This window comes from Macaca fascicularis, chromosome 6 (genome assembly GCF_037993035.2).
Source record: "Macaca fascicularis isolate 582-1 chromosome 6, T2T-MFA8v1.1".
Taxonomy (NCBI): domain Eukaryota; kingdom Metazoa; phylum Chordata; class Mammalia; order Primates; family Cercopithecidae; genus Macaca; species Macaca fascicularis.
The window spans coordinates 117972508-118538445 of NC_088380.1; the positions used below are offsets into that span (position 1 = coordinate 117972508).

Below are 565938 nucleotides of genomic sequence, written 5' to 3' on the forward strand. Positions count from 1 at the left end.
CGAATACTGGTCTTTCCACCCCAGTGCTACCTAACGATAGGTAACTCCAGCCTCCCTCCGGCTAACTGTTCTGCTGGTGGTGGACAGCGAACGCTATACACTATCGCGACGGGGACACAGGCTGAAGCAGGAAGATAAAGGCAGAAGAGAGGCTGGTTGTTGGGGAGGTGGTCAGAGACTCATCCAGCAGCCTGTGCAAGTTTAAGAGAAGGCCTAAGCGCCTACGGGGTCTAATTTACAAATACAAAATGTTTTTAGTCTCTGTATCTGCAGGTCCTAAACATTTGGGTTTGAAATACAGGATTGGAGACTGTATTTGAAGTTTTCTGATACATTCTCCCGGAGATGGCTGTCACCAGTCATTTCTTGCTCAGGAACAACTCTCTATGCATGTGCAGGAAGAATGTCTTTGTAGCTCTTGCTGCTGCCTCTGCCTGGCGCAGTTGTAGAGATGGAGAGAAAATCACATTCCATCCCCCTTTTGTTAGAGGGGAGAAGAGAAAGTAACTTCCAGATTGAGACCAAGTCTCCAACTGGTCTAAATGTGTATTCTTCTTCGTATAATACTACAAAGTGTTCTCTATAAATGAAACTTCTCAGAGGTTTTTTTGTTAAAATGTGGTAAATATATAAAATATAAAATTCACCATCTTAACTATTTTTAAGTGTACAACTTAGTGGTATTTAGTACAGAGTTGTGCAACCATCACCACTATCCATTTTCAGGACTTTTTCATCACCCCAAATAGAAACTCTGTGTGCCAGTTATTAAACAATAGCTCCCCATTCCTCCTTTCCTGAGGGAGGGTTATTTTTAAACTGTTTTGGTGTCCATAAAGTCGGTGGCTATGTTCACACCTCTTTTTAAGCATTTTAACATTTTGTTTATCTAAAGAATATTTAGTAGGCAACTCTACTGGATGAAATATTAGAAATAGATTGTCAAATAAATACCAATTCTTTTCCCAAAGGAGCTTGCAATGAATTGAGAAAGACATAAATGATGTCAGTGCAGTGTGATAAATGCTATGATACAGAAAGGCAAAAAGAAAACTGGTGAGAGATCTAGCTTTTGTAGAACACAAACTGTCAGACTGCGCCAAGTACTCACCCACTTTGTTTCTCTTTACAATAGTCCTGTGAAATGGCTACCATTATCACATTTTACAGATAAAATATCTGAAACCTCAAATGATCATGCAAGTTGCCCATGGATACTCAGGGTATAGTTTAGAGAGGTCAAGCACTAAACAAATAAGGAGTTATGGGTTCTTAGCTAGGCATGGTGGCCCATGCCTGAGGTGGGAGGATCTTTTGAGCCCAGGACTTGGAAGCTGTAGTGAGCTATGATCGTGCCACTGTACTCTAACCTGGGTGACAGAGCAAGACCTTGTCTCAATGAAAAAGTTATGGATTCTGGCCGGGCGCGGTGGCTCAAGCCTGTAATCCCAGCACTTTGGGAGGCCGAGACGGGTGGATCACGAGGTCAAGAGATCGAGACCATCCTGGCTAACAGGGTGAAACCCTGTCTCTACTAAAAAATACAAAAAACTAGCCCGGCGAGGTGGTGGGCGCCTGTAGTCCCAGCTACTCGGTAGGCTGAGGCAGGAGAATGGCGTGAACCCGGGAGGCGGAGCTTGCAGTGAGCTGAGATCCGGTCACTGCACTCCAGCCTGGGTGACAGAGCGAGACTCCGTCTCAAAAAAAAAAAAAGTTATGGATTCTAATCCATCTAATCCAGACTGTATAATTGACAAGCTTCGTGCATTTAGGTTTTTTCCTACAGTTCTCTGGGCCTTAATTTCCCTCTATAGAATGGCAGAGCTATATTACTATAAGACCCCTTAGGATTTTTTTCTTCAAGAAGATGAGAAGGAGTGAGTGGACATTGAAGAGTTCTCATCACAGATCTATAGAAGAAACAAACTGAAGAAAATTCTGCACCTTTAGACTCAGTGTCAGGAGTGCCCCAGAACAGAGATCCCATTATGCTGGGTGGAGTGGGGCCTTCGGATCACAGAGATGAGACCTCTAAATAAGTCTGAGGCATTAAGAACTGCTTTGGAGAAGAGGCTAGACTTGGTCTGATAAATTAATATCTCCTACAAAGTTTGTTTTCTGTCTAAATTTTTCATTATTCTTATTCCCTATTAAGACGGTAAACCAACTCTACTCTCTAACCCCAGGGAGGGACTGTAGTAGGGTAATTTGTATTCAGAGCTACTTGCTTCACAGTTTGTATGGAGGAAACAGAGGGAAATGCAGTACAACAAGACAGAGACTGTAGATCTTAAATAAGATTCTTCCAGACTGGGAGGGAGAGAGTAGAAGACGACGGATGGAGTAGATGACAATTCTCAGAAGCAGGATCTGAATCTTGGTACTGCCAATGAGGTAGAGGTGAAAAATCTTCAGATACAAATGCACACAAGGCTGATGTAGGGAGAGAGGATAGTAGCCTCACAGATGTAGCAAATATGTCTAGATCTAGATCTCTACAAATACATAGTAAAATATGATATTTCCGGGTCTTCACCAATGTTGTGCTTTCTGCTTGGAAAGGTCCCCTCTGTTTGTCTATTTGTTGACTTTCTATTGTCAAAGCAAAATTGTACCACACAAAGTGAAACAAGTAAGGAAGACTTTCTTCAAGGCTACTGCAGTAGGGAGTGAGACCAGAATGCAGTCTGAACTCGGGAGGTATTTTAAGAGCTGAGATGAGCTAGTAGAAAAATACTGGAGGATGTTTGAAGGAGATTGATCAATGGGATATGTCCAGCACATTCAGTTATTTGAGTTTGCAAATGATTTTCTTGGTGATTAGTTCACCTAAGCTTGCTAATTGTCTCCATGGAAGTTAGGCTCTTATTCTCCCACAGAGACTGGGAGATAGGGCACTGTTTCCTTGATGATTACATTTCAGTGGAATGGCTCCAAGTTTCTTGAGAAAGACAGTTCTGAGTTGTACAATTGGCAAGGGGCTTTTTAAAAGATTTATATCTCAAAGGGGGCAGATAAATAATTTACAAATATTCTAAAGTAAATGTTCTAAGAAGGAGAGGTCAAGGGCCTAGAATCAGAAAGAAACCTGTCTAAAGTTTAGTCAAGCTGATGGGAACATTAAAGCCATCTTGTAAATTCCATCTTTAGTCATAGAAAATGTGACACACTTTCTGATTTTCTTGCCTTCTCCTATACCCAATATTTTATTACAATATCTACAAAAACTGATTTTTGTTCATACATTCAACTCCAATGTATGGAACTAAACTGCAAGTATCAGTGTATATATTTAAGACATTTGAGGAAGAGACAATGTCTTTTTTCATCACTTAGTTCAATGATGATTGCATGGTTGAAAATGCAGAATAAATATTTGTTAAAGTAAACTAAATCTTAGTAACTTGTATGGGCTATTTTGACTACTCTTACTGATTTGACCTTTCCACCAAACTGGCCAATTTTATCACTCCCCCCTCCACCCCCCGCCATCTACCACATATAACTTGTTTTCCTGTTTGTTTGTTTTGTTTTGTTAATTTGAATAGTTTACAAATGTCCTCAATTTAAGTGACCAGAATTCTAATGTTATATACTACTACTTAGTTTAAGCTCAGTTCAAAGACTGGGTAATTTGGGGCCCAATTCTCACCATTGTGACAGTAAGTTTTCCACTTTCTCTTTCAATAACACTCACGGATGGTAAGAACAAAGAAGAACCTTTATGAGTGCTTTGATGGTAGTTCCTGGAAAAGTAATTTGAGTAATAAAATGGCTCCCAATTGCTCATCAGCTAAAAACCCAACTGTCCTTTCAGTAGTACTATCATTACTTCTATACAGGCAGAGCCTTTGTTTTCACATGGTGAAGGAAAGCCTCGAAGACATGGTTTGCATTGATTTCAAATTCCTCTTAAAATGACTCTAACAGGAGGAAATATTCTTTTTGTGTGAGTTATTCTGAATTGTATCTGTTTTGATTACATCTACCAGACAATTTTAGTTAGCTCTTAGCAGTAATCTTATTTAGCCATCCAGATGGCTGAAAATACCATGCCAACATCCTTTTCCTATTGTATTGTTGACTAGACACAGCCTAACTATTACCTTGAATTTCAGTTGGCTCACAAACACACACAAAACGTGGAGTATAGTGTAGTTGATATTTTATATCTGCCAAGTGCTTTATTCTATTCCTGAGACTAATTTTAGCAATTGTGGACCAACAGTTATCCCTGTTGGTCACTAGAGTAGTGTTTTGTACACAGCACCAATGGTTTATTATATGAATCCCTTCACATAAAAGAGTTAATATGTGTCTAAAACCTCTTATTGGCCAATTCTCAGATAGTCAATTATGTCCAGACCACCAGATGACAAGAAAATAGCATCATATACATGTCTAATGATAAACTGCGTTTAAATTCATTTTGTTCTCGCTAGAACATAAGAATAATTTCTAAGTACAAAGAGGATAGGTTTTTCAAAATAAACCATTTTTCTTATGACCTACTGTTTTGCAAATACCTCTCCCCCACATCCCTTTAGTCTGTCATTGCCTTGTTTCCCTCAATTACAGTGTATTTTTAATATGATTATCTGATTTATTCACATGGGGATTGATATGTCTGCTAGGTTGAAAATCAGTTGTGTGATAAAAATACATAAGATGGACTCTCAAGGGAAGAATATATAAGATGTTTCTTTAGCACTTTTAAGTCTGAGTCTGTGATTGGAGTCTTGTGAGAAGTTTGTTATTTATATTAGTTTTAAAATGTTTCCTCCTAAATATCATCTGTATAAGAAAAAGAGATGAGTACACATTTAGATGCTTTAAAATAAACCCTGCTCTTTTGTAGCTGACATCTTATTAATTAGGTGTGACATTAGGCTCTGATGCTGGGGAAACATTGCCATTAGTATACTTTACTAAGTCTAGTTCATGGTGTTTTATATCTTTGGATGTCCTTCAAGTTTAAGATTTTTGTTTATATCCATAGAGGTTTGGAATGATGTCATCAAAGAATTATATCTCTAGTTCCCTCATGAGAAAGGTCATGTCTCTTCAAGGCCATGGAAACATGATTGAATTAGCTTTAAATAAATTGCATTCTGTTAAGATAGCTCAAACTGCTACAGTTAACCATTTCTCAATCTGTGTATCTGCTGTAAAGGAAAACAAAAAAAGAATAGTCTAACAAAGATAATCATCATGCTCCAGTTTTTCTCAAGGAGAAATTTCATGGTATGCATGCACATGGAAATCATTAAATAAAAGAGACAAAATGTAATATATTTAGTATCAGTCATAAAAGAACTGTTTTATAATAAGAAGTCTTCCCTGAAAACAAAACCCTTACCCACAGATGAGAGAGCTAGGCTGTCTAAGAGATGTCAATTTTATTTAAGCCTGATTCTAGACAGATACATGAGCAAATTACTCCTCTTCCTAGCTGTGCTAGCTTGGAAAGTTATTTCAGGTCAGTTGACCTTCATGTTCATCAGTGTCCTCATCTGGAAGAAGGGAATAAAACCACTGGTCTCTTAAGGCTGATGTGATAATTAAATAAGACATTCTATAAAGCACTTAAGAAAAACAGTTGGTACATATTACATCCTCAGTAAATACTAGCCATTATTCATTTTGTGAATAATCAGGGGGAGGAAAGGTAAGAGAAAATAGGTGAAATATCATCTACTGGAGAAATATGAGAATCAGATAAGAAAGTTTCATAGTTCTCTTAGCTCTCAAGTTGACTGTGGGTAACAACATTTCTTCTTTCTTCTCCACACATTTTCCTTGTCTTTCCTTTTCAAGAAACCCACAAGGGTATTCCACCCTCCAAATTACACTCTTATTTTCTTATTAACAACACATTTCTAGGACCCAGGCTACTTTCCTCTCCTTTGGAAACTGCCACTAACATATTGTCCCTGAATATACTGTTTCTTCCAATCTGCTAGAATGGGGTATGTCTTTTCCACCTCCTTCTTTCATTTCTGCCCTGAAAGAATGAGATACCTGCAATGGTCTAAATGCATAAGGAAGGATAGTGTATATGGAAAAATAAAAGTAGGCTAATATGGCTTGTACTAGAGAACAGGGGCAAGGGAAGCAGCTAGATGAGGGAGAAGGGTCAGATCATGGAATGCATCGAGGCTCTGCTGAGAAGTTGGATTTTATCCCAAGGTCAAGGATGAGCCAATGAAGTATAATTTAAGTCAAGAGGGACCTGGTCACACTTTTTACTTTATAATGAGGACTCAGGCTGTAACATGGAGAATGGATTGGGAGGTCAGTTCATTTAAGAGAAAGGATAAGAGCCTCTATAAAAGTTGTGGTGGATGGAAATGGAAAAAAAGATACCCAGGGGTAATCTGGGAAGGAAATAGAAACAGATAGAAAAGTGGATCCTGGGAGGCACCAACACTAAGGGGAAAGATGGTGGCAAATCAAGATGGGGAGCTGGAAACCAGAAGAGCAGTGTTTTCCAGGCAAGAGATGAGATGGTTTCAGGAAAGAAGGGGTGGTCATCCATGTTGAAAGTAACAGTTCTCATTTTGTTGAGAAACTTAAATAGCTGAGGGAAATTATCAAAGATTATAAAGTGGGATCTTATAAAAACTCATCTGTTTTAACGTTTGATTCAATTTGATACACATTTATTGAAGCACTCCTGTTTCTAAATGTGTGTTACAGACACAAAGAGGAAATATAATCTAGATATAATTTCAGTACTCAAAAAGCTTATAGTCTAAAAGCAGATCCTGAAGTCAGATATTTTTAAAAAGATAATTAGCATACGAATTTATTTGAGAAAAAGATATTCTGCTATGTGAAAATGTAAACAAAGATAGGAAAGGTTAATTAGCAATATTAAATTAAAAATGGAACAATTGTTTTAGTCATGTAGATACATTCATGATGTATTACTATGTGAAACTGTAGCACAGTTTAATTTGTAATTCCATTCCATAGTAGCAGATCTTGTAAACATGTAAATGCTTTCTAATTGTGTTTATTAAAAAGTTGTATGTCATTATTGTAACTTCTAAAGGGACTTTGAGCAAATTCTTTAATGCCAACCATCTGTTTCTACAGGGCCTATTTCTATAGTATTTACATTTATCACATTCCTACATTTTACAATGAAGAATATGCAAATAGCAATTAAAGAACCTCATTGTTAATTACCATTTTGAAGAAATTGCTAAGAACATTTATTAATTATTAATAAAGTGGGGAAAGAATGTGGCATGTGGCATCTAGAATCAGAAAACTGGGTTTTCAGTCTCAACTCAATCACTTACTATTTGGGTAACTTTGGAAAAGTCACTCAACTATTCTGAGCCTAAATGTGCTTATCTGTAAAATGGTAATAATAGCAGGATTGTTGTGGGGCTATAAAAAGGCCTGAAAAGCACCATATCAAATAAGTGTGTGGAGTTGCATTACAAACTATAAATTTCTATACATACATTTATCATATTATTATTTAATTAAGAAAAGGTTAATTTGGAAAAAAATTACAAATATGAACTCCTACTTGAGGCTTATAGCAGCCTATTGTCATCAGTTTCAATGGCATATAGGTCCTTTGCCAAGTTGTAGACAGAGTCACCAAACAAAAAATCCCTTTCAGTAGTAAATAGAATAGAAAAAGTCAAATAGGGTGTTTTGCTGATCTTACTGACCAGATGTTACTGCTTGGTACTTAACGTTCATAGTAGATAAAGAAAATTAATTGATATATAAATAAATCAATCATAGAACTGAGGTCTGGGAATCTTTTAAAATCATTTTATATGGAGGAATACATGGATATATGTAGAATATATAAAAATATATACCCTAACTTGAAGTGATAGAAGATGTATTTATATAGCACAATTACATCAATGGTCACCGATATTTTTATCAATGCTTTTCATTGAAGAAAGGAAGAAATTGAAGAAAGAACAACGTGGATAAGAGATTAATGCTTTGCATATGAATAAAAGCTCAACATCACTAATCGTAAGAAAAATGCAATTCAAAACCACAATGAGATACCATCTCATACCAGTCAGAATGGCTATTATTAAAAAGTCAAACAACAACAACACCACAGATGCTGGTGAGGTTGTAGAGAAAAGGGAATGCTTATACACTGTTGTTGGAAGTGTAAATTAGTTCAGCCATTGTGGAAAGCAGTGTGGTGATTCCTCAAAGAGCTAAAAACAGAACTACCATTTGATCCAGCCATCCCATTACTGGGTATATGTCCAAAGGAATATAAATCACTCTATCATAAAGACACATGTACATGTATGTTCACTGCAGTACTATTCACAACACCAAAGACATGGAATCAATCTAAATGCCTATCAATGGTAGACTGGATACAAACAATGAGGCACATATACACCATGAAGTACTATGCAGCCATAAAAAAGAACAAGATCATGTCGTTTGCAGGGACATGGATGGAGCTAGAGGTCGTTATCCTTAGCAAATGAACACAGAAACAGAAAATCAAATACCACATGTTCTCACTTATAAGTAGAAGCTAAATGATGAGAACACATGGGCAGAAAGAGGAGAAGAGCAGATGCTGGGACCTACCTGAGGGTATAGGGTAGGAGGAGAGACAGGAGCAGAAAAAAATAACTATTGGGTACCAGACTTGGTACTTGGGTGATGAAATAATCTGTACAAAAAAACCCTGTTACACAAGGTGACCTATATAGGAAACCTGCACATGTAGCCCCAACCTAAAATAAAAGATTTTTTTGAAAAAGAAAAAAAAGAGATTAATGCTTTGAAAAATCTTTAATACGAAGCAACATATTTACCATAGAACAACTGAATTATGCTGTAAGTTGAATGAGTTGTAAGTAATCTTAGATGTTGTATATTCATGCCCTCTACTAGATTCCTTATCAATAATTTTTCTGGCTCTGCTTGCACACAGAATTGGAGAGTAAATATTCTATAAGATCATTCATTCCTTTAAAAAGTAATTTTCCTCTTCCATTTTTGAATGAAATTAATTTGACAAAATTTTTCTTTTTATTGAGCTGAAGTATCAACTTTATACTTAATTAAATGCTTAAGTATTTGTAGGCATGGTCAATATTTTTATGGGTCAAAAGCACCATGCAATTGTTCATTGAACAGTTATTGCTAGTTACCACTTGACATTCACACAAGTAGACCCCCCCACACAAGTCAGACTGCAGTGGTTTGAGATATGTACAACTCAATTGAAATTCTTCTCCTCCAACACCAAACCCCAGCTTTGTAGGTAAACATCTTTTCCTACAACAAAGATGACTACTTCTCCTGAAATACTTCTCTGAGTTGATTTTGCAATTGAGACATTATCACATTTTCCTGTTACTTCTGCAAATCAAATATTGAGGTAATATAGGCATAACCACAAGGTAGCAAGCAAACAAAATAATTCCTATCCCTCCTCTTAGAGATTTTCTCTGGCTCCATTTATACATGATAAAGAGCAAAATGGACAAAACTGTTACGATTCTACTTCTCTTTTAAGAGATTAGTGAGGGCAATGAGTAACGGGTTTGGCACAGTTCTGCAACAGCATATTGTGTATCAGCCAAAAAAAGTCTCCTCTGCCTGTGTGTCTTTTTCTCGTTTTCCTTTTTAAGGTTCTTAATATCATGTCATTGCTCTGGAATCAAAATTATTTTCAGACCTTTCTAAAACTTAAAGGAAATAAAAAGCCAAATCACATTTGAAGGGCAGAGGGAAAATATTCCTTGAAGTCCTAAGAACAAACTTCGAAGTTGTTGACAGACACAGAACTCTGTTATGCTCTTTTATGTTGCTACATACAGTACCTGTTGATTATGTCATCTCAGGCTGTTGACTTGACAGCCATTACATATGTCAACTAGACTTGCGAACTCCAGAAAAATGCCCATCTACTCTGCTTTGGATCCTATCTCAATGTTCTCCATGGCAGAGTATAAGAAGAGCTGTCTGTTATGCATTGATAATTTTGCAAAGCATATGTATCAAAGCATGATTGATTGAATGAATGAATGCAGTACCATCCTTATTAAGCTTTCCTTGAATGACTTCTCCCATTTTTTCCTTTTTCTTTAGGGACTGTACATATGCATGTGGTTTTTACCCACTGTAAGTAATCTTAAACACTTATTGAAGAGGAGTAGTGGTCAATGTAAGACTTCTGCCTTCCAGAACATATAGATCCTCATTGCTATGGGTCTTACCGTGCAGTCTTGCTGAGTTTTCATTCATTTATTCACTCTGCATCTTGTGTGATGCATCTCCTCAGTACCATGTCATGTATCAGATGCCAAAACAGATTAATAAAACATGGTCTTACCCATGAAAGACGTTAACATTATTGGTGTTATTGAATGAGAGGAGCTTGATAGCCAGGAGACATCCCAAACCCTCCAGGAAATACATTAATGGAGCAGGACCCAAAACCCAAGAGGAAATTCTGGCCATTGTTGAGGCTTAAGACAGCCCTATGAAAGATCTCAGTGGTACCATTTAATGGACTCCGGGAAAGCCATTCCACTCGGAAATGTCTCTCATATAAATGTAAAAATACATATGTATACATGTCCTATAGAATGATATACACATCACATCTATACAAGTCACACCTGAATTTCTCATTCAGTGATTTTTTTTCTTTTAGATTTTGGATTGCTTTCTCTTAAAATGCAAATATCCTTGAGAGGTATGCCATATGAACTCCTTTGTTTTTGACCGTGGAAAACTTTACCAAACAGACCTCTTTACTCCAAAAGGACATGATGAAAATTCCAGGATTGTTCTGGTGTCACAAAATGGCCAGGAAGGGGCTATAAAATGGAACATCTTCCTTCTGAAGAACTACTCACTTGGATGGTTCCTCTCTTGGTTTTCAACATAAACTCATAAGCCACCACTTTTCCCCACCCCAACTAAACTCTGACTTTTAGAAACAGAAAAAGATCGTGAAGAGATAGCCTGACAAGCAGGAACACAGAGGACATACCTAGATAGGGCCATTAAATGAAGTTATTCACTGTGTTTCTACGTATTCCAAACAAAGAAGTTCTGCCCTTGGCCGGGCGCGGTGGCTCAAGCCTGTAATCCCAGCACTTTGGGAGGCCGAGACGGGCGGATCACGAGGTCAGGAGATCGAGATCATCCTGGCTAACACAGTGAAACCCCGTCTCTACTAAAAAATACAAAAAACTAGCCGGGCGAGGTGGCGGGCGCCTGTAGTCCCAGCTACTTGGGAGGCTGAGGCAGGAGAATGGCGTAAACTCGGGAGGCGGAGCTTGCAGTGAGCTGAGACCCGACCACTGCACTCCAGCCTGGGCGACAGAGTGAGACTCCGTCTCAAAACAAAAAAAAAAGAAGTTCTGCCCTTTGAATGCAGACAAGTCATCAGCTTAAGAACAGTTGGGTTGTTTGTAACTAAGAAGTTGGGCACAAGAGACATTTCACTATAGATCATTCACATGGTATTGGGGTTTGTAGGCCATCCCCTCCAGGCTTCTTAAGCCAACAATGAACCTGAAGTTAGACAAACCTGAACTGACCTAAGCTCACCATAACTAACATTAGTTCTAAGGAAATACTCCTAGAATTTTAGTTCAGAATTTAAAACAGCTTTCCCACCCCTTTCCTCAACAGCCACATAGTGTAAATAGTGAGAATTCTTTCCTTCTGCTTTATTTTATTCTCCCTTTCCCCTAATTTGACATCTTGAAACCTCAACCCAAATTCTTGAAACTAGCTGTGGGACTGTTATGTCCAATGAGTTCCTTCCCTCCTTCCGTTCCTCCCTTCCTTCCTCCCTCGCTCCCTCCCTAAATTTGAAAAACATATAATGTATTTTCAATATTTCAAGGTATATTAAGCTTATTAAGAAATGTTTAGATTGTTAGTGTCTTAGAATCCATTTCTTGACACAAATCCAAACTAGATATATATTTTTCTTATGAAAATTTCAATTTTTACAGTATATGTGATCCATTATTGCAATATCCAAGAAGTCGGTATTTACAAATTTATTTCTGGGTTGATTTATTTAGAATTGCAGTTGTTTTATTTATTAACATATCTATGCTGCTTTATTACCCTGAGATTTTCAATGACTATGAGACTATAAAAAAAACTAGAGAAAAAAGGCCGGGCGCGGTGGCTCACACCTGTAATCTCAGCACTCTGGGAGGCCGAGGCGGGTGGGTCACGAGGTCAAGAGATTGAGACCATCCTGGCTAACACGGTGAAACCCCGTCTCTACTAAAAATACAAAAAACTAGCTGGGCGTGGCGGCGGGCACCTGTAGTCCCAGCTACGCCGGAGGCTGAGACAGGAGAATGGCGTGAACCCGGGAGGTGGAGCTTGCGGGAGGCGGAGCTTGCAGTGAGCCGAGATCGCACCACTGCACTCCAGCCTGGGCGACAGAGTGAGACTCTGTCTCAAAAAAAAAAAAAAAAAAAAATCTAGAGAAGAGAAAAAGATGGAATAATGCAACCAACATTTATGAAATACATGATAGTTGAATTAAAACATTCCAGCATATCTTTTATGATTGGTTGTCATCCTAAACAAAACAGATAGAAAAATATATCAAACCTTCTCTTCAGCCTTTAATAGAACATTTAACAACCATGAAATAGCATTATCTACCAATGCATAAAAAAAAATTGCCTTAAGAATATCTATATTTAAAGGCATATATTTCATATAACTAATAAATAATTCAATGATGTAAAAGATTGAATTGCTTCTTTTGTCCTCATTTTGGGGAATGATTATACAATTCTATGGGGTTTTCAGATCTTACACCTTTGTTATAATTTGTTAGTCTTTCACGAGCCAACCAAGGAGCAGCTTTATGAACTTCTTTTTCTTTTTCTTTTGACACAGCACTAGGATCAGAAACCCTGCAGAGTTAACTGTGTTTGCTCATTAGTCAAGAGAATACATAGTCTCAGGCGGATTAAAACAAGATTTTCTGCAGAATGGGGCTAATTTTCCAAGTGCCATAATGTAATTCCTCTCTGCTTCCCTGTCCCCACCATATCGTCTCTAGACTGGATTCATGAGAAGAAAATAATTCTGTAACTTTCCACACCACATCTTTCAGCTGAAGAGACTCAAACGTTTTCTGGAAACAATACTGAAGTAGGAAGGTGTAACTCTTCCTACTCATTCATCTCAGGCTTGCCCATGACCTTGGGCAAGTCCCATTACATCTTGGTTTCCACATAGGTTGAGCTAAGTAGCTAATGAAGCTCCATAGGACTCTCATCCTATCACTGCTGTTTGCTTCATTTATTCAACTTTTAAAAAAATCTTTATTTTTAAAATGGAACTTAATTTGTTTTAATGATCATACAGTTAAGTCACTTTTTTTCTTTTAAAAAAGAATTCTGTGACATTTAACATACATATAGATTCATGTAACCACCACCACCATTGGGATACCGAACTTTTCCATCTTCCAAAAAACTCCCTCAAGCTATCCCTTCATAGTAATACCCCCTACTTATAGTATACTCAAAAGACAAAAGTATGCCATACTCAGAAGACAAAACTACAACAATAGAAACCACGGATCTGGTTGAGTATGCCAAATAAATGAAACATATGTAACCCTTTCAGACTGACTTTTCTGACCCAGCAGAATGCTTTTAAAAGTTATCTAAGTTGTTCAGTATAGTGTGTTCCTTTTTACTACTTAGTAGTATTCCATTGTGTGAACAAACCATAGTTCGTTTATCCATTTGCTCATTGAAGGACACTGAGTAATTTTAGGTTTTTGGCGGCCACAGATAATGCTACTGTGAATATGTGTACAGGCTTACATGTGTGTGTGTAATATTAGTTTTCCCCATTGTAGGATAAATACCCAGGAGTGGGGTTGCTAGGTCAGTGGCAAGGGTGTGTTTAGCGATATAGAAAACTATGAAACTGTTTTCCAGTGGCTTTACCATTTTCCTTTCTACCAGCAATGTGTGAGAGTTCTAATTCCTTACCGGCATTTCGTATTGTCATTTTTTTTAATTTAGCAATTTCAAAAGGTGTGTAGTAATGTTTAATTGTATTCAAATTTATCTAGTGGCCAATGATGTTGAACATCTATTCATGTATTTATTTGCCATCCTTAAAATCTCTTTGGTAAAATGCCTGTTCAAGTCCTTTGCCCCTTTTTTAAGTTGAGTTGTATGTTTTCTTATCAATGAGTCTTGATAGTTCTTCATATATTTTGGACACATAGCCTTTGTCAGATAGATGATTTGCAAATATATTCTTCAAGTCTGTAGCTTATTTCTTTGTTCACTTGGCAGCATCTTAAGCAGGGCAAAGATTTTTAATGTAATGAGGTCCAATTTGTCAATTTTTTGTCTTTACAGATCCTATCTTGGTGTCATTCCTAAGAACTCTTCACCTAAACTTATGTTATAATATTTTTCTCTAAGAAAATAATTTTAAAGAAAGAAAATGCTGTATGCATAAGGACATTTCTTGCTATACTATTAGAGAATGGTGAAAACTGAAATAATCCTGAGTTGCCACCATAGAGCAATGGGTACATAAATTACGACTCTATCATCCTTTGGCTATGGAAAATATTTATTAAGAGTGTACAATAATGTTACAGGGAAGCAATCATGACTTAAGTTAAAGTAAGATGCGATTACATGTACTATATGCCCCTAATAACAGGAAAACAAAAACAAAAACAAATACTGCTTAGAAAAGAGATGAGAAGGAAATACAATAAATATGTTAACAAAGGTAGGCTAGAGTGATGATGCTGGATAGCTTTTTCAATGTTTTCTACTTTTCTATATTTCCTTAATTTTCTTTAAATATATTTATGAAATAAACCAAAACACACAGTTTTATTTTTTTAAAAATTCACTCGCTATATTGTGTCTGGTGTGAGATTAAGCACTGTTTTATACTGAGTCTTCCTGCTCTGTCCTGACAGGTTGGTCAGTTGGCCAGAGGAATAGATATTTGAAGAAAAGGTCTTCCTTTCCTAAGTGGGGTAGAGTTGCTGTAGAGTTGCAGGAGTGGTGAGGGATAAGGGTGGCAGCAGGAGCACATTTGATAATTCATGGGGACAGTGGTTGTAACCTCCATACAGACTCCATTCCCATTTCACTTTCTTGTCTACTACCTCAAATTGCTACAAATTAGGAATTCTCGAAAAATGCTAGACTTTTGTATAGAGAAGGGATCATATTTATTTAGTCACGTGTAGAACCAGTGTCCTGTGATACCAAGAGGACTCATGTACAGCTTTTTTTTTTTTTTTTTTTTTCTTTTTTTTTTTTTTTGAGACAGAGTCTCGCTCTGTCGCCCAGGCTAGAGTGCAGTGGCCGGATCTCAGCTCACTGCAAGCTCTGCCTCCCGGGTTCACACCATTCTCCTGCCTCAGCCTCCTGAGCAGCTGGAACTACAGGTGCCCGCCACCTCACCCGGCTAGTTTTTTGTATTTTTTAGTAGAGACGGGATTTCACCGTGTTAGCCAGGATGGTCTCGATCTCCTGACCTCGTGATCCGCCCGTCTTGGCCTCCCAAAGTGCTGGGATTACAGGCTTGAGCCACCGCGCCCGGCCTCATGTACAGCTTTTATCCTGTAGGTCTTCACAATCCAATGATTCCATCCATCATCCAGCATAGGAAAGGCTACTCATCACTACTGCAGCTAAATAAGCGCTTCTCTGCTAGAGATGGGCTGAGATTTGAAAATCACCTTTTATTTAATGTCTCCCAAATAGCTACATGATTTTATTTTCTTGATCATCTACCCTAAGCTATAAAATTGTTGTGCTTTCTTTCTCTCTTTTTTTTTTTTTTTTGAGATGGAGTCTCACTCTGTTGTCCAGGCTATGTGATCTCGGCTCACTGCAACCTCCACCTCCCGGGTTAAAGCGATTCTCCTGTCTCAGCCTCCCAAGTAGCTGGGACTACAAGTGCATACCACCATGCCTGGTTAATTTTTGCATTTTTAGTGGAGATGGGGTTTCACCATATTCATCAGGCTGGTCTCGAACTCCTGACCTCAGTGATCTACCCGCCTCAGCCTCCCAAAGTGCTGGGATTACAGGCATGAGCCACCCTACCCGGCCTGCTTTTTTCTTAAATCGAGTTGCATTTCACACCAGTGCAGTGCTGGCTCCAGAGGAGGCAGGTGATCACCAGTGTTCTCCAGGAGGATGGGGGTCATCCTCACGTTGGATAAGGAGCAGAATCAACAGGCTTTATGGACTCATCCAGTTTCCTCCTTTCTACTTGGCAATCTGAGGTAACCAGAAAGCCTCCCATCTACCACACCTGACAAAGTTCATTTGCTCTGAGTGAATCTTAAAATCCTTAGGACTCAGTTGAATGTCTCACCTAGGAAATACAATACCCACCTGTAGTGTCAGAAAGGAAACAAAGCAGAAAGGCATAGATCACTGTGGAACAGATCACTGTTCAATGCCAGCAGGCAAACAAGGCTGTCATGATCAGATGGCAAAGGCAAGTCACTGGTGATGTGCCTCTCTACCAGAAGGAGGGCACTCTTCATGCGACATGTTGCTGCCCATACCTTGGTCACCTTTGACCTGGGAGCAGGGATATGCTAATAAAAAAGGAGGGCTCATTCCATTTCTTTTCCATGCATACTTGTTTTGAAAACATTCTGTGCCTTGCAGATTACATGATAATTATACTTAAGGGCTGCCAAGGAACTTCAGGAATAATTATCATATGATTTGCAGGTTTTCAAGCTCATGATAACACTAATGCTGAGAGGCCTTCTTTAGTCATTCACAGCAATTATCCTTCTCCAGAGTGCACTCTCTTGCAATCTTAGATTGCTTCTTGAGCCTGATAAGAAGCCAAAGAAGCTAAATGAGACGTGTTCAAAGGAGGCCCAGTGATTTGGGGGGATGTGAAGCTCCACTGTGGTCCCAACTGGAAGGCCATCCAAATCAGAGCCTGTCACTGGGGCTACATGGAGTTTGCAATTTAATAAAATCTAACACCTGCTTAGAGACCGTTCTTGTAGTGGACACAAAATATCAGCCTCTAATACTCCTTCCTTACTCTTCATGGAAACCTTGAAGAGTGATTAAAAACAGTCCTGTTTATGTCTCTGACCACAGAGCCAGTCATTTTCAGCACTTCACTGAAATTGCTCATGATAATGTTTCTAACAATGGCCACATGAGTGGTAAATCCCTTAAGAATTTTGCCGTCTCAGCAGGTGAAACTTTATCTGATCATTCCTCTCCTCCTTTGGCATTGTAGACACCATTCTTTCCTGGTTATTACCCTACTTCTCTTTATCTTCTTTGTCCATTCCTTTTCCACTCCAGGGAGTTCTGTGTTTGACACACAGGAGGTGTGGGTAGTTGTTTACTCTGTAAATAAGTTGTTCGTAGTGCAGCACTGCCAAGGAATTGCAACAAACGTGTATGCATTAGCGGTTTAGAAGAGTGTGTGCAATGTGAGTGAATGGAGTCTGGTCATTTGTCATCCAATGCCTATTTAGCACCTGTTATGTGACAGATAACAGGCCAGCACTGGGATCATAACCCAGAGCAACAGTCAGAAACAGACATAATGTCTCTCCTTGGTAAGCCTGGTCTGTTGGGAGATTTTGATAAGTAAAAAGAAGATTGAGAGGCTGGGCATGGTGGTTCATGCCTGTAATCCCAGCACTTTGGTAGGCCAAGGTGGGTGGATCACCTGAGGTCAGGAATTCAAGATCAGCCTGGCTAACATGGTGAAACCCTGTCTCTACTAAAAATATAAAACTAGCTGGGCATGGTGGCAGGTGCCTGTAATCCCAGCTACTCCGGGGGCTGAGGCAGGAGAATCACTTGAACCCAGGAGGCAGAGGTTGCAGTGAGTCGAGTTCACACCATTGCACTCCATCCTGGGGGACAAGAGTGAGACTTCATCTCAAAAAAAAAAAAAAAGACTAAGAAAACATCAAAGAGATCTATCAACTTCCTGCTTAGAGGATGAGAGCAACCCTACCCGGATTTTCTGGCTGAGACTTAATGGGTGATTGAGGTTTGGAGAAAATTAAGAAGCATAAGCCAGGTATGGTGGCTCACACTTGTAATCTCAGCACATTGGGAGGCTGAGGCAGGAGGATAGCTTGAAGCCAGGAGTTTGAGACCAGCCTGTGCTGCATAGTAAGACTTCGTCTCTGCAAAAAAATTAGCTGGATATGGTGGTGTGTGCCTGCAGTCCTGGCTACTCAGGAGGCTAAGGCAGGAGGATTGCTTGAGCCCAGGAGTTCAAGGTTACAGTGAGCTATGATCGTGCTACTGCATGGTAGCCTGGGTCTTGCACATTTAGGAAGATTTGGAAGAATGTCCAAGTAGGGTGCAAGCAGTATGCTCAGGAAACAGTATGCTCTGTCATTTTGCCTGACAGAGAACTTTAGGTTACCTGTGCTTAGAAGCACACAGCTACAGAAGGAACTAAAAAAACAGAGAAGTAGACCAGTTCAACCACAGTGAGAAGAGAGGAGAGAGCATATCTATTTGAAGCCTGATGACTGACGCTTTATAGGACAAGTGAATGTTCACAATTGTGCCTTGTGAAGGCAACCCGGTGTAAGGTCCCTTTCTGTGTAAGATAATTAATAAGATCCCCACAAGAGGGCGCCCTGGTAGAAGAAAGTCCTGGCTCATCCATTCACATCCTGTGCGCCTGACTCACCAGCTCCCTCGGGGTAAACCAGGGCCTTCAGAGAGAGGCCCCAACATGAAAACATCCCTGATGATGAAAGTAATGGACACTGGCCCACTGAAGTTCCTGGGGAGCTGAATCACAGGTGTTCTTGTGATTTCACAAACAAAAGACTCCTCTTATAACAGCAGTGCTCTATTTTCTCCTAAGTCATATTCTGTGGGAGCCTCCCACCATCAGGATTCATCAAGTCTGTACTTAACAAGTTAAGCAATGAGCTGCTGTCTTTGGCCCCTAGAAAGATTCAAGGTGAACCCTTTGTCTTCTTTCATGTCACACCATATACATCAACATCAGATCTGCTGCAAGACCAAGAGATTGTATATTATTTTAGGTGAAATACTGAAGTCATTTAGGCATCCCGTAGAAATATGCCTGGTACCTTAAAGTCACTTAGTTTCTTAGTGATACTATCTTGGAATTCCCACCCATTTCCTCAGGAAGTGCTATTAGCAGTACAGGATGCAAAATTTAGTCTAATGAGCAGACAACAATGTGGGTGTTTTAAGCGCAGGCTGTGTCTTGAAAAAACAAATGGACCTGTACTTTTCTTTGACTAAAGGCCCCTCATTGGAAAGCTGCTCCCCGCAGGTGTTGTCATGGTAACACATGGTAAATAATAGATATTAACTGATGGTACCCTTACGTCCCCAGGCTCCTTCCAACTCTCTAAGAATGTTTTCACAATTTTGTATTGTAATTCTGTATTGTTTTTCTTAAATAGGGTCCCAAATTATATACATTTCATGCTGTTCCCACAAAACCTTAGTTCCCCAGGTGTTATTTCTATGACAGCATATCTAACTGCATCCTCTCAGCAGCAGAGCACCTGTCAGTCTCTGCTAGATTGAACATGTCTAGGACAATAGCAATTGTTTCCAAATGTACGCATTTCCACCACCTTTTCTCCCCTGGTTTTTCTTTAAGCAACTATTGTATCAAAGCGAAGGAAGGAAGTGACTAAGAAAAGGAAATTATGCCTAAGTCATTTTAAAAGGGTATTTTTCAAATGACAAAACTTTTTCCCAAGCAGGGGTTTCAGGCTAGGCTAAGGACAGTGTGGATCAAAACACAAATCCTTAAGGAGTTGAATTTCTTCTTTGCCGTGCTCCTACTCCTCTGCATACAAATTGTTCTTTGAGCTTTCCCGTTGTCTTCTCTGCATTCCCAAGCTCACTTAATTCATGGTCTGTCTGCCTCTTTGTCTCCTTTTTTCCTTAGCCCCCAGAGATGTGCCTGCCTACTTTTTGTTTTCACAGCTTCATTTCCATCTCTTGCACGTGAGGGCCTCTGTGCTGGATGCAGATATATTACCTTTGTTTTCCTGGAGTCATCCCACTGCTGCCTGTTTCCGGCAGCTCCCTCCACATTATTTTACTCTGTATCATTGCCCTCAGCCACGAGGGTTAGCAAGGCTAATGGGTAGAGTGAATTTAGCCTGTCTTTTTGTATTAATACATCCCGCCAGGAAAAATCATTTACAATGGCATTTAGGCTTTGCAATGGGAAAACAGGAAAGAATCTCATTCTTTGTGGTCTCAAGCTCATACTGGCAGAGGCTGAGTTGCTATGAAATTTCCAGCTTCAGGCAGAGAAGGGAAAAAGTGTAGGGCACAACTAAAATACAGGAATGCACATGGGTGCACACACACTTAAACATGCATTATGTTTGCCCAGTAATGCATGTGCACTTGGGTGCAAGCCCCAATTCAACCTCTTTCTATGTGTTGGATATATGTATGAGAAGAAGCCCCCCCCCCTTTTTTTTCCATTTGACATTCAGTTAAGCTAAAAGCAAAAACAACCATCTGTACTGCCTTTGATAGAGTAGATTGCTAAAAGCTGTTCCCTGTCAGACCTTTTCTTTCAGCCTTGGTGAGGAGACACATCCACATATGACACTTCTGTCATTCACATATGAAACACTCATATTTCAACAAAGTCACAGGTGCTCTATAAAACCATCAGGTTAAATTGTAAATTCTTCACAATGGCTGGCTCCTATGACCTTTGATTGCCATAGCAAAATGGAAAGCATTCACTTCACTTTTAGGTCTTGTGTTTTTGTATGTATGTGTTTTTGTTTGTTTGTTTGTTTGTTTGTGCCACTGAGGGCACCAAACATTCTTTCTGATTGTGCTCCACATTCTTCATTACAGTTGCATTTAAACAGCTCATTCTAATTCATTCTGTTGTTCCTGTTCTGTGTGAACTATCTGCTGGCAGTTACCATGCAAACCCCAAATCCTGGGATCCTGCTGCTAGATCACAAGCTGCCATTAGCATATTTTTAATAGCACCTGATTACCCTCCAAAGACCTTCTGCTAGTTGAACTCCATTAGCTTACAGTGTCAAGAGGTTTGATTGAATATTTACAGTGTGGATCAGGGAGAGAATTTGCTGAGCTGCACAGTTAGTCTCCCAGGTTTAGCTTTCCATGAGTGCCAGGTTAGTTCCTTGGGTCCCATTTAAAGAGAAGTTCATGACAATGTTCTGGTACGTGGAGGTATCAGTTCTTGCTTCCTAGAGCTGACTTACTATAATGTGGAACACCAACATGACCCTCAAACTTGCTGAAGACTTCTCTTAGTTTTAATTGAAAGATAAGCAGCTCTCCAATGTTTAGGAACCTGGGCAGGGGTGCTGTTACCATCTTGCGTTTTCTAACTTAAGCTAAACTGAATAAAGGAGGCAATATTAATCAGAAGTCAGATTCTCCTCAAAAAAAAAAGGTTAGAGAACAGTGAATTAAAAGTATTTGAATAATTAAGAGTTAACATGATAGATTATTTTAAGGTAAACAGTTAAGAGCTTTTGAAATGAAGTTGCCATTTAAAGTCCTGAAGACACTCAGCAACCAGTGAGCTAAGTAGATGAATTTCGACACCTAAAGTGAAGACAAGAGAAAAATAAAAAATAAATAAAATGAAGACAAGAGGAGAAGTTTTAAGATGCGATTAAATTTGAATAAAGCAAAACAAGATTAAACAGTGGTTAAAAACAATTTAGTGCAGAGGAACCTTGCACATTCAAGTGGTTATGGGGATAAGACAGAGAAGGAAAATGAATGAAGTGAGCTGAATAAAAAAGGATGGAAGACAATGGGCACTGATTTTCCACTGCTGTGGAAACACAAATGACATAAGCATTATATCATTCCAGAGAGTGCTGACCCCATCTAAAGGGAGTGTTCTTTCATTTGCTATCAGGAGGGCCCAGTGCTGCCAGATCTTCTCATAGCTGAAGAAAAGTTTGAAATCTCGCTGTACAGTTCAATGGTATTAAATGCATTCATTGTGTTGAGCAACCATCACCATCATCTATCTCCATAAGTCTTTGATCATGTAAAACTGAAACTCTGTGTTTATTTAGCAATAACTCTCCATACTCCTCTCTCCCTAATATGGTTTGGCTCTGTGTACCCACTCAAATCTCATGTTGAATTGTAATCCCCAGTGTTGGGGGAGGGACCTGGTGGAAGGTGATTGGATCATGAAGGTAGATTTCCCTCTTGCTCTTCTTGTGATAGTGAGTGAGTTCTTACGAGATCTGGTTATTTACAAGTGTGTAGCACTTCCCCCTTCACTCTCTCTCCTGCTGGTCATGTGAAGACATGCCTTGCTTGCCTTTCACCTTCTGCCATGACTGTAAGTTTTCTGAGGCCTCTCGAGCCATGCCTTCTGTACAGCCTGCAGAACTGTAAGTTAATTAAATCTCTTTTCTTTATAAATTAACCAGTCTCAAGTAGTTATTTATAGCAATGTTAGAATGGATTGATACATTCCCATTCCCTAACAACCACTTTTCTACTTTGTCTCAATGATTTTGACTATTCTAAGTTGCTCATGTAAGTGGAATCATACAGTATTTGTCTTTTTGCGATGGGCTTATTTCACTTAGCATAGTGTCTTCAAGTTTCATCTATGTTATAGCATTTGTCAGAATTTCTTTGCTTTTTAAGGCCGTATGTATATACCACTATTTGCTTATCCATTCATACCATTGATGGGCACTTGGATTGCTTCCACATTTTAACTATTGTGAATAAGATTGCTAGGTACAACAAATATCTCTTCAAGATACTGCTTTCAGTTATTCCTTTATTTATTTATTATTTTTTTTTAATTTTCCTTTAAGTTCTGGGATACATATGCAGAATGTGTAGGTTTGTTACATAGTTTTACATATGCCATGGTGGCTTGCTGTACCTATCAACCCATCGTCTAGGTTGTAAGCCCTGCACGTGTTAGGTATTTGTCCTAATGCTCTCTCTCCCCAGGCCCCAGTGTGTGATGTTCCCCTCCCTGTGTCCATGTGTTCTCATTGTTCGACTCCCACTTATGAGTGAGAACATGCAGTGTTTGGTTTTCTGTTCCTGTGTTAGTTTGCTGAAAATGATGGTTTCCAGCTTCATCCATGTCCCTGCAAAGGACATGAACTTATTCTTTTTAATTGCTGCAGCTGCTTTCAGTTCTTTTGAGCATATACCCAGAAGTAGATTTGCTGGGTCAGATGGTAATTCTATTTTTAATTTTCGAAGAACCACTATACTGTTTTCTATCATGGCTGTAATGTTTTACATTCCCATCAACAGGGCACAAAGCTTCCAATTTCCGTACATCTTTGCCAACTCTTCTTATTTTCTGAAGTTTGTTTTTGTTTTTGGTAGTAGCCACCCTAAAGGGTATGTGGTGGTATCTCATGGTAGTTTTGAATTGCATTTCCTTAATGATTAGTGATGTCAAGCATCTTTTCATGTGCCCATTAGTTGTTTGTATATCCTCTTTGGAGAAATGTCTACTCTAGTCTTTGCTCATTTTTGAATGGGGTTGTTTTTGTTGTTGGAGCTGTAGGAGTTCTCAATATATTTGCTAACCCCATATCGGATGTATGATTTGCAGATTTTTGTCTCCATTCTGTGTGTTACCTTTTTACTCTACTGATAACTTTTGATGCACATTTTTAAAGAATTTTTATGAAGTCTAATTTTGTCTTTTGTGTTTGTGCCTCTGATATTATTAGGTTGGTGAAAAAGTAATTGAGGTTTTTGTCATACTTTTAATGGCCAAAAACCACAATTACTTTTGCACCAACCTAAAATATCTAAGAAATCATTGCCAAATCCAATGCCATGACATTGTCCCCCTACGTTTTCTTCTAAGTGTGTTATTTAGGTCTTACATTTAGGTCTTTGATCTATTTTGAGGTTTCTTTTTAACTTTCTTTTAAAAATTAATTTATTTTTAAGTGACAAATAATTGTGTATATTAATTAGGTACAATGTAATGTTTTGATTTATGTATACATTATAGAAGGATTCAGTGGAGCTAACTGACATATTTATCACCTTATCAACTTATCATTGTGGTGAGGACATTAACAGTCTATTATTGTGGCAACTTTGGAATATATAACACATTATTAACATTACGCAGTACAATTATGAATCGTTAAAACTTATTCCTCCAGTCTAACTGAAACTTTGTGCCCTTTGATAAATATCTCCCCTTTTTCTATTTTCTCCCCTCCTTCTCAGCCTCTGGTAACCACCTTTCTACTTTGAGTTAAATTTGTAGCTAGTGTCAGGTAAGGGTCCAGCTTTTCTCTTGCATGTGGATATCGTTTTCCCAGCACCATTTGTTGAAAGACTGTCCTTTCTGCATTGAATGACCTTGGCACCCTGTCAAAAATCATTTGACCATATATGTGAGGGTGTTTTTCTGGGCCTTCTCTTCTACGTTATTGGTCTATATGTTTTACTTTATGCCAGTCCCACACTGTTTTCATTACTCTATCTTTGCAGTAAGTTTTAAAATTAGGAAGGGTGAGTCATCCAGCTTTGTTCTTTTTAGAGATTGTTATAGCTATTCAAGGTCCCTTGATACTCCATATGAATTTTAAGATGGATTATTCTATTTCTGTAAAAAGTGTTATTGGGATTTAATAGGGATTGCATTGAAGACCACTTTGTGTGATATAAAAATCTCAACAATATTAAGTCTTCCAATCAGTGGACATGGAGTATGTTTCCATTTATTTACCTCTTCTTTAATTTCTTTTAGCAGTATTTTGTAAATTTATTGTTTAACTCTTTCAGCTCTTTGGTTAATTTGTAAGTATTTTACTCCTTGTAGTCTTGTTGTAAATGGGACTGTTTTCATAGTTTTTCACTTTGTTCATTGTTAGTGTATAAAAATGCAATTAGTTTTTGTGTGTTGATTTGTATCCTGCTCCTTTGCTGAACTCATATATTATCTCTAACAATTGTTTGTGGAATCCTTAGCATTATCTACATATAGTAACATGATATCAGCTGTGAACAGAGATAAATTTTACTTCTTCCCTTCCAATTTGGATAATTGTTTTTCTCTGGCCTAATTGCTTTGACTAGGTTTTCCAGTACTATATCAAACAGAAATGGTGAAACTGAACATCCTTATTTTGTTTCTGATCTTAGAGGAAAAGCTTTCAGTCTTTCACCATTGAGTTTGATGTTTGCTGTGGGTTTTTCTTAACTGAATTTTATTATGTTGAGGTAGTTTTATTCTATTTTCAGTTTGTTGCATATTTATACCATGAAAATATGTTGAATTTCCTCAACCGCTTTTTTCTGCACCAGTTGAGAGGATCATGCATTTTTTTTTATTTTATTCTGTTAATATGATGTGTTATATTGATCAGTTTTTTTTCTATGTTGAACCATCCCTGCATTTTAGAAATAAACCCCACTTGGTCATGGTGTATAATTCTTTAAATATACTGCTAATTGTGGTTTGCTAGTATTATGTTCAGAATTTTTGCATTGGAGAATTTTATCCCTTTTGTTCATAAGAAATATTGATCTTTAGTTTTCTTTTCTCTCAGTGTCTTTGTCTTCATTATCAGGGTAATGCTGAATTCATAGAACAAATTAGGAAGTGTTCTCTCTTCTTCAATTTTTGGAAAAATTAGAGTAGTAGTGGTATCAGTTATTTAAATGTTTGGTAGAATTCACCCATGAAGCCGTCATATCCGGTGATTTTGTTTGTCAGGAGATTTTTGGTTACTGACTCAATCTCCTTACTTGATATAGGTCTATTTAGATTTTCTATTTCTTCATGACTTGGTCTGAGTAGGTTTTATGTTTCTAGAAATTTGTTCCTTTCATCTAGGTTATCTAATTTGTTTGTGTAAAGTTGTTTATAGTACTTTCTTTTAAGCTTTTTTACTTTTGTAGAATCAGGAATAATGTTCCCAATGTTATTTCTGCTTTTAGTAAACTGAGTCATCTCTTTCTCTCTTAGTCAATGTAACTTAAAGTTTTTCAATTTCATTGATCTTTTCAAATAATCAACTTTTGGTTTCATTGATTTTTTTCAGTTGTTTTTCTATTCTCTATTTTGTTTATCTCTGATTTAATTTTTAGTTATTTTCTTCCTTCTGCTAGTTTTGGGTTTAGTTTATTCTTCTTTAGTTTATTACTTGTTGTAAGGTTAGGTTATTGATTTAAGATCTTTCTTGTTTTTTTTTTTTTTTTGAGATGGAGTCTCTCTCTGTCACCCAGGCTGGAGTGCAGTGGCCGGATCTCAGCTCACTGCAAGCTCCGCCTTCCCGGGTTCACGCCATTCTCCTGCCTCAGTCTCCCGAGTAGCTGGGACTACAGGCGTCCGCCACCTCGCCCGGCTCATTTTTTGTATTTTTAGTAGAGACGGGGTTTCACTGTGTTAGCCAGGATGGTCTCGATCTCCTGACCTCGTGATCCGCCCGTCTCGGCCTCCCAAAGTGCTGGGATTACAGGCTTGAGCCACCGCGCCCGGCCTCTTTCTTGTTTTTTAATGTAAACATTTATAGCTATAAGTTTCCCCTTTAGCGTGACCTTCACTGTGCACTGTGTTCTGTAAGTTTTGGTATGTTGTGTTTTTATTTTTAGTTTCTCTAAGAATTTTACAATTTCCCATTTGTTTTCTTCTTTGATCCATTAGCTGTTCAACACTATCATTTAATTTCCACAAACTTGTAACTTTAAAAAAAAATTTTACTGGTGTTATTAATTTCTGACTTTAACCTATTGTGGTTGGAGAAGACGCTTTGTATGATACTTGCCTTTTTAAGCCTAATGAAACTTAATTTGTGGTAAAACATACAGTCTATCCTCTAAAATGTCCCATGTGTATTGGAGAAACATGTGTGCTGTTTTTGTTGGGTAGAATATTCTGTATATATCTGTTGTTGTGTTAAGTCTGCTATTTGCTTACTCGTCTTCTATCTGGTTGTTCTAGTCATTATTTAGAGTGGGGTAATAAAGTCTTCAGTTATTGTAGAACAGTCTGTTTCTGCCTTCAATTATGTCAATTTTTGCTTCCTATACTTTGATAGTTATTAGGTGCATAAATATTTATTGTTATATTTTCTTGCTGCATTAATATTTTTATGAATATATAATTTCCTTCTTTGTGTTTTGTAATCTTTTTTGGTTGAAAGTGTATTTTGTCTGTTATTAGTATAGCCACTTCTGCTCTCTTTTGGTTACTATTTGCATAGAATATAATTTTCTATCCTTTCATGTTCAATCTATTTGTATCTTTGGATCTAAAGCGAGTCTCTTATAGACAGCACATAGTTGGATCACATGTTTTCATCCATACTTTTGTCTTTTTATTAGAAAGTTTAATACATTTACATTTAGAGTGATTACTGATAAGAAAAGACTTACTTCTTCTTTTTTTTTTTTTTTGAGACAGAGTCTCGCTCTGTCGCCCAGACTGGAGTGCAGTGGCCGGATCTCAGCTCACTGCAAGCTCCGCCTCCCAGGTTTACGCCATTCTCCTGCCTCAGCCTCCTGAGTAGCTGGGACTACAGGCACCCGCCACCTCGCCCGGCTAGTTTTTTCTATTTTTTTTTAGTAGAGATGGGGTTTCACCATGTTAGCCAGGATGGTCTCGATCTCCTGAACTCGTGATCCGCCTGTCTCGGCCTCCCAAAGTGCTGGGATAAAGACTTCTATTATTTCACTATTTTTAATTTTATATTTCATTATTTTTATTATTCTATATTTCACTATTTATTATTATATTATGGCGAAATGTTTAAATTTTTCTCATGTCTACATTCCCATACCATGGAGATTACATTTAACATCTTAAAGTGAATACGCTTTAATTTGAATTTATACCATTTTAACTTCAGTTACATACAAAAACTCTGCTTGTTTACAACTCTGTCCTCACCTCTTTAAATTGCTGACATCACAAAATTACATCTTTATACACTGTGTGCCCAAAAACATAAACTAATAATTTTTTAAAATGTATTAGTCTCTGAAATTGTGTAGAAAATAAAATGTGGAATTACAAACTGAAGTTACCATAATACTTATTTTTAAACTGATTTTAATGGATTAGTCTCTTAAATCATGGTGTAAACAAAAAAGTGGAGCTACAAACTGTTGTTACAATACTAGTTTTTCTAATTGCTCACATATTTACTTTTACTGAGATATTTATTTCTTGACATGACTTTGCGTTACCATCCATTGTCCTTTTATTTTTTCCTGCAGGACTCCCTTGATCTTTTTATTTTTTTACAGAGAAGGTCTAGTGGTAAAAAATTCTCTCAGCTTTAGTTTATCTAGGAATGTCTTAATTTTTCCCTCACTTTTGGACAACAATTTTGCTGGGAATAGGATTCTTGGTAGACAGGTTAGTTTTTTTCTTTTAGCACTTTGACTATATGACGCACTATCTTCTGGCTTCCAGAGTTTCTGATGAGAAATTTTCTGAAAATCTTATTGACGATCCCCTGTATGTGATTAGCCACCTTTCTCTGTCATTTTCAAAATTCTCTCATTGTCCTTTGCAAGTTTGTTTATAATGTGTCTTGGTGTGAGTTTCTTTGAGTTCATCATTGAGCTTCTAGGATGTTTATATTAATGTCAACAAATTCAGGAAGTTATTAGCCATTGCTTTCTCGAATATTATTTCTGCCCCCTTCTCTCTCTCTTTTCTCCCTCTGGAATTCACACAATGTGTGTGTTAGTCTGTTTGATGGTGTCCCACAGATCCCTGAGGATTCTTCACTTTTCTTCAATCTTTTTTCTTTCTGTTCCTCAGGCTTGATAATTTCCATTGTCCACTTCAAATTTATTGCTTCTTTTTTCTGTCTGATCAAATCTGCCTTTGAATCCCTCTAGCAAATTTTGCATTTTAGTGTACTTTTCAGCTTCAAAATTTCTTTTTGGCTTCTTTCTAGGTTTTGTATATGTTTATCAATTATTTCCCTTTTGTTTATATTTCATTTCTTGACTTTCTCCACATCTCCCTTTGGTGCCTTGCTCATCTTCAAGACAATTGTTTTGAGGTCTTTATCTAGTAGATCTCTTTCAGGAACACCTTCTGTTGCTTATTATTTTTTCTCTTCGAATGGTCAATAGTTTCCTGTTTCTTTGTATGTTTTGTATTTTTGTTATTGTTGTTAAAAGCTGGACATTTGAATCTAATATGCTGGTAATTCTGAGAATCAGTTTTTCTCTTTCCCAGGTTTGTGTTATTGTTACTGCTTTTTAAAAATTATGGGCTGTCTCTGGGCTGAGGATCAGCCTGAAATGTAATTTTAAGGCCTTCTCATGTCTTTTCTGAGCTTTTCCCTGGGCATGTGAAGTCACTTTCTAATTTTTCCCATATATGCAGTTATTTTTGGATGTCCTATTCTTTAATGTCTGGCTCCCAAAAGGAAAAAAAGAGAAAAATAAAGAGGGGGAAGGGCATCAGCCTTTTAAATTCCATCTCTTTGTTCACCACTCTGTGATCAGAAGCAGCAATACGTGATGAAATATCCTGATATTTGAAGGACAGGGTCCTTTTATGCCCACCCTGGCTCCTGCTAACTCTTTACATGCTGCTCCAGGAACACAAAACAGCTTCTTGCCATGAGACTAAGAGGTGGGGGATGGACAGCTGCCAATGTGCTAAAAGCTGAAATTGACTGCAATTTTTTCATCCAAGCCCTCCCCTGGAAATTTCAAGCCTTCAATAGACTCCAGAGTTCCAAAATAGTTACATCAGACAGATTCTGCCAGTTTAATTGTTGTCTACAAGGGAAGATAGAATCCTTGTGCTTCCCCCTCTCCATCATCCCAGTATCCTCTTAAAATGAAATAATTTTTAATTCTAGAACTATTATATTATTAGAATATTAAGTGTAAATAACTAAGGAATTACATTCTGATAGAGAACAATACTAGATGAAGATTTCTGCTAATCTCTGTCCTCAGGTAAATTTTCATGAGCCTAGGCATTTGCTTTATATAATCAAGGAATGCTAGAAGAGTGGGATGGACAATGAGCAATATAAGAATTCAAAGACAAAACAAAATGTGGTTGGCTGGTATGGTCATAGATGGCTTCAAGAAGAGGAGGTAGGACTTGATCTGTACTTCACAGGGTCATTAGACTTGAAAAAACAAAAACAAAACAAAACAGGTTAGAGGGGAAGTTTTTTCTGAGCAGAAGGCACAGTAGAACCATGAGGAAACTATAAGATGCTTTCTTTACTACTGAACAGATTGAACCATCACAGAGGCAATATTGGGCAAAACAAACAAATATTAACACAAAGCAAAACAAAGAAAAAACATTACTGCTTATTTACAGTCCTTAACTTCCCATATTAGGCTCAGAGGCATGAAAAGTTGAACTTATTTTGGGAGTACAAACTCAGGTATCTGAAGAAAGCTGCCTGAAAACCTGACAGTCTAAAAGGCATGCTTTAGCACTCACAACATTTACCTACATTGTCTTCATGTGGCCACACTTTCTCCTAATTTCCCTCAAAAAACTTTGTACACATAAGCCTAATTATATTTCTTCATTTATGTTTATTACTTCTATATGCCATCACTGTTAATAGATGACAAGCTGAATTTTGAATTTCACTTGTAAGCTTTGGATCTCAAAGATGGATTTCTCTCAAAGAGTCAAAAGTTTATTTGCCTACTGAAGTCAATTGTAGGTGCCTTCTCTGACACCTCTGCTTCCTGTAATCCTCAAGGTTTTGGTGATTTCAATATTGATTTACCAGTCAATAATTAGATTAAACAGGCCAGGTGCAGTGGCTCATGCCTGTAATCCCAGTACTTTGGGAGGCCGAGGTGGGAGGATTACAAGGTCAGGAGATCGAGACCATCCTGGCGAACATGGTGAAACCCTGTCTCTACTAAAAATACAAAAAAATTAGCCGGGCATGGTGACAGGCGCCTGTAGTCCCAGCTGCTCGGGAGGCTGAGGCGGGAGGATGGTGTGAACCTGGGAGGCGGAGCTTGCAGCGAGCTGAGATCGTGCCACTGCACTCCAGCCTGGGCGACAGAGCAAGACTCCGTCTCAAAAAACAAACAAGAACAACAACAACAACAACAATAATAGTAATAATAATAATAATGATTAAACATTGCAATAGTCTAATTATTGATGGAGAGTTTGGACCTTTTAAATAATGACTCTGCCTGTCTGATATAACTTGATTACACACCTGTTTCTTAAGAACTGCTTACTAAAGCTTTCCCAGGCAAAGTCATAATAAGGATGAGACTGTGAAGTTAGTTCATCTCCAATCAGAACTGCCCTGGAGAAGAGTCTGCAGATGTATGTGTGGTGTGTATGTGGTTGGAGGTAGGCATCCTGGAAAGATGCCAACAGAGGCTTGCATGGGACAGTCAGGAGGAAGAATGTTAATTAAAAGTCCATCTAAGTAGGCTCTAAAAAATAATAAGAAGTTGATTAGCTAGTGGGGCTGAGTGGAACAGGATCCAAAGCATCAAAGTGAGTGTCACAAACAGGATGATTGGAAACAAAGCCAAGTCAGGAAGCTCCCTGGGAAGTCTAAGACAATGTTCTGGCAACATCTGATGCATAGGTTGATGAACCCAGCAGAACAGGTACAGAACCTTTTCTAAACAGTACTGGAGCCTGGGTGAATCCATATGATTTGATAGGAAGGGAACAATATTGATGAGCCCAGCTGAACAAAGCCCTTGTTCTGACAGTACCCGAGTCTTGGTGGATTCATACAATTTGATGGGAAGGGAGCAGTATTGACAGATGATTTTGCAAGCATTAGTTTTGGAGCATTGTTTTCAGAGTCTGTCAAATGAGATATTTGTACTGATGATTTGTCACGTCTGCATGAATGATTACATTCTCTGACACCATCTGCATGTAGCACCCGAAGCTCTGAGCTCATGCTTCTCCTGGAGCCAGCTAGTTCTTCCTCAGCCTTTGCAAATCTATTCCTGGTAAACATGCTGAAAATCAACACTGAGCCACCCCAGGTAACATCTGAGGAAAGCAAATAGCTAGGGCAGAGCTCCATAACACCCACCCTTCCTCAGCAGTAGAAGGCACCTCAGTTAGCACTTTCTGCAGGAAGGAAATGTATGTGGAGAGTTCCTTTCCATATGTCCTAAGATCAAACCCTGGAATCTGAGAAAATCCTTATGATGTGAATGTGTCATCCTATAAAATTAAGTATACCAATCAGGCTGCAAGAAAGTGAGTAAAGTGCATGCCAAGTTTGTCTGTGGTAGCATAAATGCGTCTTAGCTGTTTCCTGAAGATAGGAGCTGGAACTCTCATGGGGAAAGCTGACTGAGCGCACACATTTCACCCTTGGCCTACTTTGTTTATCTTGAGACCACTGAAGCATTCAGTCTAGACCGTACAGTGTTTTCAGTGTGTCCTGTTACTTCTTTCCCAAGCATCTGGTTTTTCTCAGGCCCCATGTGACTCACCTCACATGGCCTTATGCTGGGATCCAAGAACTCCTGCGAATGTCCTATCCTGTGCTTGGGTCACTGAAGACATCTGTTAAAGCCTGGGGCCTGTCCTTTGAGGTGACTTCTCAAGCCATATGAACTTGAATTTTCTTTCTGGACAGGGAATTTAAAGTCTTTGAATATGACTTTATACTGGATTTCAGAATTCAGTGAAGGGAATGGCCATGGAGCTCTTGCCTTTGGAACTCCTACTACAGGTCTGCCATTCTGCGAACTTCTTGTGGTAGAAGCATTAAAATCCTTCAGGAGACTTCAGCCACCACACTTACTCATTTTTATATCATTCTTCCCATTACATCATGGTTCTCACTATTTTTTTTTACTTCTACAGTGTGTAAACCCACCAGTCAACAAGTATGTATTGAGTACGCGCAATATAATTGTGTTAAGCCAACTGCTTTACAAAGGCAGAAGCAGACCTCTGATCTCAAGAAATTTAGACCTGACAAAAGATGATAAAATAATTCATACAAAGGAACAGCTACTAAGGCAAGGTGGTGTGTCATGAAGGCCTAAACTGTGGATGGCAGACAACAAGTTTTGTGGAAGTAGAACCTAAAAAGAGAGCAATGGTGTCTATAAGAATTTTAATGCTTCCGAATAGAAATTGATTTGTGCTAGGCTTTGTAAGATAGGTAGAAATTGAATTGTGGGTGGATAATGAGGGTTTTATAGACAAAATAAATTATCTGAATTCATTCAGATATGTAGAAATAACGTACTTAGTGAAGACACCAGTCCAGATTCAGTTTTATATGGTTTTATTTCCCACAGTATAGTTAGGAATAAAATTGGGGAGATCAAGGCTTTACAGATTTGAGAAGCCTTGAAAACCCTACAAGATTATCTAGAATGGATTTCATAAGAAACACAAAAAAAGCATCACATAATATTTCTGCTGCATAGAGCAGCATAGGAAGGTAAAACTGGCATCTGTGCCCAGGAAGGACCTAATTGCAGGGAGTGAGAGACCAGCCAGGAACCATAGTCTCAACAATACGGGCAAAGGCAAGTGAGTCCAGGAGATAGTAGAGGCAGGGACAGAGAGGAAAAGACAGACATGTGAGACATCAGAGCAGAAAAGCCTCAGGACTGCATGCATGCAATGGAGAGAAAGGAATTAAAGAGAGAGAGACAATAGGATAGTGTTCTGAAAGACTCTAGATCAAATTTCTCTGGATGGATCTAAATTTCTCTGGCCATATAGACCATACAAAGGACATCCACTTTCCACTCAGCTTGCTTCGTTCATCCAAGTGATGTGTCCTAAAACAGCAGTTGGTAAACGTTTTTTTTGTTGTTGTTGTTGTTGTTGTTTTCCTGTGAACAACTGGTGAATAAACCCTTTAGTTTTTTTTGTGCCATACAGTCTCTGTCACAGATCCTCCACACAGCTGCTATAGTGCTAAAGCATCTGCTACAATGTGAGTGTATCCCCCAAATTTCATGTGTTGGAAACAATCCCCAAATTCATGCTGACAGTATTAGGAGGTAGGGCCTTTGTGGGGTAGTTATGATTAAATAAAGTCACAGGGTGGAACCTGCATGTTGGGACTGGTGGCTATATAAGAAGAGGAAGAGAGACTTGGGCTGGCATGCTCTTGCCCTCTCACCATGTTATGACATAGCAAGAAGGCTCTCATCAGAAGTGGCCCCTTGACTGTGGATTTACCAGCCTCCAGTACTATGTCCCAATAAACCTCTATTCTTCATAAATTACCCAGTCTGTAATACTCAGCTATAGCAACAGAAAGTGATTAAGACAGCATCCTTAATAATACATAAACAAATGAGCTTGGCTGTGTTCCAGTAAAACTTTATTTACGAAAACAGGTTGAGGGCTCATTTGGCTCACAGGATATAGTTTGCTAAACTTTGCCCTATAACATTTGAAGTTGCAATCCTTGGCCTTTGAGGCCCAAAGGTCTTACCCTGGGTCTTCATTCTGATCCTGTCTACCATTTCCTACTACTTACTCTTGATTCCAGCCACAGCACACTACCTGCTTTTCTCAAAAGGTACCATAGGTTTTTATATCCAGAGAGGTATGCTCCCATCCTCCCATGCTTGTTACCCCTCATTGACTATTTCTCATTATTTGAGAATGAGTTCAGAAGTTACCTCATTAGGGAACATTTTCTAAATCCCCCAACTCCCCCCACAACAGCAGATGAATACTCTGTTACCTTTTTCCATAGCACTTTAAAATATCTCTACTTTAACCCTTATCATAGCATATTTCTATAATTTTTGAAAGAACTTTGTCTTCATTTTCTTTGTATTTCACACCCACCCCACACCCAAACCAAATATCTAAAACAATTCCCAGAATAAATACAGTAGGTGTTTAAGAAATGTTTATGCCGTGAGTGTATATAGTTTTAAAGGGAATTTGGGTTTCTGATCAAGGGAGACTGCATTTTTGCCAAGCCCTAAATAATTGTTTTATAAGATAGTTAATAAAAAGTACAAACAAAAAAACTCCTTTATTTTCTTTTTGAAAATTCAAAAATGTTAAGTGAATTAGTAGATACTTTGTTATCAATGGATTCTATTACTTAAAGGCTGATATTTCTTTTCTTAAATTGTTTCAAAAGTCAAAATTATATAAATAATCTTGCCATTTTCTCACAATGTTAGAAGAGGAGTATAAAAATATATTTGTCCATGATCGAGATCTATGAACATAACCTGGTCCCAGGCTTCGTGAGAATGAGATGACTTTTCCTTCTATAACTATGATGATTGAGATAACAGTCAATTACAACATTCTCTTCTCCCTTGAAGCTCTGATATTTGGGTGTTTTGTTTTTTTCTTTTTAATTGAGATGTTATTGGTTGTGTTGATGATCAGTATACAGACATTTCCATTTGTACACAATTCTTAGCATACATACCAAAAATCTAAAAAGCCATGAATTGTATTTTTTTACAGTCATTCCAGTGGTTTTCTAGCTTAAAATTTGGAGGTAAATTTTCCTTAAGAGGCTATCAAGTACCAGTATCTTCAAATGTTGATAAGCTGTTTCATACATCCCACCAATTAACAATTTAATAGCATATATACTACAATACTCAAATTTTCAATCTTAAACAGTACATTAACAAAGTTATTAGGAAAATGGGACTACCGCGACCGAAGATATAACAGAGTGCACACAATTCTGACAGGGAGAGCCATGATCAGGGAGTGGTTTTCTTTAGGAAACAAATCTAAAAAACAATGAGAAAACAGAATTAATTTAAAATGCTCAAGACATTAAATGCAGGACCATGACTCCATATTGCCATTCAGCATGTTTAGTATTAGAGGATATAAGAACTAACTCCTACAAAGAACTCAAAAAAATTTACAAGAAAAAAACAAACAACCCCATCAAAAAGTGGGCAAAGGATATGAACAGACATTTCTCAAAAGAAGACTTTCATACAGCCAACAGACACATGAAACAATGCTCATCATCACTGGCCATCAGAGAAATGCAAATCAAAACCACAATGAGATACCATCTCACACCAGTTAGAATGGCAATCATTAAAAAGTCAGGAAACAACAGGTGCTGGAGAGGATGTGGAGAAATAGGAACACTTTTACACTGTTGGTGGGATTGTAAACTAGTTCTACCATTATGGAAAACAGTATGGCGATTCCTCAAGGATCTAGAACTAGATGTACCATATGACCCAGCCATCCCATTACTGGGGATATACCCAAAGGATTATAAATCATGCTGCTATAAAGACACATGCACACGTATGTTCATTGCGGCACTACTCACAATAGCAAAGACTTGGAATCAACCCAAATGTCCATCAGTGACAGACTGGATTAAGAAAATGTGGCACATATACACCATGGAATACTATGCAGCCATTAAAAAGGATGAGTTTGTGTCCTTTGTAGGGACATGGATGCAGCTGGAAACCATCATTCTTAGCAAACTATCACAAGAACAGAAAACCAAACACCGCATGTTCTCACTCATAGGTGGGAACTGAACAATGAGATCACTTGGACTCGGGAAGGGGGACATCACACACCGGGGCCTATCATGGGGAGTGGGGAGAGGGGAGGGATTGCAGTGGGAGTTATACCTGATGTAAATGACGAGTTGTTGGGTGCTGACGAGTTGAAGGGTGCAGCACAGCAACATGGCACAAGTATACATATGTAACAAACCTGCACGTTATGCACATGTACCCTAGAACTTAAAGTATAATAATACTAATTAAAAATATATATATATTAAAAAAAAAAAGAACTAACTCCCTATCTATGGAATGTTAAGCTAACACCCAAGACAGTCAAAGCCTCCCATAATTCAATATCCCACACTATTTTCTGGTTGTACCAAAAAATAAACAACCAGCTAATGTTTTCACCTCTTAAAAAAGCATTTACACTTAAAAAAAATGAGATGAGGTGGGACTTCCTCTTTCTTAGAAAAAGTTCCTGAGCTACTAAAGAAATTTGCATTTATAAAATAGTTGATAAAAATAGTACTCTGGATTGTATAAGGGAGACAGGGACCACTGATAAGGTGGGGTATATGATATTAATCAGAATTAGCTTCTTTCTCTCTGGCTTTATCAGAGGCTGGACTTTCTTCAGTTTTAGTTTCTCCATTTTGTGCAGGTAAATCTTCTTTAGTTTCTTGGCTAACCACTTTGGCCCATTAACCCTTTGCTCCCATGCCCAAAAGGAAGGTCAGCTCAGTAGAAGCGGTGGTGAAGGAAGGGCCCAAGAGATCAGTGAGTTTGTCAGCTAAACCTGCTCCTGCAAAAGTAGAAATGAAGCCAAAAAAGTTAGCAGGAAAGGATACATTTTCAGACAAAAAAGTAGCATTATAGCAAATTATTCAAGTGTAATTTTATAAAAATTATTCCAGTGCAATTGTGTAAAAATCCTCTTGACACAGAACAAGATAGAAAGACTTCAGACTATCTTATGTTTCCACTGAACCCACCCATGTCATAACAAAACATATACATTTCTTGGAAATGAGAAGGTTCTAATATTGTGTTACCACATTATTCAGTGACAGTTTATTGTCCATTCCAGTTGAAGAAAGAAATAAAATGTGGTAAATATCTAAGAAAGCTTGGACAGAAGAGCCAGATTAGTCCAGGGACCCCAGCAAATTCCACACCTTATTTCTTATTGACTAGTGTCCAGTGAACTCAGTAGTCTTTAAATCACAGAAAATTTTTGGATTTCAGCCATTTTCCAAGAAAAAGCAAAGTAAAGGCTGTGGGAGCCAACTGACTTGGCCAAAGCATAAAGCTTGTAAATGTCAATTAGCCCACAAGAACAAGAATTCTGTGCCACCAAGAATGGGTATGTCAACTTTAGCAGCACAGATAACACTTCCAACAAGTTTAAACAGGTTGTAAGTTTGTGTAGCATATTTGTCTTGTTTAGGGGATCATTTAATTTCAAACCACCTTGCCTCACCATCTTATACTATTTTTTTTATATGCTATATGTTAAGAAAGTTTGATTTCTGTTTGCTACAGATTCAGATAATCTGTTAGTCCCTATTAATCTCTACCTTTTGGGTCCAAGGATGATATTCCTGGTTTTCGTAAACTCCAGCCAAAACACTATATGCTTCTTCAACGTCACAACACTTTCTTTCAGTCAACAATTGTATATTATTATGCTTGATATTGTCTATTTGTGATCAGATCCATTTCTACCCCTGGATTTGCCCAGACCCTGATATACTACTTTCTTACAATCTTTATTCTTTCTGCGTTATGAATGGTTAAGGCAGATAAGGTCCAACTAAAAAGTATTCATATATTCAATATATATTCATCTTGGGTTTCAGAAGGTTTTCGTATCCCTCTCTTAATTGTTCTGCTTCAAATGAAAATCCAATAAACAGCCAATAACTGACATCCAAAGGAAATGTACCAGCAGCCTCAGGAGATCCTGAGGCCAGAAATAGGCTGGTCTTGTTGACCCTTTATGGGACCTACCAAGGGGTTCATGCCACCTCACTATCGAAGACAGATACCAAGAAAGATAGCCATGATGGGAACCATGGGAACATTCAGAACCAGAAATGCTCCATGTGAGTAGTGATATGCTTAATCTGAACTACAAGGGATGGCCCAGTTGGTCACAAGAAAGTTGACAGACTGTAGAGCATGCCTAAACTTACAGACTAGGACAGTCTGCCCTTATAACAAAATCTCTGCTTTACCTAAATGCTCTCAGTTTAGGCATGCTCTCACTCTCAAGAGCTTACAGATGAACAAAGAGGACAGACAACAATTCAGAAAATGTACTTGTTTTGATAGGGATATACATAGAATGCAATGGAAATGTTGCAGTGGGGGCTATCCCAGAATATGGATGGATAGTGTGTGTGTGTTGTGGGGGGCGGCTGGACTACATCATAGGAAACTTCTTGCAGGTAATGACCTCTAACCTGGAGACTGAAGGATGATTAAGAATTAGCAGAGAAGTATTAAGGTACAGGCTAAGCTGCTCTGCAGTGCCTCAACAAGTTACAAATTTATCTCTTTATTACGTAAAAATTCCAAATGGGAAGGTTGTGCAAGGATGTAGGAAGCTCTACATCATTAAATCATTTAGGAACCCTAGTTCCTACTGTTAAGACCATGAAGGGTCTGAGATTTTATCCTACTTGTGAGATAATGATTTAACATATTATAGTTTCATGAATGGAAGCAGATATGAGATTCCTGGGTCAGAGCAACAACAGACTGTATTAGTCAAGGCAATAGTGGGAGCCAGTATATCAGCATTTGTTCCAGTTACCTGAGGCTCAAATTTCACAGGGCACACCAAAAGGAGCAGGAGACACCTGTACTGGCAGTGGTTTACTTTATAAGAGAGGAACCCTAAACTTAGAAAATGAAATCTTTCATAATCAGTATAAGTCTTCCTGACTTTTGCCCCAGAGGAAGACGTTGTTTTTACTATTCTGAGTAGTTAACACATTCTCCCAGTGCTCTGGAAGAGGACACTATGTCTATCTTCCAAGGCCGTTTGCTATACCACAGGCCTTGAAAAGAAAAGAAGAAAACAGAATAATTCAGAACCCCTGCTCATAAGCTGGGCAGAAAAGTAAGACCCACAGAGAATTGTCTTTCAATGCCTTCTATCTCTGTCCTCTAGGGCAAGGATTGCCAAACTATGGCTTGCAAGAAAAATCTGGCCTGTGTCCTGTGTCTGTAAGTAAAATTTTATTGGAACACAGCCACGCACATTCATTTATGTACTCTCTATGGCTGCTTTAGTGGCATAAATGAGTAGTTGCAACAGAGATTGTATGGCCTCTTTACAGAAAAAATTAGCCAACCTCTGCTCTAGGGTGTGGCCCTCTTCCATCTGATTAAAGCTGGCTGATGGGTACCATATCCATAATCCAGTGTACAGGAAGAAGGAAAGAGGAAGGAGAGGCAAACAATTTCCTATTTAAAGCATCTGACCCAGAAGTTGACTTCTGTTTCACTTCTTACTGACCAGAACTTAGTCACATGTTTTGTCAGGAGTCCCCAGAGTTTTCCCAGTTTCAATGATTCATTAGAGGAACTCACAGGACTTACCATAGAGTTGTACTCATGGCCAACATTTATTGCTACAAAGGATACAAAGGAAAATAAGCAAAAGGAAAAGGCACCTAGAGCAAAGTCCAGGGGAAACCAGCTGCAAACTCCTGAGAGTGCTTTCCCAATGGAGTCACCCAGGATGTGCTTTATTCCTTCTGCAACAAATTGTGACAAATATAAAATGCTGTCTACCAGGAGAGTTCATTAGAGATGCAGTACGAGGGTTTTAATTGGAATTGGTCATGTAGGCCTTCTCTGCCTGAGCTTATCCCCAGATTCCAGACTTTCACAGGAAAGAAGATATTCAGCATTAGCTGTATTTTTTGTACAGTTTAGGTACACTGAGCCACTTATATTGGGGACTGGTGAGAAAAATCCAGGTTCCTAGATGCAAGCCAGAGGTCACCCTTCCAAGCAGGACTTATTAAGGAGAGCAGACTCAGCCTGCTATGTGAACTCTTCATGGCACACATGCCTACACTCAGCTCCAATGGAGGGTGAAGACTGCAGTCTAATGAAGGGACTGTGTGTCCAACTAAAACTTGGGAGCTTTGATTGTTAAAAGCAAGATGATGAATGAATACTGTCTCTGCTGCAAAGGGAAGAAAAGGTACCAGGGCAGAGTTTCTCAACCCCATCACGACTGACATTTTGGGTTGCGCAGTTCTTTGTTGCTGGGGGCTGCCCTGTGCTGTCAGTAGAACCCTTCTCAGTCCTGACAATCAAAAATGTCTTCAGATATTGCCAGATGTGCTATATGGGGCACAATTGTTCCAAGTGAGATCTAAGCCAGTGTGTGAAGTCCGGAGAGATCAGGCCTTGCTCATGAAACCTCAAGTAGTTCATTATACTCTGAATGGAAGATGCGAGATGGACAGTGGCAAGACGTAAGGCTGAAGCTGCAAGCTGGGGCCAGCTTTCAAAGCAGTTGTATGCCATAATAGGAGTTTGGAGTTTAAGAAATCGATTAAAGATTTGAGAGCTATCAGAAGATGTTTAAACCAAGGATCATCTTTGATTTTCAAAAAACCAATTTGACCTACACATGAAGAATTAATTGAAAGATAAACAGGAGTCAGGGAGACTAATTAGAGGAATGTTTTGCTTACTCAGGTATGAAATTTTGAGGAACAAAATGAAGACATTAGCAGTTGAGAAGAAAAGATAGGTTTGAAATATAAATAGAAGGAAGACTTGGTAACTGATTAGAGATGGTAGAATTTCACCTTGGGCATCTGGGTAAACAGGTTACCATTCAGTGAGATAACAAAGAAAAGGAGAACAAAGTAAGTGGAAGAGTGATCAGATCTGTCTTTGACTTGCTGTTAGACGTGATCGTGGGACTTTCAACAGGGACTGATGACATGTGATGAATTATCTGATATTTAGACACTTGGTACAATGTGGGCAGTAAGATCTGAAACCTTCACACACAACCAACCATGACCAATGTTTCTTTCCTACTCAAATTTTAAAACCTGATGCCTTACTTTTAATAGTATATAAAACTACTGTTCCACCAACCTTTTCGGATGAGGAGAATGACTCCTTCATTCAAATTTTATTCAGATGGATTTTTAAATATTGCAATTTGCTAGCTATTCAAACATACTCATTTTTGCCTGGACTAGGTGTCATTTCTTGTGCATGATGAATGTTTTGGCTTTAGTAGCTGTTTTCTGCTTTGAGAACATATAATCTACTGGCATTCAGTGCTCTCAAGTAGAGATAATCCTTGCAGGGACTGAAGTACAAAAAATTTAAGCACAGTTATAGACACTACTATTTGGAGGTTAAAACAATTTAACCAGATGGCATTTCATACTGGTGACTATGCTTGAAAGACTTCCTCATCTTCAGTAGAAGGTATGCTGTGTCTGGCAGAGTTGCTAAATTTGCATTTTCTCAGGCAAGATATGCATCATGTAATTGAGAAATTTTTTGGAGATTAGTTACTTTCATTACAAGTCAAGGCACAAAATGCTAAACCTTAGAGCACTGATTCTGAGCCCTTGCATACCTCAACCGATAATAATAAGAGAAAGTTCCTGTATACATTCCTTGCGGAGTGTGATTTGAGAAAAAGCAGAGGGATGAAATTCAGGTTCTAGTCTTTAATGACTTGAACACAGATGTTGCTGTTGACAGGCGGAGATATGTTGAGTGTTGTTTCTCCATTTGCTTAGCAAGATTTGACATGTGGTGAGCCAGAATAGAAATCTGAAGAGTTGAATCAAGATGTGTTGAGAGAACTTTGGGTGTAAGAAGTGATAAAAGAAGCAGGTCTGAATATACAACATTAGGTGGCAGATGGAAACTTTTTAAAAAAAAATCTTTCCAGGATTGCCTGCTTGGATAAGCTGATTGGTAAATTTAGTTGTCCTTAGCAAAGAATTTTTAAAATACAGAGGATATACAGCCAGTATATCATCACTCTAAACAAACAGTGTTCATTGTTCATCTATGTGCCTTTGTTCACATTATGATGAGTGCTTACAGATGGCTCTGGAAGCCTGAACCGGAGGAAACAAAATAAGGTGATGGGGTTGGGGTGGGTGGGTTGTGCACTGGGTCCCAAACTGCCAATCTTCCAGGTCTTCATGACTCATAGTCACTGGTTTCTAATGCTGGAAAAGGCCAGGCCATGTACCACAGATCTGTTAACAAGAAGGATGAACAGATGCCATTAAGACAGAGGACATTAATATTTATAAATCTCTTCTTTGATAAAAGAAAATAGTCATCCTTCAAAATATCTGTTGAGTGATAATACAGACCTGGCTCCATTCCAAGCACTAGATCTTTGTTCCTAATATTGCCACATCTTAAGCATGAGCCAGTTGGATATTCTGTACTGCCCATAAGAGCCAGGATTTAATTTATTGCTGCAAAATACTCTTCTCTCACCAACCGTCCTTGCTAAATTGTGAAATTTTATTCATTATTTTTAAATCGTCTACCACATCTTTTTCTCCTTTGTGACTGTGCAGACCTGTTTTATTTTTGCAACTAAGATAGGTAGACTAGATGAGCTTCATTGCCAGGAGCAATCACCTGCCATTTAATGCAATGAGGTTGCCTTCAGGCCAGTCTTCTCAAAGACAGTGCTATGGACTTCATGCCTATTAAAATTCATATCCCATATTTTCATATCCCACTTTCAAATTAGCCTGTTAGTTGACATTTTAAAAAAATCTTATAGAGTCACTAAGCTATGAATGACTGATACCCATGAGGAGGGTTATTCCTTTCTGAGTATTTTTTCCTTCATTTATTCATTCTATAAATATTTATTAATCATTATGCTAGGCATTGGAAACGGATTTTGCCACTCAGGGTCCTGAAAGGAGAAGCTGGCACACTTAAGCTGTGTGATTTCAGGAAGATATCATAAAGTGACTATTTACAAATTGTGAGTAGGTTGGAGTTAAATCATGAAGAAAGAACAGCGTTACTTCCTGGGGCTATTATCAGCAGGGGTGGTGAAGTCATTGCCACCACTAAAGAAGAGGTGAGAGGAGGAAGACTGAGTCAGAGAGAGCTGTGTGGAGAGGGCTAACTGACAAGAAGCTGTGACCTTCAGTTCAAAGAAGCTGTCAGTTCTCGATGGCCTTGCAAGATGGGCTTTGGGCAGAAATAAACATCTTGACCTCATTCTTTTCACATTATTCCATCTCCCCTGGCACCTTCTATTAATCAAACTCACAGAATATTGCTGATATTGTCAATGCAGATCAACTTTTTTTTAGGACATAGCAGTGTGAGAATGCAGGGAAATAGGTCTGCAGAGGCAAAAAAAAAAAAAAAAAAAAGGTATGTAACACAGATAAATAAGACAGTTCCTTCTCAGGAGCCTAGGTCAGTGCCTTCACATTCCACTCTTCAGCAGACACAGGAGTGCCATGAAGGTCTTGGGAAAACATAATCTTTAGCCCTACATCCCAGCAGTTCTGACTCAGTAGATCTAAAGTAGGAGTAGAGAGTCAGCATTTCTACCATTTTTGCCTCTGCTGCTCTTCTATAGGTCACATTTTTGGGTAGCACTGGTCTGACATTTTGAGACAGGGCAACACCAAACCCTAAGGAATGGATATCTAACAGTGGAATATCCACTCTGTTAGACTAGTTTAAGAGAGATTGTGCTGCTTTCTTAGCCCACTATTGCTAAGCCTGCTTTCAAGGCCAGCTGATCTTATCTAGAAATCACCAGAAAAGTGAGTTTTGAATTTGCTAGTAAGAATTTAAGAATGGTCATGGGCTTTAAAACTTTTCCAGAAGATTCTTAAATAAATCTTCCTCTCTAAAGAAGCTGTTGCCTTGTTTAGAGTAAGCAGGGGACATTTTATTTCCAGTGTGCATAGTTAGTCTATATAGAGAACCATGTTTACTGTTGAAATATATATAATTTAAACATTTTTAATTAAAAGAGAATTGATGTCAGGTTTTTGTTAACAATTTTCTATACTAATTTTTTACAAGGTGTGATGGTTACTTTTGTGCTTCAACTTTACTGCACTAAGGTATGCCCAAATAGTTAGCAAAAGATTATTTTTAGGTGTCCGTAAGGGTGTTCTGGAAGAGATCCTCATGATGAAGTGGGTAAAGCAGATGGCCCTCCCCCATGTAGGTGGGCATCATCTAATCTACTGAGGTTCTAAATAGAACAAAATGGCAGAGGAAGGGCAAATTCACTGTCTCTAATTGGGTTGAAACATCCGGCTTCTCTTGCCCTCAGACTTTGGAGTTCTAGCTTCTTGGACTCAGACCAGAAGTTATACTACAACCATCCTCTCCCAGACTCTCAGGCCTTTGGATTCAGATGTGATTACACCGCCAGCTTTTCTGGTTCTCCATTTTCAGGTTCTCTGTGGCAGATTATGGGACTTTCTGGTTTCCAAAACTGCATAAGCCAATTTCTATAATAAATCTCCTCTTATCTTGTATTAGTCTGTTTTCACATTGCTATAAAGAACTACCTGAGACAGGGCAATTTATAAAAAAAAAAAGAGGCTTAATTGACGTAGTTCTGCAGGCTGGGTAAGAAGCATGACTGGGAGGCCTCAGGAAACACAATCATGACCAAAGGTGAAGGGGAAGCAAGCACGTCCTACCGTGATGGAGCAAGAGAGAGAGAGAGGGAAAGAGAGGGTGGGGGTCGGGGAAAAGTGCCACATGCTTAAACAAACAGATCTCATGGGAACTCACTCACAAGACAGCACTAAGGGGACAGTAATTAGAAAATACCCCCATTGTCCAGTCACCTCCCACAAGGCTCCTGCTTCAACACGTGGGGTTTACAATTTGACATGAGATTTGGGTGGGAACGCAAAGCCAAACCATATCATATCTGTATTTATATCGGTATCATCTATATCTATTCTATTGGTTCTGATTCTTTGGAAAACCCTGACTAATACATAAGAAAACTATCAATTGAAAAAAATTAAACAACAAAACATCTATAGGAAGCATGCAAGAAAGCATGGGAAGTAGTCTCTCAAATATTCTTGAATAAGAGCCAAATTCCTTCTTATTAGTGATTCTTTCTTTAGCATCATGTCATGAGAACAATGTACAGTTGAACAACAATAATGGGGAGAGTGGCTCAGAGATAAAGTACCCAGGGACCAGTGAACAAGGGAGAATCAAAGTGTTTGAACTGATGGATCAATCACTTTGCACATGCATAAATTGGTATCTCACTTCAAAAATACTCTTATTTCCCGTTAGCTACTCTTAATTCTCTCATTCCTTTATCAGTTAAGTTTCTCCTTAGAGGAGAGCAAACTCATTGTTCTAATGTCTATCTCCCATTGATCTTTTGCCTATTGACTTCTGACTCCTAACTAATCCAAAACTGCATTGACAATAGTTGATATTGGCTATTTGACCTCTTAGCTGCATTTGATGTCATGGACCTCTTCTTTTCTTCATTGGTTTCTCTTGGATTACTTTCTTCTGGGTCATCTCCTACGTTCTTGATGATTTCTTCTTATAATCCTACAAAATCTGACTGTCATATTGCTCAGGCTCTATTAGAGACATTTTCAAAAATGTCCAGAGCAACAACTCAAAGCAATTTAGTCTCTGGTCCTCAAACAATATCAAAGGGAATCTAACTCACCCACACTTATCAGACTCCTACATCACTCACATGTTTTCCTAAACCTCATAGCTGGTCTGGAGCCTCTTATACCACAATCTCTAAATTTCTCTCTCTCAGTTCCAGATATAAGACTCTGTTTCTTTATTCTCTCACTCACTTCTTCCATCCACCCTTGATTATGTAGACTTAGTTGGTTTGTCTTCCTTTCACTTTCCTTACTATTTTGCCAAGGGGAAGAGGCAGGAAATGAGGGTCCAAATATAGGTTTCGTTGTAAAGCATGGGTGAGGGGTGGAATAAAAGTATAGAGGGGTGATGACCCCACATGTAACTACTTTGGCTTTACCACATTCTCATTCTCTTTATTTGCTCCCTCTGACTCCACTTTCCCCTGAAATGTTGGCATCTGCCAAGTTCCACGATTGAATTTCCCTTGCAGGTTTTTCTCAGCTACTTTTGTGATCCTAACTTCCTCTTTGAATGGGAATCATTAATAATTTTTCCTCTAGACTATCTCTCCCACGTGATTCTCACATCCATCCTATAGTAGACATTGCCACTTGGATAACCTACTGAAAACTGAATGTTCTCCAAATGGCACTCACTATCTCCACACATGCTTTTGCTCTACGGACCTCATGACAGTTTTTCCTTGTTGCTCAGTCCAGTAAGCTTGGCATCATCCTTGATCCACTTTCCCCATACTCCACCTCCTATCCTTCACTAAGTCTTAGGTTATCCATTCCCAAAGCCCTCTCAGATCCATCGCTCCTTCTCCATCACTATATGTCTGCCCTAATTTATACCATGAATATATCTCTCCTAAACTCTTCCAACAGCATTGTAATTTTTCCTTTAGCTTCAGACTAGCTCTTCTCAAATCAAACTTCTTTGCCACTGACAAAATGAAATTTGCATCTAAAATGCAAATATCACCCTGTTATTATTCCACACTCCACTATTTGAAACGCATCAGTGCCTGCCCCATTATCTATAAGATTCTGGGTCCTTTAAGATCTGAGTTCTACCAGTCTCTCTCTTTAGCTAAAGCTCTTCTGAAAGGTTTTCCAATGCCTCACAAAGTATGTCATTCTAGCCTCTGTGCCTTGGCTTGTGCTTTTCTCTCCCTCTGAACTGTCCTTTGTACTCCACTAGTTAAAGCTGCCTCCTCCCTTTACCCTTCTCTACTAGACAGAGCTAAATGACTCACCTTGGTGTTGCTGTTCCCATCGTATGGTATTTATCACATTGTATTTTCATGTCTGCTTATTATTTTATGAATTTCTTATAAGTGTTTTAAGGACTATCAGACTGGAATCCAAGTTTAGTTGGGGGAAAAATCACTGAACTAGATAGAAATCGTGAGGATTTGGGGTCAGGTCAGATCAGCTATTAATCTGCTGTGAAATCTTGGTCAAGTCACTCCCCTTTTCTGGTCCATCTTTCATAGGAGAAATCTGGTCCAATATTTCATAGTAGATTAAGATTACGAACCACATAATCTTAATCTACTATGCTCTGATTCCGTTCTATACTTTCTATACTATACATTCTGTACTGCCATGTTAAGAGAGAGTGTTCACTAATGTTCACTCACTATCCTTTCTAATTTCCTTCATTCCTCTGCTTCCTTTATTAAGGGTTTTATTAAAAGTAGTTGTTCTCAACCCTGACACTCTCTACTACTTTAAAAAATACAGATGGCTGGGCTCTGTTCCAAGAGATTCTGGTATTGCTGGTCTGGCATAGTATTCTATCATCAGTATTTTTTTAAAAAAACATTTCCAGTGATTCTAATATGCAGTCAAGATTAAGAACCATTGACATAAAACAGTGATTCTCAAAGTATGGTCCCCAGACCAGCAGCATCAGCATCACCTGCAAAATTTTCAGAAACTAAATTCTGGGCTCCAACCCAGGCCTATTGAATTAGAAACTCCTATCCCTATAGAAGATTCTGAAACACACAAATTCATTGACTCTCCTTGAATTCTTCCTTCCCAAGCCCAACAAAAAGGAATTAGAGGGCAGTGCTACAGTTTTAGAGCATTGTTTCTCAGGCTGTTTATCTTTAAAAATGATCTCTCAGTCAACCAAAATCAGCTTCTAAAAAGTTGTTTATGCCATCCTTACATCTAAGTAGAGAGCCTCTTTGGCTGAACCAGAGTTAACATTTAAAATAAAATTAGGTCAAGGCATAGAATGAAATGATGAAATTTATCTTGGAGAGCAGTGAGGAATTTCTCTGGCTAGGACTTAGGATGGGAGTGAGAATCAGGCACGGATGTTGCTCACATGGCAGGACCTTTGGAAGAAGGCTTGCTGGAATTGGTAATGATGTTGCCTCTTTCTTGCATGTAAATCTCTGACAGCTAACTCTTTCTCACAAGTCCTAAAATGAAATATATAGTCTGGGTCAGGGGGAGGTTACCAGTCAGCCAGCATCCAGGGAATTGGATATTTTTCCTAATTAGTGTCCTGTTAAATAGAGCATTGGTTTTAAATCCATACAACTTGACTGCTTGAACTTGTGTCAGCATTGGTAATATCTTAGCTTCATAATTTTGTCCACATCATCCTCTTATCATCTAAAGGTAGGGGGTACAGATGATAGCAACATGTACAAATTTTCACACTCTCAATGCATTCTGACTGACCACATGGGAGTGGGAGACAGCAGACTCTCTATGGGGGATAGAGACAGATTCTTGTCCTAATGTTTGCTTTTTATTTGTTCAAGAAATTTCTCTTACCTAAATTATAGAGCTGTGGAAATGTAATTATTCAATCATCAATTCATTCTTGAACAAAATGTTGCTGTTTGAAAACAATGGTTTTATATTTATCACATTTTAAAATATACAGTTATTTATTTGTTTAATTATTTGTCAAGTTCTCTAAACAGACTGTAAGACTTGTTAAGACAAGACCATGTCAGTTTCTGAACCACAGTATAGCCAGTATCCAGCACTTGGTGGGCACTCATTACACAGTGAATAAATGAAATACTGAATGGCTACATCAAGTGTAATACAGGGGAAGAAAAGGGTACCATGATCAGACATGGCAGGCTCATAGCCTAGTCTGGTGCAGGTATAAAGACAAATACAAGTTTAAAATAAGCGGCTAAATTCTCCCTGTTAAAAATAAGGGAAGAGATTTTCTGTCTCTTCTTTTTTCTTAATACCTAGGTGAGGGGTTGATAGGTGCAGCAAGTTACTATGGCAAACATTTACCTATGTAACAAACCTGCACATCATGCGCATGTATCCTAGACCAGAACTTAAAAAGAAATAAAATTAAAATTAAAAAGACAAAAAAGTAAAATTTCTAATTATAACTACTTTCTCTTCTCTTTGAAATATATAAAAAGTATTTTGTCAGCTTTATTACCAAGGAATGTCTTTCTCAAGGACCTGAGAGCAATCTCTTTGAAATGTAAGCATCTTTTTTAAAAAAAGGAATTGTTTGGTTTTTGCTTGTTGATTTGTTTAAATTCTGTATAGATTCTAGATATGAGACCTTTGTTGGATGCATAGTATGCATCTGTTCTCTCCCATTCTGTAGGTTGTCTATAGATACTTCTCAAAAGAAGACATATATGCAGCCAACAAATATATGAAAAAATGTTGATATCACTAATCATTACAGAAATGCAAATCAAAATTACAATGAGACAGTCAGAATAGCTATTAATAAAAAGACAAAAAACAACAAATACTGTAAAGGCTGCAGAGAAAAAGGAACACTTATACAGTGCTGGTGGAAATATAAATTAGTTCAGCAGTGGAAAGCAGTTTGGAGATTTCTCAAAGAACTTACAATTACCATTCAACCAAGCAATCCCACCATTGAGTATATACACAAAGGAAAACAAATTGTTCTAGCAAAAAGACACATGCACTTGTGTGTTCATTGTAGCACTACTCACAATTACAAAGACATGGAATCAACCTATGTGCTCATCAGTGGTAAACTGGATAAAGAAAATGTGGTACATATACATCATGGAATATCATGTAGCCATAGAAAAGAATGAAATCATGTCCTTTGCAGCAACACAGATGCAGCTGGAGGCCATTATCCTAAGACAACTAATGCAGGAACAGAAAACAAATATTCCATGTTCTCACTTACAAGTGGGAGCTAAACACGGAATACACAAGAACACAAAGAAGAGAACAACAGGCACTGGGGACTGCATGACAGGGGAGCGGGGCATGAGTTGGACGGCTACCTATCTGGTACTATGCTGACTACTCTGGTGACAGGAGCTTTCATACACCAAGCCTCAGTGGCATGCAATTTACCCATATAACAAATCTGTACATGTACTCCCTGAATCTAAAATTTTTAAAAAATTAAATAAAAAGAAGTGCAAGGATCAAGAGAGATGGCAATTCTATCTCCCCATTTCTGTGGCTGGGTAAAAATCTAACTTCAGGCTAAGGCAATCAGGCAAGAGAAAGAAAGAAAGGGTATTCAAATAGGAAGAGAGGAAGTCAAATTGTCTCTCTTTGTAGATGACATGACTGTATATTTAGAAAACCCCATCGTCTCAGCCCGAAATCTCAAGCTGATAAGCAACTTTGGCAAAGTCTCAGGATACAAAATCAATATGCAAAAATCACAAGCATTCCTATATACAAATAATAGGCCAACAGAGAGCCAAATCATGAATGAACGCCCATTCACAATTGCTATAAAGAGAATAAAATACCTAGAAATACAATTTACAAGGGATATGAAGGAACTTTTCAAGGAGAACTACAAACCACTGCTCAAGGAAATAAGAAAGGACACAAACAACTGGAAAAACATTCCATGCTCATGGATAGGAAGAATCAACACCATGAAAATGGCCATACTGCCCAAAGTAGTTTATAGATTCAGTGCTATCCTTATCAAGTTACCACTGATTTTCTTCACAGAATTAGAAAAAAACTACTTTAAATTTCATATGGAACCAAAAAAGAGCCCATATAGCCAAGATAATCCTAAGCAAACAACAAAGCTGGAGGCATCCCACTACCTGACCTTAAACTATACTGCAAGGCCACAGTAATGAAAACAGCATGGTACTGGTACCAAAACAGACATATAGACCAATGGAACAGAACAGAGTCCTCAGAAATAACACTACACATCTATAACCATCTGATCTTTGACAAACCTGACAAAAACAAGCAATGGGAAAAAGAGTCCCTATTTAATAAATGGTGTTGGGAAAACAGGCTAGCCATATGCAGAAAACTGAAACTGGGCCCCTTCCTTATACCTTATATAAAAATTAACTCAAGATGGATTAAAGACTTAAATGTAAGACCTAAAACCATAAAAACCTAGGCAATATCATTTAGGACATAGGCATGGGGAAAGACTTCATGACTAAAACACCAAACACAATGGCAACAAAAGCCGAAATTGGCAAATGGGATCTAATTAAACTAAAGAGCTTCTGCACAGCAAAAAGAAACTATCATCAGAGTGAACAGGCAACCTACAGAATGGAATAAAATTTTTACAATCTATCCATCTGACAAAAGGCTAATATCAGAATCTGCAAAGAACTTAAACAAATTTGCAAGAAAAAAGTAACCCCATCAAAAAGTAGGCAAAGGATATGAATAGACACTACTCAAAAGAAGACATTTATGTGGCCAACAAAGATATAATAAAAGCTCATCATCACTGGTCATTAGAGAAATGCAAATCAAAACCACAATGTGATACCATCTCACACCAGTTAGAATGGTGATCATTAAAAAGTCAGGAAACAAGAGATGCTGGAGAGAAGGTGGACAAATAGGAACACTTTTACACTGTTGGTGGGAGTGTAAATTAGTTCAACCATTGTGGAAGACAGTGTGGTGATTCCTTAAGGATCTAAAACCAATAATACCATGTAACCCAGCAATCCCATTACTGGGTATATACTCAAAGGATTATAAATCATTCTACTATAAAGACACATGCACACGTATGTTTATTGCAGCACTGTTCACAATAGCAAAGACTTGGAACCAACCCAAATGCCCACCGGTGATAGATGGGATAAAGAAAAATGTGGCACATATCCACCATGGAATACTATGTAGCCATCCATAAAAAAGGATGAGTTCATGTCCTTTGTAGGGACAAAGATGAAGCTAGAAACCATCATTCTCAGCAAACTAACACAGGAACAGAAAACTAAACACTCCATGTTCTCACTCATAAATGGCAGTTGAACAATGAGAACACAAGGACACAGGGAAGGGAACATCACACACTGGGGCCTGTCAGGGGGTGTGGGGCTAGGGGAGGGATAGCATTAGGAGAAATACCTAATGTAGATGATGGGTTGATGGGTGCAGCACACCACCATGGCTTGTGTATACCTATGTAACAAACCTGCATGTTCTGCACATGTATCCCAGAACTTAAAGTATAATTTTAAAAAAAAGGAAAAAAAAAAAGAAATCTAACTTTGGTGGGCATCTTGCTGCAAGTTGCAAAACTACCTTCTACCATAAAGCTATGAGAAGGTGGTTGTGTGTGTGCATGTGTTTCTTTTTTAGATAAAGCTAATTAGGTAACACAGATGTTTACCCCAATTACCAGGATCCCATGAACTATGTATATCCTGTATATCCCATGAACTATGTATACTGTAAAGTCCTTACATACTATAAAAACACATAAGTAGTTTATTGTATCTGCTTGGCTATAAAAAGGGTGTAACTTCTTTCTGTCTTTCTTATCTCTTAGGGGATTGCCTGTGATATGCATTATATTTTGGTTCAACGTTCATTTAAGAATAAAACCCTTTTCTGTCTACACTACCTTTGTGGAGAGGTTTTCTGGGATGGGAGATTTTGTTTTCAATTATATTTTCCCAATACAGACAAGGGATAACCAATGAAGAACTGATAGGAGGGCAGAAGTTACCTGTGTGAAGTGGAAGAGTGTCTCAGTCATGTGAAAAGGAACAGAGATATCAGAAGGAACTAGTTGCAAGAGAAATGTAGGGAAGAACCAGATACTAAAGAGCCTCCTAAGTTATGTTAAGGGATTTGAGCTTTATCCTGAGGTAAACTGAATAAGCAAGGTGGTATTATAATAGGATTTGCCGTTAGGAACCATCACTCTTACAATAATGAATAGAAAGAATTGGAAAGAAGTGTCAGTGGATATAAAACAATAAAGTTAGGTGAGAGATTCGGTTATCAAAATGGGTTATAATGATAACAGCAATGATAATATAATAATTGTCACTGCAACTAATACTTTCTTGAGCTATGTGCTGGTCCTTCTTCTAAGCCCTTCACATGTATGATCATTAATTTTCACAATGCTATGAGGTTTGTTTTATTATCATCTCGGTTTACAGGTGAAAAAACAAGCATAAACAGATTAAATGACTTGCTTACAGTTATTATGAGGTAGAGTGGGAGTATGAACCCTGGTTCCAGGGATAGTTCTCTCACTGTCTCATGATACCATAGTTTGGATGAGGGTGGTGGCTCTACACTGTCTCATGATACCATACTACTCTACACTGTCTCATGATACTGTGGTTTGGATAAGGGTGGTGGCAAAATGGATAGGCTTGAGTAGATTGATTCAAGAAATATGTAGAAGGTAAAATAAGATGTGAGGATTGAGTGGATATGAAGAATGGGCAAGAAAAAGATGTTAAGGATGTTACCTAATTTCAGGTACAAATGTCATAGGATCCTTGGGGTCTCGCTTTGCCAGCCAGAAACCCCTGTGGCTGGTTGCACCTTCTGCCTGAGTTTTGCTCACATCTGCTGGGCTCGCTCCTCCCACTTGGCCCAGCAGGCTCAGCTCACACTACTGGTCTGAATCTCACACCTGCCAAGGGCAAGCCAGGTGCAGAGTGGTGAGGGGTGCATGGCACATGAACATAGGGAGTGAGTGCCTGCTCCCACTCTCAGTGCCTGCTCTGGGGTGAAGCAAAGTTGCAGCTGAGCCCAGGTGCTATCACAACCCCAGCTGGGTGTGCATGTGCTAAGGCGGCACTGACATGCCAGCCTCCTGCCACCTCATCCCCATCTGGACTTCGGGCACACACGGGCACAGGAGGGAATCCGAGGGAGTACTTAGGGTGGCTCTGCATGGGCCTGCAGGCACCCTTTGGCAGGAACAGCCTGGGCACCATTGATAACATGATTGATGGTGGCAGGAGGCAGATAGGCTCCTGGGCAGAAAGGGGCAGGTCCCCGGTGAAGCTCCACCTTCAAGCTGGGGATGGCCTGAAGCCTGGGGACAGGCTGTCAGTTCCTAGTGGCCCCAAGTGAGAACTTATTGTACGTTTTCCAGGCCCACCCATGGCTACCTGTGGACCAATCAGCATGTACTTCCTCCCTTCTGAGCCCATAAAAACCCTGGACCCAGCCAGGCTCACACAGGCATCGGAACTATCAGCTATGGGAAGGAGCCACCCAATTCAGGTCTCCTTAGCTCATTAGGAAGACCTGCCTGCATAAAGGAGCTGTCTACTCAGTCCACTCCATGGAGAGTGTCTCTTCTCCACTGAAAGCTGGACACTCATCGGGACAACCTGCTTGTGGAAAGGAACTACCCACTCTGGGTCTCCTCTCTGCTGAGGGCTGCACTCATCAGGATGACCTGCCTGCAGTAAGGAGATTACCACTTCAGGTCTCCCAAGAGCTATTCTGTCGCTCAATAAAGCACCTCTCTGCCTTGGTCACCCTCCAGTTATCTATGTGCTTCATTCTTCCAGGATGGAAGACAAAAACTTGGGACCTGCCAAATGGTAGGACTGAAAGAGCTGTAACACAAACAGGGTTGCTACATACTCCCATCTCCCGCCACACGCCCTACTTGCCACATTACGGGCAACAAGATGGAGAGAAAAGCTGCAGTCCTACGGAGAGCCCATATCTAGGGGCTCCCTGAGCCAGGGCTGTGACACCCTCTTTGGGGCTCTGTGGTTCCTTGCATCTCCAAGCTTCCAGGCAGCATCATGTTCCCCTTGTTCAAACACAGGTGCCCACAGCAGAAGCTACTTGTGCATCAGATCCAACAGCAGGCTTGCATGGAGCTGGCACCTGTGCCTGCAACTGGAGCTGCCTGCCCCACCACAGCAGCTGGCATGCCCAGCTGTGTGCAGTGGCCAGACCCTGCGCTAGCTTGCTCATGCACCCCTCACTGCTCCATGCCTGGCTCACCAATGGCAGGCATGGGATCTGAGCAAGTAGCGTGAGCTGAGCACAGCCCAGCAGATTGACTCAGCAGAATGAGCCCAGGGGGTCCAAGCAAAACTGCGGCAAAGGCGCCACTGCCCACAGAGGTTTCAGGCTGGAAAAGTGACACCCTAAGGATGCTGAGACACAGGCCATTCACTGAGGCAGAAGTACCAAGAACACAGCAGTTTTGGAAGAGAAGTAAGAGAACTTGTAGGACAGTTGCACTGAGGAGCAGGTAAAGATTTCCAATGAGGTGGTTATTATGTAGCTCTGAAGCTCAGAAAGGAAGACATCTCTGGGCACATGGATGGCAACTGAAGTTGTAGGAACAGATCAGAACACCCTAGGAGAAATGAGCACAGTAATAAGAAGAGGCATGATCCAACTCCAGGGGAACAGCAAGAAAAGAAGTATCACCCCATAGGAGATTAAGAAGGCATGTTCAGAGAAGTTTAGGAAAAAATATTAGGAGAGTTTGGTATTTGCAAAGTCCGGAGAAAAGAATGCTCCCCAAAGGAGGTATGGTCAGTAGTGTTAAGAGCTGCCATAAAATCTTCTCAGGCTCAGAAAGCAGAGAGTCTGGGACCCTCGCTGTCAAACCACCATCCAGTCTGAACATAAACTAATTCAGTATCTCACGAAAGATTAACATGGCAGTACTGTGACTCGAATTTAGTTTTAAATGTTTAGACCACGATGACTTTTCCCCTACTCATATGCCGTATTGCTTTCCTTCTGTAAAGCTAAGTATGTAAAATAAGACATCACAAATTCTCCTGCTGCCTCAGGAAAAAAAGTGTAGAAAATGAAGACTTGTGCAGTAAGCCATCTGAGAATTTTTCTCCGGAAAATCAAAACCAGCCATTTTCATAGTTTCCCCTTAAAGCTCTGCAGGTGACAAGGATGCTATTTACTTTTGCAGCTTCCCTTATTTGTGACCTGCATCTATTAGTATCATTTTATTAGTTGGCAAGTAACTTGGCATTTTCTTTTGGAAGCAGCTTTGGGGTGAGTTAATGATGTTTGCAGAGATTTTCTTTCTTTCTTTCTTTTTAAAACTTCCTAATGGGATTTTTGACTGGTTTGTGTAGGTTAATATGGAGCCTAATATTTATGTGGGAGAATGACTAAATAACATTTTCATTCTATGCATCAAGAAAATTCATTTCATTTTGTCATCTGACATTTGAAGATAGCTTTAAGGTTTTATTTTCTCTTTCCCTTTATTCATTCCCTCCCAATCTCTTCTCCACTTCTCCTACTGTCCCCACTATTGGATTGTTCATCTTTATCAGCTTGGAAACAGAATTGCAGTGTGATTTTCCACTTGGTTTCTAGTGGAACGGAACTTTTAGAAGTTTTTCTATCTTCCGGCTGCATGTGGGCAATGAGGAACACGGTCTCCATCAAGGCTCAGAAAACATTACAATACATACCTAAAGGGAATGGTTGAGGCCTGAAGTTGAGGTGCCTAGGCCAGTATATAAAATAAGGCCAGACTTGAAGAAATGGAGAAAGTAAGGAGCTACTGGAGGGTCTTAAAGGCCTCAGGGAAACTCTTTTTACCTTTTCCTTGTCTCTCTGTATTGAGTCCTCATAGAAATAGCTAGTGTTGGTTGGAATTTTGTGCAGGGCTCTGCCAATCAAGTTTTACTACCTGATATGGGTGATAAATGATAGCTTGAGGTAAGATGTGAGATAGTGAGCAGAATGTCTTTCCTCACAGTGCCCGGCAGGCTTTTGTTTTTTCCTTAATTTGAAAAGTGAAAATCACCAAGTTTGGCTTCATTCAGTTCTAAACATCCACTCCTAGCTTTGCTATTGTTTGCTGAACATTTAGCAACTTCTGTAATCACTCTGGGCTTTGCTTGCTCTACCTTGAAATGCAAGTAGTATCATCCCATCTTTCCAGGACAGTGGGATATTTAGGTTGCAGAGAAAGAGAAATCAGCTCTTTGGGCACCTAATCTCTTGCAATCTCCCTCCACTACAGATAAAGGTCCTAGCCGGGATACCTCTTGTAGGGATGCAAGGTGTCATTGCTTCTAAAAAATTAACTGAAGAGCCTTCCTTTTCAGGAAGAGAAGCATGGAAAATTCTAAGCAGCCCAATAACTCCTCTCAGGAGCTCGTAGACTCAAGGTGGGAGAAGGTAGAGGTGACTAAAGGCTTTCTGGAGCCTGGGGGAACATGAGCCACAGTGGAGATAGGAGGCTGTCTACATTCACTTCCCTGATAGTAGCTGCTGGCAACTACTCTCTGCTCCAGCATTATCGGGACAAGGATTCTCCCTCACTCCCCACATTGTGGGTAGAAGGTAGTGATGCATCTCCTGGCCTTTAGGGGTGGGCACATGACCTGGATCTGGCAATGAGACTATAGTACTCCCTTGGCCACCATGACCGGGTCAGTGTCAGCCAGAGGAAATGAGTTAAGTGGGTGTCAAGTGCAAGTAGCATCCCCCACCTTCTTTCCTTTGGGGTTGCCAAGCTAGAGGAATGTAAGCCTGGAGCTGCCACTGGACGCCTTTGCCACCAAGTAAGTGCAGCCTGAGAATGAAGTGAGCAGACAGGGAAATGCAGAGGAGAGATGGATTTCTGACAACATCAAAACCATTCGAGCCTCTCTTTTCTGCTGTGCCTGAAGCTAGACCTACCCCAGAACTTTTCAATTACTGAACCAGCTTTTCAGCTTAAGAAAAATTTTGATAACTTTTATGTTACTTACAACCAAAAGAACCCTAATATGAGCACTGACAGAGGGAATTTTTAAAGGTGTTTTCATTGTCCTGAATCTTTGAAAATTGGCAATCTTTGAAAATTTGCCAATACTGGGGACGTAACACACGTCTCTGAAAAGTTAAATAACCACAGAGTGCTATATGTATTATATAACATTAGTATTAGTTTTTAGTATTGGCAATAGTAATAGTTTTTATTGCTGCTGTAAATCTTAATGGTTTAACACAATACAATTTTTTTGTCTTTTTTTAAGTTCTATTTTTCAGGGATACATATGCAGGTTTGTTATATAGGTAAACTACATGTCTTTGGGGGTTTGGGTACAGATCATTTTATCACCCAGGTAATAAGCATAGTACCCAACGGGTAGTTTGTTTTTGTTCTCTCCCTTCTCCCACCTTCCACCCTCAAGCACTCACCAGTGTCTATTCTCCCCCTCTTTGTGTCCATGTGTTCTCGTTTAGCTCCCACTTATAAGTGAGAACATGCGGTATTTGTTTTTCTGTTCATAGGTTAGTTTGCTTAGTTTAATGGCCTCTAGCTCCATCCATGTTGCTACAAGGGAGATCACAATACAAACTTATTATGTGCACTTCAATAGTTCAGAAGTTTGACGGGTCTAATGTTGCTAAATCAAGGTGCCAGCAGGGCTGCATTCTTTTCTGGAGGCCTTAGGGAAGAGTCCAGTTCCTTATCTTTTCCAGATTCTACAGGTCACCTACATTTTTTGCTTTGTGGCTCCTTTCTTCCATCTTCAAAGCCAACCACATACCTTCCATAATCACATATCTTTCTTTGACTCTCCTCTTTTGCCTCCCTTTTCCACTCTTAAGTACCTTTGTGATTACATTGGACCCACCTGAAAAATCTAGGACACTCTCCCTATTTTAAGGCCAGCTGAAGAGCGACCTTAATGTCACCTGCAACCTGAATGTCCTTTTTGTCATGTAAACTAACCTAGTCACAGGTTCTGGGCATTAACTTGTGGACATCTTTGGGGGACATGACATTATTGTGCCTACTGCAAGAGCATTCTCCTTTCCTAGCAAGAAACATGTTTTTATTTTTAATTTTTTTAGTTTTTATTTTTTTCAGTTGCCTGCTTCTGTAACAGCCCGTGACTATCTCCTTTTCTCAATTTTGTTCCAGTGTCTACCATGAAGCTTGTTCCTTAGTCAGTGAAAATTATTAATTTCTGGGTTTCTTTGCTACAGAAGATCAGGGAAAAGACGACTAGGCAGCAGATTACGAAAGGCTTTCTGGAAAGTGATTGACTTTGTTATTGCTGTCTCTTTGGCACTTACGTCATAGATTTGCAAAAAAAAAAAAATGTTTGGAAAGTGAATAGATAAATAAAGGTGGAATTTGAGCTGGACCTTGAAAGATGGGTAGCATTTAAGGTTTTGAATAAAAAATGAGCAAGTTATGCCTAGGGCTCAAAGAAGAGGAGATGAAAGTAACAGCTGGGGCCGGGCGTGGTGGCTCAAGCCTGTAATCCCAGCACTTTGGGAGGCCGAGACGGGCGGATCACGAGGTCAGTAGATCGAGACCATCCTGGCTAACACAGTGAAACCCCATCTCTAATAAAAAAATACAAAAAACTAGCGGCCGAGGTGGCGGGCGCCTATAGTCCCAGCTACTCGGGAGGTCGAGGCAGGAGAATGGCGTAAACCCGGGAGGCGGAGGCGGAGCTTGCAGTGAGCGGAGATTGGCCACTGCACTCCACCCTGGGAGACAGAGCGAGACTCCGCCTTAAAAAAAAAAAAAAAAAAAAAAAAAAAAAAAAAAAAAAAAAAAAAGTAATAGCTGGTGTCTAGGGCTCACAGAGGAGAGGATAGGTTTTTGAACAGGCAGGGTCAGGCTGGGTTACAGCCAGCCTCGAGAAGCGCCTGTGGAGCAAACAGCTTATTGTTCTCTATAGACAGTAGAAAATCCCCAGAGATATTACATACTCTACATCAAGCTCACTCCTTTGGAGATCTCATCCAGTCCTATCAATACCATCCATACATTGATAACTCTCAAATGTGTGCTATATCCAGACCCAGCTTTTCCTCAGGACACCATGCTCACATACGCAAGTGCCTGCTTGACATTTCCATGCAGATATCTAAAAAAAGAATTTCCAGTGCTTCAAAATGAACTTCACATGTTCGAAACAAAACTTCTGACTCTCACACCTTTCCCCAACTTTCTCTTTTCCTGGTGTTCTACATCTCAATGAATAAATACTCATGTCTTCCAACTGCATAGGAGAAAAACTATGGTGTCTGCTTTCTTTCACACCCTACATTGAACTTATCAGAAAATCCTGTCTGCTCTACCTTTAAAATAATTCCAGAATTAAACGACTACTACTCAATACCTCTGGTAATAAGTCCTAGTCAACTCACCATCATCACTCATCCAGGGTTATTACAATGGATTCCTAACTGGTCTCCTTCATTTCACCACTGTGCCTTCAGTCTCAATAAAGCAGTCAGAGGAATCCTTTTAAAAATCTAATTATAGTTTTATTAAAAACCTGCGGTGGCTCTGAATCCCACACAGTATAAAAGCGAAAGTCCTTACAATGGCCTACAGTCCCCACACCATCTGGCCCCTGTCCTCTTCCCTCCCACTCATCCTCATTGCCTACCATGCTCTCCTTTCTCACATGCACTCTGCTGCAGGCACACTGACTGGCCTCCTTGCTGCTCCTTGAACACACCATGTGTGCATCTGCCTCAGGACTTTGGCACAGTTCTTCACAGTTCTCTCTATATAGGCTGCTCTTTTTGTAGATTTTCCCATGACTCTCTCTCACATCCTCACTCACTCATTTCCTTAAAGTCTCTGCTGAAATATCACCTTACCAGAAGGGCCTTCCTTCACCACCCAATATAAAATAGTATGACCTCCCCAACATTCTCTATTCTCCTTCTTAGGCATTCTTCCTCTCCATAGCATTCACCAATTCAAGTGCATCTGATTTACTTCATACTTGTTTATTTTGTGCCCTCTCTACTAGAAATGTAAGCTCCACAATAGCAGTGACTAGGCCTATTTTTTGGTAAAGTATTCTCAGTGTCTAGAACACTACCCAGCACGTCGTAGGAACTCAAAAAGTATCTGTTGCGTGAATGAATGAACAATGAAAAATAGATTAGAAAGAGTTATCTGATAGTGGAGCAGAGAAGAATGAGGTGGATACAGACGTCAGGCTATGGAATCTCCTAGGAGATGAAGACAAAAGTCCAGGTGCTTGGATGGAGGAGTATGGGAAAGCAGAGACCGCGTGAGAGAAGTCCACACATAGGAACCATCTCAAACACTGGAAATGAAGGTGAAAGAAGAGTCAAATGACTTGACAGATTTTAGATAGGAAAACAGCAATGTGAGTGCCACTAAGAGAAAGATGGTGTTAGTACTGTGAACCCCTGTAACAAACAGGTGCTAAGTATTTGGCTAGATTGCATCTGGCATGTCTACAAAATATCCAGTTGGATGGCTTCTCTCAGGAGAAAGGTCAAAGACTAGGAATGTATCTACCTTTTTGCAGGGCTCCTTGCAGAAGCCTGAAGAGATAAGCTTGTTGCATGAGCAGGAGTCTTTGTGCTCACTTGTACCATTGTCTCGGCCTGGGCTAGGGCTGGTATCCAACTCAGCTTAGGAAGTAATCAGATGGTGTGCCTTGCTTGAGAGGCAGTGTGTTTAGAGCATGGCATACTGAGAGAGAAGATCAGCCATGGGAAGTTCCAGGGAAGTGCTGAGAAGGAGGATAGAGACAATTAACCCAGCAAAAGAAGAGCAAGAGCATATGTTTACCTCTATTTTTTTTATGTTGTTGTAAAAGTATGGAATTAGGATTTCTGAAGAAATTTTATAGGAAGTGTTATGGAAATTCTTGCTTCATGAGTTGAGTGGGGCGATCTGTAACTTTAAGTTCACTGACAACTGTACTATGTTGGTAACCCTGACTGCTCAGGAATGTGCTACCTCATAAATCTTGCTTGACCACCCATTGCTCTCTTGTTAACCCAGTTGAGATTTCACTTAAGTGGTTTCATCAGTTAAATATTGGCAGAGTTTTGTGTTTCTACCACTCAGTAAAAAACATGAGTTGCCTTTTCCAGAGGGATGATGATGTGAGTAGAAAACCTTTCATACATTCATGAGTGAGGACAACATGGCCCTTGCTATGGAGGCTATAGTCACTGAGAGGATGGAGCTGACTCTAGATTGGAGCAGATCCTCAGATGCCAATGGGGGACAAGTCGTTTAGGCAGAACCCCATCAATGACCTAGTGAACCTTGATAAAAAGATGCTATTCCCAGGATGACTGAACCCTCAGCAAATCATTGAGTGATTCTTGCCAATTCCCTTCAGATATACTTTTGAAATTGGTAATGGTTTATCTCTAGCTTGGAACCTCTGAAGCAACAGCTATGAAGAACAAATTTCTCTCTTATTTAAAAATACACACCTGTCTGTCCTCCCTCAATGTACCATGCAATAGACACTGGCTCTGATTTTCCCTCAGGGTGCCTCATTCCTCTACTTGTCTTTGTGGAGCAAGTGGTTGATTTACCTTGGGTGGTATGAATAGATTCTTAGTGGACATGTTACTTTGGTTAAATATTTACCCAATTGTCATACTCCTCTTTCAAAGAAATGGACGACTTTCACTTTTGCTAGATTTTTGCAACCTCAAATGGAAGATAACACAGTATAGTGATACATGATATGGCTTTCTTATCTCCGTACATCATGGTCACTCTAGCATCGTTATGGTCTAAGCCCAAGGAATCCCAAGTTTCTATCCCTGTGACCTTCCTGGGGAGGTGAAGCTATACTGAAGCAGAAAAGCTGTGACCTTCTACATCATATTTGGGATCATGCTTCTTCTTCATTACTTTCTACTGGGATATTGCAGTGAACTAGGCATTCTTCCTCATGACTTCACATCTCATCCTCAGTCTACCAGAATTTTCCTCTTCAGACTGCTTTTTTTCAAAGGCATTTCTTTCTTCTCCTACCTCTCCAGTACACTAGTATCAACTCTTCAACTAGAATAAATACAGGACAGATATACAAATACAGGAAGGGCCACCACTCTCAAACAAGCCAGGAGCAATTCCTGAGACAACAAAATGTAAAGCCTGATAACCTGGTTGGTCGAGTGAGAGAAAAAATACCAGGAATCACTAAATTACTTTCCCAATAAATTACCCTGCCCAGAAAAAAGATACAGCTGTAGATGTTACCTAACCTTATACAAGCCATGTTTCTAATTCTCTATTTATAAAATGGGTATCTTGTAGGGCTGTTATAGGAAGTAAACACCATAGTTTCTCAAAAAGAGTAAGAAATTGTTAATTCAGTTATTTATTCTTTCCACAAATACTTTTGCGTTTCCATTATATGATAGACACCAAGGAAGAGGCAGTATGCTCCTATGGGGTTGACCAACTAATAAGAAGTTTGAATAAAAAGAAGGAAGCAGTCAGCCACATAGAGTCAGGAAGAAGAGCATTCCTAGTAGGGGGAACAACAAAACCTTTAAGGTGGAAATAAGCTCTGCACTTCAGAAAACCAGAAAAAGACCAATGTGGCTGGAGCCTGATGGGTAAAGGTGAGAATAGGGAGGTAAGTAGGGGTCAGCTCACGTGAGATTTGTAGATGAGGATGAGTAGTTTGGATTTCACATTAAGTACTATAAGAAAAGTAGCATGTTCTGATTTACCTTTTGCAAGATCATGTTGTCTTCTTTACGTACAGGATTGCAAGAGTTGAAGTAGGAAGATTGGGTTGGAGTCAAAGACAGTCATTTAAGAAAGAGACTCTGTGGCTTAGATTCTACAAATAGAACGTTCTACTTCCGGACAGTAAAAGTTGAATCTTAACTGTTTTTCCACAGCATCTGCGTGCATGCATTTTGAGTAAAGCAACTTCCCTTATGATCTATATGAAAAGGTCTTTGTGATCCTTTTTAAACATCCAAGCTATTTAATCTCTGTCACATGTAAGTCTGGTACCTTTATGGGTCAAAGTCACAGAACAGGATTCTAGAGCTGGTGAGAGACCATATGGTACATTCTTTGTCTCAGCCTGGCTATACTCAGAACCTTTCAGTCCATATGTGTCTACTTAAAAATTTTTTTTTAATAACTTTATTTAGATATGGTTTATATGCCACAAAATTCACCTATTTAAAGTGTTGAATTCAATGGTTTTTTTCACAAATGGGTGCAACTGTCACCGCAAGCTAGAGTATTTTTATCAACCCCAAAGAAACTTTTATACCCATTAGCAGTTTACTCCCCATTTTTCATATCCCCAGATATAGGCAAATATTCACCTACTTCCTCTTTTTCTGAATTTGTTCATTCTATAAATTTTATATAAATATAATTATAAAATATGTGGCTTTGTGTGACTGGATTCTTTCATTTTGCATAATGTTTTCCAGGTTGATCCACGTCATTGCATATATCAGTTTTGTATTAATTCTTATTGATAAGTAATATTCTGTTATAAAGATACATCGCATTTTCTTTATCCATTCATCAGTTGATGGACATTTGGGTATTTCTACTTTTTGGCTATTACGAATAATGCTAATATAAACATGCATGTACACATTTTTGTGGATATATGTTCTCATTTCTCTTAGGTGTATACCTAGGAATGAAATGGCTAGGTTGTGTAATAATTCTGTGTTTAATCATTTAATAAACTGCCAGACTACTTTCCAGACAACTTTTGAAAGTACTTTCTACCCAGTCTAAGAGACTGCAACCTGTACACTTGCTGCAAATTTCTTAACTTCGTGGTCAGGAAGTTTTTATTCACAATGAATCAAAACCTTCTTATTCCATATATAAAAGTAATGTTAAAATCATAATCCCTTCGTTTCCTCCAAAGAAAAAGCAAAAATGAATGCATTAGCTTACTTTTCTTCCCTTTAAATTATTTCTTATTTTTCCTACTTATTTAAAAATAATTTCTGCTTTTATTTTAGATTAAGAGGTATATGTACAGGTTTGTTATATGGGTATATTATGTGATGTTGAGGTTTGGGATACAAATGATCCATGTAGTGAGTATAGTATCCAATAGGTAGTTTTTTTGACTTTTTTTTTTTTTAAAGACAGAGTCTCATTCTGTCACTCAGGCTGGAGTGCAGAGGCATGATCTTGGCTCACTGCAACCTCCACCTCCCCGGTTCAAGCGATTCTCCTGCCTCAGCCTCCCGAGTAGCTGGGATTACGGGTACCCACCACCACACCCGGCTAATTTTTGTATTTTCAGTAGAGACAGGGTTTCACCATGTTGTCCAGGCTGGTCTCGAACTCCTGATGTCTGGTGACCCACTCGCCTCGGTCTCCCAAATTGCTGGGATTTCAGGCTTGAGCCACTGTGCCCGGCCTCCAATAGGTAGTTTTCCAGCCCTTACCCTCCTCCCTCTCTTCCCCAACCCAGTAGTCCCCAGTGTCTATTGTTCCCATCTTTATGTCCATATGTACTCAGTGTTTAGTTCCCAATTACAAATGAGGGCCAGGTGCAGTGGCTCATGCCTGTAATCCTAACACTTTGGGAGGCCAAGGCGGGTGGATCACTTGAGGTCAAGAGTTCGAGACCAGCCTGGTCAACATGTTGAAACCCCGTGTCTACTGAAAATGCAAAAACTAGCCAGGCATGGTGACATGTGCCTGTAATCCCAGCTACTTGGGTGACTGAGGCAAGAGAATCGCTTGAACCTGGGAGGCAGAGGTTGCAGTGAGCTGAGATCATACCACTGCACTCCAGCCTGGGTGACAGAGTGAGACTCCATCTCAATAAAAAATAAATAAAATAAAATAAAAGTTATAAATGAGAACATGTGGTATTTGGTTTTCTGTTCCTCTGTTAATTTACTCAGGATAATAGCCTCCAGCTGCATTCATGTTGCTGCAAGGGATATGCTTTCATTCTTTTTTTGTGGCTTCATAGTATTCCATGGTGTATATGTACCACATGTTCTTTATCCAATCTCCCATTGACAGGCACCTATGTTGATTCCATGTCATTGCTATTGTGAATAGTGCTGCAATAAACATATGTGTGTATGTGTCTTTTTGACAGAACAGTTTCTTTTCCTTTGGGTATATATTCAGTAATGAGATTGCTGGATCAAATGCTAGTTATGTTTTTAGTTCTTTGAGAAATCTTCAAACTGCTTTCCACAGTGGCTGAACAAATTTACATTCCTACTAGAAGTGTATAAAGTGCTCCCTTTCTCTGCAGCCTTGCCAGCATCTGTTATTTTTTTGACTTTTTAATAATAGCCATCCTGACTGGTGTGAAATGGTATCTCATTGTAGTTTTGATTTGCCTTTCTATGATGATTAGTGTGTTGGGCATTTTTTCACATTTGTTGACTGCTTGTATGTCTTCCTTTGAGAAGTGTCTGTTCATGCTCTTTGTATTTCTGCTTGCTGAATTGTTCAAGTTCCTTATAGATTCTGGATATTAGACCATTGTTGGATGCATGGTTTGTGAATAGTTTCCCTCATTCTACAAGCTGTCTATTTGTTGTCACTTTGGCTTGCTGTGCAGAAGCTCTTTAATTTAATTAGATCCCACTTGTCAATTGTTGGTTTTGATGCAATTGCTTTTGAGGAATTAGTCATAAATTATTTGCCAAGGATGATGTCCAGAATGGTATTTATTTACAAGGTTTCTTCTAGGATTTATTGTTTGAGGTGTTGCATTTAAGTCTTTAATCCATCTTAAGTTCATTTTTGTATATGGTGAAAGGTAGGGGTCCAGTTTCATTCTGCATATAGCTAGCCAGTTATACCACACTATTTAATAAATTTGGAGTCCTTTCCCATTCCTTATTTTTGTCAACTTTGTCAAAGATTAAATGGTTGTAGATATGTGTCTTTATTTCTGGGTTCTTTCTTCTGTTCCATTGCTCTACATGTCGGCTTTTGTACCAGTACCAAGCTGTTTTGGTTATTGTAGCCTTATAGTTGGAAGTCAGATAATGTTATGCTCCCAGCTTTGTTCTTTTTGCTTAGAGATTCCTTTGGCTATTCAGGCTCTTTATTGGTTCCATATAAATTTTAGAACAATTTTTTTTTTTCTAATTATGAGAAAAATAACATTAGTAGTTTTTCAGGAATAGTGTTGAATCCGTAGATTGTGTTGGGCAGTATGGCCGTTTTAATGACATTGATTCTTGTAATCCATGAGCATGGAATGTTTCCCATTTGTTTGTGTCATTTATGATTTTTTTTCAGCCATGTTTTGTAGTTCTTTTTATAGAGACCTATCACCTCTGTGAGGTGTCTTCCTGGGTATTTTATTTCTATTGTGGCTATTGTAAACGGGATTGCATTTTGGATTTGGCCCTCAGCTTGAACATTATTTCTGTATAGAAATGCTACTGATTTGACCGGGCATGGTGGCTCACACTTGTAATCCCAGCACTCTGAGGGCCAAGGCGGGTGGATCACAAAGTCAGGAGATCGAGGCCATCCTGACTAACACAGTGAAACCCCGTCTCTACTAAAAAATACAAAAAATTAGCCGGGCGTGGTGGCAGGTGCCTGTAGTCCCAGCTACTTGGGAGGCTGAGGCAGGAGAATGGTGTGAACCTGGGAGGCGGAGCTTGCAGTGAACCAAGATCACGCCACTACACTCCAGCCTGGGCGACAGAGCAAGACTCCATCTCAAAAAAAAAAAAAAAAAAAAAAAAAAAAAGCTACTGATTTTTTGTTTATTTATTTATTTATTTTTGAGATAGGCTCTTGCTCTGCCACCCAGGCTGGAGTGCAATGGTGGGATCTCAGCTCACTGCAACCTCTGCCCCCCAGGTTCAAGCTATTCTCCTGCCCCAGCCTCCTAAGTAGCTAGGATTATAGGCACACTCCACCACGCCTGGCTAATTTTTTGTATTTTCAGTAGAGACAGGGTTTCACCATGTTAGCCAGGCTGGTCTCAAACTCCTGACCTCAGGTGATCTACCTGCCTTGGCCTCCCAAAGTGCTGGGATTACAGGTGTGAACCACCGTGCCTGGTCTACTGATTTTTGTATATTGATTTTATATCCTGAAACTTTACTGAAGACATTTATCAGTTCTAAGAGCCTTTAGGTGAAGTCTTTAGCATTTTCTAGGTATAGAATCATTTCATCAGTGAAGAGGAATAATTTCTCTTCTATTCCTATTTGGATTCCTTTTATTTCTTTCTTTTGCCTGATTACTCTGGCTAGCACTTCCAGTATTATGTTGAATGGGAGTGGTGAGAGTGGGCATCCTTGTCTTGTACCAGTTCTTGAGGGGAATGCTTCCAGCTTTTGGCTGTTCAGTCTGATATTGGCTGTGGGCTTGTCATAGATACCTCTTATTATTTTTAGGCATGCTTATTTAATGCCTAGTTTCTTGAAAGTTTTTATCATGAAGCAATGTTGGATTTGATTGAAAGCTTTTTCTGCATTTACTGAGATGATCATATGGCTTTCATAATTCTGTTTATGTAGTAAATAATATTTATTAATTTGCATATGTTGAACCAAACTTGCATCCCAGGAGTAAAACCTATGTGATTGTGGTGAATTAACCTCTTGATGAGTTGCTGGATTTGGTTTGCTAGTGTTTTGTTGAGAATCATTGTGTCCATGTTCATCAGGGACTTTGGCCCGTAGTTTTCTTTTTTCTTTGTGTTTTTGCCTGATTTTGGTATCGGAATGATGTGAGTTTCATAGAATGAGTTAGGGAAGAGTCCCTTCTCCTTGATTTTTTGGAATAATTTCAGTAGAATTGGTACCAGTTCCTCTTTGTACGCATGGTAGAATTCGGCTGTGAATCCATCTGGTCCAGGGGCTTATTTTGGTTGGTAGGTTTCTTATTTCAGATTCAATAAGAAACTTGGAACTTGATATTGGTCTATTCTGGGTTTCAGTTTCTTCCTGATTCAATCTTAGGAGGTTGTGTTTCCAGGAATTTATTAATTTCTTCTAGATCTGTGCATGCATAGAGGTGTTTATAATAGTTTCCGAGGATCTTTTTTGTTTCTTTTGGATCAGATGTAATGTTACCATTGTTATTTCTAATTGTGCTTATCTGGATCTTCTCTCTCTTTTTCTTTGTTAATCTAGCTAGTCATCTATTGATCTGTTTATCCTTTCAAATAACAAACTTTGGGTTTCATTAATCCTTTGTATGGATTTTTGGGTCTCAATTTCATTCACTTCTGCTCTGATTTTAGTTATTTCTCTTCTGCTAGTTTTGGGCTTAGTTTATTCTTGTTTTTCTAGTTCCTCTGTGTTTGTGACGTTAGATCATCAACTTGAGCTCTTTCTGATTTCTTGAGGTAGGGTTTCTTCTTAACACTGTTTTTGCTGCATCTCAGAGATTTTGGCATGTGTTTTCATCAATTTCAAATTTTTAAAAATTTCTTCCTTAATTTCATTATTTATCTAAAAGTCATTCAGAAACAAGTTGTTTAATTTCCATGTAATTGTGTGGTTTTGGGAGATATTTATGTTGATTTTCATTTTTATTCCACTGTGGTCCAAGAGTATGGTTAGTAACATTTCAAAGTTTTTGAATTTATTGAGACTTGTTTTATGGCCTATCATGTGTTCAATCTTAGATTATGTTCTATGTACAGATGAGAAGGATGTGCATTCTGTGGTTGGTGGGTTGAGTATTCTGTAGATGTCTATTAAGTCCAGTTGATCGAGTGTTGAATTTAAGTACAGAATTTCCTTGTTTTTCTGCCTTTATAATTTGTCTAATGCTGTCAGTGGCATGTTGAAGCCCCCCACTATTATTGTGTGGCTGCTTAAGTCTTTTCATAGGTCTAAAAGTATTTGTTTTATGAATCTGGGTGCTCAAATGTTGGGTGCATACATATTTGTAATAGTTAAGTTTTCCTATCAAACTGAACTCTCTATCATTATGTAATGCCCTTTTTTGTCCTTTTTTACTGTTGCTGGTTTAAAGTCTGTTTTATCTAATGTAAGAATAGTGACCCTTGCTTTTTTTGTTGGTTTTTCAGTTCCATGATAAATCTTTCTCCAACCTTTTACTTTGAGTCTGCATGTCCTCACACGTGAGATGGGTCTCTTAAAGACAGCAGACAGATAGGTCTTATTTATTTTATTTTTTTTATGGCAATAAGTCTTTATTTTTTGTACAGGGTGCCACTGCAGGTAACCATCAGAGAACACACTGCTATTTTTGAATATACAGAAACGAAAAGAAGCATTTTAGCATGCTGGCTTACTGTACATAGAAAACTGGTGAGCATCTTCAGACACTAAGACCAGGAAATAAAATGGGTTAATGCTATTTGTTGATACATTTATGAATCACTCAGCAGTGTTAATATAGCCTACCTTTACCTGAAAGCAGAATTACAGTCACTCACTCTGGCAGCACTCACTGGGCAATTCTAAAATTCAGGTCTAGTGAAAGGTAGGCACAACCAACAAGCAATCAAGGAAAAGATGCCATGTCTGCTTCTGAACAGAGTGACTGATTTTGAACCAGACTCTGCAGATTTTAAGAATTGATACAGCTATCTTAACAGCTTAATATTGAGTTTCCCTTACTTTGTATGTTGGCGGTCAACAAAAGTGAGAATTTCTGAAATGAGCTAAATAGGATTAAAAAGCAGAACACTGCCCATATGACAGAATTGCTGCTTCACAACTTTTGCCCAGTTATTTATTTATCTAACTTGCCACTCTGTGCCTTTTAAGTGGATTGTTTAGACTGTTTACATTCACTATTAATATTGAAATGCTAGATTTTGATTCCATCAAAAAGTTGCTAGCTAGTTGCTTTGTAGTTTCTATTGTGTAGCTACTTTATAGGGTCTGTGGACTATATACTTAAGTGTGTTTTTGTGGTAGCAGGTATTGTTCTTTTGTTTCCATGTGTAGAATTCCCTTAAGGGTCTCTTGTAAGGCAAGATTAGTGGTAATGAATTCCTTTAGTGATTGCTTGTTTGGAAAACATTTTATTTCTCCTTCACTTATGAAGCTTAGTTTGGCAGGATATGAAATTTTTGGTTGGAATTTATTTTCTTTAAGAATGCTGAAAATACGCCCTCAATCTCTTCTGCCTTGTTAGGTTTTTGCTGAGACATCCACCATTAGCCTGATAGGATTCCCTTTGTTCATGACCTGACCTTTTTCTCTAGTTACCTTTATGGTTTTTTTTCTCTAGTGTTGACTTTGACAGTCTGGTCACTGTATGCCCTGATGATGTTCATTTTGTATAGTATCTTGCAGATGTTCTTTGGATTTTCATATCTGCATGTCTACTTCTCTAGCAAGATTAGGGAAATTTTCTTGGATTATTCCTTCAAATAAGTTTCCCAGTTGTTTACTTTTTCTCCTTTTCTCTCAGAAATCCAATAATTCATATGTTTGGTCACTTCACGTAATCCCATATTTTTCAAAGACTTCGTTTATTTTTGAAAATTATTTTTTCTTTATTTTTGTCAGACTGGGTTAGTTCAAAAGACTGGTCTTTAAGCTCTGGAATTCTTTCTTCTGCTTGGACCAGTCTATTAATAAAGATTTTTCTTGCATTTTGAAATTCCTTAAGTGAGTTTTTCAATTCCAGAAACTCTGATTGATTTCTTTTTAAGATGTCTATCTCTTCCTTCATTTCCTGGATTGCTTTAGAAGTCTCTGTGTGTTGTTTTGTCTTGGATCTCTATCGGGGGAACCAGCCCCCAATATTTCAACATAGGTTCTTTTCTATTTTCCCTAAGTGTCGGCTGGTCTGCGAAATAAAGAGAATGTACAAAGAGAGAAATTTTACAGCTGGGCCTATGGGGGTGACATCACATGTTGGCAGGTTCCGTGATGTCCACCTGAGCTGCAAAACCAGCAAGTTTTTATTAGGGATTTTAAAAGGGGAAGGGTGTACGAACAGGGAGTAAGTCACAAGAATCACATGCTTCAAAGGGCCATAAAGATCACAAGGTGAAGGCAAAATTAGAATTACTGATGAGGTTCTGTGTCCTGCTGTGCACACATTGTCTTGATAAACATCTGAACAGGAAACAGGGTTCAAGAGCTGACAACCAGTCTGACTAGAATTCACCAGTCTGGAATTTCCCAATTCTAGTAAGCCTGAGGGTACTGCAGGAGACCAGGGCGTGTCTCAGTCCTTATCTCAACCACATAAGACAGACACTCTCGGAGCAGTCATTCATAGACCTACCCCCTGGAATGCATTCGTTCCCCAGGGTCTCAATTATTAATATTCCTTGCTGGGAAAATAATTCAGTGATCTCTCTCCTAGTTGCACATCTGTCTATAGGATTTCTGCAAGAGAAAAAAAATGGCTCCATTCTGCCTGACCGTGTAGGCAGTCAGACCTTATGGTTATCTTTCCTTGTTTCCTGAAAATCACTGTTATTCTGCTCTTTTTCAGGGTGCACAGATTTCATATTGTTCAAACACACATGTTTTACAAACAATTTGTATGGTTAACACAATCATAACAGGGTCCTGAGGTGACATACATCCTCAGCTTACGAAGATTACGGGATTAAGAGATTAAAGTAAGACAGATGTTAAGAAATTATAAAAGTATTAATTTTGAGAACTAATAAATGTCCATGAAATCTTCACAATTTATGTTCTTCTGCCATGGTTCCAGCTGTCCCTTCGTTTGGGGTCCCTGACTTCCTGCAACAGATCTCATTGAGCTTCCTTGCAACCTATGCTTTGAATTCTTTATGTGTCATTTCTGAGTTTCCACTTTGATTAGGGACCGTTGCTGGAGAGCTAGCATGATCCAAATTTTCTATGGTACCAGAATTCTTTCACTGGTTCCTTCTCATTGGAGATGTTGGCACTTCCAATTTTTGTAATTATTTTCATGTGGATAGGATTTTTCTTTGTGTATAATTAAATATTTTTTCTTTCACTTTCCCCTCCTCCCTAGGGGGTGTGACTGTTGAGAATGTTGGGTAGGCTCTTTTGGCTTTGCTTCTATAGCCTTATGCATTTCTGTCAGCAGGTTTTATATTGGTCTGTGCAGTTCCACCTACAAACCAGTAGATGATGCTTATGGGTAAGAACCACCTGCAGCCAATGCAGGTGGGTATATACTTGATCTTTGCTTACTGGGAAGAGCTCTCTGTTACCTCAGGCAATAGGCTGATCTGTGAAGTGCACAGTGGTCTGAATTTCCTGCCTATCCCTGTGGAGAAAGGGACAAAGAAATGTGGGTCTGGACTGGACAGGCCTGCCTACAGGTCCCCAAATGGCAGGCACAAGCACCGATGCCAAAGAAAGATCTAGTGGGTGACCACTGAATGCCCAGAGGTGTGCCTGGGTATGGAGTTGGAAAACCTCCTTGGCCCCAAATTCTATGAATGAGAAGTTGGGGATCAATCTAAATTCCTAATCCAGGAGAGTGGGTGCTCCAGATGCCTGGAGATCTGCCTGAGTATGGAGCAGAGAGGGCTCTGTTACCCCACGTTTTATGCACAGGAAGGTTGGGATCACTCAGGCTGCTGATCCAGGTGAGTGGGAGCTCCAGGTGCTTGGAGATCTGCTTGGATGTGAGGCAGAAAGAGCCCCGCTGCACCACAATCTATACACAGGAAGAGTGGGGCAACTCAGGCTCAGGCTGCCAATCCATTTAAGTGGGTGTTATGAATTCCTGGTGATCTGCCTGGGCATGGAACAGAGAGGGCCCTGATGCATCACAATCTCAAGGAAGCAGGCTGGGGCACCCAGCAATGGTACATGAAGACCAGTTCCAGGTCTCCAAGCTGGCTCTGGATGCAAGTCTCTGCCTATGAGAAACTGCAGCTGCAGCAGCTCTCCTCCTACCCCAGACCTGCAACAGGGGGAAGCACAATTCCACTGCCTCCTTCTGGGATGCTTTCCATACTCGCCACTCAATTCTGGCTGTGACGGCCCCTACCCCAATCCATTCCAAGTGCTTCAATCTCTGGCCTTAGATTAAAATGTCTGTGTGACCACGCTGCTGAGTTGCCAAAGAATGACTGATATTGAGCCTGTATTAAAAATGGCTTCCTGCTCTTAGTCCTGGGTCTCGAAAAATGCCTGCAACTTTTTCTAGTGTTTTTCCCTCTTAGCATCTCCAAGTCTCTCCACCAGTTAGCTCAAAGTGCTCTTCTTTGGCCTGGGTTGCATGGATGCCCAGTGGAAGCGTAGGTCACATAGGGAGCCTCTTTGCCCCTCTCAAGTAATAGGGCTTTGCCCATTTTTATAAGCCAGACACTGTCACAGGGGCTGTTTGACCACCTGCTCCTCCCCTGGGCTCTCCTTTCTATTCCAATGGTTTTCCATTTTCTTTCTTAAATTAAAGCTCACAGAGTGGATCTTAATGCACTATTTTGCTATTTTCAAGTGGCTGAGTCACACTAAAAGCCTCCAATCCACCATCTTAGGGAAAGAAAACCTACTTACTTATAGACTCCTTCACTTAAAATAAAGAAATCAAACAAGACACATCACCCTAAAAAGGATCTGACCAATGCCATCCATTACAAAAGATTGCTTTCCTAGTAACAGCACATATTGCTTTCTTAATTATATTTAGAGTCATTTTGATGACCCACAGGCTTTTTCCCACCATACTTCCATGAGTTGGGTTAATCTTCTCTCTCCTCTCTGTGAGGTTTTCTATACTTATGTGTATCACCCTAAATGCCAATGCTTGAATCTAGTGTTCACTTGGCTCCTGAAATTGACGCTTTCTTTCTTGCCCACCTTCACCTGCAGATGAGAATCTTATTTATTTCTCTATTTTGGCTCCATAACACCAGCACACATTTTTCAGAGGCTGAGAAAAGGGACCTTCGCCTTAAGTGAGCCCTGTTTTACATTCTCAGCTACCTCTAGGCTCTTCCCTTTGAAATGGAAGAAGCTGAATTCTCCTTCTCATGTTCAACATGATCACTCAGCTTGGATCACATCTCTTTATGAACCAATGCTTTCTATTGATTTTCTTCATTCTTTTCTCAACAAATAGTTACTGAGTACCAGCCAGGTACTGTTCTAGGTTCCGAGAACACTATAGTGAACAAAACAGACCAAGACCCTACCCTCATGGTTTGTTTAGTGAATGTTACACAATTTAAGCATAAACAAGCTTGAGCTATGAGATAAAAATCATTTGAAAGTTACTTTATATTTTCTGGCAAAGTCTACTTTCTCCCCACATTTAAAAAATAAAGCTATAAGACAGAGAGATTACTTGACTTGTTCCTAAGCTGTCCCTGGTAGAGCCAAACTGGATCTAAGGTGTTAGACTTTCAGCATTCTTTCCACCACACTGCGCTAATGGAAAAGGTTTGAGAAATCCCTCTAGCTGACAGACACAACGTGAATTCGTGTAGTGCTTCTTAGTTATAGGAATATTTATGAGATGTTAGCTGATGTTGCTGTAGATCTTAAAATGAAAGAACACAAGGAACATGGAAGAGAAGAAAAATCAAAAAGTAGTATTTGAAACTTCTTTGGTGAACCAGACCCCTTTACTTCAGTAAGCTTCTACAAAGTCAGACTTCCAAGTTGCAGTAAATAGTGTGAGCAAATATATATGACTTAGTGAATCTTTCAGAAACAGATCCCTTTTGTTTTCTTCGAGGGAATATAAAAGCTGCTTTCAGAGAGCAAGTTAGGCAGTGAATTTTCTTGTTTTAATTTCAAAGTTCAGCATGTCATTTTACATTCCCAATGGCTTCCTGTTTCTCTTTTCCTTCAGAGTTAAGATTAACAGCAATTTTCCATCTCGAAAACAATGCAAATGTTCTACCCTTATGGATTACAGGGAGACTGGGTTCATGAATGTCATGGGAACACCTGGGCCTGTATGAGGTAGCTTGGGCTTTTTCTTAAGGCTTCCCTGTAGACTGGGCAAGGGGGTGGCTTTTCTTCACAGGTGAGGGAGATAATTCCAAATTCCTTTTTTTTTTTTTTTTTAAATTAAAAGCCCATGCTCAGAGTCACCCTTCCAAGGCTTCTAGTTTTGCAGTCTGGGAAATCACCCTTTGTGATGTCTACACTTTGCTCTAATGCTGAGTACCATAAGTCTTCCTCCATCCCTGAGGCCAGAAACTGTCAATGTTGACTCCATGCTGTTGGGCCCCTGCCTCTGTCAGCACATCTTTTCCCTTCTGCAACCTCAGGGGAAGCAATGAGGAATTAATGGGGACAGAAAAGACTAGAAACAGGAGTAAATCTGTACCAAGAAAATGTCCTTCTAAGAAAGAAATTTAAGAGGAGGAAGCATTATGGTGACTCAAAAGTGAAATATTTACAACTTAGCGGCGAATTTCGAGGTTTTAAAAAAAGTTTACAAAGAAACACAACAAAATCTTTAGGAAATGTCTATCCTTCCACACTTCCTTGTCATTCTACCTCCCCCCCGACCCCGCAAACACACGCACACACATACACTCTAAGTTGCCAACAAATGTAGTCTGGCAAAAGTGGCAGTAAGGGATTTAATCATTTCCCAAGTGAAACAAAGGAAGATCTGTTCCTTTGTCTCAGAATTTATCATTCACAAGGCGTCAAACAACCCTACACGCTGCAAATGGAAGCAATCGTGTTTCCTGACAGAATTCCTTCTGTCTTCATTTGTTTGCTTAGAGATGCTTGTTACAACCATCAATCCTGAGAATCAAAACTCTGGTTCTCAGCTGTCATTTTGCCACATAATACCTTTAGCTAGATCTTGAAGATATCTACCTTTCTGTGGTCATTGAGGTAAAGTGAGATTATTTTCAATTCCATCATTTTTTTTTTCCCTCTGGAGAGTTAAAAATGAGTACTACATTTTCTGGCTTCAAGTCAATCATAGTCTTGTCTTTTTGAAAATGATCAGAAGCAGTGTAATCTAGTGAGTATGGTGACCTTATGTGCATGGTCTCTGTCAAAGACTGCTAACTGGTTTCAACATGAAGTTGTGGTAAACTGCATCTTTCACTTGGGACTTAGGTCCCTCTGATAACTGTTGGATGGCTGCAGATCCCAACAAATTTTTCCAAACAGTCATGGCCATGTAGGAATATAAGACTTCAGATGTCTTAGAAAGTTCCCAGGAGGATAGTAACTATTTTTCATGCTTATAATTATAGGAGTGGATCAGTGTAACTTTCACTGATATTATATCATGGTAACTACACATGAATCACATGGTGATATAATTAATCTTCAAGAACCAAATTACATTCATTCCAATCCATCACCCTTACTAGGATCCAAGAGAAATGCAGAACTGTTTACAATTTAATAGAAGAAACAGAACTAACACCCAGGAGGCAGTAGAATGGATAAGGCTCTAGAGCCAGACTATATATTTGAATCCTGATTGTGCTACCCACTAACTATAAGACCATGGAAACTTTTCTTAGTCTATAGCATGCTTTGGTTACCCCACCTGTAAAACTAAAATAATAATAATAGAGTCTGCCCAATGAAGTTATAATGTTCAAATGAATTAATATAATCATTCCTCCATATCTGCAGATTCAACCAACTGTGGATGAAAAATGTTCCAAAAACTAATAAAAATAACAGCATCAGCATAAAAATAAAAACAATAAATATACTATTTATATAGCATTTACATTGTAATAGGTATAAATAATCTAGAGATTATTTAAATTATATGCAAATACTATATCATTTTACAGGTACTTGAGCATCTGCAGATTTTGGTATCTATGAGGGTCTTAGATCCAGTCCTCCATGGATACCAAGAAACAGTTGCACTTTTGAATGTTTTTGAAGTGTCTAAGCAATGATAAAGGCTCTGTAAATGTTAGATATCAATATAGTAACTGCCTTAAAAAGCTAGACTAACTTGGGACCAACTGATAATAATATTAACCACATTCGGAGTTCAGAGCCCATATATATGTCAATAAAGTCTGGAGAAGTTAGAGTTGGCCTCATGGAGGGGGTGATACTGAAGCTCAGATTTGCATACAGGTATAACTTGCAAGGTGAAGGAATAATGCTGGCAATGTCATACATATATAAATGAAGTAAACGTTGCACATAAGGAGGAGGCTGAGGAATATGTTCCACAAGAGCCAAAGCTGCAAGATCCTCAGGCAACGGCTGCGAAGAATAAACACTCACTGTCCAAAATTCTTCCCAAACCAACTGATTGGTAGTGAAGGTGATAGAGTGAGTACATTGCAAAAGATGATAGAAAACAATTTTAGAAGTAGAATTAATTTATACTAGTACAAGAAAACAAGCACCATTATCGAGTAGGAATTTAGAGGAGTTACTAGGAGGGTGTATAAATCAGACTACTAAGTTGAAAATAACAGAATTCATTCTGTTTTAAGCAGAAAATGAATTCATTAAAAGATATAACAACCTCTCAGAATGGAGAAGGAAGAATAGCATCAAATTGTAGAGCTATACAGCCCAAAACGATGCTTAACCATGCCTCTCTAGCTAAAATTTCCCGCCACCGCTGTTCAGCACCCACCACATTCGGGACTGGATAACAGAAGCCCCATTAGTGCCATCTCTGGATTAATGTTGTAAGTCAGCCTATGGCAAACTCATGGGCTAATTGCCTATTTTTGAAAATAAAGTTTTATTGGAACACATATACATTAGTTCACATAGTGGTGTGGTGGCTTTTATGTTACAACAGCAGAGTTGAATAGTTACAATAGAGTCCATGTGCCCATAAAGCTGAAATATTTATTATGTGGCCTTTTCCAGAAAAAGTTTGCCAAAGCCTGGTCTAGATACTTTTTTACTCCTGAGGAGGAAAAAGGATGGATTCTAGAATCAAAAATGAAACCACGGCATACCCTACCAATCAGCACATTCTCTCTATCCTCAGATACAGGCTACAATAAACAGAAGCAGCTTCCACAGAGGAGTGAGCAAAGTCTTCAATGGAAAGATAAGAATGTTACTAATAATCACAAAACATTTGAAGCGAACTTACTTTAGTTTGCTTATTTAGCAAAATATACAGATACATAGAAGATAAAATAACCCACAAAGAAAAAGTTATCAGAACAGAGAATACCTTAAAATAAGTATAAGTAACTTCTATAGAAGTTTGAGAGAAGATATTACATCCAGAAAACAAGACAAGTTGATTATGCTAAAGAAGCAATTTGCAAGTGTGGAAAATTTTAAAAATGTGATCATAAAAACAAGAGATGAATGCATTTAGCTAAAAAGTTTTAAAAAAAATAGTGAGTGAAAATTCTTCTAGAAAACATCTTAAAATAATGGAGATTTTAAAAGTATGAGTGGTATGAAGGATAGATGAGAAGATCCCACATCTCTCCTGGATGAGAAAATATAAAAGACAAGGAGAGGGGAAGGGCCAGGGGTAATCTGGAGGAAAGAAAAAAAGAATATTTATATTAAATGGCCCCTGAATGCTGAATGCTGAGCAGTCTGAGCATAAAGTGGAAAACAACCTTTTTTTTGTGTGTGTGTGTGTGTGACAGAGTCTGGCTCTGTTGCCCAGGCTGGAGTGCAGTGGCCGGATCTCAGCTCACTGCAAGTCCCGCCTCCCGAGTTCACGCCATTCTCCTGCCTCAGCCTCCCGAGTAGCTGGGAGTACAGGTGCCCGCCACCTCGCCCAGCTAATGTTTTTTGTATTTTAGTAGAGACGGGGTTTCACCATGTTAGCCAGGATGGTCTCGATCTCCTGACCTCGTGATCCACCAGTCTCAGCCTCCCAAAGTGCTGGCATTACAGGCGTAAGCTACTGCACCCAGCCAAACCCTTCCCTTTCTATATATTTTGTATGACACCAACAATATGAAACCTTAAAACTCAGAGGAAAAACCGTAAAGCTCTCTTTGGGTTTCAGAGCTAGAGTTACGTCAACAAAATGAGAACGAATTTGGTATCAGATATTCCATTGACACATTAGATCCTACAAAATACTAAAGCAGATATGAGAAAAAAGATATAATTATGAATAAAATTTTAGTATTACAGGAAACTACCATATGAAAAAAAATCCATATGAAATGAACATTTTACAGCAAAGCAGCACCTAAACTTGCTAAAGAGCAGAAAAAAAGAAATCAGTGTCAATAGAAACATAGAAAAGTACCCAAATGATCTACACCATAGAAGGTAGCAGATCCTGATCTTTTATAGGGGATCACTGCCAAACTTTTCAAGAACAGATAATTTTTGTTTTGTAAACTATTAAAAAGATAGAATAAAGAAAGTTTTGGTAACTTGAATTGTGAGGTTAGCATAACCTTTACACCTACCCAAATAAAAAAAAATGTCATGGAAAAGGGAAAGTGTAGAAAATATAACTTATGAATGAAGCTGCAAAACTCTTAAATAATTGTTAATAAACTCAAAAATGTGTAAAATGAATGACTCATATCATTTTATCAATCTGTTTCTTCTCCTTTATTAATTTGGAAGTTACAGCCTCTTTTCATTCTTTTATATTCTTTAGTTTGTTAGTCATTTGGTGTTTTTAATAATGAATTTTTATCTTTTCCTCTAGCTTTTCAATTATTTTCAGCAGAAAGGGTAGTTCAAATGATGTTGTCCACCATTCCTAGAAATATAGGCTCTGGAACTTTCATTTTGGGAAAAACTAAATCAGTGCCCAATTTAACATCAACGTAAATTCTAAATGAAATGCAGGATTAGCAAAAAGTGAAGACTTTTAAAATTATTATCCTGACCAAAGGTGGTGGTTAAAATGAAAGGAGGAGGATTTTTTTTTCTAAGATACAAAACCCAAATGCTATAAGGAAAAAAAGATTAGTAAACTGGACCACATGAAAATTTAAATTTGTCTAAATTTAAATTAAATTCATTACAAATTTATAATTACAAATTTAACTGTTTTACTTGACTAAAGACATCTTAAATAATGTTAAGAGATAGAAGACAGTTTGAGATAATATATTTGGAGTTCACATAACAAAAAATAATATCCATAGTATGAAGGGAGGATTTATATATAAATAAGAAAATGACAAGGAACTGGGGCCCCTCCCAAATGAACCAAAATTATCAGCAAACAATTCACAGAACAAAAAATGCAAATGATGAGTAAAGTAAGGAAAATCATCAACTTCACCAATAAGTAGTGATTTGAAACCAGACTATAGATAAACTAGCACTGGTATATGCTGCTGGCAATAGCAAAACTTGTATTTACCTTTAGCCAGCATTTTGCCTCTGATTATCTATCTAAACAACATTCACACAGGTTTACAAAATGCTTATTTGGAAATCCTTGATGCCATTCTGTAAGCAAGTGATAAATAAACAGAAATATATCCAAACTGTCAAATGTTCTGTGTAGTAGTTTAAAATATGTAGATGGATTTATGGGTGCTTAAGGGAAATACCAGTATGACATGATAGTAGGTAAAAGAAGTAAGTTTGAGAACTTTTTTAGCTATTAAAAAATTTCTATGTGTATTTGTACACACATGTTTGTCAATGTTAAAGCAAGAACAGAAAGATGTACAAACTGTTAGCAGTTATTGCATCTGGGAGGCATCTGAGAGTTGGATGTGGGAGAGTGGGAACTTTCATGTTTCCCTACATACTAATATATTTCTTGAATATTTTATAATAAGCTGCATTCATGCATTACTTATATGTTAAAAGAAAAAAATATGGTGCATAGGCTGTGAGATAAAATTGAAGGAGCCTGAACTTCAGAATCAAGCAAACTTGGCTTTTGTAAGCCTGGTTGTTTCCTTCTGGCTGTAGGACTTTAGGTAAGTCACTCAAGCCCTCTGAACCGTTATATGAATTTATCGATCCTTAAAATGAGGGTAATCACATAAAAATATCTATGTATGCCACTGCACTCCAGTCTGGGCAACAGAGCGAGACTCCGTCTCAAAAAAAAAAAAAAAAAAATATATATATATATATATGTAAATGTCAAATAATGCTTTATACATAATAGGTTTGAGGTAAAATCAGCTATATTCCTTCTCTTGGGGAATAGAAAAAAGTAAGCAGAGGTAGGGCAGAGAACTCTTAGTGACTTGATTTGAAATTTGTTTTAGGAAGATTTGTTTGGCAATTCTTAAAAAATAAAATAAAATCCATTGGCATGTCTTCATCTTTTCTTTTCTTTCTTATCTTTTTTTTTTTCCTTTGGTCTAAACAGTGGCATTGTAAAATTGTAATCCTTTGCGATGAACTATTTGTTCTTAATTTTCAGATATGACCTAGCTGAAAATCTGGACAAAAGGATGAAAATTCCCCAGGGAAGCCCATAGCTGGGTAGCTTTATTTGGTCTTCTCATAATCAGCATTGTGGCTAAGGTCCTATGGAGGCCTTCTCTCTAACTGTTTTTCACCAGGACTATTTTCCTTTCAGGTTTCTAAGCTACCACTACAAGTATTGAAGTGTAACCAATTATTCCTCAAGAAGTTGAAGGATACTTTGAAGGTAGACCTAGTTCAATTAGAGCACAAAATGTTGTCATCACAAATATTCCACGAGGATTTCTCAAAGTTAGGATAGACATTCTGCATTTTCCTGGAAGATAACTGATATTCTGGAAAGATAATCTCACATTATATGCCCCATCTGCCTAGCCAAAGCCCAGTCCTCCTAGTTTGGTCAATCAGGATAACCTTCACATTCTAACACATGCCCTAGGGGATAATATTTGGCTGTGGTGGACTTAATGATAATAATAGTAACAAATCCTATAAATACCTACAATAGGGAAATGAGACTGTGCCTGTTAACAGTCTTCCCACTAGGGTTCTCTCATCCTATGTCTTTGTCTTCATCTTCTCTTCATACAAGAAACCATCCTGATTGAATCTCCAGAGCTTGGTGGTACTACACTGAGCTCTGCCTTGAGAAGGCAGGAGATAGACATCAACATTTTTGGTGTTCAGTGTGCTATCAAGTCATGACACTACTGCCCATATCAGCTTCCAAAGACTTAGAAATAGAGATTTTTGTAGTCAGTGATAAAAGTGGATAGGCTGAAGTGCATGAAATGTTAAGAAAGCAACTGCTGTGTGCCTCTTAGTGCATCCTGTGAATCATTTAACATCCTACTCTGAAAACCACACCTTTTCAGGCCTCTTTATGTGTGCTCTATGCTCTGGGATGAGCACTAAGTTTATTTTAAGATCACACAGAGATGGTCCAAGGTCCAAGGAGGCACTGTGTTTCCTAGAAGGTAAAGAAGCAGAGGTAAGCTGCCAGAGTCTATGGAAGTAGGCAGGATAGAGTAGACGGTTTAAAATAGGCTGAGGCCTCTGTCCCTGCTTTAATCTTGTTCTTTTCTTTCTCCTAGTATTTAGCCTAACCATCATTGCACTCTTGTATCCAAGGCCTCACTAGATTCTCCTGGTAGACCTGAGTGAATTGTGTGAAGCTCTTGTCAACATCATATTGTCTAAGAGAAAGTATACTAGGCTAAGTTTCTGGTTGGGAGTCTTGCCTTTTAGTTATCCTCTTCAATTGGCCCTTGTGGTTTGTCATCTGTCATTTGGTTGCTCTGTGCCTCAGCAGCTACTCTCACAGATGACAAGACAGATTTGTACAGAAGCATGTGCTTTCTGACCAAGATGGGGGTAACAGGGTATATACTTATCCTTCTGACTGGAACAACTAAAACAGTAGACAAAATATGTGGGAAAAAATGGCTCTCAAGACACTGACATCAAGCAATAAAGACAATGATCCCTGAGAAACAAAAACAAATTAAGTGACCACTATAATTGACCAGCTTACTGGGGAACATTTCCAGGCTGTGGTGCATGGAGGGAGACCGAGGCAAAACTCAGAGGTCTCCCTGAGTTAAAGAGATGAAGCTGGGTGTTTGAAGAAGCCAATGAAGTGGGAGTTTACAAGGTAGAGTACTGATATAGCTTGGCTGTGTCCTCACCCAAATCTCACCTTACATTGTAGCTCCCATAATTCCCATGTGTCATCAGAGGGACCTGGTGGGAGGTACTTGAATCATGGGTGCAAGTCTTTCCCATGCTGTTTTCATGATACTGTATAAGTCTTATGAGATCTGATGATTTTATAAAGGGGAGTTTCCCTGCACCTGCTCTCTTGCCTGCTGCCATATAAGACATGACTTTGCTCCTCATTCACCCTCCACCATGATTGTAAGGCCTCCCCAGTCATGCAGAACTGGGAGTTAATTAAACCACTTTCCTGTATAAATTACCCAGTCTCAGGTATGTCTTTATTAGCAGCGTGAGAACAGACTAATATAGTAAATTAGTACCAGTAGAGTGAGGTACTACCGTAAAGATACCCAAAAATGTGGAAGCAACTTTAGAACTGGGAAACAGGCAGAGGTTGGAACAGTTTAGAGGGCTCCAAAGAAGACAGGAAAATGTGGGAAAGTTTGGAATTTCCTAGAGATTTGTTGAATGGCTTTGACCAAAATGTTGATAGTGATATGGACAATAAAGTCAAAACTGAGATTGTTTCAAATGGAGATGAGGAACTTGTTGCGAACTGGAGCAAAGGTCACTCTTGTTATGCTTTAGCAAAGAGACTGGTGGATTTCGCTCCTGCCCTAGAGATCTGTGGAACTTTGAACTTGTGAGAGATGATTTAGGGTATCTGGCAGAATATGCTTCAAGAGGAAGCAGAGCATAAAAGTTTGGAAAATTTGCAGCTTGACAATGTGATAGAAAATAAAAGTTTTTCTTTTCTATTCAAGCTGGCTGCAGAAATTTGCATAAGTAGCAAGGAGCCTAGTGTTAATCAACAAGACAATGGGGAAAATGTCTCTAGGGCATATCAGAAAGCAGCCCCTCCCATCACAGAAATGGAGGCTTAGGAGGGAAACATGGTATCCTGGGCCAGGTCCAGAGCCCCCCTGCTGTGTGCAGCCTCTGGACTTGGTGCTATTCATTCCAGCACCTCCAGCCATGGCTAAAAGGAGCCAACGTACAGTTCAGGCCATGGCTTCAGAGGGTGCAAGCGCCAAGTCTTGGCAGCTTCCATGTGATGTTGACCCTGTGGATGCACAGAAGTCAAGAATTGAGCTTTGGGAACCTCCACCTAGATTTCAGAGGATGTATGGAAACTCCTGGATGTCCAGGCAGAAGTTTGCTTCTGGGGCAGGGCCCTCATAGAGAACCTCTGCTAAGGCAGTGCAGAAGGAAAAAAATGTGGGGGTGAAGCCCCAACACAGTGTCCCCACTGGGACCCTGCCTCATGGAGCTGTGAGAAGAGGACCACCATCTTCCAGACCCTAGAATGGTAGATCCACTGACAGCTTGCACCATGAGCCTGGAAAAGTCACAGACACTCAAGATCAGCCTGTGAAACCAGCCAAGAGTGGGGCTACACCCTACAAAGCCACAGGGGCAGAGCTGCTCAAGGCCCTGGGAGCCCACCTCTTGCATCATTGTGCCCTGGATGTGAGACATGGAGTCAAAGGAGATCATTTTGGAACTTTAAGGTTTAATGACTGCCCTGTTGGATTTCAGACTTGCATGGGGCCTGTAACCCCTTCATTTTGGCCAATTGTTCCCATTTGCCCTGGATATGTTTACCCAATTCCTGTACCCCTATTGTATCTGGGAAGCAACTAACTTGCTTTTGATCCTGCATGTTCATAGAAAGAAGGGACTTGCCTTGTCTCAGATGAGATGGTGGATTGTGGACTTTTGAGTTAATGCTGAATGAGTTAAGACTTTGGGGGACTGTTGGGAAGGTACAATTAGTTTTGGAATGTGAGAACATGAGATTTGGGAAGGGCTGAGGTAGAATAAATAATATGGTTTGGCTGTGTCACCACCCAAATTTCATCTTGAATTTTAGCTCTCATAATTTCCACATGTCATGGGAGGGACCTGGTAGGAGGTAACTGAACCATGGGGGCAGGGGGCTTTCCCATGCTGTTCTTATGATAGTGAGTGAGTTCTCATGAGATCTGATTGTTTTATAAAGGGGAGTTCCCCTGCACACACACTCTTCCCTGCTGTCATGTAAGTTGTGACTCTGTTCCTCATTCACCTTCCACCATGATTGTGAGGCCTCCCCAGACATGTGGAACTGTGAGTCAATTAAACCTTTTTTCCTTTATAAATTACCCAGTCTTATATATGTCTTTACTAGTAGCATGAGAACAGACTAATACAAGTACTACAGAACAGAGATGCTCAGAGAGATAAATTAGAAAGTTCATAGAGAGTCCCCTTCAATATTCAGTTGATTACTGATCAGAGCATTCATGTGAGAAAATTACCTTGAGCCAGGAAAAAGATCACTAAAAGAATTAGAGGGAAAAAATGTCTGAAGCTTACAAAGGGCTGGGACTAGTCCTGATTCCCACCAGCCAGAACCAAAACTTCGTAAGTCATGGGACAACAGATAGATAACTACTAAGGGTCTTGCTTCAGTAGTGGGGCATAGTTAGCCCTAGACTAAATGCTGTGCTGAAGGTCCTACCTGCAAAGCTTAAAAGCACCAGCTAAATAACCAAACTCTTTCCAAGTAATGTAACTATGCCCCAGACCAAAGTTCATGAATATTTTTAGGAATACAAAAATATTCCCCACCTAAGGTACATTCACAATGTCTGGCATCCAATACAATGTTACCAGGTCTTGAGAGGCAGGGAAATACAACCCATAATGAGGGAAAAAATAAGTCATTGAAACTAACACAGATATGCCACCTATGATGGCATTAGTAGTCAAGGATATGGAAAGCATTACAATAACACTATTGCATATACTCAACAAACTAGAGTAAATATTGATTATACCAAGAGAGACATAATAGATACAAAAATAAAAATTTTAGTGATAAAAACTGCCTGAGGTGAAAAATATACTAGATGGGTTGATTAGATTAGAGATTGAAGAAAAATGATAAGAAACTTGAATAGAAATTATCTAGAATGAAACAGAATAAGGGTTGAAAAAAATGAGTAGAGCATCAGTGAACCAAGGGACAACATGTCGGAGCCAAAGATTGTGAAATTGGAATCTCTGGAGGAAGAAATGGGAAAGAGGTCAGAAAAATATTTGAAGTAATAGTAGCTGAGTGTTTCCAAATTCAATAAAAACTACAACCTACTGATCCAAGAAGTTCAACAAAACCCAAATACAAGAAAACCAAGAAAAATGCACCATGAAATAGTACAATAAAATTTCTTAAAACTGGTGAAAAAGAGAAATGCAGTCAGAAAATAAGTACCTTACATGCATACTGAGGAATAATGGTAAGGATGACGGATATCTTGTAAGAAACCACACAAGCTAGAAGACAACGAGACAACATCTTTAAAGAACTGTAAGAAAAACAGTCAACCTAGAATTCTTTATCTCACTAAAAAATCTTTCAAAGGCAAAGTCAAAATAAAGACTAAATACATGCAAAGGCTGAAATAATTTATTACCAACAGATTTGCACTATAAGGGATGTTAAAAATAAGCCTTTTATGCAGAAGTAAAATTATACTAGATAAAAACATAGCTCTACAAAAAGGAGTACAAAGCTCAAGAAATGTTTACTGAAAATAAATGGGATAGGGGACCAAGTTAAACTACACCAGGACGAAAAAAATCAGCCAAATCCAGGACATGGAACATTTTTTATTTCTCCTGACTTAGTTTCTTAAAAACAAACAAACAAAAACAACCTTTGTACACTTATTAGAATGGGTAAAATAAAAACATTAAAAATGCAGCATGTTGACAGGATATGACTCAACCAAAAACTCTCATACATTTCTGGTGAATATGTAAAGTGATAAAAACACTTCCAAAAATTCTTTAATAATTTCATATAATGTATGTTATATTTACATACATTTTTACCATATGAACCACTAATTTCAATCCCGGATATTTACCCCAGAAAAACAAAAGCTTACATCCACAAAAAGACTTAAAAGAGAATGCTTACAGCTTTACAGCGCCTATCTTCATAATAGCCTCAAACAAGAAACAACTTAATCTACAGTAAATAACTCAACAAATCATAATATATCCGTAAAATAAAATAACATTTAGCATTAAAAAGGAATGAATTACTAGTGCAACCAAAATATGGATAAATCCCAAAGACTTTATGCCAAGTCAAAAAGCCAGACACAAAAAAGATGTGTACTTCATAATACTTATATAAAATTCTAGAGCAAGTTCAAAGCCAATCTATGAAAAGTGAGTGCCTCTGAGGTGGGGAACTGACTGGACAAGCATGTGAGAAAAGTCTTCGGCGATGAAAAGTTCTTCATCATGATAAGGGTATGGGTCACACAAGTGTATCCACTTGTCAAAAATTAAACGATATACTTAGATTCATGCTTTTCATGATATATAAATTATAATACAATTTTAAAAGGGGGATGGAGAGAAAAAGGCATTATCATCAAATGTGTAGACCCTGTTTAGATCCCAATACAAAATAACAAAACAACAATAACAAGAACAACAAAATCTGACTGTAAAACAACATATTTGAGACAAAGAAATGTGAAAATGAACCGACTGTTAGATGATATCAAAGAATTATCATTAATTTTGTTCTAGACGATAAAGCTGTGTAAGAAAATAATCTTTATTTTTATTTTTGTATGAAAAATATTTAGGCAAGATAGCATGATTTTAGGAATTTGCTTTTAAATGCAATTTAAGAATAAATTTAAAAAGGAAGGCTAGTTGGGGCCAGTGTAGCAAAATGGTGATATTTGTTGAATCTGAGTAATGGGTAAATAGAGATTCATTAGAGTAAATTCTCTACTATAAGATAGGGGTGTGTGTGTGTGTGTGTATAGAGAGAGAGGGAAAGAGAGAGTAGAGATAATTAAATTATCTGCTATGAGGAATATATTATACATGGATAATTGATATAATTATCCATCTATGATATATACAGTAGATAAATACATAGGTGAAAAATTTTATAATAAAAAATGTTCCATGAAAACTTCATGATAAAAATGAAAAAGATGTTTTTAAAAATGAGTTGAACTGATCTCCATGATTTGAAACTGAGTACTAGGCTGGTATCTTTATGTTCAAAGATGACCTTATATTTTCTTTGCACATGGTATTGCTGGTAGTGAGGGCTCCATTTGTCCTGGAGGCTACTTATCAAGCCCGTGTCTAGAGCTCCGTGGAGGAATTCCTCCTGGCTCTGTTCTTTCTAGTGACACGAGTCACATTACCATATTCTGTATAGTTTACTTTCTTTTATTTTATGTTTTTGTTTTGGTGTTTTGTTTTCAGAGATAGGGTCTCACTATGTTGCCTAGACTGGAGCACAGTGGCTATTGGCAAGTGCAATGACAGCACACTGCAGTCTCAAACTCCTGGCCTAAAGCAATCCTCCTGCTTAGTTTTCCAAGTAACTGAGACTACAGGCACATACCACCATGCCTGGCAATATTCTCTGTATTTTTGATAGTGCTTACGACACAGGCTGATGTGAACCTGGACTCAAGGGTTATTTCACATTCCTTATCTTAAAACTTTCTGATCACACACCCTTATCAGTTAAAAAAAATATGAGCAAACATTTCCAATACATTTATACTTATTTATTTATAAATTTTACACACACACCAATGTTCTAATATATTTTGTAGTTAATTAAACATTACAAAATTTGTGTTAAAATATGGGACAAAAGTAAAATAATTACTATATTTCTAACTAATATTGTAGCTTTACAATATCATTTGTCAATATCTCAAAACACAATATACATGTACACACTATGATATACAGAGGCTGCCTACTGACACTAAGCATGATCTAAGTCTATTGTCTGTAAAAGTCTCAGACAAGCCATCACCCCATATGGCAGGGCCTGGTCCTCCCCTTTTATTATACCTGCTTCAGGTCATCCATTTAGACATTGATTTCTTTTTTTTTTTTTTTTTTACACTTTAAGTTCTAGGGTACATGTGCACAACGTGCAGGTTTGTTACATATGTATACTTGTGGCATGTTGGTGTGCTGCACCCATCAACTCATCAGCACCCATCAACTCATCATTTACATCAGGTATAACTCCCAATGCCATCCCACCCCCCTCCCCCCTCCCCATAATAGGCCCCGGTATGTGATGTTCCCCTTCCAGAGTCCAAGTGATCTCATTGTTCAATTCCCACCTATGAGTGAGAACATGCGGTGTTTGGTTTTCTGTTCTTGTGATAGTTTGCTGAGAATGATGGTTTCCAGCTGCATCCATGTCCCTACAAAGGACACGAACTCATCCTTTTATATGGCGGCATAGTATTCCATGGTGTATATGTGCCACATTTTCTTAATCCAGTCTGTCACTGATGGACATCTGGGTTGATTCCAGGTCTTTGCTATTGTGAGTAGTGCTGCAATAAACATACATGTGCATGTGTCTTTATAGCAGCATGATTTATAATCCTTTGGGTATATACCCAGTAATGGGATGGTTGGGTCATATGGTATTTCTAGTTATAGATCCTGAAGGAATCACCATACTGTTTTCCACAATGGTTGAACCAGTTTACAATCCCACCAACAGTGTAAAAGTGTTCCTATTTCTCCACATCCTCTCCAGCACCTGTTTCCTGACTTTTTAATGATTGCTATTCTAACTGGTGTGAGATGGTATCTCATTGTGGTTTTGATTTGCATTTCTCTGATGGCCAGTGATGACGAGCATTTTTTAATGTGCCTTTTGGCTGTATGGATGTCTTCCTTTGAGAAATGTCTATTCATATCCTTTGCCCACTTTTTGATGAGGTTGTTTGTTTTTTTTCTCGTAAATTTGTTTGAGTTCTTTGTAGGTTCTGGATATTAGCCCTTTGTCAGATGAGTAGACTGCAAAAATTTTCTCCCATTGTGTAGGTTGCCTGTTCACTCTGATGGTAGTTTCTTTTGCTGTGCAGAAGCTCTTTAGTTTAATTAGATCCCATTTGTCAATTTTGGCTTTTGTTGCCATTGCTTTTGGTGTTTTAGACATGAAGTCCTTGCCCATGCCTATGTCCTGAATGGTATTCCCTAGGTTTTCTTCTAGGGTTTTTATGGTTTTGGGTCTAACATTTAAGTCTCTAATCCATCTTGAATTAATTTTCATATAAGGAATAAAGAAAGGATCCAGTTTCAGCTTTCTACTTATGGCTAGCCAATTTTCCCAGCACCATTTATTAAATAGGGAATCCTATTTGTCAAAGATCAGATGGTTGGAGATGTGTGGTATTATTTCTGAGGGCTCTGTTCTGTTCCATTGGTCTATATCTCTGTTTTGGTACCAGTACCATGCTGTTTTGGTTACTGTAGCCTTGTAGTACAGTTTGAAGTCAGGTAGCGTGATGCCTCCAGCTTTGTTCTTTTGACTTAGGATTGTCTTGGCAATGCGGGCTCTTTTTTGGTTCCATATGAACTTTAAAGCAGTTTTTTCCAATTCTGTGAAGAAACTCATTGGTAGCTTGATGGGGATGGCATTGAATCTATAAATAACCTTGGGCAGTATGGCCATTTTCACGATATTGATTCTTCCTATCCATGAGCATGGTATGTTCTTACATTTGTTCGTGTCCTCTTTGATTTCACTGAGCAGTGGTTTGTAGTTCTCCTTGAAGAGGTCCTTTACATCCCTGGTAAGTTGGATTCCTAGGTATTTGATTCTCTTTGAAGCAATTGTGAATGGAAGTTCATTCATGATTTGGTTCTCTGTTTGTTTGTTACTGGTGTATAAGAATGCTTGTGATTTTTGCACATTGGTTTTGTATCCTGAGACTTTGCTGAAGTTGCTTATCAGCTTAAGGAGATTTTGGGCTGAGATGATGGGGTTTCTAAGTATACAATCATGTCATCTGCAAACAGGGACAATTTGACTTCTTCTTTTCCTAACTGAATACCCTTGATTTCTCTCTCTTGCCTGATTGCCCTAGCCAGAACTTACGACACTATGTTAAATAGGAGTGGTGAGAGAGGGCATCCCTGTCTTGTGTCTGTTTTCAAAGGGAATGCTTCCAGTTTTTGCCCATTCAGTATGATATTGGTTGTGGGTTTGTCATAAATAGCTCTTATTATTTTGAGATACGTTCCATCAATACCGAATTTATTGAGAGTTTTTAGTATGAAGGGTTGTGGAATTTTGTCAAAGGCCTTTTCTGCATCTATTGAGATAATCATGTGGTTTTTATCTTTGGTTTTGTTTATATGCTGGATTACGTTTATTGATTTGCATATGTTGAACCAGCCTTGCATCCCAGGGATGAAGCCCACTTGATCATGGTGGATAAGCTTTTTGATGTGCTGCTGGATTCGGTTTGCCAGTATTTTACTGAGGATTTTTGCATCGATGTTCATGAGGGATATTGGTCTAAAATCCTCTTTTTTTGTTGTGTCTCTGCCAGGCTTTGGTATCAGGATGATGTTGGCCTCATAACATGAGTTAGGGAGGATTCCCTCTTTTTCTACCAATTGGAATAGTTTCAGAAGGAATGATACCAGCTCCTCCTTATACCTCCGGTAGAATTAAGCTGTGAATCCATCTGGTCCTGGACTTTTTTTGGTTGGCAGGCTATTAATTATTGTCTCAATTTCAGAGCCTGCTAGTGGTCTATTCAGGGATTCAACTTCTTCCTAGTTTAGTCTTGGGAGAGTGTAAGTGTCCAGGAAATTATCCATTTCTTCTAGGTTTTCTAGTTTATTTGCGTAGAGGTGTTTATAGTATTCTCTGATGGTAGTTTGTATTTCTGTGGGGTCGGTGGTGATATCCCCTTTATCATTTTTTATTGTGTCTATTTGATTCTTCTCTCTTTTCTTCTTTATTAGTCTTGCTAGTGGTCTATCAATTTTGTTGATCTTTTCAAGAAACCAGCTCCTGGACTCATTGATTTTTTGGAGGGTTTTTCGTGCTCTATCTCCTTCAGTTCTGCTCTGATCTTAGTTATTTCTTGCCTTCTGCTAGCTTTTGAATGTGTTTGCTCTTGCTTCTCTAGTTCTTTTAATTGTGATGTTAGGGTGTCAATTTTAGATCTTTCCTGCTTTCTCCTGTGGGCATTTAGTGCTATAAATTTCCCTCTACACACTGCTTTAAATGTGTCCCAGAGATTCTGGTATGTTGTATCTTTGTTCTCATTGGTTTCAAAGAACATCTTTATTTCTGCCTTCATTTCATTATGTACCCAGTAGTCATTCAGGAGCAGGTTGTTCAGTTTCCATGTAGTTGAGCGGTTTGGATTGAGTTTCTTAGTCCTGAGTTCTAGTTTGATTGCACTGTGGTCTGAGAGACAGTTTGTTATAATTTCTGTTCTTGTACATTTGCTGAGGAGTGCTTTACTTCCAACTCTGTGGTCAATTTTGGAGTAAGTGTGATGTGGTGCTGAGAAGAATGTATATTCTGTTGATTTGGGGTGGAGAGTTCTGTAGATGTCTATTAGGTCCGTGTGGTGCAGAGTTGAGTTCAATTCCTGGATATCCATGTTAACTTTCTGTCTCATTGATCTGTCTAATGTTGACAGTGGGGTGTTAAAGTCTCCCATTATTATTGTATGGGAGTCTAAGTCTCTTTGTGAGTCTCTAAGGACTTGTTTTATGAATCTGGGTGCTCCTGTATTGGGTGCATATATATTTAGGATAGTTAGCTCTTCCTGTTGAATTGATCCCTTTACCATTATGTAATGGCCTTCTTTGTCTCTTGATCTTTGATGGTTTAAAGTCTGTTTTATCAGAGACTAGGATTGCAACCCCTGCTTTTTTTTGTTCTCCATTTGCTTGGTAGATCTTCCTCCATCCCTTTATTTTGAGCCTATGTGTATCTCTGTTTGTGAGATGGGTCTCCTGAATATAGCAAACTGATGGGTCTTGACTCTTTATCCAATTTGCCAGTCTATGTCTTTTAGTTGGTCCATTTAGTCCATTTACATTTAAGGTTAATATTGCTATGTGTGAACTTGATCCTGTCATTGTGATATTAGCTGGTTATTTTGCTTGTTAGTTGATGCAGTTTCTTCCTAGCATCGATAGTCTTCACATTTTGGCATGTTTTTGCAATGGCTGGTACCGGTTGTTCCTTTCCATGTTTAGCGCTTCCTTCAGGATCTCTCGTAAGGCAGGCCTGGTGGTGACAAAATCTCTAAGCATTTGCTTGTCTGTAAAGGATTTTATTTCTCCTTCACTGATGAAACTTAGTTTGGCTGGATATGAAATTCTGGGTTGAAAATTCTTTTCTTTAAGAATGTTGAATATTGGCCCCCACTCTCTTCTGGTTTGGAGAGTTTCTGCCGAGAGATCCGCTGTTAGTCGGATGGGCTTCCCTTCGTGGGTAACCCGACCTTTCTCTCTGGCTGCCCTTAACATTTTTTCCTTCATTTCAACTTTGGTGAATCTGACAATTATGTGTCTTGGAGTTGCTCTTCTCGAGGAGTATCTTTGTGGCGTTCTTTGTATTTCCTGAATTTGAATGTTGGCCTGCCCTACTAGGTTGGGGAAGTTCTCCTGTACTGTGTCAGAAACCCTAGTAACACTGATGATTTTGTTTCTCAGCTTATCTCTCAGGTCTCCTCTCTGGCCCAGGGTGTAGGGTAAGCTGGAATATGTTGGAGGCAGAGCTTTTCTACCTTTTGGGGATGGATCTACTACCTACATCCTCTGATGAAGTGTATAAGATTAGAGGAGATTGAAAAACTGACCCTAGTGGAGCCAGGATCAGGTCATAGAGGTTAGCACAAGAATTAAATAAAAGCTCAGATATTGGTGTGAGAGGAGTAATGTTAGGGAAGGTGTGCTTTGGACATTACTTGAAGGGGAAATTATGAGACCCAGAGGTTACTTGCTGTTTCTTCATTTCCTTTTAGCACTGAGAGATGGATGATTCCTTTGCAGGTATTTTGCCTACCAACTGAATAGTGGTCAGTATGGGTGTGGTGGGGCAGAGTAAATAACCAGGATTTTTTTCTAGGTAGAGGAGGAGTAACAAAGAGAATAGAACATGTAGCTAATAACTTAAGCATTTCTGTTTAAAAATGAACTCTATTTAAAATAAGAGCATGCATACACGCCACTAATTACCCATGAGTATATTAGGAAGATCCAATTTAGTGCTTATAGGCCCAAGTTGGTAATGTCTTTCTTTATTTGAACATTAATTTGCTTTAAATGCTTAACCAAATGTGGAATTTCTTTATTAAGTGTTTATTAAACATACACTTTGTGTTTAACATTGATAGTACAAAGAACTATTCTTGTATTAATATTTCTGTAAATTATATTTTAATCTTTCTTAATGTAGATTCAAAAGGTAATTGGGTAAATATGGATTTTAGATCTGCTGCTTTAAAACTGATAGGCATATGAGGGTAAGGTAAGTCCACTAAATGAGAATGCAGTCTCTAAGTCAATATTTTGGGCCTGAGGACCTGGAAAAAGGGGCAAATTTGTAAAAAGAAAAGGAAGCATTTTGAGAGACTGTATCAGACAGCAAGGAATGGGTAGGAATGTATCCACCAACCAGAAGATGCAACTTGCTGAGAAAGGATCAAAAAGCAGGAGAGAATTAGTGGATTTTCAGGAAATAGTCAGTGCAAACAGGAAAGACCTGGGGTCTGCATCTTGACAGATGAGCTGGGCAGAATGTGAGCACAAGTAGCAGATGAAATTTTAAGGAGAAAGAGAGAGAGAGAGAGAGAGAGAGAGAGAAGTAGCATTTGGTTTGTGTCTGACTGAAGTCAAACTGTGGACTGTGTCAAACACTGTCACTATGTATTTATAACTAGCCCACCTATGCTATCACATAAACAGCATATTTCTATTTATTTAAATCTTTATTATATTTTATTTCTTTTTTCCATTAGAAATAGGATTAGCCCTCTAAATGGCCTGATCATGGATGTGCTGCAAAGGCACTCAGAGGGATGGAGATCAGAGGACATGAAGGGAAAGAGAGACCATACATACAGAGGACTGTAAGAAGCACATGAGCAGCTTAAAGGATCATATAAAATGCATATCCATACAGCTATCTCCTGGGTCAAGAAATCAAATCCAGCCAACACCTAGAAGTTCCCTCTATGCCTTCTTCAACTCCAGCACTTTCCCTCAGGAAGATATCTTAGATCAGGGTTCCCCAACCCTCAGGCTGTGGATGGGTACCTGTCCATGGCGTATTAGGAACTGGGCTGCACAGCAGGAGGTGAGCTGTGGGCAAGTGAGCATTACAGCCTGAGCTCTGCTTCCTGTCAGATCAGCAGCAGCATTAGATGTTCACAGGAGCACAAACCCTATTGTGAACTGTGCATGTTGGGGGAATCTAGATTGAGTGCTACTTATGAAAACCTAATGCCTGATGATCTGAGGTGGAACAGTTTCATCCTGAAACCATCACCCAACCCCGCTGGTCCATGGAAACATTGTCTTCCATGAAACCAGTTCCTGGTGCTGAAAAGGTTAGGGACTGCTATCTTAGATTTCTGTAAAAACGTTATAATTTTGCATTTTACACTTAAGCTTTTAATTAATCCTGAACAAAATTTACTTTTTGTTCATTCATTTAGCATCTATATTGTGCCTAGATTTGTGGTACAACCCATTAAAAAAAGATTGAATTCTTTTTTCTTATTTGCACACTCAGTTGTCTTAGTACCATTTTTTCATTTATTAAAAAGTCTATGCCACTGCTCTGCATACATCAAATGTTCATTTGTGTATATATCTGTCTCTAGACCCTGAATTTATTTAACCTTATTTAAGGAAACACTTTAAAAGTTTGTGAATTGAAGCCTCTAATCATTTCAGCTTTACTTTCTTGAGCATTTACTCTGAGGCCTTTCCTATGTTTAACAATCACAGGTGGACAATCTTCATTTAGTCCTCACAAGAACCCTGCATGGGTGTTCCTATTATTTTCCCCATCTCACAGGTGGTTCAGAGATTAAATAACTTGCCCATGATCACCTAACTAGTTAGTGATAGTCAAGATTCCAAAGTCTGTCTTGTGCTCTGTCTGAAACCCAGACACTAATGGCTAGCAATTCTGTCTCTGACCATTTTGGTTACAAGCTTTTAGGCAAATCATCCTGGACCATTGCGCCATTCTAAATATGTGACTTGCTCGCTGTGTCTATATATGTCTGTGAAGACGTGTCTGCTGATTGGATTTTAATTCTTTGTCTCTTTAAAGAATCAAATATCAGTCAGCTGCCAAGCAGCCACGTCCCAGGCTCTCAGCCATGTGCTCTTGCCAAGGGTTCTTGGCTGGGTCTGGGGTTTTCCCAAAAGAGTTTGATACTTGATACTTATTCTTCAGCCTAATTTTCAACCTGTGATGCCTTCCTGAGCCCACACAGGTAGTTGATTGTGCAGCTTTTTCTTTGTGTGAGAAGAATATTCCGTCACCAGCTCAGATTTACTCTTCTCAAGGGTGTCAGTGAGAGACAGCAGCCTGTCAAAATGGGAGGGCTGACTGGAGGATTAGAAATGGATCCTTGGATTGACATGCACTGCTTGGATTGCCAAGGAAGGCTGCATTTTCAAATGGAATAATTATGTAAGGTCTGTTTCAGTGCTAAAATCTGGTTTATAAAAAAGGAATAGGTTAGGGGCAATGCCATTCACACTGAATTCACCAAATCCTTGATTATGAAACATTTTCAGAATGTTGGAAATCATTTCTGGGTAACCCCACTTACACAATAGTTCCCAAAGCTGCCAGACACACTGGTATGAAATGCTTAAGTAAGGTCAATAAACAATGTGCGAGTTCATTGCCTTTCTCTGAAATATCTTACTGACTCTGGATATGAAGAATCTGGATAATCTTTCCTGCTGAATAAACACATTGCCGCATGGATATTACTATATTGACCCATCTACATGTCATAGCATGTATTGACCTAGTCCCCATGAGGTTGCAGGAGGGAATGATGCAACATGTGACTTTGTTGTTTAAATATTTTATACTTATTTGTTCTACAGTTCATAACTTGAGATATGATGGCTAAGGGCCAGCAGCATTTAAGAAAGATTAGTTCAGGTTTTATCTCCAAGTCTGTGCCATGCTCAATGGTCCCCAACCACACATCCTTAGGTTTACTGACAATCTGTCAGCATCAAGATGATGTTACTTCTTAACACAGGTGGTATATTCTGCTGGAAAACGTGGTAGACACTGTGAGGCCACTGCTTGGGTATGCAGTGATTATTTTCTCTTTCACAGGACTCAGGTCCTAGTTTTCTTGAGGAGTAGATAGAATATGCCTGTATTTATTGACCACTTATGCCACCAGATTCCTCACTACCAGTCTATGACATGAAGATGCTTTTGATATACCTCATACCTTTTCACCTTTAAAAAAAATTGTCATCAGCAGTTGTCACCATTCTCAGCATGGGTTCCAAGAATGACCTCGAATGATTATGTAAGTATTGGATTTATTTATGAAAAGGAAAGACATAGATTCCCTCATGGCAAAATCCTGAATTGCAGTGACACCTCCTCTTCAAAATCAGCTGCAAGCTAAGTGTTTATTTCAGAATGTCCTGGCACTGGAGAAAGCTGAGAGAATAAGGAAAGAATATTCTGTCAATTTAACATGTTCTGGACTTACATATAGCTAGTTCCATGAAAAGACGTTTCTCAAAGACTGAATTTTTGCTGTTAGTCCCAAAAAGTTCTGGCACAGATTGGTTCACTGTAAATGGGGCTCAGGAAAATCAGTGAAAACCTGTAACATTATATTTTTGAAGTGATCTTTAACAGATAGTGTCTAAATTTATAGAGAATGTGATGACAGCAAGAAAATTGGCATTGATTAAAAATCTGGTAGAATGCAAGTTATAGATAGACAGCTGCTAGGATGTTTCTCTCTCTTGTTTGCTGATTTGGGATGTGGTAAATGAAAGTCCTCCTCTTCCACTTGCACTGCTAAATAATCTTTCTGAGAGCATTGGAAATTGGGAGAGAAAGACTTTCTGATGTATTAGAAGATAAACCAATAAAAGCAAAAGGCCATATCTGAGGTAGTTAGGATGGCTGGTACTGCCTCTCCCCACCCCTGAATCTGCGTTAGCTGAAACACGAAGCAAGGTGGAATCCAAGAGTAGTGTATGAAGCCAAGACTAGGCTGGGTGAGCATAAAGCCAGATGGCAGCTTCTGTCTTCATAGCAGCCCACCCCATCCCATTATCATTCTCAAGGACTTTTGAGAAGTTTTCCTCTAGCTTCTCAGAATATATTTGGGGTTAGTAACCTCTGTGTGAGTTCTCATCTCCAGAATGCCTGCAACTTTATTCTTCTAGTCAAAGGTATTCCTGGGCTCTGAGGTGTGCAATGAGTGCTTCAATCAAGCTTGCCTTGGAACTTTAGGTTTTAATTAATAAGATTAAAGGGACAGGGAAACTCCAGGAGGTAGAATTTGTATAGAATAATGGCATAGCACTTTACAGCTTACAAACTGTTTTCACATCTAAGATGGGAGAGACTGTCTGGTCATAATTGGTTATACCCAAAAACAGCCACAGCCTGACACTGAATAAGTGCCAATATTTGCTGAATTTATGATTAACAAAAAAATCTATCATTTTCACTTGATAGCCATAATCTAACTAATGATGTAAGCAGAGTTGTTGTCATACATTATGATTTTGCAGATGAGGAAATGAAGTCTCTGAATACTTTTTAGGGGTAAATGCATTTTCCCTAGAACTCAGGCTGCTAGATTACTGCATTGGAACCATAATTGAGTTATTTTTATTCCAAACCCAGTGTTCTTCCTACCATACCAAAGAAAGAAAAATAGAGGAGAAGGAAACTAAAGTTATTTGAGCCATACTTTTAGGGAAATTGATGAATTTCTAATTTTCTGTAAGTTATTACAGAGATTAGTTGGAGGATGTTAGGGGCTACAAGTAGAGAAACTTCTTAGGGCATGGTCAAAGAGCTAGCTATTGGTTTAGAAGGTAAGATGTTAATTACCTTCTGCTGTGAAAATTCAAAGCAGAATCTGGGATGAGAGGACTTACAAGGCAAGGGATGGAGGTGGGCCCCAGGGGTTACAATATTCAATAAAGTAGGACAGACAGAGACTTGGGAAAATTCTAAGGGTCAGAAGCTAGAGTGCTTTAAAAAGAACCAGAGTTAAGCCAGAATTAATGTTGCAAACAAAAAGGTAAGACAAGTGAGACTTGCAGAGAAAAGACAACATCTTTTATGACTGTGTCTCTATAGTGAAGTCATGATATACAGTAACATACTATGTATTTCCCCCACTGCTCTTCACTCACCCTGCCTCCTGGGGAATCTAGAAAAGGTACAAGTTTAGGACCTACAGCAGCTTCTGGGAGAATGATAGTAAATGCCTGTCTTAACTCCTAAAGGTTGAACATGAGATCCTGAGCCATATAACATGATAAGTTCTTATCCTTCATCTCTTGCACATTTCAAAAGAGGCCTTCTCTGTGTCCCTCACACACTGATATGTTTTCGCTGTGTCCCAACCCAAATCTCTTCTTGAATTGTAGTTTCGCATAATCTCCACGTGTCATGGGAGGGACCCAGTGCGAGGTAATTGAATCATCGGGGCAGTCCCCCATGCTGTTCTCTTGATAGTGAGTTAGTTTTCATGAGATCTGATATTTTTATAAGGGGCTTTTCCCACTTTGCTCAGCACTTCTCCTTCCTGCTACCATGTGAAGAAGGATGTGTTTGCTTCCCCTTCTGCCATGATGGTAAGTTTCCTGAGGCCTCCCTAGCCATGCAGAACTGTGAGTCAATTAAACCTCTTTCCCTTCTAAATTACTCAGTCTCAGATATGTCCCTATAGCAGTGTGAGAACGAAATAATACAGTAAATTGATACCACAGTGAGTGGGTTGCTGCTAAAAATATACCTGAAAATGTGGAAGCAACTTTGGAACTGAGTGTCAGGCAGAGGTTGGAACAGCTTGGAGGGCTCAGAAAAAGACAGGAAGATGTGGGAAAAGTTTAGAACTTCCTAGAGACTTGTTGAATGGCTTTGAACGAAATGCTGATAGTGATATGGACAATAAAGTTCAGGCTGAGGTGGACTCAGATGGAGATAATGAACTTCTTGGGAACTGGAGTAAAGGTTACTCTTGGAATGAAAAGAGACTGGCAGCATTTTGCCCCTGCTTTAGAGATCTGTGGAACTTTGAACTCGAAAGAGATGATTTAGGGTATCTGGTGGAAGAAATTTCTAAGCACCAAAGCATTCAAGGGGAAGCAGAGCATAAAAGTTTGGAAAAATTGCAGCCCAATGATGCAACAGAAAAGAAAAAACATTTTCTGGGGAGAAATTCAAGCTGGCTGCAGAAATTTGCATAAGTAACCAGGAGTCTAATGTTAATCACGAAAACAATGGGGATAATGTCTCCAAGGTATGTCAGAGACCTTCACGGTGGACCCCCATCACAGGCTCAGAGGCCTAGGAGGAAAAAAATGGTTTCCTGGGCCAAGTCCAGGGCTCCCCTTCTCTGTGAAGCCTCAGAACATGGTGCCCTGCATCCCAGCTGCTTCAGCTCCAGCCATGGCTAAAAGGGGCAAAGGTAGAGCCTGGGCTGTGACTTCAAGGGTACAAGCCCCAAGCCTTGGCAGCTTCCATGTGGTGTTGAACCTGTGGATGCACAGAAGTCAAGAATTCAGGTTTGGGAACCTCTGCCTAGATTTCAGAGGATGTGTGGAAATGCCTGGATATCCAGGCAGAAGTTTGCCGCAGGGGTGGAGCCCTTATGGAGAACCTCTCTGCTAGGGTAGTGTGGAAGGGAAATGTGGGGTCAGAGCCCTCACACAGAGTCCCCACTGGGCTACTGCCTAGTGGAGCAGTGAGAAAAGGGCCACCATCCTCTAGACCCTGGAATGGTAGATCCACTGACAGCTTGTACCATGCTCCTGGAAAAGCCACAGACACTCAACACTAGCCCCTGAAAGCAGCCAGAAGGGTGCTGTACCCTGCAAAGCCACAGAGATGGAGTTTCCCAAGGCCCTAGGAGCCCACCTCTTGCATTAGTGTTATCTAGATGTGAGACATAAAGTCAAAGGAGATCATTTTAAGGTTTAATGACTGCCCTATTGGATTTCAGACTTGCATGGGGACTGTAGTCCCTTTGTTTTGGCCAATTTCTCCCATTTGGAATGGGTGTATTTACCTAATGCTTATACCTCTATTGTATCTAGAAAGTAACTAACTTGCTTTTGATTTTATAGGCTTCTAGGCAGAAGGGACTTGCCTTGTCTCAGATGAAACTATGGACTTGAACTTTTGGGTTCATGCTGGAATGAGCAAAGATTTGGGGGGATTGTTAGAAAGGCATGATTGTGTTTTGAAAAGTGAGGACATGAGATTTGGGAGGGGTCAGGGGTACAGTAATAGTGTTTGGCTGTGTCTCTAACCAAATATCATCTGAATTGTAGTTCCCATAATCCTCATGTGTTATGAGAGGGACTTGGTGGGAGGTAATTTAATCATGCAGGTGGTCCCCCATGCTGCTCTCATGATAGTAAGTTCCCATGAGATCTGATGGTTTTACAAGGGGCTTTTCCCCCTTCTTGGCACTTCTGCATCCTGCACCATGTGAAGAAGGACATGCATGCTTCTCCTTCCACTATGATTGTAAGTTTCCTGAGGATTCTCTAGCCATGCAGAACTGTGAGCCAATTAAACCACTTTCCTTTATAAATTACCCAGTCTCAGGTACATCCTTATAGCAGCATGAGAACAAACTAATACACCCACCCAGAGAGAAAATGTGTTGAAATGGCAAGATTACAAGAAGAAGGCTCAGGGACATAGGTCCAGTCCTGGCTTTGCCAAAAATTATATGACCTTAGACAAGTCACTCAGACTGCCTAGGTTTTACTATCCCCATTTGGAAATAAAAATATTAACACAGATTCTATGTTATAGAAGATTTGGCCAGGCGCAGTGGCTCACGCCTTTAATCCCTGCACTTTGGGAGGCCAAGGTGGGTGGATCACGAGCTCAGGAGATCAGGACCACAATCCTGGCCAACACGGTGAAACCTCGTCTCTACTAAAAATACAAAAATTACCTGGGCATGGTGGCGGGTGCCTGTAGTCCCAGCTATTCAGGAGGCTGAGGCAGGAGAATCACTTGAACCCGGGAGGTGCAGGTTGCAGTGAGCCAAGATTTGCGCGACTGCACTCCAGCCTGGAGACAGAGCAAGACTCCGTCAAAAAAAAAAAAAAAAAAAAAAAGCCCTGAGTCTAACAATCTATGAAGCAAAAGAGAGACTCAGATACAGCTTCTTCATAGATAGATTCTCCAGAGACTGTGTTTAATGCATAACTCTCAAGTTAGTCTGGTTCCCAGGTCCTGATTCATCAGGCTGGTGATTTATTAGGCTTAAATAACTACTATTTCCATATAAAAACAAACAAGCCTAATTTCATTTATTTCTCCTACCTAAGAAAGAAGTCAAATGTTAATAATTTATAAAAATAGTGAAATAAGAAAGGACAAGGGATTGAAAGAACCAGAGGCAATGACTTTTTTCACTTTGAGAAAGTTGACAGACCATTTCCTTGAGTTATTAGTGTAGAGTGTCTGGGGAATGCATATAAAGAGCAGATGAATCCATTTGGCATGTCCACACAGCAGTATTTGGAGAGGATGGGAGTATTTCCAGAGAATGATAAACACTACATGCCTTCAAAAGCCTGAACTTGGGGTGGAGCAGAGACTTAGGAAGATACTAGTCTGAGAGTGACATAATTCTAAATGCATGACTCACATTTACTTTCACTAAGCAAAGTTTCTAGGTAGAATATGTAGCCAGGGCGGTTGTTAGTATTCCTTGTAGAATCATTACCTGGGACAACAGTTAGTCAATTACTAATATCTCTGCAGACTGAAAAGAGATAGGCTCCATGCAGGATGAGATTGAGTTTTACTTGAATGTTTTCCAACGTACTTTTCTTATTGTATTTACTGTACTAGAGAAGCAATGTGTGCATTGGTTAGAAACTTGAAGACAGTCTACCCATGGTGTATCATTTAGTAGCTGGGTGACCTTGAGCAAATTATTTAATCTCTTGCTTCAGTTGGCATGTCTCTAAAACTGGATTATAATAGAATCTCAGAGTTGTTGTAAAGACTAAGTGAGCTAATACTCATATATAGCTTGGAAGAGTGCCTATTGAGTGCTGAGTAGCACTGTGTGTTACCTAGGGTAATTATTGCTCCCGTTACATATGTTGGTGTGGAATAACTTGTGTGCCCACGACCAGGTAAGGAGCAGGTGTCTAATTTGGAGTCATGATTGGGCACTGGCCAAGTAATGATAACTGTTAACATTGGCTGGACTAAAAAGACCAAAACTTCGGTGGAAAAGTCTTACTACTTCTTACTAATGGTTAAGTCTTCTCATATAACCAGTAGTTGGCTGTACTTTGGTTTTCGTTCTAATTGGGAATTACCTTCATACCCCTTCTCTCCAAAGTGGGAAAGAAGAGTTGAATGAGTGTAACTTGATAATGATATGAAAAATTCAGTGGTCTGATATGGAAAGGTGATGTGTTGTGATAATTCTTTCAACAATATTGGGAACTGGATTAGGAGTGAAAGATCATGAAACTAGCAGCTATTATAATTCACAGATGCATTTCACTCCAGAAATAGGATATTCCAAGCTCTTTCCAAGCTTACTTAGTTCTTTATAGATTTTCAGTTTTAGCAAGAGAGTATTTGCCAATCATATGGCACTATCATATGTTTGAAATGAGAAAAACACCATTTGGGGACAACTGGACTCAAGAGAATTAACATGTTTCCATGCTGTCAATATTACTAAGAGGGAGTCAGACATTCCTTACACAATATCTTCTTTCTATACTTTTTATTTTAAGTAGATACACTGATCTGTGTAATGTTTCTAATTTCAACTCTGTGTAAATAAAAAAGGAGAGGTGGATTGGATAGCAGGTCATACTCAGAGAACAACATGACTCTCTAAATAGCAGGTCATACTCAGAGAACAATATGCCTCTTAATTTATTTACCTCTTTTCAAATAGGTAAAACAGCCTCTGTTTTCTTCTCTTTTCCTCTCTGACATCCTGGTAAGTTTAGTATCCATTATTCAAACAACTATGGCTAAAAACAAAGTTCAACATTTTTTGTATCTAATTGGAAAACAATGAAGGGTTCTCATTACATGATGATAATAAACACCATCTTGGGCTTGTTCTTTCCTAAATTCATTTCTTATTTGAACAAACATCCTTTCTGCATCCCAGTAATTGTTCACATAAACCATAGTTCATTTCTTTAGTTCAAGTCCAAGAACCAAACTTTGTTTGCAAAAGTGCAATCTTCACTGAGTACGGTTTGCAAACAATTTCATTTTGTGTATACTAAGAAGGGTGCAAGGTTGGAAATAAGGGATATGAGGCTATAGACTCTGGATAGCAGTGGACATTTTTTCTGAAATAATGACTTTAATAATCCTACACTTGACAGAAAGGGCAAGATAGAATATAAGGTTGACAGTTCTAAGCTCTATTACTCCCCTGAATTTTGGCAATTACTTTAGCTCTTGTAATCAGTCATTACACTTACCATTTTATCTCTAAAGCCATAGATTGAAAATACTTATACACATCCACGAATCTCTATATCAATGGTATCAAGTGGATGGTAGATTGTGTAAGTTAGGATTAGTATCAACTGCATATAACAGACAAATTCAGATCGACAGTGACTTAAACAAGATTGATGTCTCTTATTTCTCTCTCACACAAAAGGAATACTAAACTAGGCAGTCCAGAACTGATAAGGTGGCTCCACTGAGTTGTCAGGAACTTAAGATCCTTCCATGTCTCTGTTCTATCATCCCTAACTGTGGCTCCTGTCCTTAAAAGCCCCCAAAATCCTCCAAATCACATTTATAGACCAGGGAACAAATGAAGGAGGCTCTCCCTTAAGGGATTTCTCCCCGGAACTCCACTTAACAATTATATTGACATCTCATTGACTGAAATTTAATGACAGCTAAGAAGGCTGCAAGAAAGGCTGAAATATTGTGCCTTTTGCTATGTAGTCACAAACACAGCTAAAGATGTGGTCTCCTATGGCCAAGAAGCAAAGTATGGATAATGGAAGTTAGCTAGCAGTCTCTGTGCAGAATATTGCGGTAGATTGCAAGGGCAGAAAGAAATTGAAAGGAGCCTGTGAAATAACACCTAGCCTTTCAGAAACCTATGTTTATCTTCTCTAAGTTTATTGTTTCTATAAGTAAATGCAAGTTAGCAGGTTATATTATTACATTTACATATTGATAATGTAGCAGTTGTAAAAACTGATTATAGAAAGTGGAGGACATAAGAGAATTAAGTCAGGAAGTTAGCTTTTCTACTTTTCTCAGACCACCCATCTGCTGATCCTCAGGAAGTTACCTGCCATGATAGTGTGAGCATTATGCACATATCACCACATCCTGACACCTCTACAAACAAAAGGCAAGTACGTATACAAAGAGAAGGTAATTTGAGGTATACGGGAGACGCAGACATCTTGTCATAACCAAATAGATGACTGCAGAACTGCTGCTCAGTTGATAAAAAATTCTATTAAAAGTTCTAGATGACTTAAGAGAAAGCATATATTTAGAATAACCTATCTAGGAAATGCAATTTTGTAGAATACTATGATAAAAATGAGCCCATGAGTGCTGAAAGGGCACAGGACAAACACATACACAAAGGTAGGACTCAGTGAAGAAAAGCCTGGGAAGAGAGAGTATTGAGGGTCTACTTGAATGAAGGTCCCAGTCAAGAAGCCATGTGGAGGATTCTGGCTGGCTGAGAGGGTATTGGTAGTTTGTTCTTTTCTCACAATGTTAGTTTCAAACACCTCTTAGGGCTTAGCAGAAAAAAAAATGTGCAATTTAATCACCTATTACTCCTGAAATAGTTAAAGCAAGAATCAGTATCACATCTATCATTCCGTAAAAGTCAAATACTGAAATTTTAAATGGAAACTAAGGGCAGAAATGCAAACACCCAATTGCAGATCACAGAAAGAACACCTCTCTTAGGGTATTTTGTTCTTTGCCCTGGCTGTAAGGGAATCCCAGGTCAAGTCCACACGTGGAGCTCACTGTGGTCAGGTAGCCCTGGATGACCTGAGTCTTCTCGGGGATCTTTGTGAAACACGCAACCCTATTGACTTTACAGTTTTATTTAGTCTCACTCTAAGGGGTGGATCAGTCTTTCTGACTGACCTGAGACAACCCCGTGCAGCTGTGGCCTTGAGAAAATTCTCAGTTATCCCTCTGGCAAGGACAGAAATGAAATCATGAAAGTATTAAAAAAAATTTCCTTTTTCTCTGAGATTGCAAAGTCCCCTCAGATAGTCGAGTGGAGAGCAGATAAGGAGAATGCGTGAGCTGCGCTTTTCCTCAGACCTGAGACCTCCTGTAGCCCAACCCAACAGCATTTTACCTCTAGGATTATAAAGAGAATGACTGGGGAATTAGACCAGAAGTATTATTAGCAATATACTAGGAGGCACAGCCCCTACTTCTACCTCAGGATCTGAAGTACCTTTGATACATCTTCTGGTTTCTTGGGCTTTGTCCTATTCTGATAACAAGTGCAGGCACAATTCGAGAGGCTTGATGTATCACACTTCTTAAATACCCTCCATGTGGCTTGCCAAAAACAACACTTGACCATCTTCTTTCTTCCCCTTGAAGGTGCTGTAGGGTTGTATTTGGAACACTTAGCGGTTCTGGGAGCCACCAGTGGTCCTTGCAAAGAGAAACTAGGGAATGGGGATGTTTTCAGCTGTGAGGATCTGTGGAGGGTATTCTTCTAGCCTTCTACTTGGTAAAATGTCATAGAGATGCATAAAAGGGAGACAAGCAAGGCTCTTCAAACTGTTTATGGAAAAACACAATATTCATTTATTAAATTAACATCTGATGATGCCCATCTTAATCAGACACTAAACCAGTAACTAGGGATACAATGGTGAACACGACAAATAGGGTCTCCCCTGTAGTGGCACTTACATTCTCATGGAAGAACAAATTTTGGACGACCAAATTCATAAGTTAATTATTTAGTTGCAGGGATGCTAAACTGCTACAAGGAAGTGCTAAGTTTTACAGAGTCTATTACAAGGGCATTTACCCAGCATGTAGTTCAGGAAAGGCTTTCCTGAGGTTGTGTTTGAGATTTACGTTAATATCTGCAGGAGCTTACTAGCAAAGATGGTGCTCCTGTCAGAGGAAAAAGCATTGGTGAGGCCCCAAGGAAGAGGACAGAGTATTACCACGAGAAAGAAAAACAGTAAATCTAGAACACAGTGAGCAGAGAGCCTTCCTACATTGGACTGAGGCTGGCAGACCATGTTAAGGATTTCCACATCCCGTGGAGAAAAAGAATTGTAAAAGCTTCTAGATAGGGAAAAGCTTCCAGATAGGGAGCTCTCCTTCTTAGATTTTGCTCTTTAGCTTCTGATTTAACATCTCTAGCTGATGAACTTCAAATTTTAAGGCAAATTAAGGAAAATCAAACAAATCTTTAAGCTTTCTGTAAAATTAGATTCTTTTTGTTTTTCCGAGAGAAAATATTTACTTATTTATCTTCTTTTTTAAACTTTTATTTTAGGTTCAGGGTATGTGTTCAGGTTTGTTATATAGTTGTCATGGGGGTTTAGTGTACAGGTTACTTTATCACCCAGGTAATAAGCATGATACCCAATAGGTAGATAGGTACTCTCCTCCTACCCTTCACCCTCAATAGGCCCCAGGGTCTGCTGTTCCCTTTGTGTTCATATGTACTCAATTAAAACAGAATTCTTAGATAATCAACAAGCAAATGTTCAGAAATGTAATAATGTTTTTATCTGATTTAATGCATCTATAATTCAGTAGATTTGGCCTTGGCACTTGAACTCATTTACTTCTAAACCCGTATGCACATATGTTGACCTCCTGATTCATATCCATTCACAGCTTTCTGCAGAAAGCATCAAATGCGTGCTAATTTTGAGCAGTGAAAGAAAAATAGGTTCTCCTGGATCAAGGAATAACTTTATTGGGAACACAGAAACTTATTGATGAAAAAGTAAAGTACTCTCTTGCTGCAAAATTGGATATCACCCTTTCACCTTGATCAAAGTATGGAGACATCAAATCCATCTAATAAGGGTAAAAAGTAAGGTTAAAAAAGAATGTACCCACAAAGACTTTCAACTCTTAGCCTACTTAAAAATTCCTCAATCTACTATTCCTGAAAATGTAAGCACTTGAGACGTAAAGCACTTATATTTCTTTTTCCAATTCTCATGCATCTAGAATGATAAGATGGTAGGACTATTTTGCTTACTGTGACACAGGCTTTTAGCTAATTTTCAAATTCAATTCCTCCTCTTCTTGGGAACACAGCCTGACTACACTTCACATTGTTGTCCTGTGTGTCCAGTGGAATAAGAATGGAAGTGATGTAGGCCATTTCGAGGTCTGGCCCATAAAACTTCCCCAACAGGCCATTATTTGTGTTCCTTTTTCCTTCATCAGCTTAATGAAAATAAGCATGGTGACCTTAGAAATTACATGATAAAGATGATGGAGCCATAAGACAGGGAAAGCCTGGGTCCCTGCATCAAGGCTTGTCAAAAAGTAGCCTACCAATCAGACACCTGCTGCTTAGGGCTCTGACTTTGAGTTCATCCTTCATTTCTGACATATGATAACTTTTTTCTCAGAGCTCTGCTATGATTTAAACCTTACGCTTTGTTCCAGCTGTATAGTTTATTGTAATTTCTACGTAATTACATTAAGAAGATACCACATATTAGGTCCCTGTGTTGCTGGAACCAGAACTATAATAATATGTACATTATTAGTGCCCTAATAAGTAGCAAAATCAATATTTAAGAGGTAGTTTCAGATCTTGCAGTGCCTCTTATCATCACTATAAGCTATTATATTTCATTGTACCTGTTAGAGTTGGAATCTCTGGTTAGTTGTTGGATGAATTTGGCTTCTTATAAGTATTGTGGATTGGCCTGATTATGGGAAGATGTTTACACTTTATGTGCCCTCCACCTTAAGGGAGGGGATTTCCACTTAGAGTACAACATATTCAAGTGATCTATATAACCTTCCCAAGTGAGACAAACCTCCAAAATTTTAATATTACTTGGTAATTTACAATCGTGGGAGAAATTGCACAAGAAATAGTGTAGACATCCAGGGAAAAAGAGCAGTATGGAAGGTGATAAAGCAAGAGAGGAATTGTTCTACAGGAGGGTGTAGTATAGTGGCTAGGAGTCAGACATCCTGAATTTACCGCTTAGCTGTGCAACCTTGGGCAAGCTATTAGCCCTCTCTGAACACAAGTTTGGTTTATTTTTTCTTTATTTCTTTCTCTTTTTTTATTTTTATTTTTATTTTTGAGATGGAGTCTCGCTCTGTCATCCAGCTGGAGTGCACTGGTGTGATCTCAACTAACTGCAACCTCTGCATCCCAGGTTCAAGCGATTCTCCTGCTTCAGCCTCCTGAGTAGCTGGGAGTACAGGTGCATGCCACCATGCCCAGCTAATTTTTGTATTTTTTTGTAGAGACAGTGTTTCACCATGTTGGCCAGGCTGGTCTCACTCTCTTGACATTGTGATCTGTCCACCTCAGTCTCCCAAAGTGCTGGGATTACAGGCATGAGCCACTGCACCCGGCCCATAAGTTTTTTGTTGTTTTTTTGCCCAGGCTGGAGTGCAGTGGCACGATCTCAGTTCACTGCAACCTCTGCCTCCTGGGTTCAAGCGATTATCCTGCCTCAGCCTTCTGAGTAGCTGGGATTACAGAAGCGTATCAGCACATCCAACTAATTTTTCTATTTTTAGTAGAGATGGGGTTTTGCCATGTTGGCTAGGCTGATCTTGAACTCCTAACCTCAGGTGATCCACTCACCTCAACCTCCCAAAGTGTTGGAATTACAGACATGGGCCACTGTACCTGGCCCAAGTTTCTTATCTATAAATAGAGAATGATATTAACTATCTCATAAATTGTAATTTGGAAAAGTGAGATAATACATGTAGATTACTTAAAACACAGCCTGAAACAAAGCAAGCACTGAATATATACTATATATGACTATTTAAAATTATTCTAGAAGTGGATAGGGAGGAAAAATGGCAACTGTGCTTGGTTGAAAGCTCCTAAAAAGGCAGCTTGCCAGCCCTCCTTGGAGCCCAAATCTGTTATCCAATCATCCAGTCCACTGCCTTAGCTGACTTTGGACACTTCAAATCTGGCCTCCCACTCTGTAATTAAGGGCCTTGAAAACCCACAAGGTCATAGTGGCAAAACTGGGCCAGCTCTTCCCTCTCTCAGGCCCTCCTCACCACTTGTTGGCAACAATCACCATAGCTCACTGTCAACCAGTTGCCACCACTATGTTTTGAAAGACTCAAAACCCCCATGATTCCATTTCCACTGCCAGACTCAGGGTTCAAAAAGAAAACATGCTTCTGAATTTTTTGAATACTTTCCAGAAGCCCCTTTGGAAAGATCCAGGCTTTTGCTTTGAAAAATACCTTTGAACAGAGGCTGCTCTAGTGAAATTTGATCAACAGTATCTTAAAATATATAGTAGATACTCAATAAATAAGAACTACTACTATGAGGAATTTCTTTAGTCACTACACTATTTAAAGTAAGTCTTTATATTCATTTTTATAAAATTTCAAACATTCTGACAATACTAGTTTTGTGTTTTGCCCAAATTCCATGAGGTTTTAAATTTTTAATACTAAGGAGATTTATGAGTCACTGTCTGGCAGGATCTGCAGCGTTTAACATCTCTGGTGTTAGAAAAGGGATCCATACAAGATACAAAATTGAAAAGGAAAAAGTGATCAGTTTCAGAAGTAGCTACAGAAGTAGAGCAAACAGAGGAGAAACAGAATTTCTGATTATATCAAAAACAATTTGGAGAAACAAGACATTAAGAATTTTATTTCTTAGATCTAAGTAGATATCCTTTTCAATATTTATCTTGTGGCTTTGCTTGGCCTCTGTTTTTCCACTGGGTGGTCTTGGCTTGACAAAGGACATGATTTCCCATACAAGTTTCATTATTCTCATCTCTTGTGGGCAAGTCCACCATGCTAGAGAATGTAGAAAAGCAGAGTTGTAAACTGATCTCTGGATTGACAGAGGAACCTGACCCTCGTCTTCCCATTTTTTTTGCTGTTAAATCAATCACAAGTATAAACATTTGCCCACATTATTTGGAGCTGAAAAACAAGGGGGCAAGCCAGAGGAAAATAAGACATTGGCCTAAGGAAGATATATATATTTTTAATTTCCCTTTCTGGTCTCTTAAGTTTTGAGTGTGAACTGCGGAAATAGATGGATTACTTTCACTCTAATCCCTGAAGGAAGGGCAGTGGATAGGGTGTGGCAGATACCACAGTGGTTAGTACTGGAAGGCCCTTTTCCAAAAAGGTATGTGGTTATAAGAAAAAAACAACCAAAGCATCTTTCCCATTGTTTTATTCAGTAATCAATACAGAGTACTTTTGTGAAATGTGTAGGGTTATTCTCCCATACCCTAGGCAATCAACTAAGTCTGCAGCAGACATCAACTGAGTGTCCTCTAATTCAATTCAATGCTGACACTACCTGGAGATAGCATCACCTCCTATCGGATGAGAGCTCAGTCCCACAAGACTGTCCTCAATCCCTCACTTCAGATGCCCATTGCAAGCCCCAGGTTGTTTTACCTGTGTTTCTGACTGGCTGGCTATATATTGGGGTTCCCATGATCCCTTCCTTGGGTTCAATTACTTTATTAGAGCAGCTTGCAGAACTCAGAGGAACACATACTTACATTTACCATATATTGTAAAGAATATTACAGAGGATACAGATGAAGAGATGTATAGGGCAAGGCATGAGGGAAGGAGTGCAGAGCCTCCATGCCCTCCCCAGGCACACCACCCTCTAGAAACCACTCATTCACCCAGCTATGCAGAAACTCTCTGAACCCAGTCTTTTTGGGTTTTTATGAAAACTTCATTAGGTAAGCATAATTAATTAAATCACAGGCCATTGATGATGAACTCAACACTTTACCTTTTTCTCTCCCAAGGCTGGGAGTGAAGCTTAAAGTCCCAACCCTCTAATCATGCTTTGGTCTTTCCAGTGACCAGCTTCCATTGTGAAGCTACCTGGGGCAGCCAGCAGTCAATCAACACATTAGTATACAAAAAGACACATCACTTTGGGCTGGGCATGGTAGCTCACACCTGTTGTCCCAGCACTTTGGGAGGGCAAGGCAGGCGGATTGCATGAGGCCAGAAGTTCAAGACCAGCTTGGAGAATCACTTGAATCTGGGAGGGGGAGGCTGCAGTGAGCTGAGATCATGCCACTGCACTCCAGCCTGGGTGACAGAGCAAGACCCTATCTTAAAAAAAAAAAAAAGACACATTGCTTTGAAGAATAGTAGGATTTTAAGAGTCATATGCCAGGAAATTGGAGGAAGACCAAATATATATTTCACAATATCACAGTAAGCTGAACTCCTGTCCAATGGTTCACACAAAATTTTAGGGTTTGTGACCAGCCCCACACCAAGAAACCTCTCAACTTGATGGTAAGTAGGTTGAGCCCAGAGTGACTTGCCCAAAGTTCTACAAAAACAGGAGATTCAGTTTTACTGATTAGTGATCTAAACTACTGAGAAATTATTGGCCCTAAAACATGCCACATTAACATCTTGATGTGTCAAGATTAACATCATTATAAGTCTTAACATGATAGTATAGAACAATCATGCATTGCTTAACAATGGGAATATGTTCTGAGAAATGCATCGTAGGGTGATTTTGTCATTGTGCAAACATCATAGAATGTACTTATACAAACCTAGATGGTATAGCCTACTACACACCTAGGCTATATGGTACAGCCTATTGCTTCTAGGCTGTAAACCTACACAGCATGTTGCTATGCCAAATACTGTAGGCAACTGCAATACAATAGTAGGTGTATTAGTCTGTTTTCATGCTGCTGATAAAGACATACCCAAGACTGGGCAATTTGCAAAAGAAAGAGGTTTAATTGGACTTACAGTTCCACGTGGCTGGGGGAAGTCTCACCATCATGGCAGAGGGTGAAAGGCACTTCTTACATGGTGGTGCCATGACAGAATGAGGAGGAAGCAAAAGTAGAAGCCCCTGATAAACCCAAAGGATCTCATGAGACTTATTCACTATTGTGAGAATAGCACAGGAAAGACTAGCCCTCATGATTCAACCACCTCCATCTGGGTCCCTCCCACAACACATGGGAATTCTAGGAGACACAATTCAAGTTGAAATTTGAATGGGGACACAGCCAAACCATATCATTCCACTCCTAGCCCCTCCAAATCTCATGTCCTCACATTTCAAAACCAGTCATGCCTTCCCAACAGTCCCCCAAATTCTTAACTCATTTCAGCATTAACCCAAAAGTCTGCAGTTCAAAGTCTCATCTTAGACAAGGCAAGTCTCTTCTCCCTAGGAGCCTGTAAAATCAAAAGCAAGCTAGTTTCCTCCTAGATACAATGGGGGTACATATATTCAGTAAACACAGCCATTCCAAATGGGAGAAATTGGCCAAAACAAAGAGGTTACAGGGCTCATGGAAGTCCGAAATCCAGCAGGGAAGTCAAAATTTTAAAGTTGCAAAATGATCTCCTTTGACTCCATGTCTCACATCCAGGTCATGGTGATGCAAGAGGTAGGTTCTCATAGTCTTGGGCAGCTCTGCCTCTGTGGCTTCTCAGGGTACAGCCTCCCCCCAGCTGCTTTCACGGGCTAGCATTGAGTGTCTGTGGCTTTTCCAGGTGCACAGTGCAATCTGTCAGTGGATCTATCATTTTGGGGTCTGGAGGATTGTGGCCCACTTCTCACAGTTCCACTAGGCAATGCCCCAGTAGGGATTCTATGTGGGGGCTCCTACCCCGCATTTCCCTTTGGCACTGCCCTGGCAGAGGTTCTGCATGAGAGCCCCATCCCTGCAGCAAACTTCTCCCTAGGCATCCAGGCATTTCCATACATCTTCTGAAATCTAGGTGGAGGTTCCCAAACCTCAATTCTTGACTTCTGTGCATGCGCAGACTCAATACCACATGGAAGCTGTCAAGGCTTGGGGCTTCTGCCCTCGAAGCCATAACCCAAGCTGTATGTTGGCCCCTTTCAACCATAGCTGAAGCAGCTGAGACACAGGGCACCAAGTCCCTAGCCCATGAAACCACATTTTCCTCCTGGGCCTCCAGGCCTGTGATGGGAGGGGCTGTTGTGAATGTCTCTTACATGGTCTGGAGACATTTTCCTCATGGTCTTGAGGATTAACTTAGGTTCCTTGCTACTTATGTAAATTTCTGCAGCCAGCTTGAATTCTTCCCCCAGAAAATGGGTTTTTCTTTTTTATCACACTGTCAGGCTGCAAATTTTCTGAACTTTTATGCTCTGCTTCTTTTATAAAACTGAATGCCTTTAACAGTACCCACATCACCTCTTGAATGCTTTGCTGCTTAGAAATTTCTTCTACCAGATTCCCTAAATCGTCTCTCTCAAGTTCAAAGTTCCACAAGTCTCTATGGCAGGGGCAAAATGCCACCAGTCTCTTTACTAAAACATAACAAGAGTCACCTTTGCTCCCTTTCTCAACAAGTTCCTCATCTCCATCTGAGACCACCTCAGCCCAGACCTTAATGTACATATCAGTATCACCATTATGGGCAAAGCATTTAACAAGTCTCTAGGAGGTTCCAAACTTTCCCACTTTTTCCTGTCTTCTGAGCCCTCCAAACTGGTCCAACCTCTACCTGTTACCCAGTTCCAAAGTTGCTTCCACATTTTCAGGTATTTTTTCAGCAATGCCCCACTCTACTGCTACCAACTTACTGCATTAGTCCTTTTTCACACTGATGATAAAGACATACCAAAGACTGGGCAATTTACAAAAGAAAGAGGTTTAACTGGACTTACAGTTCCACGTGGTTAGGGAAGGTCTCACAATCATGGTGGAGGGAGAAAGGCACTTCTTACATGGTGGTGGCATGAAAGAATGAGAAGGAAGCAAAATCAGAAATCCCTGATAAACCCATCAGATCTCATGTGACTTGTTCACTATCATGAGAATAGCATGGGAAAGACCAGCCCCCATGGTTCAACCACCTTCCCCTGGGTGCCTCCCACAACATGTGGGAATTCTGGGAGATACAATTCAAGTTGAGATTTGAATGGGGATACAGCCAAACCATATCAGTATATATGTATCTAAACATAGAAAAGTAAATACAGTAGATTTATTATAAATTTAAATACAGTAAAATTACATATTATAATGTTGTGGGACCACCATTGTATATGACATCTGTTGTTGACCAAACTGTCATTATGCAGCATGTAACTGTATTCTCCTCCTATACATATTGCTATCTGTTGTGAACCTCAGAACTCTTCTCAGTTGAAGGTCCTAGGGATTGAGAAGTTCTTCCTGTTAGCAAGGCTCAGCTAGGACTAACCTTTTCAGATATGCTTCCAATCTGGTTATTGCTGCTGAAATGGAAACAAGGATAATGAAATAAAACCCATCATGGATGGATGCAAAAGGCTTTCATCACATTCTTCATTCTAATGCTTTGAACAGAGAGATAAAGCAAGCAATGGGATCCCACTAGGTTCCACCAACAATCCCCAACACCACTGGCCTTGAACACTGCTTCAAGCAAGCTATCCAAGGGCCTTCCTCTCTTGTTGCATAAAAAGGCAGTGAAGAATAGCTTCACCAGAGACTTTGAAGTACATGTATTCTGACTGGGGCTTTCTTCTGTAGCATCCACTCTTGAACAAAGAGTGACTAATTAAGATAAATTTCTAGCTTACATAATGTCCCTTGCACAAGAATATGTTTGCACTCTAGAGTGTTGACACTGGCAAATGGGGCCAGACTTTTGGCAAGTTTTTCAAAAAAACAATGCCAAACTGGCTAACTTCCTATATTTCTCTAGTCTCTTTTGGAAAATACCTAGAACACTTTCCAAGAAATTAGTTTGGGTCATTCAGAGTTTATTCTGGATAGTACTGTGTTTATTGTTGCATAAGACTCTAAGTCAGCATCAACTCCCCTTCCAGACTCAAGGCAGTTAATGCTGACTTTAACACATGGACCTTTTTGCTCTGGGAATGAGGCAACTGAAGGTTCTAGGAGGAAACACAAACTATATTTCTGGGTGACTCGAATTGGTCATGACCTCACTACAAATACTGAGGCTTTGAGGGAACTCTGGTTGATAAGAGAACAATACTATCTAAATAACTTGAAAAGCTAAGAGTTTCTGTTTGTCTATCTTTTTTCCTGGCTGGTGGAAGTAAGTATGGTAGGAAGGGAAGAGGACAAAGAATGAAGCCAGTGACTAAGTTTGAACCTCGGCTTTCATATTCCCTAGCTAGTTACATCAGACAGTTTAGTGGGAGACAAAGTGTTCAATGGCCAAGTCTTCATATCAAATTTCAATAAATCCAAGTTCAATTTAAATATCATTTCATCATAAAATATATTTCTAGTCCAACAATAATTATGACAATTTTATTAATTTTTTAATTGACAATTTTAAAAACTTTGACCTGTTGCAGGAACAAGAATTTATGAGTACTGTCAGGTAGTAGATTTCTCCTATGATTACACTGTAAATCTGCAATACCAAATAGTCACTCATTTTCCAATGAAGGTAGTTCAGGAACAACATATTTTTGGGGCAATTCTGCTAGTCTTAGGTACTGTTAATAATGGTGTTGGCACCCAGACATTAAGTGTTCCTTTCTTCCTAGTGGTAATTTAATAAGATAAAGCCTTATCTTCTCTTATCACCTACTAAATGAATTTTATTGAAACAATGCTACAAATGGAAGCTTTGTTCACTGCTTTAATAAAATGCTTTCTGAATATTTTTAGAAGCCAACTTAAAATTTTTCTATATAAAATTTAACATTTTTCACAGTAATCATAAGTTATTGCAGAATTTTACTAACTGCTAGAATTTCAATATGTAAAGCACATAAGTAGATTTTGACTTTATGCCTGGAATCTACCCTACATATGAAAGTGAATATTCAGTGATTAGTGATAAATTCAGATAGTATGTCCTGTTTGTTTTATTTTCATTGTGCTGGTTAGATTTTATTTTATCTGGTGATTGATATTACCATTGATCATAAACATGTCCAGAAATGCTAAAAGCCTTGAAGACTATCCAGCCTTTCAAAGGCTAGGGATGAAGTCCAACTCAAATAACAGAGTTTGGTCAAATCTTTAGGCTGACACTAAGCTATATAAGGGCAGGCAGGTTGCTTAACCTTTCTAATCTTTACTTTCTTTATCTGAGAAAGCAGTCACTGCTTCTTTCCACCTTTTACTAAACTGCTGTAAAGATAAGAGTTAGACAATAACCTTACATACTCCTTCTGAATGGTAAATGTTTATATATACACAAATTACTGTTCTTAGTTATTTTAGAAATGTCAGCACATCTTCTATTACACAAGCATAGGGGGAGAGACAGTGTGCCCGTGTGACTGCTGTCTGTAGATGCTTTGTTCCTCAAAATCTCCAGACCAGGTACCCCATCACTGTGTCCCTCTCATCCCCCAACACAACCCACTTCAGACTCTGGCTGCCTCATGTCTGGCCTGTATAATTAACCTCATTAACGCACTCTCTGTCCCCAGGACCCTCTTGACCATTCTGTCCCAAACACTAGGATCAGATTCTTTTTTTTTTTTTTTTTTTTGAGACAGAGTCTTGCTCTGTCACCCAGGCTAAAGTACAGTGGCACGATCTCGGCTCATTGCAACCTCCATCTCCTGGGTTCAAACGATTCTCCTGCATCAGACTCCTGAGTAACTGGGTTACAGGTGTGCACCACCACACCTGGCTAGTTTTTTGTATTTTTAATAGAGACAGGTTTTCACCATGTTGGCCAGGCTGGTCTTGAACTTCTGGCCTCAAGTGATCAGCCCACCTCGGCCTCTCAAAGTGCTGAGATTATAGGCATGAGCCACCACACCCAGCCGCAGGATCAGATTCTTATGTCATTTCACACTCCAGTGTTGCTCCTCACTGCTTACTGGATAAAGTCTGAACTGCCTTTGAAGCCCTTCACAGTCTGGCTGCAGCCTACATTTAGAATCTTACTCTTCTCTTTCCCACTCCCTATGGTCCAATCAAATCACACCTCTTGTTTTCTTTCCACGTGACTTCTGGCTTTTGTGAGTTAGCATCTCAGATAGATGGCGTCTCCCTTTATGCTATGCCTTTTACACAAAATACCCTCTTCTTACCCTCTTGATTATAGAAATCTTGCCTACCATTTCCAGGTTCATTTCATATCCATAGTATATAGTAGTTTATGATATAGGTACATATGTATATCAAATATGCATGTATGTGTATGTATATGCATGTGTAATTTCATTCAATTATATAAATAATACAGGCTCTTTTAAAAAATTAATACATAAAACTATAAAGAAGAAAATAAAAATTACTTGGAATTCCAACTTCAGATAATCACCATGAACATTTTTGTGACTCTCCTTTCTTGTATTTCTTTATGTATAAATACATAAAGATATATATTTATCCTGTTACATAAGTGGTATAAAATCATACCTATCTTTTTAAATCACATTCAGTTTTATATAAAAATAAAATTTGGGGTTTTGTTTACTGCATAGCTCCTTTCTCATGCTGTTCAAATACCATTCCCTCTGACAAACTCGCCACAAGTAAGCAATATTAAAAAGTTGCTGCTTCTTTTCTCATACCCTTCTTTATGCACTTATAATCAGATGTACTCTATGTTACTGGTTGACTTTCAGAGTAGACTCAAAATCTAAATATGAGACCCGTAAATATGGAAACTCCTCCAATTTACTTAATATAGAGTTAATTCATTAAAATTTTAAAAATCTATTTATTTGTATATATCACCACAAATAAATGCAAAATTTATAAAAATGCATACTTGTCTCATAGTTGTATTTGTTGCCATCTTTTTCTTTTTCTTTTTTCTTATGTCTCTGTCCACATCTCTATCTCTGTCTCTGTCTCTCTGGCATGGCATCCTCTTCCTCTAATAGATTCCTTTTAATGGCTACATAATATTACATATTCACATACCACACTTTATTATTTCCCTGTTGATGGCTATCCATTTTGTTTCTAGTTTTTTATACCAAAACTCTAGTATTGTTTCATAGTTTTTCACAGTGTGTGTGTGTGTGTGTGTGTGTGTGTATGTGTATGCTCTTGATTTAATTTTTTGGATTATATGTTTAAGTCAAAAGGAATGTATAGTTCTATTTTTAATTGATATTAAACTGCTTTCCAAAAAGGCTGTAGTATTCATATTTCCATTAACAATGCATGTATGGGAATGCTATCTCATCTTTATAAATTAATCTGAGTCTTATCTGAGAGTTAATATGATCCTCTCATTGACCTGTTCATTTGCATTTCCATGACTAGTGGAAAAGAGGAAAGTCTCTTCATATGTAAAATGATCATTTAGATTTGCTCTTGTGTGAATTACCTGTTCCTATCTTTTTGTATAAATTGCCTATTCTTATCCTCACATTCAGGTAGGGTTGTCTTTTTCCAGTCAAAGCAATTTGTATACTTCTGTGGTAGACAGTCTTCTAAAATGGTTCTCTATGACCCCACATCCTGATATTCATGCTGTTTTATAACCCCCTCCTATGAGTGTGGGCTGGATGTAGTTTGCTTCTGAAGATTAGTATACGGCAAAAGTGGTGGGATATCACTTCTGTGATTAGGTTACAAAAGACTATGACTTCCATTTGTCAGTTTTCTCTCTGTGGCTCTTTTTTATGCTTGTCTGACGGAGAGGGCCACTTGGTGAGGAAGTGAGATGACCCCTAGCCAATAGCCTGTAAGAAACTTAGGCCCTTATGCCAACAATCCTCAAGGAAATGAATCCTTTGATCATCCACATGAGCTTGGAAGCAGATTCTTCCTCAGTCAAGCCATTAGATGAGACTATAGCCTAGTTGGCATCTTGATTGCTGCATTACGAAAGACTCTGAAGCAGAAAATTCAATAATGTGGCCTGGATTTTTGACCCACAGAAACTTTGAGATAAAAATGTATGTGGTTTTAAGCTGCTAACTTTGGGGTTATTTATTTTATAGCATTAGATAATCAATAAAATTACATGTGTTAGATTTTTATCTGGAAAATACATTGCAAATATTTTCCCTGATCTTTCATTTGTTCAACTTTGTTTATGACACCTGTATTAGTCCATTTTCATACTGCTAGGAAGAAACACCTGAGACTAGGTAATTTATGATGAAAAAGAGGTTTAATGGACTCAGTTCCACAAGCTGGCCAGGCCTCACAATCATGGTGGAAGGTGAAGGAGAAGCACAGGCATATCTTAGATGGTGGCAGGCAAGGGAGCATGTGCAGGGGAACTGCCCTTTATGAAACCATCAGATCTCATGAGACTTATTCACTATCATGAGAATAGTATGAGAAAACCTGGCCCCATGATTCAGTTACCTCCCACCAAGTCCCTCCCATGACATGTGGGGACTATGGGAACTTCAATTCAAGATGAAATTTGGACAGGGCATGGTGCCTCATGTAATCCTAACACTTTGGGAGGCCGAGGTGGGCAGATTATTTGAGGTCAGGAGTTCAAAACCAGCCTGGCAAACATGGTGAAACCCCTTCTCCACTAAAAATACAAAAAGATTAGCCAAGCATGGTAGTGGGCATCTGTGATCCCAGCTACTGGGGAGGCTAAGACAAGAGAATCACTTGAACCTGGGAGGCAAAGGCTGCAGTGAGCTCAGATCACACCACTGTACTTCAGTCTGGGTGACAGAGCATTATTTCTCAAAAAAAAAAAAAAAAAAGTGAAATATGGGTACAGACACAGCCAAACCATATCATTCCACCCCTGGCCCTCGCAGATCTCATGTCCTCACATTTCAAAACACAATCGTGCATTCCCAACAGTCCCCTAAAGTCTTAACTTAGTCCAATGTTAACTCAAAAGTACAAGTCCAAAGTCTCATCTGAGACAGGGCAAGTCCCTTCTGCCTAGGAGCCTGTAAAATCAAAAGCAAGTTAGTTATTTCCTGGATACAATGGGGGTACAGGTATTGCACAAATATATATACTCCAAAGGGAATAAATTGACCAAAACAAAGGGGCCACAGGCCCCATGCAAGCTGGAAATTCAATAGGGCAGTCATTAAACCTTAAAGTTCCAAAATGATCTCCTTTGACTCTGTGTCTCAAATCCAGCTCATGCTGATGCAAGAGGTGGGTTCCCATGGCCCTGGGCAGCTCTACCCCTGTGGCTTTGCAGGGTACAGTCCCCCTCTAAGCTGCTTCCACAGGCTGGCACCAAATGTCTGCTGCCTTTCCAGGCATGCAGTTCAAGCTGTTGGTGGATCTACCATTCTGGGGTCTGGAGGATAGTGGCCCTCTTCTCACAGTTCCACTAGGCAGTGTCCCAATGGGGACTCTGTGTGAGGGAGGCTTCAACCCCACATTTCCCTTCCACATTGCCCTAGTAGAGGTTCTCCATGAGGGCTCCACTTTGGCAGCAAAATTCTGCCTGTACATTCAGGTATTTCCATACATCCTCTGAAATCTAGGTGGAGGTTCCCAAATCTCAATTATTGTCTTCTGTGCACCTGCAGGACCTACACCACATGGAAGCTGCCAAGGCTTTGGGCTTGAACCCTCTGAAGCACCTTGGCCCCTTTTAGCCATGGCTGGATGTACTGGGATGCAGGGCACCAAGTCCCTAGGCTGCATATAGCAGGGGGTCCTGGACCTGGCCCAGAAAACCATTTTTCCCTCCTACGCCTCTGCGCCTGTGATGGGAGGGGCTGCTGTGAAGGTTTCTGACATGTCCTAGAGACATTTTCCCTATTGTCTTGGTGATTAACATTAGGCTCCTCGTTACTTACAGAAATTTCTGTAGCTGACTTGAATTTCTCCTCAGAAAATGGGTTTTACTTTTCCATTGCATTGTCAGGCTACAAATTTTCCAAATTTTCCAAATTTTCCAAATTTTTATGCTCTGCTTCCTCTTCAATGCTTTGATGCTTAGAAATGTCTTCTGCCAGATACCCTAAATCTTCCTCTCAAGTTCAGAGTTCCATAGATCTCTGAGGCAGGAGAAAAATGTCACCAATCTCTTTGCTAAAACATAACAAGAGTCATCTTCATTCCTGTTTCCAATGAGTTCCTCATTTCTATCTGAGACCACCTAGCCTGGACTTTATTGTCCATATCACTATCAGCATTTTGGTCAAAGCCATTCAACAAGTCTCTGGGAAGTTTCAAACTTTCCCACATTTTCCTGTCTTCTTCTGAGCCCGCAAACTGTTCCAACCTCTGCTTTTTACCCAGTTCCAAAGTCACTTCCACATTTTTGGGTATCTTAATAACTGTACCCCACTCTACCAGTACCAATTTACTGTATTAGTCTATTTTCATACTGCTACCAAGAAATACCCAAGACTGGGTAATTTATAAAGAAAAAGAGGTTTAATGGACTCATAGTTCCACGTGGCTGGGGAGGCCTCACAATCATGGTGGAAGACAAAGGAAAAGGAAAGGCACATCTTACATAGTGGCAGACAAGAGAGCATGTGCAGGGGAACTGCCCTTTATAACACCATCAGATCTCATGAGATTTATTCACTATCATGAGAACAGCATGGAAAAAACCTGTCCTGATGATTCAATTACCTCCCACTGGGTCCCTCCCATGACTTGTGGGGATTATGTGAGCCACAAATCAAGTTGAGATTTGGGTGGGACCATAGCCAAATCATATCAACATCTTTTCCCATACAGAATTTAAAATTTTTACATAATCAAATATGTCTGGTTTTTTCTTTTATGGCTTTTAGATTTAATAGAGTATAAGTGTGTCTCCAGGACCTATGTAATATCTAAAATCTCTTAAATGTTTTTCTAAGATTCTTAGTACTTTATTTTTTACTTAATATTACTTTTTGACTGAATATTATTGGGGAAAATACATAAGAGAATGATTCTCAGATCTTCTTTTTCTGTATCTCCATTTTTCAAATTAGAAGTAACATTGATTTCTTTTGGTTGACTGACCATTGAGTACATTTTTGAAGTACATTATCTACTCAAGGTACAATCCAATTTTGTTAAGCATTCCATATTCTCAGATTATAAAACTTTTTTTTCTAGAAAAAAATAAGGATAATTGAAGTAATTCCGGAGCAAAGCAGTGATAAATTAAAATGTTTATCTATAAGACTCCAGAAGGGAATGCTTAGATTAGATTATATTTCACGAATATTTATTAGAGGCATTCTATCTGCCAAGGACCATACTAGGTTCTGAAGTGTAAAAGGCTAAAGAACACAGACACCTTCATGGGATCTTTGTACGGGCATTAAACCAGGTATTGCAAGTGTGGTGAATAATATGGGGGGGTAGACAAGTGTTGCAGGACTTTTCTTTAGTTCAGCTAAAGACGGAGTTCTTGTCTGTCCCATGGCCAGGAAAATTTGGGCTGGCAGATGGCTTAAAGGGTGAGCAAAGCAGGGTTTTATTGGGTTAAAAGGGACTTGAGGAAACAGGGACTCTTGCAAGGCCAGAGTCCCTCTTCTAGAGTGCTTCCCTCCTGGCAGTTTGAATCCCAGGTTCCACACAGGAAGGGAAGGGACCAGGTTCCTTCCCAACCCCTCTCCTGCTGCAAACTTTGTGAACTTCCTGAGGCTCCACCTCAGTGGGCAGGCTGTTTGGAGTTTCTCCAGGGACTCCCTCCCACCTGGCTGTCTCATTCTCCCCTCTAAAGAAGTACATCTAACTGCCATTGGATTAAGGATAAGGACAAAGACCGATCTTAAACGCTTCCTGCTGACAGGGGGTGTTGTTTTGGAGAAACAGCAGTCAGAGCTCTCTCAGAGGCTGATCTAAGGGACCCCAGCAGAAGGGGCCATTGTCAGAGGCTCCAGTTGCATGACTGTTTGGAGTTTGATGGCCTGAAGGCAAGAACCGACAAACCAGCTTATTAGAAAGCACGTGTCAAAACAAAACAAGGGGAGGGGTAAAGACAGCTCAAAAATTCTGAGGCCTTTTAACAGTTTGCTCAGGGAGAGGGAGGCCAAAAGCCCAACTGGCAAAAAAACCTTTACCCTTTTGCTACATGTCAGGCTTCTGGGTTCCCTTCCCCTGGGCCCCAGTCCTAAGTCAACCAGTTTAAGGAACTCCTTCCAGTTTGGAGGATGCATCTGAGGGGAGTGTCTTGTAATATGGAGACATGATTACTTAGTAGTGAAGAGAGAACAAAGCAGGAGAAAGGAATGAAAATAAGGTGTATTTTTCAAAGAAGTCCCAGGGATTCAGGATGCATTCTAAAGGGGTACAGACTGAAGATGAATGCCTACCCATCTAGAAAGAGGGGAGCAGGCATCCTTGGTTCCCTTCTCTTCCTAGCAGATACCCAGGGTACATGAGGGAAAGAAGGAAGAGCATCCTCTTTCCCTCTTCCATCCTTGCATCCCCGAGTCCCGGTGACCTTGTGCGGTCCCGCCATGAGTACCAAAGCAGCTTTCACCCATGAAGCAGGGGGGCCTAGGGGTGGGAATCATCTGCTGTTACCCACATATGCCCTATTTCCCCTGCTGTCAGTGGCCTTGGATTCCCTAGGCCTCATTTATGCCATGGATACTAACATGGCCTTTATCCATGAAATATGAAGCTTGGGGTTGGCTTAATGGGCAGGAATCAGCCATGCTCACCTGCGCTGTGCCTTTTAACCTCTGTTGCCATTTGCCTCTGGATCCCTTAGATCCAGTTTTCTTTCCTAGGGCTTTGACCTGAAGCTTGGAATTGAGTCTGGGACAAAAATGTGTCTGGGAAGTTGGGGGGTTGGGGGGAGGTGTTTGTATGGATTCCTTATCATAAGCCAAATGCTAAGGTGAAACTGTGGAACTGAGTCCTCCAACAAGGGGGAGGAAAGGATGTCTTGTGACACATCCAGATAACTGGTGGCTATAGATATACTTGCTAGTATTTGACTGCATGGTGCTTAGCTTTGGTTAATTCCCTTGGTCTTACTTTCCCAAAAAGGAAACCTTCGCCTGATGGGCATCACCTGGCAGTATTTGCAGGATAATTGCTCAGAACTAGAATATTGATCCGAATTTCTACATTACCCATCCCTTTTGTTCTTTCTGAGCTGCAGCCAGGGATTGCCAGTTGATTCACAGGAGCAAGCCTAAAATGTAGGCAAAGACTTAAAAACAACTAGTGAGTATAGAATTTAATGACAAATGTGTAAGTTTTGAAACATGATTTCTCTCTCTCCGGTCCTCATATTTATTAAAAAACAAATCGTCATAGGACTGAGTGGTTTGCAAAACAGACTTTAGCTTTATACTTGGCCTGATTATTTGCATAAAGTGCAGCAAGAATAGTTGTTTCTACATAGGCCTGTTGGATTGGCTTCGATGGAATTCTGTTCCACAAGGAATCTCAGATAAGACCTTTTAAAGCCAAGCCCAACCATGGGTTTGTATCCTAAAATACCTATGAGTTGGGTGATCCTCTCCTTTTAAGGTCCCAAGATAAACTGGGAGCTCCTAGACTTGTTAGAAAATGACATTCTGTACAGGGACTGTGTAGACCATAGTATGAGGCTAGTTTCCCCACTGGGCTTTTATTGACTCTGCAAGTCTAGATTGACTCCTGAAAGGGAAGCATACCCTTCCAGTCAAAGCCTTGGTAAAATTACCAGTTTTTCCAAGTGTGTCCTATTGCAAAAGAAAAATAGATTCTTACTGCGCTGATGCAAACAACTATATTGCCATAAGAATACTCACAGATAGTTTCCAAATTCTAGAGAAACCAGGCAGAGAGAAACAAACATGCTCCAAATCTTGATCACAGGAGTGTATACCTTACTTAATTATTAAAGGCCATAAATAGCTCAAAATAAGTTTCCTTGGCTCTGAAAAACTAAACAAGGATCACCAATATTCCAAGCAAAAGTAAAAAGGTTTCTTCAGCTTTGAGTTCGGTCCATTTAGTTAACTCTGGTTTTGCTTGATATTCGTGAACATTTCAGCTCTTCATGAGTCTTAGACATTTTCCTTTATTCCAATGTCACAATCTCCAAAGTTATCAGAAACCTGATTGTCTTAAATACAATCAGAAATTGGATCTGAGAGCACCTGTCAGTCTTAATAGCCTATTATAAACCATCTTTTGAAAAGGATTAAAACAAAGACAACAATTGTCTGTGAATAGCAAAATGTCCAGGGTAGTTAAAATTAGAAATACAATTGACAAAGAAGTTTGGTTATCCCCGTGGTTTACAATAACTTGACACAAAAACCTTAATTATGATTGAGAGCATACACTCAGACATTAGAATTTTAGAAACCCCATACAATTTTGGAACATGTATTAGCATTATTCACCAAGATATAACCTAAAGAAGACTGAGCATCATTTTGGCAATCCCATGTACCTAAATATGCCAAATAATCCTGTTTACCTCTCTTTTCTGGACACTTCAGGGGCCCTCTTAAGTATTCGAAAAGCCAGGTGCCAGGGAAGACAATTTTGAAACTGAAGTTTGATTTTGGGAAGGCTGTTAAATGTTCGAGGTTTAAAACACTTGGTATTATGAAAGAGAGTTCCAGATTATCATAAGTGATTTTGCCAAAATGATGACTTAGAAATTTAAAGGAGCAAGAACCTTTTATAACTCCTTTAAATTTAGTTAGTATGTTCACACAGAGAACCTCTTCTGCAAGATTAATTTCCACAATTCTTCTGCCACTTCTTCAGCTTTTCCTATCTTACTCAAAACTGAAGTTCAGAGCTGAACCCCTTCTAGCCAGCCAGCTGTGCAGAACCCTTGGGCCATGAGTCCCAGCCCCTGCAGAAAGGGGAAGGGGAGAGAGGACTCCCTGCTAACCTGTCCTTCCCAAAAAAGGAAGGAAAGGGCCTTTCTCCCAACCCCTGCCCCCGGGAGCCACCAGGTTTGGGGGCACGTTTCCCCCACCCTCAGAAGTTGGAGGATGAAAATGCTTAGGAGCAACAGTGAGAAGTTTTGAGTCCCCATTTCACTCACCGCTTCTCAAGCCTCCTCGTTGCATGTCAAAAATGTTGCAGGACTTTTCCTTATTTCAGCTAAAGATGGGGTTCTTGTCCCTTCCACGGCCATGAAAATTTAGGCTGGCTGATGGCTTAAAGGGTGAGTAAAGCAGGGTTTCATTGAGTGAGAAAGGAAAAACGGGGGAAACTCCCTCTGCTGGAGCACTTCCAGCCTGGCAATTTGAAGAATCCAGGGTTCCACACAGGAAGAGGAGGGGCCAGGTTCCTCTCTGCTGCAAACACAGTGAACTTCCCAGGCTCCTACTCAGTGGGCAGGCTCGTTGGAGTTTCTCCAGGGACCCCCTCCCACCTGACTGTCTCACAAGGACAACATGTGGCAGGGAACCCTAACAAAGACCATGATGGAGAAGACACATTTAAGCTGAGGGGTGAAGGGTAAGAGTCAGCCCTGAAAATCTGTCAAAAGAAGTCCCAGACAGAGGAAACAGTCTGGGTAACTTTCTAGGTGAGAGTGAGCATGACACAGTTGAGAAACTGAACAGGGAAAGATTGATGGGCTAGAACTCCAAGTATATGTGAGCAGCAAGAGCTGAGCTGGTGAAGTAGTAGGCACCAGGTGGTGGAGAACCTCATAAATGATGTAATGGAATTAATACTGTATCCTTATAGGAATAGAGAGCAATAGAATGATTTCAAGATTGAGAATGTCATGATGAAATCTGTGTTTTAGAAGTTACTCAACTTATGGTTTGGAGAACAAATTGAAACAGAAATTAAACTGAGGAGACCACTTAAAAGACTGAATAAGTCAAGTTTCAGAATTGCAAACAACCTTAGCTAATTTAAAAAGTTTGACTAGGGCCAGGTGAGATGGCTCATGCTTGTAATCCTAAGACTTGGGGAGGCCGAGGTGGGAGGATCCTTGGGCCCAGGAGTTCAAGACAAGTCTGGGTAACATGGTGAAACCCTTTCTCTACAAAAAATACAAAAAATTAGGCAGGCATGGTGGCCCACGCCTGTAGTCCCAGCTACCCGGGAGGCTGAGGTGGGAGGGTCACTTGAGCTGGGAGGTCGAAGTTGCAGTGAGCTGTGTTTGCACCACTGCCACTCCAACCTGAGCAACAGAGTGACATCTTGTCTCAACCAAAGTTTGGCTGGGAAGGTGAGATAATATAACAGTGGCTGAAGAGGACATTCGGTCAAAGGAGTTTTTTTGTTGGAGTTTTAGTTCGGTTTTAACACAGGAAAGAGCTAGTTCAGAATAAATGTCTGAAGATATATGAAATAATATAGCAAACGAAAATTGATGCAGGCTATTAATTTGAATCCTCAACAAGGTGATTTTTAAAAAATATTTGGCTAATATTTAATGGGAATGGGAAACTGACTTTTAATATAAAAGAAATGGCATACCTTATTTAAAATTCTGATTCAAATAAGAGATCTCTTTAAGCACTAAACATTATACAACATTTAATTTATTTGGAATTGTCTTATATTTCAGAGATATTTTTTACTCAAACCTGCATATTTACTCATTCCAAATCTCTATGGATAGAAGTAACTTAAGCATGTTAGCTACAGGTTTTATTCGAAATATTTTAAAGTCCTTTTTTCCTAGATTCATGTTGGCAAGAAGTTTTCCAGTTTTTCTGTAGTTCTTACTATTATAATTTTCAAAATCAGGTAATATTTTGGGCGCATTTATTAGATAAGTCACTCTCTCCTGGAAAACAGTATTATTCTTTATGTTACAATGTACTCTGCATTATAAGGATGGCAGCTTATGTAGGGGGTAGTTGTAAAGTCAAAGTTCTTAGTGATAATAATGTTTTCTCAAATTAATCCTTGGATATCCCTTACATTAAATATAAAGTGAAATGTCCATGGTTTGGTATATACACTGCTCTATCATAATATGCGTGTATACATGTGTAAACTAGACAGTAATGTCAAGGATATAATAGCCTATATATGCAAAATATAATTCTAGAGTATTTTTAATTATGGAGTAACAAGATAAAGAGAATGAAATCATTTTTTAAAAAGAAAAACAATAATGCTAAATAAACCCTATACATTCTGAATATCTTTGTGTGACTCTGAGGATAATAATGGTGATTCACCACAGTGACTGATGCTGACAGTAATGATTACTCCAGTGTCTGTATGATGAGGAATGAGATAATGAAGATGGGCCTTGTACACACTCCAGGGATTAGTTTTTCTCCTCCCTGACAGCACTATTTTGGGTCATATGAGCAGTGAGGGGACCCGCAGGCAGAATTGCTCATAATATTTAAATTGTTATTTTGCTCAGCTCTCACTTTTATTCTTACTCTCTCTTTAGTGGTTCATATATAATTGATTTTATATAATCAAATACACATTTGATGTTTCTCCACTGTGTTGGGCTTGAGGATTTCATTTACCTCCAAACAGTTGTCAGCTGGCCAACTTCATTGTTGGTGGCAACACTGTGATTCTACTTACATATCCTTGCATCCTGCAATGGGAAAGATCACAAAAACTAATTTGTGATGGACCAGAGTCAGAGGAATATGCTTCTTTGTTTCATTTTGTTTGGTTTACATTTCTATTCAGTAAGAAACAGGCCAAATTATGCTTTGCTTACATAAGAAAACCTAAATTAACTGTTAATGTTTTTCTCTAATAATTTATTTCAAGGATGCTCTTCACTTCTTACAAATCGGCATGCCAGGCTGCTGCTCAGGTGATCTGCCTCTTGGACCAGCTCTGAAGATGGGAAAATGATCAGTGCAAGATCCCTGAGATGCTGAGACACGATGGGATGGAGGAAAGCTGTGGGACAAGTGGCCTTTCATAGGAGGAGGAGCTCCTTGTCGAATGTGAGGAGCGAAGCAGGACAGGAGCATGAGAACAGGTAGGTGTAGAGATGTGGAGAGTTCCCATTTGCTGAGATAGGTGAGAGAATCGGAAGTTTGACAGGAACGTTGACATGGAAATGGGAAGACAAACTGACCAGGGAAACAAAGATTGCCAGGCTGTTCCATTTGAGAGCCCAGCTGAAGGTGATGACCATGCTTTTATGAGGACAGCAATCTGACCAGCTGTCAGTCTTGCTGTAGCAGTCTTAGCAGCCTGGGTTAAGGTAGAGGAGCTCTTCATTTCAGGAAGGACAATATCAGAAGCCTGAGGAGAGAACCAAATTCCAAAAGACTAAGGAGTTAAGACATGAAGGTAAATGTCTTAGTTTATTCCTGCTGTTATAACAAACTACCTTAAATTGAGTAACTTATAAATAGTAGAAATTTTATTTCTCACTGTTCTGAAGCCTGGGAAGTCTAAGATCAAGGTGCCAGCAGATTCAGTGTCTGGTAAGGCCTTGCTCTGTGCTTCCAAGATGACACCTTCTTACTGCATCCTCACATGGCAAAAGGGTCAAAGGGCCAGTTCACCTTCTGAAGCCTTTTTTTTTTTTTTTTTTTTTTTGAGAACTAGTCTCACTGTTGCCTAGGCTGGAGTGCTCGTTGCAACCTCTACCTCCTGGATTCAATCGATTCTCCTGCCTCAGCCTCATGAGTAGCTGGGATTACAGGCACCTGCCACCACGCCCAGCTAATTTTTTGTATTTTTAGTAGAGAAGGGATTTCACCATGTTGGTTAGGTTGATCTCGTCTCCTGACCTCATGATTCACCTGCCTCGGCCTCCCAAAGTGCTGGGATTATAGGCATGAGCCACTGCACCTGGCCCCGAAGCCTCTTTTATGAGGGCATTCGTTCCATTCATGAGTGGCCCTCACGACTTAATCACTTCCTAAAAAGCCCACCTCTTAATACCACCACAACGGGGATTAAGTTTCAACATGAATTTTGAAGGAACACAGACATCCAAACCCTAGCGATAGGCTGATTAAAGAGTCGTGTAGACAATTCTAAGGCAGTGGGGCATAGGTGTCAAGGCCCCTGGAGTGCTGACCATGTGGAAATGCAACAGTCATGAAGCTGCAGTCATTAATGTAACTGACAAAAGCTGTACAGCATAAAAAGGCTGTTTAATTTTATGCCGAGTCCATAATTTTTGCAGCATGTAACCCTAAGCTTGTTCCAAGTGTAAATATTAGTCATAAATTTTATGATCCAAATAGTGATTTCTACTTTTTGAGCACAGGGAAGGCTAAGCATAACAGGTTGACTTGAGGAGGAAGAGTCCCATTTCCTCCAGGGAACTGAAGGGCCTCTAATAGATGGTTCACTGCCCCTTTAGACAGACCTTAAGGGATTAAGTCAGCCCTCAAGTGAATGTCTAGGAAACAGCCATAGCTGTGTGACTCACTTGGGAAAGCACTAGTTCCAGGCATGCTGGGACAGATGTCCTACCCCAGAGCGTACAGTCAGTATACTTTTAGTCAAGACTCAGGGAAATCACACAAAAAAAGGTCCTCCTCTTTTCTTGGTCACAGAACACAGAAGTGTATAAAAATCTTTACTTTAAATAAATGGCATGGGAGAAGAGGAAACCGGGCACTAGTCCTTGTTCTGATACCTTCTGTGGAACGTAGAGGAAATTCTTTCACCTAGAGGCTGAATGGTGCAAGGGTTTTGTTTTTGAACTGTGAAGCCCCATGCTGTGGGTCCAATCCCACCATCTCCATTGATTATAGTAACTACATGACCAGGGAGTGTTATTCAAGCTCATGTATCCTGATTTATTTATCTGTATGATAGAAAAAAAATATTGGTTGTGGGTAGTAAATGGGATAATATTTGCTAAGGTACAGTGCTTGGCACATAGTGAACACCTGGTAAAGTCTGATGCTTGTAGGGGCCTGTTTTCTCTAAAATGAAGTTCTTGGACTACTATCCTTTTTTTTTTTTTTTTTAATTTTTTTTTAAGCTCTGAAGCTCTAGGATTCTGTGATGAAAATAATTTTTTATGATTGTTCCATAGTAGGAGTCAGCAAACTTTTTCTGTAAAGATCTACAGTCTCTGGCATTACTACTCAATTCTGATATTGTAGCGTGAAAGCAGCCACAGACAGTACTTGAAAGAATGGGCATGGCTGTATTGCATCAAAACATTATTTACAAAACTAGGCCGAGGCTGAGAGTTGACCCATGGGCGGTGATGTGCTGACCTTTGTTGTATGGAATTTTAAAAAGTGGAGAAAATAAGTGAGATGCAATTTGTAATGGAAAAAGGACACAGCAAGTCATGTACTGTAAAATTGTATAAGCTTATAACGTATTTGTTTAGCCCCAAAACTTTTTTTATATTGAGCATGTGAAAGAAAGCAGATGCTCTACAACGAAAGTGGATAATAGAAATACAATAAACAGCATTCATAAGCTTACATGTTTATAAACATGGGCATAAATATATAAAATAAGTGAAATGGAAAAGAGTAGCCCATAAATTCATATTTGCTACCAGTTGAAAGAAGACAGGAAGGTGGAAATCATGCAAAAAGCATGAGAAACTGAAGTTGTAGCAAAGAGCTAATGTTCCTTCTGACTCCATAAAGAGACATGCATTACACCAGCTCAGAGACTTGCAGAGCGATTGCTCAAACTTCAAATCACATTTGATCTGATATAGTCATCTGAATATTACAATGACTGAGCTGTGGGCTACTCTCCTTAAGTTAGCCCAGTGACTAATCACCCAGTAATCAGGCCTTCATAGCATCTGGTACCTTGACAAACAATATCTAACTTTACAGTAGCTATACTTTCCACAAGCACAACCTGAAATTATGTTGGGAAAAGACAAAGAAGAAAAGTACAATAAGTGAAAAAGAGGCACGAAACAAGAAAGGTACAAATGAAGAAATACTAGTGTAGCAATGTAAAATTAGAATCCAAATGCCTCACTGGGGCACCACCCTGGGAGACCTGGGAAATCACACACATGCTATAGCAAAGACTCTCACCATCCTCAGGTCCGTTGCAGCCCCCGCCACCCCCAGCTGCTCCACAGATGTCTTTGTGCCACACTACATTTCTCCCTGCTGCCAGGGATCCCCTGGGGTGCTTCTCCTAAGTAGAGTTTACTCATTCTAGAAAGAGCAAACAGGAAAATATTTGAGCAAATAATTACTCTTTGTCTTTTTCTTTCCTCTTATTTCAAACATCCTAATACCTGACGGAAAACTCGATATCAATGACCTTTTTTATCTTTTGCCAAGGTGTAAACCGTTTAAAGAAATTGTGTCAGGTACCCCAGAGTGGAAAGGGAGAAAAGATAATGACTTTCAAGTCCAGCAGAAAAAGAAGGCAGAGATTTCCAGAGACCGTGTAAGGAGATGAACGTGAGAGCGCTTCTCTAATATTAGGGATCCACATACTGCTCCGTGGCCAACCCTGACAAAGGGAAGGGACCCTAAGGATGGTTGCAGAGGGCACCTAAGGCTGGTCCTAGAATCCAGTGCCCTCAGGTTGGCTGCTGGGGCTGATGGCCCCGACTGGACGATAGCAAGAGGCATCTCAGTAGGACCATAACGCATGACCAGAGGAACCAACCTGATGTTCTGACAATACATAAGTTTTTTGCACAGTTCTTGGAGGTGTGGAGTCCCAGTGAGGACTGAAATTATATTTTCCACCAGTCTTGATGGAGGAGGAGCCAGGGCAGATTTCAATTGATTTAAATCTATGAAGAAACATAGTGATTCTTGAAAAATAGCATCTGTTGGCTGATATTCATATATCAACAAATATTTGGGAATAAGGGCTGGGAAGGAAGAGGAACTTTCCTATTCTAATTGGCACAGTCTCTGAATCTGAACCAGCAGGCTCCCTGGAGATGAGATCAGGTGTGTGGTGGCAGCATGACCACAGTGGCTTAGAAAGAGCAGAGGGCTGCCCTGTAAATCCTTCAGGGGGTAAATGAGGGCCCAGGAAAAAACATGGAGAGTGGGTGGAGTAACATAATTGAAAACAGCTTGGAAAAGTGGGCCTAATTTTTTTGAACTAAAAATGAGTAAAGTGCCTTTTCAAGAACTGGATATAAAAATGAAACCAAGAGATAAAGAAAACTCACTATATTTAGTTGTTCACACACACACACAGAGAGAGAGAGAGAGGGAGACTGTGCACGCTGATACAGTAGCCATGCAATACATTAAGAAAATCTTGTCCTCCTGTACTTTTAATAAGTTGTCTGGTTGTGTGATGACCCAGTGCTTGGAGATGGGGGGAGCAAGAGGCTTCCCGACCCGCTAATAGAACTTAAGAGCCTGTGGACCCATTTTACTGGAAAGCAAAACTGCTGGGGGTTGGGGTAGGCAGTGTGGCCTCTTCTGTCTGCAAAGGCTGTGACTTTTTTTTTTTTTTTTTTTTTTTTTTTTTTTTTTTTTTTGATTCTGGGTCTCGCGCTCTGTCTCCCAGGCTGGAGTGCAGTGGCCGCATCTCGGCTCACTGCAAGCTCCGCCTCCCGGGTTCATGCCATTCTCCTGCCTCAGCCGCCCGAGTAGCTGGAACTACAGGCGCATGTCACCACGCCCGGCTAATTTTTTTGTAGAGACAAGGTTTCACTGTGTTAGCCAGGATGGTCTCGATCTCCTGATCTTGTGACCCGCCGGTCTCGGCCTCCCAAAGTGCTGGGATTACAGGCATGAGCCCCCGCGCCCGGCCACGCTGTTACTTATTGAGCAAAGCACTCAGAGCAGAGAAGGGAGAAGGACACTGTCCCAGCTGGCCAGGTTAGCTGAGTCAGCCTTGGCAATCTGGACAGCTAGTGTGGTAGGCCATTTTCACACCCACTTTCTGACCTGACTCTCTCATTTCCAGTGAGATCAGCGGGATCCAGGTAGCAAGTCACTTGCTTAATCCATAGATTTGGTGTAATATTAATTGTTGTTATAAATTATACCAGTCCCCTTATGTAATGTGTCTTATTTAACTATTATAATCGCGCATGTTAGGCTCATTGTACATATTCTGAGCAATAAGCAATTTCCCAGAGTGACTAGTAGAGTAATTCAAACCAGGTTCTCTGGGTTCAGAACCCACACACTTACTTCCTCTTTATAATGCTGCTTCTAAGAGCACAGCAATATTGGCTTTCACCTGCATTCCACAGAGGGGGCACCAGCTGTGGGAAGAGATCAATGTCACAAAGCCACTGAAATCTGTTAAGGACCATGCAAGGTCAATGATAATTTATTTTGAAGTGTCACATAAAGGAAGAAGGAATCATGTGAAGGAGGAAAAAAAAAAAAAAGGTCCTTTTAGAAATAATTAAGAAGGGCTAATACTTAGCACCTGGAAAATATGAGTTTATATTTGTTATGTTAATATACTCATTATTAAAGCCAGTTATGCACTGGGAAGTCCAGTAAGTTGAACAGGCTTTGAAAAGACGAATCCAGACAAAACCACTGATTCAGTTTTATAAAATTGTATTAATTACCATTATAATGAGAGAAAACATGTATAAGGTTAGAAGGCAGCAAAGTGAATCTTTTCTATTTGAAGAATTAAGTATCCTTAGTACACAGGGATTATCCATTATCTGCAAATACGTTACTAAATTTTCTTTTTGTGCATCCACCCTTTTTTTCTTACAAAAACTGTCACAGATGTGGTCTTAAAATCTCCGCAGCATTCAAAAGAAGCAATATATTTTTCTATTCCTGCAATGTGAGCCAACCATCAACAGATGAACTAAGCCCAATCACTCCATTCCCTTTTTTATGATATTAGCATACTGGTAGATTAGCAACCTGCTGTCGATACAGTCTATCCTTGTTCATTGGTTTAGTCATTCGGTCAGAATTATTTCATGAGCATCTAATATGTCCCAGGCACTGGAAACACAGAGATTAAATAGTGGTCCCTGCCTACATGAGCTGAATTTTGTAGTGTAGGTGCATGGAATAACAAAGAATTGAGATGATATTTTGAAATACTATGAGAAGTCCCCTTCTTTCTCGAAAAATCTTTTTACTTTGTGGTCTTTTCACCATTTAACCGGGCAGAGAAACTTAGGCTGATTGCCTCAGAGAAGAAAAGACACGAAAGAATCCAGCCAGAACAGAGTCAAATTACTGGCTGAGACTATAAAAAGAAAGCCTGGAAAGCTTTACTTTCTAAGCGCCTGGCCTTTGGGGGAGAGGGAGTGGAGCTTATCTTTTGTTTTATTTATTTTACTTCATTTATTTTATTTATTTCATTTATTTTCAAATTCTAAAACCTTGGCTCTGCCTCAATAGAATAAACCCCGAAAGACTGACCAGTTTCTACCAAAAACCAGGGCATGAGGTTGAACGTATAAAATGCTTTCCTGCCTCAGAGGAGAAAGAGCCTTTCTGCATTGAGGGAGGAGCTTTGAGAAAGTTGAGAAAGCAGAGCTAAAGTGTTGAGATGCAAATGTGGGGTCTGCTGAAACCTCTGCGTGGAAGCTGAGGAGATGGAAGGGTGCCACCTAGAAACATTTAGGATCTGAGAATAGAAGGTGCCCTGCTTTCCATCTGGAGTAGCCCTGCTGGCCTTCTGTTTGGTCATTGCCTATGCCAAACTACATGTTAATATTTTTAACATTTTCCTTACACTGTAGAGTTTCGATGGGTTTTCATCAGGGGGTGTAATATGATGTGACTTGTGTTTTGAAAGATCACTGAGTGAAGATTAAGAGGATACACTGGAGGAGGAATGCCCAGAGACCCATAGAAAAGCTTGGAAGCAGTGGTACAGACTTGAGGGGATGGCAGCCCCAGTTGAGAAGTGTCAGGACTGACTCAAGTTCAGTTCTCAGGGAGAGAAAGGAGAGAGATTGTGGGATTGCTCCCAGATTGCTGGCATAGTAGACTGAATGGTGGTGCCATTAACGGGTAGATAATTCAGGAGAAGGAGGGGACTTAGGAAGGGAGATAACGAGTTCGGTTTTCGTCTAGATGTGCTATGAAACCTTAAAAGTCCTTGAGAAATTGGAGAAATGTGAACTGGTTGATAATAAGGTAAGGAGGATTTGAAGCTAGTGGAACAAATAAACCCACTGTGTTTATTAATGGATTGTGATGCCTCTCAAGGGAGGTCTCTGGGTTCTACTGGAGGGCTCTGCCCTTGGCCTATTTTTTCAAGAACTTGGATGTAGACACAGAACATATGCTCATCAAATTGGTGTATGATGCAAATATTGAAGAAACAAATATTACAATAGATGACAGAATTAAAAATTCAGAAGGCTGAAGCAATTGTCTGAAAATAACAGGATGACACTTAGAATAAATATAAAGTCTTGCATTTAGGTTTAAAACAAAATGAATGGTGCAGTTACAGGATCTGAAGGCCTGGCTTGGCAGGAATTTCTCCCAACAATTAAATCAGGATTTTTGTTGGCTTAAAGTTTATGATGAATCAACAGTGTGATGCAGCCATTTAAAGGCAACCCCCTCTCCAGATGTGATGAAGAAGAGTTTAGAAGACCCATTTCCTAGCAAAGTTCCCTCAGTTTTTCAAAACTAAATGTTTTTTAGAATGAAAAGAGTTTAAAGAAGCCACAGATTAAAAACCAAGGCTTTTGGTCATTTATTCCAAACACACAAGGTAGAGAATTGCTCTCACTTGGTGGCTTTATGTCCCTGATTGCATCAGTTCATCCAGAGACAACTCATGCCCACTGAATAGACATGTGCTTTCCTGCATTTTCCAGGTCCTTTCAGCTGGGTTGGGACCATGTGACAGAGTTCTGGCAGATAGGAATGAGAGCAGAAGTGATATGGCACTTCTGGTCCTAGGTTCCTAACTGTTGTTGTGTCTCCCTTATCCTTCTTCCTCCTGATCAGAAGAACTTGAAGTCACATGTTGAGGTGCTGGCAGACAAGATGGAGAGAGCCTTGACCCCTGAGTCACTGGATAGTAGAGAGCTCTGCTGACCCACATGACTTCACATGAGCAAGAAACAAAATTTTGCAGTTATTGAGCCCCTGCAGTTTAAGGGTGTCTCTATTGTTGCCACTAGCATAACCCCCCAACCCTAATAGCATTTATCCTTGAACATCCCTGGTTTATCCTTGAACATCACCTGGCAAAGGTGTAGCAATGGCTTAGCCCTTACACTTCTCTACAAGGAACTTCTGAGAAACTCTGCTTGTGGCCCCAGTTTGGAGTTTTTCGGTGGATAAATAATGTACTCGCACACAAAACTGATGGAACTCAATTTTAGTAACATGCCAAAGAAAACCACTCTTTTGGTCCACAATTCCTTTATATTAAAAAAAGTACCAATTTATACTAAGGCATTAAAAACATTTATTCATAAAATGTAACACACTTTGTGAATTGTCCCAGAGAATGTTCTTATATTGATTCAGGGTTTTGACGGATCCTAAGGTACCTTCCAGTTCATTAAGTAGAGCAGAAATTACATTGTAAGTAAAATGGAGGAAATCTTAGAGGTCATCTAATGCTACCAAATACCAGACTTTATAGAGTAGGAAATTGAGCCTGAGAGAATTTGCGATATTTATCCCAGGTTTCTTTGATCTCCTGAATTCCATTTGCAATGTTCTTCCCAGTATATTGTTTTAAAATTAAAGTATTTAAAAGCAAACAGTGACAACAACAAAAAACTCTCTTAACTCTTTTTACCTTGCAAGGAGCTGATTCCTTTCTCCTGAACCTCTTCCATCATTATAACTCCATGAAAGGGGACAGGAAAGTTTCCTGAGGAACAAAGAGAGGAAAGACAATGTACAGCAGATGGGAAATCTGTGCAAGCATAGAGCCTGCATTATTTTCATACTACGTAACCTTTCCTGGTCTTTTCCCTCTTCTTCTTCATGCCTTTTTCCTATCACACACATACACACACTATACAATCTTTCTGGAACAGATACCTTATCTTCTTTCTCATTCCAGTATAAACTTAGTCTAGGACAGTGATATTTTTAGTTCAATTGAGTTTTTATAAACTCTAGTTTATCATTTTAACCCCAGAGCGTCCTTATCTCAAGGATCTTTCCCTATCTCCACCCTCTAGTTTTAACCCTTTCCTGCAGAGCTTGGAAAGAAGCTTATTAGAATGATGATCCCTTGGTCAAACCAGGGTCTCCCGTAGCTCATGTCATCGTCTGCCAGGCTCTCACACAGGGTAGCCAGAGGTAACTCCATCATGGACAGATGTCCAGCTTGTGCTCACCATATTGGGAAGCCCAGTGGTCAGTGCCATTGTTTACTTCTTCCCTTGTACCTTCTTGCCCAACTATTTGTTGCTTCAATTGGCAATCCCATGGAATGGCCAGCAGGCCCTTGTGTTTTTTCCTTCTACAGTCAGGTCTAGGTTCATGGGAATCCCAAGAGTCTCTGCCACCCTTGACTTGATTCCATGAGAAACCAGGAGAGTGATCTTTGCCCTTTGGACATTCAATACCCTTCCTTGACTTTCCCCCAGACCCTTCTCTCTGCTCCAGGAACCCCATGGTGGGGCCACAGGCCCCTGCAACCCTCCAGGAGGAAGGAGATGCCAGTCTTCCCTTTGTACCATCTGCCATGTGCCCACATTTCACTAGAGAAGTCCTTAAAGACCTCCGCCTTTGGAAAGTCAGGAAATCAGTTGACTTTTACCTCCTCTCACAATAGAGGTGGGAGAGAAAGGGACACTTACTACTTTAATAATAATAAAACCAACATAGCACTTGCTGTGTGCCAACCACTTTACAAACACTCTAATGATAACTCATTTAATCCTCATAATGACTCTAATGAGTAGGAATTCTAAAGAAAGTGACTCTTTTGTTTTATAAATACTGAGGTAGGAGAATGGTGAATATTGCTTCATAGATTCTACTGAAATACTCAGTATTACAGCCCCAAGAGTATTACAGTCCAAGTCCTTTGGCTGTCAGTTTAGAGCTGTCTCCAAAATTACGTGATCACCAGTCAGTAATCTTGAAGGAGTAGGAAAGAGTGTTGTTCTGTGCACCACACTCTTATGCTACAATTTCTTTGCTGCTTACAGTAGGAGAATAATATGAATGTATGCATGTCGGTTTACGTCTTTTTATTGTGCTTTTTAACTGTAAGAGTGATATACGCTATAACAAATTCAAACAAGAAGAAATATAACAAATGAAAAATGATTTTTGGTTAGTCAGTTGTCTCATCCCCTTACATTTAACCACGTCAAACAGTTTGAGTGTGTGTGTAGGTTTTCTTTGTATATACTTTTCTCAGTGTAGATACAAGTGTACATATATAGATATTTGTTTTAATTTTTGTAAAAATAGAATATGCTATACATGCTTACCTATATGCATATATATGCTATATGTACCTATGTGGCACAGGATCCTTTTGGTGCCACTTAGCCAGCCAGAAATCTCCGTAGCCATCAGCGCCTCTGTCCGGACTTCACTCAGGCCCACTGGGCTCACTCCGCTCACTCAACCCAGCAGGCTGCTCTCAGCTCACACTACTGGCCCAGATCCTGTGCCTACCATGCTCTGCACTCAGTAGCTGGTCCGGGCATGCCGTGACAGGCTTCCTTCTTGGGCACTGGCATCTGGACAAGGGGGGATGTGGCAGTGCCCAAAAACTCAGAGATGCCAGCAACCGCAGAGCCCCAAGGGGTGTTACAGCTTTTTATTCATTTAACATAGCACCACATCAGTGCATGTAGATACATCTCATTTTTTTGGTCATTTTGTTTTAGTCCCTAGTATGGATGTTACATAAATTATTGATCCATTTTCCTGTTGATGGTATTTGCATTGTCTCCAATTTTTTGCTGTTATAACAGTGTTACAGTGTACACACACACACACACACACACACACACACACACACATGTCCCTTTCCCAGTAGACCCAGTACTTTTCTAAAATAAATTCTGTAAGTAGTACTTCTGGGCTGTAGAATGTTTTTATTTTAAATTTGAAAAATTCTGCCAAACTGTCTTTCAAAAATGTCATACCAATTTACACATTACAGAAATTACACATTAACAAAATATGAAGGGGTTTACCTCCTTATCCACTTAAAAACACTATATGTCATCAAGATTTTATTAAATTTTGCCAATTTAATAAAAAAAAACTTTTCTGTATTATGGATTACATAATTGTTAGTTTGAGCATTTTTCAAATATTATTGATCATTTGTAATTTTCTCTCTAAAATGCCTCTTCATATTTGTTCATTTTAATCTCCCTCCTTCTGACTTTGGTCTTTTGATATTGTTTTATAGGAATATTTTAGGTATAATGGATGTTAACTCTTTGTCTTTTATCAGTGTTGCAAATATTTTCCCACAGTCCTCATTTGACTTTTAAATTTGTTCTTGTGAGCTGGTTTTTGCCAAAAAGGAGTTTTGACTTTTTAATCATTCCAATCTGTCAACCTTTCCTTTATGGACTCTGGGCCTCCTGTTAGACTTAGAACATTCTCCCCAATCCAAGACTGTAAAACTGTGGACAGTGTATTTATTTAGAGCATTAGATGACCAAATTCAAAGAGGCCACAGTAACATAATTGATAGGGTGCCAAAGAAAATAGCCCAAAGCCCTGCTGAGGAATCTGCCTAGCCCTCCTTTTCCCCTCCACTGTACTTTTCCAGCCTGTGATTATTTGTTATGCCTCTAGGCAGCCCTGACTTTCCACTAAGTCCTCCTCCCTCCTCTTTTATTCCTGTGCAGAGAGCTGTTTGCTTTTCAGTTTTTGCTTTTTGTTTTCACAGACTGTGATGGCCAATAAGTGGGACCTTTGACCTGTACTTCTCCCTTCCTAGGACCAAATGCAGCTTTACTGACTATATGTACACCTTTCTGCTCTCCTGTCTCTGCTTTCATCCTCCCCCTTCCTGGAGTGAGCAAGCAAGGGAGCCAAAAGCAGACTTTGACACATCTGCCCTGGCTTGGCTCTATTCCAATGGGAAAGTTCGATGTTGCAAGCTTTTAAAAGTGGCTCACATTTCCCTGACTTACAGTCATGCAGGCTTCCTTGACTTCCTTCTAATTCAATGAGGACAAAGAAAGCAAGCTGTTTGCTGCAGCCTGGGTCCTGAGGGAACCAGCCCAGGCAAATGGATAACCTAGAGCCACTGTCAGGGGCCCCTTGTTCTGCCCCTTCTGTCTCCAGCCCCCTGCCCACCCAAGGCTGCCCTTTCTTTCTAGGCAGGCACACTCTATTGGGGCACAATCTGATACAAAGTTTCTCTCCTTGGTAAGATCAACCACAGTCCAATGTCAAGGGTTATCTTAGGAGGATTTTTGCCCCACCGCAGTCTCCATCAGCATCCAACATCTGCTGTGTATGTTTATTTAAACATACTCTCTCTAAGTAAAAGCAGTATGCTTTCTATGTGAATGTGGTTTCCAGACATGTCCCCCAGCGACCAGAGCTGCATTTGTCTGCCAAACCTAGATCCCTCTTAAGTAGCTATTTGGGAGCCACTCCTTCTCCCCAACTTCCCAGGTATTTATGGGGGGCAGGGAAGAGGGCAGGGGATGGAGGGCTGAGGCAAAGGGCTAGAATGTTTGGTTTCAGTGAGGAAGGCTGGGCAGTGGAAGACTGACTGGTGCCTCAAACTCACCCTGCATGGGAAGGCACCTCCTCACATCTCTGTCCTGGAGGAACAAAGGTCCCACTTCCCTTGGACCTTCGCTGGGGTGCAAGATCCTGCCTCATAACGCTGTGCTTGTTGTTGTTGAAATCCTGTTAAACGGCAGAATTTCCAAGAACACCCAGGCTGTCTTGTGATCGTACCGTGGGTGCTTTTATCACTTTCTTTCGTTTTGGCTATCCATGTTTTCTGATGTTAGTGGTCTGATATATCCTAAGTATTGCTTTTAATATTAAAACAAGGTTTCATTTTAACTTTTAAATGTTATCCTCAGGGAAGCTCTCAAAATTCCCAGGTGAGGGTTAAAGGAAGTTATGTGGGTATATAAATGAGTAATAAGGCCTTGAGATTTAGGAAGCCCTGGCTAAATGTCAGTTATCGTTATCGTCATTGCTATTACCATTCCTCAGCAGAAATAAGTTTGGGGTGGAAGTAGAGAGTCAGCACTGAGTGAGGGGCAGACAGCTAATTCTAGAGTTAGATGGCACTTTAGCCACATTTATGTTCAGGAACCATACAAGGTTTTCAACTAGTGAGGTTTCCGGGGGCATGAAAGAAAGTAATGTTTTGATGGTTTTGCCTGTGACCTGGGTAATAGGCAAATAATTCAGTAAAGAAATAACTTCTGTCAACATCAAACACTGAAAAGAGACTAGAAAAACTGAGAGTGTTTTGGGAAAAAGGGCAGAGAGAACTGACTTCCAAGGGGATCCCGAAGCAAAGAAAGATTGCTGGTCTGGAAACTCCTGAGAGATGTGCGTACCATATACACAGGCTTTTCTAAGATCATTTTGATTTCAAATATTATGTCCTTGTGCTTCGACAAATGTAGCCAAGGGTTCTGATATTTACATTAGAAAACACGACCGCCATATGTCTCCTTAAGCACAGGAAAACTCTAAATGATGCATGAGTCCCTCTGTTCAACATGCATTTTGAATCCTGTATGCCCCAAATATTTTGAAGTTTCCCTTCACTGAACGGAGTGGAGAAGCAGCAGCTCAGTGACACACGCGTTATTGAAAACCCATTTCAACCAGAGGGTACTGTTGCCTCTGTGGCTTCATGCCTCAAGCTCACACACAGGGCCTCTGCTGTTTGGGGTGCCAGGAACCCCTCTAGGGATCCAAGTATTCAAGGCTGATGAAGATGATTTCGAGGTGACATCTGAAAAGGCTGTATGTATGGCATAAAGGCTTCCCTGTATGAAATCCTGGCAAAGCTGTTCAGCAACACGTGAGTGGATGGAGAAAATGGGAATTTAAGAGGGCATAGTGCCATCCATGGCAGAGCTGGCCATAGACAGGGAGTTAGAGACCATAACTCTCTCTTCCATCTGAACTAAAAAGCTCCAAAAAAAAAAAAAAAAAAACCCCAAGACTTGGCAATTTTAGTAAAGCACGACTCTATGTCTAACTGGTGAAATTTACTTTGTAAAAAACGAGATTTAAGATGATAGGGTTAAGAAGTGGCAACACAATTACTGGAACAAATGGCCACTGATTGCCTTCTTAATCAAATAAATTTGAACCTTGGGAGAAAAATAGGTGGCCTGTGATCTAAGACACTCCTTGTCTACATAAAGCAACAGGAAAACCTGGATAATTCCAAGGAAGAAATTTGAGTGCATATATTCATGGGTGTTGTCTTTATTTATTTATTTATTTATTATTATGTTTCCTGAGATGAGGTCTCACTCTGTCGCCCAGGCTGGATGGAGTCCTATGGTGCTCACTGTAACCTCAAACTCCTGGGCTCAAGTCATCCTCCTGCCTCAGTCTCCTATGTACCTGGGACTACAGGCCTGTGCCACTACTCTCAGGTAATTTTTAAAATTTTTTTTTGTAAAGACAGGGTCTCCTGATCTTGCCCGGGCTGTTTGACTCTCCTTATGTTGCCTTTAACATACATACTCATCAGCCACTGATGAACGTAGAACCTTCCAGTATAGTAAGAGCAACGACAATGGGCTGTTCTGATTCACTGGAAATAAACAAGGGCGTGTGGCCTTTCAGTAGATAATCTTTGCTTTTGAACCTGACCCGTGAATCCCCTTCAGAGATGAACAAGCCCATTACAGTTCCTAACATCTCAATGAGCTCAGCCCATGGGTCTGAAATCCTGACCTAACAGTTGAATCACTCATGCTTAATAATTTATTTAGGTTTCTTTCAGTAGAAGGAATACACAGAGGGCTCTGTATTAGTAGCGATTGTGGCTACATATCTACCAGTATTGCCCTGCCAGGCTGATTTCTAAAATGAAAGCATCTATAATTTTTCTAATGACAATATTAATGTTCTCCATGAAATTAAAACAAGAAGGATCTCAACTGATTTAAACATTCAGAGAATTTCTCCTTTTACATGAAAGTCTGTAACGACATGTTCAGGATACAAAGACAGTGACCATTTTTGGTATGGAGTAAGAGATTCACTCTTGCATTAATTCATTCCTTCAACAACATCTTGTGAGCATCTAACAGCACAGGTGCAAAACATCCCCTATTGTAAGAAACACTTAGACAAAGGAAGAGTTTATTATACTTGCAGTTAGGGCCATAATTTCCTGTTACCATATGTTAGTGATTTTCTAGAAAGGGACTTTTTTTTCTAGATTTTTAATACAATCTAACATTTAGGAAATGCTTTATTGTGCACTATGCACTATACGTGTATTTTCTTTTCTGCTCCTCATAAAAATTGTATGTTATCAGCTGCATTACTACTTCTTCATTATGGATGAGATAATTAGGTTAAGCAGCCTTTCCAAAGTCATTCCACTAGTAAATGGCAACACCGGAATGCAAATGCAGGTGTGTCAGACAGTAGAGCCCATGCTCCACTGAGATTCTTTTTTGGATCTATTTACAAAGAACATTCTCACATGTAATCTCAGGTAAATCTCAACCTCCCCTCCCATATTAAATACTATTATCCTTATTTTACACACGAAACTAGTAAGGTTAACACACATATTTAGGCCCATCAGCTTTTTAAGTAAATCATTTTTAATGCCAATTATATTAACCATTAGAATTCCTAAATATGATATTTCCACATGGTATATATTAAATATTCGTCATCCAAGAAAATGTTAGTGTTCAATTCTAAAACAAAATTCTATCAACTCCTTTTCTGCATAAGGTTGCCAGGTTTAACAAAGAAAACTACAGAATGTCGAGTTAAATTTGAATTTCAGATAAACAACACATGATTTGCATGGGACATACTTATACCAAAAAAAGTATCCATTGTTGATCTGAAATTCAAATTTAACCAGGCATCCTGTATTTTATCTGGCAACCCTATTTCTGGAAGATATATTTAATATGCAACAAATGAGAACATTTTAAGCTATTTGTTGTTGTTGTTGTTGTTGTTGTTTTGAGGCATGGTCTCACTCTGTTGCCTGGGTTGGAGTGCAGTGGCACTGTCATAGCCCACTGCAGCTTCGACCTCCCAGGCTCAGGCAGTCCTCCTAGCTCAGTCTCCTGAGTAGCTGGAACTACAGGCATGCACCACCATGCCCAGCTACTTTTTAAATTTTTTCTTAGAGATGGGATCTCCCTATGTTGCCCAGGCTGGTCTTGAACTCCTGGCTTCTGGTGATCCTGCCACTTTGGCCTCCCAAAGTGATGTGATTACAGGCATGAGCCACATTGCCCAGCCCTGAGCTAATTTTTAAAAATTAGAATACTATTCCTTTATCATCATCTAAACTTGAATTAAGCACATATCTGCATATGATGTCTGTCTAGCTGCTATATAAATGTGTGGTCTCTGCCTTCCAGGAGCTTACAGTCTCAATCATTTGAATGTAAAAATAGTGATGAGTTGATAATTTATTGCTTCTAGTTTTTGCTCCTAAAAATTAATGATAGGAATTCCCATTTGAATAATGTTTGATGACTGGCACTGGTTTAAGATTCACAAAATCTTATGAGAGCTGTAGGTATTACCATTTTACAGGTGAAGGCAAAGAGGCAAAATAGTTTCTTGTCTAAGGAAACAAAGCTAGGAAGGGGGAGAACAGGGGTGTATGCCACTTGATTCCAGACTTGCTCATCTTTTCTCTATGCTCTGCAGTGCCTTAAAGCATCTCAGAGCAACAGGCCAGTCATAGACTTGGAGCACAAGGAAGCCCTGGGGCAGGGTGGGATGACATGGAGGCCCTCTTCAGTGCTGGGAGCTCCTTGCTCAGAACCTCTGTTGGTTTTGTTTTCTTATGTAAAATGGAAGTTTATTGTATTCGCTTTTAACACCATTTTCTTCTTGAAAGAAAATAACATTTTATTATACAAGTTACACATGCCTACTATAGAAAACATAGATGTGCTCTAGTAAAAAATTACCCATAATCTAATCTTGTACCAGAGAAAACTACTAACATTTTCATATTACTGAAACACACACATAAACACATTTATGTTTGCATATGTATTTTCATACTATACATAGACCAAAGCCCTTCTAAAAATAATGCCTTTCAGAACAATTAACCATATAGAATTGGATTACATCCTTTAATCAGGAAGTACTAGAGTAAATTTATCTTAACTAAGGAACCCGACTTTTGTGTACAATAAACCCTCCATATCCATGAGTTCCATATCTGTGGATTCAAGCAAGTGCAAATTAGAAATATTTGGAAAAAAAAAAAAACTACAATAAAAGTGATATGAATAAAAAATGATATAACAACTATATACCTAGCATTTACATTGTATTGTGTATTATAAATAGTCTAGAGATGATTTAAAGTATATGGGAGGATGTGCATATGTTATATGCAAATATTAATCCATTTGATATCAAGGACTTGAGCATCTTCAGATTTGGTATTCACAGGGGTCCTGCAAGAAATTCCTCATGGATATGGGGGCATGACTGTATACACACCCGAGCCTTGACATACGGATAAATGTTGTGGTTTTTAAAATTTTTTTTTATTTTTTATTTTTTTTATTTTATTTTATTTTTTTATTTTTTTATTTTTTTATTTTATTTTTTTTTTTTTTGAGACGGAGTCTCACGCTGTTGCCCAGGCTGGAGTGCAGTGGCGCGATCTCGGCTCACTGCAAGCTCCGCCTCCCGGGTTCCCGCCATTCTCCTGCCTCAGCCTCCTGAGTAGCTGGGACTACAGGCGCCCGCCACCGCGCCCGGCTAATTTTTTGTATTTTTAGTAGAGACGGGGTTTCACTGTGGTCTCGATCTCCTGACCTTGTGATCCGCCCGCCTGGGCCTCCCAAAGTGCTGGGATTACAGGCTTGAGCCACCGCGCCCGGCCTATTTTTTATTTTTGTAGTTAGCTATTTAATGAGGTTCTTAAGACATTTAGAACACCAATTTGTGAGGATAAATTCCATTTGTCATGGCAAACACAGATTGCAGGTAGCCCTGGAGCTGAGGAACAGCTTTGATTTTTGGTAGAATTTGTCAGTCCACAGCTTTCTGATCAATCTTGCGCTGCTCTGTAATCTCATATTTCTGTTTCTGTGTCGAAGATCTCACCGTCCTGGTGTCTGGGCTTCCGCAGCTGCTGCTTCTTGAAGTAAGCATCAGTAAGATGTTTTGGGATTTTGACATTGCTGATATCGATTTTGGTTGAGGTGGCAATGACAAATTTCTGGTGTGTTCTTCGTAGAGGAACTCGATTGAGGACCAGAAGTCCAGTCACAAGTAACAAGCCACTAGTCAGCTGCTTCAGGAAAACCACCCTCTTGCCCCTGTGGCGTCCAGTGAGGACGATCAGAATGGTCCCGGGGGGAATGCTGGCTCGCAGTTTTCTCACATGCGGACTGAAGGGTTTTTTGCCATGGCTCAACAGCTTCGAGGCACATCTTCAGTAGGATAATATCTAGGCATTTTGCGAAGTTTAACCACCCGGGTACCACCGTTCTTGTCACCACCAACTGGTTTTGTAAGAGTTGCAAGAACTTTCTCCTTTTTCTTTTCAACCTTGGATTTAGTGGCTGAGTGCTTCCTCTTGTACATGGCCTTTCTGGAATACATGGCAGATCGGGAATACCTGCCAATTCCTCTGACAAGGACAGGGTTGCAGCTGCAATGGGGCTTCCCCTTCTTGGGCTTCTTAGCCTTGATGTTACCCTTTTTCACCTTGCCACCAGCATCAGCCTTCTCGGCTTTGGGTTTCTTCTCTTTAGTATCTGGCTTCTCGACTTTTTCACCCGCCATCTTGCAAGATGGGAAAGAGAACTAAGGTCTCGGCTTCCGGTCTTTTTTTTTTTTTTTTTTTAAATTACTTTTTTTGAGACGGAGTCTTGCTCTGTCGCCCAGGCTGGAGTGCAGTGGCGAGATCTCTGCTCACTGCAAGCTCTGCCTCCCAGGTTCACGCCATTCTCCTGCCTCAGCCTCCCTAGTAGCTGGGACTACAGGCGCCCGCCACCACACCCGGCTAATTTTTTTGTATTTTTAGTAGAGACAGGGTTTCACCATGTCAGCCAGGATGGTCTTGATCTCCTGAACTCGTGATCCGCCCGCCTCAGCCTCCCAAAGTGCTGGGATTACAGACTTGAGCCACGGCGCCTGGCCGTGTTTTTTACAATAGTTGTGTTCTTTACAGTAGTTACCTAGCAAAGCTATACACTCCACTAATGCTGAAAATGTTTTTTTCAGATTGTCAGTAGAGCCCTTAGTACCTTTCTCTGAGTATCTCTAGTTATAGTAAATATTTATTCTTTAGGAGTTAATTGAATGTCTGAAAACAGTTGTATATTCAAAGAATAAAGAGAATGACTAAGTTGGATAATGTGAATAACCCGTATAGGGTTCCAAAACATTTTGATAAAGGGCAATGGATTGGATTTTCTTAATTTTTTTGAGGTCAAACATATAGAGAAAGGTCTAAAGCATTTCTTCTCTGGCAGTGTTGCTAGAATATACATATCATCTTAGAGGTATATTTTGGAAGAGGATCCGAGGCCTTCAACTGCCTGGCCCTGGTGTACTTCCCCAATCTTTCCTCCCTCTTCTCCTCTACATATACTGTATACTCAGGTAATACCTGCTTTCCTAGCATAGCCTGTCTGAGTTTTCCTTTGCAGTGCTTCTCGAACTTTACTGCATCCACAATCAGCCGGGGATCTTGTTTTAAATGCAGGCCTGAATGAGTAGCTCAGGGGTGGGTCCCAAGTTTCTACTTTTCTAACAAGCTCCCAGGGACCCCACTTCGAGTAGCATGATTTCAAGGCTCAGCTCAAAATATTCCTGAATTGTTTCTGGATAAACAAGAGCTCCCTTCTTCTATCAGTGGTTCCCAAACTTGTCTGCACACTAAAATCCCCTGGGGAGCTTCAAAACCTGCTGGTCCCCTCCCAGAGATTGTGGTTGAATTTTTAAAAGATTTTCAGGAGATTTCAATATGCAGACAAGTTTAGGAATCTAAATACTCACAGTGCCTCCCATGCCTCATTATGTTTTCATTATGGCTATTATTAGTTTGTTGGCCTATTTTGTCTTTGGTTTTGTCTAATTTGTGCTGCCAGGTCACTGACGTTCTCATGGTGTTTTACAAACCTAGTACTTAATAGGTGTTTGCTGAATATGTAAAAAATTAAAAATAAACAAAAATGAAAATGAATATGTAAAAGATATTACCCTCATCATCAGTCCCAGTAGAGTAGGGCCTCTCATAAAGCCTTTTACCAAAAATAACTTGTCTGACTTATTCATATTAGACTTGTAGAAACTGCTGTTCTTTACACATTCAACCTTTTCATCTTTGCCCTACAAGTGCCATCAAGAAACTTTTCTGTTTTGGTTTTTATTTTGCATGGTTGAGTTTTCTTTTGCTACTCTAGGATTACTAAGGAATTCAGCACAGCCCAGGGATCCAGGGACACCTGCCTGCCACCCACTAGAATTCCAGTACAGCAAGATTAGGGACTACCTCAAGCTTGTGCCCTGGACCTCTTCCACAGGAGGTTCATCCTGCATGAACCTGGAGCAATAGAAGGTGGCCTGTTACCCCGTCTCTGAAGGGTCTATCCCGGAGCTACATATCCCTGAAAAGATTGAGTCAATTCTCTTTCTTATTATACTCTTCCCCTCAGGATTTCCCAGCAGCTGTAAACAGTGCAGGATTGGCCAAGTGTATGCAGCAAACGCCTGGATCTCAAGGTTCTGTCTCATTATAGAGTGAGCACTTCCATGTCCTTGTGACAGCCAGCGTGGCTGCTGCCAGTCCTCCTGCTTTACAGACACACCTGGGAGGTTGAGCAGAAGTTCCACATTGCATTTATTCTTGGAGAATTATTAAGTCTTACACTCACCCTCTGTGCTGTGGTTACTACATAAGTTTCCAGGTCCTTAGGCTGCTCCCTGATGTTTAGGACTGATTTGTATGATGTGCTAACGTTGTGTCTAACCCACAAAACAGTGCTGAGGTCCTGCAGCGATGAATGACTTAGGAGAGAAGCTACTTGCTCATAACAGAAAACCAAACCCCCATTAACTTAAACAAGTAGGATTTTTTTTTCTCATCTAACAAGATACTGGTGTAATGTTGCAGCCCAAAATACCATTAGGAAAAATCTTTTTCTTTATTCTGCTCTACCATCCTTAGTAAGAAGACATCGTCACTTCATGGTTGCAAGATAGCTGCTGAATCTATGAATTTCACATCCTTAAATCTAGGCAGAAAGAATAAAGAAGAGTGAAGAATCATCCCTTCCAGAATTCTTAGGAACTCTGAGATGATGTTGCAGGCTACCCTTTGCACAAGAGAGTCTGGTAAAGAGCACTTTTAGGGCCGGGCATGGTGGCTCAGGCCTGTTATCCCAGCACTTTGGGAGGCCGAGGCAGGTGGATCACAAGGTCAAGAGATCGAGACCATCGTGGCCAACATTGTGAAACCTTGTCTCTACTAAAAATACAAAAATTAACTGGGCGTGGTGGTACGTGCCTATAGTCCCAGCTACTCAGGTGGCTGAGGCAGAAGAATCGCTTGAACCTGGGAGATGGAGGTTGCAGTGAGCCGAGATCACGCCACTGCACTCCAGCCTGGCAACAGAGTGAGACTCCGTTTCAAAAAAAAAAAGTACTTTTAGCTGGGCACAGGGTCAACCTATCCATTAGGCATAGCAGGCACCTAGAGCTCGCCATACTTTTAGGGACTTACAAAAATGTTTTTCATTTAATTTCTTTTAAAATCAGAAGAAAAAGTGAATACGGTAAATATGAGTATACAATAATAAATTGTCAGGATTGTGTTTAACAGTGCAGTTGTAAAATATAATTTTAATTTTATTATTTAAATGGAGGAAGGGTCCCATGATGGCAAAAGCACCTAAGAACTATGGAGTTATCATGCAGCCCCAACTGGTAATGTCGATGTTTAGAACAAAGTCAGGGATGTGATTGTTTGCTTTATTTTTGGTAAAAATAAAGTGAATCTTCATAGCTATATTTGTGATAGATCAAAACTGGAAACAACCCAAATGTCCATCTTTTGGGGAACTGATAAATAAATGTGGTTCATCCTAACAATGAAATACTACTCTGTAATGAAAAGGAGTGAATCGTTGATATATAAGAAAGCTAGACAAATCTCAAAATAGTTATGCTGAGAGAAAGAGTTCAAACTACATGCCCTGTGATCCCATTTATATAAAACTCTAGACAATGCAAACTTATCCCTAATGACTGAAAGTAAGTCAGTGGTTGCCTACAGAGAGAGTTGGGTGGGAGGGAGGAATTACAAAGGGGCAGGGGGATAAATTGGGGAATGATGGATATGTTCACTCTCCTGATTATGGTGGTGGTTTCATGGGTATAATTCAATACCCAAACTTATCAAATGGTATACTTTAAATATGTGCAGTTTATTTTATGTTGTTTATACTTCAGTAAAACTGTTTTAAAAAGTAGAGGGGTAATAGATACTGGATTGGCAATTCATATTTTCTACCCAAAGTGGTGTGATATGATTTCATCCCTGTAATTTGGATATCGGCATGTAGAAAACAATCATACTCAGTGGGGCCCTTACTCAGAAATTGGGTACATATAAGAAGCCAGGTTTTCAATGGTCTTTATTTAGTGCCTTGTACATGCCTTTAACACCCTGAAACTGGGTGTGTAACTGGCATTCTTTGGAAGCTGAGCTAAGGTGTATACACTACATAAAAATTACCCATTAGATCTGTGACATCTAATGGGTAAAATTACCCATTAGATCCCTGCCTCTTCTCTCCTTTGGTGTACATTACAAGATACTGACATCATAGTCTCTCTCTGACTGGGCCACTGACTCCAGGTCTCCACTAGGTTCCTTGTGGCTTCATAGTCTGTAATGAAGTTGCTATGGGACTGGCTGTGTCCTGAATGTTTCCCCTGCTCATGTCATCTGGTATCATCACCTGATAGCGTCAGGGAGGGAGTTCTCACTGTGAGGCCTTTGGGTGTGACCTTTGTAGTTTTCCTGATTCCCTAGGTCTCTTTATTTATGTTTACTTTTACTTTCTTTCTCTACTACCTTCCTCTCCATCCTTTATTCTTCACCACTTGCATTCCCAGGAACATACTACTTCTCACTACAGAGATGAGATTTCCTTTTCTCATCCTGCAATGTTTGCAGTTTCTGGCTTTTTGTTTCCACTATGGTTCTTGCTGGTTTGGCTACAGGAATGGTGGAGAGCTCCTGACTCAGTGTCTGCTGACTTGGCTGGGGTCATCTCTGGCCCAACGGGTAGGAAAGAAGAATGATTGGAAGGAGACCTCCATTCTGAACTGCGGTTCCATTTCCTTTAAAATATTTTAAGCCAAATATACCTTACATGATAAGAATTTATTGTCTTTTAGAGAATTCCTATTTTTTTGTGATATTCCTATTTCTTCCATTTATATAAATTTGACACTTTTTTTTTTTTTTTGAGATAGAGTTTTGCTCTTGTTGCCCAAGCTGAAGTACAATGGCGCGATCTTGGCTCACCGCAACCTCCGCCCCGCTGGGTTCAAGCGATTCTCCTGCCTTGGCCTCCCGAGTAGCTGGGATTACAGGCGTGTGCCACCACACCCGCTTAATTTTTGTATTTTTAGTAGAGACGGGGCTTCTCCATGTCAGTTAGGCTGGTTTCAAACTCCTGACCTCAGGTGATCTGCCTGCCTTGGCCTCCCAAAGTGCTGAGATTACACTTATGAGCCACCGCGCCCAACCAATTTGACTACACTTCTTATTAACATGTGAAGAAAGCAGTTATCTCACTTAAGCAAAAAGCCAGAGGACAAAACAAAGTATAATCTTTACCCCAGTAACCTAGGAGCCTAAAAGGGAGCAGCTCATCAGATGACTGGTGCTTGTAGCTACACCCACCACCTGGCACCCACGCTAGATAACCCTGTACATGGTGAGATTTCAGAAGTTTTGATTGCAGTAGTTAAGACTATAATCCCATATTTTGTGAATGATTTTGAGAAAGAAGAAAAATGCCAAAGGGAGGAAATAAAAAGACATCAAGCTCTAGAAAGACATTAAAAAAAAGGAAGAAAGATGAAAGAGGCAGTTACAGATTTTCAAGATCACTGGATACAAGTGCTGATGAAGTTGAAAATTTATGAGCAAGACAGGAGGAAAGAAGGAGGGTCAGAACTGCCATTGCCCCACCGACCTCTACCCCAGAGAAAGGAAAAGAGTTACACAGGAGTTTGCATATAAAGAACACTCAAACCTCGTTCATGATCTTCTAAAGCTGCCCTTCCTCCCTCACTGGGAAGATCTCTAGTGGCCTGGAAACTCCTCCTTTGATGACAAGGGTGAAATGGTAATGCATAAAAACACACAGAACTATGGTGTTTGAGAGGGCCAAGCCTTGGGAAACAAGAACAAGGATGGAGTTCCAAGTTGTCATAGGTAAGACTAGCAAGCCAGGAGGAAAGGTCAATGTTAGCAACACTACATAGATGCCTCCAAAATATCTGTTTCCAGTTAATTTGCAGAAATTCTTAAGTGCTTTACTATAATGTGTCGCTAAGAACATGGCTCATGCAGAAGAGTCGGATGAAGACTTAAAAACAGAAATTGAGAAAGAGTATGAAAACTATGGCAAAGTTGGAAAATGTGAAATGTTATGAATTCCTGGTACATGGAAGGATACCTAATGATTGGCTTTAAATTTCTATTATCAGGCATTTGGATAGCTTAAGCTATATCTCTCCTCTTACAGTGGGAATAAATCAATATAGCATAGCAAATTAAAACTCAGGTTTTGGATTGACTATAGAATAGAGTGACTTTGAACAAATAACTAAACTCTCTGAATAGCAGTGGGCTGGAAAACCAGCTCTCCACAAGAAAACAACAGGCTTAATTTGTAGTGTTTGCTTCTTTCCTCAGTATAAAGACTCCAACCATGGTTGATTTCAAACTACCAACAGTTTAATAATCAGCTTTCAAAATGCTTGAAAATTTGCCTGTAATCTCAGCTACTCGAGAGGCTGAGGCAGGAGAATCACTTGGACCCAGGAGGCAGAGGTTGCAGTGAGCCGAGATTGCGCCATTGCACTCCAGCCTGGGGGACAGAGCAAGACTCCATCTCCAAAAACAAAAAACAAAAAAAAAAAAAAAAAAAAAAAGAAAAAAAATTCTTGAAAATTTGAAAATTTAACAATTGGTTGTCATGAGCTGGAATGACCCAACCCTAGACCTCTATCGTCTCTGCTTCTTCATCTTAAAAACAGGACCAATACTGTCCCTCTTAGGTTTAGGATCAGTAAAAACATCCCAGCCTTGGGCTCACTGGATGGCTATCACTCCCTAGAAGTAGCCGTTAGTATTTATTAGTTTTTCTGAATGCAGTACCAGAATATTTTTTCCCATTGAAATAAGATGCTATTTTGCAATATTAAATTTCTTGACATTGTTTTCCAACCCAAGAAATCTTAGTAGCTTCACAACCTTTGCCTGCCCATGGTTTATCATTGCCCAATCTGCTAATTTCTTTACTCAATGTTTTGCCAGTAAGTTGAGTATTACTCAGACCAGTGACTGCCCCAGCGTTGTGCTTTCTCATTAGCTGACTAGTTTGCAGCCTTTCACCTCAGCCCTTCCCCTAAAGGTTCTTTAGGCAGGAATCCAGCTAGCAATTACTGTATTTCCATTTGTGATTAGAAAGGAAGAGGTTTTTCTTATCTGCAAACATTTGACCACCAAATGCCAGGATTATCACTTATGAAGAGTCACTGGTCCTTTACTATTTCTAGACGATGTTTCAAATGGATCCTGTGGCTGAATTTGATTCCTATTCTCAGAGAGCAAAGGATAAGCTTAGCGCCTCATAGAATTGTACCTGAAGCATTTACAGAAAGCATGTACCATGTAACCTGTCCCTAAAGAGGAGGCTTTGGTGACAATACTAATGCAAGCTCTGTGAAGCAGGGACAGTCTCTTGCTCAACCTTGTATTCTCGTAGCATAGTATACATTGTGGCCTTTCTAGCCCCTCATTGAATCCTGGCCCAGTTGAATTAAATTACCAATCTGAAAGAAGCTAACTTTAAGACCATTTTATGTTTCCAAGATCAATTCAGGATATTAGGTTTTCCTGGGAGGTGGGGTGGGAGGGGAGAGCTGACATTATTATTACTCTGGCTAAGAGGAATGCCAGTACTGAATTAAATAAAATATTGTCAGCATCATGTTCTCTTACACAAAAAAATATCCCTAGAATCAATTTAGGAAAAGAAAAGAGAGTAACGGTAAACACAAAAACTTTCTGAGAAGTGGGATTAAGGGGCAAATTACTTCACTTTTCTACATCTAATTTATTAATCTCTAAAATAGGAGTAATGTTACCTACTTCAGAGTAGGTTATGATGAAGATTACTTAAGATAACATTTGTAAAGCAGTAACATAGTGCCTCTCACATTTGATGACCCAAATACATGGTATCTAAATTATTACTGTTACTGTTGCTGCTGCTGTTATTTTTACAGCAGAGTGCTGTTACCAATATAGGTCAGAAAATCTATGTTGTGGTTGTCATCACTACAGTGAGGATATTAGAAGATTAAAGTTGGAAAGAATGTGAGAAAAGTATGTACTCTTGAGTAACATGTCTTCTTATCCCCAAATGTTCTTCTTTCGTGGGGATTTTTTCTTATTAGTTTACAACTTTCAACCACCAATAAGAGAATCTTTGGGAAAGCGATACGCTGAGATATGATTCTTTTGCTCTCTACTAAGTCAAGAAATGTCATCTCTCATGTGCCAAAGACATTTTGCAATTTTGTTAAAATTAATTTTTAATTAGCCAATGTAATAGAACAGCTTATTTTGAGTGACTTGTCATGTGTTACTATTTCCATTAGTTACACAACTGTGGGCAAAACTTTGAAAATGAAACACAGAATCCTGGGATTCCCTTGCTGTGGGCAAGTACGCACGCTGTGAGTGGATGTGAGGATGTCTTCTGAAGGGAGGAGAAATCTCCTCTGTCAACTTTCTATCTAGGGCAGAAAATAAGCCATAGCAGCTTGATCCTATCTTTATGAAAGAAAACATTTCTTTTTTCTTGGGACTGAGATGAGTTTGGAGGCCTCAGTAATGGCTAAAAGACAAGGTCAGTCCTTCAGTGCATACAGGTTAGGTGGGCCCTTCGTGACAAAATGCAGGAAGCCTAAGAAATGAGACAGCCTGTGAAAAACCCTAGGAGGAGCTTCTAGGAGATATCCTCTCTAGAAGCTAGTTTTTAATGTTCTCTTTTTGCATTTTAATTGTCTCCTCTTATGCCCAGTACTACAACAATCCTTTGGTAAACATTGTTGCATGGTCTTAGCTGGTACTTCAAGGAATTACCAATGCCCATATGAGAGAATCTAATGTCCATACCTAAGGAGGAAGCAAGTTATGAGATAGTAAAAGATGAATGACTGGAAGAAAAGAAATCCCAGTCCAGAGCAAAAAAGCTGGCTGGGGATTCCAGAGATGACTGAATAGTTTAATGGAACATAAAAGCATTCCTAAGAGAATTCTCAAAAATTTACTTAAAGGTGGTAAGGTAAAGGAGGGTAGAGAAGAATATTATATGACCACATCTCCACATTGCACAGAATCGGACTATTATTATGTTTGTTTGTTGTCATCATTGTTTGAATTAAAAGGAAAAATTACCCAGAAAGTGGGAGAGTTTGCTGGCATTAAAGTTGAATTAACTTGCTAGGGCCACCATAACAAATATCACAGTCTGGGTGGCTTAAACAACAGACACTTATTTTCTTACAGTTCTGGAGGCCCAGGGGTTCAAGATCAAGGTGCTGGCAGGCTTGACCTGAGGCCTCTCCCTTTGGCTTGCAGAGGGCCGTCTTCTCACTGTCTCCTCACACAGGGCTTTTCCTTTGTTCATGTGCATCCCTGGTGTCTGGTGTCTCTTTGTCTTCATAAGAACTCCAGGTATATGAGATTAGGGCCCCTCCTGATGGCGTTATAACCACCTCTTTAAAAACCTTATCTTCAGATACAGCCACAGTACTGGGGACTAGGGCTTCAACATATGAATTTGGGGGAGGGTAGAGGGCACAATTCAGCCCATAACAGGTGTTCATACAGATGTTAAAATGCATTCATATTTCAGCCCTGAAGTGTTGAAAAATACAATGACATGATGGGCGTCGACGTCAGGGTAACAGCCTCTTTCCTCCTTACTCTGATACTCTCCGTAACCCACTGCAAAGTGTGGCATCATCTTTAACTGACTGCCTTTCTGGAAACCCTAGGCTGTCTTCTAGATGCTAACTCTCTAGAAGATTTTAATAGAGGTCACAGGAGTGGGAGGATGGAAAGGACTGCAGGGGTAAAATCAGGAAAGGAAGGAAGCTCCTGCCTCTAGGCCCAGCATGTAGGAGCATGGTTACGAGACAACAAGTTGTGCTTCCTACACTGGACTTACCAAATACCTCTGGAGGCATCCAATACTTCATTCAAATGCACTCAAAGCGAAGCACTCAAACCGTCGTTGAACATTTCTCTGGCAGGTTGCCAGTACTTCATTCTTTTCGTTAATGGTGACAGAGAAAATTACACAAAGCATTCAGGATGTTGATGTGCCACTTGCTTCACAGTTTACTTCAAAGTCCCCTCAGAGTTTTCCGAATTTTACTTTCTGGAACAAAGAATATTATTGGCATAAGCATCAAGTATGCAGTTAATGGTGAGCAAGTTCTGAATTTTTGAGTCAGAAGCAATCTGTCAGCAAGTAATAGCCAAAGGCCCTGTAGTAATAGGCTTAGTTGGCCCAGGCTTATTTCTCTAATTCACTGATTCTCTTGCATCAAAACAGCAAAAAACAAAGTTTAAAACATGATGATTTTTCTACTGAGTTGTCTCCCGTGGCTTTTATTCTTATACTGTAACATGACCTGGCATTACCCCCGGTTCTCCTTTAGTCTCCTTGGTTGAGAATGACATCTAGGGAGACCTATTTAATTCATCAAATCATAAAAGCTAGACAGAACCACAAGAAATTGTTCTCTTAAATCTCCCTGGAAGGCTTCAGTGAGGCACAACCATCAAAGTTTTCCAGGGAAGAAAGGCAGTGTTGTCTGTATATTTAGCCGTCAAAAAGGTTTTCCTGTGTCAAAGTTGCTCTCCTGCCAGTGTCTGAACTTGAATTAACTCTATATCTTGCCAAATTCCCTACCCCACATCCAGTCTCAGGAAGAAAGCCTGGTATTCTAGTATTTTCCAACAAAATACACAAACTGAACTCTCAACATTGACCCTGGGTTACCTGTGAAATCTTGATTTCCAATTTACACAGCTAGAAGAGCCCTTAGCCTAGGGCTGCTTCAGAAATCCTTGCTTAATGGATGACTCATATGGTCAGTCTCCTTGAAATCGGGAAATTAATGTTTGTCATAAATGTGAATTTCTGGGGAATACTCTGATTTTTTGAAGCCCAGTTTTTCTTATAACCTGTAAGAAACTTAGCTGCTTATTTTAAGCTGTTTGCTTCTTAATTTACTGTGTCTCTGCATAGGTGATCAAACATACGTTGCTGTATTCCCCTCTTTCTGTGGTCTCCCTTTCTGCTTTCTTCCACTCAGTCTTCAGCAAAGATCCATGTTCTCAAGAACACCATCCACCCAACAGTGCCCCCTGCCTCCCATCTAGCAACTCAGCAATGGTATCCATCAGTCCTGGCTCTGAACTCCTGGCTTGTGCTGTTGGACCAAATAGCCAGTAAGGTTTGCTCAGTGACCTGTTGTTTGCAAACAAATAAACTAAGGCATGTGATCACTTAGTGATGAGTGGGTAAAGAGAAACTTGAGCTGTACAGTGTTGTCTGTTATAAGCATCGTTCTTAGCCCAGAAACCCAGGGTTTCCAGGCCTAAAGTCACAGTGAAAGTGCTTCAGGTGTCATCAGCACAGTTGAACCTCTTACCCGACCCCTGCCAAACATGGCCCACCTCAGACCCTTATTTCACAGGTGGGAAAACTGAGTCCCAGAAACATATGGTATTAATTTGCTCAAGTTTGCATGGTAGAGCTCATTGCTGGGAAGTTGTGTGTAGAACTCAAGTCCCCTGACTTCCAGTCCAGTGTTCATTACGTTATACTGTATGTTCCTCTAGTACTTCTTCACCATTCTATCCAACCCATTATGCCACCCTAGTCTGAAAACCATGCAAGTCAGCTCTCTGCATGCCAAAATAACAGGTCCAAACACATGAGCTGTGCATCCAAAAAGCCCGAGGGTGCACCTGTCTTTCTGTATCAGGAATTGTCCATGTCCTTTACCAGCCAGCCCCTGGAGAAGCTAAATGGCACTTGGCAGCTTCGCACATTAATTCTGCAGAGAACGTCGGAATACAGATGGCACATGATGTTGCTGGCCTCCTCAAACTCCTTCATTGTTTCCCTACAAAAGTTCAAACACCACGGCCCCATGTTAGAGATGTTCCTTAGCCTGCCCTAAACCTCCCTGCTTGCTTTCTCCACAGTTGTTCCTTAACTTGTTCTTTCTTGTTGCTGTGTACTTGTCTCCTTGCATACAGAGTGCCCCTCCCACTTCTTCACCCAACTATGCTTGAAACTCCAAGACCCACATTCTTTTTCCCAGGCCTTGCTCAACAGTCATGCCCTTTACCCTCTGAAGAAAAATTTCTACTCTGTAGAGAAAAGTGGTTCTGAATAATTAACACATTTAGTGGCCACTAGAGATGGGTTCACAGCATCAGTTTGGCCACAAGCCTTGTTCCCCACCAGTTCCTCCTTCTCTATTTATCTAGTACAATGCCTGGCATATAGCAGCTTAGTAAGTGTTGGGTGAATGGGAATTAATGAATGAATAAATGTACTTTCTATGCTCTGTATGTATCTGTATATGTTTGTGGGTATGTGTGTGTGTATGTATGTGTTCTTTGGGGGATATGTATGTGTATGTTTGTGTGTAGGTGAGTATGTGTGTGTATTTCAGAGTATTTGAAGTTTGAAAGCCATTAAAGCTACACTTCTTTTTTGTTCCTCCTCAGTAAGGTTCAACAATGAAATTAGGAGTAGAACTTAAGTTTCTGGTTGGCTTAAGTAAACCACAACCCTCTCCATCCTGGCTCCCTTCCATTTTAGAAACATCAGCTTTCTGAGGTTTCAGGCTTGGTACTTCACTGATAACTTGTAAATGGGTCCAGTGGCTCTGAGTCAGAGCCCCAAACTTCAGCTCCACTGCAAAGAAGGGCTTCATTGATTTGAAGGCCAAGCCATAGAAATGTTTGCTTTCCTTGCAGTAGCTGACTGAATTGTGCTCCGGAGCAGTGGGGCTGCACATGTGGCCCTGTGAACTCTGCAGGGCCAGGTTGTAGCTCCATATGGCATAGGTACTCATGATATGGCATCATGCCATCTGTAATGGCTTAGCACAATGCACCTATACACAAGAAGCTTAAAATATACTGGAGCCCTCAAATTTGCTTTTAGTGGTTGTATAAATTAGTACAATTTTTATGGGGGTAGTTTGGTAAAAGGTTTGAAAACTTTAATTTTGCCTATTCTTTTTCCTTACAATTTTACTTCTGGAGGGTCTAGAGGAGAATCCGTTTCCTTGCCTCGCTACTGCAATGCCTACACATGGTCACAAAGATAATTTACGCAATTATTTTCATTGCAGAATTGTCTATAATAATGAGTGAGTTGAAATTACTTAAAAGTCTCTCAATATGGTACTAGTTGATTAAATTATGATATAGGGAAAAAAAACCCAGAATACTAAGCAGACATTCAAAACAAGAGAGAGGTGCATAAACTGGCATGAAAAAATGTTCACAACATGTTGTTCAGTTAAAAAAACAAAAAAGCAAGTTGCCTGCAGTATAGCTAAAAGAATTTGACTTTTGAAATCAAAATCATGAGATATGTATAATAAGTTATATATGTAAGCAGAGAGATCTGGAAAATAAAGAGGTCTGTTGGCTATGTAATTTGGGGATGGTTTCACCTTCTTAAAACATTTGAACTTATTTTCTCAGTTATGTTTTGTCTTTATAGTTGGAAAAAAAGGGAAAAACAAATTTACTTGTGAAAAATATAGTAACAGATGCTATGTAAATTCTGAAAATAAGGGAGGTCAATCATAGGTATTTGGTAAGAAACCAAAACACAAGGCATTCTTCTTTCAGAGGAAATTTAAAACCAAGAAGGAGCGAGCACCCTTTTGTTAATCTTATTATAATCAACTGCTTTATATTTATTTTCATTTCCACAAAGTGACAGCAGTCACATAGAAATGTTTCTCAATGACGTTAGAATGTCAAGACTCCACTGCAGTCTGTGTCTAGTCTTTTCAGATGCTTCTGCAGTTTGACAATAAACTTAAGGAAATCTCCTATAATTCCCAGGGTGAGGAGAAAGAAAAGTCTTTCTGTTATTGAAATGAATACAGGAATACAGTCATATTAAACAAAAGGATATTTTGAAAGTTTGGATTTAATTAGCTTGTTTATGGTTTAAATTTCTTTTTAGATGGTTCTATTTCTGAATTTAGGAAGGTTTTAAAATGACTTCTCTTTTCTCTTTAAGTCCCTGTATCCCATTTTTTGTTTTTCTATACTTCAGAACCTAATCAATTTAGAATTCTTCACACATGCCAATTCTTTCAATTGAGTTTGGCCTACAAAATAGTAAGATGCAATCAAACTTGTTTTTGTACATATGATTTCATATGTTTAAAAGTCAACATGCAAATATATGCAGAAACTCTCGAATTTTTTTAATGAGAAAAACATCTCCCTGAATTTGAAATCAAGCCTTATGGGTAGTTCCGGTGCTATGAAGTTAGGTGGCTCACATACGTGTGTGGGTGATGGATGGCGGACACCAACCCCACTGTCTTCCTGAAGGTAGCTAAAAATCAAATATTCCAGGAGACCAAGAAGATGCAGTCAGTGGACTCTCAACAATAATTTTCTAATTGATAGGTTTTATGGATACTTTTTCAGTGAACATAGTTTCATTTACTTGAGTCAATAATACTCCCACAGGAATGAGAACCACAAAATTATACTTTTTTAGTTTACCTGGCAATATGATGCTTCTATTACAGAATGATAAATCCTATTACCTGTTTATTCAGAATTTCAATTTAATTCAACATTCAGAAACACTGCTGGTTTGTTTTTTTTCTCTGAGTCTCATTTCTGTCACTGGCCATCTTCTCTGCATACAATGTCTTCTATAATGAGGCAAGAATTTCAGTACCTCACACAATTCTCATAGAAAGAATTTACAAAAACTTTGCTCCATTTACTTCTACTTAAAATGGCTTCCTTTTCTCCAGAATCATAGAAGTCTTATCAGCATGCTAAACAAAGACTCCAAGCTTAAGGGAGAAAAAGAAAGAAGGGATTTAAACAGTTGGATTATAAGATATAATGGACCAGATAATTCTAATAGATTTGGAGTGCTACAGATATCTCCCTGGCCCTAGGCAGGCCCAGCCTTCCACAGTACTACCCAAATTCCCACCTCCTACCCCCATACCCTCTCACCTTCCACCCATGCACCCTCCTTTCTCATGAACCTTCCCACCTCCTACCCTAGTCACCCTCTTACCACCTGTCCACTCACCTATAAAGGTGAGCTGATTGCAGATGATTCAGGATATGAATTAAGCTGTTCTGGGGATAAAATCTCAACTCACTACCTCTTGGCACATTCTAAGATATAAAGTGGCCTTCCTCGGGGTAGAATGTAAACATCCCCTGTTCATCCCAGACATCAAATGGATTGAGTGATTATGTTTCTGAGGACTAAGACCTCCATACATTGGTGAAGTAAGGCCAGTTTTTTTGATGCTGAAGATTTAGGCTCCTGTTTAAACATAGTCAAGTCTCTTACTGGGCCATTAAGGTCTTTTGTGAGAGAAAATAAAGAAGATTGAGCTTTTGGATAAAGCAGAAGTTGGAGTAAAGTTAGGGAGGCTGGAAAGAAAAGGAAGGGAGGGGAGAAGGGAACCCTGAATGAGGTGGAGGATCTACCAGGAGCAGTGCAATCATCAAGGGATAACCAGGCAGGAGACCTTGAGAAGGACCTCTGTAAAGAGGTAATCATTTCTTTTTCTTTTTCTTTTTCTTTTTTTTTTGAGATGGAGTCTTTCTCTGTCGCCCAGGCTGGAGTGCAGTGGTGCAATCTCGGCTCACTGCAAGCTTTGCCTCCCGGGTTCACGCCATTCTCCTGCCTCAGCCTTCTGAATAGCTGGGACTACAGGCGCCCACCACCACACCCGGCTAATTTTTTGTATTTTTAGTAGAGACGGGGTTTCACCGTGTTAGCCAGGATGGACTCGATCTCCTGACCTCGTGATCCAGCCGCATCGGCCTCCCAAAGTGCTGGGATTACAGGCGTGAGCCACCACACCCCGCCAAGAGATAATCATTTCTGTTGTTTTTGTAAAATATGTCAGTCTATACAGCTCCATGTGTATGTTTGCAAATTAACCTTAATATATACTCTAGGGGTGTTAATTAGCATATGAAACACCCTAATCAGAAATCCACATATGAGCAATAGCTCCAAATACTGCTATCTAAATATGCACCAGAGAGTTTTTAATTAGGGCAAAGCATATTAGCAAATACTTTTTCTATATTGGAATTAGAGATTTTTCAAGATAGATGTTTGGTCAAGAAGATTTAGGCAGATGTTTTTCCCCTGCATGAATGAGTTATAGGAAACCTAGCAGCCTAACATCTTTGGGGATGGTGCCCTTGATCTGGAATGCTGTTTGGTCCTGTGTTCCCTGGACACTTAGAAAATGATTCCCTTGCCTGATTCTACCTGAAGGCTAGCTGAGCCTCATCAACATTGTTACTTTTGACTCAGCACAAACCTTTCTTGTAGAGTGTGTGTTAAGAAACCAGAAAGAATGAAGAGTGAGGACTTTAGCAAGTTCAGATAATGAATTGTCTTACTGTTTTGGTACTTCTTTGCTTACAAAGATTTGTAAGTGAGGGAGCACTGAGTCTGAGACTAAGTCACTATAATACATTTTAATTTTATTTATTATAATATAGACATAGGTAGAGAATTATTCAAAGAGGGCATGTAGCTCTCACCTACTCTAGTAGTAGAAGGCTATGTTTACAAGAAAAACCTGACACCTGGAAAATGTCTGCTTGGCTTAACCGAAATCTCAAAAGAGGAAACTGCTGAAGATCCTAGCAGTGAAGTGAAAGTAAAGTCCTTGTCTGTCAACTTCCAGGCTGTATGTGAAAGGGAACCTCATTTCACATTGCCAGCATGCACTGGACAAATGTGAGGCATGGTGCACAGGAGTTCCTGCACCTCGACTTGGGGAGAGCTGCAAGAACTATCTTGATTCCTCTGCTGGCCCTTGGACACGTACTATCTAAGACTGAAACTTCCATGATCCCTGGCCAATTTTGGTGCAGACCCTCTAGCCCTTAGGTCTCCTGGATCACACTTCCTCCAAATCCAGGAAGTGTATGCTCAGACATCTTGGACTGGCCAGTTATGTATGAATGGTCAGTTAAGTGGGGATTGGGCAAAGATAGTTTCTTAAGAGGTGATGTTCTGGTGACAGTATTTTTCATAAGATAAAATGCATTTCTATTATGAATGTTTAGATTAGAATGATTGGAAAAAGAGGGTATCAGGAATAGGCAGTGTGGGGAAAAAAAAAAGGCCAAGTTTGTGGGAATACCAAACAAAATAAGAACACAAAGAGCACAGTAGAGTCATTATCAACCATAAGTGCAGAAAGATCATTTTGTCAATGAAGTATTCAGATGAAAACCAGACAAATTGTTTTTTACATATTGAAGACAACTAGTATTATTGATTGGAAGCCTAATTTGTGCATCTTTATGCTGGAATTCTCTTTGATATGGCTTAATTAGTTTTAAAATATATAACTATTTGGTGTTTGTTTCCCCAGGTCTGGAAAACTTACATTCATGGGTTAGAGAAAGCTGACAATAAGATCACTAATCCACCACAGATAATTGTTGAGAAACCAACCATGAAGACCAAGGACAATACTAGAGGATGTGGTAGAGGAGGAGGATAGCACAAAGGGAGGAAATGACCTAACTCTATAAGAAAATAAGGCAGATATTGAAGACTGAACACTAGTGAATGAATTTAACGTTGATCTCTGGGGATTCTCCTGAGCACATGGTGAGATAGGAGATGATCTTTTAGAATCTGTCTGCACTATAAGGAGAAGTAATGCTAGACTGTTATTTCTTCTAAGGCTGTAGTTAATCAACATGTGGATGGGGGTACTGTAGACCTAGTGAGTCTGGACTTAGAGCACTGGATAATGTCTAAGTTCTGTCCTTGGTCAAGACAGAGAAACAGAGGTAGCAGCTTTGAAATCTGGTCTTTGGACTAATGCCAAAACAGCTGCTTAAGAGTCACCTAGGGATGTTGTTAAATAGTTCAAGATGCCTGTGCTACAACCCTTTAGGCTAAAGAGTGAAGTCCAAAAGTTGAGTTTTAGTAAGCTGTCCAAGTAAGTTCCATGTGCAGGCAGGTATGACATCCCTGAAGGGAGCTGATTTATGGACCAAAGACAAACTGAAGAGAGTCTTCCCAAAGTGCCATATGGGGTTCTGTTTTAGTCAACATTCTTATCATTACCTTAGATAACAATGACAAGTTTATCAAATTCAAGGATGACATGAAACTGGAGAAGAGAGCAGAATTTGGATCCAAAATGATTTCATACTAAGTCAGATAAAAACCAAAGATTAGGTTAAAAACAAGTCTGTCAGTAAAATTTCCATATCAACTATGACTTCCAGTCACGTAGGAAACATCCAAAATTCATTTTAATATTTGTAATATTATAAAATCAATGAAAAAGAATGCAGGGATCTAGCCATGGTCAAAGATCTTTAGGCCTGGGCAGGAAATTGATTTCATATATTGAGAGACAAAAAGTCCATCATGTGATCATTTTGGCAGGAACAAGAGAGTTGTAGATTTCTGTGAATAAGGAAGAAATAGGTAATGTATATGGCTTAAATCCAAAGATGTAGGCCATGTGCCACACCTTCCTTGAATTTATGGAATCAAATATAAATGAGATTTATTGCATCCCATTAGGGCCCAAGCCAAAAATTCTGGTCATTAAGTACCTACTTTAGGATGGTTCCATCCCTCCTTAAGAGATAAGCATCTTTCAATCTCAGAATTGCAAATTAAGTAGAGAAATATTTTAGAAAATTAAAACCCAGCGATATTAATACTTTTGAATTATGGAAATAATATTCAATTTTTATTGTAATGTTTAGAAATTGCATTTAAATGATAGCATTGTAACTTCAATTTAAAATGTCTAATTAAGTAATTAATTCAGACTTCTGGCTTGCAGTGAAATTCTTACTAACTATATGTATAATATAATAATGTAGCACTTAAGAGAACTCAGAGTTCACGATATTTATAAGCTTAATTTATTAGATTTATATAGATTACTTAGTCCTTGGGAAAGTTTGCCAATTGGGCAATTGAATTACTCTAAAGAGAAATAAAATGCATTAAACTTATAAATGCAGTATAAAATATGTGAAAGTATTTAACTAGTTTTTTAATGGGATCAAGTATTGTTCAAAGGCAATTAGAGTGATTGCTAAAAGTGCTAGGCATAACTGGAATAACAGGATTTATAAATTGAACTTAAAGCTTAAGGAAGAATGAGGTTATTAAAAATTGGTGACTTTAATAAAGTGAATATCAATTTTTCAAAATAAAATAAATGACTGAATAGTCTTTTCTAGATAGAAAAGCTATCTTTGGGTGAAACAAAAAACTCCCAGCAGTTTGCCCAGGGTGGGGATGGAACTTCAACAAGTGTGAAAGTGGCCTGGATGGAGGTCGAGTCCTCAAGGCTCCATTGGCGATGACAGAATGCTGAACCTGCCAAGAGCTGCTGCAGTCTTAGGCTATGAGGAGAGGAGAGTGTGCAGAGAGAGGAAGCTGATTGCCTGCCTCCATTCTACACTAATTTGATCGCTTAGTCTATCATGATCACTCCTGAAAAACCTGACTTTAACACCAGCTGTTGCTAATTGCCCTGAGCCAGCGTGATCATTCACTGACTCTGAGGTTCTTTGTTTATTTTTGTGGATAATGGTAGGTACTTTGGTAGGTAATAGTTCGTGGTGAGCGGGTTAGTGATATTAGTTACCCTCTCACAAAATTCCTACCAGGTTATAACAAAAGCAGGTCTCCCACCAAATTCTGCCACACATCTCCCAGACGATTATGAAACAAACATCTATTGATAAGCAGACCCCAAACAGTTCACACGATCTGAAATCCCAGCTCTCTGTTCTTTTACGTAATCTGGCCATACTTTTTCATAAAGAAATCACTAGAACCAGATGTGACAATATATTTCAGTGGCAGAAATTTATGTCTTATGGAACAGCTGGCTTCCAAAATTTAACTCTCGCAAGGATACAGGATTAGACTTGTAAGGCAGTTTAGCAGAACCTAACAAAATCTCAAGAGAAAAGAGCCTGAGACACAGACAGACACAAGTCTTGGTTCAAATATTGGTTGTCACCATGCACTGACTGGGGAATATTGCACAATGTCTTTTGCTTTCCATTTCTTTACAGGAAAGGTAAGGATAATAAAAACTACCTATTTTGAATGTTGTGGGAACTAAAAAATATAGTGTACATAGAGTCACATAGTCAGAACTTTTTAAATATAAAGGTATTATTGCCATTGTTTCATGTGGTTCCAGAGGGAGAGCTATTGATAGCATTTATGAAGGAGAACAGAAATGAGTCAATTCAAAGGGAGAATTTTCTGGAAATCATAGTATTACAAAACAGATTAGGTTATCTTTTCTGAAATAAATTTCTATCAAGGGTAGAACATAAGGAGAAGCTATTCAAGGTCTTAACAGAAACAAATGTTTCAGGAGAGATTTATGCTGAGGGCAGAGAATTAGAGATCTCTCTACTGCTGTCCAACATAGAGATTCTGGGATACTGGCCTATTTTCATTCCTTGTAGGTATAATTTAGATCCTGTTCATCCATGTGTATGCACAGGAGGGCTCTCTAATCTTGCAGTTTTATAGACTGAGAACTTAGTGTATAGAAATCACTTTTTCTTCTTCTAACTTTATACCCTTTTTCTTAAGCACAGTCAGCATTTCTTCAGCACCTTCATTCCTAAGCAGTGTAAATTCTCTGCTTTTATTCACCAATGAAAGTGCATACACATTCACCAATCTCACATTTTGCATGTCCCAACCTACAACGTAATCACAAATGTCTTCAAACAACCACCTTACTGCCGTATTTGTTTTAAAGGCTACATCTCTACTGAAACACTAAAGCCTTGTTTCTGGAATTAAAACTGTGCCCTGAGGTTGCCTCTCTAGCTTTCTGCCATTTGTATTTTTATGTTATTTGATTCTTGCACAATTTTTGTATATTTACCTGCGTCCCTGATCCTTCTTTCCACCAGAAAAGGCTACACTCAGCTCTTGGCTTACAAGATGCCTGCTGTAATATTGCTATCTATAAATAAATCATTTCCTGACCACCCCCATCAGGCCTAAATCTTGTCTGGACCCCACCTCTGACTTTGCGTTGGTGTACTGTTCATCTTTTCGACTTCTTGGTTATATTTCACCTTAGGATTCCTCTGACACTCAAACCTGTTTGTTAGTTTCATGGTAACCTTTAACAAATTATAACCAATTTTAACCAGCTCATAGTGTCTCCTGTGCCCACTGCTTCATGCATGAAGAGCCAGAGGAATCCCTTGGTCTAATAGACTAATCATAAAATCATACAAATGATTTAAAAACATTTAAAGATTGTCAGCGTCAATAATAAATAAGCCCAGAGGCAATAGAGTACTATTTTTCACCTATAAATTTAGCGGAAATTAAAAACCAGTTGTGCACTCCACACCTGATGAAGGTGTTCTGGGACAGGCATCCATACCTACTCTATTGATAAAGAGTTTAACACGGTATATACTTTTGGAAAAGCAGTTTGCAGAACTATAAAAGAAAACATGACAAATGCATATAAGAAATCATACAGCATATAACTTTGGAGATTGGCATGTTTTCACTCAGCAGAATTCTCTGGAGATTGATTCAAGTTGTTGCATGTATTAATAGTTGATTCCTTTTTATTGCTGAGTAGTATTCTATGGTATAAGTGTACCCAATTTAGCCCGTTAGAAGACATCTGGATTGTTTCCAGTTTCGGGCTATTATGAATCAAGCTGCTTAATGTATAGGCTTTTACATGAATGAAACAGCAGAGTACAACTGCTGGGCCATAGGCTGGTTGTACATTTAGTTTTAAAAGAAACTGCCAATCTGTTTTCCAGAGGGGTTGTCCCATTTTACATTGCCACCAGCAATGAATGAATGATCCAGTTTTTCCTCATCCTCATCGGCAGTTGATGTTGTCACTATTTCTTATTTTAGTTATTCTGATAGGTGTGTAGTAATAGCTCATTGTGGTTTTTACTTGCTTTTCCCTAATAGCTAATAATGTTGAACGTCTTCATGTATGTATTTGCCATCTGCATATTATCTTTGGTGAAATCTCATTTGAATTTTGCTGATTTAGGATTGAATTGTTTGCTTTGTTTATTGTTTAACTTTTAAAAATTGATATATAATTAGTACATCATAAAACTCTCCCTTTGAAAACATACAAGTTAGTAGTTTTAGCATATTCAGAAGGTTGTGTAACCATCACATATTCTATAATTTCAGAACAAGTTGATCAGCTCCAAAAGAAACTCCATTTCCATGAGCAATCACTTCCCATTTCTGCCTCCCTCATACCTGAACAATGTCGAAGCTATGTTCTATCTCTATAGATTTGCCTATCCCATGCATTAAATATATATGGGATCATGCAATATGTGGCCTTTTGAGACTACCTTCTCTTACCTGGCTTATATTTTCAAGATTTGTCCATGATGTAGCATGTATTGGTACTTCCTTCCTTTTTATTGCTGAATAATGTTGCATTGTATAGATACGCCGCATTTAGTGTATCTGTTTACTGATAATTCAAATAGTTTCCACTTTGGGATTATTACAAATAATGCTGCTATGAACATTCATATATAAGTTTTTGTGTGCACATATATCATTTCTGTTGGGCATATATTCAGGAGTTAAATGCTGTGTCATATAGCTCTATGTTTAATTTTTGGAGAAATGCCAAACTGCTCACCAAAGCTATTTCACCACTTTACATTCCTACCAGCAATTGTGTGAGTGTATAGGTGAGCTTTTAGAGTTCCTTATATATTCCACATACTATTTCTTTTCAAATGTGGTTGGCAAATATTTTTACTCAGTTTATACCTTATTTTTTCAACCTCTCAATAGAGTCTTTGACAGAAGACTTTAATTTTGATGAAATCCAATTTATAATTTTTTCGTTTTATGGGCCACGCTTTTATAGTCAAGTTTTAGAACTCCCTGCCTAGCCTTAGATTTTGAATATTTCCTCTATGTGTTTTTTGGAAATTTTTAGTTTTGTATTTTACATTTAAGTTTGTGATCCATTTTAATTAATATACATATAAGTTGTCTGACAGGTAGAGTTTCATTCTTTTTCCATATGGATGTCCAATTGCTTCAGCACCTTTTCTTGAAAAGGCTGTCTTTCCTAGTCTATTGAAATGCCTTTCCATCTTTAGCAAACATCAGCCAGGCAAATATATGTAAGTCTCTTTGGGGTTCTCTAGTCTGTTTCATTGATCTACAAATGTATCCCCTTGTGAATGCTACAGAGTCTTGTAGTTATATAAGTGAAATTTCGGAGCCTCATTCCTTCTTTATTATTTTTCAAAATCGTTTTAGCTATTCCAGTTCCTTTGCCTTAACATATAATTTTATGATACTCTTGTCTATATCTAAAAATAGTCTTGCTGATACTATTTGCCTATTTTTGGTAGAAGTTGTGTTAAAGCTATATATCAATTTGAAAAGAATTGACATCTTTACTATGTTGAATCATCCAATCTATGAAAATGGTGTGTCTCTAAGTTTATAATATTCTTTGATTTTTTTCATCAGCATTTTGTAGTTTTCATTACACAAGTCCTGCACATATTTTGTTAGATTTGCATCAAAATATTTTCTTTTATTTTGGGTGATTATAAATGGTATTTTATTTTTAATTTTGGGTCCATGGACTCACTGATGGTATATAAAAATAAAATTGATTTTGTTTATCTCATATCTGTCAGCATTGCTGAACTTGCTTATTAGCTGTAGCAATTTTTTGTGTAGATTCCTTGGAATTTTCCACATAGACCATGGTGATATATGCAAATCAGAACAATTTTATTTCCTCCTTTTCAGTCTGCCTTTTATTGTATCTTCTTACCCTATTTCACCGGCTAGCACTCCATTGAATTAGAAGAGTAAGAGCAGATATCCTTACTTTGTTCCTAATCTTAAGGGTACAGCATTCAGTTTTTTACTATTTTATTTTTATTTTTTATTATATGTTAAGTTCTGGGGTACATGTGCAGAATGTGCAGGTTTGTTACATAGGTATATACATGTGCCATGGTGGTTTGCTGCACCCATCAACCCATCATCTACATTAGGTATTTCTCCTAATGCTATCCTCCCCTAGCTCCTCACCCACTGATGGGTCCTGGTGTGTGATGTTCCCCTCCCTGTGTCCATGTGCGCTCATTGTTCAACTCCCCCTTATGAGTGAAAACATGTGGTGGTTGGTTTTCTGTTCCTGTGTTAGTTGGCTGAGAATGATGGTTTCCAGCTTCATCCACGTCCCTGCAAAGGACATGAACTCATCCTTTTTATGGCTGCACAGTATTCCATGGTGTGTATGTGCCACATTATCCAGTCTATCACTGATGTGCATTTGGGTTGGTTCCAAGTCTTTGCTATTGTGAACAGTGCCACCATAAACATACATATGCATGTGTCTTTATAGTAGCATGATATATATGATATATAATCCTTTGCACATATACCCAATAATGGGATCACTGGGTCAAATGGTATTTCTAGTTCTACATCCTTGAAGAATCACCACACTGTCTTCCACAATGGTTGAACTAATTTACACTCCCACCAACAGTGTAAAAGGGTTCGTATTTCTCCACATCCTCTCCAGCATCTGTTGTTTCCTGAGTTTTTAATGATCGCCATTCTAACTGGCATGAGATGGTATTTCATTGTCGTTTTGATTTGCATTTCTCTAATGACCAGTGATGATGAGCTTTTTTTCATGTTTGTTGGCTGCATAAATGTCTTTGTTTGAAAAGTGTCTGTTCATATCCTTTGCCCACTTTTTGATGGAGTTGTTTTTTTCTTGTAAGTTCATTTAAGTTCTTTGCAGATTCTGGATATTAGGCCTCTGTCAGATAGATAGATTGCAAAAACTTTTCTTACATTCTGTAGGTTGCCTGTTCACTCTAATGATAGTTTCTTTTGCTGTGCAGAAGCTCTTTAGTTTAATTAGATCCCATTTGTCAATTTTGGCTTGTGTTGCCACTGCTTTTGGTGTTTTAGTCATGAAGTCTTTCCTCGTGCCTATGTCGTGAATGATATTGCCTGGGTTTCTTCTTCAGTTTTTATGGTTTTAGGTCTTACATTTAAGTCTTTACTCCATCTTGAGTTAATATCTGTAGAAGGTGTAAGGAAAGGGTCCAGTTTCAGTTTTCTGCGTATGGATAGCCAGTTTACCCAACACCATTTATTAAATAGGGAATCCTTTCCCCATTGCTTGTTTTTGTCAGGTTTGTCAAAGGTCAGATGGTTACAGATGTGTGGTGTTATTTCTGAGGCCTCTGTTCTGTTCCATTGGTCTATATATCTGTTTGGGTACCAGTACCATGCTGTTTTGGTTACTATAGTGTTGTAATATAGTTTGAAGTCAGGTAGCGTGATGCCTCCAGCTTTGTTCTTTTTGCTTAGGATCGTTTTGGCTATGTGGGCTCTTTTTACGGTTCCATATGAACTTTAAAGCAGTTTTTTCTGATTCTGTGAAGAAAGTCAATGGTAGCTTGATGGGGACAGCACTGAATCTATAAATTACTTTGGGCAGTATGGCCATTTTCATGATATTGATTCTTCCTATTCATGAGTATGGAATGTTTTTCCATTTGTTTCTGTCCTCTCTTATTTCCTTGAAGAGTTGTTTGTAGTTCTCCTTGATGAGGTCCTTCACATCCCTTGTAAGTTGCATTCCTAGGTATTTTATTCTCTTAGTAGCAATTGTGAATGGGAGTTCACTCATGATTTGGCTCTCTGTCTCTTACTGGTGTATAGGAATGCTTGTGATTTTTGCACATTGATTTCGTATCCTGAAATTTTGCTGAAGTTGCTTATCAGCTTGAGGAGATTTTGGGCTGAGACGCTGGGGTTTTCTAAATATACAATCATGTCATCTGCAAAAAGAGACAATTTGACTTCTTCTTAAAGACTATTTGAATACCCTTTATTTCTTTCTCTTGCCCAATTTCTCTGGCCAGAACTTCCAATACAATGTTGAATAGGACTGGTGAGAGAGGGCATCCCTGTCTTGTGCCAGTTTTCAATGTAGTTATGTGGTTTTGAGTGAATTTCTTAATCCTGAGTTCTTATTTGATTTCACTGTGGTCTGAGAGACTGACTATTATGATTTCCATTATTTTGCATTTACTGAGGAGTGTTTTACTTTCAATTATGTGGTCAATTTTAGAATAAGTGCAAGGTGGTGCTGAGAAGATTGTATTTTCTGTAGATGTGGGGTGGAGAGGTCTGTAGATGTTTATTAGGTCAACTTGGTCCAGAGCTGAGTTCAAGTCCTGAATATCCTTGTTAATTTTCTGTCTCATTGATCTGTCTAATGTTGACAGTGGGGTGTTAAAGTCACCCATCGTGATTGTGTGGGAGTCTAAGTCTCTTGGTAGGTCTCTAAGAACTTGCTTTATGAATCTGGGTGCTCCTGTATTGGGTGCATATATATTTAGGATAGTTCGCTCTTCTTGTTGCATTGATCCCTTTGCCATTATGTAATGCCCTTCTTTGTCTCTTTTGATCTTTGTTGGTTTAAGAGATGTTTTGTCTGAGACTAGGATTGCAACCCCAGCTTTTTTTTCGCTTTCCATTTGCTTGGTAAATATTCCTCCATCCATTTATTTTCAGCCTACGTGTGTCTTTGCACATGAGATGGATCTCCTGAATACAGTACACTGATGGGTCTTGACTCTTTATCCAATTTGCCAGTCTATGTCTTTTAATTGGGGCATTTAGCTCATTTACATTTAATATTGTTATGTGTGAGTTTGATCCTGTCATTATGATGCTAGCTGGTTATTTTGCCCATTAGTTGATGCAGTTTCTTCATAGTGTCAATGATCTTTACCATTTGGTATGTTTTTGCAGTGGCTCGTACCAGTTGTTCCTTTCCATGTTTAGTGCTTCCTTCAGGAGCTCTTGTAAGGCAGGTCTGATGTTGACAAAATTTCTCAGTATTTGCTTGTCTGTAAAGGATTTTATTTCTTCTTCGCTTATGAAGCCTAGTTTGGCTGGATATGAATTTCTTGGTTGAAAATTCTTTTAAGAATGTTGAATATTGGCCCCCACTCTCTTCTGGCTTGTAGAGTTTTTGCTGAGATAGTCTGATGGTCTTCCCTTTGTTGGTAACCCAACCTTTCTCTCTGGCTGCCCTTAACATTTATTCCTTCACTTCAACCTTGGTAAATCTGATGATTATGTATCTTGGGGTTGCTCTTCTCGAGGAGTATCTTTGTGGTGTTCTCTGTATTTCCTGAATTTGAATGTTGGCCTGTCATGTTAGGTTGGGGAAGTTCTCCTGGATAATATCCTGAAAAGTGTTTTCCAACTTAGTTCCGTTCTCCCAATCACTTTCAGGTACACCAATCAAATATATATATGGTCTTTTCACATAGTCCCATATTTCTTGGAAGCTTTGTTCATTCCTTTTCATTCATTTTTCTCTAACCTTGTCTTCATGTTTTATTTCATTAAGTTGATCTTCAGTCTCTGATATCCTTTCTTCTGCTTGATTGATTTGGCTATTGATACTTGTGTGTGCTTCACGAAGTTCTCGTGCTGTGTTTTTCAGCTCCATCGGGTCATTTATATTCTTTTCTACACTGGTTATTCTAGTTAGCAATTTGTCTAACCTTTTTCAAGGTTCTTAGCTTCCTTGCATTGGGTTATAAGATGCTCCTTTAGCTCGGAGGAGTTTGTTATTACCCACCTTCTGAAGTCTACTTCTGTCAATTCATAAAACTCATTCTCCGTCCAATTTTGTTCCCTTGCTGGTGAGGAGTTGTGATCCTTTGGAGAAGAGGCATTCTGGTTTTTGGAATTTTCAGGCTTTTTGTGCTGGTTTCTTCCCATCTTCGTGGATTTATCTATCTTTAGTCTTTGATGTTGGTGACCTTCGGAAGGGGTCTCTGAGTGGATGTCCTTTTTGTTGATGTTGATGTTATTGCTTTCTGTTTGTTAGTTTTCCTTCTAATAGTCAGGACCCTCTGCTGCACGTCTGCTGGAGTTTGCTGGAGGTCCACTCCAGACCCTGTTTGCCTGGGTATCACCAGTGGAGGCAGCAGAACAGCAAAGATTGCTGCCTGTTCTTTCCTCTGGAAGCTTTGTCCCAGAGGGGCACCCGCCAGATGCCAGCCAGAGCTCTCCTCTATAAGGTGTCTGTCAGCACCTGCTGGGATGTGTCTCCCAGTCAGGAGACACAGGGGTCAGGGATCCACTTGAAGAGACAGTCTGACCCTTAGCAGAGTTCAAACGCTGTGCTGGGGGATCTGCTGCTCTCTTCAGAGCTGTCAGGCAGGGATGTTTAAGTCTGCTGAAGCTGTACCTACAGCCATCCCTTCCCCCAGGTGCTCTGTCCCAGGATGATGTGGGTTTTATCTATGAGCCCCTGACTGGGGCTCTGCCTTTTTTCAGAGATGCCCTGCCCAGAGAGGAGGAATCTAGAGAGGCAGTCTGGCTACAGTGGCTTTGCTGAACTTCAGAGGGCTCTGCCCAGTTGGAACTTCCCAGCAGTAAAACCACCTACTCAAGCCACAGTAACAGTGGATGCCACCCCCCCCGCCCCCCGCCCCACACACACCAAGCTTGAGCAGCCCAGGTCAACTTCAGACTGCTGTGTTGACAGCAAGAATTTCAATGCAGTGGATCTTAGCTTGTTGGGCTCCATGGGGGTGGGATCTGCCTAGTTAGACCACTCGGGTCCCTGGCTTCAGACCCCTTTCCAGGGGAGTGAACGATTCTGTCTTGCTGGCATTCCAGGTGCCACTGGGGTATGGGGGGGGGGGGGGGGGAAAAAAAGAACTCCTGCAGCTAGCTTGGTGTCTGCCCAAACGGCCACCCAGTTTTGTGCTTGAAATCCAGGGCCCTAGCTAGGAGAGGGAGTTGCCCAACCCCTTGTGCTTCCCAGGTGAGGCGACACCCCACCCTGCTTCTGCTCACCTTCTATGGCCTGTACCCACTGTCTAACCAGTCCCAATGAGATGAACGGGGTACCAGCTGGAAACGCAGAAATCACCCACCTTCTATGTTGATCTCGCTGGGAGCTGCAGACCAGAGCTGTTCCTATTCGGCCATCTTGCCAACAATGCCCTCAGTCTTTTATTATTAAGTATAATTTTGTAGTTTTTTATAGATGCTTTATATCCAGTTGAGAAAATTCACCTCTATTTCTATTTTTCTTAGAATTTTTTTTTAAGAATGAGTTTTGAATTCCATCAAATGATTTTTCTGCACTGATCAATATGATCCTGTAACTTTTCCTCCGCCCTTTCTAAAGCCAAGCACAGGTTCTCATTTTCCTTTTTTCTTCCTGACATCCTCTGCCTGATATTCTACCTGCTGCAACTTTTGCTAGGGCACTTTCATCCTTTCCTACTCATTCCAAGTTGGCTTCTTCCCAGAATAAGAGCTTGGTTTACTCCCTGATATGGCTGATATTTCCCAGCTCTTTTCTTTAACAGGAGCCACCTTCTAATTATGGATTTATTGTTGATCTTCTTGTGAATATTCTGTCTTTATTGAGGTTTATTTTTCTGCACATATCACCTTTACTCCTTATCTATCTCCTTCCCCCATAAATCCTTTTAGTGCCTCTGCTTTTTTTTTTTTTATCATCCCAGGTAGTTTCTTTGTATTCTGGGTACAGGTACCCTGCTCAGCTCCAGTCCTCCTTTTATGCCAAGTTCTTGAAAATGCCAGCCATCCCAGCTGCCCTGTTACTGTGCCATGATCTTCAGCACTTGGAATAGGCTCCTCATGACTGAAATTGCATGAATTTTTGTTTTTTTTTTAACCAAAGACTATCTCCCAAGAAGATGGTTTATCTGTGATGATTAAAGTTTTCTGCATTCATTATCCCACTCCTGAAGCTTTGGTTTAAATAGGTTTGTTGTTCCTTTCATAGTTTTCCCAAAAATTCTGGTCCTGTTTCTCCTGCTAATGCTCGAAGTGAACTTGGCATTTCTACTTATGTGAGACCCTCCTCAAATTTTCTGTTTATAGGAATAAGATGGCAAAATATAGCCCCCCAGGGCTTATCAAATTGTGCAATAGCCAGGCTTTCCACATCACACTTTTGTGGGCCATCATACTGACATGCACCTACTCTGGAATAGGAAAGATCTTCCTGCCATTTACTTCCTCACTCCACACACCCCCAGCCCATGGAAGTTGCCTGTGTTCTTGGGCTTCTATCTCTATTTCTCCATGTACTTACAAGAACAAAATTGGATGCAGGTTGTAGATTTGTTTTTATTTTCTCCTCTCCTCATCTGCCAACGTACTTTCTGCAGTTGACACACAATATCACCTGCTTGAATTTTTTTGTTTTTGTTTTTGTTTTTTCTTCCTTCTTTCCTGTTCCTGCCTCTGCCAGTTCCACCATCTTGACCTTTCCCATATTCAATCTCCTAGGCTGTCTACCTGGATGATTGCCACAGGCCTGCCACCCTTTCCCATATCTGTCCATTCCTCCACCTCTCATTTAGTGGTCAAGAAAAATGCACAACCCACACACCCACCACTCTGGGAATACACCTTCCATTCTCATAGCACACGTTTCCAATAGACAGGCAGGTATTATTCTTCCTATACAACAAATGAGAAAAAAATCTTGTCAAGATAAAAGAGCAGCTGGTTAAGAGCAGGGCCAACGCTGCTTCTGACTTCTAGCTAAATCATGTGGGACTGCAGAAAGCAGAAAATCCCTCCCACATTAGTCTCCATTTTTCTGCTCAGGTAGTGACTTATGCCTTATCTAATCCGATACCTTGTACATAAACATCATTGGCTGGCCCAATATTATCATCGTTAACTTCCTTAACATAATCATGGATGGATGAAAGACTGGTAATTCTCAGAATCACTATATATAATGCTTTCTGTTCTTGATATTTCACTAATAGAAAGAGAAGTGTCAGGAATACCCCTTGGCCTGAGATTATGAAGATGACTGAGGTGGGAGTTGTAGCATTGATGCCTGTATCAGAAGGTCTTAAGTTAACTGGCGGGACAAAGTCCCTCTCCCCACTTCACCATAAGAACAAGGAAGACACAGACTGACTAGAGAGGATGGAGCCCACATAACACCATATCAGAGATCTAGTCAGGTGTGAGCTTTGATAATAGCTGCTTCTGTCATGCCTACAGTTTTGAGACAAATGCTCTCTCTTTTTATGCCTTACAAAAGGCATAGTATGGGACATGGAAGAACAAAAAGTTGTCACTTCAATTCCCTCCTTCAAAAAGTAAAAGATTATTTGTTTTTGTCCACTATTAGTTTTTCAACAAAACAAGCCAGAGAAGTTTCTCTGTGTGCAGCTGATAGGTGTCCTTGACCAGGGAGTGGCCTTCTTGGTCAAATTGCCACACCACTTTGGGAGGAAGCTGTGTGGAGTAGTGAGGGAGAATGGGGACAGCCACCTAACCAGCCAGATTAGTTGAATCAGCCCTGCAGATCAGCACAGTGACAGATGTCCCAACCAGATGGTGCACACATCCACTTCATAAATACACCGTAGAAGTCTGGAATCTAGGGGAAAAAGCTTTTCTGCCATGAAGGCTCCTGCCCAAGAACAATTGGCTGACACCACTCTACTGAAAGTCAGGCTCAGAGAAGACCACAGCTTCTCTGTCATGTATGTAGGGGTGAAAATCCTACCCCATGTTTCTCGATTCCCATCTTTGATGCCTGAAATCTCACCATTAGCACCCTATTCTTTGGTTTAAGGATTTCTGCTGTACAAATACATTTATAAAAACCAAGACAAGTGTTTTCAGTTCTTATGTTGAAAGAATTACAGATACTTTTTGAGAGCAAGTTTACATGTGAGGGAAGTGTGGTGGTTAACTTTATGTGTAAACTTGACTGGACCCAGATGTCTGATTAAACATTCTTTTCAGGTGTGTCTGTGAGAGTGTTTCTGGAAGAGATTAGCATTTGAATTGGTAAACTGAATAAAGCAGATAGCCCTCCCCAGTGTGAGTGGCATTATCCTATCCATTGATAGCTGACTAGAACAAAAAAGCAGAGGACTTTGGAATCATCTTCCTTCTACCTGACAGAGCTAGGACATCAATCTTTTGTCATTGGTACTCATGGTTCTCAGGCCCTCAGACCTGGACAGAAATCTACAACATTGGTTCTCAGGCTTTCAAACACCAACACTAGCTTTCCTGAGTCTCCAGCTTGAAGATGGCAGATCATGGGACTTCTCATCTTCCGTAATTGTGTATACTAGTACTGTATAATAAATCTTACTGGATCTGTTTTTCTGGAGACTACTTTTTTAAAGTTTCTAATATTTCTTCTAATACCATAAGAAAGGTCATGAAAAGTGGAAGTTTGAATGGCAAGGTTAGGTTTCCTAAATGGTACCATGGAAAAGGTGAAGATTAGCTCTGCCATCCTGGATAAGATATTTCACTCTGAGCAATTAATCATCCCTCAGCTGAGACAATCATGGTGACCTCACAGTGTTGTGGAAGGCCCATATGTGAAATGATAGATATGACAACCCCTCAAGTGTCCTGCACATACAATAAAAGGAAGCAGCTATTTTTCACACCCTTCCTGGGTGCTGCTATCACACTTTTTAAAGTGTCCCTCTGAGCTAATTGTCCTCCTCAAGAACTCACATCAAATACCCCTCATTATCACATCCGACAAAGCAAATCCTAGCTATTAATGACAAATTGGAATGTTCCAGTTACCTCTCTGTCCTAGAAAGCAGCACTCCTCCACTCTGTGGGGAACATTTGCTTTTCAGAAACTAGCCCTGGGATTTTAAGGAACGAGCCAGTGAGACAGTCCCTAAGTAGGCCTGATGAGGCTCCTTGCCCACTCCCTTCTCCCAGATATCTGGTTGCATTGTCACAAAGCCCAGGGAAAAGAGAAAACAGGAGGTGGTCTGTGGCCCCCGAGAAAATAAGTGACTGTCTCCCCTTTTTTCAGGGTGCCATGAGACCAGCACTATAGTTAGGGGCTGATATGGTTTGGCTCTTTGTCCCCACTCAAATCTCATGTGGAATTGTAATCCCAATATGTTAAAGGTGGAGCCTGGTGGGAGATGATTGGATCATGGGGGTAATTTTTAATGGTTTATCACCATCACCATCCTTCTAGTGCTGTCTCGTGATAGAGTTCTCACAAGATCTGATGGTTTAAAAGTGTGTGGCACTCCCCTGCTTCACTCTTTCTCTCTCGTCACCATGTGAAGAAGGTCTCTGCTTCCCCTTTGCCTTCTACCGTAATTGTAAGTTTCCTGAGGCCTCTCAGTCATGTTTCCTGTTAAGTCTGCAGAACTGTGAGTCAATTAATATGCTTTTCTTCATAAATTACCTAATCTCAGGTAGTTCCTTACAGCAGTGTGAAAACAGTGGAGACCTGGCTCAGGATTGGGACTGTCCAAAGTGATAGGTGGAACACAGTACCTGGGACTCTACAGCAGCTGTTTAGACATTAATAGGACTCATAACTCTCTTCTACCTAGTTATGTCTTAGAACCCCCCTAACAACCACAGCACCATACAGTGTGTTCCTCCAGTGGATGCCTCTGTCATTGATTCCTTCCAGGCCTCAGCTATCATTTTTAAAAGGAAGCTGGGTCCGTTGCAAACAAGAGTTTGTGTAAGAGGGCAATAGTGGTGGTGAAAGTCCCAGAAAACCAGTCACAGAAAAACTGCCTAAAGGAACTGAGGTTGCTAAAAGGACAAGGGGAGCAGGATGTGAAAGGCTGTTGCATTGGAGAAAGAGCCGCCTCATTCTGTGCAGCCCTGCGCTCAGCTGGGACCAATGTGTTGGTGGAAATTAATAGCAGCATTGGGCTCAGAAAGGTTGCAGCTAATAAATAAAGCTGCTCAACTTGAAATCAGCAAATTAATGCATTCTTAGAATTCTCCACTACACTTGATCTTAGCCAAAAAAGATTACAAGCGATTAGAATTCTCTTTCTATGAGGCTTTCACATAGCCACATGGACCTCCTGTTTATAGCTAAGCCATGCATTAATGGCACCATGTACTGTGCAAGGGGATAGATTAATTTCATATTCCTTCTATGAAGTTATGTTCAGAAGGAAGCCTAATGGAGACATGCAGTAAAAGAAAAGATGACCCTCTTTTTCTGCCCTGATTCATGAGCTGCTTGCTGCTGTATAGGCTTTTCTTAGGGGTACTGGGATCTCCAGTACTACAGGGTTGCGACCTGAGGTATAATCCCACTTCTCTCACTGACTTGTGCCCCCTTCTCCTACGGGAGGAATCATTGACTCAGCCCTTTTGAATATGCTGGATAGAGATACAATGAAGAATCTGGAGAAATTTTAAAAAAGTAGCAGTAGAAAGATTTGTGTCAAGGAGGAATGATGTAAAGGCTCCAAGAAGAGTTGCTGATCTGTTATACACTCATTGAACTTGCAGCCCAGAAAGACATCTTCTCTGGGACCCTCTTTGATCACTCCCCTGTGTGGTCAGTGCCTTGAAGCCATCCAGCCTGACCTGCTTGACCACTGACAGGGAGTCTGGATCTTTCTTTCCCTTCCCCATCAAAATTCACTGGTGCTATTTCCTCAGGTCTTGGTCCCTGCAGTATAGTAAATTAATAGCCAGTGCCCTTCAAGGCTTCTATCAAAAAGAATTAATGGGAGAAATTTTCAGGCACTGAGACTAGATGGGAAGTATTTCTGTCCAGGAGTGACTTCCTCAAAACCTAGCACCTAGGTTTCTTTCCTAGCTCAGAGGTTTTCAAACTCTTTTGCTTTTATATCCCCTGTAAGAACTGTATTAAAGTATGTACCATCATGTAACTTTTATGAATAGTAATGTCTTTCATCATAAATTTAAACACTTTAAAGGATGTAATTTGGGGCATATTATAAATGTTTTCATGTTAAAATGAAAGTTGAATTTCTCCTATAATGTATACAGTTGAATCTAAACACCGTGACAATGGATAACCCACCATCATTCCATTTTTAAAAACAAATACTTCCATAACTTTTAGAAATTTGACTTTCTTTTTCTACTTGAAATTAAATTTTTATTCAATTTCCTCCAAAGAACTTTACCTTAATGTAACATGATTTTGTTTGAAACTACTACTTGCACTATCACATTTATCTGCCTAAATTCAATTTTTTACTTTTATTTTGTTACCATAAAGCTCTGAACATTAAAAAAGTCTATGCAAGTATCAATACACTACTGATTAAACATAAACTTAATTATTAAACACAAAAAGTAAAATTATATTGCAAATGCATCCTTTCATGAGATGATAAACTTTTTTCAGTTAGTTCATTTATCTGTAGATGAACATTACTTACTGCTGAAATACGGGGTATCAATTATATTTCTTTTTTGTTTTGTTTTTATAGATGTAAGTTGAAGGAATTGAGAGTGTTTTATTACAGCAATGTAATTCAGTTCTTTGAATTCCTTCTATGTTATATGTCAACATTTATATAATGGTCTATTAGAAAATATTTTTAATCTTCAGTCACATGACAATTTGATAAAGTCCTTCTTCATTTCTTTTAAACAGTGAACTAGGAAGCACCTGACTAGCAAAGAGATTTGTTCTCCAGCAATTTGAATAATTTACTTTCTCAATTTCTGGGAAGTACACCAAGAGAGCTTTACTAAGATTTATCAAATTATTGTTAATTGTGCTGTAACACTTGTACTTAGGCCCACCTTTTAAAAGCCATATCACCAGAAATGGCAGGAAAAACAAATTTTTAGTTTTATTACATGTTTGCCAAAACAATGCTTTTTGATAAAATGCTTTGATCTTATTTCTTGTTTTAAATGTATTGCCACTAATTTGGAGTTGCAGATTTAGCTCGTTTATGAAAAATATCTGTCATAAAACCTCATTGGCAGGGCCAATCTTCACTGTCAAACTGGTATGCCAAATCAGATACACTTTCTGTCAGAAAAAGTTTTTCATTTTTCAATTCAAATAGCTATTTTGAGGAATATTATAAAAATCAATGAGAACTAAAAGTATATCTTGTGAAACTGATCACTAAAAACAATTAAGATAAAGATATAATATAATTGATTTTTCCATGCTTAAGTTATAAAAACAAGATGACCAATATACTATTTCTCATATAAAGTAGGAAAATGATAAAAGGCATGGTATATCTCTAGTAAAATTGAATGCCGCTGACTGGCTCTGGAGAATGATTAAACAAGAAATACGTTATAAGATAAAATGGTAGAAACAACTGTAGTTTGAATGTATTCCCCAAGTTTTGTATGTTGAAAAATTAATCCTCAAATTCATATGTTGACGGGGTAGACCCCATGATGGGACTCAAGGCTTTATAAGAGGAGAGACCTGAGTTGAAATGCACTTTTTGCCCCTTCCACCCTTCTATCACAATTTGAGGCAGCAAGAAGGCCCTCACCAGATGTTGAGCAAATTCCAGTGCCAGGTTCTTGGACTTCCCAGTCTCCAGAACCATGAGCTGAATGTTTCTTTTTTGAAATAAATTATCCAGTCTGGTGTTTTGTTACAGCAACAGAAAACAGACTAAGACAAGAATATAATTGAATAAATGTTTCATGTTATGGTTTGATACAATGGGTTCTGACAACTTTATTAATAAATGCACATCAAATCTGAAAGAACCATGTGAAAGTTTTTATCCTTGGGTTCTATCTACTGCATCTTCTAAAAATTTGGCATTCCCAGAAGGCATTCTGGTTACATTTAAAATAATCAGCATGGCAAATCTATACTGCTTTAGCTCTTCCAAGTTACTTTTTTTCCCAGTCAAGATACATCCTATCATCAAAGGATACTGACAATAGTGGAAATAATTGATTACAATTATATGAAGAAGACATTTTTTGGCATTCAGTGCCTTCTACTAATTTTCTTTGTTTCACTCTCCCATGGCTCTCCCTCAAGACCAAGAAATTCTTTGACAAGAATCAGGAAAAGAAAAAAAAAGCCATAAAAAAAAATTGTCATTGTTACCATTATTCCACTTTATCATATATCCGAATTCTGCAAATCTATTTTTGAGTCCAAATCCCCAATTTCTATGTTATCTAACATCATAGCTTTAACATGTGTATAAGAGGTGAAAGCCCAAGGCTCTATGGTTTTATGATTAATCATCAAAGAAACCTTTCCTCTGTTTGGTACATCTGAGGTTTTTGGTGTCATATTAAGAGCAATGTATTATATTAAGATATGGGATGGATAGCCCTGCATCTTTTTGTTATGTGGGAAAAGAAACAGTATGAACAAAGACTCATTCTCAGCAGATCAATTTAAGGAAAGAGTGTATATAGAGGATCTGGAAATTAATTTCTTGAAAACTGTCCTGAGCATGCAGTCCGTGAAAAGCCATCACATACCTTTAGGTACACATATCTCAGTTTGAAAATTATGAATTTATCATACCTGTATATAAATTAACCTGACCCAATCCAAGATTATCATGTGATCTCAATCCCTGGAGGAGGATAATCAAAGGATTCTAAAGAGGGCCCAGAGAGGTAGAGTTGGAATTGCAGCAGAGAAGTTTTGAGTAGCATTGAGGAACCTCTGATTCCAGTCTGGTGTTCATCATCCTGCAAGTGTTCCTGCTATCAAACAATGAGTGCCAAAGGTCCCCTGGGCCTTTGTTGGTGGAAATAAGTGCAGCACCATCCTCCCCAAACCAGAAGATTAGTGTTGCTAACTGCCATACCAACAGAGGCAAGCAGATGATATAAATCAATGAAGCAGACAGGATATAAGAAAAGAGGTGATGAGAGTTTGATAAAAGAGAGGATGTGCCTCATCCACAGGTGGAGGCAGCTATTCACCTCCAATCCCACTGTTGCTATATTTTCCACTTTTCTACCTGGATTTTCATGTAAAATCGCCTGATTTGTAAATGTAGGCAATTAAATCAACATTGTTATACAACACATTGCAAAACAAATCTCCAGGTTATGTCAGCTCAATGGTTGTTAGCCATCTCCTCCCAAAGGCAACATAGTGATATGTTTGCCTCTGGTGAGAGAACAAAACAGTCTTGAATCAAAGTTTGGGTCTTCTGAAGTGAGCCCAGCTATCTCTCCAGTTCTTATAACCCTTCACAAAACATTGTTGGATCCTCACACGAGTTTTTCAAGTTTAAAGTGCAGAGTCAATTATTACTTTAAGCTTTATGGAGGCTGAGGAATTGTCATCAGCAAACCCCACAATCCATAGAGTTGGATGGAACTTTAAACATCATTTATTCCAGCTCCCCTGTTTTTACAGCTTCTCATAACATTCTCTCAATATTATTATTGGGTCTAATCGAACATGGATTAACCAATGGAGGCTATGCAATCCCAGTATTATAGTTCCTGGATGCTGTCCTCATATGCCGTTTCCAAGGACTGTAAAAAATTTTCAATAGAAAGAAGTAGCTGTGATGCTAGTTTCAGCCCTTCTTACTTCCAGACTCTGACCTATAATTACCCTGAGCTCTTCAACTTCAGATCATGTGCTAATTTAAAAACATGTCCATAAATTCTTTGGTATTCCTCCTTTTAGGAGGTAGAAACTAATTTCCTTCATCCTTGAGTGTGGGCTATACTTAGCGACTTGCTTCTAATGAACAGAATATGACAGATGATGGTGACTTCTGAGAATAGGTCATAGCATTTTAGCTTGCTCTCAGCTTTCTCTTGAATTACTTGCTCTTCAGGAAGCCAGAAGTTATGCGGACACTCAAGCAGCACTAGGGAGAAGCTCATGAGTGGAAGAACTGAGGCATCCTGCCAGCAGCCATGGACTAACCTGTATTGGGAGCAGATTCTCCAGCCCCACGTGAGTCTTCAGATGATGTTTTTTTTTTTTTTTTAATAAAAAATTTTTTAAAAAGAAAGGTAATTAAATTGAAGGAGAACTTCCCTTATTATATCCAGAGGTGAATACTCAAAATGGTGGTGGTATGTCATTTTTAAGAATTTTCCTTCAGAATGAACAAACTTTAACGATCTGGTAAGCAGCTAGAATTTGGCTCTGCCCTAAGGCTCCTTTCTCTTAATAAAAGTTGAGGGTAAATAGGAAACTTAACCAAAATCTGAGATGTGCATTAATTTCAAATTAAGCTCAGTAACCCCCTAATGTAAAAGTCCTTCCTGACATAACACACGTATTAAGACCCAAGATTTCTCAGAGAGAATCTGATGCCCACTCTCCAGAGGCTGAGTTCCCACTGCAGGGGAAATGTTCCCTTTGGCTGTTTTTTCTCTCTCTGCTTTTATCTCAGAGGTCTGTTCCTTAGTCTCTGTTGAGGTGAAACTCCAATGTCATCTGAACCCAACCAGCCAAATAAGCAACTTGTGTACAAGCCAAGTTAAAAAGTTTCACTCCCAGAATGGATGAGGAGAAACCAGAAGACATTTCTCATGCACAGAGAGTGCATGAATCCCCTGAACTGCCAGGTTTCAGGGTCACATGAGACCTCTAGAAGGCTCTGCTCACCATCACCTTATCATCTGGTAGGTTCCAGGTATCTGGGTACACATGAATTAAGTCTTAATGCCTTTAAATTCTGTCTCAAATTTTTATCCTCTTACAAGTTTAAGCTTTTTGTCTGAGGAAAAGTGCAAACAGTCCATGAAGAAGTGAGGTCAGATCTCTTTTGGCAGGGATAAAGAATACCACACAGTGGGTCTTAATGGCAAGGAGTGAGAAAGAGTAAGTTCTGAAGTGTATGGGAATGCCTTGGAAGGGAGAAAAAGTGTAGAAATAAAAGGATCTTGGTCTAATTCTCCTTTGTGTCCAGAGGCAGCTCTGCAAATACCATCTTAATGAGCCACTGCCTAGCCCCTAATCTCATAAAATCCTCAAAAGGGAAAACGCATGAAAGGCAGAGCTGATTCTCTCTCTTTTGATATTTGCCCTTGGGTTTGCTGGCCTGACTGACTTCTGGGACTCTGGGAACACACGAATTATCAAGAACCAGAGAAGGCATTCAAAACTAGGCCTCTTCAATGATGAGCCAAATCAGACAATTACCTTACAGCTTGCATATTTATTGAACAAATACTACTAAAATAGCTAAAATACATTGGGTACTTGTCATGAGTGCATCAGTAAAGATCACATTGTTACAAAAGCCTGCATTTTCAGCAGTACACAACTGCAACTCTACATAAATGCCACAGATGCAGAATACTGTTTTCTTGCTCTATTTACACAGCTGATATACCTATTCTAACGAAGGAGGGAGAGGAGGAATGCACAAGAAACTCAGGCCAATGGGGGAGCAAGAAGAAAACGAAGAAGTGCAGTGCATGCGTCATCGGTGTTTAACAGTCAGAAGCGAAACAGTTCAGAACAAGGCCTGCCCTGTCAAAAGAAGAGCTAAAAGACAGTTATATAAAAATTAAGGTGGGCTTTCAGACTGGCTAACACAACAACATTCCATGAGTAGATGGTATTTTATTTTTGTTTATCCATTTCGTTGGGAGCAAGGACAAAAATGTAAATCTACACCTTGCTTATCAAAATTGCCAAAAAAAGAGTGCTCTGCCTTTTAAAAAAGCATTATGATTTTGTAAAGACATTGCTTTCCAATTTAATATTTGGAAAAGGTGTCATTTTCATATTCCTACTCAGATGCCAGTGTTTTGGGGTTTTTTTTCAGGGGGAATTTATTTAAAAAGGTTTTGCTCTTTTTTTCCACAAGTATCCTTTCAAACAGAAAGAACCCAAAGAGACACCTCAAAATGCCTGTAAAATTATTGCTTTTCTTTCTCTAAGTCAGGCAGGCGAGGCTACGGAAAGGAAGAGATTTGGTAAGTAAATTACAGTTTTGTGATTGCTCCCGCTACCGTGACTGCATGTCCGTGAGTGCCAGTCAACGAGACAGTTGTCTCTCACACTCTGGTAGCATTCGCTCAACCTACAACACTGAGGAAGAAAGCCACACTGAAGACACAAGGAATACAAGTCAATCCAGTCTAGAGAACAACATTCAGGGAAACAGAGTACCAACACCTTCTTAGAACATGGAAATAAAAAATAACTCCATCAGAGCTACCTCGCCAAGGAGCATGTTGAAAGTCCAAAATAGCACCATTCATCAGTGTCTCAGGTCCTGTGGCAGCATCTCGGTCACTTACCACAAGGAAACAATGAGTTTCAAACTACTTCTATACATCAAAAGAGTACATGGATAAAATATAGAGATATACAGACAATTGATGAACATAAACTACTAGGTTTGTTACATCTAAATGAAAAAAAAGGGGGGACTCTCAGCCTCTGCAAGAAGCAGTCGGGAGCTGTGTGAGTGAAAAGGCAGGAGTGGACCGGTTGTGTGAGCGCGGTGGGAGTTTGAGTTGTGGAAGACATTGTTGTAGCGAACCAGGCCTGAAGGCCCACCTGTAAGGGTTGTAAACGTGGATTCACAGTGTGAAATTCTGAGCGTTTTCACTTGAGTCAGAATGATTAAAAACTGGTTTGATGATACCTATTTGTCCACTGTAAATTCTCTAAAGCAAGGCTCAGAGTCCCATAGTTTCTTCTTATACTTGATGATTTACACAGAAAAAAATCCCATATATGATACCATGACCTCATCAATACCCATACACCATATGTAATACAAATGGAGGTGTTACGATTAAAAAAAGTGGAGGTAACTGATTCTTGGGGAGCGGAGTTCACTGCTGCCCAGTGGAGTCAGGGAGGCAGCGTTTGTCTCATCGTTCTTCTTGCGGTTCACTTCCTTTGGGACAGGAAGTCTTCCCTGCAAAGCAGGCAGACCCACACACAGACACACACACATAAAAGACAAAATTAGTCATGCTTCTGAAACCATTTTTTAAAATTTTGCTTTTCCTGCCCAGCCCACATTTTACCCTTGAACTCTTGCTGTTTTGCAAAACAGATTACATATTAAACACAGTTCACCTGAATGTAAATATTAGGTCTGTGAGGAAATAAAGTAATTAAACACTGGCCACCTTTGCTTCAGTAGAATGAAGTGCTTCTGTCATGGTGGTGCCAGCCATGTGTGAGGCAGCATTGTCCAGTGTCAGGTTTCTTGGGACAGTTTCTACTAGTATCAGATGGGGCCCAACCTTAGACTGGGTGATAGATACTCACAGGAGGGTCAGTCGATAATTAAAAAAAAAAAAAAAGAGTCCAGAGGGTGTGATGAAGAAGAGTAATAATCTATTTTTGAATATGTAATAAAAATATTTAAAAACATATCCAACTTGCATAAATCTTATCTATGTATGGCTTATTCTACATGCAATCGGTACATACCAGAAGTGGGTACCAAAGATGGGAAGTGTCTGGGAGAGAAATAATGTGAGGGTGCCCGGAGAGAGGAGGCTAGTGGGAAACCAAGGCCAGAACTGACTGGGGCTATTCTAAGTCTCTCCTCACAATCCTGATGAGTAAGGTTTTTGTGTTTCTGACTAGAATAACTCAATCTCAGTGTGACTGCTGATCTGCCGCCATGTGGCTTCCCGGATACACTGCTGCAGCACCAACAGTGGAGAGGAGCTCTCCATCACAACCAGACAGCAGAATCACAGCACAGTGAGGCCCACCTGCCCACATGATGCATAATAAAGGTATTAATTTACAACAGATGGATTTTATGCCCTGTACAGGTATGAACATAGTGAATATTTGACAATAGTCTCTCTTTTAGCTGAACTCTGGAGTTTTAATTGCTGACATTTTCTTGGAAAAAAAATATCCTTTGTGGTTTTAAAAGACGTGTGGGTTTTCTTTTTTTGTTTTTTTTTTTCTGCTCAAGTCACATATTCTAACAAGACAGTTTTAATAAGCCAATTTGACTAGATGTAAAGTACTTGGATTAGAGTGATCATCTTACTTTGTGACCTATAAATTAACACATTTAAATTTCTTTTTAAGAATTCAGAAGCCAGTAACTTCCAAACAACTTGAAATTGAATAAATATTTTCAGCAACCCAGGGGTGAACTAAATGCAACAGATAATTCAACTTTAAAAAGTCTTACTTACTGTATAATTTTCCATATTTAAACATCTGGTATGCCTCAATTTTTTGCTTAAAAGTCTCAGACTTTGAGAGCATACAACAGTTTTTGGACATATATAACCATTATGTACTTTAATACTCCAATCTTAGGTTGTGATTTTAGAGGTTGTTTTGGTATCATTAAATACCAATGGGACCAAACCAGAAAATTAAATAAAAATATAATTCACCATTCACACACCCTTAGGAGTCTAGATTCAATTTCCAAAAGCATAATATTGGGTAGTTACTTGCATTTCTGAAAATAATTTCAATCTTGGAATCTTGGTACACAATCCCAAAATTTAAAAAAAAGGAAATCCACTGTAATACCAGTGTCTTTAAAATAATGCTGCCAGCCCAACCCCATCTCACCCCACAGTCAAACAGTTACCATGGTTCAGGATAGGACAAACATAGGTTTTGGACAAATGAAGAGTTCAATGGCTGTTAATTGTCACAGGCAAGAAAAGAAGGAAAACCAAAAGTTGATAAATGTTAACTCAACAATTATACTCTTCACACAGCTTGCCTTAAAACTGCTCCTGTTCAGACTTACTCTGTTCAAAAGTGAATACACAGAACGTTAGTGTATCTCTCTATTTAAATCTTAGTCTTGGTACTAATCTTCTACCTCCATGAAACATACACAACAAAACAAAAGGAAGAACAAGGGATTTGGGAAGAGGCACTTCCAGAAAAAAAGAAAGTGAAGATTATTTCAGATTTGAATTTATCATTTTTTACTATTTTTTCTGTTTCAAGGTGCCAGATAATAAACATTTCTTTGTTCACTTTCACGTTCTGAGTGCCTACTATGGCTGGAGTACTCTATTCGATTTTAAGCTTAGAGATTGAAACAGAAACAAAAACAGTCCCTGCCCATCTCACCCTTCATTAACTTGCTGTGTGGAAGACAGGCATACAGACTGGACCCTGACGAGGCAATGGCAGTAGGGCCCACAGGGAGGTGTACAGACTGGACCCTGACGAGACCATGGTAGTAGGGCCCACAGGGAGGTGTGCTACTGCAGCAACCTGAGGGCCCAGAGCCCAACATGCCCGTGGGGAGAGGTGCTCCTGAGGAGACAGAGTTCTATGCATCCTCCCTATAGAGTCCTGGATTTACTAGATTTCAATCCTCTTCCCCCAACTGATTTCAATCCACACACCCTCCCACTATTTACAAATAATAATAATAATAGGCTTTCTGCCCCCACTAAAGGAATTTTAGGCTTCTGCAACAAGTGGAGGAGGCATTTTGAAGATGGGACACAAAGAAGTCTTCTTTCTCCAGATCCAGAAGTCAGGCCTGATAAGAATTTAAGCCACAAAAAAAGTCCATCCATGGAAAAAACAGTTGTTCTATCATCCAGCACATATTTGTGCCAACAGAACTGAGGGACTTGAGTAATTCAAGAGGCTAGGGGTTGGGGGGCAGATGTGTCCAGTGGCTCCCACAGCCCCGCCGTCCTGGAAGTCATGCCAGTTAATGTGCCTCGGGGTGGATCAGCCCTCCCGACGGATGACTACTAGGAAATTAATCCCCAGTTAATAATGTGCTTTGGTCCAAGTAAGTCAAGATTATTTTTCCTACAATTATGCAAAGATATGCTTTTCCAGAAGGGAACTTCTGGAAAAAGAACAAATACACTATGCTTAAAATATTATTCACATATTTAGAGAAGATAGCGGAAGACCTGAATACCATGATCCACTGTGCCCACCCCTGGGAGCACGTCTTTGTGGAAGACAAGACCTAGCACACCAGGGCTGGCTTTCTAAGAGTAGGGGGAGGCACCACTGAGCTCATCAAGGAACTGTGCCTAGTCTTGCCCCTCTGGTTTATGTCACCAGTATCAAAGAGAGGACCTTTGGATGCCTGAATGAGGCAAGAATTAATGCGAAGGCTATACTTTGCTTTGTTTTCACATCTTGCCCTAGCTGCCTTAAGAGAATTATGCCCTGATCTGGCACAGTGATGAATGTCTTCGGTTATACTGCTGCTGCCGCTGGTGTGCTGTTGGTGAGGTGGTGGGGTGTGGGTGTGTTTTAAGGAAAGCGCTACTATTTTAGCTCTCTTCCACTCCAGCTCTACAAATCAGTGCAAGTCTAGTTCAGGCAGGGCCAAACCATTTTGTTCACCTACTTTTCTGCCAGTGATTTCAACCTTGACCTTCAAAAATGCTCTGCAAGATTAAAAGTGATTTAAGATTGTTTTCTTTCAGTGCAAACTGCCAGTTGATATAACCTCTTCAGTTTCTGCCTGCCAGTATAAGATAGGGAATTGTTGAGACTATTGAGTGTAAATAAAATAATTTCTTAAACATTGAAATACCAGTAATAGCTGGGGGAGGCCTCACCATTATCAATTACACTTATGAAACTTTCAAATAGAAATGTTATTTTCAGTGGATTCTGTTTTTCTTTATTAACTGCAAAATCAGTAAGTCATTAAAAAGTACACTCTTCCTGCTTGAGGTCAAATAAGTATTTACCCTAAGAGGCAAAGTTCAGTATCTACAGTAAAAACTGGTAAGTAGTTGTTGTTTGTTTCAGAAATTATGCTAAAATCTAAAATATAAATTTTACAAATTTTGAGGCAGAGAACTGCCATACCTAAGATGTCAGAACAATGAAACTATGTTTATAAAAAATGGCTTTTAGGCTTAAAAATTAGAAGAAAGACATGTAACAGTTTTTTGGTCTTCCCTTTTGCTTCATGGATAATCTTATCAGACCTTCAGACTTCATTAGCAGGCAATTATGTCATCATCTTACACTTTTAAGAAATCTTTTAGTTTGATCATTGTATTTGAGTTTGTCTAACCAGGAATGGAACAGATTTAAAACTTGTAAATTGTACATTTGACAAACTAATTCCATGTTTTAAATGAAAATTTTTTATTTATGAAGAAAGGAAGATAATGTGAACTTTAAGTCAGAGGACTTTATGATATTTTTTAAAAGTACATTATTTCCAAGGTCATCATAGTATCAGATTGATGGATTCTTATAGCAGCCTATAATGGGTATTAAAATGAAAAGGCTCTGATATTTTAAAACAATTGTTTCAATATTGAAAATAGTGTTAACAAAATGGCATCTAGGGATCTTACCTTAGGAAGCCTTCCCTCCATGTTCTTGTTTGGAAATGGTTCTTGACTGACCCAGACAAAGCGTTCTGGGTAATAAACCTATAGAGACACAAAAGCACACACATTCAGATTAAAAACAGGATCTACTCTGAAACTACATGGGATAACCTTAATGAGCTCAATTCTCCTCAATGGTCACTTATTCCCAACTGCAACTTAGAGCACTGGGGAAACCATTAACTCTTTCAAACTCTTAGTGTGCTTCTGAACATACACTACACTCAGGAGAGTTTCAGCTTAATGTCTGCCAAGATTAAGTCCAATAAATCAGAGATATCAATCAATGTTATTTTTAGCAGGCAAAGTAGCAGCTTAATGGTATGTCTGGCTGAGTGCACTAAGTCACCAGGGAGGTCTAACTTTCAAAGGATTCTATGATAAGTATCCTTGCAAAACTCCATCAAACACTGTTAAGGGTTATTCTGATCATTTATTAGAAGGCCAAAGATTATGAACAAAATAAAAGAGGAAAGAAAGCAGCAGCCCAGATTCTCTCCAAGTCCATGTGGCCAGTGACAACACATTCTGCCCAGCTGCCTGAAACAGCCAAGTGTCTGAGGGAGGGGCGGGAGATAGGTGTCATCACCATGAATGATTCAGAGAATACTAGTTGATGAATTTGGTGGTGGGAGGGGGTGGAGCGAGGGAGTGGAACTGAGTAACTCTTCTTTAAATATACAAAGGATGATTAGCATAAGGTTGCCGACCAGCTGTTCTCCATCTTCAGTAATGAGAGGAGGGGGGAAAGGACTTAAAATTACAACTAAGATTTGGGTCAGCTCTAAGGAAGAACTCAGCATAAGAATTGTTAAATTACTAAAAGAAATTAGAGAAAAACTGTGAAATCTTCTTTAAAAAATTTAGAAACAGAATCCAGCAACCATCTGTCAGAGCTAATTCACATTTAATACAGTCCTGATTGAAAGCAGAGTGAAATTAGGTAAGATTCCCTCCAGATCTGATTCTCCACATTCTGCAATAAATAAGCTTCACATTTAATAAACAACAATTAAGAGTCACACCTCATTAACAGATTAACAAACAGACTTAGATGTCTGTTTAGATTTTGGTTTGGAAGCCCTAATTGAGGTAACCTAATCATTGAGTTGACTGTAATACTTGGTATACCCCAATCAATCCATTTTGTCAGGAGATCTAGGGTAGGAAATATGGATGGTTAACAGTGTTCACTCTTCGGAATAATTGAACAGTAACTATCTTTGATCTACACCAGTGACATTTAGAGCACATCCTAGCTTACAAACCAATTTTGCATACATTACTTAATTTGTCCTGATGATAAGCCTATAATATTGGTCTTATCATTAAACAAATGAAGACATTGAAACTCAAAAAGGTCAACGATTTGCCCAAAGTCACACAGGCAGTGTCGGGTAGGACTGAAACTCACACTAGGTTTCCAGATTCTAAACTTCAGTTCCTTCCACTATCCTGCTGCCCTCACATTATCCCAGAATGCAAATCGCCTACCACCACTCCCTCAAAATTACACCAGTCCACAGCCGCCACCCACGTTTGGGTCTTAAAGAGAGCTCATTCTGCAAGAGCTGGAACTATTTTCTTTTTGGACTGGGTCTAGCTTTCTGAGCCACGTGGTTCCCCCTACCCCAACCACCTTACTTTTCCACATATTTCCTCTCCTCTGCCCAGCTCCTTCAGAAAGTATTCCACCATCTGCCTTGTTTGGGACAAGCAGCCACTTCTGACATTTCCTTTATCCAGGAATGGGTGAAGAAAACAAAATAATCTCAAATACACAAGCTTTTTTCAAGACTTATAACAAAGTTACAGCACACAAAAGCCCAGTTTCAGCTTAACTTGAGGGGACCCTAAGTTTGAATCTACTGTTAAATTCACTTCATATAAATGGATATAAAGTGATTACATTTCTATATTGCCACTTTAAAAATCATATTTTAAGTACAGTCTTAAAATATTCGTGAGAAATTAAGTTACACTGGAAACCAAAAATCTTGATAAAAGTACATATAAGAACTTTGTAGGCACAGGAAGCAATGAAAAGCAAGGTCAGGTAAGTATTGTCATTCCTGTGTTCTTGTGCTTTTCTGGGGTATTGCATTTTAACGAAATGACACTGCTTTAACATTTAACTTCTAAGCATCAATACTAAAAGCACCCAAGTCTAATTTGTAGGGGAAAAATAGCTTGCCTTTCAGAAATTATTACACCTATTTTAACAATCTGTTGTTCCAAGAACTGTCCATTTGCTTAAAGAAAAAAAAAAAAGCCAAAAACTTTTGCCAAAGAACTTGGGAACATGAATATCCAACAGCAAAACACACATGACTAAGGAAACTTTATCGCTCACTTCATATTTGTTACATTGACGAAGGCATTTTTTTTACTATTAGGCATTTTTAGTATTTGAATCATAATCATTGTATACTTTTAGAAAAATGAACGTTACTTTGGCCTTGTGGTAGTCTTCCAATCTGCTTCAAAGTCAGAACCTTAAGCCAAAAATGGCAGGGACAGAGGAGTCTCAGTTACACTCTTAAAACCTGCTTGGCTGGTGTCTAAGAACTCAGCATATCCCTAGACAAAGTATCTAAAGGAGATATTTAAACTTTTCATTTTTTTAAAGCACAGCTAGTTTTAAGAAACAGTGGTAAATTACTGGAAACAAATACGATCTATCTGCATTACAACATTGTTCTTTCTTATACCTGCAGTATTTTCAGACTCTAAAGAGCTTAAGAGGAAAGATCGATTGACAATCATTAATTACCTTTGCTCTCAAATGATTCAGACCTGACCTTTGGTATTCCGCAAGGGCCTCAACTTTCATTCCTTTCCCAGAGCTAGATGTGGAGAATGGGTGTCCAAAGCAACAATCATTTGTCTTTCTGTCAAAAGCTGTCTCGGTTTAAATGTACTGTATTTTCTCTGCCGCTTCTTCTCGGAACATGTTCTAGTCTACTCACCAGGTTCTACTTCTGGCAGTCAGAAATAGTGCCACTCTTCAACTTCATGTCTCTTACCAACCTTTGTGCATGTATGCAGCAACAGTTCATGAAATAGCTGCAAAGTGCTGGACACTGTTAGGTTCTGGGGATTGCAAGAGAAATAGACTTCCTGCCTTCTAGATGCTCAAGTCTGGGGGTAGGGAAGGTACAGCAGGGGTGATCAATCCACAAAAATCTACTTTTAAAAATGTGTGTTATGGGCTGCCTTGTATCACCTCAAAATTCATATGGGGAAGTCCTAACCACCAGTACCTCAGAATGTGATTGTATTTGGAAACAGGATCTTTACAGAGGCAATTAAGTTAAAATGAGGACATCAGGGTGGGCCCTAATCTGAAGTGACCCATGCATGTTGTTCTAAGAAGAGATTAGGACACAGGCACACAGGAAAGACCATATGAAGACACAGGGAAAAAGACAGCCATCTACAAGCCAAGGAGGGAGGCCTCAGAAGAAACCAACTCTGCCAACATCTTGATCTCAGACTTGGAGCCTCCAGACTGTTAGAAAATAAATTTCGGTTGTTTAAGCTGCCCAGTCTGTGGCACTTTGTTATGGCAGCCCTCACAAACTAAACACAATGTGCTTTTTAAGGGCGACAACAACAAAAATAAATATATAGGTTATGTCAAATGTAATAGCTGCTGGAACATGTATCAACAGACTAAACAACAAACAAAACCAACATTTAGCGTAATATCCAGTAGTGCTGTCAACAAAGGAAATGGGGGTGGCAGTGAGTGCATCTGGGAGGGCATTTGATGGCTGTCAGAATCAGCCAAGGAAGATAGAAGGGTGAGGGATAAGTGCATAATGAGCTCCATGCAGGCAGGTGGCCCTGTGGCCAGGAGATCTCCCTGCAGCTCCCAGGGGCCACAGCAGTAACAAGACCCACATGAACCCATGAGTTTCTTAACTAGTTCAGAATATTAGGAACTGACAATGACCCTATGACTGAAGCTTTTGAGTGCTGATAATATGAGGATCAGAAAACTGCTAAGCTGATCCATCTTTCTAGAGTCCATCTGTGCTTGCTGAACTGTAAAGCTGCCCATTCTTCTTGGTGCTCATCAACTGACACTCCAAACATGGGCACGTGGCTGATACTGCATTCCATTCATTCATTGTCTGAATTCAAGTTTGTGTTTTTCATGAAGACCAATTAACTTTCTTTTTGACACTTCATTGAATTCTCTATTGTTGTTTCGGTGGTTTGCATCTCGAAAATTTAAGCGTTCTGGGTATGGGAATACCTCCAAACTGTTGTTTTATTAAACAAACCAAAGTTTGCATTAATCTTCACAAAAAGTATGTCTTCTTTTAAAACCGGTTTTTCAATGTATACAATAAACAATTGTTTTTGCCCAAATAAAATCCTCAAAACCCTCTAGAATACTATTCTTCCAGAAGTCAATTAGAAAATCAGAAAAGCAAATCATACCTTCAACAGTTGAGAAAACAAAATGCTAGTTAAAAAAAAAAAGGCAGGGGGAAGGAAAATTTTGTTACTTTAATTTGGAGAATATGCAACGGTTTTGTTTGAATTCTGGGAAAGTTTTGAGTGTTTATACTTGTCACTGAATATATTGGTTAATGCATCTTTTTCTGTAATGCTATATTTATCTCACTGACAATTAGGTTGAAAAACAACAGAACGTCATAAAGAACCACAGTGGTTTAAAATACACTAATCATGACATGTATTTAGACATCCTTGAGCAATTCTTAGAAAAAACCAATTTTATGCTTTCGAGTATAATTAATATACTTAAACCCACTATATATTTAAATATTAAATGTGCTATTTCTTACTGATTCTCTTAAATGTACTGATAGGTAAGTTACAATATTCTATCACAGCATACAAATTGCAAATAAAATACTCAGGGTTTTGTCCCTCATTTCCTTCCTTCCTCCCTTCCTTCTTTCGAGGCTTGTTTTACTCTTTGGACAGTGCATCATGAAAAATAACTGCATTTTTTAAAGGCTATAAAGTAATTAGCTTACCAGTAATTATTGCTTAGTATAAACTATTATTAATAGCTGACAACTAGTGCTCCAAATTAGAAAAATGAAATGTAGGAAAATTCAGAGACCAGTCCTCCAAGGTCCTAAAAAATAGCAAACTAGATTATTGCTTAAATTATTTTTCAAACATTTTTTAAGCTTTTCATTTCAAAATCTGCTATGCCATTTTTCAATGGCATGGTCCACATACAGAATCAATCTAAAAGTTCTCTGAAATGTTTCCTATCACTTCTACTACACTGCAGGTAAAATTTGAATCATATCTACTTATTACCTATTTCTAAGTTTGTATTTTCCTCTGTTCATTTACTGTCTTTATCAATATTTCTTTGGGGGAGACTTTTCTATGAGAATGATACTTAAAGGCAGGGTTATATCTTTTTGCAGAGGCTAAATACACCACACACATAAATGCTGCTTACTTCATTAGTTAACATACATTTTCAGAAGTCTGCCATGAAAGTATGTTGCATGGTTTGGCTGTTAAGGACCATAGCTGTAATATTATTCTTTATCCCTGATGGGGTCCTATAGGGTTAAAGAATGCACACATGGGTCCTTTATAACTTAACAGGATGGGTATCTATCTCCTGCAATTAGGAAAGCCAACTAGGGCAGCAGGAGTCCAACCTGCATAATCAATCCTTTCTGCAGCAAAGGGGTATATTTCATAATCTTTCTGCCAATTAAATAGTATGTGTCTGTATGTGTACATGTTTTATTCTGCCTAATTGGCCAGGAGGTTGTGAAACCTAGTACTGTAATTCAAGGAGAATTCATGTGCATATACATACACTTCCTTTCTGCAAAAACCCTTTGAAGTGGTGCTATAAAGAATCTCCCTCAAAAGCCACTCTGCTCCCAGGTGTTACTGGTCATATGAGAGGGCCAGATGTAAACTGAAACCATAAATGAGCTACAAGGATCATTTTCTCTGAACAACATTACATCAAAGATTAGATGGTGCCAAAAGATGATGCACTGTGCTGTCTCTCTAGAGATGTAGTCTTAGAAATCTGCCTAACCTTGTGAATGCTGCTTGGAGAAGCAGCACACAGCGGGGAAAACACGTTGCCACTGGAAGACAAAAAGATAAACCTGTAGAACACTGGGCCCTTCAAATGATGTATGTAACCTCTGCACATTCTGGAAAGCAGAATAAAAGTGTTGGGGCTTAGGTTGGCAAGTATTCTGGCTTGGGAGCTAAATGAAACATGCACTGACCTAATTGAAACACACACACACACATACACTGGAGCTGGCTGTGGTAACAATGGGTAATTACAGAGTATGCATTATGAACACCCAACTACTGCACTCTATAGTCATAAATGCCCTCCTGCTAGAAAGGAAAGGCAGGCCTTTGTGGCTCCTGCTGCCACTCCTTGAGTTTCATTGCCTGGTAAGTCCTTAACACGCACAAATAGAGGTTGGGGGAGGCAACATGTTTCAATAAGGAAGACAATGATGGCTCACTAATTGGTTAAACCCAATGGCATTAGCTTTGCTTCGGGTGCATATTCCCACTACGGGCACAGAAAATGTTCATGTTTTATTAATATTATGCCACAGATTATGTTACTGTCCAACATTACACGTCAGGAAGGCAAAAGATTTACGATTCTTGATTTTGTGAGTTGGGGTTTCTGAAACAAGCTTTGCAGACTTTAATAGTGGAATCCTCTAAATTCACTCTGCTCATTGTGAAGCCATCTTGAGAGGCCACTGATGAATATGTGGGAACCTGACAGCTGTGGAATTTTATTTCTAGACTTTAGGCAGAGAAGGGAAAAGGAAATCTCCTTGCTGGCAACAAAATGAAAGTGTTTACATGTGAAATTAATCGTCAGCACAAAGAGTTTCACAGTCACTCTGTTCCACAATGTAATATTCTGCTTGTTTGGCTGCTGAGTCTTTTAAAATTTTATTTCTAAGAATAGCAGCAAAGACTTTCAAGGGGGGCAAAAAATCAAGTCAGGAGCCAGCCACAAAGGTGAACAGAATTACCCGACTTTTCTTTTTCACCACTACTTAAAACCGTTCATTATGTGAGTTTTCTGGGCTTTGAGGGTACATGGTTCAAGGCCAGGTGCAGCAACGGCCAGCTAATTCAAGCATAGTGAACACGGAGGTCAGCTGCAAACATTTATGTTGTGCAACATCGTGTTCCTCTCATTCCAGCCCCATTCCTTTCCAATAAGAGCACATTTAGCACACAGCAATCCACCTAAAGACTCCATAAATCCAAAAAAGGGAGTCACTGATCGAGGAATTCTCAGATTTCTGCCAAGGCACCCTCCCTTGGACTGGAGGTCAGCCTGGTACAGTAATCAGAGCCAAACTGTGGACTGGACTCAAGGAATTAAGTTCAGCACTTCAAATCTTGACTTTTAATGGGCACTTTTTCTTTTCAGCAATGAAGAGAAAACAAAGTGCAAATGGCTGGTAACAGCCCAAAGTAAACCAGGAGAAAAAGTAAAAGAATAAAGCTTGGATACAAATCTTGTAATATCTAAGAAGCGTCTTTCCAAACAATGTGAAAAAAAAAAAAGCAACCTTTTTAAAACTTGGTTTGAGATTACGCAGTTGTGAGTGAACAATAAGAAAACAAAGGCCACAATACAAGATAGTTCCTCTCTTTAGCAAAGAAAAAAAATCAGCCTTTGTTAGCTTGCAGCAAAAAGGCCCCTCAGGCATTTAAGCACAGCATAAGCTTTTCTTTGCCCCCGTGACCTCAAGAAATATGTTAATTCAAGAAATATGTTAATAAAATCTTTTACCTCCCTGGAGTGGAACCAGAATAAATATTTACTTAACACATCTTGAGTTCTAAGTCTGGACCACCTTATTCCATGATATAAATTAGTTTTAATTTGTAACCAAGAAATTAGGACTATGACATCTTGTGATGTTTCTCCTACTTTTAAGATACATTAAGAATTAAAAAAGAAAAAACTTGAATACTAATTCTATATTATGTCCCAACACACCAAACTGCACTTGTGAATTTTAGAACGGTATTATTCACCACAATTGAGAGTAAAAGCTGTTGATATGCTTTCTAATACTAGACATCTGGAGTAGCAGTGCTTTTTCCAAGCACATTCCAAGGTTAATAGGAAACATCTAGACTTGCTTTTATTAGCTGGTTTGAATAATTTTAAGTATGCTATGCCGAGTTTCACCTTCAAATAACTATATGAAGTTAAATTTCTAGTCTGCAAGAATGCTATTTTTTCTTTCCTTCTGTCCAAAAATTACTGTGCTATCCATTAAAATCTCATGAAAATTTTCCCCCAACAACATGAAAGAATAATTATTCAAAAATACGATTTCTTTTGTCAAAGCCTTCAGTTAAGGGCTGGTAAGTATTTATTTAGACGTAGGACTTTGGATTTTTCTTGGTCTGGGTGGATGAGATAGCTAGTTGCTTTGAAGACTCTGAAGATATTTCAAAGCATTCCTCTTGTTGACATGTGCAAGACAGAGCTTTCCAGAAAGTCTGCATTTTCTCCCGAAGTGCTCATTCCAAAAGAAATTATTCACTCTTTCCATCAATGTACCCTTTTCTACTGGTAACTGCAAACCCTTCAGTATTTAACTAAAGTTATTTCACAGTTCAGTGCTTGTCTCGCACTGTCCTGGTCATTTAAAAACTGGTATCTCTTCAATAGCAAATAGCATCATAACAGATCACTAAATTTGGAGGGAAAGTGGTTTCTATTGCAGAAGAATGTAATTAAAATTGGTGTAAATCACAGGGTACAGAATTCTTATCTGGTAAGAATTCTGACTTTTTTTTAAAGAAGAAAAAATATATCCAGATCTGTATCAACATGCTATTTAAATGCTCAGGACAAAAAGAGGCCACTAAGAGGCTTCCAAGAAAACTGTCAGAAAACTAAAAGTACAAGAGGAATAGAATGGATATGCCCCTGCACATCACCTGGGTTTTCAACCCCTCCGGGTGGAGCCAAGTCTGATTAAGTAGAGGGCTTCTCTCTGATGAGGGATTCGGTCAGGCAGTACCATGTGAGGCAGAGAAGACTGAAGGGAGGCGCTCCCAACCCAAACAGATGTGTTTCAGGGCTAGTTGTCACCAAAGAAACACAGGCTTCAAGAGTTGTGAAAATATCTGCAAAAAGAATGCCAAACTAGAGGCTTAAGTTCCCTAGAAAAAGAATCATCGGTAGTTTAATATGAAAAAGGTAGCAGTGGAAGCTCAGGCCTTCTTTCCAAATTCTGACTCTATTCTACAACAAGAGAAGACCTCAACCACATATTTTTCCCCTCAGTCTTTCTTCCATTGTAAACCAAACACCACAACTATACCTCTCCAAAAGAAGGGAACTATGAGCAATAAACAGGAGTAGTTGGAACCCACAGAGACAGAGCATGTACATTTGGGAACCCACAGCTTTCTGCAGAAATGCGTAATACAGTCCACTATAATGTTTTGTTAACTTTAGGCATGTTTTCCAGGTGCACTCTTTTAATCTTCACAATGGTACCGCATATATAAACCAATATATATCTAAAGCGCTGGCAACAGGATTGGGCACATAAGCAGATCTGTGTTAGCTACCATTATCATCATCGTCACCATTTTACAGATGAGAATAGCGAGGGAGAAAAGTCAGGGAACCTGCCGAAGGTCTCCAGTGTTCATGTGTTGCTACAGTTGTGGAGGAAAGACCAGTCTTAGAGTAACAACTTTGACTTGGCTACATTAAGACTTTGGATCTAATTAAACCCAAGCAAAGTAGGAATCAGTTTTTTTCTTTTTTCAATGTTCCCTGGAAGGAAATGTCCAGCACAATATAAATATGTAGCATCACTGCAGCTAATAACAGAACGCATTTGCTGAGAAACCAAGTTGTTTTATATGACCCCCAAATGAACTCTCAAACAGTTTCTTCTCAGATGGCTACCAATGGAAAATCTAATTCAGTATAGAATTCTTGACTGTCTACACTGGCACAATCAATTCATTCTTTCATCAAATGCATTTGAAATCCTGTTCACTATAACTTTGCTTTTTAAAATGTTAACTCAATTTAAAAACAAACTAATTAGTTAAAAAATATTTTATCAATGATCTGCAGACACACAAACCATATACTGCATAAAAATATGAAGCATTTTTCTTCCTTTCAATTGAGGAAGAAAATAAACACTTATCAGACAAGAGAGACAGGTTAAATTCAGAAAGAAAAATAAATTTAACCAGACTCCACTTGGAAACCTTTAATTAATGTATTAGAAATCCAGACAGTTCTAAAGATGGACAAATGGAAAGATGGAGATGGGGCAACAAACTAATTATTAACATCCTAAAGGTATCAAATAGCAAATAATTAGGTATGCTGTATTTGATCCTCATATTGCAGGTAGAGTACTGTATTCAATCACAGTAAAAGATGTGGTGACCCTCAGACTTCATCTAAACAACATAATAGCTGATCAATTTAGTAAAAATTCACAATGATTATCAGATGAATTGTTTCTATGATGCAAAGAACAAATTTAATTGTATTTCTGATTAAATTGATTGTGCCAGTGTAGACAGGCAAGCCTCATATAATCAAGTTCAAAAAGTAGTTCTCATTTTTTTAAAAAAAAGGAAAAATAGGTTTAATAAAGATTAAATGAAAAGATGTGGAGACTTGTCTCCCAGACCTTGATAACAAGATCAGAACAATTTATGATTCTATTATCAAGAAGTGAGAAAAATATGCAAGGCCAGGGCATTTCATGACATATAATTAGACTCAAGACTCCACAGGGCAGTAAGAAATGGAGACTCAGTTCTGGTCCACAGCATCCAGGCTTTGGAAAAGTTAAATCTAAATAATAAAGGACTAAAATTGTGAAGATAAGGGCTCAGAGATATGGACAGAATTTCTGATCCTATATTAACTAAATTGGCTAGGTATATAATCTAAATTATCTGGTCAATTAAGAAATATTTACTAAGTATTTTCTGCAGGCATTGAATATTTCATAGGCAGTTTTTAATCCTATACAATTAGCATCTTATCAAAGAGTAAGTCCCATTAGTTTGGGCTGGAAATACCAAATTACAAAGAAAATACATTTTTTTTTTTTTCAAAAAGATGTTTTCTTCTTTTTTTGTTTTTGAGACGGAGTCTCGCTCTGTCGCCCAAGCTGGAGTGCAGTGGCCGGATCCCAGCTCACTGCAAGCTCCGCCTCCCGGGTTTACGCCATTCTCCTGCCTCAGCCTCCTGAGTAGCTGGGACTACAGGCGCCTGCCACCTCGCCCGGCTAGTTTTTTGTATTTTTTAGTAGAGACGGGATTTCACCGTGTTAGCCAGGATGGTCTCGATCTCCTGACCTCGTGATCTGCAAATCCCGGGAAGTCTATTCAGGAAAGGGGTGGGCTAGTTAATATGATGTATCTATTCAAATTCGAATTCTGTTAACAGCACAACTGGAATTCCGATATTGCATGCTTTTAAACAGTGGGTACATTCCCTGAACAGCAATCATTCTTTAAGCTAGTATTAACTGAGTTCCTCCAATGCAGAAGGCACTAGGTTAAGTGTTCAGCCATGTGCTGCCTAACCCACAGGACACACTCATCTACTGACACTCAACAATATCTGTCAAATGAGCACAAGAACAGACTTTGACATCAATGGTCCCAATGAGCCTTTTGGGTGGTTTTCACTAGGGTGACTGAGTGGGAGGCATGAAACAGTACTTCGTGGAGGAAACAGTTAATATCAAACCCTTACTTGGGTCATGTTTATAAGCACCTTAGTCAACAAGTTTTATCCATATAAATACTGACTAGCTTTCCCTTGATACTCTGAAAGTTGGCTGGCAAAGCAGTATCTTCTCCTAATTTCTACTCTTTCCTGTCCAAGAATAAGTTCTATATCAGACACCAACTTTATCCAATAAAAGTGTCCTCAAAATGCCTGGACCCATTTTAAACAAAACGACTTTTGTAGATTTCTCCTTGTTCAGCCACTGGACTGTAGTACTTTTCCCTGCTGGAATTGTATCAAACTCAATTCAGCAGGAAGGCTGTTACCTGCCCCAGTAATCAAAGGACATGGTGTGTGATGGTGATCTGAGTAAGAGCTGGGATGAGGAGAGAAGAGCTGGAGCTGGCAGCCACAGCAAAACTTCTGTGCACATTATGAGTCTCCCTGTTCTTTTAATTACCTATTGGTGAGTCTTTGGCTCGGCATTTTTACTGGCAACAACTACTTGGCTATTCCCCCGTCCTTTCCAATCAATGGCTCTGGTTCCCAAATTTCAGTGAAAAGGGGCAAACAGACCTTCCTTTCATGCCACATTCTCTTATGTATTTACTCCTTCTCCTTCTTGAATATGTTATATTTGCATTTGCTCCATGAAAATGAGGAACATTGAACCAAGCAGTCTAAAATCAGAGATTTTAAAATATCTTCAGCTAGATTATCATAACACTTTCAAGGCAAAAAGCTTAGATTAGGAACCATTCTAAGGTAATAATGGGCAACAATTTTACTTTAAAAGATTGCATTACCCTGTGAAACCAGGGCAGATTTGCTCTACTGTCATGACTGCCTCAGTCAGACTACTGAGACAAACTGTGCTGCCCGCTGGAAAAGCACCATTAATACCCTCATGCATAATGGCGCCCCACAGCCAATATTTTGGATATGATGTGTGGCACTACTCTAAAGTGAGATTCCTCTTTCAGCAGACCATACCAACCTAGCTTTCTGGACTCTCAGGACCTCCTCTGCCTAAAGGAGTGCAAAAGAAAGGAACACAGAATTTAGGAGTTGTTTTTGTAGTGTGCTTAGATCTCACTTAACTCTTCCTCCTTACTTCCCAAACATTTGAGCCTTCTAAAATGTTCGGTGAGAGGCTCTTTTCAGTAGGAAATTGTTCATCAGTATATGTTCATTTCATTTCCTGGACTGCCTTATAACTGAGCTATCACAGCAGTGCAGTGTCCGGCCATAACTCATTGTAGACACCGAAGTGGGCCACCTGGTCCTGCCCAGAAATAGCAGATTGTCATGTATCCATGACCACTGACTCATTCATTTATTCCACAGACAGTTGTTGATCACTGAGGATGTGCCAGATCCTAGTTAGGTATGGGAGCACAGATCAGACTGGTTCATGGTGTAGGATCTATTCCAAGGTCTCATTAGGAAATGTCAGTGAAAGTTAGAGTTTCCTTTCACTTTGTAGAAAGACAACACCAATTTCTCTAGGATTTTGCTACTGAGAGTTCTCTCTCAGTAATGAAACATCTCTACATCTGAATTCACCATCCCACTGATAGAGGAAATGGAAAAAAAAAGAGGCATTACAGTCTTAACTGCTACCAAAAAGGGAAAGGTGTTGCTCAGTTATTAAGTGGTCAATATTCTTGTATCACGTATACAAACTTGGAGGGTAGAAAAACATGCAGAAATAAGCCAGCCGCAAGAAGAAAGTTAAACGCGTGATAAGTATACAGAGGAACATAAGAAGATTCCTGTTGGATGTACTATGGTGAGTTTCAGAGAGGAGTTGTCATTCTAATTCAGTTTTGAAGGATGGCTTTATTTTGTCAGGAGGTGCATTCCTTCTAGAACCAAGTTAAGCAAAGGCACAGAAGGAGGGAATCCTGGGGGCAGGTTTAGAATAAGTGGCCTGGTCCCTCTAAGAAAATATAATCCACTATAGCTAGAAATAAATGATTAATTAATATAGTTCCTGGCATATCTGTCAAGCCACAGAAATAAAACTTAGGAAGTTCTAAACATAGCAGGTAAAAAAAAAAAATTACTTGTAAGGTATGAGGTGGAGAAGGCATAAAGAATTTAAGCAGCAATGCTTACCTATGTCACTTTTACTGAGAGATTTACAGACAAGTACCACCTCATCAGAAGAGCTAGTCACATCATTTCATGCTGAAAATCTTGCAGCTGATGTATTCTAAGGTAACATTCTGTGCTGTTAATGAGATTGCAGGGAAAAAAAAAAGTCCCTCTTGGACTTGGCTTTCCTCGATTTTCATGTATCATGTGATGAGATTCCCTTTGGTTGATCACCAGACTACTGACTACATTAGTAACAGCATGTAGGCCTCAAATTGTAAACAATTTTATTGTGATGACATAAGTGTTGGCTTCCATTTTGAATAAGTATGGTTAATCGAGAAGAAATGGAAAGAGAAAAGCAGCTGGGTACATAGGGGTGCAACTGATTAGCACATGCCAGCACCCAGTCAGTCTCACAGGAGGGAAGCATGATCCTTCTATCGGGGAGCTTGCAAGTCAGCAACATCCTCTCTGCCAAGCAGACACTGCTGAACTTGCCGGGATATGCCAATGAAAGTGCTGCCACTTTCTCAAGAAAAAGAAGACAAGCATGCTCCCTTTTCCCTTCCCAGTTCCTTCTAGCTAGAGACCTTTCTTCTCTCCACCACTCCACTCCAGCCTAAGGCGAGTGAGAGGGAGCAATAAAGTAAGCTGTGCCTTTAACCAGAAAGTGTAAGTGAGTGAGTGTGTGTGTTCTTTCCTGATAGGCACAATCAAAAGGCAAAGAACCTGAGACAGGTTGGTAACCTGAGTGAGAGCCCTGGGCCATCTCTAAGATGCCTGCTCAGTGGCTTCTTATTGCTTAGCACATCAAGTCCTTGACTTCTAGGTCTAGTTTTTGAGGTCTGTCCTTGACAGCACAGAGGTCCTAAACAGGGAGGAAGATCTCCCCTATAACAGTAAAAAGGTATTTATTATCCTCTCTTGCAAGCCTAACTCTCTAATGCACTCCTTTAATCTGGAATACTCCTCTCTCTCATCTAAATCTACCCAAATATTCTTAATTCTTCACTCACTCAATATAAGGACTGGTCCTAAGTCCTAGAAATAAAAAGCTTAATAAAGCATAGTACTTACTCTCAAGGAGCAAATAGTCCACTTCTAGGTTTCAAGTTTTGTGTCAACTCCAATCAATTGTTAATGGCATCCTGGAACACTGTATTGAGGATTTTGAAATCATACTCAGGCTGAATAATAATGAGTGTCAAGGCTGATTAGCAATGTCTCCCACAGGTATAAAAGTTAGTGATGGAGATAGCCATATATTTGCTATTTCTGGCTCCAGCTTAATTTCTACCTTCTTAATAAAAGTTAATTTTAACTTTTAACTCCAGCTTAATTTCTACCTTCTTAATATAAGTTTTCCACTATCCCCAATCCCCAGTCCTCACTAACATCACTCATACCATTTAGCACTAGATTGTATTGTTTTACATTGTTAAGTATGCTGCACCTCACAGAATCACAGAAATAGATTCTACTGAAATAAGTGAAGGCTAGAAAGTTCCAATACTGGGAGTAAAGCTCCTCTTGGGTCCAGGCTGCAGGAAAGGCTGCAGGAAAAGCTGCTGTGAGCTTTAAATACCACAGCTGGATCCAACCCAGAGAGATGGCATCGCACCACATTGCCAGAGTGTGACTCTGGAAGCTGGGAAAGGTTAGCCATTGCAAGCCACGTAATTTTGGCAAGTGCCACACCTTATGGTTTCACCGCATTTTGTTTTATCTCATTAATAATGGAAAATAAGTTTCTGTGTAAACTAAAATTGCATTCATTTTGGCTTCCTACCTCTTTCAAAATAGAGGTTAAGGATACAAATTACTTCTAGTTTACAAAAACTAAACATAATTAAATCATTAAGAATGAATTTTAAAAATCCAACTTAATAGACGTTAATATGCATAGACCAAATATTTATTGAGCTTCTACCATATATTTAATACTTTACCAAGCACGATATGAAGTTTATAAAGCCTCTGGGAGCCTATAATTTAGTTGAGCAAGGAAAGAAATGCATATGATCCAACTAACAAATAATGCCATCCTGGTTAATACCATGATATTACTACTAATAACTGAATTGATATTTAGAATTTAGCTGAAAGCCATGTTAATGCATAAGTCCCAAACCATTAAGGCTGTTAATACTTTTGCACTAATGGATCAATTTCAGGATCACTGCTATTTTTTTACACCACTGAGATGAACTATTCTTGAAGCTCTTCCTAGGTACAAAATATGTTCTAGAAATATGCATTTCAAATAAATTTACACCCAATAAATATTTTTAGCAATCATAATTCCTACAGATGTGGACTAAGAATTTATGATTAAGCTGCTATCCAGTACAAAGTAGAGGAATCCTTTAAAATTGATATATTGTAATATATCTTTATCAACCAAGATGACACAATCCAAGTACATTCAATACATTTTCCTCTGGTATATTCAAATTGGATTTGCTGCTAAGATTTCCTTATCCCTAGTTTTTTCTTGTATAACACAGGAATTATACAGATAATTCAGGCAAATCCTTCCCACTCCTACATCACTCCAGCAACATTTTGAATTACCAAGATGAATCAGACAAAATCAATTTTTTGAGCATAATTATTCAGATAATTATTTCAACCCTCCATTTCACTTTGGCTATGGGGATATGGCCTTAAAAGACTTTCCATCCAGGAACAGCATTAATTTTTTTAAAAAAGGAAGGACCAAGGAAGTTACACTAAGGATCCCTAGTCAGCCCAGTGTATCTGAATGCCACATCAGGTCTTTAACTGACCAGGTAAATTAATACTTCAAAGTATAAAATTCATTAATAGCCAAGGATAAATTTGGGTATTGCTTATTTGGTTTAGCAGAGTATTCATATTTTAGAAGTATATTTTCCTGTTTTAGAAGTATTCATCTCAGGACTTAAAAAGTGAATTTCTTCAGTGTATTTATGATGATCTGATTTACATCTTTTATGAACTCTATCAGGTTAAAATGGAATGATACTCGGAACAGCTGTTTATTCTAAGACTGCTGCTCAAATACCGTTTCCTACCTGAATTATCTCTATAGCTCAAGAGGAAGCTGGACTGGGCTTAACCCAAATAGACTATCCCTACTGTCCTAATTCCTCAAACGATTCCCAATTCTCCCCCTCACTGTTCACTGGAAACTGTGGCGAAAAAGACAGTACCATATAAAATTACTCTCTTAGGTACTCCTCAGCATCTCCACCATCAAGAGTCACCGAGCAATTGGTATATTTACATTCTAAGCCCAAGCTATGAATAGGATCACATCCCTCCCCAAACTTTGTCTTTTTCTTTAAACAAGGAAACCTTATGTTAATGGAGAGATTATTGAAAGAGTCTTCTTGTAAGCCCATGAATGCCACTTCACAAACTGTACAGAAAGCAGAGCTCTATGAATGGTACAATGGAGTCAACTCATCTGTTTTAAAAGCTCAGCATCAGTCTTAAAGAGAACTTATATTGTTCCAATTTCTAGGTCTCTGTTAAAACATAATGAGCCCATGCTTATGTCACTGTGAGTCCATGGCACACACACACTGAGAGGCAAGTTTACTGTGTAGAAGGCAATCATGTTGAAAACCAGGACTTAACCTTGACATTGGATTAAATAATTTTTTTTTCAAACTAGTCAATAGAATCATCTACTCATTCTGAATTGTTTTCTTCTCATTAACTTATCCAAAGCAAGTACCTTTAAAATAGAATACCTAAATAAATAGTAAGAACTCATGTAAAATACAATCATAGCAATTTAAATTTAGCAAAAAGACAAATGTAAATTAAAGAAGTGCTGAAGACTTAATATCCTGCTAATTAAAAAAAAAAAAGTGAGGGTGGGAGAGGTATGGGAGAGGCATATTTACTAGAAAACAAAAAGTTGGAGAATGACTTATAGAAAAAAATGTTCTGTTCAACTAAGATACAGCAAACTATACTCAAAATTGACACTTTTAACAGTACCCTTGAGTTGCACAACCCCAGGTGCCACCATGTACAACTTTATGTAAATAGCACTCCCTGCAGTGGTGCTCAAGGAGGCCCATACACAGAACACAATGTGATTGGTGCCTCCTAGAGCTGCACGATTTTATATACATATATATAAATATATATGATACAGAAGGCACTGGAGAATCCTTAAGTGTCTCCACATTATTGTAAAACATTATCATTTTAGGTATGTAAAAAGTCTAGATATTGAATCACTGTGTTACGAATTCTAGAATCTACTAGATAATTTCTTACGCTAAAATGAGCTGATTATAAATTTGTATTTGAAATAAGCCCTTTACTAAATAGGTTAAATATACTGAAATTAGATCTTCTTTAGCATTTTAAATTATGTGACTGGAAATGCAAGTTTAACAGGAAAGCCATGCTTATGTATTTTCTAGAGGTGTCAGGAGTTAAATCTACTGCTTCACTGGAAGCAGTTTCTATTGTATGTGGGCTAAGTCTTCACTCTAAGTAAGCCAGTTACAGAGGTCCACAAAGTAATTCCAGTTTTAATAAAGGAAAGAAAACTAACTTGATTTTGCCAAAAGGGAGAAAGAGGAGATACAAGACACCTCTAGTATCACTTCTTAAAAAAAAAAAAAGTGAAACTTGTTTTTACATTAATATGTGCAAGGACTTTTAAGATCTAGACTTTCCGGAAAAAGAGAATTGCTAGAAAGTTACTTGGAATCACCCACAGACAATAACTGTCAGTGGTTTCATTTCAGGCAATGGGCTTGTGCCAAAAGGGACTGACATCTTGATGAAAGGATCACCAAAAAGTTGTAAGAATTTTTTCATGAGTAAAAATCCTTCCCGGAGCAACAAATTGTGATTTTCCATTCTGCCACCATACATAAACGATAACTGCAAAAAAATTAACATGTAATAATAATTTCCATCTGCTTTTCTGCATTCAAATGGTTCCAACTTCCACTCTCAGCTTTGGCAGGCATGCTTACCTTCTACAAAGCTCATTCTACTTACTACTACAGAACCATGATATCTTACTCTTTGAGCTTGATCTATAGAGTTAGTTTTGGCAGGGTCAGTAGTCATATTTATGTTTAAACTGGTCACCTGACATATTGCAACATACATGAACCTTTGTGATCTATTTATGGTCACAGAAAGTAGGTAAGGTTCTGAGATAAAGAGCTTGGAGGCAAGGTGATGTGGCCAGTCACAGTAAAAAAAATAAGTAAACACAAATACTTTACAGCAGTTGATTTTATTACCATCCTATTATTCTATGACAACAGCTAATTAAGAATTTAATATGAATTTAGGAACCATTTGCACAAAATCCATTGATTAGCTTAATTTTATGTTCACTTCTTTCGTCTTTCTACCTCAAGTTCCTTAATTTGATCATTTTCCAACAAGGTCCATGTGGTGCTTTGATACCCACTTGTTGAAATGGCAAGTGAGGCATACACAAAAAATAAAACACTTGTTAATAAAAATCAAACTGAACTCATTTCACTGCCTGATTCACTTTCCTCCTTGGAAGCTTATACTTGGGTTGTTCTCAAAGAAAACATCAAAGATATCAGATTAAATTTTGATTCATTAAATTCCACCCTCATTTCAAAGAAAAAAAAAACTAAAACTAAATTTGGATATCACACATTCTAAGTGACAAAGAGGTGTTTTAAAGAGTATAAACATCTGCAGTAGGACACTCTGTACTTCACTAAAAAGTTTTATGACATTTCTATTATTTTTTTTTAGTTCATCTTATTTCCAAAGAGGAAATTTTTCATAGATGATTAATACACTTATTCAGCTGCTTTTAATGTGTATTCCTTCTGTTTCTTTAATCAGTAATCAAACATTAAACTGCATTCTCTGTGGATCATAAGCTTTGTCAGAAATAGTTATACTATTATTTAGAGGTTAACATGCTTGACTTCTAAAATTGAGTGCATGTCTCTCATAAATGAAGTTATAAATCAAGAAAAATAACAGTAATTGTATTTAAATAGATGGGGTACATAAATATAAAAATTCATCCTTTTCATCTATATTGCTTTAAAGGATAGCATATGCAGTAGCTGTTGATCAGGGAGACAGACTCCTCAGTTTTGGATAAGTTCGAACTAGCTCTAAGACCCAAAGCTTTGTTTGAGCCCTACTGCTGTCACCACCTCCTTGCGTGTCACAACACATCACTCTTCTTAAAGAACCGAATAGTTTCTGTTGTTCAAATTAAATAAATCCTCACTTCTGAAAGAGGAATTTTAGTTTTCTATTCAAAATAACTGCAAGTCAAAAGAACTAATTTGCCACATCCAATTCACATAAATTGCTGTACTGCAACGCTCCCAGGAGCTGGAGATAGAACCTTTTAAAGGTCAGATGGGGTGTAGAACAATGAAGGGTTGAGGCGGATGAAGATGGGTGGTTGATATTTATATGTAATAGATTGGTAAGAAGTATTGAGAATCTCCTCTGATGACCAAGTCTTACCATTTTGAGAATCTTAGTCTTGGGCTTCTATTCTCCCTCTCTTCAGTCCAGGGAGACCAACCTGCAAAATATGTTTAAATACAGTAGACACATCGCCTCACCACAGGTCAGCAAACCAAAAACGCCTCTTTAGAGGCTACAGACGAATAACCATTTTCTGTGGTTAACATAAGTTATATGCAAATTATTGTTAACTACTGGGATTTCTAAAAGAGCTTTCCAAGTGGCCTATAGGCTTAACTAGGGGACAAAGGAATCCCTGGTACTTGGCTTTGCAGAGTCCTGGGCTATTCTTAGTGTTTAGTTCATCTTTAAATTGCATGAGTTCAAAAGGTTTAGCAACTTAAAAGTAGAACCAAGTGATAAAAATAGATTGTTTTCTGGCTGCTCTTTGTTCCCAGACATACTACTGGCAGTATATTTGCAATCAAGACGACAGAATAGGAATCAGCCTTCCACCGTGTAGTGTAATGCCTCAGAGTGGATATTTTTGGAAATGGCACTGCATTACATAACCTTCCGTGTTTAAAAAAAAAAAAAAAAAAAACCCTACACGGCGGGGGGGGGGGGGGGGGGAGTCAGGAATATACACCATTTGTCCTTCTCCCTAAACCAAATAAACATTAATGCACATACTGCTGCAGTGATTTACCCTCAACATTTATGTTATCAGAAGGCAGCTCTTTTGTTAACAGTTATGACAAAAATTAAGATGAATGGAGAAACTAAAAGTTCTCACAAAGGGTATCATTCGCTCTTAGAGTTTTCCTATAAGGTTATTATAGATACACATAAATGCAAATCAGATTATTACCATCACCAAGAAGAAAACAGTCATTTATTTTTAAGGCCCTCCCCCCCAAAGTTCAACTGCTTTATAAGAAAATGCAGAAAAAAGTGCTGCAAGATCGAATGCCTAAGAAGACCCTCGGAAGCAGCAGCATTGAAAGAGTAATCAAGTGTAAGGACGGAGGGGCACAAATTCATTTTATAAAAGGGTTGGAAAAGCTTGCATGCACCAAAGTGCATTTAATGCAAAGAAACACAACAGTTTCTAACAATGCTTTATGAGCAAGAAGAACAAAATTAACCATACCAACAAGCACAAAACCCCACCCCTTCCCAAAAGAATTCATTTCTCCCTCTAAACTTGTGCATTTTAGGAAAAAAACCCAAGTCAAATTCCAGCCTGAATGCAGCACGACCAAAATGCCAGAATTTCTCCAAGGTACACGCTTCAGGTCTTTAAAATTTAGAGGGAAGAAGCATGAACTCTGCAGGGTTGAAGGGTCCAGCTAAGAGCAACGGCAAGGAATCGACACAAAAGAGAAAGCAGCGCTCCCAGCCGGGGATAGGAATGGCATATACTTACAGACAAAAGCCCCGCTCCCTGTTCACTCTCTCCTCTCTACACCTGAAACACAAATGTGGTTGAAAAAGGGCAACATGCTAGAAAGACAGCTTGGGGGGGAGGGGGGATTGGGGGAGGGAGGGGGGAGGGGAAAGGGGTGGAGGAAGAGGAGGGAGGAGGGGGAAGGGAAACAAAACCCAAACCGGCTTCACTTCCAAGAAGTGCAGCCTTGGAAAAAGGAGGAGGAGATGATCTCCCTGCCTCGCGCTCTCTCTCCAAGAGTGTGTGTGTCTCTCTCTTTCTCTAACAGTCTCTCTCTCTCCCTTTCCCTCTCTCTCCCGCTAGTGTGCTAGTGAACAATGAGCTAATTCTGATGGAGCTGGCGCGGAGCCAGCGCCCCAGCCTTGCTGCCACTGTGCAGCCGCCTAGGAGCCAGACTGCTTACTCGGCAGGAATCGGCTGCTCGGGGCCCCGTCGGCGAGCGGCCAACAGGCGCGCGCGCCCCGACACCCTGCACCCGCGCCCCAGGCGCCCCGCTCGCCGCGCTGCCCCCACTGCGCTGCGCGGCGCCCCGGAGAGACAAAGCGGACCCGCAGCTCTGCGCTCCGGCCCCGCCCAGGGAGCAGGGCGCGCGCAAACCCCCAGCCTGCCTCCCCACCCCCGGCCAGCCTCTCCGCCTCGACGTGCGGTTGCTTTTCAGACAAATAAGGAGGCGGAGGAGGCGGTTTGGGGGCGCGCCAGGCGTGAAGGCGGCCAGGGTGCTGCACAGTCCGGCGGCCCGCCAGGGCCGTGGGGAGAGGCGGCGCGGCCCGTACTGTAATAATAAACCTGCAGCAGAGGGCATCTGAGGAAAAGAGGACGGCGACGGGCGGCAGCCGCCTTCCTTTTATGTGCCTGTCCTGAGCGAAGCAGAAAATGGTGCCCGCGGCGGCGCGGAGCCGCACGCAGACACACAAAGAGCCCGCGCAGCATGCATTTGCACACGGCCCAGGTCGGACCCTGCCCCTGGGCAGGGTACGCGCGCCCCACTCCCTTCCGCGGGGAAGCCCGGGGCGGGGAGCGCCCCCGAAGGCCAGGCCCAGAGGTCCTGTGGCTGCGCGTGCACACACACACGTGCACACAGTCACACGCGCACAGCCAGCCAGAGCTGCGGCCTGGCATGATCGGCCCAAGACATACTCCCCTGTGGCTTCCTTCTCCTTCCCTACATGCTCCCCCACTGCCTGCCCCTCTGAAATTGTGTTTTTTAAAATCGAGGATTGCTTTGAAAACTAAAGTGCTTTGCCATTTCTGATTTTTGTAAACTCGTCTTTCTTATTTAAAATCTATATTTTCATAGTAATGTAATAGCTCAAATTTTGCAACAAACTCAAATAAACTGGTTCTGTTGCCAACAAAGCAGGATATCATTTTATGGTAACTGTCAGATGTTAAAGGGAAGATTATTTCCTAATTAAATTGCCTTGCCAAGAAAGAGATATAAAGGATCATAGTGTCTTCTAAATTTGCTATCCACTTTTCCCCCAATCACTGAAGCAATGTTTTCCATTGTAACAAAGAAAATAAGGCAAATTTACGAAACTTAATTTTTAAATATGTGTTTACAGAATTTCTTGATGTTTTGGATTTAACATACTGGGTAGCGAAATAGCAAACCTTAAAAAGCAATACTTTACACTAACAATTCTAAAAGAATGCATTGAATTCTCTGCTTGTTGCTGGGACTATAGGTCGCCTTAAAAACTACAAAGCCATTGCTACAACAAATGCCTATTAGACTGCACTGGGTGTGAGGTTTAAGAAGCATACTGAAAGCTCTGAATTAATCTAAAACTTCACAGTCATTTTCCTGCAAAAATAAGATTATTTGGCAGCCACAGGTAGGAACAAAGGGAAGAAATATAAAATTCAACAAATTCCCTTGACCCCTTCAGGTCAGTTCACCAGCCAGGGAAGTACCGGAAGGAAGGTGTAAGGCATAGGCTGGGTGGTGGGAGAGGGGAGAGGCCTGGGGGCTGCTCTGCGAGTCTGGAATCCCAACACACTGCTCAAGGGCACCTCAACATTGAGATCTTTGGCATTCACCTCAGGGTCAGGCCGGAAAAGAACCCCAAGGGCACATCATCAAATCAAAGACTACCAAAAATCTATCCCAGTAATATTTATTCAAAAGCTGCATCTAGGAGGAAACATACATACACATGCATACATATACAGGGACTTTAACGTTTATGTAAAACTTCCCTAAGATGTTCTTTCAAAACACAGAGAAATGTTAATTTTTCTCTTTCTTTCTTTCCTTTCTGTTTGTTTGTGTTTTTTTTTTTTTTAAGAAATGGAGTCTCACCAAGTTACCATGTTGCCTATGTTGCCTGGTCTCAAACTCCTAGAATCAGGCAGTCCTCACTACGGCCTTCCAAAGTGCTAGGATTACAGGCACAAGTCACCTCTCTTGGCCAATTTTTCTTCGTTGTAACCATAGACATTCAGTGACAGATTTTTAAGTATCACTGTGTCAGGCGTGGTGGCTCACGCCTGTAATCCCAACACTTTGGGAGGCCGAGGCGGGTGGATCACGAGGTCAGGAGATCGAGACCATCCTGGCTAACACGGTGAAACCCCGTCTCTACTAAAAATACAAAAAATTAGCCGGGTGTAGTGGTGGGCACCTGTAGTCCCAGCTACTCGGGAGGCTGAGGCAGGAGAATGGCGTGGACCCGGGAGGCAAAGCTTGCAGTGAGCTGAGATCGTGCCGCTGCACCCCAGAGCAAGACTCCGTCTCAAAAACAAACAAACAAAACAAAACAAACAAAAAAGAACACTGGGTCAGATTCATAGCTTCTTTATCTGTTGTGTTCCAGAAAATGGTTATCATCCAACTATCCAAGAAACATTCTTGAGTCTCCTCTAGGTGTAGGGGGCTGTGCTAATCACTTAAGGATATATAAGAAACTCATGCCATGTCACCTCACCCAAACTGTAGCTATAGCTGTCTCACAGTCCTAGCTGCCATGTTCTGCCCCCTTCCATCTATCCTGTAGGTGGTACGGTAGACCCACTCTTCTAAAATTTCTTTTTAATCATGGTATCCCCTGCTCCATTACAGGATAAAGGCCATATTTTGCCATAATGTGACTACGGTCTGACTTTCTAACCTTATCATCTATCTCTCAATCATAGAATATCAGTCCTTCACTTCACTGTGATTGATCATTTAGGGCACATAATTATGCCTAAGCCATTACCAGTCAGGAAGCAAAGTCACACAAAGACTGACTTCAGCTAAGATGTCTCAACCCTTCAGTTATATTGACATTAGGGGCCAGATAGTTCTCTAACAGGGTGAGGATGGAGGGTGAGGCTGTCCTGTGCATAGTACGATGTTTAACAACATCTCTGGCCTCTACCCATCAGATGCCTGTAGGAAACACCAGTTGTCACAACCAGATATGTATCCAGACCCTGTCAAATGTTCTAAGGGGTAAGGGAGACTCATCCTTGATTGAGAACCACTGGCTCTAACAATCAGATCCATTTCCTGAGGTGGAAAGAGGTAGCCTCCCTTGAGTTATGTGTGCTTCCTTCGAAGAGGGACAGAGACCTGACCCAAATCAGGATTTTCGTAGGGAGGAGGAAGGGGAAGTAGGCAATGTCCTTATCTTTATGGAATTTGTCATCTGGGGTGAAGGGGTAGAGAGACAGCCAAAGCCAAAGTTAAGGTGCAGTATCATAAGGATGATTGTAGAGTTCTGCACAGGGTTCGCTGTGGTTGCAAGATTTCCTTTCTAAATCATACCAGTAGTTCGAAGAAAGTTTCCTAAGGGAGGTGAGGCCTAAACTGAATTTGTGAAGAATGAGAAAGAGTCAGCAAGTTGAAGGAGAAAAGGGACCTTCTGAGCAGAGGCAGAGGCAGATCATGAGCTAGGAAATTTGACTGATGACTGATGACATCCAGATGGTATAAGAAAATAAAAACCCTGGGTCAGAACCTGATTCTTGGGTTCTGTCCCTGGCAAGTATGTCAAAGCATAGTCCCTCAGAGGATTTGCTCAGTAGAAGAGGATGTACTTTAGACATAGGATTTTTCTTCTCCCTCAGCTATTTCATTCTCAAGTATTTCCTGAATATAGCTAAATGTATCTCAAATCTATATATTCCTGCAACTTCTTCAATTTTTGGTCAGTGTCGTTGCTTGGTGTAACCAGTTCCATGAGTTTGAATTCCAGGTAAAAGGTTAGTAGAAAAGTGGTTAGAGCCAGCTCTATGTGGCCTTGGATAAGTCATTTAACCTTTTAGTCTGTTTCTTCATCTTTCAATAGGAGTTTATACCATAGTGCCAAATTGTTGTGTTATGTGAAACTGTGTACAGTGTTTAGCATATAAGTTAACACTACATATACAGTAGCAATAGGTATTATAGACTGCTTTATAGAACAAAACTTATATGATGTTTCCTGATGGACCCTGCCTCTCCTTCTGGCCTCACCTCTTGTCCTCTCTGGTCAGACTGAATGAGGGCACTTCTGCAGTGAGTTACACTGTTGCACAACCCTTGAGCCTTTCCACATGCTATTCGTCCTGCTGGAAGGTCCCTTTCCCACTTCTTCAATTTACTAACTCCTGCTCCTTCTTCTCAAATTCAGTTTGGGCATCACCATCCTTTTAAGAAACTTTCTTTGAACTATTAATCTCATTTAGAAAGGAGTCTTTGTGGTCACAGTGCACCATGTACAGAACTCTACACTTGTCCTTATCACCCTACACCTGAACTTGGACTTTATTTTTCTGTCTTCACCATTAGACTATAAATTCCATGAAGGAACAGATTGCAGTATACATTGTTCATCGCATATGTAACATCCATTATCCCTTTCCTTCTCCTTAACGAAATCTTGATTTTTGTCCTTATCTCCATCCATCCCTATACAGCCTGCTAGATCCAGGGATGGTGACCCCGAGGAGTAGATTCTAATTATCTTAGCGAATCAGTGTATTGAATTACTTAGATCTGATAATGGGCTAATAAGCAGGTGACCTAAGTTCAACCAATCAGACTGAAGGGAAAGATTTATACTTCATGCTTAAGAAATTTGAATGCTATTATTAAAGTAATACAAAACTGTTGAAGAAATGTAATCTGAAAGTGATATGACAAGATTTTTTTTTTTTCCAGGGAAGGTTATTCTGAGAGTAATTTGGAGGATGGATTTGAGCATGGAGAAGGGGCAGAATTGAGGAAATTAATTCAATTTAGGAGAATATTAGAGCAATTCAAGTGAGTAATTATTAATGGCCCAAATTAAGATAGAGGCCATGGGAAAGGAAAAGAGGGAAGGAGTCAAGTTGCATTATGGAGGTAGAATTGCAGGACTCATTATGGGTTCACAAAGCATGGCAGATTAGCTCGAGAAAAAAAATCTAAGATGATTCTAGATTCTGGCTTTGTGACTGCTTGGATGATGATGGGATTTCCTAAAACAGAAAATACAGGAAGAAAAGTGCCTATGGGAGGATCAGTGGGTGACACTGAGTTCAATTTATACCTGTTGAGTATATAACCCACATATTCAATGATGTTCCAGTAGCTATCTTTGAGTAATTCTCTTAACACCAGCTCCCATTTCATCATGCTTTCTTCCTGTTATGGGCTGAATTGTGTACCCTCCTCCCACACACCACCCCCAAAATGTACATGCTGAAATCTGAACTCTCAGTACCTCCGACTGTGACTGCATTTGGAGATAGGGTCTTTAAAGAGATAATTAAGGTAAAATGAGGTCATATGGTCAGGCTCTAATCTGAAGTGACTAGTGTCTTTCTAAGAAGAGATTAGGACACAGACACATACAGAGGGAAGACCACATGAAGACATGGGAAGAAAGACATCTAACACCAAGGAAACCAACCCCAGCGACACCTTAGATCTCAGACTTCTAGTCTCTAGAACTGTAAAGAAATAAATGCCTGTTGTTTAAGTCCCCCGGTCTGTGGTACTTTCTTATGGCAACCCTGGGAAACTAATAGACCCCCCTTGCAGCAAACATGTGGAAGAGTAAAGGATTTGTACTATTTGCATTTGTCATAAGGTTTCGGATATGACTTCATTTTACCTTAATTCTCTCTTTAAAGACCCTATCTCCAAATGCAGTCACAGTCGGAGGTACTGAGAGTTCAGATTTCAGCATGTACATTTTGGGGGTGGTGTGTGGGAGGAGGGTACACAATTCAGCCCATAACAGGAAGAAAGCATGATGAAATGGGAGCTGGTGATAAGAGAGTTACTCAAAGATAGCTACTGGAACATCATTGAATATGTGGGTTATATACTCAACAGGTATAAATTGAACTCAGTGTCACCCACTGATCCTCCCATAGGCACTTTTCCTGTATTTTCTGTTTTCTACAAAACAAAGTCTGAGGAAGAGCCTGAAGCTAAGGAAGTTATATGTCCAGGGCTTTACCCAAACCCAGAAGGTCGCTTACATATGTGTATAAAAGTTGAAGTCAGGAGGGCTCAATTCAAATTCACGGCTCGTTTTTCTCAGAACAGCATTCCAAAACACATAAGGGAAAGGAAACCGATTTACAATTGACCCTGTCCACTTTCAAGTTTCCAGCTGTATTTACACAGCTGCTGAAGGCAGCACAGATGAGAGATTCTCCCCTTCACCACTGAGAAACCCACACCAAGAGTATGTTCAGCGCCTTCGTATTAGAGAATTCAGTAAGTCTCAGGGAGGAACACAAAATATCAAGCACTCAGCCATCGACGTCGGGGATGCTGACAATGAGAGGAGGAAAAAAAGATGTAAGCTTAGCAAACTGAAATATGAATGTAAAAGCAAATACAGGAGGACTTACAACCTACATAACTCTAAAATATGATGAACAGTGCATTTAAAAGATAAAGGACAAATGTAAGAGGTGAGGAACGTTTGAAAATTATAGTGCTCTCAATCTTGTATTTTACTCAACATCTGGAAATAATTGTAAATCCCTGGAAAAGTAAAGTTTGTCCTCCTGGAGGTGAAGAACAAGGAGGTTGTTGCAGAAACAAAGAGATAAATGAAAGGAATGTCTCAAAGGAAGATTTATCCAGATTATCCTACCACGCAAAACAGACCATATGAAACATATTTTAAAATTATCCTTCTGCTTGCCTTAAAACTGATCTGCATCGCAGTACAAAACTGTAAAAATAATACTGGTAGTTAATGCTGTTCTAAAACAAGAAAAAGAATTATTTAAAAAACCCAGTACGTCTGTGCGTGTATGTGTGTGTTTGTGTGAGTGTGTGTGCACACGCACATGCTTATTTGTATTTACGAATTTGCTTAAACAAAGTAGAATGTTTGTTCCCCCCAAAAGAATTTTGAATTTTACAATTACAAATGGGTATTTTCTGTAACACTGAGGAAATGCAGAAACATGCTCTAAGAAGCTGGTAACATATATACTGTTTGGTTATAGACAAGGTAGTGCTTGTCTTACCAACCCAGAGGTGGATTAACAAAAAATACTTCTAGATTTACATATCCCCTGATATGATGCCATGGTTAAAACAAATTCCATACATACTAAATATAATTTTGAAGTTAACTCAAGCATCTTGACAGCTAAGTAAAATACTATCCTGTTCCATTGACCTTAGCCTCAGATCTTAGGATTCAATAGGGCCTGCAGCATCCAGGGTTATGGTTTCAGGCACTCCATTTAGGCACCTTCTTCAGCTGACCACTAGTTGTGACGTTGCTTCAGTTCAGAGGCAGAGATGGAAGGAGGAGGTTGGCCCAAAAAGAAAGGGCTGATTGAAGGCTGTATTAGTCTGTTTTCATGCTGCTGATAAAGACATATCTGAGACTGGGCAATTTACAAAAGAAAGAGAGGTTTAATGGACTTACAGTTCCATGTGGCTGGGGAGGCCTCACAATCATGGCAGAAGGCAAGGAGGAGCAAGTCGCATCTTACATGGATGGCAGCAGGCAAAGAGAGAGCTTGTGCGTGGAAACTCCACTTTATGAAACCATCAGATCTTGTGAGACTTATTCACTATCACGAGAACAGCACGGGAAAGACTTGCCCCCATGATTCAATTACCTCCCACCAAGTCCCTCCCACAACATGTGGGAATTCAAGATGAGATTTGGATGGGGACACAACCAAACTATATCAAAGGCAAAAAATATTTCCCTTTAGAATGAGGCTCTTAAAAAAATAATAATGAGGTTTTTCTTTTCAAATGTTAAGGTAACATTTTCATTCTTGTAATGATACCCCAGAAGGTAAACCCCTGCCAGAAACTTCAGACATTAGATGGTATGGTCCCCTGGAATTCATAGAAGTACACACACAAGGAATTATGAAGGTGTTTGCTTTTAATAATAATTTCATATGTTTGTTGCACTTTCTAACTTATAAAAATATTTCAATATGTATCTCACAAGCTATGAGAACCTGATTTTATTATTCCTATTTCACAGATGAGGAAGCAGAGGTAGAAAAAAATGAAGGGATTTACATAGGATCACAGCTCTAGTTAATAACACTGATTGGACTGTCTAAATCAGCAGTCTTCAACCTTTTTGGCACCAGGGACTGGTTTCCTGGAAGACAATTTTTCCATGGAAGGTTGGGGGTATGGTTTTGGGAGAAAACCATTCCACCCCAGATCACCAGGCATTTGGTTCTCATAAGAAATGCACAAGCTAGATTCCTCATTTGTGCAGTTCACAGTAGGGTTTGCACTCCTATGAGAATCTAATGCCACCACTAATCTGACAGGAGGCAGAGCTTAGGCAGTAACGCTTGCTCACCCACTACTTACTTCCCACTGTATGGCCTGATTCCTAATAAGCCATAGACCAGTACCAGTCTGCACCTTTGGGTTGGAGACCCCAGGTCTAAATCATGACTAGACTGCATAAGCCCTCATTTCTCATAAAGTTGCATTTAAAGCAGTCATCCTCCATGTACAGGCACTGTTAGCTCAAGAACTATATCGCCCGTGTGTCAGTTCTGTGACATAGGTATCGTTAGTATCCTTACTTCACAAATGAGAAACTGAGGTGGAGAAAGGTTAAGCCAACCCATTACTTAACATAGTGTAAGCAGTGGAGCTGGGATGTGAACCCAGCTCCACTGGAGAAGTTTGGCTCCAGAATTCTGTCTATTAACCGTCATGCTCACCTTCATTGCTGTGCCTAGAAGCCTAGAAATTTGCAGATCCAATGGACATGATTAGGGCTTCATCCTTGATATCTCTTTATTTCTTGGCTTCACTTGGTTCCCTTGGTTTCTTCTTTGACCTCTCCTTCTTGATTTTTTTTGCTGACTCATCTTCATTTTACTATCCATTAAATTCTAGCATTTTCCAGGTATGAAATGGTTCTTCAGGCAGAACAATTTGTAAAAATGGCACCTACACTTCCTAAATCAGCTTGTGATTTTTTTTAGGTGATTAATTTATTTCACAACTGGTTTTGAACCACACCACTTGCCATTTACTCCACCACATACTGATAATGAAATATTGTTAGAAAACAGAACTAAAAAACTGAGGTTCCTTCTCCCCACTTCACACATATATAATTATTTACATATTATTACAGTTCCTTTTAAAAGTGCACTTCATAACTTCAAGTTCATCTTGATTTCAGGGTTGTATATAGCCTTTTCATTCTAAATTACACAACTTGCTGGAGTCAAAATGTGTCCTAGTCATTTTTTTAAAAACATTGTAAAGTTTTACTTTGGTTGATCCTCAAAGGTATCATAATAAAACAGTAAGAATTTGACTCTGTTATTGGGAAGACCTAAGAGAATTCTGAGACTGTTCATATTAAAAGTTGAAATCAGGACAGTTCCAAGAAAAATTGTCAAGTTTCCATTTGCATGGATTTGCCTCATTTTTCACCAAAATGTCAGTGTCTTAAAACTTCCAGCTATAATCCCTTAACTGTGCCCTGAAGAGTTGAAAGGGTAATGAAAGGCCTCTGCTATTCATTAGAGAGACAAATCTTATGGTTAGAGAACCAAGAACACAAGCGTGAAGGGAAGGGCAATGTTACTCGCTCTTATCCACCTTCGGCTGCTTCCCACATTCCGAGTCTACTTCAGGTAGATATCCAAAAATCTCTCTTCTTGAGTCCCCTGCTCCCTTTGTCAAATAGGCCATCCTAACCCTCTGTCTCTTCCCTCTTTCTCCTGCCATCCCCTAGAGTTCTGTTTCCTCCCCATAACCTCAGGTTCAAATAGTCAGTTCACTGATTTCTCCTCCATGGAACTGGGTTTCCTTCTGGTTCTGGTGAGGGAGAAGGGCCAAAGTCCCAAGAAAGGGTGGGTGAGTGAATTTTCCTCAGAAGGGCTTGGCAAGGAAAGCATTTTTTCTTGGTCATAAATCATATGGGTGGTAATTCTTCATTGGTTGTTAAGTTCTGAAACTTCTTCATTCCTTTTGTCAACAAATTTACTTTGTACAGTTATACAGTTTTAAATGTCCTGAATTCTTTTTGTCTACTTTTCATAAACTGCAATTTACTTTAACACTCCTCCCACCTTAAGAATTTGAATGCACACGTGAAGAAAGCCTCAACTGGTAACACATAAACACATCTTCAGGAATCTAAGCAGTCAGAAATTTTGATTTCAACTTGAGTTAGGCTGATCTGAGGTTAGACAGAATATGAAGGAAGATTTTTATGAAAGAAATTAGCGAGATAAACTGGATTTAAGCTTTTAAAAGTTTACTTTCATGTTTTAAAGTCTGAGCACACTTTCAGTGATTTTCACAAAACGTACCATAAATTACCCCTCCCCACCAAAAAAAAAATTATTTTTAGTTTCTGAAGAATCTATGCACAGATGTAGTTCACTGGCAGCTCTCCCAAGTTGCTTAACAGCAGCAGAAATCTCTCTAACACAGACATCTTTCCCTTTGTCTAAGTGTCCACAGCACATTTCTACCTGAAGGACCCACAGGTATCATAAACTCAGTGAATCCAAAACTGGTTACCATCTCCCTTGGATAGCTGGGGCTATTTTCTGTTCTCTATGCAAATGGTCTCACACCCATGTACTCCATCAAGGTGAAAACCTTCAACTCCCTCTTCCACTTGTCCCCAATTTGTGCTAATGCTGTGTGTTTTTTAAAAAAAACTATGGCTGCTTTTTGGTTGTTTGTTTTTTGTTTTGAGACACAGTCTTGCTCTGTAGCCCAGGCAAGAGTGCAGTGGCACAATCACAGCTCACTGCAGACTCCACCTCCCAGTCTCAAGTGATCCTCCCACCTCAGCCTCCTGAGTAGATGGAACCACAGGCTTGTGCCACCCTGCCTGGCTTATATTTTAATTTTTTTTAAAGATGGGTCTCCCTGTTTTCCTTGGGCTGGTCTCAACTCCTGGGCTAAAGTGATCCTCCTGCCTCGGCCTCCTAAAGTGCTGGGATTATAAGTGTGGTCCATGGTGCCTAGCCTGTGGTACATGTTTAATATGAAATATAATGTACCTATTTAAAATTCTAGTTAGAACTATATCTATTGTCTTGAAGGATGTCCACAAGGATGTCCTTTTGTCAAGAGGGAAAAGAAATCTATAGGATAATATGCATATTACAAATCAGACTTTGTAAGATGGCATTAACAACAGTTTAAAGCAAAGAAACAAAAAGAAGCTGCCCCTCTCTGTATGTCTGTGAGGTGGAACTGGTGAGAGAGTAGAGAACCAGGTGGAATGGCATACCAGGGGGTCAACAGTGGTAGCCTCAAGAAAATAGGAGCAGAAGGAGATTATAGATTTTACTTTGTGCCTTTTTGGTTTGTTTGATTTGTTTTGGAAGCACAACTTGCTTTGTTGTTTGGCTTTTGTTGTTTGCTCTTACTATAATTTCAATTTTTATTTAGATTCAGGGGATACATGTGCAGGTTTGGTTATATTGCACGGTATTGAGGTTTGAGATATGAATGATCCCGCCACCCAGGTAATGAGCACAGTACCTTAAAGTTAGTTTTTCAACCCTTTCTCCCCTCTCTCTGCCCCCTCTAGTAGTCCCTAGTGTCTATTTTTGCCATCTTTATGTCCATGAGTACTGAATGTTTAGTTTCCACCTATAACTGAGAAGGTGTGGTATTTGAATCCTGTTACTGCATTAATTTGCTTAGGATAATGGCCTCCAGCTGCATCTAGGTTGCTGCAAAGAACATGATTTCATTTTTTATGGCTGTGTAGTATTCTGTGGTTTATATGTACCATGTTTTCTTTATTCAGTCTACCGTTGATGAGCGTGTAGGTTGAGTTGCATGTCTTTCTACTGTGAATGGCGCTGCAATTAACATACAAGTATATGTATCTGTCTTGTAGAACCATTTGTTTCCTTTCAGATATATACCCAATAACGAGATTGCTGGGTTGAATGGTAGTTCTGTTTTAAGTTCTTCGAGAAATCTCCAAACTGCTTTCCACAGTGGCTACACTAATTTGTTTTCCCATCAACAGTGTAAAAGCATTCCCTTTTCTCTGCAGCCTTGCCAACATCTCTTGTTTTTTGACTTTTAATAACAGGCATTTTGACTGGTGTGAGATGACATCTCACTGTGGTTTTGATTGGCATTTCTTTGATATTAATCCTATATCTTAAATGGGATCCATCAAGCATTGGTGTAAGAATTACCGTGAAGCTTCCCCGATGGCCATGGTTACTCCCCACGGCACTGTTCCTTCATCTTCAATAAATATTTATTGAGCATCTGCTTGCTATTTGCAAGGCAAAATGCTAGGCACCAGTGTTAGAGCAGTGGACAAGATAGATCCCCGCACTGTCCTAATGGAACCTAATTCTATAATTACAATCACAAATCCAAGGCACAAGAAAGAAATTAGTAAGCAAGGCATTTTCAGATAAAGGAAATTAACAACAACAACAACAACAACAAAATGACTTGGCAAAGAATGCCTGGGGGTACGGTGAGGAAAGGGGTATTTAGACAAGATCTCTTTGAGGCAGCACTTGAGCTAGGACCTGAATAAGAAGCCAAAGTTGAAAGATATTGGGGGAGTAAGGTGTATTCATCTGTCCTCATACTGCTATAAAGACATACCTGAGACTGGGAAAATTATGAAGAAAAGAGGTTTAATTGGCACACAGTTCTGCAGGCCGCACAGGAAGCATGGCTGAGAGGCCTCAGGAAACTTACAATATGGCAGAAGACGAAGAGGAAGCAAACACGTCTTACTATGGTGGAGCAGGAGAAAGAGAGTAAAGGGAGAAGTACCACACACTTTTAAACCTCCAGATGTTGAGAGAACTCACTATCTTGAGAACAGCAAGGGGGAAATCTATGCCCATGATCCCATCACCTTCTACCAGGTCTCTTCCCCAACACTGGGAATTACAATTTGACTGAGATCTGGGTGGGGACACAGAGCCAAATGCCAAACCATATCAGTGAGTATTCCTATCAGAGGGAGAAAGTAAGTGCAAAGGTACTCACACATGAATCCCTGAAGATGTTCAAGAGACAGGGAGGCTATGATTGAAATAATGTGACTGGACTATAGTGAGCAAGAGGAAAGAACAATCAATATAAGATCAGAAAATTAGACTTTCTAGTTTAGCACTTGTCAAGTCTATTGTAAACCTTCTGCTGGCTTTGCTTATCACTAGACTTCAGGAGTATTTTTCAATTTTTATAACCCTAATGTCTGACACAGAATCTGTATATAAGTATAAAAGAATTCATGTTTTTCTTTCAAAAAATGAGTTTATAGTGGCCAAATTGGTTCAAGATATTAAGGTTTTATCAACTATTTAGTAAATTAAATCAATATTTTAAAGTTACACAGAATTTGTGGATTATTACAAAAGGAAACTATAATTTCTCCATGCTGCAAAGGCAAGTTTTTAACTTTAGAATTCATTTGAGGTTTTAAAATCAGTTTTCCTAATCCTTAACCATACCTAGCTCAAGCTTGTTTTAGTACCAAAGTTGAAATTAAGTTGATGTTAACATGACTAGAGTTTAGGAATAAAAAATATTATTTGGTAAAAAAAATGATGATTATTATTATTTTTTGAAACAGAGTCTCACTGTGTCACCCAGGCTGGATGGAGTACAGTGAAACAATCACGGCTCACTATAGCCTCCACCTCCCAGGTTGAAGCAATTCTTCGACCTTAGCCTTCCAAGTACCCTGGACTACACACACGCGCCACCACACCTGGCTAATTTTTGTATTTTTTGTAGAGACAGGGCCTCACCATGTTGTCCAGACTGGTGTCTAATTTCTGGGCTCAAGCCATCCCCCCCACCTCAGCCTTTCAAAGTGCTGGGACTACAGGTGTGAACCACTAAGCCAAGCTAATGAATTATTTCTAATTTCCTCTTCAGCAAGCAAGAGAGGAAGAGCTCCAGCTTAATTTGAATGAGTTCTTTCAAAACATTTTCTAAAGTTCATGCATGGAACTTTTCTCTCTTCCAGGAAACAAATATTCGATATAGAAATTTTGTTTTCCTCTGAAGAATAAAGTGTTCAAAGTTATTCTTGTCTCATGAGGAACACAACAATATTTTGTAATTTTTTTCCTACAGCTATTAGGAGAACTGCAATGGCACTTTATTTAGAAATAATAAAATAATGTAGAATGCTTCATGTAGTAGGTAAGGACACATGAATGATGGAAGGGAAGAATAAAAGGAGCAGCTGTTGATGAGGTACATTTTGAGAAGTAGTATGTAAAGCACATTCACCTGTGAAATCTCTCTTACACTTCACAAATTCTTTGAGTTAGGCATTCTTTAACTCATTTTAACAGATCTGGGATTACTGAGTAAATACTCTGCTTGAGATCACACACAGTTAATAAATAACAGAGACAGGATTTGAAAGCAGAACTGCCTGGTGAAAGACTTCATAGTCTTTTACACACACACACACACACACGCACACACACACTTCAACACTTATGCACGGTGGCTCATGTCTGTAATCCCAGCACTTTGGGAGACTGAGGCGGGCGGATTGCCTGAGGTCAGGAGTTCGAGACCGGCTTGACCAACATGGAGAAACCTCGTCTCTACTAAAAAGTACAAAAATTAGCTGGGCGTGGTGGCATGTGCTTGTAATCCCAGCTACTTGGGAGGCTGAGGCAGGAGAATCACCTGACCTGGGAGGCGGAGCTTGTGGTGAGCCAAGATTGTGCCACTGCACTCCAGCCTGGGCAATAAGAGCAAAACTCCATCTCAAAAAAAACTCCAAAAATCAATAGAATATTTAGAAGCAAGATTTTATTGTGCCATCAATATTTAGTATTTCCCTATCCTAATGCAAACCAAAAGTTACACCAAAGTCCCTAAGAAATATATGACTTCGATTTTAGCTAGAGAACTGAAGCAAAAAAACTGTGATTATAGAATGATTTTTTAAAAAATCCATTAAAAACACTTAGCTAACCAGTTGTTATAAATGCTACTATAAGATGCTTTCATTAGGAGAACTTTTAGAGGAAATGAAATTGTTAGGAATTCCACGATCTGTAAAACAGAGGAGTTGGACTAGAAGGTTCTCCAAATTCCTTCCAGTACTAACACCCTAAAACCCTGTAACTCTGGAGCTTGAAATGTAATTACTGTGTGAAAATTTACAAGCTAGGTTTTCTGCTTAAATGTGATTCTTTAGTTGCCCTCATGCTGTGACTTGTAAAATTATCATCTCAATTACAGTATATTTGGCCAAGAGCATTATTTTTCCACTCTTGATAAATAACCAGAGGTGAGAGAATAGGTTTTTTGTTTTTTGTTTTTTTTTAAAAAAAACTCTTCAGTAGTTTTGAAATATAATTCCTTTGTTATTTTTGTTCATCCTTGTTTCACTAAATTTATAGAAACAATTTTGAGATTTTCATCATTAATATACAAAACTTTTGTTTCAAAAATGTGATTACATTTTGACCCAAAAAATATTCCGGTTTCTGAAAGTCTGGAGGTTCAGCTGCAATCAGGAAGTCATGGTTTGGTTTGAGGGAACATCTTTATGCACCTGAGGAGCATCCTCAGCCTGGCTCTACTAAAAGGAACAGGTGAGGTGTGGAGCCTCAGAGATGCGCAACAAGTCCTCTCGTTCAGCCCCTCCCCCCAGACACCAACAGGGATGCTGCAATCATAGCCTTCAACCCGGGCAAGCAGCATGTTTCCCATGAAGAACACAACTGGAGTTACTTTTGACTCAGCACCTGAAAGATGTTGTTTTCCTGAAGCGTTTTTTTCATTAATCTTCTTTATTATGTATTATTAATAATAGGAGTTTAATATAAACGATGCTGTGTTTCATAGCATGACAGCTTTGGATTAGGTAATGTTATCTTGTTACTAATGGTTACTGCTGCTTAGTTTCTCTTAAATAGCAAAATGATGATATTCAAATGTTCTATTTTAGTTTCCTTGTTTATCTGTATTCAACTAAAGTCAGCACAGTATTGATAATTCCAGAATTTTACTATAATGTAAACATACTTGTTCATACATCATCTATATGTCTCTAGCTGTGATCCCAACATACAATAGATTGTGCAAGTTATAGTGCATATAACTTTCATTCAATTCTCTGAGCTTTTATTTATTTATTTATTTTAAACTACTATCTTTGCAGGAGACTGAGCTTCAATTCTCTGAGGGAGAACCAAAAAATGAGAGAAGAAAAGAAACTATTATCTGCTCAGCAGTAAAATATGTTCTGGGAAGATATACCTTAGGAGGGAGAGAGAATCATAAACATACATAAAAACTAATAAACACCTACTTCTCTAAACAAGATGTAATAATAAATAGTATTTGGAGGTTACTGATTGGTCCTTGGCCACCCCAAGAAAATAGTGGTTGCACAGTGCTTTTATTTCACATAAACCAAGAATTAGCAGCTAATGTAATAGTCAAAATCTCTTTGCTCAAGAAATTAGAAGATGATTATTTATTCTACTGACGATATTTAACAATGAGGATTTATCTTTCATAAAATTTGCTGGAGAGGATTGGAAATCTGTTGTTTTCAGTTGTGCAACAAAGATCTACAGGAATTTGCCTCTTGGAACATTATAATTAAAATTTTCATGCAAAAATGTCTCTATATTCTCTACAAGGAAGACTGTAGGTCCAAAACTAAGGTTTGAGATCATCTAAAGTTTTCCTTTACTAAAGTGGGTTATTTCTCTGTTCAAAAATATGTGCCTTCTATAGAGTGCCTAATATTCTTTCTTATTTTTTGAAAAACACTGTCAAGTCCAAATTTGGTTCTGGCACACAGAGTTTGATGTGTTCTGTCCCTGGTACCCTTCTTGTAGAGAAATCTTGTGGTGCTTAGGGCAACCCCAAGAGTTTAGCTTAGACCAAAAGACCACACTCCAGGACCAGGAAGACCCTTCAATCTAGGCTCTTACCCGTGGGGGAGGTGACACAAAGTATGCTTGTCCCTAGAGTTTTCTACCCTGATCTGACAATTTATAAACCACTTGACAAATTCTTGATTCAATATGTATTCCCAGAATTTAGACTGAAGCCTCAGGACAAAGAACTCTAGAAACATCATTGAACTAATCAGCATTGATTTAGTTCTCCTTATATTACATGTCCAGCATTATGCTAGGTACTGTAGATGACAGAGGGAAAGGAAACAAGGGAGGGAGGGAGAAAGGAAGGAAAGAAGGAAGAAAGGGAGGGAAGGAGGGAGAGAAGAAGGGAAAAAGGCAAATGATATTATGGTAGGCAGAATAATGGCTGCCAAAGATGTCCACATTCTATCTCTATAACCTCCAAATATGTTACCTTACATGGTAAAAGAGACTTTGCTAATATAATTAAGGTTGCAGACCTTAAAATAGGATGATTATCCTGGATTATCCAGTTGTGCCCACCTAATCACACTTGGACCTTTAAAAACATAGAACCTCCCTTCAGCTGCAGCAAGGAGAAAGGCCACAGAAAGGGGAATGCAGCCTTTCAAACTGTGTAAACGAGTCAGTGTCCTTTTGTGAGTTTGGAGATGGAGGGGCAATATAACTGGCAGTGCAGATGGCCTTAAAGAGCTGAGAGAGGCTCCTGGCTGACAGCCACTAAGGAAATGGGGCCCTCGGCCTTTTAACCGCAAGGAACTGAATTCTGCCAACAACCTGAATGAGTTTAGAAGTGGATTAACTGCCAGAGCCTCCAGAAAGGAATCCAGCCCTGCTGACACTCTGATTTCTACCTTGTAAGGCTCTAAACAGAGGACCAGCATGGTGACCTGGACTTCTAATCTGCAGATTTATGAGATAAAGTATGGGTGTTGTCTTTACTGCTAAATTTGTGGTAATTGGTTATGGTAGCAAGAGAACACTGACACAAATAATAAATGTCCCTGGCTGCAAAGATTCTAATGGGGGAGAAAGTGAGTAAATGCTGTGAAGATGTGAGAAGAAATCTTCCTGAAGAGTCACACTAATAGTTTGATTTTGTTGTTTTCTGTTTTTTTCTTTAAGTTGCTCAGGCTGGCTTCTAACTCCTGGGCTCAAGCAGTCCTTCTGCCTTAGCCCCGAAAGTAGCTGGGAGTACAGATGCATGCCACCATACCAGGCTTTAACTTTAATTCTTTCAAGCATCACAGAGATATTACCATTTAGAGCAATTCCTTAAGTCTCTTTCTATACCAATCCTCATTTTAAGGGCATTTTATGGGATATGCCAAAATGACCAAATCTTTAGGGAGCAGTGTGAAGTGAGTGCCTGGCAATCTCCCTGTGACTTGTGGGCTGCCCTAGGGTAGCAGGAGGCAGTTAATTACCACATATAAATACTTTTCAAAGCTGAGCACATGATCCTAATGCAGAAGCTTGCTAAGAATGCAAACTGCCTTTTGCTTCCTCGAGAAAGTTCACAATACAGCAGCTCTACTCATATTCTGTGTGTCTGCCAATTACTTTTACACATGCGGTCTTCCTTTCAGTTCTCCGGAGTATGCATCAGAGCAGGATTATTTGTAATAATCCAGAGAGTATATTTAGAGCATAATTTTTAAATTCATTAATAATGATTAAGATACATCTTACAGGTGGCAGAAGAAGGGTAGACTAGGGCTTTGTAATATGTGCTTTGAAAATTTGATGTGAAGAAAATATTCCAAAATATTCTCTCAACTATCAACAGAGACAGAAGACAAATAACCATTTGGGGGAAAATATTTGTGACTCCTATCACAAAGAAAAAACTTAATTTCTTCAATTTAAAAAGCATTCTTCTAAACCAATAAAAGGCCAAGAACCTAATAAGGGGTAAAGGATATTAAAAGATAGATCACAATAAAGGAATGATAACTGCTTTTCCACTTATGAAAATATTCACTATCACTTATAATAAGAAACTTTCAAATTAAAACTATAAAAAGCCATAAAAATGTAATTTATAACTATTGGATTAACAAGTTTAAAACATTTGATGATTTGCTGTCATTAAGTATGAGGTGAATAGCCTCAAACACTGCCAGTAGCAGCATGTACCCGTTGAAACACTTGGAGAGCAATTTGGTCACAAAGACTCACATTAAAAATATACATATCCTTGGGCCAAGTAAATTCATGTCTTATACTTTCTCCTCTAGATAAATTTATATATGTGCAAGATAATTTATGTAAAGGGGTAATATTTGGAGGATATTTTGTTCCAAGCAAATGTTTGAAAATAACTTTCATTCTTATTAAGAGTGGGCTAGTTTAAATACATCATGGCAACATCAATGTAATGCTATGCAGCTGTTAAAAAGAATGATCAAAATTGGAACAACTATTTTGGAAAACTGTTTAGCAATGTTCACTAAAGCTAAACATATACCTACCTATTGCATGACCCCAGCTGCTCCTAAGTAGATGAAAAATAAATGCATATATCCACCAAAAGACACGTACAAATCTGTTCATTGCAGATTTTTTCAAAATAACCCTTAACTGGAAACATTCCGGATGTCCATCAACAGGAGAATGAATAAATAGTGGTCTATTCATACAATGAAATAATAGAAAACAACAAAAAGAATAAGCTGATGGAAACATCAGTTTACATTACAACACGGAAAATCATTCTGACATGTTGAAGGAAAGGAAGGAAGGTACAAATATGGTTTCATTTATATGAAGCTCCAAAACAGGCAGAACAAATTGTAGTGATAGAAGTTAGACTAGAGATTTGCCCTGGGGCATGGAAGACCATTCTAAAGTGATGGAAATATTCTATATGATCTGAATGGTGTTTACATAGGTATATAAATACATAAAATTGGTCATGTGGTACCTTATGGTATACTTAAGACTGGTGCACTATATACACTTTCTAATTTAGGTTATGCCTCAATGAAAAAGTAAAGAAGGAAAAATAAGAAAAAGAATGAGGAGGAGGAGGAAGGAGATAGAAGAGGAGGAGAAGGAAGAGGAGAGCAGCTATATATGTACCCATATATGTAGTCTCCAAGCTAGACTGTTAAGTGAAAGTATTTCTCAACTAGAGTTCCTCATTTGAACCACAGCTCACAGAACCATTATTTGTGACTATTTCCTCAGTTCCTCCTCTATGGATGGTACATAATTAATACCATTCCTGATGCCTAGAAGAAAAGCCAATTTATTACATACAATGGCTGTCTTAGAGTATGAGAATTTAATTCTCGCAAGGAACCCCCACTGAGAATGTTTATGTATGCTACAGTGTGTGTGTGTGTGTGTGTGTGTGTGTGTGTGTGTGTGTGTTTTAAGTACGTATTTATTATGAGAATCTAACAGTAGTTGTCTCTGGAGAGGAAACCAGGTAGCTCACTTTTCAGTGTGTGACCTATAGTACAATTTAAATTGTGTACTGTGTACATGTAAATACACACAAATTTCTCCCTAAATGATACATCAGGAATGTAAGAGAGGTGAGAAGTCTAGGAGCAAATTTGACAATGCTTCAATGTAGTTGCACATTAACCATTATGTGTACATTTGTGATATTCAGTAGCAAGAGTGTTTTGAGCTCAATTTTTAAGTCCAAAATGCTATTTATGTAACTTTGAGTGATCTAAGGAAGAAAAAGCAATGTTTTTTAGGGCATGGTGCATGGTTTAAGACTTGCAAAGTTCTAGAAATTATAGGTGTGGAGAAAACAAGGGAAATGTATCACAGGCATAGCTAAAATATGACCAGGTCCCAGTTATATTCTCCCAGTGGGTCCCATCACTTTCTCCATCTAGTCCAATGGTGCTCTGATTGCCTGTGTGATGGCTCACATGAAATAGGTTGCTGATTGAGATAAATAGGGTATGGGAGGTCCAGGAATTTCATTGTTTTGCCGGTAATTTGAAATGTTAAACAGCAAAATATCACAACAGCCTCTCTGTTTTGCCTGTATGTAGAACAAGCTAAAGAAAGCCCAAGAAACTGAAACCCGATGGCAGAAATCATAGGCTTTAGTACAGAATGATTTAATGCACACACACAGGCATACATCAGAAGTGGGAGTGGTCTTGTCAAGCAGAGGCAAGTTGCACAGCACATTAAACTCTTCATATGCTAAGAGAATTGTCCTAGAATTTCCAGATACATTTGTAATAATGCAGATAACAAAAATTACTACTACAAGTGGTCTGAGATTTATTGAGAACATCAATGCATGTGCCAAGTGTTTTATATGCATTATAGTGTTAAATCTTCACAACATCCCATTGAGGTAAATGTTGTCATCCTCATTACAAATGAGGAAACAGAGGCTCACTGGGTTTAAATAGTGTGCTTAACAGTTCATGAGTATAGGGCCTACTTCCTGTCCTCTAAACCATGTCCTTTTTGTGTATTTCATGGTCAATTGTCAGTAGTATGAATTCCTTATATAAAGAATTATACATGAAGCTTTGCATGGAGTAAAACTCCTTATTTAATTGTGATGTAGACTTTTCCCATACTCCATTACATTTCTTAATTTGCTAATGTATTTCACTCCATTTCTTGAAATGGGCACATATTTTTCAGTGTTGCTTTACAAGTTTGTTTTTGTTTGTTTGTTTGGCTGTGAGGCCCTAAAGAGCAGAGATTTCTTCATAAAGTTGACACACAGCATATTCTTTAACATCTTGCAAAGCTCTCCTATGAAGCTCCCTCAAATAAAATTCACTATACAGAGGTTACTACATGCAAAATATCTTCAGAGATACTTCAACAGAATATGATGATTTTTTTAAGCAAGTTCTTTGGTTACCAAGGGTAGGAAGTTCACCATGACATTTCATTCAGTACTAAAGTATGTTTTATTTTTTTAATGGTCCTGGAATATCATAAAAGAACATCTTGTAGCAACCTTTACATTGCAATCATACTTTATTGAAACTCCTTGATATATGAATCTTCACTACCCAAAAAAGAGTACATAAATAAACTGTAATGAAAAGAAATTAAAACATATTCCTATTTTTCTTTCTCCCATCCCATGTAGAATAATTTCTGTTCACTTGGCTGCAAACTAGCTGATGCATTAAGACAAGCTTTTTGCTCTGTTGTTGGGCTATCTCAGCAAGCCAAAAAGCAAGAGGTGCATCCACACCTCCTAAGGGGTTGGAAGCAGGAACTAGATGACTTTCTGGAACTTCACTTCTTTTCCCAGCTCTAGACGCCAGTTTGCATCCTGTCACACAGCTCTGCACCTGCTTTGTGCTTCTGTCTCTGCCAGGAGGTTTGCTTTGCTCTGCTCAGACTATTTTAGCTACTGTCTTTTAGTCCTAGTTCATTGTCCCAGGAAAACAATCTAATTGGATTAGTTTAAGCCTAACATCTACCATGATTCATGTAGCCATAAACAGGTATGTGGCGTCACATGTGCCCTCCCATTCACTGGGGCTATGAGAACCAGGAGGAGAGGCTTAGGTCAGACTCTCCAAGAAAGGGGTAAGGGCAGTAGTGAGAACATGACTGTGGAGAAACAAGTGGGAATTTGTATTATCGCTTCCCCATTAGAACCAATATTCTTCCAGAACCTGGCTACAGACTACTCAGAGAATATATCTTTCATATTTAGATGTTTCTACAAAGGCTTCTCCTGGGTCAATCCATTTCTGAAAGTTTATAGGACTTAACGATAGGCTTTGGAAAGGCAACTCAATCAGACTCTGAGTTGTACAGTAGGAGAGAGGAAAAGAACATGGCTTACCTATTAAATGGGTATTTGAGGGCTCTCTCTTGATTAAATGGTGATTTTTTTTTTTTTTTTTTTTTTTGCCTCAGAAGTTCTGTTTTTAGGCATATTCATAATGTCTGAGGCTGAGGCTTTCCCTGAATGTTTTGGAAATCAGAGATGGAAAACTTAAGTGGATAGTGATGGCCGTGATCCAATGCACGCTAGTGCAATCCAGAGGGGGAAATTGTCATTTTATACCACAACTGAACGGAACAACTTCTGCCTTCCCATGGAGAACATGGGGGTGGGAATGGGGCAAAATTTATTTAATTGAAGGAATAAATCTTTTCACTGTTCCTTTCTCTTGCAGAAAGAGATAGAGTAGGAAGAAAGAGTGACCTTCAGATTTAGATGGCATTTGGTTTAGCAGAATACATTAGTGGGACTTTGGATTTAAAAAGAGTCTATGCACTGAGTATGGTGTATGGAGATTTAGCAGAGCTAAATAGAATTATTTTGCATAAGAAAATGAAAGGTATTTAAAGTTTTTGCTACTGTGAGAGAAGAGGCAGATAAGAAAATAGAGGGAAACAGGGAGAGAGGAAAGCTCTGGAACATAGGAAAGAGTCACAGAGTTTTCTAAATTAGGGGTTTCCAATATTCTGTCATTTGGCTACAATATAAATCCCACTCATTGCTGCAACCATCAGTCAAGTCAGTGTAACTGACTTGAAGGAGTATTTTTATTTGCTAGTATATGTTTGGTGGGGAGTGCATTTCATTGTGTACGTAAATCATGGAAGGAGGCTGGATTTCAAATCTTGTTTTGAGTGGTAGAGAATAGGGAAATAATATGAAGCACAGTTAGACAATTCACTAATGAAAATAACAGAAAAAGCAGGAGCTAACAGTCATAGGTGATTTGGAAATCTTTTAAATCCTCACTATTGCTTTTTGCAGCAATTTTTACATTGCAAAAAAGGCCACACCACTATATAACCCCTATCCCATATGCTCTTTTTCCAATGTAAAGTTGACATTGTCGTCAAGAGATAGAGTCTATGTTCCTTCCCACAGACATATTTTTTTAACTTTTATTTTAAGTTCAGGGGTATATATGCAGGTTTGTAATGTAGGTAAACTCGTGTCATAGGGGTTTGTTGTATAGATTATTCTGTTTTTAACAAACAACATCTTTTCTTAGAAAACTTAAGTTCAGGGGATTGCTATATAGGTAAACTTGTGTCGTAGGGGTTTGTGGTATAGACTATTTTGACATCCAGGTATTAAGCCTAGTACTTATTAGTTATTTTTCCTGATCCTCTACCTCCTCCCACCCTCCACTTCTGATAGGCCCCAGTGTCTGTTTGAATCTTGCAGATCTTTGTAAGAGCCTTGACCAATAGAATGGGGTATAAGTGAGGCTGCATGATTTCTGAGGCTTGGTCAAAAAAGCAACACGGCTTCTGTCTGGCTCTTTCTTGCTTCCTCTCACGATGCCTGCTCTTGGAACAGTGCCACCCCTACGTGAGGAAGTCCATGCAACATGGAAAGGCCATGTGTTTGTATTCTGACCAGCAGCCCCAGCTGGGCCCCCAGCCAGCATTAACCACTAAAAATGTGGGCAAGCAAAAGTCTTCTGACAATTCTAGTTCCCAGTCTTGGAGATTTGCAGCTGAGAGGCCATACATCAGGCAACACAGGCCGGCCATCTCTACCGTATCCTGACGGAATTCCTGACTCAAAAGAAACTGTGGGAAATGATAAATAATTATTGCTTTAAGCCTCCACAGTTTGGGATAATTTGTTATGCTATAATAAATAAATAATACATCCTCACTTCCAGGATCTTTGGAAAAAATAAGAACTTTGTGATGAAATTTGGACTAATTCTATTTAAAGCGTAGAGACTTGGGTCATATCCATTTTCATGGCACTTTTTAGATTTCAAGTACTATTCTTTGTACTTCAAGGGTTCTTTAGCCTGAAAGACAAAGGCTATCAGGGCCAAGAAGAAGTGGGGGAGAAGTTAGTTCATCTTTCAGGAATAAAAAGGCAAACTTCAAGGATAGCCAATGAGAAAACAAGTGGCGTGGCACACTGAATAATTCCTCTAGATTCAGCTATTTACTAACCATGTGATTAAAAATTTACTCTGGTTTTTGCCTCAGTTTCTTCATTTGCAAAATGAGGCTAATTATGTTTATAATGATAAGGATTTACAGAAAAAATGTATGTAAAGTTTTTAGCTTTGTGTCTGGTACAAAATAAGCATTCTATAAATGTCATTAATAATATACTTAGCATAGCACCTAATACTAGCTAACAGCTTAATAAACGGTAGCTGTGATTACTGTAGTACTCCAAATATTTACTGTAACATATTAACCCATATCACTAAATTCCCTGGCTAATGTTCCTGGAATATCCACATGTAGAGGACAAAAAGTTCTGTAATATATAGAATTGGCAGCTTATCAGTGTGACTAATAAATTCATCATAAAATTGAACCCATTCAAAATGTCCTAACCTAAAGCACTTTGTTAGTTATCAGCCTTAAAAGGCATTGATTCATCTCTGCATGTGTTGGAGTATAAATGGCAAACCTCAAAGATGTGATCATATATTCTGCCAACCTTGGAACAAATTCATAACTTGGAGAATCTGTGTTTCAAATTAGACTCTTACATTTTGGGTATTTAATTTCATTTATACTTAACTATATGAAACGTTTGACTCTTCTGTGAAATAGAGCTGAAAATAGATTCTCTGGGCATCTGATAGTTCTAAATTAACTCTAAATATAATATTTTGATGAGTAAAACAGAGAAAAACCAGAATTTTCCCATAAAATACACAATAAGTAGCAAACTCAAGTAAGTGGGTATAGGACAACAAAGAACCACATGGCTTTTTTTTTTTTTTTTTTTTTTTTTTGACAGTCTCGCTCTGTCATCCAGGCTGGAGTGCACTGGCATGATCTTGGCTCACTGCAACTTCTGTCTCCTGGGTTCAAGCAATTCTCATGCCTCAGCCTCCTGAGTAGCTGTGATTACAGGCATGTGCCACTACACCTGGCTAATTTTTGTATTTTTAGTAGAGACGGGGTTTCGCCATGTTGGCCAGGCTGGTCTCAAACTCCTGGCCTCAAGTAATCCACCCGCCTCAGCCTCCCAAAATTCTGGGATTACAGGTGTGAGCCACTGTGACTGGCCCCACATGGCATTTTTAAATAGACTTCTTTCAAGCTCTGAGTCAACTCATGGTAAGAACGTTTCATTGTTCCATGGTATCAGAAAGAAGCAACCCTCCAGACTATAGGTGACACTCTCAATAGACTTATCAACTACATAGTCACAGTAGTGACTCAGCCTCCCAAAGTTCTGGGATTATAGGTGTGAGTCACTGTGCCTGGCCCTACATGGCATTTTTTAATAGACTTCTTTCAAGCTCTGAGTAAACTCATGGTAAGAATGTTTCATTGTTCTGCAGTATAAGAAGCAACCCTCCAGACTACAGGTGACACTCTCAATAGACTTATCAACTACATAGTCACAGTATCTCCCCTTAAAATCTCTATGGGCGCTCTTGTCATGAGTGGACTCTTGTCATGAGAAAAGGAGCAGGGATGATGTACTTACTCCCTGAGGTAATTTGTGTTGTGTATGAATTCCTGCTGTAGCAAATTTTGTAATCTGAAATTTTAATTTCCTTAAATGGTTAAAAATCTTCCTAAGATTACCTCATATATTCTTCATGTTGGGGAAAAGATACACTAGGTGATTATTTGGCTCAAGTATTCAGTTCAAATTGTCAGTTATGCTTAACTTTATCACCCAGGTGGACCGCAACAAAATGAAAGTTAGTGAAGATGTCTGTGGGGAACAACTTTGCGTTATTCCTGATCTCAAGGAGGAAACAATCAGCCTTTCAACATTTAAGCATGATATCAACTGTAGTTGTTTCATTTTGTTCTGTTTTATTGATGTCCCTTCTCCATTTGAGGAAGTTTCCTACTATTCCTAGTTTGCTGAACATGTTTTAGCTTGAATGAGTGATGAATTTTTTCAAGCATACAAACATCTACTAAAATAATCATGTGGTTTTTCTCCTTCATTCTATTAATATAACTGCTTGAGAAATTTGCTAATTTGGTTTTGTAAATATGTGTCTACCTTTAGAAAGAGACTCTCTCTTACTCACCTTTTATCCCTAAACCTGGCGTGTTTAAATGAATGAATAATAAATGTTAAATGAATGAATAAATGACCCTATGCATATAAAAAATCTGTGGCCTTATATTTCTGTTTGCTAATTATAAGACCTTCCTATACAAGTAGTGATAACCTCAGTAGTAGTAATCTGCATGACAAACATAAGTTTGTAATCTGCATGACAAGTGGTAATCTGCATGACAAACGTAAGTTTGGGAAAAGACTTTAAAAAAATTTTTGCTTTTCATTTAATCATATAAAGTTCAGTTGATATATACGTGGGGTAGAGTGGGTGGATAGTTCAGCAAGAAGACTCTGCTCCACAAACAATCTGGAAACTCAAACTGATAGAAGGTTTGCTATTTTCTGCTCGGGGCTTTTGATGTTATCCTCAGCAAGAAAATACAGCTAAGCAATGGGCTTACAGGAGGTATAAAGGATATTGGATTTTGTTTTTTAAGGCTAGGCCCATAAGTGGTATGTTTAGCTTTGTTCATATTTTACTGGCCAGAATTCTGTGGGTATGCTTGTGTAGATGCAAGGAAAGCTGGGAATGTAGTCCTAGCTGGGCAGCCTTTTTCCTCTAGAACTACAGTAAAGCAAAGAAGCATGAATCTTTGGCGGGCAGTTAGTTATCTTTGCCTCATATGGGGGAAAATAAAGCAATATTTATTAGGAACTCATTTAAGGTAAGGGGCTACATGTACGCTATACTTTCTTTGATTTGTTATAATGCATGTTTCTCAAACTATGTCCAGCAGAGCATTACTGTTTTACACCATTGATAGTTTTTGAGAAGTAGGTTAGCATGGCCAAAGATGTTGAAGAAATATTATTTTAAACATATTTTAACAAGTTTATTTTTCTTCAGGACTTCTCAAGGTCCTTAGTGTATTAATATGCATTTTTGACTCTCCAAGAATGAACAGAATATAAAGCATTTCCAAACCTTATTTGGCTGCAAATTACCTAGAGCACTATAGGACTCAGTTTGAGAGATTTTAGGAATATGGATATTTAAAAATCGCATTTAATTAAAAAGTTATACTTTTCAAGGTTCCCAATCATCACTCATTCCACTTATTTTTATAAAGAAAGTATGATGATTCTATCTGGGAAAGAAATTACTTTCTACAAAGCCAGGCTGGGTGTGCTTGAGCAGAGGGGAGCTGTTCTAGCCAAGGGAAGGCTTATGTTTCCAGGGCTCCTGTGGTGCCATCCTTAGGCCTAGAGTTATAGAGGCATTGACTATCTTGCCTAGAGAGAACATTAAAGATGTATATGAACTGCAGCCCAGAATCTGTATCCTGTTTTGCCTGGAGAGAAAGAGGAGGAAGTCTTCCAAGCACCAATCCATCATTAGCATCCCTGTTTCATTTCTTCCTTTAGCATAGATTCTTTGGACCATAAAATATCCATCATGCTCTCTTCATTAAGGGAAGCATGGCTTTGTTAAACGCAGAGATATTCTACTCAGACAGGATTCATTTCTATCTTAAAATGGCTCTTTTATTTATTTATTTATTTATTTATTTATTTATTTATTTGAGATGAAGTCTCCTTCTGTTGCCCGGGCTGGAGTGCAGTGGTGTGATCTGGGCTCACTGCAACCTCCACCTCCTGGGTTCAAGCGATTCTCCTGCCTCAGCCTCCCGAATAGCTGGGACTACAGGAGCATGCCACTATGCCTGACTAATTTTTTGTATTTTTAGTAGAGATGGGGTTTCACCATGTTAGCCAGGATGGTCTTGATCTCCTGGCCTCGTGATCTGCCTGTCTCGGCCTCCCAAAGTGCTGGGATTACAGGTGTGAGCCACTGTGCCTGGCCCAAAAATGACTATTCTTATTTAAAGCTTTGGAAGCTTTGAAAGCTACTGTTGGTAAAAATATGTGCATACTTTGGTAACTCCAGAAATTATATGTATGAGTGATTTAGGAGTGGTGAGTTAATGGAAGGGACAAGAAAGAGGACGTGAAGTTGTATATACTTAGCATGTTTTATTAGATTGGGGGAAGTATCAATTATCCATAGCAGTGAATAAAAATGGCATAGAGGAAAGGATGAGAAAGGCAACAATGGGGCAGGAGCAAGACTAGAAGCACTCCCATGCCTTCCTGAGTTCCCATAGTTCATATATACAAACCGTAGCAAGGAGATGGATAAGGAGAGGGAAGAGGGTTGCAGAGAGAGCATGGAAACAATAGCAGGACCTGGAAAGAAAAATGAAGAGAGGTCACTCTCTTTTTATCAAGTAGTTGTGGAGCAGGAAAAGGCTTTAAAGGCCACATTGTCCGATTTCCTCGAAAACAGCCTCTATCTTTCATTGATATTCATTCAGCTCCTGATCATTTGCTTCCAAAGACAGGGAACTTAGGCAGTTCTCAAAGTAGCTCATTCAATTTTTAAACAACTCTAATTGCTAGAGGGTTTGAGTGAGTTCTCACAAGATCCAATAGTTTTACATGGGGCTCTTCCCTCTTCCTGCGTCACTCATCTGCCTTTTGCCGCCTTGTGAAGAAGGTGCTTACTTCCCTTTCCTCCAGGCTTCTAACTTTCGTGAGGTCTCCCAGCCATGTGGAACTGAGTCAAATAAACTTCTTTCCTCTATAAATTACCCAGTCTCGGGCTGTTCTTTATAGCACTGTGAGAACAGACTAATACAGGGTTCTTATATTAGTTAAAATGTCCCGCAGTGCCTAGTTCTGTCTCCTGACCTCCAGAAAGATGTCTGAAAGTCTTCAACAAGACTGTCTTAAATATTTAAAGAGAGTAAGCACAGTAAGCACAGATGTGCTAATTTTTTTCTTTTTCTTCTCCAAATATCACCAAGCCTGTCACATGTTTCTCAGATATAAAGATTTGAGAAGCCTTTCCCACTGCTGTCACTTTCCTCTGGATATGTCAGGTATTCAATGTCCTTCTTAAAATTTAGTATGAAATAAATATGGTAAATGTATAATTTGTAATAAAGCTGTTGCATCTAAAGACGGCACTTTCAGGGAACTAGGATCTTTTGAGATTTATCAATGTTAATCTTCCTTGGGGAAGTTAAATGATCAGAATTTTGTATATTGGGATAGGAATTTTGTATATTGAAGTGGCAGCTGTTTTTCTGTAAAACAACAGTAAAGAAGGGCATGAATCTTTGGTGGGCAGATTATTTTTGCCTTGGAAGGGAAAAGAAAGTTATATTTATTAAGTGCCTATTTAAGGTCAGGTATTGGCCTACATGTATGCTACCCTTCTTAAACTATGTCCAGCAGAGCAATGATGGCTTACACTGTTGATGGTCTTTGAGAAAAAGGTTGATATGGCCAAATAAATTGAAAAACAGGAACTAGCAGTAGCCACTAGAACTGTTAACTTAGGAAATGTCTCTGTCCTATATTCTCAACCCTGCTGGATACCCCTCCCTGTGCTTCCTCCCACATCCCAACAGGTTGTATTCTCTGCTCAAGGTCCCCACAACCACTTCTCATCTGACACTGGAATTTCCCAGTGATCTTAGTAGGGAAACATTCTGAAGCCACACACGCTTCAGCTCCAATGCCCAGTAGTTTGAAAGAGAGAATTATTGTTTAAAATTAAAACTAACCGCTGGATAATTCTTCCTTCCAATTGTTATTCCCAACAATGAGAAAGTAAACCATCTTATTGCTCTTTTGCTCCAGGCTTTGTGGGTTGGGAAGAAAACTAGAGTAAATGCGTCTTTGGAAATTCAAAAGCAAGCCCATGATAGAGTTGGGCATAAGCACTGGAGAAAGTTCAGTTACAATGGATGAGAGTTGGAGATATTCATAACTGACTCTCATTAGCATTATTATTTTTGCCACAGAAGGCGGAAACAAGTATTGGAGAGAGAAAAGAAAGGAGGGCTTGAAAAAAAAGGTGAAGAAACCAGGCATGTAGTTAAAGCCATAATTTCCAAATGCATTTTTTATTCTGCACGTTAGTCAGTAAAATATTTTTGAGCATGTTCTTCAAATATATGTATATTTCTTTTAAAATTTTGTAAATATACTTACTGATCTGATATCGGTAAAGCTTAAATTTCTTACTTATTTCTTACATTAAAAATAAATATCAGGCCAGGCATAGTGGCTCATGCCTGTAATCCCAGCACTTTGAAAGACTGAGGATGGGGGATTGCTTGAGGCCAGGAGTTTGAGACCAGCCTAGGCAACATTGTGAGACCCTGTCTCTACAAAAATAAAAAGAATTAGCTGGGCATGGTGGTGCACACCTGTGGCCCCAGCTACCTTGGAAGCTGGAAGATTGTTTGAGCCCAGGAGGGTGAGTCTACTGTAAACCATGATTGCGCCACTACCCTCCAGCCTGGGTAATAAAGCAAGACCCTATCTCAACAACAACAAAAATCCAAAGAAAAAAGAAAAGAAATATTAGCAAAAGTTCTAATATTGTGTTCTTGAGCCCAGTGGATTGTAATGCAACCCCTGATGGTGTATTCACCTTACTTTCCTAGGTTCAATGGGCCAAAATGGCCAAAATATTTATGATCAAAAATGTCTAATAGAAATTGTTTGCATTTCTGGTATAGGAAATCTTCCTGTATTCTCAATATCTTCATTAAATCTCTCATATATACAAATACTTTGGACGAAGTGTTGGGGGGTGTGTGTGTGTATTTGTGTGCATATATATGTGGAAATTAGGGAGAGAAGCTGAGCTGTGTCTTTGCTGACAATTGTGTGATATAGAAACAAAAGACACATGGAACAATGAGAAATCCATGAAAATGAAAATTCAAGCCAGAGCATGAAGTCAGAACTGACTGGGAAGAACATAATTCAGTCTCACATGCACCCAGAATTCCTGGAAAAACCAGGGAGACAGCCAGGCGTTCACTTCACATGGAATGGAATTTGAATAAATTTGATTTGAATCTCAAAGGACAGGCATCATAGATAATATCTGGGCTACATAATCACATTTCAAAAGTACACACATGGTGATGGTTAATTGTATGTGTCCACTTGACTGGGCAATGGGGCACCAGATATTTGGTCAAACATTTTGAGTGGTTTCTGTGAGAATGTTTTTGTATGAGATTAACATTTAGATCTGTGGACTGACTAAAGCAGATTGCCTTCCCTAATGTGGGTGGGCCTCATCCCATCAGTTGAAAGCCTAAAAATAACAAAAAGCTGACCCTCTCCTGATTAAGAGTGAGTTCTTCTGCATAATAGTCTTTGAACTGGATCTTCAGCTCTTCCTGCCTGACATCAGCTCTTTGTGGCTCTACAGCAGCTTCCAGCCTTCGGACTCCAAGTGGGACACTGGCTGGGCAGATTTTGGACTTGCCCACCTCCATAACTGTGTGAGTCTATTCCTTTTTCTAAATCCCTTTGTGTGTGTATATAAATACGCATATATGCACATGTATGTGTGTGCATGTATATACATATATATGTGTATGCCTGTGTATGCATGTGTGTGTGTGTAAAACATTGGTTCTATTTCTCTAGGGAAGCATCAAACGCATACCCAATTGAAGCTTTTCTTCTTTCTCTTGACAAATTTCAGAAAAAGATGTTATTAAACACATTGTGGAAAAAATTGACTTTGTTTTCTCAATTAAACTACCACATTTAATGATGCATGTGGAAGTTTCCACTTAAACATATTTTTAATGTGTATTATTCCACCTAAATAGAGGCAGAGTAAAGGTCTATATTCATGTTTTATCTCCAGAATAAAAATTATTAGTGCTGCATGTACATTTTATGATAGACTTATCTTTGATAAATTTCCTAGCTTGATTTTATTAAGCCCATATTTTATCAGAGAAGCTTGGGGGCTGTAGGCAGGGATATGCCACTGTTTGCTCTTATTCATTTAATAACTGGTCTATACTTTCTCTACTATGGGTAAAGAACATAGACCCCCATGGTTGCTCTCATTGTACTTTCAGTATTGCCGTAGATTCTCTTTCTAACCTTGAGGAGGACTCTATTAATAATATGAGATTATTAGCAGCTTTTATTGACCCTCTTTGTCATTAATCTTTTGGCAAGAATTAGTCTTGAGCCAAACCACATGAGCTCACATGAAATTACTAACAGAAAAAATAGGCAAACAATTATAAGATCTTAGGGCTATAGGCAATGAAAGAGCTTCCTTGTAATGACATAAAACTCAAAACACATAAAGGACAAGATTTGTAGATTTGACATGAACAAAATAAATTTATATAGAGGAGAAAATATAAACAAAATTGAAAGGCAAATTGCATCCTAGGTAAACAACTTGCAACATATATGACAGCAATCAAGTAGTTTCTTTATATAGAAAGAACAATTATGAGCACATAATAAAATAAAGACCATGTTGATAGAAAAATGAGCAAAGACCACAGTTAATTCACAAAATCAGAACTACAAATAATCAATACACATGATAAGTTTTGAATTTTTCTTGTAAAGATATACAAATATCAGATTTTTTTGAATTGACAAAAATAAAAGAGAATTACAAAATCCAGACAATCCTAAATATATGAAAAAACAGGAACTCCCATACCCTACTGGTGAGTCTTTAAGTCTTACTAAACTTTCTGGAGGAATGTTCACCCTATACTTCAAAAACCTTAACATTTTTTTTTGTATTCATCTTGGTACTGCAATTCCTCTTCTAGAGATTTGTCTTTGGAAAATAATCAGAACAATTATACATAAGTATTTGTTAAGGAATGTTTACCTACTGGGCACAGTGGCTCACACCTGTAATCCCAGCATTTTGAGAGGCCAAGGTGGAAGGTTCACTTGAGTCCAGGAGTTCAGGACCAACCTGAGCAACAGAATGATATTATGCCTTAAAAATAATCATAATTTTAAAATGTTTCTCCTATCCATGTTTAAAATTATAACAAGCTGGAAACAAATTAAGTGCAGAATAAAGAAAAGTAACTAAATGAGTTATGGTAGAGCCATACATTGAAACACAAAGCTGTCATTAAAATGAGGATCTAGTTATTCATTTATTGCATGGGAAGTTATTTAGGATATATTGTTAAGTACAATTGACACTTGAACAACACAGGTTTAAATCGTGTAGCTCCACTTATGTGCCTATTTTTGTTCAACCAAATGAGGATTGAAAATACAGTATACAACATTCATGGGATGCAAAACCACATATACAGAGGGCCAATTTTTCATATCTGTAGGTTCAGCAGGGCCAATTGTGGGACTTAAGTATGCACATATTTTGGTATATGTGCAGGGTCAGGGAGGGTCCTGCAGCCAATGCCCCAGTATGCTGAGAGATGACTGTAATAGAAGATTATTAAATTGTTTCTAGCAATTGTTTATTGTTTTTGTAACTGACAAAGGAAAATTATATATTTTTGGAGTGGAACATGATGTTTTGATACATGTATGCACTGTGGAATCATTAAATCAAACTAATTAACGTATCCATTATTTCACATACTTACCATTTTTTTGTGGTGAGAAAATGTAAAATCTGCTCTCAGCAATTTTCAAGTATACAATGCATTGCTATTAACAATAATCAACACATTATACAAGAGATTCCTTGGACTTATTCCTCCTAACTGGAATTTTATATCCTTTGACCAACACCTCCCCAGTCCTCACCGCCATCTTCTCCCCTGGTAACCATCAATAAACTCTCTGCTTCTGTAAGTCTGATTTTTTTTTTTTTTTTTTTTTGATTTTGACAACATTTGTGAGAAACATGACCTCATTTTGACACAAACTTTGTTTGTTTGTTTGTTTTTTGAGACAGGGTCTCACTGTGTCACCCAGGCTGGAGTGCAGTGTGACATGTCAATTCACTGCGGCCTCAACCTCCTAGGCCCAACGATCTTTCCTTCTCAGGCTCCCAAGTAGCTGGGACTATAGGTGTGTACCACCATGCCCACCTGGCTAATTTTTGTAGAGACAGGGTTTCACTGTATTGCCCAGGCTAGTCTCAAACTCCTGGGCTCAAGCAATCTTCCTGCCTCCACCTCCCAAAGTGTTGGGATTACAGGCATGAGCCATGGCACCCTGTGATTTAAATTAAATGTGCTGTTTATTCATTCTTTTAGATATACTACCATTATCTCTGTATTAACCATTTAAAAATCTGTCTAATTGGGCTATGTTTCGAACTGCCTGTTTTATTGAGTTTGCCAGGTCTCAGACTCTGTTATTTGATTTTTAAAATGGGGATAAAATAGTTCCCACTTCAAAGGATTGTTATAGGCATTAAATGAAAAAAGTCCCTAGAATTACCTGGTAAAAAGGAAACAGTATATAGTTATAAACTATCATCAATGTTGTTATTATCACATAAATAATTTGCTTTAGACCTAGGTGTGAAGAAACTATTTGTTTCTCTGGAAGAACAACTATATTAGAATATGTATATTTTGACCGGCTGACAATAAGAAATTCACATATAATTGATAGCTTAGAGCCCATTCTATAGCCCAGGTTTTATAATCATATAAGCTCTTGTAGCCTGCATGAATGCATACATCCTGACAGTCTCATTCTACTAGTCACATTTTTTTTATTTTCAAATTTGTGTTGTCTTATTTAGATTCTGATACACTGCCTTAAATAGCCTGTATAGAATGACACAGGCCATAGTTAAGAACAAATTAACCCACCTAACAAAGTGATTGGAAGAGGTTTAATATATGTTTTGTTATCAACATATTAAAAGAAAATAATTGTAAAGATTGTGTAGTTTAAACTTGGATGCACAATCAAAAATATATGGTTTGACTTCTTACAAAAGGACATGGTTTTAACAAGCCAAATAACAACTAGAATTTTCCTTTTGCAGGACCTATGTGCAAAAAGAGTGAAGAAGTTTTCTCAAGACACTTTGCTTTTATAAATAGTATCTATCATACTTCGAAAAAGAAAAATGGCTAGATGTGACAGAATCCGTAGAAAAAAATCATTTTGGCAATCTTTGAGCATCCAAAAATAACAGAAAGAAGAGAGAAGAAAAGACAGAGTGATGAGAAAATAGAAAGAAATTGGTTGAATTAAATGAACAAACAAAATTTATTTCTGCTGGTGATTCAACCATGACTTAGCTTTATATGTGTCATTTCAAATGTGGCTGGCACTTGGTTAAATTGGCACATATTAAAGCCACATCAGGATGGGAAAATTTTTTTCTGATGACGTTTCTTTTTATTTGGTGGTTCTTTGTTATTTCTAGTTTTTCTGGCTCTTGGAAGTTGAACATCACTATGCAAAGGATACAGATGGGCCTTTGGAAGGAATAGGGGACATGTCGTACTAATTAAAAATTATAACCAGGCATGACAAATGACAGAACTCTCCACAAGTCACCCAGTAAACTAGGTGCTGTAAACTCTCAAATGAAACATGGGCATTTCCCAACTGTATTGTCTTTTTTACATTTTGAGAAGTGTTAGGTTTTAGGAACTGTGTAAGTCAGGCTACTTAAGAGAAACAGAACCAATAAGATATATATAGATATATAAGAGGAGACTTATTATGCAAATTGGCTTATGCGATTATGGAGGCTGAGAAGTCCCACAACGTGCCATCTGCAAGCTGGAGAACCAGGAAAGCATCAGTGTAATTCAGTCTGAGTCTGAAGGGGTAGGGGAGGAGCGATAAGGTGTAAGTCCTGGAGTCCAAAGGCCTGGGATCCAGGAGTTCCAATATGCAAAGGCAGGAGAAGATAATTGTCTCAGTTCAAGAAGAGAGAGAATTTACCCTTCCTCTGCCTTTTTCTTCTATTCAGGATCTCAACAGATTGGATCATGTACACCCACATTGGTGAGGGTGGGCCTTCTTTACTCAGTCTACTGATTCAAACGCTAATCTATTCTGGAGACACAGTCACAAACACACTCAGAGATAATGCTTTACCAGCTAACTGGGCCGACTTTAGCCCAGTTAAGTTGACATATAAAATTAACCATCACAGGAGCCCTCCTCACTCCCTAGCATAATGCTTTACACTCAATGAATGCTAAGGAAAGTTGATGGCACATATCTACTGTAAAAAATTTCTGACTGGGCACAGTGGCTCATGTCTGTAATTCCAGCACTTTGGGAGGCCAAGGCAGGAAGACATCTTGAAGTCAGGGGTTCAAGACCAGCATGAGTGACAAAGCAAGACCCTATCTCTATTTAAAAAAAAAAAAAAAAAAAAAAAAAAAATTATAGCCAGGTGTGGTGGCATAAGCCTGTAGTCCCCAGCTACTTGAGAGGCTGAGGTAGGAGTACCCCTGGAGCCAGGAGGTCAAGGCTGCAGTGAGCTATCACCATGCTTAGCCTGGGTAACACAGCGAGACCCTATGAGAAGAAATAAAGTTAATGCAGTGTTTTCATTCAGAATTCGATATGAAAGTTCAATTGAATTTAAAACAATGAGATACAACTAAACTTCTGTCAGATTGCCAAAATCTAAAACACTCACAACATAAATGCTGGCAAGGATGTGGAACAACAGGAACTCTCATTCATTTTGCTGTTCAGAACGCAAATGGTGCAGTCACTTGGGAAGACAGTTTGACAGTTTCTTACAAAACTAAACATACTTTTACCATACAGTCCAGCAAATGGGCTTCTTGGTATTTACCCAAAGGAGTTAAAAACTTATGTCTCCATAAAAACCTGCACAAGGATGTTCAATTAACAGCAGCTTTACTCATAATAGCCAAAACTTGGAAACAACCAAGACTTCCATCAATATGTACACAGATAAATAAACTATGGTATATCCAGACAATGGAATATTATTCAGTGCTAATAAGAAATTAGTTCTTCAACCATGAAAAGACACGGAGGAAACTTGCATGAATATTATTAAGTGAAAGAAGCCAATTAGAAACAAGTACATACAATATGATTTCAACTACATGCCATTCTGGAGAAGGCAAAACTGTGGAAACAATAAAAAAAAAATCAGTGGTTGCCAGGGCTTTGCTAAGAGGTGAGAGGGATGAATAGGTGAGTACAGAGGATATTTAGGGCTGTGAAAATACTCTGTATTAAGCTATCATGAAGGATGTATGCCATTACACATCTGTCCATATCCGTAGAATGTGCAGCACCAGCAGTGAACCCTAATGTAAACAATGGCTTTTGGTGATAATGATGTGTCAGTGTAGGTTCATCAATTGTAACAAATGTATCACTCTGCTGGTTGTTTTTGGTCACAGAAGCCCTTTTGCATATATGGGGGTCGGGGATATATGACAAAATCCCTGTAACTGCCTCTTAATTTTGCTGTGAATTTAAAGCTGCTCTAAAAAAAAAAAAAAAAGAAGCCTGAAAAATGTGATGTGAATAAATTGTCTTGGTCTTAAAACAGTTAACCAGTTTAAGTATCTTTGATTCAGGTAACATTAAAATGACTTATACAAAGGGACATTGATATTCTTCCATACTGTGTTTCTATTTTGTTTTCTTTTAATCTTTCTGCTTCATACAAATAAATGGGGAAGCATAGATGGATCATTACTAGATGCAAACATAAGAATAAATAAAATGAAAATGTCAGTGGCTAGGAAGTGGACTGCCTGCCTCAGGTGTATATTCTACTCCAGACTGTGATTCCTGTAGGAAACTTCAAGATGATTTTGCTGACTCTGCTTTACGAGGAAGGACTGCAAAGCAGAATTTAGTGGAAACTTGGCCTTCATTTGGCAAACTCTTACATAGTTTAGACAAATTAAGTATCTTTCTCTAAAAAAAGTCCTAGACTATTAGGTGATTTTATATTTAATGAAACGTAATTTCATTATCAAATAAATTGCTACCAATAAATTCTGAAAAGACAACACTCTTTCACTGTGTTTCATATCTACCTTTACTCCAGACAAGTGGACTATTAGCTAAGCCTTAGAAATGTCTTACCTACAAATAATTTCTGGAGTAAATAACACTCTTTGCCTGATTCAGAATTTATGTACCCGTAAGTAACTGTGTCCTCTAGGCAGCCTTAAATCAGAAATAACTGGTATTAAGCCTAAGGTTTTATTTCTTAGTGGGAATATGAAGCCAATCTCAGACTTTCATGCAAACATTTGCTTATGCAATACAACAGCAGATTAAAAGCATATAGGAAATTTTGGCAGTAGAAATAGGAATGCAAAAAAGGGAGAAAACAAAAGAGAAAGAATTTGAAGGAATTGTATTCTGGGATTAATTATCCTAAGGCAATTAGTCTTCTTCAACATGTGTCAACCCCACATGGGATTTAACAATGATAATGTCAAATTTTCCAGGAAACAAACACATCCCATGCTCATGGGTGGGTAGAATCAATATTGTGAAAATGACCATACTGCTAAAAGCAGTCTACAAATTCAATGCAATTCCCATCAAAATACCACCATCATTCTTCACAGAACTAGAAAAAAAATCTTAAAAGTAGTATTGAACCAAAAAAGAGCCTGCATAGTCAAAGCAAGACAAAGCAAAAAGAACAAATCTGGAGGCATCACATTACCTAGCCTCAAACTATGCTATAAGGCCATGGTCACCAAAACAGCATGGTACTGGTATAAAAATTGGCACATAGACCAACGGAACAGAATAGAGAACCCAGAAATAAAGACAAATACAACCAAGTATTAGTGAAAAGGAAACACTTTTACACTGTTGGTGGGAATGCAAACTAGTACAACAATGGAAAATAATATGGCAATTTCTTAAAGAACTAAAAGTAGACCTACCATTTGATCCAGCAATCCCACTACTAGATATCCACCTAGAGGAAAGAAGTCATTACACGAAAAAGATACTTGCACACACATGTGTATAGCAGCACAATTTGCAATTGCAAAATATGGAACCAGACCAAATGCTTATCAATGAGTGGATAAACTGTGATATATATACACACACACACACACACACACACACACAGACACACACACACAGACACACACACACACACACACACACACACACGCAACATGGAATGCTACTCAGCCATAAAAAGGAACGAAATAATGTCATTTGCAGCAACCTGGATGGAATTGAAGACTATTATTCTAAATGAAGTAACTCAGGAATGGAAAATCAAACATTGTATGTTCTCATTCATATGTGGGTCCTAAACTATGAGGACTGAGGACGCAAAGGCATAAGAATGATACATTGGATTTGCGGGACTCGAGGGAAAGAGTTGGGGGTGACAAGGAATAAAAGACTACACCTTGAATACAGTGTACACTGCTCGGGTGATGGGTGCACTAAAGTCTCAGAAATCACCACTAAAGAACTTACTCATGTAACCAAACACCACCTGTTCCCTAAACGCCTATTGAAATAAAAAAATAAATAACTAATTAAAAAAAAGTTCCAGGAAATGTTAAGATATGTACAGTGTACTCTATTGACAAAGGTATGAAATTATAAAAAATCAATTTTCAAAGTTATGAAATTATAAAAAATCAATTTTCAAAGTTATGAAATTATAAAAAATCAATTTCCAAATATTTTTGTACTTAATTTTTAGAATGGGACTTAAATGATTTTATTTTCCATTTCTCTATGATCTTATATGAATAGAAATTTACTTTAATCTTATTTGTTAGAATTAAATTTGACCTGCCTTTCAAAATTCAGCTTTGTTAAAAAAAAAAAAAAAAAGATAATAAGTTGTTCAAATAACAACTATCATTATAATAGTTAGGTCAAAATATCCAAATTAAGTCATTAAATTTAGGGAAAAAACTGAATAATTAATTCCCAGTAATCTGTGCTTAGTGCAAAGTCCCCAGTAATAACTATGTCTGAGAGCTACAAAATGAATAAGTTCTCTGTTTCTTACAGATTCGGAGGTTTTTCTATCAGTTTTCACTTACTGCACTTTTATACATTTCTTTGTTCTCCCCTTACCTAAACTCTACTTTCCTTCTTCCATAAATGTGTTCTATTGAATTGCCTAAAATCTACCTCATGCTATTACTTTCCTTTTTCTGAGAAAACCAACTTTTCTAAGGAGACTAAAAATCCCATCCTTTTCGGGGCCTTAGAGGTTGGAAGGCTCTTCTGACTCATTGAGGTTGGCAGCTCTCTCATTTCAATCATCTTGTTTAGTGGGCTCATTTCATTTGAAGATGAAACTGGCACCATTTTGTACTCATTTGACATCTGAGACTCTGCAGCCTAGCAGCTCTGCCCTCCTGGCCTTCCCAGTTTAGCTGCAGAGACTCTAAGAGATCCAGCAATATTATCAGCTTTATATTTAGTAAAAGAAAGTATATATTTAAGTGATGAACTCTATAAAATCAAGGGAAGACAAATCATGCAGAACGTTGTACTTGTAAGGTCTGTGCACTTGCTCTAAATTTTTCTTCTCTAGATTCTAGTATCTAAATATACTATAAACCTAAATGTATTAATACTTCTTACAAGATAACAATTGCACTAGTATTCCTCCATCATAATTTTGGAGTGTAAGCAAAAAATGCAAATGCAAGAAAGTAAAATGCCACACTATGAGGATAAGCTGTAAGCTTTTAAATTTTTTTGACACTTGCATAGTGCCTGGTACTTAGTGGGCACTAAATAAATAAATAAATATTTGTTGAATGGATAAATTGATGAATCTCAATTTTCATCTCTAATCTGTACCACAGTCTATGTGTATTTGCTACCAGTGATGTTGTTTGAAATCTCCATCTATCTATCTATCTATCTATCTATCTATCTATCTATCTATCTATCTATCTATCTATCTATCTATCTTAGTAGACACTTGCGTTTTCTTGTCTCTTTAGTGAACCTTGTCATTCCCAAGACTCCACTATTCCTTCTTAGCAGTATAGATCCCATTGGTTCTTCAGATTTTCCTTTTATTATCAAATTTAAAATCAGGGACAGCAAAACGTTAAATACAATTTGGTTCTTATTTACCAGTTTGCATTTGTTTATTTGCTTAATGGTTTCATGCAAAGTAACATTGTCTCTCCAAAGTGATTTTAAGCTTCTTGAGAACAGTGAAAATGCTACAGACCCTTTTGTATTACCTATGGGTCTGACCAAAATATTAGGCAATTATAGTGGTCATTATATTATGAATGTTTGATTGACTAAGTCAAATGAGTTATCTATTAGCAGTTACTCATTCACTGCCAAATATTCACTGAGCTAGACTATGATACTGTTGTAGGCTTCGAGCAGGCATTTTTTCAAGATATTTTTCTTTTGCTGTGACTAACCTTGTAATCTCTGTCTCACAATATGATGCAAATAAGAACTGCACGAATAAGCAGATGACATTAGACTTGCCTTAACTCTGCCTTCTCGGCTTAGAGACTTTGGGATGCCAATTAATATAGTGATTGTGATAGGTAGGATAATTATCCCCTAAAGATATTCACATTCTAATCACCAGAACCTGTGAGGATGTTATCTTACGTGGCAAAGAGACTTTGTACATATGGTAAAGCTAAGAAATTTGAGATAGATTATCATGGCTGGGCTCAATATGACCATGAGGGTCCTTAAAAGATGAAAGAAGGAGGCAAAACAGTCAGAGCAGGACATGTGAGGACAGGAGCTAGAGGTGAGAGGCAGGAGACAAAAGGAAAGAGACTGAGAAATTTGAAGCTACTGTACTGCTCGGGAGGAAGGAGTCACTAGCCAAGTAATGCAGTTGACTTCTAGAAGCTAAAAAAGGCTCTTCCATACACAGAGCCTCCAGAAGGCATGCAAGCTGCTGACACCTTGATTTTAGCCCAATAAAAATCATTTCAGACTTCTGACCTCTAGAATTGTAAGGTACAGATTTGTATGGTTTTGAGTTTGTGATCATTTGTTAGACCAGTGATATGAAACTAATACAGTGGCTAAGAATTCAGGCTTTGCTGTTCAAAGACCTGGCTTTGCATCAGTGCTTCTATCTGCACAATGGGAATAATGAAAGCACATACCTCATAAAATGGTTACTTAGCTATGCTTGAATATTAATAAATATGTATTTGTGCTTTGTATTTTGTTTTCAATTGATTTTTAAACATAGGCTATACGTGTCTTTTATATACTTTTGACCTATTTAATTACTTTTGACCTATTTAACCCTAGAAGGATTAGCTAACTTTTAGCAAAACAATTTACTTCAAAGTAATTATACATAAATAGGTTCTTAAACAAAAAGACAAAATGACTGGATTTCAGAATTAAAGATGTAATTTATTTGATTTGAATATTAATAAGAATAGTAACACGAATTTATCTCTTATATAGTTTTTTTTTTTTTTTTTTTTTTTTTGAGGCAGAGTCTTACTCTGTCACCCAGGCTGGAGTGCAGCGGTGTGATCTCAGCTCACTGCAACCTCTACCACACAGGTTCAAGCAATTCTCCTGCTTCAGCCTCCCGAGTAGCTGGGACTATAGGCGCCTGCCACCATGCCGGCTCCTTTTTTTTTTTTGGTATTTTTTAGTAGAGACGGGGTTTCACCATGTTGGCCAGGCTGATCTCAAACTCCTGCCCTCATAATTTGCCCGCCTTGGCTTCCCAAAGTGCTCAGATTATAGGTGTGAGCCACCACACCTGGCCTGAAATGTAATTTTAAAAGGAATAAACTAGCAGAAAACTTATTGGAATTTTCATTATTTAAAGAATTTCATTAGGGTTCAGGACCAAAGGTTCAGACAACACTTGCTGTACGTCAGTGATTATTAACAGGGTTTCATGTTAGAGTCACTGACAGGGCCAGTTTCATGGGCATGCAACTTGTGCCATTGCACAGAAGGCTCCTGTGCTTGGTTTAATGCTCTGCTGTTGCTTTCTTGAAATTCTTCATCATTTTGTCTTTGAATTTGTTTTATAGTGGAGTCCTATGGAATGATAGTGCATGTGTAGCATACTGGTCCAGTCATTTCTTGCCTTTCCAATTTGTATGGAACATGCGTGAAGCTCCAATAGCCCAGAATTCCAGTGGAGTTCATGGGAGTTCAGCAAGATTCAACGTGCACATTGTTGGGGAGATAGATTTAAAAATGAAATTTCCTCCCTATCCAGAAAATCTCTCCACAAAGGTAGAAGAGGAAAAAAAGTTTTATTACTGAATAAGCACTCAATCAGAATGTGATATATGTTATTAGCCAATCTGCTCGAGAAATTACAAAAACAGAAATCTCTTTTTTTTATATAACCAGGTGAATACAACCCGTTACATGCAAGTTCTCAAGGTAAACAATAATTAGTCCTCAAGTAAGAGGACTTGACAGCACCATTTGTCACATATAGTTCATCCTAAATTCACTTGGTAACTGGAATGAGCATCTGTGTTAGCTAATTGGCTTTAGCCAAAGGAAAAAAAAAAAAAAAAAAGCTTCCATATATTTATGACAGGAGGTAGTTTTGGAGCAATGCCCTGAAGAAGTTTGACTCCTCCACTCCCACAGAAACTTGGAGATAGGGGTTTGTCTTTGAGAAAGACATTCCTGGGTCATAAAGCTGTCAAAAAAACGTATTTAGGTTTTAAAAGATTTACGTACATATCAAAGAGAAAGAGAAACAATTTACAATTACAAATTTTTAAAGTAAATGCTGGAAGAAAAGGGAAGGGGGAGACTTCTTATTTTCAACAGGGAGAATTAAGCCTCTTAGTAAGTTGTGTTTACCCTTACAATGCGATTGAGTATGTGGGGGTGCTGACAGCTCAGAGAGTCCACACTTTACATTCAAACCAACACCTGCTTTAAATTCGAAAAGAGGGCAATGACAACCAAGGAATCATATTATCCCTTCCTTCCTTGTGTTCATTATCTGTATTCACCAATCACTTATGTTAAAAACGGTGACATAGAAAAAAGAGAGGCCTTTCATAGCTCCTTTTCTTTTCAGTCCTCCTTTTTCATCAAAGCAGAAGGTACAGAGTGTTGGCAGAATGTGTGCACATCCAGAAATGAAATAAAAACAGTTGAGCTAGTTTTACAGTTTTTCACTGTCCTGATAAGGAAAAAATAGATATATACAAGTTTGAGCTACAAAGTAGCAATTATGTAATTTCAGTAATTCCACTTATGGGTTAAATATGCTTATAGGTACATTGAAAACTGTCATTGTACAATACAAAGATGAACAATAAAATTTATTCTAACTTAAGTTATATACTTCTTATAATAATGGCATTAAATAGCAAGTGAAATATACCATGACAAGTTGAGAAAGAGAGATCATGGGAAAGGAAGAAAAGCTTTCTGTTCTTGTATTTTTATCGGCGCATTTTCTCCTGCTTTTTGAACAAGGGGCCACACATTTTTGCTGTGCATGGGACTCTGCAAATTACATAGGCAGCTCTGATCCCTGGTGGAGCTTTAAAAACTGAGGCTTCGAGGCAGGAGAATGGCGTAAACCCGGGAGGTGGAGCTTGCAGTGAGCTGAGATCCGGCCACGGCACTCCAGCCTGGGCCACACAGCGAGACTCCGTCTCAAAAAAAAAAAAAAAAACAAAACAAAAAAACTGAGGCTTCTAGATTCTATACCTCAGGACCATAGAATAACAGCCTCCAGACAGAGGGCCAAGCCATCTATACTTTTAAAATTTAAATTAAAATAGAGGTTTCAGCTGAATACCTCTATTTAAGAACCACTATCACAGACGGTTAGGAGAAGACTGTGCTGTTGAAAGTGATCAGAAAAGGGTTAACGAAGAATTTTAATAGAGCCATGAAGGAAAAATAAGATTTAGTTGAAAGTTTAAGTGTGATGGTATTAAAGCTAAGCACACAATGAAGAAAAAAGTTAAGGAGGTGTCAAATACAGTGTTAAAAAAGTATAGCAAGGAGACTGTTTCGGGCAAAACAAGTAGGTGAATGATTAGGCAGATGACCCCCAAATTGTTAAAGACTTTTAGGGGGAAGGCTAGTCTTGAAAACACTTGGGAGCACAGAATATTTCTAAGAAATGGACTTAGTACCTAATGCAGGAGAAACTGTTGAAATGAAAGATAGGAAGCAGGAACAACACAGTGTACATGCTGCAGAGCTCCAGGCAGGAGATGAATAAGGCCTAGATCAGCACTGTATTTTTTAAAATGCAATTTAACAAATGTGAAAATAACAAACTGATGGCATGAAAAATGTCACCTGAAGTGCATCCCATTATCTGAATGTTAGCCAAAGCAGATCAACATGTCCTTCAGCACATGTTAAGGGATAAAGATTATTTAAAACATAATGTATTCTTTTGAAAATTATAATTTTACAGTTCAACTTTACAAAATGTATGTGGAAATAATCATTTCACAACTTTTTTTAAATCTGAAAATGCAAAACAGCCTGCAGAATATTTAGTGGGTTGCAAGGGATTATGAGCTCCTTAGATGACTGAGCAAAACTGGACTGGATTATGGCAATGACCCAAAGAATGAAGTTGAAAGAGCAGAAGCAAGAAAGGATATGAAAAGATAATCATAGAATTTGTTGGCTGATTGACTGCAAATAACTAAGGAATGATGAAAGAAAAAAACTGCGAGAATGGTGTTGCCAAAGACAAAACTTGGGATTTCCGAAAAGAGAATACATTTAGTTTTAGATAAGGTGATTTTAATATAATGTTGGAGCAGGTCAATGGAAATTCACAAGTGCCATTGATAGCAGCCACACAGAGTTCATAGAAAGAAGTTATTACTCAGGTAAGGTCTGCTAATGGGGATTTTATTTTATAAAATAAAATTTGAATAAAAGATGCTTGAAGTTATGAGAGTAGGTAAACCCTTCAAAAGAGAAACTTTAAATAGAGAAGATCTTGGCAAAAACGAATAGAGGTGATTATCAAAGGCAGAGGAGACAAAATTCATAGAGATTTCAATAAATCTAGTTTGATACAGAGTTGCAGGAATCAACTAAATTTTTTGTCTAAAATGCACATTCACTAGACAGCAAATTGCTGTGTCTGAATTCTGTACACATCTTTCCAATAATTATTTTTTCTTATCCTTTCATTGGGTTCTTTTTAATTACACACTTATTTTGATATTTCAACATTTGGGGGTTTCCCTTTGTAGCAGAACAATAAAAGCTTATCTTTTATTGTTCAAAGCATTTGTGTTAATGTAAGTAGGAAAGACAAAGTTGCATTTTAAAAGTCTCTTAATGTTTATTATTGTCACAAAGCAAGAATATTTAGCATAATTGATAGTCCTATCACTTAAAATATTCTCAGTTATATTTCCTGATAGAAGCTTTTCATTGTCATTTTATGTTGTATATCCCTTACAGAGAGTAGTTCAAAAATTTTGAAGGTGGGAGATAAAAATTATGTAGGTACAAAAGATGAAATAACAATAAACAAGATATGTACAAGTCCTCCTCAGTGACACAAAAATGGACTTGAAAATATAGAAAGATATTCCTTGTTCTCAGATTAGAAGAATACAATCATGAACATATCAGTTCTCCATAGATTAATTTATAACTATAATGCAACCCCAATAAAGCTAGTAATCCCTTTTTTCCCTGGACCTAACAAGTTGATTCCAAGGTTGCTATGGAACTCTTTCTGGAGTGGTCAGGGAAAGTTTAAAGAGGAATGTGAGATGAGATGAGAAAGGTAAGAGAAATGAAAGAGGGATTGCCCCATTAGAAATGTAAAAAGGCTTCAGAATTAAAATAGTGTGGTACTAGCACATGAATGTTAGAACCATAATAAAATAGAAAATTCAGAAAGAGAATATATATATATGAAAATTTAGCACATGATAAAGGTCACACCTCAAAACACAGGAGGAATAGACAGACTTTTAAATAAATGATTTGGAATAACTGAAAAGCCAATTAGAAAAAGATGCCATAGTTCAGATCCTACAAAAGAATAAGCTGCAAATACATCAGTGATCTAAATCTTAACATAAAATGAAACCATAAAAAAAAAGGACTAGAAGAAAACACAGATAAATTCATTATAACTTAAGCATAGGTAAAACTTTCTAACTATAATTCAAAATCCAGATGCGTGTATGTATATGTACAAAAGAAAAGATTGACAATTTGGACTACATTAAACAACAATAAAATTTTCCATGCAGAAAATCATTTGTCCCAAAATCAAGGACACATGTAAATCGGGAGACACATTTGCAATATATAGTTCAGGGAATGTGCTGCTATCCCTACTATGTAATAAAATTCTTAATTAGAGTAGAGGAGAACAAGAGCAAAACAAACAAACAAAAAAAACTATTAGAAAAATAGGCATATGACACGAACAGCCATAAAGACATCTACAAAAAGCTCTCAAACCTAAAAAAATGTTCAGCTTCACTGATGATAAGGTAAATAGAGCTTCAATTGAGGTATAATTTTTCACCTGTCAAGTTGGTAAAACTTCAGAAGTGTGGCAACACACAGGCTATGGGCTCTCTCATTTATCACCAGTGGGAACATAAAATTACACAACTGCTCTGAAGGGGAAAAATGCTTCACAGACATCCATTCTTCAAACCAGTAATTCCACATCTAGAATTTCACCCTAAAGTTAAGACTACCACAACCCAGAAAAAATATGTACAAGGTTATTCATTGCATATTTGTGGTAGCTAAATATTGAAAACAACCTAAATGCCCGTATACTGGAGACAGATTGGATAAACTAGGATACAGCCACATAATGGAGTATTTTGTAGTGGCTAAAAATATTGAGGAAGACCTGTATAAACTGATATGGAGTTATTATCAGAATACATTGTTAATTGAATAAAGCAAGATACAAAATAGTATACGTGATGTGTGCACATGTATGTGTATATATATATGTGTGCATATATATACATCCTATGCTGAAGTAATTGGGGGTAAACAGATACAAGGCCTGCAACTAGCTCTCAAATATTTCAGCAAATAAGTGCATGACTGACTGAATGAATGAATCAATCAATATGTATTATATATGTTTATTACACAGAGATAGAGAAGAGAAAAATTAATCAAGTATGGCAAAATGTTAACAATTGGTGAATCTAGATTTCAGTAAGCAGGATAAATAAATTCAGGAGATCGATTGTACTGCATGGCGGTTATCAATAATAATGTATGGCATGGTTGAAAACTGTTGAGAGTATACTTTAAATGCTCTCATCACAAAAATGTAGACAAAATAATGGGTATGTTAATTAGCTTGATGTAATCATTCCACAATGTACATGTATGTCAGAGCATCGTATTGCACACTAAAAATATAATTTGTATTTGTCAATTAAGAAAAATAATTGGTAAATCTAGATGAAAGGTATATGAGTGTTACTGTGTTAGTCTTGCCTCTCTCTGTAGGTTTGAAATTTTTCAAAACAAAAAGCTGGGGGTTAGGGGTAGAAGAACATGCATAGACTTATAAATCAGGGACAGAAATAGCTGTATCTCTACCCCGTCCCACCTCTTGCCCCCTTGTGTCAAAGAACACATACACCCAACTATCCCTGTGAATGTGCACTGCTACCTCTGATGGCACAGCCTTGGTAACAATTTAGCTACATCCTGCCCTGTCCCTGAGTATCTCTACACAAGCAGAAAACTGGAGATTGGTGTGGTTTTAAAAATGTGTTACTCTTCATCCTTTCATCTCTGCCTACTGCAGAAAAGGGTAATGGATTTACAATCGTGTGTTCATATTCTGTCACAGTAAATCAGCAGCCTTTGGAGAAGAATATGGAAGAGAAAAATGATTTCTCACCAGTATTCTGGGGGAGAGGTGAATTACTCAGTGAATTTGTTACAGCCATCAGCCTTGGAAACTGATCTGATTGCAATTTAGCCTAGATTTCTTGATCCAACATTAGAAAGACACTAAGCATCGAATTCAGTCCTTTCTAGCCCTGACTGTTTAGATTCTGGTATTCTGGTGCCAGTCTAAGTTTCCTTTTGTTCATTTTAAAGGAAGGATGCAGTTCTGTTAGGAGTTTGAATGGGTCCCTCTGGCCTTGTCTTGGAAATGAACTAAAGTGTGGATTAGGTCACAGGCCTGATCTCAACTTATGTGTATGAGTGGGGTAGGTGAGTATACTTTACTAACAGGTTCCTGATATGGGCATAAGACTCCCAGAGATCATTCTCTGGGAACAGAACCCTGCGACTTGTCTTGATCCTGCCTAGACCTCCAGGGAGAGCCAGACTTGATGTGGCTCTTGGCTATAGGAAAGGGAACAGACTGTGCTGGGGAATTTGCAACTTGGAAAGTCTATTTAAAAAAAAAAAATGTGGGCTGGCAAATTTTGATGTCTTTACAAGGCTGCATGTAAGATAATTAAACCTAATTTATCTTAAAAACAAAAAAACAACCCAAAAAAACTTCATGTTTCTATTGACTTCAGCTTAAAACTAACCCCCAAATAAAACCTTACACCTCTTAGTTGTTGACTCATTGTTAAACTGGAACGCCAGAGATTCTTTATTTCAAGCCCAATTTTAGTGCAGTCTCTTTTATAAAATGGAAAAAATAACTAACTTTATCATGTCCCATCAGGTTATTCCATCATTGGAGAATAACAATCCTAACCTTTCTTTCAGATGTTTCTTAAGAATAACTAATAAGCACTAAGGAATCTTGCTGGGAAGTTACCAAATATTATGTAAATGATATTGATTAAGACAATTCAACCTATTTCATCATGTTATGATTGTTAAACTTTATGGAAATATATTCTATTTTTAAAGTTTTCATTTTAAACAAGAAAATTTCTATTTTTAAGATAGCAGATTTAAAAGATAATTTTTAGAATAACAGTAGAAGATAAAAATCAATTTTATAAGATAGGATTGAGATACTAGAGTGAAAGTTAGCTGCTTGCTTAGAAACTTTAAAGAAACTTAGAAAAAAAACAGATTTCAGGGACAATTTGCAAACATTTGTAATATGCCTTATTATGCACATTTTATACATTTATAAAATTTCCACAGAAAATGTCTCAGCAGTTCCATGAATGAAATTAAGCCACCAACTCTGAATATCAGAATTTATAAATTTATAAAATTTCCACTGAAAATGTCTCAACAGTTTCATGAACGTTAACCCACCAGCTCTGAATCATGTGAAGACGGTGTTTCAAAGAGGAAAAGGCTCTTCTTTATCACAACAACAACAACAACAACAACAACAAAATGCTCTCTATTCAGTTAAATAAGGCATAAATGAGGTTTTCCTTTCTGTGAGAGAAGCACAGAAATGACTTTTTCTCCTGCTTTACAATCTCTCAATAGTTCTGTACTCTCTTGCATCTGATCACATACACATAGCTTTCATTCTGCCTGGTGCAATAATCTTCTTTCATTTTTTTAACTGGCTAACTTTTGCTTATCTTTAAGAATGCACAAAAATTTATACCCAAGAATGTGTAGGCTTCTCCTCCAATGGGTTACCATCTCAGGTCCTTCTGGTGTTCAGAAATTTCTCACACTTACTCTAATTGCTTGTCTGCCTTCCCCACCGTGTTGGAAGTCTCTGCTGGGGAGGAGGTGTGTATCTCAGGCAGAACTGTATCTCCTGCTTCCAGCAGAATGCTGAACATTTGATGTTTAAAATCAAACCAAAACCTGTCTTCTCTGTTATGCTGGTTAATCAGGCAAAACTGCTTAGTGTAGTCTCTTTTATAAGATGGAAAAAATAACTAACTTTATCTAGTCCCATCAGGTTATTCCATCATTACAGAATAACAATCCTATCCTTTCCTTCAAATATTTCTTAATAACTAATAAGCAATAATATTGTTCTTTTTTGTTTAGCAAACTATTCCTTGTCCTTGAACTGAGCCCCTCACCCTTTCCCCCTCAATCTCATCCTCTGCCGGAATCATTTCTACTTAGCTCATAGATCTCAGTTTCGATAATATTCCATTTAAGGAAGCCTTCCTTGTGCTTCCAGCCATGTTTGAGTATCCCTCTGATGTGCCACTCCAGTACTCTACACTTTTCCTATGATAACTTTTATTGTTCAGTATTGTCATTCCTTTTCTGTGTCTTCTACCAGAATGTAAGCTCCATCATAGCAGGGACCATGCCACATTGCTAACCTTTGTGTTTCTAGCATGTGGTACATGCTGGTATGTAGTATGTACTTAAGAAATATTTGTTGAGTGACTAGTATTACACTATTATAATTATGTATAATTACAAATGATCTTCTTCTTTTCAAGTTATCGCTCTCCTCTCCATCATTTGTACATCTTCCAGGTTGACCTTTCTTAAATTTTGCCTTCATCAACTTATTGCTCAAAATTTTTTAATGTCACTTTAATGACCACATAACAAACTTCTGTATCTAGATGTTAAGGCATTTTTAAAAATTTGCCTCTACTAGTCTCACCTTTGGTCCTTCTACTTCTCATTGTATCTTCCACTCAAGATAGGCCAACTACCTTATTGTAGATTTATATGACTCTGAACCAAATTATATATTCATTTGTGAGTCTATGATTCTTTAAGTCCAACGCTAAAAATGCCTGCTCCATCCATAGTTCCCTTCTCTAAAGTTTTGACCATAATCTCCCTTTCAAGAAGTCAGCTATGGTTTGAGTGTGTCTCCTCCAAAATTCATGTTGAAATTTAATCCCTAATGTGGCAGCATTGAGAGGTAGGAGCTAGTGGCAGGTAATTAGGTCATGGGGACAGATTCCTCATGAATGGCTCAGTGCCATTCCCAGTAGTGAGAGAGTTCTGTCTCAGGTGAGACTGGATTAGTTCTTGTGAGAATGGATCAGTTTCTGTGAAAGTAGATTGTTATAAAGTCAGGATATTCCTTGGGTTTTGCCTCTTCGCATGTGTCCACTTCCCCTTTGACCTTCTCCACCATGTTATGACACAACACAGTAAGCCCTCACCAGAAGCCAAGGCCATGCCCTTGAACTTCCTTGCCTGCAGAACCATGAGCTAAATAAACTTTTTTTTTTAAAATAAATTACCCCGTTTCTGATATTCTGTTATAACAATACAAAATGGACAAAGATAGAATATCTTTCACTAAAGCTACTATGCTGATACACATAAATTTTACCACCTCATTGACTGGGCCTGTGTGTGTGTGTGTGTGTGTGTGTGTGTGTGTGTGTGTATTCATGGTGGAGTTATTGATACAATAACAGCAAATCTCTAGACTAGCTAGATTCTGTGAAGTAGCCTGGGATGCAAGTTCCGCCAAGTATAGAGAGTAGTGATCCAGGAACCAATCAGACTAATCTCATAAAAAAAGACTAAATGGGATATTAGTTAGCCAGATAAATAATGAGAGAGTTATAGCTAGACTGAAAGAGGGGTTGGGGGGAGGGAGACAAGGAGTAAAAAATAAGTTGGAGTAGAGAGGAAACAGCAGATACATATGAGAAAAGTAGACAATGAGCTGTGTGTACAGAGCCCATGAGGCAACAGAAACTGTGAGGAAGAAGCAGAAAAATATACAGAATAGAGTATGAGATGGTTGACAGCAGTAGAAAACTCAGGAATGAATGACCCTCTGCTGCTGTGGAGCAGTGAGGTAACCGGCTCACCAGTGCCAGCGAGACAATGAATAACCTTCCAGTTCCTGGGCCATGAGCCAGTCTCCACAAAATCAACTGTACTATTTGTTCTGTTTCCATAATGCCCAGTGTATGGCCCAGATTGGAACCGCCCTTATTTCCACTTGTACTATCATAATAATCACATATCCAATTTGAAGTATCCTGAGTCAATCTCTGTTACTGTCACCCTGAAAATCTTCACATAGATTCATTTTACCTTTGTAAAGCAGTACAATACAATTTATTTTGGAGTTATCTCATGAAATGGAAATAACATTCAACTTTCAACCTATAGAACCACAATATAGCCTCTTGTGTCATGTAGTTTCTGGAACCCAAATTTTATAAGCTGTTCCATTACTGCAAAGAGTGAATGAGCATCTTGCCTTGCTAAAAAATGGTTTCCCTATTAAGTTTCATACATATTGAGTCTTTTTTTTGGGGGGGTACAAAATAGCTACTGAATTGTGTGAGCTCTGTAATTACATTTCAACATTGACAGGTAAGATTGAATGTTAAGTAAAGTAATTCTTTCAAGTGCATTACAAGTACTACATACTTATTGAAAATTACTTGACTTATCTGGTCAATATTCTGCAAATTAATTGAGGCAATTGATTCCTGGTGCTCACTGGGAATAGAAAAACCGAGGAGCTTTACATGAAATAATTATAGAGCATAAAACCACATATTGTTGAGAAAAACAGTACAATAGTGTGGAACAAACACTTAGCTTGTGCTCCTGAACCTTGGCTACCCTTTCTTTCCTGAGCTGAACATCACTTCTGTCTTATGCCTATGACCCCCTTTAGGCCTACTCTTGTCATCAGCCTTACTTTCTTTGTTCCTCTGTCCTTTCTACTGTTCTGCAAGACCCAGCCTCTGACGAATCCTTCTATTTGCCCCTTCTATTACTGGAATATTGAATACCACTGAGAAAATAAAACAAGTATTAACATATGTGTATCAGACATACAGTCTTCAGCCTTGGCTTGCTAAACATTTTTATGTGCTTGGTCAGCTGTCACTCTTATTCCTATAGAAGAGAAACCAAGATTAAGCTGTTCTTTTTGAGTCCCCTAACTCGGGTCCCACCTTTTTCAACGAAGACTTTGCTATACCTTTCACACACACATACACACTCAAAATATAACACCTCCTGCAAGGTACCTAAGTTTGAACCTATCTCTGACCTTCTGTTCAGTCTCCGAGGCTGGGACATATCAAAGCACAAACTCATAAAGTCCTGAAGGGAATGCTGCTCACACAAGGCTTTTGGGAGTATTCTGAGTAGGACAAATATTTTTCTGGTATATTTATTCTTCTCTTGTTAAACTGAAGCTCAGATGTGGTTGCAGTTTTTTTAGTTTCAAATTATTGGAATGATCACGAAGGGCTTTTTTCTACAGTGATAAATAAGTGGAAATGATCTGATCCTTTCTCAGCCTTATCCTCAATGATACCGAGTCCCAGAGAAGCAAAGATCAGTTTCCAAAAGGAAAATATAACTTAAAGAAATTAAAAACTAATGTTTGTCTAACTGGATGAAATTGGACTTGACTTGTTTCATCTCAGTTTGGTCCCTGAAAATTTGCTGCAAAAAATATCAAACTTGACTGGGCATAGTGTTTTACGCCTGTAATCCCAGCACTTTGGGAAGCCAAGGCAGGTGGATCACCTGAGTGCAGGAGTTTGAGACAAGCCTGGGCAACATGGTGAAATCCCATCTCTAAAAAACACAAAAATTAGCTGGGCCTGGTGGCTCACACCTGTAGTCCCAGCTACTTGGGAGGCTGAGGTGGGAAGATTGCTTGGGTCCAGGAGGTGGAGGTTGCAGTGAGGGGAGATCTTGCCACTGCACTCCAGCCTGTGTGGCCGAGTGAGACCTGTCTCAAACAAACAAAAAATCAAACTTTAATTTTTAAGAAAGTAAGATACTGTGGCTTAGACATTTTAATATTTACTTTGACCTAAGCAAAGATCATGAAGTATTATCTTTGAAAACTAAATATTTTAAGATTGTAGGTATCCAGTAATTACTTCATGGAATGTATTAATAGCTAAAAAAAGAGAGGATGAAGGAAAATTGCTTTGGAATTATTATTAACACAAACAAGATTCAGTTCTACATTATAGTCAATACAGTATTCAACAGTTTAAGCAATGACTTAGAAGTAACAGATTTTTAAATTTTACCAAAAACATCTTTGCTTTTTACCTCCTTCCTTTAAAAGGCACACCAATGTTAAGTATTTGGAACACTTAATATTCTCTACACCTTCATTCTCAGATTGTACAACTCAAAGATGCCATTTCTATGTAACTCAGTGGTAGTCCTAATATAGTAATTATAGTCACTATATTGTTATCATTAGTTATGATGTATTCTACTTACTGAATAAACATCAATTTAGAATAACAATAATATTAATCTTAGCTAGAACTTCATACATGTCATGATTTCCTAAGAGGTGGGTATGATTTATTCTCATTTTGTAGGTCAGAAACTAAAGATTTCCATAATTAAGTAGCTTGGCCATAGTCAATAGATAGTATGTTGTTGAGTCAGGTTTTAATCCACACCACCTTAACCCAAATGCCACCTTTTAATAACTATACTGGATTTTATCTTAGAGGTACCTTAAAGTGTGTTCCCATGCAGTAAGTATATCATTTGACTTTGAGTATCAGTATATAAAGAAGACCTTATCATGCCCATTTTATAAATTAAAATTCTGAAGTCCAGGTATATTTAGTGACTTCCTCAAAGTTATTTAGCTGGTCCACGGCAGAGCTGGCTTCTTGATGGTGATTTCATCTATCGACTTTTCTAACAGATGACCTCAAGGCATATGGCATATATGGTTAGAGCTACAAAAAAGTCTCTCTTTTGTTGTTACAGTTTCAATAAATAATCTTAATAACACTTACATTTTCCCAAAATTAGCTATCTTCATGCTTTTGAGGATAAATTGTTTACCAAACCCTGTGAGTTAGTAATCATGCATATAAAGTGATGACTTATATTCTAACCTGTCTTATATTCTAACCTGCTTATATTCATTCATGCTTATATTCTAACACGTCCTTTCCATTTGATTTTCCAGATACTCCGATAGATTTTTTCTTCTTTTAATCAGTAATTTGAGGATATTTCAGTCTTCAAAAATTTTATTAAAAAATATTGTCCAAAGTGTACTTTACAGATGATCATATTAAGTAATATATGGATCATACTATTTTTAGTAACTGACCTCTCTGAAAGGAACTGGTTGTTATGGTTACCACAGAAAACAGAGAAGGGGAAAGAAGATTCACTTTTAAAGTGCTGTAGAGTTTTGTTTTGAGCGATTACATTCACAATTTCCCAGCTGACTTATTTTACCATCCTCTCAGCAAAAAAGAACTAATATACATAAGCATGGAAAGCACTATTTCTTAATTATTTTGATATCTAGTATATTCCAGATTCCATAGAAGTGGCATCTGCTATCCTTTTGTGTGCATACCCTTAAATAATTTACATAAGTGCTCTGACCTCTGAAAAATTATTTCATAATTTTCTTATGAAAATTATTTTCTTCTTTCTCCAACATTTGTATAGTTTAGTCCTATAGCTATAGAACTATACTATACAAATGTTGGAGGAAGAAGACAGTTTTAACCTTCAGCCAGTTTTCTTTGTTGCAGAAGTATTTGTCTGGTTAGGATTCTGCTGAGGGCAGGTAGTTATGCAAAAATCAAAAGGCACTAGTTTCAGTTATGCAAATATAATGTCCTTAGATTATGTGATATATTTACTTAGGACACTGAACACCTGCAGATATGATCAGTTAAAAATATGCAAAGAGAGTTAAGTCTCTGACTTATCTATTTATTTATACAAATTTTCAAATGTTTAATCAAGATACAAGGAACAGGCAAACATCCAAATGAGATTTCTTATTCATCTTTGTAGTAGGATATGTTGTGGGCCAAAATAAAGTGAAAATAATTATATGCCATTCAAAGAGCTTAACCTTAAAGAAAGGGCAAAGGCAGAAAAATAACATTTTCCCATCCACTGCCTCCATATCTTTCTTTTTGTTTGATATCTGCCCCTTTTTTGAGAAATAGTAGGATTAAAGTACTCCCAAGGTCTAGAAATTTATACTGTCTACTATTAATTGACTTGTCCAATGAACAGATCTTTATTGAGCAACTACTATGTACCAGGTAGAGTACTGACTATTGCTGAAGACTTTTAGGGGGTATTGCTGCTTAAAAAAAAAAAAAATCCCTCACTATTAACTGGGAGAGACTGAGATTTAAAGAAATAAGCAGAGACTTGGGTAGGCTAAAAGAATGGGAGTGTATGCAAACTTATTGCTCTAGGAGGTAATGAGAAGAAATTGGTTGGTCTGGTAGTATTGCGATGCTGTTGAATAGTTAGTAGGAACTGAGGAATATTTGGTTTGAAAGGAGTAATAAGGAGGCATTGAAGTCAGAAGAGAGGATATGGAGAATATTAAAAGAAATAAAAATAATGGGATAAGTTACCAAGAGGGAAAAAAAAGGAATACCAAAGGAACTGGTAAAATAAAAAGGGATTTTAACCTAGCAAGGAATATTAGAGAAGTGAATCCAACAATGAGCCGACATTTTCCCTTAAAGCATATGCCAAATCCCCAACTGTGTGGGGAAAAGTTAGGAGGAAACCTAACAGAAACCTGCTAGACTATAGACTTTCACAGTCTCATAGGCTAAAAGAGGAATTTCTGCCCTGGATCCACCAAAAAGGATATGCCTGATAAATATTCAGGCTTTCAGTTGATAGTTCAGAACCCAGTAGGACTATTCCTTAGGAATAAGAGAAAACTGGAAATTGGCAAGCCTGAAACTTGGTATTGAGCCATCCCCATAACTGATTGGATTGAAATGATCCTCTTTTACTCTAATTTCTCTCCAGAAGAAAAGTAAATTTTCTCTGATGAGGTATAAAACTATCTATAGCTTATGTAATTTTACCAAAAACTTTGTAATTCAAGAAAAATTACCAGGCATGTAAGGACTGAATTATCAAAGAAAGTTTTTGTTTTTTTTCTAGTTATTATAAATATGTTGAAGAAAATGGATAAAAAGAATTTTTCACCAGTGAGAGTATCTATAAAAAATCAAATGAAAACTATAAAACTGAAAAATACAATCACTGATATAAAGAATTAAAATAAGACTCGGCATAAGACTCGGCAAAACTGAAGGTATGATTAGGGACATAGAAGACGGATCAGCAAAAAATATTCAAACTGAAGCACAGAAAGGAAAAGGAATGGAAAATACATATCAACCCACAGATCCAAAAAATGCCATGTAAGATATAGGTCCAAGAAAATACAAATCAAGGCACAAGTCCAAGAAACGCCATGTAAGAAAAGTTCCAGAAAATACATGTCAATTCACAGATCCAAGAAACCACACGTAAGATAAGGTCCAAGAAAACCATATCTAGTCACGTCAAAGTGAAACTGCTGAAAATTAAACATAAAGAAAATAATCTAAAACCACCCAGAAGAAAAAAGATATATATGGCTTTCAAAGGGAGCAGTGGTAATACAAACAGCTGATTTCTCAAAAAAATTAATGAAAGCCAGAAGGTAATCGAATGGCACCTTTAAGGCGCTGAAAACTAAATGCCAATGAAGAATTCTGTAATCAGTCAAAATGTTAATCAAAAATGCTATTTCTGATGGTTTAAAAATACATTTCCAACAAAAGTTTTTGAATAAGAGATAGACACTTTTCTAACAAACATACACAGAGTGAATGCTTTGCCAAGAGGCCCGCATAGAAAGAAATACCAAAGAGATCTATTCTACCGACAGTAAAATGATCCTACATAGAGGCACAATATTGCGTGAAAAAATATATAGCTCCAGAAAGAGTAAAGAAGAAGGTAAATATAAATGAATATGGATGTTTAAATCAATGCTTAATAATGTCTTGTGAGGTTTAAAACATATACAAACAAAAAGTACATAGCAACAATTGTGGAAAGATGAGAGTCTGGTAAAAGGATTTAAAGTATTATCAAATCCTTGTATTGTCTGAGAAGTACTAAAATTACTAACTTATCTTAGACTCTAATAAATCTACTTGTTTTTCATAGTACCTAGGGTATACTAAGGGGATACATAATACCTAGGGTATACTAAGGATATACATAATACCTAATACTAAGGGCATAATAGAACATGAACAATCAATAAGAAAAGGAAATGGAATGATAAAATGATAAAAATAATTCATCCAAAAGAAAAGAGAAAAAAACTGATCAAACAAAAAATAGTAAGATGATAGATTTAAATTGAACATATCACAATTCCATAATATGTAAATAGTGTAAACATTTCCAATTAATATTCTAACACTGCAGACTGTATAAAAATAAAATATTCACTGTAACAACAAAAAATTTGAAAGTAAAAGGATGGAAAAAGATAAATTGTAAAAACACTAGCTGAAATAAAGTTGAAGTAACTATACTAATAAGAAAAAAATGTAGCCTTTATGACAAAATTATAATAGAAATTTGGAATATATTGAACCAAATGATTTATTCCTATAGCTAGTTGATGTGCTTTTTAGTATTTTAATTATACTATTTAAATTTTCCTTTTATTAGTGCTTATCTCTAATTAGAAACACAATTGATTTCTGTATATTGACCTAGAATCTAGCTATCTTGCTAAATTTACTTTAACAGTTTGTCTGTACATTTTTTGTTTTCTACAGTCAGAATTATGTTACCTACAAATTATGACAGTTTTACTTATTCCTTCACAACTCTTTATCTTTTATTAATTTTATTGTCTTATGACACTGAATGGAACCTCAGCACATCATTGAATAGAAGTAGTGATGATAGGCTTCCTTTTCTCATTCTTAGTGCCAGTGGGAAAGCTTAAATTTTTACCATTAATTTTGATGCACGCTACAGGATTTCTGAAGATTTTGTCAATCAGATTAAAGAACATCCTTTCTATTATGATTTGGCTGTTTTCTAAATTTTTTAGATAATTGATTTCTAACTGCTTTTTAACTTTAAATTTTTTAGATAATTGATTTTTAACTCTTCTTCCTTTAAAAAATATTAGAGGCCGGGCGCAGTGGCTCACGCCTATAATCTCAGCACTTTGGGAGGCCAAGGCGGGCAGATCACGAGGTCAGGAAATCGAAATGATCCTGGCTAACACGGTGAAACCCCGTCTCTACTAAAAATACAAAAAATTAGCCAGGCGTGGTGGCGGGCACCTGTAGTCCCAGCTACTTGGGAGGTTGAGGCAGGAGAATGGCGTGAACCCGGGAGGTGGAGTTTGCAGTGAGCCAGGATCATGCCACTGGGTGACAGAGCAAGACTCTGTCAAAAAAAAAAAAAAAAGAAAAAAAAAAAAAATATATATATATATACACACACACACACACACATATTAGAATACAAAAAATATTTCACATGTATAAGAATTGACCCTGAGTTAACAGTTCAACACATAAACATAATATTTTCTCAATAAAAATATGATGTCAAATCATCTGAAAGAGCCATTTTTTGGGAGGTGAAAGAAAGTCAAATATCAGAAATTCCACAAGTTTCAAAATATTATGGTATACCCAGAATTCTCAACTGAAATTATCAGCTATTTGAAATGTATTAACTGCAAAATGCAGCTTTAAAGATGATTACAGGCAATTTTGTAGAAAAATATTAAATAATTAGATCATACATTTTAAAAAATGTAATCTTCAGAAAATCTGCAGTGTCATAATTAATTGCACATTATTCAATCTAATAGTTTGATCTGCCGTGAAGAGTTAACTGAAGGTGTCAACAATTTTAAACATAACAATTATAAAATGCAATTTTGAAGCAACTTCCTTACAAAAAAAAAACTTTAAAAAATACATTCTTCAGAAAAATAGCAGTGACGTGTTATACAGAGATATGGGTAAAATGAAGTCCTTGATTATGTACCAAGAATAATTATTATGCTAATATTTTTAATATTTACATAATCAATATAAAGATTTTTTTGTTTTCTGTTTTGTTGTGTGGCCAAGGACTTTCATTTGTAAACTGACTGAGATTAAGGCTATGATTTGCTGAAAAGCATTCATTTTACAAAGTAATGTAAACAATTAGGATGTTTTGCATGACTCTGAAGAGGAGATACTGGGATTAAGTTAATTATTTCTCTGAAGTATTTAAAATAACACCAACTGAAGAACTGTGGCCTTCTAGAAATGTACTAAAGAAACACTCATGCATATGCATGTGTAAAGTAATGTAGTGTAGCATTGTTTGCCAAAAATTGAAAATAATCTAATTGCAGTGGTAAGGATAAATAAACTGTAGTCTTTTTGTACAGATTTTATAGGTTAAAATGAAAGAATTAGAGATGTATAAATATCAACAGTATAGTGTGGAATGGAAAAAGGTAACAAAAGGATAGGTAGATGTACCATTTAAACTTACAATGCATAAAACAATACCATTTATTGTTTGTAAGTAGAGTTGATTCCCATTACTTATGGTAGTTATATTTGTTAGATATAGTGAACTCCAAGTTTCTCTTCACAGAAACAGTATATCAGTATGTTCAGCTCTCTTATTCTTTGATTCTCCATTTTAAAGTTTAACTTCCTGGTTCTCTTCACCTCCTTGCCTCTAGTTTCAGTAAACAACTTTCCCACCAGTTCTAATCAGTAGTTTACATCTGTTCCTCTGGTCACCTGTTTTGACCTGAGTCACCCCTGGTCACCTGCTCTGACCTGAAACATCCTGAGTCATCTGTTCTGTAACCGCTCTTCCTGCCAAACTATCCACCCTGCCACTCTGGTTTGTACCACTGCTCTCTTTAAAATAGCCAAATGGAATTAGCTTAGACTGTGTGGTCCAACCCTAGCCAATAAGGGAACAACACAGCAGTAGGGGCTATCTGCATCAGGAATAAGAACCCCTTCCCCTCCCTTGTCCAGATGTGCTCTTGCCACTACTCCATCCACGAGTCATACCCTTCTATAGAAGTAAAAATTGCCTTGCTGAGAAAATTAAATTTATGTTTGAGTGCTATTTCTTTGCAGCACTGAGGAACAAGCATTTTGCTTCTAACATAGTCCATGAAGTAGACATGAATATTGAATTAGCAAATAGTGAACCACTGCTCCTGGGGGAAAGTTTAATTTGTAGCTGAATGATATTAGAGAAGATATAAACAATTTTTGTGGAAGAAGTTGCCAATGATTGAAGTGAATTAATGATGTTGCCTAAAAACAAGAAAAGTCTAATTCTGTAAGTACATTTTAGAAACAGAGATGAGAAGTAATTTGACCAGAAGTTTCTAAAGTCATCTGTACTGTAAAAGTAACTGGGTAACTTTCAAAAATACACAGACAGGACTCTGAATCCCCAGTCTTTCAGATTTCAATTGGGTAGGTCTGAAGTCAGTGTTTTTGAAAAGCACACCAAGTGGATTCTGATATATAATTAGGTTAGAGAACCAATAGACTAGATGTTAGCCTTAGACCCAGGGCCACTGCTTTGCAATACTTCAGAATATACCATGCACACAGCACTCCACTGGTCCTACTTAGAGCTGTGCAGTGTAGCAGCCCTGTTAGATTCTCATGCTTTCTCTGTTATATTATTTTTGTGTTCCTGATTAGGACTATGAGGAATTACAAGATCTAATGAATCATTTAAGACTATAGAATCTGAAATGTAGCTCCAGATACAAACATTTAGTTCCATTTTATCATTCCCTTCTTTAAAAAAAAAAACAACTCCTTTCTTCAGTTGCTTTAAAATCAAGCATGTGTACATGAAAAACAAAATTTTTCAAATGTGGTATAAATAGATTTAATGGAATCCTAGTTAAAGTCATTAATGTAATCATATTTGGGGACACAATTATATTTCAAAATCTGAATCCAAACACATCAAAGGAAAGATATTTAGAACCAGTAAACATCAAAGAAATTTCTTGACCAAAAAAATGCAGACAGTGCTCTCTATTAAAATGCCTGTGTTGGTATTTTTTAGCTGAGCTTGTTTTTAAAAACATTAAAATAAGAAGCAAGTAGAGCAGAGATGTGAGTTTAGTTTCATGTCCTTTCTTTCTCCCTTTCTCTCCTCACCAAATTCATTCAGCATCATTGTCCTTGCTTTGGTATTAGAAACTCCTTATCTAGCTCTCTCTTGCCTTCACTTTTTGCCTGGCTGTGGCTCACAACAACTCAGAAGAGAGTATTTATAGGAGAAGAAATATTTATGTTTTTTTTTTTCCTGGAAGACTAAAGCATCTTATGTTGCAGTAATATTATGTAGAATATGTTGCTTTGTAAATGGTACCAACAACCTCTTATACTATGAAAATGCTTAAAGTGTTTTCTGTATATATATTTTAAGTAAACATTTTATTATTTTTAAACCACAGTTAATTTGCAAACTAGTTAATCAAATTTTGAATCAGCAAGAGCTGAAGAACATAGGCAAATTCCATTTAGTGTGGACCAGCTTGTTTCAGACCAACCTTCCCACTGAAAACAACTAAAAAAAAGTAGGAAACATGGAAATCAAGTCTTTGAAGGCATTGGAAAGTTATCAAAGCAGTGAAGACTTGAAAGTCCAAGGTCCTGGAGAGAAGGCGAATAAAGAATAATGAGCCCAAGATTTGGTGTCACTTTTCCCTGGAGGTATATGTAAACTTACAACAGATAACTAAAAGACTGGGAAGCTGGAAGTCAGTGACAGAGACTGAGAAGCTGAGGAGAACCTCAGGCAGTTTAATATAATAGAATTAGGGCAACAAAAATTTGAATTTAGAGCTTTCAAAAGAGGAGAGACCTTGGTAAACATCCAGGCTATCAACTGGGATTCCTGAAAGGCTACATGCTAGGAGTAAAGTCAAATGGAAATATACCCGTCCTTACAAAGATTGAAACGCAGCTTCATCTCTATTCCTATTAGACTAGTGATTTGCCTTTACTGTAGCTGCCTGCATAAATCCAAAGTGAATACTCTCTAGGAAAACATCAAATCATTCAGAGTCTGAAATTTTCTCCATAGCTTTCACGGATAATGTCCACCACCAAGTAATTAAAAAACAGTACTTGGTATACCAGTGAACAAGCTCAAGTAGTCAAAAATCAACAGAAAATAATTGAAAATAGAAACAGATACACAGAAAATCCACATATTGTAGTTATGTGACACAGACTGTAAGATATTTGTCATCAGTGTGCAGAAAAGTATAAATGAAAAATGGAGAACATCAACATATCACTGGAATCAATAAATAAGAATCAAGCCAAAATTATAAAACTAAAAGCCGTATGTTTTAGTCCATTCATATTGCTGTAAAGGAATACTGGCGGCTGGGTAATTCATTGAAAAAAGGAGGTTTATTTGGCTCTGGTTCTGAATCTGGAAAAGTTTGAGATTGGGGATCTGCATCTGCCAAGGGCCACAGGCTGCTTCAACCCATGGGGGAAGACTAAGGGGAACCGGTATGTGTAGGTCCATGGCAAGAGAGGAAGCAAGAGAGTGAGAGGGTAGGGGTCAGGTTCTTCTTAACACCCAGCTCTCGCAGGAACTAATAGAGTGAGAACTCACTCACTGCCTCCTCCACGGGAAGACATTAATCTATTCAGGAGAGACCCAACCCCATGACCCAAACACCTCCCACAAGACCCACCTCCAACACTGGGGACCAAATTTCAGTATGAAATTTTGATGGGTCAAAGAAACCAAACTATAGCACCATATATGTTTGCATATATCTCTATCTTCCTAGCTAATCCCCAGTCTAGCTCTGTCTCCTCATAATCGGAATTAACCTGAATTTTAACTTTAATTAAAGTACTCATATATATTTATCTTTATCAATATACTTTTTCCCTAAGGAAGGAAAATGTCCAGGTGTTAAAATAGAATGATATAAAGAGTTCAATAAAAACATTACATATATCATAATTTCTAAATGTATGTTGGTATTTAATAGACAAATATAAAATCATTAACTAGGATTGTCTATATTTTATCATTAATGAAGAATGTCTGACCTGAGTGCTACAAGATTATAGTCTAAACTGTCGGTTATAGATAAAGCCTTTGGGTTTCAAAATATCACTAAATTCTTATTGTTTTACATGTCCTGGCAGAAGTCTGAGTGAAAAATCTCACGCTCTTACTAATTCTAATAAAATCATCACTCTGTAAAGTCAGATGACAAACAGGAGCTTAATCACTACTTTTTTAAAGTAGATGTTTCCTAGTTACAGATGTATTTTTAGGTATTTTACAAGTTTATTTTTAGTGTAGCATGTATCTAAGCACATAAATATATGCATACAGATAAATATCTATTTAATTGGTTCACAGATTAATGAAATTAATACTGATTTTTCTAGAAATTCTGAGAAGCCAAAGGTAAGAGTGGCACTAACGGAAAAAGGGAAAGAAATGTGTTTTAGGGCCTAACCTCTGTAGAGCAGTATTATTTTTCCCATTATCCAATGATGTTCCAAGAAAGTAAGTAATACTCGTCATGGGCACAAAGCTAGCAAACAGAAGCATTGGGATGCAAACACAGTTCTTTTTTATTTTTATTTTTGAAAGCCCATGATTTTTCAAACACATTGCACTTTTTTATCTATAGAAATATGTTGATGGAAGGGCACATTTATGTTAAAATTGGTAAGGCTATAATCCCATTAGGAATTTAATGGGATTTTTAGATGAAGTCTATTACATTCCTAATTTGATTGTGGCTTGAAAGTTCATCAAAACTAGATCTCATATTTCAAAAGTGTATAAAATTCTATACATTTTTATATCTATTATTTATAATCTTTTCCAGGTGAATTTAGCACACAGTTGTTCCAGTTATGTAGCCTTGAGTGCACAGGTGTGTAGGGTATACAGTGGTTAAAATAAATTATGTGAAGCAAAAAAGGAATAAGACATAGGTCTTTATATAAAGTGCTCTGAATAGTTCAATAAATCCATTACATACATCGTCTATGTTGATATGTGTATTGTGCTTAAGTTAATTCATAGTCACAGAAGAGATATAAGTCTCCTCAGAACTTAACTGTTTCCTTAGTCAGAGTTAAGAACTGTGATGTACTACAGCTAAAAAGCATGCAGTTATCATGTAGACTCTAATTTCCTTTTGCATTAAACTGCTTTCATATTCTGTTATCATACATGCTCATTAATAGCAGTGTTAGATCCTTTGACATTTAATGGATTAAAATAAAACTCAAATAAATAAATAAATATAGAAAAATAAATAAAACTCTTCTTTGTAATTTCAGAAAAGGCCTAGGCAGCAATGTCCATATCAAAGCAAAGTGCTCATTGTTTCTCCCTCTAGTCTTCAGTCCAAATGGATACTAAGTATTTGGTTGGGAGAATAGGACAGGTCCACAGCTACAAACTGCATTATCTTCCATAGCTTCCTATGCTTTTTCCATTTTAACTCCACAACTGCAATGACATGTTTTTAAATTTATTTTTGTTTACTGTCTCTCTGTTTCTAGAATACACTAACAAGCAGGGAATATGTGATTGGCACATGAAAGGCACATGCAGAATTCTTGATTACCAACAACAGAAGATACTAGTTTATTGAAACAGAAAGGAGTTTTGGTAGCTCACAAATCTCCTGAAATGCAGGAAAATCAGATGTGGATATTGCATAGTCAGGAACAATGTAGGTAGGACAAATGCGCAGTTCACATCATGAACTACTCTAATAAAACCACTGCAGCTGCAGCCCAAAACTTGGCCCTGGGCATGCTTAGATACAAACACAACTACCTACCATCACAGTGCTTCCATGAGAACCAGCTTCTAACTCCATGGTGCTTGTCAGGAGGTCTATTCTCTATCTGAGGCCATGGCTTAAAGTTTCTCATTTTAATATTCAAGTCTCCCTCAGGGACAACTGATGGGTGGCACCTAGGTCACATGACTGCACTCTAATTGCAGGGAGTGTGGAAATACAATCTTTTTGTTTGCTTGGATTTTCTTTTTTTGAGACAGTGTCTTGCTCTGTCATCCAGGCTGGAATGCAGTGGCACAATCTCAGCTCACTACAACCTCCGCCTTCCAGGTTAAAGCAATTCTTCTGCCTCATTCTCCCAGTGAGAGGTGAAGCCCTCTGGGCTTCTGGGTCAGGTGGGGACTCCCGAGAACTTTTCCATCTAGTTAAAGGATTGTAAATTCACCAATCAGCACTCTGCATCTAGCTAAAGGTTTGTAAATGCACCAATCAGCATTCTGTAAAATGGACCAATCAGCTCTCTGTAAAATGGACCAATCAGCAAGATGTGGGTGGGGCCAAATAAGAGAATAAAAGCAGGCCATGGGTGCCAACAGCGGCAACCGGCCAGGGTACCCTTCCAGGCTGTGGAAGCTTTGTTCTTTTGCTTTTTGCAATCATTCTTGCTGCTGCTCACTCGTTGGGTCTGCACTGCCTCTGTGAGCTGTAACACTCATGGGGAAGGTCTGGAGCTTCACTGTTGAAGCCAGAGAGACCACGAACCCACCCACAGGGAGGAACTAACAGCTCCGGAGGAGCCGCCTTTAAGAGTTGTAACACTCACTGCAAAGGTCTGTCTGTGGCGTCACTCCTGAAGTCAGCAAGACCATGAACCCACCAGAAGGAAGAAACTCCAGACACATCTGAACATCTGAGGGAACAAACTATGGACACACCATCTGTAAGAACTTTAACACTCACCGCAAGGGTCCGCAGCTTCATACTTGAAGTCAGCGAGACCAAGAACCTGCTGGAAGGAAACAATTCCGGACACATCAGTAGCTGGGATTACAGGCACGTGTCAGTATACCTGGCTAATTTCTGGATTTTTACTAGAGAAGGGTTTTCCCCATGTTGGCCATGCTGGTCTCAAACTCCTGGCCTTAAGTCATCCACCTGTCTTGGCCTCCCAAAGTGCTGGGGTTACAGGCATGAGCCACCACACCAGCTGGAAGTATAATTTTGAGCTTGTCCCCAATTTTAGTGGAAGAAGGAAAGTTGAAAGAGGGTTAGAATGGGTATGGAATAAGCCCACATGTAATATACATTACAATATCCAATTAATATTTGTTGGGTTGCCTTATTACAAATAAGATTTTCTTATTTGAGAGTGTGTCCTTATGCACTGGAGTAAAATTGGTAAATAGATATTTTCTTAAACACTAATTCTGATTGCTTGTTAATAGCTGGCTTTCCCATGCCCAGTGGGAAAAACGTTGAGATTGATCAGTGGTATTTTCCTTATATAGTGAAAGATTATTACTACTCTAAATATATGTTTGATAAAACTTCACTAGTGAAATAATGGGCACTGCTGCATACCATCAGTGTAAGGGATGCACACATTTGGATTGCTTCCTGCGTATACTTGCAGTTTAATGTTAGGGAACCAACATGTTACACCAGAAGCGTCGTTTGGGGCTACTAATTTTTTTTTTTTTTAGTTCCACTTCAATAATACTTATGAATACAAGGATCACTGGCAGAGTCAAAGATGTTTACAAAATGGCTACACAACGTCCAAGTTACTGAGGAACCAGGTTGCTCCTCCAAGGTTACGAGGTCATCCATTTACAGTGCTTTTCCAGAAAATGGTTATGTCAGTTGCCCTTCAGGTTGAATAAAACCTGTGTACTCTAGGCCGGGTGTGGGGGTTCACACGTGCAATTTGGGAGGCCGTGGTGGGTGGATCACTTGAGGTTAGGAATTTGAGACCAATCTGGCCAACATGGCGAAACCTTATCTCTACTAAAAATACAAAAATTAGCCGGGTGTAGTGGTGTGCACCTGTAATCCCAGCTACTCAGGAGGCTGAGGCAGAAGAATTGCATGAACTTGAAAGACAGAGGTTGTAGTGAGCCAAGATCATACCACTGCACTCTAGCCTGAGTGACAGAGGATGACTCCGTCTCAAAAACCAAAACAAACAAAAACCAACAACAAAAAACGTATGTACTCTCTGGAGATCCAAGACAGTACCAAAGGCACAAGAAGTATGTTTTCCAGAAGTTCCTTCAGAAAACTATTTCAAATAGTGCTTCCACAGCACCTTTTGTATTTTTAGGTAACTTGATACAAAATATACATTTCCTTTGGAATTTTTTATGTTTTTATTTTTTATTTTTAGACGGAGTTTCATTCTTGTTGCCCAGGCTGGAGTGCAATGGCGCGATCTCAGCTCACCACAACCTCCACCTCCCAGGTTCAAGCGATTCTCCTGCCTCAGCCTCCTGAGTAGCTGGGATTACAGGCATGCGCCATCACGCCCAGCTAATTTTATATTTTTAGTAGAGATGGAGTTTCTCTATGTTGGTCAGGCTGGTCGCGAACTCCCAACTTCAGGTGATCCCCCGGCCTCGGCCTCCCAAAGTGTTGGGATTATAGGCGTGAGCCACTGCGCCTGGCCGGATATTTGTTTTCGAGGCAAAAGGTGAAGAACAACTTTGGAGTTTCGGGTGGAAGTGAGGGAGTGTGGAGAAGATGTGCTACTTTGGGACCAAGTAAGAGTATTATAGAAAAGAAATTTGTTGAGCATATGTATAACTTATATGTCTCTTTAGAAAAACCACAAACAAATATTAATTCCCTAAAACAATGTTTACCTGCTGTCCCTTGGATGACTTCAGCTTAATTTCACACTTAAGAGCCTTAAAGATTAGGCGCTTAATTACAGCAATTACCACTGATTGCTTTGGAAATAAAAAATGACTATCTAATATAAAATCATTAATATTACACTTGGTGGAGTGGTGTTATTATTAATAATAATCTAGATACTTGGGTCCCCATCTGATTTTTTGGCATGATAAAATTAAGTACTTACTGCTTCAAAGAAACAATTTGTTGTATCATTAAGATATTATTACATTCAACAAATTTTGAATAAATGCCTACTGTATGCCCAGGTTTGAAATAGGTAGAGGAGCTACCATAATAAGACAAGTTCTCTCAGGAAGGTCACAGCCTGCTGGACAGTACAGACAAAGACATTACACCAACACAACATCATAATCAATGTGCATATGATACTATGGGATCACAGCCTATAGATTAGAGAGACATTTAGAGGGGGAGACAGCTGAGCTGAAGCTAGTTGTTTTCCCAACAGAGAAAGACAAGGTCATTCCAGGCAAGGAAATAAGGGCAAACCATCATGAAAGAGCATAGTGTGTCTGGAAAAAAAAAAAAAAACCATATAATTCTATGTGGCTAGAACATTGGGTACATGTTGGGAAGACACAGAGATGAGGTTGCAAAGCAAATCGTATTCAACTTGTGAAGGACATTAAGTGGCATGCTAAGGAGTTGAGACTGTCATTTTGCAGTGAGAGGCCAAAAAAGGGTTTTCAAGCAATGCACTGACATAATCAGATTTGTATTTTGTAAATGGAACTCTGGCAGCCACATGGAGGAAAAACTGGCAGGGGGAGTCTGGAGTCAGAGAAACCAGTTAAGACTCTAATTCAGGAGACCAAATGAGAGATGATTATCATAAACATGTTCCTCCAAGATAATCTGACACCCATCGACCCATAAAGACAATGTAATGTGCCTTGACACTTCTGGCTTCTTCCCAATCTGCACCCACGTATATCGAGTTCCCTTTAGGTTTTTGACCTTTGATTCCAGATTCTGTCCCTTTACGTCTGCTCTTTCTGGCTTCTAAGCTCAATTTCTCCACCAAATTTCTTCCTCTTTCTTGCCTCACAATGGATGCACTCAGAGATCAAATCCCTTGTAAATACCTGGTATCTGACTCTCAGTCCAGACTTTACCTGAATTCAATCTGCTGAGCTGAGGGATAATAGCCCACTCACCCCGCTACTATTTTTCTGTATTGGAGGACAGAAGATCTAGACATTGACTAGCTACTGAATTTATCCAACCCATTCCTAACTTTTTAAACTCAATGACTTCACTCACATAGCATGCCGTGGGGTGGAAAAGCTCCCATGGAAAACCACAGATGAGGTATTGACTATTATATCAGCTCTTACAGCCCTGGATTGGGTGTACAGGGCCGATAAAAATGACTCAAGAATGAGAAAATTTCCCAAAAGAATCTAGATAGATTCTTGTAATTAGCACTGTCACTCAGGAAAACTTTCCTGGATCTTAGGTCAAGCTTGTCCAACCCATGGCCCACTGGCTGCATGCAGCCCAGGATGGCTTTAAATGTGACCCAGTACAACTTTGTAAACTTTCTTAAAATGTTATGAGTTTTTGCTATTTTTTTTTTTTAGCTCATCAGCTATTGTTAATATTAGTGTATTTCATGTGTGGCCCAAGACAGTTCTTCTAATATGGCCCCCTAAAGATTGAACACTCCTGTCTTAGGTTAAAGCCAAGTGAAGTTTAAAAGATGTTACAATGACACAGAAGGAGCTAACACCCTGGGTTAAGATGGATTTCTCAGAAACAAACAAATAAACAAAAGGTGCCACTGGAAGAGTCAATCCTAAATCCGGCAAAGGCTACAAACCTCAGAGCCCCAGAGGAAAACATTGTGGCTTTCCTGAGGAGTCAAGAGGTAGCCAAAGCTGAAATGGGTGTTGTCAACCATGAGGATCTCATCTTCTGATATAAAGAATCAACACTTTATTTGGCTAAGTCACAAGCCACAACACTCAAACTTGAATGTGAATGCAAAGACATATTTATTAGCACAAAGCCATTCTCCCTCCAGCCTAAGCTGCTTTAACAGAAGGTGTGATTAGGGGTGTAGCTGAGGTCCCTTTGTCTCTAATGGCTAGATATACCTGTTTGAGTATGCTGAGGAATTTCAGGGAGATGAACTCAAACTTTTATGGTTCTGTTGGATACAGGTGCCCACTTTACCATCCCATCAGTTCCATGAAGAATAGGGACACCATGATTCTACTGGTAAGAGTTATACAGAACCACAGTAATAAAGGAAAGCTAATGTGATTTTATTGGCGGGGCCCTTTGGACTGATTTAATGTACTATTATTGTTACTTTTAAAATGGAAACTACAGCAGAAATTGATGGTTATTTATTTGTACTTCCCTGTTCCATAAGTGCTAGAAGGAATTCTCATATATGGGAAGACCAACAAGTAGAAAAATGCTAGTGTAAACCAGTCATCTCTCTGGCCCATTCTAAGCAGGGCCTCCAAACCATAATGACCTCTACAAGCTACATGTCTCTGTAACTGATGATTTTGCCTATTGGAGTCTCTGGCAAAGGGAACCTTTACTGAAATCTTCCACCTGGAAGCACATCTGTGGTTTGCAATCATAACTTTACTGACATGGCTACTGGGTACATCCCTTTTGGAAGTACCAATTAGCTTTCTACTGGGCTTTCCCTTCTCTTGGTGGCTATCAGTGGTTTCTCTCCTCCACTGACATCCTCTCAGTTTCTGGTGTTATTGCACCAGTCCCATCAGCCAACTCAGGTCATACCATTGGACCATTGAAATTAGTCTATGGCGTGTCTTCAGTTTTTTAGTCCATCTGGAGTCTGAAAATGCATGACTTTTATTACAAAAGTCACTCAGCAATGGGCTGGTTGTCAACATATTTGATGGACTTTTCACTCTCCTCATCATCCAAAGGCATCCTGTATCGAGGCATGCTGAAACATCCTTCTCAAAAAACAATGCAAAAGGATTTTTGACTCTACCACTCTTTCCTCCCACTGGTTCACCCACTTTTGCAAGACAATTTGTTCACTGTAGGTGGCTGTCCCCAGAAAGGAATCATCTTCTCTCAGCCTCTTCCTGAGTAATAACTAAAATGAAAGGGGTATGGGTATTATCCAGATCTGTTTTAAAAATTTGTGGTTCTATCCTGATCATTGCTGGACACAATGCTTCTTTCTTTCTGTTAATGGCAGCCTCAGGGAAGTCTGGTTGGCACACTCTCAAGATAGCCTCCAGACAAAAAAGGGCCTAGAGAATAAAAACTTATTTCTGGTACCACTATCTGGTTCTCTTGTGGGGTTGACATCCCCCACAAGATAATGGTCACTTGGTTGAGTACATTGCTTGCTGAGTGGCCCACTCAGGCCAAGTGTAGGACAAAGGGTCTCTGTAAGTGTTATAAGAATGCTTTCTACCTTCTGGATGTATTGGAACCTTCTGGACAAAAGGTCTAAGAGTAAGTAGGAAATGATTTAAAACAAAGTGAAGTTACTGTTACAGGAATGGAACATACAAATTTTGTGGCAGTAGAGGTAGAGCCACAACCCTGGCCTCTGGGGAAGGAAAACTTAAACCTCAGTAGGTACAGAGGAAAAAAGGACATTAATGAGCTATGTCTTTCAAAATCACCCTGGTGCCAGGTGTGGTGGCTCAACCCTGTAATCCTAGCACTTTGGGAGGCCAAGGCAGGCAGATCGCTAGAGCTCATGAGTTAGGGACCAGCCTGAACAATATGGTGAAACCCCGCCTCTACAAACAAACAAACAAAACAACAACACATTAGCTGGGCATGGAGGCATGAGCCTGTAGTCCCAGCTACTTGTGGGACTGATGAGGTGGGAGAATTGCTTGAATCTGCGAGGTGGAGGTTGCAGTGAGCGAACATAGCATCACTGCACTCCTGCCTGGGTGACAGAGTGGGACCCTGTCTCAAAAAGCAAGCAAACAAAAGACCATCCTGGAGGCTTCCTCAGGAAGGAAAATGCCCTAATGGGACTCTCCCTATAACCATTGCAAGCACTTTAACTTCTGTGTCTGCCATTCTCCACCAGATGGTTATGACCTTAATACAGTTACTATTTCCCTTAATTTTACTGAGAAATCTTGAACAACAGGGGAAGGTCCCAGCTGCTACACTTCCCAGGCAAAATGCCTGATAGCATCTCTGAATCTCTTTACCACTCCTATTCCCATAGCCAATATGCAGTCATTCCATGGTAGGACAAATGCCACCCAGGTGGTACCTTGGAGAAACAGGGGTCAAGTTGGACTCTCTCAGGAAGTTCCTCCAAAATCAAGCATTAGACTCACTCTAAATACGAGTAGAGCCCTAAGCTGGCTTGGAGGCCACATTGGAAGCACTGTTCACCTGTCCCTGACTAATGTAGTTCCCACCAGGCAGGCTCCAATGATTACAAATAACAATTACTTCCCCAGGACTGTACTTCTTGTGCAGAAGTCAGAAATGGACTTGCTTCCCTCTTTAAAACACTGTTTTATACCTTAAAGGTATTCATAAAAGACCTGAAAGTGTTTAAAGAAAAACCACCTATACATCATGTAGCCCTCAGATGACTGTGAAAAAATCTCTCCAAAATGAGGTTACTTTTAGTTACTCAAAGAAAATCCTCAGAGGAATAACTGACTTGTTATTTATGTGCACCCTCAGACAGTTTATCCTACAATGGGAATTATTCCATGAGAAAAGCCAATACAAAATGTTTTTCTGACTTTACCTAAACTGATCAATGATACCACTTTAGCGCCAAAAGGCATTTAGGTCAGTCTCAATTCACTTTCCAGGATTGTTATGGATGACAGAATAATTCTAGACTTTTCTCCTTGCAGACCAAGGTAAAATCTGTTCATCATTAATAAATCCTACTGTATCTGGATTAATGCCTCAGGCCAAGAAATTTAGGGAGAAAACCACTTGACTTTCTACAGTAGATACTGATGGTTTATGGGATTTGTAGAGTTAGTTGGGTCTGATACCCTGGAGACATGATTGAGGTCAGTACTGCAGGATGGCCTCATCCTATTGTTTGAAGTTCTGATGGTGGTAGCCTTAATTAAATGCTACCTGAGACTACTGGAACAGATTTGGTCCTGGCCTCTGTCAGTAAGATTGATCAGAGTGACTGATGGAGTGGCATACTCATGGGAAATTCACTAGAAACCAAGGCAATATAGAAATATGGGGTGGGTATTAGTGGGAGACAATACTCCATAGGTCCCTTTTGTTTCTGCATGTCTTTGAACAGAGGCACGGACACCCTTTGTTTCAGACTATAGTTTTGAGATATTTGTATATGTTTGTGCAGCAAACAGTCTTGGAAGATAGAGATGGTGTCTCCCTATAAGGCAAAGGGTAGGCAGTTTTACTCATTATTATAAAAGATTCAAATTCCCTAAGCTAAGGCTCCTCTCCTGTAACACCAACCTACTGAATGCAGATGTCACTGGACTTTCTTTGTGTTGCCCTGTGGGAACTGGAGTTTAGAAAACTAGAGCAAATGCCAGGAGATTCTAGCTACTGCTATTGCCGTGAGTAATTAAGTATTTGATCCTAACTCAAGAGTCTCATGTCTTCTGTCAGCATCCACGAAGCTAACTTGTAAAATTACAAGTAAGATAAAATTTCAGACACTTCACAGTTCTTAACAGCTACCCTATGGCAATTGGGGAGATTCATCATCAAATACTGTGGCTCTCTTTAGTTCTGCCACTGATCTCTCCGATGCTTCCAAAAGTAGAACCATACATTTTGTAGTTGAAGAACCAAGATATGAAATAGTTATTTTCAAACTAATACTATTTTAAGTTCCAGAAAGGATCAACATCAGGCCATAGACCGATTAAGAAAATGGCAAATGCAGTAATATTTGGAAACACATCCAAACAAACTATTTTACACTATCACAACATATTCCAGCTATTGCAGCCATCCCTTCATCTTTGGGCACTTTTAAAATTTATGCAGATAATTAGCATAATGAACTTGAAAAGATGTAGGGTGAAATATCATGAAACTTGAGTTGAAAAGCCAGTTTTGCCAATTACTGGCTGTGGAGCCTTGGACAGATTACCTCCCACTGCTTTGCATCTCAGATTATTCATCTTTAAGATGTATATTGGAGTGGGAAAAATGAATTCATTTTGGTAGATAATTTTAAGTTTTTTTCCCCCAGTTCTTATTTTCAATGAATAGTAGGAAGAATTTATAGCCAAGTGGGGAATTATGAAGTTTCTTTTCCTCCCTATGTTTGCTTTAGCAGGAGGTTCAGACCAGGAATAAAGATTTCTACAACTGTCTACTTGTCTTTGCACATGTAAGCGAGATCTGTTTTAACCTTCTTTGAATTAGGGTTCACATTCCAAGGAGGCACATCCTATGAAATGAAATGTAAGAGAGGAACATTCCTTGCACAGAAGGTCTTTTTATTTGCTGCTTTCACCACACACATCCATCTTTCCTGTGGCCAGCATATTACACAAACAGGAAAGTTAGTTGATTTCCTATTCAATACATGACACAATTTTGCCAAGGTCATGCTGCCCTTGCCAGGGCTAGCCACAGAAGAAACACACCCATTCACTTGGACTATCATAGGATTTTCTTCTGGGCACAGTGTAGTAGCTATAAAATAATGAAATTATTAGTCTAATTTGTTCATTCATTTGTCTATTTTAGCAAAGTTTTTAGGACCTACCACAGCCAGCGAATAGGAATACTAATAGTATTAATCAGATCTTATACCAGCCCACAAGGATCTCATAATTGCCTGAAGGAGGCATATCTACCAACAGACAATTATAATACAGTCAGATACAGGCTAAAATTATAAAGGCAGGGGCATGAGCAGCTCTTCTATAAAAGTCTTAAAAGGCTTCTCAGAGGAAGAAATCATTGAGCTAAGATTTAGGGGGTTCATAGGTAAAACTAAGTAGACAAAGAAAGAGGATATTCAAGCAAAAGAAAGAGCATATAAAAGCAAGGGAGGTGAACCAAAATAGAAGATCAGATACTTCAATAAGGCTGGAACATAAGTTACTTGTAACCTTAAAAGAAGTAAAGATAGGCAGATAGGAACATTCTGGGACAAGTGGTTTGGGGGTTTACGACTTGAGGCTTTTGAGCCTATTTATATGCTGAGTGGAAGAAGACAGAGGAGAGGCTGAAGATGGGGGGAAAAGGTCACTGCTGTATAAAGTTCATAGGGAAATTAGGAAAAAATGATTTCTTGACCAGAAGGTGAGTAGAAAAGGTTAGTCTGAGACTGAAAATGGGTCCCTTCTTCATCTTAAAAAGTATACAAAAAGAAAATGGATGCAGATGTAAGAAACCTTAAAAGAGAAGTGAGAAAAGCCAAGAATTCAGGTTTCCTGGCACTAGGAGGTGAATGAGAGATAAGGTTCCTGCAATCTGGGTGGTTGGCAATTCATATGCTTAACTCACTCAGTCCTTCCTCCCTTCATTAATTAATTAATTCATTCAAAAATATTTACTGAGCACAGGAATGTAATGATGAACTAGACACTAATTCTCCCTTCAAAGAGTTTGCAATCTAGTTCAGGTAAAAGAGCATAAACCTTGGTAGGCAATAGGTACTTAATGTATGTCTATAGAAAGAATGAGTAAATTAAACACTGCCCCTCGAAAAAGGCAAAGATGAAGTATAATTAGAATACAAAGGGAAAGGCATGCTTTTTAGGACTGTGTGGGTTCTGAAGAATGAGTAGATCTGAATATACAGAGAGGGGTGTGGGTGGGGAACGTCACTCTGTACAAAAGCAATACATCAGCAAAATTCTGGAGGTGGGGAGGGATACGACATAAGACAGGGAAGAGCAAATCTCTTCTGAGGAATATGCAACAAAATAAAATTGGCAACATTAACAGAAGTCTTTCTTTCAATTTTCTTTGGCTCTCTACATCAATATTAGTGGTATTTATTGCTTTGGGTGGGAGACAAAATACTTCAAAGAGAAGCCAGCATTAAAGTAGACATGTGACAAATTGGACGAAGACAGTGCCTTGAACCTCCCAGAGCCCCAGAGAAGGGAGAGAGAGCATTCTAAATTTTCGTATAGCCCAGGGAGAGCTGGCAGTGGTTGTGAATGAACTGTAAGACGTGGAAATTCCTATAGGCTGAGACAAGGAGGATTCAGGGTAGTCTGCAAAGACCTGGTAACTTAGGAGCAGAGAGAATATGTACATTTTTTGTGTATATAACTTCAAAAGCGTGTTCTGTGTTTTAATTTGTGAAATCTGGCAATCCATACATGAATAAGACACTTCTTTCTGGGTGCTAGGACAACACAAAACACTCTTTCCACCCTAACCTTGAAGTCTGGATCATCTTGGGGAAAATGGGAAAAGAACTGAGAGGAAGAAAGAAGACTTGAACTCACTTGAATTTAATTCCAATTAAGCCTAAGAAAATCCAGAAGGTACTAAGTTTATTTTGATTGGCAAGATTTAGTTTTCTGACATCAGTGGAAATTCACTTATAGAAAAATAAAATTTCTTTTTTTGGCTCCTAAGTTTATGACTGAAATTTAGATACTATTACACATGAATAAATTCTGACTCTAAACAGAAGATCCTAGTTTCTAAACACATTTCCTACAACCAAGAGCCAGAGCTTCTTGGAGAGATTGTTGATTCAAGATCCAGGTAGGGAAGATTCAAAGTCAGTCTGAGATGTATTGCTGTTCCAGAAAGCAAGACAGTTTTTCAGGACTGATGAGGTTTGTGAAAAGGACACTGAAACCTTACTGAAGGGGCTCCAACTGTCCAAGTTGTAACAATTCAAGCATCAAAAAGAATAATGGTTGAAACTGATTGAAAGATACTGTATATATGAAAAAAATCCGTGAGTTGATAATGATATTTAAAAAGAGAAAACAAGAAAAAAGTACTTTGTCATCATTCATGGTAGCTATTAAGTCACTTCCTTACTTTGAAAAGTGGTAATTAAAAGAGATAAGACTTTATCTTACCTTTCTAATAAATATTCATAGCAACCAAATAGCCTGAGTTAAACAGGAAAGCCACATGTTATAGAGGAATAATAATTATGTGCAAAGAATGACAAGATTGGACATTAGCTATTTTTCAATGCTTGAATGCTTGATGAAATGATTGATGCAGGAAAGAATTATAAATTGCTACTGAAATCATTAGGTGAATTGTTCAGGAAAAATCAGACATTCATATGGTGGCAAAGTAGCATAGTCAGATAACCTTCTGGTCACAAAGAGGAAAAACATAATTTTATCATAGAAGAATCAGAGGGTCGTCACCTCATTCCAGTGGCCAAACCGTAAATAACTGATAGTGTCAATATAATACTTTCTATTGTTATATGAAGTATATAACACCATCTACAATGCAATTTTGCTAACTCATCTAATTAAACCTTTAGAGTCTAATTTCTAGATTACAGAAAATACAGGGGTTAGATTAGCACTACCCAAAAGAAATATGTGCCCTATATATATTTTAAATTTTTCTAGTAGCCACATTTAAAAAGTAAAATGAAATAAAATTAATATCAATAATTAAGACATTTAACCCAATATATCTAAAAGACTATTATTTCAATATGCGATATAAATTCTATTAATGAGATACTTTATATTCTTTTTATTTGCAGTATGTCTTCTAAATTTGATGTGGACTTTGTGCTTACAGCACACCTCAGTTTAGACTAAGTACATTTCAAGTGTTCAAAAGTTAGTGGCTACTACATTGATCAGCACAGGGCCACAGGAATAAGCTAAATAATACCATGATGGTTAGTTTTATGTGTCAACTTGACTAGGCTATAATATCTCCTTATTCAACCAAACACTAATGTAGGTGTTGCTGTGGAGGTATTTTGTAAATATGGTTAACATTTACAATCACTTGACTTTAAGAAAAGGAAATTATCCTTGATATTGTTGTGGCCCTTATCCAATGAATAGAAAGAATTTAAGATCAAAAGTGAAATTTTCTTGAGGAAGAAGAAATTCTGCTTCAAAACTACAGCATCATCTTCTACCCGAGGGTTTCCTGTCAGCTGGCCTCCCAACAAATTTCAGACTTGCCAGCCCCCACAATATTACAAATTAATTCCTTGAAATTCATGATGATGCATATATGTGTGTTTGTGTATATATATACATTTATATAATTAATAGTGATATATATAATCTATATGACCCATACGTAGAATTCATAATGATACATATATAATCTATAAAAAACACATATATAGAAATAGATACATATGTATATCTATTTGATGTATACACAAATGAGTTCTAAAGGACATACTGGAGACAACTGGAAAATTTTGAACATGGATTTAATTAGACAAGAAAGTATTGTCAATTTTGGTAAGTGGGATAATTTAATGTTTCAATGGGGGAAAATGTCCATATTTTTAAAAAATACCTTCTGAAGTATTTCAGAATGAGATGTCATGATATTTCTAGATTATACTGTATTGACCAAATATACATGAAATCATAACCCTGTAGTACAATGCACAAAACGTACTCAGACTTCATCTTCGTTGTTACAAACTACATTGTCTCTAGCATAGCAAATCATAGTTATCAAAGTTTTCGCCTAATATTTAATAAAATTTTCCTGCGGGATAAATTGGTTTAAAAAATTAAACAAGAACCTAAGGCTGTGATGTGGTTGTCTCTTCCTAGCTGGGGGAACACAAGGCATTCTGCTTCCAGAGCATGAAGGGCAATGACCAGAGTCATAGGGGGTGATGTGGATGGTTCAATATGTAAGTTTTTCCCATTCAGCCCACGTCTCTACATCACATCCAAGGACAGCATGCCTCAGAATGCTGACTCTTTGAAATCAGCTATTAAATGGGTGTTTTGGCTCTCTTTATTGTTTTCTTAAGAGTGCAGTTGTCCTGGTCAAGTTACAGTATGTTCTTACCAAAATTCTCCTGTACAACTAAAATGACAAGATATTTTTCCTTCCCTTCCTGTCATTAAATTATAATGAAGTGTTGGTGAACTTTCTGTTATGGTTACCATTATTGCTATGGGGATAGTCCTATACATTCCAAAAGAAGAAACACCACATTAGTTCAATATATAATATTATTTAAGACCCTTTGTCAGAAGTAGAAGCAAAAGTTGTTTTATTAATATAAAGTCTTAATAAATATTTATGTACCTACAATGATTTTAGTGTTGGATAAAATATTATATGCACAATGTATTAATTTGTATAGTAGTTTTTACAAAGCCCTTTCACATATATTTATCTTATTTGAAGACTCTGTAGAACTGGTAGGTTAGTTACCATTAACTCCATTTTACAGAGTAGGAATGTGGCAGACACTTGGAAGACACCTGACATCCATTCATCTGATCAACGCATCCAAATTGCTAACAAAATCCTGATTGTGTTTGAGACAGAAATGTGCTTTTCCTCAATTTAGTACTTGTTTTCACAAACACTAAATCATTATTTAGTGATTTAGGTGTAATGACATAAGTATATATCATTATTAATTATATGTATGTGTCTTATATAATTTATACACACACACACACACACACACACACACACTCACACACATATATGTCATAGCCCTGCTGTTAAGGGTCTATAACACGGTTCAGGCTCATGACTCAAACAAAAGATCTGCTAGTATTTCTGGGAAGTCTTTATATGCTTGGGTTTTGCTTTTTTTTTTTTTTTTTTTTTTTTTTGGTTGTTGTTATTTGTTCTGTTTTCCTGTTTTCTTTCTTAATTAAAAGAACCAACACAGCTATCTCTCTTCGTCATTCGTTTTCTTGCCTTGTGTGTAAATTTAAGGACTATAGCTACCATAAGCATTATGCGACCAGGGAGGAAAGACCAAAAGAATCAGAAATATTGGCTTAGCAGTTTGCTTCTGGACTTTGTAATATGACAGTATAAACTCTCATTGGAGACTGCAGTTAAGTTTTCTGTTACCTGCAGTCCAATGCATTCTCAATTGAGTCTGAGACTGAATGTTTACGTGATATTCCCAAGGTCGTGCAACCTTTAAGAGACACAGGTAAGATTAGCTTAAGTCAATTACTCTTTACAAAGCTGTCTCATATCCACCTAATGGTCAACAATATTTTATTAAATACTTATAAACTGCTACTATAAATACTAAGATGAATAAGATATAATCTTTTTCCTTAACTCCACAAGTCAAGGAGATAAACATGTAAACAAATACGAATAGTAAAGATGTTGACAGGAAAACTATGAACCAAACAAAATAGGTCTAGAGGCAAATCCAGTTTATGACCTGTGGTTCAGAAGATATTTGAGCAAGGGTTTGAAAGAGGAAGATTTGCCTAATAGAAAAGGAGAAGGGTATTTCAGCTTCAAGAAAGAGCAGCAGGAAAGGCACACAGATGGAACTGCAGTTGTTTTGTGTAGATCTGTGTGCTTAAGTTTGTTTCTTCTGAAGGTATAGTCTTAGAAAAGGGATTGCACGCATGCCATTTATTAACATGATCCCAGAGAATAAGTACAGGAGTTTTGGAAGAGTGAAACAAGGATAGGGAAGAACCAAAACCAGGGTGCATTATCAAGTAGGGTCTTATTGTGGGATCTGGAGCACAATTCTACTCGGACTCCCTGAAGAACTATATAAAACACACCTCGGCCGGGCGCGGTGGCTCAAGCCTGTAATCCCAGCACTTTGGGAGGCCGAGACGGGCGGATCACAAGGTCAGGAGATCGAGACCATCCTGGCTAATCCGGTGAAACCCCGTCTCTACTAAAAAATACAAAAAACTAGCCGGGCGAGGTGGTGGGCGCCTGTAGTCCCAGCTACTCCGGAGGCTGAGGCAGGAGAATGGCGTGAACCCGGGAGGCGGAGCTTGCAGTGAGCTGAGATCCGGCCACTGCACTCCAGCCTGGGCGACAGAGTGAGACTCCGTCTCAAAAAACAAAACAAAACAAAAAAAACACACCTTAGAATTGTGCCCCTGAAGGCTAGAACATGGGGATATTATCCATCAGCTCCTTTCCTCCATTGGTCAAGGGTTGACCCATGAATTGTTAACTACTTTGTACTTTCAGGTTTATATATATCAAGAAAATTCTCAACAGCATTCTTTCCATACTTTCAGGAACATCCCCAAACAGAAATCAAGAGATAAGAGGTACAGCTGAAGTGCAGTATTGTTAAGTTATACCTTCAGAAAACTGGTCTCTATAGTAGTAGCTGTACTAAAAGGTAGACAAATAGGATATAAGGCCAGGCACAAAAGATGGTCTGATACACTGTGATATGGTTGTAGTGGAAGACATAATGTCTACAGATGAGACTAGAAGGGTAGACAGGGTTTTGTTTTTTTGTTTTTTTAAAAAAAGCCGTAAATTCTGGTGGCAGGGGAGTTCTTAAACCTGGGGTTCCCTCCTCCTTAGGGCACACCCTTGAATTATATGTAAGGGTTTGTTTATATAAGTACAGGCCTGTATTTTTTCTTAGTGGGAGGCCTTAGAGTTTCAGAGGACTCAGTGATTTAGCATAGGTTAGAGACCCCCTCTTCTGCTCAATAAGCAGAGTAGAGATAAGAAAACATTGGGTTAGAGTTCACATTTCAGCTTTTGGTTACTGCTAATGTTTCATGTTTTTTGAATCTTATAGAGTGGAAGGCTAGTGTCCAAGATGCATTTACTGACAAGCCTCTCTGGTCAGTATTCCGTGATTTACCCTGAAATATCTATGGGCCTTCTGGATGGAAAACTCTGGTGTGATTGTATTGTTGTTATGAAATATTGCTGTTGAGTGCTGATACTTTCTTGTAGACTTCTATATGTTATCTCATTTCATTCTGACATGATTCCCAACATCTACAGAGTTTAGAGTCATATCTTTGTATAAGATGCGACTCCTTGATGCACCTACCGACTCCTAGGCTCTTTTCAGTAATTGTTGGCTGGAAAAAGTTTGTGATATCTCCACTCTCCAAACTTCTAGAGCTTCAATTTCAATAATAAATTTGGAGCATGGACATATTTTCCCATGAAATATGATTTGCTATGCTAGAGACAATGTAGTTTGTAACTACATTCCTTCCAGAGGATTTTCAAGGGTAACAGAAGAATATTGTGAATTTAGTTAAGCAGAAACTAGCACCAAGTTCTGTGTGGTTACCACGGGATTTATATAAATATTTTAGAGTTATAACATTCTACTTTAAATTGATAGACTTAACTTCTACCACATCCCAAAACTCTGCACTTTAACTTCTTCTGCCCTGACGTTTTATGTTATTGCTGTCACAATTCACATATTTTATATTATGCATATATTAACAAATTATTTTAGTTATTTTTATCATTTTTGCCTTTTAATTTTTATGCTATAAAGGTAATGTGTATGCCACCATTACAATATTAGAGTGTTTTAAAATTGACTATATTTGACTAGATTTTTATATTATGTATTTCCATACATTTCAAGTTAATAGTGTCCTTTCATTTCATCTTGAAGAATTCCCTTCAGCATTTCTTGTTAGGCAAGTTCAATGGTAATGAACTCCCACAACTTTTGCTTTGCTGAGAAAGTCTTTATCTCTCTTGCCTTCATTGCTGAAGAACAGATTTGTTGGGTGTGATATTCATGATTGAGTTTTCCTCTTTTAGTACTTATGATATATTATTCCACTCTTCCTAGCTAAGAAATCCACTGATAGTTTTATAGAGGTTCCATTTTATGTGACAAGTTGCTTTTCTCTTGCTATTTTCAGAATTCTCTTTGTCTTTGGCAAAAAAAAAAAAAAAAAAAAAAAAAAATTGATTATAATGTGTCTTGGTGAAGATCTTTTTTATGTTTAATCTGTTTTTGATTATTTGGGATTCATGAACCTAGATGTTCATTTCCCACTCCAGATTTGGGAAGTTTCTGTTATTTCTTTAAAATGAGTTTCTTCCCCATTATTTCTCTCTGCTCCTTTTAGGACATTCATAATACATACATTGATTCTGTTGATGGTGTCCTAAAAGTCCCATAAGTTTTCTTCACTTTTTAAAATTCTTTGTTCTTTTTGTTCCTCTGGGTTATTTAAAATGTCCTTTCTTCAAGCTCACTGATTGCTTCTTCTGCTTGACTGAGTGTACTGTGGAAGTATTTAAGCTCTATATGGACGTTTTCACTTGGGTCATTGTATTCTTTAGCTCCTGAATTTCTGTTTTTTTTTTTTTTTTAATGGTTTATATTTATTTGTTGAAATTATTTTTTTCCTGATTTTGTGTAGTTGTCTATATGTGTTCTCTTCTAGCTCACTAAGCTTCATTAAGATGATTATTTTAAATTCTTTTTCAGGCAATTCATAGATCTCTGTTTCTTTATGGCCAGTTACCGGTGCTTTATTTTGTTCCTTTGTTGATGTCATTATGATTCTTGAGCCTGATTATTAGTGATCATTGAGGATTTGTGTTGATGTTTGAGCATTTGAAGAGGTAGGCACCTCCTCCAGTCTTTACAGACTGGTTTTAGCTGAGAAAGCCCTTTACCAGTCAGTCCATTGAGAGATTCTGGAAGTGTTGGATGGTGGGGTGTACAGGCAACCATGTTGCTGAAGTCCTCAGGCTGGTTGCCCTGGTTTCTGGGTCCATCGAGGTATATTTGGAATCTGGGTCTGTAGAGATAGGCCTGTAGCCGGGGTTCACAGAGGATAATCTAAAGCCTGGGCCACTAAACAAAATAAATGTGAACAGCCTAAGTTATTTAGTTAACAAAGACTCTCAGATTTGATTTCTTAAATGTCAGCTATATGCTCTTTAACAGAGGGACAAAAGATAATGGAAGGCTGAGAGTAAAAGGACAAGTATAGGTATAATAGAAAGGTTTATCAGGCAAATATGAAAACAAATCTGATGCAGCAATATTAATATTCAGTATACATATTTACATATAAAATGTATGTTTAAAAAGATAGAATAAAAGAGTTATAAAGTGAAAAAAGAATGCTGCTGTGGAAATCCAAAATACATATAAAATGTATAAAATTAATTTCCACTGTTTTGCTTTTTTTTAATGTGACTATTTGACATAAAATTCTATATTTAGTTAGCATTACTACTATCCTCCTAAACCTTATTCAGCAGTTAGACTACCTGACTTTTATTTTCTTTCTCATCTTATGTGAAATTGTTCAAAATTTTAGTTCCAATTTCCTCTTACAAACTTCAAATTAATAATTATTTTTACAGTTAATGAATATTTATATTTACACACAATTTAAAGCATTCTTTTGCTCATCATTGCTTCTTGTATCTCATTTGTTCCATCTGGATAAATTTCTTACAGATGGAAAGGTAATATTTAATAGGAAATACAGAGCCAAAGAGTTGCTGGTGATCCTCCCAGTCTTCATTTATTTCAAGACTTCTTTATTTTGCCATCATTCTTGGATATTTAGTTGATATACATTATATTAATAGCTGTTTTCTCTTAACCATTGAAAAATATATTCCATTGTCGCCTGTTATTGTTACTTTTGAAATTTCTTCTCTCAAATTAACTATGTTTCTGAAGATAAAATACCCCAATAATTCCTAACAAGTGCTATGAGCCAGTGTTCTTATATGCAAATTGTGTTTACTAAATTTTTGAATCTTCACAGCAACCTAGTGATTATTTATCTTTCTATTATTATTATATATCTTACATGAATATAACTAATAAATATCATAAAGCCTGGGCCCATGTGGGCTGGCCTGGCACTGGTGCAGGACTGGACTCTACGACTCTGAGGGCCAGCCTGGTGCTGGGGTGGGTCTGGAGCCTGGGGCCACAGAGGTCTGCCTGGTGCCTTCGGACTGCAAAAGCCAGCTTTGAATCATGCTTCAATAGGGCAGGCCTTGTGCTAGGGTCTAAAGTTAATTTGCATGTTCACTTTACTCTCCTTCCCCTACTTGGAGGTTATCTCTCTCCATACTGCACTGTGTGGGCTTGGGGTGGAGTAACAAACATAATGTGAAATTGTCTACCTCACCTAATGCATTTTTTTTAAAATTTCTGTGCCCTGCACAGGTGCTATAGTCTCTCACCTGGATTCCAGAGCTCTTATGAAAGGATGTTCATGCATGAATAGTTGTTCAAATTGATGTTTCTGTGAGGGGATGAGCGCTGGAAACTCCTATTCTGCCATCTTGCTGATGTCATCCTCTGAAGGCATATTTTTTTCTTTCATAATTGAGATTTAAATGGTTGAGAATTAGTACACAGACATTTCAATTTGTACACAATTGTTAACAGACATCCCAAAATGTAAAAAGTCGTGCGTTATAAATCTTTTTCAAACAGTTATTCTAGTGACTTTTCAGCTTAAAATCTGGAAGCAAATTTTCCTTAAGAAGGTATCAAGTATTAGTATCTTGAAAGGTTGATATAAGCTGTTACATAAGTTCCAAAAAAGCACAATTTAATATCATATATACTACACACTCACATTTTTAATCTTTCACAAAATTACTAGGAAAACAGGACTAACATGACCAAAGATGTTAGAGAGCGCATGTAATTCTGACATGGAAAGCTATGATCAAGGAGCGGTTTTCTTTAGGAAGTAATTCTACCAAAAAAAGAAAAGAAAAGAAACAAAACGAAACCCCATGGGAATAGAAGTAATTTTAAATGTTCAAGACACGTTAAGTGTGCAACTATGACTCTGTATTGCCATTTAGTATGCTTTGTATTATAGGATAAAAAGTACCACCAGCTAGAATATTAAGCTGATACCCAAGACAGTCACAGTCTCCCATAATTCAATATCCCACGATTTTCTGGTTACACCAAAAAAAAAAAATAAAAAATAAACAACCAGAAAATAATTCTACCTCTTAAAAAAAGATGACACTTAAAAAAATGGGAAGAGGTGGGATTTCCCCTTTCTTAAAAATGCTTCTAGAACAAGTAAAAACTTGCATTTACAAAATGGTTAATAAAAATATTCCCGTGGATTTACAAGAGGGGAGACAAGAATCACCGATAAACCATGATATATAATATTAACCAAACTTGGCTTCTTTCATTTCACTTCATCAGAGGCTGGACTCTCCTCATTTTTAGTTTCTCTGTTTTCTGCAGGTAAATTTTATTTGGTCTCTTGGTTAGTCAATTCCCTTTGCTCCTTTTACCTTTTTGTTTGCATTTTTTAATCTAAAGATTTATCCTTTCCTGCTGCCTTTCTTAGCTTCATTTCTACTTTTGTAGGAGCAGGCTTAGCTCACTGATCTCTTGGGCTCTTCCTTTACTGTTCTTTCAACGGGGCTGACCTTCTCTCGAGCATCTTGGTAGCAAGGAGGGCTGCCTGGATACTGCTAGTCCTCCTGAAACTTTACTTCTTTAAAAAATATTCTGTAGCTCACTTGTCAGTAACTCAAATTTACCTTCTCCTTTGAGTTTTCCTAATTAGTGATATTTTACTACCCTCTGCATCTGTCTGGCTTCACAGTTCCATGAAGTAATACCAAAATCTATATTTTCCTGGATTTGCTCCTTGTTTATCAGATTTCTTTCACTTGCTTAACCATGCCTAAGGCACATTTAATAGCTATTTGTATATAATTTAAGAGAAGTTGATTAGAAACCAAAATTTGTTTATTTCATTCATATCCATTGTTCATTCATTCATGTGTTAATTAAACTAATGTTTCATTATGCATCTACTACATGTCATAAAGTCAATAAAAAAATCTTAGGGGACCAAACACTAACAAAGGTGATGACACACGCCAGAGATTTCTGAGCTGTGAGAAAGACCTAAGCTTCTTCAGTTCCATGAGGTTACTGACACATATTTTAAAATGAAGACATGACACACTTTTTTTTTTTTTTTTTTTTTTTTTTTTTTTTTTTTTTTTTTTTTTTTTACACACTGTCTTGGTTTGGATTGCTATTACAAAATACCACAGACTGGGCGGTTTAAACAGCAAACGTTTATTTCTGACAGTTCTAGAGACTGGAAATACAAGATCAAGCTGCCGAATGGTTGGGTTCTCTGTGAGGGTCCTCTTCCTGTCATACCCTCTCATGGCCTTTCCTTAGTGAATACACAGAGAGAGAAAAATCTTGAGTCTTTTTCTCTTTTTGTAGGGGAGTAAATCCTACTATGTGGGCTCTACCCTCATGGCCCAATGTAACCCTAATTACTTCCCCAAGGTCTCACTTCCAAATACCATCACATTAGGGGTTTGTGTTTCAACATATTAATTTTGGGAAGACATAAACAGTCCATAGCACATAATATTACATTTAACAAACTAATGTTTTTTATACACACAAATCAATGTGATATAAGTATTATCTCCATGCAGTCATAGTGGGATTTATAAACTATACTAACTCATAATGTCCTGCAAAGCAGTATGCTCCAATAATAGACCCAAGTTTAAAGTTATCTGATAAATGCCATCTGGTCATCCTGTCTCTATTTGTATATCTTTGTTTGGAGACAAGGTCAAATTTTTAAATTTTATGGCTTCTATGAATGTGAGGTCTGGGCCAAATGGCTCCAGTTGTTTACTAGCAAATTAGAATAAATTACACATACAGATACAAGACACACAGTTAACTATATACAAATATAATTCAAAGTTTTTATTCAAATCCATAAGCTAGCCAAAACCACTGGTTGTATCAAGTCTGAAGGGAAATGTACATGTATTCTTTCTAGCTCTTCTGTTCCAAAATATTCCTGGAGGATCTTTGGTGTGGTTCTTGCAACACTGCCAAAGACTCAAGACCAAGCAAGACCTAGGAAAGGCTCTTTCCTCACGTATGCATGACCCTGAATTTCAGTAAAACTCAACTGGTGGGTCCTGAAGGTTTGGTCCTATTCAGATTCCTCCATTGAAGAGAACACTATAAATACTCTAAGCTAATATATGTCTGATTTATGGTCTTTGGTATCAATTTGGTATTGTGTCCAAATACTAGTGACAAGAAGAATACAATTAAAAAGCATTCTTGATTCTTAGTTTGATATAAATTTAAAAGTTAGTAAGTTCTTTCTTTCACATCAGCTATTTTTAGACACAGTTGGCAGGCCATATGGATATATTTCTAGTTCTTTATTTCTAGTAAGGTTTTATTTAAAAAGAAAAACACAGACTAATGCTAAAAGCTTTCAAATTAGTGCAGATTTCAATGCTAGCCATTTAGATGCTCACAGGATGCTTCTGACACTTTCATATGCCTACATGGAGAAAATTTTTTTCTGTCCCAGTAGCACCTTGGATACACACCTGCCTTTTTAAAATCAGGCATACAAAAGAGAAAGTGCTGATGAATTTGGTGCTGTCTAGACAAGTATACTACAGTGCAGTGTTAGGCCAGTGGTTGCCATGGTAATGCTCAAATAAGCTTTTACAGCTCTGCTAAATAGCGGGTTGTGGATGATTCCTTTGCAATAGACAATTCCTCCCAACCCCCACCCCCCACCGCCTTGAAATAGGAATTGCCAAAAACAATCTGACTAATTCTAAGACATGGAACCATGGCATCCAACAATGTTTCAGGATGTAAGATGAATGCCATGCTTTAATGTTCCTTGTCAAAGTAATTCATTTTCTTTGCCATTTGTCAGCAGAGTTACAAGTCCCTCATTATGTAGCAGAGGAGCCTGAGCCTAAGAAACAGCAGTGAGTGGGCAGGAAATTTAGTGTTTTCACTTGCTTCAATAAATGATAGCTTTGGGGTCTTTTTCTCATTATAGTTACGCCTTTCTTCCTTTGAACTAATAGTTTGGGATCTCATACTCTTCACTGGCCATGGGATAACCTCTGGTGTACAAATTTGGATTTGAGATTACCTCTTTCCTCAATGAGCTGATAGTTTTGTGGGTAACACAGAGAAACTGAGCCCTACAAAGCAGATTTGGATAAGTGGTACATGTGACAAGCAGGGTGCTTCTGAAACACAGAACAAAACTTTATGAACAAAACTCAGTCTTAGAAGGACAGTGAAAGCACCTTGGTAGACACGGTATCCAACCTGAAGGACGATAGGAGGAATCCAAACAAAGTGGTGAAAAGCATACCAAGAAGAGGGAACAGGGGATGCAAATCCTCAGATGCACTAGGGAAAAAATACGATGTTCCAGTCAGCTGAAGAAATTGAGGGAGGTATGCAGAGTGTAATAGGCTGTGTGAGGGAGGAGAGTAAAGAGAGATGAATCTTCAAAGGTAAGCAGGGTTCTACTTATGAGATCTTAGCTATGTTTAAAGTTTGGAACTTTATCTTAAAAGCACTGAGGAACCAATGAAAGCTTTAAGCAGAGGAGTAACACTTTTTAGAAACTTACTTCAAATTGCAGTATGGACAATGAATTGGAAGACAGCGAGATCGGAGGCAGGAAGAAGAGTTACATAGGCTTTTTTAGTAGCCAACAGCTTGTCAAATTCAAGGGTCTTTTTTGAATTATCTTATCCATCTGTAGTGAAGACTGTTAGTGGTCCTTCCATATCATGCTTTCTTTATTATATATAGTAAGAAGTTAAAATTCATCTGGGCACACAGCTGCCCAACTGAAATATACATTTTCTAGATTCCCTTGTAGCTAGCTGTGGCCATGGGATCTAAACTGAAATGATACATACAACTCTTAAGGCAAGCCCTTCCCATTTTCCTTTTCTTTCTTCCTGCAGTCTTGAATAAAAATGTATGCAAGAAGTGAAGGAATTACCTTAGATTATGAGATGGAAGCCCAGTGCCAAGGAAGCAGAGCAGTAAGGCTGAAGGGGCCTGGGATTCTGATGATTTAGGAATCACCATATTAGCCCTGAACCATCTAACACTACCATTTTTATTTCTCAGTTATAGAAGCTAAACTAGTATCCTAATACACTGTCTTCATGTCATGTGACAGTTAATCACTTTCTCCATAAACTCTACTACTTCTTGTTCATAAAAAGTTTCCTGTCTACCTATCTACAGCTTATAATCTATCTATCCATCCATCCATCCATCGATGTCTTCGTCCTTTAGCTACTATTTAGTAGCTATGTCTTCATCCTTTAGCTACTCTTTATTTAGCAGTTTTCTTGAATTCTCTTTATCTTTTTTCCGTTGTGGGTGTGATTCAAGGCTCTGTTCTACACTTCCTGCTTTGGACTCATGACTTTATTCAATACAGCCAGCTTCCAATTTTGTATTTTAGCCTGATCTTTATCTAGACTCATTTTCAAATGCCTGCAGCATATTTCCATTTATGTCTCTAACTATCATTTCCAAAGCATCATATCCCAAACAAAGCTTGTCATTTTCTTCCCCTCACCCACATGATTCCATTTCTTGGGCCAGTCTTTTCTTTCCAAGGCAATATATATATATATATATTTTTTACCTTATCAGTCCCAAAATCTTATGGTTAACCTTTACTGCTTCACTATCCCCTTCATCTCTTGTGTCTTGTTGCTTTGGTTTGCGTCAAATAACATTTATATTTTGTTCTTCCTATTGTTGTTGCCAGTTTTCAATTCAGCCTGTCAGCTGAGTCCCCTTCTTCCATTCTCTTCCTTTACTACCCTTTTTGAAATATGTAAAGCTGTGACCAATTTCATAAATCACCACTTTTCTTTTCCCCTTCATCAAGAACTGATGGAGGATGTCTAGGTTTGATCACACTAGCTCCCTAAGAAAGACTGTAATGCAGTAGAAAGAACAAAGGTTTTAAAAGTTGACAAAACAGAGTTTGAATTACTAATTCATTAATCACTAAGTGTGTGATCTTTAGCAAATTTTTTACCACTTGAAGCTTAAATAGTGACATATAAGAAATAGAGACAGTAAAAATTCACATGTGGAGGTCATTGTTAGGCTCTAATAAGATACCTTGTGGGGTCTGGCACAGTCAGAGTCATTTTCCTTCTGGGTCATGACAATCTAGTACTCCTATACTCACCATGTCTAAGATCTAGTTTCTTCTGCCTCAGGCTGACTGGGATCAGTTCCACCTCTGTGCCTCTGCCCACACTGAGGCATAGATATGTATATGATACATATATATATGCACATATATGTGTGTATATATATGTATATCCCCTAAGATACGTATTTCTTTTCCTTTTTTATTCAACGAATATTTATTAAGAGCCTTCTATGTGCCAGGCACTGTTCCAGCCACTTACTTAAATCCTGCTCATTTTTATGATGTAGTCAAGCTCCATGAAGCCTCCTGCAGATACTCTGGTGTCTACAACAGTAAAATACATTTGCCCCCCACCCCCCACCCCTGCAAAAGGGAAGTGGCTTTCCTAAGGTTACCAAAGTCATTCATAGAATGGAATTTTATATACACATATGCGTATGTACATATAGAGAGAGTTCCAATATAAAGAGAGAACGAAAGAGAGAGAGACAGAGAGACAGACAGATCACATTTTCTTTATCCGTTCATTTGTTGATGGACACTTAGGTTGATTCCATATCTTGGCTTTTGTGACTATTACTGCAATTAACATGAAAGTGCAGAGAGTAGAAGGGTAGTTATCAGAGGCTGGGGTGGTGGGGAAGTTGGAGATGTTGGTCAAAGGATACAAAATTTCAGTTAGAAGGAATAAGCTAAAGAGACCTATTGTACAACATGGTGACTGCAGTTAATAACAATATACTGTTTTCTTGAAAAATGCTAAGAATAAATTTTAGGTGTTCTCATGACAAAAAATAACTATGTGAGGTAATGTGTGCATTAGCTCATGTTTTCCATTCCATAATGAATATGTATTTCAAAACATCATGTTGTTCATGATAAATATAAACACTTTTGTCAACTTAAAATAAAATGTTTTAAAAAGAGACAATGTCCTGTAAGACATGAATACTAGTGTAGTTTGAATGTGTGTCCCTTCCAAAATTCATGTTGAAACTTAACCCCCATTGTGGTAGTAGTAAGAGGCAGTGCCTTTGGGGGAAGTGATTAAATCATGACACTCCACCCTCATGAGTGGATTAGGGCCTTATAAAAGAGCTGGAGGGAACTAGCTTAGGTCCTTTTTGGCTTTCCACACTCTACCAGGTGAGGAGTTCCAGAGATCACCTTAGGGGATTCAGCTGTCAGCAATAAGACTTTTTCTCCAAGTGGTGGTGGAAGGTAAGGAAGGGTGGGAAGTGAGGGAGTATTGTGTGATTTTTCTAGCTTCACATGTGTAGTTTATTTTTTTGTATCTCTTGCTGTTGCATCAGAGCCTCTAGGAAAGCCTCAGAATTTATCAGTGTTACGGTGCTGCCCCACATCTTCTAGTGTATGTGAGGCCCCCTTCACACTCTGACAGGAGCAGTTTCAAATACTGGCACAGCCTCAAAGCTGAACATATGCAGCGTCTTAGAGCTTCTCAGGTTTACAGTCACCCTGTTTATGATCATTACTCTTGATAATTTAAATATTCTTCTTGTCAAATGAAGAGATATTTATGAAGTACCTATTATGAGCAAAGTATGCTATTGAGGTTGTATTTAAAACTGGAGTCCTGGGTTTTAGTTCCATCCCATCAATGACTTTGGGACCTTAGGAAAGCCCTTTCCATTTTGTTGGGGGCGGGAGGGGTGCGTATGTATTTTACTAGCAAATTGGGAGGTAAGTCTTCCTTAGAGTAATGTGTTCTATGACTCAATACAGTGTCATTGTTTTTGGAGTGTACAAGCAGGACATTAAACCATCACAAGTGGACACTGGAACATGGACTCTGAGGCATATCACTAAGGTTCAAATCTTGGCTCTACCACTTTAGTTACTGTGTGAACTTGAGAAAATCACTAAACCTCTCTGTGCCTAGATCCCTTAAACTAGACAGAGTGAGAGAAGCTTCCCCAAAGGGTTGTTGGGAGGATTGAAAGAGCTTATTGAAGAACTTCATATAAAGGGGCATGAATGAGAGAACTGCTTGGGGTGGTGGAAGCACTCTATATCTTGGTTTTGGTGATGGTGGTGATGGTCACACTGCTTTATACTCTTGTTACAACTCAGAACTATATACCTAAAAAGAGTTAACTTACCATAATAAATCTGATTTTAAAAATAAATGTATGATATCAACTATATAACATTCTGGGAAAGGCAAAACTATACAGACAGTAGAAAGATCAAAGATTGCCAGGGGTTCAGAGGCAGGGAAGCAGGGATGGATAGGCGGACCACAGGGAAATTTTAGGGCAGTGAAACTATTCTTTATGATACTGCAATGGTGGACACATTGTCATTATACATTTGTCAAAACCCACAGAATGTATAATGTTGAGTGAACCCTAATGTAAACTATAAGCTTTAGTAATAATGTATAAATATTGGCTCACCAGTTATAACAAATATACCACACCAATGCAAGATGTTAATAATAAGGGGAGCTTTGGGATGGGGGAGGGTTGTACGTAAGAACCCTCCATGCTTTTCATTTAATTTTTTCATAAATCTAAAACTGTTCTAAAAAGTCAACTTAATTACAAAAAAATTACGACTACCAAAAAAAAAAAAAAAAAAAAAAAAAAAGGTTTTACATAGAAAAAAGCACTTGGTAAGTTAGTTACTATTATTGCTATTCCTTCCTATAAAAACAACCAAAGTGTTTCTCTTTTTTTTTTTTTTTTTTTCCCTTAAAAACATGCTGAGATACCTAGGCTTGGGCTGGATCTCTGGGAGATGAGTGAAAGAAAAGGCAACAGAGGGTGGTTCCTCCCCATACAAACTTCTGAAATACTTATTTTTGAGGTTAATATAAGCTTGTAAGCATCTCCTTCTCTGAGCATCTGAGGTCTGAACTGCACGTGGAAGCTGCTCTTTTCTCCTGAGCTGCTCTTGCTCACCATGATTCAGCCACAGATGCTCTTTCTCATTTCATGATGTGTCTGCCGTTTTACCAAGGAACTGAAGACATGGAACAGCCAATTAAATATCACATTTTCAGTGCCCTTGGGAAAGCCATACAGGAAACAGACTGTGTTTATATCTCACACCTCTGGGGAGGCTGCACAAGCTGAAAGCAATGTAGGATTTTTCCTTCTCTTTATTCTCAAAGAAGAATTAAAAACAAAAATCCAAGTCACCCAGCCACCCAAAACAAACAAGAAAAATGTAGTTTCAAATATAGAAACACTCTCCTTCATGATGAATATGCATGTGGAAGAATTGTCATAAAGTCTGTGAAAAATCTGGCCATAGGCTTTTTAATTTGAGGGGCTCAGCAGTTCTTCACGCTGAGGGTTACTAGAGCACATATCCCAAGTCCACCCAGCCTGGGGCCAACCTCTCCTTCGCTTTGCCAGGGAGGACTTTGTAGGGATTCACCTGCTGATGGAGCCCTAGTTGACAAGCTCATAGTGGGGGTGTGAGCACTCCCAGGGTGCCAGAAGTCTTGCAGCCCAGGCTCACTGAGATGAGTACTCTTTGTGAGGCTGTAGACAAGCTACATAATCTCCCGGAGCTTCACTTTTTCCATTGGTGAAACATGTGGGTTAGACTAGGAAATCTCTAGGGTCCCTTCCAGCCCCACCATCCTGTGATTCCAAATTCCTATTCAGGGGTTTTCCAGAGCTGAAATCCTTTGTGACAAATAGTTCTAATCAATTAATTAATGTATATGTCTATTTCTCAATTTCTATTTCTTTTCATTGTGTAAGTGAAACATGAAAATGAATAATGAAACATGAAAATGAATTGTAAAACATGAAAATAAAAACTTGACAGATAAGGCCAGAGCCCCTCTGATTACCAGCTCTGTTACCTTCCCTTCTGCCCTGTCCCAGAAATAACCACTGCTATTACTCTGCATGCATTCTTCCAGATCTTTACACACCCATATAGATCCAGAGAAAATAGGCAATATTGTTTTCCGGTTTTACGTAAATGATGTAATATTCGTTGTTTTATTTTTAATAGTTATGTACTATTCCATAGTATGAATCTATTATTGTTTATTCATCTACCTCCCTACCAATGTCTATTCAGGTCACTGAATTTTTTTTTATTAATATAATGATACAGTCAATGCCTCTTGGTGAATGAGTGGGTATATTTTTCTAAAGTAGACATCAGTAAGTGGAATTCCTGAATTAATTACTTCATTTTAATAGGTATTAAATTGTTCCAGAAAGTGTCTATGCCAAATTGTACACCTATAAGGAATACATTTTCAAAGGGTCATGTGGACTAATGGTTAAAAGCATAGGATCTGGAAAGAGACTGCCTACCAACGCTTATTGGTCTGGGACTTTGATCAAGATATTTTCCCTGTGCCTGTGTTCCCACATATATAAAATAGAAATAAAATGTTTATACATGATAACTTGTTCTGGAGATTATTAGCACAGTTATTGGTACAGGTAATTAATCAATGTTAGCTCTAATCACTATTTTTACTAGCTTTGGTTTGAGGAGCTTCAAGCTTTTTAACCAAATAGGTCTGTAATCCCACCTCCCAAATCACTCAATGAGTCAACATTTTTCCAGACCCAGAGGTTAAATGCCTGCTGGGCTCATTTAACTCACACTTCTCTATCTTTCTGTGAAGTGAAGCCAGCAGGGCTCTGACTGACAGGCCGCCAGAGCCTGTTTGTACAACAATCTTTGCTAATGTAAATAGCTAAATGCAAACTGCAACATCTAAGAACCTTCAGGGGATTTGAGGACGTTCTTGGAAGAGACTGATTTCATTAATATTTAAGAAGCAAAAGACCTCCAACACAGACCATCCTGATCCCACATGCAAAGCCAACCCTAGGGGTTGCAGGACCAGGACAAATCACACAGGGCCCACCACCCCAATAATACTTTCATGCAGGTGATATCAGGTGAAAATGTGCACCAAAGGTAGCTTGGAGGGGAAAAAAAGAAAGATGAAAGAAAACTATTTGCAGCTGAAAGGATGCTTGTAAAGAATGAAGGTCCTGTTTTGTCTATTTTTCTTTGGTGTTACTACAGAAGACCTGAGCATGGACAGACCCTGGGTGGGCCAGCTTTGGTTAACTTGCTGGGCACAGCTGGAGAGGCCTCTCTCCATTTTGTTCCTCCCTCTTTTGCTAGTTGTATACTAGTGCACCTGCCACCAAGGCAAGGGGAAGCATGATGGGGGATCTGGGAGGTTTCCACCGAGGATGCTGTCTGCCCACAAAGATGCTCATCTCAAAGAGCTACCAAATCTAGCTGCTTTCAAAGGGATTGTAAAAACATGAACTAGATTTTTTTTTTAGTAAATCTTTACAGAAAAATTACTGATGCCTAGAAAGGTTAATGGACTTGCTTAAGGTCATACAGATAGTGTGAGAGCCTCTAAAGGACCCAGTGTCTGTTTCATAGCCTAATAATGCCCTTTCCACACATGACACTCACTTTTTAATATACACAATAAGCCAACTAAACAAAAAACTCATATTCTTATATTGAAGCTCCTAAGACATAAATTTATTCTGAGACATATGCCTTGGACTTTGGTGTTCTGTATAAGGTACTATGTTCGAAGTAGTATGGTGGGAGATTAAGAGCAAAGGTTGAGAGTGTCACCAAATTTCCATCTGAATTCCAGACCCCATGTTATTAACTAGTCTGCACACTGCCTTTACTAGAAGGAATGCATTCTATCCTTAGTTCAACTACCTGACCACCTGGGACAGTGAATAATCTGGTACCCTAAATAATCACCAAGTTGATTGTACTGGGGCATTCAAATTTGCCTATTTTATGATATGAAGATTTTTTTTTTAACTTGAAAAAAATCGACTGGTTTGATGACTTCCTTCAGAGACATTGAAAGAACATTTAAACTTAAATCTTTGTCCTCTTTTCAGCTTCCTTTTGACAAAAAGTAAAGTTGTATTGATTGGTTGGCAGCTGGTTGAGTAGTCATACTTTCAACATGCAGTTGTCATCTACTCTGTGCTAGATTGTTTTTATAAGTTTGATGCCAGCCCCAGTATGTCTTGATTTTAAGTTGCTTTTGTTTCTGTATATTTCAGTTTAGCCTTTTTGTAATTTTACCTCAGATTTTTATGTTTATAGAAACATGCTAGTTAAATATTGCTGCATAATGACAAAACACAGCTGTAATAGGAAAGCTCCCCAGAATCCAAAGTGCTTGTGCTTGATTTACAAATGGAAGCTAGCCTGCAGGTTTCCCTGGAAAGCAAGGCTGGGAGTGCCAAGAGAAAGCGTGGGAGTCTTTGTCCTAGTGTTTGTCACCCCACAATGTGGGCCATAGCAGCACTATGTCCAGAAGTTTATCTGAGCAGGAAGTAGGTCAGGTCTTGGGGCCATGTGGTGCTATGTAGTACGGGCTTTACTGTGAGCACAAGGTGTGCTTGTTATAGACAGGAGAGTAGAATCCAAAAGCCAAATAATAGTTCTTCAGCCCACATGATGGTTGTCCTACCTCTGAACTACCAGCCTTAAAATAACTTAAGTATCACATAACTTATCACTTAGTGAAAAAATGAAGCATTCTCCATAAATACTCCTGAAATCAAACTCCAGCATTCTCCATAAATACTCCTGAAATCAAACTCGGAGGGTGTGGATCATATGGTAGTCTCACCCTACTGTCAGCTGTGTATTGGGGTGATGGGTGTAGAGTAGGTGATCAATAAAATATCCAACTGATCACTCAATTGTCTTCTTTGGGATGCAGAAATTCCTTGAATTCTTTTCACCACACTCTGGAATAGAAGCTCCATGAGTTCTTTTTGTTGGTCTTGTTCACTGCTAGATTCCTAGCTTCTAGAAAAGTGATTACAACACAGTAAGAACTTAACAAATATTTGTTAAATGAGAAAATAAATGAATGCATATCCTGTTTTCTATTTTCCTCAGGATGGCAGCAGAGAGAAAATGAGTAGCTGTCTACCTTCCTATAGCACATAAAAGCAATAGGAAGTGACAATAGCCACTGTCCCAAGGGGCAGTCCCTTTCAATACCAAGCCTGGAATCAACTCCAAAGGAGATTTAAAAAAAAAAAAAAAGAAAAAAAGAATAAGACCCATTCAGTCCTCTACTATTTGAGTCTACTTTATAACTAACATGCTCACTTTCAAACAGCAACACCTAAAAATGAGAAAATGACAGGGAACAATGGTTCTCTGAGTTCCCTACAACCAGCATCATCAGCGTTGCCAGGAACTTGATAGAAATGCACATTTTCATGTGTTACACCAGATCTACTGAGTCTGAAACTCTGGAGGTGGAGCCAGCAGTTGTTGTTTTAACCAGCCTCCCAGGTGATTGTGATGCACACTCAAGTCTAAGAACCACTACCTAGAGGTGCATGTGGCATGTTTCTACACTCCCCTCCCTCCCCTGCAGTAAGGTTTCTTTCTATTTTATTTCCTTAAATAATTTTTTCTCTCCCTACATGATCTGGTTTTTCCACAACCCGGGTCTCTCCCACCAAGTCCAGAGCACCCACAACAACTGGTCTAGTCTCATCCTGTATGTTTTGGAAGCGTCTGTGTTCAGCTTTTGACTGAAAGGAGTAGGGTAGCTCTCATGAAGAAATCCAGACAAAAATCTTTAGCAAATATAAGAATTCAGCCTGTAATCCCAGCACTTTGGAAGTGAGGCAGGAGCATCACTTCAGCCCAGGAATTCAAAGTTGCTGTGAGCCATGACAGTACCACTGCACTCCAGCCTAGGCAAGAGATTGAGACCCTGACTCAAAAGAATTTGGGAGCTAGTAGGGGCTTTCTCGATCATAAGGTCTGATTCATTCACTTTAACATACAAGGAAAATGTGTCTTAGTCTAAATATCTTACCCCAAATCAAAGACTGTTAAAAGGCTAGAACTTGATCTGGCCATTTTAAACAAGATTCCCCTACCATTATGCTAAAATGCTCCAAACAACCTTACGAGCATCAACCACCACCAAGAGTGCATGAAACATTTCTATGGTATAGTAATTCTCACAAAAACCTTCAAATTCATTCCCATTTCCCACCAAGAAAGCAAAGGGAAAGGAAATATATGAATAACCAGCCAAAGAACCAGTCATGAAAAATAAATGAGCCAAGAAAGTTATTTTCCCTTCTACTCCACAGCACTGCAGAGGGGTAGATCCTGCTGCCCATGTGCCTCTGGTGTCCTCTACCATCAGTTGACTCACATAATGTGAATTGTTGAGACTGAAGAAGATGGTTAAAGAGGTCATTCCCAGTACTTCAAATTATAGCTTACACAGCTAGCTCCTTGTCTCTCACCCATTGAAAACCCTCTATCTAGAAAGGAGTCATTCTGAACAGAGATTGTTGTCTTTGGCTGCTAGACATTCAGAAAGGGACTTCACAGCATGAAGTAGATATTAATTGTAGCTAGCCAAAAAAAAAAAAAAAAAACTCAGGCACAATTTAAATGGTGCAACAAAATATCCATCCAAAGAAAGGGAAATGATAAAAAGTTTAGAAAGGCAAACTGCTTTAAGAATGAAAAAAATTTTGCCAAGGAAAAAAGTCAATATTTGAATCAGAGATGAGCGTGTGCCAGGGCAGCTGTGTCCCATAGCATCTCCTCTGGCTATTTAGTGTAAATTAGGAAACCAAGGCTGGAAGCTTGTTAGAGGCCATGAGGGATGAACGTTGAGAGACAGGTCTTAAAAGGGCAATGCTAATGGGATCTGGAGTCAGGCACAACCTTGTACCCCGCTGGCTCATCCCTCTTCTACCCCACCGTACCTGTAGATATTTATTTTTCCAAAAGCTGAAAGAGGTCAAGCCCGGCCATGCTGAAAACAGAATGGTTCCAGGAATCTTGCTGAGAAGTCCAAAAATATCTACCATCCCACAGGCAACTTTATCTGCCCAGTCTTTTTAAATCAGGTCATCCTCCTAACAGTGCCATGGCAATTCTGTTTCTTGGGGGGCAGTAAACATAAACCTAAATTAATTCAGGATCAAAGCACAGGTCATGTTGCACATTTTACTAGCATTCTTACTCTCCATCAATTTGATTTTATAGGCTCACCCAAATTTTTTTCAGACTTCAGGTCTTTGGGCTAATTTTCAGGGCAGGCAAATACTCTGGAGCCTTCCCTGTGATTCTCTTATTACATGCAAGTTGCATAATCACGTTGTGAGTGAAAAATGATGTTGTAATGAAATCCTTCTAGGACTTCCAGGAATAAACTTTCTTGGATGGGGTCCAAGATGAAATCACCTTATACTGAACTCAGGGATTATAGCAACAGTTGCAAGGCACCAGTGTGAGTGTGTGTACTTGGGGAATAGGAAACACTTCTTTTGAGTTCTGTCTCCACAAATGATACCACTGTCTCGCTTAGACTACGCTGAAGACCTTAGTGCCCCCTTTGATTGCCTCTTCCCATTACTTAGAGCCAACATTTCACCAAGATTTGCCAGGTGTTTCTTTGAAATATTTCTTCCATTTCTGCCTTCTTCTTCATTGTACTGCACTTTAATCCTAGATATGATCAGTTAGTGATGAGACCCAGGATCTCATTCTTTCTTATTAATCATTCCATTTGCACTTTATCCATTCTAGCAATTTATACTTTAATCTTGAGTCCAGTCAGTTAGTGCTTAGGTTACTGCCAAAATTGCCTAGCTGGCCTCCCAGAGTCCAATCTCTCTCTCTCTCCTTCAATCTGTCATAAACTCAGCTTCCAATTGGTACCCAAAGGAAATTTCTTTGCATCTTTTTCAGAGCAATCCCTAACAATATTCCATATTTCTAACTTTATTTCCTATTTGTCATCCGACATATAATAGACACCATTTAAAAATGGCAATGTGAAAATTAGTTGTGTTAGGAAGGGATGGATAATTCATATGAAAACACTTTATGTATTCAGAAGCCATTATACCAAAGTAAAGAATCAAAGAAACAAATCTTTCAAAATCACTTAGGAAACATTTGTAACATGCCTTTTATCTAAGATTAAGGTTCACAGCTCATAAAAAATTTCAACAATGAATGCTCTGGAGGTGGGATAAAGACGGTGTTCTGAGAACACAAGACTGTGTCTACTTCTACCATCAAGCTTTAGAAATGACCAGGAAAATAATCTTAAAATTGTAAAAACAAAGAAAACCCAAAAAAGTATAAGGAATCCCTGGAAGAAATAGATGGGAAAGGAATAGTAGAGGAAGCCACAAGCTAGCATGCATTCAGAAGTGAACTGCTCTGAAAGTAGGAAGTACCAAAGGCACCAGGAACTCAGAGACCTCAGGTACAGAGCTCAGAAAGTGCTTTGTAGAGCACCTGCCATGAGGTGGGTTTGGGTTCCACTTTGGAAACAGCCAGGTATGCAGCGTCCCCTCCCTAATTTCTGCTTGGGCCAAGCAGTGGCTGCCCAGATCTTTGCCCCCAAATTAATGCATGAAATGCATGGGCCAGAGAGACATGGTAGTGACTCTGGTGGCTACTGATATGCCAGGGAAAAGAAGGCGCTAAATGCAAAGAGAAACTGATGCCATTCACCTAAAGACTCAACCTCCTGTTTTCAGGGAAGTCTTCCTTGATCTCCCAAGGGTTAGATAGGCTCCATTTTTTTTTTTTCTGTGCTTATCGTAACTTCTACAGATCTCCCTTGTATCAATTATCACTTTGCATTATATTTGATAGCAGAAGGAGCCATAACAAACATTACTGTGTCATTTTATGATTAGATTTCAGAACTATGAGAATAGAGCAGCTGCTATACTGCTATAGAGAATAACTTGAAATGCTTTTCATTACGTTGTCTTAGACTCTAGTCTGAAAAACATTTTGCTTTAGATGTAGGAATATGACCAATAACAATAGCTTGGATATAGTAGGTATGAAATAAATATTAGTGATAATCCTAATCATGTTCTCCAGTAAAATTCTAAATATCCCACAAACAGCTTTTAATAACAATGGAAAGCACAGCACAGATAGTTATTATAGTTCTGGCTATGTAATATATGATATAAAGGACATTATGTCATTCAAATATCAAGTAAAAAATGAAATGAAATGGTGCATCTACAGATGATTTTCTTATTTACCTTTTTAACATAATGACTATATTTATATTCTTCTAAATACTTATAAAACTGCTTATTTTTAAGAAGTCAGTATAATTTTGGAAATACATTTATTTTTATCAATACAATGTATTAAGTCACATCATACAAGCAAATAATCAAGTGCAATTCTTTGTATAAAACCTCCATTGGGAGTAGATTCACTTGGCAATTATGTTTGGCAAGATGTCTACAATTTTAGACAAGAATTAAAACTCCCTGAGTATGGTTACAGTGGATTTTGATTCCAGCATTTATCCATGCACAAAGCATGTACATACATTTATCCAATAGTAGGTAGATTTAGGGTGCATGCTGGTGCAGAAAACAGATTGTCATTGAAATATTTCCAAAGACATATGTCAGATAGCAGGGAAGCCAGCTAAGTATGTGCACCCACTTCTTTATTCCAGAAAAGGAAGCTGTAACTTTCCAAGGAATGACAGAGTACAGCGAAGCTTGCAGGGGCAGCTTCAGTCCTACTGAATCCTACAAGACACAGACCTCTTTCCCTTAAGGCAGCAATATTGGGAGGTTGAGGGATGTATGACTGTTGCAAAATAGTTGGCAACATTCTCAAAAAATTGCCTGCCTGGGCCATGCTGTATCTTTTTACACATTTATAAATCTTTTATAAATCATTGTCCAGAAGAAGATCAACTTTATTTATCTAACCTTCAACTTTTATTATGTAACTCCTGTACAACGTCCTGTGCTATGTTCTGGGAACACAGCAGTGAACATGACAGAAAGGACTTAAAATACAGAGTTTACAATCTACTAGACAGACTAAACTACCTATGGCATTATTATTTGCTTATAATTGTCGAAAGTATATTAGAAGAAAGAGTCAGGTGGGAGCATTTCATATTTACAAAACACGAGACAGCCAGTGTAGCTCATCTTATCTAAGAAAGAGGAAGGTGACACAAGAGGAGGTTTGCTGAGGTGAGCAGGATGCTAGATCAGCTGGGGCATTAAAAGACATATGAAATATCTTGATACTGCTTCTAAGAGCAATGGCCATTAAAAATGTTTAATTAGGGAATGGTATGATCTGATTTTCAATTTTAAGAGATCACTTTGACCTTAAGGTAGAAATAGATTCAAGAGGAGCAAGAATTAACCCTAGAGATCAGTCAGAAGGCTGTAGCAGTGTCCAGGTTAAAAAAAAAAAATGGTGGTGGTTAAGCACAGAATAATGGTAGTAGAGATAGATAAACATGAAAAACATAAGAAAGAGTAAGAGCTAAAATCAAGATGATTTGGTGATAGGTTAGATATGGATAGTGAGTGAGAGAAGAAATGATGTCCTGATCTCTCTTTGGGTGGTCTTCCATTCACAGATTCCACTGGGGAGAAAAAAGGTTTGAGTTCTATTTTATATGTGCTAAGTGGGATATACCCGTAAATATCCAAATAGAGAAGTTGAGGTGAGTAGTTGGATACACAGATTTGGAGATCAGAAAATAGCTCTGTGCCAAAAATGCACATTTGGAAATTATCTCCATAAATGGCTAAAGATTTGGGCATAGATGAGTTTGCTTCAAGATAATATAAGTAAGAGAAAAGCAGGCCCAGGACCAAGCCTTAAGAAACTTTCACATTTAAAGTTTGAGGGCAGGATAATAAAACAATAATGAGTGTGAGAAATGGTGGCCAGAAAAATAAGAGAAAAGCTATGAGAGTGTAGTATCACTGAATCAAGAGAAAGTAAGTACTTCAATAAGCAATCATAATTAATGTCAAGCAGTGATGAGCAGTTGAATAACATAAAGACCTTATTCCAATTATCTGTTCTTTCTTTCAAAGATGGCTCGTACACATGGCCAGTAAATTAGTGCTGGCTTTTGGCTAGAAACTCAATGGGGAGCTATCACCTGGGGTCCTCAGTTGTTCTCCATATGGGATTGTTTGGACTTCCTCATACCTTGGCAATTAGATCCATCTGCAAGTGTTCCAAGGTATATGGAGTCTTTTAATGTCTGGGCCCAGAGACGAGCACAGCATCATTACTACTATATTCTATTTGTCATGCAGTTATGGAGGTCACAAAGATTCAAGAGAATGAGTCATAGACCACATGTCTTGAAGGAGAACTGTCAAAGAAATCATGTCATCTCTAATCTACCAAAGACCTCAATACTTGACATCTTCAATCCTATTCACTGCAACATGCTTTATAAGCACAAAAGATTGGATTTAAACTAAACATCCATCACCGGGGTCCTGGATAAGTGAATTAATTAAACTTTATAAGATGACATACTATGTACCCAATAAAAAGATGGAAATACTTTTAATGTAATGTTGTGGAAATATCGCCATGAGATATTATTGAGTTAAGAAGGCAGGCACTGCTCTGCTCTTTTAGCTGAATAGTATCTCACGGCAATATATGAATATGAAAAAAACATCTCTAAAACAGGCATTTCCAATAGGGAGGTATCAACCCCCAAAGGGGGCCAAAAGTAGTTATTGGGAAAGGGGAGATTCTTAATCTTTTTGTATATAAAAGAAAGATACACATACAATGAAAAAGCAGATAGACAGTATATCTGTGTATTAAAACTGGAGCAGGATGAAGTAATCTGAAAATAATGTATTTTTAAAAGATCTCCTTAGGGTAGTGATAATAAAAAAAAAAAAAGTTTGAGAAACACTGCTCTGAAAGGAACATAGAAATGAGTCCAAATGGTTGCCTGTGAGTAGAAATGGATTATCAGGAAAAAAGAGGAGGAGAATGAGAATATTCAATGTGTACTTTTATATTTTTTGATATTAGATCCATGGAAATGTAATATCTATCAAAATTTAAATTAAAAAAGAAAATTTAAAAAGGTTACTGATTTTATTTAATGACATGCCATTATTGAGTAGGAACTCTTTCAGCATATATTTTAGTGTATATAAATCTTACACTTTTAAAAGTCTATTGCAGGCAAAGAAATACTAATTTTGCTCAATTAGCTATTCAAAGGGGAAGCTGATAAAGTAACTTTTTGTGCATGAAATTCTGTCTGTAATTATGATTATTGTGTATTCAAATGAAGCACTTTTAAAAGACAAGTTAGTGTGTGTACCTGCCTCATTCTGAAGGGACAGACAGCGTGCTCCTCTCCTAGAGCTGTGAAGGACCACTACAGTTCTCCCAGTGCTAAAGTGTTTCCTCCTTCACACCCAGAACGGGAGAAGCAAGTATAAGATCCAGAGAGGTGGATGCAATGTGAACAACAAAAGCTCTTAGTAACATCTGGATTTGCAAAAATTTTTTTCTAAAGTGTATCAGTGGTATAGCTTACACAACAAGACAACATGCTCATCATAAATGCTTGCCAATCCTCTTGCAGTTGGGTGGAACTACACAAAAAGCAAACCAACTATGTCCTTGTTGTAATCTCCACTCCTTAACATTGAAAATCCATAGGAGGGTTGCAGCTCTTCAACTGCTAAAGCCACCAGGGATGAGCAATATTAGACTTAACTCTGGTATGTGAATGGCAGCAGGTAACACTGAGAACTGGACCATGTTCTACTGAATCACCTCGCCCAGTATTGCAAGCAGCAACCTATGGCATAGGCCACATGACATTATGATGGCACCAAGACTAATAGAGAGCTGCATGAAAAGATAAAGAGACTTGGAAGCAATAAACAGTTATGGCTTGGCCTAATACTGACCTTGCAAAATGGCAGCTATTTTGTCATCAGAGTTCCTATCTTTCTTCAGTGATCTCAATTGTTATGGATAAAACTGAATTCTGACTGCATGGAAACTCCATGGAGAGCACTATGAGGTAACATGTAGATACAAAGCACGGAAATTAATTGTAAAAGTCCACTTAGACCATTCATCCTTCCCCAGACTGACTGCCAGGTCACATCATGAGCAGCTCTGATCAAAACTACATTTTGGAGAAGACTGTAAATATATGTGACACAGGTCGAGATCATAAACTGTTCACCAATGCATAAAAACTAATGCTAAAATACACAATGGGCATGATGGGGATGCATAGCCATTCTCTGTCAACTTTAGGTGCATTCCATTGCCTTAAAATGCAGAGCTCTCTTGTGGCTTTCTCTATGGACACTCAGGTAGGACTTGTTACAAAGAAGGTGATGGTTAACATTCATCTAACCTGTTGTCTTAGCTTCCGCTGTCACAACAAAACACCATAGACTGAATGGCTTAAACAACAGACATTGATTTTCTCATGGATCTAAAGACTAGAAGTCTGAGATCAGAGTGCCAACAAGGTCAGGCTCTGGCAAAGGCTGTCTTCCTTGCTTCTCTTCCTTGCTTTGCAGACTTAATCTTCCTGCTATGTGCTCACATGGCTTTTCTTCATGCATGTATGGGGAGGATGTGCTTCCTTGCACGTGCTCTCGCTCTCTCTCTCCCTCCCCCCCACCTCTCCCTCCCTCCCTATAAGGCCATCAGTCCTACTGGATTAGGACCCCATGCTTATGGTCTCATTTAGCCTTACTTACTCCTAAAAGCCTTATCTTCAAATACTGTGTGAGATCTTGAGTGTTAGTGTTTCAATACATGAATTGGGGATGGGGAGCACAATTCAGTTCATAGCACCTGTAAGTATAGAACAAGAAATGTTTAAATATCAGCAAGGAAATTTTTGGTTGACTATTAGGGAGAATTTAAGAATCACACAGGAGTTTGATAAATAGAGCCATCGAATAAGAATACAAAACAAAATAAAATATGGTACCTTTATCTGATACTGTATGCCCCCTCTAATGGTAATTACACATCCTAGCCCTGTAACAATAGTTTGTTTTTGTTTGTTTGTTTTTGAGAAAATTGAGGTAAAATTTATATAACAAAAATCACCATTTTAACCAGTTCAAATTGTATAATCTCATGACATCTAGTATATTCAAAATGATGTGCAATCATCACTGCTATCTAATTTTAGAACATTTTTATCATTCCAAAAAGAATCCCTGTACCTGTTAAATAGTCACTACCAACTTCCCCTACCCCAGTCTCTGGTGTTGGTGTTATAAAGTTCAAGAAAAAAAGTTATAAAGGTACTCTCATTTTAAAAAATGAGAAAAACATGATGGCATTTTAAAAGCTAATGGAAACACTAACTCAAAGACAAACATTGCGTCTTTATCTCATTTCATTATGGAACAGACAACTTCATGGAAACATGGAATCACAGATTATACAGAGGATGTCAGTTTCCAGTGTCTCTCCAAATGTGTTTTACTGAACAACTAAAAAAAGGTATAGCTAGCACGCCCTCATACACCCTTCTCAACAAGGAAACAAACAAATTTAAAGTTGAAATAAGTTAGGAAATCCTAAGTTAAACTGTTAACAGATTTCTTTGCAGAGCAAAGAAAAGGAATAGAACACCAGTAGGGAGGTTTTTGTTCTTTTTGTTATCACTGTAGAATACCAGCCGCGAACTAGTGATTTTTCACAGCAAATGGACCAAAGTCCCAAATGGATTTTATTTTTCAAAGAAATTGAGCCATAAATTTAATATCTATAAATTTCATACAAAATTATAGATTTCTAGCTTCAGTTAAAAATATTGGATTAAGTGGCAATATATAGCCATTGATAACAATTAGGTGAAGATGAGAGATAATTGCTGTTTTTAGAAGAGCCAGGCATGTCTGAGTTTACTATAGCACTTAGCTGGTCCATTTCATCACCTGTCAGCTGCCTGACCCCTGATGGAACTTGAATTTGCCTCTTGTATTGTAGAACTGCCTCTGCAGGTAGATTGCAGAGATGCATTCTTTCAACGACACTTCAAAACAAGTTCATCTAAATGGCAGACAAATTTGAAGCATCACCCAGTTTTTCTTTTTTTTACAATTGTGAATGTTCCAGACTCAAAATGAAGGAGCGATGCTATTCCTAAGGATTTAGCAACATGAATTGGAAGTATAGGTTTTTGAGTAGCGGGCCAGTGACAACACCTTACTATTTTTAAAGGTACTCAGATATTGCTGCTTGTGTGGCTGATAGCCATTGTATTTTGGGTCTCATCATAGGAACACGCAAGCTCACTTAGAACCTAGTAAGAAATATGTGGGAGCCACAAGGTGGGAATGATTTGAGCAATAGCAAATGTTGCTATTTGTCTGTATGCAACTATGAGTCTGTATGCAAGTGTTTATCTCTCATACAGATATAGAAGTAGATATAGAATCTCCACACTCACTAGTTAAGGAGAGATACATATTGCCAACATCAGAGGAAGCAAGTGAAGCCTAGAGGCTCATCAAAAATGACTCATCTGCTCAGTGGAACAGTAATTTTTAAAATTTCCTTAAGTTCCATTTGTTGAAGTTCCATCCTAAAGTTATTTCAAATATATGTATTTACGGCCAATTCATTTAAATAAAAAAGGACTTTCCAAAATTATTTCATTTACATTTCATCTTCTCTCTAAAACCCAATAGTACAGTTGCTTTCGTGTTAATATTAGCTAATAAAGTTTTAACTACCCTGGTCTTATCAGCAGTTGCCTGATGTGCTGGACTTGTTTATAGTTGGGCTATTCTTGATTTTAGGGTAATACAGGTGAAGCAGTATAATGTCATGGCTAACTCAGGCTCTACAGTCAGACAGGCCTGGGTTCAAATGCTCATGTGGAGAGAAAGAAAATTGAATCATGAGGATTCTCCTGAGGAGAAGCAGTGGATTTGCTTGGAAGGGATATATTTGGAGAAGCATTATGGAGTAAAGAGTGACACCCCAAGAGCATGCTCAATAACAACAGAAGCAGGGAGTAAGGAGAGGAATTTGTTTCTTAACTGATGAAAGAGTACAGAAAAAGAGGGGGGACCAGCCTAAAGTTGAGCAAATGTAAGAAATGCCTTGTATGAATGAATTTGTTGATGAAGAAATATGTATCTGCAGCTGAGTCAATGCAGAGCAGAAGAGGCATGGTACACATGTTCCAATGTCTGTGACTTACTTTAAAGAACTTCAGCATAGATAGTGTTATATTGTGTATATGCCTCTTAGTTTAAACTTCAACTCTACAGGTAGACTAATGCCCTTGCAGGGGTGGCCAACCAGCTTGTACCTACAGCTCTTGATATCTCCATGAACAACTAAGGCTTTTTAGCATGACATTAATAATTAGCACATCAGGCTGGGTGCAGTGGCTCATGCCTGTAATCCCAGCACTTTGTGAGGCTGAGGCAGGCAGATCACTTGAGGTCAGGAGTTCGAGACCAGTCTGTCCAACATGCAAAACCCTGTCTCTACTAAAAATACAAAATCAGCCAGGCGTGGTGGCATACACTCATAGTCCCAGCTACTCGGGGAGGCTGAAGAAGGAGAATCACCTGAGCCCTGAGAGTCAGAGGTTGCAGTAGGCAAGATTATGCCACTGCACTCCAGCCTGGTTGAAAGAGCAAGATTCTGACTCAAGAAGAAAAAAAAAATTAGCACATCAAATGAATTTTCTTGGGTGAAACTAATGCTTTAGTTAGCATGATACATTTTTTAAAATTGATTTCATTAGTAAAATTAAAAGGTCTTCAGTATGTCCGGATTAGTTAAAATATTACATAAATATAAATTATGGATTATATACCAATATACCAAAAGATATGTTGATGTCCTAACCTCCAGCACTTTATTTGGACCTTATTTGGAAGGGATATAATCTGTTAAGGCAAGGTAGGCCATTTCCAGTATAACTGACATCCTTATAAGAGAGAGAGAGACACACAGGAAAAATGCCACATGAAGATGGAGGCAGATTGGAGATATGCAGCTGCAAGCCAGGGCTGTCAAGGATTGAAGGTGACCACCAGAAGCTAAGAAGAGACATGGAAGAATTCTAGCCAGAGTTTTGTAGGAAGCATAGCCCTGCTGGCACTTCAATTTCAGACTTCTAGACTCCAGAACCAGTACAGAGTAAAATTTTAAAAGTACTTTGAAACTAACACAAGGTATAAAATTCTGGAAAGGTCTATAGCCTGAACCCTTAGGGATGGCATCTGTATTAGTAAGGGTTCTCTAGAAAAACAGAACCAATGGTGTGTGTGTGTGTAGCCATGCATTGCTTAACAACAGGAATATGTTCTGAGAAAGGCATGTTAGGCAACTTCATCATTATGCAAATATCATAGAGTGTACATACACATAGTATATAGCCCACTACCCACTGAGGTTGTATGGTAGAGTCTATTGCTCTCCTAGGCTACAAATCTGTACAGCATGTTACTGCACTGAATTCTGTAGGCAATCATAGCAGAATGATAAGTATTTGTATGTCTAAACATAGAAGAGGTATAGGAAAGATAAAAGATTAAGAAAATTGTACACCTGTACAGGCAGTTACCAGGAACGGAGCTTATAGGACTAGAAGTTGCTCTGGGTGAGTCAGTGAGTGAGTGGTGAGTGAATGTGATGGCCTAGTATATTATACTACTGTAGACTGTACACTTAGGCTACACTAAATGTATTTTTAAAAATAGTTTTCTTTAATAATACATTAATTGTAGCTTATTATAACATTTATTTTGTAAACCTAATTTTAACTTTTTGACTCTTGTAAGCTTAAAACACAAACACATTTTACAGTTATATTCTTATTCTATAAGCTTTCTTCTATTTAAAAAAATCTTTTAAAAATTTTTAGGCCGGGCACGGTGGCTCACGCCTGTAATCCCAGCACTTTGGGAGGCCGAGGCGGGCGGATCACAACGTCAGGAGATCAAGATTATCCTGGCTAACACGGTGAAACCCCGTCTCTACTAAAAATACAAAAAAAAAAAAAAAAAAAAAAATTAGCCGGGCGTGGTGGCGGGTGCCTGTAGTCCCAGCTACTGGAGAGGCTGAGGCAGGAGAATGGCATGAAGCCGGGAGGCAGAGCTTGCAGTGAGCCGAGATCGCGCCACAGCACTCCAGCCTGGGCGACAGAGCGAGACTCCGTTTCAAAAAAAAAAAAAAAAAAAATTAAACTTTTTTGTTCAAAACTAAGACACAAACCACGTATTAGCCTAGGCCTACATGGGGCCAGCATCATCAAGATTTCACTAGGTGATACGAATTTTTCAGCTCCATTATAATCTTGTGGCACCACTGTCATACATGCAGTTTGTCATTGATCAAATGTTATGTGGTACAGACTATATATAGAAAAGTATATATATATATATATATAAAATATATGAAAATCTCTTTCTATATAGCATAACACTGCATAATGACGTTTCAGTGTGTGTATATATATCCTATTGGTTCCATTTATATATATGTGTGCGTACCATATATATACACATACATATGTAAAATCTTTCTATTGGTTCTGTTTCATATATATACAAAATCTATATATAGCATATTTAAATATATATACACACACATATATTTGAGAGAGAGATATTTATTATAAATTCACTCAGGTGATTATGGAGGCTGTAAGTCTCAAGATCTGCAGGCTGAACCAGCAACCTGGAGACCCAGAGAGCTGCTGGTGTAGTTCCGGTCCAAAGACCAGCATACCAGATACCCAAGAAGAGACAACATTTCACTTCCTGCTCACAGGCCATCAGACCTGGAAGAATTCTCTCTTACTTAAAGGAGGGTCAGCCTTTGTTCTTCTTCAAGCCTTCAACTGGTTGGGTGAGGCCTCTCTACATTGTGGAGGGCAATCTACTTTACTCAGTCCACTGATTTAAATGTATATATCATCCAAAAACACCCTCACAGAAACATCCATGATGATGTTTGACCAAATATCTGGATATCCTCAAGGTCCCGTCAAGTTGACACATAAAATTAATCATCACTATATCCAAGCTTGATCTTTAGGAAGTCCGATGTCCAGCCACTATTTTAGGAGGATTGATGGTTGTCTGTGCCAGCTCTAAGGCTAACAGAGTATGTTCTCTGGAATATGGTCCTATCTGCTTGAGTAAACCTTTTGTACAAAGTATGGTTAGAACACCTTAAAGGATAAAATACTGAAACTTTCTAATTTACAGTTTACAAATTGTGTTGGCCCTGTATACTGATAACTGCTTGTTTAATAAATATTTGTATTTGTGACAGAATTTGAAGTGAGACTTGCTTTCCCTTATATCTTGACAGCAAGTTTTGAGAGGAAGTAGTTAGCCCTAACCCTTCTCAGAAGTTTTCCTGGATTACATTAGCTGCCAAAAGAACATAAGAGTAGTACATGACAAAATTCCTGGAAATGGCTTTGGATTTTCACAGGCTGGGGAACTGTCAGTGTTTCAGTCATTTTAACTTGGGTGTCAGGGATAAGGCATTTCCATTGATATCTAGGTCACATCACTTATTTAACTGCAAAGTATCATTGAGCTACTAAGCCTTCATTTGGACAATGGTAAACTGGGGAAATAAAAATACCTACCTCAATTGCTGTTGTGAAAATTAAATAGTGCAAGTAATATATTTCTCATAATGCCTTGCACATTTTAAATATCCATTAAAGGATGCTGCTATTATTTTTCATCTTAAATGATGTTTGACAAGAATAACTGAGGAGAGATAAATGGGAGTGGTCGTCAGAAAGAACACAGAGAAGAATGATATCAGTTTTCCATCACTACTGTAATAAATTACCATAAACTTAGGGACTGAAAACCACACAAACTTATTATCTGTTATGTAGGCCAGAAGTTCAGTGTGAGTCTCTTTGAGCTAAAATCAGGGTATCCACAAGCCATGTTCCTCTCTAGAGGATACTCCATTTTCTGCTCATTCAAATTGTTGGAATGATTGGGTTCATTTCAGTTGTAGGACAGAAGTCTTCAATTTCTTGCTGGCTTGAAAGTTGTTCTCAGTTTCTAGAAGATACTTGCATTCCTTGGCTCCTGGCCCCTTCCTCCATCTTCAAAGCAAGCAATGACTGGTCAAGTCCTTCTCACATCTCTTCCCTCCGACCCACTCTTTTGACCTCCTCTTCCATTATTCAGGACTCATATGATCAGAATGGGCCTACCCAAATAATCCAGGATAATCTCCCTACATCAAGATTCTTAACCTTAATCACTTCTGCAAATCCTTTTTGTCATGTAATGTATTCACAGGTTCAAGGTATTCCAATGTGGACATCTTTGGTGGGGAGCATTATTTTGCCTACTACAAGGGCTGTGGGAGAGACTGCAGGCAGAACACTAGTTACTCCGTCAAATCTTGCATCTTCTTCCCACTCTCTTCCCATTCCCTCTGAATTTCTTTCTACAAACAAAGGTAGTCAGAGTCTCAGGTGGAGATAGAGACAAACAACAGCTTAAAGATGAGGCCTCATTGTTAGGGTGAGTGATTGTTATTCCAAATGTTCCCAGGGATGGGAGGGCAGGGAAAGGAAGATGTTGATAAGGAGATTGGATGCATAATTACCCACTTGCCCCAGAGCTAGTTCTCTGCAGGGTTCATTGGGGTATCTAATGAATAGGCCCAAGATAGGGCATGTTCATTTCCATATATGTTTTAAATATAAGCCATGTGTTTTAAAACTCTCCATATATTGTTCTCTTTATCAGTCCAGATGTTAAAATGAATCACTTGTATTAACACTGTATGTGTGCTCTATGGTAAAACTGAGAACTGAATCTGGAAAAAACTAAAAACAGCTGATTCATGAGTTCAAGATGGAAAAGTATAAACTCTTTCACTTACTGAGATGAATGTGCTTTGATTCCCAAATGACCTTTTCTCTATCCAATAACTTGCTCCTAAGAAGGTAGTTTTCCAATAGAGTTGTTCCTTGCTTTGTGGATTTCATAGTAGGCCCAAGTGAGGGGTAACCCTGTCTATGAAAAAATTTGGGGAATTTAACAGGGTCTTTCTAAATTGGCTTGTTGGGACTGGCATAAGGAGAATTAGGCTAAGGTGACTAAATCTTTGACTAAAGACAGTAATGACCTTTGGAGGCAACCTTTGGAGGATTGCTTGGGGCCAGAGTAGAGGAAAGAGAGACACTTCTCCCTCCAAATCATTAGTTCTGAGAGTGAGGCATGACTAGTTGGTCCCTTATAACCCATTTTTAGGCTTTTTCAGTGTTACCTTGCTTCTGGCCACCTGTCACAGGGTGGGTGCTTCAAAGACTGCTCTCTTCTATACTCCCCATTGTAAAGTGAACTGAGTAGGATGATTCAGATAGGCTTGGAACACCAGATCTAACACAATGATATCCCTTTACTTTTGAATTAATTAGGATATCTGAAATCACATTACCAAAGAGTTTTATTTTGGACTCCAAACTGTTAAAATGCAAATACCACAGATTAAGAAAACCAATCTTTCCCAGTCACTCATCTCTTGAACAAGATAATTATTTTATCACAACTTTTCCAAAGAGTAGATTTGTATAAGGAGGATCATGGAGAAAGAGCAAAAGTGGGGATAAGCAGTGAAATCAGAAAGAAACAAGGACAAGGTATACTTTCCAAAATTTTGCCAAGAGATATTTTTTTCACTTATTTTGTGACTTTATTTACTATAAATCTTCTTAGAATTTTATCTTTCTGAAAGTCCCCTTAGCTATTCAATTTTAAAATAATATGTACCCTAAAAACATCTTGTAATAATAGGCCTCTGAGACAAATAGAAAGAGAAAGATAGACAGAAAATGCTTTTTACCAGATCTAGAGCTGTCAATTAATTAAAAACAATAAAAACCTCTCATTACATTTTTGCTGAGATAATTACTTTCCAGAAATGTATCAGGAAAAATAAAATAAAATTTGGATAACATAGAAAGCTTATTGTGGTTTTCACCACTCAGAATATCACATAACAATTTACATAATGACTTTTGGATGCAGAGCTCTGCCAGATAAAATTCCTTAGAATACCAGAAGTTTACTCCCTATGTATACTTCCAGTATATCTCATTACCTTATAGATAAAACAGTATTACAATTTATAAATACCATTCAGAAACAATCAAGCTAACCTAGCTCATCCCTTTTGGTACATCTGCTTAACTCTCATTACACTTCTTACTAGTGGAAGTAATTTTAAATTGGTTGAAGGAATTCCACCTTAGGCTAGTGAAGCAGCCTTGTTGTCTGGGTGACACCTGAAGTTCATTGTGTCATGACCACAGAGATCAAGGATGTGGATACACAAAGAGTGAGGTTAAGAGTGGAAATTTAGGAGGCAAAAAAAGAGAATAGCTCTCTGCTACAGAGAGGGGTCCTGGAAAAATGGGTTGCCGATCTGTGCTGAAATGTAGGGGGTTTTATAGATGAGCTGGTGGGGAGGCAGCATCTGATCTACACAGGGCACTAATAACTGGTTAGGACCAGTTGTGCCATTTGCATAGGGTGCAAATCTCTGGCAGTGCACACCCCAATCTAATTATGCAGGCAGGTTTTCAGCCTGAGTTGTATCATGCTGCCCACTTCTTTCTTATTGTCCCTGGTGGACATGCCTGACCCCCAGGTAGCCCTTTTCTATTGGCACAGCTGCCGGCATTCCCACATCCCCATGCAAGCTTCTAGCTTCCTTATATGTGTTTCCAGCTCGATTTTTCAGGCTGCTTTCGGTTAGAAAAATTATAATTTCTAGGACTGCTTTTGTTACAAGGGAAGTTCTAGTGAGGACTCTTTTGCCCTCACTATCTGCCTAAACAATTTCTTACTATCTCCTATATCACTGGTTTCTTGGTTTCACAGCCCAACTTCATTGGCCATTAGTGATGGGGCTCAGAGAAAGGAATAAAGCTTGGGTGCCAATTGACCAACTCTCTTCCTTTTGAGCAGAATCCCAAAGCACTTCAAGGGGCAAGCCACTGGTCTCCAATGAAACACAGTTCCCACAAACAGTCAAAGGAATAGGATTTGGAATTCTTGAACTGTGTGTACTGTACTCTTCAACTTCACAAAACAAAACCAAAAAGAAAATGCAATCTGCCAACGTGAGGAAAGACCATCATCATTCTCTTATTTAAAAGTTGTGAGGATGAGGCACGAAGCACAACACAGACTCTCCTGTTTGACTATGCATATCCATAACATTAATCAAATTTTATTCATAGTTCATGTATTTATCATGTAGTACTTATTCTCTGCCAGGCACTAGTCTAAGTGTTTTTATAAATATCAACTTAATCTTCATAAGAATCCTGTGAGGAAGAAATTATTACTAAATATATTCTACAAGTGAAGAAATTGAGGCACAGAAAAGTTAAATAACCTATTCAAAGTCATAACTTTGGTAAGTGATACAACCAGAATGTAAACCCAGGCAGTCTGTGCTCTTGATCACTACACTAAGTTGTTCCTCATTCTCTAATAATAAAATAACAACATATTTTGTATGACTTAACATTTCAGTACTGAAATCACCTTCTTTTTCAAAACCTGCTTTTACTCAGATATTACTGATTCCAGTTACCAGTATAACAAACCTAACAAGTTACCTAAGCCAAATATTCTCATCTTAACTCCTTAAAGCTAACCTGTCACTAGAACATATCAATACTATTTCCCACATATCTGTCAATCTTTCCTTCATTCTTGATTGCTGCTGCTATGGCCCTGTTATCCCCCCAGTCTCCTGCAATAAACTCCATCCATGACTGCCCTGTCACCTCTTTTCAATCCTTTGTTCATTCTCTCTCTAATCATTCTAAACCACAATCTATCATGTTATTCACACTCATGAAAACCCTTATATAATTTTCCACCCTCTATACATGAGATTCTTGAGGTGTATCTCCATGGATCACCAACATCAGAATCACTCTAAGGATCTTCAATAGAGATTTGCTTGCTCTTTAGAAACAAATTTAAGCAACTGACGGCAGGGAGATAGAGAGTTGGTTGTGTTAGTTAATCTGCTTTTGTAACCATGTGACAGAAACCAACTTGAACTGGGTAAATGGAAAGGAAAACCTTATTTTCAGTAATACTAGAATATTTTACAAAACTCAGCCTTAAAGATGCAACAGGACATGAGACAATTTGAACACTGCTTGGAATCTCCCATTCCTAAGTTTTACTTATTTATCACTCTTGCTACAGGTGACCAAAAACATGGTTGATGTAACTCTTATGTTTTAGGTTTTACAGTTGAAGACTCTAAAGGGGCCCTAATTGAACTCTCAGGGAAGAAGCTCAGACCAAGTTGAGTTGGGTGTTCCCCCCCTCACCAACCAGTGTTACCAGGGGCCACACATAGGGCCATACTGGAATATGGCATCCCCAGCTACAGCTATGTGAAAGAGAGGGACAAGTGAGAGTACATGCCTTAGGCATCCACCACAGACAATCACTTCATTGATACTGAAGCAAGGAGGACAGTTTAAATTGTGGGTAACTCAGGTTAGAGACATGGAACTAGATCATTGAACAGGAAGACTCAGATGAACACTAGACCAGAGACAGTGCCAAAACCTCCCCTGGTGAAGGCCTTTACCAATACCCAAGAAGAACTGACTATTAAACTCAAGCTTAGCTGTATATTATTTATCATTTTGTTATGTCTGCTAAAATTAAATATTAATACAATAGATGTGCTAGTTCATTCTCTCATTGCTATGACTGCCCAAGACTGGGTGATTTATGAAGAACAGAGGTTTAATCGACTCATAGTTCTGCATGGCTGGGAAGGCCTCAGGAAACTTATAATCATGGCTAAAAGGAAGAGGCACTTCTTACATGGTGGCAGGTGAGAGAGAGCAAGAGTGTGAAGGAGGAACAGTCAGGCACGTATAAAACCATCATATCTCATGAAAACTCACTCACTATCCCAAGAACAGCATGGGGGACACTGCCTCCATGATTCAGTCACCTCCCATCAGGTCTCTCCCTTGACACGTGGGGATTATGGGGGTTACAATTCAAGATGAGATTTGGGTGGGGAACAAAGCCCAACCATATCACTAGATAAGAAGTTTGCTTCATGGCACAGTTTTAGATCTTAACGAATTTGTTTGCCACTATCTTAAAGGCCTTAGTAAAGACACTGCTCAGAAGAGAGCAAATGGCTACAGTGAAAATGGTAAGAGGTCGGCAGTCAGATAAGCCTGTCCCCCACCCCCACCACTTGAGCACTTCTCTCATCCATGGGCTCTGTAACCATGCAAGGGCTCTGACCATCTCCAAGCTTCAGATGCTTACAAGCTTTTCTTGATCATGGCAACCCTCCATTCATGTATTTTATGTTATTTAGCCTAAGTTGTAATTACTCATTCAGCAAATACTCCTTCAACCCCCACTATGTGCCAGACACTGCTTGGTATGGTTTGGATGTTTTGTCCCCTCCAAGTCTCGTGTTGAAATGTGATCACCAATGTTAGAAGTCTGGCCTAATGGAAGATGTTTGGATCATGGGGGTGAATTACCTCATGAATGGCTTTGTGCCTTCCCCATAGTAATGAGTTCACTTAAAAGCTGGTTGTTTAAAGAGCCTGGCACCTGCCCCAGCTCCCACCCCACCTCTTGCTCCCTCTCTTGCCATGAGACATGCTGGCTCCCCCCTTTTGCCTACTGCCATGAGTATAAGCTTCCTGGGGCCTCACCAGAAACCAAGCCAAATACATGAGCCAAGTACATCTATTTTCTTTGTAGGTTACCCAGTCACAAGTATTTTTCTATAGCAACCAAAATGGACTAACACAGTATTCTAGGAAGATCAGATAAAGCACTGAGGATAAAAGATCCCTTCCCTCATGAAGCTTGCATTCTAATGGAGAAAATAGTTTAACAAAATATATAAGCAAAATTGCAGCATGTTAAGTGTTCAATGATAAGGATAAATTCAAAGCACAGAAACAGTGGCATTTTTTGAAAATATTTGTTTGTATACTTACTGTCTTTCCTGTCTTCTAGACTGGAAATGTCTTAAGTACAGGTACAGTTTATTCCCACCATATACTCAGTGCCTGATCCCATGTAGTAGATGTTAAATGAATCTTTGTTGGTGCTTATATTAGTCTGCTCAGGCTGCCATAACGATATACCATAGACGGGACAACTTAATAAAAATTTATTTTCTCACAGCTCTGGAGGCTAGAAGTCCTAGATTAAGGTACCAGCATAGTTGAGTTTTGGTGAGAGTTCCTTCCTGACTTGCAGACAGCCAACTTCTTTTTGCCATAGTCCCATATGGCAGGGAGAGAAAGAAAAAGAGAGAAAAAGAGAGTACAAGTGCTCTGGTGTCTTTTCTTGTAAGGTAACTAATCTTATCATGAGGTCCCCATCCTCATCTAACCCTAATTACCTCCCAAAGGTCAGTCTCCAAATATCATCACCTGAGGGGCTGGGGCTTCAACATATGAATTTGGGGAAATATAAACATTCAGTTTATAACAGTGCTCAAAATTAATATTCATTTCCTTAAGTAGAGGAATCTGAGCAAATTGGATCCAAAATTTGGAGCATGTAATCTTGAGCCAGTGTACATAGGTTTGAATTTCATCATCTACCATTTATTACCTGTGAGATACTAGGCAGATTTTTTTTACTTCTCTCTGTTTCCTCATCTGTAAAATGGGTATCTACCTCATTGGGTTATGAGAATTAAACGTGTTAATACCTGGCATAAAACTCTACATGGCGGGAACCCGGGAGGCGGAGCTTGCAGTGAGCCGAGATCGCGCCACTGCACTCCAGCCTGGGCAACAGCGTGAGACTCCGTCTCAAAAAAAAAAAAAAAAACTCTACATATGATTTTTTAAAATAAAAAGTATCTGTAAGTGGGTAGACTAGTTATATGCATTTTCTAGAGCTCTCATAAGAAATACCATAGACCAGGTGGCTTAAACAATAGAAACATGTTTTCTCATGATTCAGGAGGCCAGAAGTCCAAGATCAAACATGTCAGCAGGTTCAGTTTCTTTTGAGGCCTCTTTCCTTGGCTTGCAGATGGCATGGCCACTTTTCATTGTGTTCTTGCATGGTTGTCCTTCTGTCTGAGCATTTTTCTGGTTTCTTTCCTTGTGTGTCCAAATCTTCTCTTTATGTAAGAACATCGTTTATATTGGATTAGGGACCATCATAAAGACTTCAACTTAATCCTTTAAGACCATCTCCAATTGTGGCCACATTCTAAGGTACTAGGGTTAGGACTTAACATGAATGGATTACAGAGGGAGATACAATTTAGTGCATAACACTAGGAACATAAGCCTTTTTTTCTTTTTCTTTCTTTTTTTTTTTTTTTTTTTTTGAGACAGGGTTTTACTCTATCACCCAGGCTGGAGTGCAGTGCCGTGATCATGGCTTATTGCCGCCTCAGTGTCCCAGGCTCAAGTGATCCTCCTGCTTCACCCTCCCAAACAACTGGGACTACAGGTGCATGCCACTATGCCCAGCTACCTATTAAATTTTTGATAGAGGTGAGGTTTCACTATGTTGCCTAGGCTGCTCTCAAGCTCTTGGGTTCCAGCAATCTTCCTTCCTTGGTCTCCCAAAGTGCTGAGATTACAAGTGTAAACCACCATGCCCAGCATACATAAACCTTTTAAACCCTCAGGTACATTATTTACTTTGGTTTCTATAGCAACTTTCTAATGTGGCAGGATGCCTTCTATTACCATTATCCTCAGTGCACATATGAAGACTGAGGTTGGGTAAGTGTATTTCCAGGGAATTTTTTAAAAAGAAGAAAACTGAGGTTAACCACATGCAGAATTGTTACTTCAAATAAAGTACTGTATCCCCAAGATTACAATACCTCTACATGCTGTCACTTCCATGACTCTCAGTGAGATACAATTATAAGCTGCTGAAGTCCATTTGGAGAAGGCAGAGTGGGCCTGCCATGGGACAGATGCCTTGCACAGTGCAGAGTAGCAGCCTATAATTTGGAACTTCAATGAATGTAAAGAATGGAAAAGAGGAAGTTAAGTACCTCAAAATAAAGCTGAATGTGCTGGCATTTGGGATTTGCTTGGCTGTTTTTCACTGAGACTGTTCACATCCAAATGAAGACATTCCTTTACCCAGGAAACTCCAACTTTAAAAAGTGCTCACATGTCCATGAGCATTGCTGTTGAGATGTAGGCAGACTTGATAGCAACACATTCACCTTTTTATAAATTTCTACTTCAGCTTTGCCCAAGTACAAATTGGATAAAGACTTCCCACAGCCACCTACTTGACAGGACCAGAAAACACAATTCTGATTACTTCATAGCAGTATTCCCAGAGGTACCTTGTTACAGCAATTACAAAATCTTTGGAAATTGAAGGAAAAGTCCTCTCAAATGAATTACTAAAATGATTGTACTTTACAAGACTTACATGGAACAGTTGTTGTAGTATTGAAGGAAAACAATGACCTTGGAATGGGATCCTGATGGCTATAGGTTTGAGGTGAGGGTCAGCTAAGGCAAGGGGCTTTTGGGTCTAGAAATGCTGTCATGCTTTTAGGTTGGAAGTCAGTCTCTTATCTTTTAAATTATGAAGCATTAATGATTGCCAATAATTATCTTTAGTTAGATGCAATATTTTATTTTAATCTATGCATTAGTCTGTTTTCACACTGCTATGAAGAGATACCTGAGACTGGGTAATTTATAAATGAAAGAGGTTTAATTGACTCACAGTTCCGCATTGCTGGGGAGGTCTCAGGAAACTTACAGTCATGGTGGGAGGCAAAGGAGAAGCAAGGCAACTTCTTCACAGGGTGGCAGGATGGAGTGAGTTTACAAAGCAAAGGGGAAAGCCCCTTATAAAACTATCAGATCTCATGAGAACTCATTCACTATCAGGAGAACAGCATGGGGGAAACTGCCCCCGTGATTCAATTACCTTCACCTGGTCCCACCTTTGACATGTGGGGATTATGGGGATTACAATTCAAGGTGAGATTTGGATGGAGACACAGGGCCAAACCATACCAGTCTATGTCCCACTATTAGGTAATAGGTTTCAATAAAAAGTGTACAACCTATTGTACACAGTGTAGCATTGCGAACAGACTCTTTTCCATGCTCTCTCTCTCTCCTACTTCTCCCTCTGTGCTTTACCCCAAGCAAACATAATGCACTGAAAAGGAGATGGATTGAGCTCTATTTCAAATGTGGGGTTAAACCCACAGATTTGCCTTCAGTCTTTCTTAAGACATCATTGAAATAAAAATATAGGAGTACAAAATGAGCAAATATGTAACTGCAAAGAGAACAAGAGTAGGATCATGATCATCAGTGGATTGATAGATTTCCATAAATATATAAAAGACAGAAAATGAAATGATGTCTATGGTCTATGTCACAGCAATCACTCATAAAATGCCTGTCATATAAATTCTCACTTAGGCTGCAGGAGCATGTACACAGATGTTCATTGTATTAGGCTGTTCTTGCATTGCTATAAAGAAATACCAGAGACTGGATAATTTATAAGAAAAGAATAATTGACTCATGGTTCTACAGGATGTACAGAAAGCATAATGCTGGTGTCTGCTTCTGGGAAGGCCCCAGGAAGCTTACAGTCATGACAGAAGGCAAAAGGGGAAACAGGTGTTTCTCATGGTGGAAGCAGGAGCAAGAGAGAGTCGTGGAAGGTGCCATGCACTTTTAAACAATCAGATCTCATGATAACTCATTCACTATACCAAAGACATTACCAAGAAGATGGCACTAAACCACTCATGAGACATATACCCCCATGATCCAATCACTTTTCACCAGGCCTCACCTCCAACATTGGGGATTACATATCAACACATTTAGAAGGGACAAATATCCAAACTACATCATTCTGTCCTTACTCCCCCTAAAATTGCATGTCCTTCTCACATTGCAAAATACAATCACCCCTTCTCAATAGTATCCCAAAGTCTTAACTCGTTTCAGCATTAACTCAAAAGTCCCAAGTCTCATCCGGAGATGATTTCCTTCTGCCTATGAGTGTATAAAGTCAAAACAAGTTATTTGCTTTCAAGATACAATGGGGGTATTGTCACACGCGTCCATGTGAAGAGAGTCCACCAACAGGCTTTGTGTGAGCAACAAGGCTGTTTATTTCACTTGGGTGCAAGTGGGCTGACTCCAAAAAGAGAGTCAGCAAAGTGAGAAGGGGTGGGGCAGTTTTATAGGATTTGGGTAGGTAGTGGAAAATTATAGTTAAAGGGGGTTATTCTCTTGGTGGCAGGGAGGCGGGGGGAGGTTCTGATATTCATTGTCTAGGAGAAGGAATTTCACAAGGTCAATTGATCAGTTAGGGTGGGACAGGAACAAGTCACAATGGTGGAAGGTCATCAGTTAAAGCAGAAATTGGCCATTTTCACTTCTTTTGTGGTTCTTCAGTTGCCTCAGACCATCTGGATGTATAGATGCAGGCTTGGGCTCAGATATCTTACAGGTACAATCCTTGGTAAGCATACGCATTCCCAAAGGAAGAAATCAGCCAAAAGAAAGGGGCTACAGGCCCCAAGCAAGTTCAAAACACAGCAGGGCAGTCATTAAATCTTAAAGCTCCAAAATAATCTCCTTTCACTCCTTATCTCACATCCAGGGCACACTACTTTAAGGGGTGAATTCTCAAGGCCTTGGGCAGCTCTGCCCCTATGGCTTTGCAGTGTTCAGCCCTTGCAGCTACTCTCAGAAGTTGTAGTTGAATGCCTTCAGCTTTTCCTTGTGCAGGGTGCAAGCTGCAATTGGATCTTCCATTCTGGGGTCTGGTGAGTGGTGGCCCTCTTCTCACAGTTCCACTAGGCAGTGCCCTGTTGGAGACTCTGTGTGTGGCCTCCAAACTCACATTTCCCCTATGCACTGCCCTAATAGAGGTTCTCTGTGACAGCCCCATCCAAACTCTGCCTGGGCACCCAGGCTTTTCCATACATTTTCTAAAATCTAGGCAGAGGCTCCCAAGCCTCAACTGTTGTACTCTGTGCCCTCACAGGCTTAACACTACATGGAAACTGCCAAGTTTTATGGCTTGCACCATCTGAAGCAGTGGCCTAAGCTGTACCTAAGTCCCTTTGGGCCAAGGCTGGAGATGGAGTGGCCGGGATGTGGGAAACAGTGTATCAGACTGTGTAAGGTAGCAGGGTCCTGGGCCTGACCCATGTAACCATTCTTTCCTGCTAGGCCTCCAGGCCTATGATGACAGGGGCTGCTACAAGGTTCTCTGCAATGCCTTTGAGGCCTTTTTCCCATTGTCTTGGCTATCAGCACCTGCCTCATTTTTAGTTATGCAAATTTCTCTAGCAAGAGGTTGCTCAGCAGCCTGTTTGAATTCTTCTCCTGAAAATGGGCTTTTCCTTTTCTATCACATGGCCAGTCTGCAAGTTTTCCAAATTTTTATGCTCTGCTTCCCCTTTAAATATAAGTTCCAACTTTAGGTCATTTCTTTGCTCAGATATCTGAGCATAGGCTATTAGATGCAGTCATGCCATGTCTAGAACACTTGACTGCTTAGAAATTTCTTCCACCATATACCTAACCTATCACTCTCAAATTCAAATTCTACAAATATGGAGGGCAGAGATATAATGTAGCCAAGTTCTTTGCTAAAGCGTAACACATATGATCTTTGCTCCAGTTCCAAATAAGTTTCTTATTTCCATCTGAGATTCCATCAGCCTGGGTTTCACCGTCCATGTCACTATGAGCATTTTAGTCACAATCATTTAACAGTCTCTAAAAAATGTCAAACATTCCCTCATCTGCCTGTCTTCTTCTGAGTCTTGAAAACTCTTCCAAACTCTGCCCATTACCCAGTTCCATTCCAAACTCACTTCCATATTTTCAGATATCTGTATAGCAATGCCCCACTCCTCAATACCAATTTTCTGTATTAGGACATTCTTGCACTACTATAAAGAAATAACTTAGATTGGGTAATTTATAAGAAAAGATATCTAATTGACTCATGGTTCTACAGGCTGTATAGAAAGCATAATGCCAGTATCTGCTTCTGAGGAGGCCTCAGGAAGCTTGCAATCAAGTCAGAAGGCAAACGAGGAATGAGCATCTAACATGGTGCGAGCAGGAGCAATGGGGGAGAGGTGCCACATTCTTCTAAACAACCAGATCTAGCAAAAATTCACTCACTATCATGAGGACAGCACCAAGGGCATGGTGCTAAAGCATTCATGAGAAATACACCATCATGGGCCAATCACTTCCAGGCAAGCCCCACTTCCAACACTGAGGATTACATTTCAGCATGAGATTCTGGTGGGGACAAATATCCAAACTATATCAGTCATTATGACAGTAAGGAGCCAGAAGAAACTTAGCAGAATGGAGAATTAGAGCAGTGAATGCATTGTATGAGACACCAGAAAGAAATAAGTAGAAAAGTAAGGAACAAAATAAGTAAATATTTAGTGAGAAAAGTAGAAATGGAATGAAAAACCACACTCTCATTCATGACAATTAAAGACTCTAACACATAATACTGCATATTATAAAAGACTACCTACATCTTTTAAGGGCATATCAATACATTACTCTGGGTACATATGAGGGAGAGGTAGATAGGAATGAGATGGGATTGGAGAAGAAGGGAAACAAACATAGAGGGCACCTACTTAAATTGCTAAACAATGTGCTCTGCTCATGGTATCTGGGGTTCTGCAGAAAAAACAAAAACAAAAAAACCATTAAACGGAAAATGGGTTCCATGAAACAGGAAATGAAAAGCCCTATCTCAGAATGTGCTAAAAGAGAGTCACTCAGGGCACAATCCCACATATTCATATGAAGAGGTTACTTGAAGATGCACTTTCCATCATATGATCATCTAAACCGTTTTATTTTTTCATTATGTTTATACGTTACTTACATGTAAAAAACTAAAGTTAGAAATAAAGGGACATTGTGATACACTGAAAAAGTTTAACTTGCTCCATATTTTTGCAAAAAAAAAAAAAGAAAAAAAGGGAGTGAATGCCTGAAGGAAATGTGGGTTAAAACTTTGGCATGCAGCTTGCCTACGATCTAATATAATTAAACGTGTGACTTTCTCTTCTGAATGTATTAACAAAACCACCCAGAAAACATAAGGAGAGGCTCTGGAGAATGAGTGCCACAGGGCAGCCATTCAAGACACTGGTTTGTGCTTCTATAAACTCTACAAAAATTTGGGTTTCGTAGAATCTGAGGGTAGTGGATCTTTCATTACCAAAAGCCAAGCCCACCAACAATATGAACCTTCTACTATGTGAAAGGAAAATACTGATTAACCAAACCAAGCATTAAACTAGAGAAAATCTAAAACTCCAGTGGAAAAACAACTTTATTGATTCACTATGTTTGCCATTGACATACCCACAGCAGGTCTCATGATATTACACAGGAAGTCCAGCTCAGGCAGAAAAGTTTGCTTTGTTGTAGGACAGTTGCAGCCAGATCTTCCTGTCTAGATGAAGATACCATTCAAATCCCAGAAAAACAAAACAAAGGATAAAAATCCCAGCAGCTGCAAATAATTTCTGTCCAGTCATCAGGATGGCCTTTTGCTTTCATTGCAATTACCATACAAAAAGTTCAGAACTAAACAGGGAAATAACACAAAAACATTAACTTGGGCCATACTCAGTTGATAGATTCTATGTACACTGTAAGTTGAGTTAAGAAAATAATTGAGGGCTTTTAAGAAAAGAAATAGTGCAATTGTTTCATCTATTAGACAAAATAGGTAAATTCTTACAGTTTCTTTACCCTTCTTCTCTAGGTTCTCACTGTGTACTATCTTAGGGTGACATTCAAACATCATTTTAAAAGTTTTCTGGTGAAACTTTTTTTATTTTCAAAGCAAAAAAAAAACTACTTACAATAAGAGAACTATACACTCAGCTTAAAATATAAAAATAGAAATTTAAGGCCAAATAAAAAGGTGTATGAAAAATGCATCTATCTTAAGGGTTAAACATATATAGCCCTTAACCAATTAACAAGTTAACCAAAATTGTTTAATAAGTAAATATTTACCAAGTAATAAGTAAATATAACCAAAATTGGTCAACTTGTTAATTGGTTAAGGGTTATATATATTTAACCCTTAAGATAGATGCATTTTTAGGCACCCTTTTATTTGGTCTTAATTTAACTTGCTAATAGGTTAAGGGTTTTTCATTTATTTTGGGAAAACCTGAGCAATCATAATTCATTTTACCATCTTGTAACTGTATGAGGCGTATAGGAATGGGAACAGAATTTTTACAGGGTGGTCTAAAAAATGATGTTAAACTATGAATCGCTTTATTTTCTAAGTAATAGTAGTAGTAGTAGTAGTAGTAATAATAACAATAATAATAATAATAGGCCTGGTGCAGTGTTTCATGCCTGTAATCCCAGCACTTTGGGAGGACGAGGCAGGAGGATCACTTGAGGTCAGGAATTCAAGAGTAGCCTGGCAAACATGATGACAAACCATCTATACTAAACATACAAAAAATTAGCCAGGCGTGGTGGTAGGCACCTGTAATCCCAGCTACTCGGGAGGCTGAGGCAGGATAATTTCTTGAACCCAGGAGGCAGAGGTTGCAGTGAGCCAAGATAGCGCCATTGCACTCCAGCCGGGGAGACAGAGCGAGATGCCATCTCAAATAAAATAAAATAATAACAATTAATAATACTCTTTTCAAATAAAGACTCGATTTATCTTAGTTCAAGTGTAGGGTATTGAAGAGAACCAATTTAAGTGGCTATATTTATAATGTGCAATTTTATTGTTTTAAGGGATAAAGCTGGCCTCTTTTAAGGACATTTCTGTGGTTAAGGCTCAGAATAAATGCATTCTAATCAGGTTTCCTGTCAGCATAATCTTGAGAGATTTTTTTTTTTTTCAGTTAGAGGTACTACTGTAACAAGATTGAATATGGTGGGATTTGGAGACTCCTATCATTTTCTCTAAATTTGATCTCTCGAGTCAAACCAAATGGAAAAATAGCAGCTTTCCAAGACCACAGCCACTTCTGTGTTGAAACATGATTCTCCAGTTCTAAAGACAAATTAACCTACTGATTCAAAGCAACAAAGAACTTGGTCCAGCTCTTTACTGTACCTATGATCCAGAATGCCTGCATGAATTTTACTTACAGGCAATGAAACCAAGATTGTTGATGCACAACAGCCGATAGCCCTATAGATGTGGTCCTTAAGATCATCACCAGACTGGCATAATATCAAGACCAGAATGGGGAGGCTGTTCATGTGAGGCGAAGGGTCATTACAATATTTATATGGTGATCATGGCAAAGTGCAATCAGATCTTCTGCAACAATAACAATTATAAAACATTTAATCAACATAAAAGAACTTATCTCAAGTTAAGTAGAGAAAGTCTAGGCAAATAGTCTATTTAAAGAGCTCTTAGAATACCATCTGAGTAGAAGGTTCCAGAGAATAGCTTTGGTTACCATGCCTTTTGAAGCTGCTTTATGCTGCTGATACTAGGAATATTGACAAAATAGTTGTTTTAATTTAGAGATAATTTGATAGAGGCTAAAAAACAAATCAACATACTTTCAATTGTGTTTGTTACAGAATGGTGTGTGAAACCAATATCCTCAACTTATTCTCAAACCTTGCCAAACCCTTTAGATACTGAGGACAGAGTGGGGCTCAGGAATTGATGGTAGTGAAAAATGAGTGAGGCTTCTAGAGGAGATGAGGAATAGGGAAGACGTACTCTCAGCAAATATTAAGGCACTGTTTTCCATGCTGGGGAAGAGAAACATTTTCTTTTTTCAAGCAGCTGACATTCCAAGTGGGAGTGACAGTGAAGAACCAGCAAATAAAAAAACAAAACAAGGTAATTTTAGATATTTCAGTGCTATGGAAAAAAAGTTAAGCAGGTTATATGATAGAGAACCCCTGGGATGTTAGTGAATTTGCCAGGCAGAGCATGGGGGCCAGTGCAACATAATGACTGAGTGGGGAGAGGATACTGTGAGTGAGGCAGGCAGGGATAAGAGAGTTATCTAAGGGTTAATACCTTAACTTGGGTTAATACTTTAACTTGGGTTAATACCCAAATTATCTCAACTTGGAAATTATTGACACTGAGACCAAATAATTCTGTGTTGCAGGGTGCTGTCCTCTATCCTGTAAGGTATTTAACATTGTTCCTTAGCCTCTACCCAATGAATGCCAGTAGCATGTCCCAGTCATGACAACAAAAAATATTTCCATGTGTCACCAAATTTCCTCTGGGACATTTGAAACTCTGTAACTGAGAACCACAGGCTCATGTACAGCCTCAGAAGCAGGAGTGATGGGCAAAATGCTTAACTCATGGCATAGGCAGCAACGAATTGGAATGTATGCTCTCTGAAAACGATTGATAAGACTGTTTCAGTACATCCTGAATGAACATCAACCCTGCTATAGCTCATGGTAAAGAGTTTAAATTTCATAATAATTGTGATGGAAAGTTATACTAGTGCTTTAAGAGAGTAACATGATTCTTTTTTGTTTTCAAAAAGATCACCTTAGCTGTTAAACAGAGAATAGATTTCAGGGCAGGGCAGCTTTAGAGGAAGCAGAGAGATTGGTAGGAGGCTGTTGAAGAAATCTATGTGCAAAACGTTGACTTGGACTAGGGTGGCAGCCATAAAGATGAATCAAAGTGATAAGAATAGATTCCAGAGGTGGAAGGCAAGTGAAGAATCAGGGATTGTAACTAAGTTTTGGTTTCACAATTGAGTGGATAGTGGTCATTTTAAGATGGGAAGACTAAGAGAAAAACAGATTTTAGAGGAAAAACCAAAAATTCTGTTTCAGGCATGTTAAGTTTCAGATGCCTGTGAAACAACTAAATTAACTTGTCTAGCAGGTACTTGGGTACTTGAGTCTAGAGGACTGTGGAGTGGTCAGAGCTCAACATACACATTTTATCATCCCTAGTATACACAATATAAAAACAACTAATATCCTGAAGCCTATGTTCACAAAAGTAATCAACACAGGAGAGGCTACCAACCATTTAAACCAGAGTATCTGTGCATTTTCCAGGGATTAACTTACATATTTCATGCCCTACCTCTTATAATTTATTTTATCCTCCTTACATTTGACAAGGATCAGCCTCGTTTACTCTCAATTAACAATTAGACTTCACTTTGTCTACTGAAAAATCTTGAGCAAATATCCCTGTGATCTTTACAAGATTTCCTGATAATGCAAAATTGAATGTAAATCTATTAGATACTGAGGTGGGAGTAAGAACAGAGACAAATACTAACAGAAGATATTTGAGTTACAATATGATTTATTATCCTTAGGCCCAGACAGCTCAGGAACCCTCAATTAAATACCATCTATTCTCTCAATATTCAAAGCAGTTTATCATCACATATTTCATTTAATATTATTACATTCTTGATTATACTATTGTTTTTGGAGAATAGGGGTCACTCTATTAGATTCAAACCTGGTTGTAACAGATACCAGCATAGACTACTATTAATAATGTAAAAATTATTATATTTAAATAATTTATAATGTATAAATTATTATATTTAAATAATTTATAATGTATAAATTATATTTAAATAATTTATAATGTATAAATTATTATATTTAAATAACACATTGTGGTTTTCAAGGCACTTTTCATAATACCTTTTTATTTTCACCACAATTTTATAACATAGGGAAGGCTGATATTTGGATACCCATTTTTAAATTTAAAAAAATATTGTTCAACCAGATTACACTATTTTCCTAGGGTCCTACAGCTGGTAAATGTTCGGAAAACAACTGGAACACAAGTACTTTAAAAACTAATCCAGCATTGAAATAATAGAAAACACTGTGCCAGTGCATTCTACAAGGCAGCTCACACTATATGTGATACCAAATGTTAACGGCTCATTTTACTTTTTCCAGAAAATAATCTGAGCTGGTTCTCAACCCAGGCATATTTCCTATGTTATCTCTATTTAATATACTTTTCCCACACTTAATAAAATTCACGTGACTTCCAGCTGGGCTAAACATGCTAGTTTTCCTTCTGCTTTCTTGACTTGTCTCTGTCCTGCTTGTCTCTGTTCTACTTGTCTCTGTTCTACTTGATATTATCTTCCTGAGACTTCTTTGATGTCATCCTAACTTTTCCCTGATTATTTCAGTCCTACCATGGCTAAAACAGTGCACCAACTATAAGACTGGAATTACATTCTTCTTTTCCATGCTTAGTGGGTTCTTTCTAACTTTGTTCTCTATTATTAATAAGTCTATCTTTTTCAAACCCAAATTTTTCATTTTGTACTAACAAAATTTTTTTACTAATTTTAAAATTTATATATGATATTGTGGAAAATAACATAAAGGTAAAAAGATAAAAATATAAATTACCCATATTCCCACTAATCAAAGATGAGGTAAAATTCTATTGCTTTTTTTGTTTCCTATACTGAATGTTTAATTAATGATTTTGAATTTTTTCTTATTAATAGCAAAAGTATTCAAGTCCATAAATTTTTTTCAAAATACAACTTCAACTACATCTTGTAACCTTGGAAGAGAATGATAGGACATTAATTGAGAGAAGTAACATGTACCTGATCATTTACAGCATTACAAGTAAGTGTTAGAACTTTGGCTTTTACTACATGGAAATAGAGCCACTGGAGAGTTTTGAGCAGAGCAGTGGCATAATCTAATTTAAAGGATCAATCTGGATGCTATGTTGAGAATAGCTATAAAGAGGAAAGTGTAGAAGCAGGAAAATATGGAAGGAGGCTATTGCAGTAATAAAGACAAGAGATAAAGATGAATTGGAGCAGGATGGTAATTCAGAGGTGGTAAAAAATTTAAAAGATTCTGACTATAATTTAGAGATAGAGACAAGATTTTCTTATGTATTGGCTGAGGGGTGGAAGAGAAAGAGAAGGATTGAATTTCAAAATTTCTGGCCTAAGTAATTGTTACCAACTGACATGGGGAAATCTAAGTGTACAGTAGGTTGGGAGGAAGCATATTTTTGATATGTTGCTATCAAACTATCTAATGATTTCCCAGTCAGCAGGAGCAGCTGTATTAGTTTGAAGTGTAAGAGAGAAGTTTAGAGCAGAGACAGAAATTTGCGGATCAGCAAACTTTTGAGAGAGTGGAACATGATGGCAGAGTAGGACTCAGAAGCAACTGTCTCCCCTCGGAAATAATAATTTGAACAACAAATAATAACTAAAAACTTCCCAAGTCTTGCAAGAGATATAGACATCCAGATATATGCAGCTCAAGAATTCCTAAACAGATTCAGCCCAAAGAACTCTTCTCCAAGGTGCAATATCATCAAACTGTCAAAAGTCAAACACAAAGAGAGAATTCTGAAAACAGCAAGAGCAAATTGTTAAGTCACATATAATGGAATCCTCATCAGACTAACAGTGTATTTCTCAGCAGAAACCTTGTAGGCTGGGAGAGAATAAGATGATATATTCAAAGTGCTGCAAGAAAAAAAAAATGTCAGCCAAGAACACTATATCCAGCCAAATTATTATTCAAAAATGAAGGAAAAATAAAGTCCTAGACAAGGAAAAACTGAGGAAATTCATCATCACTAGACTGGCACTACAAGAAATGCTTAAGGGAGTGCTATATCTGCAAGCAAAGGACAATGTATAATATCATAAAACACACAAAAGTATAAAACTAACTGGTAGAGCAAATATACAAATGAGAAAGAGAAAGGAGTCAAATTTTATCACTACAAAATAACCACCAAATCATAAAAGCAAACAATAAAAGAAGAAGATAAAAAATAAAGGATATACAGAATAATCAAGGAGGATTGATTGTGGCCGGGAGTTTGAGACTGGCCCAGGCTATATAGCAAGATCCCATCTCTACAGAACATTTAAAAATCAGTCAGGTGTAATGGTGTTTTCCTGTAGTACTAGCTACTTGGAAGGTTGAGGCAGGACAATCACTTGAGCCTAGGAGTTCATGACCGCAGTGAGCTATGGCTATGCCACTGCACTCCAGCCTCGGCAACAGCATGAGACCCTGTCTCTAAAAACAGAAGAAAAAATAAAACTTAAAAAAAATATGAAAAAGAAAACAACAACACAACATGAGTAAGTCCTCATCTGTCAATAACAACCCACGTAAATGGTTTTAATGCTCCAATTAAAAGATATAGACTGGTTGAATGGATTTTTTTAAGACCTGACTATATACTGCCTACAAGAAACTCACTTTGCCTCTAAAGACACACAAGGACTGAAAGTTTAAAAATGGGAAACACATATTCCATGCAAATAGAAACCAAAATACATATGCACCCAACACTAAAGCATGTAGGTGAATAAAGCAAACATTATTAGACTGAAGAGAGATTTGCATTCCAATACAATAATAACTGGGGACTTCAACACTCCACTTTCAGTATTGGACAGATCATCTAGACAAAAAATCAACAAACATCAGACTTAATCTGCCAAGATACATTTACAGAATATTTTATCTAACAGCTGTAGACTACATATTCTTCTCATCAGCACATGGAGCATTCTCTAGGATAGACCATATATTAGGACACAAAACAGGTCTCAATATATTTTAAAATTTAAAATTATATAAAGTGTCTTGTAAGACCATAATGAAATAAAACTAGAAATTAATAACAAGAGAAACTTGGGAAACTGCACAAATACATGGAAATTAAGCAACATGCTCACGGGTCAAGGAAGAAATTAAAGAGGAAATTAAAAAATATTAAAACAAGTGAAAATTAAAATACAACATATCAAAAACCTATGGGGTACAGCAAAAGCAGTGGTAGGAGAGAGATTATAGCAATAAATGCCTAAATAAAAAAGCAGAAGAAATTCAAATAAACAGTCTAAAGATGCACCTCAAATAACTAGAAAAAGCAAACCCAAAATTAGTAGAAGAGAAATAATAAAGATCAAAATAGGCCTAAATGTTAAGAGGCTGAAAAAATACAAAGAATGAACAAAATGAAAAGTTGTTTTCTTAAAAAAAGGTAAGTTGATAAACTGCTAGTTACACTAGCCATGTATTTAGTTTCACTGGCCAGAAACTGTCAAATACTTCACCCATTCATCTCTCCTGTCTTCTTCCCAAACCCCTGACAACCACTGATCATTTTACTATCTCTACAGTTTTGCCTCTTTCAGAATGTCATATCATTGGAATTGTATAGTATGTAGGCTTTTCAGGCTGTTTTCTCTCACTAAGCAATATTCATTTAAGATTCTTCCATGTCATTTTGTGGCTTGATAGTTCAATTTTCTTTTTATTGCTGAATCATATTTCATTGTATGTGAAGGAGCCCGGAGAACTTCATCATAAATACGGCTCCCTGGTATAATGAGTATTTTGAATTAAAGGTCCTTGAAGATCAACAGATGCTAGAACCTTTCCCTCCTATTTAAATAAAGACAGCAGGAACCTACCAAGGAGAACAATTATTTTTCCTTCCCTTCTCTGTTATCTCATATCTATTGCAGAAAAGAAGACCAAGAACATAACCACATCTGAACAGATCCTTCACAAGATAATATCAGTCTCTCAGGCTCATTCAACTTCCAAAGAGAACCATTTCCAAGTTAACCTCTGTTTCAGGATCCATTCATCCTCCCTAGTAATCATTTATTGCTCCCAAAAGAATTACCTATATTCCCCATCTCTCTCTCTCCATTTTGACATAAGGTTATGTAAGTATCTGGACCCCACTGGGATATTGGGTAATCACCCTGTAAATTCCCCTATACACACCAATAAATTTGTATGCTATTTCTCCTATTAATATGCCTTTTTTTCAGATGATTTTTCAGCAAAATTGCAGAAGGCAAAATTTTCTGTTGACCTCTACATACGTGTGTACCATAGTTTGTTTTCCATTCATTTGGGTAAATACCTAGGAGAGCAGTTGGTAGATCATGTGGTAAGACCGTGTTTAACACTGTAAGAAACTACCAAACTGTCTTCTGAAGCACCATTTTGCATTCCAACCAGCAATGAACGGAAGTTCCTTTCACTCAACATCCTTGTGGATATTTGGTATCATCAGCAGTTTGGATTTTTAAAAAAAGTATTGATTTTTAATTGTGCTAGAATATTGAAGTAGACTTAATCAAACAGTTAAACCAATAACACAAGGTAACATTCTTATATAAATAGCTGTCCATGGCAGAATGAAGAATAAACCATGGCTTAAATTATTTCTAATTCCAAATATACAGATCATGGATTACAGCTTGAAAAATATGTTTGCTACTGCATGTATACAGCCGCATTTTAATTTCACAAGACAGCAACATTCAAATGGAAAGAGAACTTTATGATTCAATGTTTTAGTGCTGTTGGTAAAAAACCAAGTGAAACAAAACACCAAAGCTGAGAGTACTATAAGCATCATAGTTAGACTTAAATCAAATATACACTATTACTAACACATGCAGAGTATTTTTATACTCATATGACTTTTTAAGGCTTTGCTGCAAATTGATTGATTTAATAAAAATACATCTGACCCATTCCTGTGTAAATGTACATAAATAAAACACATCTCTGAAAAGCAATCTGGAAAAGCTTAAGACATGTCTTACATAGTAATACTTACATTGGTTTATGAAGTGGTAAAGTTAAGATTACTAATTCATCATAAGAATTAGTAATAACAGTAAAGAATATAATCAAGAAAACGGATTAGAGCCCATTTAAAAATTTTTGCTGACCATTTCTTAATTTTTTTATTCCTTTAAGTGTAAAGCATTTATTAATTACAGAGTTCATTTGGCACCCCATCATAAGCCTGTGATACCACTGTGCTGGTGCCTCATAACATAACCATTATTTTATTTCGCTTTTAATATCTGTTGCATAACTAGAGTTTTTTCATTGGTATCTCTATAGAGGCGGGCATTTTGCACTGTATTTCTTATTGTATTCTATTACATGTGGTAAAAGATAAATATTTTTATGGGGGCACACAGAAAAAAAATAGTCTTTGGATTTTGTCTGAATTTTATTATGAAATTGATGGCAAGTAGCTTTTTAAGAATTATGAACTATATTCAGCTGCAATTAAGCAAATGGAACACAAAATACAATTTTAAGAATATAGACAATGATGGAGTACTTTATAACGATGTATCCAAATTACTGTATTTTAATACAAAATTGCTATGCTTTAATGCCAGTGTACAATATTGCTTGAAAATAAATTAATTTTTACCTTAGATAATAAAGCATTTTAGTGATATCACAAATGATACAATACCCTTTGGCAGAGTTAACTGCTCACTCTACTGGACTCCCTAAGTTTTTTCCTGGTGCCTTTAGCATATATACAATACTTATTACAGCATTTTGGATTTTAGCTGTTCTAATAGGTGTGTAGTGAACTCATTGCTGTTTTAATTTGCAGTTCTCTAAAGATATATGGTGTTTAGCATCTTTCATGTGCTTATTTGCCATCTAAGTATCTTCTTTGGTGAAGTGTTCGTATCTTTTGTCCATTTTTTAAATGAAATTTTTTACTTACTATGTGATTTTAATTATTTCTATAGCTTGTTTTTTTAACATTTTATTTCCTTTTACAAAATTATATTTTTAATTTCTTATAGAGACAGGGTTTTGCATTGTTGTCCAGACTGGGTCTCCAACTCCTGGCTTCAAGCAATCCTCCTGCCTGGGCCTCCCAAAGTGCTATGATTGTAGCCACCACGCCCAACCTCTCTGTATACTTTGGATTCAAGTTTCTTCTCAGAGAGAAGTCTTACAAATATTTTCTCCTAGCCTGTGGCTTCTCTTTTCATTCCCTTAACAGTGTTTTTTTGCCAAGCAGTTAATTTTATGATATCAATTTTTTCTTTCATATATTATGTCTTTGATATTGTATTTAAAAACGCATCTTCAAACCCAATGTCTCCTTGATTTTCTCCTATTATACTCTGGTACTTTTATAGTTTAATATTTTACTTTGGTCCATGATCCATTTGGAGTTAGTAGCTGTGAAATGTGTAAGGAAATGTCTAGATTTATACCTATGCATTGGATGTCCAGTTGTTCCAGCAACATTTTTTGAAAAACTATCCTTTCTCCAGTGAATTGCCTTAGCTTCTTTGCCAAAGATCAATTGGCAATATTTGTTTCGATCCATTTCTGAGCTCTTTTCTGCTCCATTAGCCTACTTGTCTACTCCTTTGCCAATACCATACCATTTTGGTTATTATAACTTTATAGTATGTCTTCAATAATACTTGTTAAATAACCTTTATAATAGCACAAATAATCCCTATTACCCTAAACTTTTACTTCTATTTCTTAGCATGTACCAATTCTATTGTAAAATTCTGCTGTTCTTAACCCTCAAGACTTTATTTGCTCACTTTATCTACCTTTTTGTTCACCTAGAAAACTCCTACTTAATAAGACATTTCTTCCAAGAAGTCTTTTAAGACTGTACCATGGTGGAGGAAGTGTTCCTCTCAAGGGCTTCCATAGAATTCTTTGCTTACTATACCTGTAGGAATTATTACTATATTTTTTATATCCCTGTTACCAAGACCAGTGCTGGCACATGGACATTTAAACATTGGTTAGGAAAATACTAATGAGTATTTGTCTGTATATGAATATAACATAGCTGAAAACTAGGCTAAAGACAACAGTAAGCTAGGAAATTGATTTTGGAAAATGAATGATGATTAGTTGATTAAAAAGCTGGTAAAAATTAATAAATGACTACTAAGCTTCCATGGAGAACTTCATTCCTCTGTCTGAACCAATATTTTCTTCATTGATTATTACTGCTATTCATCAATTTATTTAATAGTTTCATATAATGCTGGATTATGTACTAAATGCTAATAGAACAAAAAAATGAGTAAAATATCTGTCCTAAGCCCATCACAAATAATAAATTTTTTTAACTTTTATTTTCGATTCAGGGGTATATGTATAGGTTTGTCACACAGATATTATGTGATGCTGAGATTTGGGGTGTGATTGATCCCATCACCTGGGTAGTGAGCATAATGCTCAATAGTTTTTCTACCTTTGCCCACATCTCTTCCTCTCTACTCTAGGAGTCCCAGCGTCTTTTAGTGTCATCTTTATGTCCATGTGTACCCAATATTTAGTTTCCACTTATAAGTGAGAACAAGTGGTATTTGGTTTTCTGTTCCTGCATTAATTTGCTGAGATGGCCCCTGGCTACATCCATGTTGCTGCAAAGCACATAATTTCATTCTTTTTCGTGGCTGCATAGTATTTCATGTTGTATATGTACCACTTTTTTTTAAATCCAATCCTCTGTTGATGGGCACCTTGGTTGATTCCATGTTTTTGCTATTGTGAATAACACTACAATAAACATACATGTGAATGTATCTTTTAGGCAGAATGACTTATTTTCTGTTAGATATATACCCACTAATGGAATTGTTATATGAAATGGTGGTTCTATTTTAGTTCTTTGATCAATCTCCATACTACATTCCCTTTCCTCTGCAGGCTGAACGGCATCTGTTGTTTTTCTAACTTGTTAATAATAGCCATTCTGATTGGTGTGAGATGGTATCTCATTGTGGTTTTGATTTGCATTTCTCTGATGATTAGTGATGTTGAGCATTTTTCTTATGTCTGCTGGTCACTTGCAGGTCTTCTTTTGACAAGTGTCTGTACATGTCTTTTGGTCACTTTTTAATGGGGCTTTTTGGTTTTTGCTTGTTGATCCAAACCCTTATAGGGTTTGGATATTAGACCTTTGTCTGATGCATAGTTTGTGAATATTTTCTCTCATTCTGTAGGTTGTCTGTTTACTCTGTTGAGTTTCTTTTGCTGCCATCAGAAATAATTAAGTTGCAAAGTAATAAGTGCCAATTTATCGATGGGAACAAAGCCATAGACATAAAAAGAAGTCTAAGATGGTGTAAGAAGATGAACTTAGAGCTTAGCATCTTCCTTTAACCAATGGTTTAAAACATGCAGAACAAAACATAATGAGTTAGTTTGCATACTTGGAGTTGGTTTGATTATAAATATTTTAAACCTTCTAATCTATTTATATTAATGATGATTTAAAGAATTTATTAATAGTATATATTAAAATAAAATGCAATCAGCTTCTATATCTGTTAGTATATTTAGCAGCTCAAGGTATCATTGGGAAATAGGCTGGATGACAAACGTGCTTTCCCCACATGAAGCAGTCCAAGGGCCTTCTAAGCCTTTATGATCTAAAACTACCAAAGAGAGAACAAATACTTGAACTGAGGTTGCAGCAGGAAAGATTTTTATGTGAATTTCCATTTATCCTTTCATAATGGCTTGGACATGAAATGTATTCCACCTACATGTCAAAGTTTTCATTTTCTAACACGAATTCCTCCCAGAGCCTCAATGCCAAGCTGTGTTCTCTCAGCCTTTTCTATCAACACGAGATAACAATTTATCTGACAGTTCTGTGATGAACATGTTAGGCAAAATTGGATAGATTGCTCTACCGTCACTGCATTATTATTCCTGCAATTCTAACTATAAAATGCTTCTTTCATGGATTAAGTAGGCAGTTATGATTAAATGCCTGGGCCACAGCTATACTTGTGATTTCTTTCTTTTCATGTAAAAGACTGACTTGATTGGTAAGTTTTAGCAGCCACAATATAATTTACTGTTAACACATAATGCACATTTGCAAGAGAATGTATATTACTGAATTTGTTGTAGACTAGACTGTTATATTTTCCATTTCCTTAAATTCAATTATCTTCAGCAAGCCACATTTACCCTGATTATATCCTGGTTAAAACATCTGCACTTTTGATTGCCCATATACCTCCTTGAATTTTCACTCTGGATACCAAAGAAGGATAATATTCAGTTTCATCTTTGACATGGACACATTTACAATTTTTCTGAATACATATTGAACAAAGAACTTATTGCTTACCTCCCTATAAAGACAAGTTAAAGCATCTTTTTCTGCCATAATAACAGTTCTCAAAGGAATAGCACAGAGGGTCAAGGTGTGGAGATGAATTGGCCACTATCTTTTTTGGGGGGGACTAGGGGCAGGGTGTTCTCACCATCAAAAAGGCCTTCAGAACGGAATAACTCAGAAAGACCCACTTTTTTTTTCTTTTTTCTTTTTTTTTTTGAGATGGATTCTCGCTCTGTCGCCCAGGTTGGAGTGCAGTGGCGTGACCTTGGCTCACTGCAAGCTCTGCCTCCTGGGTTCACGCCATTCTCCTGCCTCAGCCTCCTGAGTAGCTGGGACTACAGGCGCCCATCACCACGCCTGGCTAATTTTTTTGTATTTTTAGTAGAGACGGGGTTTCACCGTGTTAGCCAGGATGGTCTCGATCTCTTGACCTCGTGATCTGCCAGCCTCGGCCTCCCAAAGTGCTGGGATTACAGGTGTGAGCCACCGCACCTGGCCAAGACCCACATATTTATAATAGTTTTCTTCATGAGAAGAAACTTATGGAAAATTATATATTGTATGTAAATGTAAGATTCAAAAAAAGTCTGAAAGATGCCAAGGATAAAAAATGCTGACCGAGTATGAGTTTACGCACGAAGTTTTGGGCACTGCCAAAGCACCAGGCTGTGGAGCTGAGGAACTTGGCTTCTGTGGCTGGAACAAACTCAAAGCTCCCTCAGGAGAGAAACCCTCTGATGCCACCAAGTTTACCTCCAAAAGGAAGCTCTGTGTTAAGGGACCTTATCTATCTTGGTCACTGCCAGAAGCATGAGTTTGCTCAGCTTATTAAAGCAAAAGTTTCAAAATATTAAATTATTACTGACTAGTTCATGGATAGCTGCTGTTGTGACTCCTGCAAATGATCTCCTACTGCTCCAGCCCCTTCTTGGTACTAGATGCTTCAGAGAGGCATCACCTGGCAGAAGGGTCATATCTGGCAGAGAAGAGCACCTCCAGGATACTGTTTGAGCACCACCAGTGTCAGTTCTGACTAATACTCTAGAACACTGGTTATCTAGTATGCTGGCTATAACTCTGTACCCAGTGATCTCAATAACACCACTGCACCCAGTGTTTTGGATATCACCTCTGCACCCAGCAATCTGGATATCACCCCTGTACCCAATGTTCGTATCTGCATCCAGAGTTCTGGATATTACCAGTGCATAGAACAGTGTCTGACACATAGTAGCTGCTCAGTAAGTTTTTCTCAATAGATTGATGAATATATAATCTATTTACTTATGTTATATTTTTTATTTACACATTTTGCAGAAGCATTACCTATGTGTTAGTTTAACCCTACACAGTGGTGTTCAATAACAAAGTATCTAGCCCATTAATTCTGCACTGCTATTATCTCTATTTCCAATGTCATTAATCAAGACAACATTGAGTAAGCACCTACTAAGTGGTTGAAACCCTGGGCCTTGGAAAGACCCTACAGGAGTGGGCTGGAAATATGTTATATGCTTGGACTTCTTCCCAAGAGCACAGATCTCATAAATAATTCACAACTAGAAGAGAAAAGGAGATGTCAAAGAAATTAAATGACTCATAAGTGTGCTACTATTCTTCAGGCTCATCCTGACCTCTTTTTGGTTTTGGTGAGAGGGTCTATTTTTTTGGCCATCTAAAAGACATAAAAATAGACACCAATTATATGACAAGGTGCGAAAGCTTGAGGAGACCTCTGGATAGACATAGAATCCAAACCCAAAATAATTTATACTCATTGCCTACCTACTATGTACCTAGCACTGTGCTGAGCCATGTGCACACAGCATTTCAGGTAGTGCCTGCCACCATCCTATGAGCAAGTACTAGTCTTCATCCCATTTTATAGATGAGGTAACAAAAGTTAGTTGTGGGGAGGCTAAATAATTTGTCTAATAGTACACGACTGACAAGTGCCAAAGACAAAATATAAATTCCTGCCTATCTACCTTATAATGATGTAAATTTAGGAGAGCCAGCTTCTCTTGAATTGCAAATTTTATGCTAGAATATCCAATATTTAAACTAGAGCATTCCTTGAACTTTTTTTGGCCACTTTTTCTTTCATCTTATACACTTTGGTATGGTAACACTCTCCAGCATTTTCCTTGCACCCTTTTTTCATCATGCTCTTCTCTCCAATTCTCTTATCCAGAATGGTATGGCTTCCATAAGTGACTAAAAACCACCCTGGCAAAATGAGCTAGCATCTGCCCTGTTACAATTCAGACAGATCTGGATTTACTTCTTGACCCTCCCCACTTCATCCAACCAGCACCTTGCCTCCCCTGTCCCCTGGTGCCCTTGACTACTGGTCTGTTTTCTATCTATCGTGACTGTATACACACCTTGCCACTGAAGTTTGAGTCATAATCCATTCTATCTGCATCTCTGAAAATGATCTTTACTTCAACTTTCCTAAAGGATATAGATTTCTCTCTTCTTTGGCTCTGATAATTTGTGCCCAAACTTCAGACTAGTAATTCCCCAGATGAGCCTGCTGCTACCCTACTTGCATCTTACTTTTGCAAGCAGTTTCCATTCTTATTAGGCTAATAATTGAAGACAGGATCAAGATATTCTATCTTCCTAGCCTATCCAAAATACCTAAAAGTTTTGTCACATTCAACAGTAAGTCAATATGGGATTATGTGCTATGTATCTTCGTATTCTTCATAGTACCCAGCTCAGCCTTCTGCACTTAATATTACATGAATAAGTTAATCAATAAATGAAGGAATACTTGGTTGTTTGATGAGCAGCTGGAGAAGAGCTGGCATAGCGCATAGGTAAAGTAGAATATTATTTCATAGGTACCACTTGTATTCTTTTCTTTCTACACAAAGTGTTTAAGAAATATTTGTTCATTAAGATTATTAGCATTGACCAGTAATTGATTTTGAGTCACTTATTTGGCTTACAATATTGTTAACTTATTAGCTACAATGTGTAAGACACCTACTGTATAGCAGCCAATATCTTGAGTACTTTCACAATTTTTCATTTTATAACACAACAAAAGTTGAAGGTAAGTGTTAGTATCCGTTTTTTACAGTAAAGGGAGGATAGAAGGTTCAGAGAGGTTAAGTAATTTGTGGAAGATCTGTTAGGAAATGAATAGGAGTCATGGATTTGATCCTATGTCACTCTAATTCCAAATTCTGAATTATTTTACTCTTTCTGCTATTTTGCACTACTTCATTGTAAAAGCAGTCTTATAAAATATCCTGCTAAAATTTTTCAGGTTTTTTCAGGAGATGGAACAACACATGGTTTTTCCTTAATCCATTACAGCAGACTAGGTTGCAAGATCATCTAGCTGTTTCCTAGCAGAAAAAAAGAATGACCTTGAATAAATGGAGCCCAGGGTCAGTATATTTTGATGTGAGAAAAGGAAGTTGAAAAGATTCAGAGGAAGACTTCTACCCAGATTAACAGGGAGGTGAGTTCATAGTTCAGGGCTCTAAGTGACTGAGGAATAAAATGAGAATGCTAAATGCCCAGATGAGACAGTAACAAAAGACAAAAGGAGAAACTAATCAGACAATTGGGTAAGAGGATGATAGTGAGGAATGGTTGCTGAAAACATGGTTTCCTAGTTCACAAATATTTTGAGGAATAATTAAGACTTGCAGGGAGAAATTGAATTCCCGGCTCTACCTTCTCCCCATCTCTGGATTTGATTATAGGGATGAGGCTATTACTACAAAAAACCAATAGGGTACGAGAGGATAAGAGAAGTAGAAGATAATTCCAACCGGAAATAACATCAACTTTTAAAAGTTACCTAATGATGGATGAGGGCATTCAAGTCAAACTACAGATGTACTTTAAAAACTAAAAGCATGCCAAGCTTGAATTAGGGAATAAAGTGGAAGCAACCATTCTTATGCATCAAAATGCAAAATTATTTGGTGGCTGCTGGTACTTTTAGATATGAGTCAATTTAATAGATAAAAATTTGTAATAGAAATGGCAGCCAGATGCAAAAGGTGGCACCAAGCTATGGATAAATTCTTACTTCAGGTCCACAGGTCACCATAAAGAGTCATCTAAGCATTTCCACTAGGTCTTTAGCTTGTAAAAAGTGAAATAGAGGTTCCTCTTCAAAGAGACTTTCCTCCCTGTCTAATTAGGAATAAATAGTAACTTCTCTTAGAAGCAAAATTTATTCAAAGACCTGTGCTAACATTCTTAGATGTCTGCTAGCCATAACAAAGAAATCAATGTACTTTGTGTTCTGAGCTCCCACATTTTAGCCTAAATATTTGCCCTGGCATGCTTATACTGGTCCAAGCAAGCATTAGGTCATAGCCTGTTCCTCTTCCTTATTTGAAGGTGTTTTTACCTTTCTCAGCATTCCACGAGGTACTTCCTCCTTCCTTTGTTCTCCTCTGCCTTTGCCTCTGTTGGAAATTAGTAAGTTGCTAGCCAATCGGGACAAATACAGAATGTGAGGTCCCATACCAGCCAGTGGAAAGCGAATACAGCAGTAGCATGGATGCATCAGGTTATAAATGACCCTGTCTCCTTTGTTTGGTGTACTCTTGTGGCATAACTGCTGGTGAGTGAACCCTTTCTGCAAAAAGTAAACTAGCATTGCTGAGAGATCCCTTGTCTCAGTGTTGATTTTTGTGACACTGAGCACCTGTTCCCAACAAGCTGAAGTACCACAAAATGGAGTTTTTGGTCTCTCTCTCTCCACTTAAAGAATACACTTTTAAGGCTGAACATTTGTCTTAGGTTGTTAGAAAAGCTTAAACATGCAATTTTATCTGATATGAACTTAGGAATGTGCCCCAAGGTTGCTTTCAGGAAGAGATTTTTCCAACTTTATAAAAATCTTGCTCTTCTTTTTTATTGATTAGTTTCTTGAACTATGTCTGTGCACAATACAAGTCCTTTCCATTGTAGGTAAAGGTAGCCACTCAAACCAGCTACAATCAGATGCCCTCTGAATCCTTTTGACTATTTCTGCTTGTCTTTGTGCTTGTTTCCTTGTGCTATTGTTTCTTGTGACCTCATCAGGGACTGTTATTTCTAAGACTTCCTTCAGGCTACTGAGCTATGCACACAGGAAACTGGAAGTGCCTGAGAACTTGCATTCCCCCAGGGTGGTTTTAAAACAATGATTGATGGTGAAAGGCAATGAGAGTCCAGCTTTCTGGCCTCAGGTCAGGAGAGCTCTGATGTTGAAGAAATTGTCCAGGGACTTTGCCTGAAATCATACCTTACTCCTCTCTCTGTAATGCTTCCTCTAGTTCTTTAATAAATTACTTGCACATGAATCCTCATTGCAGTCAACCTCTAGGGAACCTGACCTAAGATACCAGCTCACATTAAAAAAGGCTGAAGTCATTTTGGTGAGGCTACTGCAAGAAGCAATGACAGAGAAACAGCACAGCATGCTCTTGGAAACTGGAACTCAAAAGCACTTAGGTCCTAGTGCTTCTCTTCCAACCATTCACAATCCTTCCCCTCTGCTTTTCTGCTAGGAAATATGACCCATTAACTGGTAGACATGGCTCCCATTTTGGCATGATTTTCAAACATTTTTGGCCCATAGTAGTACCACAACCCAATATTCCCTCAAACATGCACATACACACAAAACATATAAACATAAAACAAATATTTGTGAAATAATGCTTGCTCTCCCTACCTGTGATAAACTCCATTTTCACTGTTTTCTGTTATAATTGAGTCTATTTCATTTTTTTAAAATGCTAGCAGCAACCAACTAAATTGATTTCCAGGCCCATTAATGGGTTATAACCAGTACCTTGGGACATTAAGTGTTTGCATCTAAATGCTAATATTACTAGAAGAATTGTCCCAATAAGTCATTATCATCCACTAACACCTTGTGCAGCAGCTCATTATTCATGCAACAAATGTGTTTAGAGCATCTGCTCTGTGCACGACATTTTTACTGGGAGCCAAAAGGATACAAACATAAGAAGGCATCAAACCTCACCTTTAAAAGTTCACTATTAGGAGCCATAGTCACAAGCAACAGAAGCCCATTTCGGCTGATTCATATAACATGAGATATATATTATATACATATATAGTGTTCAGTATGACTATGTATACAGTTTTATAATTACAGAGATGTTGATGATAGATATAGTAGATGTTGATGATAGAGAGAAAGTCATTTTTCCAGGACTATCAGGAGAGGGAGAGAACAAGGTAGAGAGTTGCACAGCCATAATCACAGTCATCATTGCACCCCAGAAGTGGAACTTTGCTGCCTCTGCTGAGCCCTCCAAACTACAGCATATATGGCCAGCACTCCCAGCCCACCCTGGACCCCAGTCGCTACCACTGACATCACTGCTATTGCTGCCTTGGAAAAGTCTATGTGGCAGCCACAGTAGACCTCACCAATCCTAGATGGAGTACCCTATCACCACATCTCTGAAGCATCAGCTCTGGAATATAAATCCAGAGTGATTGTATCCTACTGTTTAAATCTGAGCCATGGGCCTTTGCATGGTGACTAAGAGTTTAGACTCTGGGGTGAGATTCCTTGGCTTCAAATCTTGGCTTTCCATTTACTTGCTGTGTGATCATAAAAATGTTACTTTCTCTCTCTGTGCTTCAGTTTCCTCAACTGTATCAATTAGATAGTAGTAGTACCTACTTCATAGGGTTGTTTAAGGATTAAATGAGTTACTACTTGTAAAGTGCTTAGAATCAAATGTTGGGGTTGTGACGAATATCTGAATTACTGGCAGCAAATCCATATGGGTATGCAGCAACCTGAATTCTGGCCTCCTCACAAGAAAGAACTCGACTGAGGGCCATGAGGCAGATAAAGAGACAGAGGCAAGTTTCAGAGCAGGGGTGGAAGTTAATTAAAATGCTTTAGAGCAGGAAAGAAAGGAAAGTACACTTGGAAGAGACCCAAATGGGCACCATGGAGATCCAATGTGGCATTTGACCTTTGGACTTGGGGTTTTAAATGTTGGCATACTTCCAGGGTCTTGCTTCCCTTTTCCCATGATTATTCCCTTAGGGTGGGCTTCCGCATGTGTGGTGTCCTTGTACTTTGGAGGTGAGCATGCGCAGTGTGTTTAAGAAGTTGTATGCTAGACCAATAACAAGTTCTGAAATTGAGGCAGTAATAGCCTACCAACCAAAAAAGTCCAGGACCAAAGGTACAAAGAGTAACTGGTACCATTCTTTCTGAAACTATTCCAAATAATAGAAAAAGAGAGACTCCTCCCTAACTCATTTTATGAGGCCAGCATCATCCTGATACCAAAGCCTGGCAGAGACACACAAAAAAAATTTCAGGCCAATATCCCTGCTGAACACCAATGCAAAAATCCTCAATAAAATACTGGCAAACAAAATCCAGCAACACATCAAAAAGCTTATCCACCACAATCAAGTCAGCTCATCCCCGGGATGCAAGGCTGGTTCAACATATGCAAATCAATAAACGTAATCCATCACGTAAACAGAACCAATGACAAAACCACCTGATTATCTCAAGAGATGCAGAAAAGGCCTTTGATAAAATTCAACACCCCTTCATGCTAAAAACTCTCAATAAACTAGGTAATGATGGAATGTACCTCAAAATAATAAGAGCTATTTATGACAAACCCACAGCTGATATCATACTGAATGGTCAAAAGCTGGAAGCATTCCCTTTGAAAACCGGCACAAGACAAGGATGCCCTCTCTCATCACTCCTATTCAACACAGTATTGGAGGTTCTGGCCAGGGCAATCGGCAACAGAAAGAAATAAAGGGTATTCAATTATGAAAAGAGGAAGTCAAATTGTCTCTGTTTGTAGATGACATGATTGTATATTTAGAAAACCCCATCATCTCAGCCCCAAAACTCCTTAAGCTGATAAACAACTTCAGCAAAGTCTCAAGACAGAAAATCGATGTGTAAAAATCACAAACATTCCTAGACACCAATAAGAGACAAATAGAGAGCCAAATCATGAGTGAACTCCCATTCACAATTGCTACAAAAATAATAAAATACCTAGGAATACAACCTACAAGGCATGTGAAGGACCTCTTCAAGGAGAACTACAAACCACTGCTCAAGGAAATAAGAGAGGACACAAACAAATGGAAAAACATTCCATGTTCATGAATAGGAAGAATCAATATCATGAAAATGGCCATACTGCCCAAAGTAATTTATAGATTCAATGCTATGCCCATCAAGATACCATTGACTTTCCTCACAGAATTAGAAAAAGCTACTTTAAATTTTATATGAAACCAGAAAAGAACCCATATAGCCAAGGCAACCCTAAGCAAAAAGAACAATGCTGGAGGCATCATGCTACCTGACTTCAAACTACACTACAAGGCTACAGTCACCAAAACAGCATGGTACTGGTAGCAACACAGATATATAGACCAATGGAACAGAACAGAGGCCTCAGAAATAACACCACATATCTACAACCATCTGATCTTTGACAAACCTGACAAAAACAAGCAATGGGGAAAGGATTCCCTATTTAATAAATGGTGTTGGGAAAACTGCCTAGCCATAAGCAGAAAGCTGAAACTTGATGCCTTCCTTACACCTTATACAAACATTAACTCAAGATGGATTAAAGACTTAAATGTAAAACCTACAACCATAAAAACTCTAGAAGAAAACCTAGGCAATTCTGTTCAGGACATAGGCACGGGCAAAGACTTCATGACTAAAACACCAACAACAATGGCAACAAAAGCCACAATTGACCAATGGGATCTAATTAAACTAAAAAGCTTCTGCACAGAAAACAAAACAAAACAAAAAAACAACTACCATCAGAGTGAACAGGCAACCTACAGAATGGAAGAAAAGTTTTATAGGCCCCTCATCTGACAAAGATCTAATATCCAGAATCCACAGGGACTTAAAACAAATTTACAAGAAAAAAACACGCAATCTCATCAAAAAGTGGGCTAAGGACATGAACAGATACTTCTCAAAAGAAGACATTTATGCTGCCAAAAAACATATGAGAAAAAGATCACTGGTCATTAGAGAAATGCAAATCAAAACCACAATGAGATACCATCTCATGGCAGTTGGAATGGCGATCATTAGAAAGTCAGGAGCAACAGATGCTGGAGAAGATATGAAGAAATGGGAACTCTTTTACACTATTGCTGGGAGTGTAAATTAGTTCAACCATTGTGGAAGACAATTTGGCGATTCCTCCAGGATCTAGAACCAGAAATACCATTTAACCCAGCAATCCCATTACTGGGTATATACCCAAATGATTATAAATCATTCTAGTATAAAAATACCTGCACACGTATGTTTATTGTGGCACTGTTCACAATAGCAAAGACTCGGAACCAACCCAAATGCCCATCAGTGATAGACTGGATAAAGAATATGTGGCACATATCCACCATGGAATACTATGCAGCCATAAAAAAGGATGAGTTCATGTCTTTACAGGGACATGGATGAAACCTGGAAACCATAATTCTCAGCAAACTAACACAAGAACAGAAAACCAAATACCACATGTTCTCACTCATAAGGGGGAGTTGAACAATGGGAACATATGGACACGGGGAGGGGAACAACACACACTGCGGCCTGTCAGGGGCTAGGGGGCTAGGAGAGGGATAACATTAGGAGAAATACCCAATGTAGACGACAAGTTGCTAGGTGCAGCAAACTACCATGGCATGCGTATACCCATGTAATAAACCTGCATATTCTGCACATGCATCCCAGAACTTAAAGTGAAAGAAAGAAAGAGAAATCTGAATTGTCCATTATGTATTAAAGGAACTGAATTAATAAAAAGAATACCCCACACACATAAAAGAAGTTGTATGCATGCTCATTTGAGGTTTTCTTCCCTTTTCCAGTGGAATACCCTTGGAAGGTCATACTCCATCATTTTTTCCCTTAATGTGCATGCCTGAGCCTACTGACCCAATTCCTGAGATTTTATTGGAAGCTGATTACCAATTTCAAGTGTTTTATCTGTTTGGAAAATTGCCTGTCCCTGGTGCCTGCGATCAATTATCACTCTAGTGTGACAACTTTGGACCATCAGGAAATTGTGTCTCCCTGGTGCTGGATGCTAATTATCATTTTTAAAATTCCTTTATTATTTTTTAATTTTACTTTAAAATTTTAGGATACATGAGCAGAACGTGCAAATTTGTTACATAGGTATATGTGTGTCATGGTGGTTTGCTGCACCTATCAGCCCATCATCTAGGTTTTAAGCCCTGTGTGCATTAGCTATTTGTCCTAACGAAACCTGCCTCATTGTCTGAGGTATCAGCCGAAGTTTAGTCTTGCAGCCAAGGAAATCAAGGACACAGACACTCCAAAGGTGAGGTCAGAGCAGAAGTTTAATAAGCAAAAAGGAAGAAAGCACTCTGAAGCAGAGAGGGGTCCCAGAAAGATGGGCTGCCATTTTACAGTGAAATGCAAGGGTTTTAATAGACAAGCTGGTGTAGAGGGATGCTTCATTTACATAAGGCATTAATTTCTTAATCCCCATCCTACCCTTTCTAGTGCTTATATGGGCTTCTTAGCCTGAGTTGCTCCATGTTGCTTATCTCTTCCTACTGCTCATGTGTTAAAAAGGCAGGGGGCAGAACACTACAAGGTGGATGTGCCTGGTTCAAGGTAGCTCTCCTAATTGGTACTGCTGCAAGCACTTCCCCCGTGTGAGCCACCTTGTCTGAACATGTCCAGGAACGGAGAGGGCTGTGCTTACTGGGGCCCACTGTATGTCTGTACATCACACAGGAGGCCCCTTTCTGAGTTAGATGTGTTAGAGCTTTCCTTCCTTATCTGTGTTTGCAGCCTGATCTCTCAGGTAGCTCTTTACTGAACGAGAAATGACCTCTTGGGCTGCTTTTTGTCAGAAGAGGATGCTTTGTGTTAGAAGGGAATTCTACCGAGGACCCTTGCCCTATCTGCCTAGTTGATCTCTTTCTCTCTCTCTCTCTCCCCTCGCCCCCATCTCACATTCCTCCCTCAGGAGTGGAGACCCTAACAGTTGTTAGGGGGTTTGGGCAACAACTCGTCTAGCTACTTCCTGCTGGAGAGGGTCACTGAGTGGGGAAACAGCAGCTAGGGTTCCTCCTGAGGTCGATCCAGAGGTCTTCAGGAGAATGGAGTGTCCAAGTGTGTGTGTTGGGGGGGGCGGGGGGGGCTCAATTTGTAGCACCATTTGGGGTCTGATAGCTTCTAGGTGAGGAGATGAAGCTGGTCAGGAGATTTAACAAACATGGTCCAAATATTAAAGCTAGTACAATCATTAACAGTGGGCCTGCCAAAGAGAGGAGCCATGATCTCCAGTTTAGCCATTTAGACCAAGAGCCCCATGACTCTGACAGTTGTCATATCTCAGAAGCCTGATCAGCTAATTTTTCGGTGGCATACCTTACTATCCCTGATTAGTTGACATAGAAACAGCATTCTTCCTCCCAAACAAGGTGTAGGTCACACTTTTCAGCAGTTAAGAGGTCTAGTCCCTGCCTATTTTATAGAGCAACTGCTGCCAACAAGTCTATTTGATTTTGTATAGTATCAATGGTTCGGGCAATGTCCTTTAAACTTTTTGTAAAGTCTTTGGATGAGCCTTCACAGTAGGACAGAGAGGTTGCTAGTCCTTCAGGCCCTGTCCCTATACTTGCTGCCATTCCCAACTGACATGGTTTGGCTGTGTCCCCATTCAAATCTCAACGTGAATTGTATCTCCCAGAATTCCCATGTGTTGTGGGAGGGACCCAGGGGGAGGTAGGTAATTGAATCATGGGGGCCAGTCTTTCCTGTGCTATTCTCACGATAGTGAGTAAGTCTCATAAGATCTGATGGGTTTATCAGGGGTTTTCACTTTTGCTTCTTCCTCATTTTTCTCTTGTCGCCGAGAGGTAAGAAGTACATTTCACATCCCCCCGCCATGATTCTGAGGCCTCCCCAGCCATGCAGAACTGTAAGTCCAATTAAACCTCTTTTTCTTCCCTGTCTCAGGTATGTCTTTACCAGCAGTGTGGAAACAGACCAATATAATTGGTAAGAAAATGTCATCCATACAACATTTCAAAAGGGCTTAAACTTCATTTTGAGGGCTATTTCTTATTAACAGTAGGACCATGGGAAGGAGAGTAGTCCAGGGAAGGTGAGTCTCTTGAGACAACTTTCTGAGGTGTCTTTTGATAATGTCATTTTTTTTTTCTACCTTTCCTGAGGACTGGGGTATCCAGGCACAATGGAAATGATATTGTATGCCTGGTGCCTTTGAGACCCCCTGAGTGACAGCTGCTTTAAATGAATGGCCATTGTCACTTTGGAGGTATTTAGGGAGTCCAAAGCAGGGAATTATTTCATTGATTAATACTCTTACTACCTCGGATGCCCTTTATGTTTGACATAGAAATGCTTCCACCCAGTTAGTGAACGTATCCACCCACACCAGGAGGTACTGAGTGCCCCTCGATTTTGGCATATGGGTGAAGTCTATTTGCCAGTCCTCCCCTGGATAACTTCCCATTCTCTGAGCTCGAGGGGGAAGAAGCCATCTGTTGAGGGAGGTGTTTTGAAGGCAGATTTCATAAGCATTAATAACCTGCTTGACTGTTTTTAGTAGGTTCTCCTCTGAGAATAATCTTTGGACACATTGGTAAGTTTTACTCTTCCCTAGATGAAAAGTTTGGTGAAGAGTCTTAACGACCTTTCACTGGTTGGAGGCCGGCAAGTGGATCTTGCATCCTCTGACAGCAACTATCCTGATGGCTAGAAAGTGAATCCGTGAGAAATGGCCCATTCTGTTTCTGTTGCAGGAGAATACTGAGGCTTTATTTCCCTGATGGAGCCTTCCCAGATTAGAGGGCCTTCGAGGGTGTTGGCACTCTGAGGCTTTCGTGCTGCTGACTTGGCTGCCTAGTTGGCTAACTTATTTCCCTCAGCTATTTCATCCGTTCCTTTCTGATGTCCTTTACAATGCATTACCACTACTTCTTGTGGAAGGAAAACTGAAGATAACAGCCTGCTAATTTCCTGATGGTATCTCGTGGGAGACCCATTAGGAGTGAGAAAGTGTCTCTCCTTCCAATTGGTGGCACGAGCATGGAGGATAAGAAAAACATATTTGGAGTTGGTATAAATGTTAGCTGTTTTTCCTTTGCTTAATTCATGTGCCCTTGTGAGAGCTATCAGCTCAGCTAATTGGGAGCTTGTGCCTAGTGAGAGAGACACACTTTTAAAGATTCAGGGTGACTACTGCATACCCTGCCTTATAGACTCCCAGCTCCACAAAGAAGCTCCCAGCTATAAAGAGGGTCCAGCCTGGATTTTCTAGGGGAGTTTCCCTGAGATCCTCCATGGCTGCATAGGTTTCTATTACAACTTGCTCACAGTCATGTTCAGGTTCCCCAGTTTCCTCTGGGAGGAAGGTGGCAGGATTCAGGTGAGAGCGAGCTTTTAGTTGGGCTGCAGATCCCTCTACTAGTAGAGTCTGGTATTTAAGGAGGTGGCTCTCTGTTAGCCAAAGGCCTCCTCTAGAGGACAGCAATTCTGCCACATTATGTGGGGTATAAACAGTTAAGCTATTCTCCAGAGTTTATTTGGTGGCTTCTGGCACCAGTAGGGCCACTGCTGCAACTGCCTGGAGGCAGGCTGGCTCTCCTTTAGCCACCAGGTTCAGTTCCTTCCTTAGGTAACCCACTGGCTGTTGAGCTGGCTCCTAGGTCTGAGTTAAAACTTCCAGGGCCATTCCCTTTCTTTCTGACCTGTAAAGACTGAATGCCTTCCCTATTGGAAGACTAAGGGTTGGTGCCTCAGAGCTTGTTTTAACTGGTTAAAGACCCTTTTTGACTCTGGATCCCATATCAAGGAATGAGTCTTGGCTGCCTGAGTTTCCTTTATTAACTGGTATAAGAGACAGGCCATTTCCCCATTCCCAGGTATCCATAGCCTGCAAAATCCTATAACGCCCCAAAATCCTCTTAGCTGCTTTAGGGTTTGAGGGTGAAGGAAGAAATGGGCTTAATCCTTTCTTCTCCCAGTGCTCTGGACCCTTCAGATAACACTAAACCCAGGTACTTCACTGAGGTTTGGCAAAGCTGGGCCTTGGATTTTGAAACGTATATCCCCTATTGGCTAAGAAATTGAGAAGGGCCTTGGTGTCTTCCAGAGAAGCTTTCTCCATTGGAGCACAAAGAAGAATGTCATCTACATACCGTAGGACTTTAGCCTGAGAATGAGAAAACTCAGAAAGGTCTTTAGACAGTGCTTGTCCATACAAGTGAGGGGTGTCATAAAACCTTTGTGGCAACATCGTCCAGGTTAACTGGGCAGCCTGGCCAGAGGGATCTTCGAAGGCAAATAGGTATTGGGAGTCAGGGTGTAGTGGCATGCAGAAAAAAAAAGGCATCCTTTAGGTCGAGCACTGTGGACCATTTAGTTTCCTCAAGTATTTGGGTTAGTAAAGTATAGGGATTAGGGACTACTGGATGAATTGGGACTATGGCCTCATTAATGAGGCAGAGGTCCTGAACTAGTCCCCTTCCCCACTGGGTTTCTGCATCCCTAATATTGGGGTGTTGCAGAGACTAGTGCAGTGTTTGAGGAGGCCTTGCTTCTTCAGATTATTAATAATGATCTCTGGCCCTTTTCTAGCCTCTGGCTTTAGGGGATATTTTCTTTGGTTAGGAAAATATATGGGATCCTCAGGATGTATTTGGACCAGTATAGCGGTTATAACTTGGCGAATTTTCCCCTGGCTTGCCCACACCTCTGGGTTAATATTGGTTGACACCAAGGGAAGACAAAGAGTCTGTACTGGGGCCATAAGGATGCTGGCTCCCATGCCAGCTAAAATGTCTCTACATAATAAGGTAGCGGGACTTTCAGGTATGACTAAAGAGGCATGTGTCAATAGTAGGTCCCCCTAGCTACGACTAAGGGGTTGAGAAAAATATAGGGTTAGAACCTTTCCTGAGACACCCTTCACAATCGTGCTATTGGAGGAGGGGAAGCCTGGATTGGAGAACAGAGAGACTGGCTCCAGTGTCCAGAAGGAGGTCTACCCTCCTTCCTTCCATTTCCAGAATCACCTGGGGCTCCTGGGCGTAATGTCCGTTTGGGCCACTGGAGCTGAGGAATTGAGCCCTGGGACCCATGAGTCCTACCTGACCCACTCCTCCAGATCCATGGATGGAGGACCCAGAGGAGATCAGTTCTGGACCTGGTGACCTATGTCTCTGTGGAGAGTCCGACCTCTAGTTGTCCCTGCCACAGGTTGCACAGGGTTGAGGTGGCTTCCTTCTGCCTGGACAGTCCTTCTTCAAGTGCCCTGGTTTGCCACATGGATAGCAATTAGTGGATCCTGAACTTTACAGGCCTCTAAAGCAGCCATCAGAGACTCCATACTTCTCCTGTGCTTCCTCTCTTTTTCCTGGGCCTCCACCTGATCCCTATTGTAAAAGACCGAGGTGGCCACCCTCAGGAGGTTCTCCAGAATACTATCTGGTCCTATAGCTCGTTTCTGTAATTTTCTTCTAATATCAGGGGCTGCCTGAGTAATAAACTTGTACTTTAGGACTAGCTGTCCTTCAACTGAGTCAGGAGACAGGAAAGTATGTTTTATTAAGGCCTCTCTTAGCCTTTCCATGAAAGCCAAGGGATACTCATCTGGTCTCTGATCTGTTGTGGACAGCTTAGAGTAATTAAGAAGTTTGGCCCTAGTTTTTCATAGGCCCTCCAATATGCACATTAAAAAGTGTTTCCTATTCCATTCATCTGTGGGGTCACTACAGTCCTAGCCAGGGTTTTCAGGGGGTATTGCCTCTCTTCCTGTTGGGAATGATTGTTCTATAATTTCCTCTGCTCCCTTATCTCTACTGTTCTTTGTTGGCCTGCTATAAGAAACATGTTGTTCGACCCTGAATTTTTCTGCTGCCTGCCTCTCAGCAGCTGTTAGGGTTTGGTTTAAGATTAACGTAACATCTCTCCATGTGAGGTCATACACCTGGGCTACATTTTGGAAAGCCTCTATATACCTGTTGGGGTCATTAGAGAACCTACCCAGGTCTCCTTTTATTTGTCTAAGGTCTTTCGATGGGAAGGGAACCTGAACCCTACTGGCACCACGTCCATTGGGCATTTCACACAGGGGTAAAAGTGAAACTGGGGAAGTGGGCAGTTTTGGAAGTGGTGAAACTAGAGGAGCCAACAGCACAATTGGAGGAGGGAGCCCTGGATAATGGGGATAATAGGGGCTGAGACACTTAATAGTTGTCTCAGAGGATTCTCCAGAAATTTGTTTTCTTAGGTTTGGGGAATCATTCTCCATGGGTGTGCCAGATATGACTGCTAAAAGAGCTGGGTCAATTGTGCATTGCTTGCAGAGATCTGTGTTGTCCCACAGGGCAAAGAAAGCCTGTACATAGGGACTTCAGACCATTTACCCTCCCATCTAATTATTGGATAATTATTGGAAAAGATCTAATTATTGGATAATATTAAAATCAAGACTTCCCTTAGAAGGTCAGGTTTGTCTGTCCCCAAGCTGGTAAGAAGGCCACCCCTTTGTGCAAAAGAATATAAGCCACTTTTTCTTCAGAGTCTTGGGGTCAAAGGACTTCCACTGCTTCACAATGCACTTGAGAGGAGTGTAGGCTGAAGATGGTTTGTTACCCATTTAGAGATGGGGAAGGAAAGACATCCCTTAGTCTTCTCCCTCCTTTTGAAGTGACCCAGGTGTAGAGGAAGACAGTGGGGGCATCCCCACTATTATTCTCCTTCCTTTGTTCCCCGGGCCCTGGCATCCATTAAAGGTACTGCTCCTGGATGCAAGCATGACTACTCCTGCCTGACCCACTCCTCCAGATCCATGGATGGAGGACCCAGAGGAGTGGGTCAGGCAGAAATAGTCACGTTCACCTGCGTGAGAACCTAGTCTTTCGCTAATTCCCCTTTGATTCCTTAGATTTGTGTGGCCGGTGTGTCTCTCCTATAGATGGATCTCGGGAGTGACTATGTAATAGTTGTATCTGGGCCAGGCCCTTCAATGAAGGGAGCATTCTGAGTTGGGCCCTATAGTCTGCTATTATGGTCTGATAACTGCCAAACCATCACCTGATAGTCACCTAATATTCCCAGTGTGTGGTAGGGGAGCCCTCTGCTGTACTGCTGATGGCTGACAAGGTTCCTACTCTAATACAATGGCTGCTGCCATGAAGAATTGAAACAGGGAATATCTTGAGTTTCAAATTTTACCATGAGAGATGAGCTCAGCATCCAATCAAAACTCAAAAATGGGAAAATTTCCAAACCACATGATGAGCAATCCAAAAAAGAATGACCAATGTCTATTATCTAAGCTAGTAGAATGGTTGAAAGGATGAGTTGCATGATAGATTCTTGCCCTCTGAGATAAGCACTCTGTGGAAATGGAACATGGTGTGAAAGGAAAGGAAAATCTTGGGAGCCCAAACCCACTATAGCTAAGGGAAAGTTCAGCCTGAGAACTAAGTGATGTGAAAACTACCTTCCTTTTGTTCCCAAACAGATAGCTGTAATTTTATATTGTGATTTTATCCTACGTGAAAATATAGATTTACTGAGCACAAGATGAATGCACAATTCACTTTTCCCCTCCCTCCCTCTTTCCCATGTAAAATGTAGATTCGTAAGCTTTAATCAAGGCCTCACAAGAATAACTACCGTGCCAACTTTTTTTCCCTTTCCTCCTTTCCTTCCTATTTGTTTCTTTCCTTTTATATATTTAAACCATCAAAAACCTCTTTGGGAAAGGAAGAGGTCACAGATCCTACTGTAACTTGTGTTTTTTTTGTTGTTGTTGTTGTTGTTTTTCCCCAGGTGCATCCTCGACCTTGGCAAAACAAACTTCTAAATCAACTGAGATCCACCTCACTCTCTTTTTAGTTTACAATAGGACGGACTGTGAAAAGGTCTGAGGCTTTGTAGGCCCTGGACTGGAAAAGACTGGCAGCCAGAAATCTGTGTGAAGAAAAATCCAGGTACAAGGCAGAGTGAAGAGAAGAGAGGAGATGATCGCTAAAGACCTCTCTACTTGACAGTTGCACCATGGATCACACCTGCTCCCCACCACCCTGAGATCATATTGCATTCTACAGCAGTAGACTTCAAGTATTTTTGCTCATATATCCCCTAAAAGAATTTTGCAGACTATTTATATCCCATAGACTTTTACGTTAACATCTAGAATTTTTATCATAAATTTAAATAGCTGAAAACGTGGTGATTTCTGGCACATAATAGAGATGCTTTAAATATATTTTCCTCAAAATCTTGAAGCTTCTGATTTAGTTTTTTTAATTTTTAGAAATTGTCTTTCCTTATAAGGAAAATGACAAATAAGGTTCTCAGTTTCAAATTGAGGAAAGCAGACTTAATTTATGTCAGAAAGAAATCTGACTGTATTTGAATTGAAATGTATGTGTGAATCCACATCCCTGTGCTACCATCTGACTTCTGAATTCCCGTTTTAGAAGAGATAGAGAAGGCATGGAACTCAGCCATGAGTTTGAGGCCTGATGAAATAATGTGTTGCCCCCTCTAATATTTTTCTACTGGAGGCTCTCTTTGTTTCCTCTCATACAATACTCCCTCATGAGCTGTGAAGGGTCAAGTTTTCCCCTGAGTAGCTTAGTGGTGAAGTCCTGAGCAATGCACCATAGTCAAATTTAGGATAAGTGAAGTGGGAGGAAGTCAGCTGCAAAAGGGGAAATGGGAAGAGAGAGCCCATAGACCATAGACACATTTGTAGGTTGCCAATTTAGGAAAGAATACATTTAGAAGTATGGAAGTTTATTCCTTAAAAAGATCTCAGCTGACATGCCCATTGGAAAATCTTCATATACCACCCATTAGTGTGTATGTCCCAGTTTAAAACAAACAAAAAACCCTAGAGTAATATTTAACTCAGTAATCTTTAAATTATTATATGTAGATTTTTCCATCAGGAATAATGTATTTGTTTTATATCTAGTGTTTTAGCCAATCAGTACTTATATGGTGGAATGGGTAATACTCTCCTCCTCCCTATCCCCTCTACGACTAAAAAAAAAGGATCACTTAGCAAATGGTACTAATAGTTTAGATTACACATTGAATTCTACTGTCTTTTGCTAGAAGCTTAACTTTTTACAGGGCCCTAGAATGCCTTTGGTTCTAAATTAATCTTGGCAAAATATTTCATTTAATTGTGATATGAAATGAATATTTTATAAAGTGCTATCCTACTTAAAGCAAATATATAATTCAAGAAAAAGCAAAATTTAGGATACTAAGGAATGTTGCCAAAGTGTTTTATAGAGGAGAGCCAACGAGTTGGGGAGGTTGAGTCCTTGGTTCTTTACCTACCATGGTAGGAAGCCTCAGGGCCTTTGGAGGCAATACCAGCAAACCACTTCTGCAGAGGTCTGGCCTCAGGGCAAGGATCTTTCTGTACCACATGCTCTAAAGAGCTTGTACTGGCCACATATATTTAGACAGTTTTTAACCTAGATTCCACAATTATTGTCAAGTTGGTTTTAAAAAGAAATCTTCCTTTCTTTCTCAAACATGTACATGATTGATACAGAATTCTATAAGAAATGAGAAATTCACACAGTAACCTTTATACATTTTCATGGCTGGCAAAATCCTTAGGGAACTTGTGTTATTCAATTTGTCAAGGCAATTCCTGTATGGCAAACCATGTTTTTCATTCTCAATCCTTTACTTTCTCTCTGAATGGTAAGAAACTGACACTCACAGATAGACTAAAAGCTAAATAAGTGATTAAGTGATTGAACGGATGAATGAAAACCTATTAAATGCAAAGCATCTAGCCAAATTCCTTTGGACTAAGCAAGTTTAGTTCTCCTCTCGAGGAGCAGATTATTCCTTCATTTCCTTTTCCTTCTATTTCCCTGAATTTGTCTGCAGGCAAGTGTCCAGTAATTCTAAAAACTCCTTGAAATGACTAAAACCTAAAGCTGAGACATGACAGACTGCTGGAGAGCTAGGCTTGGGGCCAGCAATGCTGAAATCACCATGAACTGCTCTCAGGGTCTCAGGAGCAGGGCGAGGCAAGAGCAAATAGGCCTGTGGCCCTCGATCGCCTGTCTGATGCAATACTCTGGTTTAGCAAGAGCAGAGGGGATGGTAGAAGGGGAGAGGTGGAACAGAGAGGAGATGAGATATAAGGTGACCAAGTTAACTGATTACACAGCTCAGGTTTTCTCTTTAAATGTTAGGCTCCCATAAGGACAAATTCCACTCCATCTGTTACTAACAACAAATGAGAATAAACGTAGTCCCCCACCCTCAAAGATATAATGGTTTCCTTGAAAGTGGTGAATTTAGTTTAATCTCTAACCTTTCTCTTCTATCAACACTGGATATTGTTAAAAATGTATTTTATGATTATGTTTCCAGAAATTTTTTTACACCTTTTAACCAGAGTGAGTTTTATGTCAAGAGCTGCTAAAGGGCTCCCTAGACTTGATCTTCTGTCTGAAGTATAAGCTTTTATACTCTACAAAGGAGATGATGTTGCCAGACCTATGCACATGACTTTGTGACTAGAAGGAGGTCAAGGATTCACAGCTAGTTAGTTGTTAATTGCCAACCCAGTAGCTATTTCCCACTCTCCTTGTAGAGGGAACTCTAATTTGTTTTAGTGTCCTTCAGCACAGGTGACTTGACCTAGCTCAGGCATACATCTCTGGTCTAAGTCACTCACGGCAGTCCCACTCCTCTTGCCTGCTATTGGTTTTGTCATGAGCATGTGACACAGATGCGGTCAAGGAGTTAAGACAGAAATCAGGTTAAGTCTTCCGGGAAAGGTTTCCTTACTCAAAAATAAAGTCACAAGCAAGACACTATCCACTTGTCCTGCTGGATGTTGTGATGGTACATGATAGCTCGTACTTAAGCAATCATTGTGCGTCTGTGTGGGGAACTAGCTTGAGTATACAACTAAGACACTGAGCATGGCAGGGTAGAAGACAGAAATAATTTAGATCCTTGACAATGGCATTGAGATGCTGAATTAAATAATCCAGGCACTGTCCTAGTTTGCCCCTTCTTCTTGGGCCCTTATTATTTAAACCTTCTGTGGTGGTTTTAAAATATGTACACAATTCTTTGATTCTGTTTCCTGTAAGAGATGAAACCTAATTCCTCTACCTTGAGTATGATTTAGTGGATTTAGCTAGATTTAGTGACTCACTTCTAACAAGCAGAATAAAGTAGAAGTGATGGTATGCAACTACAGAGGCTAAGCCTTAAAGGCACTGTGGCTTCCTCTTTAGTCACATTCTCCAGGATTACCCAGACTGGGTGAAGCTAGCTGTCATGTCATGAGGACACCCAAATAACCTAAGGAGATGCCCACATGGTGAGGAGTTGAGTTGGTCACCTGCCAATCGATAGTAGGTGAGTCATACTGGAAGCCCACCTTCCAGTCTCAGTCAAGACTTAAGATGACTGCAGTCTCTGCCTACATTCTGACTACAACACCATAAGAAACTTAGTACAACCCAGCTAAGCCACTCCAGAATTTCTGACTTGTAGGAACTGTGAGACAATATATATTTGTTGTTTTAACTCATTAAGTTTGGGGGACATTTGTTATGCAGCAGTAGACAACTAAAACAATTTCTAAGATTGGATTCTCTGACCTTCTCAGACAAAGGCACAGTAATTGATAAAATGTTCTAAAAGATTGCATCCTAAAACCAGAGAATTACAGGTTCCTCCATGGGTCTTCTGGTTCATTCTCTCTTTTTTGGAAAGACTGCGTAATGCTCTTTGAGATAAATAGATGTCTTTCTCATTAGGCCTTCTGAAAAAGGAGATAACAGTTGTTCCAGGGCATTACTTTCACAACCATCTGGTGAGAGGCTGAAATCACTCTGGTTATGATTAAACCAATTGCATCTCATTGTATCCTTAGAATAGTGTTTCCCAAACTTTCTTACAGAAAAAGTATCCTGAATTATACTAACTGATATCCTACAAAAAGAGTGCTGGAGACATTGAGTTTTAAAAGACACATACAGCATACTAAAGGCCATAGAGACTTTTTGCAAAAAAAAAAAGAAAGAAAAAGAAAAGAAAAAGAAAAAAATCTATTTAATTTTTGTAACTGAGAATTTCTCAAAGGCAGGGTGACTATAGATGGTCCCCTCCATGCTCCTTTCCGCCAATAAACATACCTATGAGCATTTCTTGGGGCATAAATGTTGTATCAAACACATAGAAACATGGGTGTGGATGAGAAAGAGCTCATCATAATATACACTGAATGGAATGTATTAGCATGAATGATCAAAATAATCCAAAACACTACACTCAAAATAACATAGCCATCCTACAGTTATACAGTCACATTCATTATCTGAGTAATCCGCAGCATCTAAGTTTAGACTTAGATCTTGAGTCAGAAATAGTACAAGAATTATCAATGTGTAGTTAGTAGCAAGTAAGACTCATGTACATTTATTCAAAAAGATCAGGACTTGTCTCCAAAACTCCAGACATACAGAATAGTTTCTTGTTTCCTATTAAACAACATTTTCCCCCCTCCTTTTAAAATGTTTATCTTATTACTGCAGGAAAATATTTCATCTGAAACATTTGGTATAAAGAAAAAACTTACAGAGATTTCTGAAATATTGATATCTGGTATGTCAGACCCTGAATTAGCACACCTCTGCCAACTAAAAGGTCACATAATTCACCTGTGATTCATACTGCTGAGGAAGCCAAAGCCCTCTTGACTGGTAGTGCCTTGGCAACAGAATCCCTGGATTCTATCACGTTAAGCCCCAAAGTCAAGTGAGTGAAGCCCCACACTCCTACAGTGAGTAGGAAGATCACTCATAGCAGTTGAGTAGGACTTATCCTAACCAGACAAGGTCCCATAAAGGAAATGGTTCTGTCCTGGGGCTGGGCCAAGTTTGACATGCCCAGAATAAAAAGATTCTTCAGTGAGGGAGCTTTGAGGAGGTAATAATTGCCTCTAACTCTTCCTTAGCATTTCAAAGAATTTTTTTGACTCTTAAAATCAAACCACATTAAACCACCCTTTAAGACTTCAGCAGAAATGCGATCTATGGAAACAAATGTATGCAATTGGATATATAAGTAACCCCAATTTCTCCCTCCATGCCTATGGTTCTCTATCTCATTCCTGCTGTTTTCACTTTGTCTGCCACCCGGGAAAGGAGGCTGCTTTTATAACTCTGGTTCAAGTGAGGACACAAATTCTCTTCCTTAGTATGCCTAGTAGGAAGGAGACATGCTGTCATTTAGGTATTTGTTATCTAAAAAGAGATCTCCAAAAGAAAATAAATGGAATTATGGAATAATTTTTCAGTGGTCAAATTTTAGAAAATGGGATTCTAATGCTATAACAATTGCACCTTGGTCCTAATGGCAGGTCAATCTGTTTGGACTCCTTTCTGGCTTCTTAGCTCATTGCTCATACCCCTTTACTGAGAGACAGTAGCATTGCTATCTAAGCCAAGGACAGAATGACTACATTTTTTTCTCATTCAGACCCATCATTCCCCAAACTTTCAAATTTCAGTTTTTCTCTAATATGAGGGATTTCTTGTCTACAGCTTTCCCAATTTCCCATATCCAATTCATCAGCAAGTCTGAGAAGGGTATCACTGAGTCCCAGAATTTCTATGAACTAAAAAATACTTGAATTCTTTTTGCTCTGCTTGAGGGAAAGTCTATACTGTAGACTGCATTTATAAAGAGAACCCACAGCTACTAACCCAGTAGCTAGGGAGGACTTAGATAGTTGCAGAAACCACAAAGGGTCTATAACCAAAATGCAGTTTCGGTTGCTCGCCACTTGCAGAATTCAGCTAAAAAGAGCGAGGTTTGGTATAGAGAAGGTGACTTTATTTCAAAGCTTAGCTTAGGGGAAGAAGTACAGCCTCCTTCCTTTAAAGGTACCATTTTCCTTTTGGGGACAGAAAGCAGAGGCTTTTAAAGGGGCACTTGGCACAAATAGTATGCAGAGGAGGGAACAAGCAGGTGCAGGGTCTACATGGCTTGCTTTAGTGCCTTATCTACCCGGTGGTCGAGCTGGCGCCATCATGGGCAGAGCTAGGTTGTAAGGTGAATGTTGTTTCAAGATACTCTCCAGGTAAGAGAGAGTTCCATCGCGGGCATACGTTGGGTTATAAATTGACTGTTGTCTCTTGAGGCAAGCTCCTGTTAGGAGAGAATTCTGGCTCTGGCGCTTCTAAGTAAGCATATAGTTAGATAAGCTTACCATGTAGGGAGTGTCTGGTTAAGGGAAGGTAAAGGTTATAATCGCATTTCGAAAGAGCTAAGTAAGAAGTGGAAAATAGGCAAAGAGGAGGAAAGAGAAAAGAAGATGAAAAAATTGTAATTAAAATAACTCATTTTCTTTCTCTTAGAAAAATGGGGATACTCAGTTACAGGTCCACTGAGTGAAACCACATAGGACCTGAAAAGAAAAATAGACTAGGCTCCCTTAGTCGATTTTCTCCCTGGAGTTAAACATGAGCTGCTCAGACATTACCTGCTGTCTTAAGCAATGAGTTGCTCAATATCCATTATCTGAGGCCCAACACAGGATTATCCCAGTGGGAAGCTCTACTAGCACAGGTGGCTGAGCAGCCTGGAGACAACAAACCTGTCCTGGAAAGATGGAGAATCTCCTGGGAGAACAGGCAACATCCTCCAGGTGAGGGAGGCAATAATTCCAGCCAGACTCACCTACACAAATTTGGAGAGCCCACAGAGCCAGATGCTGCTTTGCCCGTGGGAGTTACTGTCATGGAAGAACACATTCTGATCCATATCTGAAACACAGTAGCGGGGGTGGGGCAAGTGGGTAAGAGGGGTATGGAAGGGCCACCAGGGAAAGAAATAGTACTTTTGTAGGTTTAAAATGTTTTACCAATTATTTTTTTAGATAAGAAATGTAGATGTACAGTACTTTTGAAAACTGATAATTTCCCTCCAATATTTCTCCACAGTCTCCTTTGATACATTGCACTCAGAACAGCCAAGCTGGGCTCATGATCACACGGGAGGGAGGAGACAATGGAAAGCAGATAAATGAACTTTTGCAGCCAATTCATGAGCTCAGAGAACAGATGTTTACTGAATGTAAGCAGCTAGGACCTTATACAATATCCCAGAGATCAATTTACCCCAGCATGGCTTGGACTTATCAGAGAGGGCCAATGGACCTGAATGGCCAGGCACAAAGAAACAAGGAAATCTAAGCCTTGAACAACAGAGACCAAGGACTGAAGACTAGAGGGGAGGATGTACCCCTGCAGGGAGACATGCTGCAGAACAAAGAACAAATGAAGTCTTACTCCCTTCCATACCATGACACTTACTACACAGGTACTTTGAAATTTAGCTATGACTCCAGGGAGAAGGCAGATATAAAGGCAGCTTGATCAAGTTTCCACTTCTCCAATAAGAATAAAATAAAAATTAAGTTTGAATATAGAGAAAAATAAGGGTATAACTGGTTTGGGATAAAATTATCCCTGCAACAATCATATTAAAATATGGAGTAAAATTGTAATGTCCACTCCTCTTGCAGAAACATAAAATGCACATCTTAGAATAAAGGAGTACTATCCCCTTTCTATCATTTTAATGGTATGCCCCAGGCTTTAGTACCACACTTGGATAGGAGGCTGTACTAGTTTGCTAGGGCTGCCATGACAAAAGACTACGAACTGAGTGGCTTTAAACAACAGAAATTTATTCTCCCATAGTTTTAGAGGCCAGAAGTCCAAAATTGAGATGTTACCAGGGCCGTGCTCTCTCTGAAGGCTCTAGGAGGGAATGCTTCCTTGCCTCATCATAGCTTCTTATGGTTGCTGGGATCCTCGGTGCCCCATGGCTTGTAGGTGAGTCATTCTCATCTCTGCCTTTGTCTTCCCATGGTGTTCTCCCCTGTGTCTTTGTTTCTGTGTGGTTTTTTTCCTCTTAAGGACATTGATCATATCAGATTAAGGGCATCATATGGTTTGGCTCTGTGTTGCCACCCACATCTCATCTGGAATGGTAATTCCCATAATCTTGTGTTGAGGGAGAGACCTGGTGGGAGGTGGCTGGATTATGGGGGCAGTTTCCCTCATGCTGTTCTCATGACAGTGAGTTCTCACAAGATCTGATGGTTTTATAAGTGTGTGACAGTTCTCCTTCGTACACTCTCTCTCCTGCTGCTATGTAGGACGTGCCTTGCTTCCCCTTCACCTTCCACCATAATTGTCAGTTTCCTGAGACCTATCCAGCCATGTGGAATTATGAGTCAATTAAACCTCTTTTGTTTATAAATTACCCAGTCTCAGGCAGGATCTTAATAGCAGTGTAAGAATGGACGAATACAGGGCCATCCTATCCCAGTATGACCTCACCTTAAATATTTACATCTGCAACAACCCTATTTCCAGATAAATTCACATTCTGAGATTCTGAGGACATGTATTTTAGTGGAACAATATTCAACCCTGTACAGAGGCTGTCACCACTCTGCCCACACAGTTGTCCCAAATGCATGACTACAATCCCCTTGATTTCCTACAGAGAGAACAGAAACCAAGTGGAAACTTGACGATTTCTTTTTACTAAAGGTGCACAGAAAAGTAACTGTAACACAGCAAAGAAAATGAGTTAAAACTCTACTAATAATGTCTACTTTCTGAGTGGGCATCTAGGCTATCTAGGTGTTTCTCTGACTAACACGAGGTGCTATGTTCATGGGCAGGAACCGAATTATTCTCACTCATGGAAGTGCTTTTGACTCTGTTCCCTTGGACAGGGGGCTCTCCTAAGGCCCCCAGAGAAGTATTTCTCCTTCACTATGGTCCAGTATCTACCTCCCTGACTCCATTTCCTGCCCTGGGATTAATTTCTTTACAATTGACAATAGGAATGGCCACTCCCTTCAGGAGAACAGCACCTTTCGCCTTAAGAGAAGAGGGATCTTACCTAATAAATAATTCACAACATAATCAGAGAAGAGCTTAAGAGTTAAACTTCAGTACATTCTGAGGTTTTCAGTTTTAAATGATGCCAAAAGCAAAAACTGGAGTTTACTGAGAAAGTGTAGCAGATAAGTGTAAACCCCTAGAGTCCAGGGGTCATATCTGTCTTTCTCACTGGAGTAACTTCCAAGATTAGCAGAATCCTGCACGTAGTGTTCAAGCATGATTCACTAAATGGACAAATCAAACTTGAATTGTTCAAGCCTTTTGAATCTTTTTTAATGGTCTCTTTCCAAGTATGGGGTAAAGATTATTCCTGTTATATTTTTCAAATACTAATTTTCTATATACAGCTCTCAACACTTACCTCCTCTCTTCCCTGAAACTTGCTGCTATCTAACTGCATGCAGAGAAAAGGAGAATTAACATCCTCCCTTCTGACAGAGCAACAAACTTTGAAGAGACACAATCCTGGTTAAAGTATAAAACACATACTTTATGTTTTATGTACATAAAACTAGAACCTTCAGGTAGAAAGGACCCATCTGTTATCCACAAAGGAAGAATCTGCCTCAAGTCCCCAATTCCTTTAAAGGGTACTTTTCCAGGCTTCTCTACTTCTCATCCTTGTACCAGATCCTTCCCTCTTCCTGTCCCACCAGGTAACTCATGATTTGAGAGGGCAGCAGCCTCTCACCCACATAATCCCCCAGGGCACTGGACCCAACAGTCCATGACTCCAATTTACCTGGTCACCTGATTCAAACTTAGGTTGGCCAAAGCTGACCTCCAACTTATGCCTGCTCTTGACTTCTTAGTCCTCCCCAAATTCTCCTTGTGCTGATGTTTGCACCCATTTCTGGCTGCTCTGTCTTGCTCTTGTAATCTAACCTCAGTGTCTGCCTCTCTGCCTTGACTCCCTTCTGGCTGAGCTTTCCCTCAGGGTTTCCTCTGGCCCTGTGTCCATCCAGTCCTTCTAGTATTACCAGTGACTCTGGCTTTGATCTATGAGTTCTTGTAGTAACACATTCTTCCTGGCCATGCTCACCCAGGGCACTGGAATTCTGTCCCCTGCTGTACTCCTCTCTGGGAGCTCCATTCCCTCACTCATAGTTTGTTTCTGTTATACAAAGGCTGATTCTTACTTTCCTTTCCCAGTTATCCTATATCTCTAATAAAGTCATCAGATGGATCACCAAATTACTGAACATGATTTAGATAAATATTTTATAAGCCAAAACTATCCAGATTTATAGTATGGGAAGTTATTGTCAATAATTGCATCCTATTTTTATTTTATTTCATGGTAAGAGTATGCTACTCAATTTAAAATCAATCTTTGCATCCAGGCAAGTGGAACTTACTAAAATTTCAAGATTCATTTTCTCCTTGAGAAAAAGCAGTATGGTGTAATGGCTAATGGTATCAGAGTATGGACTCTGTAGGCAGATGACATGGTCTAGTTTGCATTTCAAATCCGTCAGTTACTATATGTGTGACCTCTAGAACAAGTTACCAAACCTATGCCACATACTGGGGATGATATTATTTCCAACCTCAAAGGCCTATTGTAAAGTTTAAATGCCTTCACACGTGTACAGTGCTTGGAACAGAACTTAGGGCATAAAAAGCTGGTGAATACTAGCTACCACTACTATTGTTCTTGATCAACAGCTTAGTATACTGCAGTCATCAGCTCAGAGATCACCCCTGAACTCTAACAACACTCTCAAAACCTTTTGACAAGTATTTAAGATAGATAATGACATCTTTATAACAAACAAAGTAGTTTTCTTACTGGATGAAAAGAATATAACCCTGCCATTATGGCTTGCAATAGCTGGAAAAGCAACCTGGATCAGTCCATCGATTACTGGAGAGACTCTGATCTTACTCAGTATCTTACTCATAACCTATCTAGGATAGACTCACAGATAGATTTTGTTGTTGTTAATCATGCCTAGAAACTACCCTCCCCCTTGCTCTTGGTCTTCCTTCCTTTTCTACCCTCTCCCTATGACTACTTTTATTCCTGGCAAAGAGTCCATGGATCCTCACATCTTTCAACATGGAACACCTCCTAGCAAATGAACCAAACTCCTTTACAAAGACTCATTACTTCTCACAGCAAACATCTGATGCACAAAGCACGCTCAAGGGACAGAGATTCTGATCCTGTCTCCTCTGGAATGATGGAGTAGGAAAAATACAAGGAGCTATCATTTCTGGCAGAGCCAGGACATCATAACCAAAGCATCAATTTCCCTTTTAAAGATATTTTAGAGCAATCAGCATTTTTCCCAGATGTTACAGTCTGGGAAATCCTCATTATTTGTGGATTCCATATTTGTGAATTTGCCTACTCACTAAAATTTATTTGTAACTCTGAAATCAATATTTGCAGCACGTCTGTGATCATTAGTGGTCATTAGCACAGTGTGGCAAAAAAATTCAAATTGCCTCATGTGCAAGTTTGCAGCTGAGGTCAAATAAGGCAATATTCTACCTCTTTGTTTCAGCTCTCTTACTGTAAACAAGTGTCCTTTTCATGATCTATTTAGCACCATGTTATTTGAATTTTTGTGCTTTTTGTTGGTGATTTTGCAAGTGTAATACAGAAATTCTATCTAGTGTTCCTGAGCACAAGAGGGCTGCAATGTGCCTTATGGAGAAAATGGATAAGCTTCATTCACGCTGTTGGCTATAAGTCCAAAGTTAATGAATCAGTGATACATATTATATAAGGTGTCTTTAAAAAGAAACATAAAGACAAGGTTATGTTTTGATCAGTTGACAAGAATACTGTTATCAGAGGCTTATAGGAATCTGACTATTTCCTCTGGGAGCAATCATTCAATGTTCAATTAACTTGGTGTTCATAGAAACTTCACTGATTTACAGTGAATAAGAAGAATCAACTGTACATCCAAATCTGAATTACTGCATTCAAAGAAAAATTACCATTGCTAGCCACTCTACAAGAATAGCACAGTATGTTGTCAAAATAAAACTACTCCTTCAAGGTAAATTTACTCCTTATATAAAGGGAAACACTCTGATAGCCTTTTGTGATAAATAAAGATGCCTAATATAGCCTTACCTGAAAGACTATGAAATACCAAAAACAAAATATAGTTTAAGGATAGGGATAAAAGATAAAATAAAACAAAAACAATTCTTGAAATACTGTTCCCTCTCTTTTCTACCTACTGATTATCAAAGTGCAGTTCAGAAGACAACCAGGAAGTTTCCACCTTCTCTCTGCTACCCCAAACTACAGCAGGCATGAAGTCGTATTGGCAAGGAAATCAAAGTGTCTGTCTGTCTCCCATGTTCCAGGTCCATAGAAAGAGAATTCAGTAGACACGTATCTTCCCTCCCTTACGACTGGCAGAAACTTTGGAGAGAAGAGCTAAAGCAGGCATGGCTTTCTCTACCACACACCACTCATCACCCACCTACTCTGTCCTAGTGGAGGGGAGTCACAATTATAGGGATGGGCCCCGACTCTGAAGACAGAGAAAAGAGGCAGGTGACCTCGTGCAAAGATTAGGAGTACCCCAGTCCACCCTCACTTCTGAAACCTAATCCAAGTTTGGAGTTGCCCAAGACCACTCTCACTTCTGGTACTCACTGCAAGTTTGGGGGTCCCTGAGACCACACTCATGCCTCATAATTCACTAGAAGGACTCAGAGGACACAACAAAACCATTATACTTTTGGTTACAGTACAGCAAAAGGATACAGATTAAAAATCAGCCAAAGGGAGAGGCACATAGGGAAAGGTCGAGATTTCTGGGTATGTATATGTCATACAATGTCTTCAATAAGTCTTCAATAAAATCCACAAAGTACATTTATATTTTATAAAATGCATTCCCTTTTTGGGGTATGGAGCAAACCCTGATTCTTGCTTTAAGGTTGTTGCTGGAGAGACCACAGAATAACTATGGGATCCCAGAAATCTCTGTGTTACCAAGAAATAAATGGACATCAAACTTTTCTTTCACAAACCAATTGCAAATAGGCATTCAACTGCAAAGGAAGAAATTGATGAAGATCATGTGGGAAGTTATTAATCAGTCATATTTTCTGGCTATTTAATTATCTTGTTATAATCTAGAGTATAACACCTGAGTGAAAGCCCAACATCACACCTTTTTGTATTAGTTTGCTCAAGTTGCCATTACAAAGTACTAAGTGGCTTACACAACAGAAATTTATTTCTTATAGTTCTGGAGGCTACAATTCCAAGATCAAGATGTCAGCAGGATTGATTTCTTCTGATGCCTCTCCCATTGGCTGGTAGATGGTTGTCTTCTCCACATCTTCACATGGTCTTTCCTTTGTACCTGTTTGTGTCCTCCTCTCCACACACTGTGTAAACAGCCTGTCTCCAAATAGAGTCACATTCTGAAGTATTAGGGGGTTAGGATTTTAACATATAAATTTTGGGGACAACATAGTTCTGCTCATAACTCTTTTACAATTGATGAATGCAAGCCTATTATTAATATTAGCATTTGAGACAGGACAGCTAGGAATGGGATTAATACTAAAAACTTCAGTGATTCTGGAGCAGAGTATGCCATATCTGTTTTAAAACCAATTTAGAGGTTGACCTAACAGAATCCCACCAAAGTAATGTAAATCTACATTCTGTTATCCTCTAAATAGATTCTAGCTTATTTACAACTATGTCTTCCTTCCTAGACATGTCTACCTGTTATAGCAACATAATAATACACTAACTACTTTGTAGCCTGCATTTTTAATACCATGTGTGAACTTTGAATTAGATTTTTGGTAAATTCAGTACAACATTTTGTAGGATAGCAAAACTAATTTTTGTTTTGTTTTGCTTTTGTGGTAAGAGTACTTGTCTCAAAGATCAATTCCATGAGACATCATTTTATTACCATAAAAATACTTACATTAACTTAGCTTCACAAAAGATATTTTCTTATGGTAACCATCTTAGCAAACATTTTTTCTGAGGATTTAATTGTTATTTGTTAATAAAATTTCAATCCTGATGCTTACCATAAAATATTTATATCTTTTAATATTTTTATTGAGAATGACACCAAACAGTAAAATAAAAATGATTCATATTCTGAATTTTCTCACTTAAGAAAATCTCATGAGAGTTGCCTTTCTATCAGAAAAGTGAAAGTCATGGTCACATGTGATACAGTCATTGCTTTGGTTCCCTGGTTCAGCTTAAAAACAGTCCCTAAAATAGGCGCTTTTGCCCTTCCTGGTGTCTTGCCTGCATCATACTAACTACATCTGCAACACTGCAGGTGTCTTTTATTCATTGCAAAGCAGTTTGTGCTATCAAATAGCAGCAAGTGCAACTCAAGACCGAAAATCAGGGACAGAGTACAAAATAATTGCAAAGAAATCTGAAATGATATAGAAGTTGATATTCTTGTTTAAAGACTTCTAAAGCACTAGTTAAAAAAAAAAAAAAAACAGCATCAGATAATGGTACTAAAAAAGCCTTGAAAATAGACTTTCATACTCCAGATTTAGTCAAAATATTTTACTATCATAACCCATAGAATTAAGAGGCTGTACATAAAAGAGATTAAGAACACGGACTCAAGAGTCAGAATGCCTGAGGTCAAATCCTGTGTTCATCTCATAGTCACAGTCAATGCTAGGCAAGTTACTGGAACTGTCCATTTCTCAGTTTCCTTGACCATAAAATGTGACTAAGTCTAGTAATTATATGGTAAGGCTGTTTTGAAATTGAATCAGTTAAAGCACTAAGAACAGTACCTGGCACTAGGCAGCACTCAATAAATGGGGTTAAAAGTGTTATCCTCTCCCCTTTCTTCCCTTTGATCTCCTGTATGTATGCAGCTCCCATCTCATCACTGCTGTCTCCTGTAGTCCTCTTTTCTTTTTTCCATTTTCAGCTTTCTAGGCAGCTCTGACAACTGGCTCCTCTTTTGCATCTCTACTCTGTCCTCTGGCAAGTTCAATATTATATGAATAAAGCTGCCTGCTATTAGTCACTTCCATATTAATAATAGCTAACATTTTTGAGCATTCATCAGGTGCCGGTTAGGCTACCTTTTGTGAAACACATTGAACTCCCTATACATCTTCTTGCCTGAACTCTCATGGGAACATACTGCCTTGATTTTCCTTGCCTTCTCTGTCTTGCTCTTAAATGCTGGGCTTCCTTGGCATTCTCTCCCCAGCCCTGTCTCATTCTACACACGTTCCTCTGGGTGATGAAGAGCCCATGTCATCAATTACAAACCAAATGATTACTCTTAAACCTATATCTCTAGCTTGAACTTCTACCCTGAGCTCCAGAACTTTATATTATACACAGGCACTGAAATCTCAACTTCGATGTTCCACTGCACCGCGAAGCCAGTGCAGACAGATCTGAATTCATTTTCATGCCGAAGCTATGCCCCTTTTTGCATGTCTGTCTGAGGAAATACCCCTACCTCAACGGGTTAAATGCTGGATTTGCAGTAGTAAACAGCAAAAGCATAGGCTTTGCCTTCATGGAGCTTAGAATCTAACTGGAGGATATAGTAGAGGAAACAAGTAAATAAGTCATACTTAATTTTCAGTTTGGTGAATTGTTTCTTTGGATTTTTCCCATTAGCTCTTTATAAAACTGACAAACTCCTGGTCATATTTTGCTGCATATACTCTGTTCAGCAACTTACGTTTTTTTGCATTCAAGAAAATTGTGATTTTTATGTGATCAAATCTAATGAGCTTTTCTTTTATTAGTTTTTCTATCACTTCAAAGTTTAGAAATGTTTCTTCTATTGGGAGAGCTGATGAATATTCAAATTTGTCCCCTAGTTTTTAAATTTGTTTATGTTTCATTCTATCCTACCTAGACTTTGCTTTGATGAGATATCAATGAAGTCTTATTTATGAAGATTTCCAAAAGTCTTCTTAGTATATTGGATGAGGGATTCCTAGATGACATTCTCTTTTATTGCCGTAACATTTGAGACCACCAATTTTTGTTTTGAAATTTAAATCTTCCTTGGTTTATCGGTAAAATTGTTAGGTTTCTTCCTACTTTTTGAACTTTGATACCTCTCTACTGTACCTATTTTCTCATTCCTTTGTTCTTCTTCCATTTTTTTCTTTTTTGAGATAAGGTCTTGCTCTGTCACTCAAGTTAGAGTGCAGTGGTGTAATCTTGGCTTACTGAAGCCTCAACTTCCTGAGCTCAGGCAATCCCTCCACCTCAGACTCCCGGGTAGCTGGGACCACAGGCATGTACTATCATGCGTGAATAATTTTTGTATTTTTTGTAGAGATGAGGTCTTGACATGTTGCCCAGGGTGGTCTTGAACTCCTGAGCTCAAGCAATCCGCAGCTTTGGCCTCCCAAAGTGCTGGAATTACAGGCATGGGCCATCACAACTAGCCTTCTTCTCTGTCCAGTTGTATTTGTTTCCCACAGCTAAATTCTTGAATATCTGTTCTTAACTTGATTGCTTCTCTTGACTCAATTCTGGCCCACAGTATCAAAGATTACTTTGATTAGGATGACTTCCAGATTGATATTTCCAGCAATGATGTCTCTGAGTTATAAACCTACTTCTTTGAGCCCCTACTCAGACTCAGCAAGAACACAACTTAACCTAACCTACAGTCCCCTGCAGACTTCAGTGAGCTCATCCCCCTCCTCATTTCTCCATTGATAATAAAGTTTGTTCCATCTGTGTTTTAGTCATATGTACTTAAAACCTCAGAATCATCTTCACCTCTCCTTTATCCCTTATATTTGATTAGTTAACAATGTCTACATATGCTTCTCTTAAAGGCTATTATTATTTGCACCTGTCCCTACATCTCTACTTCTAACCGATTAACATTCTAAGGTAACAACTCTTTCTTGAAGGTTTGGACAACACCCTAACTGCTCTTCACGCCCTCTCTTCATTCTTCAAAGTTTATTACACATTTGTTATCATCCTAACTCTTATCATGCTATTTCCAAAATTTAAAAAAATTAGGGTATAAATGATAAAGTCTAATGCTTTTATCCTAGTTTTCAAGGTTCCATATGAGTTGATCCTATTTGCCATAGTTTCTTATTAAGAACTTTTAAAGTAATGGGAGAAAGGAAGAGCAGAAAGGATAAAAAGGAAAAAGAAGAAAAATGAAAAAGAAGAAACAGAAGAAGAAAGGAAAGAAAATAAGGGTTTGTTTTGTTGAAAGTGACATACTGTACTCTCAAAATAAATTAACCACAAAAATGAAATTGTTGACACAGAGAACTAGGAATGTAAGAACTGAATCTGGCTTCAGGATAGTTGGATCCAGGGTCTTACATGATATCATTAGGACACTATGTCTCTCTCTATTTCACAGCCCTGTTTTCCTCAGTATCTGCTTCATTCTCAATCAGAGCCTTTGCAAAATGATGGAAAAGATGATCACCAATTTAGCAAGCTCATTTTGACAGCATCAGCAATTTTCTTACATTAACTGTAGATTGGCTCACCTTGGATCTTGTGCCCAACGCTAACCAATCACTGTAACCAAGGACAAGTTGTATACACAGTAAGCAGACCCAGGACACACTGCCATTCCCGGAGCTACGGAGTCATGTGAGCCCTACCTGAGACAAATGAACTAAGGGTGGAAAAGAGGAGACTCTCTAAAGAGATTTTGATGACACACACACACACACACACACACACACACACACACGTAAGAAAATAAATTTGAACGAGCTAGTGAGCAGGATAATCTAATAAGGTGGAGTTGCCAATTCTGCTAATCATCCATTGGTGAGATTTTGTCAAGTCAATTCAATTTTATTTTTGCTTTAGTTTCTTTCTCGAAAAAAAAAAAAATGGGCATAGAATTTATGCCACCAGCTGCTCCCAAAAAACAAGATCCTCAAATGAACCTTAACAAAGTACTGCCAACATCACAAATGGCAAATGTTTGGAGTTAAGTGTGGGCCCTACACTGAAGCTCTTCACAATGTTAATCTATACAAGTATGAAGATTTTCATTTTAAAGCCTTTCATGTTAAATCTTGTTTCAGATGAATAACAAAACCAGAAAATACAAAGTTTTTCATTTTATATATGATGCATTTGTTTCTCAGGCCACAGTAAAAGATAATCCCCTGAAAACTCTTTCTCATTTGTCACGTGGGATTGGTCATTTCCTCCTTTCCTACTCTCATTCTTTCTAGTAGAGTCACATGTAAAGAAAGCCTAGGGATGTCCCTCAGTACAGCCTCTATCGGGGCCTCTTTTTAAGAGTCCGACACCTGTGTAGAGGGCACTGAATTTCCTCTTTACTCTTCTTCCCCAACAAAAAATAAATTCCTTTTGGGCCTAGGCCCACCCCTACCTAAGCCTTCTAATTTGGGCAGAATTAGGCCAATCAGGAACACTGCTAGGAGATGATCATGTCTATGTTATTGTTACAAGAGCAGCCACGTCTTCCTCCAAAATTGTCTCTGCTTCTTCCAGTTTTGTAGTCAACCAACTGGGAAACCAAAACCAACCAACCAACCAAGAAAATACAATTCTTATATATAATAAAAATAAGAATATACTAGTCTCCTCACTACTATTCCAATATTTTTCTACAGCATAATTTAGTTATTGAGTTTTAACTCTCCTAGGACAATGGCTATTTGTAAGATTCCGAATCACAGTTTATACTTTTCACATTCTTAACAAAAATAGCTTTGACATTTTAAAGGTATAAATTCAAAGAAATAATGTGTAACTATAGAAGTCCCTATTTTTGTATCCACTCCTCCACAATATCTCATAGGTGTCTACACACAGTAGCCACTTAAAAATGCTTTCTTAAGTAAAACATTGTCTTTGGAGATCCTACATACTAAACTTGCTAGAGAAAAAGCTTTTTGATTCAGATTTTATTAATTCAGATTCCATGCTCTTTCAGTTAAGAACTGAACTAAATTATCTGTCTTAGTACTGTTAATAAGAAACGTTACATAATAAATAACGGGTAATATTCAATTGCATTATATAAGGAGGGAGGGTTATTTATTGACTTTGAAAAAGGGTTTATGTTTTTACATTTACATATAAATTATATTATGCAATTATAATAGATACCATTTTTTGAGAGCTTATTGGAAGTGCAAGGAATTATGCTAATGATAACTGTCTTAAATTTTATTAAATTATCACAACAAACCTATGAGGTAATGTAATCTGTTCTTTACAGATACAAAAACATAATTACAGAGAGAAATCATCCACGTGGTGTCTATAGAGGTTCAAATACCTATAAACATTAGCCTATTAATTAATATTACACTCTTCCTCCTTCTAAGAGGTGAGTGCTCTTCAGAATGGCACATGAATGCAGCGATTTTAAATTATTGTTATACATAAAGTAGGACATCTTCACAAGCAATATTTGAAAGCATATTTTAGTTATCTCGTACATTAGAAAGTAATTAAACATATTACTCCTCAGTCTTACAAATGTCTTCCTCTGAGTTACTGAGACTCCTAGACTTCTCTGCCCCATTTACTACCAGTTAGCAAGTTTACACGCTATATTCCATACCTGTCAACCTCACTCACATTACCCATAATTTCTAATCCAATCATTGCTGCCACCTCAGTTTCCAAGAACCACATTAAATTCTTTGAATATCAATATTATATTTGTTAGAAAATCCATTTGTTAGTCCCAATTTTTGAATAATAAAAAGAAATTGCTGTTGAAAGAGGTAGGAAACTAATCTTCCTGATAAATCTAGACATATTTAATTTCCCACAAAAGCCTCATTCTAGTAATTTCATCTTTCCTGTAATGCTATTTCCCTGGTGGAGAGATCAGGTCAACGTGTTCCACATTTTTGGACAGCTTTGTATTTTGGATCAGAAATGTATGGCAGCGAACAGCTGTGGAGAAAATAGACTGCAGTGTGCTGGATAAATGCTAGCCAAGTCTCACTGAAATGAATTCCCACTATTTTAGAAAAACAACCATGCAAACTATATGGCTCATGTCTTCATTGTAACTCAACTCTGGCCTATGTCATACATATGAGAGAAACACTTTGGCAGTATTTGGTTCTATATCAACTATCTATAGGCTAGAATCTATCCTGAATATTTCAATTCTATTGAGTTCAAAAATCATTTGTCTTATGTACCCAGTAGAGACAAAAACAAGGGCCCCTCCCTGACAACTGTGCCTAACGGCCATGCAAAAGTGAGTTGGTTGTCCAAGACATGCCCTTATGGAAAAAATTTCTAAACACCAGAACAAATCCAACACTTCTCTCTCCTGCCCTATCAGTCCATCACCTTTCTCAAGCATAGAACAACTCACTGTAAGTAGATGAAATGTTCCCAGCTGTGTCTGACTCATACTATGACTATGAGTCTTTCCAGTGTGGGAAAAATATGAACTTAATCAATTCCCCATGTATAAGGCATTTCTAATTTTTTCTCATTCTCTCTAGAGAACAAGAAAGTCACCTAACTTCAAGACCTGGCGACCAAACCTCATCCAGCTAAGATAAATAACAAAGAACAATATTGCTGATTAATCTCTTCCTAGGATGTACAAAGAGAAACACAAGGAAAAACAATGAAACCATGGAACCTGAGCAAAAAAGCTAAAGTCATAGTAAAGTAAAGACAAAAGAAAAAACAAAATGAAATTCTGGAAACCCTTTCTTTCTTTCTTTCCTCAACCAGCAATTTCCCATAGCAATCTATTCCAATCACAAATAACAATCCTGCTGGCCAGCCAAGGCAATTAAAGCATATTTATTGTCCAGCACAAATGCTCTCATGTTAAATATGCTATCAAATGGGCTGAAAACATGGAACATGTGGGCCACACCATTGAAAGAGACAAAGAGTCGAGGTGATTGTAGCTTGCATCAACAATGGCTCAAAAACTGCAGTCCAGTGCACAGGCAAAGACATTCAAAATTAAAAGCCCTAGGGACTTTTTTTTTTTAAGTAAACAACAAAATTTCATTTGGGAAATTCCTTTCCTTATACATAATGAAATCCCATCAAATGATTTTATTTATTTTATTTGTTGTTCAATGATGTTTATGCTTTTTAAATTATATTACTTTAAGTTCTGGGATACATGTGTAGAACATGCAGGTTTGTCACATAGGTATACTCGAGCCACGGTGGTTTGCAGAACCCATCAACCCATCATCTAGGTTGCCCTGGTGTGTGATGTTCCCCTCCCTGTGTCATGTGTTCTCATTGTTCAACTCACACTTATGAGTGAAAAACATGTAGTATTTGGTTTTCTGTTTCTGCGTTACTTTGCTGAGAATGGTGGGTTCCAGCTTCATCCATGTCCCTGCAAAGGACATGAACTCATTCTTTTTTATGGCAGCATAGTATTCCATGGTGTATATGTGCCACATTTTCTTAATCCAATCTATCATTGATGGGCATGTGGGTTGGTTCCCAGTCTTTGCTATTGTAACTAGTGCTGAAATAAACATACATGTGTATGTGTCTTTATGGTAGAATGATTTATAATCGTTTGGGTATATACCCAGTAATGGGATTGCTGGGTCAAATGGTTATTTCTGGTTCTAGATCCTTGAGGAATTGCCACACTGTCTTCCACAATGGTTGAACTAATTTACACTCCCACCAACAGTATAAAAGAGTTCCTATTTGTCCACAGCCTCTCCAGCATCTGTTGTTTCCTCTCTTTTTAATAATCACCATTCTAACTGGTGTGAGATGGTGTCTCACTGTGGTTTTGATTTGCATTTCTCTAATTACCAGTGACAGATATATAGACCAATGGAACAGAACAGAGACCTGAGAAATAACACCACACATCTACAACCATCTGATCTTCAACAAATCTGACAAAAACAAGCAACAGGGAAATGATCCTCTATTTAATAAATGGTCCTGGGAAAACTAGCTAGCCATATACAGAAAACTGAAACTGGACCCCTTCCTTAAACCTTATAAAAAAATTAACTCAAGATGGATTAAAGACTTAAATGTGAAAATCAAAACCATAAAAACCCTGGGAGAAAACCTAGGCAATACCATTCAGGACATAGGCATGGGCAAAGCCTTCATAACTAAAACACCAAAAGCAATGGCAACAAAAGCCAAAATTGGCAAATGAGATTTAATCAAACTAAAGAGCTTCTGCACACAAAAGATACTATTATCAGAGTGAACAGGGAACCTACAGAATGGGAGAAAAGTTTTGTAAGCTACTCATCTGACAAAGGTCTAATATCCAGAATCTACAGGGACTTAAACAAATTTACAAGAAAAAAAACAGACAACCTCATCAAAAAGTGGGCGAAGGATATGAACAGACACTTTTCAAAAGAAGACATTTATGTGGTCAAAAAACATATGGAAAAAAAAAGCTCATCATCACCCTGGGGACTTTTAAATCAAAACATTTGAGACATACAAAAAAGTCTAGGAAATAGTATGAATACTGCTTTACTCACCATTTGTGTATCTTCCACCAGCTTAAGAAATAAAACCTTCAAACTGCAATTGACATCTCCTATTTGCCCTTCCCTGAGAGCACTATCCTTATTCTCTGCCATAGGTTAGCACTACCCTGAATTTGGTGTTTGTCTTTCCCACAGATGTCTTTATATTTTTACTACATATGAATATCTCTCAAGACAATATATAAGGCCAGATGCGGTGGCTCACGCCTGTAATCCCAGCACTTTGGGAGGCCAAGGTGGGCGAATCATGAGGTCAGGAGATCAAGACCATCCTGGCGAACATGGTGAAACCCCATCTCTAATGAAAATACAAAAAAATTAGCTGGGCGTGGTGGCGGGCGCCTGTAGTCCCAGCTTCTAGGGAGGCTGAGGCAGAAGAATGGTGTTAACCCGGGAGGTGGCGGAGCTTGCAGTGAGCGGAGATCGTGCCACTGCACTCCAGCCTGGGGAACAGAGCCAGACTCCATCTCAAAAACAAACAAACAAACAAACAAAAACAATTGTTTCATATATTCTAAAACTTTAAATAAATTGTATCATACTGTATGCATCCTTCTTGCTTTTTTACTTAACAATGTGTTTGTCACATTTATTTATAGTGATACAGAGGGCTTCTTTTTACTCATTTATTCTGCTATAACATTGCATTGCGCATATACATGACAACTCACTTATTCATTCTTCTAGTGGACACCTAGGTTGTTTCTTGTTTTTTCTATTACCAGCAATGTTATTATGAACATTTTTATATAATTCTATCTGTGTAGATGATTTAGTATTTTTTTAGAGCAGGGGTAAAAGAACAATGCCTGTAGCCTAAATATGGCCTACCATCTGTTTTTGTAAATAAAGTTTTATTAGAACATAGCGGTGGTCATATTGCTGATGGCTACTTTCATACTACAATGGCAGAGCTGAGCAGTTATGACAGAGAATGTACAGCCCACAAAAAACTGAAAATATTTATTATTTGATCTTTCACGGAAAAAGTTTGTCAACTTCTACTTTAGAGTATAAACTTAGCAGTGACATAGATGGGTTGAAGGCTCCATGAGTATTCAATTTTACCAAATGCTTTTAAATGTACTCTAAAGTAACGTACCAACTTACATTCCCCTCAATAATATAAAAATATATTCATTCTCCTTGTTCCTCATGCTCACCAGCACTTAAAATCTCAAAAGTTTTAAAATTGCGTCCATTAATTTGTGATTTCATTTTAAATATCCTAGAGTTGTTATAATAGTTTATATCCATGTGTTTGTGAGGTATGCCATATGTTTTGGGGTAATACTAGAAATAATAGAGCAATGATATAACTGTACCACGATGAAGCTAAGGCACAAAAGTGGATACCTCCCCATTTGATTTCACTTAGAGCTACTCTTTTCCAAACCTTATATTCTATTCTCTTTCCTGACACCCATGTCCCCGGCAACTATCACTCAGGATCTTTCTGTCTGTATTATGTGGACCAAGTTCTTCTACAGTGCTTAATGTGCTGACTGCAATATACAGACGTCTACTCCTTCCCTTTCCAGACAAATCATACAACTAAGTGTTTTCCCAGAAGCCTTTGTCAAAGTGGAGAAAAGAAATGAGAGAAAAGAAGGCCTGTCTTTTTCAATATGGGACACCTGGTCTCCACATTGCATCACCTAAGAGCAGTCTCTACCATCTGCACCTAAGGTCAGCCAGTTAGGCAAGAGAATATAGTCAAAGAAATAAGGATTCATCCGTGCCTTTGGATGCGCCCAGGGTGATGTTCCCTGTCAAGGTACGTCTGGGATTATCTGGTTTTCATCATGTTCTTTGATGGAAAGAAATCTGCTTTTTATTTCTTCTTTATCTTCTGTTGGAATAGCAAGTGTTGATTGACAGTCAAGGTTATTATTATTTATTTATTTGGCTATGGTAAGAGCAGTTCTCTTCTTTGTGGGTATTTCTATAACGTGGACAAGTAAATGAGGCAAGGACGTAGCTGGAGATAGTAATAGGACAAGAAGTGAAGAAAGAATCTCCTGTTTGGCAGTTATTAGAACATACCTAGAGCATTGAAATCTCAGTTTATGCCTCTGTTTTACAGTAACGTTGACCTAAGGAAATTTAAGGCACGGGGAACAGGATGAAAAAGAAGAGGGGGAAACTGGTTGGATTGTATCAATGTCAATTTCTTGATTGTGTTATTGTCCTATAGTTATGCAAGATGTTACCAACGGGGAAAGTATGTGAATATATGAAATCTCTCTGCATTATAGCTTACAAAACAGATATGTAAAAAATTAGAGAGTAGGAATGGGAATGAGAAAGGGAGAACTCTTCACTTTTTACTTGATACCTTGCTTTTACAGTTTTTACCACATGCATGCATTATTTGCATCATGAGAACATGAGTCCCTGCCTCATGTCCTCTAAGTCTTACCACTTGCACCTGTCAAGTTATGATAGTCTAATCTATAGTTCACTGCAGCTGGAATTAGGCTTTTTGTGATTAGATATCTTACTAACTAGCCCTCTTCTTCAACCTTCTCTCATGCTGTTATTGTCTTCCTTCAGAATTATTTTCTTTCTTTTTTCCTTCAACCAATGCATCACCTTGCAGGGTGAACGATTTAGGAAGGCATAGGCTCAAAGCCCTGTCAAGCACAAACTTCCCAGATGGGCAGTGCACAAGCTGGTGCTGTGTGGCCACTGCAGCAGACATGGCAGTGGGCCTGGGATACCTTGGGGCTGATTCAACATATTTCCTTTCGAACACTCTCTGCATGGGTTTACAGCCCTCTGAGGCTGTAACTTTTTTTCCCAAAGACTTTTCTCCTGCATCACTGGCAACCTCCTCCTCTATTATCTTTCTTTTTTCTATGAGATTAGTCATCTACCAAAAATTTCTTTCCAACTTTATCCGAACATTCTTTCATTCTTCAGGCATGATGAGTTCATGTAATATTTACTGCAGGCCAACTCTGTAAGTTTAAGTAGTGAGAATACAAAAAATTTTAAAAAGACAGGGTCCCTGCCCTCAAAAACCTCAGACACTCATGTTCATTATGGAATGGAAAGAACAAGGATAGGAACCAAGTGTCCAGGAAGAGTAGAACAGAGAACAATGAACTCTGCTTGGGAAAGAGGAGGAAAATTTCTTAGAAAGTGATATTTAAGTTGCGTGTTGAAAGGTAACAGTGGAACGGGAGAAGAATCATCTCGGTTGAAGGACCAATGTATAAAAAGAAAGGCACAACAATATGGAAATATGTGATATATTTAGGGAAGTGTGTTGAAATAATTACCTCTGGGGATGACACATCCCAGTCTCATATCCTCAAAGTATCGCCATGTGTACCTCAGGACTATCAGCATGTTTAGCATGGATTGGGGCCAGAGAGGTATATCCCTGCTAAGGAATTGTAACTTTATGTTCTAGGGCTCTGCAAATCTAACTTGAAGTAAAGTGAATTGACATTTAGCTTTCAGCCAAGCACATGATTAAGTCTCTCATGATCCATCTATATCTGTGTCTACACCTATACCTATATCTATCTATCTATGTATGGCCAAGATGAAAAACTATAGGTTCTGCAGTGGCACATTTGATGTCATGTGATCATCTTCAGATATTAGAAATGTCAGGTGAAAGAGGGATTTTTATATTTTATGCCCATATCCAGAGGAAAAGCTGGAATCAATAAATTAAAATTACAAGGAAGCAGATTACTGCTTTGGGTTAGAAAAAAAAGAGAAATTTCTAGGCAATGGCTAATAATTATGTTAATAGGAAAAGGAAATGCTCCACTGCACACATGTTCTTGGTTTGGCAGAGGTTGTCAACGTTATCATTGGTTTTACTAGTGATATGTTTTGGTTTGATTTTTTTTTTTTTCTGAGCTCCAAAAATTGTCAAAGAGTGGTATTTCTTTTTTTAGAACTCCGAATAGATGCATTTTGATATCATTGAAATAACTTGCACTAACAAATGATAACTTCTCTCTACTTCAAAGTGCCCATTGTTAGACTGGAAAATAACATTTTTCTCCTAAGTTCAAAAAATATTGATGTCAAAGGCAGAAAGAAATAAAGGGATAAAGAAGGGTAGGGAACAGAGATACAAAGCAGGAAGTAATAAATATGTAAAATAGAGAGTGACAGGTTCCCTTCATGCTACAGTGAGGACAGTGACTTAAAAGCAAAAACGATTACCATCAAGAAATTAAGAATCTAACTTCATTGAGAAGTCAACATTAAAACAGTTTATTAAAAGTCTTTTTGTAAAGCAAAAATTTCCAAGCTGCTCTTTCAATGAAGATCAGCCTGAAAGGCATAAAACCCTTGTTGCACATGTCTCATTGCTGGCTGCCAAGGAAGAATGCTAGAAAGAGCAGGCTGGGAGTTCAATTAATATCTAAGAACAAACTAATTTTCCAATGAAAATGCATGAGGAAGAGGGCTAACTGAATTTTCTAGTGGGCCTGGCTTGTTTGTTTGCACTAGAAAGAAGAATGTGTCTCCATTCATTGATATTCTCTTCTACTATCAGACTTAAGCTATGCCTGTCTGACAGAGAAACAGAAAAGAGAAGAGTAAGTAAAAGGTTATGGTGAGAGCCAGCTCTCAGAGTTTCCTTCTCTCAGCCAGCATTTTTTGAGTACCATCTCAATGCCTGGGATTATCAGAGTATGTATATATTCAAAGAGAAATATTATTCTTATGTGCCACCTCATCCTACCAAAAAATGAGAAATTTTACAAAAATTCATACAATGCAGAAGTATAAAATTAATAGTTGAGTGAGTCAGTGAAAGAATCACATAAATGCAGGCCATCCAGGACCCTGTATCTATAGGTGTTAGATGTGAGCAACAAATTTGGCCATAAACTACACAGGGGGCCAATACAGAAAAACAAACAAACAAACAACCAACCAAAAAGCACACATTCAGTTCTAAGACTTGTGATAAGAAAAACAACTTTTCCTTATACAGAGACCTGTAAGCAATTTCTTTCTGAGTCTGTGTAAGGGGAACTTGGTGGAGATTTTCAAGTCAAGATGACATATTAAGTACCCATTGAAATACTCACTTCCACTCAAATAACTAGAAATACTAAATAAAATCTGTTAAATTACACTTGTCTTTATGTATATAGCTTGGAAGAAAAGAATAATGAGAAATATCCAGGTACCAGAAATGTCATGATTTTGAGCTAAAGTCTAGCAACCCACGGTATAAGAGGCAGAGCCTGGGAATAGACAGAGCAAAAAGATTTGGAATTTCAACACTAACATGAGGGATGAGAGTTGGAACTACAAATCTCATTCCTGTAGTGAAAAAAACAAAAATAAAAACAAAAAAACAAACAAAAAAAAACGTTGGGTTTCCTGTTTAAGAACAGGACCTGCAAAGCAAATTAGCCACCTAATCCAGTCAGGTGGATTACTAATCCTAATGCAGTCAGGTGGATTACTGGAGGCCAGGAGTTTGAGATCAGCCTGGCCAATGTGGCAAAACACCATCTCTACTAAAAATACAAAAATCAGCCAGGCATGGTGGTATATGCCTGTAATCCCAGCTACTTGGGAGGCTGAGGCATGAGAATCACTTGAACCTGGGAGATGGAGGTTGCAGTGAGCAGAGATTGCACCACTGCACTCCAGCCTGAATGACACAGTGAGACCATGTCTCTAAATCAATAAATAAAATGCCAATTAAGTACAATGACATACAGTATAGTGATATTTCAGAATATTAAAGTTACAGAAATTTTACAATTTTCCAGAAACGAAAGAAGAGACTGTTACTAATAAATAACAATTGGGAGGGAGGGAGGAAGGAAGGAGAGAAAGAGAAAGAAAGAGAGAGCAGAAGAGAGAGACAGAGAATACACAAATTAAATGTATCAGGAATTTAAAATGGTAATTAACATAAGTTATAATTGTCGTTTGATAAAATAAGACTCTTGGGCTATTTAATGGCAATATATTTTAAAATCTGATAAAATGGGAAGTTTTCTAGAAAATGTTAAATTTTGCATACCTACCTATAAAATGTTTTAAAAATCTCAATGGAGAGTCAATAAACATTAAACAAATTGAGCTAGTAGTTTTAAAAACCACCCCTCCCCAAAGAGTCACAACCATATAGTTTTATAAAACTTAAAAGCACAAATAATACCTATCTTATATGAACTAGAAGGCATAGATAATCCCTATCTTATAACAACTCTTCCAAATAATAAAAAGAAAATGTGTTATCTATGATGTTAATATAGTATTTACAGCAAACCAAGATAAAGAGTCCAAGAAAAGGATTTATAATCCATTTTCACTTATGAACATGAATGCAAAATTTTTAAATAAAATATGAGGTAAGCAAGTCCAACTTCATGTATGTGTGTGTATATATATATATGCATGTATATATATCTGTAATTTTATATATGTAAGGTATGTGTACAAAATACGACATAACCAGGTAAGTTTGGAAGTATAGTTCATCATTAGAAAACCTATCAATGTAAATACATTAGGGAAAAATAGACACTTAAAAAGTCACAAGAAAAGCATAAAGTACAAGAAATATACATTTGACTACGTCAAAATTTAAATGATCATCTCAATAGATTAACGACAAACTTGATAAAAATGCAACAATACCCATTCATGATTAAAAGAAAGAAAAAAGCCCAGCAAAGTAGCACCAAGAGAACATCCTGAAGAGGAGCTTTCAAAAGCTAACAGCAAACACCTTATGAAATAACAAACTTCAGAAGCATTCCCATGAAAGTAAGAATAAGAGATATTATTTTTCATTATATCATAAAATTTATGTATAAAAATAAGAAAACACTAACTCAAAAAAGAGTAATGTGATATATTCTATTTTATGTTTTATATCTATACTCTTAAATTGTTAAGAATTAAAACATTTGATGAATTATAAACTACAATTTTTCTAATTTACATAAATAAAGCTAATTGTCTTTATCCAGAAAAAAAATTGGATATAAATCCCATCCAATGCAAAAAGAAAAACAAATGAGACATAAAGATGAGAAAAGAAGAAACAAAATTGTCATAATTCATAGTTGATAAAATTTACCACATAGAGAAATCCAAGGAAGGCAAAATGCAGTATTTTAAAACCAGGAGGAAAATTCAGCAAAGTTGCTTTGCTCACGATTGATATTCACTCAAACATTTATATTTATTTTTATACTTAATAGCCAATTAAAAAATTTTCATTCAAAATAGTAACAAAACTCAAAAGTATAGAGTTTAATATAAAATACACAAAAGATTTTTAGCTAAAATATGCACAAAGCTATTGAAGACATAAAGAAGAATTAAATAATTAGAAAAACAGAACATGTTCATGGATAAGATTCAACATTTAAAAAAAAGTCTCTAAATAATTTATGATTTTATGCAATTCCAATCAAAAATTCCTATAAGAATTTTCAAAAAACCAGACAAGCTGATTATAAAATTTACTTTATAAAGCTGCCTGATTATCAAGAATATTTTTAAGGATAACATTAGAAGTCTATTCTACCACACAGCAAGACATTAAAAATAATTTAAACCATGCTACCTTCACAAGAATGTACAAATAAAGTAATGAGACACAATAGATAGCCTTACGGTATATCACAAATCCCTGGGGAAGAACACTGTTCAATGCAGTACATTTGGTTTTCAGAAAGAAAAAATATTATATTTCTACTTCATACAAGAAAAGAATTAGATTGGTTAGGAAACTAAATGTGGAAATCAAAACTGCAAACCTATTAAAAGCATGAGTTAGGGTGGGAAAGGTTTTCTTCAGCAAGTTGCCAAAAAAAGCAAAAGAAAGATAAATATATTTGACTATATAAAATGTACAATGGCTGAACATCAAAATATACTCTAACTTACTCTATGAGTTCACTTATGTAAATGTTTAAGCAAGCAAAATTAGTCTATGGTGTTTGAAATCAGAATAGTGGTTAACTTTGAGGAAGGGGTGAGTAGTGATTAGACAGGAGTATGAGGCAGCCTCTGGGGGTTGATGTTCTTTCTTCTGATCTGGGTGATTACACTTTCTGAAAATTCATCTGACCGTATACATATGTGTGCACCTTTCTATATGTACATTAGTTAACTTTAAAATTGAAGATAAACACAGATAGTCTAAACATGATTAAAAGGCAAACACAGCATTAGAGAGCATTTAGATTAGATATAAAGAAAACTTAGTATCCAGAATATATATTTTTGTAAAACTTCAGAAAATCAAATTAAAACAATATACCATTTTCAACCTATGGTCAAAATTGACATGAACTTTTAAGACTTCAAATATCAACAGTTACAAAATTATGAAAAATGGTATTTGCACATAAAGACATTGAAAAAAATTAACTGATTTGAACACTTTAAGAAGCAATTTAGCATCATTTCTATTAAAACTGAACATGTGTATTCCTTACAAACCAGCAATTCCACTGACGTATATACACCATAGAGCATTAATTTTCAAGCTGTATATTGTGGCTCATGAAGAAGTTCATAAATCAACTTCATGTATTATACGTATTATACATGTATTATATGTATTATAACCAGGATTTTTTCATGAAATAAAAATAATAAAATAGTTGAGGTGGGAACATACCAAAATATTGGTCCATGGACAGCTGCCAGTTTAAGACATGCTCATTACTAGCCCAAATGAAGAAACCAGAGTCAAGTTTTTCAAAAAACTAAATTTGTTAATTTAATTTTTTAAATTCTGAGATTGTCCTAACAACTTTTTAAGTACAAAAATAGCTCATTCAATTATAAATTATGGTGATTCTTAACACTGGCTGTGAGATTTTTAACATTTACACCTAGCAAATTTAAAAATCAGACAATCTGTGCGCATCTTCAATTGTTTTTCTGAAATCTCACTATATTCGACATCCCAAAGCCTGACTCACTACTTTATTCCATACCTCAGCTGTCCTAAGTAGGTCAAAGTCATATATTGATTCTTTAAAGTGGTATTAATCACTCACTCATTCTTTAACATATTTAATGGATTAATATGAAGGGGGTTGAGACACACTGATCAATTAGCTTGATTTAATTCCACACAGAGGACTTGCAAAAATATGTGCCATTGTTAACAAGGGCATGCCAATAGAAATAGATGGATTTTTGTCAATCCATCATCACTGTGAAAAACAATCCAGGGGATAGGTCAAAAACTTCATCTCTATTTGAATATAATAGTTCATGAGTACTGTATTAAGCAATCCGAGTAGGCAAGAATTTAGAAAATCAAAGGGCAGTAAAGGTCTAGAGCCCACTTGAATTAGCTCACTGGAGCAGTTGTGACAAATAGAAATGGAACAAGCCTGGTATTCTAACATGGGATTTACACTTAACTCTGACTCACTCTCATTGTATCTAAACTTAAGTTTACAGTCTAGAAATAGATGTCTATATATTGTCTAAAAGTTTAAATGCCTTGCAAGTTTTACATTAAAAATGTTAAGCAGTTAGGTATTTATAAAGCTGTAAAAGATGAAAAACTGATCCTTCAGTTACGTAAAGACTATAAAGTCATTTAAAAAAATCAATCTATGAACCAAAATAACTTCCAACATTATGAAATATTTTAAAAACATTTATTGAGTCATAAAATGTTGACATGGTGTGGCAAAAGTCCTGGCTTGGTCATATTTTAGATTTCTGCCCATTGACAAATTATTTTCCACTTGCAATGTCTATAATATTTATCTTAACCCTTCCTACTTTGCAAGTGAAGAAACTGAGGCCCAAAGAGGTGACAAGACTTTTCAAGGCCACATAAGTAGTTAGGCCATAACCAAGGTTCCCTGGCTCTCAGTCCACTGATCCATGAGCTGCAGCACTTTGCTTCTCATGGATTATTTGTAAGCCGGACAGAAACTGAACCCACTTAAGAAGAGTACACCTTACCCACTCAGCCACCAGTGCCCAGTGGATTTAAGTCTGAAGAGGAAAATAAGTGTTAACAAGCAGCACAAAATGCTGTATTCTTGTTCATAAAGAAGCAATAAGTGCCATGTTCCACTGATCTGTGGTCCACTTAGCAGAGCTTTCTTAATTTGACAGTAAAATAAAATAACATTTGATGTAAGACTGTTTTTCTCCCTGGCTTCCTTTAAATGGTAAAAACATGCTCTGAAAATATTCTAGTTTCATTTATGACTGTTTACTGTTCACTTAACTTCAAAAGGTTTTTATATGGTATTTTAGGATTATAAATTTTGCCATTTTTCTAAGACGAAAAATACTTGATTTTATGTACTCTACATTTATGGATTTCAAATGGTCCTATAGTTCCTGGATATAATGTCTTCCTGTTGTGAACCCTACACTTAAGGAAGACTTGAATATTACTGATTCCCTAATCTCTCCTGGTTGTATGAACTAGAGTTCCAAATACAAATGCCTTCAGAGGCTTAGCAACAACATAAATACACGAAGTGACCATTTTGAGTGGTGAGGACTTAACAGGAGAGTTCATGTCATTTGTTTTATTCTACCTGGATTTTGAAATCAAGTAGAATTATAACAGAAGTATTGGGGAGAGTGTCAGTGAGCAATTAGCTAAAAGCTTTGGAAGAAGGGAAGAAAAACTGAGATGATCATTTAAAAATGAAGGTCCTGCTTTCTTTCAATTCAGACTCCAGTCAAGTGTTGAGTGACAAATCCCAAGGAGGAGGCAGGATTCGTGCTCTAGCAGCCTCCACAAGAACCAAGCTCAGGTTGCCTAAATAGTTCAGTGCTGTAAATAGTTCAGTTCCAGTATCATGGCTCTTTTATCCTAGCTTTGACCAATGATGACTACACTTTGTTTTTAATCACCTATAGTTCCCTTCCTATGCCTTATTTTGCCTGAGAAAACGTCTTTAATTCATTAGTTTTAGCTAAGAATAGATTATCCTAAACTTACATCATTAAAAAAAAATAACTGATGTAGATGAATGAGCCAGAAAGCAATAAAAAAACTGAAGCACAAAGAGCACCCCTCACATTCTCCAATCCCAAACCCCCACATTCTATCTATAAGAGGAGAGAAATCGGTATCACAGAAGAAATGTTCAAGTAGCGTTTCCTTTCTTAAATAGTTGTTTCCCTAAACTGTGCTTCTAAATACCCAATTAATTTCTCAGACAGAATGATGGTGATAGAGGCAGGAGGCAGAGAAATCCTAGGCAGACAGGGGCAGGTCCCCAGCAAAACCATATCCCTGAGCCAAAAAGCTTGAAACCTGCAGCCCAATCCCTGCTTGCCCACTCTCTCTCAATTGGTTCTTTCTGAATAATGTCTTTTTATTAATCCAATGTTGCCTTTTCCAAACTTACCTGTGCCCTGCCCCACCCCTCATTCTGTGCCTATAAAGACCCAAGACTCAGTCAGTAGAGAAAGAAAGAAGTGGATTGACTGGAGAGTGATAACTTGACTTCAGAGGGACTGCTGGACTTTGGAGGAGAGATGGCTAGAGATGGCCAGACTTAAGGGAAGGTTATCTGCCTGTCTTATCTCCTCTCTAGCTCCCCTCTCCACTGACATCCTCTTCCATCACTAAATAAAATTCTTTACTTTCACCATCCTTCAAGAGTCCATGCAACTTCATCATTCTCGGACGGCAGACAAGAGCTTGGGACTCAACATGTGTGGGTACCTAAAAAAGGCTGTCACACTGGCCATTTGCCCTTGCTGGTGGAGGCAGCTACCCCATGCAATGAGGCAAGGGGCCCACTGAGCTGATAGTACATGGCTGTCCACAGACAGCAGAGCTAAGAGAGAGAAACCCTCTGGGGCTTCAGGGGTCACAGGCACCCCCACCTGGGCAACGTCATGGAGCCTGCACAGAGCCTGCTCCTGCCGGCACCCAAAGCAGCCAGCCAGATCCCACACTCACTTGCTCACGCACTCCCTCACATAAGAGGTTGAGTGTGGTGGGCCAAGTAAATGGGGCACCCCCATCGCAAGTCCAACTATGGGGTCAAGAAAAACTCCCGCATCAAGCATCTCAGAGAAACTCTCTTGACCATAAACTACAGGCCTTAGACCAAAATATAATTCCACCAAGAGCACAAACGAGATTTTTAAACTGGCCATTTAAACTAAGTTCAGAATGAGAGGAAATAGTGCAATTTGAGAATTGAGACAGTCAATTAAATGAGACTAAACTTCTTCCTAAAACCCTGCCCAGAGATGTATTCCAGGGCTTTCTACTAGCCATGCTGTTTTCATGGTTGTATTTACTGCAGAAGTTTCTGTGATCAATTTCACAAATTTCACACAGTTTGTACTCAAGACCAGTAGCTTGTGAACTTGCAAAAGAGAAGAAAAGACAGAATGAAATGATAACTGATTAAAAAATAGAAAGTTACAGCAAGAAGGGACTCAGTTGGTTCAATTCTTCATTTTACAGGAACAGACACTGAGCCTTTGGTAGTGCCATGGTCAAAACAAGAAAAATGTGAGTGGCGATCTTGGTTTTCATTTTTTTCTAACTTCATATCCAGTTCTTTTTCTACCACTCAACACTGCCTATGTTGGTAAGGACTTTTTAAAAAAATTCTATTGAAGTAATACCAATGGGCACATAGAAGAGCAATTAAACAGATATACATTTTAAAAGTTAATAATAATAATGCAAGCACTTGTGAAATCACCAGCCAAATAAAGAATGAGAATATTGTTAGTCCCAGGGAAACCTTCACATGCCCGTCCTTACTGTACCTCCTTCTTCCCTCCAGGGGAAATCGTTCTCTTATTTATGTAATAGCTGTTCCCTTGCTTTACAATTTTACTACTTATTCCCCAAGAATGTATTTTTAAATTTTTGCTTATTAAATAGAATCACATAATCATATGTAAACTTTTTATCTGACATCTTTCATTTAACATTTTGAGATTTAAGAAAGTTGATGTGTAGAGCTATAATTTCTTCATGTCATTGCTGTATAATATTCCACATGTTTCATATATGTAAATATACCATATTTTAGTCATTTATTCCACTGTTTTGGGGAGGTTTTTTTTGAGACAGAGTCTCACTTTGTCACCCAGGCTGGAGTTCAGTGGCACCATCTGGGCTCACTGCAACCTCGCCTCCTGTGTTCAAGCAATCCTCCTGCCTCAGCCACCTGAGAAGCCAGGATTACAGGTATGTGCCACCATGCCTGGCTACAACTTTTTGTATATTTAGTAGAGGTGGGGTTTGCCCATGTTGGCCAGGCTGGTCTGGAACTCCTGACCTCAAGTGATCCACCTACTTCAGCCTCCCAAAGTCCTGGGATTACAGGAGTGAGCTACCATGCCCAGCCTATTCTACTGTTGATAGACAACTGGCTGTGTCCAGTTTGGCTCTATTATAGAAAATATTATGAACATTCTTAAACATGCCTTCCAGGTTACATGTACAAGAGCTTCTTTAGAGTGTATACCTGTAGAGATTACAATTTCTAGGTTGTGGAAGGTGCACATAGTCTACTTAGAATGCCTTTGGCAGCAAAAAACAAAACAAAAAGAAACCATGAAATTCTAACTTAAAATTACTTAAACAATAAGAACATTTACTATTCTATGTAATAAGAAGTCTAGACTTAAGGAAAATCTAACATTGTTCATTTCAGTGGCTCAACAGTGTCATCAGCGATCCTGGTAATTTCCATCTTCCACTCTGCCATCCTCAGGGTCTCTCTCACTTTGCTCTCAGGCCAGTCCCCTCATAATCACGAGATAGCTGCAACAGCTCCAGATATTATGTACAATCATGACCACACCCAGAGAGAGAAGAGGCCATCTCCTCTGATGTTTCTTTTTTGGTATAAGAAAACCTTTCCCTGAAGCCCCCAGCAAACATTCTCACACCTCATAGGCAAGAATTGCATCACATACCCTACCTAAAGGAATCACTGGAAAGGGAAATAAAATTCATCTAAGCCAATTAAAATATTTAATACACATCCTCAGAGCCCGAAGAGAGGCCCCTTCCCTGAGCACCTAAATTATTGGCAAGAGGTTGTATCTTTTACCCATTTCTCTTAACTTTTGCTGTCATTAAATATGGCGTGTATTTTTATTAAGGAAAATGAAATTTCTAACATATTCGCATTGGAGAGAAGGGCATAATAAATAAAATAATAAACCCCATCCCATAAGCTCACCATCGCCCAGCTCCACAATTAACTCATGGCCCATTTCCCTTTGTCTATATCCTACCCATCTCCCCTATCTTCCCCTAGATTCATTTGAAACATATCCAGCTATAATGTCATTTCATCTGTAAACATATCATTATATATCTTAAAAGGACTCTTTTTAAAACCAAACCACAATACAGTCAAGATATCTTTTAAAAATAACAGTTCTCTAATATCAGCAAATATACTGTCAATGTTCAAATTTCTCCAATATCTCATAAGTGTGTGTGTATTTAAATATTTTTTTTGCATTGAGATTCAAATAAAGCTCAAATATTGCAAGTGCTTGATATGTCTCCTAAGTAGGACCAGTCATTCTTTAAAAAAATCAAAGTTCAGTAAATGAGGAAGATGTGCAGTTGAGGAAATGATAGCACAGGTCGAAGCCCCCAGGTTCACAGGCTGCAACCGTGATGTGAATGGCCTCCCTCTAAGATCCACAGATGACGGTCAGTGCTCACACTCAGAAATGCTGTATCAGGGCAAGTTATATTATAATCTAGCAGAACTTTGTGTCCCTGAATAGGGCAAGAAATAGTAAAGATTCAGATCTCTCAGAAAAAGCTTATCAAAGAGAAAAGAAGATCATTAAAAGCTGAGTAGGGAAGAACATGGAATTAATCTTAATTTCATTTCAGCAGGAATTTGTCTTTAAGAAATTAGCCATTATCAAGAGATTAATACAGATGGTGAAAGACCAGAAAGTTATAGTTCCCTGGAGAATATCTATTGATTAAAATGAAATTAAAAGGTATATAAGATAATGGCTCCAACTCAACACTTCACTATAATCAATCTGCTTTTAATCTATGCTTTGTTTTTAAAATTAGGTTATAAATACTTGAAATTATTGGTATTAGGATATTTAAAATGTAGAACTGAGAAGATAAACTACTAACAGAAGGAGAAGTGATATAGAACTAATAAGACCTCTTGCTGCTATTTATTACTACCTCTCCTGCTTCTAATCTAAAAATGATTTGCAGTAACAAATATATAGATTTGATAAGACAGGAAAAACATCAAAGCAGAGTCAAAGGATTCAAGAATGAGAGAAGGAGCAAAAAAGGAGAATTGAAGCAAAAAACATGGGTTTTAAAGGAAGGTATTATCAAACAGAAAATGATGGCAAGAAATTCCTTATACTTTAGATACTTAGGCATTTATTTAATGTTATTTTAAACAAGTAATAAAACTAATAAAACTTTAAAAAGCTTGCTGTCCTCTTTCTCCATTTTCCCAATCTGTTTTTTGTCCACTATGTAAGGGAACCAAGGTCTTAAGTCAGCTGTGGTAGTTCAATGAACAGAAAATGCCGAATACCAGCACGGCTTCTTCAGGGCTTGGGCATGGAAGGATGGCTGTGCCCAAGGAAGGGTCTAGGCCAGTGCTTCTCAACAAAGAGAAATTTTACCCCCAAGAGACATCTGGCCATGTCTAAAGACATTTTTATTTGTACTATTGTCAAACAAAATGCCAATTTGATGTACTTTTGTCATCTATTGGGTAGAGATCAAGGCTGCTACTAAATACCCTACAATGCATCGGACAGCCCCCTACAATAAAGACTTATCCAGCCCAAAATGCCAACAGTGCTAGATTGAGAAACCCTGACCTAGTGGATGGAGCTCAACAACTTCAGTGCATGAGCCCATCATATACCATTAACATACATACAATAACTTCTCTCTCCTTTGTCCAACAAATTCTTTCTTTATATTTTTTCTTTGTCATTGCCTTTGCCATAATCAAAATGCAAAAAACTCATTTCTAGTTTATTGCAAGCTTCCAACTGATCTCCTGGCTTCATAGCACACAGCCGCCTGATTAATTTTTTTCAGACATTGTAATTCATTCCCTCTCACCTAAAGAATTGCAGTGGCTTCCATTTTTTCTACCATGGCTAAGCTAAAGTCCTCATCCTGACACCAAGCTAGTCCAAGACTGATTTTTCACTTTGATGATTTTACCTTCAATCACCATAGCTTTTTTGCTTCAGCCAAGGCATTAGAAGATCTTCCTGCAGTTCTGGGAGGAGTGCCTCTGCCCAGTCCCCGCCCTGTCTGGGATGTGAGGAGTGCCTCTGCCTGGCCACTGTGCAACCTTCAAAGTGTGTGATCTTTTCTGTCTTCCCCAAGTTTGAATTTACAACATTAAAGTTTACTTTTCAATTAAAAAAAAAAAAAGATAAATATCTTCCCTCTTTCCCTTCACGTAGTTCAACCTGTCTCCTGGTTGTTTCTTGCTGTTTGGTAAAGAATAATTCATGAAAAGTAAAAAATTTTTTAAATTGCTTCTACCATGGATGAGCAGAACAACAGCAGAAACTCCTGTTAGGTTGGTGCAATTACTTTTGCACCACTCTAATACAAATTTAATAAGTTAAAGGAATTTAACTAGGCTTCTTTTCATTCCCTATGTCAGTAAACTATTTTCAACATTAAAGACAAACAAAAAGGCTTTTCAAGCAAAACATCTCAATTAATTATACTTTCTTATTTTCTAAAAGGTCTAATTAGTGTAGTTTTTTTAATGAAAATCTTGCTTTAGAAACGAAGTAAATTAGGGAGATATCATTCATGCCTTTTTAAAAATCTGGTTTTTTAAATCTTAAAAAAGGGTACTTCAGGTTTAAAAAACATTCTTTACATATTAAACGCTACTGGTACAAGAAAAGATAAGTTATGAAAATTGGATTTACATTTTCCAGTGAAACCTACTGCATAAGAAAATTACTCCCCTATTTCAGATAATGCTACGTCAATAACATTTCTAGTACAGAAATTGGACATGTTTAGTTTGAATAAAAGAAAAATGAGCACTGTTTTAAAATATTTAAGAAGTTGTTATACAGAAAGATGATTAGATAAGCTTTCAAAGTTGCTTACTAGGGGAGAACCAGGACAAATAGGAGGCAGTTGCAAAGGGTAAGATTTTTGGCTCTGCATAAGGAGGAAGTCATGTCGCCAATCCGATTTTGAAAGAGCTTCAGGAATGTCTCAACACCATTATTTCAGTTAGGAAAATGTCCTCTGGCCAAAAACTGACGACCTTTGCTGCAGAATTCCCTCCTTAATGTGTTATGTGTGATGCATGCCCTAGCCCCACTACTTCCAGCTTCAGTTTCTCAGAACTTCAGGATTCCAGCTTCTTTCAGCATCTGGGCAGTACTACATATCACACTTGGATGCAATTATATTGCTTCACTGTTCAGCTGCAGAAGTCCTCCTATTGTCTACCAAACAAAGTCATGACCCCTCAGCATGGTTTTCAAGGCCCTTCACAACCTGCTCATCATCACTCAACCCACTGCCTCACTCAGAAGGATAAGTAAAGATTTTGATGTAAAATAGGTCAAACTTTGTTCCTTTTTAGGTAGAGTTGAAGAACTGCCTTAGGAAAATGTTACAGATACGGTGCATTCAGAGAGTATAAAGGAATTTGAAAATCTTTATGGTCAAGTTAGAGAAATATGATCCAGATATCAGGACATTTAGAAGGATCTATAACTAGATGATGATCAAATACCGATTAATGGAAGATTGCCAGCCTAAAGAGATGTTTCTAATGGTGGAACACAGAATGTTGCCTGCTCAATGTCATGGTTAAAAATATTGAACTTGTGTTCATCACATTTACAGATTTCATGATGCTGAGAGAGAAAGCAAATACATTGAATGGCAGAAACAAAAAGCTATATGACCAGGACACTGAACAAAAGCAGATAAAACCCAACAAAGGCAGGGAGACAATGATATCACAGAACCATTTGTGGGAAAGGCATAAAGATTTCATACACTTGCAAGCTTAACCCGAGTGTGACTCTCACCAGAAAAGAAGCTAATATAATCTTGGGTTGTATTAATAGACATACAGTAGCCATAATAAAGAAGATAAATGTTCCCCTGTCTTCTATAACCTAAATGAGAAAGGAATTGGTGATGGTTAGCCTGAGAAAAGGTAGATTGATTGTTCTCTTTAAATATTTTTAAAAGGTGTCATGTTGAAGCAGCCCTCAAAAGTTCAATGTACAATAGGTAAAATAAAAGAGGAGATAAATTTGGGTTTTCTTTCTAGCAATGAGAACTGCCATGGAGAGAATAAGGTCTCCATTACCAGAATGGAGCAGTTTTACATAAACTGTAGGTTGGACTTAAGTCCTAGAGAGGAGATTAGAATAAATAACTTGGTATTTTAAACCTTGAGATTCTACAAGTTGAGCATCCCAGAAAGCCGAGGGTCACTGGGTAAAACTGTGGTACTAGTGGATTGAGAAGGGTGGGGAATAGTGAAGGAAAGTTGCTCCATTCTCAAGAATTATGGAGCAAAATTCCTGCTGTCTCTGAACAGTTCTATTAGACATGCTGAACTGTACTTCCACACTCATTTGGTACAAAAATCTAATAATATAATTATAGGGAAAATTATCTTTCCATTTTATGCTTTGTAAAAACTTAAAAACATTTCCTTTTCCTAAATACTCTGTAAGATCTCTTTTCTAAGTTGTGTACAACATAGATTTGCTAGGCATTTTCCAGGAGTAATTTTTCGACTATAATTAAGTAAAAGCCTAACAATCAATTGTATAATAAATCTGGTACCGAGAACTACAATTTGTGGTTCTAACATTTTTTGAAATTATTTTGTGTCTAAGACAACTAGTAAAATAAATATATCTATCTGCCTATATACATGAGTCTCTTCTCACATCGCTGTCCAAATGATGGCATTGGTCTGAGTGTTTTTGCTCTTCCACAATATTACAGGCATTTGGTCAGCGTTCCTACAGGACTTACCTGTGCTGGCTTTGTATCAGTGATTCATGGACACATTCACTGTCTCAAGCTCCTAAGGACTTCCAGCCTCTAATGTGGATGTTTCCCATTCCCCACCACCTCATCATATATTTCCTTGAAGCACTAGATATGGCAAAAAGTCTTACTGGGTCGGGCGTGGTGGCTCCTGCCTGTAATCCCAGCACTTTGGGAGGCTGAGGCAAGTGAATCACCTGAGGTCAGGAGTTTTAGACCAGCCTGGACAACATGGCGAAACCCCATCTCTACTAAAAATACAAAAAGTAGTTGGGCATGGTGGCATGCACCTGTAATCCTAGCAACTCTGGTGGCTGAGGCAGGAGAATCACTTGAATCCAGGAGGCAGAGGTTGCAGTGAGTCTAAATCATGCCACTGCACTCCAGCCTGGTTGACAAAGCGAGACTCCATCCCCCCCTCCCCCGCCAAAAAAGAAAAAAGAAATCTTGCTGACCAGAGCTCTCATAACTTCACTTTTCTGTCTTTCCTTTCTCTTGAGACAGTAGTTTCCAAATTTAGTGTTCATCAGAATTACCTAGGGAGCTTGTTAGAAATATGAATTCCAAGACAGCATCCTTAGGTGTTCTGATGTGATGTTGCCGTGAGAGGGAGAAACCATTTTTAACAAGTTTCCCTTCCCCCAGTCTGGGTATATATTATTTACTTATTTACACAGGCAGTCAATAGATTATGCTTTGAGAAACAATCTCCAAAGGATTCAAAATTGGCACGAGGAGAGATGTACACTGTAGTATTTTTCTCATCAGACCTAATACAGTTTGTTGATGATCTGCTTCTTTACATTAATGACTGATTAGGGTAAAGATGTCTCCCCATCCATATTCCCGAAAGTGACCTACAGATTCAATGTAATGCCTATCAAAGTTTCAATTACATTTTTTCACAGAAATAGAGAAAACAATTCCAAAATTCGTATGAAACCACAGAAGACCTTGAGTAGCCCATCAATCTGTAGCAAAAAACAAAAATACCAACCAAACAAAAATAACACTATGAAGCTGGAGGCATCACACTACCTGACTTCAAACATACTACAAAGCTACAGTAAACAAATTCAGCATGGTTCTGGCATAAAAACAGACATATAGACCAATGGAACAGAATAGAGAACCCAGAAATAAATCTATGCATTTATGGTCAATTGTTTTTGACAAACATTTCAAGAATGCACAATGGGGAAAGAACAGCCTCTTCAATAAACAGTGTTGGGAAAACTGGATATCCACCTGTAGAAGAATGAAATTAGACCCTTATTTCACATCATAGACAAAAGTCAACTCAAATGGATTAAAGACTTACATTTAAGATCTAAAACTGTAAAACTACTGGAAAAAAATGATATTAAGGAAAAGCTCCTTGACATTGGACTGGACAATGATTTTTTTAATGTGACCCCCAAAGCACAGGCAACCAAAGCAAAAATAGACAAACAGGAGTATATCAAAATAAAAATTTCTGCACAAAAAAGGAAATAATCAACAGAATAAAGAGACAGCCTATGGAATGGGAGAAAACATTTGCAAACCATACATCTGATAAGGGGTTAAATATCAAAAATGTATTAAAAACTCAAATAGCGAGAAAACAAATAATGCTATTTAAAAATGAGCAAAGGTCCTGAATAGACACTTCTCAAAAGAGGACACACAAATAGCCAGCAGGCATATAAAAAATGATCAGCATCACTGATCATCAGGGAATAGCAAATTAAAACTACAATGAGATATGACCTCATATCTGTTAGAATGGTTTGAATAGAAGAGGAAAAAAATAACAAGTACAGATGAGAACGTAGTATAAAGGGAACCACTGAATACTATTGATGTTGAATGTGGCTGGTACAACCATTATGAAAAACAGTACACAGGCCCTCAAAGAGTTAAAAATTAAAATTAAAAATAGAACTATCATATTTCTAAGTCTGTGGATATTTGTTTTTCAGTACTGCAGCGGTTTTCAAACCCAAAGATTCTAAACTCTTTGAAGAATCATAATGGTTCCCTGATCTGCTTTAATTGCAATGTCCATTCATATGATTTTATTTTTTAATTATTTACTGACAACATTTACTGCCTTAGTGGCAGCAGTTTCTATATCAGAGCTCGATGCAGAGAATTAATATTTGTGCACAAGTCAAAGGGATGGGCTCCCAAGATGGACTGCAAACTAGAGTCACAGTCTGGGTCCCAGTGCTGCCCCCATGCCATACCCACCTCTTTTTCAGGGCCAGGGCTACTGCTATCATCACCACCAATCTAGACCCCAGTCTTGAGCCCCAGCTGCAGCCCACCCCACCAGGGGAGCCAAGGGATCCCAGACTGCCTAAGGCATGTGCTTGCCAGATCAGATGCTTGTTGTGTACCACTGCCTGCTGCTAGGGTACCTGCCAGCTTGAACCCAAGGGGGCCACACCTGCAGGGGCTCCTCTGCTCATGCAGATGTTCCTTATTCCATAAGCACAAAACTAAAATTATGAAGAATTCAAGAGGGCAACAGGAGAGCACTAAACCAAGTGCGGGGCCCTTTCTAAGAGAAGGGTTGTGTGTAGCTGCACCAGGCTGTGCACCCATGAAACTGGCCCTGCTGGAAAGAAAAGTGATGCAGTTCCTGGGAATTAAGTAGATGTGACAATTTATACTGTCATCTTAGGAGCACAATAGGAAGAGGGACTTCTTTCCTCTGTATTTTACTGTACTCATTTCTCAAAAATATAGCCCTCAGCATTTCTTCTGATCTTGCAGTGCCAGAAGCTGAAGTCTTAATTTATAATTTTCCCTGCATAGCAAATTTGCTACCTCCTTTAAAAAAAAAAAAAAAAAAAAAAAAGGTTGTCATTTATTTTTCTTATTAAGATGAAACCCAGTGGATCTGTGATGCCGAGCTATCTCTTATCCACAGGTATTAAGTTTTTGGAGGAAAAAGTATTTCTCCCACATTTCCTGAACCATACAAAACTATTTTTCAACAATACAGATGCCAGTCATTTGACCAGAATGGAGGCCTGTCAGAACTTTCACCAGAACAGAGTTTACTTTCCAGCCAAAATCCTTGCATCCTGAGAAAATGATATTTAGTCTGGTGACCCTTACCAGCCTGCCAAGCCCTGTGACCCAAACTTTTCTGAAATTTCTGTGTTCCTGTATTCTGCTTATCATAGAGTCTCTCTCTACCTTGCTGTTTTTGCTAACTAGAATCATCATCATTCCAGCACAAGCTTATAACTACCTTGGTATTCTGACTTATGGTCTGTTATTTTTGTGATCTAGTTTTTTATATTTAAGGATCTCTCTCCTTCAATTTCTGTTCACAAGCCTAAATCGAAGTACTACGTTTTGAGTCCATTTGTGTTCAGCAAAGAAGGCATATTTAGAAACACTGAATATATATTTACAGTTAACTTCTTTTTCTATCCAAGTTACCTGGTTTAATGCTGTCTTATCTACCCCTAATTTGTTGTAAAGCATTTTGTTTTGGAAATATTTCCCCAAAATATGTACACATATATCAATATACATATACATTCTATTTCATTTCTCCAATACTGAACATTTTCCCTGTGCTCTGACTGCTACAATAAGCACTCAACTGCAAGAGTTTATACACAGGCTAAAAAACGCTCACTGCTGAGTTCCCTCTTGTTTTGCCTTCCTACAGTGACTGTGTTTTGCCTTTCCACAGTGAGTGTGTTCTATATGGTGTCCACGTTCCTCAGTCTTTATTTCTGCCAATTATTTTGGGTCTGGTCAAGCACTTTAACAGCTAACAGCTAACAAAATGTTTGTAAGTAATAGAGGTGGGCTTGTATCCAAGAATGCAAGGAAAATATCATGGTGTATTATTTATTTAAGTTGTAAGGCAGCTGGAGTTACCCTCAAAGAAATAGATATGGAAACGGATAAAGCTCAAAAGACGATTTCTTTCAGGGATTGGTGGAAGCACAGTGACATTAGAATGGCATCATAAATATATCTGTAGCATGGGACAATTGACCTGCCTAGAAGATGACTGGGCCAGGAGCATGACATAATTTCAAGTCACTTGAAGAAAATCGAAAAGGTATTCAACATCAACATAAAATACCAGGAATCCTTGGTCTTGACAGCTGTGCTCTAACAACCTTGTATGACATTAATTAAGTTAGCAATCCTATGTTCCAATATACATCCTCTTTGAAAAACAGGGTGTACATATACAATACAGTAGCATCTTCTTATAAAGCTAATCACTATAAGAACTACTGCTGTTCGATTTAACCTAATCCTAAAATTATTACTCAGCTAAAATGAATTATTATATTTAAGTTCATTTTCCATTGTACTTTCAAGATTCTTACATACCTACAAAATGATAGTTGGCAACATCATATTTATCAAAACCGAGTAGCTACAATGTTTTAGGTACTGGAGAGACAGAAAGGTAAGACATAGTGTCTCAGTACTCAAGAAGTTTGAAGAAAAGGCAAGAGCCAGTGATCACATACTGAGAACAAAGACCACATGAGTTCCAAGGTTGGAGGGAATGCTGAGGGTTCAAGTGGTTGGGGAGAGGTGTACAATTGTAGAGGGACTTGGGATGGATGCTAAGTAAGGATTGCACTTCCACAGGGCATGGAGCGATGGCAGTTACAATGCAGAGATGCAGAGGAAGGCACACAAATGGGGTTCAGGAAAGAGGCTGAAAAGCCTGAATTAATGGAAGAGCTTTTACGGGGCAGTGGTGGGAATGATTGCACCAGTCAGGAATCACTTGGTTGCATGTGATGGAAACCCAACTTGAACTAGCTTAACAAAAACGAGCAAATCAGGATAGCAGTTTGTCTTACACAATTCGGAACAGAAATCTGGCAGTGAACCTGGAAACATTTGGAACCAGGGACTCTCACTGTCTGTCATCCTGCTCCTCTGGGTTCGTGTTTCATCTTCTCTTTGGCTCTGCAGACGAGACACATGGTAGAAAACGTGAGCACTAACCTTCCTGAGTGCCGCAACTCACAGCTCCAGCAATTCAGAGAGGAGGAGAATGGGCATTGTTCTCATTTCTAAAATGAGAAGGACACTGACTGGCCAGGGTATATGATCAGTTTATTTACATGAAGACTCTTTTGAGAAGCCCAGAGATTAACTCAAGGGATATAAGGTACTTTAGAAAGGGGTGTGGTTCTAAAAAAGGTGTTTGAGAAAGAAAATGGTTATACTAAAAATGCATACATATTACATAGAAAAACAGTATCCATAAACATAGATACTCATTAAAATTTTCAAATGCCATATTTTCCATTTCTTAACCTACTCAACTTGAAATTACAAATGCTTAAAACCTCACATCAAAGTGCCAACCTGAAATAGAATTGATTCATTCTTTTTATTCTTCCTCCAAAATAGTTAATTTCACCTGCAATTATTATAACAAAATGCTGTAGTAGATTTATCTTAAAGACTCACTGATGCTTTGTATTCTTTGTCAATGTCTCACTATATCCACATTTCTTCCTACTGTTTGTTTTTCTTTGTTTAACTAAACCAGCATATATAATTCATTTACAAGTTAATCTGCTCTTTCTTCTAGTTAGAGTGAAATCTTTTTATAATGATAATTGAAGGAAACTGAGCTAACCCCCAAAGTATAGATTAATTATGTTATATCAGGATTTTATTGTGCATATTATGTTTTGAGATCTAAGATTTTACCAGTTTCTTATAATAAACCATATTATAAGGACTAATTACTGCCTTCATTCAAAAAAGATTATACAATAGCTTTTGACTTAAATAGGAGCTCTGCATATTTCAAGGCTATAGGAAAAACTATAGGTAGAAGCATGATAGAAAAACGAATATTTGTTCTATGGCATCTCTGACATTTTAAGGGATATAGGTTCTACAGTCAACACTCCCCTTGGAACAATTTTGACATTTGTTTCCTGGAACATTCCTCTTTGCCATATTCAATCCCTTCAACCCAGGTCCGCTACACCATGTACCCCAAAAGCTGAGACTCAGCCTCCTTGGAAGCAGGAACCTCCTCTGACTCACGTGGCACTGTATCCCGGTACCTTCAATGGTGCTGAGGCCAGAGAAGGCAATCAGCAAATGCTGAATAAATGAATGAATCACATAAAATATTTGTATTCGTAAACAGAGTCAAAACATCCTTCAAGCAAAATGAACAAGGTTAAAATGGGGAGGTCAGTGAGGCAGAGACAAACATCCTATAATTGTTTCCTTCCTTTAAAAATGTCCCCTCATATGCACACACAGTAAGTTATTCTTCACATACCAAAGCTGAATAATTCCAAACTCCTTTCATTCCAGTTCTGTTACTGCTTGAGGATAAAGTTCAGTCTTTAAAGGACAAAGCTTCTTGCCGGGAGTTGGCCAGATAGCTCAGGACACAGGTCTGCAGCCCATTCTGATTGTCCAGTGTTTCTTTGGATAAACAGCATGATTGCACTGCCTGGAAAAGTAATTCCTTCTAGATGCTGGCAACAGTCATTCTGAACCATAAAAACTGTACAAGGAAATGATGAGAGTGTCAGCAAACTCAATCAGTAGGATGAGATCAGCTTTTACTGGGCTCCTTGGATAACCAGACAGCTCATAGCATGCTCAATGAATCAAATCTGCCCAAGCCCCAACATCTAGTTTCATATAGCACACCACATGTCTTTCTGTTACACCCAAGACATTGGCCTAATTAGCAGAAATGAAGAGCATATGGTTGGAGGGAGGGAAAGGGCAGACACGAGGAGTTCAAGGTATGTATGGGGCAATCCAGGGGGAGATATGGATTAGCAGATATAAAAGGCTAAAGATCAGTGATGACCTAAATCATAGCTAACATGTACTAAACACTTGCTAGACACTGTGCTAAGAGCTTAGCATATGTGACTTTACTTAACCCTTGCAACAATTCTTTGATACGCTCTGCTTTATTCCTCATTTTACACACAAGGAAGAAGAGCCTAAGTGAGAGTAAGCAATTTGTTCATAACTAACAAATGACAAAATTAGAATCCAAGCCACTGTTTTTCTGAATCCAGAGTCTATACCCTTAATCCCCACATACACTGTCTTATAGAAAAAAGTTCTAAGCTGAATCTCCTTTTTCCCTACCTCCCATCACAGCTAGCCGTCTTATGGCCATTGTTTCTCTCCTTTGAATTCAGTTTAATCAGTCTCCAATGATAGCCATCACTTCCCATCTTCACCACTCCACTGAACCTGCTCTGAGTGTACCAGTTAGGATGTTTAGAAATGCAACTAGCGGAATACCCAGAGAGAAGCCTACATAAAAGGGTTGTTTTAATTTTTTTTTTTCTCCCAGAATAGGAAAGCCCAAAGCTGAATAGGCCTATGATTTGTTCAGTAGCTCAATAATGTTATTGAGGACCCAGGCTGTTTCTTCCACCCTACACTCTTGTACACATTGGCTTCATCCTCCAGCTTGTTGCCCCATGATTGCAAGGCAGCTGCACTCCCTCAACTGCAACCAAACTGAGGAAAGAAGGAAGGAACAGGAAAATACCACTGCTTTTGAACTTTTTTCATTATATCAGACAAGAGATCGGTCATATTTTCCCTATGTCTCACTGGAAGTGTGTTTTAGGGCTGTCTCTAACTGAAAGGGATTCTAGGAAAGAAACGTGTCTGGCATTTTTATAGCCTCAGTTGTGGCAGGCAGGTTCTAGGATCCAGCAACATTAAAGAAGAGGAAGGGCTCTTGCTCTTTAGAAGCTTTTGTTTCCTCTTGAGTAAGCAAAGAGAAGTGTCTGCCACCTCCCTGTTAATTCAGAGGACCACATATGGTAGAGATTTCTGGTGTTCACCAGCATCTGTATCCTTTTCTTCTTCATGGGTTCTACGTTTCTCAGCCCTTTGGGATCTAGACCAACAGAATGTGATCAAGTGACAGGATCACATAGGTTGAAAAGATTAAAAATGGATGTACCTTCTTCATAAGTTTTCCTCTACCCAAATGCAAAAGATTCTGTGGAGGATTAGGGAGTCACAGAGCTACAAACTGGAAGTAAGCTGGATCCCTGGATGACAGCATGGATCACAGCCCCTAAATCTACTCTGTTCTGTAACATGGATGAGGAATATATTGTGTTAAGCCACTCAGATGTGAGGGTAGTTTGTTACCGCAGTTAACCTGCCTTGATTAAACAGAACATACCTTTTTTGGAACTAAGAAATATCCTGTATGTTCAACAAGCAAAAAAGCCTATCCCCTACTACTTCATTAATTTGTATTATCTTTCAGGTCTCTGTAGGTATCTCAACCCTAGAATAATATAAAGTGTGGAAGCAGAAAAATGGGTTATAACAATGGCAATTCAAGTAAAATTGGTCGGGGAAGCCAAGACTTGTAGAAATGGGATGTAAGATGTGTGCCTGGAGAGGGTAGCAAGAGAAATGAACAGAGGAAATCTATTTCACAAATTTTCTCTTCTCCTCTACTCAGCTACCCCTCCCTCTCACATACACATTCCTCTCTCTTTTATATTCAGTATGTGCATATCATTTGCACTTTTTTACTTGTAGATCTTGAAACATTCTTTGGAGTTTTGTAAATTCCCTATTAACATGAAACTTAAGATTCATGACATAGCCATTAAGAATCATGCCAACCTAGCCTCCCTAGCTAAAGAGATCTTCTATTTGGGAGAATATGACCGAGGTCTAGAGTAGGAATTTTCACTTGGTCTGAATTAGGTTTTTGGAAAAAAAAGAACACAGACTTACTGAGGCTAAGTCAAGGTAACAGGGATAACTATAAAAAGAAACAAAAAACAGAGACTTCCTAGGAATCCAAGAACAGAAAAAAACAAACTCCACAAATACAAAAGTTGCACTGGGGACTTCAACAGCAAAATTTCCGCATCTTCTCTTTAATGGCCATACTATTAAAGGATATATTATCAATTACTCTCTACATTTCTGTTTCTGTTGGTATAGCTTCTCAATTCTCCTACAATAAGCAGCTGTTTCCTCAACATCTACTTCATAGCATTTTCTACCTTAATACCTCTACTTACTTACTGCTTCTTTCTTTTTTTTTTTTTTTTTTTTTTTTTTTTTTTTTTTGGAGACAGAGTCTTGCTCTGTTGCCCAGGCTGGAAAGCAGTGGCACGATCTCGGCTCACTGCAAGCTCGGCCTCCCGGGTTGACGCCATTCTCCTGTCTCAGTCTCCCGAGTAGCTGTGGCTACAGGTGCCCGCTGCCACGCCTGGCTAATTTTTTGTATTTTTTAGTAGAGACGGGGTTTCACCGTGTTAGCCAGGATGGTCTCGATCTCCCGACCTCGTGTTTCGCCCGCCTTGGTCTCCCAAAGTGCTGGGATTACAGGCGTGAGCCACCTTGCCCGGCCTCTTTCTTCTTTATAACTTCTATTTGTTCATAACCCCCCACAGCTCCTATTCTTTCCCATGACATTTCTGCATGTATAATTTTATCTTCTCCTCAACTGCACCATCAGCTCCTACTGCTACTTGCCTTAGTCTAGCTCAGTCCACTACGGACAGGTGGAGGCAGACATTTGTCATACTGCAAATGGTTATCTAGGGCCCAGCGGCCATGGTCCTAACAAATACTGGGATGGACATAACCAGTATAACATTTACTGAGCTATTAATTCTCAATGGATAAACTTCACAGACCCGTGTTACGTAGTTTTATCAGTGTTCAAGCTGACGCTCGTGTGAATAGGCAAGGCAGCTATATATGCATTCTTTGAGAAATATTCATAAGCATTGACTAAATAAAGCTAACTTTAGGTTTGAGCCCTGCTGGGGACAATATGTATACCACTACATAAGTGTACATAGTTGTACTTTGTAAGTATACATAGTGGTATACATAAAGACCTAAAATGAACTTCATAGTACCTCCTTCTCTTACCACTTTCATCTATTAAGGCTACCTGTTATGCCCACATCCAGCAATTTTTTAAATACAGGTAAATTTCACCTTTTTAAAAATAAAGTAATACATGCAAATGGAAAATTTCAAATATTATACAAGAATACTAACAAATTACATGTCTCCCTGACGTCCTACCCAAGGCTCCTATTACCCCTCCCTAAAAGTAACAACTATGCTTCCAGAATTTTTATACAAACAGATTCAAATGTAAATGGGAAAAGGTAGCTGTAAAGGTGAAATAGGGAAGAAAAGCAATCGTATCCAATTTATTTGGACAATTGTAGGGCCCTTATGGAGCTGAAGAGTGGGCTCCTTTTCTTCCCCCAAGACACATAATGAGTCTCACTGTCCTGCTAGAAACCTCAGAGGGGAAATTCCACAATACAGAACTGATTGCTTCCATCAGATTCGAGTGAAAGTTCTTTGTGCAAGTCAGGTAGCACCTTTTAGGTTCTCGCCAAAATATACATGAATTGGTGGGTGAAAGCTAGCTGGCATCAAAGACCACATTTTATGTCCCATTAAATAAGACTGCTGCAGGAAGAAAAATCTGTCCATTCAGCAGGAAACTCTCAGACGTTCAGCCTGATAAATTAGAATCCCATCTAGCCCTTTTGTCCTCCCACCTTCATTTATACATGTCAGTAAATATTTCTCTCTCCAAATAACAAACATCGAAGGTCTGAGTCAAAATAGATTTTGTTGCTTCAGGAAATCTCATAAAGTTTGCAGTGATGGAGGCAATGCCCACTGCTCTGTGCTTATGATAAAAATCTCTAAAATTACTAAGGACCATCTAAAACCTCTAAGGGGACCCTGTGTAAGTTTCTCGCCTCCTCGTAATTCTGTCTTACCCTTTTAGTCTAGGTAATATACTTCTATTTGCCTCTCCTCTACTAAATTCTCAATTGTCCAGTAATGTCCTGCATTGCCCCACAAGAGAAAGTTAATCTCTTACTTTCAAAATATAAAAGATGTAGGGCTAAGCATGGTGGTTCATGCCTGCAATCCTAGCACTTTGGGAGGCCAAGGCAGGCAAATTGCTTAAGATCAAGAGTTTGAGACCAGCCTAGTCAACATGGCCAAACTCTGTCTCTACAAAAAATAAAAAAAATTAGCTGGGCATGGTGGCATGCACCTGTAGTCTCAGCTACTTGGGAAGCTGAGGCACAAGAATTGCTTGAGCCTGGGAGGCAGAGGTTGCAGTGAGCCAAGATCTTGCCACTGCACTTCACCCTGGGCAACAGAGCAAGACTCTGTCTCAAAAAAGGAAAATATTTAAAAATAAAAGATGTAGTTAACCCTACAAAAGCTGATACCTTGCCACTTCTTAATGATGATCTAGGACATGGTTCACCAAACTATAACCCACAGGTAAAATCTGGTTGTGTAAATAACACTTTATTGGAAAACAGCCACATTCAATTGTTTACATATTGTCTGTGGCTGCTTTTGCACTACAATGGCAGCATTGAGTAGTTCTAACCAAAACTATATGGCCTACAAAGCCCAAAATACTTACCATCGGCCCCATACAGAAAGAGTTTGTTTACCCTTGATGTAGGAGATTGGATGGGGCAATCTATCATGAACGTACTTTTGACAAAATACATAAGACTTGACAGACATTGGCCTTGTTATAAGACTACTGCTTATCTAACCTAAAGTCTAGAGGGATGCAGTCCCAGTTAGTTCATAGATTCAATAATAACCTCAGAGACCCTGGATTTTTACCCTCTCCCATTCTGCCATCTTTATCAGACTAATTTACCACTTCAGAGTTTCCAGATAGGTACAATAGCCACAGGCATCCTCTTAGGGCAGCAACTGAGACAGAAGAAATGGAAAAGGCAAAAGAGATTTTCTTATGAAATTCTTTATCATGAAAAAAAAGTTTTCCCAGAAACCCTTGAAAGAAATTCTCAAATTGTTTTGCATGCATAACCTTGGACCAAACACAAAGGGTACTGAGGTTGCTATGGTGGGTTTGGAGCCAGGGTTGTCATGCCTACTTGCATATTAGAATTATCAGCAAAGTAACCAACAAAATAGAAAACATTAACATCTGTGCCCTATCTCAATCCAATTACGGCAGACTCTTTCAGGTGGTTCCTAGTTCTCCTTTAACTCTTAAGAAGATTCTAGTAGGTAACCAGGACTGAGAACCACCAGTTGAACTAATCATGATTCACTTCCTGGGGCTGAGCATGTATGTTTCTACATGAACAAAAGCAGGGTTTATTGTCTGGGAAGAAAAAGGAACAACTGGGTAGCTTTTGGGTGGGCGATCAATGAAGTTTGTCACAGTCATCTACATAGACACTGAAGCAATTCAGATAAATGGTGGACTTAGGGGAAAGAGACTGGGAGCCAGGAATCACCCAGAATCTTCCATGAATGAGGGGAAGCACCTAGGAAGTTTATGGGCAACCCCTTCAAGCAGGGTAAAGGGCCATGAACTTCAATGGAAAAGAAGCCTACATGCAAAGATCACAGGAGACGGAGGTGTCGAGGGAGGGAAGGAATGTAGGAAAGAAAGGAGTGCTAAGGATACGATTAGTTCAATATCGGGCATATTGAAAGTAAAGTGTCTGTTATTTCAAGGTTGAGGTGTCTAAAAGACTTACCAGTCTAGAGCTCAGAAAAGAAGCAAACTGCATTCTTTCTAGGACACTTTTTAGAACAACAGGTGGCTACTAAGAATTTCCCCAGGGAATTGGCTTAAACGGGAAATGTTCCAAGAAACTACTATTTATGGGGATGATGGAAATCACGAACCTGAGGTCATTCTGTGAGATGCTTAAAATATAAAGAAAAGTAAAGATCTGCACCTTGAGACACAACAAACGTAAATCAAACCTAATGCCAACTGTTAAGACTGTCAATTTATCCTGAACCCCTTCTAAAGATAATAGACATTTTGATGTTTTACTTGACATATTTCAAGCTTTGATGGTAAAAGGAAATCACACTATTTTCAACTAATAAGAATAATAAAATGAGCAGGACAAATCCAAGTCTTCCAATTCCAAATCCCTTGGATTGAATCCTCACTTAATCCAAGCTCTGATTTGCACATGACTGGTAACTGCAAAATCTGAGTGACCTTTTTGTCTCCAAGAAACACCCTGGGAAAATTGTTTTCCTTGCACTCATTTCAAAACAGTAACTGCTCTACTTCATTTAAGATTCCTTGTCAAGGGAATTCAATTAGCATCAGTCTGAGGTTACTTCCGGACTTCTTAAACTTTTTTAGTCCTGTGAAGTCCCTTGGGTTTTCCATGACTCATATCCACTGTCCACAAAAAATAACTTCACATTTCATCTTACAAATTCTGAGGTATTTCTGGTCTCCCCCCACTATCACATCAAGTCTGAAAGGAGGAAGTGCCCAAGGAGAGGCAGTAGGTGGTGAATGCTGGGTCACCCATAGTTTACTGCCTTTTCCCCAAGCAGCTATCCAGAGCCAAGGGGCTACAGTCTCTGTGGCTTCCTGAGAACAGCCCATGATCTCCCTATGGGTCAACTTCCAGTTTAGAAACACTGGGAAAATACTGAACGTCTACTTTGTATAAAGACAGACTCTGAGTTAAACAGAACCCAGGAATGCTGAAACAATATTTGCCAAATTTACTCTCCTAATAGCGTACAAATCTCAGCTTATCAATGGGCAAATATTTATTGCTTGCTATTATTAAAATTAAACATGCCATCTTCATTGAACTATCATAAGATGAAAATTCCATTTATTCAGCCTCTAGTTCGACAAGTACTTGAGTGCCTACTATGTGCAAGACACAAGATGACTAAAACACAATTCCTACTTTTCAGTAAATAAAAAAAACCTTAAAAATAAACCCTTGCAGAAAATATAATATGATGCTATAACATGTCACAAAACTGTCAGGGTGTACCTGATTATATCTGTAGGATTGCTATGATAGGCCTGCCAGAAATCCAACCACATGAGGCTCTTTCTAGAAAGGCATCATGAGGCAACAGCATCAGGCAGGTAAGTCTGGCACTTCTGTGCCTTCCTGGTCAGAGGGGAAGTGCAATTCTGACAGATTGGATGTCTGCTCTGTTCTTTGAGTAAAAACAGAAAAAGCTGCTTTCACTAACATAAGTGATATTGGGCCAGATAGGAACACATCTTGGTACTCTTTTCCCAAAAATAAAGATCTATTAATGTCACCAAATTTTAAAAACAAATATTTACCAAGAGCCTACAATGTAGCGCAGTCACAAAGTTGAGGCCTAAGAAAAACAGGTAACAAATGAATAATCTGCATAGAACAGAAAGTAATCAATCCGATATATTTACAATTAATGAGATCTTATTGGAACAGAGTGTCCAACTGGTGACAAATTTTTAATGGATGTGTGGAAACTAAAGCAGATTCAAAATGAAATAGTAAGAATGATTAACAAAGAAAATTAGGTTGCATAAGAAAAGGTTATATTAGAGTTCCTAAACTTAGAGAAGACTAAGGGCTGACTTGATTATCATCTTCATGATTGAGAGAGACTTGATGCTGTTTTCCTTAAAGACTCAGATGTGAGACAGTGAAATAAAATTAAAGCATCTGTTTAGCCATTGATCCAATCAATAAACACACATAATATGGGCATCTGCCTTGTTACCTAAAACAATAGGAGACTGTAGAAGCATGAAGGTGAGTACAATATAGTCCCTGCTAATAAAAGGCATTCATTTGGACATAGAAAATAATTCCTTAAAAAATCAGTTGATAAAACTCAAGAATTGGCTGAAGGAGAATATGTAATATGAATAAATGCCTAGACACTGTCAAGAAGAAAATCGATTGCTACTCAAGATCATTATAATCAGGACACAGAGCAAGATAATAACTCAAGTTTCTTTATAGATTTGTGATACTAGAATCTGCACCCTAGTTTTACAGTCAACAGTTCCCTACAAAGTGACATTAAAAGTGATACATAACTACGATGTAAATAACTGGATTTATATTTGATCACTGACTAATATTATGATTTCATGTCATATATTCTTACATCCATTTCTAATTGCTAATTAAAAGTGACACCTAACTCCTTGGATTTGAGGGAAGTCATCTGATAGTCTCCTTGACAAAGAGTTGAAAATGTAAACTCTGCATCAAGATTATTGCTACCAAACAGACTGCAGTTATAACATGAGAAAACTATTCAGAACATACAGTTTGTAACCTTTGGGAATGGGCTTTTTGTTGTCAGCATAATACTCTGGAAGTTCATCCAAGATAAATGCAAATGCATTTATCAATAGTTTATTTCTCTTTACTGCTAAGTAGTATTCCATGGTATGTATTTACCACAGTTTATTCACTTTTTGAAGGACATCTGGGGTAATTTCAGTTTTTGGTTATTCCAATGAAGCTATGAATGTGTGTGTGCAGATTTTTGTGTGAGCACACTTTTTCATTGCTCTGGGATAGATACCCAGGAGTACAATTGGTGGGTCATATGATAGTTGAATGTTTAGATCTTTTTTTTTTTTTAAATAAAGAAACTTTCAAACTGTTTCCAGGATGCCTGTACCATTTTTCATTCCTACCAGCAATGTGTGAGTGATCAAATTTTGCAGCATTCTCACCAGCGTTTGGTGTTGTCACAATTTTTAATTTTAGCCTAATGGGTGTGTAGTGTCCTGTGGTTAGTTTTATTTTAAAAGGATAAATACACTGCTCTGGGAGGCAAGAGACAGAGTGACTAAGTCCAGGGAGCAATGGGTGTGGCAGTGCTGGGGGCAGTAGAGATCTGGTTAGGAAAGCTTCCAAAAAAAGGTAACATTTGGGTTGGGTATTTTTGGATTTTTAGACAGGGTCTCACTCTGTCACCGAGGCTGGAGTGCAGTGGCACGATCATGGCTTACTGTAGCCTTGACCTTCTGGACTCAAGAAATCCTCCCAACTCAACCCTCCCCAACCCCTTAGCTGGGACTACAGGTGTAAGCCACCATGCTCAGCTGAGCTGGGCTTTAAAAAACTAAGTAGGTGTTCAGAAACTAGGGAGAAGGGAAGAATACATCCAGCGTAATGAATAAAATTCAAAACGAAGGAGACATGTGAAAGCATAAAGCATGGAGAGAAGGTCTACATAGGTGGAGCCCAGCATGCCATGCTTGTGTGAGGAGGGTGGGAAGGCAAAGGGAAAAGAGAAAGGAATCAGTGCAGGTGGAAGACGACTTGTGTGTCATGCCAGGGATTCCAACTGTGTCCTGCAAGTACAAGGAAACCCTCAGGTATGCTAAGGACAATGACAGGGCTGTGTCCATGCACTATTAATTATACCTCACAATGTCACCGTCTCTGTCCCCCTCCCTTTCTTTTCTCACCATCATTCTACTTCAGAGGCTCACCATACCTTGCCTGGAGAACCCTGCTTCAATTAACCCCGCCTACTGATACCAAAGTCATTCTCCTTAGTCCCACAGCTCATAGTATGTTATTTCTCCTCCAGAAATCCTTGTTGGCTCTTTTCTCTGGGCAGAACAAAGTGTGAACTCCTGAGGTGGGATTTAAGAACAGAGGTGATGTGGCACCACTGCTTCCCTCTGGTAAGATAAGGTCCAGGTTTATGGGGCTGATTTCTATTCCCCATATGGGTAGTTCTTTTTATGGCTCCTAAGCTAGAAACCCATGTTTCCTCTACCTCCTTAGCCTGCAGAAGTGCTCCTGATTCTTAAAGAGTCAGGCTCAATGTCACTCGTTCTGTGAGGGTTGCACTAATCCCCTTCCTTCCTCCACTCCCAAATTTATGCTAATCACTCTTACTTTAGGTTTCACCACTGTTTTACTCATATCACCACTAAAGTGTTTATTTCATCCTACTTTGCATTACAGTTAGTCTACAAATTTCCTCCTCTAATAGACTGTAAACTATTTGATGCCAAGCTTTGTGATACAGATGTAAAGTAGAAACTTGAGTTGTGCATTTCTTTATATACCAAGGCACCTATGTGCCCAGGATTTGGTTATATCTTAGGGAAGGTATATAAACTCCAAAAGAGTGTAGAAACTAGGAGGGGGACATAATATGTTTAAAAAAATAGTAACATAAAGCAGAATATAATTTGCTTCTTAAGAAGCCATAATTGACAAATGGGATCTAATTAAACTAAAGAGCTTCTGCACAGCAAAAGAAACTATCATCAGAGTGAACAGGCAACCTACAGAATGGGAGAAAAGTTTTGCAATGTATCCATCTGACAAAGGGATAATATCCAGAATCTACAAAGAACTGAAACAAATTTACAAGAAAAAAACAACCCTATCAAAAAGTGAAGGATATGAACAGACACTTATCAAAAGAAGACATTTATGCAGCCAACAAATACATGAATAAAAGCTCATCATCACTCATCATTAGAGAAATGAAAATCAAAACCACAATGAGATACCATCTCATGCCAGTTAGAATGGTGATCATTAAAAAGTCAGGAAACAACAGCTGCTGGAGAGGATGTGGAGAAATAGGAATGCTTTTACACTGTTAGTGGGAGTGTAAATTAGTTTAACCGTTGTGGAAGAGACAGCATGGCAATTCCTCAAATATCTAGAACCAGAAATACCATTTGACTGGCTATATACCCAAAGGATTATAAATCAATCTACTATAAAGACACACGCACACATATGTTTATTGTGGCACTGTTCACAATAGCAAAGACTTGGAACAAACCCAAATGCCCATCAATGATAGACTGGATAAAGAAAATGTGACTCATATACACTGTGGAATACTATGCAGCCATAAAAAAGGATGAGTTCATTTCCTTTGCAGGGACATGGATGAAGCTGGAAACCATCATTCTCACCAAACTAACACAAGAACAGAAAACCAAACACCACATGTTCCCACTCATAAGGGGGAGTTGAACAATGAGAATACATGGACACAGGAAGGGGAACATCACACACCCTGGCCTGTCAGGCTATGAGGAGCTAGGGGAGGGATAGCATTAGGAGAAATACCTAATGTAGATGATGGGTTGATGGGTACAGCAAACCACCACGGCACGTGTATGTAACAAACCTGCACCTTCTGCACATCTATCTCAGAACTTAAAGTATAATAATAATAATAATAATAATAATAATAATAATAAATTAGCCATGTGTGGCAGTTCACACCTGTAATCCTAGCTACTCAGGAGGAGACTGAGGCACAATAATCACTTGAACCTGGGAAGTGGAGGTTGCAGTGAGCCGAGATGGCACCACTGTACTCCAGTCAGGACAACAGAGCAAGACTCTGTCTCAAATTAAAAAAAAAAAAAAAAAAAAAAAGTATTGGTATATTTTAGAAATAAAACCAAATTTTCACCATACAGAAAAAAAAAAAAGAATGCAAATGAAAACCTACATTTTCCTCTATATACCTCTAAAATGTGATTCTGTGTCTAACTTTATTTCATTTGAAGTTCTCCAGAAACATTTTCCAACAATTTTTTAAAAATGAAAAAAACAAGCAAAAAGCCAGGTTTGCAAAAACTATGGCAAAGTCTATTTTAAATTTTATTTTGCAATTGTTTTTATTTAAAATAAACTGTAGTGTAAACTTGCTATTTTCTCAACATAATTAAACATAATGGAATATTAAAAACTGTTTCTAAACAGTAAGGACTCTAACAATAAAAGAAACCAAAAACAACATGGTAGTATTGTTTCTAAAGTTCCTTCTAATACTTATGCAAACATAAAATCTGCTTCTGATAAATGTATGTAGATGTAAAAGGTGAGTAGCACATCAATAGTATTGCCAGTTCCAGACACTTTTCAAACACAAGGTCTCAAATGATAACACTCCCAAGAATGAGGTCATGGTAACCATTCATTAATTCTAAGATGTGGCCAAACTATTTGTAATAGCTTTAAACAATAAAAATACAATCAGAATTCTTAGAACAAATATATAGGATGCAATAAAAAATTTATCCCTTGGTGATGGGTCAATGAATGCATTGATCTCACTTGAATTTTATGCGAAAGACTTGACATCTCCTGCCTTTTTTTGGTAATTTACATAAGTTGTCCTCTAAATCAAGAAAAAATAAATGTCACCTTTTTCTCTAATAGAATTAGTATTCTATTTCTATAGTGTAGTGATAGTACTCAATGTGTCTTCAATTTAAAGAAAAGGAAAGAGGAATCTATGTCACACTGACTTCCTCAAGTGTTTAAAATAAATATCACAAACATGTAAAGGCTAAAGAAGGATTACCGGGAACTCGTCTCCCCTGGACACATGATTATTAGGATTTGATAACTAGCATGGCATTTGGGGTTCTCATATAAACTAGGTTTTTATTGTTTCATTTTATTTCATTGGGTCAAGCAAATATTTTTTAATTTTAAAAGAAATTTAGAAGTATACAGGTCATGACTTTTATTAGCTTCTAAAATTATAGCTAATATCTCAAGTATATCTTTGGAGAGGCCTTTAATCAATTTTTAATCACATTCTCCACAAGTACCAGGAACTGTAATCAAAATTTCCTTCTAACTTATTGGACCTGAAAGGAGCATAATCTTTTGGAAATTCCAACACACACTCAGTTGAACACACAGAGATTTCCTCAAAGCCAAATTTTCTTTTAGCACTCTTCTTTTCTGATTAGAAAATGAAAATGAAACATAATTAACCATTGCGTGTATCAGAGAAATTGAATGACTGTACCTCCAAGGGGAAGCTCTCCCAGCTGAACAATACCCACATAAACTAATGCTAGTGAGGTTTAGTGTTGCCAAAAGGGGAATCGCTACTTATGAAAGTGATTTTTTTAATGTTTCTTTTTTTTTCAGGTTTCCCTTTTCCTTTAAGATTGAAAACAGTCTGAAAGAGTGTTATGAGGCTAAAGAAAGGAACAAAGGAACACACTGGACAGAAGAATCAGGGTGAAAAAAGAGCCATGGCAGGGAAATGTCATAAAAGTTTCTGATGAATCTATTTTATTTTATTAAACTGAAATCAGAAAATAAATTCAAACAGGAAAGAAAGGAGAGACTTCGAAAGTCTGCCATTGTTTCAAAAGTAGACCAAAAGAAAAGTAACACTAAATTAGTGCTTCTCATCTGATTAGTGTTTCGAAATTACATTCCACTTTCACCTACATATGTTTTCTTTCCTAATACTTCAAAAAGGTAAAAACGTTAGTTTCACACCACGTACCATGAAGCATTCAACTACAGGCATGGCATACCTTCTCTTTATATCTCCCTGCAGAGAATCTGCCTTCTCTGTCTTTAAATATGCAAAGAGTAGTGGATTCAAACATCCATGGCCTGAAGAAAGTCTGCTAAGACTGCATGGATCCGACAAGATGGTGGATCATTGACTTCCTGAGCATAACTAACCCAGCTAGTCAGAGCTTACATCATGTATTGTATTGTAGACGCTGCACCTTTACTTCATATAACTTCTGATTGTGCAGTCAGTGTAAGATATTTCCTTAATGACACATTCGACAGGATTAAAGGGCACTCTGGGGGTTTCTCTACAAATAAATCTGTAAAATGTTATTGGAGAAATCTTTCTAATTAAATCCACATGAATGGAACAGCTGCAATTTAACTGCAAAACTCTTACTGAACCCTTAGTTCTATTTGTGAAATTTAAGCCTTCAAACAACGATTGGGGGGTCAGAAACGAAAGATAACAGTTACCAATAGAGTTAGATTTGCAAAAATATTTTACATCTTTTTATGGTTTGTCATCTAAGACATGTTTAGTCTAAAATACAGCAGAAGCCATGAATATAATTTCTGTGGCCTGGGTGCTGGCCACATGAGACTCATATGGCCTCAGACAGAACACACTGAGTCAGCCTTGTGGTCTAGCATGAGGAGCTCATATCCATGGAATGGAGCCTCACGTGCACCAAACAACTAATGGAATTGAGTCATCAGTGTCTGTGGGCTAAGCCACTTGTTTCAAAACCAAGGAGCTCTTTAGAACACAGACTTACAGACCACACCCTGGATCTAATACACCTACATCTCTGAGAGTAGGGCCCATGGATCTGTACGTTTCAAAGGCTTCACAGGTGATTAAGATAATTAGTCAAGTTTGAACCAGATGACCAAACTAAAATTAATCTATGTGGGCATGAGGAGCGGGAGTAAGGTCTTCCATCTGCTCACAGACAAAAAAAAAAAAAAAAAAAAAAGCCTCTGGAAGTCTGATTATTCATTTATTTCTCACCTACATGTTAGTGAGTTTGATTGATTAAATGATTTATTTTCTCTCTAAAAGCTTTAAAAATTTTCTTTTAATCTTGAGGTTAGAAATTTCAGTAGGATGTAGACACATAAGTGCACCCTTTTAATCTGAAGACTCAAATCTTCAGCTCAAGGGAAATTCCTCTGTCACCTCCTTTTCATCACCTCCATTTGCTATGTTCATGTCCTCCTTTCTGGAATTCCTGTTAAGTGTTTTTTAATTAATTATTTTCCCTTGCATTAGATTTTTTTCTACTTTGCCAATCAGATTTTCAATTTCTAGAACCACTTTTGTCTTCTCTAATTACTCATCTTCATAAGAGCCTTATCTTTGTCCTCCTTCTCCTCTCACACCTTTTTCTTCTTTCCTTTTAATAGATAATCACCACTTGATTCTCTCTAAAGATTTGTAAAAGGTGTCTTTGGTTAAGTTTTCATCTGTTCCTTGAATTATTTATTTTATAACCTTGGATCAGTGGCTCTGTTAGTTCATTCTTGTCCTCCTATTGGTTTTCATCAATCCTCTGTGGTGATATAGGTCTGATGTTCCACCAGGTCTCAACTTTGAGTGAAAAGGCTACTTTTAGGTTCTATGTAAATAGTTAAGGTGGGTCTACTGGACAGTGTCTGTTAAGTTTCCTGAGGCATAGACTGGCAGGTAGGCAAGGAGCTCATGCCCTCTCCCCATTGCCAGCCTAGGAAGGTGATGAGTTCAGCAGAGAAGCACTTTAAGGTTTAACCTCCTGACAGCAGAGTGTTCCTTTTTTTCTTGCCTTCAGCCTGTGGGCATCTCAAGTCACTGCACAATCTAATCTTCTTCTTGCTCAGACCCAAAAGAGATTAATTTTGATACTTTTCAGACTTATCCTGACATTGAGATGTATTTGTGCTTGCCATTTAGTATAGTGGTGTAAATGACAGGACAGAACAGTTGTACTGTTCAGATTTTAGCTCCTATTTAATTACTCTGACGGCTGTCCCTTGACCTCCTTCTCTACATTAGGTCACTCTAAGCTTGGGGATTCTCAGCATTGTGTCCTTTCTAACTTGCAAAATTTCTCACAGTTTTCTACTGGCTGATATATATATATAGACAGACACTGCAACATTAATCTTAAATATGCGTATCGTCCAATTGGAATGTAAGTTCAAAACTAAGGACTTCAGAGTATTCTTACCCTATTTCCAATTTACCCGCCAAGGGCAAACTGGGCATAACACTTGACCTGTGACACGAATTTGCCTATCATGCATTCATACATTCAATTTGATCTTGAGGTAATGAGACAGTATTCTACATAGATAGAAGTATGAAGGAGGAAAAATAAACCTTTATAGTGAAGAGTAAGTTGTCCAGATTCCTAAAATAACAAAGTATATAATTAACCTGTGGGCCACAGGCCATGAAAGCAAGCTAAATGCATATCTAAAAATCAGAAGATGGGAATACAGCTGTTAATAATGTCAAAAAGTATGATTAGTCTTTTGTTACTTTATAGACATTTTAAAATCAGTTCTATATTAGGTCCCTCAAAATTATAAATAACAAACCATCATTAAAGTAGAAAAGAAAAATCATGAAGAAATCCAGGCACATGCGGGTGGAAGATCCTACAGTATACATGCAATGTAGGCCCCTGACAGAGACCCAGGAATTGGATAATGTTAAAATGATACATAGGCCATATACAAAAAAAAATATTTTATACATATTAAATATATACATACATATATTATATATTATATATAATTTTTAAAATATATAGCATATATATTTGATACTATATATTTTATATAATATATATTTAATATTTACATACATTTTTTTAAAAATTTAAAATATTTTCCAGTGAAGACACAAAACTCATGTTGAGTTCAGGGAGAGAAACAATTACATAATAACTTTTTATTTAGTGTGTAGATACGTATTTTTCAAATCTGAAGTGGTATGAGGGTTTCAAGCAGGGAAGTCTGAGGAGTAAAGCATCCATGCAGTATAAATTTGCTAAGACTTCCACAAAAAAGAAACACTGACTGGGTGGCTTAAACAACAGACATTTATTTTCTCACTTTTCCAAAGGCTAGAAGTCCAATACCAAGATGTCAACAGCATTGGTTTCTCCTGTGGGCTGTGAGGGGAGTGTCTGTTGCAGGCACCTCTCCTGGGCTCCTAGGTGGCTGTCTTCTCCCTGTGCCTTCACATCATCTTCCCTGTGTCAGTGTCCAAATTTCCTCTTTTATAAGGACATCAGTCATGTGGGATTAGGCTGGCCCTAATGACCTCATTTTAACTTCATTACCTTTGTAAATACCCTATCGAGAAATATGGTCACATTCTCAGGTACTGGGAGTTAGGACTTCAACATACGGATTTTCGAGGGAACATAATTCAGCCCATATATACATGCTACGTATTTTTGCTAAATTTTTTCGCAAAGTTTTTGAGTCTTTGTTTTAGTTTGTTTAAAGAGCAACAATGAATGGAGGAGTAAAGCCTTTCCACATAATTCAGAATATGTAAGTTCACCAGAACCCAAGTAACTGAATTAAATGTCAAGCAAGAGCCCAAAGTAGATGAAGGAAGAAATTCTACATGTTCTTTACTAGAAAAGAAGCAGTGGCAATTTGAAGGAGACACGTTGGTCCATACATTTGGCCCTTCCTACCTCATAGTAACAATAATACTATCCAAAGATAGAGATTCATCAATAAATTAGAGAAACACTTTTAATTGCAAAGTGAACAGACAAATTTAGGGTTCTTTATGTTATTAGAGTCAATTACGTATGAAATTTCTTTACTGGAAAACATGATAAAGTATTGTGATTATAATGATATGGAATATCAAATCAATGATATTGTTTATTCTCATTTTTTTCAGTTTTCTGATATCTATATAGGCTGATTTTCATTATTAGAGTGATTGTTGATTGAAGTATTTGGCTTTTTTTTTGTTTTTAGGTTTGTCATTTTTTAGTATTAGTAAGAGGATATGAGTAGAAATATGAGAAACATGAGATTTCCTGGGTTTTTTTTTTACCCTTACTGAAAAACCAGGCAGACCTGCCTGGATATGACTGAAGATTAGCCTATAACTTCCTGCTAACATCTTCCATTTCAAAATTTTTACCATGAAACATCTATGCATTTAAAATAAGAAGCTATAGCAAATCCATTTCAGGAGGGCTTTTGACTTTAGATTTATACTCTCCCCTCCAGACATCATCAGTTCCCTGGAAATGCAACCAATGAGTCTAGGTTGAAAGAAGTCAAAAGCATTGACGTTTCTTGGCAAACACATATTCCTCCCTTCTGACTTTCAATCATAGCTTCAAAACACCATGGGATGATGCTAGATTCTGTTTCATTTACCTTGGGATGTGGCCTGTTTTAGCTCTTGTGCTGGTGACTCACCGAACACATCTCTTTTATTAATTCTTATATCTATTACTATCAATCAACACTGAGGCTGAAACAGCTTTTCCGAATGTCAGAAATAAACAGTGTTTTCCTGTAAGCTTGGAGGGGAAAAAATAGATGAGAGCATTGGCTGTGTAAAACTCTATATAATTGGCTTAGAAAACTATGTTTTTAAATCTGTCTTTTGAAACTTGGAGTCTATTCTAAAGTTTTAATTGTCCCTGCTCAGATTTGGGGGCCAAGATTTGCTTGTCCTATTTTCAGTTTTCTGGTATCTACACAGAAGTCGATTTTCATTATTAGGACAAGATTATTGGTTAAGGTGTTTGGGGCCTTGGGGGTTTTGCCTATGTGTTTGTTCATTTGTTTATTTGGAAGTGTTCTATTTACCATTCACTGAGTTTTCCTGAACAGCCTTCTATCTCTGCTCCTCATAGTTCATAACTATAGTTACTGCGTCATCTCTTTAAGTGGGAAGGGATATAGGGACTTGGCCTCTCTAAACACAGAGGCAAAATGTAAACAAACTTAATAAAAGCCTCCTTTCAGTAGAAATTCTAGAGAAACCTTCACAGGTGTTCAGAGACATATAAAACTATTCATTGAAGTATTGTTTGAAGTAGCAACAAACAGAGAAACTATAATGTCTGTTGATGGAAGAGAATAAATAAACCATGGGTTATCGAATCAATGGAATACTATGCGACAGTTCAAAAAATGAGGTGGATCCACGTGTATGTAAGAGACATTTACCAGGTCTCTCTGTTTGATTTAGCTATCATCCAGCCTAGAGACCCATTTCTTGTTTGGAGAGATGGAATACATGGAGGGTTTAACATGTATAGCTTGCCCATTCCTTATATATGTTCCTGTGTGAGCCCAGGAAAAATATTTTTTATAACAAGGCCTTTAGATATTAGATGGAGATACCAGCATTTAGAACATTTAGAAACAAGTATTTGAATAGTGCCTGACACATAGTAAGTGCTCAATAAATGTTCTCTATTTATATTGTCCATCTACACAGGAACGTACAGCATTAAATAATTTTGCACTGGTGAATGTGAAATACACCCTTTGCACTACTGCATGCTGGCTCTGAGCTAACACTAATTCCTGGGGACCCGGAATAGCTCTATAGCCTATGAATCAGATTAAGGGCATAGGGGATTCAGGTTTAAAATGGAATGTTAGCAGCCTCATCAGTGGGCCCCCCTGCAATCAATTACGTGGTTACCCGCAATAACACACTCAGGAGCTGAAGAACTGATACCCTTAATCAACCACAGAGGCCCCGCTCATATAGGCTTCCTAATTCAAAGAGTAAAGAACATGGAAATAAGTAATAAATGATATACTCTGAAACATCCCTCCCTACCAATATTTAACCAAACATCCCTCCCTCCCTATATTTAACCAAAAACCAAACTGCAACTCTGAGGACTGACCAGTGTCATAGCAAGAATGAAGACTGGAAATGCCGGGGACATATTCCCAGACCCCCCAGTGGATGCCTGAAACTGCAAATAGTACTGCATCCTATATACTATGTTCTTTTCCTATACGTACATACCTCTGATTAAGTTAAATTTATAATTAGGAATGGTAAGAGATTAACAATAATGACTAATAACAAAATAGGACAATTATAGCAATATGCTATAATAAAAGTTATGTTAATATGGTCTCACTTTCTCCCCAACCACCACCCCCATATCTTATTGTACTGTGTTCACCTGTTTTAGTGGGAAACTGAAACCATGGAAAGCAAAACCACAGATAAACGGGGACTACTGTATATGCACAGTTACTTCTATTTCATTGTCATTTGATTCTCTACTTGGTTGATGAAAGAGCTAGGCAGATCCTGGAGAATACAGTGGGTGAACATCAGCTGTGAAGTAAACCTTTGCAGAGAAGGACTCCATCATCGAATAAAAGTACATTTAGGAATAAGGTTTGAACAAGCCTGAAAATCCAAGTAAATCAAAAAGGGAGATTGCTTATGCTTATTCTGGTCTAATTGCAAAGCTGCTGTATTGCAGAACTGGAACTTGATAGTTACTGCCATCACACTGTGACTACCCTGGCCCGTTCAGAAAAACCATCCCTCTCAAGCAATAGAGGCATCATGTGTCCCTAGACTGGTTTGGTTTTAAAGACCCTTTGTTCTGCATCCAAGATCACCAAACAACTTCTGATTCCTAAGTTGCTTGACTTTGAGGAAAGAACAGACTAATGATACAGATTTTATTCCTGAAATCATTGTACTTTGTCTATGGTTTCCGGCCATGATGAAGCTTCTCATGGAGGCTGGTCTCCAGGGAAAGACTGTGTTGCTCATGCTCTTGCATGTACTCCCAGGATACATAGTAGTTATATTTTCCTTTGTTAATAAATCATCATTTTTGTGTTTACCTCAGTCATGAAAGTATTTTGGTGAGCATGAGTCAGATTCTCAGGGCCTGATCACTCCTGAGAAATGCAAATTGTTAGGGCTTTAAAAGACAACCACATGTAGCCAGTCTCTTTTTTAGATGACATTGCATATAGGAACATATGTCCCTTTGGACTCTTTTAGGATGTTTTCACTTCCTTCCTCTTCCCTTTGTATGTTCATTCTGTGCCTGATGTTCCCATTTTTATTTCTTCACCCCTATTTCATAATAATTTGATTTCTAGTTATCCTTCTACTCCTAGGTCTTCACTAGAGATTCCAAGAGAGTTTTCTGGGAACCCATGGTTTTGCTGACATTGCAGTTGTTGCCATTAGAGATCATGGTCATCTGATGAACCAAGGCCAGGGCCCAGTTTTTCCTTCTCTATCCAACTGTGTCTAAGAACAATTGATACTTGATGTCTGCCCAGCTAGAAAACTGGCTTCTTTATGGGTTCCTGGGATTTTGTTTCCTGAGAGATACATATGCTTATTGGTGGCTTTCCCGAGAACGCCCTGCATTTGCCTATTGCCCAAACCTGCTGCCAAAGCCAATACTCTTTATTTCCTGAGTCTTACTCAAACACATTAATCTGGATTCAATAAAGCAGTTTTCTGCTGACCTGTCAAAAAACCAACCCCACAAATGATTAAACTTTTCTCAAGTCCTCTTCCAAACAAGTACTGGACTGCCCAGAGATTTATCTTGGCAAAACTTGAACACAGCAAACCTGGGGCATGCTGGGTAGAAATCTCACCATTAATCCTCAAAGAAATGACTGAGTTTACTTGGCATTCACCTTTGGCCTTTGGTCAAACATGTAAAAATTTTTTCTTAGTGACAAAACAGAACACAGAACTAAAGGCACTTAGAAGAGAAATGGAGAAATGGAGAGAGAAAAGAGGGAAGGAGAAATGGAAACATAAAAATGTTTCTTTTGGCTTATGAATCAGACTGATGTGTTACAGGCAAATCCTAAATGTAGATTGAAATTTCTTTTATATTGTATTATTTTGTAACTGGCTTTCTAAGAGTGAATTTCCAAAGGGGAATTGTTACATCCTAAGATTTTACAATGGAAGAGCATGGAAGTTTTAAACATTGTTTTAAAAATTATTATTTCTCCAATTCATGAGTTAGCATCTGAATCATAATAGAATAAATGACTCACTCCAAAAAGAAAGGTATGTTACAGTTCCTATTGTATTTTTAACTATAGTTATAATAAATATATATATTTTATATATTTTAACTATTTTAAAATCAAGTAGTTGTATCACCTAAAAACAGGTTTAGATTGGTTGCATTTTGAAAAGTCACTGTTCAAAGCCACAAGGCTCTTATACTAGGGCAGTTAGTAAACAATCACATTTTCTCATATATCTAGTTTAGTCTGCTTAGAAGATGCCCCATTTTCAAACACATGCTTCAATTAACTAATAACTTTTATATGAGGCACTCTATAACATCACTGCACATACATCTGAACTTGTACTAATATACATGATATGAAATTAATTAACATATAAGATTCTATTTTTCAAACCTTGTTTACAGGAAAAATTTGTCCTGCATCAATAAAAGTAGTAATTTAATATACACACACTCCACTATATAAGTATAAAAACAATAATAATGGTAGAATTTATATCTTTAGAAGCCACTAGCTCATTTTACAAATGAAGAAACTGACAGAGAGAGTTGTAAGTTAGGTGACATCTGGTTTCAAGATAGTAAAGACATTTTTGCCCACTTCTTTTAAAAATCACCCTCAAAAGACACGGGTAACGAAAACTTTAACTTCTGTGCAACTAGGAGATCTCTATAACCCTGAGCCAAATATACGATTGCAGAAAGCATATGGGGAAATGGTAAATTACTCATCAGGAAGATCAAAGCTCCTGGCACAATATGAATGAGAAGCAAGCCAATCTGATCCTCAGAACCCTGGAAAGTTTCAGGAAATGGAGGTGGCAGTCATTATTTAAGCCAGTTTGCAAGTCCATATAAGGAGCAGTGAAAACTTCAGGTCCCTGTCTCTACAGCTGAGCACCCATACCTCTCCCATCTCCACCCAACTACTAACCCAGTGCCCGAATGGGACATCAAGGACAGAGGAGGCTAGGGCATAGTGCCTTACTGAAAACTGGAGGATTCCATTTTATCTGCATAAAAAATAATAAAATCCCTAAGCCCCTCTGCCTGCCCAGAGTCAATATGCTAAAAGTCATCACTGCACCCCACAGGAAGGACGTTGGAAAATCCTTTTTCTGAGCATCGTTCCAGAATAAAAATCAACAGAAACTCATATTTGGAGGGAAAAGACTGCTAGCCATCTTGATAATATCCATCAGTCTATATGTCCCATCCAAACACACTGATTCCAATCAGTATTTTGCTGCTTCTCTTCGAAATATAAATAGATAGGCAAGGGTAATCAGACATTTGAGAAATGTGAAAAATGGAGATAAGATCTGCCTTGCTGGGCTTTGTGATAATTACATGAATTTATAAGTTCACAGCATCTGGCAGAGTGAAGGTACCTGTAATGCATCCATGGAATTCTTACATAATATGGAATTAAAATTATATATATTTTCCCCTCTGAAAATAAGTTAATATTCATCTTCACAATAAATCTTTAAGGATAGCATTGGAACATTTAGCTGTGTTGCTGCTGCCCTTGTTGCAGTTGTTTTTCAATAAAGAGGAAGGACTTGGCAGTTTCATGAGGGAAGCTGAAAGCAATAGATGCTACAAAAACTGGAACATTTATTATCTGTAATGCACATTCATGGGTAGTTACACATTTAGCAACACAAAGAAACTAAAAATCTTTAAAGGCACATTCTACTTTAGAGGTGTTTGCATCATAACCCCTTCTGTCTATCTGAAGCTTCTCAAAATAGTCCCTGGGTCAATATAAATAAGTTGCAAACCAGATAATACCTTATTATATGGATTAACAATATATTTGCCCTGTAATACTGAAAAAAGGAACTGTCTCATAACACAATCAGAGAAAACACAGTAAACCACATTTCTAAATAGAATATCTGATCCCCAGTGTTCTCCTCCCTGTTACCAACTCCCGAGGTTTCTAACAGTTCTACACCTCACACAGGTATCTTTGCTGTGGATACTTATGAGGCTGCTCACTGGTTACTCCCTCTTCCTTGAATAACAGGACCCAGATGACACTTCTTGCCAACTCTCAAACCAAGTGGTTCAGAGAGAATCAACTCCATCCTTAGGTCTAGAGGTGAACATTTGATCCTTAAGAGTCAATCAAAACATCATTCCCCTGTCCCCAAGCACAACAATTGATTAAGCAAAGAGCGCATGACCACATCAGAGATGGTTCCAGACCTTTGGCCGTAGACACTAAGTGAGAATTTCTTTCCTTTCTGCTATGCTTGAATTTGGGAAGACACAAGCCTGCACTGCTACGGGACAGCCCAAGGAGAAAACTCACCTGAGAAGGAAGCCAAATTCTGAAGGGATGTAGGACCAAGATAAAAAGGGTGGTTTCATTCTCATTATGTCTGTCAACTGGATCTGGCAGTGCTGAAAACAAGAAATACCCTAGACTTCAGAAACATGATCCAATGAGTTCCCTTTCTTGCTTAAGCTAGCTTAAATTGGGTTTTCTTTTCTTTACTTTTCTTTTTATTTTTTTCTTTTGAGACAGAGTCTTGCTCTGTCACCCAGGCTGGAGTGCAATAGCATGATCTTGGCTCACTGTGACCTCTGCCTCCCAGGTTCAAGTGATTCTCCTGCCTCAGCCTCCCAAGTAGCTGGGATTACAGGTGCGTGCTACCACGCCCAGCTTTTGTATTTTTACTAGAGACAGGGTTTCACCATGTTGGCCAGGCTGGTCTTAAACTCCTGACCTCAGGTGATCCACCCACCTCGGCCTCCCAAAGTGCTGGGATTACAGGTGTGAGTCACCATGCCCAGCCTTAGATTGGGTTTTCTATCAAAATACAACAACTCCAACTAATACAACCATGAATTTTTATATAAGTATATTCAAAATAAAACTTTATAGTATAATTTAGTTTCCTCATCAAGTAGGCTAAACCGTCCCCATATATCTCACATCTAAATATTCTTCACATCTAGTCTTTCAGCGTAAATACAAATCACACTAATAGAGCTGAAAAGTTCTTTATAATCTTTGATTCCCTAACATCAAGTATTATTAATGCAAAGTAAGAAGCACTTAATGTTTATTGAATGATTTGAAAGTGACAGGCTGAATAAGCAAACGAATTTCTCACCTTGTCTAACATCAAGTCGTGCAGTATAGATTCTCTGTATAGATAATCATTAATCCTAATTTAATGATTTCCAGGAATGGATGGAAACTCTCAGTCTCCTTCAATGGAAAGAAAAATATTCAATTAGCTTGCTCTAATCCTAATACCAAGTATCTACAATATTCTTAGCATTTGGTTAGAGACTGGAAAAAAACAGTTAAAACTGACATGGCTCTTGCTACCTAGGAACTTATCAGCTAATATGGATAGTATATGGGAACAGTTCTAATGGAAATGTGGATATATATATATATAATATATATAAATATCTAAATAATATATAAAAATAATACATATAATATATATATGAACATGTACTTATGGAGCAAGGAACATTATTATCATCTGCTCAAGTCTCCCAACTTGTAAAAGCATTCTTCAGATGTATCTGTGACAGATAAGTACCCTCTGCATTCGAATACCTGCAGGCCTGGAGATGTCACCTCCTCTTAAGGCAGGCCAGAGCACTGTTGACAAGGTCACACATCTAGGAATTTTGTCTATATATTAAAAAGGTGATTCTGTCCTTTTTGGGCATGATGATGCTCCACATAAACTATAGGTCCCTTTCCTTATAAGAGCTTTTCATGTCTGAGGACACAGATCTCACTTGCTGATGAGTATTCTCTTTAAGCTAAGCAAAATTATTTACATGATACTGAATCTTTTCACGATTTTCTAAATATATATCAAATTGTTGTACAATAATAATGGAAATCATTTATTAAGCAATTGTTCTATGCCATGTATTATGCTAAGTTCTTTATACACATTACTCTTTCTTAAATTCCTCATAACAATTGTTTATGGTACAATGGAATATAATTTATCTGAGAGTTTAAATACTATAAGCATTCGAATCACTTATTTTTCATTTTTTAAAGAAGGCTTTTTAGGATTAGACATGTTTAGTCACACCATGTAATAAGAGAAGATCAGTTTGTTACAATATGCTGTGCTACGAGATGGTGTGATCTCCAAGGCTGCAAATAACAGGCAGGTGATGACAAAATGGACAATGTGGTACTGATTATAAAGAATCATTAGAAAATGATTCTAATGAGGCTCTTTGATGCTGTAAAAATTTCATGAATCCCATGGAAATATTAGCATGTTTATATGCTTACGAATATGACATAGTAGAGAGGAAGAAACATGACTGTAAGGAGTGCTGTAATTGCTGGGATGATATTCTTGTGGAAATGAGAGAAGTGGGATCCAGTGTATAATGGTGGCTATGTACTGGGTCAACAGACAATTCATCTCTCTAAAAAATGAAGGAAGGCAAAGTATGTGGGTGCACAGGAAGTGTTGATGATGTGGAAATTCTCATTGGATTGCTTACATTACTTCAGTGAAGAAGAAGAATGGTCATCTGCTGAGAGCAAGAATGAGGAGGTGGTGATAGCATTTGGAGAGAGGGGGAAAAGTCTAAAATGGCCATCTGAGTAAGTTGGTGAGAAAATGGATTAGGGATGTAGACAATGATTGCTGGCTGTGCTAGGAGCCCATTTCATGTGGGCAGTCATGAATTGAAAGTGCAGCAAGTCAGCACGCTGGTGGGCTTTTCCCCAACCATGTTTATCCATGATGTAAGTAAAGAGTTGTATTTATCCAGAGTTATGCATGTGTGAAAGGCAAATCCAGAGAGGCACAAAAGAGTGATTATAATGATAAAGCATGAAATTAAGCTTGGTGAACAGGTAACAGAGAATAGCAAGGGGATAAGAGACGATAAAAGATGGTAGGATCAATGAAGTAGAGATACTAAATCTTTTTAATTGGACCCATTTTTAAAACCACTTAATTCTCTCAGAATCTTAATTCTGTTATTTGTCACATTATGTATTTTTGTGTCATGTAAAAATAAGGATAAGTATAGCATTAATCCACTCATCCAATTACCTATTCAACAAAATTTTACTGATGGATACTAAGTGCCAGATGCTGTGGGATACAAAATTAAATAAGATTGGTCTTTCACCTCAAGGACTTTATAGTCTAGCAAAGAAAATAGGTAAATGAGGAACCACAGTACAGTGTGGTAAACACCATGAAAAACTCTCTAGGAGTACAGAGGAAAGACTTCTAAATCAGACTTGAGGGTGACAGAAAACTTCCATTAAGAGGGGACACTGGAATGGGGTTTTGAAGATCAAATAGAACTTAGTTAACAAGAGAATGAAAAAGGGCTTTCCATGACCCATCCAAATTATAAATCAAAATGGTTACTGGGGTTGGGGTAAGACTAGAAGCTTCTGCATACCCCTAAAGACCATCTCCTAAATTATATAATTTTACTGAGTAGCTACAACTGTTCCTACCAGACACAGCCATTTCACACAGATCTGTTTTTCTCCATCTTGTCCAAGAAGCCATCTCAAGCAACTACTTCTAATGCCTTGCCAGAATCAAAACGCCCTGTCTAGTTTCTCAGACCTCCCAATGAGGGAACCTATTTAAAGGAGAAATTGGTTTGCCATTTGTTCCTAGAAAATTTAGGTAGACCCTCATAATTAATCACTGACTTTTATCCTAAGTGCTAACAAACCACTTGTTTAATAACCTGGTACAGAATTGTGCCACTAACAGACATCAGACTCATGAATCTGTAACTTGCATGTTTCTAAAGGATGAAATCAGTCTGGAGATCAGTATCTTTTTCTGAATATATTTGAAGGATATGACAGTGTTTGAGAATCACTTTTGTGCTAAGGGAATTGAGAGGGAGAAAGTATTGCCTAAGACAAAGGTTGAAGATAAATAGGGCAAGATAAATGGAAGAAAGAGTCAGTGCAGTGGCCTGGAGAAATGGAGTGATATTTAAGAGGTTTGCATTCAATTCACAGAGAGGAATAATCCAGGTCACCCTGGGTAAAGTCCTTAGAAATCAAAGACAATGTCTTGGTTCTGACATCTGGTAAACGGCTCTCTCATAGCTTGAGATAAAAGCCAGACTTACTTGGGGGAAACTTGGAAACCTTTTTTAAATAAAACAAAGGAAATTATTTTCTATGACATCACACCAACTCTGCCAACTCCCAGTTTGCCAATGCTTGTCACAATGTTTACAATTAAAAATTCAAATACACAAAGTCCTTGGTTCCACTGCAGTTTAGGAAGGCTGCCAAGAATGTGGGATAATTCCTTCAAGGGAAAAGAAAAAAAGCAAACATCAAATTGATGACAAAGAATTACAGCTCAACTCAGATCATAGACAATAGAGGGTTAAAGAAGTTTCATTAAGTGGGTCAGCCCAGGGCCTATCTGATATCAAGGAACTAATTGCCTTTTTTCTCATAATTGTAAAAGTTTATTACCAAGTTTTGTTTTAGTTGATTTCCTTAGTGCCTACATTAACTTTTCAATCTTAAAATCAAAATACAAACTTAATACTACTTTCATCAAGGTTAAAAGCAATGCCCAAGCAAGGATGAGACATGACCAAGAAAAAACTACTTTTGATTATCTTTTGGTTAAATCTTACCTAAAAAAAAACAATTTTAGGCAATGCTTGAGTAAAGTATCTCATGAACAGAAAACCCAGTTCTCTGTTCAGTTTTTGCTAAGGAAGCAGGAGGTAGAAACTAGAAACTCTGAAATTGCCAAATGTAAAACAGTCTTATTGATTAAAGTTCTTCTCAACTTAATGTTAAGAACAATTTTTTATTATGCCAACAGCAGCCAGCCCTGAAAATAAGTATGTTTTCTTTAGGGAAGGCAGTTAAGGCAACTAAAACAATATGCAATTGTTTCAGGTTAGAAATATCATTGAAATATTATCTATTTTAACATAACAATCTTTTTTTAACCAGCATTATCTATGAAACAGCAACCCAAATGTCAGGAACAATTATAGAGATGGATATTTTATTCTATAAATGGGTGTCGTCCCCTATATTGTTTTATATGCCCCAAACAACCAGTCACAAAAGCAAATTTTGAAAAATGAGCAAAGGAATAGGTTGTATTGAAATGAAATTAACTATATGCTAAATGAATACGACATTTAATGATGATCATTGTTGTGGTACATAGCAATTATATACCTAATTGCCAATTTACATATTTGTTATAACTAGTATTTTAACAATTTTTTTTCCTTTTTACTTCTCGGCATCTACTGTCAATGCTGCTTGACAGTTTCCCTCACTCCATGATAAATTTTAATTCTCACTACTTTACTAGTCTCATACAAGTTAAAACAAGATTCTACACTGGCACCTCAGAGTTAGGCCCAGGGCTCTTGTCTGTGCCCTGCCAGTGACTAACCCACCCTGGACCAAAACAGCAGTCTTTCAAATGCCATTTTAACTGCTCTCCCTCCCTTCAGAACCATGGAAGTCCTGATGTCTGAGGCACGAAGAGAATGAAAATGTAGGTTATAGGTCTGCATAGGACTAGTTGGGGATCTGACAAGTACATGCTGGAAGCAGAATACAGTGAAGTGCTGAGGGGAGCAGGTCAACCTGGGCTGGACTAAAAGGTGGAGAGATAAGTCTGTGAGCCTGCCCTCCGATACCTTCAGAGAAAACACAAAGCTGCTTGCTTTGTACTTTTTCCTGTTTACTTTCTCCCTAACATTTAACCTTCATATTGCATGGATGCCTTACAAAGGAGGGATAGTTCAGCTCCAAGTTATTCCATGGGCATCTTTTTTATCTTATGCATTGCTTCCCACTAGAACTTACACAATGCCTCATATACTGTGGGAACTCAGTAAATATTACCAAACATATTATTTTAAATCATTTTAAAATAAATGGCTCTGTATTAGGTGTATCTTCCTCACTAGAACCAGGTCTCCGACTGACTTCACTGATTGAAGGTTACTGAATTGTTGATCTATAAACCCTCCAGGCATCTAGGGCATTGCAGGAAGTGTTTCCCCCCATTTCAGTTCCGGGTTGTTATCCAGCGTTCTAGGTCCAAAACAGGTAGAAATCTATTTTCTGCCACAAATCTACATTTTTGTCTTAAATAACTGTGTGAATTTAATCCTAGCTGCTTGATCTGAGGGCAGACAATTATACTACTTCAGTTGTCTCATCTTTAAGAAGAGGGGATTATTCACTTAACTAAATTGTATTAAATGGTTTCCTGCTGCAAAGAATGTAGTAGGCACTTCTATGGAGGAGAAACATGGGAGTCTGGTGCCTCCTGTTTTCCTTAGGGACTGTGATCATCCAAAACAGGTAGTAATCTATCATAGTCTAGACATTCACAAGGAAGGGTATTTAGGAACATCTCTTAATAAACAACGTTAACAAAGTAATTCTTCCCCTCCACTTTCTTTTCCTTAAATCTTTGCTGGGGCTTAACAAGGACACTGATAAACCACCTGACACTCCCTAGAGTTAGAAACCTTTTTTTTTTTTTTTTTTTTCTGATCTAAATCCAGGCTGCTATTGCTTAAATCCATTTTCTCTTATTCTATTCTCTTGGAAGACAGAGAAAAATCATTCATCCTCCTCTATATTATAGTCCTTCATGTATTAAAGATTTCGGCCTTCATTTCTCCAAGTTACATAATGCCAATTCCTTTCATTTTACTCATATATCTTATTTTCCAAGCTTTTAAATTAATTTCATTGCACTCCTCTTGGACTATATGGATAATGAAATAGTTATGCAGATCCTTTCAGATACTAATTGGGTAATAAACCTTCAGGGAGGGAAGTATTTTTAAATCTTAAATCAGAATCTCACATGATCTGAGATTTAAAACATTTCTGGAGAGCAGAAGGAGGTTGGAAAATGCACATAAAATTGGCACAGAAAGCATGGGAAGAAACGGGAAAGTACCATTTGGATATTATTGTTTTATAAAAAGGAAAGCTGAAGCATGTGTTACCGCAAATAAGTAAAAGATACAAGATCAAAGTCACAATTAAAATAAGCAGCTGCAATTCCTGGTTCCCTACCAAACTGCTGTCAAGTGATTGTGATATCTGATCATAAAAATCTTGACTGAAGCTTAAAAAATAAATCACACTATCACAGTTTAATTGGGCAGTGGAAGTTCACCATTCACTGTTAATATTATTTTGCTAGAAAATCTTCCAGTTCTCTTCTTCCATTTCCAACTCAGCTTAATAGAACAGTCCCACTTCACTGATGTGTTCTCCAGAGAGAATCAAACAAAACCTCTTAGATTGTTAATGTATTAGATCTCAAATGATATCTTAAATCAATTACTATGTATATAAAACATTTTCATAAATATCCATCAACCAACAAATAGATATATCCATACAATGGAATATTATTTGGCCATGCAAATGAAGTACAGTCAACCCTCTGTATCCACAGGTTTCACACCCATAGATACAACCAGCCACAGATCAAAAATATTTAGGAAAAAAATAAAAGAACAATAAAAATAATACAAATTCTTAAAATACAGTATAACTACTATTTGCATAGCATTTACATTGTATTAGCTATCATAAGTAATCTAGAGATGATTTAAAGTATACAGGAAGATATAAGTTATATGCAAATACTATGCCATTGTATATAATGGACTTGAGCACACGTGAATTTTGGTATGTGGGGTTGTGTCCTAGGACCAACTGCCCACAGATACCAAGCGATGACTGTACTAAATGCTACAACATGGATAAACCTTGCAAACATGCTGCTAAATAAGCTAGACACAAAAAGCCAAATACTATATGATTCCATTCGTATGAAATGTCCGGAATGGGTAAATCCATAGAGACAGAAAGCAGATTAGTGTTTGCCAAGGGATTGGAGGAAGAGGGACGAGGAGCAACTGCTTAATAGGGACAGGATTTCTATTTGGGGTGATGATGAACTACTGAAACTGCATAGTGGCAATGATTGTACAACAGTTGTGAATGTAGTAAAAGCATGGGAAGAAATGGGAGAATACCATTTGGATATTATTGTTTTACAAAAAGGAAAGCTGAAGCATGTATTACAGCAAACACGCAAATAAGTAAAAACTGTTGAAATGATAAAGTTTATGTTATTTGTATTTTATCACAATAATGAAAATATTACTTGTATTCTCTGGTACTGTATGTACTAATGCAAAGTGAGGCCAAGATAAAACAGGACACCACAGTGGTTGATTCTCTTGCAAGTCGGTAATCAGTCAGTTGAGTTTCATTGACAGTCTACTCAGCGCAATGTACTAGTCTAGGTCCTGAGACACAGCAGCAGAGACAGCTATGGCTTCTGCCTTGGCAGAGCAGACAGTTTAACAGGGCATCCATTCTTCCATTTATTCTCTCCTACCAGTGCTATGTTTGCTCTTAGAGGAAAAATATGAGGAAAAAGTAACGCGTGAGCTTTATCAATCTATCATATATATATGTATATAATATATATGATTATATATCTGTAATGAAAATAACCAAAAACAAGTCAAATAGCTGCTTAAACACATAAGAATTCATCTTGGGATTCTAAAATAAGGATTGGCAAATTTACACTTAAATTAACACTTAACCATAATATTATTAGATGCCTGAAAAAAAAGATAGTTTGCCTGCACCTTAATTCACAGAAAGGGATCCTTTCGGTATTATACAGTGTTTAACCTAAAGAACAAAACACATGAAATAGTTTGGATTATCGGATTACTGTTCAGTAAATACTCCTTCTACCCTTCACCACCCCTCTGGGGGCATGTGTATTTCCCTGCCCCATGGATTTGGGTTTCGGGCACATACTAACTTTAGCCAACGGAACCTTAGAGGATGATAGGCATAGAGGCCTTAAACATGTTTGCACAGTCAAGTTTGGCTCTTGTGTTCTCACTCTTTACACAGGAACTGCTGAGTAGACACACTGGTCCAAGAACACTGAAAGACATGTAAAGCCGATGTAACCCCAATCGGCAGCTGAAGAAGAGTTGCCCAACTTCTCCAGCCTAGATCAAACTGCAGTCAAATGTACACCCTTGAGCAGGGGAATAAATTCACATTTTTGTAAATCATGAAGTTTTGGAGGTTATAGAGCATTATTTTGGTAATAGCTTATTACTAATACAGCCCATGTACTGAAATAAACCCCAGAATTCTTTCACAATGTATGATTTTTAAAAAACACTTAGAAAGCTAACCATCAATAATAAACTAAATTTTCCCTACTCAGTTATAGATTTAGTGTTAAAAATTGTTAACTATATAAAATGAAAATTTAAACTAAGTAGCCTAACTTGTATCTATTAGCAGCATAACTTGTAAAATCTGAAAGGATGTATTACTCGGATGTTAAGAAATATGAAAACTCTATTTGCTGAATACATGCTAATATAATCAGGTTCCAATAAACATCTTGATGAAAGCAAATTAATCACTAATCTGACATTTTCTTTTGGCAAATTAGCAAGTTTAGGTTTCACATTAAATGAAAATGTGTGTGTAAGGACATAACTGAAAGAATATAATTCAATTAAATATCCTCCCAATATTCTTGCATTTCAGACATTTCTATTCCTAATTTTCTTGTTTTCAGATCTCAGGCAGGGCTTGTAAAGCAGTGTCTCCTTTCTTGTGAGATTTTCTTTATAGAATAGCCAATACATTTGTAGAGAAAGCATTTGGCACATTCAGAAACCTTATGATGTTATCCATTTAGCCTGTGTCCCTCGATTGTTCTAGGTGGAAAATCAAACACACTACACTTGGTTCTCACAGTGAAAATTAAGAAGGCATTTATTTTTTTTAAGTGAGCCTCTTAAAGAAACATAATTCAGTTTTAATTTTTTACTGAGCTCCAGGATCTTTTCCTAATAAAATGCTAGTTTATTAGATAAACAGTGTTTACAAACTATAACAGAACATCTAATGGAAGTTAATTTTACTTCCATTGGATGCTCTCTGCCACTAGTAAAAAAAAAAAAATTCGAAATAATACACAAAGAAAAAAATGAAACAGTGTTCATTAAGAAACACATTCCAAAAAAAGGAATTTAATATTTATGAGAGTTAGGAGTAATGCTTGAGGATAGATAAATGATACAGATGACCAAATAGACATAGTATTCAATTTTCTTGAGATGGCTGAGAGTTAAAAATGACAGTGGAAAAAATAAAACATATCCCTAAACAACAACAAAAAGAGATGTGGCAATCAAGAAAAAATCCAGAAGCAGGTCTCCAAAGTAAAGCCACTGCATGTGTCTTTTAGCTAACTTAAGATAGAGTCATGAAAATCATTTCTTGTGTGTTCATGCATTGTAAGGCAGTAGATCTTGTGATTAGGAAGAAAACTTAGAGAAAGCAAAGAAAAACAGTACTTGTGGAAGGCTATAAATTTTCCTGTCATAAAAATTGCTAGATGTAATATGTTCCTATGTTAATTCAGAATTGCAGTGGAACTCCTAAATAAATCAAAAAACTAGAAAAAATTTAATTAACCTCTAATAACCATAAGACCAAGTATATTTCAATTCTAAATTATTTTAAAGTTTAAATTACTCCCAAGACACCTTAAAAGTTTTCCATCTTTGGTGGTAGGCAAAATTCTAAGACAGCCCCCCAAGATTTCTGGCATCTTGTGTTCATACATCTTCTCCCAGTTATTCAATCAAATACTAGTGCCGCTGTGAAGAAATTTTGTAGTTGTATTATAATTAGAGACCCAAATCAGTTAATCAGTTAAGTTAGCGCTCAACTATGAGTGAGCTAGGCTTAATAACATAAGCCCTTTAAAAGCAGAGAATTTTCTCCCTATGGTTTCAGGAAAGGAAGTTAAGAGAGTTTCAAGGTGCAAGTGAGATTTAATGAGGGGAAAATTCCCCTTTGCAGACTGTGTTCATTTCCTATTGAACTGTAAACAATTATGACAAATTTGGTGGTTTAAAACAATGTAAATGTATTCTGTCACAGATCTGGAGGTCAGAAATCTTAAAACAATTAGTCCTAAGGGGCTAAAATGCAGGTGTCAGCAGGGTTGATCCCTTCTGGAAGCTGCAGGAGACAATCTGTTCCTTGCTCTTCCAGCTCCAGAGGCTTCAGCACTCCATGGCTCTTAGCTGCATCACAGCAATCTCTGCTTTTGTTGTCATATTGCCTTCTCCCATAAAAGGATGCCTGTGATTACATCAGGCTCATCCAGATAATCCAGGATAATCTCCCCTGTCAAAAATCTTAATTATCACACCTGCAAAAATCTTCTTTGCCATATAAGATATCATATTCACAGGTTGCAGGGATTAGGACATGGAAATCTTTTGGGTGAGGCATTATTCAGCCTACCACACTGGCTTTGAAAATGAAAGAAGTTACATGGCATGATGGTGAATTTATGTGTCAACTTGACTGGGCCACCAGGTGTCTAAGTATTTGGTTAAAAATTACCCTGGGTGTGTCTGTGAGGATGTTTCTTGCTGACTCCAAAGACACTTTAAAACTGTGACTCCTTTAAATCAATAGACTGAGTAAAGCAGCTTACTGTCCTCAATGTGGGTGGGCCTGTTCCAATCCATTGGAGGTCTGAATTGAGCAGAAGCGGAGTAAGGTAGAATTCACTCTTGCTGCCTGTTTTCAATCTGGACCATTGGTCTTCTGCACTCAGACTAGAACTTGTAACACCAGCTCTTGTGGGTACTCAGTCTCCAGCTTGCACATGGCATGTCATGGGACTTCTCAGTCTCTATAATCATGTGAGCCAATTCCTTATAATAAATAAACATTAACAAATATTCAAGTAATATAAATATAAATATCTTATTGGCTCTGTTCTCTGGAGAACCCTGACTAACACATGTGGCAGAGAATGTGGGTGGCCTATAGGGGCTGAGAGCAGCATCCAGCTGACAGTCAGCACAAAGCAGACAAACCTCAGTTCTACAACTACAAGGAACTGAATTTTTCCAACAACAACAAAAAAAAAATGAATTTAGGCCAGATGCAGTGGCTCATATCTGTTATCTTAGTACTTTGGGAAGCCAAGGAGGGAGGATCACTTGAGCCCAGGAGTTCAAGAACAGCCTGGGCCACAGAATGAGACCCCATTTCTACAAAAACACTTAAAAATTAGTTGTGTGTAGTGGTGGCATTCACCCATGGTCTCAGCTATGTGGGAAGCTGAAGCAGGAGGATTGCTCGAGCCCAGGAGGTTGAGGCTGCCGTGAGCAGATATTCTCACCACTACACTCCAGCCTGGGCAACAGAGCAAGAACCTGTCTCAAAAAAAAAAAAATGAGTTTAGAAGCAAATTTTTCCAGAGTCTTCAGATGAGAATTCATCCAAACGAATACCCTGATTTTAGCCTTGTGATAATCTAAATGAACTCTGCCATGCCATGCCAGACATCTAACCTATGGAAGGGTGAGCAAAACGACATGAATATTGTTTTAAGCTACTAAATGTGTGGTCATTTGTTACTCAGCAATAGAAAACTAATACAATCCAAAATATTTTAATTTCAAGATATTTTGAACATTATTACAATATTTAATATTTGTGACTGTGTTCATGGTACTATGTGCTTTGAATTCTATCCTCAAGTCATGAAAAACTGTGAGTAGCATGGATATGTGCAGACATCAGTATCACCTAGTGATTCATGTTCTTTGTTGACATCAACAAAATTATTAATAATTTAGTCAACACATACTCTAGCAACATATAAATGAAAGCTTTTGAAAAGATAATACTCAGTTACTTAGTAAGAAAGCAAGAAACACAAGCAAGGACTTACAAGAAGATGGCACCATGAGAATATACCTGCATAACCATTCTTCTTGAGGTCTATTAAAATAACGTAAACCTGATCTAATGTCATCTTTAATAATACTAGGGAACTACCACAACATAAAGATTTCCAGTAATATCTACTCTTCCATATATAATTTAAACTGAACTGCAGGAGAATACTGAGAGATAAAATCTATCTCCATAATCTTGATCAGAGTGTAGATTTTTTAAAAAGAGAGCTCCTTTTTTCCAATGGCTGAATCATATTCTAATGTATTATATATAGTATGTATATGTGTATATGTGTATTTGTGTGTATGTGTATGCCACATTTTCTTTATCCATTTGTCCATCACATTCCAAGATTGATTCCATATCTTGGTGAATAATGCTGCAATGAACGTGGAATGTATATATCAACACAGATGAACCTGGAGGACATTATGCTTAGTGAAATAAGCCCAACACAAAAAGACAAATACTGAAAGATCTCACATACATGTGAAAATTTTGAAAAGTCAAACTCATGGAAACGGAGACTAAAACAGTGGTTACCAGGGACTAGGAGATAGGAGAAATGGACAGATGTTCATCAGAGGGTACAAACTTTCAGTTATAAAATAAACAAGTTCTGGGGATCTAAGGTACAACATGTGTGGTGATGGGTATGTTCATTTGATTTTATAATTATTATACAATATATACATACATCAAATCATCATGTTGTATACTTTGAATATATATAATCTTTATTTGTCACCTAAATATCTTAACATTAACAAATAGATAAATAAATAGAAAGGCCAATATCCTTTAAGTAGACATGGAAAATACCAATGGCCAGGTGGAACCATGGAGAGGAAAAAGAAGCACCCAACTTGAGTCAGATTTGCATACTCAAGGACAAATCATGAGGCAAATTTGAAGAAGGTACCATGTACCCCTGTCCCCACATGCGTACATACATACATGTACCACATACATGTACTGTGACATCTTCATTTTGTGTGAACCTGAGATAATCCATCAATGTATTTCAAAAAAATAAGATTAGAAGACAGTCCTTTTTTCCTGTATACTACCCTAAACTCACCCCTATACACATACACACACACACACACACACACACACACACACAGTGACACATGTCTCAAGGCAGATGATTAATCAGATCTCGAGAGAAAGTGTTAGAAACAATATACCTAAACCAAGGCTACAAGTTGCCTACTGTCCAAGCTCATCCACCACTGCCCTAACACGTGTACATACATAAAATCTTCTAGCCTGCCACCTAAGTTTTAAGAAGACAGTTCAAACAATGTCCGTGTAAACCTGATTGAGATCCCACCTACTCTCTGACAAATAGCAAATCAATGGTCCCATGTATAACCCTATTCTCAATCACCAGAAATCAATAAGGCCAGTTCACAGAGACTGACATCAGTTCTCCTCTAGGCCTTCTACCTAGATTACCAGTGATGAAGATGCTACATAAAGTAGCATCAAGCTTCCCCAGAATTTCAACTCCACTAAGGTTCAAAAAAGAGCCCCTCCCTGACATGGGGTCCACAGTAAACCCATGGACTGTGTCAAAGTCAGGAAAATGCCTCCCCCAGGCTTATTAACCCTATAGTATAAAGTCCAGTTGGGGTTCATCTACTGAGTCAAAGACTTACTTCCCCATTTCTTGAGGGAGCTTCAAGCACATAACTGTTCCTGCCCATAACACTCAGCCTTGCTACCATTCACCTTGAATTAACCAAGGTGAATCTTATTGTGACCTTTAGTCCTTTTTATCTTAAACAGTCCCAAATATCTAGTTCAACACTCATCTCCTACCCTATAATCTCCGTAAGGCTCTGATAGCTCTTCTTCTATTACCTTCTCTCATCCTTCTTGAAATCTTCCTACTAGACCTTAAGATTCCCATAATCTGTCCATCATCAGCACAATTGTACCCATCCCCAGCCTCCTCTCACCTTTTCACAAGGGAAACTTGGCACTGCTTCCCCACACAGTCCTTTCAAGCAAAGGCTGATTTTCTCCCTGTCCTCTTATCACTGAGCATGGGAGTGGTTGGAGATCTTCTCTGTTGCTCATTGCTACTTTCTCACTTCCGTCCACCTAAAAACTTGCAACTTGACATTTCTTGGCACGATAGCACATCACCTCCTATCCCTCAACGTTGCCCCATCTCCAGACCTTCCTCCAGATTACTACCTCTTGATTTTCAAATACTTCCACTTCTGGCTCATTGTCCATGTCCTCATGACTATTCCTTCCTTAATTTTTGGAGTTTTAATATACATGTAGATGACCCTTCAAATTCTCTGCTTTCTCAGTTGCTTGAACTCTTCTCCTCCAATGATCTTGTCTTCAACATTATTTTAGTTGTCATACCATAAACCTTAATATTATAACTTTTATCTCTGCATATCATAATTATAATAAGTATTTCCTAATGATATTATTGAATTCCAAAGAGAAAGACAGCCTCTTATAAACACTGAAGGAGAAGAATCAGATCCCCTACAAATGTTTTAAAAAAAAAAAGACAACGGATAAATTCAGACTTCACTTCAGAAACACTCAAGGTCAAAAAGACAAAGGAACTACATCTCCAAAAGGTTGAAAGAAAGGGGATGGAACTCAAGAACTATATATTGAGCCATGCTGACATTTACAGAGCAGGAGGAAATGTTCAATTTTGCAATACTTCTAGAATAACATCACTTAAAAGCTCTTTCTGAAAAAGAAATATGCGTGAAGTCTTAATAGAGCCAGTTGGAAAATGATTCAAAACAAAAAAATCACAAGTGAAGAACACCCACTGTGAAAGAACTCATGGCACACACTGACTCATAATGTAAATATTCACGAAGACCTTGACAGTAATGTTACCAATCTTGAAAAAAAAAGCTATATAACTATTAGTTATAATAATACACTAAGTGATCAATGTAAAACTTTCAAAATGGCCTAATAAAAACAAAGGAAAAAATTGAACAAGATTCACAATCTACCACAATATTGCTAAATATAAAATGAAAATACTCATTAATCCAATGAAATTTAACCACAAAATAAACCTAACGGAAGTAGAAGGAAACAGTAATAGTTTTTAAAAGCAAGATTAATTAATTAGAAAATAGCAATGCCATACAATAGATGAATAATCCTAGAGGCAACTCCTAAAGTGAAAAATTAAGTAACTTAATTCCTAAACAGTTAAATATAACACAATCAATATGCAGAAAATTAGGAATGAGGGGAAAACACAAATATTCCATGGAGTAAGAAAATTACAGGCATACCTCATTCTGTTGTTCTTCCCTTGATTGCACTTCACAGATATGTTTTTTGTTTTTTGTTTTTTTTTACAAACTGTAGCTTTGTGGCAACCCTGCATTAAACAAGTCTATCAGCATCATTTTCCAAACATGCTTTGCTCACTTGGTGTCTCTGTGTCTCATTCTGGTAGTTTTCACAGTATTGCTAACTTTTTCATTATTATTATATCTGTTATGGTGATCTGTGATCAGTGATCTTTGGTGTTTCTTTTGTAATTGTTTTGGGGAGCACAAACCATGCCCATATAAGACGGTAAACTGAAAGGATAAATGTTGTGTGTGTTCTGACTTCTCCACCAACCACCTGTTTCCCCATCTCTCTTCCTACTCAGGTCTTCCTACTCCCTGAGACACAACAGTATTGAAATTAGGCCAATTAATCACCCTACAATAGCCTCTAAGTGTCCCAAGTGAAAGTAAGAGTCACATGTTTCTTACTTTGAATCAAAAACTAGAAAAGATTAAGCTTAGTGAGAAAAGCATCTTGAAAGCCAAGATACACTAAAAGCTAGGCCTCTTGCACTCTTAGCCAAGTTGTGAATGCAAAGGGGAAGTTCTTGAAGGGAATTTTTTTATCTTACTTCTGTTTGTTTTTATTAATTTGTTTAGATAGAGAGAGAACTAATCCCCAAAGCATAGGTACTGTGCCTTCTGCAGGTCCAAGCACAATGTTCCTCACATAGCTGGCACTCCTTAAGTATTCGTTGGTTGAGATGAGGTGACCAGGACATTTAGCAAAACTACAGCCCATAGAATCAGAATTCTAGGTTTACAAAGCCTTTTATTATTATTATTATACTTTAAGTTCTAGCGTACATGTGCACAACATGCAGGTTTGTTACATATGTATACATGTGCCATGTTCATGTGTTGCACCTGTTAACTCGTCATATACATTAGGTATATCTCCTAATGCTATCCCTCTCCCCTCCCCGCACCCTACGACAGGCCCCAATGTGTGATGTTCCCCACCCTGTGTCCATGTGTTCTCATTGTTCAATTTCCACCTATGAATGAGAACATGCGGTGTTTGGTTTTCTGTCCTTGTGATAGTTTGCTCAGAAGGATGGTTTCCAGCTGCATCCATTTCCTACAGAGGACATGAACTCATCCTTTTTTGTGGCTGCATAGTATTCCATGGTGTATACATATATGCCACATTTTCTTAATCCAGTCTATCATTGATGGACATTTGGGTTGGTTCCAAGTCTTTGCTATTGTGAATAGTGCCGCAATAAACATACGTGTGCATGTGTCTTTATAGCAGCATGATTTATAATCCTTTGGGTATATACCCAGTAATGGGATGGCTGGATCAAGTGGTATTTCTAGCTCTAGATCCTTGAGGAATCACCACACTGTCTTCCACAATGGTTGAACTAGTTTACAGTCACACTAACAGTGTAAAAGTGTTCCTATTTCTCCACATCCTCTCCAGCACCTGTTGTTTCCTGACTTTATAATGCTCGCCATTTTAACTGATGTGAGATGGTATCTCATTGTGGTTTTGATTTGCATTTCTCTGATGGCCAGTGATGATGAGCATTTTTTCACATGTCTGTTGGCTGCATTAATGTCTTCTTTTGAGAAGTGTCTGTTCATATTGTTTGCCCAGTTTTTGATGGGGTTGTTTTTTTCCTGTAAATTTGTTTAAATTCTTTGTAGATTCTGGATATTAGCCCTTTGTCAGATGGATAGATTACAAAAATTTTCTCCCATTCTGTAGGTTGCCTGTTCACTCTGATGGTAGTTTCTTTTGCTGTGCAGAAGCTCTTTAGTTTAATTAGATCCCATTTCTCAATTTTGGCTTTTGTTGCCATTGCTTTTGGTGTTTTAGACATGAAGTTCTTGCCCATGCCTATGTCCTGAATGGTATTGCCTAGGTTTTCTTCTAGGCTTTTTATGGTTTTAGGTCTGACATTTAAGTCTTTAATCTATCTTGAATTATAAAGTGTAAGGAAGGGATCCAGTTTCAGCTTTCTACATAGGGCTAGCCAGTTTTCCCAGTATCATTTATTAAATAGGGAATCCTTTCCCATTTCTTGTTTTTCTCAGGTTTGTCAAAGATCAGATGGCTGTAGATATGTGGTATTATTTCTGAGGGCTCTGTTCTGTTCCATTGGTCTATATCTCTGTTTTGGAACCAGTACCATGCTGTTTTGGTTACTGTAGCCTTGTAGTATAGTTTGAAGTCAGGTAGCGTGATGCCTCCAGCTTTGTTCTTTTGGCTTAGGATTGTTTTGGTAATGTGGGGTCTTTTCTGGTTCCATATGAACTTTAAAGCAGTTTTTTCCAATTCTGTAAAGAAAGTCATCGGTAGCTTGATGGGGATGGCACTGAATCTATAAATTACCTTGGGCAGTATGGCCATTTTCATGATATTGATTCTTCCTATCCATGAGCATGGAATGTTCTTCCATTTGTTTGTGTCCTCTTATTTCGTGGAGCTGTGGTTTGGAATTCTCCTTGAAGAGGTCTTTCACATCCCTTGTAGGAAAGTACTATTTTGGTGAATACATGAATGATAAGAAGCAAAAAAGACTTATTACTGATATGGAGAAAGTTTTAGTGATGTGAATGGATGATTTAACGAGCCACAACATTCCCTTAAGCCAAAACCTAATCCAGAGCATGGCCCTACCTCTCTTCAATTCTATCATGGCAGAGAGAGGTGAGGAAACTGCAGAAAAAAAAGTTTGAAGCTAACAGAGGATGGTTCATAAAATGTAATGAAAGAGGCCAACTGCATAACTTAAAAGTGTAAAGTGAAGCAGCAAGCATTGATGTAGAAGCTGCCACGAGTTATATGTGGACATAAATATCAATATTAACAGGAATTTTGAAGAAGTTCATTTCAACCCTCTTAGATTACTTTAAGGGGTTCAAGACTTCAGTGGAAGAAGAAACTGCAGATGTGGTAGAAATAGCAAGATAACTACAATTTAAAAGGGAGCTGGAAGATGCGACTAAATTGCTGCAATTTCACAATAAAACTTGAATGAATAAGGAGTTGCTTCTTATGCATGAGCAAAGAAAGAGGTTTCTAGAGACGGAATTCACACCTGGTGAAGATGCTGTTGTTGAAATGACAAAAAGTTTTCCCAAGAGTACATAAACTTAGTTAATAAAGTAGCAGCAGAGTTTGAGACAATTGACTCCAAGTTTGAAAGAAGTTCTACTATGGGTAAAATGCTATCAAAGAGCACTGCAGGCTACAGAGAAATTTTTCATGAAAGAAGAGTCCATCAATGTGACAAACTTCCTTGTTGTATTATTGGAAGAAATTGCTACAGCCACCCCAACTTTCAGCAACTGCCACTGTGATCAGTCACTAGCCATCAAAATCGAGGCAGGCCGAGCACAATGGCTTATACCTGTAATACCAGCACTTTGAGAGGTTGAGGCTGGAGGGCCACCTGAGGCCTAGAGTTCGAGATCAGCCTGGCCAACATGACAAAACCCCGTCTCTACTAAAAATACAAAAATTAGCTGGGCATGGTGTCATGCACCCATATTCCCAGCTACTTGGGAGGCTGAGGCAGGAGAATTGCTTGAACCTGGGAGGTGGAGGTTGCAGTGAGCCGGGATCACACCACTGCACTCCAGCCTGGCAACAATAGCAAAACACCATCTAAAAAAAAAAAAAAAAAAATCGAGGCAAGCCTTTCTACCAGCAAAAAGATTGATTTGTGAAGGCTCAGATGATCATTAGCTTTTTTAAACAACAAAGCATTTTTAAGTTATTTACATTTTTTAGATACAATGCTATTGCACACTTCAGAGGCTAATGTATAGTATCATTTTTATATGCACTGGGAAACCAAAAAAATGTGAGTTTTTACTCGTTTTATTGTGATATTTGCTTTATTACTATAGTCTGGAACTGAACCTACACTATCTCCAAGGTATGCCTATGTATGGAAAGATTTGCCTAATTTTGAGCTAATAAATGCTTAAACCAAAATAAAGTGGACAATTCAAATTAAAAATTTCTGGGTTTTTTTTTTTTTTATTATACTTTAAGTTCTGGGATAAATGCGCAGAATGTGCGGGTTATATAGGTATACATGTGCCATGGTAGTTTTCTGCACCCATCAACCTATCGTCTAGGTTTTAAGCCCCACATGCATTAGGTATTTGTCCTAATGCTCTCCCCTGCCCCTTTTTTAAGACAGAGCCTCACTCTGTTGCCCAAGCTGGAGTGAAGTAGAGCAGTCTCACTCAGCTCATTGCAACCTCCGCCTCCCAGGCTCAAGGGATCCTCCCACCTCAGCCTCCCAAGTAGCTGGAGGGAGGTGCACGACACCACACCTGGCTAATTTTTTGTATTTTTGATAGAGATAGGGTTTCTCCATGTTGCCTGGACTGGCTTTCAACTCCTGGGGTCAAGGAAGTTTGAGGAAGTAGTTCTATAAAAATTTAAATAACAATCTGGACAATATTAATAGGACTATATTAAATAATTGGATTATATTCATTAAATAATCCATGATTGTAGGTTATTTTAATTTTTATAGAGCTATTTCCTCAAACATCACCAAGTCTCACAGTTTCACAAATAAATTATTTCATATCTCCAAGGGATAAAATTTCCATGCTATTTAAACTATACCAGAACACACACACACACACACAAAAAGAAATGTTTCCCAAATTATTTGTAAAGTTAGCATATCATTGCCACCATAAAAAACAAAGTTCATATTTTCAGGAAGGCAAGGATGGTTCAAAATTAAGAATTCTGTAAATAATGTTCATCATATAGTCATCCAAATAAATGGCTAAAAATCATTTTATAAAATGAATTTTATAGTCCTCTAAATAAATGGCAAAATTCATTTATAAAAGCTTACTTTATAAAAGTTGGTTTAAAAAGTTATTGATTTCTGATTTTTTTAAGTCAGTATAGTAAAAATGTCTAGTTACTAAATTAAGAATAGCATATATAACCAAAAGCCAGCATCATGCTTAATGTTAAAGCACTAGAAGCATAATGGTTAAAAATAAGGAACAAGATGAGTGGATGCCCAATATCACAGTTAGAGATTTGCTTTGCTCTGGAAGAACTCTGAAAACAGATTACTGGAGTAAGATCTAGAAACATTTTTTAAAAGTCAATTTAATAATTTGTAGACTATATGATAGTCTATCTGGAAATCAAAGGTAAGCCAAGCCAGTAAGAAAGTACTAGAAGAAAACAAGATATTTAGCATTTACCTGGACCCAAATTTAATATACAAAAATAGCTTTATATTTTCTTATAGAACATAGTAGGAAAATATATCAATAATTGAAACAAAAACTATAAAACATTCCAGGAGAGTTTAGCAAGAAATGCATAGTTTCTAAAAGAAAAAGAGTATAAAACTCTACTGCAGAACATAAGACTTGAAAAACTAGCTTAATTTTGTATAGAAAGACTCAATAGTTTAAAAGTGTTATTTTTTCCTCAAATTAATCTACAAATTCAATGTTATAAAAGTCAGTAATATCCCCACTCTACTTTTTTTAAATGACTCTGTATTTTAGCAAAAAGGAAAGTGAAAAGCCTCTTAGATACTCAAACATATTAAAGCTACAGTAAATAAAAACATCACAGTATTAGCACAGAAATAGCCAGAACTAGCAAGATAAAATAGACCCAAGTATATGGAAATACCATCTTTGATAAGGACAGTATTTCAAATCAGCAGAGGGGAAAAGTAACTATTCAAAGAAGCAGGTTGTACAATAAACCAGCCACTTGGAAAAAGACAGCAATTTGGAAAATAATTATGCTGAATCCATTACCTTATATTTTGTTACAAAATATATTCCAGAAAGATGAAAAATGTACACAAAATTGCTAAAGAGTAAATTCACAAAAAACTAAATGAAACTAAAGTAGATATTTATTATAAACTTAGAAGGGAGGATATATTTATAAGCATGACATAAGATCCAAAAGAAATTATGAAAACATATGTTCAGATAATTTGAAAGTTCTCCAAGGCAAAATAGAGCACAAGCAAAATAAATAGAGACAATAAGGAGAAAGTATAGACAATGCACAGAAACAGCAACCCTCTTCCAAAATTTATTTTTTAGATTTTCATGGAGCAATTTCTTTTTTCTCTTTCCCCTATTCTTTTTCCTCGAGATAACAGAAAGTTGTTTATATCAAGATAATTTATGATATTTTCAATAAAACTAAGAATCAAATAACTTACTAAGGCCTATACTTTGTTACTACATATTAATATATCTGAGATGTTAATATATACTATATTAGCATATATGCATAAATAAGTATTGTTTCAAGGCAAACAATAAAACAATTCACAAAGCAAACCTTGTTTTGAGTTACTGGGTTATTAAAGGCAAATAGCCCAATCGGGAAAAAGTGTACATGAACAGGCAACTCATAGAAGAAATATCATGGGCTAATAAACTTATGAAAAGAAGAAATAAATTCAAATTAAAACAAGATTGGCAAATATTAATTTAGATCTTTATATTGATACTAGCCAGTACTGATGAGTGTCTGGAGAGGCTTAACACAACTTTACTTGGTAGAGCAATTACTAACACATTGACCAGCAAAATATTAGGAATCTATTAAAATCTTAAAAGTTAAGAATCTTTGATCCAGCAATACTGTATGTACTAATTTAAGAGTACAGAAACAGAAAGAAGAACAGGGGGAAATGAGAAATAGGGATATGAGCAAATGAAGAAAAGGGTTCTGGGAAAGAGAAATAAGAAGAGGAGAATGAAAAGTATAGGAGATAAGTAGAAAGGAGAAAGGGAAGAAGAGAAAGGAAAAGAGGAAACCAAAGACGAGGAAAAAGAATAGCGGAAAGAGAAAAAAGAATTGCTAGATAAAAATATGAAAAATAAGTTCTGGAAGAATGTCTACAAACTGTTGGTCACAGTTGCTTCTGGAGAGTAAGGTTATAGAGAATTTCATCTTATTGTTAAATGTTTGCACAGAATTTATTTTTTTATAACAAGTATATATGATTTTTGAAATGATCAAATATTTCAAAGTAAAATGAAAATGCAAGCAAGCTTAGAAAGACAGCATTTCTTCCACATTGGTTTCACTTACTTTTTTCTTACCCAGTCTTTATCTTAAGCCCCCCATAGAAACAGTTTATTACTTCCATCCCAGCTGTGGCCTCTCCCTCTTTGCTCAATGACTGAAAAGACAGAAGAGAATGGAATGGTTTCCATCAAAGCTTTACCTTTAACACCCAACACTGACACAATCTCTCTCTCTAAAGTGCTCAGATTGTTGATTTTAAGAGCTATTAGGCAAGAAAAGTTGGAAAGCTAGTACTGAGTTATATAAATAATGATGTAAAAGAAATGGAAATGATTGTACTTTGCCAAATCAGCAATCTAAGAACTCTGTTGGGGAAGCAGCAGAAACTTGTTTATATCAAGACAGTTTGTGATGTTTCCAATAAAACTAAAAATCAAAGAACTTACTTGGACAGACCTACTCCTTATTAATACTTTGGAAATGTCTTATCAGCAGAAGGCCTCCTAGGAATTTTTATCCTTACTCAGCAGAGTAAAGATGAGAGTTTTTACCTTTTGAACTAAATTTTTGAATCCTTCCTTGCATTGGATCAGTACTATAAAAATTCAGTTTTATGCAGTATTGACTACTACATAATAAACAATATATTAAATGCTTTATACATATTCTTTTGTATTTTTCTACATATTTATATTTCCACAGTGTAGGCAATAATAAAAATGATGAAGGGAGCTTAGAAAAATATAGTCAATAGCCAACTCTCCCAATCAACACATAAATTATTTCGAAGACAGAGAGCTAAAGTTCCCTGAGGAATTTATTTTTCGTTACACTGCTAAACATAGAGATGAGTTACAGAAATGGCAGTCAGCACCAACCCATCTTCTGTAACTTGGTAATCGTTTAGAGGTGTGTATATTTGATGGACACATGCACACCTTACGTGTCTCTGGGCATCCTTCATTTAAAAAAAATAACAGCTTGCTTATTTATACCCTTTTTATATTCTGGATGACAGTCCTCAAAACTGCTAGATAATGGTACCTGACAGTCACTTTAATTCAAATCTTATATATGGATTTAGAGCAAGAGAGTCTTTTCCTCCTATAGTCTACTTCTAGATTCTTCTTCAAGTGAAGTGTGTGGTCATCTCAAGACAGATCCAAAATTCAAAATGATGACTATTTTATGAGGAAACTCCACTGCAGCTGACCTCAGGAAGAAAGAAATCCTATTAACAGACCTCCAAGGATTATTGATTTATTTAATCTTCTTGTAACTTTTATTTTAGGTTCAGGGGTATATGTGCAGGTTTCTTATGTAAGTACATTGCATGTTGCTGGGGTTTGGTGTACTAATGACTTAGCCACCCAGGTAGTTAGCATAGTATCTGGCAAGTAGTTTTTTAATCTTTTACCCTGCTCCCACCCTCCACCACCAAGTAAGTCTTGCTGCCTATCATTCCCCTCTTTGTGTCCGTGTGTACTCAATGTTTAGTTCCCACTTACAAGTGAGAGCATACAGTATTTGGTTTTCTGTTTCTGTATCCATGTTGCTGCCAGTGACATGATTTCATTCTTTTTTATGGCTGTGTAGCATTCCCTAGTGTATATGTACTACATTTGCTTTATCCAGTCCACTGTTGATGGGCACCTAGGTTGATTCTATGTCTTTGCTGTTGTGAAAAGTGCTGTGATGAACATACACACACGTGTCTTTATGTTCGAATAATTTATATTTCTTTGAGTATATATCAAGTTATGGGATTGCTGGGTAGTGCTGTTCAAATAGTAGTTCTGTTTGTAGTTCTTTGAGAAATCTCCAAACCGCTTTTTGCAGTGGCTGAACTAATTGACATTCCCATCAGCAGTTTATAAGCATTCCCTTTTCTCTGCAACTTCGCCAGCATCTGTTATTTATTTATTTTACTTTTTAATAGCCATTCTGACTACTATGAGATGGTATCTCACTGTGGCTTGATTTGCATTTATCTGATGATTAGTGATGTTGACGATTTTTTCATAAGCATGTTGGCCACTTCTATGTCTTCTTTTAAGAAGTGTCTGTTTGTGTTCTTTGCTTTTTTAATTTTTAAGTTCTGAGATACATGTGCAGAACATGCAGGTTTGTTACATAGGTATATGTGTTCTTTGTCTATTTTTAATGCGGTTTTTTTTCTTGTAAATTTGCTTACGTTCCTTGTAGATACTGGATATTAGACAACTGTCAGATGCATAGTTTGCAAATATTGTCTCCCATTCTGTAGGTTGTCTGTTTACTCTGTTGATAGTTTATTTTGCTGTGCAGAAGCTCTTTAGTTTAATTAGGTCCCACCTGCCAATTTTTGTTTTTGTTGAAATTGCTTTTGGAGTCTTCATAAAGAAATCTTTGTGAAGGCCTATGTCCAGAATGGTATTTCCGAGATTTTCTTCCAGGGTTTTCATAGTTTTAGGTTTATGTTTAAGTGTTTAATCCATCTTAAGTTAATTTTTTTATGTGGTGTAAGGAAAGGGTTCAGTTTCAATATTCTGCATGTGCATAGCTAATTATCCCAGCATCATTTATTGAATAGGGAGTCCTGTCTTTCTCCTTAAGACAGCATACTAAGCTTAATAATCAAAGGAGAAATAAAATCCCTCACAGGCAAGCAAATCCTAAGGGAATCCATTACCACCATACCTGTCTTAAAAGAGGTCTTTAAGGGAGTGCTGAACATGAAAAAAAGACTGTTATCTGCTACCACAAAAACAAACTTAAATACAAAGGTTAATCAATAAACACAAACAGAACCAATGACAAAAACCACATGATTATCTCAGTAGATGCAGAAAAGGCCTTCAATAAAATAAAACACCTCATCATGCTAAAAACTCTCAATAAACTAGGTATTGATGGAATGTATCTCAAAATAATAAGAGCTGTTTATGACAAATCCACAGTCAATATCATACTGAAGGGGCAAAAGTTGGAAGCATTCCCTTTGAAAACCAAGACAAGGATGCCCTCTCTCACCACTCCTATGCAACATAGTATTGGAAGTTCTGGCAAGGACAATCAGGCAAAAGAAAGAAAGCGTATTCAGATAGGGAGAGAAGAAGTCAAATTGAGTCTGTTTTTGCAGATGACATGATTGTATATTTAGGAAACCCCATCATCTCAGCTCAAAATCTCCTTAAGCTAAAAACCAACTTCAGCAGTCTCAGGATAGAAAATGAATGTGCAAAAATTACAAGCATTCCTATACACCAATAATAGACAAACAGAGAGCCAAATCATGAGTGAACTCCCATTCACAATCACTACAAAGAGAATAAAATACCTAGGAATCCAACTTACAAGGGATGTGAAGGACCTCTTCAAGGAGAAATACAAACTCAAGGAAATAAGAGAGGACATAAACGAATGGGAAAATATTCCATGCTCATGAATAGGAAGAATCAATATTGTAAAAATGGCCATAATGCCCAAAGTAATTTATAGATTCAATGCTATCCCCATCAAGCTACCACTGACTTTCTTTTCAGAATCAGAAAAAAACTACTTTAAGTTTCATATGGAACCAAAAAAGAGCCCACATAGCCAAGACAATCCTAAGCAAAAAGAACAAAGCTAGAGGCTATACTACAAGGCTACAGTAACAAAAACAGCATGGTACTGGTACCAAAACAGATATATATAGACCAATGGAAAAGAACAGAGGCTTCAGAAATAAAGCCACACATCTACAATCATCTGATCTTTGACAAACCTGACAGAAACAAGAAATGGGGAAAGGATTCCCTATTTAATAAATAGTGTTGGGAAAACTGGCTAGCCATATGCAGAAAACTGAAACTGGACCCCTTCCTTACACCTTATACACAAATCAACTCAAGATGGATTAAAGACCTAAATGTAAGACCTAAAACCATAAAAGCCCTAGAAGAAAACCCTAGGCAACACTATTCAGGACACAGACATGGCCAAAAACTTCAGGACTAAAACACAAAAAGCAATGACAACAAAAGCCAAAATTGACAAATGGAATCTAATTAAACTAAAGAGCTTCTCTATGGCAAAAGAAACTATCATCAGAGTGAACAGGCAACCTGCAGAATGGGAGTAAATTTTTGCAATCTATCTGACAAAGGGCTAATATCAAGAATCTACAAAGAACTTAAACAAATTTACAAGAAAAAAACAAGCAACCCTATCAAAAAGTGGGCGAAGGATATGAACAGACACTTCTCAAAGAAGACATTTATGCAGCCAACAAACATGAAAAAAAGTTCATCATCACTCGTCATTAAAGAAATGCAAATCAAAACCACAATGAGATACCATCTCACGCCAGTTAGAATGGCGATCATTAGAAAGTCAGGAAACAACAAGTGCTAGAGAGGATGTGGAGAAATAGGAAAACTTTTACACTGTTGGTGGGAGCGTAAATTAGTTCAACCATTGTGGAAGACAGTGTGGCGATTCCTCAAGGATCTAAAACCAGAAATACCATTTGACCCAGCAATCCCATTACTGGGTATATACCCGAAGGGTTATAAATCATTCTACTATAAAGACATATGCACACGTATGTTTACTGCAGCACTGTTTACCAGAGCAAAGACTTGGAACCACCCCAAATGCCCATCAATGATAGACTGGATAAAGAAAATGTGGTACATGTACACCATGAAATACTATACAGCCATAAAACAGGATGAGTTCATGTCCTTTGCAGGGACACGGATGAAGGTGAAAACCATCATTCTCAGCAAACTAACACAGGAACAGAAAACCAAACACCACATGTTCTCACTCATAAGTGAGAGCTGAACAGTGAGCATACATGGACACAGGTGAACATCACACACCGGGGTCTGTCACAGGGTGGAAGACTAGGGGAGGGATAGCCTTAAGAGACATACCTAGTGTAGGTAATGGGGTGATGGGTTGATGGGTACAGCAAACCACCATGGCACATGTATACCTATGTAACAAACCTGTACATTCTGCACGTGTATCCCAGAACTTAAAGTATAATTTCAAAAAAGAAAAGAAATGGAGAAGATAATGATAAAATAAAATAAAATAAAAATACAAAGATTAAAATTAGAGGCAGATTGTGGCTGAGTATCAAGAAAGAATATACGAAACAGAAAGAATATTAATTCATAAGGTGTCTTCATCTCATTCAACTAGACAGAAATGAACCTCATGCTGTGGGAGACATTATCAGTGTTCACCAATGTTCAGATCTCCCTCCTGGACACAAAAAACTCTACTTCCTGGCAAATTTTTAATTCTGATCAATGTTAGTAGTGGAACTGCTGGGTGCCTCTTCCAGGCAGAAGCATTTAATTGCTGCTGTGAGGCCTTCTAGTGCTCCACTCTGCCATGTTGATCACATAAATATGATCATATGAGTTGGCAGTGTCACAAGATGGGGTGCCCCTTTGTTCTGGGTCTCTGAGTGACTGTGAAGAGCAGAGACCTGCTGCTGGCCATCCTTGGGTGTATTCTTGTTTCAAGCCACTGCAATCTGAGGATTATTTGTTACAGCTCTATAACCCAACCTGTCTTGATTGATACAAATACTTACTCAATTACCATAACAGTGGAGGAAAGATCTTTTTGATGTCATCATTATGACCAGCAAAGTTAAGCTGGGAACTTACTATTATCAGTTCAAATCTAGAATAGTTCATGTACCTTAATATGTATTGTTCATTATATGTAATATTCATATATATATATAAAAAATATATATGGGTAGATAAAAGAAATGTTATAGATTATTTACCTAGACTAATAATTAGGGATGTTTTGTTTACTTTTTGGTTCCATATACTTTAGTGAGTAATATTTTTTAAAAATAGAGATTTTTTAGAGAGAAAAATAGAGAGAAAAAATCTCTATTTTTTAAAAATAGAGGATAGGAATAAAAATTCAAATTCACCCTTATCTAGTTAGCAACACGTACTCAGGGAACAAAGGTGTTTTTTCTCTATATTAGTAGAGGGAAGAAGCTATTAAGTTAGCATACCATGCTTCTAAGCCATAAGATTTGTCAAACAACATAAGGATACATGCTTAGACTGAAACATTTAGCGAATGTACTGGATATTTTCTACTTGCCCTATACAGATTCATTATGCCTCCTTTACACTCTGCTCTTACCCAAAAGGCATCTATGAATTTAAGCTTCTGGTTGGGTTCAGCCAATGGGGAAGCTCAAGAAAAAGTAAAGATGCAAGAAAATGAAGTCAGGATATTATTCTTCTGATTCTCTTCTTGGAGGGGTCACTTAAAACTGGCAGTATCCATGAAGAGAAAGTCACCGGTTCTCTCAACCTGTGTTTCCTACCATCTATTCTTTTTTTTTTTTTCTTTTTTTAAATTATACTTTAAGTTCTAGGGTACATGTGCACAACGTGCAGGTTTGTTACATATATATACATGTGCCAGGTTGGTGTGCTGCACCCATTAACTCATCATTTACATTAGGTATATCTCCTAATGCTATCCCTCCCCCCTCCCCCCTCCCCACAATAGGACCCGGTGTGTGATGCTCCCCTTCCTGTGTCCAAGTGATCTCATTGTTCAATTCCCATCTATGAGTGAGAACATGCGGTATTTGGTTTTCTGTTCTTGCGATAGTTTGCTGAGAATGATGGTTTCCAGCTGTATCCATGTCTCAACAAAAGACATGAACCCATTCTTTTTTATGGCTGCATAGCATTCCATGCTTCAGTAGCATCTGCCTTCCCTTGTTCCTTTCAGTGTAGGGTTGGTAAAACTCCACCCATGTAGGTCTGGATTCTTGCACTAACCTGTGGTTCTCCTATACCCACCAACACATTTGTAATTGATCCTTCATCAAATTTTCTAATTTTTATACGTCATCTATTTCTTTAGAGTTCTTTAGCTAAGAATCCTGTGTCAGCTATCCTATTGCTTACTGAACCAAAAGATTAATAAAGATAAACAATTTTGCCTGAAATAGACGCCATGTAAACAATCAATTGCAGTCAGTTTTTCCCTACATAATGGGAAATCACATCAATATTTTTAAATATATATATACATACCTACATCACACGTGTACATACATATATACACATATATACACATGATATATGTGTATCTACAAATACATAATACACATTAATATGTGTATTATATTATAGGCATATCTATATTATATATGATACATTTATATGTATACTATGATGTGTATACACATCTAAAGCTAACAGCACAAATGCTGATATGAAGTCAATAAATCTTACATCACATGATAAAGAAAAAAAGGAAATGAAGATATTTTCTTAGTACAAGTGTCTACATGCACAAACCTGTTTTTAACAAAAGGAGGAGGAAATACTCATGACAATTACAATCACGTGGTCATAGCTGGTATTGACGACTACCTTCTTCTGCTACCCATTCTGTATTCTCTTTGACTTCAGCAAGCACTTCAGCAGGTCGTGTTTTTTTTCCTAGTAGAGTGAATCAAATCTTCATTCCTGAAGGGTCTGGGCCATCTGTAGTTCTTCCTGAATTGGGCTGTTGTAGTTTCCCATTGACTTTAAACACAGGGCATGGTAATACTAAGAGACACCCTAATGGATCTCCTGTGTTCCAGCATACTCTTCATAGACTGATTTCATCTTGATAATCCAGGTCAATCACCCCAGCCAACACTGTAACTGCCTTCTTAGCCTGTTGACTTAAAGGTAGGAGGAGCCCAAAGTGTACAGGTAGCAATCTTAATTTCCAGTTTAATGGAATAATTGTTGTGCCTTCTGGTGGCAGGATTCTCACCTCTGGAATTAAGACCTCTAGGCCAGCAGAACATAATGCTGAGGGAAAAGAAGGCAAAAATTTTGCTAGTGGGTCACTAGGGATGAAGGTGAGTGGTGCCACTTCCACTTTCACCACTTGATTCCTGGACCCCTGAATCCTGGCTATGGGAGAAACAGTATCATATATTGGAAGCTGATTCAGAGCACAAAGCCTCCTGGAGAACTTTGCCCCAGCCCTGCAAAGTATTGTCACCTAGTTGGTGTTGTAATTGTGACTTGAAAAGGCCATTCCACCATTCCATCAACCCAGCTGCTTTAGGACGATGCGGAATATGGTGAGACCAGTGAATCCATTAGCATGAGCCCACCGCTACACTTTTTTAGCCATAAAGTGAATGCTTTAGTCAGAGGCAATGCTGTGTGGAATACCACAATGGTGGATAAGGCATTTTATGAGTCCATGGATGGTAGTCTTGGCAGAAGCATTGCATGCAGGATAGGTGAACTCATATCCAGAATAAGTGTCTATTCCAGTGAAGACAAACTGCTGCCCTTTCCATAATAGAAGCCCAATATATCAACTTGCCACCAAGTAGCTCGCTGATCACCCCAGGAATGGTGCCATATCGAGGGCTCAGTGCCGGTCTCTGCTGCCGGCAAATTGGACACTCAGCAGTGGCCTTAGCGAGGTCAGCCTTGGTGAGTGGAAGTCCATGTTGCTGAGCACATGTGTAACCTCCATCCCTGCCACCATGGCCACTTTGATCATGGGCCTACTGGGAGATGACAAGGGTGGCTGGTGAAAGAGGCTGAGTGGTATCCACAAAACAGGTCATCCTATCCACTTGATTATTAAAATCCTCCTCTGCTGAGGTCATACAAATATATTCACAGTTTTTGGCCACTCAGAGAAGTCCATCCACATACCTCTTCCCCAAATTTCTTTGTCATGCTTCTTCCAAGTGCCTGACCATCCAGCCAAACCACTGGCTACAGCCCAGGAATCAGTATATAATCACACATCTGGCCATTTCTCCTTCCAAGCAAAGTGCACAACCAGGTGCACTGCTCAAAGTTCTGCCCGCTGGGAAGATTTTCCTTCACTGCTGTCCTTCAGGGATGTCCTGTAAAGGCGCTGTAGTGCTGGAGCTGTCCACTTTGGGGTGGTCCCTGCATATTGTGTAGAACCATCTGTGAACCAGGCCCTAGTCTTCTCTTCCTCTGTCAACTGATCATAGGGAACTCCCCAGGAGACCATCAGTGCAGGCTAGGGGAGAGAAAGCAGGGTGGCAGGAGTGGAGACCATGGGCATTTCAGCCACTCCCTCATTAACTTATTTGTGCCTTCAGGACCTCCTCAAACCTGATCACATATATACCACTTCCATTTGATGATAAAACACCGCTGCACACGCCCCACTTTGTGGCAAGATGGGTCAGAAAGCACACAGTTCATAATGGGCAGTTCAGGATGCATGGTGACTTGATGACCTGTAGTCAAATATTCAGTTTCCATCAAAGCCCAGTAACAGGCCAAGAGCTGTCTCAAAAGGAGAGTAGTTATTTGCAGAAGATGGCAGGGCCTTGCTCTGAAATCCTAGTGGCCTCCGCTGTGATTCACCTATGTGGACCTGCCAGAGGCTCCAAACAGCATCCTTATCTGCCACTGACACCTCAAGCATCATTGGATCTGCCAGGTCATATGGCCCAAGTGGCAGAACAGCTTGCACAGCAGCCTGGACCTGTTGTAGAGCCTTCTCCTGTTCTGAACCCCACTCAAAACTGGCAGCCTGTTGAGTCACTTGATAAATGGGCCAGAATAACACACCCAAATAACAAATGTGCTGCCTCCAAAATCCAAACAGGCCCACTAGGTATTGTGCCTCTTTCTTGATTGCAGAATGGGCCAAATGCAGCAACTTATCCTTCACCTTAGAAGGAATATCTCGACAGGCCCCACACCACTGGACCCCTAGAAATTTTACTGAGGTAGAAGGTCCCTGAATTTTAGTCAGATTTGTTTCCCATCATCTGGCACGTAAATGTCTTACCAATAAGTCCAGTGTGTTGCTACTTCTCACTCACTGAATCCAATTAGCATATTACAATAAATGTAATGGACCAGTGTGATATCTTGCGGAAATGAAAAGTGATCAAGGTCTCTCTGAATAAAATTACGATATAAAGCCGGAGAGTTGATATACTCCTGAGGTAGGATGATAAAGGTATATTCCTGGCCTTGCCAGCTGAAGACAAATTGCTTCTGGTGGGCCTTATGGACAGGAATACAGAAAAAGGCATTTGCCAAATCAATAGCTGCATACCAGGTACCAGGAGATGTCTTAATTTGGTTAAGCATTGAAACCACATCTGGTACAGCTGCTGCAATTGGAGTTACCACTCGGTTAAGCTTACAACAATCCATGGTCATCCTCAAAGATGCATTTGTCTTTTGCACAGGCCAAATAGGACAGCTGAACAGGGATGTGGTGGGAATCTCCACCCCTGCATCTTTCAAGTCCTTGATGGTGGCACTAATCTCCGTGATTCCTCCAGGGATGTGATATTGTTTTTGATTTACTATTTTTCTAGGAAGAGGCAGCTCTAATGGCTTCCATTGGGCCTTTCCCTCCACAATAGCCCACATCCTACTAGTCAGGAAGCCAATATGGGGGTTCTACCAACTGCTAAGTATGTCTATACAAATTATGCATTCTGGCACTGAGGAAATGACCACAGGATGAATCTGGGGATCCACTAGACCCACTGTAAGTCAGGCCTGAGCTAAAACTCCATTAATTACCTGACCTCTAAAAGCCCCTACTTTAACTGGAGGACCACAATGACGTTTTGGGTCCCCTGAAATAAACGTTAGCTCAGAGCCAGTGTCCAGTAGTCCCTGAAATGTATGATCATTTTCCTTTCCCCAGTGCACAGTTACCGTGGTAAAATGCCAGAGGTCTCTTTGGGGAAAGATGGGAGAAAGATTCACTACATAAATTGTCAGTAATATAGTGAGGTCCTTCCTCAAGGGTACCCAGCCTCCCCTTCATTCAAGGGCTTCTTGTCTGTAAATTGGCTCAGTTTGGAAATTGATTGAGGGACTGTGATTCTGTTTTTATAATTCAAATTAGTCTTTTGTCCATTCAACCTGGAAGTTTGTTGCTTATATAAATAAGAATGCAGTAGGCTTCCTATCAATTTCACTTCTAGGAAAACTGTGATTAATTAGCCAGCGTCAGAGCTCTACATGAGTCAGATTATTCTGATGGCTGTTTTGCCTCTGCTGTCCATTATAGTAGCTACACCCACCTTGCCTTTGATGGTTGAGTGCCACCACTTGACACTTGGCCCCTGGCACCTCAGGATCCAATTATTCCTATTGCATTTAAATTTTGTAGTTGAGTGACTGCAGTTCCTACTGTAATATCTGGCATACAGAGAAGAGCAATCACAGAGCTCTTCAAGGATGCAGGTGCTCCCCTCACAGATCTATTTCACAAAGTATTGGTCAAGGGTGTATCTTTTGGACTCTCCCATCTGGGATAAGTAGGTTAAAAGTGACTAATCCACTCCAGTATCCCTATCCCTCAAGCCTTTAGATCCCTTCTTCTACATTAAACCAAAAGAGATTAGGCATTTCCAGCTCGCTCACAATGGGCCATCTTTTAATCCATATTTCAGCTAAGCAAGCAAGCAAACTATTACAACCTTTCTTAACTCCCCAAGTTGCAACATTAAGTGCAGAATCCCTGCTTAGTGGGCCCAAATCAATGAATTCAGGCTGATCCAACTCTATGTTCCCCTCACTATTATTGCACACCCTTAATATTCATTCCCATGCCTGTTCTGCAGATTTCTGCTTATATAAATTAGAAAATTCAAATAGGTCTTTTTAAGTGTAGCTCACCCCCTCATGGGTTACACTCTGATCCTCACCTCTAAGGGCCTGTTGAGACTTTAGTCTAGTTATAGGTCTAGAAGCAAACAGGGGTGTGAGAGTGGGTCCTGAGAAGAATCAACATTGTCTTGCCTGGCAACTGCCTTGGGGGAGGCCATCACTGTTGCCTCAGGCAGTGTGGGGTTTATCTCTTCAGACAATGGTGGAAAAGCTGATGGCAGCATGGGTCAGGGAGAGGATGTTGCTACTACTGAGAATGTGGAAGCTGTTTCTTCTGGCAAAAAAGGTTCATTAGAGTTTACAAGCTCATTGTCCCCAGCTTCATCAGGGTCCTCTCACACATCCCCATTCCAAGTTGCTGGGTCCCATTTTTTTTCTATCAATTCCCTCACTTTAACAGTAGACACCTGTCAAGGCTATGCACACACCTTTCATTGCAGGTCAGCCACTCTCATGATAAGAGCATGTGTCTGATTTTCTACAATTCCAGCTCTTTCTGTACAGGAGATAAGACTCTTACTCAGGGCAATCTTACAAGATTTGAGGCTTAGTATCTGCTTCTGAAGCAGGGAGTTAGAATCCCTGAGTTCATCATTTCCTTTCTTCACTTTGTCCAGTGAACTTAGGAGCAACCAACCAACTTCATTTTGTTCGTCGCTTCTCTGCATATGGTAAAAGGTATTATGTATAGAGTCACTAAACTCCTTGCCTCTCATGATTGGTGAATCACGAGTGTCAAATGCATTTATTTTGCATAACTCTCTAAAGAGTTCATGCCAAAGGCTAACAATGTTCTCCATACTATTAGAAGTAGACTCCTTAGCATCTTTGGGTCTAATCATATTAAGCAACCAATTCCAGAAACCCCAAAACCAATGAAAGAACTCCATCCTTAATATTCTGTTCCTCTAGAAGCCCTCCTAGTTCCAAATTCTATATTAGTCAGGGTTCTCCAGATTGACAGAACTAATGAGATAGATGTATATATATGGAGAGTTTATTAAGGACTATTAACTCACACAATCACAAGGTCCCACAATAGGCCATCTGCAAGCTGAGGAGCAAGGAAGCCAGTTTGAGGCCAAAAGGTGAAGAACTTGTAGTCCAATGTTAGAGGGCAGGAAGCATCAAGCATGGGAGAAAGATGTAGTCTGGGAGGCTAAGCCAGTCTAGTCTTTTCCTGTTCTTCTGCCTGCTTTTATTCTGGCCTTACTGGCAGCTGATTAGATTGTGCCCACCCAGATTGAGGGTGGGTCTGCCTTTCCTAGTCCATTGACTCAACTGTTAATCTCCTTTGGCGACACCCTCATAGACACACCCAGGATCGATACTTTGAATTCTTCAATCCAATCAAGTTGACACTCAGTATTAACCATCACACCACTAAACCCATCTTATGAGAAATGGGTCATTTCTGACCCATTTCAGATTAAAGGGAGTTTTTTAATCTGAAAGAAAAGGATGATAAAGTGCCAAAAGAAAACAATTGAAGGAATAAAACTCAGTAGTAATAGTAGGTAAGCAGACAGATTCAGAATACTCTAATACTGTAATTGTGGTATGTAACATTCATATCTCTAGTATGAAGACTAAAAGATAAATATATCAAAAATAATAATAACCACAGCAACCTGATGAGAGACAATGTAAAAATATTTAACGTTAATAAAAAGTCAAAATGTATGTGGGATGAAGTTAAAGTGTATAGATTTTTAGTTTTTCCTTTGTTTCTTTTCTTCTGCTGTAATCAAAGTTTGATTTTCATCTGTTTAAAATAACTTATTATATCCACAAAACGGTTTTTTTTCTTTCTTTCTTTTTTTTTTTTTGAGACAGAGGCTCGCTCTGTCATCAGGCTGGAGTTCAGTGGTGTGATCTCCCCCTAGTACTTCCCCAGAACTAGGGGGTGACACAGCCTGGTTTACAACTGACCCAGGATGAGAAGAGTCCTGCTGTGGGAGCAGGCACACATCCACAAATGGCAAACAAGAGCACTGCCTGCAGAGGAACCTATTCCACAAGAAATTCTGGGATTTGGCAACAGGGGCCAGACCTAAGAGGAAGCCCAAAACCCTCAGCAAGAAAAGTATCACTTGAGGGAGGGGCAAAGATGGTTGACTAGAAGCAGCTAGTGTGCATGACTCTCATGAAGAGGAATGGAAGGGGTGAGTAAATACAATACCTTCAACAGAAACATCCAGGTACTTGCATTGGGAATAATCAAGGAAACAACTTGACCCACGGAGAATGAAGAAAAGCAAGACAGCAGCCAGGCGCTGTGGCTCATGCCTGTAATCTCAGCATTTTGGGAGGCCAAGGTGGGCAGATCACTTGAGGTCAGGAGTTCAAGACCAGCCTGGCCAACATGGCAAAACCCCATCAATACTAAAAATACAAATTAGCTGGGCGTGGTGGTGTGTGCCTGTGGTCACAGCTACTTGGGAGGCTGAGGCATGAGAATCGCTTGAACCCAGGAGATGGAGGTTGCAGTGAATTAACACCACTGCACTCCAACCTGGGAAACAAAGTGAGACTCTGTCAGAGGGGAGGGGAGGGGAGGGCAGGGCAGGGCAAACAGGGGAGGGGTGGGGAGGGGAGGGAGAACAACGGCCCATCTGGGAGCAACCCAGAGCCAGGGGAACCTCCCCCATCCAAAGAAGCAACGAGTGAATGTGTGACCCCAGGAAACCATGCTTCTCCTATGGATCTTTGCAACCCTAGGGTCGGGAGAGCTCCTTGTGAACCCACACCACAAGGGCCTTCAGTCTAACAGACAGAGCTATGGGAAGTCTCGGCAGAGCAACTGCTCAGGCATATTTGGAGACCCTGGAGCCCTAGATACTCAGGCTGTCCGGGAAAAGTAGCTGCCCTCTGGCTAAGTGTGAGTTTAGACCCCCATATATACCCCTAGGAAAAATGTTAAATCCAGGGTGCTGAGCTGTGACAGTCATAGGCCCCACTTCTTGGCACCTCACAAGATAAGACCCACCAGTTTGGAATCCCAGCCAGCCACTGGTAGTGACATTGTACCTCCCTAACAAGGAGCTCCTAGGGGGAGGGGGAGGGGGTGGGCTGCCATCTTTGCAGTTTAGGTGCCTTAGCTGTTCCAGCCTTCAAGCTTTGGAGATTCTGAGCAGACCAGGGGCAGAAGGGAACTCACAGCACAGCTGCTGTATGAAAACATGGCCAGACTGTTGCTTTAAGCAGGTGCCCAATTCCGTTCCTCCTTACTGGGAGGGACCTCCCAACCCCGGCCTCCAGCCATGCCTGTTGGTGCTCTCCGGTCGACAGAGAGTTGAATTCTCCCTGGGACAGTGCTCCCAGAGGGAGGGGTGGGCTACCATCTTTGTTGTTTCTGCAACTTAGCTGTTTCAGCCTTCAGGCATTGGAGAGTCTGAGCCAATTGGGGATAAAAGGGATGCCCCAGCACAGCATAGTTGCTCTACCAAAACATGGCCAGACTGCTGTTTTAAGTGGGTCCTGGAACCCATTCTTCCTTGCTGGGCAGGATCTCCCAAGTGGGATCTCCAGCCACACTGTCAGTGTTCTCCAACCAACAAATATTTGTAAGCTTCCTGGGACAGAGCTTCTAGAGGGAGAGGCTGGCCATTACTTCTACTGTTTGGGTGACTCAGTCATTCCAGCCTTTGGGTTTTAGAGTGTCTGAGGTGACCAGCTGCTGAAGTAGACCCCCAGCCCAGCACAGCTGCTCTATCAAAAGGTGGCCAGACTGCTTCTTTAAGTGGGTCCCTGATCCTGTTCTTCCTCACTGGGTGGGACTTCCCAAATGGGGTCTCCAGTCACATCGTATTGGTTCCTTTGAGCCAGCAACAGGCCTATACCACCCTGGGACAAAGCTCCCACAGGAAGGGGCAGGCTGGCATCTTTGCCATTTTGCAGACTTCACTGGTGATACTTCCAGATACTAGAAAATCCAAGGCAACTATAGACCGGAGTGGGCCCTAAGCATTTCACAGCAGCCCTACAGAAAAGTGGCCAGATGGTTACATGGGTGCCTGTTTCCATATTTCCTCACCAGGCGGGTCATCCAGGCCTGGGCCTCCAGCCACCCCCAACCAGAGCTATTAAGCCAGCAGCAACTCAGCAACTCCCTGTACAGAGTCTCCAGGGGCAACAGACAGCCTCTCTGCTACACCCTCTGCAGTGGAACTCTCCTTGTCATCCTTGGACTAATGAAGGAGCAAAAACCCTAGGTACTTTATCCACACCACCGACAAGCTGCAGTTGACCCAAGGAGAGGAGGCCAGTCCATATCCCATGGGTCCCATAAACACCCCACTGCTCATCACCAGACAGTGAACCCCTGGCTTGGGCCCACAGTACAGACCCTCCATTCTGAGCTGACTGCACTGAGCAATTGCTGACCTGAATCTCTCTGGTGTGGAGCACCCAGGAGACAAGCAAACAACCCCTGACCACAATCACTACTAAGATCTCTTCCTCTGCTGCCTACAAACTGGGGAAGGAACGTAAACACTGAGATCACCCCAGAGCTGCAGTGGGTGGTCCAGGAGTGCCAAGTCGTGATCTACAGCCAGCACTTGAAGGGGAGAAGAACCCACACTTTCAGAACGTTAAGAGGGAACATGGCTATAACTGTGAGAAAACAGGGGAGCCACAGAACCAAGCAAGAGTCTACAAACTGACCAATAAGCCTAAGTGCCATCTGCTGGATCACACCTCAAAGATTCAACACCTAAAATACCTCACTAACATACCCCCATCTAAAACCAGACACAAAAAGGCAACTTCAAATAAAGACTGCACAAAGCCTTGGCCCAGTGAATACACCCAGAAATTTAAAAAAAGTCTATCAACTATACTCACTCTACACTGAAGTTAAAGGAACACCCACATGCAGAGATGAGAAAGAAGCTGTGCAAGAACTCCAGTGACTCAAGTGGACAAAGTGTGTTATGTCCTTCAAATGACTGCTACCAGATAATACAAAACACACTTAACCACACAGACCAGTGTCACTGTAAAGCCATACAAACCATACAAACAAGCTAACATAATAACCACCTAATAGTACAGTGACAGGACCAAATCCACACATATCAATACTAACCTTGGGTGTAAAGGGGCTAAATGCCTCACTTAAAAGGCACAGAGGAAAGTGGGATACAAAGGCAAAACCCAATGGTATGCTGTTTTCAAGAGACTCATCTCATATGTAATGACACCCATAGGCCCAAAATAAATAGATGGAGGTAAATCTACTAAGCAAATGCAAAACAGAAGAAAGCAGGGTTCCAATTCTAATTTAGGGTTAAAAAAAACATATTTGACACCAACAAAGATAAAAAAGACAAAGAAGGGCAATATAATGGTAAATGATTCAATTCAATAAGGTGACCTAACAATCCTAAATATGTATGCATCCAATACAAGAGCACCCAGCTTTATAAAGCAAGTTCTTAGAAATCTAAAAACAGATATAGACTCCCACAGAATAATTGTGGGAGACTTCAACACTCCACTGACAGTATTAGATCATTGAGGCATAAAATTAACAAAGACATTAAAATTAACAAAGGACCAAACCTCGACCTTGGACAAAATGGATCTAATAGAATTTTAAAGAACTCTCCACCCCAGAAAACAACAGAATATACATTCTTCTCATCACCACAGGGCACAGACTCTAAAACCAACCACATAATTGGACATAAAACAATCCTCAACAAATGTAAAAGAACTGCAATCATACCAAACACACTCTGAGACCACAGCACAATAAAAATAGAAGTAAACACAATTAAAATTGCTCAAAACCATGCAGTTACATGAAAATTAGACAACATGTTCCTGAATGACTGTTGGGTAAATAATGGAATTAAGGCAGAAATCAAGAAGTTCTTTGAAAATAATGAGAACAAAGATACAATATACCAGAATCTCTGGGACACAGTTAAGGCAGTGTTAAGAAAGACACTCATAGCACTAAATGGCCACATGAAAAATTTAGAAAGATCTCAAATTAACAACGTAATCTCACAACAAAGAATTAGAGAAAGAACAAATCAACCTTGAAGCTGTCAGAAGACAAGAAATACAAAAATCAGAGGTGAACTAAAGGAAATCAAGCCATGAGAAACCATTCAAAAGATCAATGAATCCAGGAGTTGCTTTAGAAAATAAAATATATAGACCACTAGCTAGATTAACAAAGAAGAAAAGAAAGAAGGTCCAAATAAACACAATTAGAAATGTTGAAGGGAATGTTACTACTGATCCCATAGAGATAAAAAAACAACCATTAGAAACTACTGTGAACACATCTATGCACACAAACTAAAAAATCTAGAAGAAATGGATAAGTTTCTGGACACATATACCCTCCCAAGACTCAGCCTGGAAGAAATTGATTCCCTGAACATACAAATAATGAGCTCTGGAATTGAATCAGTAATAAATAATCTACCAACCAAAAAAAAAAAAAAAAAAAAAATCCAGAAACTGACAGATTCACAGCTGAATTCCACCAGATGTACAAAGATCTGGTTCCATTTCTACAAAAACTATTTCAAAAAATTCAGAAGAAGGGACTCCTCCCCAGCTCATTCTATGAGGCCACTATCATCTTGATACCAAAACCTGGCAGAGACATGATAAAAAAAAAAAAAAAAAAAGAAAACTTCAGGCCAATATCCTTGATGAACATCAGTGCAAAAATCCTCAGCAAAATACTTGCAAACCAAATCCAGCAGCACATCAAAAAGTGAATGCACCATGATCAAGTAGGCTTCATCCCTAGGATGCAAGGTTGGTTAAACATATGCAAATTAATAAATGTGATTCATCACATAAACAGAACTAAGACAAAAACCACATGATTATCTCAATAGATGCAGAAAAGATACATTCAACAACCCTCCAAGAAAAGATATATTCAACTATCCTCCATGTTAAAAACTCTCAATAAATTATCGAAGGAACATATCTCAAAATAATAAGAGCCACCTATGAGAAACTCACAGCAAACATTATACTGAATGGGCAAAAGTTGGAAGCATTCCCCTTGAAAACCAGCAAAAGACAGGATGCCCTCCATCACCACTTCTATTCAACATAATATTGGAGTCCTAGCCAGAGTAATCAATCAAGAGAAAGAAATAAAGGGTGATATGGTCTGGCTGTGTCCCCACCCAAATCTCATCTTAAATTAGAGTTCCTATAATCTCCAGGTGTCATGGGAGGGACCCAGTGGGAGGTAACTGAATCATGGGGGTGGTTATTCACATGCTGCTGTTCTCCTTATAGTAAATAGGTTCTCACAAGATCTGGTGGATTTATAAGGGGCTTTTCCCCCTTTTGCTTGGCACTTCTCTTTCCTTCAGCCATGTGAAGAAGGATGTATTTGCTTCCCTTTCTGCCATGATTGTAAATTTCCTGAGGCTCCCCCAGCCATGCTGAACTGAGTCAATTAAACCTCTTTCCTTTATAAATTACCCAGTCTCGGGTATGTCTTTATTAGCAGTGTGAGAATGAACTAATACAGTAAATTTGTATTGAGGGCGTGGGGTACTGTTAAAAGTATATCTGAAAACGTGGAAGCAACTTTGGAGCTGGGTAACAGGCAGAAGTTGGAAGATTTTGGAGGCCTCAGAAGAAGACAGGAAAATGTAGGAAAGTTTAGAACTTCCTAGAGACTTGGAGGGCTCAGAAGACAGGAAGATGTGATAAAGTTTGGAACTTCTCAGAGACTTGTTAAATGACTTTGTCCAAAATGCTGATAGTGTTATGGGCAATAAACTGAGGTAGATTCATAGAGATAAGGAACTTTCTGGGAACTGGAGTAAACGTCATCTTTGTTATGCTTTAGCAAAAAGACTGGTGGCATTTTGCCCCTGCCCTAAAGATCCCCGGAACTTTGAACTCGAGAGAGATGACTTAGAGTATCTGGCAGAAGAAATTTTAAGAGGCAAAGAGTTCAAGAGGAAGCAGAACATTTGCAGCCTGATGATGTGATAGAAAAGAAAAACCCATTTACTGCAGAGAAATACAAGCCTGAAGCAGAAATTTGCATAAGTAATGAGGAACTGAATGTTAATCACCAAGACAATGGGGAAAATGTCTCCAGGGCATGACAGAGACCTTCAGGGCAGCCCCTTCCATCACAGGCCTGGAGGCCTAGGAGGGAAAATGGTTTTATGGACAAGACCCAGGGCTCCTCTGCTCTATGCAATCTTGGGACATGATGCCCTGCCACCCAGCTGCATCAGCTCTAGCCATGGCTAAAGGGAGCCAACATACAGCTCAGGCCATTGCTTCAGACCCAGGATTTGGTAGCTTACACATGGTATTGGGCCTGTGGGTGCACAGAAATCAAGAATTGAGGTTTGGGAACCTCTGCCTAGATTTCAAAGGATGTATGGAAATGCTTGACAGTCTAGGCAGAAGTTTGCTACAGGGGTGGATCCCTCATGGAGAATCTCTGCTAGGGTAGAGTGGAAGGGAAAAGTGGGGTCAGAGCCCCCACACATAATCCCCACTGGGGCACTGCCTGGTGGAACTGTGAGAAGAGGGCCACCATCTTCCAAATCCCAGAATGGTAGATCCACCAACTGCTTGCAACGTGCACCTGGAAAAGCCAGACACTCAACACCAGCCCATGAAAGCAGCTGGGAGGGGCATTGTACCCTGCGGAGCCACAGGAGCAGAGCTGCCCAAGGCCATGGAAGCCCACCTCTTGCATCAATGTGCCTTGGATGTGAGACATGGAGTCAAAGAAGATCATCTTGAAATTTCAAGGTTTAATGACTGCCCTATTCAATTTTGGACTTGCATGGGGACTGTAGCCCCTTTTTTGGCCAATTTCTCCCTTTTGGAATAGGTGTATATTTACCCAATGCCAGTACTCCCATTATATCTAGGAATTAACTAACTTGCTTTTGATTTTACATGCTCATAGGCAGATGGAACTTGCCTTGTCTCAGATCAAACTTTGGACTTGGGCCTTTGAGTTAATGCTGGAATGAGTTAAGACTTTGGGTGACTGTTGGAAGGGCATGATTGTGCTTTGAAATGTGAGGACATGAGATTTGGGAGGGGCCAGGGATGCAATGATATGATTTGGCTATATCCCCACCCAAATCTCATCTTGAATTGTAGTTCCCCAAATCCCTCCATGTCAGGGAGGGACCCAGTGGGACATAATTGAATCATGGGGGTGGTTAATCCAGTCCTGCTGTTCTCATGATAGTGCATGAGTTCTCATGAGATCTGATGGTTTTATGAGGGGCTTTTCCCCCTTTTGCTTGGCACTTCTCTTTCTTGCTGCCATGTGAAGAAGGATATGTTTGCTTCCCTTTCTGCCATGATTGTAAATTTCCTGAGGCCTTCCCCAGCCATGCTGAACTGAGTCAATTAAACCTCTTTCCTTTATAAATTACTTAGTCTCAAGTATGTCTTTATTAGCAGTGTGAGAACGGACTAAAAAGGGCATCCAAATAGAAAGAGAGGAAGTCAAACAATCTTTATTTGCAGACAACATAATCCTATATCTAGAAAACCTCAGTGTCTCAGCCCAAATGCTCCTCCAGCTGATAAGCAACTTCAGCAAAGTTTCAGGATACAAAATCAGTGTACAAAAAGCATTAGCATTCCTATACACCAACAACATCCAAACTGAGAGCCAAATAAAAAAGGCAATCCCACTCACAATTGCCACTAAAAGAATAAAATACCTAGGAATACAGCTAACCAGGGAAGTAAAATATCTCTACAATGAGAATTACAAAACACTGCTCAAAAAAAAATCAGAGAAGACACAAACAAATGGAAAAACAGTCAATGCTCACACATAGGAAGAATCAATATTAAAATGACTATACTGCCCATACCAATTTATAGATTCAATGCTATTCTTATCAAACTACCAATGACATTCTTCACAGAACAAGAAAAACAAATTATTTAAAAATTTCTATCAATCAAACCAAAATGAAATCCTGAATAGTCAGGTGCAAATAAAACAACAACAACAACAACAACAACAAAAAAAAAAAACAAAGCTGAAGCCATTACATTACTTGACTTCAAACTATACTACAAGACTACAATAACCAAAACAGCATGATACTGGTACAAAAACAGGCGCATAGACCAATGGAACCAAACAGAGAACCCAGAAATAAGGCTGCACATCTACGACCATTGATTTTCAATAAAGCTGACAAGTAATGGGGAAAAGACTCCCTATTCAATAAATGGTGCTGGGATATTTGGCTAGCCATATGCAGAAGATTAAAGCTGGACCCCTTCCTTACACCATACACAAAATCAACTCAAGATGGATTAAAGACTTAAATGCAAGCTCAGTATAGTGGCTCATTCCTGTAATTCCAGTACTCTGGGAGGATGATGTGGGCAGATCACTTGAGGCTAGGAGTTTGACCAGCCTGGACAACATGGCAAAACTCCACAGAAAAAAAAAAAAAAAAAAAAAAAAAAAAAAAGCTGGGTGTAGTGGCACATGCCTGCCTGTAATCCCAGCTACTCAGAAGGCTGAGGCACAAGAATCCGTTGAACCCAATGGGTGGAGGTTGAGAGGTTGCAATGAGCCAAGATCATACCAGTGCACTCCAGCCTGGGTGAGAGAGCAAGACTCTGTCTTAGGGGGAGGATGGGCAGGGGGGAGGGGTGGGGGTTGAAAACTTAAATCTAAAACCCAAAACTCAAAAACCCTGGAGACAACCTAAGCAATATCATCCTGAACATAGGAATGGGCAAAGATGTCATGACAAAAACACCAGAAGCAACCACAACAAAAGCAAGAATTGACAAGTAGGATCTAATTAAATTTGAGAGCTTCTGCATAGCAAGAGAAACTATCAACAGAGTAAAAAGAAACTTCAAAGAATGGGAGAACATATTTGTAAACTGTGCATCTGACAAAGGTCTAATATTCAGCATCTATAAGTAACAAATTCACAAGAGAAAAACAGTCCCATTAAAAAGTAAGCAAAGGACATGAACAGACATTTCTCAAAATAAGACATACATGCAGGCAACAATCATATGAAAAAAAGCTCAGTATCACTGATAATTAGAGAAATATGAATCAAAACCACAATGAGATACTATCTCACACCATTGAGAATGGCTACTACCAGAAAGTCAAAAAATAACTGACGGTGGTGAGGTTGCAGAGAAATAAGAACACTTATATACTGTTGGTGGGAGTGTAAATTAGTTCAACCATTGCAGAAACCAGTATGGCAATTTCTCAAAGAGCTAAAGACAGAACTACCATTTGACCCAGCAATCCCATTACTGGGTATGTACCCAAAGGAATATAAATCATTCTACCATAAAGACACATGCACACGAATGTTCATTATAATACTATTCACAATAGCAAAGAGGTGGAATCAACATAAACGCCCATCAATGGCAGACTGAATAAAGAAAATGTGGTACATATACACCATGGAATACTATGCAGCCATAAAAAAGAAAGAGATTATGTCTTTTGTGGCAACATGGATGGAGCTGGAAGCTATTATCCTTAGCAAACTAATGCAAGAACAGAAAACTTAATACCACATGTTCTTCCTTATAGTTGGGAACTAAATGATAAAAACTTCTGAACACAAAGAAGGAAACAATAGACACTGGGATCTACTTGATGGTGGAGGGTGGGAGGAGGTAGAGGAGCAGAAAAGGTAACTATTGGGTACTGAGCTTAATAACTAGGTGATGAAATAATATGTACAACAAACCCCCATAATACATGTTAACATATGTTACAAACCTTCACATGTACCCCCAAACCTAAAATAAAAGTTTTGTGTTTTTTTTTTTGTGGGAACCTGACACTTAAACAGCTTCTCACAGGGTCTGGAGCAGAGGTGGGAGGATCACCTGGAAAGAGTTTTAGAAATGCCATTATTCATCCCTTACCCCTAAACCTACTAAATGAGTATCTCTGGGGCTGGTATCTGATAGTGATCTTTCGTAAATAGAATTATCATTAGGTAATTCGTAGCCAGAGGTGAAAACTCCTGCTCTAGACAAGTAGTAGTTCAAAGGGTAGTTCGTAGACCAGTATCACCTGGGTAATTGTAGAAATGCAGATTCTCAGGCCCCACCCCAGATCTGCTGAAACAGAAACTCTGCAGGTGGGATGCAGGGATTTGTTTCTTAAAAAGCCCTCCAGGTGATTCTGAAGCTTGCTGAAGCTGGAGAACTATTGATCTAGATAAGTCATGTCAGACCAAAAAAAAAAAAAAAAAATCAGAAAGGCAGGCAGGTTGAAATAGCTGAGGTTGGAAACCCACTATGGTTCCCTTTTGTACTTTAAAGAATGAAAAATGCACGATGCTCTCCCCCATACGCTTTTGAGAGGGGAGGGCATCTAACCTTCCACCTTTCTCTCTCAAAGAACCCGGAAAAGACGTAGACCTCTTGGTTCCAACTGTATTTTAGGATTGTAAATAAAATGCAGAGACTAATAACGGAAACTTGTCTGACCGACAGAAAGGACAGCTGGCCCTTGTGCCTAAGAGGGAGGTAGGGAGAGAGATAGGGAGGGAGGGCAAGGGCTTTACGGACCAGAAAAGAATAACCTGAAAATAAAATGATTAAAACTGAAAAAAAGAAAAATATCAGTTACATCAAGAAATGGCAAATGGAAGTTTTCCAACACCAAAGCTTCCTAAGAAACCCCCAAAGCAGCCTGGGAGGAAGAGCATTTGGGCAACTGCCATAGAGGGGCAGCAACACCAGCTCATTCAGTTTAGACTTTCATGTCCCATTCCCTCTCCTCTTTTCCTTCCCCTCCCTCACCCTGCAAGAGCCAGAAACCACTTCAAGGATAGGGATGAAGGGGTGAAAAATCCAAGAGGGATCATGAAAGGGCAAATTATGCTCCTCTTCCCTACTGTGAGTTGCCTTCTAAGCCTGGGGCAGCAACAGACCGGGGAAGGGGAAAAAATTTAATTGGGTAAGAGATAGAGGTTTGTATTTAGATAAAATCAAAGTTTCTAATATCTGAAAATGAGACTTTCTCAAAGTTTCTAATACCAAAAATGAGACTTTCTCCAATTCCTGAATATGATTAGAAAACTATGGGCTCTGTCTGAAATCATTTCCTGGGATGAAGAAAGGAGAGCAGGCAAAAATAGTTCAAGAGCAAGGTAAAAACAAATAATGAAATAACATTTCTTCCTGCCAGCCTCTTACCAATAAATAAAATAGTTACATGGAAACATTTCTAGATCCAGCCCAGAAGACATGTATCCCCTTGTTCTCTTGAAGCAAGAAAATTAACAAAGAGAGGTGACTCTTTACCTACACTCAGTGCATGCCTTGAGGAAAGACATAGGATATGGGGATGATTCATATATTCCAAATCTTACTGATAAGGAAACTGACACTCTGACCAAGGAGGCAGCTGATATTAATAATGGAGGTAGCATTTCCTAAGTGCTATGCACCAGCTGTGTGCTGAGAGTCTTACACGCATATTTCACTGAATCCAACAATAACCCTATGAGGTGGGTTCTATTATTATCCCCGGCACAGGAAGCCAAACTCAGGTCTTTCCTGTATCCTGCTTCACTATCCTAGGAAGCCTGGGGCTCTGGGAAGCCAAAGAGAAACTTAAGGCAAGAAATCTCATCTTACTTTCAGTCTATAGTCAGGAAAATGTACCATAGGCACCCCTAGAGCTAAAGAAATGTGTTTTAGATTTAATGCCCACTTTTCTTTTCATGTCAGGAGCAGATCCTTGCAACAAAATTACAGAAGAGAGTGAATTTTACTAATTATCCATTTGTAGCTCAAAATTACTTGATTCATACCAATAGTTACTGGGCTGTTTCAAAAATACTCATTTTCTCAATTTAAAGCTGTCAGACACAAACTCTTCAGTTGCAGCAGCATGGTATAAAATTAACCACCAAGCACATTTCTACTGCCAAGAATAAAGACTTAGAACCACAAAATGTGGATGGTTTACTGTGCTATAGTTAACTTTATACAGCATTATTAGTTTTCTTCCTAAGAAGGAGCACAGTATTAGGCTTGGACATATCGCTCAGTGGCAGGTAGTCTCAGGGAAATGTATTCCCAGGAGTCACAGAAACTGTACTAGCTGAAGAATACTTACAGTATACAAGTGCACAAATTACACAAGTAAGAAGGACAAGGAAGCAGACAGGAGAACAATCATTCCAGTTTTCTCAGGGCATAGAATGTGACATTTGTAAGTCTTAGCTATGATGGTACTGAAATACACAAAGGCACCTTTGGTCACCACCTCAGCCTTTTATTTTTATCTGCATGGCAAGGTTACATTCTGCTGTTTCAGTAAAGAAATGTGTTTTTCAATTTTATAGGCTATGTACTAAGAAATCTTACTACATGGAGACTTCAGTTAATTTTTAGAAATCAATTTTATAACCAATTCTGTGTCCTCTCTATCTTTATGCTGAGCTTGTTTTGAGCAAATGTATTCTGTAGTCAACACCTTTCATTCATTTGCTGTGTTAGGATTCGTTTTCTGGGTTCTTAGCACATAAGACAGCATCATACACCACTGTGGGATTGGTTTTCAAGGTGGGCAATAAGAAAATGGAGGATTTGGAAAGGACCTAAAGGAAGCAAGAAACTGTCAACTGTCTTAAATACTTTTAACCTCTCTGAGTTTGCTCATTTCTTATCCCCTTTGGATGATTAGGTGTTAAACAATTAAAATAAAAAGATCCTGTGTTCTGTCTTTGGATACAGGAAGCAAAAGGGAAGGACTGCATCTCTGCCCTCAGCCAGACTCATGGAGAAAGGGGACTCCCCAACGCCTTGCACCAAACACACAACAAGTAAGAAGTTAAATAGTAGCATCATCCAATGAGAAAGTTAAAACAGAAGACATAAAAGGAAGAACGCCAGAGCTCTTGGGACAATGTGGGCCATGTTGTGGGGGATGAGGGGAGGTCACGTCACAGCAGTGACAAATGCACAATCCACAGGACTGCCGATCCTCGTTCTGCCTTCCCCTTTGGGGAAGGTAAGGATGGGGTTGTGTTTAGGCAAAGCACCATACCAATACAAGCATATGCCAGACAGCAGGGTCATGTTCAACAAAATGTTTTCCACTGACTTTGTTTTGAAGAAACAGTTCTCCCTATTTAAAGAACTTGATAAAGAATGTCCAGGCATTTATTCTCTCTGGTACTGTGGGCCCATCAAGCCAAGTCAAAAATTGTCACCTTAAACTAAAGAACTAAAGTGATTCTCCACAACTTGGTATGCTGAGCAGTTTCAAAATCAAAGTACAACAGAATAGAAAAGTAGGTAAAAGGAGAAATTACCTGAGTTATCACATAGAAACGTTTCCTACAAGGTAGTTTTTTTTTTTTTTTTTTTTTTTTTTTTTTTTTTTTTAATTTCCCTCTCCAGAGCAAGCCCTCAAGGGGAAAGGAAAAAAAAAAAAAAAAAGATTTGTGTACATTGCTTATATTCAGACATTCATGTTTGGAATATCTACTGAAACTACAACTAAATGATCTCAGAAACCTGGACAAACACTGCAATTTAAAAAATAATGCCTACTCCTTCCAAACCAATCTCAGAGGCAACAAGGGGTATAGCACTGCAAGGAGTCATTCTGCAGTTCATAAAAACAATTCTGCTTTATGAAAATGGGTGATACACGAAACAAGCAAACATTCTGTTTCTGAAGCATCCACAGTTCCTAGGTTGGTATTTATATTAACCTGGATTGTTCCCTTTTTAATGTTAAGTAACATAGTGTTACCTAAATTTCTTTTTTTTCCTTTATCACATTTTTCTTACGTCACATTTGCACTACAGTACAGAAACACCATGCTAGTAATTACATGTTCCTTACTGTGTGTTTCTTCTCTGTTCTGGGTTAATTCTCCTGATATTTGTCATGAAACCCAGGGAAATCAGATTTATATTCACGGAAATATAAAAAGAATGCTGGAAATGTCTGTCATCAATCCCAGATGTTCTGTCTGCTGAGATTCATAAAGCTGAAAGATAATTTCAAGAAACCGTTTGGGGATTTTAAAAACGGAATTTTACATCATCTGATATCATTTACTAATGTTCCAGAAGGGCAGATTACCTGAAGAAATAGGTAGGTTCTCTTGAGCTCCTAGAGTTATTACTGATAAGACTGAACTAACTTTTGTGTGAGAGAATACACTGTTTATACATCAAAGGAATTCTCATGTACACCTTGTATCAGAAAACAAATATTGCACACCACCAAACACTTCAAATAATTACTGTATCAAAAGAGAGAGATGACATCAAAATTTCAACTGATTAAAAACATTAAAACACGAAACATGTAAGAGTAGCCATTATTGTTTCCTACATGTACTGGTGATGGCAAATGCAATATAAAATAAAATTTGATGAAAGTCAGCTTTAGGCCTGGTGGATCTTACTATGCATGATCCTGCTCAGTTGCTCCTCAATTTGATCTACCAAATACTGTTTGTCTCAAGGAAACTGAAATAGTCCACAATGATTTGGTCCAGCCTCCTTGCTGTTCAGATATCCATATTTAAATAATCCAAAATATGCAGTTGTTCATCTAATTTTTAAAGTCCTTCAGAAATAGGAATCTTACAGTCTCTTCATAATAATAAGATGCTTCCTTCATATAAATTTATTCTTTCTGTTTACCATTAAACCCACTGCAGTGAAAGTAGATCTTACCATGGCAGCAGATAGATGTTTTGTTCATTGATAAAGAATCAACAATACATGATAGGGAGCAAAGAGACAGCAGCAGGATATAAAGAGAAATATTAAGACTAGCTCATGAACACATGGCCTACAGCAGTGGTTCTCAAACTAGCCTATATCAGAATCACCTGGAGAACATATTAAACAGATTGTTGGCCCCATCCCCAGAGTTTCTAATTTAGTAAGTTTGATGTAACATAATACCTAAAAAGTTTGCATTTCTAAAAATTTCCCAGTGATGCTAATATTGCTGGTCCAGGGACCACATTTTGAGAACCACTGACCTATAATATTCGTTCCTGCCAAAAGCCCTACCCTCCTGAGACACCCCTCCAAAAAACGTGTACAGTACGAAGACAGGCAATTTTTTAATCTTTCATTTCACCTAAAAACATTTTTTACATGCTATAGGGATTAGGTCTGTTTCCCTAACATTTGTTTCCCTCACGGTGGAGCTAATTACTCTCATCCAAAAAGATCCAAAGAGTGTTAAATGATTATTTCCCAGACTGGAGTGTCATCTTTCTAGGTATTTACATTTCAAGGAGGAATAAGCAGGCCTCAGAACTTGAAGACATTTCTTGCTGGTAAAAGTCAAGACACACAGGGAATTCTGGATGCTGGAGAAATTTTACTTATAAACCAAAGAACTGGAGTAAAGATTCAGGTCCATTATGTTTTCAAAGAGGCCTTTTCAGGAAGGAAAGGGACTGCTACCTCCTTTCCCATTATAAGCAGATAAAAATCATTTTTCTTGTTCTTTACCTCTGGAGTCTTCAGCTACTCCAGTAGAACATTTGGCCTCGCTTTTATCACATCATCCCAGAGGTGAAGTCTGGGGCAGCAGGGGCTGACATGCTTAAGAAATCTCTCTCTGATCCAGTATGCCTTGTGTGTGCACTCAGGGTAAGTTAATAAAAATTAATATTAAGAACCCAATAGCAGTCTAGCCCTAAATCACCTCTGCTATGATTAGGATGCCTAACATTTCCTGATAAGAATCAGGACTGCACCCAATTGATTCTGTAAAAAAGAGTATTAAATTGTATGCAAATTATTTCTATCTAGTGGGGGAAAAAAATTACCCCATATGTTATCGTTTATTGCCTTTAAGGCCATTAACAAGTTTCCAATCTAACTTAGCAATCTCATCTTAACATTCTCTTATTGAATTTCCTATAAATACCCACTTTCTCAAATATTCTTGGAATCAGCTTTCTATATTACTGATTACTGCACTAACTGATGAGTTGAGTGAAATCATTGACAGGTGCTTATATTTGTAGGAGTTATGCTTTGACCTATTTGAAAAATACATTTACCAGAGGGTCCCACAGTCATCAGGCCAACAGAACATCTAGCAGATGTAGGTGGTGTGTGCTTTGTTTGCATCTCTGCCAACTGATCATGGAAATTCTGTCTCTTCTCTTGACAAAAACAAAAAACAAAAAACAGACTCAGCTTACTTGAGACAGCACCATCATCTCTTCTCTAATATTAATATGCACTTTACCCTGCTTGAAATGGGAGAAAAGCAACTCTTATAGCCACTCTTTAGCAAAAGAGTCTCTCAGAATGTCTAGGTAGCACAACTCCAAGAACTCCTGGAACTTCTCATAAAATTCCATTTACATGATACCCTCTGAAGTTGTGCAAGGTGGGTGGCTCTGAATTAGCCCCCCTGGGTCTTCAGACAGAAAGGATCATTAAAGCATATTTTATTTTATCCATACTCTGTGGGTTTTTAGTTGTATAAATAACTGCTCATCTAGAGGATGAAGAGCCTACCTAGGTACACATCTAGAATTATATAATTAACGAGGAAAGGGGAAGTTATAGGCTGCTGAAATGTATATAATAAGCCTCAGTCCATTCCATTTTTCTTGCTTTATGCAGAAAGCCACTTCCTCCTCTGTATAAGTAGATGCACTAAGTCATTTCTTGACTCTCAAGCACTAAAGAAGCACAGAGGGTCAGAAAGACATGGCAAGCCCAGCTATCTCTACTCATTCCTTTCCAGAGCACCTTTGCTTCAGAAGCAATTTCTGGTCCTTCCATCCAGCTATATACATGGTCCATGTAACAGCTCTTGATAGAAATAATTTTGCTGAATCATTGTGTGTGAAGCCATTTGCCTGTGTTGAGATGTGCACAGTCAACAATGCACCACAGAAGACCTCTGTCAAGAATGTCCTTCATTATATCACACAATGCCACTTCTGTTAAGACAAGGAAATACCTGCCTGTCCCCAGCCGCAGGAATACTTCTGCATCTCCAAAGCCACAAACATGTATCTTTCGTACACCTCACCCCATGTATCTCTTTTCTAAATGGCTGCTGGAATCTGATACTCAAGCTGGAGGGCCTTTGGGTCTTTGTGATTGGCATTTTTAAAAGTAAAGTCATTTCTTGCTTCATTCTAATATTCATGCCTTTTTTTACTTTTCCTTTAACATTATTTTACTCTCTTTTATTTACATTCTGTCTCTCACACACACACATGCATACACACACACACACACACACCCCTGTAAACATCAGACCTGTCTGGAACAAGGCAGGCAGTGGAAGAAAGGAATTGTAAACTCTCTAAGTCCAGGATTTAGTATACTAGCCCTTTGTTAACTTATGCCCTAATGACTGCACATATTATTCATCTATGATTCTTCCTCTCCTTATTTCCCAATTCTCCTCCCTCCACCCAGTTTTATCATAAACACTAATCAGTGGCTTATCAAATATTCAGTGATTTTTTTTTTTAAGAAATGCATCTCTTGATATCTGCTAGTTATTTAAAAGTTGCCAAGCAACTGGGAAGAATGGATTAATGGCAATTGTTCATTTGGGGGAAGTGGCTTTTTGAATTAGTAGACAGTAATTTTTATATTCAAGTCTGTGTGCAGCCAAAAGTAAAATTTATTACTGCAGAATATGTTTCTGATTGTGTTTTAAACTTTCACTGACCACCAGCAGCATATGAAGTACCGTAAACAACAGCATTAGACATATTACAGCCCAGGGGGCATGCTACCTAAAATGGTCATTTTCCTGCTTCTGTCTAATATAATTCTGTTCATTTGGTGTATTATGTTAATTTAGTTTTTATTTGTCCTCTCTTATTCATCATTATTTTAAAAGGCCTATATCTATCAGGAAATATTCCCAAGTGATTCTATTCATATGAAGAAAAGAAAAATCTAATTTGCAGAAAATATCTGAATCCCAACTGTGTTATAAATTCTGAGCTCTCATGTCTTGATACAATTTGAATAATAGCCTCTTTATTTGTTTTAATGTTGCAAATCTAGATGTTAAATGTTTTGCTTTGCTTCTTGTTACCTCCAGAAATTCAGAAATTATTCCCTTCAGGTATGTATCTTTTTAAGTGCATTATAATTTCTTGTGCATTATGATTCCTCATGTAAAAGTTAGGACAGGGTGAAGGTTACTCTTCTCCTCAAATAGCTGTAGTACTGAATTACACACATGGTGAAGGCTACCTAAATCTTTGTTGACTGTGAAAGAAAGGCATGCCTTCCAGTGCCCACGTCCATCATTCAGTCTCTCTCCACTGGCCTCACGATGCATACACTATGTTACTACAGCTCCAGCTTTCCCTGACCTATATTCCCTTGCAGCTGTCCATGATCTTTGGCACATGTGCACACAATATAATTAAGAAGCATCATTAACATCAAACATGGGAAAAGCTGGGGAAGCAACAATTCTTCTTCCCTTCTTTAAACAGCACAAAAGCTCAAAAGACAGAGAGAAAATGGTCACACAGCTCAGACAGAAAGTTGTATAATGCCCCACAGCAGAGCAATAGTGTAAAATGTGAGGTATAACTCATCCCCCTCTTTCTGAAACTGGTGATTCCCCAATCCTTCCAAGTTCTAGGACTGGATAAACAATTTGTGTTTGTCATTGGCTAGTTCTAACAACTCCAGATAAGTTACAACCATTCGGATGTGCTTTCTTTTTGGAGAATTTAAAAAGAGTAACTGAAATCTAGGGCCCCTCTGAGGACATCTGAGTCACCCCAAATAATCAGAAGAATTTCTATTTTGCTAAAATGTTCACTCTCCCAAACTTGCTTTGCCTTTATGGCAGTTAGAAGCTCATTAAAAAGCTTCTGTTTCTACCCAGCATATATAGGCCATATACATTTACCTACTCTACCTTTCAAAACCTCACTGCATGCATAAAATGAAGGAAAAAAAAAAAAAAACCCTTTGCTTTGTATTAGTTTACTGAAGCTGCTATAACATGACCACACATTTGGTGGCTTAAAACAGTAATAATTAATTCCTTCACAATTCTGGAAGCCAGAAGTCTGAAATAAATATCACTAGGAAGAAATCAAGATGCCAGCAGGGCCACGTGCCCTTTGGAAGAAGAGAAGACGTTCCTCTCCTCTTTCAGCTTCTGATGGCTGCCAGTGTTCCTCGGTGTGGGGGTGCATCATTCTAATCTACCTTCATGGTCGCATTTTCTTCTCCCTTTCTGCCTGCTACAAATCTCCACCTGTCTCTCTTTTATAAGGATTCTTGTTATTGCATTTAGAGCCCACCTGGATATCCAGGATAATCTCTCATTTCAAGATCTTTAACTTAATCACATCTGTAAAGTATTTGCCACATAAGAAAACTTCATGATTTCCAGGGATTAGGACATGGCTACCTTTGAAAGGAGCCATTATTCAGCTTAGCACATACCCAAAACAATGCCAAGAGGGAAAATGACAGAGCCTAAGAAAGCACAACTTTCTAGAAGAGTAAAATAGATGGAACAGTGGGGACTACTACAACAGAGTAAAGGAAGAGGGGGATGGAAACAAAGAGTGAACCACAGCATGGACCTACATTCTGCTCCTAAACTCAACAGCAGAGCAGAGGCTATTCTCTGGAGAAATAAAATCAGAAGGATCCCGGTTATGGCCACAAAGCAGAATGGAGGAGAGAAGTGTGACACAAGACTGAAAACTAGAAAATTAATGCAAAGTCTGTCTACTCAGTGAACTAAACTACTTGCAAACTCAAAATGCCATCATAAAGCTCTAAGTCAGGGAACTGAAGGATTGCTCTCTAGGGGGAAAAAGAAAGGAATTTCAGAGAAATGCACCCACAAATAAGAGCATTTGGTCTCATCCCAATTAAAAGACTAGCTTCCTCCCTTAAGACTTATAATAGCAATTCTCAAACTTTCTAGTCTCAAAATCTCTTTACACTCATAAATATCGTTACAGATCCCAAAAAGCTCTTGTTTATGCAGGTAATGTCTATCAAGTTTTACCATATTAGAAATTAACCTGTGAATTTTAAAAAATATATAATTCATTTCAAAATAACAATAATCCACTATATAACATAAAAAAGTGTTTTCATGAAAAATAACTATGTTCTCCAAAAAAAAAAAAAAAAAGATGTAGTAGAAGTATGGTATTTTTGGCAACCTCTTTAACGTCTGTCTTAATAAAAGATAGCAGGATTCTCATATCTGCTTCTGCATTTAATCTATTGCAACATGTAAATTTTGTTGGTGTATGAAAAAAATGCACCCTCCCAGCAATATGTAGTTGGAAAAGGGAAGAGTATTTTAATAGCCCTTTCAGATAATTGCAGATTCAAACTACACTCCAACTTGAAAAGGAGTAGTTTCTTAAAGGTTAATTGCAACGTAGAATCTGAAACCACATCAATGAACTTTTTGATTCTATTACATTAAAGTCTGTCCTGCACTTTGAATGTATTTTTACCCATGCATGGGATTTTGTAGCACCATGCATTTATCATTTGGAAAACCTTTGTTCACAGAGTTATAAAGATCTTCCAAATGTTGACAGATTTCATTACATAATATAAAAAAATTACATTTGTTAATATTACCACTAATCTCATCAGAAAATTTTGTAATGATTGGAAAGCTCTTAAGTTCCTAGTTGCCAATACAAGTTTTCCAAACTTCTGATTTTTTGAAAGCTCACATTTTATCATTACCAGTAAGGCCACTTTATTTATTTTCAAAAAATGTCTGGCAAATACCACATCTGCATAACCATAGTTTTTCAGTCAGTCATTCTTTCAAGTAAAAATGGTTTCCATGAAGAAAAAAATGGTGACTTCAACTCTCCATTCAATTACACTAGTGCTTTTCCTTGCGACAGCCATTGTATTTCAGAAGGCAGCAGAATAGTAGGCATAATTCCCATTTTCTCACATAAAATATTAAAAGATGTATACTCAATTTCAAGTTTTATTGCTTTATCAAGGCCAACATCAAGTAAAACTAGCATATTTCTTTTTTACAACAGTGTGTGGTGGTAAAGAATATACTAAAGGTATACTAAGTATACCTTCATGCCATTTCCTTTGTCCATGGCAAAGGCTTCAGCAGTTTTACCCATCACTGTTTGGCACCATCAGCACAAAAGTTAACGTAGTGAAAAAGGCAAATAAAACCTTGGCATTAATATGAAAATAGTACAGACCTCATGAACTCCCTACAAAGTTCTCTGGGACCTCAGGGGTCCTTGAACAACACTTTGAGAACCATTGCCCCACAGTAAAATAAACAAATATTGTCTTCATGTTCTGAGAGTCCAAGATGCATTTAGTCCCTTATGTAAAACAGGAAGAGTCAATTAAAAGTAACCTGTGTGTTAAGGGTTCCCAAGAGCTTCTACAGACTCAATGATTCACTAGAAGGGCACACAGGACTCAGAAAAGTGGTTACATTTATGGTTATATTTTAATACAATGAAAGGATATATACAAAAGTCAGCAAAAGGAAAGGGCACATGGGGCAAATTCCAAGAGAAACCAGGCACAAGCTTCCAGGTGTCTACTGCCAGTAGTCACAAAGGGCTGCAATTAATTTCTTAGTAATGACATGTGACACAATGAAAGTGTTGCCAACTAGGAAAGCTCACCTGCGTTTTGAGGTACAGGGATTTTATCGAGGAGTCAGTTATACAGGCAAGCAAGACAATGTATGATTAATCTCAGCTACTCACACTTCTACCCCCATCATTCAGAGCAAAAAGAGGCATTCACCATAAATCACACGGTTAGCATAAAATATCTGATCAAACTGGTATACGGTGACCAAGGCCATCGGGACACAAATGCCATCTTATCAGTCAGACTATCCCAGGGACTCAGGATTTATCTCCCAAGAGCCAGCCAAGAGCCAATCCTAAATGCAGGCCTTTCTTTGAAATGTACAGGATTTGAGTAACCCAGGCCTGCTGAGTTAACCCTTTCCTGCTCAACCTACCTCTAACATGAAAGAAAAAGATAAAAACAAGAAGCTGAAAGAAGAGATAGAAACAAAGCAACAGTAGAGAACAATTCAAATAAAGTACAATTAATCAACTCAATAAGAGAAGAAAAGATACTGCATTCATAAAACAAAGTAAGAAAGCTACACAATGATCAGAAGATAAGAAAGAGCTCCTGGAAATTAACTATCATCATATAACACCCAAAATAGAGAAATCATTCAAATGGTAGAAAGTTAAAACAGAAATTACCATGAAAGTAGAATAAAATAGAGAGACAGAAAATATAAAAGGAAAAGTAAGAGATATAGAACAAAACTCTCTAGAATTGATTCAGGATAGCCAATGAATAATAGCAATATCAAAATGAGAGAACAGGTAGGAAGAATAGTTCAAATAAATCATACAAGATATTTTTTCAGAACTAAAAGGTAAGCATCTAGAGTTTGAAAGGGCCAATAAAGTGACTAGAACAATGAAAGCATATGTAATTTTTACAAAATTTCAGAATGCCAGAGAAAATGAGAAGATCCTAAAAGCTTCCACAGAGAAAAAGCCCTTGAATACAAAAGTGAGACTGAGAATGGTATCAAATTTCACAACAGCAGTACTGAATGCTAGAAGACAGTGAAACAATGCTTCAAAATCTGAGAAAATATTATCTCTACTTAAAATTCTGTTTGAAGCCATAGTATCAACCAAGTATGATGGTAAACTAGAAATAGACTAGACACAAAAGGTTGACCCATGCCCCCTTTTGAAAGATATGCTCCAGCAAAAAAGGGCGTCAGTCAGGAAAGAGAAATTCATAGATTACAGGCTCCAACAAAAGAAGAGTGAGTGTCAAAGGTCTTGAGGGATAGGAGAGATTTGTGAAAGGATACCAATTTACAGTTAGATGGGAAGAATAAGTTCTAGTGCTCTATAGCCTATCGGACGACTATAGTTAACAATAATGTATTAAATAGCTTTAAATAGCTAAAAGGAGGATGTTGAACATTCCAAACACAATGAAATGATAAATGTTTGAGATGATGAATATGCTAATTATCCTGGTCCAAATACTATACATTATATCTACCAAAACATCACTATGTGCCCCATGAATAGGTACAATTATTATTTGCCAATTAAACAAATCAAAAAATTAAGGCACAATATTTTTAATCATTTTTTTAAAAAAGAAAGGTCCCACAGTAATCTCAGGCATCACTTTGTTTTTTCATTAAAAGTACAACCACCATACAATCTCTGGGAATAGCTTTAAGTGTTTTTCAAGCAATATCTCATTCTAACTTCTCAAGAGGCCAGTGGGAACCTTCTTATCTTCATCTTTCCAATGAAAAAAATTGTGTGGTAGGGAAGTTAATACTTTCCCCCACGTTCACATGAGTAGTAATTGGCAAAGCTAGGACTTGAACCCATGGAGAACCCAATGCCCATTCCCTTAACCATATACTGTCTCCAAGGCAACAAATACAGAAAAGAATCATAGTGGTAGAAATTGTAGCAATAGCAAATGTCTTGAATATCCAATAATCAAGCTGCAGATACATCTCAAGACATTAGTTAGAAACTCTTGTACTATTTTATGCTAAACATCCATCTACCTTTCCTTTCAAATGACCCCAGCTAGAACAACAAATGGCTGGAACATATAAATAACTTAATAAATACTGGTTGGGTGAGTTAACTCAATAATCTCAACAATGCATCTATCTGAAATATCTTAATAGCTAAAAATTTTTTATAGTTAGCTTATAGTTAATATAGCAACTTAATTTATAGTCAATAATTTGTTCCTTGTGAAAAAAATTTTATCATAAAGATCTGATATGCATAATCACCCCAAGTTAGTAATAGTATAAATTTTAAGCATAAGGATTGTGGGGGAAAATATTATTACCTTTTTAATTGATAATAAAGTAGGATTTGAAATACATTATTTCTGTTCAAGTTGCAACTAGAAAAATATATACTGGCAATTATTAAAACAAAAATTGGTCTTGATTAGTAACCATATTTTACAGAATCACTTTTTTATATTTTAATCTGTTATCAATAAGGAAAAAGATATATAATGACACACTTAAAGCATCTAAAATTTATTTCAAATATTATATATGCTCCAAATATATAAGCCCACTTGTATTTATTCTATAAAGGAAAATAAGGTCAATTTCTAATTTCACAGAACATTGGTGTGTACTTTCAAAGTACTGATTTTGCCTCTGACAGAGTTATCTCATTCCATTAGAAAATTAGGGCTTAGAGGTTATCAGAAACATAGCAGAATATTACATGTGCATGATGGCAATTTATCCCTGAGCATTCTCCATTTCATTTCCTCTAGATTTCCACTTTCCTTCTGCAGACAGCCAGACATGACACACTACAATGAAGTATTGATCTAAAATTTTAATTTCTTAGTTGGATTAAAAGAATTTTCAGAATCATTATTCAGACCATTGGTATATTTCAAGTTATATTTACAAATTCTAGGAACAAAAATAAATATACCTGAAAATATTCATCTATGTTCATAAATTTATCTTTTGTGAAATGTTTATAGAATTTTTCAAACTAGATTGTAGATAGTAAAATTCTTCAAAGTTTACCATGTTAGCAAGCATTAGTGTCTCTAAGCTATTTTTATTTCCCAAATTCAACTAAAGATGGAAATTTATTTTTAAAGGTAGTGGTATCCTATGACAAACATATTGCATGACATTTTTTTAGAACAGGCAAGGTAGAATAAGGAACAGGAAGTCTTGGGAAGCTCAATTATTTTTTATCTGTTTAATCTGGAAGAAGCAAAAGAAGGGAGAAACTAAAGACATTATATGGGGTAATTAATGTACAAACATTTTTTAAGCCATACAGCATTATGCAAATTAAAGGTATTATTTATTTAGAAATTGACATATTTTTCTCCTTTAATTGTTGAGCATCTGAAAAGACAAAACATAAATCGTTAGAATTTTGAAACTGAACAGGTCCTAGATATTTTAGTCTCTCTTAAAAGGTTAAGTGGGTTGTATAACCAGTTGATGTTTGAATGCAGGCTAAGTTTCTATCCTTTCACTCATTTTTATTGGCACTCATTTCAATAATATTTCTGTATTGTTTCTATATTGGTTCTTATTTAATACATGTACTTCTTCACTGAACATGTCTGATTTGAACGTACTGCTTCTTTGTTGATTTGAGGATTTTTATAAAAGTGCAACAATAAATCATCAAGAGTTTTAAATGGGGAAATGGCATGACTCAACTTATATTTTGAAAAAATGTGTCCACTGTATGAAGAATAGCATAAAAGGAAGAAAGAACGGATGCCAGGAGATGCACAAGGTTGAGATGACATAGCTAGGAGTAGAGGAGGGCTCTATAGATGGAGAGAAGTAGAAAGATTTAACCTGTATTTGAAGGTACAGTCCATAAGACTTAAAGATAAGTTTGATGTGTGATGAGAAAGAAAAAGTAACTCTTGGGTTTAGCATTTTAGCATCTAGGGATAATTTTATTTTGAGTCATTTTTTTCTTTATATAAAAAATTTATTGAATTAATTTAGATTAATTATTGAATTGTCATTGTAGTGTAGTGAGTATACTTCACTTGTCCTGTAATTTAATTTTCCCCAAACTTTATCAATCTTTCAATACAGTCGATTTCAAATCATCAGTCATACTCTGCTCTTGTTGCCCCACCTCCTGATGGAGGATCTCTCACCTATCTCAAAGGAATTTTTCCAAAAGGGCTCTCTCAAAGGCCTGGAGAGACAGAGGTCTCACATAATAAGCATTAAAACTCTATAGCTTTGAGTGAGGAATAAAGCACACATAAACAAAAAGTGCTGTCATCACCTTTCCTGGGAGACAGTTCTTTTTGGGGAATATAATAGTATGCTGACATTTGTCTATACAGGCATACTTCTTTTTATTGCAGTCCACTGTATAGCATCTTACAGAGATTGGTTTTTGGGTTTTTTTTTTACAAATTGAAGGTTGTGGCAATCCCATGTTGAGCACATCTGTCAGTGCCATTTTCCCAACAGCATGTGCTCATTTCATGTCTGTGACATTTTAGTAATTCTTGCAATATTTCAAACTTTTTCATTATTATCCACTTTAATGATCTGTGATTGGTGATCTTTTTTATGTATGAACATGGGCATCCATTTATAATGAGAACAGAAATTACAAGAAAAAAGATCTTCAAAAGCTGATAAATACCATAACTCTCATTGCTTGATACCTTCAATAAAATGAAATATAAGAGTAATGGGCAATGGGATAAAGCTACTTAATGTGTCTCCTCCACTGATCAAAAATATTCCACATAGTCTTGGTGAGGAATTCCTCAGGATATAAATGGCTATTTACACCATTATATATGGTAATGAATTATACCATATATAATATTCACTCAGTAATGTTAATAATGAACTGGCTATAATTGGCAAGATGCAATGCCTGCCAGTTTATGACATTAACAGGGTTTGAAACTAGCATATGACATAGTACCAATGCAGTCAGAGCTACCCTCAGGCATGAACATGTTGCCTGTTTTGCCTGGTGTTTTGGCAGCAAAACAGGAAGCAGTCTTGTGTGGGTCATTGTTCTGTCAATTTGTGGGAAAAAATTACTTGAGTCTCCTATAAATATATCCAATAGGTCCATAAACTGTTCAACCCATTTCTATGGCAAAACTCACTTTTCCTTTTATACATATCCCTCAATCTCTTAATTTTGTCAGGTGGAGCTTGATCTTAATTTTAACCTTAGTGAAGGAGGATAAGAGTGGTGTTTCCTTTGCCCTTTCTAGTACAAATGGAGACACTAAGCATTAACTTAACAACTACATGTAAGACTTGAACACATGCTACAATTTTGTCATCTTCTGACTTAAGTTTATCTGTTTCCTTGATTTTGATGATTTGTTTCATATCTCTTCCTCTGGATGTAGATTTTGTTACTATTACTATTATTATTATTATTATTATTCAGATGGAGTATTACTCTGTGGCTGAGGCCGGAGTGCAGTGGCATGATCTCGGCTCACCACAACGTTCACCCCCCCAGGTTCAAATGATTATCCTGCCTCAGCCTCTTGAGTGGCTGGGATTACAGGCACATGCCACCACATCCGGCTGATTTTTGTATTTTTGGTAGAGATGGGGTTTCGCTATGTTGGCCAGGCTGGTCTCAAACTCCTAACCTCAAGTGATCTGCCCGCCCTGGCCTCTAAAATCACTGGGATTATAAGCTTGAGCCACCATGCCCACCTGGATGTAGATTTCAATAACTGAACTTAATTCTGCAATGTTCTTCTTGATAGAATAACTGAGTATCTGTAAATTGTGTAACAATGATGTATACTGTTGCATTGGGTGAGCTTCTGAAGAGTGAAGTTGACACTTTGGTCAATGTTCTTTTCCCTGCAGTGTCTAGTTTGAGGCCTTTTAGAAGATTGATCTGTAGCAATTATTTAATGAATTGAATATTTAAAAATTTTAATTGCTATATTTGGTAATTATCTCTGAAATCAAATGCACTATAAGTTAACATAACAAGTAAAATACATTATCTTTTTTAAAAAGTTTCTTTTTAAAGGAATACTTATTAATTGTAACTTGTAAAACTAAAAGTTCTAATGGTTTTTAAAACCAATGTTGAGTGGAAAAGTGTTTTGGTTTGGAAATACCTATGAAGTATACTAGTCAGGTAAAGAAACTTTTCTCAAAGAATGTAAGTTGCTATATCTGGAGGGGCATATAGGAGAGGGTAGTTCTAATTACTGTCTGTGAGAGTTACCACTTTGTAACTTACTAGACCAAAAAGATCTATGCAGTACTGATTTCCTTGAATACTGTCTGTTAATTGATATATCTTCTAGAGGCAAAAGGCTTAAAAGTCTGTTAAAATTGTTATATTGCCTCCTTTTTAAACAAATTAAAGAGTTGTAAATACTAGTGTAGATCTCTTCTGTTTCAGCAAATACTGATTTTAGAATGTTAAGCATTTCATATTTTACTGTAAATTGAATTCAATCACAATAAAGAAAATGAGACAAAAAATACCATAAACATCACAAGCACCTAGTATTTTTAAAAATAATTAACTGCCTGCCATCCCTCTTAATAATACTTTTTTCTACATTATTGGAGGCATACCCTGGTCATCTTTTCACATGACAATGAGTATCATTTTCTATAGAGACAAGGCAAGAAAATTCAGTCCTGCCTTTAGTATGGTTGATCAAAGTTTGTTCTATTAGTGACAATTTAGAAAGTTTATTTTAGCTCCAGTTAGCTTCTTTTAGCTCATTATTGGTTATCATGTAAGTGTTTAGGATTGTTACCAACTTTGGGAGAACTTCTGGTTTCTTTTAAATATAAACTGTAAATTCTTTTTCCTATAGAAGTTGTAAGATAAAAAGAAACTTTTGTACAATGACCAGTCATAAGTATTCCTTGAACTGACAATACTCATTAACCATTTTGTCATTGATGTTCTCATTTTAGTAGCTAAATGTGAATTTTATATTACATTCATCAAGGTCAGTATTTCATGTCAAATAAGCAGGAAATTTAAAAAGAACAGTTCTGATTAATTCTATTTTGGGTGACTCCCACCAAAAAAAAAAAAAATGGTGTGTTTATAATTGTATTTGCCTTCTTATCAACATATTTCTTTTAGGAAAGAAACTTTTTTGACTTGGCCTCAATGAAAACTTTATCCTTCATTCACAATTTTACAATGTCTAATGATTAGAAGAATTTTCCATAGACTAGCTTATAGGTATGTATATTTCAAGCCTTGCTTCTCCTCTATTACTCATATACTTTGGGGGCCAGGTGCCATAGGACACATTCATATCATGCCATGACATTAGTTCTGCATCTTCATGCCATGATAGATAACAAATGAGTCAACATAATGTGCAGAAGAAACATTCCTGGAAGCCATTCTTAGATTAGAAGTGAAAGTGAAAACAATTCTATACAAAGTGACTGTAAGCTATATAAGTATTTCCCACTAAAGCAAAACTAAATGTATCCACTATTAAAATTCCCCTTATTCAGATTCCCAAAATGACTTCTACTCTGATGGTACTCAACCCTAGATATGTGATGGAAGGGAAGTCAGGGTAGAAAGAGACAAAATTCTTAACAGTTTTGGTTGAAAATACTTTATTTCTGCAAACGACCTGTTTTAATGTGTGTGCACGTGAGCATTGAAATTGTATATGTGTATTTCTAAATGAACACCTTCTATAGAGCTCCTTCCAAGGCTTTGAAAGGGACCTGTGCAAGCTTATGCTCCATTAACTTCAAGGTGAATCTGACTCTGTCTAGCACTCTATAACTCTATCAATTAATCCCTACTTTTAAGGATGAGAGGAGTTGGGGTGGGAGCTAATATTATATAACACAGAGTTTCTCTTTCTTGTTTATCTTAAATTTTCTTTTCTAAATTTTCATTTTGACTTATATTTTAGGTTCAAGGGTACATGTGGAAGTTACATAGGTAAATTCATGTCACAAGGGTTTGTTGTACAGATTATTTTGTAACCCAGGTACTAAGCCTATTGCTCAATAGTTATTTTTTCAGATCCTCTCCCTCCTCTTACCCTCCACATTCAAGTAGGTTCCAATGACTGTTGCTCCCCTATATGTGTTCATGTGTCCTCATCATTTAGGTCCCACTTGTAAATGAGAACATGTGGTACTTGGTTTTCTGTTTCTACATTAGTTTGCTAAGAGTAATGGCCTTTAGCTCCATCCATGTCCCTGCAAAGGACACGATCTCATTCTTTTTTATGACTGTTTAGTATTCCATGACGTATGTGTACATTTTCTTTATCCAACCTGCCACTGATTAGCATTTACATTGATTCCATGTCTTTGCTATTGCAAATAGTGCTGCAATGAACATACATGTTCATGTGTCTTTATAACAGAACAATTCATATTCCTTTGGGCATACACCCAGTAATGGGATTGCTGGGTCAAATGGTAGTTCTGCTTTTAGTTCTTTGAGGAGTTGCCCTACTGTTTTTCATAATAGTTGAACTATTAACACTCCCACCAACAGTATATAAGTGCTCCCTTTTCTCCACAACCTCACCAGCATTTGTCATTTTTTAACATTTTAATAAGAGCACTTCTGACTGGTGTGAGATGGTATCTCACTGTGGTTTTGATTTGCATTTCTCTAATGATGAGCGATACTGAGCTTTTTTCATATCCTTGTTGCTCACATGCATGTTTTCTTTTGAAAAGTGTCTGTTCATATCCTTTGCCCACTTTTGAATGCATTTTTTTCTTGTAAATTTAAGTTCCTTATAGATGCTGGATGTTAGAACTTGATATATAGTTTGCAAATATTTTCTCCCATTCTCTAGGTTGTCTGTTTACTCTATTGACAGTCTATTTTGCTGTACAGAAGCTCCTAAGTTGTATCCCCCATTTTTCAATTTTTGCTTTTGTTGCAATTGCTTTTGGCATCTTCATCATGAAATCTTTGCTCATTCCTATGTCCAGGATGGTATTACCCAGGCTGTCTTCCAGGGTTTTTATAGTTTTGGGTTTTACATTTAAATCTTTAATCCATCTTGAGTTGATTTTTGTAGTATATGGTGTAAGGAAGGAGTCCAGTTTTAATTTTCCACGTGTGGCTAGCCAGTTATCCCAGCACTATTTTTTGAATAGGAAGTCCCTTCCCCATTGCTTATTTTTATCAGCTGTCTCAAGTAGGTTTGTGGCCTTGTTTCTGGGATCTCTGTTCTTTTCCATTGGCCTATGTGTCTGTTTTTGTACCAGTACCAGGCTGTTTTGGTTATTACCACCCTATAATATAGTTTAAAGTCAGGTAATGTGATGCCTCCAGCTTTGTTCTTTTTGTTTAGGACTGTCTTGGCTCTTTTGGCTCTTTTTTTGTTCCATATGAATTTTAAAATTGTTTATTTTTTTTTTAAATTCTGTGAAGAATGTCATAGGTAGCTTGATAGAAATAATATTGGATCTATAATTGTCTGGGGGCAGTAAGGCCATGTTAATAGTGATTCTTCCAATCCATGAACGTGTGTTGTTTTTCCATTTGTTTGTCATTTCTTTAAGAAGTGTTTTGTAATTCTCATTGTAGAGATCTTTCACCTCCCTGGTTAGCTGTACTCCTAGATATTTTATTCTTTTTGTGGCAATTTTGAATGGGATAGAATTCCTAGCTTGGCTCTTCACTTGGTTGTTGTTGGTGTATTGAAATGATAGTGATTTTTGGATGTTGATTTTGTATGCTGAAACTTGCTAAAGTTGTTTATCAGCTGAAGGAGCTTTTGAGCCGAGACTAGGGGTTTTCTAGGTATAGAATCATGTCATCTACCAACAGAGATAGTTTGACTTCCTCTCTTCCTATTTGGATGCCCTTTATTTCTTTCACTTGTCTGATTGCTCTGGCCAGGACTTCCAATACTGTGCTGAATAGGAGTGATGAAAGACGGCATCCTTGTTTTGTGCTGGTTTTCAAGGGAAATGCTTCCAGCTTTTGCCCATTCAGTATTATATTGGCTGTATGCTTGTCACAGATGGTTATTATTTTGAGGTATATTCATTCAATACCTAGTTTATTGAGTTTTTAACATAAAGGGGTGTTGAATGTTATTGAAAGCCTTTTCTACATTGATATAATCATGAGGCTTTTGTCTTTAGTTCTGTCAATGATCTTTGATGTTACTATTGTATTTGTTTTGGATTGCCATGAACCATGCCCATATAGGGTGGCCAAGTTAATGGGTGAATGTTGCCTGTGTTCTGACAACTCCACCAACTAACTGGCTGTTCCCCCTTATTTCTCTCTCTCTTCAAGTCTCCCTATTCTCTGAGACACAACAATGTTGAAATGAGTCCAAATAATAACCCTACAATGGCTTCTAAGTGTTCAAGTGAAAGAAAGAGTTGCACATCTCCACTTTATTAAAAGGCAGAAATAATTAAGTTTAGTGAGGAAGGCATGTTAGAAGTTGCGATAGGCCAAAAGCTAAGCCTCTTATGACAAATAGCCAAGTTATGAATGCAAAGGAAGAGGCCAGGCCCTCCACTAGCAACAAGATTATGAGTCACTGAAGGCTCAGATGATCTTTAGCATTTTTTAGTAATAAGTATTTTTTATTTGAGATATGTACTTTTTTTTTTTTTTTTTTTTTTTTTGAGACGGAGTCTTGCTCCGTCACCCAGGCTGGAGGGCAGTAGTGTGATCTCGGCTCACTTCAACCTCCACCCCTCCAGGTTTAAGCAATTCTCTGCCTCAGCCACCGGAGTAGCTGGGATTACAGGCGTGTGCCACCACGCCTGGCTAATTTTTTTGGTGTTTTTAGTAGAGATGGGGTTTCACCATCTTGGCCAGGCTGGTCTTGAACTCCTGACCTCGTGATCCACCCGCCTTGACCTCCCAAGAGATATGTACATTTTTTAAACATAATGCTATTTAACACCTAACAGACTATAGTATAGTATGAACATAGTTTTTATATGCACTGAAAAACTAAAAATTGAAGAGACTCATTTTATTGCAAGCTCACTTATTGCAGTGTTCTACAACTGAACCCACAATAACTTTGAAGTGTGCCTATATTTAGAATCCAGTTGATTCTGTTTGAAACCACTTGTTTTATAATGACTTTTTGTTTAATTGAATAACCACTAGTTTTGATAAGATCTTTTTAGAAACCTTATTAATGCCAATCTCTAGCTTTGATTATGAGTATAAGAGAAATTATGTAATGGTATATAAGAGGTAATTGAAAGTAGAAATAGGCCGGGCACGGTGGCTCACATCTGTAATTCCAGCACTTTAGGAGGCCAAGGTGGGTGAATCACGAGGAAAGGAGTTCGAGACCAGTCTGGCCAACATGGTGTCTCTACTAAAAATACAAAAATTAGCTGGGAGTGGTGGCGCATGCCTGTAGTCCCAACTACGCAGGAGCCTGAGGCGGGAGAATCACTTGAACCCAGGAAGCAGAGGTTGCAGTGAGCCAAGATCGTGCCACTGCACTCCAGCCTGGTGACAGAGCAAGACTCCATCTCAAAAAAAAAAAAAAAAAAAAAAAAAAGTAGAAATAACCACATAACACAAGGTAATCCAACTTCAGCTCAATAAAAATTTTGCATCATATAAAAAAGTAAACTGTCTCCTCTTATAAACAGAATTGAGAAATATAAATTGCAAATAAAAAACTCTGTCATTTGTCAATTAGATCTGTTATTAAAATATTAAAGTTTAAATATTACATGAGAGCTTCCTGAAACTTCTAGTATTACAAAGAAAATATGGTCACTGCTTACCACATTGCATGTGGATCAGCTGACAACTTCATACTGCTGTGTAAAAAGAAATCAAAAGAAGGTCTTAAAATACTAATTCTGTTTGGTGGAATTATCAGTGATATTCATTTTTTGTTATTTTTCATATTTACAAGCTTTATACTATTATTAACATGTAAAACTTTTTAGATAAAATAAATGTTATCATATTTAGTGTAAAAAAGCACATACATCCCAATTTTAGAAAAACTTAGTACAAACCTATAGTAATCAAGATGGTGTGGTACTGGCATATGGATAGACATGTGGATAAATGGAATTAAATTGAGAGTCCAGAAATAAACCCTTAAATTTACATTCAATTGGTTTTCAACAAATACACCAAGATAGTTCAAGAGAGAAAGAAGTTTTTAACAAATGGTGCTGGGGCAACGGACATCCACATGTAAGAATGAAGTTGGACCCCTGTCTGTCACACATCATATATAAAAATTAACTCAAAAATGGATCAAAGACCTAAATGTAAGAGCTAAAACTAAAAAGATATCAGAACAACATGTCAGTATACATCTTTTGGGAACTTCAAAATAGGCAGTGGTTTCTTAGGTGTAACTCTTTAGTGTCAAAGCACAAGAAAGGAAACAAAAATAAACTGGACTTTATCAAAATTTTAAAAGCTTGTGCTTCAAAAGACACCCCAAGAAAGTGAAATGCCAACCCACAAAATGAGAGAAGGTATTTTCAAATTATATATAAGGAACTTATATTCAGAATAAAGAATTCTTACAATTCAACAATACAAAGACAGACAAATTATAAAATGGGCAAAAGATTTGAACAGACATTGCTCCAAAGAAGATATATGAATGACAAATAAGGCCATGAGGGTCAACATAATTAGTCATTAGGGAAATGCAAATCAAAATCATAATGAGATATCAGTTCATACCATGAGGATGGGTATGATCAAGAAAACATACAAAAACAAGTGTTGGCAAGGATATAGATATTGGAACTCCCATACATTGCGAATAAGAGTGTAAAATGTTGTAGCCACTTTGGAAAACAATTTAGAAGTTGCTGAAAATATTACAGAGTTACCACAAAACCAAGCAATTTCACTACTAGTTATCTTCATATGAAACTTATGAAAACTTAAGTCCACACAAACACTTGTACCTGAATAGCAGCATTATTTATAACAACCAGAAAGTGAAAACAACCCAAATGTCCATCAACCTATGAAAGAATGAACAGAATGTGGTGTATCGATACAATGAAATACCATTTGTCAACAAAAAAAGAATGAACTACCAACACAAAGACACATATGGACCTTGAAAATATTATGCTAAGTGAAAGAAACCAAACTCAAAAGGTCACATATTATATGATCCCATTAATGTATAGCATCCAGAATACAAAAATCTATACAGATGGAAAGAAGATTTGTGATTTCCAGGGACAGGGGAAACAAGGTTGAGGAGAAGGAGTGACTGCTAATTGGTAAGGCTGATAATATGTTGTAAACTAGATTTTGATGATAGTCGTATACCTTTGTAAAGACACTAAAAACCATTGAACTTTACATATGCTGTAAATGAATGAGCTTTATGGTGTGTAAGTTATATATCAATCCAGTGTTTTTAAAAGGATTGTCACAGCAATAGTGTTTGTAACAACAGAAAATTGAAAATAACCTAAATATCCATCAATAGAACAGATAAATAAACTTGCATATTTATACTGTGAAATATCCACATCAAAGAAAATGAATAATTAAACAACATACGAAGAGCATGAATAGAGAAGAATCTCAAAAACATTGTTGAGCAGCAGGAGGCACTCACAGAAGCACACAGAATGATTCCATTTATAGAGTACAAAAAGGTACAACTGCATGAAGTAACTCTTCTGACTTGATTACTCAAAGGGAAAAAATCATAATTAATAATTTGCCCCTATTATAAAATCTTTAATGTTTAAAGACTATTTTGCTATGAAAGAAGGCCTTACTTATTCTATAAAAAGACACTGTCAGGGGGGCACGCCCAAGATGGCCGAATAGGAACAGCTCCAGCATCCAGCTCCCAGTGTGAGTGACACAGAAGACAGGTGATTTCTGCATTTTCAACTGAGGTACCGGTTTCATCTCACTGGGGAGTGCCAGACAATCAGTGCTGGTCAGCTGGTGCAGTCTGACCAGCGATAGATGAAGCAGGGCAAGGCATCACCTCACCTCAGCTGAATGAGGGCGAGGTCGCCTCATCAACCAGTGCAAGGGGCAAGAGAATCCCATTTCCTAGGGGAGGGAAACTGAGACACACAACACCTGGAAAATCAGGTAACTCCCACCCTAATACTGTGTTTTACCAAGGGTCTTAGCAAATGGCACACCAGGAGATTATATCCCACACCTGGCCCGGAGGGTCCCACGCCCAGGGAGCCTCCCTCATTGCTAGCACAGCAGTCTGAGATCTAACTGCAAGGCGGCAGGGAGGCTTGGGGAGGGGCACCCGCCATTGCTGAGGCTTAAGTGGGTAAACAAAGCCACCAGGAAGCTCGAATTAGGTGGAGCGCACTGCAGCTCAAGGAGGTGGGCTTGCCTCTGTAGACTCCTCCTCTGGGGACAGGGCATAGCTAAACAAAAAGCAGCAGAAACCCCGGCAGAGGTAAATGCCCCTGTCTGATAGCTTTGAAGAGAGCAGTGGATCTCCCAGGATGAAGGTTGAAATCTGAGAACGGACAGACTGCCTGCTCAAGTGGGTCCCTGACCCCTGAGTAGTCTAACTGGGAGACATCCCCCAGTAGGTGCAGACCGACACCTCACATGGCAGGGTACATTTCTGAGACAAAGCTTCCAGAGCAAGAATCAGACAGCAACAATTGCTGTGCAGCAAGATTCTATCTTCTGCAGCCTCCACTGCTGATACCCAGGCAAACAGGGTCTGGAGTGGACCTCAAGCAAACTCCAACAGACCTACAGCTGAGAGTCCTGACTGTTAGAAGGAAAACTAACAAACAGAAAGGACACCCACACCAAAACCCCATCAGTACATCACCATCATCAAAGATCAAAGGCAGATGAAACCACAAAGATGGGGAAAAAGCAGTGCAGAAAAGCTGGAAATTCAAAAACTCAGAGCGCATCTCCCCCTCCAAAGGAACGCAGCTCATCACCAGCAACGGAACAAAGCTGGACAGAGAATGACTTTGACGTTGAGAGAAGAAGGCTTCAGTTGATCAAACTTCTCAGAGCTAAAGGAGGAACTATGTAAACAGCACAAAGAAACTAAAATCCTTGATGAAAGAATGGATGAATGGATAACTAGAATAATCAATGCAGAGAAGACCTTAAAAAAAACTGATAGAGATGAAAACCATGACACAAGAACTATGTGACAAATGCACAAGCTTCAGCAACTGACTCGATCAACTGGAAGAAAGAGTATCAGCGATTGAAGATCAAATGAATGAATTGAAGCGAGAAGAGAAGTGTAGAGAAAAAAGAGTAAAAAGAAATGAATAAAGCCTCCAAGAAGTATGGGATTATGTGAAAAGATCAAATCTATGTCTGATTGATGTGCCTGAAAGTGAAAGGGAAAATGGAACCAAGTTGGAAAACACTCTGCAGGATATCATCCAAGAGAACTTCCCCAACCTAGTAAGGCAGGCAAACATTCAAATTCAGGAAATACAGAGAATGCCACAAAGATACTCCTCGAGAACAACAACTCATAATTGTCAGATTCACCAAAGTTGAAATGAAGGAAAAAATGTTAAGGGCAGCCAGAGAGAAAGGTCGGGTTACACACAAATGGAAACCCATCAGACTAACAGCAGATCTCTTGCCAGAAACTCACCAAGCCAGAAGAGAGTGGGGGCCAATATTCAACATTCTTAAAGAAAGAATTTTCAACCCAGAATTTCATATCCAGCCAAACTAAGTTTCATCAGTGAAGGAGAAATAAAAGCAAATGCTTAGAGATTTTGTCACCACCAGGCCTGCCCTACAAGAGATCCTGAAGGAAGCACTAAACATGGAAAGGAACAACAGGTACCAGCCATTACAAAAACATGTCAAAATGTAAAGTCCATCAATGCTAAGAAAGTGCATCAACTAGCAAGCAAAATAACCAGCTAATATCATAATGACAGAATCAAGTTCACACATAACAAAATTAACCTTAAATGTAAATGGACTAAATGGTCCAATTAAAAAACACAGACTGGCAAATTGGATAAAGAATCAAGACCCATCAGTTTGCTGTATTCAGGAGACCCATCTCACATGCAGAGACACACATAGGCTCAAAATAAAGGGATGGAGGAAGATCTACCAAGCAAATGGAAAACAAAAAAAGCCAGGGGTTGCAATCCTAGTCTCTGATAAAACAGACTTTAAACCATCAAAGATCAAAAGAGACAAAGAAGGCCATTACATAATGGTAAAGAGATCAATTCATCAGGAAGAGCTAACTATCCTAAATATATACGCACCCAATACAGGAGCACCCAGATTCATAAAGCAAGTCCTTAGAGACTTACAAAGAGACTTAGATTCCCATACAATAATAATGGGAGACTTTAACACCCCACTGTCAATATTAGATAGATCAACAAGACAGAAAGTTAACACGGATATCCAGGAATTGAACTCAACTCTGCAGCAAGCAGACCTAATAGACATCTACAGAACTCTCCACCCCAAATCAACAGAATATACATTCTTCTCAGCACCACGTCACACTTATTCCAAAATCGACCACATAATTGGAAGTAAAGCACTCCTCAGCAAATGTACAAGAACAGAAATTATAACAAACGGTCTCTCAGACCACAGTGCAAACAAACTAGAACTCAGTACTAAGAAAATCAATCAAAACTGCTCAACTACATGGAAACTGAATAACCTGCTCCTGAATGACTACTGGGTACATAACAAAATGAAGGCAGAAATAAAGATGTTCTTTGAAACCAATGAGAACAAAGATACAACATACCAGAATCTCTGGGACACATTGAAAGCAGTGTGTAGAGGGAAATTTATAGCACTAAATGCCCACAAGAGAAAGCAGGAAAGATCTAAAATTGACACCCTAACATCACAATTAAAAGAACTAGAGAAGCAAGAGCAAACACATTCAAAAGCTAGCAGAAGGCAAGAAATAACTAAGATCAGAGCAGAACTGAAAGAGATAGAGACACAAAAAACCCTTCAAAAAATCAATGAATCCAGGAGCTGGTTTTTTGAAAAGATCAACAAAATTGATAGACTGCTAGCAAGACTAATAAAGAAGAAAAGAGAGAAGAATCAAATAGATGCAATAAAAAATGATAAAGGGGATATCACCACTGACCCCACAGAAATACAAACTACCATCAGAGAATACTATAAACACCTCTATGCAAATGAACTAGAAAACCTAGAAGAAATGGATAATTTCCTGGACACTTACACTCTCCCAAGACTAAACCAGGAAGAAGTTGAATCCCTGAATAGACCAACAGCAGGCTCTGAAATTGAGACAATAATTAATAGCCTGCCAACCAAAAAAAGGCCAGGACCAGACAGATTCATAGCCGAATTCTACCAGAGGTACAAGGAGGAGCTGGTACCATTCCTTCTGAAACTATTCCAATCAATAGAAAAAGAGGGAATCCTCCCTAACTCATTTTACGAGGCCAACATCATCCTGATACCAAAGCCTGACAGAGATACAACAAAAAAAGAGAATTTTAGACCAATATCTCTGATGAACATCAATGCAAAAATCCTCAATAAAATACTGGCAAACCAAATCCAGCAGCACATCAAAAACCTTATCCACCATGATCAAATGGGCTTCACCCCTGGGATGCAAGGCTGGTTCAACATACGCAAATCAATAAACATAATCCAGCATATAAACAGAACCAAAGACAAGAACCACATGATTATCTCAATAGATGCAGAAAAGGCCTTTGACAAAATTCAACAGCCCTTCATGCTAAAAACGCTCAATAAATTCGGTATTGATGGAACGTATCTCAAAATAATAAGTTATTTATGACAAACCCACAGCCAATATCATACTGAATGGGCAAAAACTGGAAGCATTCCCTTTGAAAACTGGCACAAGACAGGGATGCCCTCTCTCACCACTCCTATTCAACATAGTGTTGGAAGTTCTGGCTAGGGCAATCAGGCAAGAGAAAGAAATGAAGGGTATTCAGTTAGGAAAAGAAGAAGTCAAATTGTCCCTGTTTGCAGATGACATGATTGTATATTTAGAAAACCCCATTGTCTTAGCCCAAAATCTCCTTAAGTTGATAAGCAACTTCAGCAAAGTGTCAGCATACAAAATCAATGTGCAAAAACAACAAGCATTCTTATACACCAGTAACAAACAAACAGAGAGCCAAATCATGAATGAACTCCCATTCACAATAGCTTCAAGGAGAAAAAAATACCTAGGAATCTAACTTACAAGGGATGTAAAGGACCTCTTCGAAGAGAACTACAAACCACGGCTCAGTGAAATAAAAGAACACAAACAAATGGAAGAACATACCATGCTCGTGGATAGGAAGAATCAATATTGTGAAAATGGCCATACTGCCCAAGGTAATTTATAGATCCAATGCCATCCCCATTAAGCTACCAATGACTTTCTTCACAGAATTGGAAAAAACTGCTTTAAACTTCAAATGGAACCAAAAAAGACCCTGTATTGCCAAGACAATCCTCACCCAAAAGAACAAAGCTGGAGGCATCACGCTATCTGACTTCAAACTATACTACAAGGCTACAGTAACCAAAACAGCATGGTACTGGTTCCAAAACAGAGATATAGACCAATGGAACAGAACAGAGCCCTCAGAAATAATACCACATATCTACAGCCATCTGATCTTTGAAAAGTCTGACAAAAACAAAAATGGGGAAAGGATTCCCTATTTAATAAATGGTGCTGGGAAAATTGGCTAACTATAAGTAGAAAGCTGAAACTGGATCCTTTCCTTACTCCTTATACAAAAATTAATTCAAGATGGATTAGAGACTTAAATGTTAGACCTAAAACCATAAAAACCCTAGAAGAAAACCTAGGTAATACCATTCAGGACATAGGCATGGGCAAGGACTTCATGTCTAAAACACCAAAAGCAAAGGCAACAAAAGCCAAAATTGACAAATGGGATCTAATTAAACTAAAGAGCTTCTGCACAGCAAAAGAAACTACCATCAGAGTGAACAGGCAACCTACAGAATGGGAGAAAATTTTTACAATCTACTCATCTGACAAAGGGCTAATATCCAGAACCTATAAAGAACTCAATCAAATTTGTAAGAAAAAAACAACAACCCCATCAAAAAGTGGGCAAAGGATATGAACAGACACTTCTCAAAAGAAGACATTAATGCAGCCAACAGACACATGAAAAAATGCTCATCATCACTGGCCATCAGAGAAATGCAAATCAAAACCACATTGAGATACCATCTCACACCAGTTAGAATGGCAATCATTAAAAAAAATCAGGAAATAACAGGTGCTGGAGAGGATGTGGAGAAATAGGAAAACTTTTACACTGTTGGTGGGACTGTAAACTAGTTCAACCATTGTGGAAAACAGTATGGCGATTCCTCAAGGATCTAGAACTAGCAATACCATTTGATCCAGCCATCCCATTACTGGGGATATACCCAAAGGATTATAAGTCATGCTGCTATAAAGACACGTGCACACGTATGTTTACTGTGGCACTATTCACAATAGCAAAGACTTGGAATCAACCCAAATGTCCATCAGTGACAGACTGGATTAAGAAAATGTGGCACATATACACCATGCAATACTATGCAGCCATAAAAAAGGATGAGTTCGGGTCCTTTGTAGGGACATGGATGCAGCTGGAAACCATCATTCTCACCAAACTATCCCAAGAACAGAAAACCAAATACCACATGTTCTCACTCATAGGTGGGAATTGAACAATGAGATCACTTGGACACAGGAAGGGGAGCATCACACACCGGGTCCTATTGTGGGGAGGGGGGAGGGGGGAGGGGGGAGGGATAGCATTAGGAGATATACCTAATGTAAATGATGAGTTAATGGGTGCAGCACACCAACCTGGCACATGTATACACATGTAACAAACCTGCACATTGTGCACATGTACCCTAGAACTTAAAGTATAATAATAAAAAAAAAAGACACTGTCACTCTTTATCTTCATCCTGTACTTCGTTTTACCACATTCTTTATCAAAGAAAATTAAGCAGAAATAAAAGATCTTGACGTCCGAGATGCCAACATACAGATAGTGTTTAGAATTTATTCATCTAAATTAGTGGATGTTTTGTATTGCTTAATACCAAAAAGTCCATTAAATATTACAAACAGAAGGATAAGTTCATATTCTGTCTCACAGTGAGTGGCTGGCAGTTTAAGAGAATATGCAACTGAGGACAGCAGTTCTATTCTAATTAGTCATAAATGACTTCACAGAGCATCTTAATACTTCAAGATCTTCTGTGCCAAATGAAAACAAGTTGGCAAATAGAAAACCTTTAAAATTCAATTGTCTTTATTTTGAGGCTGTTTTCCCTTTTCAGAATTCTCTGATTACACATTTTAAATCTAATTAAATATTAATAAAAAGTTAAGCTAGAATTCCCCCACACCTATCACTTTACTAAGTGGTTTGCAGATGGTTTAGGTGGTATCATTTCTTAAAGACAAGTAGCTGACAAGACCAGAGGGTTCCTGGGTTCTGCTAACAGGAGATTCTGATTCAGTGAGATTTAGACAACTGTATATTTTAAAAGGTACTACAAAATATTTCAAGGAAATCAATGAATTCAAGACTTCTTAAGTTTCCAGTTCCAGTTTTATATTGTAAAGTAGGATAATCATGTAAAGCAGCTAGCTGGCAACATCCGAATGGTACTGAACCGGTTGCATCATCAAATCACAAGACTTGGGATATAAACACACTGTGCCTTGTGATAAGCAGAGCAGCTGTGTTTTATCTAGTAAGCATAGCTGGAATCCTATCCCACCAAGAAGGCCCAATGGGCGTTGAACACAAAATCAGTAAGCACACTTTGTGAGGCTGAGGTGGGCAGATCATCTGTGGTCAGGAGTTTGAGACCAGTCTGGCCAACATAGTGACACCCCGTTTCTACTAAAAATACAAAAATTAGCAGGGCATGTTGGTGCATGCCTGTAATCCCAGCTACTTGGGAAGCTGAGGCAGGAGAATTGCTTGAACCTGGGAGGCAGAGGTGGCAGTAAGCTGAGATCATGCCACTGCACTCCAGCCTGGGTGACAGAGCAAGACTCCATCTCAAAAAAAAAAAAAAAAAATTCAGTAAGCAGAATTCATTTTTTAAATAAAATATATTCTTTAAGGTACTGACAGAGAAAATGAAATTATGTGATAAGGGGTTCTCCTCTACATATGTGGTAATATTTTCCTTTTACATATGTGTAAACAATCTCTACACTGTGGGTCTCAGATTTTATTCAGTGATTTTCATGCCTTTCCGTAAAAATGAAAATTAGAAATCAAGAGAAAATTATTAACCCCATTTCTTTCTCTAGCTTTGCAATGAAGTAGTAGCATGGTATGTCAAAAAAACACTTAGAACTAAAGCAAAAATTTAATTCTGCATGTTTTATTCATTTGTGGTTATTCATTTATTTATTTAGAGACAGAGTCTCACTCTTGTCACCCAGGCTGGACTACAATGGCATGATCTTGGCTCATTGCAACCTTCACCTCCTGGGTTCAAGCAATGCTATCTTAGCCTCCCGAGTAGCTTGGATTACAGGCATATGCCACCATGCCAGGCTAATTTTTGCATTTTCAGGAAAGATGAAGTTTCACCATGTTGGCCAGGCTGGTCTCAAACTCCTGAACTCAGGTGATCCACCCAATATTTATTTTTCTATTTCCATAGGTTTTTTGGGGAACAGATGGTATTTGGTTACATAAGTTCTTTAGTGGTGCTTTGTAAGAGATTTTAGTGCATTTATCCCTTGAGCAGTATATACTAAACCCAATTTGTAGTCTGTTATCCCTCACTCCATTCCCACCCTTTCCCATTGAGTCCACAAAGTCCATTGTATCATCCTTATTCCTTTACATCCTCATAGCTTAGGTGCCACTTATGAATGAGAACATATGATTTTTGATTTTCCATTTCTGAGTTACTTCACTTAGAATAATAGTCTCCAATCCCATCCAGGCTGCTGCAAATGCCATTAATTTATTCCTTTTTATGGCTGAGTAGTGTGTGTGTGTGTGTGTGTGTGTGTGTGTGTGTGTGTGTGTGTATTACAGTTTCTTTACTTGTTGATTGAGGGGCATTTGGGCTGGTTTCACAATGCGGCAATTGTGAATTGTGCTGCTATAAACATACATGTGCAAGTATATTTTTTGTATAATGACTTCTTTTCCTCTGAGTAGATATCCAGTAGTGGGATTGCTGGATCAAATAGTAGTCCTTTTAGTTTTTTAAGGAATCTCCACACTGTTTTCCATAGTGATTGTATTAGTTTACATTTCCACCAGCAGTGTAGAAGTGTTTCCTTTTCACCACCATCTACGCCAACATCTATTTTTTTTTTTTTTTTTTTTTGATAAGCGCCATTCTTGCAAGAGTAAGATGGTATCACATTGTGGTTTTGATTTGCGTTTCCCTGATTATTAGTGATGTTAGTAATTTTTCATATGTGTGTTGGCCATTTGTATATCTTCTTTTTGTGAATTTTCTATTCATGTCCTTAGCCTGCTGTTGGATGGGATTATTTGCTTTTTTCTTGCTCATTTGTTTGAGTTCCTTGTAAATTCTGGATATTAGTCCTTTGTTGGATGTCTAGATTGTGAGTATTTTCTCCCACTCTGTGGGCTGTCTGTTTACTCTGCTGACTGTTCCTCTTGCTGTACAGAAGTTCTTTAGTTTAATTAAATCCCACCCATTTATCTTTTTTTTTTTTTTTTTTTTTTTTTTTGGTATTTGCTTTGGGTTCTTGGTCATGAAATCTTTGCCTAAGCCAATGTCTAGAAGGTTTTTTCTAGAATTTTTATAGTTTCAGGCCTTATTTAGATAATAGTCACCTCCCTACAGACTTCATAGAAATATTATAAATCATCTGATTTTTTAAATGGTTGTCTCATAAGGTCCTTAAATTCCTTTGAAGGGTAGATTCTTTCTTGGAATTTCCATGGATATCACTTCCTACAGATTCATGTTGATAGAGAGCCAGAGGAATTACCCAAATAAATGTAGAAATAGCCAACCCAGTCGTCCAGGTCTGGGACTAAGAGTTATACTTTTCTGGTGTCCACCTAATCTCACTGCTAGTCCTACTAAGGTCCTCTCCAGAAGGCAGGTCTGCTCTGACAAGCCCACACATTATGAAGAGAAGGCTTCCTCTCACTCTCTTACTTCTACCTTGAGCTGATTTATTTGCTCAACTTCTCTAGCTTTCTTTAGAAAAGAAGTTACATAAATAACTTTCTTCTGCTTAGGACACATTGACTACAACAAAGCTATTTTAGATTCCTAAAATATTTTGAGAGAGTGCATATTAATAGTTAAACATTAAATATCATTACTTTTTTATTTCAAGGAATGAAAAATAATATGAGGCTGAATAGCCTATCAAAATATCAATTTTTTTTTATTCTCACACCCATAGGAATTTTCTCCCTCCATCCCAAGCAGGTTTCTAAGCTTATGTTTTCCCTTGCCTTACCTCAAGTAAGGTATGTTCAAATGTAAAACAGAAACTATTGGGTTAATATCCTTCCCTGGCTTTTATGTTCAAATACTTAAAGTCATAAAAACGATTACTGGGTCATTCCATATAAAGAGAGGAGGGAGATGAGGACTTGGTGTAGGGGAAAAGGAAATAGGACAGCTTCTCTTGAAGAGTAGGAGAACCATAGTTTATTGCTACAGAGATGTGCTGACAGCATTCGCTCTCCAAAAAAAATGACTTGCTTTCTATCTTAAAAGTGAACTGGAGAAGAGAGACAAGCATAGAATATTAAGAATCGCATCCATGAGTGCCTTGGGGAAAGATTATATGCCCTGTCTTGGCACAGAAGTGACAATGCTACTATGTGGCTGAGGAAAGGAGCAATGAAGATTAAAGACCAGAGGAACATAATATTGTAGATTGTGGTGAATCCCCAGGGCATTTTGGTGATTCGAGTGGTAGGGAAAGAGCCTTATTAATAATTGAGGTAGAATTTCTAGGCAATCTACTATGATGGAGCTTTGAGGAAATCTAACTTTAAAAAATAAGGGGGATACAACAGTTTCTTACTTTCTCATGTTATAGAATAATAAATCTTTACAATAACAATATTTAGTAGTAAAATTCTATGTATATATGCTTTACCTTTTCAGCCAAAGTTTAGATGACCAGACAGAACTCTTTCAGAAAACCACTAAGCAACATTTTCAATGTAAAGAAATGTCATCTATAGAACCATCAAGACATTTGAGGCAGTGTCCACAGAAGAAATATTCTTTGTATATGCAATAAAGAGAATGAAGTATAATAAATTGCTCTGAGTTACGTACAGCCAATCACTTCTCATTCACAGTGGAATAAAAATGAAAAGGAATAAAATATAAAAATGTAAGACCTCTACTTCTAAAACTATCTTTTGGGGGCAGAGCAAGATGGTGGAATAAAAGGCTTCCACTGAGTGTCCCCTACTCCCCTGCAAGGATGCCAACAACTGTCTACACCAAAAAAATCACCTTCATAAGAACCAAAAATCAGGCCAGGCACTGTGGCTCATGCCTGTAATCCCAGCACTTTGGGAGGCTGAAGCAAGCAGATCATTTGAGTCCAGAAGTTGGAAACCAGCCTGGACATGACAAAACCTAATCTCTACCAAAAAAATACAAAAAATTAGCTGGGCATGGTGGCACGCGCCTGTGTTCTCAACTACTCAGAAGGCTGAGGCAGGGGGATCACTTGAGCCTGAGAGGCTGAGATTGCAGTGAGCCGAGATCATGCCACTGCACTCCAGCCTGGGTGACAGAGTGAGACCTTGTCTCAGTAAATAAATAAATAAATAAAAAGTTAACACAAATAATATTTTTTTAAAAAAAGAAACAAAAATTAGGTGAGCAGACACAGTACCTGGTTTTAACCTAATATTGCCAAAAGAGGCACTGAAGAGGTAGGACAAACAGTCTTGACTCACCAACACCACCTCTCTCCCATCCCCTGGCAGCAGTGGTGTGGTACAGAGAGTGTTTTGGTGTGCTGGGAAGAGGAAGATCACAGCATTTGTAAGGCATTGAACTCAGTGCTGCCTTATCATAAAAGAAAACAAAACTACATCAAACTTAGCTGATGACTGCCCACAGAGGGAGCATTTAAGCCAGCCATAGCCAGAGGGAAATTGCCAATCCCAGCTGTCCCAACTCCAGTTCCTGCAAGTCTTGCCACTGCAGGCTGAAGTGGTCTGGGGCTCTAAATCAACTCAAAAGGCAGTCTAGGCCAAAAGGACTGCAACTCCTAGGTGAGTCCTAGTGCTGAATTGCGCTCAGAGACAGTGGACTAGGGGGGCGCAAAACTTACTGAGATACCAGCTGGGAAGGCTAAAGGAGAGTTGGCATCACCCCTCCACTAAAACCAGGCCACACAGCTCATGGCTCCAAAAGAGACCCCTGCACTCTGCTTAAGGAGATGAGAGGAAAGAGCGGGGAGGACTTTGTCTTGCATCTTGGATACTAGCTTAGCCAAAGCAGGGTCGGACACTGGTGAAAGTTGTGAGGCACCCTTCCCAGGGCCTAAATCCTGGATGACACTTCTGGACACACCCTGGACCAGAAGGGAACCTATTGCCTTGAAGGGAAGAACCCAGTCCTGGCAAGATTAATTACCTGCTAACTGAAGAACCCTTGGGCCCTGAATAACCAGCAGCAATATACAGGTTCTATGTCAAGGACCTTGGGTGAGACTCTGAGACTTGCTGGCTTCAGATGAGACTCAGCACATTCTCAGCTATGGTCGCTATGTGGCAAGACTCCTACTTGAGAAAACCAGAGGGAAAAGCAAAGGGGGCTTTCTCTTGCACCTTAGGTACCACCTTGGCCACAGTGGGGTAGAGCACTAAGTGGGCCCTTGAGGCCCCCAGTTCCAGGACTTGGCTCTTGGATGTCATTTCTGGATATGCCCTAGGCCAGAGGGGAAACCACTGCCCTGAAGGGTAAGTCTCAGGCCAGGCAGAATTCACCACAAGTTTACTAAAGAGCCCTTGGGTCTTAAGGGAACATCAGTGGTAGTCTGACAGTACTCCCTGTGGGCCTGTGGTGGTGGTGGCCACAGAGTAAGGCTTCTCTGCCTTTGGAAAGGGGTGGGAATAGGGGGAAAAATTGTCTTACGGTTTAAGTGCCAGCTCATCTGAAGTGCAATAGAACACCAAGTAGACTTCTAAGGTTTTTGACTCTAATCCTTGGCTCTTAAATGGCACCTCTGGACATGCCTGGGGCCTGGAAGAACTCACCACCCTGAAGGGAAGGACTTAGGCCTGGCTGGCTTTGCCACCTGCTGATTGTAGAGCCCTAGGGTCCTGAGTGAACACAGGCAATAGCCAGGTAGTGATTATAGCAGGCCTTGGGTGAGATTTAGTGCTGTGCTGGCCTCAGGTCTGACCAAGCATAGTCTTAGTGGTGATGGCCAGAGGGGTGCTTGTGTCACACCACCCCCAGCTCCAGGTGTCTCAGAATAGAGAGAGAGAGAGACTCCATTCATTTGGGAGAAAGCAAGAGAGACGAGAATAAAAGTCTCTGTTAATCTACAGAATTCTTCTGGATCTCACCATGACCACTAAGGTAGCATGTGTATGAGTCTGCAAGAATCACAGCATTACAGGACTTGGGGTGCCCCCTACAGCAAATACAGCTTAGATAATAACATCCAAGTTCTGTTGAATATCTGGAAAGCCTTCCAAGAAGAGCAGGTACAAACAGGCCCAGACTGAGAAGACTACAATAAATGCCTAACTCTTAAATGCCCAGACATCAAAGAACATCTACAAGCATCAACACCATCCAGGAAAACATAGCCTCACCAAATGAACTAAGTAAGGCACCAGGGACAAATTTTGGACCTTTCAGAAAAAAAATTCAAAGTAACTATTTTAGGGAAACACAAAAAAATTCAAGATAACTCAGAGAAGGAATTCAGAATTCTATCATAAACTTAACAAGCAGATTGAAATAATTTAAAAGAATCAAGAAGAAATTTTGGAGCTGAAAAAATGCAATTAGCAATTGAAATAATTCGAAAGAATCAAGAAGAAATTTTGGAGCTGAAAAATGCAATTAGCATACTGAAGAACGCATCAGAGTCCTTTAACAGAAGTAATCAAGCAGAAGAAAGAATTAGTGATGGTGACCACAGGCTAGTTGAAAACACATAGTCAGAGAAGACAAAAGAAAAGAGACTAAGAAACAATGAAACCCACCTGTGGGATCTAGAAAATAACTTCAAAAGGGCAAATCTAAGAGTTATTGGCCTTAAAGAGGAGATAGAGATAGGGTTAGAAAGTTTATTCAAATGTATAACAGAGAACTTCCCAAACCTAGAGAAAGATATCAATACCCAAGTACAAGAATGTTATAGAACACCAAGTAGATTTAATGCAAAGAGGACTGTCTCAAGGCTTTTAATAATCAAACTCCAAAAGGTTAAGCATAAAGAAAGGATCCTAAAAGCAACTAGAGAAAAGAAACAACATACAATGGAGCGCCAATACATCGGCAACAGACTTTTTAGTGGAAACCTTACAGGCCAGGAGAGTGTGGCAAGACATATTAAAGCAATGAAGGGAAAAAAAACCTTTTATTCTAGAATAGTATATCTGGCAAAAAATATCCTTCAAGCATGACAGAAAAATAAAGACTTTCCCAAACAAAAGCAGAGGGATTTCATCAACACCAAATCAGTCTTACAAGAAATGCTCAAAGGAAATCTTCAATCCAGAAGAAAAGAACATTAATGAGCAATAAGGAATGATCTGAAGGTAAAAAAAAAAAACTCATTGGTAATAGTAAGTACACAGGAAATTTTAACACTGTAACTGTAGTGTGTAAACTTCTCTTAAGTAGAAAGACTATACACTAAACCAAAAGTAATAACTACAATAACGTTTCAAGACGTAGACAGTACAGTAAGATATAAATAGAAACAATAAAAAGTTTAAAAGTAGGGGAACAAAGTTAAGGTATGGAGTCTTTATTAGTTTTCTTTTTGCTTGTCTGTTTATGTAAACAGTGTTAACTTGTTATCAACTTAAAATAATGGGTTATAACATAGTATTTGCAAACATCTTGGTAACCTGAAACCAAAAACCATACAACGGACACAGAAAAAATAAAAAGCAAGAAACTAAATCATATCACCAGAGAAAAGCAACTTCACTAAAAGGAAGACAAGAAGGAAAGAATAAAGAAAAAGATCACAAAACAACCAGAGAACAAATTACAATATGGCAGGAGTCAGTCTTATCAATAACGACATTAAATGTAAATGGACTAAACTCTCCAATCAAAAGCCATAGAGTGGATGACTGGATCAAAAAAAGAAGAAGATCCAATCATCTTTTGCCTACGAAAAACACATTTCACCTATAAAGACACACATAAACTAAAAATAAAGGAATGGAAAAAGATATTCTGTGCCAATGGAAACCAAAAAAGAGCAGGAGTAGCGATACTTTTATCAGCTAAAATAGATTTTAAGACTATAAGACACCAAAAAATGGCCACTATATAATGATAAAGGGGTTATTTCAGCAAGAGGATATGACAATTTTAAATATATATGCACCCAACACTGGAACACTCAGATATATAAGACAAATATTATTAGAGTTAAGGAGAGAGATACCCATAACAGCTGGAGACTTCAACACCTCATTTTCATCAATAAACAGATTTTCCAGACAGAAAAACAACAAAGAAACATTGAACTTCATCTGCACTATAGAACAAACGAATCTAATAGATATGTATAGAATAAGTCATTCAATAACTGCAGAGTATACATTCCTTTCCTCAGCACATGGTTTATTCTCAAGGATAGATCAAATGTTAGGTCACAAAACAAGTCTCAAAACATTCAAAAAACCTGAAATAAATCAAGAATATTCTCTGACTACAATGAAATAAAACTAGAAATCAGTAACAAGAGGAATTTTTGAAACTATATAAATACATGGAAATTAAACAATATGCTTCTGAATGACCTGGGGATCAATGAGAAGATTAAGGAAACTAAAAATTTATTGAAGCAAATGATAATGGAAACACAACAAAACAAAACCTATGGGATACAGCAAAAGAATTACTAAGAGGGAAATTTACAGCTATAAGTGACTACATCAAAAAAGAAGGCAACCTTCAAATTAACAACCTAATAATGCGTCTTTAAAAAACTAGAAAAACAAGTGCAAACAAAATCCAAATTTAGCAGAAGAAATAATAAAGATCAGAGCAGAAATAAATTTGAAATGAAGATAACAATACAGAAATAAATGAAGCAAAAAGTTGGTTTTTTGAAAAGTTAAAATTGACAAACCTTTAGCCAGACGAAGAAAAAAAGAAGATCCAAACAAAATCAGAGATGGAAAAGGAGACATTACAACCGATACCACAGAAATGCAAAGGATCATTTGTGGATAATATGAACAAACTAGATGCCAGTGAACTGGAAAATCTAGAAAAAATGGACAAATTCCTAGACACATACAACCCACCAAAACTGAACCAGGAAGAAATCCAAAACCTGAACAGATCAAATAACAAGTAACAAGATCAAAGTCATAATTAAAAAGTCTCCCCACAGAGAAAAGCCCAGGACCCAATGGCTTTACTGCTGAATTCTATGAAATATTTGAAGAACTCATATCAATCCTACTCAAACTATTCTGAAAAATACAGGAGGAAACAGTACTTCCAAACTTATTCTACAAGGCCAGTATTACTCTAATACCAAAACCAGAAAAAGACATATCAAAGAAAAACAAGTACAGGACCATATTTCTGATGAATATTGAGATACCAGCCTGTATCAACAAAATACTAGCAAACCAAATTCATCAGTACATTAAAAAGATCATTCATCATGGCTAAGTGAGATTTATCCCTGGAATGCAAGAACGGTTCAATATATGCTAATCAATCACTATAACACATCTTAACAGAATGAAAGATGAAAACCATATGATCATTTCAATTGACGCTGAAAAAGCATTTGATAAAATTCAACATTCCTTCATAATGAAAACTCCCCCAAAAATTGAGTATAGAAATAATATATCTCAATATAATAAAAGCCATATACAACAGGCTCACAGTTTGTATCATATTAAAAGGGGGAAAAGTGAAAGCCTTTCTTCTAAGATCTGGAACATGACAAGGATGTCCACTTTCTTTCTTTCTTTTTTTTTTGAGACAGTCTCTCATTCTGTTACCCAGGCTGGAGTGCAGTGGCACAATCTCAGCTCACTGCACCCTCTGCCTCCCGGGTTCAATCAATTCTCCTGCCTTAGCTTTCTGAGTAGCTGCAACTATAGGCATGCGTCACCACGCCTGGCTAATTTTTAGTAAAGACAGGGTTTCACCATGTTGGACAAGCTGGTCTCAAATTCCTGACCTTGTGATCTGCCCACCTCAACCTCCCAAAGTGCTGGGATTACAGGCGTGAGTCACCGCACCCAGCCAAGGATGTCCACTTTAATCACTGTTATTCAGCATTGTACTAGAAGTCCTAGCTAAAGCAATCACACAAGAGAAAGACATAAAGGGCATCCAAACTGGGAAGGAAGAAGTTAAATCATCTTTGTTTGCAGATGGTATAATCTTATATTTGGAAAAACCTAAAGACACTACCAAAATACTATTAGAAATGACAAATTTAGTAAAGGTGAAGGATACAAAATCAACATACAAAAATCAGCAACATTTCTATATGCTAACAGTGAAAATCTGAAAAAGAAATTTAAAAAGTAATTCCATTTATAATAGTCACAAATACAATTACAAAGGAATCAACTCAACCAAAGAAGTGAAAGATCTCTGCAATAAAAACTGTAAAACACTGATGAAAAAAATTGAAGAGGACACCAAAAAATGGATAGATATTCCATGTTTATGGATTAGAAGAATCAATATTGTTAAAATGTCCATACTACCCAAAGCAATCTGCAGACTTAATGCAATTCCTATCAAAATAGCAATGGCATTCTTCACAGAAATAGAAAAAAAAAAAATCATAAAATTTTATGAAACCACAAAGGAGACAGAACAGCCAAGGCTACCCTAAGCAAAAAAAAACAAACTGGAGAAATCACATTACCTGGCTTCAAATTATACCACAGAGCTATAGTAACCAAAACAGCATGTTACTTGCATAAAAACAGACACGTAGATCAATGGAACAGAATAGAGAAACCAGAAACAAATCCATGGACAGTGAATTCATTTTCAGCAAAGGTCCTAAAAATATACACCAAGGAAAAGACAATCTCTTCAATAAGTTATGCTGGGAAAACTGGATATCCATGTGTAGAAGAATAAAGCTACACCCCTATCTCTTTCCATATACAAAAATCAAATCAAAATTAAAGACTTAAATCTAAGACCTCAAACTATGAAACTACTATAAGAAAACACAGGGAAACTCTCCAGGGCATTGCTCTGGGCAAAACTTTCTTGAGCAATACCGCAGAACACAGACAACTAAACCAAAAACAGAAAAATGGGATCACATCAAGTTAAAAAGCTTCTGCACAACAAAAGAAATGATCGGTCAAGTGAAAAGACAACGCACAGAATGGGAGAAAATGTCTGCATACTACTCGTCTGACAAGGGATTAATAACCAGAATATATAAGGAACTCAAGCAACTATAGGAAAAAATCTAATAATTCGATTTTAAAATGGGCAAAAAATATTTAAATAGACCTATCTCAAAAGAAAACATACAGACGGCAAACAGGTATATGAAAAGGAGCTCAACATCATTGATTATAGAAATGCAAATCAAAACTACAATGAGCAATCATCTCACCTCAGTAAAAATGTCTTATATCGAAAAGACAGGCAATAACAAACGCTGGCAAGGATGTGACGAAAAGGGAACCCTCGTACACTGTTTTGTGAGAATTTAATTTAGTACAACCATGATGGAGAAAAATTTGAAGGTTCTGAAAAACTAAAAATAGAGCTGCCATATGTTCTAGCTCAAAGGAAAGCTTGGTGTATCTTAGAGGAAAGAAAAATAAGTATATCAAAGGGGTATCTGCACTCCTATGTTTGTTTCAGCACTGTTTACAATAGCTAAGATTTGGAAGTAATCTATGTTTCCATCAACAGATTAGTAGATAAAGAAAATATGGTACTTATACACAAAAGAGTGCTATCCAGTCTTAAAGAAGAACGAGAGCCTGTCATTTGCAACAACATGGATCACGAAACTGGAAATCACTATCGTAAGTGAAACAAACCAGGCATAGAAAAACAAACATCACATGTTCTCACTTATTTGCAGGAACTAAAAAATCAAAACAATTGAACTTATGAAGATAGGGAGCAGAAGGGTGGTTTTCAAAGACTGGGAAAGGTATTGGGGGCGTTGGGGGTGTAAGTGAGAATGGTTCATGGGTATTTAAAAAAACAGACAGAATGAATAAGACAGTATTTGATAGCACAACGGGTGACTAGTCAAGAATATTTAATTGTACATTTTAAAATAACTAAAGTATAATTAGATAGTTTGTAACACAAAGGAAAAATGCTTTAGGGGATGGATACCCCATTTTACATGTGATTATTATGCATTGCATGCTTGTATCAAAATATCTCATGTACCCCATAAACATATACACCTACTATGTACCCACAAAAATTAAAATTAAAAAGTTAATGTCTTGTGAATAGTACCTGTTAGAGACGTAATGTATACTTACTAAACAGAGTCACCCTAAATGAATTTAGTTAACACACAAGGCAACCATAATTCGTGTATTTATTTTTTCCTTCTTCTTTTGAATATAGAACTTAAGAATATTTCTAAGTTAATCTCACTGAAATATAATGCTGAGAGTTAAGTAGATTGAAGTGTTTTAAGAGTGTTCAAGTAGTTTACATTTTTTCTTTTATAAAGAAAGCTATAAATACCTACCTTTCTTATATCTCCTGGATCTCTCTACCACCCTTTTGCACATTATTCACTTCCTGCTTTTAACTAAAAAGTTTCAGCTGGGTAATTCTTAAGATCTAAATACAAGACTTTGAAAAATATTTTCCCTTTTATACAGGAAGCCAACTTTGCCTCTGGTAGGCTGTCCAAGCCTACTCCACAGGGAGTGAAGAAATTCTTCTACAACTTTATCCTGAACTGATTCTGTACTGAAAGGAGTACCTGTGGAATTAAAATATTTTAAATTCTCTCAAAAAGGAAGCCTATGCATCCGTGATTAATTTTATCACTCATATATGCCATTTCTTACTTCCACAGAACCACATATCTAACTTCCTAACAAATTTCAACACCACAGGGCATGTCCTGTGACTTGATACCAAGCACCACCTATAGCTTAAAACTGGAACACACAATTATGAGTTAGGCCAATGAGTAATCAGAAACTGTTCCTGGAAAGAAAGCTATGAAACCTTCCTAACTCCATGTAGAAGACCCTAAACTTGACGAACACTGTTGAGGTACCTATCAGGAAGATGCATATAGTCTCCTAAATTTCAGGATTAGAATTTTTTTTTTTACAATTTTGTATACTAACTAGCCTCTGAAAGCCTCAGTGAGCTAGACTCCTTGACAAGACATTTGCAGTTACCAAAAGAAAGAGTGTAAAAGGTATTTACTGCTTAAAATGATGGGGTTGTCCTGGAAAATTACATTGTTCACAAAGCAGCAAAGACTGAAACACAAATGGAACTGATGATCAGAAAGCATATCCTAGTAAGACTGTAACTGATTTCCTATCTGTAAAATGGACATGATAACTTCAAATCTATTTCACAGTCACATACCAAAATAGATACATAGATAGATACATAGATACAGGCAAAGCTTTGTTTTTACTGGTTACCATCGATGGCCCAGGTCTCATCTTTAGTTCTTTAGTGACCGGAGGTCACAAATAGGTCATTTATTGAGTTTTTAAGTGCAGACATATCATTCAAGGGTCTCAAATTCTATTATTGGTTAAAGGTATTTAATGGTTCATTTTACATAAATTTTGCCAAACTAGAATCATAAGCTCAATTAACTGCCTTTCATTTTCAACTACAACTAAATAGCAAATTGACCCTGAAACCTTTTGTTAAGATATCATCAATCTTTTAAGAAATCGTGTGAGTGTGTGTGTTTCTTATTTAAGTTTCTAAGAGGGCCTAGAATGTTTTTAAGTTTTATTTAAGTTGAGGGGTACATGTGCAGGTTTGGTATATAGGTAAACTTGTGTCATGGGGTTTTGTGATACAGATTATTTTCTCACTCAGGTATTAAGCTTAGTACCCATTAGTTATTTTTTTCTGGTCCTCTCCCTCCTCCCTCCCTTCTTCCACCTTCTGATAGATGGCCTAGATTTAATAACAACTCAGTAGCAATAAGCACATCTGGCCACCTAGATCTTAATTTCTAAACACTATTCTCCACTCAAAGGAATAGGACTCCCTTGGAGAAATGACTGATTCCAAGACTAGGATAGGAAAAGTACAAGATGAGCTGAGAACATCTCATTGTTTCAGAAAGTAAGAAGTGCTCAAAATATGACCAAAACATTAAAACATAAAAAACATTAAAATAATGATCATAGCAGATGATAATACATTGGATAATCTATAAATCCATATGAAATAAAAAAGGAAGAAAGACAAAAAATAAAGGAAGGAAGGAGGGAAGGAAAGGAAAAACTTTTGAGGTAGAATGTCAACTAATAATAAAAAAAAGTTAGAAAAATCGTGATTTCTCAAACATAACAGAAATAACTGATGGACGCATTTCTGAGAGAGCCCTGAGAAGCCAGCTTTCTCCTCCTCTGTCTGGATTTGGATGAGGAAGCATGTGATCCTGGGAGTAGCTGGCAGTCATAACATTTTGTAGTGTTTCAACATCCTTTTCAGCACTCCACCTTAGTATAAAAATGAAACCAAGAAAGCAGAAACGGAAAACGGTAGGAAAATGGGCTCTTCATGCCATTTTTGAATTGGTGAATCAAATCAATCTTAAGTCTGCCCTAACTTGGGACTTCCAGTTACATAAACCATTAAATCTCCTCTATTGCTTCCCTCAGCTTTCGTGTTACCTGCAATCAAAGTACACTTGCTGATACAGACTTGTGATCTGAAAGTTTAAGCCTGCCTTTGTACAAGTTTGGTTTCTATGACACAGTTCAATAGAAGTAGTATAATTAATTTATTCATTATCACTACAGAGACATTAGACTTCTTAAGGCCTCAGCATCATGATTTGTGGAAGGTTTCAATATAATAAATAATTACAACTCAATGTGCAATACAAAATGCAAATATTGAAAATCCTGTACATCTCTGAGTTGAGAAGACCTGATCAATGACAGCTATAGTGATTGTGCCAAAATATGATTCTAAGTAATGTCCCCAAATTCCAGTAAACTATCTCTAGTATAACCAGTAGTTTTCTTTCCCTCCTTTTTCCCACCCCAAATTTTCCCTCAGAAATATACGTAAAAGCTATATCTAAATGTGGCTTTGAAACTGAAAGATCACTCCAGGGGTGTGGGTCTGTGTGTGTGTGTGTGTGTGTGTGTGTGTGTGTGTGTGTGTGTATGTTTCTCCCTTGTGGAAGAGAAATATGGAGGTACATCAATGGCATTCTAGTTTTGCCCAATAGTTGTAAACTGCTGGAGAATGACCTCCACAATTACATCTCCCTGTATTTCTCCTTTTTTTCTCTCTTTTATTCCTTTTTACTGTATATTATTTACTATGGTGTTCTTTGAGTGGTCATTTAACAGTTTTCATAATTTTCCTTGAAGATTTTGGTCCTTGGAAAATGTGGACTCTTTCAGGACCAATTAATAAATATGTCCTCAGCACAGATTCTCTCTTCTTGGCTTAGTAATACTATAACTATACATATAACTATAGAAATGACTCAACTGGGAAGTAGGCATCATTAAAGAATGAAATTACAGGCCAGATGTGGTGGCTCACGCCTGTAATCCCAGCACTTTGGGAGGCTGAGGTGGGCAGATCACGAGGTCAGGAGATCGAGACCATCCTGGCTACCATGGTGAAACCCCATCTCTACTAAAAATACAAAAAATTAGCCAGGTGTGGTGGCGGGCACCTATAGTCCCAACTACTGGGGAGGCTGAGGCAGGAGAATGGCGTCAATCCAGGAGGCAGAGCTTGCAGTGAGCAGAGATCACACCACTGCACTCCAGCACTCCAGCCTGGGCGACAGATCGAGACTCCGTTTCAAAGAAAAAAAAAAGGAAAAGAATGAAAGTACAAATAAATCATGAAAATTATTTTTATGTCCATTCTGAAATCTTGGCTCAGGTAACTTATTGTTAAAATGATGATAAATTATTTCATTTTCTAAATTCAGCTAGCAAGAGACATTTCTCCAAAAAGAATAAAAAGAAAACAGCAAGTTGACCTTTATGTTTTAAAATTACTTTTTCTCTCCAAACCAAAAAGTGAAAACTCTTACTCACATTATTCTAATTATCTTAATTTTGTTAAAACAAACAAATATGGCAGGCCATACTTGGAAGAACTTTTAGTGATAAACCTCCAGTTAAAGAAATGTACTCCCCCAAAACAAGTATTAACTGGCTTTTAAATTAATTATTGTTTTTATTTCAGTGTTTCTCCTCTTGTCTTTAAAAGCTCTTTATTTCCAAGCTCAGCTTGAAGGAAACTAAATAATGAAAAACTGTTTCATTGTATGCTTAGTGGAATATTTTGAATTATGGTCAACAAGAACATAACTTCATATTTTTAATACAGACTTTATGGATTCAGGGAACATAGAAAAATGTCTATTTGATTTGAGTATGCACAATAAAAATATATGGAGGTCCTAAAGTATTTCAAGTATGCTGCTAAATTAAATTCCAAATGCATTCCTTATCAGATCTCTTTGAATATAAACTGATAATTAAACAAAGTAACCAACATGGCCTTTGGTTTCTTCATCTCAAACAAGGTGGTTAGATTAATACTGTTTTCATGCTACAAAAAAAAAGATCTGTGATGTACATTTGTATCTTCCCATTTTCAGGTAAGAAGCAATATTGCCACAGCCTGCATGATGGACGGTAATTGTCAAAAAAAATTTTATGAATTCTGAAAAATAATGGCAATAGCAATGACAGTTTTTTAAACTCCCAAATGCTGGCATGAGAAAAAGAAAGGGCAACTAAATGGTAAAAACCAAAAAACAAACAAGTAAACAAATAAACAAAAACCATTGGCAATGCTTAGGACAAAAGTAGATAAGATGTTCCCAAACTCAAAATGGAAACGTATAAGGACAAGTCACCAACACTCACCAGAGACCTGCATGGTATCAAATCTGTGTGGGAGAAAGCAAAGAATAATGACAGAGCAAAGGAGGAACCTGAGAATGGGAGAGCCTCCAAATAGCCAACCAGTATTCACTGGAAAGCGTGGAGAGCCAATTTGAGAATAGAGGCGGAAACCAGCCAGGTTTCCAAATCTAAAACAGGTGAGAGAAATTAAGTATGTTGTAAGCTTTGAATTGAATGGAAATTCAATCTATGAGCTTTCAGAATTGATCAGCTGTAGCTCTCTTCCAGGACAGAACCCCCACATTGAGATGAAACTCCTGGGGGTACATCAAATTGAGCAGGGCGAGGAGAAGGGGCTTATGGAAAGAGGCCAGGAAATCTCAGAAAGCAAGACACCATCTTGTTTGAGTATACTTGAAAACAACAATAGGGAAAACTATGAGAAGTTAGAAATACTATCCTGGCCCATGCCTCCTTTTAAAAGTTTAGAAAAACTGATTTCTCATAAAAATGTGGTGAGACAACAATTGAGGCCAAATTTCATGCCTTGATATAAGAAGAAAAAAAAAGACTAAGCAGCAGAAAAACACTACCAATAATGAAAGCATGTCAGAAAAATGTGCCTACATATCAGACAAACTAGTTCAAAATGAGCTATTAGATATTAAGAAATTGTATAAGATGTGAAAGAACAACATCAGAATCTAAAAAACTCAAATGAAGTGACAGCTCAAAAAATAATTCAAAATAAATTTTTAAAAAACAATTTTAGTAATGAAGAATAAACTTGAAGGAGCAGAAAAGCAAATAGACATAGTATATAATGTCTTATGAGAATTATAAGATGAAAAGGAGGATTATTTTCAAAATTAAAAGGGAATTAAGACAAAAATATAAAAGCAATGAAGACAGAGTTAAAAATGATTTAAGAGAAAGTGGTAAATATTCAGCATAAGCAAAGACAATTCATACTGATAATAGGAGTCCCTGAAAAAAGAAAACCTAAGCAAGATTTGAGAACATTTACTAAAAACTATAATAAAACTTTACTTAAAATTTTCCCAGCTGGGCACAGTGGCTCATATCTGTAAGCCCAGCACTTTGGGAGGCTGAGCTGGGAGGACTGCTTGAGCCCAGGAGTTTGAGACCATCCTGGACAACACGGTGAAACCCCATCTCTACAAAAACATTTTTTATTAGTCAAGCATGATTGTTCACTCCTGTGGTCCCAGCTGCTTGGGAGGCTAAGGTAGAAGGATTGCTTGCCCAGGAGGTGGAGGTTGAAGTGAGCCGTGTTCATGCCACTGCATCCCAGCCTGGGCAACAGAGCAAGACCCTGTATCAATTGAAAAAAAAAAAATCCCCTAAACTACATATGAAGGTTCCTAATTACTAACAACAAGACATATGCTAGTAGAATTTCTGGAGTTTAAAGAAAAAGTGAAGGCCGAGACAGGCGGATCACGAGATCAGGAGATGGAGACCATCCTGGCTAACACGGTGAAACTCCGTCTCTACTAAAAAATACAAAAAAAAAAAAACTAGCCGGGCGAGGTGGCGCGCGCCTGTAGTCCCAGCTACTCGGGAGGCTGAGGCAGGAGAATGGGGTGAACCCGGGAGGCGGAGCTTGCAGTGAGCTGAGATCCGGCCACTGCACTCCAGCCTGGGCTACAGAGTGAGACTCCATCTCAAAAAAAAAAAAAAAAAAAAAAAGAAAGAAAAAGTGAAATATCCATTAGGCATTAAAAAAAAAAAGAAGAACAAGTGACTTATAGAGGAAAGAAAACTAAATTGCCATCTCATTAATTATCATCTTCAGGCATTGTTTTACATAATTCTTATACATTTCCTTTTACACAAGAAAATGAGGTAACAGGCCGGGCGCAGTGGCTCATGCCCCTAATCCCAGCACTTTGGGAGGCCGAGGCGGGCGGATCACCCAAGGTCAGGAGATCGAGACCAGCCTGCCCAACACGGCGAAACCCCATTTCTACTAAAAATACAGAAAAAAATTAGCCAGGCATGGTGGCGGGCGTCTATACTCCCAGCTAATCGAGGGACTGAGGCAGGAGAATCACTTGAACCTGGGAGGTGGAGGTTGCAGCAAGCTGAGATGGGGCCACCGCACTGCACCCTGGGCTACAAGAACGAGACTGCATCTCAAAAAATAAAAAAAAAAAAAGAACGACCGAACGAACATAGCTAAGACATTCTGAGAAAGAAACTGAGTCAAGGATGTTATTCAGCCCCAACTAACATTCAAATGTTAAGGGCATAGACAAATTGGTATCAATGTAGAAAAAAAACAAACAGGGAATTAGTGTTCCCATGAGCCTTTCTACTAGAATCTACTAAAGAACAAACTTCACACAACCTGAATGGCCAGAGATTACCATAAGGCATAGGTAAGGATTAAGTACAGCAAGGATTAAGTGGTAAGGATTAAGTTCATATAAAACTAAAACTGAATTACTATTAAAAGAGAGGGAGAGTTTAGTATTGATGGCTGTAAGTTCAGACAACATAGATGGTGCAATCATTTAAAGGGGGAAGAGGGACAGGAAGGGTAGGGAGAGCATATTCTGAGAAAATTTTTAATTGTTTGGAGTAGTCATGTTGGCAGTAGCAGTGTTAGCATTGCTGTTATGAGTTTGTTAGGCAAAATGTAGAATAAAGTTAATGAATAATGATGGGATTCTCAGTGTGGAAGAAAGCAGATACAAATGTAATTAACAAGTAAAGGATTCAGTAAAAGCTCTATAGCACTGAGGTATTCCTAGTGCTCGGATTGTGGTCTTAAAATATCTTTACCAGGGCTTCTTAGAGCACGATTCTCAATAGGGGTGACATTGCCCCCAAAAGGAGAAAATTGGCTTACGGGAGATGAAAAAAATCTGACAATTGTTTGTGATCTTCCAAAGCTCAACCCAACCTGAAAAAAAATCTTATTCCTTAGTATTTAATTTACTTTAATTTTAGTTATTAGATATTAATTTAGTTTTTGCTTAATTAAAACGTTTTAATTTTTTCTGGGGGGTGATAATTTTTTGAGAGATTGAGACACAGCCTCAAATGGCTGATTACAGGCCTAGAACAAGAAATATATAAAATAAATATGGAATATTTTGTCATGCCAGATAAGAAGCCACTATCAAAGATTATTAGGGTCACATCAAAAGATTCAAGAACTTGGAGAGACTTCCACTGGTTGAAGATGAGCTTCAATAAAGACAATAATCGCCATGAATTGAAATCTACCAAACATATTTAAGCCATAAGTTTATAATGATACTAAAAAATAGTCATTGGTCACCTTCAGAGATTGTAAGAAACTAATTCATTATCTCAAATTCTACCTTTCTGTTACGCCCTATACCACTGTGTAATGATTATTTTTGAACTCAATGAATTAAGAGATATAGTATGTTCACACGACAAAAATAGAGACAACTAGACATTATGTGCCTCCCATAGTTTTTGTAAACACCAGCACATCTTGCAGAAGGCATTGAAGTGGTGTCTGATCTGGCTTCTGGATGCATTGGCCAAATAATAAAAGTGATTTTCTACAAATGATCAGTTGTTGTCATAAAAAACACAAGAACAGCTTGAAGGTTCTTACTGGCCAAAATTGTATCAATTTCAGCAACAAAATAAATAGTGATCATAATGTGTTCCAATCCATTAAATAACAATCTGTGCATCCCAGCTGATAGAAATATGCAGGAATATATATATTTTTAATAAATATTAAAGAAATAAGAGAATTTAAAAATTGCAGCCATCATAGTAATAATTGAATCAGGCAAGAATCAACAATGGATACTAAAAGTAATAGGAGATAGTTTGCTGAGAAACATATTTATATAAACTCAACATATCTCCACATAAAGTACTTAACTAATTACAAAAGGGAAAATATAATTGTTTCACAGTAGAGAAAACTGACAGACAACACTTTAAACCAATGATTCAATTTAACATCACCAAATATTGGACAAATTGACATTGTATGCCTCCTGATCTGATACATCATGAAGAACAGAGTACTTGTGTAATACTCCTGCCAAAAATTCATACATATAATTTAATCATGAGGAAATACTGAACTCCTATATTAGGGGACATTCAACCAAAGCAAAAAAAAAAAAAAAAAAAATACGTATACCTTACAAACGTCATAGTCACAAAAGACAAGAAAATACTAAAACTATTGTAGACCAAACAAAACTAAAGAGACATGACAATTAAATGCAACATGTAATTCTAGATTAGGTCTTGCACCTATTTGCTATAGGGTATTATTGGAACAATTAGCAAAATGTAAGTAGGGTCTCTGGATTAAATGGCAGAATTGTGTCAATGTTAATTTTCTCTTTCAGTTGGTTATAATGTGATTATCTGGGTTGTATAGCGATTACTTTAAAAACTGCATACTGAATATTAGAGGAAATAAGGCATCTTGACTGCAATTCACTTTCAATTTGTTCAGAAAAGAAATTGTGGGCAGTGGTTGGTGCCGGGGGCGGTGCCAAAGAGAGAGACAGAATGATAAATGATAAAGTAAATGTGGAAGGCTGGGCACGGTGGCTCACGCCTGTAATCCCAGCACTTTGGGAGGCCGAGGCAGGCAGATCACGAGGTCGGGAGATCGAGACCATCCTGGCTAACACGGTGAAACCCCGTCTCTACTAAAAAAATGCAAAAAATTAGCCAGGCGCCTGTAGTCCCAGCTACTCGGGAGGCTGAGGCAGGAGAATGGCCTAAACCTGGGAGGCGGAGCTTGCAGTGAGCTGAGATCCGGCCACTGCACTCCAGCCTGGGCAATAGAGCGAGAGTCTGTCTCAAAAAATAAAAATAAAAATAAATAAATAAATAATAAATAGAGTAAATGTGGTAAAATGTGAACAATTAGTGAAACTGACTCAGGAGTACAGGGTGGCTCTTTGTTCTTGCAACTTACTTGAAAGTTTGATATTATTTCAAAATAAAACGTTGAAGAAAAAAACCTCTCTGTCAAGCAACTTTTAGTCAAAGAAGAAACCCAAAATCACAGAATGTCTTTATTTAATGACATTAAAAATACTATATTACAACAAGGATTGTGCCTATTTCATAGGGCTAATCTGAGACTTAAATGAAATTTGAAAGTGCTTAGGAAGTATTTATTAAATGATGCATTCCCAATAGGGAGTATATTACCTCCCAAGAGGTGAAAATTGGTTCTTGGGAAGTGAAAAATATTAGACATTAAAATCATTTGTGGTCAACCAAAGCTCAACCCTATTCAACAAAATTTTATTCCTTACTATACAATTTTTTATTAATGATAAATTTATTTTTTTTCTTTTTAAAAGGACAATAATGAAATAAAGGTTGAAAATTATTACCAAGAAAACTCCAATATGCTACACAGCCTGTGAAGAAAACATATAGCCTCAAATACTTGTTAATTTTTAAAAAAGAAAATCTAAGCGTTACATTCAATAGATTAGAAAAGGCAAACAATCCCGTAAGAAAGCAAAAGAAATAAAATAATAAGTGTAAAACCAGAAATTAATGAATTTTAAAAACCAAAAATGAGTAGAACTAATAAGGTCAGGTTAAAACAATAAAAAAAATCTCACAAACTTTCTCAAAAAAACACGCAAGTTACAAAACAACACACAGAGTATATTCTACACATCTTATACTCTACATCACACCCTTATGACCCACCTTTGGCCAACAGCCATTGCTGTGGAAAAAAAATGCATGCAGATGTAGCATGTCCCTCATCTCTACCAGGGGTTTTCTAGAACTATGGTCAATATAAAACAGCTGTCCGAGAGCTGGCAGATTCTTGATTCACTGGCATAAGATTCAAAGCAGTAATTTGCAGTGAAGGAGATACAACAATGGACACATGTCCACAGGCTAACAGGACAATGAAATGACCCATTTCATTGTCCTGTTAAAGGCTCAACTAAGGGGCCAGTTCTAGGAGAAGACTATTTGGTCAGGGCACCATCCTCCCAGATGAAGTTATATGCATGGAATCAATGATCAATATAGCAGGCTAGGTTGTTCATAACTGGAATACTTCAGAGAAAACAGGATGCAAATAGGATTGGTCTCTCACCATTACTCTCCATGACTCATTTGCAGAATTTGTGCTTCCTGTCCCCTCAACATTATCCTCTAGTAGATACTTCCTTCAAGAGACCCGGCCGGGGTTCCACTGAACCTGGAGTTCTGACAACTATATGGACTTTGTCATAGCAGGCAAAGAAAAAAATCACCATGGGGTGCAGATAATTGGCCCTAAATACCATAAGGTGCTAGAGTTGCCACTATACAACGGGAACTGGAAACAGCATATTTGAAACCCAAGAAACCCACTAGGACATCTCTTGGTATTTCCTTAGTGAACATTAAAATGACATTAAAAACACTGATACAACAAGGATTGCCCATCTCACAGGGTTAACCTGAGGTTTAAATAAGATTTGAGCTAAAAAAAAGTTATGGCCCAATAAGGGCCCTAGCATTAATAAGGGCAAAGCATTGAAGACTCAGATCCCTCAGGAATGAAGGTCTGGATCACTATATCTGATAGAAACCTAGGCCTGCTGAAGCGCTGGGTGAAGCTGGGAGAAACAAGAACAGGTGGTAGAAATGGGAGATGATAAATACCCAGTGTAGGCTCAGAACAACGATAGCAGCAACAACCTGCTTGTTTTACTAAGTTTCCTCTATTAAGTCTTTTGGAAATCTTGTAGCCAGCTGCCATAGTGAAGTTTCTGTAATGGAGTGGATTTAAAGGAAGGAGGTATCTCTCATTGTCTGCCCCAGGGTTTCTCTGCTGCTGCTATGTGGGACACTTACTGAACCCATGTGGTCTGTTGGATGCATGAAGGAGCCTGAATTGGAGGGAATTAATAGTCCATAGTGAAGCCCCTAAGCATAGGGGTATAGGAACCAAGGGATATAATTGCTCTCCTTTTCTGACCCTCAGGTAGATTATTCTGAGGCACATTCCTCCCAGCTTCTCAGAGGGCCTCCAGCTGGTCCTTCAGGAGCTATTCCAGAAGAAGGCATTGTTATCACAGATGACAGCTCCATGCGTGTCATTGCCCCGAAGACCCAGTACGACAAGATGTGGCGGTGGAAGACGATAATATTGATGATTCTGACCCTGTGTCGGCCTAAGCTAATGTGTGTGCTTGTATCTTAGTTTTTAACAAAAAGTTTTTAAAGTAAAAATAATAATTTTTTTAAATCTTCTAGAATAAGGATACAAAGAAAACGTTTTCTACAGCTGTCCAATGTGTTTCAAGCTAAGCGTTATTATGAGTCAAAAAGCTTAAAAATTTAAAAGTTTATAAAGTAAAAAAGTTACATTAAGCTAAGATTAATTCATCATTGAAAAAAGTTTAATAAATGTGGTGTAGCCTAAGTATAGTGTTTATCAACTCTACAGTAGTGTACAGTTGTGTCCTAGGCTTTTACATTCACTCACCAGTCACTCACTCAGAGCAACTTCCAGTCCTGCAAACTCCGTTCATGCTAAGTGCCCTACATAGGTGTATTATCTGTTATTGAGCAAAAGGGACTCTGCCTGATGTATTCGAAGCCAATACTATGACACCAGGTTTTTGAGAAAAGAAAAGCTTTATGTTGAAAGTTAACTCCCAAGGAGACAGGAGTCTAGCTCAAATCTGTCTCCCTGTGTTGGCTTTAAGGCAGTAATTTTATTAGAAAAGGTTTAATGGGTGGATTTTGAGATTAGCAAGCAGATCATTGGTGGAAGGAATGGGGAGGTCTAGAAAGTCCTTAGGCATGCACACTTATCTCTTCATGCTACCTTATGGATTGAATGTGCAAATTCAGGATGGAATTAGTAAGAAACATGCAGTGTAAATTTAGGCTGTAACATCAACAAGCTTGTTCTGCACAAACTCAAGTCAGCCACCTTGGTTCTGACAAATTACAGCCAGTTCTTTTATCTCAGAAGGGAGAGAGTTTCACTGTTTCAACAAGTTGTATCTTTTCTGCCATCCTGCCTCAAGAATGTCTATCATTCATTTATTTAACTATTTGGCACATGGTTTCAGGAATACCATTTTTAATCTATTATACCATATTTTTACTATACTTTTTCTATATTTAGATATATGAATACTTATTATTGTGTTACAGTTGCCATCAGAATTCAGTACACATATATGCTATACAGATTTGTGGCCTAAGAGGTATAGGCTATACCCTATGGCCTAGGTGGGTATTAGGCTATGCCATTTAGGTTTAAGTACACTTTATGACATTTGAACAATGCTGAAATCACCTAACATGTGTCTTATATCCTCACCATTAAGTGACACATGATTGCAGTCACCTGATTGACACTTTCTCCTTCCCAGTCTCACTCTTCGTAGTCCCTCACGCTTGTTCCCTAAAACCACTTCCCAATATAAATTACATGCTAATAGCATTTTTGCAAAGATTTTCATGGTATACCAAACAAACAGGTATATAAAAGCAGAGAAAAAAATGAATACAGGTTCTTATTTTCATAGTGAATTCTGAATATTCTAAATTTTTAACACTGAACATGCAATAACATTTTCATCCAAAAATGTACAAAACTAATGCTTTCAAAATTTCTAAGGATTTGATTATAATGCCTTGAATTAACAGCAAAGGCTCTAGAAACACGAAGATAAATTAGTACCTGAATATGTTAACACTAGGTTTCTGGTTAAATGGAGCATATTCTCATCTAATTCACCAGTTACCTTTAAATCACAGAACTAAATTGGGAGACAAAATAATTAAAACTGTGTCCTTACACAAAAATTATTGTTACTTTTTACTTTTTTCTCATTTTGAAGAATTGAGTATTTCTGACCTTGAGTCTCAATGAAATTCCAAAATAGTATAAAGCCTTAATCTGGTTGAAAACAAAGATGTCTTTAAAATACTGATGTAAAAATAGTCATGAACAGTCTGTTTTATTATAGGAATGTTATTTCACTTTTTTTTTTTTTTTTTTAGGTTACTGCATGAAAACGAGAAACTTCTGAGCTTTCCTTGTCTCCATTCCCACTGTCCTGATATTCCCATATTTTCCAAATGTCATTTGTAGAAGCCCAGTCACAGACACAACCAATATTACTCTTCAAACAAAACTCCTCGATTCAACACAGGGATGCAGTAATCAGGGCCATCCCAGGGAAGGTTCAGATTGGGGCAAATTATCTTTAGGCTATCCTTCCTCTTCCTCTGCCAAAACTTGCCCTGTTCTGTACTGTTAAGATTAAGAGCACCATGTATTTCCAAACCACAAGCTCCTTCACAGCACTTTGTACAATTATAATCACCAAATTAATTCTTGAAAATGAGTCAATGCCTGTTGTTTCTACTACACTAGCAATGCCACAATAATGACAGCCATGCTTCTTTGTCCATTGCTATATCTGGGATGCTAGGACAGAGCCAGCACCCAGTAGATGCCACATGTAACTAAAGGCAGCCTTGAAAAAAAGGTTTGTATAGAAGTAGAAGCAAAAATAGCAGGGATAGACCCACTTCATTTTCTTGGTGAAAAGGAGATAATTAAATCTGATTGTAGGTCATCTCTGTCAGGCAGTCAAAATAATCCTCTAATCCCCTGATCTAGGTATTTTTCTGAGTGGAGTAGTTATCAACACATCCTAAAGAAATTAAAAGGTCTGTTTGAAATAAAAATTCCTCTGTCAAGAAATAAATTTTAAATATACTTCTCTTGAATTTATGAATTCCAGGTGGAATTAAAGAGTCATACCTTATAAATGATTTTTCCTATGTTTACTAAAGTGGACATTCATTTTGTTTCTTTAGAACGCTTTTATTATACATCTCTTGATGAATAAAATAATACAATAACAGGGGCTTCATTTTCAGTAAAGCTGAGAAGTCAAACTATATTTCATAAAGCCTGAAAACATAATTTGTTTTCCATTTAATACCCCAGTCTGCAAACGTTGACCGCTAGAAACACAGGATTCCTTTTTATAGCTTTTGTAATTCTAATAGCAAAGGTACAAGCAAATAAAGGTCTCAAATATTTGTGCTTAATTTCAATTTTCCTTTAGCTGTTGTATATAATGTTTTCCTTTCTACATGAGTGGAAGGGGTCTAAACTTTGGAAGTCAGTTCTTTTATATTCATAATGAGTTTCAAGCAGTAGAAATAACCTTGGAGAGAATTTACCTATATCTAATTTTAAAGTATGTATTTTAAAATGTATTTAACTATCCTTATAGGAATAGTGCAGTATAGAGAGTAGAGCTTCATAGGAAATCACAACTTACCAAACCTGCTGAGGAAGACCGGCCTCAGGAAGAGATACCTTGATGATATAGTTTTTTCTTCTTGAGGGCAACAGATCTTTCACATTGTGTTCCCCTTTTGCCCCAACATATTGTTTTGCACATAGTAGGCACCCAACAAATTTGTTTTCAATTGAATTTAACTCTTTCCTCAAAGTTGAGGTTTATACCCAAAGGTAAACTAACAGCAGTAGAAGTTGTTGCCCCTCTCAGATAACCTTTGCGGACTGATAAGCTCACCAACTAGCTGCTGAAATTGCTCTAGCTAATAGCTTATACCTGTGACCATCTCTAGATCATTCCCTCAGCTGGAGATGCCTGGAAAATCACATCACCGTTATCACCATGCCACGCCCACCCCTGAGGATGGCCAATGATTGGCTAACACAGAGTGCAGAGCAGGTTCCTCTCGCCTGGAGAGCGGACAGCTCCGGGTGGAACCACTTATACTCCAGAGCCCCGTGAATCAGGCCAAGGCTGGATGTTGGCCAAGGCTGGATGTTATCCAAGACCATATCATTGCTTAACACCTCCTCTTTGCCAATTCTGCTGCCTTCACTTCCTTACAGATTTTTCTTGAGGAGCATTTCCTCGTTAACTCACGTATACCCAAATCCCTGCCTCAGGTTCTTCTTTTAAGTAATATAATCTAAAACACACATACTCTCTCCCCCACCCCAAATCTGCTAATATGACTCATATCCTCCATAAGTTGAGCTTGGGTTTACTTCTGCTTAACTTTGTTTAATAAGTATTGACTATTGCCTAAGCTTCCCCAGGCAAAGACAAAGCGCTGGTTCCTAAAAAGGCAAAGGGTCCCAATCAGGTCTGAGATTAGTCGAGAGGTCATCTTTAAGTACGCTCCTGTAGTGTCAAGACTACTTGAAAACATAGTTAGCAATTCTGAACATAATTGGTTGTAAGACTCAAGGGACTAGATTCCGAAATAAAATTAGGATACCAGCTCTGTGGAAAAATTCACATTCAAATGATTTGCCATTACTTATTATCACATAAGATTGTACAGTTATTAGACCACTAAAAGTCTGATAACCTGGTTATCAATAAATACAGTATTTAATTGGGTTATTGTGCAAAAGTTCATAGCAAATGTATACGTCATATATTATAGTTACCTAGAGAATCAAATTTGATATACGAATGAATACAAGATGGAGCTTTTTCATATAAACATCTAAGAAACAGAGTTGAGGTATAGTTTTTATCAACAACTAGAATGGGAAAGTAAATGATCATGTTCAACAGCAAACTCGATCAGTAGCTTACATTTCCAGCCCTCTCCCAGTGTCAATAATCAGATAACTTTAAGCTGCATCTCTGTAATTCTCTAGATCTTCATGATCTCAAGGTGGCTGCAGAAGCTCCAAATACCATGTTTCCACCAGAATTTCAAAGACAAAAAGCACAGGAAGGGATAGCTGTCTCTCACTGGGGAAAGAAATCTTTCCCAAGCTCCCCCAGGAAATGTACCCAGGTCAGAACCAAGCCTCATGACCACTCCAGGCCAGAAAATAAGCCCATTTTCCCAAAGACCATTTTCTCTGCCTCAAAGCTGAACAAAATTGGAGATGGTGGAAGCAAAGTTTGGATCCAGGCAATAAACAATTCTGCCATATTTAACATTAAAAGCCAGGGAATCCCCTTCAACAAATTTCTTTCTGAATCTCCTTCTCAAAGTTTTAAAGAATAATTTCACCACACTCAAGGCTCTTTCTTCTTAGACAAAAAGCAGTTGCACATGTATATACTGTTATAAGAGAGAGAAATATTCATTTCAATTCAAAGGTGTAAAGAGTGGTATACTGTAATTTTTCTCAAATAAATGTGAAAAAAACACCTAAAAATAGACATTTTTGGTCTGCACATTTTACAATATTATGTAATTCTTCACATGTAACAAACACTGAATTCATGTTGTCCATTCAGAGGGGGCAATGAGTACAGACAGCCAAGAGCCAAACAGATGTGGCTTCATTCTAGGCTCTTTTACTTACCAGCAATGTGACTGCTGTGTGCCTCAGTTTCACTATCTTTTGAGCGTGAAGATCATGTTTTGAAAAAAACAAAAAACAAAAAAACAAGAGCACAGTTTCTGGGCCATGAACCATAGTAAGTACTCAATAAATGATAGCTATTATTATTAGTTCAGGAGTCTAAAAGGTGAAACTATGACAGCCACCTAAACAAATATTATTTTCCTCAACTACAGCAAGAAAGTAAAAATGACCAGGATCAGCTTCATCTCTTTCCAACCAAGTTTCCTCTGACCTGAAAGTGTCTAAGAAGTTATGATTTACTGACAAGAATTCACAGGCCTGAATGGTCCCTTCAGAGAAATTCCTTACAACGTGCCTCCTAGATGACTTATGATTCATTGGACTTAGTTTCTATTTTTCACATGAGTTCTAGTAAGGAAATCCAAAAGTAGCTAATCCAATTTCAGTCCATTTTCAATATCAATAATGGCTTTCACCTATCTATTTATCTTTCTTGGTCTGAATGGTATAGTTTTATGTGAAAATCTCTTGTTTCTAAAGGAAAGTAATTGCATACTTATAATACACATAAGTTCCATCTTGTAAGCCCCTAAGATAGCATCAGTTACCTATGTATAGAAGGAAACCCAGTATTCAAAATGCCTTCTCACATTTCAGAAACACTGTCCTCTGTGGTATGAGAAATATTTTTATCCGTAAAATTTCTCTAGATGATATTTTTTTCTCCAAAGGTACATCAACCACACACTAAAGTGGATGGTTTTTCTAGCCATATTAATAGTTTCACAATATGGATAGAGTTTATCTTTGCTATTCTAGTTCTTGTGCCAAGTAAACTATGTCATGAACTAACAATACTTGGGACCTTTAGGTAACTGAGGAATTATATAAGCCAATCCTTAGGTCCTAACCCACAATTGTCTTGAATTTCTTTTGTATGGGACTATTGGTGGAAGAAATTACAACTTTCATCATATTAGATACTTTCTTTTTGGAACACCTATATTTGGTTTGCAGAAATAAAATACCATAAAAGAAAACTAATGGTTTCCAGATGCATTATAAAAGATATATTAAATAAGAAATTAAAATCTCTCTTTTACCAAAAAATGGATAAAATTCATATGGTTGAAACAATTATTTGACCGTAGGGAACAATACCGATAAATACATTGCATGCTGTAATACCTAACAAAATTTATAATATATGTTAGTCAGTTTTTTGCTATAGAAAAAGCAATCACAAAATTTTAGTGTTATAGAACAATGACGCTTATTTCTTACTCCTTTGTCTGCAGGTGAGGAGGCTTCAGCTGAAGTCCAGGCATGGCCAGGCTTGACACAAAGCTGTGGGATGATTCCAAATCTGTTCTGGGTTCCAAATCTGTCTTTCCTCATTTTGGGCTCAGCAGATTACCCAAGGCATTCTCTCATGGGGATGGCAGAGAGCATAAAAGCATGTTCAAATACCCAAACACATTTCAAATGCTTGCATCACATCTGCTAACATCCTCTTGGCCAAGGCAAACCACAAGGTCAAGCCAAAAGTCAGAGCAGGGAAGTAAATTCTGCTCTCCATGAGACCTTGGCAAGGATGTGACTGTATACTACTTCTACAGAGGAATAAAGATTTGAGTCTTTATTGATACAAAAAACAATAAGAATGTAACCTAAAGTATCTCTGTTACATGTGCATAGGGAGACATATAGGTGGATATTTATATAGCATTGTTTATAAATAAGCAAAGAATTATGTTTATCAGTAGGGAATGGGGAAATAAATAATAGTTCACTCATATAATAAAATTTACATGTTAGTTTAAATTAAATAATGCCATAACACGGCAAATGTTTTTTAAAAAGCATTGTGGATGAAATAAGGTACAAAATACTATATGTAATGTGATACCATTTATGTAATTTTAAAAGAACACACAAAGTAATATCATGCATTCTTTATGGATATACACATTTGTAATCCAGAACAAAAACATGATGGAAAAGAACATGTAATTTCAATGTAGTGAAGTGGTGGGAGAAGAGATGAGACTGAAGTTTTAGCAATAACACAAATTTAATTTAAAAAGAAAGACCCCAGGCAGGGTGCGGTGCCTCACGCCTGTAATCTCAGCACTTTCGGAGGCTGAGGCGGGTGGATCATGAGGTCAGGAGTTCAAGACCAGCCTGGCCAAGATGGTGAAACCCCGTCTCTACTAAAAATACAAAAATTAGCTGGGCGCAGTGGCAGGTACCTTAATCCCAGATACTCGGGAGGCTGAGGCAGGAGAATCGCTTGAACCCAGGTGTCAGAGGTTGCAGTGAGCCAAGATCGTGCCACTGCACTCCAGCCTGGGCGACAGACTGAGACGCTGTCTCAAAAAACAAACAAAAAAAGCCCATAAAAATATAAAAATAAGGCAAACTGTGAATATTTCTTAAATCTGAGTGTGTGGTGAGTAAATGGATGTCTGCTCTTTATACATTCAAAATATATTATAACTAAGAATTATAAATATGTTTTGTTAAATAGCATAAAGACTAACCCAATTACTCAAAATACTTTTGGAAAACACTGTCTCATGAAACTTAAAGATTCACTGAGCTGAAACAATGAGACAGCCTGAAGACGCCACAACACTCTCAGTAATTTGTCCATATATTATCAATTCTCACTCTCTGGGACTACTTCTCTCCTTAGAGCACTTAGAGGTTTTATTCAAAACACTTCCATAATCTGTGAAAACGCCTGACGTTTGATGACAACTTTAATTGTGGAGTTGACCACCCATGCTGGGCAATCTGAGGTTTTCTGGATTTTGTCATACATACACCTCCCTGGGAATATTTTTAATACACAGAGACTGTAAGTAGCAAATAGAATAATACCTAACTTTGGCCATCTTCTTTGTTTTAAGGAGAGCTCTTGTTGGGTTGCAAATATAGGCTTGATTAAAATCTGAATGTGTCCACAAAAAAGAACTCTCTAACTGAAAATGTGTTAGGGAGATTTGTGGGTTCTGCCAAATCTCAGCTGAGGCTAGAGGGCTACAAATATTGAACACCTAGTGTATATGTCAGGCATTTGTGTCACAAGTATTTTCCCACATGATCTTTTTAACAATTATAAAGTATAGGAATTATGTCCTCCACTAACAGTCAAAAATGACAGGGCAGAGAATTAAGTCCAGATCTGTCTGACACCAAAATCTGTGTTCTTACATCACATCACTCTGCCTAAGTTAGGGCACTTGGAGAGATCCCAAAGGGTCACCCCATCATCACAAGAGGCCTGCTAGAAAAAACCTCTATCCATGATGTCTACATTATCTACACTTGAAAAACCCCAGGCAAAACAGTAAAATCAATGTATTTGGTCTCTCAATACTCCAGCCCCTTTTTTCTCGATTGATTTAGAAACCTGCCCTTTTTCAGGCTTACATTGTTCCTAGGTCACCCCTTTGTTGACCAGATACCCAGCCCAGACTTACTTCTAATTCACTGACAGTATCTCTTCCTTCATTCTCATTCTCTATTGAAATTATCAAATCCTCCCAGCTAAGCATCACAGAGGAAAACATTTGAAGGACTGATTCATACTAAAAATTGATCAATGTGTACAGTCCTAGAAACAAGTGTAAAAAAAAGTTATTATATAGTGACTAAGAGTGAAAAACAGCTACAATTTCCATCAAAAGACCTAAAATAGTATTACAATATAAAAGTACATATGGCAGTTCTATGTCATAAAATAAAATTCAGCCATATTGCATTTTTTAGAAAATGCTTACAATTATTTATGGATAACATTAATGAATTTGCAACTACTACATCTTAGAACAAATGTAGCCAACCAGACAACTCAATGTATTCCTTGCCCTGGGGATGTCAAACGAAGATATCAGAAGAGAACAATGGCCCCACAAGAGTGCAATTTCTCTAGATGATAAAATGTTATATAAGAAGAAGAATGGATGAAACGAATATTATTCTTTCTATTTCCTTTGCAGGAACACATCACAGTCTGGGACTAATATATTCAACCATTTTCTTACTTTAAGTCTCAGAAGACACCAGCAACAAGTCTTTTTATCCCATAGAAGAAATTAGTATTTTCCTTTCTATATAAGCTTATACCAACTACCTAAATAACACAACATACTAGAGAAACCCTGAATAATACCATAGATTTTAAGAGCCTTCCAAGGCAAATGACCCACTTCTGCTCAGAAAACCAAACCAAACCTTCTGAGCACTTCATGGGCACTATGCTCATGCAACAGGTATTTACTAAGCACCTACTATGTACCAGATGCTATATGTGTCCTCAGGATACAGTTGATGTTAGGTAGCACTTCAGCCCCCAATAACCTCTGTCCCTTATTATTTATCCTGTAATCCCCTCTCCTTGAGTGTGGGCTAGACTTAGTGACTCTTCTAATAAACAAAATGGCAAAAGGGGTGGGGTGTCACTTCCAAGATTACATTATGAAAATACTGCGGCTTCCATTTTAGATGCCCTCTCACCCTGGAGAAAGTCTGCTACCATATAGGCAGGCATCCCTGGCCCATGTGAATTAGCTTGAAAGCAGATCATCTAAGCCTGCAGGCATGGGCTCAAGAGCAAATCTTTCCTTCTAAGTTGACTGCAACCTCAGGAGAGGTCTTGTGCCAGAGGAACCCAGCTAAGCCACATCCAGGTTCCTGACCCACAGAAACTGGGAGATAATAAATCTCTGCTGTTCTAAGCTGCTAAATTTGGGGGTAGTTAGACAACTATAGAAAACTAATACACAACGGTTTATGAGACAAGGTCCTTGCCTAAGTGGAGCTTACAATTGAGTGGGTACTGATAGATGATAAACATAAATACAGATAATATCATTTTACATGGTTTTAAATATTATAGAGAAAGTAAAACAGGGTAATGGAAAGAAGAGTGACTACATAAGTGAATGGAAAAGGGAGACCCATCTGCAGAGACTGAGTGAAATGGACCTGAGCATTCAAGGCAAAGGACATATGGGATTGCAGTAAATTAAATGAAAAACTAGGTGTGAGAATTCACCCAAATTCTGTAAAGCTAAAGATTAAAGCAGTTGACAAAAATGTAAGGAAATACTATTATTTTCAATACTTTTTTATTTTGAAAATTGTCGTTTTTTATTAACTATGTTATGTATATTGTATATTACTGATATTTTTAGATGAATTAACAAATATTTTTAAATTTTGCTTTAATTTTTAATATAATAACTATCAATAGATATAACTCATGTAAACAAAGTATTTTGGGGAACCCCAGTAATGTTTAAGAATATAAAGGGGTCCTGAAATCAAAATGAATGAGTACTGCTGGTATAGAGCATTGTGGAGCATGGTTTGGAATGTGACTCTTATTCTAAATTGAATGGGACAAAATTCCATTGAAATGTTTCTAATCAGAATGCCGGGAGCTGACTTAAATATTTAAAAGGTTATTTGGTGTTCTGTAAGAAGAATGGACTGAAAGGGAGAGAAATGAGAAAATCTGTCAGCACTTGGCAAATAATTACCCACAGAGGTTTTCACGGGCACCTGAAAAGGAACAGTTCTGAAACTGAGAGTTGAACTTTTCACATTAGAAAAAAATCCCATGTGAAAATCACCTATGTCTCTATTATGCAACTGAAGGCTTGCTATTATCATATTAATTTTAAAATATAGGATGAAACAAATCCTGATGATTCAGGATGGCATTTCTTTTCACTTGTTTTACGGACCTTGGTAAATGTATCCCAAGCCTTCATGCTGTACTCTGTGGACTTTCCCTGAGTACACTACATAATTTCTAAGCAAAAGAGCAAAATTATACTTTGGTGACATTATCTGCAAGATGAAACAGCCAGAAAACAGGGCTCCCTGCTGGCTGCATTAGGCCTTGCTTTTGCCATTATGAAATTCATGCTTCTATAAATTGGCAGTAATGGAATTTCACCTGCCTTTTAAATAGCACTTTTCGAGATGAATAAAATGTTATCTCTAACACTGATATGCCACAGAAGTAGAAAACAAACAAATCAAACCAAAAAGTGTCTAATTTTATTATATCATTTGGTGAAATGTGGTGGGGATTTTTCCTGCCAAATATCAACCTACAGAAACAACAGGATCTACTCTGACATTCTATAACATTAAAATCTCAATAAAACTGAATTACTATAGATGTTTTAAATATCTTTACTAAACTTTTCTGCCAATTCTAAGAAAAACCCAATGCTGTCACCAGCTAAGAAATTTTAGCTTGATCCCCCCTCCCCATAATTAGTGTTTCAAGAAACATAGTTAAAATGCCAGGAAAAACAGAAATTATATGGTTTTTTTTAATTATATGAATTTCTGACTTTGTTCATAACCCTCTTCGTGAACTAACCAAACACAAAGGTAAATGCCTACCTACTGTATCCTAAATACAATCCCACATATCACATCGTTCTCATTGCGCTCAGTAATTTCCTTTACTTACCTCTAGAAATGTCAAGCAAAAAAAAAAAGAAAAAAGCTTCCAATAATTTTTTTTTTCTGAGTAGAAAAGAAACTGGATGGCATTAAAGAATAAAACATAATGACACAAAGAGAAGTGAAAATCTGCTATGGATTTGGTATAGTGTGGCTAATTTGGGCTACAGAGTACTATTTTAACCTAAATTGCTCATCAAGGCTTTCAACACAGAAAAGTAAGCAGAAGAAATATCAGATTATTACATTCTTTTTGGGCCAGCTTCAAGCAGGCAGTTTTAATATTGCTATTGACCAGTGGCAGAACAGAAACTATTTTCTTGGCTTTGTGATTATGAAATCAAATGTGGAGTAAATGCAAACAAACCTGATATTAAAAGGAACAGCTTTTCTGAAATGAAAGTGTGATTTTTTTAAGCTCTCCTTGCAACCTAATGGAATTTACCAGAGTGAATTTTAAATACTATGTTTGAAATAGAACTTGATTTGCAAAAATTCATTTCTTGCAAGTTTCGAAACTGTATTTAAAGTAAAGCACACAAAGCTTATTAAATTATTTGCACAATAGCTAGAAAAAGGAAACCCTGGCACTTGGTTTAATTTTCTTCTACTTCTCTCCATCTCCCATCGTTTGCTCTTGCCCTAATTGACAAGCTCGCAAGACTTCACTGTTCCCGCTTGGTAGGGTAGTAATGGCCATACAAAGCGGAAGGTTTAAACAGAAGTAGCACTGAGTGTGCTATGGCCAAGCTTACACAGGGCAGCTGCCAGCATGATGTGATTTTGAACATTCCAAAAGGCCTCCATGCCCCCAAAATTTTCCCACTAGTTTCTACTTCAGAGCAGAAATTTCCATAGCTTACACCCTTTGACCCAAGGAAGTGGAGACTCTTGCCTAAACACCAATATTGCCTAGAAGATAATAGCATAGCAAGGCTTAAGTGAAAAGTAAAAGAATGACCTTGTAAGAGTTGTGAGCCAGCACAATAGTGAGAGACTGCAAAATCCAGACTAACCAAAGTGGAAATTTCATGTACAATAAACTTGTGTGGGTGAAATGAGAAAGTACAGTGTCACTAAACGGAGACCTTTGTGCAGAAGTAACATGGTGAGTAATGGGTGTTCCCTAACAGGACAAAAGGAATCTTCCTTCTGGAGCAGAAAAACAAAGTCTTGAGATAAAAGCAAGTAAGGAGATACAGGAAAAGCATGTGCCAAGGAAAGAAATCAG

At 38.3% G+C, this 565938-nt stretch overlaps 1 protein-coding gene, 4 long non-coding RNA genes and 1 pseudogene across 11 annotated transcripts; 1 reads left to right on the forward strand and 5 right to left on the reverse strand.

Annotated features, from left to right (window-relative positions):
- Window positions 1-33321: 33321 nt before the first annotated feature.
- Window positions 33322-166412, reverse strand: LOC123574012 (uncharacterized). Its single transcript, XR_010587554.2, has 4 exons — window positions 161603-166412; window positions 159789-160001; window positions 139916-139990; window positions 33322-37341 (listed from the first exon to the last, which is right to left on the reverse strand). It is a non-coding gene; the product is annotated as an uncharacterized lncRNA (long non-coding RNA).
- LOC141407052 (uncharacterized) lies at window positions 131035-190740 on the forward strand. The gene is made up of 2 exons (XR_012414005.1): window positions 131035-131246; window positions 188609-190740. It is a non-coding gene; the product is annotated as an uncharacterized lncRNA (long non-coding RNA).
- LOC102121011 (large ribosomal subunit protein eL6 pseudogene) lies at window positions 149176-150112 on the reverse strand (annotated as a pseudogene).
- Window positions 189924-426333, reverse strand: NREP (neuronal regeneration related protein). 7 transcript variants are annotated; one of them, XM_073994040.1, is made up of 5 exons: window positions 218648-218799; window positions 217841-217882; window positions 216469-216529; window positions 196056-196133; window positions 189924-191665 (listed from the first exon to the last, which is right to left on the reverse strand). In XM_073994040.1, exons 3-5 carry the CDS (start codon window positions 216469-216471, stop codon window positions 191540-191542), a joined length of 207 nt encoding a protein of 68 aa, XP_073850141.1. In that variant the 5' UTR covers window positions 216472-216529; window positions 217841-217882; window positions 218648-218799; the 3' UTR covers window positions 189924-191539. The 7 variants fall into 7 exon arrangements, with proteins under 7 accessions (XP_073850141.1, XP_073850140.1, XP_073850139.1 ...); XM_073994039.1 differs by having other exon boundaries at window positions 218635-218799; XM_073994038.1 differs by lacking the exon at window positions 218648-218799 and adding an exon at window positions 218265-218432.
- On the reverse strand, window positions 300112-408442 carry LOC123574013 (uncharacterized). The gene is made up of 3 exons (XR_006698822.2): window positions 408398-408442; window positions 305482-305617; window positions 300112-300460 (listed from the first exon to the last, which is right to left on the reverse strand). It is a non-coding gene; the product is annotated as an uncharacterized lncRNA (long non-coding RNA).
- A 23984-nt stretch (window positions 426334-450317) lies between the features above and the next one.
- LOC102123043 (uncharacterized) lies at window positions 450318-540430 on the reverse strand. Its single transcript, XR_001491559.3, has 3 exons — window positions 540370-540430; window positions 451128-451225; window positions 450318-450411 (listed from the first exon to the last, which is right to left on the reverse strand). It is a non-coding gene; the product is annotated as an uncharacterized lncRNA (long non-coding RNA).
- Window positions 540431-565938: the final 25508 nt, after the last annotated feature.

Bases quoted from the DNA above. Each gene is read 5' to 3' on its own strand.
- NREP (XM_073994033.1), bottom strand. From the start codon at position 197,789: ATGGTGGAATACTTTCTGAAGGAGCTGGGCAGAGGAGAGGAAATATGT. The intron at 196,134-197,735 runs GTAAGGTGGTTG...GTGTCTCTATAG, and splicing joins GAGAGGAAATATGTGGAAAA to GTTTATTACCCAGAACGCTT. The intron at 191,666-196,055 runs GTAAGATCCCTA...CCTGCTTTGCAG, and splicing joins TGGAGGGAAGGCTTCCTAAG to GGAAGACTTCCTGTCCCAAA.